The 576,716-nt window shown below is 42.2% G+C and overlaps 1 protein-coding gene and 1 long non-coding RNA gene across 5 annotated transcripts; one reads left to right on the top strand and one right to left on the bottom strand.

The window, feature by feature from the left end:
• Nucleotides 1–60,854: 60,854 nt before the first annotated feature.
• Nucleotides 60,855–315,030, bottom strand: LOC309960294. The gene is made up of 2 exons (XR_014326126.1): nucleotides 314,795–315,030; nucleotides 60,855–61,018 (listed from the first exon to the last, which is right to left on the bottom strand). It is a non-coding gene; the product is annotated as an uncharacterized lncRNA (long non-coding RNA).
• Nucleotides 315,031–351,041: 36,011 nt separating this feature from the next.
• Nucleotides 351,042–476,448, top strand: SEMA6A (semaphorin 6A; the record flags this gene model as incomplete). Of its 4 annotated transcripts, XM_082836768.1 has the most annotated exons (20): nucleotides 351,042–351,360; nucleotides 416,230–416,367; nucleotides 418,559–418,676; nucleotides 422,739–422,799; nucleotides 423,792–423,854; nucleotides 424,575–424,676; nucleotides 430,716–430,806; nucleotides 433,789–433,908; nucleotides 434,600–434,688; nucleotides 435,544–435,761; nucleotides 439,272–439,403; nucleotides 441,800–441,955; nucleotides 444,666–444,842; nucleotides 445,218–445,358; nucleotides 445,445–445,525; nucleotides 447,719–447,777; nucleotides 450,175–450,195; nucleotides 450,332–450,382; nucleotides 455,546–455,701; nucleotides 475,250–476,448. In XM_082836768.1, the coding sequence occupies exons 2-20, from the start codon at nucleotides 416,268–416,270 to the stop codon at nucleotides 476,446–476,448; spliced, it is 3,135 nt and encodes a 1,044-aa protein (XP_082692894.1). In that variant the 5' UTR covers nucleotides 351,042–351,360; nucleotides 416,230–416,267. The 4 variants fall into 4 exon arrangements, with proteins under 4 accessions (XP_082692894.1, XP_082692893.1, XP_082692895.1 ...); XM_082836767.1 differs by lacking the exon at nucleotides 351,042–351,360 and having other exon boundaries at nucleotides 415,760–416,367; XM_082836769.1 differs by lacking the exons at nucleotides 351,042–351,360; nucleotides 450,332–450,382 and having other exon boundaries at nucleotides 415,760–416,367.
• Between the last annotated feature and the right edge of the window lie 100,268 nt (nucleotides 476,449–576,716).

Here is a 576,716-nt window from a genome sequence, read left to right on the forward strand (position 1 = left end):
TAAAAGGCAATGCTATCTATTTAGAATTTTCTTTTCCTCCTCTGGAGGAAAAAAGTGTATTTTTTACCCATATTACATCTTGGTAAACTATTCTGGACAATGAATTATGGAGAGAAGTCAAGTTTGCCACTTCCAACCTGGCCCCTGAAATACCCCAAATGATCTTCTCAGAGCTCTTGATCCAAGATGCTCTAACTACATAATGAAAAAGGCAGCAGTACTGAGATTCCTGAATAAGCACTTAGAGAACAGATGCCTCAGGGGACCTCCCAAATCCACTTCCAAATGTGACTTAAACAAAACAAAACAAAAAAAACATTTTTTAATTGTATGGATGGGTATGTTTCTTTTATGATATTTCAAATTCTTATACCCATACAGAACCAGAGAGAGGGAAAGAGCATTATGTTCCTTGCATCAGCCGTATCACAGGAACAGCTGCAGAACCAAGAAACAAGGTAAGGACTGCAGTAGCATCTGCTGATCTGTGATCTGTCTACCCCTCCCATGACTTATCAGGCAATCGGTAGCACCTCCCCGTGTCAGGGTCCCATTCTGTTTGTGATGAATCAAGTGAGACAAAGAATAGCTCCTCTTTAGCCCCTCTAAGAACAGACCCCTGATTTAAATACTGCGTAGCTAACAAGAGGACGATAAATCTTAGCAAACCTATCTAGTTTCCTTCTGTGACACCATGACGGCCTCCATAAACAATACGTGCAGTCTGATTTGACGTCTCATGTGACCTTTTCAATCACAGAACAAGTAAGGATAGTCCAACTACAGTCTTGTTGATGTGACTAACCAACCCGAGATTTGAACTAAAAGAGTAAGTATCAAGACAAGGAGATCTGTGTGGGTCTCTCCCATGTGCGTGAATCACATCAGCAATTCTGCCCACCCGGGGACATTTGACTTTAAACATATTAAGCAGTAGTACAGGAGGTATGTGTATACAGCAGAGTTTTGAAGATGTTGCATATCAATGAATGAAATAATAGACAATGTTTTCCATAAAATTTTCTCAATGTTTCTCATAAAATTTTCATATAATATTTGATAAAGTGCTATAGCTAGAACTCTGGAAGAGAAAATATTTTAAATGTCAATAACAACTGATGGATTTCGGTCAGGACAAGCGTAAAGTAATACCTAAAGACAAACACCTGCAGTGCAAATAGTAGACTAAGAAATAAAGGCTATACAGAAGTACAGGTGGAAAATATCTAGGCAACACAGTAGACTTAAATAACAGCAAGAATGGATATTCAAAAGGTCCCTGTGGAAATGTTAGCAAGTTCATTTCAGACCCCTCCCCTCCAGCCTTGTGAGAGGCAATGTGGATGCACATGACAAGGATTCAAGGGTGGGCACACAATTTTAGGTCACCAAATGCCACTGAAGAGAAAGAACTGGAAATCCCTGAGTGGGTCTAGGCACAATTTTTCTCACCTTTTTCAAGACTAGGTTGAGAATGGGGACGAGAAGGCAGCCAGTGACATGTGGTTGAGAAACGCCATTCAGGACATTGGTAGAAGCAGCATGAAGATGGTAGAGAATCAATTCATGTGTGTGTAACCAGCAACTGACTAAGATTCAGAAGATGGGAACTGATGGTCTATCGGAATGCTAAGAGTAATGCTGACAAGTGAACAAAGATGTGACTCAAAAAATCACCGTAGGGGAGGGAGCAGATTGACAGGGTAATGGTGGGGGTAGAGAAGGGGTTGAATTGGGGAACTGCACTTTTCCGGGTGGTACACAAAGAATGGAGTAAGGCTATGAAATGACTGCATCCCTTGCTCATGAGGAACCTAAATAAAAGTTACCGTTGTGATATAGTCATCCTCATGAGACATAAATGTTTAATAAAAGGAAAAAGTGGGCCTTCCTTTATAATATCTTAACAATGTTTGCCCCATATAATTTGTGTACTTTGTTATGAAGTACTAATGGGATTTTTCCGTCAATTAAATAGTGTATACAAATGCCATCAAAATGTAATTAGTGGTAAATTCAAAGTGGCCATGAAATGGAAATTGGTGTGAGAATAACCTATCCCCTATGGATTAATAAGAGCTACCATTTGTTGAGTGTTTACTATGTACCAGGCAGTGTGCCAAGGACTTAGAGCCATCGTTTTATGGCGTTTAGTCCTCCCATCATCCACCTAAATGTAGACACTAGGTTTCCTCCAAATCATTCAGCCAGTAACAGCAGAGTAGATCCAGTCCAGCTTCCTCTGACTCCAAGCCAGGCACTTAAACAGTGCACTGGCTGCTTCCCTACAGCTCTATCACCATGGTCTTAGGCAGGAGGAGAGACTGCTTCTTTCTCCCCAGTACTCCATTGCTCTTGCATGGGCTCTGGAGTATTCCAAGGAAAGGCATATGCTGACAGGAAACAAGTTCTGCCTCCAATGAATGAACCCTCTGCTAACTTCCAGCAGAGCAGTCGAGCACAGAAGTTACAAGTTGGGGTCAACCGGCTTTATAACCTAGGGGAAAACAACTTCTGGTTCTCTACCCTACACCTATAAAATAGGAATAATGATAAAAGTATTTACGTCCTAGGTTGAGGATTAAAATATTTAATGCGTATAAAACTTCGAACAGTAACTGCACAAAGGAAGCACTCACTAAGTTTAGTCATTGTTTTCACAAGCGTCAAACTAATGCTTATTACACTTAAGGATATAGATTCTTTTCCCGCTGACTTGAAATTCCTGGGGCCCCAACCTGAAGACTCTTTCAAAAGGTGTTCCTCACTAAATGCTAATACCTTCTCTCTCGGGTAGGAGGCGGCTACGTAACTTAACTCTTCCCTAACATTTCCTGGGGTTTCTCCTTATACCCAAACTCAGGTCAGGCTTTCTAGATCACTTAGAAATTGTAGCACAATTTAAAAGAAGCACTTATCACAGCCCTCTTATTTCCACCTTAAATCTTATTAGCTTCCAAGATACTCAGCCCACATTCAGCCCCCCAGACCCTCTCATCTGCCCACCTGCCCATCATTCCCACTGCATTTGTCCCCCTGAATAAGTCAATCTCATCCACTGAACTAGGGCATGTCTATGTGTTATTTCTGTCTTCTCATCCCAAAATAAATTCCGTAGGCATTATTTGTTCAAGAAATGATTTTTTTTTTAACAGAAATCATTAAGTTGTCCTGTGTCAGGGATCCCCCAGACCACCCCAGGTTCAGCTGACTCACAAGACCCAGCACAAAGACATCAGTGAAAGGATAGAGGGCAAAACCAGCAAAGGGAAAAGGCACATAGGGTAAAGTCCAGAGGAAACTAGGTGCAGGCTTCCAAGAATTCTCCAGCAAGATCACAGAAGGCATGCTTAATTCCACCAGCAACACATTGTGACAACAGCTACCAAATGTTGTCTACCAAGGAAGCTCAGAGACTCAGTATCCAAGGTTTATTGGAGGCTGGTCACATAGATACCCTCTACCTAGCGTGGACCACAATTCCAGACTCCCAGAAAGAGTTTTTCCACATAAAGTGTGTTGTTTGCACAGTCTAGACACATTGAGCCACCCTTACCATTTAGGAAAGTCCTCCTCATCAGTGTAGGGAACTCTTTTTCAGTCAAGTTCCCAGATGCCAGCCAAAGGCCACCCTTACAAACCTTTCAATAACAGCAATCTCAGGCCTGGCTATGTTAACCTTTTTCTGCACTGGCAAAATAAAATATGATATCTAGAATGCTCCTTTCAGCTTCTTGGAGTTCTCCTTCTCAGGAGTAGTCTGTAAAAATGTGAGAAGATCCCAAGTAACTTAATACTAATAATCATCAAAATCGCAAAATTCAATTACATAAATTAATGAGAATTCAATGCCATCCAAGAGTAGTGGTACTTGACTGCTTTCTGCTAAGATTTCTTTTATAGGAGAGAAAGAGCTTCAGGTACAGTTAATGCCCTGAGACTTGCACTGGGCAGGTCATCATACTTCTCATTTGCTGCAGAAAAGGTAAGTTCCAAGTCTGATTTAGTCAAGCTCCCCAGTTAAGAGATTTAGAAACTGAGGCTGAAGAAATGCATTCCTCATTCTCAGGTAGCAGCCAGCTAATAAGGGGTAGGTACACAGTGACAGGGATGCTACCTTTGAACCTAAAGGAGCCCCTTATCGCTAGACCTTTCCTTATTTTTATTATAGGGAATAGTGGTTTTGCTTGTTTCCTTATTTCAACAGTCTCTTGGTGAGAGCTGACCTGAAAAAATTCTGGAAAGCTAATATTTAACAAGGGAGCCAAGATTATTCAGTGGGGGAAAGGACAGTCTTCAATAAATGATGTTGAGAAAACTGCATAACCACATGCAGAAGAATGAAATTGGCTCCTTATTATATCTCTCATAAAAATGAACTCAAAATGGATTAAAGACTTAAATTTAAGATCTGAAATCATATACCACCTAGAATGAAAGGGGAAAGTGTTCCTTGACACTGGTCTCCACAGTGATTTCCTGGATATGACACAAAAAGTACAAAGAAAAGCGAAAAACCAAGTTGGACTGCATCCAACTAAAAAGCTTCTGCACAGCAAAAGAAACAATCAACAAAATGAAAAGGTAACCTATGAAACTGGAGAAAATATCTGTAAGTCATGTATTGGATAAGGTGTTAATATCCAAAATATATACTGTTAAGAACAAGATACCAGGCCCGAAATTGAGTCACTTATGCTAAACCCCACGTCACCAAACCAAGACTTAATTACAGTTTGGGCTCTCCCAGAAACTGAATCTTAAATGAGTCCAAAAGGAATGCCCCGATCAGCACTAGCTAGGTAATCTGCTTCACAACCCCCTGCCATCCCCTAAAGAAAGTAACCTTACCCTAGACATCAGAAGTAGGTTGATTATGACAGCTTCCTTGTTCCCACTTCCTTCTGACTATACAAGTCTTCCATTTCATACTGCTCCTCAGAGTCAGTGCTCCTTTCAACCTGCTAGATGGGATGCTTCTTGACTGAATTAATTTTTGCTCAAATAAACTCCCAAGATTTTTAATATGCCTCAGTTTCTCTGAACAGTTCTAGCTTTATAAGCAGAAACATCAGACTCGCAACGGCCCCCAGAAGCAACGAGCAACCGGGTGAACGTACATGCTGAGCCCCTTGAGCTCACAGCTTGCCCACTGCCGCTGGAGGTGGTGGCCAAGTCCCTCATGGACCCTAACTTCTCAGGTTTTGTGTTATGAGTTTTCAAACTTGGAGCATTTCTTGTTGACACAGGAGGGCATGACACAAGGGGGCCCGACACAAGGGAGCCTTAAGTTTTAGGCTCAAGAAGCAGATTAACCTCACCAAGGATGATCTTGGACTATAGTGGCCCCAGTGAAGAACTTTCAACCCAGGTAATTCATCCATTTATGAGGTGCCCTAGAGAAAAAGGAGTCTCAGCAAAGCCCTCACCATAAAGAGCAGAAGGAAAATTCTTTTCCTTCCTCTACAGTTTCTGGAGATAAGGAGGAATCCCTCTGGGACACCCCACTCACTCAAAAGCTGTAGACAGGATCCTGGGAAAACTTGCAGAAGCTAGAAAAGGGTGAAAATTCTTACCAAAGTCAGCCCTCTCCAGATCTTTATCTGTGGAGCTTAGCTGGGAGAAGAAGGTAAAATTTCACTTGTCCCAACCTTCCCAAATTCAGATTGGCAGGCAAAAAAAATTAAAAATTAGTTCTTTGAATTTGCTTTCAGGTACCCACTGGTTATCAATCCTTTCTCTCCCAGGGACAGTACTGCCTTCTGGTCTCACTTTGTGTCCTGAGAACTTGACCTGGCACATTAGATAGGGGGCCCCAGAAATATGAAGAGAAATATGGGTTGCACCCCAGTTGTGGCTCAGGTCCTCCTGACTGTTGCTGGCTCTCAGGAGAATTTTCTTTCTTTTGGTTATCTCTGGGAGTGGCTCTGGATCTTGGTAAGGTAGTATCTTTTGTACTTCTTTAAGGATGCCTCTGGCATCCATGAGTTTGTTCAGTACTCTGCCAGCGAGGTTTACTATTTGTCCTGGCTGAAAATTGACAAGATGTTTGAAAGACTGTGGCCAGGGACTTCCCTGGTGGTCCAGTGGTTAAAAATCTGCCTTCCAATGCAAGGGACATGGGTTTGATCCCTGGTCAGGGAATTAAGATCCTACATGTCACAACTACTGAGTCCGTGCACCCTAGAGCCCGTGAACCACAACTAGAGAGCCCGTGCGCTGCAACTACTGAGCCTGCGCAATCCGGAGCCCACGCACCACAAATAAAGAAGCCCTTGCGCTGCAATGAAAGATCACGAGCGCCGCAACAAAGACCCAACACAGCCACATTAATTAATTAGTTAATTAAAAAAAGAAAGACCATGGCCGGAAGTTGGCCATACTGGAAGCTGATATTAAGAATATCCACCAAAAAAGAAGAGTCAATTCTTAAGTCTTTAAGTCTTCAATGAATGAGAAAAGGAAATAAAGCCTAGAGAAAGGAAGGGAAGAAGGAAAATGAGTGGATACAGGAAAATAGAAGAAAATAGAAGACATTCTCCTGTTACTTAGGATCAAGTGGAAAGAGGACCTAGGATTGTACGAAAAAGTGAATTCTCAGGGAAATTCAGTGAAAAGAACCATACCCACTGCTCTCTTTCGTAAAGCTGCTGGTCACTCTTTTTCCTGTGGTCCCATAACACTTTGTTTATTCTCCTAGTTACGTGCAGTCATCACAAAAATAATGTATTATGTCTGTCTCTCATATACACACACAAAGCAGGGGCTTAGTCCTAATAATTTTGGGTCATCCAGATACTACCGCAGAGCCTGCAACGAGGAAGGAACACCTAAGGCTCTCATTAAAATGAACTGTTAAAGTAGGATAAATACACAAATGAAAATCATGGATGAATGAAGAAACTGAATGGTGCTTTTAAAACAAATGCCTGAATGGAGTTCAGTGGGACACCAATTCTCTACTGTGAAGGACACAGTAATTGTAAAAACTGCTAAGAGGCTTCTGGGGCCTTTCCCCTCCCTTTCCTAGACATCTTTCTTTTGACCTCCACTGTTCCTTTCATTTAGATCTATTGGAAATGTTTCCACTTGGTTCTCTTTAACTCTAGTTCTGAACCCACACAGTACCGTAACTGTGTGCATGTGGGTGTGTGTGTGTAAAGGCAGGAGTGAAGATGTGTAGGCGTAAATGTCTGCACATGTGTTTTAAGGTCTCATTTTATTTCTGGATTGCTAGTGCTAGTCATGCTAATCAGAAAACCATACAGTTGTTTTTAAGCTTAAGTCCCAAGAGAAAGCACCTCCTACAGCTAAAAACGCATTCCAGCCAGCATCCAGAGGTCTCCTCTAAATAACCATGCATCTGTCTGCAGATGGCTGTAAATCATGAGACAAACTTGTACGTTCTGCTCCTTGGCTGAGGGAAAGTCATATTTAATATTATTTCTCTCTGAGCTTCAATTACAAATGAATTTTTTAATTTCAAGTAATGAAAAAATAAGCAAAGCAGCTGGGCTTGCAATAAATCACCAGATATATGTGCAAAAACTGTTTAGACCAAGCAAGGAGACAAGCACAGCTGCCATCACTGGGACATTCCATTCTATGCCAACAAGGCTGATCTGAGACACCAACCACCTCACAACGAACAGCACTTCTCAGGTCGCTGGACCCTGAAAGATCTACGTCTATAGACAAAAATGATACCAAATCAGAAGGAAAGTGCTATTCTGAAAAAAAAAAAAAAAAAGTCAGCTAATATTTGAAGTTTCTCTGGCTTTCTTAGCCCATACTTCTATCTTTAGTTAACACACAAGAGAACACAATCTTCTTTGGCTTTTAAAAGTCATTTGCATGGTGGAGGCAGCAAATCTGAAAAGATAGAATAACCTAAAGAAGGTTCACTGAAGATGCTTTCTGCAACCTGCACCCACAAGGATGTCCTCAGAGAATAAGACTTTGTAGACGTAAGTTCATTCCACACTTCCCCCTGTTAGCTGGGTTCACCACTGTGGATCACAGCCAGCACCTTTATGGTAGACAGCTCCAAGACATACAGGACTTCTACCAAACACTAATGGGAGATAAAGGACACTGGCAAAGGGAGAGGAAGGACAGGCATGGCTGATGAATTACACCTCTTCTATTTCAATCCACTTCAAGGCAGTTGTAAAACTGACATTTCCCACCTTCTATTTCCATCAATCTGCTGAAGGTAACATTGTTATTCTGTAGCCAGAGGGGTTATGAACAATTAGAACCAACATGTAAGATAGAAGAGACAGGTTTTTCATTTCAAAGTTATTAAGAAGCTACATATTCCACGTGTTAATGCTTTTCAAGCCATATTCTACCTAATCTGACCCGAGTTCTGATTATAAAAATAAGGCAGTTTGCAGATAGAGTTAGGAAGATTGTCAAAACCCACATGTGCTTAGCATATAGTGAATCCATTGATAATCAAAGTATCAGTTCAGTGAAATAATTGGCTTTAAATGTTTAAATTCTCATGACACATGATACTTGATAAAATGTGAACCTTTTATAAACATTGTTAGAGAAGACTAGGTCTGTGTTGTCAAGTAGAAATTAAGACGGTTTTATTATATTTGACTAAAACAGTCAATTGGTATAACTAAAACACACGTGAGCACACACATGCCTGCTTTTCCTCAAAAACTTTAACTCTTTCAGGCTAAGAAACCACATACACAAAACCAGAACTATGCTCCCTATCGTGGCTCTGAGTGCTGAGAGAGCAAAGCTGCTTCTTAACTCACTCAAGGGAGTGTTTTAGGCACTGAAGGAAACTGGCTCTTTAAGTAGCTTTTTATAACTTATTAGCATGCTGCTTTTGAAATGATCTCTTTTCTCCCCCATCAATATACCTCCCGCATTTCCCTTCCTGCACATAGTGGCTCAAAGCCCTGAGTGAGACACCAGAGCATCTTTAAGACAGAGAAGAGCTGTCAGCCACAGCTGAGAACACCCTTCCCTGGGCAGAGAGCAACTATGCAATGGGAAGAAATGGGGTGGATGAGAAATTTCAAACAAATAGATATTCTTTTAAGAGTGTCTTTAGCCAGAAATATGTCAAGCTCACAACAGCATTAAAGAATTATCAAGCAGACCATCTTTGAAGTACAGCCAGAAGGGAGCTGTCTTTTCACTTTGGGTGGGGGGGTTTGCTTTTTAAGAATATTAAGTTGATTCTTTTAAAGTAACTTTTGGTATTAATACTGACAGTCCCAAAACCAAGCTCTTCAACATTGTCAACTGTGTATACTACCCACCCATCCCTGTTTGTTGTGACGCAGTTTAGAACCATTCCTCTCAGGACCTCATTTCCTGAGTTGATCTGATTTTTCCTACTGTACAGTCCAGCCACCAAAACTCCTTTCATTCAAACCTGATACCCACAGTAACCACAGAGAAACTCACATGACTTATTTTTATTTGCGCTTGGATGAGTTCCTTTTAATACATAAGTTTCTCAGGAGTTGTGTTCAACTTCCTACGTGTTCAGTCATGAGGGAGTTCTGACACTGACTTAGGAGACATAATGTCAACATTCTAAGAAGATTAAGACATCAAACAATACATTCACGATTTGAATTGCATCAAGCAGGTGCAGGAGAAACACTTACTTAACTGAAAAACATGTGTTTGTGTTCTCTTTTCAAGTCAGTATATAAAGATATGCCTCCATCTAACTTCTAGCAGAGAGATGATGGGGATCTAGATGTGTAAGCTCCTATTTCTATCCAGGAAAAAAGGCAACCTCAGAGTCAGTTTCTCCCAGTGTACATAACGTGATGATAAGAAGTACGGGTATCAAACATCCAGTCTTCCCCCATGTGGTGCTTAAACAAAAAAGGGTGGGGGGCTATCCAGGATTCTGGCAAAGCAATTTCAAAATCTGATTATCAGGGGAATGTTGCGTCAAGACCACAAACTGTCACTCACCATTCGCCATGCTGCATATTTTGACTTGTATAAAAGGAGGTCTTAAAGCCTTTAGAGTAACAATAAGCCAAAGAGTTCAGATCCCCTATGTGTTATATTCCATTTAATTACAGCCTTTGCAAGAAACATATTGGAAACAGACTACACTTTGGAGAAATACTTTAAACACTCAGAAGGACAAGCTTATAAGAAATCTTGATTTGAGTATGTCATCTGTTATGTTGACATTTCATTTTATGGAAGCTCATGCTTAGAAGTTAACATTGGAAGGTTTATCAAGCCCTTGAAATAAACATGAAAGAGAAAGGAAAAATATACACATATACTATACATTTATATGTATATGCATATTTAAAATATACATATACACATAAACATGTGTGCAAAAACATATAGTTCCTCATGGAATGGTCTTCAACATCAACTTTCAAGTAACTTTCAGTAATGAACTAAACCCTCCCCTTTGAAAAAGCGAAGTAAGACACAGAAGACAAAGATACTCAGATTTTTTTTCTTTTTTTTCTCTCTACGGTACACGGGCCTCTCACCGTTGTGGCCTCTCCCGTTGCAGAGCACAGGCTCCGGATGTACAGGCTCAGCGGCCATGGCTCACGGGCCCAGCCGCTCCGCGGCATGTGGGATCTTCCTGGACCGGGGCACGAACCCATGTCCCCTGCCTCGGCAAGCGGACTCTCAACCACTGCGCCACCAGGGAAGCCCAGATACTCAGATTTTTAAGTGAAGTGTTCTTGAAACACCAGTACCTCTCACCTTAAGAAAAATAAAAACTAAGTCTTATGGGCTGACTTTAATATTCTAAGTTTATTCTTGGCGAGTGAATAAAATAGACAATGGTGAGTTTTTATAAAAACTAACAAAGAATTTACATGGAGCTTACGTCTGTGCCATATACAATTCTTTCATTTCATTCAAATCATTTGAATTTGAGGGAAAATTTACTCTATGTTATTCATTTCCATTCAAATCATAAAAAAACACTGAGTGATGCAGTTTCACGAGTATTTAAGTTTTTATATTTCTTCCTTCAACCACAGGAAGTGGCATCTTGCCAAGAGGACAAGAACTTATATATGGTGTAACTGCTGCTCACCTACTCAGGGGGTGGGAAGTTTGTGGGCTACTGAGGAAGGGTGTTTTGAACAGTAATGATGTACCTATGGGTACACTTTGAAGTTTGTAGCACTTTCAGCTCATGGAATTGGTGGTGTGAAAAATCTAAGAGCGTTAAATAAGATTATTCTGGTTGGTTTCTGTCTACTAATATATACTAGGGCTACCAAAGTATATAAAAGGAAATACTTCACCCATGAGAAGCGACAGATGTTAGCTTTGTGAATTATTTCTTCTACTTGAAATTAATCATGTCTTTGTTATTGGTCGGTTTTCATTTCACTTTTAAGTGAGGCTTTTCTTCCTGGCAGAAATGTGCTCACCCACCCGAATTCACTTATCAGGGTACATTAAGAGTGGGAGAGCCCTCTGATTCACAATGCATGAAGCTTATTAAGAAAAATGATGGTAGAGAATCCTTGGAAGAGCCTCACTGGCTCATGGTAATCGCATCAGAACTAAACTAACCAATGGCTCTCTTCTCTCCATAGACTCTTAGTACCTATTCCAGGTTGCTAAGTGACCTGCACTTGACGGTAGAGAAGGTAAGAAGCAATAGCCTCTAGTCCCTGATGCTTATACAAATTGGCCTGACTTAACCACCAGGAGTCTGAACCTCATTTTTTGTGCTGTGATACTCTACAACACTTGATAACACTACTACTGAAGGTAGAGGGAGGAAGGAAAAAAGAAGCCTTTGTGACCAATAACAGAATAAGGTGAGGCTGAAATAGAATCATATCAGTTATAATCATCACAATTTGGTACTTGAATTATACGCCCAAACCAAACCCATGTATTCTGAGAGGATCTAAAACTTAACAGCAAGCCTAACGTCGCCCTCTGCTCCAGATTTTAAAACTCGATTCAAATGCCCTTTTAAACACTTGGGAAGCCCAAGAAACAGACCTCCTTAACATAGTAAGATGGCAGCAGGAGTGAATGCAGCCTGAAGGGAGGTCCATGTGACATGGAGGAGAAACTCAGGAATTCATGGGAGCTCCTTTATTAGGCAGCATAACTCTCTCTGGGAGGTGGGGGACCTTATTTCAGACTGAATCATGCAGTCAGGGCTTAGAGAGGTATAGATGGGAGGGAAGATTTGCAACTGAGACCTGCTAGCACATGCTAATACCTTGGACTGGAGTTGTCTTTATCTTTAAAATTATTGAGGCTCCTCAAAGAACATTTTTACATGGGTTCTCAGTATTTACCATATTTGAAATTAAAACTATTTAAAATTTTTATTCATAAATTTTAATAAACCTATCACATTACCACATAAGATCTTTTATAAAAAGTATTTCAAAATGAAAAAATTTAGTGAGAAGTGTGGCATTGCTTTACTGTTTACATCTTTACAAATTTCTTCAATGTCTGCATTAATAAGATAACTTTCTACTATATTTTCTTACTTGCTTCTGTATTCAGTCTATTGCAACATGTTGTTCTGATGGAAGTGTAAGAAAATATAGCCTTATCAGAAAAATAATTGTGTATATTATTTTTGGATACCCCACTAAAACCTGGCAAGTGGTAGTTGCAATCTGGAAATTTGAAGTGATAGAAATTAATTTCTCATGCTTTATTATACGAAAATCCATTTGTCTGTCTTGCACTTGGAAGGGATCCTTTATATCTACTTGATAGGTTCTGGAAGTCACGCATTGGCCACTTTGAAAATATTAGATCCCTGCGTTCAGAGGTAGATCTTCCAAATGTTAGCATATTATACCTTATCAATAGAAATCACATTTGTTAACATTATCAATGTCAAAGAAAAAAGCTTTAAGTCTTTCAAAAATGTCAAGCTCATAGTGATAGATTCAAGTTTTCAAAAAAATTTTTTTGAAAGCTTAAATTTTTATCATCAGCAACACTGTCAGTTGTTTTCTTTGAAGTGGTATTTTGCAGAAATTTTATTAAAAAAAATAAACCTAGGTATAAGTAACCATAGTTTGCCAGTTACACTTTCAAATAAAAGGGTATATGGTTCTCAAAAATAAGAAGGTGCTAGTTCAACTCACAACTCAAAAAAAAAAAAAAAATCAGATGTCTCTTCCTCAGGATAACCTTCATACTTCATTTGCAGCACAAGTGTTGGTGTACTTCCCACTTTGTCACACGGAATATTACAAAGATGTTTATTCATGTGTCAATTAATCCTTTAGACTGCTTTATCCAGACATTACTTCAAACTAGCCCTTTTCTGTACTATGAGTACATAATATTGAGTTTGTGCTAAGATGTCAACAGTTTTACCCACCATTGGATTTATACTCTTAGTGCAAATGTCTACACAAAGCAAAAAGCAAGTTAGATCCTAGTATTACTATAGAGACTGTTTTGATCCCCTAAAAGTTTCCTGGGAAACTCTTGAGAATCACTATCTTATACAAAGCTTTGGGATGGGTAAGACCTGTGTGAAATGGGAGGGGTGCCATAATAGAGTACACAACGGATCTTCATTTGATCCTTTTAATTTTCCAGTTAAATAATCGGCTTGCAATAATAACTTCATTCTTTCTTCAAATACTATCATCCCTTTTGTTGTTATAGTATCTAAGTGCATTAGCAAGCATCCCCTAAACATGGTAAGTCATAGTATTGATAACAAGCTCTCTTCAAACTACTTACTATTGACAATTCATCACGTGTTTCACCATCAAGCTCTATACTATCTGTTAGTTTGAGATACTTTTTTTTTTTTTTTTTTTTCCCGGTACGCGGGCCTCTCACTGCTGTGGCCTCTCCCGTTGTGGAGCACAGGCTCCGGACGCGCAGGCTCAGCGGCCTTGGCTTACGGGCCCAGCCGCTCCTCAACATGTGGGATCTTCCCGGACCGGGGCACGAACCCGTGTCCCCTGCATTGGCGGGTGGACTGAGATATTTATTTTTTAATGCATTTTTCAATTACAGTTTTAATTAAAATTACTTTGAGAACAGATATTCAATTATATTAAATGTATTTTTGGCATTTAAAGAGCTGATCTAATGTTTGTTCTCACCTAAGACCATTTTAATATCTAACCAGATATGTATTCTTAGAACAAACCCTTGATAATGGACAGACCATATTAATGCACCAGCATCCCTTTGAGAGGCTACCTCTCCCCTATTCCATTTACTGGACCCCTCAATTGCTGCCAATAGAGGAGGGCACAGAGACAAAGTCTAGAAAAAATTTAAGTGGGTTTAATGAGACAGAGGCGAGCATGCAATACTAAGGTCAGAGTTCTCTCCTAGGTTAGAAAACATGAGCATCCAGTTGCTTTCAGCCATCTTCCCTTCCCTACAAAGGGAAAAAGGAAGGTGTCATCAACTGTTAAAAGATACATTTTGATGTGCCACAGTTAAGAGTTTTCTTTAAGCATACACCAATTCCAATCAGACTGCACCAAACCAGAAGTGGTTAGGAACCCTTCAGGGATAGGAACGGGGGAAGAGGTTTTTATAGAGACTGTGTAGAAGTAAAGCAAGGAAATGATTTGACTGCCTATCCCTTAGGCAGTTGCCTTATTTGGGAAAGCCTAGCTGGCCGTTTGTGCTGGTTGCTCTTCAGCTTCAGTTTCCTAGATTGGAGCGCACTGACTCTGGCTCCTGTAAGCCAAGGAAAACCTAGGTTACCAAGGCATTAGAACCACCCCAGGCTAATGGCCTCCTTGCTCAATTACTTTAACACAAAGGGAAAAGCAGAACTGATAAATAAAAGAACACTTTGTTTGAGCCTATGATACTTCTATGTCTAAAGCCACATTGAAGCCTGGGCCTGCTGATTCCAGAAACCAATATGAAATCTTGAAGGATCTCAGTCGAGTCGTTCACATACATCACAAAAGTTGTCATATACCCTATTTGATTAGGGTTAACATTTTTTCTTAAATTCTATTTGAAATTTTTCTATTTAGAGTTGTTTTATCAACACTTGTGAGTAAGAGTCATCTATTTTATGTGGGAGGGGGTAGGTACGTGGGTACTGATGTGGTCAAGGTAGATTTCCTGGATGGAGTGGGGTAGGGAGGAAACCAGATAAAACAAAACGAGAACAGTAGAAGTAACATAGGGATTATTTGTTGCTTAAATGTTTAAAAGAATTCCTCTGTGAAATCATACGGTTCAAATCTTTAAGGTTTTTTTTTTTTTTTTTTAATATTCTCATCCTTATGATTATTGGTCTAGTCAGGTTTAACTTTTCTTGGTTTGGGTAATCCATATTTTCCTTGAAAAGGAGTTTATCTATATAAATTTACCTATTCTTGCATACATTTTTGGCTATATTCTCTAATTGTAGGTTTTTCACATTTCTCATGCCTAATTATGCGTTTGGGTATTCTTTTTCTTGATTAGATGAGCTAATGACAATGATAACAAGTAAGATCTGTTTTATTATAAAAAAACAGATTACGATACTATTTTTTTCTTCTAATTTGTTTCCTGAGCTTTATTTGTCCTTGCTCATTTCCTTTGACCTGCATGGTTAGTTCTTTGATCTACATTTAACTTCCTCTGGAGAGTCATCTTGACAACTTAGAGCACCCCCCATACAACTTATTCCCACCCATATTCTACTAGTTCTTCTCTAACTTGTTTCTGACTAACCACAGGAAAATATAGTGAGGAAAGCATTACCTGTTCCAGCTGAAAGGACCAATTTTCTATATTTAAAGAACTTTTCTTAATGCTTTTCAGTAAACCATTCAGCCAGGAACCAACCTCAACAGAAACACAGATGGATCAAATAGGCCACCTTGGATTCAAACCCTGCATGATCAGGAAAATAGCTCCAAGAAATACACAAATAATTTTGTCAAAGTAGAAGCCAGTTTGGGGCTTGGGAGTAAAGAGGAAAAACTAAGACCCTTGCTAAAATATGTTACATCACCTCACTTCGGGTACTGGGTTTAATCCTATGCTGTTTATTAAATTAAACATCCATTAATCTGCCTTTAATGCCTGAATGCCTTTAATGCCAAAATGCCTGAATCCGTTAATGGAAAAAATTACACAAACACATCAGAGAGAAAACCAAGGACCTGTAAAAGGGCAAACTGTTTTTGTAAGAATTAAATATAAAGCAGTTTGACCATTTCTAAGAGGCACTGCAAAATCAAGAAAAAAAAAAAGCTTATGGTTTTAGCTAGTACGAGAGATTATTTATAATAGCTCTGGTTTTTCCAATGAAATTCTGTGCGAGACAGGTCTCTAATGTAGATGTATGGCTCCCTGCAAGTTCCAGGGGAAAAAACAAGGTGCTTCAAGGTGGTGTACTGTTGTCTGTACCCTGAAATAATTATCAAAATCAAAAGAATTTTCAGTCAGTTGAGTTGGGATTGCTGAACCTCAGGGTTTTGTAATATATTCAGATGGTTTCCAAAGAACCATTTCCAGGGTATTGTGTATTAATACAAGGATTGAAGTGTCCCCAGAAGGCCTCATGACAAGATAGATCATAACTTCTCCAGAACAGCCATTATATTCTAGTCCGCTGGTGATTCTGAGACTGAATGCCTGGGTCCTAAGGATGGGTAGCCGGGAGAGAAGGACCATGACTGAACTGGATTTCTTTTGTCATGACACAAGTAGGAATCATTCATCTGTTTTTGCGTTCTGTTTTGAATAAAGGAGAGGAAATTATTCCGCTCTGGAAAAACTTCTACACCCTCCTTAAGTCCTCTGTGATTACAGCTGAACAAAAAATTTGTCCTCCCTTTCACAAACCAAGACTGCTGTCTCCTGTTCTGGGGTATTGAACAGCTGCTGTCTGCTGTGCCAGGGGAGAGAGCTGCCATTCAGGGATTAATTGAAGTAATTTCCCTAGAAACAGTAGAACTTGTGTGGCTAAGTCAGTCTGCAAAGACCAGATGAACCTTGTGAAATCATACCCAGCCCGCATTTACTTACAGTAGAATCTTAAAAAGCTTCCAACCCAGGGTGAGTCTTGGTAATATTTTCAAGGTACATTTCCATAGTATATGTGATTCCAAGTTACTATTCCCATTTTAGATATAAGAAATCAGAACTCCAGAAGTTAAATAAATTACTCAAAATCACTGTTTTTTGTTACTTTCAAGGCCAGGGGTAGGCTTGTAGGTATCAAAGCGCATGCTCTTTTAATAGCATCTAAAAGGCAGAGCTACCTAGATGATGGTACAGTCTTTTTTTTTTTTTTTTTTTTTTTTGCGGTACGCGGGTTTCTCACTGTTGTGGCCTCTCCCATTGCGGAGCACAGGCTCCGGACGCGCAGGCTCAGCGGCCATGGCTCACGGGCCCAGCCGCTCCGCGGCATGTGGGATCTTCCTGGAGCAGGGCACGAACCCGTGTCCCCGGCATCGGCAGGCAGACTCTCAACCACTGCGCCAACAGGGAAGCCCTGGGAAGCCCCTGGCAGTCTTTCTTGATTTCACTAAGAGAACATAGGCCTTTATCTTGATCTTTTTTGTCCCAGCTCCAGCTTCTTCTATACAAAAGGACATCATTACAAAACACTTTTCTCTAGTTTCTTGTTTAAGTATGAGTCTCTTTGAAGAATAACGAAAGGTAATATTTACTGAGTGCTTAGTATGTTCGGCATTGTTGTAATCACTTGGTATTTATTGTCTATTTTAATTTCCCCAACAGCCCTATGTGATAGGGTAATAATATTACCGCCATTTGAAAGGTTAGGAAACCAAGGCAGAAGAGTTACCTTAAGAAGTTCCCAAGGATGGAAGGTGCTGAAGGTGAGATTTGAACTTCTGAGATCTGGACTCAGATTCAACTGTGGTTCAATATTTTTTTTAGCTTTGGGGTTTATGGGGTACATTTAGGAATAAAAGAAGAAAGGAAGGGAGGGAGAGTTGAGAGAGGGTTAGAGAAGAAGGATAAAGTCAAGCGCAGACCAGAGGAGTGGCACTACCTAACCTATTTATGAGGAATTATTGGAGAGTTTGGAAGATCAGACTCATAAATCCAGTTTTCTTTCCATTACTTCAACACAATTGGTTTACTTCTGTGTTCTCTCTCTAGCATTCAAATATTGAAACCAGGATTCAGATTCTATCAAAAATATTATCAACTAACCATTATCTAAAAGGTACAGGAGGTTTGTCAAAACTTCCTTTTAGGAAGAACATTTTTATTTTTCCTTAAATATGGTGTTAACTTGCCTAAGTGATGACAAGAATTAATTACCACCATCTACAAAAAACAACAAGAAGAACCCAGAAGTGAGGGAAGAGACAGAGGGTGTTTTGAAAATCTGGCAGCTAAAAACATAAAAGATACATTCTTCCTTGATTCAGAGAAGGCTACATCCTTATTCAATGTAATTACTTGTACTTAGTTAGAAGCATGAAATAACCCTCAATCTCACTTGGCCTGTTTTAGAAGTAAAGGGCAAGGCCAGAGCAAGGTTGACAGCACAATGGTGTTGTCCAGTGGCAGCTAAGACTAAGAGTCCAAGCAATTATGAAAATCAGCATGAATACTAGAAGTTAAATGGCAAGAGGTCCCGGGCCAAAGCAGTTAATATGATGGAAGAATGAGGCAGCTACTAGGTTACCTGGGTGTAACCTAGATCCCAGCTTGATCCTCTGACCAAAAGGTCTCTGCATTCCCTGTGACTTCCCTACCCTTGTCCCTTCTAGCTTCAAGTTGCCATTCCTATAGAAATCTATATCTTACTCCTCTCTCTAAATTTGTGGCTTCTTCTGCCCCTCCCCTCCGCTCTGCATCAGATGTAGACAACGGTCTTAGTTCTCACACACAGATGCTAAAAGCACTTCTGTGTAGCACACATTACTGAAGGCTTGGGCAAAGAGATGGATTTACTTCCTAACAATTAAAATAACAAAGTCTACAAGTTCTCTAGCCACCTCACCATGTGGTCCAGGCATCCACTCTCCCCTTATTCCCAGCTCCCTTCACCAAAACTCTCCCCCCATCCCTCCAAATTCCTTCTTAACTTCCATGGACAGCAGATTAGCAATTACATTGTTTCCAATTTAAATACCAACGGACTCTGAAAGTTATTTTGGAATCTGTATCTCGTAAGCAAAGCTCCCCACCTAGTGTTGGGGTCACCCTTATCACCATCACTGTCATCTTTATTTATCTAGCTCTAAGGTCAAGTTGTCTCCTGGTTTTTCCTCTCATTTGCTGAATCCTCTTCTTTCTGACCTCCGAATGTCAGAAGGACACCAGGGTTCAGTATTCTGAATACAATGGGACAGAGTATAAAAAGAAACTGAAATCTCACAAAGCCTCAAGACTTTAAATGACATATATAAAATTTGGGAGTCAACAGTTCATCTCCAGCTTTGATCTCTCCCTAACCACAGGCTCCTATATCCAGTGATGTCCCCTGCATCTCCCCTGGATGTCAACTGGACACCCAAAACAGTATTCTTGATTATGGTCCCCCAACCTATTTTTTTTTTACCAGTGTTGTCCATCCCAGTGGACTCTTCTCCTCCCAAATTTTATCCAACCCACCCAAAATCCAGTGGATTCTGCCATCAAAATTGTCAATCTGACCACTTATCCCCTACCTCCACCACTAAATTAATCATCATAATCTGTCTTGGGTATGTTAATAGCCTCCTAACTGCTCTCACTCTTTCGTCCATAAGTTTAATCTCTGCACAGAAGGAGAGTGATTCTTTCAAAACAAAAATGAACATGTGGGGCTTCCCTGGTGGCGCAGTGGTTGAGAGTCCACCTGCCGATGCAGGGGACACGGGTTCGTGCCCCGGTCCAGGAAGATCCCACGTGCCGCGGAGCAGCTGGGCCCGTGAGCCATGGCCGCTGAGCCTGCGTGTCCGGAGCCTGTGCTCCGCAACGGGAGAGGCCACAGCAGTGAGAGGCCCTCGTACCGCAAAAAAAAAAAAAAAAGAACATGTCCACTTTTCCTCAAAACCCTAAAATGACATCCCTTTACACAAAGTGAAATCCAAAGTCCTTGCCACCTCTCATACCCTACTTTCTGTGTACTCTTCTTTGAAGGAGACCGTTCTCCATGTTTTGTTTTTTTTTTCTGCATGCCTTTGCATGTGAGGCACAAACTGCACTTTGTTCCAGACAATATTTAAGGTGTTTGTATAGCAAAGAGTACAAGCGTACTATATTTAAGGTGTTAAATACTTTAAGGTTTAAAAGTTAAAGAGTACCTCCCTGTGGGGCAAAGGGCAGGCATGCTTACTTCCCATTATAAAAGATTTGGGTTCCATGAGCTCCGGGTCCTTCTCCTCTGACACAACCCATTGTATGTGTAAGTGTCATCTTTTTCATATTGCCCTACAGAAGTAGCACCAAAAACTGTTGCTGTTCTCACTAATGCTAATTGTCCTTTGTCTCTGACCCAGCAGCACTGTATCTTCAACTAGCATCCACCTAACTGTGGCAGACTAACTTATTAGCTTGTAAGGGAAAAAATCTGGCCCTTATTAATTTTAAGTCCATAACCTAACCACCTATCTCAAAGGCTCAAATTATTAAAGTCAGTAAATAAAAGTGGGGATATTACTATAAACTCTCCAGAAATAAAAAGAGAAAATAGTAAATGGTTGTATGCCAACAAATTAGATAACCTAGATGAAACAGACAAATTCCTAGAAACTCACCAACTGCTAAAACTGACTCAGGAAGAGAGGAAATCTGAATACACCTATAGCAAGTAAAGGGATTGAGTCAAGTCAAAAACTTCCAACAACAAAAAATCTCAGACTCGTAGAAGGAAACGTTGGTGAAATCTACAAAGTTGGATTAGGCAATGGTTTCTTAAATATGACAAGTAAAGCAAAAGAATCAAGTGAAAAAGTACATCAGACATCAAGATTAAAACTTACACATAAAGGACATTATCAAGAAAGAGATATTTACAAATGGTATTTGATGAAAGTCTAGCATGCATGGACAAAGGATTTGAATACAACACACAATAGCCAATAGGCACATGAACAATACTCAATCATTAGGCATCAGGGAGATTTAAAAAAAAAAAAGCAACAATGAGATACCACTCCATACCCACTAAGACAGCTGTAATTTTTAAAAATTACAAACTAAAAGTTGTTGGCAAGGATACATTAAAATTGTAACCTTAATATAAGTGAAAATGTGTACTAGTACAGACACTTAAACAATTTTGCATTACTTCAAAAAATTAAACATAAAGTTATCATAACCCCCAGCAGTGCTATTCTTATGTATATACCCAAAAGATTCTAAAATACAATGAGGTATCACCTTCACACCAGTCACAATAGCCATCATCAAAATCTACAAACAATAAATGCTGGAGACGGTGTGGAGAAAAGGGACCCCTCCTAGGCAAATAGGTCTAGGCAAATCCATAGATAGGTGGTAATGTAAGTTGGTGCAGCCACTATGGAGAATAGTATAGAGATTCCTTAAAAAACTAAAAATAGAGCTACCATATGATCCACCAATCCCACTCCTGGGCATATATCCAGAGAAAACCATAATTCAAATAGAGACATGCACCCCAATGTTCATTGCAGCTCTATTTACAACAGCCAAGACATGGAAGCAACCTAAATGTCCATCGGCAGAGGAATGGATAAAGAAGATGTGATACATATGCACAATAGAATATTACTCAGCCATAAAAAAGAATGAAATAATGCCATTTGCAGCAACATGGATGGACCTAGAGATTATCATACTAAATGAAGTCAGACAGAGACAAATATCATATACCACTTATATGTGGAATCTAAAAAGATGATACAAAGGAACTTATTTACATAACAGAAACAGACACAAGACAGAAAAAAATGTCTATGCTTATGTTTACTAAAGGAGAAAGAGGGGTGGGGAGGACAAATTAGGAGTTTGGAATTAACATATATATACTACTATATATAAAATAGATCAACAAGGATGTACTGTTATAACACGGGGAACTCTACTCAATATTCTGTAATAACCTATATGGGAAATAAATCTAAAAAAGAATTGTTATATGTATAACTGAATCACTTTGCTGTACACCTGGAATTAATACAACATTGTAGATCAACTATACCAGAATATAAAATAAATTTTAAAAAAATAGATGGTCATACAATCAAGTATACATGGATATTCATAGCAGCATTATTTATGCTAGCCAAACACTGAAAACAGTCCATTACAGGAAAATAGACAATGTGTAGTACATTTAGTGGAATGTTATACAGCCATAAAGAATAAAGTACTGACACATGTTGTTACAACATGGATGCATCCTGAGATTATGCTAACTGAGAGCAGACAAAATCCATCTATAGTATGATTTCATTTATATGAAATGTCCAGTAGAACACGCGAATCCATAGAGAAAGAAACTAGTGGTTGACAGGAGACGAAGAGACCTGCTATTTCTTTTGAGGGTGATAGAAATATCCTGGAGTTAAACAGTCATGTTTGTGCAATATTATGAAAATAATAAGCCAGTTTTATCAAGTATTTATTAAATATTTATTAAAAAATAATGAGTTTTATTAATTTTATCTATTTTTTAAAGGATAAGACATTATATTTTTTCCCTAGAACCTAGCACAGTGCCTAGTACATAGGATGTACTCAAATATAAATATATTGATAAATGAATCAAAGATAAAGTCCAAAGAAGTAGAACAATTTAGATTGAGTTCTACACATACTGAAGTTGTACCTGCCAAAACAACAATCCTGGGAGAATAGACTAGACAGAAAGAACCCAGCGGCGTGCTAGTAAATGTTTAACAGCCAGTCAGTCCTCTTTGGGGGAAGAGCCCTATTTGCAAATACTCCCAACTTGGCAGCCACCTGCCATCACTGAACATGGCGTTAGATGTGCACAGCATTGTCTTTTGTGAGCCACCTCCAACACACCACTGCAAAAACTCAAAGTCAGGGAGTGGAAAGAGAAGCACTGGTGAGCAGTGTTTGGTGAGCTTACCTCCTAGGACTGAGGCACTGTTTGCCCAGCTGTGAATTATAATGAGAAAAACATCAGACTCCTACAGGCATGTGCTGTTCCTGATTAAGATGCTAGGACTTCCTCACAAAGAGCATGGGGAAAAAAGAACAGCCACTACCTTTGGTCACTGCTGCCTTGATCCACAAAGGCACTGGCTGGCCGACACCTACAGATACATCACAGACAGTTAATACAAATTAGAGCTCTGCTTTCAGAAGAGCAAACTCACTTGTAGAACACTGTGGAAGGAGCTCAGGTCTCAGGGTACGAGTGAAATGTCTCTGTTGTGTTTCAAGTTAATTTTATACTTGTCTGTCCTGAGCCAGTGGATTCAGGCTGCCTATTCCACACCTGCTCATTTATGGCTCCAGGGGGTTAGGTTTCCAGATAACCATCTGAACTAGCTTGGAGAAAGCAGTTTAAATGCCTGCCTAACATCTTTTGAATTAAAATGAATACATTCTCTATAAGTCTCATAAACGTGAGCAGGGAACTGTTGGCTCAGAGTAGAAGGGTAACAAGTGTATCCCAGAGTCACTGAGTGAATCAGTGGTTTGGGATGGATCAGTCTGGGCAGTACAATCACAGTTCTAAGCACAGCAAGTGATTTGTGATTAGACCCTTGCTCAAGCATATTTATCATGAATTCACATCGCTGATGAATTTCAAGATAAACCTCCTAATACAGCCAAAAAACACTGCACGGGATATAAGCTTCTTCTCCGCGTATGTGTCACACCACTTCTTCTACCCACACACACAAGGGAAGGTGGGGGAAAAAAAACCAATGCTTTTTGTATATAATGCATTTTTTTTTATAAGACCTTAAACACTGCAGCAAAATTCTTCCTTAGTTATTAATGAACTAAACAAACTTGACAATGGGATAAGAAGGGCAATGATAAGTTAGAAGACATGTTAATTAATGGTACATCTTTCTTAGGGTGTATTGCTGTTCTGCATCAGCATCTTAAATAATTGACCAAGCTCTGGTGGCAGTCTTTGGAGGCTGTTTTTTTAAACAGCAACAGTGTTGAAAACAATTAGAATGAGCAGTTCTAGTCAGTGGAATGGTGTGAATGTAGAATTTGAAGCCACAAATTAACAGTGTTTCAACAAGGTGAGCAGAGCTGCAACTAAGTGGATGGAATTTCCTGACCCAACCGTGCAGAAAGACAAATCCTGCTTATTTAGAATTATTCAGAACCATGTTGCAGCAAAATAAAGCAGGGGCTTAACTTAGGCCAGCATGTCCCAATTCATGCTCCCACCAAAAAAAGAAGAAAAAAAAAAGTCAGTATTCCTCAAAAACCACTTGGGTTAAAAAAGTTTGGAAAACACACCATGCTGTATTTTCTTTAGAAATGAAGGATATTAAATCTGAGAGCTTGTATAGAATTGAGTCTATCATTTACCAAACTTATTTTTTTATATACACAGTCATATCTAAAGGTATACTAGCATTTCTCAGAGTACAGTTTGCAAAACCGTGGTGTAAGACACTTTGAGGCATTACACAATACCAAGTTTTTGTAACCTATTGCAAGTGTACTTTTTTTTTTTTTTTTTTTTTTTTTTTGCGGTACGCGGGCCTCTCACTGTTGTGGCCTCTCCCGTTGCGGAGCACAGGCTCCGGACGCGCAGGCTCAGCGGCCATGGCTCACGGGCCCAGCCGCTCCGCGGCATGTGGGATCTTCCCGGACCGGGGCACGAACCTGTGTCCCCTGCATCGGCAGGCGGACTCTCAACCACTGCACCACCAGGGAAGCCCTGCAAGTGTACTTTAAATGTAGCTCCACCATGCTTACGCCCAAGGGAATCCAGTAAAATACTCAACCAGTGAGTGATCCCAATTCTCCAGACAGGCCAATAGGAAATATAATGCCCCACACTGACAAATTTTATTTATACTCTTGGGTGTATTCCACATGGGCAGTGACCACAGAAATGGCCCATCATATCATGTAGAGCCAGTGAAGGCAAACTACTGTGGAGGACCAGGTAGTATGTATTTCAGGCTTTGTGGACCACAGAGCCTTTGTTAAAACTACTGTGCCTTTGTAACACAGAGGCGGTCATAGATGATACGTAAACAAATGGACTTGGCTGTGCTTTGATAAACAGGCCATAGACGTGACTTAGCCTGTACGTCATACTTTGCCCATCTCTCAAGTAATATATAGTATTAGCTGCTGCCATGGACTGGAATCAAACTTGCTGAACTTAGACTGCCCATTCATTTTTTTATTATGTACAGTACAATGTGTATTTATAGATATGTATATACATATAGACACAGAAACAGCTTCTTGATTGATCGATAATAATCGTTTCCTAAGAACTGGGCCACCCAAAAGCATACTATTCTAGTTATTTAAACAAAAACTCATTAATTGCCACCTAAGAGGTGCTTAATGGTGTTAGGACCACATGTAACAGGGAGATTTCTAAATTAGGACTCCTACCAAAAGTTACACTTCTTGTAGAACACACTTTTTTTTCTTTTACCTTTGTGTACCAAAATGAACACGTGAGGATAAAGAGATCACAGGCAAGAGAGGACATCAGGTAAGAGAGAGGCTTTGAGACCAGTTAAGTGGCAAAAGCTATTCTTGGTGTTTAACCAACAAAGTAAGCAACCGCTATTTTATATGAGTAAAGCTTTGGCAAAGGCTGTACTCAAAATACACAAATTCAAAAAATAGGGCTTCCCTGGTGGCGCAGTGGTTGGGAGTCCGCCTGCCGATGCGGGGGACATGGGTTCGTGCCCTGGTCTGGGAGGATCCCACATGCTGCGGAGCGGCTGGGCCCGTGAGCCATGACCGCTGAGCCTGCGCGTCCGGAGCCTGTGCTCCACAATGGGAGAGGCCACAACAGTGAGAGGTCCGTGTACAGCAAAAAAATAATAATAAAATAAAGCAACTATGGACTTCCCTGGTGGCACAGTGGTTAAGAATCCATCTGCCAATTCAGGGCACAGGTTCAATCCCTGGTCTGGGAATATTCCACACGCCATGGAGCAACTAAGCCCATGCACCACAACTACTGAGCCCACATGTCACAACTACTGAAACCTGCACACCTAGAGCCCGTGCTCTGCAACAAGAGAAGGCACCTCAATGAGAAGCCTGCACACCTCAACAAAGAGTAGCCCCCACTGGCAGCAACTAGAGAAAGCCTACGCGCAGCAACGAAGACCCAACACAGCCAATAAATAAATAAATTTAAAAAACAAAGAATTTCAAGAGAGTATATATATCTTTGAAAGTTGGTTATAATTTTTAAATTATATATCTTTGAAAAGATATAAATTATTATATATATTATATATATTATATTATATATAATATATATAATTTTTTATTTATATATTATATAATTATAATTATAATTATATTATATAATTTTTAAATTATATATCTTTGAAAAGATATAAATTATTATATATTATATATATATTATATTATATATATATTATATATATTATAATTATATAAATTATATATTAAAAATTATAATTTTTAAATTATATATCTTTGAAAGTTGGTTATAATTTTAAGTCTTATATTACAATATATGCGCATGCACAGCAATGAAAGACCCAACGCAGCCAAAAGTAAATAAACTTAAAAAAATAAATGAAATTTAAAACATAAAGCAACTAATGTTTCTCAAAGTGTGGTCCATGGACCACATGCATTTGAATGATCCAGGCATATTGGTTAAAAACACAGCAATGTGGGCCCCTCCCAGACCTATTAAATCTGCATCTCTGCAGGTGGGGCAGGAAGCTGAAATTGCTTTTTTGTTTTGTTTTTTTTTAAATCAAGATCTCTAGATCATTCCAAGGAACACTATCACTTGAGAACCACCAAACTAACAGGGAGGCAGTAATAAAAATTCGACATCATCTTATGGAGCAGCACAGAGCAACAATGACCTCAGCTGTAGAAGGGGAAACACCCACATCTCAGACAAAAAAGAAAAACGTACAGATTATATATATAGGAAAGCAGCAACTACGTTTCTTACCACCTTAAGGTATCTGAAGGCTTTTTCATAGGGAAAACCTGAAGTTGATCAATGTCCACCACTACACATGTGGGTGTATTTATAGATGTATATATGAAATGTTAATTAAATGTATACTATGCTAATGTTGATGCCCTGTAAAATGCAGAGCTTGGACTCTCAATTGTTTCGTCCTCACCTTCAAAGAAAAAAACATTCCTACTGTTTGATGTAGATGCCCGAACTGAGGGCCCAAATGAGAAGCAAGAACTCCCTCTAACTCCTAGCATGGGCTTGCTGTGCAAAGGGCGGGGCAAACGCCAGCAGTGTCACCTGGTGCAAGCTGGAACTCGAAGGAGAGCCCTTGGAAGGCGCACAGGTCTCCCTGTAGGGAGGGGTGCCCAGCGAGTAGAGTTGCGCCCACACAGGGCCACACTCGAGGTATGCTCCATGAGAGGAGCCCACCCCACTGTTGCTCTCCCTTTCCCTAAGACAAGTGGGAGAGTAGCCTTGCAAGTGGCAGACAGGCAGCCTGGGCCAGGCACCTGCCTTTCAGGGAGCTACTTGGGAATGCCAAGTGCTAGCACTTGGTGTGGAGCTGAGTTCCCTGTACCCCTTCCATTCAGGGAGGAAAGCTTCTTGTCCCGTGGAAAGCTGACTTGAGGTGTAGCCCCTCCCTGAGGTGAGCCTCTGTTCCCAGCTAACTCATAACCTAACATATGCAAAAACGTGACCATTCCTACTCCAGGGCATTCACTGGTCACCCTCTCCACGGGGCAAAGTCCAATAAACTTATAGAATGCTGTCTAAGCAGGAAAGAATCTTATCTCAAGGTTAGATATGTGTTCAGAAGCATACACACCTGTGCTTACACGCCCACACTCCTTTCAGGATTTATCTGTATAAAACGTAACAGCATATCTTTCCCAAATTCCCACTTTTCTTGTGTTTTGAATAGGTTAGGTTGACGCAAGGGCTAGACTTGGTTGCCCAAGTTTAAGATGTGGCGACAGCGTTCCATCAACAGGAAAAAGCATGCCCCCAAGGTCAGGAGACCAAATGAGTTTTCTGCCCTTCACTTCACTGCACCCAGCCTCAGGGCTGCAGGCTAATGACTCTGCTGGCTCCTATCACTCAGTTTTCTCATCTGGAAATGGGGGTGATGGGGTGTGTGATAAGCATTAATTAACATTTGTGAAGCATTTTGAGATCCACTGATGAAAGGGATGAAGTATTATTTTTCTCAGCATGAGCAAACAACCACTTGGTACAAATCCAGCTAAATAGTGCTGAGTTAACTACCTGTAAGACTTAAAACTGTTGTCTCAAATCTGTTTTGCACTTTTCCTGCCCCAGGCAGATTAGCACCTGTTGTGTCTTACTGTGAAATCACCAAGAGAAATAAGCAAATTGGGTTAAAGGATATGACTGTAGTTCATGTAGACTCCTGTTTGCCGGAGATAACTCTCTGAGTAGCAACAACAAGAACAACAACACATTTTAATGTGTGATTAATTTGGGGTTATATAGGCAACCTGCAGCAACCAATAGCGAGCCTATTATTTCAAATAATAATAAAAGTGAAAGTAAAGATGTCAAACCATAAAAAATACATTCTTTTACTTATCCCAAAGATTATTAGGTTGTTAACTTAAAAACATTTCTTAAAAGTCCCAGACCAGCTAGCCATTTGATACAACAAACACAACTTCCCAAGTAATGCTGACTTGTATTTCACTTTCTAGGAGAGATGAAAGCAACGCATTGCAGCCTCTGAGTAAGGCTGTTTAAATATCATTTGTGAGCCAGTGGACAACAACACTTGAATTCAGACAGCGCAACAAGAAAACCCAAGCGAAAGAGAAAGAAGTCTGGGGTAGAAGGTTACCAGTTACCCTTCAGAGCTGCAATAAAACAAGTCATAGTCACCCCTCCAATTAAAAGTGATTCAAAGCACAATTCAAAACATTTAACCCAAAACACTTACCAGCTCAAGAAGAACTTCGAGTTGTCTTACAGAAGGTGGGCAGATATCTCTTCAAGTCCTTTGCAGGGGTCAGAGAATGCTAGTTTTGATGTAAGACGGTGGGAGAGGACGCTGGCGGAGAAAGACGCAGGCACCTTAGTAGAAGGCAAGGCAGTGGTTTTTAAAGGGTGTGGACCCGGATGCGAAATCAAGATCACCTGAAACTTGTTAGAAATGCAAATTATCAGGTCCCACCCCAGACCTACTAAATGAGAAACTCCTGGGAGTGAGGCCCGGCAACTTGTGCATTAACAAGCCCTCCAGGTGATTCTGATCTGAAGTCTAAAAGGATTCTGATTTTAACCTGCTGAAGTTTGAGAATCAGTGGTCAATAATTGCAAATTGGTATCACCCTGAATGTGAATAAGACCTATAATTCAACTGATATAAATTATGGGAAAGCTCATAAAATGAGAAATGTAAGTCAAGCAAGCCGATACCCCTGAGACTTGGCTTTCTTGAGTATAAATGTTTAGTGCACAGAATCTGTAGCCAATAAAGGGGGGATACTTTTTTGCTAATGGAATCATTTTCCCATCAGCATGTAAAAAAACAATAAAAAGCTGTAAGCAGTTAAGGCAGAGCCCTCTAGCTGTCCATCAAAATATACTCTCCCGTCCTCTGGGGGCACAACTACATTTCCCGGCCTCCCTTGCAGTTAGGTGTGGCATGTGGCTGAACTCTCTCCCTGGGCATATTAGTGGAGGTGATGTGTGCTCCTTCCAGACCAGACCCATGAACAACATCCAAGTGTGCTCCACCATGCTCTTTCCCCATTCAGACAGACTGCAGTGGCAACACTCAGGATCACCTGGAAGCCACACATTAAAGATGTCAAAGCAGCCAGCAGCCTTGATTTCTGAATCAAAGCATGGAGGAAAGCTTCCCTACATCTGAATTCCCAGCCTGAACCTAAGATGAGAAAGAGATCGACTTTTTGTTCTTTAAGTGACTGAGCTTTAGAGATTTTTTTCTTTTTTTTGGCTATGCCATGAAGCATCTGGGAGCTTAGTTCCCCAACCAGGGATCGAACCCGTGTCCCCTGCAGTGGAAGCACAGAGTCTGAACCACTGGACTGCCAGGGGAGTCCCCTAGAGACCTTTTTTTAAAAAAAAAAAAAAAACCTCAGTTTACCTGCCCTAAATAATATATTGGTTCTCAGATCCATGATCTATCTTCCCACTACTAATACTGAACATGAGCATGTTCTTACATTTTAAAAGTATATTCTGAAAGTTTGATACTTCTGTAAATCTTTCCCTAGAGAACACACAGGTACACGCACACGCACACACACACACTCACACACACACATCAGTAGAGAGGATGTAAATACTGCAGGCCTTACTTTAAACTTATGTATATTCACACTTACATTAACAAAACAAGACATTCAGGCTAACACATGACTTTTCTTTAACAATCGTGATGTAAAAATATCCCTGAAAAGAACAATGTGTTATATCAGTAGCTTTATATTTACTTTTTCAAAAAAGAGAGAACCAGCTATAAGTATCTTGCACAACTGATGTAATATTTACTCATCTAATTTCAACACACCTCCAATTTAGAACACCAAACTTGGACTTCCCTGGTGGCGCAGTGGTTAACAACCCACCTCCCAATGCACGGGACACAGGTTCGAGCCCTGGTCCGGGAAGATCCCACGTGCTATGGAGCAGCTAAGCCACAACTACTGAGCCTGCACTCTGGAGCCTGCGAGCCACAACTACTGAGCCCACGTGCCGCAACTACTGAGGCCTGTGTGCCTAGAGCCTGTGCTCCGCAACAAGAGAAGCCACCGCAATGAGAAGCCCGCACACTGCAAGGAAGAGTAGCCCCACTCGCCACATCTAGAGAAAGCCCGTGTGCAGCAACGAAGACCCAACGCAGCCATAAATAAATAAAGAAATGTTTTAAAAAAGTAAATTAAAAAAAAATTAAACACCAAATTTAAGTTTGTTCAACATAACTGTTTTTACATATAGCTCTAACTCCTGAAAAAAGGGCCTAACATATTCCTGTCAACTGGGTACATTCATGGTGTATCTTTATGTGAGGTTGTTTAGTCTTGTTCTCATGCAGGTCTGGGAGTGACTTGCTGGGTGACTTCAGTGAAGTCAATATACCTGTAACACCATCTATTCAACTACTAAAAGGGAGATGTATTACAGCCACTTCTGTCTGTAATGTAAATGTTAGTAAAATAACTGGTGACATAAATTTGGGGTTCCTTGGAAAAGTAGAGAGCCAGACAAAGTGGATTCTGCACCTCCCAAAGACAAGGCAAGTAACCACGGACCAGGTTTCCCTAACCAGAACAGCACCCACTTCACAAAGTTAACTGTTCTCCAGTAACTAACATCACACCCTTACATACGTAGGGGGAGTTCCGGTGTCATCATGGTTCAGAGGTCAGACAAGCTTGGGCTTGAATCTTGGACCCACCACTTAGTAGCTCTGTGGCCCTCTCCTGGAAGTTTCTTACCTTCTCAGGAGCCTCAATTTTCTTACCTATAAAAACACACTCCCTCTTAAATCCTTCAGGGCCTCCACACCATCTTCAAGAAGTGAAATGTTCTTCTAGCGGTAAGCAAGGCTCTTGATGATCTGACCCCAGTTCACCTCTCTAACCCATCACCTCCTTTGTCCCCTTTAGGCACCAGGCAAAGCTCTTCTTTCTTCCTGGATGTGCAGTGCTGCCTTCTGGCAGTCCGCTCCATCCACCTGAATACTTCCTGTGTTTAAGGAAAGGAATGAAAACATCACCTGCTCAGCAAGGCTCTTCCAAACGCCCTTGGGCACTCAGTTCCTTTGCTTCTGTGATCTCATCGCATGAGGCACACCTTCTCTTTAAGATTTATTACCCTCAAGGACGATGATTCATAATTACTTTGTTTGTTTATTAGCTTTTTCGCCACAAGAGTGTGAACTCCTGGAAGGCACTGTCCTTACTCCACCTTAAGGCCTTTGGACCAGCTGTTCCTTTGACCTGGAACATTCTTCTCTGAGAGATCCTCATGGCTCACTCCCTACTTCCTCACATCTTTGCTCAAATGCCAGTTTGTTGCTGAGGTCTCATCTGAAATCTCTGTTTACATGTACAACCTGGCTTTCCTCCTTCCTTGAGCCCCTTGGCCAGGCCCCTTGACCTTTGTTTTTCCATTTCAATGAACACCTCTTAAAACACAACATAATTTACTTATTTTGTTTATTGATGATGGTTTATCTCCCTACCTAAAATATAAATTTTATGAGGGTACGAGTCTTTAACTGTAACTTACTGATAAAGTATAAGCACCTAGAACTGTACCTGGCACGTAATGGGGTGTTCAGGAACTATTTGACCAGGTGAATGAGTGAATTTTTTGTAGCTTAAAGGACCCAGATGTTCAACAACTATTGATGGATTCAATGAATGCATAAATGCCTGTCCCAAAGATGTCTTCATGCACAAGAAAGGGAACCAAAAGAAATTAATCAGAAGAATATTTTTATTTCCTTTCTCTTTTCCTTGAGAGAGGCATGGGCTAGGGAGCAAGACCTGGGTTCTAATCCCAGCACAGATGCTTTGGTACTCTTTAGGCCATCCTGATTCTTAGTTACATCAATGGAAAATGGGTTTGGTAATATTATCTACCTCTTGGGGCTGCTGTTCAGAGATTACACTGTAGAAGCCCTTAGCCACAGGCTGCAGCACATTGCAAGTGCTCTGTAGATAGTAACTGCTATTATGACTGCATGCTCGGTAATGAGGAGCTCTTCTTATGACACACTTGACTCCCAAAGACCTACCTTTGAGAACCAGAAGGCTGAGACCGGGTTGGCCACAGCCTCACTCTCTGCCCCTCGAAGCGTGGACTCGCATCTCTAGGGTAGCAGAGAAGGAGGGTGGTCACACACACAGTTCTTCCACATCTGCCTCCCTGACCGCCCTTTTCTCTTGCGTCTACCATTAACACCTCCCAAACAACAGCAAAACAACACCCCAAAACTATGTGCTTCCAACTAATGCACCAAATCAAACTGAAACCCTCTAATTTTATTCAGGCAGTGATATTTATTCATTTATTTTTTATTTCACTCATTCACTTAGTCAACCACTCAACAGTATTTACAGATGCTGACCCTTACCCTAAGCACAGGGTGTTAGTATCAGCAGATCAATGGGAAGAGGCACCTGCTATCAGAGCTTCTGAACTAATGGGGGTAGCAGGCAATAAGCAAGCATATAAATATAGAATCACAAGCTATGATAGATGCTCTGAGGGTTATAAGCAAGGTGTGCTAAGAGATAATAACAGATGGTGAGGACAGACCTAATTAAAATAGGGTGGAGAAGTGGGGGTTACCTTTAATCCTGAGTAATGTAGCATATAATATACTGCTAGACTTACTATGAAATAGTTGACTATTTCATACCAGTCTCTCTGCTTCTCAACCAGATTGTAAGCTCTTCAATGGCAGGGAAGGGTCTTAAACTAGATCTACAAGTTCTGCACTACCTGGCCAGGGTTGCACATACCTTAGGGGCATTAAATAGTGTTTACCGAGTTGGTTTTTACTGACCTTTAGTATGTTCAGGAGAGAATGGAAAAACGAGATTCGTAAAATCTATAATGTTATAAATGCTATGAAATTTTAAATATAGAATCTCATCTGATTAATTTCTTTAAAACCTCTTAACTTTTAGCTCAATTGTTATAATTTTACTTCTCATACTGAAAATAGAGCCATCATTTTTTTTTATGTCTATGACTGTGGTTAGTTATTAAGAGCGTTAAATAGATTGAACAGGGAGGAATACGCTCCAAAAGAAATATAAACTCATAAGCTTTGAGGAAACTGACCTTAAATGAAGTTGACATAATAAAATACTTTCCTATGCCTATTGTTATTTTACGTAACAGATAGACTTGCGTTTATAGTTGATGTTTTATGAAATGAGACAGAGATCTTGGCAAGGTTTGACAATGTTTTTAAGATCAGCTTACACAAAAAGAGAAGAAAAGAACAAAGCCCAAGAAATAGGACAATATGACCACTGGCATCTTTCTTCTTTTTTTTTTCTCTACCGAAAATAAAGACAAAGACAATTGGGATCCACTGGAAAGAAAAACTGCCTCATACTGTTCATTCATGAGTTTTTAGCTGTAATTAAACATCTAATGCTCCAGATGGCTAAGTAGTCAAAATTAGTACATTTCAGCTCCACTGAAACAGTTTATTTTGAAATGTTCAAAATACTAGCCAGTGGTGCTTAACGACTGAGCAAAGGAATCTTTCAAAACTGAAAGGTATGTTAGAATTTCTCATGGAGAAATTCATAATTCAATAATACTTCTTTACCATTTTCTTCTTTTTTCCTATTGATCAGTGAAAATTCTTTCAAATTAGATGTGAACGTTCTGATCTCGCACATAACTCCCATCCTACTTTAAGACAGAATCCCTAACATTTGTCAGCTGAGAAAGCAGTCTCTTGGTCTCAAGAAGTAGGGTGTATTTCCTTGCCTCTTGATTTTGGATCTGGTTGTGTGATTTGTTTTGGCCAAACAGCCTACGGGCAGAAGTAACAGCATGCCAGTGCTGGCCTAGGCTTTCACTACATCATGGATTTCTGCTTGCAATCTCATGCCTCTGCAAATGCCATGAAAAAGGCCCCTCACAGAGTAGCTGATGTCCCTTCACGCTGTGCCCAAAAATGAATATTCAGGCAGCAAAAGTGAACACAACCCATATCAAAAACTCATGTCCAGCTGGACCCTCAGTTTGAAGCAGAGTTGCCTAGCTGACTGAGCTCAGCCCCTATCAGCAGACCCCCAGTGTGGCAGCAGACACATGAGTGGAAATAATTATTATATTAAGTCACTGAGTTTGGGGGTAGTTTGTTAGGCAGCACTACCTAACTGATACACTGTCACAGCCCTATTCTCTGAGGTTGTGGGGGAAGGAAACTGGAGAGAAAAAAATGCAGGCTACATAAAAGAAATATCAAAAATTATTATTTTGAGAATATTTGTCTTACAGCAACCCCCCCAACCGATTTTAGACTTCTTGGGTCCAAAAAAACTTGTTATTCATCTTTGACACATCAACAGTAGCCACTTAAAATTCTGCTGACTTGGTTTTATTAAAAATTCTTTGGTGCAAGTATCAGTACAACTATTTTCTTAAACAGAGACCCATGGTCTACAATTTTTCTCTTCCCTGCAAATCCTTTTCGGACCCAAAATTTTAGAGAGGGTCACTTTTTTTTTTTTAACATCTTTTTTGGAGTATAATTGCTTTACAATGGTGTGTTACTTTCTGTTTTGTAACAAAGTGAATCAGCTATACATATACATACATCCCCATATCTCCTCCCTCTTGCATCTCCCTCCCACCCTCCCTATCCCACCCCTCTAGATGGTCACAAAGCACTGAGCTGATCTCCCTGTGCTATGCGGCTGCTTCCCACTAGCTACCTATTTTACATTTGCTAATATATGTTTCTGCTAAATGAAAAATTTGGTTATGCGACTAAGCACTGTGACTGTTTTGTCAAACATTCATTTATGGTATTACCTACCACTTTTCTACTGGACACTTTTCATAAATGATTTCGTTATGTATTTAGAACAGTATTGTGAGCTAGGTTGTTGTCACTTTCAAATTAGTGAGTGGATTCATAATGTTAAATAACATGCTCAAGGCAACCTAGCTAGGTAGAGTTAGGAGTCATACCAGGACAATTGAGCACTTGTATTGTGGCATCTTAATGTTAATTCTGAAACCAACAGACACCTTCTCATGTCCTTTGGAGAGAGGTAAGTTTCTCTGAGATGTATGTTGTCTTCCAAATGGTCAGAATCACTTTCTGTGTGCAGAGTGAATAACTCTGCAATTACATACTTTATTTGTAGCCCATTTATTTAATGTCTATCTTCATATCGAAGAGTAAGCTTCATAGGACAGGGCTGTGTCTATTACATGCACTGTGGTTTTGTTCAGTACACTACTGACACATAAAAATTCAGTGAATATTTGCTGAATAAAAATGAAATGAGTAGGTTCTTAAAGAGTTCACCTAAATCTCTCCTTCTCTGCCTCTACTCATTCCCTAACACCCCATGGATACAAGGACACTGCCCTAGAAACTCATTCCAGTGTACCCCAACCTAATTTAAGATCTGTTTTCTCTACTGATTATATCTTACCTCAATCTGCACATTGCTTCTTTCTCTATCCAATTAATTCATTCTGATTTGATCGTTTTCAACCTCTCAGCCTACACCAAGAAAATGCATTTCACTGAACTCTTACAACCTGCCCTCAAACTTATCAACCTTCATGACAGACTATACAATTGAAGAGAACTGAAAGAAGAAACCACTATCGAGTTACAATTAGCAAAGCTTCTTATGTCATGGAAGCAAGTAGAAGAAAAAGGAGAGTGAGAAATCTGAATAGGGGAGCTACATATTTTATTCTTAAGCAACCTGCCTCTTTGGCTTTAGAATAAAAGTTGAAATATAGAACATTAGGACAGTAGAGGACATTCAAGTTTGTTAGAAATAGATAACAAAGGCAGAAATCCTTGAATGGAAAGAAGTCTTAGTTGAGTACTTAGTAGCAGTTGCCTGAGGGGTAAAGAGCAAAAGAAGGATGTGGATGTTGAGAAGAATCACATGGGGTACAAGAGCTCAGTAGAAGAGAATTCCTGGACAGACATTGACTGATCTCTGTAGCAACTGCCCACTGGAACAATTGGGGGAAAATGCAGACAGGAATTCAGTTTTTTTTTTTTACTCTGTAAGTTTTAACCACGCATTGATACTGCTGTTCATTTCTCCCTCTGGAGACTCAACCACTCTGGAGCTGTGCCTTGTCTTTTCTCTCTCTGTGCTGCAGTTTCCATCTCTGCCTCATTCTATAGAGATGGGTGTGTGTGTCTCTCTGGGTAAACTACACATATGTAGTGGTCACAACAAAGAATGGTCAGGGGGACCATTACAGATTATAGGTGAAGGCTGAAGGGTGGCATGGGGTAGGGAAACACAGGACTTCTCTAGGGTAGAAAATAAGGTAGATTCTTTCATGAAAGAGACAAGGACAGAAGAAATATTGAAAATTATTAATTAGAAAGTGCACTGTATCAGAGGTTATCTAGCCCAACATCCTTATTTTATTGATTATGGAAGGATAAAAGGGGAGCAAATTCTAGATGTAAAACATCACTTTGAAATGTTATTTTTAAAATACTAGCTTGAGACCCTTAATCAATGAATTAAACACACCTTACATTACTCACATGGTAGCAGTAGACAATTTTAATTATATTGGGTCAGATTTGATGTGGTTTTCTAATAAAGCAGATTCTTGCTTAGGGTGGCTATGCATTAAATCCATTAAATATGTGAAAACACTGTGCATTTGGGAAAAGTTAATTTGAAATTTGTCATGTTGCTTTCCTCTGTTTTGACGTTGGCTATTCATTTACATTTAGAAATAGAGCTTCAAGGATGGGTGAGTTCTTCCAGTGTTCGGATAATTTAATCTGCAACTATGTTTTAAAAGTAAGATCATCTCATTCATGTCATTAAGAGACTGCTGATTTAAATTTAAACACCTTGGGCTCAAGTCACCAATCTTACAAAAAAGACATAGGGGAGCTGGATTCTTCTCTCTTTGGAAATAACCACTATTGTAACCTGATACAATCCTTTGTTAGGCCCTGTTTTCTAAAGTGCCTAAGTATATTGTTTTTACTGTGAGCTACTTCAAATCTTCTCTGGGAGTAAGATGAAAATAAGTCCATAAATAGAGGCAAAGTGAGTCATGTATTAGTCAATAGAGAAATTGTCAAAGGATTGTGCTTATCTATGTGGCCAGAACAGTTCTGCTGGTTAAGATTCGGGATGAAATACGAAAGTACCACCCACTTCACAAACTGAAAAAAGAATACAGAAAAGCTGTAACACCTGGTGGCTTCCTAATTTGAAAGAGAAAAAGAACCAATTATGCCTTGCTGATTGTGACTCACAAAATCTAAAGATTGGAGTAGACTTTCTGGGTCATCTAAATCTATTTTTCCATCTGATGCTGAAATGTCCTGGATTCTGTACTCAATCTGTAGTTGAACATGTCCAGTGAGAGGCCCTGGGCCCACCTAAGGCAATGCATACCTTCATGGTCTGGCTCTGATTTTTACAAGGTCCTTCTGGAAAATAGGTCCAAATCTTCTTCCCCTTCATCAGCATCCATTCATAGGGCAAGTCAAATTTCTCTTTTACAACCTAAAATCCAATGATGTATATCTGCTATCAGACACCTCCTGCCTTAGGATGAGTTCTGGCGTAAAAGACAGGGAAATTTACCTCCAGTGAGCTATCAGCTATTAAGTACCATTACTTTATGGATATGTGCTTCTCAACCTCTTTGTCTTTTTCTGTTTTTCTCTTACTTTTCCCTTGTAACAAAACTACACAAAGCGTATTGAGGCAGAAAGCTTCTATAAATTATCTCTAGTTATTTTTTCAGCCCCTAGTTAAGGGATTAAGGGATTAAGGGTTTGCTTCTCTTCAGACCTTGACCTTGGAGTAAAAGTCAGGCCATTCAGACTGTAGCTTGTAGAGCTGCTCAGTCAACATGGTAGTCACCAGCCACATGTGGCAATTGAACACTTACAATATAGTCAGTGTGACTGAAGGACTGAATTTTTATTTAATATTTAAATTTAAAAATTAAAGCAGTGTAAACTGTTTCCATTAAACACTACTGTTTTAGCAGATTACATTTTGCTTTAATCACTGCATTTTGTAGGATATAATTATTGTATGGTAGTGCGTGTTTCTGGCTCATGCGCCATTTTGAGCATACAAGGAAACGCATGACCAATCTCCTAGTTGTCAACAGATTGGTTCAGTTTGAATAATTTTTTTTTCCTATGGACTGACGTAACATTGTAATATGTTTATTTGAATATTTTATATAGACAGCATAAATTACAGTGATATCTATGGAAGTCCACTTGATATTAAATTACTTTTTTAAAAAACTTAATAGAATTAAATCACAATTCTAGTACAAAACAATAAGTATGGAAAATTTTTCAAATTTAAAATGAAGACATACTACTCATAGAAAATCAAGTGGAAATCAGGAGTTAGTATTATGACCATAACAGTAGGAAGGAAAAAGAGACTGGAAGAATACGTCAGAGTTTTCACAAAGAATGACAATTACAATTTGCTGCAGCAGAGCAAACTGAAAAATCTGCTTCTTTGCTGTCTTAAAAAAATTGCACAAAATTAAGCAGGCAAAGTTGAGAGCCATTTTCAGCAAATACATTTTGAATTTGATAAAAAATTTAAAACTGTCAAAAAGTATTCAGCGAGATTAGTTTACTGACATCAGATTTAATGTCCAATAAAGTTTTAAGTGATTTTTCAGTGGCATCTGAATTTGTAAGTCTGACCAGCTACATAACAGTTTGGATCCTTATACAAAATAGAACACCATTTTTAGATGAAGACATAGTAAAATAAATTATTATTTGTTATTAAAATTTTGTCAGAAAATTATGAGGAAAAAAAATCTGTGGTTAGCACATACAAACTATTATATAGAGAATGGATAAACAACAAGGTCCTACTGTATAGCACTGGGAACTACAGTCAATATCTTGTGATAAACCATAATGGAAAAAATATGAAAAAGTATGTATATATATGTATAACAATCACTTTGCTGTATAGCAGAAATTAACACAACATTGTAAATCAGCTATACTTCAGTAAATAAGTAAATAAATAAAACTATGAGGAACAAGGTTTAAAAGATGTTTTACAAAAAGTGGAAGATCTTCAGTTAAGCCACCAAATGATTGCACATAGAATCCAAGATCTTACAAACAGTATTAAAGATTAACTGATTCAAAATTTTTTAAATTGCAAGTTTTTACTATTTATTGAGTTATAGATGTCACTGACTGATTAATATTTTGGTTGTATTTTATCTCCAAGGACTTCCAAAAATACAAAAAAAAAATTGTTATTTCCCAGCCTAAAAAATCCATTCATGGCATAGGTATTTTTTAATCTTTTAAAATTATCAGAGAATTTTAGCTGGATATGAAAAATATTAGTTCCTATTATGACAGACATTGTTCTAGCTATATTATAGGTCAAAAAAATCTGGATTTATGGGAATTTTAAAACAAGAGACTGGTGTTTCCTTTATTGTTTTATACTAATGTATGATACATATTGAAAGTATCTGTGATCAGTTTTCCGAGGAAGACTTCATTAAAAATGTCATGTATAGAGTTCTTAAAATCATTCTGTACATAGCAAATGAAAAATCTTCCATTTGTGAAACTGTCAAAAGAAATAGAAAACAATTTAATGATCTTTATTCTTTGCAAATGTTCATGGGTTGAGTTGTGGAAGAGTTTTGCAGAGATTTGCTATAATGTTAATTCTAATTCAAGATTTTCTTGAAACAAAAGAAATGCTTGCCAAATATTCAATAATCAAAGACAAAAAAAATGGCAATATGCTTCATGCCACAAAAAATAAGTGTGATTTATGTTTTCTCACTGATATTACACTGCATATAAATGAGCTAAATTTGATGCTCCAAAGAAAGTAAAACTAATTCGTGACCTAGCAGTACAGTATGGGAATTTATGGTGAAATAGAAGCTTTTCATAGTAAAATTCAATAATACGTACTTTGCAGTTATTTCCAATATGAATTGATTTAGCAAAGATTTTAATCATAACCAACAGTGTTAGGTAAATTGCTGCCAAAACTAAAAGAAAAATTGAATAGTTGAATAATGCTTTGCTAATTGTGATAAATTTAAATATGCTTTTCATTTTATGCAATACTGTAGAATTTGATGGCAATAATACTGAGCTGATACAGGAGTTAGTGAATTTAATTAACTTGGACATAGTTTTGAAACTGTGTCAAATCAATTCTTCTTTAAAAAAGAAGAATTTTGGGCTTCCCTGGTGGCGCAGTGGTTGAGAGTCTGCCTGCCGATGCAGGGGACACAGGTTCGTGCCCCGGTCTGGGAACATCCCACATGCCGCGGAGCGGCTGGGCCTGTGAGCCATGGCCGCTGAACCTGCGCGTCCGGAGCCTGTGCCCCACAACGGGAGAGGCCACAACAGTGAGAGGCCCGCGTACCGCAAAAAAAAAAAAAAAACAAGAAGAAGAATTTTGTCAAATAGATGCAAATATTAAAGGAAAATGACTTTGGGGCACCTGCTTTAATTACTGAACAAATTTTAGGTATGTTTAGATACTTGGGTGTGTGAATCTACCTTTTCAACTGTAAATTTTATGAAATCTAAATCTAGATCAAGTATTGCTGATGAAAATTTAACATCCAAATTTGATGTGCTATAAGTGTAAATTACATGCCAGATTTTGAAGACTTTTATGAAAACAAAATGAAAAATATCTCGTAAATGTTTCATATTGATTATGAATTAAAATGATAATTTTTTATCTATGGGGTTAAAAATATATATATATATAAACTAATTTTATTAAATAGTCATGTATCTATACTGCTACAGATAAATGATGCTTTTATTTATTTTCAATAAAGAAATGAAGGACAATTGATAAATTTCTCACATGGAATTCCAAATGGTTTATGTAAATACTCCCTCCTCAAGGAAACAGAACGTAACTCCCCACCCCTTAAGCCTTCCTTCCAAGGAGTACAGTATAGAAAGGGCTGGGGGAGTAACTTTACAGTGGAGAAACCTGACAGGTGATCAAGGTTAACATCATCTGTTAACCTTAACATTGGAGATCAACATCCAGCCCCCTGCCCTCCTTAGAGGTCAGGGGTGGGACTGAAATTCCAACCCTCCAATCACATGGTTGGTTCCCCTGGCAACCAGCCCCCACCCTTAGGTGCTTTCCCAAAGTCACCTCATTAACATAAACGCAGGTGTGGTAGAAAGGGGTTTGTTATGAATTTCGAGACACCTCTATTGCTCTTACCACTTAGGAAATTCCAAGGGTTTTAGGAGCTCTGCCAGAAATGGGACGAAGATCAAATCTCTATATATCTTATTACGGACAATAATATCCCAATCCCTGTATAATCATGAGAAAAACATCACACAAACTCCAATTCAGGAACTTTCTACAAAATGTCTGACTAGTATCCTCAAAATTGTCAAGATCATCAAAGCAAAGAAAGTCTGAGAAACTGTCATAAAGGAAGCTAAGGAGACACGATGAATATCCTGGATAGGCTCCCAGAATAGAAAAAGGACATAAGGTAAAAACAAAGGAAATCTGAATAAAGCATGGATATTCCTTAATAATAATATATCAGTATGGATTTATTAGTTGTCACAAATATACCACACTCATGTGAGATGTTAGTGTTGGAGAAATTGGGTACAGGGTATACAGGAATCTCTACCTATATTCACTTTTCTGCAACTCTAAAACTATTCTAAAATGGAATATTATTACAAAAATGTAATTTCACCCATTTCATTTTTTTAACACGGCTACTAAAAATGTTTAAATTTCACACGTGTCTAAAATTATCCTATTATAAAGCACTGCTCGAGAGAATGGAGTTGCTATGGCGGAAACAGCAGTGAACCTGCTGTCTGGAGACCTCTGGTTTGAAGCCTTTCCCTCTTACCACACATATCACACTTAGCCCAAGGTCCTCGTATGTATGATGAGCATGAGCAGGTTGCTGCAAGGATTGCGTAAGGTGCTTTAGACTTATTTTTCCTCCCATCTTTAGGGCTCAGTTCCTATCCTCTTGGTCGCTGCTTTCTCTGTTGCCAACCTACCTTGTTCTCCTTAGACTTATATAAAACTGGTACTCTAATTTCCACGTTTGATAATCTAATTTCTATATCACAGCATAAATTTTTGCCTACAGCTTACGTAAGGATAATTTTAATGCATAGGAATACGGAGGCTTAGTCATCACACACTGCCTAATCTATTCACATAATACCTACATTTGTTCAAATTTAGCTGTACGACTAAGAAATCTGGCCCCCGGTGTTCTTCCCAGCAGGAGATGGACAATTAATTCCATTTTGGCAGAATACTTCCGTGATGACAGTGTTTTCCGCTGAAGTACTTGGCTTTCTACCCATCCATCCACCTTCATTCTACCCATTCATTCCTGTACTTCACGAATGTTGTTTGAGTGCGTGACCTGTATCAAGTACTTCTGACACATTCTTCTGCATGAATATGGTTTCATGCCTTTTTCACGCGTTTGCCCTATTTTCCAAGTCCAGTATAAACAATTTAAAGACCTGACTGATGGCTCCTCTCTCTTCTGCAATCATCGTACCGGATGGCCATCCTTCCCACTCTAATCACTCACCACACTCGCAGTCACCACCATCACTACCAATATCCACTCCTCGTGTGCTTTCCTCCATAGAAAAGGGAGTATGATGTGTTTTTAACTGAATTGCAGATAAAAGAGAAAAAGAGTGAAGTGTAAGAGGAACTCTTTTTTTTCTTCAGTCAGGCCTTCTACTCTCACCTTCCTCCTGATTCTAGACTACAACTTTTATTGTTACACTTTGACCACGAAATCCAGCTTTCAGAAATTGTGACTAAATTCAGACTTAACTCTTGGCAAGCTATTCTCCTTTATTTGATGAATCGCAAAAAGTTTCTCCTAAATATGGGCCAAAGCAAGTTTACCAATCTTGGGAAAGAGAGGCACATTCTCAATCACAGGAAATAAGGTTTGGGAGGGGTTTCAGGACCTCTCCATCCAACACTTGCCCTGGTGCTAAACCCCACAGTGGTTCCAAGGGAGGGCCCAAGGTAAGTTCAATGCGCCTATCAACAAACCTGAACTAGTGGTTGATTTGAGTTTGACATTAACCAGGTCTCAGGCACTGAGAGCTCTCTAACTTAATTACTCTTCCAGTAGGGAGCAAAAGGGGAAACTAGGCACTGCAATCAGGGCCAGTCTTCTTGACTGATCTGATTGTTAAACTGCAAAGGAAATCAGTTACAGAGCGGGAGGGGGTGTTACTTGGGTTCCTTCCTACTCCTTGGTTGTTATTCTGAGGAATGCATTTAATTACAGAGAGAACTCGGTTACTTGCTCTCTAGTCACTGGCTCTTTTTTGTGGATATTCCTACTGGCGGTGCCTTTCCTTTGCTGAAAAACAAAGGCCTGTTTACAGCTAGACCACATCTTTTGGCTTCCATTGCCGAGCTCTCGCCCACACCAAAGGAAAGCAAGGTAGTGTGATGCAAATAGCCCCACAGTAGGCTACCTTTGCCAACCAGGGACCTATTTTCAACTGCCATGCAAACTAGAACTCTCCGAAGACCTGTGAACTGTAAATAACTCGGGCTGTGAAAGGGGTCAGCTTGGTTTAATTTAGAGTTTCACAGAGCTTTTCTATAGAAATTCAAACGCCAGTGAACAAACTCCTCTGGGGCCTTTAAAAAAAGATTCCAGGGCCAGCACGTCTATTTACTCTTTAGACCCCTGCCTGTCTGCTGGAGGTCTGCTCTTAAAAGCTAATCAGCTCTTCTACGGTCGCAGCCAGGGCTCTCAGTGGCAGGCCACCTCCTCCACACAACCCCTGAATTAGGCTGTCCCAGCACAGGGCCAGCTGGGGAATCGGGTGGAGGAAACAGTCACAAAAAAAGCAGCGCTGAGGTTAACACTGAGGCCAGGCTGAGGCTGGGGACCCACGGATATTGGCCGAGCTGAGCCAACCTCATCTGTCCCCCAGCACAGCTCTCTCCTTCTGCAGTGGAGGAGCATGCCCAGTCCTTCCCCATTACACAGCTGATCCACCCAGGGCCCCTGAGGATTACCTTCATTGCCTTCTTTTCCTAAAAAGGTGTCCTCAATTCTACAGTGGCCAGAAAAGCCAAAAGGATTACTGAGCATCTTTGCTCCTGTCTGTCTCGTCATTGATGGGGAGACCCAGAATCCCGAAGGATCACAAGGAAAAGTCATCCAAATGGATAGATGGTAGGACCAGAAAGGTTTTAAGGACACTTGGTATTCTGCTCAGGTCTCTGCAGACATATTGGTCTCCCTCAAGCTGTAGAAAAAATTTTAAGTTCTGGACTCTCACTTTAGCCATGTTCAGAAAATGGCTGAAATTGGGGCCAAAAAAGAAATTTGAGTTACCTCTTAGGAGGGACATTTTTACTACAAGAATGTGTGGCATGGAATACGAAATAAGATTTTAACACGTCTTGTTCTAAGGATATTTAAGAGAGAGCAGAAGATTTTGAAATTTTTTCCTGAGGTTATAAGAACAGTTCTGCTTTGAACCAGAGGACTCCTCCAAAGTGGCAAACTTTGCAAGATTTATTGGTAAAGACAGATGCCTTCTCCGGCAGGAGAAAGAAAAATATCCCAGCGTACACCATAAAGCAAATTAATACCCCATTATGATCACAAACCTAGAACAGCTTTCCCATGAAAGAAAGCTGAACTCTTTGGTGCACATGGCTTAATGCTGTGATCTTCCTTTATCGATTTATCCTGCAAGGAGATACCCTGACAGGTTTCTGAGCATCAGTGTTGATTCATCTGATGAGGGCAGGAGGTCCTGTATAATTCAAAAGCAGCATAATCTTCCACTTGATCAGGCAAGTATCTGCTGGGTTGATTTCAATCATGGACCACTGAGCCTTTATGGTGTGATATCAGAAGCCATGGAAAGTCGGTCTGCCTCAAACGTCTGTTCTCTCCAGCCCCAACACATTACAGTGTCAGACTTTTCAAAAGGTCCATCTTTGAACCAGCCTTTGGTTAAAACATTTCATCTATAGTTAAGCAAATGCATTTCCTGGAAAGGGAAATGTTTAACCTGTTAATATCTATTCTCACTATGCAGAGGTGGTGAATACCTCCCCTCCAGAGCGACCTAGGACTACCTAGCAGAAATCAAAAGCCAGAAAGCACTTAACTAGGAAGGGATGTGCATTGGGGGCGGGGTAGAAATGAAGAGAGAGGGAAGAAGAGAAAGAATGAGAATATTGGTGAGAAGCATGAAGACTGAGTGAGGTGCGTGGACGGAGGGGAGCAGCACAGAAGACAAACTTATTCCATGTTGTAGTATCGTTTTGTTTAGGACAGTCTTGCCCTGCTCTGCCATGTGCTTGCTTTGACTTTTGCACTAGAAGATGAGGACCTAGAAACACCGAAGTATGAGAAGGTAAACCTGGACGGGCAACAAGAAAAGCTATTGCAGTTTAGGGACTCCAGCAGGGCAGGGAGGCAGGGCCAAATGTTTCTCTAAGGAGGATCACAGAAATCTGTCACCAGCGTGACTGAACAAAAAAAGCAGCTCTGAAAAGCAGCTGTTCTTTACTATGATATGCACAGCCCTGCACATATGATGCCTCCGCCTGCCCACACAAAAATGAGTGTACTTACAAGAATGCACACATATGTGTGTATATATTTACAGTAATATATTGAGCAAGGAAAGCTATGTGTGCAAACAGTTGGCTCTTTTTCCTATAAAGAACAAAAGAATACACACAGTGATAAAGACAAAAAAAAATTGAGTTCTAAATCACTTCTGGAAACATGTAATCCCAATATTTCCATGATTCCTTTCTCCTGCTAAGTTTGACTTCCCTCAGTTGATTTCACAGCCTTCGGATTTGATTCCTTGATGGTAAAGACTGCCAAATGCTCACAGTGGAGCTCTGTTTACTTTGGTCTCACTGTACTGGCCTCCCACCATGCATGTGAGAGTTTGAGACCTGGGCGCACTGGATTCACAGACCCCAATGAGATTGCAGATCCTGCCCTCCAGGGGCAGGCGACTCATTCTCATTCAACAGTTAGCCGCGCTCCTGAACTTAGTAGCCCTCCTGAGAACGCAAAGTGACTAAAAGCCAGACCTCCATGTCTGCATTTTATCCATGAGACTACCTTAGCTTCCAATCGTAACTTCCCTTGTAGCCTGATGTGAACCAGGTTTTTTCTTAAAATTCATTTATGTTGAATGCACATCCTATTCCCAATTCCTTTCTTTCAGTCTCAACAGTTCGATACCCTTTGACACCCTTCCTTGACTTTGCCTTTCCCCCTTCTCACCCACGTGTGCAGCTCCAGCTGACACTTTTGACCCATCAGCCACTGTGCTCCCATCTCCAAGTAAGTTCCTCTGTCTTTAGAATCTCCTCCCTCAACAATAACTTGACCTTGCAGAATTCTTGACTATCCCAGGTAAGACTCTATCTTGCCCGTTTCTATTCCTCTGGAAGTAAACAGAGAATAAACTGGAGGAGGAAAGCAAATCAAGATTATTTGGAAATGGAGAGGAAAGAAGGAGATGTGGCTGCGTAAAGTGACCTTCAGGAGAACAGAGCAGACGTGTTAGAGAGGAAAAGAAAAGAATGAAGGAAAGCAGGAATGAACGGGATGGGAGAGGAAGCAGCTCAACTAGTTCAAAGATTACACCAAGGTAGGCTACCTAAAAGGGGACGTGAACAAAACCTTGGCGTAAGCAATAGCGACTTGGATTTATTTAACCCTAGGAAGCCATCATTTACCTCAAGCAACTAAAGGCAAGGGGGAAAAGGGTGTGGAAATAAAAGACTTAGCAGACAGAGGCATGAGAGAAATCAAATTTCCTAAATGCCTAGAAAAAAAGGAAATGTGAGAATCTGAAGACCATCGGGGGAAAAAAATCCATGATGGGGAAAGACTGGGAGAATATTTGGAGAAGCGTCCGGAAGAGCAGCAGTCATCCAACCTCTCTCAGGGCACAGCCCCTTCACAACAAAGCCTCTGCACTTCATCTGTCATTCATTAAAAGTGCACCCAATGAGCCTTTAGAGAGACAGATGGCCTTTCATATTTTTTCATGAATAATGTTAGTGATGGTGCCTTTCATCAGCACAGACCTACTCAAGGCCTCAAATAATTTGCAACTCTCACTGTCCTTAACAGAGAATGGGTCTCATGGCAGGAGCACCGAGAATGCTAAGCATCGGTTTACTGGTTTATTTTACCAGGGCGCCCAGTCTTTACAAGTCGCTGTCTACTGTAAAATCTCTCTGGTGAGTCAGCATGTTGCTAAATTCTTATCCTAAGCCTTAGAACAGCTGTGGCATGGACGTAAAAATATAGCTTCTTAAACTATACAAGTAGAGTCCACGCTCCTATTGAGAAATAGCTCAAGAGGCTAAGATTTTTTTTCTCTGCAGTATCAGAGTACTGTCAGTAAAATTAAACATCAGCCACTAAACAAGATTCTTGGAACTTGACAACGAATAAATGGAATTTATGGAATAAATTTGTGGAATAAATAAATAAATTTATGGAATAAATTCCATAAATAAATTTATGGAATAAATGGAATTTTAAAAGTGATGAAAGGGCATAACTCAGATGATTAGGAAGCTCTGGGCAACAGTGTGCTACATAGATACTAAATATTAATACTGTAATGGAATTTTAAGTTAATTTCAAGTTCAGATCTCCTATATTCAGTATTCCCTTTCTGATTAGTTCTTAGTAAAGTTATTTTCTCTTCTTAATCTAAGCAAAAGAAAATACTTAGAAGACGTTTTAGTTGGGGTTAGTTTTTCTTTTAAACCAAGTGTGAAGAGTAAAAATCTGAACCTTGAAACCTCAAATAATCACTATACTTGTTCTTTGTTATTTTATGCAGAGATAACATCTCCCCGTCACATTGTTTGAGTACTTATCTTTAGTTTATCAACCTAAAAGCATCTGCATTACTGAATCTGCAATGGATGAGAAGATCCATCCATGAACAAAGTATATTTTTTATAAAATAATTAATAAACAGACAGTTATCCAACTTTGGACCACCTCATTCCCCAATATGTCAACAATTTCTCAGCGTTTAGACAGGAAAAGATGATAAAGCCCTAGTAATAGAAAAAAGAAATAAAGGAAAAAGGATAGAAGAAGTGAAGAGAGGAAGGGAGGGACCAAGGGATGGAGGGATGAAGAGACAGAGGAAAAAAAAGAAAATAAGTTAATTTGAGGCCTCTGATGAAGCCTATTTATGACCCATTCATTCATGCTTTCTCCTCCTGGAGTCAATCTCTGAAGTGCTTTGTGCCCAAAATAACTGAAGTGTGCACACAGTGGGTCTTCAAGAACAAAGACAGAAGAAGTACCTCTGTCCCCATCAAGAAGGCAATTATTCACATCTTTCACACATCATAAGCCTGTCCAGAAGCATTTTTTTCTTTCATGAGTGCAACTGAGGAGATGGAAAGGAAAAAAGCTAGAGATTAATGGTAGTAGTAAAGGACCAGCCACATTGATGTTTGCCATAAAAGGGCATAATTCAAAGAGACTGAAATAGCTGTCTATATCTCCACACATACGTCCCAGGGTCTAAGTTCTATCTTTAGAAATTGCTCTGCCTCATAAATGAGGCAGAGCAATTTCTAAAGATAGAACTTAGTAAAGACTTCTTACTGTACATCTTCCTTATTAAAAGTAGATTTATTAAGGTTTAATTCAAGTACAAAAGAATATTTAAGCATATAAATTGGTCAGTTTTGATATATATGTACATATGTGAAATCATCACTACAATTAAAGATAATGAACATATCTAAAACTCTAAAAAGTTTCCTTGTGCCCTTTTGAAATCATTCTTGAAAAAAAAGCAATTTACATTTTTATAATGATGTTTTTAATGTTGTTCTGGTTACTTTAGAGCCTTTGCACTTCTATGTGAATTTTAAATCAGTTTGTCAATTTCCACAAAGAAGCCTGCTGGGATTTTGATGGGCATTTCACTTAATCGATAGATCAATCTGGGTAAATCGACATCTTAACAATATTGAGTCTTCCAACTCGTGAACATGGTATATCTTCCCATTTTTGTGGATCTTCTTTAATTTCACTCAGCAGTATTTTGTAGTTTTTAGGGAACGAGTCTTTCATACCTTTTGTCAGATTTATCCCTGAGTACTTCATGTATTGATGCTATTGCAAGTGGCATTTTTAATTTCACTTTCTGGATTTCTGTTCTTTGCTAGTACACAGAAATATAATTAATTTTATGTTAATCTTGTATCCTGCAAATTTACCAAACTCAATTATTAGCTCCAGTAGCTTTTTTGTACACTCTATCATATTTTCCACATAGACTATCATATCATCTGAGTGTAAAGATAGTTTTGCTTCTTTCTTTCCCATATAGATGCCTTTTATTTCTTTTTTCGGCCTGAGTACATTGGCCACAGTTTCTGGTACAATGTTGAGTAGCACTGGTGAGGGTGGACATCCCTGTCTTGTTAGGGATCTCAGGGGGGAAATTATTTGGTCTTCACAATTAAGTATGATATTAGCTGTAGATTTTTTATAGATGCCCTTTATCAGATTTGTCATAAATGCCTCTATGGTTTTAGCATAGAGGAATTTTGTTTCTATTTCTAGTTTGCTAAAAGTATTTATCAGGAGTAGATGGTGGATTTAGTCAATTTTCTTTTCTGCATTTACTGAGATTATGACATGACTTTTCATTTTTACTTTGATAATACATTGAATTACATTGATTTTTTAAAATGTTGAACCACCCTTGCATTCCTAGGAGAAACCCTACTAGTCATAATGTGTCACACTTTTTATTTAATTTCTTAACGTTTTATTTAGAATTTTTGTATCTATGTTCATAAGGGATATTATTTTTTAGTTTTCTTTTTTTAATAATATCTTTATTTGGCTTTTAGTGTCAGGGCAATGATGGTCTAACAGAATGAGTTGGAAAGTGTAATATTCAAGGTCGAATGAGGACACATATTTAAACAGGGAAGTTTAAGATAAAGCATAATTAGGGCTTCCCTGGTGGCGCAGTGGTTCAGAATCTGCCTGCCAATGCAGGGGACATGGGTTCGAGCCCTGGTCCAGGAAGATCCCACATGCCACAGAGCAACTAAGCCCGTGCGCCACAACTACTGAGCCTGTGCTCTAGAGCCCACGTGCCACAACTACTGAAGCCCGCGCGCCTAGAGCCCGTGCTCTACAACAAGAGAAGCCACCACAATGAGAAGCCTGTGCACCACAAGGAAGAGTAGCTCCCACTCGCCACAACTAGAGAAAGCCTGCACACAGCACTGAAGACCCAATGCAGCCATAAATAAATAAATAAATAAAATTAGGAATAATTACCTAAAACTGGGGAATGGAATAATGAGGTACTGGCAGATAAGAAGTAAAAGAAGTCTAAATAGGCATAGCAGTCATTAGGAGCAACCAACAATCCTTAGGGCTGAAATAGAGCACCCAAGGAAGATTCACCCCTGCTTTGTGGCTGAAATCCAGACGCTGGTGGAGAAGGCATGGTGTAGCTCATCAATGACAGACTAGTCACTATGGTACACATTAGGAAAAGATGAGAGAAATCTACCCTCCAGGGAAAACCGTTCATGGAGACACGTCTCCCTAGGGGTATTCTACTATAAAACTGCTGAGGGGGAATCCGCTAGCCACAGAGTGCTGCTGACCGCTGTGTACTGCAGGAGCCAGGAATGAGAGAAGACGGCCCTGCTTCAGGAGCCTGCTGCAGGAGGAACCCCTGCACTGGGCACTGGGGAAGCAGTGCCCACTCCAAGGGCCAGATGCTTGAAGCTGTTTCACAGCTCAGGGGTTTTTTAAATTCTCTTTTCTCTCCATTTCATTTTCAATAGTCTCTATTGCTATTTGTTCAAGTTCCCTAATCTTTTCTTCTACAATATTTATCTTCCATTAATCTCATCCAGTATCTTTTTCATCTTACACATTCTACTTTTCATTTAGAAGTTCAATTTTGGTCTTTTTTTAATATCTTCTATGCCTTGATGACTTTTGAACATAGGGAATACAGGACTTTTATGTTCATGTCTATTAAGTCTATCATCTGTGTCATGCCTGAGTCAGTCTTGATTGATTTTTCTTTTCATTATGGGCTGTATGTTCTTGCCTCTTTGCTTGTCCGGTGATTTTTATTGGATATTATGAATTGTGAATTTCACAGCTTTAGGTCAGTTTGATCCTTTCAGGTCTTGTTTTTAAGGACCAGATAGATCAGTGTTTAGTACAGAACAATATTTGTTCCCCTACTAAGACAAAACCCTTCTAAATACTCAAACTTGAAGCCCCATGAATTATGAGATTTTCTGCTTTGGCTAGTGATAACAGGAACTATATGCCCTGCCCTGGGTGAACACCAGAGATTTTTCCTTTTATGCCTTCCACATGGTCCTTTCCCTGGCATGCACTGAGTAATATTCAGCTGAAGACTCGAGTTGGACCTTCAACCATTCTCTGAAGTTATCTCTTTCTGTACAGTGTTCTCCTCCCGACTGCTATTCCCTGCAAACTCTACCTGCTTTGGCCTCCCTGGACTTCTAGCTCTGTCTGCTCAAATCAAGGAGACTGTCAGGCTTTACCTGCATTCTCCATGCCTGTGCTGTGTCCTGTAAACTCCCTCCAGGCAGTGAGCTGGAGCAATTACAAGACTTCTCTCAAAGGGATCACTGTCCTTCACTGCTTGATAGCCAATGTTTTGTAAACTGTTGTCTGAGATATTCTGTCTTTGTTTTAGTTCTTTCAGGCAGGATTATAAATTCAATCCCCGTTATTCCATCTTTGTCAGAAGCACACACCGCAGCATACCCTTTCTTAGAACAAAAATATCTGCATGGTAATACCCAAAGCCTCAATCAACCAACATTTAATATATTAGATTAAAGTATCATTAAGAACAAGGTTCTGCTGAAATGAGACCCAGGATTAGATATCCACTGGTGTATGGGGCCTGGGGGCCGGAAAGCTGAACACCAGAATTAAAGGTGATACTGGTGTGGGAGGTGAGATAGGGGCTTTACCAGAAACACTTTGAGCATTTCAAGTCTCCTTGACTTGACTCATTCCACACAGTTGTCCCCTTTTCACAGCTGAAAACTGGCAATGTGTTGTTGTAGGATTAAACTGCTGGCCTCTTACTTCCTGCTCAAGGGCTTCTGTGATACCAGGGGAGGGAGCACCCCCAGGAGCCTGCTCAGCACTCATACATCTGTAACCCGGAAGGAACTATGGAGAGACCCTTTCCCTTTCTTTCACTTGAGCAAATGGTTCTAAGGCATCTTTTAAGTACTTCTCAGGAGGTCCTGTAGAATTTCACACCGACTGCTTACAGCAATGGCCAACTTAGGAATAGGTTATTACATTAGCCTTCTCTCGCCCCCTATTTCACTCCCTGTGGTAGATTGAGCTATTGGTTTCAATTCTTCACTCCTCTTTAGTAGTTTTGTATATCCACATCCATGCTGGTACTCATCGCGGGTAGATTATCTTCTCCGCACTTTGATTTTCAACTTGCCCATGTGACTTGGTTTGGCCAGTGGGATATTGGTGATCGTAACACCAGCAGAAGCTTGAAATATTCCCTCTTGTGCTCAGCCATCCCCATGAGAAAAAACATACCCATTTACCTGTTTCCCTTTCGACTCAGTCCCTAGAATGAGACACACGAAGCAGAACTATCCCAACCGGCTCCAAATGATCCAAAGATATGTGAGAAAAAAATACATGTTGGTTGCTGTATGCCGCTGGAGCTCTGTAGTTGTTAAAATGCTGTAAAAGCTGGATGGCGTAAAGAATGGTATCTATAAGTAGGGGGCTGCTGGGACAAAACCTAAAATAAGTAGCATTGATTTTAAGATGGGATAGAAAGCAACGAAGATGCTGCTTTAGGACCCGTATCTGGCGATCATGGTGCATGGGCATTTTGGTGATCACAGCCCAATAAGACCAAGGAGCTAAAGCCTCATACCCTCAGGGATGAAGTTCTGGGTCAATCCAACAGACAAGTAACTTAGACCAGCCAAACTGTTGGTTAAAAGTAAAGGAAATCTAGAATGTGGGTGAAGGAGCGGAGACTGTAGTCACTTTACTTGTTTTAATCAAGTCTCTGCTGATACTGTGACTGCTCACCAACGCGAAGGGACTCACTGTAGAGCACGGTGAATCTGAGGGAATGGACTATATTGAACACCTCTTACGTATCCCTTCAAATCCTCCTGGCCTTACCTCTTATTCCAGTCATTGCTCCAGCAACTAGTTCTGGACTATGACCAAGTTTGTGCACGAGTAACTTACCAGTACCTCACCTTGGCCTGTGACATGGACTTCTGGCTTCTTACCTCAGGGCTTCCCTGATATCATCATGTGAAAATCTAGTGGTTACTCACTTGGCACTCATATGCAAATGAGCCAGAAGTTCAGGGCAGTTAATGCCTCAGAGACTGTGCTAAACCAGCTGGGGACAGATCTTACTCAGAAGGTCCTGTGGGACTGTTACCATCAGATGCTGGTAGCTGTGGATAAGTTATCCTTATAACAGCTTTCCCTCCTTCACTGCTTAGTGTCCGCACCCCTCACTCCTGCTCCCAAGATCGCGATCCCAGTAAGCTGTCTACACACAGGCTTTATCTGAGACTCTGCTTTGGAGAGAACCCAGACTAAGACTGTTTCACAATTTAAGAATACGTAGTACCAGCGGTTGGACTACCAAAGCCTCTGAAAAGAAGTATAGGTATTCACGCATTCATTTAGTCACTCAACAAGAAGGCTACTGTACCTCTGACACAGTTGTAAACAGACTATTTTTATCAAACATACATTCTAGTAAGAGAAGGCCAACAATAAACATCCATATATTATGCCAAGTAGTGCTAAATGCTAAGAAGGAAAATAAAGCCAAGTAGTAAGAGAAAGATGGGAGATTGATTTTTTTTTACAGTACGGTCAATAAGTCCTCTTCAGTAAGGTCACGTTTGAGGAGAGAAGTGAAAAAAGTGAGAAAACTGGTCACGAATCTGTATAGGTGAACCACATTCTAGGAAGACGGACCGCTAAGTGAAAAAGCTCTGAGGTAGAGACATACGCAGCAAAGAAAGAAAGAAAACATGTGGACTGGCTGGAGAAGACACAGTGAAGAGGAGAGTGAAAGGAGGTAAGTGAGAAAGATGGTGCTGGGCCATATTGTACAGGACCTTGTGGCCTGTGAGGGGAGGGTCTGCAGTACAAGAGTACTATTTAGAAGGGACAAATAGGAGGAAGCTGTCAGCAGGCCATGGCAATAATGTAGGTAAATGAGGATGGAGACCAGCTCTGTGGCATCAGTAGCAGAGCTGGTAAGAGGCAGCTGAATTCTGGAAACATTTCAAATATGGAACAGTCTGGATTTCCTAGTGGGTTGGATGTGGGTTATGAGAGAAAGAAAGCAGTCATGAACCCTCTCTGATTTTCGGCTAGAGCAACTTGAAAAGTAGAGTTGTCTCTTAGTGAGATGGGCGATTTCATTCTACAGACCAGATGGGCAAGGAATAGGTGGCATTCTCCTCAACCTGTGCACAAGTCCTCCCCTGGCATGGCTCTTCCTCTCATGTATTTTCTTTCTCTTCCCTCACCTTTCTTAACAAGGCCTGCCCTCAAAGGAAACTATTTTACCAGAACCTAACTGACCTGGGGGGAGGGAAATAACCAATTCAGACTCACTAAAAGCCTGAGAGTCATGGGACTACAGATGCTTTCTCTCACCCACGTCTTTCCACCGTATCAATAGGGTTTCTTTATTATAATAGGGGATTACAGCTAAAAGTACTCCAAGATCCAGACTCTGTTTGAGATCTCTCTAGTGATACCCAAGGGAAACAGAGAAGACAAAACCAAGGACATTGGGGGAAATTTTAGCCTCTGACTCCACAGGTACAACAAACAATAAACACGGCCTAACTCCTAGCAGGATCACGTGTGGCTTTCAACCAAAAATCACAAAACCTGCTAAAAGGCAAAAAACACAGTCTAAAGGGTCAAAGCAAGCATCAGAAGCAGACTTAGATATGGCAGAGGTGTTGGAATTATCAGACCAGGAATTTAAAATAACTTCGATTAAGAGCTATAATGGAAAAAGTGGACAGTACGCAAGATGAAATGAATAATGTAAGCAGGGAGACAGAAACTGTAAGAAAGAACCAAAAGGAAATGCTAGGCAAAAATACCGCAACAGAAATGAAGACTGTCTTTGATGGGCTCATCAGACTCGACATGGCTATGGAAATGTAAATCAGACCATGTCCTTCTCAGTTTGAAATTATTCAATGGTTCTCCTCACTTAGAATAAAAGTGGAAGGCTTACAGTGGTCTGTAAGCCATACATGATTTTCCCCCGCCCCACGCCTTACACCTCTGCCTCATCTCCTATTGCTCTCCTCTTCACCTACTCACTCCACTACACCGGCCTTCTTGCTATTTCTCAAACATGCCAGGAATAGCTCAACATTGGATGTTGCTACCCTCTGCCTGGAGTGTTCATCCCCCTGATATCTGCACAGCCATCCTCTCTCCTCATTTTAATATGCTACACAATGTACTTGCTAATTTTGTTCAGCACTAACTGTCTTTCTCTCTCCCAAATCCCCCACCAAACCCACTCCCCACTAGTATACAAATTCCACTAGAGAAATTTGTATTTTTCTGTTTTGTTCTTTGATGCATCCCAAGAACCTAAAATAATCTCTGGCATGTGATAGAGACTTAATACATATATTTAAATAAAAGAGTAATGTATCAGAGCAACTAAAGATATCAAGCAAATATTAATAGCACAGAGGGGAAAAATAGATAGCAACACAGTGATAGCAGAGGACTTTAATACTCCACTTCCAACAATGGAGAGATCATCCAGACCCAAAATCAATAAGAAAACAGTAGACTTAAACAACACTATAGGTAAAATAGAACTAATAGACATATATAGAACATTCCATCCAATAGCAACAGAATATGCATTCTTTTTAAGTGCACATGGAACATTCTCCAGGATAGATCACGTGTTAGCCCCTAAAACAAATCTTAACAAATTTAAGAAGATGGAGATCACGTCAAGAATCTTTTACCACCACAATGGTATGAAACTAGAAATCAATAACAGAAGGGAAATTGGAAAATTCACAAGTACGTGGAATTAAACAAACACACCTGAACAAGCAACGGGTGAGAGAAGAAATCAGAAATCAAAAGGAAATAAAAAAATATCTGGAGACTAATGAAAATGGCAACAGAACTTACCAAAAATGATGATATGCAGCAAAAGCAGTTCTAAGATGGAAGTTCACAGCAACAGACACCTATACTAAGAAAAGTAGAAAGATCTTAAATAAATAACCTAATTTTACACCTCAAGGAACTAGAAAAAGAACAACAAACTAAACCTAAATTTAGCACAAGGAAGGAAGAATGATCAGAGAAGAAATAAATAAATAGAGACTAGAAAAGCAGTAAAATAGATCAATGAAAATAAGACACAGAGTTTTTGAAAAGATAAACAAAATGGACAGACTTTGGGCTAGACTAACTAAGAAAAAAAGAGAGAAGATCCAAATAAATAAAAGTACAAGCATACCTCAGAGATACTGCAGGTTAGGTTCCAGACCACTGAAATAAAGCACATATTGCAATAAAGTGAGTCACACAAACTTTGCATTTACAAGTTATGTTTACACTATACTCTAGGCTATTAACTGTGCAATAGCATCATGTCTTAAAAAAATAATGTATATACCTTAATTAAAAAATACTATATGGCTAAAAAGTGCTAACCATCACCTGAGCCTTCAGCGAGTTGTAATCTTGTTGCTGGTGGAGGGTCTGGCCTCGATGTGGATGGCTGCTGACTGATCAGGGTGCTGGTTGCTGAAGGTGGGGAGTGGGGGTGGGCGGCAGCAATAGCTTAAAGTAAGACGACAACAAAGTTTGCCACATCGATTGACTCTGCCTTTCACGAGAACACTTAGAGCCCACTGTAAGGTCATTAACTGGCCTGCCTTCAGTATTCTTGTGTCTCAGGGAATAGACAGGTCTGAGGAGAGGGAGAGAAATTGGGGAACAGCCAGTCAGTGGGGCAGTCAGAACTCACACAACATTTATTAAGTTCATCATTTTATATAAACAGGCTTTGTGGCGCCCCAAAACAATGACAACAGTAACATCAAAGATCACTGAACACAGATCACCATAACAAATACAGTACTAGTGAAATAGCTTGAAATACTGTGGGAATTACCATAATGTGACACAGGGACACAAAGTGAGCAGATGCTATTGAAAAAGTGGCAACAATAGACTTGCCTGACGCAGGTTTACCACAAACCTTCAATTTGTAAAAAAAGCAAAACAAAATAAAACCAATATCTGTGAAGTGCAATAAAATGAAGTATGCCTGTATAAATAAGGAGGAGTCATTACAACTGACATCAAAGAAATACAAAGGATCATAAGAGACTACCATGAACATTTATATACCAACAAGTTGGATAACCTAGAACAAATGGGTAAGTTCCTAGAAACATAAAACCTACCAAGACTGAATTATGAAGAAATAGAAAATCTGAACACACCAATAATGACTAAGAGACTGAATCAGTAATCAAAACATTCCCAACAAATAAAAGCCCAGGACCTGATGGCATCACTGGTAAATTTTACCAAACATTTAAAGATGAATTAATGCAAATCCTTCTCAAACTCTCTCAAAAATTGAAGAAGAGGGAACACTACCAAACTCATTTTACAAGGGCAGTATCATTTGCATACCAAATCCACATAAGGACACTATAAGAAAAGAAAACTGCAGACTAATATACCTGATAAACACAGACGCAAAACTCCTCAACAAAATACTAATTCAACAGCACATTAAAAGAATCATACACCATGACCAAGTGAGATTTAACCACAGGATGCAAGAATGGTTCAACATACATAAATAATGTGATACAACATGTTAACAAAATGAAGTATAAAAATTATATGATCATCTCAACAGATTCAAAAAAGAACATTTGACAAAATTCAACACTCTTTCATGAGAAAATCTCTCAACAAATTAAGTACAGAAGGAATGTACCTCAACAAATAAATACCATATGTGGCAAATCAACAACTGCTAATATCATACTCAACTGTGAAAAGCTAGAAGCTTTTCCTCAGAGATCAGGAATAAGACAGGGATGTCCACTCTCACCACTTCTATTCAGCATAGTACTGGATGTCCTAGCTAGAGCAATTAAGCAAGAACAAGAAATAAAAGGCATCCAAATTGGAAAGGAAGAAGTGAAACTGTCTCTGTTTGCAGATGACATGATCTTATATACAGAAAGCCCTAAAGATTCCACACACACACACAAAAAAACAGTTGAAACTAATAAATGAATTCAGTAAAGTTGCAGGATACAAGATCAATGTGTGAAATTTATTTGCATTTCTACAGACTAACAACGTACTATCTGAAAAAGAAATTAAGAAAACAATTCCATTTACAGTAGCATAAAATAAAATATTTAAAATAAATTTAACCAAGCAGGTTAAATCTGTACACGGAATACTATAAAACATTGAGGAAAGAGGCTTCTGGGAAGATGGCAGAAGAGTAAAACACGGAGATCACCTTCCTCCCCACAGATACACCAGAAATACATCTACACGTGGAACAACTCCTACAGAACACCTACTGAACGCTGGCAGAAGACCTCAGACCTCCCAAAAGGCAAGGAAACCCCCCCCCTCCACATACCTGGGTAGGGCAAAAGAAAAAAGAATAAACAGAGACAAAAAGATAAGGACAGGACCTGCACCAGTGGGAGGGAGCTGTGAAGGAGGAAAGGTTTCCACACATTAGGAAGCCCCTTCACAGGTGGAGACTGCAGGTGGCGGAGGGGAAAAGCTTTGGAGCCGTGGAGGAGAGCACAGCAACAGGGGTGCGCGGAGCAAAGTGGCGAGATTCCCGCACAGACGATCGGTGCTGACCAGCATTCACCAGCCCGAGAGACTTCTCTGCTCCCCCACCAGGGCAGGCGGGGCTGCGAGCTGAGGCTCGGGCTTCAGTTGGAGTGCAGGGAGAGGACTGGCGGCGTGAACACAGCCTGCAGGGGGTTAGTGCACCACGGCTGGCCAGGAGGGAGTCTGGGGAAAAGTCTGGACGTGCCGAAGAGGCAGGAGACTTTTTCTTCCCTCTTTGTTTCCTGGTGCGCGAGGAGACGGGATTAAGAGCACTGCTTAAAGGAGCTCCAGAGACGGCGCGAGCCGCGGCTAAAAGCGTGGACCCCAGAGAGGGGCATAACACGCTAAGGCTGCTGCTGCCGCCACCAAGAAGCCTGTGTGCGAGCACAGGTCACTATCCACACGCCACTTCCGGGGAGCCTGTGCAGCCCGCCAGTGCCAGGGTCCCGTGATCCAGGGACAACTTCCGCGGGAGAACGCACAGCGCGCCTCAGGCTGGTGCAGCGTCACGCCGGCCTCTGCCGCCGCAGGCTCGCCACGCACTCCGTGCCCCTCCCTCCCCCTGGCCTGAGTGAGCCAGAGTCCCCATCAGCGGCTCCTTTAACCCCGTCCTGTCTGAGCGAAGAACAGACGCCCTCCGGCGACCTACACGCAGAGGCGGGGCCAAATCCAAAACTGAGCCCCTGGGAGCTGTGAGAACAAAGAAGAGAAAGGGAAATCTCTCCCAGCAGCCTCAGGAGCAGCGGATTAAAGCTCCACAATCAACTTGATGTACCCTGCATCTGGAATACATGAATAGAAAACGAATCATCCCAAATTGAGGAGGTGGACTTTGAGAGCAAGATTTATGATTTTTTCCCCTTTTCCTCTTTTTGTGAGTGTGTATGTGTATGCTTCTGTGTGAGATTTTGTCTGTATAGCTTTTCTTCCACCATTGGTCCTAGGGTTCTATCTGTCCTTTTTCTTTTCTCTCTCTTAATAATTACTTTTTTATTTTAATAACCTTATTATATTTTATCTTACTTTATTTTATTTTACTTTATCTTCTTTCTTTTTTTCCTTCCTTCCCTCCTTCCTTCCTTCCCTCCTCCCTCCCTCCCTTCTGTCTTTCTTTCTTTCTTTCTATGTCTACTAATTATTTCTTTCTACTTTCTCTCCCTTTTATTCTGAGCCGTGTGGATGAAAGGCTCTTGGTGCTGCAGCCAGGAGTCAGTGCTGTACCTCTGAGGTAGGAGAGCCAACTTCAGGACACTGGTCCACAAGAGACCTCCCAGCTCCACATAATATCAAATGGCGAAAATCTCCCCGAGATCTCCATCTCAACACCAGCACCCAGCTTCACTCAACGACTAGCAAGCTGCAGTGCTGGATATCATACTCCAAACAATTAGCAAGACAGGAACACAACCCTACCTATTAGCAGAGAGGCTGCCTAAAATCATAATAAGTCCACAGACACCCCAAAACACACCACCAGACGTGGACCTGCCCACCAGAAAGACAGGATCCAGCCTCATCCACCAGAACACAGGCACTAGTCCCCTCCACCAGGAAGCCTACACAACCCACTGAACCAACCTTAGCCACTGGGGACAGACACCAAAAACAATGGGAACTACGAACCAGCAGCCGGCAAAATGGAGACCCCAAACACAGTAAGATAAGCAAAATGAGAAGACAGAAAAAAACACAGCAGATGAAGGAGCAAGATAAAAACCCACCAGACCTAACAAATGAAGAGGAAATAGGCAGTCTACCTGAAAAAGAATTCAGAATAATGATAGTAAAGATGATCCAAAATCTTGGAAATAGGATAGACAAAATGCAAGAAACATTTAACAAGGACCTAGAAGAACTAAAGATGAAACAAACAACGATGAACAACACAATAAATGAAATGAAAAATACTCTAGATGGGGTCAATAGCAGAATAACTGAGGCAGAAGAACGGATAAGTGACCTGGAAGATAAAACAGTGGAAATAACTACTGCAGAGCAGAATAAAGAAAAAAGAATGAAAAGAAGTGAGGACAGTCTCAGAGACCTCCGGGACAACATTAAGCACACCAACATTCGAATTATAGGGGTTCTAGAAGAAGAAGAGAAAAAGAAAGGGACTGAGAAAATATTTGAAGAGATTATAGTTGAAAACTTCCCTAATATGGGAAAGGAAAGAGTTAATCAAGTCCAGGAAGCACAGAGAGTCCCATACAGGAAAAATCCAAGGAGAAATACGCCAAGACACATATTAATCAAACAGTCAAAAATTAAATACAAAGAAAACATATTAAAAGCAGCAAGGGGAAAACAACAAATAACACACAAGGGAATTCCCATAAGGTTAACAACTGATCTTTCAGCAGAAACTCTGCAAGCCAGAAGGGACTGGCAGGACATATTTAGAGTGATGAAGGAGAAAAACCTGCAACCAACATTACTCTACCCAGCAAGGATCTCATTCAGATTTGATGGAGAAATTAAAACCTTTACAGACAAGCAAAAGCTGAGAGAGTTCAGCACCACCAAACCAGCACTACAGCAACTGCTAAAGGAACTTCTCTAGGCAAGAAACACAAGAGAAGGAAAAGACCTACAATAACGAACCCAAAACAATTAAGAAAATGGGAATAGGAACATACATATCGATAATTACCTTACATGTATATGGACTAAATGCTCCCACCAAAAGACACAGTTTGGCTGAATGGATACAAAAACAAGACCCATATATTTGCTGTCTACAATAGACCCACTTCAGACCTAGAGACACATACAGATTGAAAGTAAGGGGATGGAAAAAGATGTTTCATGCAAATGGAAACCAAAAGAAAGCTGGAGTAGCAATTCTCATATCAGACAAAATAGACTTTAAAATAAAGACTATTAGAAGAGACAAAGAAAGACACTACATAATGATCAGGGATCGATCCAAGCAGAAGATATAACAATTGTAAATATTTACGCACCCAACATAGGAGCACCTCAATACATAAGGCAAATACTAACAGCCATAAAAGGGAAATCGACAGTAACACATTCATAGTAGGGGACTTTAACACCCCACTTTCACCAATGGACAGATCATCCAAAATGAAAATAAATAGGGAAACACAAGCTTTAAATGATACATTAAACAAGATGGACTTAATTGATATTAATAGGACATTCCACCCAAAAACAACAGAATACACATTTTTCTCAAGTACTCATGAAACATTCTCCAGGATAGATCATATCTTGGGTCACAAATCAAGCCTTGGTAAATTTAAGAAAATTGAAATTGTATCAAGTATCTTTTCCGACCACAACGCTGTGAGACTAGATATCAATTACAGGAAAAGATCTGTAAAAAATACAAACACATGGAGGTTAAACAATACACTACTTAATAACGAAGTGATCACTGAAGAAATCAAAGAGGAAATCAAAAAATACCTAGAAACAAATGACAATGCAGACACGACGACCCAAAATCTATGGACTGCAGCAAACGTAGTTCTAAGAGGGAAGTTTATAGCAATACAATCCTACCTTAAGAAACAGGAAACATCTCGAATAAACAACCTAACCTTACACCTAACGCAATTAGAGAAAGAAGAACAAAAAAACCCCAAAGTTAGCAGAAGGAAAGAACTCATAAAGATCAGATCAGAAATAAATGAAAAAGAAATGAAGGAAACAATAGCAAAGATCAATAAAACTGAAAGCTGGTTCTTTGAGAAGATAAACAAAATTGATAAACCATTAGCCAGACTCATCAAGAGAAAAAGGGGGAAGACTCAAATCAATAGAATTAGAAATGAAAAAGGAGAAGTAACAACTGACACTGCAGAAATACAAAAGATCATGAGAGATTACTACAACCAACTCTATGCCAATAAAATGGACAACCTGGAAGAAATGGACAAATTCTTAGAAATGCACAACCTGCCAAGACTGAATCAGGAAGAAATAGAAAATATGAACAGACCAATCACAAGCACTGAAATTGAAACTGTGATTAAAAACCTTCCAACAAAGAAAAGCACAGGACCAGATGGCTTCACAGGAGAATTCTATCACACCTTTAGAGAAGAGCTAACACCTATCCTTCCAAAATATAGCAGAGGGAGGAACACTCCCAAACTCATTCTACGAGGCCACCATCACCCTGATACCAAAACCAGACAAGGATGTCACAAAGAAAGAAAACTACAGGCCAATATCACTGATGAACATAGATGCAAAAATTCTCAATGAAATACTAGCAAAGAGAATCCAACAACACATTAAACAGATCATACACCATGATCAAGTGGGGTTTATTCCAGGAATGCAAGGATTCTTCAATATACGTAAATCAATCAACGTGATACACCATATTAACAAATTGAAGGAGAAAAACCATATGATCATCTCAATAGATGCAGAGAAAGCTTTCGACAAAATTCAACACCCATTTATGATAAAAACCCTGCAGAAAGTAGGCATAGAGGGAACTTTCCTCAACATAATAAAGGCCATATATGACAAGCCCACAGCCAACATCGTCCTCAATGGTGAAAAACTGAAAGCATTTCCACTAAGATCAGGAAGAAGAGAAGGTTGCCCACTGTTACCACTCTTATTCAACATAGTTTTGGAAGTTTTAGCCACAGCAATCAGAGAAGACAAGGAAATAAAAGAAATCCAAATCGGAAAAGAAGAAGTAAAGCTGTCACTGTTTGCAGATGACATGATACTATACATAGAGAATCCTACAGATGCTACCAGAAAACTACTAAATTACATGCATGATGACTATAGTTAAATTAATACTGTATTGAACACTGGAAATACGCTAAGAGAATAGATTTCAGATGCACTTACCACCAAAAAAAAAAAAGGCAATTGTGTGAGAAGATATGTAAATTAGCTTGACTGTAGTAATCATTTCACTATGTAAATGTATATTAAATCATGCTGTGCATCTTAAATACATACAATTTTTTTTAAAGAAGAGAATAATGTGAAGGTCAAAGTGGAAACCAGATATATCTAGCAAGGTAAAATAGAGAAGGTGAATTTCAAGGAAACAAAGTTCTCTTTCCCTTTGCAAAACCAATAAAGGCTCAGTGCAACAAGCATATGATAAACTCGATTAAAAAAGGAAGTAGTCAAGGTCCCAAAAGGCAGAGAAAGGTGGATCACAGAAGGGTGAGAAAAATCACTAATACAGAAGCCAACAGACAGAGAATTGGAAAAAAATATTTTGAGGAGTTTGAGTACAAGGATTCTCCCAAACACACACATGTTATCCATAGGCAACCCTGGCCATAGGCGCTGACTTATACCCAGGATCAGAAATTTGGCCTCATGGAAATGGTAAAGGAAAAGGGTAGCTGGTTTTATGTACCAAGAGCTCAACTGGTTGTTTTAAAATAAACTGTTAATATAATATAGCTCTGAGGTAATACATGCCACAGCCCCCCACTTATCTAATATTTACAGACTGTTGGGTAAGAAATTACAATCTGCCACCTCAATACATCCTATGACGTTAACTGCATGAGTCAGTTGTGAAGACCGATCCTGCCTCTGGTGTTAAGTAAAACTTCAGTGATGTTCCTACTGTCTGAGGTTTAGTGCTGCTGAGAAAAGATCAATATAGAAACAGTCCTGACCACACCGCATGAACATAAACCCCCAAAGAAATTTGTTCTACCTCCACAATGGGGGTTACATGTTTCCACACCCATATAACACTTTCATTTAGTATTTTCACTACCAAATTCAGGCAGGAAATTATGTATAAATCAACTCCATTGTACAGCTGGGATCTAGAAATCTGGTAGGATAGGGAGAAGGGCAACACTTATGCAAAATGATTGCACTTCTGAATTTTAATATATATAGAAGTCATTCCCTGGTTTAAAAAGAACATTACCATTTATAGGACAAAAGAGTATTTTTCTTAATAAGGAATAAGGTAGCAAATATATTGTAGCAGAACAATCTCTGGACTGGGAATTAGAAGATCTCTGTTCTAATCCTCAATCTACCACTCATAAACTGTGTCATTGGGTAAGTCACTCAGCCTATTTGAATCTCATTTCCCTCCTTTGTAGGATAAAGATGATTATATCTGCCTGTATATTTCATATTGCAATTATATTCATATTATAATCAACTGAGATAATGTACATGGACATGTTTGGGAAACTATATAGCTGATATTTTTGTATTTTGGAATACATTCTGTACCCACTATTACAATGAAATATGAAACCACCACAAATAGACAAGTTGTTATCTTATATAGTCTTTAACTTTGTGAACAGAAGTCATGACATGATTCAATATATCACATGTGATTGGCACATAAATTTCCCAACATACGGAATACAGTCATTTAAGCTGCATTTAAAGAAAATCATATTTTAAGGCATCATTTTTTTCCTTTCAAAGAAGACGTCCAAAGTGGTCTTCAAAAACACACTCAGCGGGGCTTCCCTGGTGGCGCAGTGGTTGAGAGTCCGCCTGCCGATGCAGGGGACACGGGTTTGTGCCCCAGTCCGGGAAGATCCCACATGCCGCGGAGTGGCTGGGCCGGTGAGCCATAGCCGCTGAGCCTGTGCGTCCGGAGCCTGTGCTCCGCAAAGGGAGAGGCCACAACAGTGAGAGGCCCACGTAAAAAAAAAAAACAAAAAAAAAAACAAAAAACAAAAAAAACAAAACAAAAACACACTCAGCAAGGAATAAATAGAGGTAGGACATAAATTGCTTCATAGAACTCTAATGTCATGGAGTGCAGTCATAAGTAGTGAATATATTTTCTCTAGCTATCTACACTGCTGTAAAGACACAGGGAAATATATCTTTATCTTGTTTGATAGCACTTGGTAAATACTGTTCACTTAACAGACGTTATAAATTACTCACTGCCACGTAGGAAAAAGGAAGTCAGCCTTTACAACGATGAAGTAATCAAATGGCTGTATTTAAAAACTTGGAGGCTATAGTCATAAAATGTAATTTAACTGAGGATTTTATGGTATACTCATGAACAAGTAAATCAGATCCTGCAATGTTTATCTCTGATAACTTCTGGTTTCACAACCCATCACCCAGGAATGGGCTGCTATAATTAACCTCCAATACAGAGATACCATAAGCAGCCCACAGATAATAAAAAAGCTAATAGATTCCCCATCTTTTAGTGTCAGTGAGGGGACACTTTTGAACTTTCTTTCCTTGATCAAATATCAGATCTTGAAGGGGGAAAAAAGGGACAATATCTGAAATATTGTGGATCTTTTTAAGGTTCTTGTTTATGTAAGAAAAATTATTTTTCTGAAAAAATTGTCAAAAGTTATTCATGGAGTCAAAGTATAACTAGATCTTAATCCACTTAGGGTTCTGCTATCAAATGAAAATACTTACGTTATCTAAGGAGTATTCTAAAACAATTATTGGCAGACTTTTTCCATAAAGGGCCACATAAGAATATTCTAGGCTTTGGGAGTGCCGTTCAGTCTTTGTCACAATTACTCAACAGCCACAGACCATACGTAAATGAACAAGCATGGCCAGGTTCCAACAGAATTTCATTCATGTGCACTGAAATTTGAATTTGCTTTTGAATTTGATGTTTCATGTCCTATGAAATATTTTTGTTTTGATTTTTACCTACCATTAAAATGTAAAAAATATTCTACTCTGGGGCTCTACAAAGACAGGAAGCATGCAGGATTTGGCCTGAGGGCTATTGGTTGCTAACCCCTGGCCTAAGATAACAATGACAGTACTACTCCAGTGGAGAAAGACCATTTTTCCTGAAGCCTGTGGGTTTCTCTCCATTTATTCAATTTTTGGAAGATAAAAAAAGAAAACCTATGCCCTGCTTCTATTATAAGCTCTGATAATGAAATCATCGAATAATCACTGAAGCCGACAATCTATGTGGGGAAAGCATGTATAAACTACAGTTTACAGAACAATCCCATCACCCCCAAAACCTCTTCATGTTATCTTTTATAGGGTTACATCCTCTCCACCCCAACACATACACCACAGTTCTGTTCCCTATCACTATAGGGTTGTCCTTTTGAGAATGTCATATAAATGGAATCATAGAGTATGTAACCTTTTGAGATTGACTTCTTTCACCAAGCAAAATGTCTTTGACATTCATCCTAGTTTTGTGTGCATCAATTGTTTCTTCCTTTTTACCGCTGAGATGTTTAGTGTTCCATTATATGAAGGCACCATGGTGTGTTTATACAGTCACCCACTGAAGGACACGTGGGTTATTTCCAGTTATTAGTGATTATAAACAGAGCTTCAATAAATATTCATGTACAGGATTTTATGTGAACATATGTTTACAGTTCACTTGGAAAATTATCTAAGAATAGGATTGCTGGGTCATATGGTAAGTATATGTTTAACTTTACAAGGAACTGCTAAACAGTTTTCCAGAGTGGCTGTACCACTTTGGATTCTAGTTACTTTACATTCTCACCAACACTTGCTATTATCTTTTTTTTTTTTTTTTAATTTTAGTCATTGTAACAGGTATGCCATGATTTTAATTTGCACTTCTCCAATGGCTAATGACATTGGGTATCTTTTCCTGTTTATTTATCACCCATATTTCCTCTTTAAGTGATGTGTCTGTTCAAGTCTCAGACCCACTTTTCAATTGGATTGTTTGTTTTCTTCATGTTGAGTTTTGAGAGTTTTTGATACGCTCTTGGTACAAGCTATTTGGATATGTGATTTGCAAGTATTTCCTCCCTATCTCTAGCCTGTCTTTTCATTCTCTTAAAGTTTTGGGTTTTGATAAATTTTAATTTATGGGTTTTTTTCTTTTATGGATCTGTTTTTGGTACCATCTCTAAGAACTCTTTGTCTAACTCCAGGTCATAAAGGTTTCTCATGTTTTCTTCTAAACATCATACAGTTTTATATTTTACATTTAGATGTTAGATCCATTGTGTGTTAATTTTTGAATAATACGAGAGATTTAGATCAAAGGTTTTCTTTCTACAGACAGAGGTCCAACACCAAGAGACTATGCCTTCTCTATTGATTTGCTTGGCACCTCTGTCAAAAACAAATTAGCTGTATTTGTGTGTGTGTGTCTATTTCTAGACTCCCTGTTTTGTTCCACTGGCCTAGTCCTTCATAAATACCATGCTGTCTTTATGCTGAAGCTTTAGAGTAAGTCTTAAAATTGGGTAGTATGATTTTTCCAACCACAGTTCTCTGAAACTTTGTTTCTTTTCCTGTTTTTAATACTATTTATCCCTGTTACTCTGATTGGGTAATTTTATCTGTCCTCAAGTTCACTGATTTCTCTGTTATTGCCATTCTGCTCTTATGCCAACAGGTAAGTTTTCAACTTTGGTTATTATATTTTTCAATTCTAAAATTTTCATTCAGTTCTTATTTGTATCTTCTACTTGCTTAGACTTGCTACCTTTCCTTTCTTTTTGAGAGTATTCACCCTTACTTGTTGGAGCATTCTTATAATAGCTGCTTCAAAGTCTATGTCAGGTAATTCCAACAGGTGTCACCTTGTCATTGGCATCTATTGATTGTCTTTTCCCATGTGAGTTGAGATTTTCCTGGCTACCTCTGTGCCAAGTAATTTTGAATTGTATCCTATACATTTTGAATATTGTAAGACTCTAGGTCTCACTTAAATTCTATGGAAAATGTTGACGTTTTTGCTTCAGTAGACAATCAACCTGGTTCGATTCCAGTCTCAAGTTACGACCAGCCTTCCACTGTGTTTGTGGTTCCAATGTCAGTTCCGTTTTCAAAGCCTCTGTAATGCTCTTTGGATCTATCCTCTGTCTGCTATCCAGTGACCAATCTGGGATCTGGGCAGTGTTCTATCTTATAATTCAGTCTTCAAAATCTACAGTTTACTGTTTAGAGTAAGATACTCACATGTGTAGGTTAGATGTGATCCCCAGAGTTCACAGGAGTTCATAAACAACTTTATGGAGTCCCCTTCCCAAGCTCCATCCTCTCTTGAGATCTCTTCAGTTCTCTTTGGTTCACTGAAGCTCCCCTTTTGGATCCATTTATTAGAAAAGGGGGCTTTTTTTTACACTGCTTTGTACTTCCTGAGACTATGTCACATCAAGGCCAAGCTGTAGGAAGACAGGAAAAGAAATAAAATCAGTAAGTGTTTGTCCCACCCTCCTGAGACCACAGGAGGGAATGGCTCCCTCGGAGCTCCACTGGGAAAGGACAACTGGAAGGTCCACCTTTGGAACCCTCCTGGACTTGGCCTCGGGCATCTCTCCCCTCATTTGATTCTGATCCTTCCTTGTAATAAAGCAGAACTGGGAGCATAACAGAGTTCAGTGAATCCTGTGAGTCCTTCTGGTGAATTATCAAAATGGAGGGTGAAAAAAAAAATGGAGGGTGGTTTGGGGGACTCCCTAAATTTGAAATTGGCGTCAGAAGTGAGGATGGTAGACTGTTCCCTAACTTCACATTCTCTGTCCCCTAATTGGATATATTAAAATTGGGGTAGGCCAGAGAAGGGGTTTTCTTTCAATACAGTTTGTGGAACTATCCAGGCGTCCTCAAGACTCTGGCATCGTCCCAGAACCAGAGAAAGAGGGTGTAATTGAAAAGCCTTCCCAGGGAATCCTGATAGGCTCCTGGATTTAAAACCACTTCCACTGGGATTCTTGATATTTTCTAAATAAGTAACAAAACAGAAGACAGCAGGGAGTTAGACAGAGTTTATAAGTTGATTGCTTTATCACTGTCCTGCTTAAAAAAGCCTTCCCTGGCCTGCCATTACCTAAGTAATAAATCAAGTAAATTGCACATTCTATATTCTCTGCAATCTAACCCCAAAGCAGTTTTACTTCCTGCTGCTTCCTTCCACACCATCCCAGAGGGTCCTATCCCACTACTCCGATTTGATTGTTTACGGTGGGGCTCTGGCATTAATACATTCTGAAAGCTTTCCAAACGATTCTACTAGGGATCCAGGATAGTAAGCTTCTAATGTTCTATTTTATAGCCAAATAAGATCACTATTTATTATATAAACCTAGGATAACATCATATTTTTACCTCTGGAAATCCATACGTTCTTGAAGGTACAGCCCAAATGACAAATTCTTTCCTGATCACACTGGACCAGAATCAATGTCTATTTCTCTGGGTTTCCATAGTGTTTTATTTGCATGACTCCACAGTCCTTTTCACAGTCTGCAATGTAATATACCTAAGAAGCTGCAATGTAAGAAAAGTATGGTCCAAACATCAGCTCTGTGAATGACCCTGTGACTTTAGGGCAGTCAGTTTTTAGTTCTCAAAGCTTTAAATACTTCATCTGTAAAATCTGAAACAAATGGTTCTCTTACAGTGTTATCATAAGGTTTAAATGAGACATTTCTGTGCTCCGCAACCTTCTTTCTATCAGTACCTAGAAAATATATTTTAACAGCTTACTGGTGGAGAATGCTTGTGGCCAGAGCTAACAGGATGCGGGCTCCATCTACTCCAGGCCTCGCACAACAGCTCAAAGAGTTAACAAGATCAGTATCTGGACATACCTATAACTCTTCAAGAAATACTCATTGGCTGCCCATTGAAATCACATGGAGAGCATTAAAAACGACGAATGCTTGGATATCACCCCCAGATTTATGATTTAATTTGTCTGGGGCACAGCCTGTGGCATTAAGAGTTTTTAACTCTCCCCAGGTGATTCTCATGTGCATCTTCTAAGACTGAGGACCACCATTCATAAAAATATGGATCAGAAACAACATTAAGTAAACTTCTAGGTTGTAAATTTCTTGAGGATGGAGAATGTGCACTGTTCACTTCTACAGAACATCACCCAGTCCCCAATCCTCACCAACATTACCACTTCAATAAAATAGATGTTCAATAAACATTTTTGGAATTCAATTTAATTCAACAGAGAAATACCATTTAAAAGTTCAACGTGGGTTGTGGAGGTCACTGGAGAAAGCATTTCCACGTGGGGCAGATATTACCTAGCGGACTCAGGACCCTCAAAACTCCGATTCCCACACACTACCTACCTCTTCTGCACACAGTGTCAGCTCCCAGACTTAGTAAAGCAGTCCCATATTGCCATATCATCAAGACGTCACTACTGTTTCTCAACCTAACTATAAAAAGTAAAATAATAAAACACTGTTAAAGAAAGGAAACGTTTCATATAGCTAGGAACGTTTTCAGGCTTTGTTCTTTAAGTGGAAGAGAGCTGAGCGTCTGCAAGGCTTTAGAATGCATGCTTCTCAACTTGTTTATGTTCTTGGGTTTCACGGTAAACAGGAGTATCTCTTAGGGAATTTGCCTCCAACGTTTGGGAGCCTTGACATGAAGAGGCAAGAAACTTCTCATGATTCCGATTCTGGTTACTGAAATGACTTCACGTAAGGGGTCCATCTTTTCTAATTCATCAGAAATTCTAAAACTCATAATGAATTTCATTTATATTCAAAAGATCCTAAATACATGTCTACAGAATATGTTCACGTAAGATAACAGGCTCAATCAACCATTAGCCAACCTCACCAAGCATAACAGAGAAGCAACTGATCCCAAAAGAAGCATTCTATCTCTGTTCAAAAGCTTGAAATGCATCTGGGCAGGTCATGGAAACAAAATGATGTAAAATATGTAAACCACTGTCCCTCCCCCCTCCTCGCCATACACACTCATACACACAAACCTCAGTTCTTATTTGTGTCACGCAGTTGGTAGGCGAAGTACTTGGGTTTAAATTTGACGCTTCTGTTAGCTCTCATGTAATACTGGACATATCATTCAAATACGTTTCTGGGACTCATTTTCCATACCCGAATGAGGGGGCCATGACCTTACTCATGCCCTTTAAGCCCTGTTTATGATTTTATGTAACTTTTAAAGTAAATGAAAAGGAAACTAGCATTTGGTGAGTGCTTGCTTTCCGAAGTTAATCATGAGATTGCAACAAAGGAAAACATACCTAAGCTAGCTTAACAAAAAAGAAACATTTTCATCAAGTGTAAGGAATACCCAAAGGCAAGCATCAGAGTAGGGCCTGATAAGGCACTAGGTCCAAAACATGGGCACTGCAGAGCCAATATGACACTGATCAAATTCTAGTTCACACAGGCTGTTGTTGCTCTTACTTTTCTCTGGGTGTTGCCTTTATTTGTCCTTTCTCTACCCAGTGGTTTTCTTTGCACTACTGAAAAGTGGCCTCGATGGTAAAAAATATAGCCAGCACATCCCTGGCTGACCACTGACCTCTTACCTTCAGAGCCCAAGGCCCATAGAGTCTCTGTGTCCCAATTACAAATGACCAGAAAAGAGAGTCTGATTGGTCTAGCTTGGACGAGCCACCCAACCATGGCTGAGTCACCAAGGGAGGGAAAGTGTCCCATGGTTCTGACGGGGAGGCTGAGGCCCATCCCTACCCCAAGGGTTGTGAATTACAGATACTCTTGCAGAAAGTACCGAGAGGTATCTATTCCAAATTCTGGTTGCTAGGCCTTTTCACTTGTTGTCTCAATCTTTGCAGCAATCTTATGACACAGGATTTTAGCCCCATTTTGAAAAAATAAATGATGCTCAAAGATTTTGAACGACTTGTTCAAGACCATATGGCGAGAGGCAGTTTTGGAGCCCACGTACTTTCCAGTGAAAGATCAGCAGCCTTGGTGGAAGTTACACAGCTTGGTTGTATTTGTTACATATTTCGGTTAATAAAGCAAAGACTTTGAAACGATATGGCTTTTCAATGGTTTTGTTTGGGCATTCTAGGCATCATAAACAATATCTTGATTATTAATTTTTTTTTTCTTTTTTTTTGGCTGAGTTGGGTCTAGGTTGCTGCTCGTGGGCTCTCTCAGTTGCGGCAAGCAGGAGCCACACTTCGCTGTGGTGCGTGGGGCCCCCATCGCGGTGGCCCTTCTTGCTGCCGAGCATGGGCTCTAGGCAAGCGGGCCTCAGCAGCTGTGGCCCGCGGGCTCAGCAGTTGTGGCACACGGGCCTAGCTGTTCCGCGGCATGTGGGATCTTCCCAGACCAGGGCTCAAATCCGTGTCCCCTGAATTGGCAGGCAGATTCCCAACCACTGCAACACCAGGGAAGCCCTTAATTTTTTAAAATGAGAAGCAATGGTGAGTATTATTGTAAAAGCTGATAGTTTCCTTTCCTTAGCATAGACTTTCTGGGAAGTAACAAATGTTCTGTATTCAGGAAGAACAATAATAGTTCCAGTAGTCTAACACTGCTATGTGTCAGGCAGAGTGCTACATGCTTTACCTATATATCTCACTGAGGCCTCAAAACAAGCCAATGATGGAGCTACTATTCTTATTACCCAGATGAGAAAACAGACTTGAGAGAGGCTAAGTAACTTAGGTCTCCTGCTATATGGTGGTCAAGCTAGCAGTTGAACTCAGGTCCACTTGACTCCATAGCTCTTAATCACTAGGCTTTGCAGCTTCCCAGCCTTGGGCTGGTAAGTATATAAGAATGAAATCTCAGGACATACAAATGATCACTAATACGGATGTATTTCAAATTTTACTTTCTTTTATGTTATATATACAAATATGGCATTTATGACAGCATACATTAAATCTACAGCTAATAGCTAATATTTGGCATATATTCAAAAACACCAGGAATAACTTTTTGCCAGAAGTTTTTCATCCAAAATTTATTGGCAGTCGGTTCTGTATCAAATACTGAGCTAGGTAATTTATATTTTGATTTCTTGTAGACAGCTAGAGTCAACTGATCATTTTTTTCCCAAGATAGTGATCTGATTTCCTAGGAAAAAATTAACATATCTTTCAAAGGAAACAATCTACTTTCTTTTTCTTTGTCTCCTATGAGAAAAGGGAGTGAAAGTCTGTCAGTTGTCAGCAGATGTGCCCAGCTTCCTCTGGAACAATTTATAAAGGACTATAACTCAGCCTATGTCCTGATACAGAGGCATCTCAAATTCTTCCCTGGTTTCTTTCTTCAGTAATACCTAAACTAGGGATATATAAATCAGCAAAATAGAGTAGGAAGACAAATGAACACATTAGTAAAAAAAGCAACCTAATTTAACTTTTGTCACATTTAAAGAAAGAGAAACAGCAGATGTTTCACCTATCTGTGTTTAAAATTAAGAAAAGACCATTAAACTGGCATGTATTTAGTAAATATTATTTATAATAAATTCTGTGGAACATTCTGCTAAGGTAAAAGGACAGAAAAGAGAAAAGAAAAAGAGGGAGGAAATCAGAGTAAACACAATCTAAGAAGGATTACGTTAACAGAGACAGAATAAAGCGTTAGAAAAAAGAGAAAAATTATACTCTCACAGATATTAGGAAAATTCTAAATTAAAATAGAAAAGAAATAAACAGAGATCAAGTGCTAGAGGCAAATTAAAAGATAGAAAAGAATACTGAAAAAAAAGAAAAAAAGATGGACCAAGAGATTCATCACTTCAAATGAGCGTTATTCAGCTTGTGCTCAGAGGAGCATGAAAATTGCCTGCAGCACTTGTTCAGACCCAGACTGTTGGACCCGCCCTAAACCTTCAAGTCAGACTCTCTGGGGGCTTGGACCCAGAAATCTGTAACCGAGATAATCTCCTCAGTTAGTTCTCAGGCACGCTAACAATTATGAAGCCCCACTTGATGACTGACATAAGTGGACCCCACGGTGCCAAGATGCAACTTCAGAGTTTTACTAAACCCACAGTCAAAACTCTGATTGCTTTCATAACACTTTCCATCTTGAATAGGAATGAAGATTCTATTTTTTTAAATAGCACAAATTCATGAATTTATAACACAAATATTTTATTCCCCCCTAATTTTCAGAGCATTTTGGAGTCATTTTTAAGAGGGAAACTCCCACTTCCTGGCTGGACAATGTCAAACATTAAATTTCATTTTCACAATTAAGATTATTTATTTCCTAATCATTTACAACAGAAAACATCTGTGAACACCCTAAATCATATGTGAAATTTTATGATAACATTTTTTTGTTTTACTTTTTAATTGTTAAATAATGAGTGTATGGAAATGTGCACAGAGTGTACAATTCAACAATTTATCACAAGGTGAACATCAAAGCAGCATAACCCAGGTCAAAACCAGAAAACTGTCAGTACCTACAAAAGTCCCCTTTTGCTCTCTCCCAATCACTGGTCTCTCTTGCTTCCAAGAAGCCACTATTGCAACATAATATGATCACTTTTTTTGCTTTTCTGACATCACCAAGCTTTGGTAAGAAAATGAGTCAAAAGGATATCTTATATTCTATTGATGGGAGTATAAATTTTCACAAGTCTGAACATCAGTTTGGCATAATTTACTGAAGTTGAATATTTGCATATGCAGTGATTTCAGTCTTAAGCATATACCTAACAGAAATGCATGCATTCATGTATGTTGTTCATATAACAAACATATAACCACCTAAATGTTCACCAACAGAAAAACGCATAATTAAATTGTGATATAGTCAAACATAGGAAAGAATAAAGCATTGTAAATGAGTGCAACCACATAAAACAATGATGAATTTCACAAACATGTCACTGAAAGCAAAACCAGACACACAAAATAATCCATACTATATGATTCAATTTACAGAAATTTATATATATATATATATATATATATATATATATAATGTTTCCAGAAACATGTTTATTTTTATGAATAAAATGTTCAGAGGATTTTTCAGATTCTGTTATTGACTCTCCCCCAAATCAAGAACAGTTCTTAAAGCTAATATCAAGATTTTTAAAAGTCATGTTGCATTTTTGCTACTATTGTCATGAAGAATATCTTGGTTAATCCAATTGTTTTCTCTGACTGGTTAGCCAAGAATATCCTCTTCCTTGCCTCAAACAGCAAGTAAGATCTGAAAACCAAACTTTGATATTTGGTAGATCTGGATATTTGAACTTGAATTTGAACCTGAAATCAGATAATTTTGTCAGTTTAATTAATCTTTGCTTTGCTCCTATGTTCCACGTAGTTCCAGTGTCAGTTCATGTCTACAATCTCTTCCTGGTGTAAAGAGCTCAAACTCTTTCCTTTCATGTACCCATGTTTACATCACTGTCTAGAATTTTCTTTTGACACTGGAGGAAATGAGTATTTTTTAAACACTCAAAGTCCAATGGCTCAAAGTGCATACTGCAAAGCCAGCCAATTTCCATGTATGTTTAAAGTTCACAGATTTTCCATTCTGAACACAGAATCATAAAAGGAAATTTCATCAATTGTAAGTAGCATCATTTATCAAGTTTATTGCACCAGCAAGTCTGATTTCAGAATCTACATGGCTGAATGACTTTTACATGGTTTTATTCTTCTGGCAAAAATTCATTTTTAAAATTTTGGCACAAGATAATGGTGGAAGAAATTGTATTTATTCAATATGTGCAGTTCTCAGTATATCACTTATACCTCAATAAAGCTGTTTTAAAAATAAAAAGCTAAGGAAAAAAAGATGAGAGGGCAAGATACCCCAACAAGCACACATTTACTCCGCAAATTTATTTAGGCTGTGAAATGGTAGACGGCAGAGATCAATCCCTTGTTTTCTTTACCAAGTCACTCCTCCTCCCACTTTAGTTATAAGAATATACTGCAAATCATATATTCCAGCCACCCTACAAATTAACCAGAGCCCTTAACGAAAACTGGAAATCAGTTCATATTTCATGCTCCCAGAGAATACCCAATTAATCACACAAACAAAAGGATTTTTAATGTACCTGCCATACCTTTGCAACAAACACCTACTCACCGCTAAGTTCCCTGAGCACCCTTCACAGACACAAGTTGTGTTTTAGAGTTGGCCTCAGCTTAATATATGTTTTTTGTTTGTTTTGTTTTGTTTTTTTGTTTTGCGATATGCGGTCCTCTCACTGTTGTGGCCTCTCCCATTGCGGAGCACAGGCTCACGGGCCCAGCAGCTCCGCGGCATGTGGGATCTTCCCCGACCGGGGCACGAACCCGTGTCCCCTGCATCGGCAAGTGGACTCTCAACCACTGCGCCACCAGGGAAGCCCAATATATGTTTTTATAATAAAAAAATAGTATAATCAGTCCAGTATGTGTTTTTTTGTTCTTTTTTAAAATTTGTTTATTTATTGATTTTTGGCTGCGTTGGGTCTTCGTTGCTGTGCGCGGGCTTTCTCTAGTTGTGGCGAGTGGGCTCTAGAGCACAGGCTCAGTAGTTGTGGCACATGGGCTTAGGTGCTCTGCGGCATGTGGAATCCTCCCTGACCAGGGATCGAACCCATGTCCCCTGCAATAGCAGGCGGATTCTTAACCACTGCACCACCAGGGAAGTCCCCCAGTATGTGTTTTGTGTGTCTTTTATTTGCAGTGACAGCAGTAATGCTTATTTACAGTTGGCCTTGGCACAATGCAGAAAACATATGTTTATTACTGATATAAGCCGTTTCAAAATATTTCATTTCCCTTTTCTTCTCCCTGCAAAACAAAACTCTACCAATACTTAGGGTTTTATCAACCTTTCCTTTCTGGGGATGTCTTCATCATCTCAGGGACCATGCTCAGGCTGACACTGTGACTTCATAAACAGCCATTGGGACCCCCAAGGATACGACTAGGTAGCAGCATCTGACAGTGCTTTTCCATTCTACAGCCAGAATTTACAGCTATAGCAGAGGACAGATTCTCATCATTCTAAGAAGAATTTGCATGGCCTCCCAGAAAACAGAAGAAAAATGTATCATCAGTCTCCCAGATGCTGGTCTGACAAGCAGTGCCTGATCAGTACCATCCATGGCTAATGATCCCCCTTCCCATCCCCAGCCTCAACCCCCAGCGTGAAGATTCCCCTTCAGGAGCTCTGAGGTAGGGCTCAAGAATCGGGATTTTTAGAACACCTCTCAGTGACACTGATAGGCAGCAAATCTGGGGACCCGATGAATTAAATGACCCTTGAGAGTTTTCAAAATCCTCATCTTCATTGTTTGCACTTACTGAACAAATCATAGAAATAAATGTGTCCCAAAGTAGAGGTTGGAAGAAAGGATTGCCCCGTTCCCACTTCTGCACATGCAACGGCAGTGTGCTAGGATACAGGGTGGGACAGTGCCTGCTGGATGTTGTTTGTAGCACTCTGTGTCTTCCTTGCCTTCATTGCTCTCATCTATCCCTCAGGAGCAGAAAGCTTGGCAATTATGTTTCTCAGCCTTCCGTACCAGCAGGGCTCCAGCTAGACTCCATCAATGTCTGGCCGTTATGCTCAATTTGGAGGGATGAGACAGAAAAGAAGAAGCCATGTTTCTCCAGCAGCAGTTCCTGGCAGGTGTGTAGATATGGGTAGATAGGTGACTATGGTGTTTGTCTCCAACTACTAGGAGCTAAAGATACCGGCCGCAAATTCGTGTACCCGATGCACAGTGACGCCAAATAGACCAAAACATCGGAGCCTGGAGCAAGGAAAGGTTTACTGCGGGGCCAAGGAAGGAAAACAGGTACTAAAAAACCCCCTGAACTCCCAGAAAGGGTTTCAGCAAAGCACATTTAAAGCCTACGTGGGGGCATGGGGGAGGAGTGGGGGAGTGGTCTCATCATGGACAATTCTCTGACTGGTTGATGGTGAGGTAACAGGGCAGTTAACATTATTAATCCTTAGGCACCAGTAGGCCTGGGAACTCAGGATCATCAAGTAGTTAATTTCTTTCATTTGGTGCTGGATTTAGCATCCATCAAACAACTCAGTAAGTGTGCATCAGATCCTAGTATCTAGGTACTTCAGAGAGGAGCTAGAGCAGAGGATAGGGGGGAAGGGTCTGTCCTGGGAAGGCCCCATACGGTCCTGCTCACTTACATTAAGATTTCCCAAAAGCGACCTTCCTAACCTAAACCCCACCCCACTCCCCACATTTGCAATGGTTGTGTCAGCTCCTTACTCTCTGTATTCGATCTCTTTCTCCCTGAATCTGAAGTGGCCACTGTTTTCTTGGCATGGTCATAACAGTCAAGGTTATACCTATTACCCTACAGACTCTCTTGGAGCTGAAGATATTAGCCCAGGAATTCGCACTCTGAGCTCACGACAGTTACAACTAGGCAAAGATAGAATTTCCTAGAAAATGCACAACAAAACTTCACAAACCCCAAAGCTCCAATGGGACAATGCACATGTATCAACTCACTGAAAATTCGCAGGTCCCCTAGTGTGGGCCACAAGAGCAAAGGTGGCAAATCTCTCCTACTGGGGGCTGGTTGCTTTCCATATTAATAAAGTTTCAGGAAATTTGGTGAACTCCATTCTGGTGCAAAGTGGACTCTAATACTATGCCTCAACCCTCATTTAGGGCACTTCAGGGTTCTCCTATGAAAGTCTGGGGCAACTTTAAAGAAAGGCTTCACTCAAACAAACACTGGAAATATGAGTATCTCCAAATACTAAATTTTCATGGGTTTGAGAAAACATCTTTTTTCTATTAACTTAAGAAGTGCTAGATGATGATAGATGTAAATATATGGATTTTTCCCTTTCATTGGTCAGAGTTAATACATTTTATGTTTTCCAAAGCAACCCACAGGGGCTTCTCTGCTGGTGCAGTGGTTAAGAATTTGCCTGCCAGTGCAGGAGACACGGGTTCAATCCCTGGCCCGGGAAGATCCCACACGCCGAGGAGCAACTAAGCCCGTGCACCACAACTACTAAGCCTGCGCTCTAGAGCCTGCGAATCACAACTACTGAAGCCCATGCACCACAACTACTGAAGCCTGCACACCTAGAGCCTGTGCTCCACACAAGAGAACACCGCAGTGAGAAGCCTGTGCACCACAATGAAGAGTAGCCCCCGCTCGCCGCAACTAGAGGAAGCCCACGTGCAGCAACGAAGACCCAATGCAGCCAAAAAGAAAGTAAATAAATTTATTAAAAAAAAAAAAAAAAAGCAACCCACAATTTCAAAGGACAGGAGAGAACCTGGAAAATAAAATCGTTTAGACAATCACTGTTCAATAGAACTTTCTGTGATGATGGAAACGTTCTATATCTGTGTTCTCCAGTACAGTAGCTCTTAATCACATGGGGTTGCTGAATATTTGAAACATGGCTAGTGCAACTGAAAAAATAAATGTTTAATTTTATATAATTTTAATTAATCTAAATTTAAACAGTCACATGTGGCTACTGTATTGAAGAGCACAGATTTTTCACACCTCTTGGACGTATGTCTTACAATGATATAAAAATTATATTTAAATGTATTCATGAAAAGAATAAAATTACATCAAAATATAAAGTTCTTTACACAGAATCAGTAATAAATGGATTGCTTGCAGAAAGTCAGTATATATTTTACTCATAGCTATATGTATCTCTCCAATTTAAAAATTAATTGGATTTCAATTTTGTAAGTGTAGATGATGAGAGCGTTCTCATAAACTCTTCAGACAATGCAGGGTAACATGAAGCCTCCCCACTCCCACCCCATCAGCCAATTCCATTCCTCACATCCTCTGGGGGCCCAGCAGAAACACTATTCTATTTAGGTTGGATGTGTCTATTTTCAGAAATTTTTCTATGTATTTAAAAACATATTTGTGTATAGATACAATATAATCTATATATTTATATATCCATGTTAGATTAAATTAGAGCATATTTTAATGTTCTCAATATGCTTCCATATATACCAAATTCTTTTTCATGGCTGTGTCACATTCCTAAGCATGGACTCTTTTTCTTTAGCCTATTTGACCATTTTGACCATTTATCCCTTGCTAGAATTTTAGTTTATGTACAGCTTTTTTCTATCACAAACAATACCACAATAAGCTTTCTTTTATGTGAGTCCTTGTGTATAATTTAAATTTTAATAGATTGCAAAATTTCCCTCTATGATGACTGTATAATTTATATTTACCATTTCTCCCCTGATATTATCAACACTGATGAGCTAGGAAGGAAACTGATTTAAGTTTTTATTTCTCTATTTACTACTGAGGTTAAGCAATTTTCCATATGCCTGCTAAATTTCATCTTTTGTTAATTGACTATATAACTCATGTCATTTTTTTCAATCAGGAAAACATATACTAAAATACAGCAAGACCATGGCTAAATTATTTTTCCTGGAGTATACAGTGCCTTGTATATATATCTCCATAAACAATTATTGAACAAATGAATAAAACAGCCGACATCATGAAAATCTCTCTCTCAAAAAAGAAAAGACAAATTGAGTCCACAAAATTTTTAACATAGGTTCCATATTTCAGAGTATCAGGGGTAGACAGATAAATGATAAGTTTATATCACTACTCCTAGAACTTCCATTATTCTATTAGACAAATAAAATTTAAAAATCCAACTAAATAAACATTCATTCTGTAACCCCTTCAAGACATATTTCTGATAGGACTGTTATTCTAACTCCAAGCAATTTTTCCTCTTGACCTCAATCTCCCTAACATCCCCATAGCAAAATAAGAATGATATTTTAATTGATGTGCTTTTCATATTTTATAGTATTGATTGCCATCTAGTCAATCAGGATAATTCAAGCTTCTTTCTATCACAAATACCTTCAGAATGTTTCCACTTCTGCCTTGACAACATTTGCTCTTTTTCTCGTAAGAGTACCCTTATTTTCCTTGTGAATGCTCTCCTCCCCCATCTCAATTCACATGGCATCTATGAGGCTGACTCCAATCCCAGCCCTAAGGGTGAGTTTAGAACCAAAAACTGGCCTGAGTAGCCAAGTAGAGCCAATCATACCTAACCCCATATCTTTTGCAGGAACCGTAGAGAGAAACATTCTCTCTCCAATGTAAATTCCAAGTGACTAGCAGATATTTTGCTATTTGGTCTGAAAATCTGTTGGAGAATGGAATCAATGCAAAGGAAAGCAAAGTCCAGATGGAGAGGGAGGGGAGGGGAGGGGAGGGAAGAACCAAGTCCTGAAACTGACATTTAAACCATTAGATCAAGTTACACTTGAAGCCATATCTACCCCTGAACTTTTCAGGTGTCCTAAATGAAAAATAAAATCAGAGCCCTTCTTAGCTTGAGATCATTTGAATTAGGTTTTTGATCACTTGCAATGGAGAGAAACTCAACTAAAGCACTGGGACAAGAGGCATTTTTAAGGCACTGTTCTGAATTATCCAATATCCAAATTACCTTAACTTTACTCTGGCTCTCTGGTTGTTACAGACAGTGCCTGAATCTGCATCTCTATGGTTGACAACAAACAGCATCATTTCTTACATGTGAAACGTTTTCCCCATTTTACGTTCTCTCATGGAATTAATTACACAGAAGCTATATAGCTCAAATGCCATTATCTTTGTTTCGTTAATGAGAAAAATGGAGACACAGAAAAGGTAATGATGTTCAAGGGCTGGGACAATATTCAAGACTTCCCACTGCTTGCTCTTGTTTGAACCCATGCATTTCCAACATGATACTAAAGGTGAAGTGGATAAATATAAGACCCAAGACACTGTGGATGGTGTGTGATGCCACCCTGGACATTTCCTGGCCTCATGCAGTGGAAATCGGCTTTCAGTTTATACTCTAAATGAAGTCACTTTGCTGTGAAAGGTGTATGAAACCGCTCTCACCCGTAGTAATGGCACAGAGCAGAGATTGTCACCAGTCACAGTCAATGCTGATCCCACCAAATGACTCCGTGAAGAGACACTGGAGACTGATACACAGCTCATTACCTAGAACAGTTAGCAGTTACTCTGGACCTCTGGCATGCAGCTTTTTAAAGGAAACAGGGTAAACAGTGTAGTGGAGAACTTAGGAACACAATTGGGAATTAGACAAAGTGGTGTTTGAATGTGGGCTTTGTCACTTATTAGCTTTGTGTCCATCAGTATGTCATGTATGCTCTCTATTGGATCCTTACTACCTCCTCTGCGTTGCCTCAACCCTCCCAAGTTCTGGCAAGTGGCAGGGATGAGAGCCATCTGAGCAACTGCTCCAGCCTCGAGACAACCCACCAGAGCACCAAGGAAACGAGCCTGTGTCATATCCCTGTCCTACCTAGCTTCCTTCCAGGAAGTGATGACATAACAAAGGGTAACTACACAGTTTGTCAACTATCTTAACTTGTGTTAGAGTCAGAGATGCAAGAGCAATCTGCACCACGCCCAGAAGCTGTTTTGATTATAGGCTCAAAATAACCTCACTCTTTATCTGCATCACAAACCCTTCCAGAGCTCCTCCCCAGGTTTTCACATTAGGTGAAACTAAGCAGAAAAGTGAATGCAGCTCTAAGCACCATTTGTATAGTTGGTGCATTTGTTTTCACTGGAATGCCATGCATTTGGAGAGGGGTTCCCATTGTCAGGAATCAGCTGCAGGGCACAAGCAGTCATCTTGGATCCTCTGCCTCATTTGCCCAGACCTCAAATGGGTCAAATGTAAACATTCTGCAGTCCTCTTCCACTCATTATTTGGTTAGTTTCTCCACAAGGTTCTGGAGCTGCGGACATCTTTCAGTGACTTCACTCACCTCATGTATCTTGTTTCCACTAACTCACTCAGATATCTCCTCCTTCCCACAATATGGTGATTTTTCCTACTAATGAACATTACCCATTCAAAAACCCATCCCCTCTGAACCTTGATATCACCATCTATAAAATGGGCATGTATATGTATACCTGAATCACTTTGCTGTACACTTGAACTAACACAACACTGTGAATCAACTACAATATAAAATAAAAATTAAAATAAAAACATTAATTCTTCCAATCCATGAACACACACACACACATGGGCATGGAGGGGAAATTATGTGCTTAAGTGGAAAACTGTGCATTATCTAGGGGATATCCCTCCAGGGAGCTGTTCTACAACTCTGTACGTCATAAATAACTGACAGCAATGCAGTATATTTGTCTGTAGACGTGCAAATTCTGTTCAGTTAAGTACAAGTTCAATGGACTTTCTTTACTCTGCTATGGAAAAACATGTTCTGCTTCCATTTGTACACTCATTTCAATGGTTCTGATCTGCAAATGTGTTCGTATTTTGGATTCTCTTTTGCATCACCTATAACATCTGCCTGGTTCTCTCATTGATTAATGAATAGAATAAAATCTTTAATAGACGTTCTTTTTTATATGTGTATGATAGTCATGATTTTACCTTTTTTGAAAATGATTCTTAACAGAAATAAGAACATTACCAATCTCAGAAGGCTAATTGAAGATTGAGCATAGTTGGAAATATCAAAGAGTGGCAGCCACTCTGTCAGTGAAGTGATGTTTATAAAACCTAGCATGCATTAAGCACTCAATAAATGTTACCTATTACTGTTTCAAAAGAGAATGTCGGTCATTTTTCAACCAATCCTTTTTTACATTTAAATAAAATTTTAGATAAAGGACCTCATATTAGAAATGCTAACTATAGACATCTGGGGAAAAGTGGACATTCCCTAAAAATTATTAATAATGTTGCCTCTCAGCCTGGCAAACTCAGGACTAGCAGCCCACATCTTAGGGAATAAGGCCTTAGTAAAGCTTTTTCCCATCTGAACACATTCCTCATAACACACTGCAATCAAAACATGGTAACAGAAATTTTACAACTGGCAACAATAGGGAATCAGTGTGAAAAGTGGAAGTAATTATTGTTAAGTACAAAATGAGAACGTGCCTCTAAAAACAAATAGAAAAAGGTTAATTCTCTGGCTTCCGGCAGATCGGTACTATATTTTTCCAAGGTACAACAACCTAACTGAAACCCCAACGATAATGATTTATTCAAGTTTTAATTCACACATTTCCAGCTAAAAAGACATCCCCAGACATTCGTGGTTGCTTACTACCACCTGCAAGCTTTTGTTTAACCGAGGACAGAGGTTCCTTCTGAAGGCCAGGGTAACAGTGAACAATTTGAATGATTTTATTACATTTTTTTCATAACAAAACAAACTTGTATGTGATGAATGATTATTTTCCCTGCCACTGATGTAATGTAAAAGTTGTATTTCACCTTATTTTCCTAAGTGTTAATATTTTCAGTATTTGAATTTCTGTCTTGTTTCTCATTTATCTAAGGGTCTATTGTTAAATCTTTATCTTTCACAGTAAGCTCAGCCAAAGAAAACTTTCCTATAAGAATAACAGTCACTCAAATGTTTTATATGTAAGGTCCCAACATTACAGAAATCCCAAAGAGATTTTGTGCTTTTCTCACTTTAATTTTTGTTCTCCAACAAACATATCCTGACTCAAAAAAATACCTTAATTTTTTACCTTATTGATTTAAAACTTTTCTATTAACACGATTTGCTTTTCAATGATGATGTCCAGTCTTTATGACCAAATCTATTTTTGGCTTGTCAGTGTAGGTGTTAGGGTTCTAACAGCAAATGGCCATGTGTTTAATTCAATTAAATGTTTTAAATGACACAATACCCTGTCACATTATGCAGTTACTCTAATCCTACTGAATCAAATGCACTATGCACATTTCATTGATTGCTTCCCTGATTAGTCATTATTATGGCCTAGAAATGTCATCAAAAAGAAAATCATCAATTCAAGCACACCGTGCAGACCATTGACAGGATAGATATTCTGGAACCAAGTTTAGCCTGGTGAAATTCAGCATAGTTGGAAATATCAAAAAGTTTGCAGCCACTCTGTCAAAGATTTATAAGAACTTTCTCAGTTCAGCCTTAAAGTAGTTTATACTAGACGTCTTTGCCTCCCTCCTACCCCTTTAGACACGACTCACCATATCCATCCCCCATAGAAACGGCACCACCAAAGCAGAGCGTTTCAATGATACACACTATATGCAACAATTAACTCGAACTTACAATGCTTTCTAATAAACCTTAATTTGATAGAAGTGACTTTGTTCTCATTTCCTTATCATTCACATGAAGCATATTTGAAATAACCATAAACGAGAAGAGAAAGATTAGTGTGAACTGTGTTGATCAAGGAAAGCTTCTTTAAACACACAAATTAGTCCTTGGTTCTCTTTTTTTTTTTTCTTGCGGTACGCGGGTCTCTCACTGTTGTGGCCTCTCCCCTTGCAGAGCACAGGCTCCAGACGCGCAGGCTCAGCGGCCATGGCTCACGAGCCCAGCCGCTCCGCGGCATGTGGGATCTTCCCGGACCGGGGCACGAACCCATGTCCCCTGCATGGGCAGGCGGACTCTCAACCACTGCACCACTAGGGAAGCCCAGTCCTTGGTTCTCTTATACGGCTTTGTATGTATTTCTTTTTTAATTATACATATACATATATATGTGTATGTGTCTGTGTGTGTGTGTGTGTGTGTGTGTGTGTGTGTGTGTGTGCATTTGATGTTTAATGGGCCTCTTGCATTATCCCATAAAAGCATCTTATTCCCCTTTGTTTTCTCACCTCCTAAAACCTGTCACACCCATAGTCGAAGCTCCCTTAATGGAGTGACTCATGCCAGAGCACATGGCATGCTCCTGGCAGGTGGTGCTCCTCTCAGAGTTTGGTAGACTTTTGCCCTCTGCACCTGTTTGTACCTATTGCACATTTTATTATCATTAATAAAGAAATAAAAGTGGGATAAGAGAAATCATTGTCGTTCTCACGAACATCAAAGGCACGCTTTGAAAAACGTGATAAAGATGAGTCACCAGGAACAAAAATGCTGTTAAGTTAGTTATGGGCCAGACAAATGTAAATGATCAGGGAAAAATACAGATTTCTGCACTCAAGCTGCTTTGCATGTATATTTGAGTTCTTGCTCCATTTTAAACAAATCCCTGATAATGGAAATCAATGAAATGCATTATGGTCTAGTTTAGATGAGAAAAGCTATGGAAAACTCCGAAGAGGGGCCCGTGGGCCATTATCAACTGTATATGTATATTTATATATGTCAGATTAAAATAAAATATTCAAGTTAAAAAGGATATCTTTGTGTGATTCCCTGCTTTGACTTTGACTTCACTGACCCACTGCCAGTCCCCACTGCTTCAGATAAAAAGCTTCTATTGTAGGCAGTATTCAAAAAACTGTTAAGTGAGGCTCTCTGGTTAAATTAATCTAGACCATAAAGGACCTATAGACATAGGAAGGTAGAGTAGTAGGACGGCACAGTGCTCACGATGAGGCTCAGTGAAGTTTCACAGCAATAATCCTTGCCTTTGCAACATGCGTGGCCCCAAGGGTTTTGCTGTGCTCAGCTGGCCTCATTTCAAGGGACAACATCACATGTCATTTTCTTCTACTCTCGTCTTCCTCCTGGGGCATTACTTATCGTGGCCTCACTTTCAATTACTTGTTCATTAACTTGAGCCATTTAGAGGGATTTTCAAACTTTTCTTATTTTACGTCAAAATATGCCAAAATGTCGAGATGGGGCACATCTGGATCCAGCATTTGGTAACACACTGTACATTTTTAACACTTAATATTACTTATTAAGAGGTAAAGATTTGGTTTTGCTCACTAGTCGTCTTTTCAAAAAATGTTCCATATACTTAACACTGATTTTTTAGGAGAAATAATTCTTTCAACGTTTCGTAACTGGAAATGTTTTAGGAAATTCCAGACCGTAGTATCATATAAAAACTTGTTTGTAAAACTGTGTCTTTCCAACGCTCGCTCTAAGAAAAAGAAAAATGCAGTAACAAAGGCTTTGATAAAGATGAAATAACTGAATTAATTAAAATCGTCTTTTACCTCATTATGAAGTTTACCTTTCCAAAATATAAGGGGATCTATCATATACTTAATAGGTGCTCAGAACTCAGACTTAAACCCCCCCAAAGCCCACAGATCAGAGATGCCTGCGAAGAGCCCAGATATGTATCTTTCCCACCCATTTTCTATTTGCTCACTGCTCAGAAACTTTTTCTTTAATGATCACTATGGGTTAGGCCTGGGAGATGCAAGTAGATCTTCCCCAGAACATTTGGATGTTGACTCTCAAGACTGCATATGTGAGCCCAATCTCTGCCTTAATATCTGTCGAGGAGACACAAAAAGGCAGGCTGGAAAGAGGGCCACAGTCACACACATTCACTCGCGATCGTAAGTGCAACGGACTTTTTATAGTCCACATTTTTAAATGTTGGTAACCATGTTTAATATGATGCCTTTTTCTCCTTCAAAAATATTTGATTTGGGGGATTTCCCTGGTGGCACAATGGTTAAGAATCCAACTGCCAGTGCAGGGGACAGGGGTTCGATCCCTGGTCCGGGAAGATCCCACATGCTGCAGAGCAACTAGGCCTGTGCGCCACAACTACTGAGCCCATGCCCTAGAGCCCACGAGCCACAACTACTGAAGACCGCACACCTAGAGCCCGTGCTCCGCAACAAGAGAAGCCACCGCAATGAGAAGCCCGCACACCGCAACGAAGAGTAGCCCCTGCTCGCCGCAAACAGAGAAAGGCGGTGTGCAGCAACGAAGACTCAATGCAGCCAAAAATAAATCAATTAATTAATTTTTTAAAAAAATTTGATTTTTACTTTGGTTGTAGCATGCACAGAGTTTTAGTTTGTCTATAAGCAATCCTTAAGAAGTGGGTCAGCTCCACTATTTTGGGAAACAAGTAGATTGATAGGTAGATAGATGAGTCGAAATAAAGACAGAGATCCATAATTTGTTGTTTTGGGAAAAATATAAATAGACGATAAATGATAGATAGATGATTAGAAATAAAGATAGAGATCTATAATTGGTTGTTTTCGTTTATAAGAAACACCTACTTAAGGCATGAAGTCGAACCACAGGCGTATTCCAAACATAAGTAATATAGATGCCATTAGTTCTTAAAAAACTGCTCTTCTCAAATTATTAAAGTTTCCACATTAGCCAACTCTCCCAACAATGGTAGCTTGATCAAAGAATTTGAAATTGAAGTACCAATATTTTGATAATGATTTCCACAAACAGTTCTGGGTAAAGAACTCATAGGGAGGAGCTAGCATCTTTTCTTGTTATATCTGTAGCTGTACTAAGCATCCTACAGCAGTTCGAGTGTTCTCGCCTTTTCCCCTATTAATTGAAGGGCAAAGCATACACTAGAGCCTGCAAGACAGTGGGTCCCACACAAGTCTTCTACATCAAAGGCACTGGGCTCCTGTCTTTTTGTCTGGTTCAAACTGTCTGCTCTTATATTCGGTTCTTCTCATAGACATTTGGGCGGGTTAATTTAACCCTAACATTTTATTATTTGTCATTAGCTACAGGTCATTTACCTTTAAAGTTTGTCTACATTGTCTTTAACAAACCATATCTACCACATTTTTGATGATGAATTGTAGACGATGGTTCAAGCAATAACTCAGTATGACTGATGCTAACATCATCCAAACTTCATTGGATTATATTTACTTGGTCTAATTGGTCTGGATATAATGTGATAATATATATTCACAAGAATGCAAGGAGTGGAAACTACATTTTCAGTGAAGCTTAATAAATATTTTAGAGTTTACATAGTGTATAATAAATGGTTTTTTTTGCTCCAAGCAAATAGCTAATAAGGTTTTATTCAACAGGTTTTTCAGAAAAAGCCCAAAACATAATTCCTCTTTCATAATAAATAGATGAACATGCCTTGAATGTGTGCAGTGGTTCACTGACTGTACTTGTGTGAATGAAGTTTAGACCTAGAAAGTGTGTGTTGACCTAGAAAGTGTGTGTTGATGTCAATCCGGGGCTCTTGCCCTTTTGGTTCTAATAGTCCCTGCCCTAAAAGCAGCACCTCCACTGGACAGAGCCCCAGCTGGTGGGCCTGCAGCCAACTAGAGAGCTTCCATGGTAGTTTCTGACCTTCCAACTTATGTGAAATCAAGAGTATCTTAGACTCAGTCACACTGCAGTTGGAATCTCCAGGATTTCCAAATAGGGTAGGATATGGATATATTTATGAGCGATGTTTGAAAGACTCAGAAAGGGTTGAGAACAAGAGCAGGGATGGCAAATCCATGAACGTCCATCACAACTATCCCTCTCTTCCCTTCTAACCAGAGCCAGCACTCCAAGCCCTTCTTAGAATAACTGCAGGAAGTCTCTGCCGACTGATCAAACGTGGCACTCAAGAAAATACCTATTTGCTACTCTGTCCAACTGCGTTTAATGACACAATCATTCCACACAATACTAGCGGCCCAGAGGAGAAAAGCTTTCATGATCAAGAAAAGTAAGCAGTGTTGCATCCTCCATCACACTTTTGGGGACTTACGTTTTTGGAAACTGGCATTTTAAAGACCTAGATATAAGCAGCTCACGCAGCTCAATAACAAAAAAACAAACAACCCAATCCGAAAATGGGCAGAAGACCTAAATAGACATTTCTCCAAAGAAGATATACAGACTGCCAACAAACACATGAAAGAATGCTCAACATCATTAATCATTAGAGAAACGCAAATCAAAACTACAATGAGATATCATCTCACACCAGTCAGAATGGCCATCATCAAAAAGTCTAGAAACAATAAATGCTGGAGAGGGTGTGGAGAAAAGGGAACACTCTTGCACTGCTGGTGGGAATGTGAATTGGTACAGCCACTATGGAGAACAGTATGGAGGTTCCTTAAAAACTAAAAATAGAACTACCATATGACCCAGCAATCCCACTACTAGGCATACACCCTGAGAAAACCATAATTCAAAAAGAGACATGTACCAAAATGTTCATTGCAGCTCTATTTACAATAGCCCAGAGATGGAAACAACCTAAGTGTCCATCATCGGATGAATGGATAAAGAAGATGTGGCACATATATACAATGGAATATTACTCAGCCATAAAAAGAAACGAAATTGAGCTATTTGTAATGAGGTGGATGGACCTAGAGTCTGTCATACAGAGTGAAGTTAAGTCAGAAAGAGAAAGACAAATACCGTATGCTAACACATATATATGGAATTTAAGACAAAAAAAAATGTCATGAAGAACCTAGGGGTAAGACAGGAATAAAGACGCAGACCTACTAGAGAATGGACTTGAGGAAATGGGGAGGGGGAAGGGTAAGCTGTGACAAAGCGAGAGAGTGGCATGGACATATATACACTACCAAACGTAAAATAGATAGCTAGTGGGAAGCAGCCGCATAGCACAGGGAGATCAGCTTGGTGCTTTGTGACCACCTAGAGGGGTGGGATAGGGAGGATGGGAGGGAGGGAGATACAAGAGGGAAGAGATATGGGAACGTATGTATATGTATAACTGATTCACTTTGTTTTAAAGCAGAAACTAATACACCATTGTAAAGCAATTATACTCCAATAAAGATGTAAAAAAAAAAAAACTGATAAAAAGTAAATAAATAAAGACCTAGAGAAGTCCTACAGTAAGGAAGCCTGTTTCCTATGCTTAACCCAGCACTTCCCACGCTTTCAAAGTAACAGAAGGTCCCTTAGAATGTACACTGCAGAATCCTCTTTTAGCAACTCCTTACCCTACATGGGTGAGGCCAGTCTGCCCAAACAGCCTCTTGAGCGGGGTGATTATGGAAAGAAAACACCGTGGTAGCCTCTGTGCCTCCCACATTCAACAAGCAGTTCTCCAGGACTCCCAAAGTCCTCTGGAGACTTTTGCATATAAAAAGGAAAGTACAGAAGCCCCAGGACAGTCAGCAAGCACTATACAGTAATAGCTATACAGCTTCTGGCCTATTGGCTTCCTGTCCCGGCAAGTGCAGTGAACCTCATTGTGCTGACTCCCTCATTACATGCTGTGTTTCCTATTTACTCAGAATCTTTAAGTGACTACGGTTGTTTTTGAATTGTTGGTCAAATACCATAAAATTGTATTCAAATACACCAAAGCCTTAGTCATCTAAATTAAACTGGATAAATTGCAGGTTGAATTAGTGAAATTAAATAACAATTAAATCAGAATTTTCTGCCTGATAAAGATCTCAAAGGTCTAAACCCTTCATTTTACAGGTGACAGAATGGAAAGCCAAGGAAATGAAATATTAAATGTCAGAAGAAATTGATTTAAGGACCAAGAATAACGCAAACTAGATGGTGACAAATCATTAGCACATAGAATGGGTTTTTAGTATATTGAATATTAGATTAAAGGACCCTTGGTGTTGAGAAAAATCTTTAAAACTGATTACTTATCAAACAAGCATGTAACTCTCCTTCAAATATATTTAATTATATTGATAACTCTTTTATCTCTTTACATTCAATATATGTATATGGGTATGTATAATCCTGGTATACATGTATCTACAAAAGTAAGCTTTTTGGTGTTTAGCACCTCAATTTCTTTTCACATAACAAATCCTGAGCCTCTCCCATTGAGTATATGTATTTACCCAGGTTATGGATTTGCTTTATGATGACAGAATTATAGATAGATAGACAGACAGACAGAAAGAAAGACAGATTTGTCAGGCTGATAGACAAATAGATATAATTTGTCAATTATAAATACTAATGCTCAGGATAATTTAAGCCTTTCTTAAATTATGAACATTACATGGGTTCCTAGCTTTACAGTTTGTAAGTGGTTATAAAAATCCCCAGTATTGCCTACGAAAATATCAAGACAAATATCAAAACTCATTGCAATAATAACATAGAAGCTAAAACAGCAAGTTGCAGAGCAGAACCTCATCTATAGTCTTTACACATTGCATTCAAACCTATGATTTTTCTGTGTTCAAGAGTGAAAAGGCATCAGAAGGTCGGGTTTTCAAGGATCAAACTTTCCATTGTTCTTTGAATCAGAGATTGTATGCAAGTACAGAGCTTTGCATAAGAATTAGTCCTCTTCCGTGTATCAGCTATTTTCAGCTCAGCCTAGCAATCTTTGATTTCTTGGTTTGTAACTATGGCAATAAGATTAAATGGCATTCAGTAAAATTCATTTTACAAATTAGCTTGGGAGGGTGTCCATGACTGTGATGAAGGAGCAATGCAAAAATACTAGGAAACAAGAGGGAAATTAAATTGGGTTTGCAATATTCTTCAAAATAATCCTCAAAATCATCTAGTGCCATATGGCAGTTTGCAAGCGATGTATGGTGACTTGAAATAAAAACGAGCAAATAACTGCTTGATAGATTCCTTGGCACAGCTTAAGCCACCACACCTCTCCACTTCCCCCTCGACCATCACACGACATCCTTTGTCTGTGGACGCCTATGTGTCTATGGGCTTGCCAGAGTCTTTGATCTGGGACTTTTTATACTAAATAACAGTCAAATCAATTTCAAACACCTTCATTACAGTACACAGCTCATTATGTTCTAGAAAAATGTTTAGCTCCAAGCCCCAGGCCACGTTATAATGAGGACAGGAATGCACACTAGTACACATGCTCTACAGAGTGTCTCTGTATTTCTAGGTGATACACAATCACCACTGGTCTAAGCGAAAAGCAGGCATTCGTTTGCAGCCTTTAAAGATGGTTTCCTAAAGTTTTAAATCGTTCGCCATAAAACATAGTTTTAACCTTGCAATGCTGTTAATGTTTTTCCTTTTCCGGAAAAGGTAGCCTTTTGAAAAAGTACATAGGCAGACATGGGAAAGAAAAACCTGCATAAATATGTTCTCAAATCCTTAATGACTGACATATAAATTTGTTATACATATGTATACTTTATATATTTTATACATATATATGTATACATACATAAGTATATTTTATACATATATAAAATATATAAAGTAATTCTCTTAAATCCATTTTTTAAAGATTTTATATATATATCTAGACATAGGAGTATTGTATATACAGACAACTTCTTTAAAAAAAACAGATTTAAGAGATTTACTTTATTTGAAAAAATCTGAGGGTAGATTTCCATCTTATCAATTGTTCATTTACAAAGAAACTCAAGTGCCTCGTTAAGCAAATAGTTTTATTTATGTTTACCCTTCTTATTTTGGGAAGGCAGGAAACTGAATGTAAACCCTCATGGCCTCATTTCTGTTCTCTATTCTTTGTGCTTTTTCAATGCCTCAATGACCATCCACGAAATTTTTGACATTACACTTGAAATAAATGTGACACAATGTTGGCTGTCAGTGTTTTTTCACTCTGGTTTAATTATAAGGTCTTGCTATAAACCAGTAATAGGGAAATTACTTCACTGGACACACAAGACATTATCAAAGTTACTTGTGTTCCTCTGTTGTTGGAAATATTAGCTAGTGTGGTAGAAATTCTTTTTGCCATCACGATTGAGTATCATAAATTAATTGTATATAACTAGATGGAAACAAATGCATACTGGCATATAAATAATCACAACCTGTTTTCTTGCCAGCAAGCCACAGTCTGCTTGGTATCTGAGAAAACACTAACGTAGCAGAGGAATGGCAATGCTTTTTTTAATAAAAGGATTATTACAAAGATAAAACGGATTTTTATGCAGCATAAGCAAGTGATAACTGTTCTCATGTTAACCTTGAAACTCTACTCAAGAACAAGATTCAGCAGTATTTTTAGTTAGCCATGAATATCTTAGAGGGATTGCTGGGAAGAAGACAGTCCTTATGTAAAAGAAGTGTTTGAACCATTGGTTATAATGTAGTATGACAGCCAAGGTCTGGCACAGGGGGCCAGATTACTAAAAGCAGGATATTATCTGCATAATCCAGGGTCAGCAAACGGAGATGAAACAAGCCAAAGGGAAACCTGCAATCAAGCCTTGTCCTTCAACACATGTCATTAGGAGCCTTGGTTTCAAGTTGCATGGGTGGTAGTATCTAGGGAAAGCTCACTGCTCATTAAGGATGCTCCTCCAAATTGGTCCACGCAGAGGAGCTGGACCCCTAACTTATTAGCAAATGTTGAAATTAAAATGCCAACTAATGTCTGAAACAGGAAAAAGATTAGTTCTTAAACTATCCTTCACATTAAGTAAGCACAATGAAGAAATGAATCTAAATGTACAGACAAATTTTTTTTTTATCTTAAAAATAGGTTTATCTTAGTAGCCTTATCTATTATGTTTATAAGAGAAGGGTTTTACCAGTGGAACAACACTTGAGTCACAAAAATTCATTCCACACCTAACACTTTCAGGTCAAGTATAAATAAAAGATAAATACACTTCAATTCCAAAGACTAAATGTTAGTCTGCTTACCGTAGCTGTTTTAGAACTTGGCCTAAATGTTTCTATGGATGAAGAATCGAATTGCTTGGAGTCGGTATGAAATAAACAGTATGTCTTGAAATGCAAACATGAACTTGCTTTTAAAACAGGCATTAATGACCTGTAATCAAGGTACAAATTAGTAACTAGGAAAACACTGAAGAATGTGCATTTTCAAAAGAAAGGAACATTAGTACTCTAGAACATATATACATAGAAAGCTAAATACATACAGATTCTTCTGTAATTATTAAAGACGATTATAAATCAAAGAAGAAATTTGTATTGCTGCTTCATAGGTGATAGCATCTCCTCATTAGACCAACAGAAATGTTTGTATTTTGGGAAGAGACGGGAGACTCCCTAAATAAGTGTCAAAATGAACTACCTGCTACATTTCTAATCTTTCACAGGGCTTTAGATCCCCAGAAACAGGAGAAAATTGCAAAAAGGTAGGTGTCACCCTCATACATTGCTGGTGGAGATGTAAAATGGACCAGCCATTTTGGAAAACAGTTTGGAAGTTCCTCAAAATATTAAACATCAAGTTACCATATGACCCAGCAATTTCACTCTTAGGTAAATACCAAACGGAAATGAAAATATATGTCAACACAAAAACATGTACATGTATGTTCATGGCTGTGTTATTCCTAATAGCCCCAGAGGGGGGAAAATCCAAATGTCAATCAGTTGATGAATGGATAAACAAAATGGGTTCTATCCACACAGTGGAATAGTATTTGGTGATTTAAAAAGAAATGAAGTACTGCTACAACATGGATGAACCTCGAGAACATTATGCTAAGTGAAAGAAACCAGTCACCAAAACACATGTACTGCATGTTCATGTATGAAAGATTCCACAGACAAATCTATAGAGACAGAAAGTAGATTAGTTGTTTCTGGTGGGGGGAGGAGGGAACAGGGAGTGACAACAAATGGGTGCTGGGTTTCCTTTTGAAGTCATAAAAACTTTCGAAAATTAGATTATAGTGATGGCTGTACAAATTCATAAATAAACTAAAACCCATTGAATTATATATTTTGGGTAAATTTAATGGTATGTCAATGATATCTCAGCAAAGCTGTTTATCTTTTTCTTTTCTTTTTTTTTTTTTTTAAGACATGTCTTACCCAGCTCAGGAACAGAATGCTTACTATAGCAAGGAAGCTGCTATAGTAAAGTAGTAAGAGGTTTCAAACAAAAACCCTGATTTTAATTAGCGGTGGTTCATCCCCACCCCTCAAGTGTTCCTTGTGTTAGCAATACAACTCAGTAGTCTATATATTCTCTCTCTCATTGTTTTTTTAAAAACAAAGTAGACGACACTATACAGACAAAAACTCAAGGTTTACCTGGGATAGGGTATATCAGTAACTTGTGTAAATGTTGGCTGTTCCCCTTCTTTTAATTGGTGAATGTGCTGTGTCCCCAGAGTCCACATCTGATGGGAGCGGGTGTCTGCTGGTAACAGGAGCCTGTGGATAAGGTTTACTCTCCCTTCTGTTGGGCACAGAGAGAATAATGCACAAACTGAGCCATTCCTTAGCTGACAATAGAGCAGATCAGAAAGAGCTGATGCTTATCTGTGACTGAGAAGGCTCCACCATAGTTTTTTTAACCTACGTAATTTTAAACCCCTTTTAATTTTTTTAATCAGTAAGAAAGGAAGCTCTGCTGTTAAACTGAGGGAGAAACATACTTGGTACTACTGAATACCAGAGGGTGGGACTCTTCACCCATCCTTGAAAAAAGATAGGTGTTATCTGCTCCTGAAGGCAATATTTCAGGGGAAGAAGTTTTTTGTTGTAGTTCCTTGTGGTTTTTTATTTTTCTCTCATGGGACAAACCTCATACATTCCATTCATAGAAAAGGTTTCCCAGGAAACTTCCATTCAGAGCGAGAAAATGGAGAGAGAGATGCAAACTGAGAGCAAGGAGAATGTTAATGAAGAGAGTGAATGTTTCTGCCCTGTTGTGGGATTTCCATGTTGACAATGACCAGGAATATCACTTAACAGGAGCCTTCAGAATAGTGTTTCTCTGGTACTCCACTGTCTGGGCCACTTGACTAGAATGGTTTGAACACTCCGCTTTATCATTTGGGCCATAAAATGTCTCTTCTTACCTGTCAACACGGAGAGTCAAGTCCATCTCTTCCCTCTTTGTCTCAAAGTCATTGAACTTGATTCTCTCCTTCCAACATTAATGACCTGACCTGTAAGGAAAGGAATTCCATCATGCCCCTTCTGCACTCATTTTGCCTACAGCCTCCTTTCTAAGTATTTTTATGCATGGCTTAAAAAATTAATGTAAGATATCAAAGAGATCTAGTTCTTCAAAATTCCTTAAGTGAATTAAAAAATGGAGATTACATACTTAGATAACACAAAGATACTTTATTTGCTGTGAAAAGTTTGATTTTAATTGATATTTCAGGATTCTCTTTTTCCCTGGAGAAAAAGAATCTTCCACGATGTCTGAAAAATCCAGAGGGTATGTGTATCAATACTGCTTAAGAGAAAAATCATGAATGACTGTGGCCATACCTTACACTGGTGGAGTCATTCACAAAGCATTCTCATGTCCCTTGTCTCACTGGAAACTACCAACAGTTGTTTGAAGTCCAGAAGATAGAGTGGTTTTACACATGAGGAAGGAAATGAGCCTAGAGAAAGGAGAATGCTCATCAAAGACATAAAAACAGTAACAAGAAAAGCCAAGACCATAACCCACATCCCTGACCCCTCATCCAAAACCAATCTGCATCCCTCCATGAATGACCATCACACCTAACTCTGCCCCAAATGCAGCCTCAAGTTCTTTTCTCCTGGTAGGAGGAGGGGCAGTATAGGGGTAGGGGATTAAGAGGTACAAACTATTAGCTATAAAATAAGCTACAAGGATATATTGTACAACACAGGGAATATAGCCAATATTCTATAATAACTATAAATGGAGTATAATCTTCAAAAATTGTGAAGCACTATATTGTACACCTGTAACTTATATAGTATTGTACATCAACTATACTTCAATAAAATAAATAAATAAACAAATAAAAGATTAGTCCTGCACTGGACAAAAACTACAACAATTTCATCATAGGAAACAGGATTTCCTACTTGGAAAGTTGTCAAGAATAAGTTTTCGAATTAAGAAAGAATAAAAAGATAACACCTGCAAGGGACTAGAAGGTCACCTATAAAGGGGGCTCACTGTGCTGCCTCCTCAGTCCACGGTCAAACTTGAGCCTCCAGGTGTACATCTAAAATACCAAGTCTGCCATACAGCCTCTGGAATTCTGCAGCCAGAAGTAATGCCCCCCCCCCCCCATGGATGTCACGTGCCCTTTACCTATTGTACATGCTGCTTACCACTTAGAAGGAAAGCTGCATGGCATCTTGGAAAGAGCACTGGGTTTGGAGCCAGATGGTTTGAGTTGCAACTCTGACCTTGGGTGTGTTACTTAACCCTGCTGCATTTCCGTAAAAGGGGATAGAATTCACAGAGTTGCTGTGAAGATTAAAATAGCTAATGTTTCCAAAGCACTTGACAAATAGTACATAATCAATGTTAGCCATTGTTATTATCAGTATTAGTCTAACATTCCCATTTTATAGAAAACAAACTGAGGCATAGACAAAAGAAAAACTTCACACTGAGGTAAAGGTGTATAGTTAATAACAGTACCCAACTCACAGGATTGTTGTGATGATTAAATATATGTGACATATGCCTTATGAAACGTAAGTTATTTGTGTAAGTATGCTAACACACAATTTGGAGTGCATACCCTTGAAAGCAACTACAGTATCTCCTTTATCTTTTCCCTCCTCCATAGCCTCGAAGAGGTCTTCCACAGAATTGGTGCTAAATAAGCATTAACCAAATTAACATACAGCTGATTTGAAGGATGTCAGACATCATATCCAGAGATATAAATTATCTAGTTTATTAAATTTATTGAACCTATGCTTCCACAGATTCAATGAAGACTAACTTTTTCATTATATTATCAACAAAACACCACTGACCATTGATTTGGTCAGTGACCGGCCTGTCCTCCAGTGTAGGGAGCCCTGAAATCACCTGGAGCACCTCAGTTGCTAAGGAGATAGTTTTTCTCCTGTCATTTGGGTCTAAATGTCTAACTCTCAAGCATTCAACCAAGTGGAAAAGCGCTTCTTTTTCCAGAAGTTCCTCTCTAGGGAGACTAGGAAGGCAAAGGTAGGGTCCAATAAAACCTCCTTAGCAATAAACACTACTCTGAATTACAGTCCTTTGATACCTGCAACTCACTGATTTCGTCCAAAACCCATGGCTCACTTTCTTTATTGGCCCCTGGCCAACATATTTTACTTGTCCAGGACAGTTCTCAATTGAACGATTTCCAGTGGGCCTTGCTAGGGAAGGGACTTATATACAGGTGCCATTAGATATATCAGGATGTCCCCAGTGCAAAATTGCTCAGAAGAGGCTATGCTGGTGCTGTGTACTGGGGAGGAGATAAAGATAGAAAGGCTTGGGAAACTTAACAAGTCTTTTGTTCGAGGTGAGTCCTGATACTAGATTTGAGAACCCTTGTCAGAGAGCTGTGGGCGAGATGGCACGGTTCATTCCCTTAAGCTGGTATTGTTTGTTCCCTTGTTCATACATGGTCTGTGGAAATTCATCTCAAAACTCCTTTGAAAACCGTAATTTTGTCCAGGAGTAAAGCCAAACCCAGGACACCTACCCTGGGTATTCTAGACATTTCAGGTGTAATGTTCATTATGGTTGAAAATAAAATTTTCGATCTTTATGCCACCTTTTCTTTGTCATTGTCAGAACTGCCCCAGCATCCTGAAGCAATGGTCTTTCACCTTTTAATCACTGGTTCCAACACCTTAGAAAGACAAGTCAACCCGAATGTGGTTATTGATGAGCAAACTGGAAATAGAACTTTGAGTCAGTGGAAGAAGGAAGAAATCTATTAGTTCCCTTTTCTGACCAAAAAAAATCATTCCCTGAGTTTCACACTCCAGTCCCTCTTAGAAATTATTCTAGGAACACAAAGCCAAATTATGGGCATCCAAGTTCACGCTGGCTGAACAAGAGAAGTAGGTAAGCAATGAACCTTATTAGCATGTGTCCTCTAAGGCTGATGACTGTCATTAGGCTGCTGGAGGATGACATCATTTTCTCTAAGAGGCAGTCAGCTCGAAAATGTCAACTATCTTGGTGAATTCATTCTTGCAGCTGCTTTATGTTGCCTTCTGCTCCTTGCTAAAGAAAGGGACATATTTCATTTCTGGGATCTGTCAGACATGTTGCTGGCTTAAATATTACATTTGAAGCCCAATCCAATCTGAACATATTGTGTTTTGAGAAGCATGGTGAAAAAAACATTGACTTCAAGAAAGTAAAAGGCCAAGGTGTTAAACTCTGTAATCTCATTTGAAAAGAAATCCCGTTTTGGGGATTCAACTTGCTTTCATTTTATAATGTCATTTTTTTCAAAGACTTCTCTAGTATGAAATTAGTAGGAACACTTATACTACACTGATTCAGTCATAAAATAGTCATATGGGGAGGCAAGGGTAAGAGTAAGAAGAAAACGAGATGGTTTTGAGAGCACAGATAATATAACTGTAAAACACACACCATCCAAAAGTTCTTGCCTCTCTGAATGTAGCTCTTTTTCACTTCACCAGCCACATAAGGAAAAAAATAGTGTCATTTATTAATTTTTTCAGTAAACATTATTGAATGCCTATAATTTTTTCAGATCCTGTGCTGGGCACTGTGGCAATGACTTTTTAAGATACTTCGCACCCCTAAGAGAGCTCCAAGTTCAATGGGGGAGAGAGACATGCCAAGGGAAATCATAAAATAATTTGGAAGTTCCATAAAAGAAAAAGATTCAGCAGAACGTTTTGAGAGTGGGTTTTAAAGGAAGATAATGTGTGTTTACAAACACACCTATACAGTCTTCTGTGTAGGGGTGAGAAGAAATGGAAAAGAAAGGCAAACAGAAAACTATCCTTAACATATAACTACATAGGTATTAGGAATAACCTCCATAGGTGAATGAACGACCTGGCTGTGATATCAGAAGCACCAAAAAGAGCCTTGCAATACCCCCAAATATCTTTCTTGTCTTCTGTGTAATGTCTGAAATACTTGGACCTGAAGACAAATACTTTAAATCCACTATTGGACTTGGAAACTAGGAGATGTAAACCATCAATTGAAATAAACATTAAAGTGTAATTATACTCTATTGTCTTTCTGATAGTAAGTTTGCAGAGAGGTGACTGGGAAAGCATAATGCCTAAAGTAATAAGAAATAAGCAAAACTAAGAGCTAGAAAAGAAATGATGTGTTTCCTTCCCTGTTTTTTTTTTAAAATTGTTTTAATTTACCTACAGTGACTGCACAGATCTTAGATGTTACAGTTTGATGTTTCATGAATTCAAACACTCTTCCATCATCCCACACAGTTTCCTCCAGCCCTTTTTAATCAGTTTCCACTGCCCTCCTGGCCAAAGGCAGTCACTGTTCTCATTTTCTTCACCATAGATTAGTATCACCTACCTATGTTCTTAAATTTTATATAAATGGAAATACTCTATATGCACTCTTGTTTCTGACATCTGTCATGGAGCACAATGTATTCACATGTTATGAAAACCAGTAATTGCTTCCCTTTTATTGCTGAGTAGTATTCCACTGTATGAATACGCCACAGTCTGTTTATCCAGGATCTGCTGATGGACATTCAGATTGTTCGCAGTTTTTAGCTATTTGAACAGAGCTCTTATGAACACTCTTGTAACAAGTCTTTTGTGAATATGCATGTTCACTTCGATTGGGTAAATAACTAGGAATGAATTGCTGGGCTATAAGGTCAGTGTGGGTTTTAACATTTTTGTGGGTATTTACCATGAAAGTTGGGGCATTTGAACTCAACCTTGAAGGATGAGGGAGAAAAGGAAATAAAGGCCACCCAGGCTTTGGGAAGAGGAAGAGCAAAAGCAGGGGTTGGGGAAGCGCCCGTGGAATTTGGAAAGGTGAACAGTCAGATGTGAATCATAAGGTGCACTTACGGTGTTCCTATTGGCAAACAGCTCCTGGGATGTTTCCAATGTCTGTGTTATTGTTAGCAGAGTCTACAGAGTCTAAAATAATTACTGGAACTTCTGAAAGTGTTACGAAGCTTTTCAGAACATGTCATTGTTTCTGGGAAGCCTAAGCCTAACAGCAACAAAATCTTACCTCCTGTTCAAGTGTCTGTTTCCAGAAGAGCTGATTTGGTAGACAAGGTATCCAGCTGGGTACTGAGCTGTGGTCACATCACTGTCATCCAGGCATCATTTCCGTTGCTTCTTAAGAACAGAATCTGGACTGGAACAGGTCTTCCCCTGGTGGGACCCAGTCTCAACCACTTTGAGGGCACAAGCCAGTTTTCTGCCCCACTTTGCACACTCAGGTCTATACCTAAGAGCTGTGGGATCTCCAGGCTTGCAGGTAACATGAGTCAGCGTGGCTGGAAATGTACACCACTCAAATACCATCAGTTCACTCTATTTTGTCAAATCTCCCTTTAAGTTTCTTATTAACTTCTTTCAATGGGTTGAGATTCTTATATATTACCTTTGATCATAAAAAAGAGAAATGAAAGGTTGATGAATGATTCAATCTACCCTCCTTTGGTTTTTCTACTCCAACACATTGTTCATAATTAAGGAATGATAGCTGAGATTCTAGGTCTACATTGTTTTCCTTGATTCTACTAACTATTCTTCAAGAAAATAAACTCCCAAACCACAAATTCCCCCCAAAAAGCGCTACGTCTCAGGAAAGATGTGCAATATCTATAACATTAAATACAATATAACAACAATCACACACACACAAACACACACATACACTTATCCTAAGAGGCTCTAAAACAGTAGACAGTCAACACCAGTGCCTGAGGGTACGAGCTTGGTGCTACACCCACCTCTTCCTCTCAGAGGGAACTTACATGTCCACAGAACTCTATTATTCGTAAAATTAGTCATACAGGGACCAGACAGCCTGGGCTGGGATACCCTGCAGTCACAGGGAAAAAGAAATGCAAGAGACATATAAAAACAGAAGCTTATTTCTCACTCTACTACTCACTGGTACTAGAGTGCTGTTGAAAGGAAAAGGCATTAGGAGCCTGGGGACCAGTGTTTCAAACACTAGCCACCGGCCCTGGGTCTAGAGTTTAACCTCTGAACTAAATGACTTAATCTCTAAAATAAGAATGTTGTGCTACATGATTTCTGAGATTCTTTCTAATGCTGGAATTCTGTAACAAACAAAGAAAAGTCACCAGATTACAGGAACACTCATCAAATAGGCACGTACTCACTGGACTGAACCACAATTTGGCTGCTCCAATAATTTTGGTCATCTCTATGATCAATAATATTCCTGGTGGCCCAATCAATAATGCTACTAACTGTGTGGATCATTAAGGTGACTAAGGTGCCCTGATAGACTGGGTATGGTCCCTTCAGCCCCATGCTCAGCTGTGGCTAAAGGGGAAAGTGTCCCAGTGTCCCTTTGACTTGGGTTGTTTTTTTGCATCTTGTGGTCCTGGTCCTCTTTTATTCTTCAAATGGAAAGGAGTAACAAGACCACATGAGTAAAAGAAAACAACTGAGAAGATGGAGTCAATATTCAGTGTTGTCGTCTTAAAGACCTCCTACCCGGCAGACACTGGTACAGGAAAAAACAAACTCTGAGTAGGACTTTGCTTCTGCCAGTCTACTGTGTAGGTCAGCAAAGAAACAAATAATTATGCTTTCAAGCCACAAAACAGCATGGAGTGATACATATTGTTATGCCCAAAAAAGCCAGTCTGAAAAGGCTACATACTGTATAATTCCAACCATCTGACATTCTGGAAAAGGCCAAACTCCAGAGACGGTAAAAAGGTCCGTAGTTGCCAAGGCCCTGGGAGGAGGGAAGGAGGGATGAATTTGGGGAGCACAGGGGATTTTTTGGACAGTGAAACTATTCTGCATGATACTATAATAGCGAATACATGACATTATGCACGTGTCAAAACCTGGAGAGTTTGTAACACAAAGAATGAATCCTAGTGTAAACTATAGACTTTAGTTAATAATGATGTATCAACTATTGGTTCATCAATTGTAAGAAGAATGCAAGAGGCAAATAATAACTGTATGGGGAGGGGAGAGGTAACTGGGAACTCTGTACTTTCTGCTCAATTTTCCTGTAAACCTAAAACTACTCTAAAAAATACAAATCTATTATAAAATACACACGCAAAATTTTCAAAGTTAAGAAAACAACCCGGAACCCCCAAATGCTGAAAACCTGATTACCTATTGGAAGAAAGAAGGGATTACGATGGGCCAAGTGGAAAAAAGAGCAGCGGACTCGGATATTGAAGACTAAGTTTCAAGACCTACCTTAGGGATAGAAGATCTCCACCTCGGAACTCGGCATACCCAGGCTTCAGTCCTGACTGTGCCACTGCCATGCCCTGCTATCCTGGACAAGTTTCGGAACCTCACTCCCAGATTTAGTGTCCTCCTTTATAAAACGCGTCTATTAGAAGTACCTCTTAAGGGCTCTTGCAAGAGTAGAGTCAGATAAGGCAGGTAAATCCTGTAGCAAAAGGTCTGGCCCTTTATAGGGTGTCAATAAAGAAATATTATCACTAGTCATCTGAATTAAATTACTTAAACGGTTTAAACCTGTTGATGTGGAAGAATCAATGACGCTAAGTACAGGAAGCACTACGCAAGTTGTTTTGTCCTGATGCCGGGCCACCATCTAGGTGATCCTTCCGATTACTGTGCAGGTAGTATGCATTTTAGAATCAGACTGGCCCTTTTCTGACCTTAGGCTTCTTTATCGGAGGCACTTGCAATTTTCACTTTTATTTTGAGGGTCATGCTTTCCCGTCATCAGCCAAATACTGCCAGTTTGTGAATGGCTCTCTGGGAACAAGTTAGGCCCGTTAGCAAACAACATCCATCAGTTCTTTCAGGTCACGCGGTATTCACTAATAAATATTCCCATAGTGCATTAAAGAGTATCTTTGAAGTTTAGGTCAGTTACTAACACATTTCATACTTATTCCCACAGGGTAAATGCTTTGTATATGTAGAGAATATAACATTATTTTATGATGACAGTCATTACCAAAGTAGAAAGGTCTCTTTTTCTACAAATACATACCCAAGTTCCTTCAAATACTCTATGTTACTTATTTTATTAAAATAAGTTTAAAATAATCATCTCTGGCTACAATCAAAATTGCCAGTTGTGACATTTTTTAACTACTCAGCATGCTTTCTTCCTAACCTCACCAAAGCCATGAAATGTCTCAGCCCTTTTAAAAATAGTTTTCATTTACAAAATCATATGCACTTTTTCTATTGGGATAAGCTCAGTCACTGTATTGAAAACAACTAATTAACTTCCTGTGTCACTGATTATAAATAGCACCCAATACTAGCCATTAGCATCCATGCTCAAATTTGCAATCTTGTTTCCTGTTCCACGACAGGAAAGACTTCATTGGAAGTACATGAGCCTTATCGTAGACTCGGAGTCATTTATGACCAAGAACTATGGCTTCTTTAATCAACCAGCCTTAACAGGCATTGGATTTGTCACAGGAAGCAGGTATGTACTTTCATCCCCTTGAAATACCCATTATATAATGAGGAAGGAAAGAGTAAACAGATTCTTTGAAGAAAAAAAACTAGACTGAAATACTTTAAATAACATTTCTCTATCTCATACATCATATGGAATGCCTCTATCATATGCAATGCCTCTATTTCTGCATTGCAAACCGGTTCATCTGTACCATTTCTCTAGATTCCACATATATGGTTAACATATAATATTTGTTTTTGTCTTTCTAACTTACTTTACTCTGTATAACAGTCTCTAGGTCCAGCTGATCTCGCCATGCGAAGCAGCTGCTTCCCACAAGCTATCTATTTTACATTTAGTACTATATATATATGTCAATGCTACTCACTCACTTCGTCCCAGCTTACCCTTTCCCCTCCTCGTATCCTCAAGTCCATTCTCTACATCTGCATCTTTATTCCTGTCCCGCCCCTAGGTTCATCAGAAACATTTTTTCTTCTTTTTTTTTAGATTCCATATATATGTGTTAGCATATGGTATTTGTTTTTCTCTTTCTGACTTACTTCACTCTGTATGACAGACTCTAGGTCCATCTACCTCACTACAGATAGTTCAATTTTGTTTCTTTCTATGGCTGAGGAATATTCCATTGTATATATGTGCCACATCTTCTTTATCCATTCATTTGTCGATGGACACATAGGTTGCTTCCACGTCCTGGCTATTGTAAGTAGTGCTGCAATGAACACTGTGGTACATGACTCTTTTTAAATTATGGTTTTCTCAGGGTATATGACCAGTAGTGGGATTGCTGGGTCATATGGTAGTCGTATTTCTAGTTTTTTAAGGAACCTCCTTACTGTTCTCCACAGTGGCTGTTATCAATTTACATTCCCACCAACAGTGCAGGGGGGTTCCCTTTTCTCCACACCCTCTCGAGCATTTATTGTTTGTAGATTTTTTGATGATGGCCATTCTGACAGGTGTGAAGTGATACCTCACTGCAGTTTTGATTTGCATTTCTCTAATGACTGGTGATGTTGAGCATCCTTTCATGTGTTTGTTGGCAGTCTGTATATCTTCTTTGGAGAAATGTCTATTTAGGTCTTCTGCCCATTTTTGGATTGGGTTGTTTGTTTTTTTTTTGATATTGAGCTGCATGAGCTGCTTGTATATTTTGGAGATTAATCATTTGTCAGTTGCTGCGTTTGCAAATATTTTCTCCCATTCTGAGAGTTGTCTTTACGCGTTGTTTACGGTTTCCTTTGCTGTGCAAAAGCTTTTAAGTTTCATTAGGTCCCATTTGTTTACTTTTGTTTTTATTTCCATTTCTCTAGGAGGTGGGTCAAAAAGGATCTTGCTGTGATTTATGACATAGAGTGTTCTGCCTATGTTTTCCTCTAAGAGTTTTATAGTGTCTGGCCTTACATTTAGGTCTTTAATCCACTTGGAATTTATTTTTGTATATGTTGTTAGGGAGTATTCTAATTTCATTCTTTTACACGTAGCTGTCCAGTTTTCCCAGCACCACTTATTGAAGGGGCTGTCTTTTCTACATTGTATATTCTTGCCTCCTTTACCAAAGATAAGGTGACCATATGTGCATACATTTATCTCTGAGCTTTCTCTCCTGTTCCATTGATCTATATTTCTGTTTTTGTGCCAGTACCATATTGTCTTGATTACTGTAGGTTTGTAGTATAGTCTGCAGTTAGGGAGCCTGATTCTTCCAGCTCCATTTTTCTTTCTCAAGATTACTTTGGCTATTCGGGGTCTTTTGTGTTTCCATACAAATTGTGAAATTTTTTGTTCTAGTTCTGTGAAAAATGCCATTGGTAGTTTGATAGAGATTGCACTGAATCTGTAGATTGCTTTGGGTAGCATAGTCATTTTCACAATGTTGATTCTTCCAATCCAAGAGCATGGTATATCTCTTCATCTGTTTGTATCACCTTTTAATTTTTTCATCAGTGCCTTATAGTCTTCAGCATACAGGTCTTTTGTCTCCTTAGGTAGGTCTATTCCTAGGTATTTTATTCTTTTTTTGCAATGGTAATTGGGAGAGTTTCCTTAATTTCTCTTTCAGATATTTTATTATTAGTGTATAGGAATGCAAGAGATTTCTGTACATTAATTTTGTATCCTGCTACTTTACCAAATTCATTGATTAGCTCTAGTAGTTTTCTGGTAGCAACTTTGATTCTCCATGTATAGTATTATGTCATCTGCAAGCAGTGACAATTTTACTTCCTTTCTGATTTGGCTTCCTTTTATAATCCAAATCTGATTTGGATTATTTCCTTTTTGTCCCTGATTACTGTGGCTAAAACTTCCAAAACAATGTTGAATAAGAGTGGTGAGAGTGGGCAAACTTGTCTTGTTCCTGATCTTAGTGGAAATGGCTTCAGTTTTTCACCATTGAGAACCATGTTGGCTGTGGGTTTGTCATATATGGCCTTTATTATGTTGAGGAAAGTTCCCTCTATGCCTACTTTCTGCAGGGTTTTTATCATAAATGGGTGTTGAATTTTATCGAAAGCTTTCTCTGCATCTATTGAGATGATCATATGGTTTTTCTCCTTCAGTTTGTTAACATGGTGTATCACGTTGATTGATTTGCGTATATTGAAGAATCCTTGCATTCCTGGAATAAACCTCACTTGATCATGGTGTATGATCCGTTTAATGTGCTGTTGGATTCTGTTTGCTAGTATTTTGTTGAGGATTTTTGCATCTATGTTCATCAGTGATATTGGCCTGTAGTTTTCGTTTTTTTGACATCTTTGTCTGGTTTTGGTATCAGGGTGATGGCGGCCTTGTACAATGAGTTTGGCAGTGTTCCTCCCTCTGCTATATTCTGGAAGAGTTTGAGAAGGATAGGTGTTAGCTCTTCTCTAAATGTTTCACAGAATTCCTCTGTGAAGCCATCTGGTCCCAGGCTTTTGTTCGTTGGAAGATTTTTAATCACAGCCTCCATATCAGTGCTTGTGATTGGTCTATTTGTATTTTCTATTTCTTCCTGGTTCAGTCTTGGAAGGTTGTGCTTTTCTAGGAATTTTTCCATTTCCTCCAGATTGTCCATTTTATTGGCATATAGTTGCTTGTAGTAACCTCTCATGATCCTTTGTATTTCTGCAGTGTCAGTTGTTACTTCTCCTATTTCATTTTTTTTCTCCTATTTCATTTTTAATTCTGTTGATTTGAGCCTTCTCCCTTTTTTTCTTGATGAGTCTGGCTAATGGTTTATCAATTTTATCTTCTCAGAGAACCAGCTTTTAGTTTTATTAATCTTTGCTGTCTTTCCTTCATGTCTTTTTCATTTATTTCTGATTTCATGCTTTCTTTCTTTCCGATAACTTGGGTGATTTTTGTTCTTCCTCTGATTGCTTTAGGTGTAAGGTTAGGTTGTGTATTTGAGATGTTTCTTGTTTCTTGAGGTAGGATTGTATTGCTGTAAACCTCTGCCTTAGAACTGCTTTTGCTGCATCCCATAGATTTTGGGTCATCATGTTTTCATTGTCATTTGTTTCTAGGTATTTTTTGATTACCACTTTGATTTCTTCAGTGATCTCTTGGTTATTTAGTAGTGCATTGCTTACCCTCCATGTGTTTGTATTTTTTACACTACTTTTCCTCTTATTGATATCTAGTCTCATAGCGTTGTGGTCAGGAAATATTCTTGATAAGATTTCAATTTTCTTAAATTTACCAAGGCTTGATTTGTGACCCAAGGTACGATCTATCCTGGAGAATATTCTATGAGCACTTGAGAAGAAAGTGTATTCTGTTGTTTTTGGATGGAATGTCCTGTAAATATCAATTAAGTCCATCTTGTTTAATATGTCATTTAAAGCTTCTGTTTCCTTATTTATTTTCATTTTGGATGATCTGTCCATGGGGGAAAGTGGGGTGTTAAAGTCCCCTACTATGATTGTGTTACTGTCGATTTCCCCTTTTATGGCTGTTAGCATTTGCCTTATGATATTTATGTTATTGATATTTATGTTCCTTATTGATATTTACTATGATTGACATCAATTATGCCTTATTGATATTTATGTTCCTATTACCATTTTCTTAATTGTTTTGGGATGTTATTGTAGGTCTTTTCCTTCTCTTGTGTTTCCTGACTAGAGAAGTTCCTTTACCATTTGTTGTAAAGCTGGTTTGGTGGTGCTGAATTCTCTTAACTTTTGCTTGTCTGTAAAGGTTTTAATTTCTCCGTCAAATCTTACTGAGATCCTGACTGGGTAGAGTAATCTTGGTGTAGGTTTCTCCCTTTCATCACTTAAAATATATCCTGCCATTCCCTTCTGGCCTGCAGAGTTTCTGCTGAAAGATCAGCTGTTAACCTTATGGGGATTCCCTTGTATGTTGTTTTTCCCTTGCTGCTTTTAATATTTTTTCTTTGTATTTAACTTTTGATAGTTTGATTAATACGTGTCTTGGCGTGTTTCTCCTTGGATTTATCCTGGATGGGACTCTCTGCACTTCCTGGACTTCATTGACTATTTCCTTTCCCATATTACAGAAGTTTTCAACCATAATCTCTTCAAATATTTTCTCAGTGCCTTTCTTTTCCTCTTCTTCTTCTGGGACCCTTATAATTCTAATGTTGGTGCATTTATTGTTGTCCCAGAAGTCTCTGAGACTGTCCTCAATTCTTTTCATTCTTTTTTCTTTATTCTGCTCTGCAGTAGTTATTTCCATTAATTTATCTTTCAGGTCACTTATCTGTTCTTCTGCATCAGTTATTCTGCTACTGATTTCTTCTAGAGAATTTTTATTTTCATTTATTGTGTTGTTCATCATTGTTTGCTCTTTAGTTCTTCTAGGTCTTTGTTAAACAGTTCTTCTAATTTCTCCATTGTATTTCCAAGATTTTGGATCATGTTTACTATCATTACTCTGAATTCTTTCTCACGTAGACTGCCTATTTCCTCTTCATTTGTTTGGTCTGGTGAGTTTTTACCTTGCTCCTTCATCTGCTGCATATTTCTGTCTTCTCGTTTTGCCTAACTTACTGTGTTTGGTGTCTCCTTTTTGCAGGCTGCTGGTTCATTGCTCCCATTGTTTTTGGTGTCTGCTCCCAGTGGGTAAGGTTGGTTCAGTGGGTTGTGTAGGTTTCCTGGTGAAGGGGACTAGTGCCTGTGTTCTGGTGGATGAGGCTGGATCTGTGTTTCTGGTGGGCAGGATCGTGTCCGGTGGTCTGTTTTGAGGTGTCTGTGAATTTAGTATAAATTTAGGAAGCCTCTCTGTTAATGGGTGGGGTTGTGTTCTTATCTTGCTAGTTGTTTGGCATGGGGTGTCCAGCACTGGAGCTTGACGGTTGTTGAGTGGGGAAGGGTCTTAGCGCTGAGATGGAGGTATCTGGGAGAGCTCTCACTGATTGATAGTACGTGGTGCTGGGAGGTCTCTTGTGGTCCAATATCCTGAACTCGGCTCTCCCACCTCAGAGGCTCAGGCCTGACACCAGGCCAGCACACCAAGACCCATCGGCTCAGAAGAAAGGGAGGAAAGAAAAAGGAAGAAGTAAAATAAAATAAAGTTATTAAAATTAGAAATAAAAAATATTACTAAAATAAAAAATTTTTAAAGTAATAAAAAAAGAGAGCAACCAAACCAATAAACAAATCCACCAATAATAACAAGCTCTAAAAACTAAACTAAGAGAAACATAAAAATCAGAAACTAGTCAGTCGCAGGAAGCAAACTCCAAGTCTATAGTTGCTTCCAAAGTCCACCGCCTCAATTTTGGGATGATTCATTATCCATGAAGGTATTCCACAGGTGCAGGGTACATCAAGTTGACTGTGGGGATTGAATCCACTGCTCCTGAGGCTGCTGGGAGAGATTTTCCTTTCTCTTTTTTGTTCGCACAGCTCCTGGGGTTCAGCTTTGGATTTGGCCCCGCCTCTGTGTGCAGGTCACCTGAGGGCGTCTGTTCCCCGCCCAGACAGGTGGGGCTTAAAGGAGCGGCTGATTAGGGGGATCTGGCTCTCTCAGGCCAGGGGGAGGGATGGGTACGGAATGCAGGGGGAGCCTGTAGCAGCAGAGGCCAGCATGATGTTGCAACAGGCTGAGGCGTTCATGTGTTCTCCTGGGGAAGTTGTCCCTGGATCTCAGGACCCTGGCAGTAGCAGGTTGCACAGGCTCCTGGCAGGGGAGTTGTGGATAGTGACCTGTGCTTGCACACAGGATTCTTGGTGGCTGCAGTAGCAGCCTTAGCATTTCATACCCAGCTCTGGTGTCTGTGCTGATAGCTGCAGTTCTCACTCATCTCTGAAACTTGTTTAGGCGGTGTTCTGAATCTCCTTTCCTTGCGCATCCCAAAACAATGGTCTCTTGCCTGTTAGCCATGTGCAGAGTTTTTCCCGGGCTCTCTTCCAGCTAGCTGTGGTGCACTAGCCCCCTTCAGCCTGTGTTCATGCAGCCAACCCCAGTACTCTCCCTGGGATCTGACCTTCAAAGCCCGAGCCTCAGCTCCCAGCCCCCATCTGCCCTGGTGGGTGAACAGACAAGCCTCTCAGGCTGGTGAGTGCTAGTCGGCAGCAATCCTCTGTGCGGGAATCTCTCCGCTTTGCCCTCCGCACCCCTGTTGCTGAGCTCTCCTCCATGGCTCTGAAGCCTCCCCCACTGCCCACCCCCGTCTCTGCCAGTGAAGGGGCTTACTAGTGTGTGGAAACTTTTCCTCCTTCACAGCTCCCTCCCAGAAGTACAGGTCCCATCCCTATTCTTTTTTCTCTGTTTTTTTCTTTTTTCCTTTTGCACTACCCACGTACATGGGGAGTTTCTTGCCTTTGGGGGAGTCTGAGGTCTTCTGCCAGCGTTCAGTAGGTGTTCTGTAGGAGTTGTTCCACATGCAGATTTTTGAAGTATTTGTGGGGAGGAAGGTGATCTCCACGTCTTAATTCTCCACCATCTTTAAGGTCCTCCCTCTCTTCTTACATTCTAAGCTCATCAATAAATTCAATCTGCTAGCGCTGGAGGGTCTCCTGCAGAGGCGGGGCATGGCTGTGGCTCAGCATGGGACAAGGAGACTGGCAGTAGAGATTCTGGGAAGTACTCCTCGGCGCGAGCCCTCCCGGAGTCTGCCATTAGCCCCACCAAAGAGCCTCTGGGTTTGTTTTTGTAGGTCCTTTTCTTCTCTTCTGTTTCCCACTTAGAGAAGCTCCTTTAGCATCTGTTGTAGAGCTGGTTTTGTGGTGCTGAATTCTCTTAGCTTTTGCTTGTCTGTAAAGCTTTTGATTTGTCCATTAAATCTGAATGAGATCCTTGCTGGGTAGGGTAATTTTGGTTGTAGATTCTTCCCTTTCAACACTTTAAATATATCATACCACTGCCTTCTGGCTTGTAGAGTTTCTGCTGAGAAATCAGCTGTTAACCTTATGGGAGTTCCCTTGTTTGTTGTCGTTTGCCTTTGTTGCTTTTCATAATTTTTCTTTGTCTTTAATTTCTGCCAATTTAATTACTATGTGTCTCAGCATGTTTCTCCTTGGGTGTATCCTGCCTGGGACTCGCTAAGCTTCCTGGACTTGGGTGGCTATTTCCTTTCCCATGTTAGGGAAGTTTTCGACTACAATCTCTTCAAATATTTTCTCGGGTCCTTTCTCTCTCTTCTCTTTCTAGGACCCCTGTAATGCAAATGTTGGTGCATTTAATGTTGTCCCAGCAGCCCCTTAGGCTGTCTTCATTTCTTTTCATTCTTTTTTCTTTATTCTGTTCCACAGCACTGAATTCCACCATTCTGTCTTGCAGGTCACTTATCTGTTCTTCTGCCTCAGTTATTCTGCTATTGATTCCTTCTAGTGTATTTTTCATTTCAGTTATTGTATTGTTCATCTCTGTTTGTTTGTTCTTTAATTCTTCTAGGTCTTTGCCTCCATTCTTTTTCTGAGGTCCTGGACCATCTTCACTATTGTTATTCTGAATTCTTTTTCTGGAAGGTTGCCTATCTCCACTCCACTTTAATTGTTTTTCTGGTGTTTTATCTTGTTCCTTCATCTGGTACATAGTCCTCTGCCTTTTCATTTTGTCTATCTTTCTGTGAATGTGATTTTCGTTCCACAGGCTATAGGATTGTAGTTCTTTTTGCTTCTGCTCCAGCCAAATCTATTTAAAATCATCTCATCTATTGGGAGAACATCCTTGATGATTATGCACCCAACGCCTCAAGAATGAAAAATCCAAACAGTCTTCAGAACTAAAATTAAGGGACATACCTAAGCGTTTAGTTAAAGCTATTCTTCGCACAGACAAGTATACTTGCCATTGTCCTATTGTTTATTTTTTAAATGTTAGAACATACCATCCAGGATGATTGAATTGTTATAGCTACGCTTTCCCGGACAAATGCTATATGGCTTTTTTGGGCCACTTAGATGCATAATGGTGGGCAGTCAAGGAAGCTACCTGAACAGAGGAATCCAGTCAGTGCCCTGTTAGGTAGTCTAGACAGGAAAGGAACTGGAGCCCACAGATTGACTTTAAGAAGAAGTAAATGAGTGTAAGAAAGTAAAACGTTCCTGAGAAGTAAAAAGGTCCCATGAGCCCAGGTGGGTAAATAAAGTGCAAAGTCATAACAGACCATCAAAGGCACAGGAAAGAAAAAAATGAAGCCATAATGTGCTGAGCTACCAAGCAGGGTTATTTTATCTAAGCCCAGATTTTTGCAGTTTCCTACCATTTTGCCATGAAAGTCAGGCAATTGGGTGCTTAATATACACCAAGTCCTGGGGGACAGCAGTGAAAAAGACAGTCCTCACTCTCCTGGAGTTTCTATTTTAGCCATAAAGAACAAATATTAAGCCAGGAAATAAACAATACAATTTTTAAAACTAAGACATGTTGTGAAGAAAATAAAACAAAGTCAGGAACAAGGGACAGGTGACTCGAATTGGGGGAGTGTTTGAAACAGAGACTTCAATAAACTGTCCAGGGTTTCTTCCCAAAGGAACATCAGAATGGCAAGGATGGAGCTTCCCAGTAGCAATATGGAGACAATTTTAGGTGACTTACGGGTTTAAATAGTTGTGTATATCTTTTGTGTTATCTTTGTATGGCAAGGTATACTGCTTTTCTATTTTAAGATAGTGATGACAACACTTTATAAAGTTATTTAAAGAAAAAACAGGGAGTTAAAACTATTAAGTAGGGAGGGCTTCCCTGGTGGCACAGTGGTTGAGAGTCTGCCTGCCGGTGCAGGGGATGCGGGTTCGTGCCCCAGTCCGGGAGGATCCCACATGCCACGGAGTAGCTGGGCCCATGAGCCATGGCCGCTGAGCCTGCGCGCCCAGAGCCTGTTGCTCCGCAACGGGAGAGGCCACGACAGTGAGAGGCCCGCGTACCACAAAAACAAACAAACAAACAAAACTATTAGGTAAATAATGGTGCAGATAATATACAGGTAAGGAAAAATCATGAAAAGAGTACAAGAATAGCTTAATTAGTCAACTGAGTACATAACATCAGTTGTAATTAATATCATCAAATTGGAATCTACTGACAATATTAGTACTCCATTTGGAATGCCCTCCTTTTTCTTCAGATCAAGAGATAGAGAAAGAAAATGTTGTCATCCAGCTAGTCAAAAGAAGAGAATAAAAAACACTTTTTCATGGACTCTAGGAAAAAAATGCAAAACTCACTGTACTGTATGTAAAAATTGCATGGTTCAACTAAGATCTCACTTCCTTTTGGGCTGCGCATTCACACCTTCACTTCCACAGCTGGGCCTCATACAGTCGTGGTCTTTGTCTTACTCAACTAAAGTGTTAACTTCTTCAAGGGCAGTGGCCATGTCTTACATTATTTCATATTTATTTTATGTCTTGACATAGTTTATCCCTAGATTATAGGTTAAATAAATATGTGCTAAATAAACAAACTAATTAATTAACATGATTTTATGTTAATGAACTCTGGCTCATGATAAATAGAAGGGATTTTTGCAGAGTTGGAACAATATGACTAATCACAAATCAGTGTCAATTCTGGAAAAGGACTAACATAAGTTATATGAGTGTGTCAGATGCTGTTAAAAAAACAAGGCCATGAATATCCTAATCAAAATCTTTAGATGGGAGAAGGCTCAGTGTGATGGAAGGTGAACAGTAGAATTAAAGTCAGAAGTGAGGCTTTGAAGAGAGTTTCACCTTCCAGATAGAATACTCTAACCTCAGGTCAGGCAGTAGGATAGTCTTAAAACACTCTTTATTCAAAGGTCAATATGTTGTTGTGCGGTGCCCTACAAAGGCAAGTCTAATAGTAGGCAACAGATCCCCAACCACCAAGATGAGACTCAAGTCATGGACATCCAACCCTGAGAGGAGGGTGATAGAAGGAAGTCAGGTAACATGCAAAGGGATACAGTACTACTACGTTTTTCACTAGCAATAATGATACAAGCCTTTAGTGAGTACCATACTATGTGCCAACATCCTTCTAACACCTTTATACGCATTATTTAATTTAAAGCTCATAACAACCTTTTTAGACAAGTACTGCTATTACACTAATTTGACAATTGAGAAATCACAAAAACATTAACTAACTTGTGTAAGGTTAAGTAGCTAATAGGTGGAAGAAAGCCAGGATTTGAACCCAGGCCCTATGGTCTAGAGTCACTGCACTAACCGGTACCTGTCATAGGCATTTATAGAGACAGAAACACAAGCACAGAAATTCACTTACCAGCACTTGGTACAAAGGTAAAGACCAAGTCTTGGGCACAAGGCAGAAATCTACATGTCAGAGCCAAAGCATAAGTCCAGTGATAGACTATCATCAAAGACAACTTAGTGCTGCATCCCAGCATGCTGGGCTAGACTTCCAAAAGTTTCTCCTGACTCAGGTTAGGAACTGGTCCTGGAGACTCAGACAAGGCTAATTAGGCACAGACAAAGGTAAGGTTGCAGTGACTGCAAACCACACAGGTCTTAAATCATAAAGGTAATAAAATGCTTTACCCCAGAAGTCTTTTCAAGGACTACCAATAAGTGCAGCAACTTTCAGAGATAGAGATAGAATACAAACTTAATCAGCTGTCACCATGATTCAAAGTAAACCATAAGTTTTCTCATCAAAGTCAAGAAGAAGATGAAAATAACTACAATCATTATCCTTAATTAATGCTGTTTTGAAAGTCTTAGCCAAAGTCTTAGCCAAAGCAATTAGAGAAGAAAACAAAATCACAAACAACAACAACAACAACAACAAACAGTTGTATGCATATAAGAGAGGAGGGAGGGAAATTTATCAGGTTAACAAACAATACTACTATATACTAGATCTGAGTGAAGGCTCAAGTCACCTGAAATTCCTAGTCTCAACATCTCATTTGTGTCCCTGACCCTATGTTCACAGGGTCCGAGGCGGTTCCTAGTTGATCTGTAATGAAGTAGTTGTGTGTGTCCTGTGATACCTAGAAGTAATCCCTTGTCTCTACCCAGCCTAAATAAAGACAATATGCTTTATCGTCAGTCTCTAATCTAAAAAAAATGTGACCAAATCTGAAAAGGCAATTTGTCATTTGAATAACTCACTCCATCAAACAATGCTTGCTAAAAGCAATTCATTCTTCACCATACCACCTAAAAGAATTTTCCCTGTTTCGCTATTTATATTTAATTACAGTCTTTAATACCTAAATGTGGAAACATGGGGAGCTTTATTAATCACATTTCTAGTTAAATATTATCATATTTCTGCATTTTATTCTAGTAATAGTTCTAAAATTAGATTGCTTAATAACAATAATGAATGTGTCTTTTTTCTAAATACAGTTTTGCAATCTCAGACTGATAGCAGGCTAAATTAAGAGCCTCAGTGCATTGTAAATTTGGAAGCTATCCCCAAGCAATCATACAGAACAAACCTAATCTTTCTTCCTCAGGATGGGATATTCCTTCCTCTTGACCCAGACCTTCCTTTTCCAGGATGCTGATTTGCACGAATAGCAGCCAATTTCACTGCCCTGAACTGGCCTGCAGAGGACTGTGGGTGGAAGTGAACGGCCCTCTTTCTGCAGAGCATCCTGTACGTCAAACTATTGTACTCCACAGTGTTTATGTGTGAGTATGTGTATCTGTGTTCGGGGTGGGACTTGGTGCATTGCCTGGGTTGAGAGAAAGCTTCTTTTATTCAACTACTTACAGGTTACCAGCTGGAATAGCAGACAGAAGCAAAACACTGAACTTACGTCAGATCAAGGGAAGGAAAGAAAATGTTGGCACCAAGCTAGTTAAAAGAGGGAGGAAAACAAACACCTTTTCATGGACTCTAGAAGGAAAAATACATTCAAAACACACTAAACGTTTGAAATGGAAGAGAAACTGTGAATATTTTCAAAGAAACCACATTTCTGTTTTTATGATATATGTATCAGGGTATATATGTTTGCAAACAGAAATATATTTCAATCCCTCCAGGTGTTCACCTTCCAGGTGAAAGGAATGCATAAGGCAGCTTTTGTGCATCCTCACAAGATAAAATTGCTGTCAACATGAGAATCTTAATCCAATGCTCCCTGCTGAACTTGTCACAGAATCACTGCTCCATGAGATCTGGCATCCTGCCTGAGGCTGAGAGAGAGAAGGACTGAGCCTAGGAGACGTCAGCGACGCTTCAGACCAGTTCTGTATTATTCCTAGTACATTCTTAACCTTGGAAGATGAGCCTCCACCTCTGTGGGAAACTTCACAGAGATTTCAGAGTTTTTCAAGTTTTTACACAACCCAGAGGCAAGAGGCCAAGGGAGCATCACCAAACTTGGAGTCTGGGAATGTGAATTTGAGGCCAAGGGCTGCCATTTAGCGGCCCTGTGCCTTTGGGCAAGTTATGTAATCTTCCCTCCTCTATTTCACGTGCTGAGGCAGCTGACATCTAAAGAGAAAGTGGGAATTATCCAGGCGAAGAATAAACAAGATGGTGGGAAGAGCATTCCAGTTAGAAGGAACAGCAAGTGCAAAAATCCTGTTGAGGTTTAGTTGGTCAATAACTGAACTAAAATAATGTCCACACGATGAGGATGCAGCGTATGGGGAACACGGTGTGAACTGAGGCAGGGGAGACAGACAGATCATGCTGGCTTAGTAGGTCATGTTAGGGATTCTGGTCTCTACCTGAAGAGCAGAGGAAAGTCATTCAAGGGCTGTAAGTATGTGGTCTTATGATAGGATTTGCATTTTGAAAAGATCCTTTGCCTCTGTGTAGCGAATAAATTCAAGAAGGTCAAGAGTGTATTGTTGGAGACTGGCTAAGATGGTAGCTCAGACCAAGGCTGTGATGACAGAGGTGCAGGCCCTCACACTGCACAACGCAGAGGATCGGTGCATGACTTTGGATGGGTTGAGTCCCAGGTACCTTTGAGATCCAAATTGAGATGTCAAGTAGGCAACTGGATATAAAAGGCTAAAGCTGCGAGGAAAGGTCAGGGCTGACAATAAAATTTCGAGCTAGAGCTTACAAATGAACTGTGAGACTCGGCCAGGAATGAGGTCATCTAATGAGACAATGAAGAAGAAGAATGAACAATCTCAGAATCCTTGTTTCTTCAGCAGTAAAATAGGAATTGAAGCAGCTGTTGCACAGAATCTCTGTAGCTGAGTTGTAGTAGACAGTCGATAAAAATTCAGATTAAATCATTATGATGATGGTATTAAGAAAATTAAAAATTAGCCAATTACAATGCAATTTATGGTAGGGTCCAATTTTTTTCTATTTTTTAAAAGGTATCTTAAGTCATGGAAAAATAGACTGGGGCTTTACTTTCCATTTACTAATGATCATTGTCAGATAATCAGATTAGAGTGAGTGATTTACATTTCTTCTTTGTGTCCTTCAATAATTTCTAAATTGTCTGCAATGAACATGCATTCTTTTCTATGGCAAGAAAATAAAACATTTCGCTGTCGCAATTATATGAAGGTACTTTTCCAAGGGTGGAGCCCAAAATGATGAAATGAGCTGAAACAACAGGACTGGCACACGTGGCCGAGTGGCTTTGTTTGAGGCCAGTCTGTGTTTCCAGGTCTCCTGCACAGAGATGGAGAGGTGAGCTGTTGGGAATCGCACCAAAAGACGGTTTCAATCTAAGCTGACCTGACTGGGTTTGCATGGCACACGTGGCCTGAGAACTATCAGCCTTGCCAAACCCTTTGTCTATAATTCTCCACAAAGCATCAACACAGCCCAGAGGTCCTCAGAGTCCCAGAAAAATCCATGCCCTACTGCCACATGCACACTCAGTGTTTACAACCAAAAATCTGGAAACTTGTGATAAGCTGCGTGCACACTAGCACGCTCAGGGCGAGCTCGCTGTCAGGGAATGTGGCTCTGAGCTACCAAGAGCACGCTGTTTGTCTCCCTGCTTGGGTTTCCCTGGCCTTCGGCATCAGGCAGAAGGACCGGCTAAGCTGCCGTGTCGAGGATGCTTGGCTCTTGCAGATAAACGCTGTACAGTGTGATGGAAGGAGCTTGATCGTGGGAGTCAGGAAACCTAGATCTTGGCCCTAACCTTGCACAAATCACCTGTGTGACCTTGGCCAAGCTCCTTGACCTCTTTCTTAGTTTCCCTTTTTTAATCTGTAAAATAAAAACCATTCCGTATGAAAGATCTCATGCCGCGCACTAGCTGAATCCACATGTTGGCACAGAACCTATAATACGTGACTCTGAATGTTCTGAGGCAGGTTGACAATAAACACCCAGTTAACAATTCTACCACCCGTACCACCTGACCCTCCAACTCACTTCCCTAGACATCCCTAATATAGTCCCTTGCTCTGCTTCATTCATAACGCTTATAACAATCAAGAGGTGTTTTTGTTTTTACACATTTATTTTCTGTTTTCCCCCGTCTAAGAAGAAGGACTGATATTTTCTATCTGTTCATTGCTGTATCCTCATGTCTAGAATAGAGTCTGGCTCACAGTGGTGATCAAAAAAGTTGAATGAATGAATTTGAAGGTCATATAATGTCCTTTTTTGGTAACATGGGACACACAAGTTTCCCAGAGGAAAGAATGTATAGGATTTTGTTTGTCTGTTTGCTTTTGGCCGTGCTGCGAGGCTTGCGGGATCTTAGTTCCCCAGCCAGGGATTGAACCCAGGCCCCCTGCAGTGGAAGCACGGAGTCCTAATCACTGGACCGCCAGGGAATTCCCAAGAATGTATAGGATTTTGACTAGAGTATCAGCATACGGGCACAGGATGGACACTGCCCCACCCTACTCCTTTGGACACTAAGCCTAGAAGCATGGAGAGAAGAGATGCACGTAGTATATACAAAGATGTGATATCAGAAGATCTGGTCTTGGCTCATCTACTTAAATAAACGTACTAAAATCTGTGTGAACCTCAGCATCTCCATCTATAAAATAGAGATAACAACAGTACTTACCTCACAAGATTGGAATTAAGTATTAAGGTGATCAGAAAAATTGGGGAGGGGGGTCCGAAATGGAAAAGCATTATCCAAATGTGGCTTATCGCTCTATACAGAACCCAGGACCTTCTATATGTCAGAATGAGAAGGTGATGCCAAGATAAAAACACATGTTAGTTTTGACTTGGAGATCCATGAACAGGCATCACACTAAGTGGGCTGCAGTGTATCCTAGCCCTTACAAAATGAAGACTTTGCAAGTCTTATTAGCATTTCCAAGGAGGCCCTTTTTTTAAGCTTTGAGCACTTATCTGAGTCTGTTTTCAAAATATTCCTTCCAAGATGGGCTAGTATATCTTGTTTCCTTCCATACATTTACAAGCATTTTTCATGTATGTCTGAATTTGGCAAATAATCAATTTCATGTTAAATTATTGGGATTTTATTTTTGTAATATAAATATTACAATTTAAGGTGGTCATAGATAATGATGTGTTCCCTGAACAGAGGGCATGAGCCCAGAACTGTAACTGAGCCACAGCTGGCTGCCCATAGGGTTCAGCAAAGAGTCTGTCCAATAGCACCGGCCATTGGCCGGGTGTGATCATTACGTTAGAGAAAGAGGGATTTTGAAGGAAAAAAGAAAAATTTGATCTGCTATTCGGTACCTATCCGAAATGTTAAGCCTCAATCTTCAGGAAAAAATTAGAAAAGCAAACATTTGTGACTAGACCAATTGTTAAATAATGTTTTTAAACATGATCAATACGGGGTGTCTCAGTTTCTGCTTTTGTTTTTCTAGATCAAAGAACTCGTTAAAAGTAACCTTTTGGGAATGTTTTTAAAAAAAGACATTTGTAAATTTGGCCTAAACCATGTGCAGTTGAAAGCCCTTGACTCTTGTCCTTTGTTTTTTCTCTCTTTTTCAAGAGAGCTTCAAAGTCAGAAGCTGGTGGCTTTGACAGAGCCCTGCTTTGAAGAGTGAGGAGGAAAGTCCATTAAAAACAGGTCACAGGATGCAGCATTTCAACTACAATGGCTACTGATTTTACGTATTGGAAGCTTTGAGCGGTCAGCCCCAGCGTCTTAATTGCAGGCACGTAATCAGCAGAAGACCATAACATCTTATCTTTCAGCAGTTTTGACTTGCAGTGATTTCCCCCCGTATTTTCTGACAAGCATGATTATGGGTAGAAAAGATCACAGTAACTACTTGCAGGATACAGTCAGATCATACTCTTTAAACCAGCTAGTTGTCAGTGGGCCTGGGCCCACCTCCTGCCTCCCATCCCTGCGGTACCTCGAAGGACCCTCCCAGGCTGCATGAAAGACAGGTCGGTCGGGGAAGACAGATCAGAGGGCGTCCATATGTAAAATATTTCTTTGGAGACAGTAATTTCACATAATTGTAGGGGGAAGCAGGATGTGTTTTGTAAGCTGAAAACAATCAAACCAAGAAAAATCACCCTTCTCTTTCTCCCCCAGCTGACTCGAATAAAATTGTGAACCCTTAATTAGGACTGCTGTTGCCATGACCATTGGCTCTACTATTCAGATGTGATTCAGAGCCATCGAACCTGCAAGTTTTGTCAGTGTTTTTAACAATCCCTGCCTCCCTTCTCTGTCTGACATCCCTGTGTACTAGCCACACGGGGCTCCCAGTTTTCTTAGGCGTGGTTGGTCTCACAAGAGGCTTTTCTTTGCTCTGTGCCTAGGAATCCAGGGACTGCTTCTCCTGGGGGACGTACAGGACCCCCAATGGGAATCTATGCTCTCAGCCATGCCCACGTTTTCACACAGGCTACCTCGTGCTCAGAGAGCCTCCCCCTCTCAGGAGCAGGTGGGCTCCAAGCAGTGACAAACAGCCCCGGTGCACGCGGGGCGACAGGCGCCACACAGACAGCCCAAGGGGCACTGAGGAGGGATCCAGCGAGCTGGTGGGAACGTTCCAGAGGGGAGGAAGGAGGGCCCTGGCTGGCTGTGGGAGTGCTGCCCTCACAACACAGTTTTCACCCAGATGCACATCTCTCCCCCGAGGCCCGCCCAGGACCTCACACGTTAAAGCCAGTCAACGGCAGAGAGAGTCAGAGCTCGGCTCAGGGAAACGGGGATTTCCCTGTGTCTATCCCACAGTCAGGAACTGCCCTTCCTCCTGAGCCACTCAAAACGAAATGAGAATCAATGTCATGGAAATTTCCTACGTTCGGGAACCAAGTGATTAATCTGCCCGAATTCTGGGTACCTTTCCTGACTTCTGCATACTTATCAGAAGCCTTGAAATTAAAAAAAAAAGGTAGCCTCATTCTTTCTGATGGGAGTTCTTAACAACTTCGGGGAAAGAGGTTGGGACGTTGAGAAATCCTACCTGAGGCCCCCGGTCACGTGTCTAGTGAGACAGGTGGTAGGGTGTTACTTCCTACTAATGAGGAACACGTCCCCCCAAGCTGAGGACAAGAGAAAGAGACAAGCAATTGCCACACTCAGCACATTGCATGGAGACAAGCAGAGAGATCCATGGACTTGCCTTGAAGGAAAAGATAATAAAGTCTGGGACTCCCTCATAAGCAGGGGCAAACTCTCTCGTACGTAAAATAAAATCTAATCCAAATTAGAGACATTTTGTATGATCCAGTTAGTCTTTCTCTATCGTGTCCTATGTCTTGGAGGCTAGTACCTGGGGGCCCTAAGACCAACCATGTTGATTTTCCTTTAAATCGTAGTGAAACTAATTATGAAGGCCACAAAGTCACATGGGAAAATGTTCACCAAGTCATGTCACGTGAAAAAAGTCCAAAATCCTGGGTGTAGGATGATTACAAGGACGTAAATCATGTCAGTGACTTGTTCAGATCATTGTTTTGGTTATAAAACAATATTCTCATTGTCACCATTTTGCTTGTTGGTCCTATCAAGGATGTTTTAAGCGTTAGCGTGTTTATTTCTGCGTTAGGAACGCATTGGTCTATTGGCCCCAGATCACCTCCGTTCCACTCATGAGTCAAAACTACATGAAGGAAAAAGGCCAGGCCCCAGTCTTAGGAAGTGTCGAGGGCTGCAGTCACACGCTGCTCTGTCCCCAATGAAGTCTCGCAGAGGATGCGGGGACTTGTCCTTGGCACGCTGGGGAGTGACCATGGCAGCAGCGCAGAGTCCTCCAGGCCCACTGCTTGCTCTTACACATCTCCGCTCCCGGGGAAGCCAGGCTCAGGGAGGGAACAAAGTCTTTCCCAGCTTCCTGCAGCCACACACATGAGCCCACCAGGCTGCCAGAACAGTATCAAGACTGGAAGGAAGGACATAATCCCTGCACACATTTGGAGCTTGGAAAAAGCCTGCAAGTTGATTCACGGATTGCTTGGCTGCTGAAGAGAAGGACGAGGGTTAGCTGTTCCCTTGGAAAGGGGCGCGTGGGATAGTTGTCCTGTACCCTGCTCTTGGTGGGGGGCCCACAGTACTCTGTACCATAGGTTTCTTTTATTTTACATAGATTAGATACATACATATCCCCCATATATGATAGAGTAGGCCTCAGTTGGACAGGCCTGCTGCCTTACTAGGGACTGCTCTGGATAAGAGAATTGACTTTATCTACTCCACCAAATGGGAGATGGAGAAAATAAAGATGTATACCAAAACGTTTACCTTGTCTTTGAGATTTTAAACGAATCATTGAAAAGAAAAAACAGCCAACAAAACACAACCCAAGGAAATATAAAATTATCGTAGCTGCCTTTTATAGCAGGGACAGAGCTTTAGCTTCTATGGCCTTCATTGGTAGAAATAGCTTAAAATTTCCGACCGAAAAACAGAGTGAGTTAGTGGTTGTGTGGATTGTAAAAGATTGGGTCTGTCTTAGGAAACTTTCCCAAGCTCAAGCTTATCTTTATGACGTTTCTTCTCTCTCTTGCCTTGGATCTCCAGACAGTCCACCACTGCACGCTCTCGTTTTTGAGTTAAGCTGATATCATCGGCAAATGGATATGTGAATTTCAAGTTTGGAGAGAATTTAGAGATCACCCAGATTCCTGACTAACTGAAAGCTGAAGAAACTGAAGCTCAGAAAAATTAGACGACCATCCTGCCGCAACTCACAATACTTGTTGGCAAATCTGGTCCTACGACCAATCCAGTGACCTTTCCCCACATCCACAGACCAAAGATGACAGAGAAACAGGTACACAGAAAATGCTCTCTAGTCATAAAAATAATAAATGGTATCTAGTAGACAGTAATGATCACTATTTTAAAAAATTGTATCTATTTATGAAACAGGTTGATAAAAAGAACTTTCAGGTCGTTCCTTCTGTTTTACTGCCCTAACATTCACCAAGCCCCTTCTGTGCTTCAAGCATTTGATATGTGTAATTTTATTCTCCCGTCAGTTTCAAAAGTTTTCATTTTTTAATCCAGAAAAACATGAAAAGGAAGAAAGGTCCATGATCTTACTACGCAAATAAACTCTGTTGATGCTAAAAAATAATTGTAATACATGGACCCGGCTAGAGAACTTAAACAACAGATAAAAATATAAATAGTGTAAACCTTCCTCCTGACACCTAACTTTTCATCCCTCTCCCTCAAGCTAACTTTTAACTGTTTCTTAGGATTCCTACCACCCCCTGCTTGTTATGTACATACTAGGATGCATACGTCCCTAGGTAAAATTCCTTTATATTTACAGAAAAGGAAGGCTAACATACACATTGCCCTCCATCTTGCTTTTATCCACTTACTATTTTTAGTCATCTTTCCACATCAGTATATACATCTCTGTCTACTTTGAGAGTTGGTATAGTGCTCCCTACTGTAGATGTACCACAATTCATTTCACTGCTTCCCTATTTGCAGTCCTTAGGTTGTTTCCACTTTCTTCTATTAAGTAGGCATTAGCCACTCCATTTTACAAGGAGGGAAACTAGGGCTCAAAAAAGGATAAACGAGTTAATTGCTTGATACTGCTCTGCTAAAAAAGCACCAGAGCTAACACTACACCCACGTTTGTATAATTTCCAGGTCCCTGCTCTTTCCGTTATACTGGATGTTTACCCAGCTAACCCCAGGCACGAGGTCTGCCAACCAGTTGGGAGAGACTTTTGGTTGTTCCCTTGATACCTTCCCCTAGGAATTTTTCTTTCTACTTCATCTGTAGAAAGTGACTCAGAGGCTAAGTGACTTGTCCAAAGTACTACTGTTAGAATGGCTCATGTGGTTACGAACAAGTTACTTAGAGCAGACTCCCCTCATTTCTTTGTACTAAATAAAAATCTGACCCCTCCACATGCAAGAGCTCCTTGCTGGAGGAGGTGGTGAAGTAAGACTTCTGCAGCTCCTTGCGGCAGGGCGGCGGGGGTGGGGGTGGGGGGATGGAGAGAAGTGGGGGGAGCAAGCATTTCCTCCTAAAGTCAAGGTGGGAGGATTTGTGAGAGCTCACTTCCCAGCAGGGTGTAGAGACGGTAGCCAACTACACAACTCTGTGAGGAGGGGAATGAGGGCCCCCTGAGTAAGGAAGAAAAAGCTGGGACCTCAACTGTTTTGGCGACATGGGGCCCAAAACTCACTAATTATTCAGAAAGAAGGGGGAGATTGGTTCTCAGCTGGCCAGGGGGAAATGGCCTCAATAGGGCCACACAAGTTAACCCAGCCCCCAATACAGGATAATTTCACACTTTCCCGCAGGGGGTTAATGACTTTGTGTGTGGCTGTCCCGGAGCCTTTAACTCCTGTCAATAAGCCTTCCGTTGCTATGCAAAGCTATTGAGTCTCTGGAATAATTCCGGGCAAGGTAAAGCGCCCTGCCTCCCGACCCCTTTGTAAGGGATTGTGCTGCCCCTTGTCCTTGCTCTGGCTGAATATTCCACCTTCTTTTTGTAAACAGCTGCCACTTTAGAAGGCTGGTCTGGCAATCGCTCACAGCAAGGCCACCGGATGGCCAGCTGTACTGGGGTGTGCCACAACATCCACTGGCCTGTCTGTCCACAGCCCCCGCCGGGCTCCCTGCCCTTCTCTGCAAACTAAACATGCTCGTCACAGCCTGGGTCCTGGCACACCAAAGAAGTCAAAGAAACTGGGGAGCTCGAGGGATGAGAGCTATTCAAAGTAATAATGGTTTCCAAGACAGGATGGGAAACATAACAACTCCAGAGATCATAACATGGAATGACATTTTAATATCTGTTGACAAAGAACTGAATAAGTTTGGGCATCATGTGACTAGACCATTAAGTGAAGAATAAAGATTTGCTCAGTGCCGTGGGAACATGTCTTCTAAGAACCTAAATGGTTTCTAGCTTGCCATCAGCCCCAAGACATGACTTCTGAAGTCAATTTTTACAGCCCCTCTCTTCCCTCTAACAATAATAATCTTACATAGCGATTTACAGTTTTACAACACTTTCACATATGTCATTTCATTTGATAGTAAAAAAAAAGTGGTTTGAGGGATTCCTAACTTGTATTTACCTGAGACTATTTCCTATGAGAAAACACAGCTCAGGGTTTGCTTAAGTAGATGATCAGAGACCATTCGTCAACTTTCTAATGTTTGCTCACCTACTCCCCAAACTCTGGGAAAATGACTTTTGCGCTAGCACCGTAAGAAAGAAAGCTGCCTGCTCTGGGATTAGCTCCCCACGTGGAAGTGCTGGCAAGAAGTGAGAAGATATTTTGCTTCAAACAGAGCTACATCCCTCAAGAGCTACAAATCCTTGTTTTATACAATCTGAGGCCCATCAGGGGTCTGAATAACACTCAAAAGCTGTTCTTGTTGAGAGCATCTCCATTTGCCAAAAGCCCAAACGGGTAGACAGCAGACAAACTGAACAGTGCCAAGGAGGATGTTGAGTGGAATGAGTGAACTGCGAACCTGGGACAAATAACACATTACTTGAGTAGAAAAGCTGAGAGTTTTAAAGACATATGGTCTTTGCTGTCAGCTCTTTATGAGTTATCCACTGGGGTTTTGTCCGTTTATATGTGCAGTTTACTCATTGTCTTTCCATTTATATTTGGTTTCTGTATAGGGGGTTTAACGCCTATGTATTTATATGGCTGGCAAATCTCCCTCTGGTGCGTCTGTTTTTATTCTTCGACCTAAAATACTTCTAAAGACGCTCCCATTTTAAGTTCCACACTAAAATTGGTAGCTAAACGAAAGCCTCTTTTTAGCAATCGTCTGTCTCTGATTTATGCTGAGGTTAACCCATTCCATGTTTTAAAATGGGACTTGGAAAACAGAGTCCATAAAGCGGGGGGGGGGGGGAGGAGGAGAAACATTTAGATGTGTAGCCAGACACCTATTTCCAAAACAACACAGCACGCTTTGCAAATGTACCCAGATGGTCCCAGTAATCTAAATTGCAGATTAGAAAATCACTCCGCGGATTATCAGAGAGGAAAGTTTTACCTTTAAGGTAAAGGGAAGATGATGTCTCAAGCTTAGAAATGCAACTAATAGATCCCATCTGCAAATTCAGCTCTCCAGAGGGATGTCAGAAGCAGCTATTTCCCCCTGTCTCAGACCCACTACAGTTTTAGCTGGAGGGATGGTCTGGAGCAAGAAAAAATAATAAATATTAACACGAATGAGTAGATAACCTGAGTTCAGGCTGTTTGTCCAGCACCCAAACATTCTGAAAGTGAAAAAATAAAGAACACTAAGATGGGCTGGTGACTTTGTCATTTAACCCAGAGTCCAGTTGGCCGTCTTTACCCTATTATGAACTATTAAGACTTTAAACACTGGAAATGATTCTGATGTCAGAGGAGCTTAATCTAGTTTGTCTCTCATAATAGGACTGCATCGTGCATTTTCAGTGAAAACTTCAGGGTTTCATAACCACTGAATCACAACTTCACCCAATTTACTTTTCTGCTTTGTTTGAACATTTTCCCAGTTCAAACGTATTTTCTAACCTTGGGATGTCAATGACTCAAAGTTGTGTATATCCTGTCCCTTCACAAGGAGAATCTAGCCCTCATGCTAACATTATCTAACTAGACGTGGTCCGTGCATGAACGCTGTATATTCGTTTAAAGCATCACTAGGGAGTCATGAATATTGTCTGCGCAGAACAGCAAAGATATCCCTGTAGTCTGGACTTCAGCCTTTTGCTGCCTGCATCTCTTGGGGTCTTCAGGAAATCGCTGTGTTGAGTTTGCATTCCTGGACAACAGAACTGACATTGTTCCCTAGCTTCCAGAACTGGTTTGGGGTGTCGCTGCGGAATCTTCACCCTGTGTCTACAGCTGCTCCCCTCTCCTGACAATCACTTCCACATGCCCCTTTTCAGAGCCGGGAGGAAAAGTTCTTGAGCATGGTTTGGCCACACACAGTGAAGAGGACACTCTCTCACGCTCAAGTGGCATTAAAAAATGTTTTATGGTACTTACTTTAAAGCTAGCGTTTCACAAAGGTCTTCCGTCTAGGCAAACCCTAATGTCGTTCCTGTTGAAAGAGTAGTGTCTTGTAGCCAAAGAACTTGACAGCTTGTTCCAGAGAACTCAGTAAGAGAATTCACCCCTTGAGAGATGAACCTACAGGTCAAGGTGTGTTTTTTTAGCAAAGCCATTGTCAATAGTTCCTCTGGACCTGCACAGGGAATTTGGCTTAAAGCTAGAACAGAGATTCCCCAGAGGAGCTACTGGTCACTGGCTTTCTCAGGGATAACTAATAAGATCCCTGGAGAGCTAAAAATGTTGGTGCACAGGAGGTTTCATAAGAACATTCATAGCAACTAAGCACATGTGTTAGAAACAGCTTGGCCTCTGCTCTGCTACCATCAAGAGTGCCTTCTGAGGTGAGTGTAACACACTCACTTCTCCCCCCTGCTTTCCAGACAGTCTGATCTGCTGTGAAACAATTAGGAGGGTCTCTCTCCTGGCATGCAGGTGGGTGAACTTCTAAATCAGACATATCTTGGTTTTTCCCCTCTCTTTAATGGACATCTCTAGGTGAATTCTAAATATGTGGGTATAAGATGTTGGTTCACACGGACGTGAAACCGTGCAACTCAGATTAGGACTTGAAACCACGCGCCGGGACCCAAACCCAGGCAAAATCCAGATTGGGACTTGAACGCACAATTTTTTAACTGAGATCACACATCTGGTCTCAGGACTTAATGAAGTTCAGGCTCTTGATGTCTGATCACAGAAAGAATTCAGTGACAGACAAAGTGACAGGTAAGAAGTGGATTTATTTAGAGAGAAACACACTCCACAGACAGACAGAGTGTGGGCCACCTCAGAAGGCAAGAGCGGGCCCCGAAATATGGCATGGTTAGGTTTTATGGGCTGGGTAAGTTCATAGGCTAATGAGTGGGAGGATTATTCCAATTACTTGGAGGAAGGGGCAGAGATTTTCAGGAATCGGGCCACTGCCCACTTTTTGACCTTTCATGGTTGGCCTCAGAACTGCCATGGCGCTGGTGGGTGTGTCATTTGGCTTATGCTAATGTATTACAATGAGAGTATAATGAGGCTTGAGGTCTACTGGAAGTCTAATCTTCCACGATCTTGGACCTCGTTGTTTCTAACCAGTTTTTGTCATGTCCTATGGCTATGTCATTCTTTTAAAAGTTGTCCCCTGCCCCCTTCCCTCCTGTTTCAGGTGTATCTTATTTTAAGCAAAGGTAGTTTATTAAAATACATGTGGGTGTGAAAAATGGTGTGAATTCATTTGCAAAAGGATCTTGCCTGCTTTACCACACCATTTATAACTCCTGAAGGTGAAAGAATTCTCATTTATATTTAAAATTTGATTATATTAGCCAAAATTGTCAAAATTTCTCCAAATCTCTTTAGTGTCTTAAGCTACGTCTACCTATGTAAAGAAATATTTTTACTCTTATTAATGCTAAGAAATAAAGCTAAGAAAATGCCTCAAGCACAGAATAGTACTTATCTTTAAGAATTAACATCACAGTCATATGTTGCTGGACCCCTGCCATACAAAGAGCTTGTGCTGGGCACCGTGTGGGACAGGGAGAAAGGGTAATTCATAGTTGTTGTGCAGGAGAAGCCCTTGGTCATCTGAGCAGACAGAAGGTGATACTGAAGATATCAAGTTTAAATGATTTTCCCCAAGATCGGAAAGCAAGTCCATTATAGTCCGGCTTTTAATCAAATTCGCTGTACCACAATACCTCTCAAACACTTCTTGAATTTTGTCATTGGTCTTCTTTGCTTTGGTCTTTGGTCAAACTGTTACCAAGGCTGTTGCCCCAGAATCATACCCCTGCCCCTCCCTCGAATAGAAACAAATTCCCCTTATCTAAGTTTTGGGAAGAAGTTGCAAAGAGAAAAATCCAAGAACTGGTTAGAACCAACAAGGCCCAAGATGGTGGCAGATCTGACATCCAATAGACCTTGATCTTCATTATATGCTCACTGTAATATAAGAGCATGCTAAATGACACACCCACCACTGCCATGACAACTGACGACTGCCATGACAACAACGAGAAAAGCCCCCACAAGGACTGAAGTGTTGCATCAGTTCGGGGTCCAAACCACACCCCATGAGTACTCCTCCCACCCTTTCCAATTCCCTCCCTTTTACCTAGACCTTCCTATATGTATCATGCCTCCTCCAGAACTGAATTGAGAAGTTGATTTGTGAACTAGGTTCCCACTTCTCCATTCTTTGGCCACTGAGTAGAGCTTGTACTGTCCCAGTCTCAGCACCAGTTTCATTATTGGCTGCAAGAAACCGATTGGAAAAATAACCTCCCTGGCACTGGTCCAGTCAACCAATTCGGTAACAAAACTTCAGGCACAGCAAACCTTTAGACCTGTGTCCTCAACATAAGGAAAAGTGAAAGAGAAGAGGCCTAAATGTCTGGTAAGAGGTGAAGTGAGGTGTTGGTTAACAGGATAGACTAGCAAAACTTCAATGGACGTATGAAACAATTTGGCAGGCCTCTTTTGAATGAATGGGGAATTTTAAATAATGATATACCTTTAATGTATATGCGGGTCACTTCTTCTTCACTGACATGCATATACAAGCCTGTTTGTTTGAGCCTATCAACTGAGTCTGGACTGGGTTTTCGGTCAAACTTTTTGTGCCATAGAGCTTTGCTTGAGATATTATTTTCCTAGGACCCCTGGACACCTACATAGAGGAAAACATAATTTCTAACTCTTTTTTTTCCCCACCACCAAGTCATAGCCTTAAACAAGAGAATTTAGTGAGCAGTGCACTTGGGTCAGCTACTAAGGAGACACCAGCGAGCCCTAAGGTTTTGTATTTTTCACATTCCTCATGGATCTATATTTCTGTTTGAAGGGGAAAAAAAAAGGAAACAGAGACTATCCTGGGTTTATCACTGTCCTAAGTCATGTCCCATTTAGAGAGAATCCCTCACCCCATAATGTCAAATGTCATTCAGTCTGACATACATAATTGTATTAGGCTACCATGATGATCTCTAATGAGACGCTGAACTTCCTCCCAAAGAGTCAGTCACTAAAGCACATTTTTTTCTGATGAATTAATAAAATACAAGGCTCCTTATGCAAAATATAAACAAATGGGTCCCAAGTGTGTCGATGCCCTAACCACTCTGAATAAAAAAAAGCTGAGGCTTGAAGATGATACCGTAATGAGTGCTGACGCAGACAGCTTCCCAAGCCTTCTCTTACAGAATTGGGTATGCTATGCTGTCAGCAAGGCAAACGGAGCACAGCCAGACCACTGCCAAGAGGGGCTTTCCAATCTGACACAGAAGAGGAGTCGCTCAGCCTCCCCAGTTATGTTCTTTAGACAACAAAAGGCATCTGCCAACATCGTTGTCTGGTTAACGTTGGCCAACTTCTTTGAAGGCTGCAATTACAAAAGGATATTTTTAGAGTCAAATATACATAGATGCGTGTCTTTAACTGGAAAATACCTGCTCTGAACATACTCTTCTATGATTGTAAAAGAGTTATATATGTAAACCCCCATAAACCAATATAAAATTACAGCCTTAAATATTTATCAGTCTCTGTTACTCTGGGGCCGAATTAGACCCTACTTGTCCCAAAGTGCTCTGCAAAGTGATCAGCTGGACGTTGAGAGGGCAATGACTATACAAGTGAAAATCCAGCAGCCATTAGGTCATCAGTGTCAAGATGTACAGCCTTGGACCCTAGAGATGGTTTCTACCATGAGAGGATCGTTGCCAGGACTCCAGGATGCTCCCCAGCCATGCAGAGCTCCCACCTTGGACCCCAAAGGCTGCTGACACAAGTGTCTGCCCAGGTTCTGATTCTTACTTTACCCTCTTGACACAGAAGGGGCAGAAGTAGTTGTGGTGTCTAGCTATCGGACTTGGTTAAATGATGTGAAAGATCCAGAGAAGCTCCCCAAACCTCCCACAGCTTTGATTTCATTCGATCCTGTGGAAAGTCTTGTTTTCCACATGGACAGGACTCTCAGGCCCCAGGCGTACCTCCTGTAGCATCAGGTGATGGCAACACTGAATGTGAAAACAACGCCCAGAACTCGCAGTTCTTTGCATCAGAGGTGAGTAATACTGGCTGAGTCATTGTTTCTTTCTGGCTTTTCAGAGCTCTCTCCAGAAAGCACCTCATAATGGACCATCTCAGAGCTCACTGCTTACTGTGCTATTGATGAGCTATGTCTCGAGTATTCCATGACATTCCTCGGGCTACCTTAACCTTCATTAATATTATCATTTGTACACTTTAAAGGTGCATTTCATTTTTCTATTATTTCTTATATTTAGAGTGGGAGGTACTGTTCTCTCATTCTTGGGTTTTATTTTTTTTAAGAAATCAAAGCATAAGAAGGTCAAACAATTTCTCAAAATTCACGTAGCCTGTGAACTTTGAGCCTGTGCTTCCTGTGCATTAAGTCACACCACCTCAATTTAAAATGTGCTTGGTTGTATCAAATTTAAAGAAAAGAAAAAAAGAAGCCTTCCCCACCCCAGAGGCAGGATAGTATGTTGGTTATGGGCAGACAGGCGTTGGATTCTGAGTCATTCCATCAGTAACTCTTTACTGACCTCATGCTGTGTGCCAGGCCCACAGTAAACAAGAGAGAAAAGATCCTTGCTGTCATAGAGTTCATATACTTGGATGGGGGTGAGAGGAAGGGCGAAAGAGACTGTTATGTAATAGGAACACACATACAAGAGAGAAAGAACATGAGAAAGAATGCCAGGTAACGGAAAACGCCATGCCAGATACTACCATTGTGTCACATAATCAAGAAGGACCTAAGGGTTGCCCTCGGAGCAGGTTCCTCCTAAATTGAGCCTGAAGGAAAGAAGGAGCCAGCCAGGGTCAGAATCTGGCGGAAGAGAATTCCAAGCAGAGGGACCAGCGAGGGCAGAGGGAAAAGACAGGGAGCTTCAATCTCGGAGATCTCCAGCTCAGTCTGGTGTGTGACTTCAAACATGTTCCTTTACACACCGAGGCCCTTTGTGAAAGGTCATCCTTTAAACGGGTCACACTATCTAACTCACAGGAATTTATAGGATTATTTATTATTATTTATAGGATTATTTATTAATCATTAAATTACCATGGCACATGGTAATTACTCATTAACAGGGACTTGATTTTCTATCTTACCTTGACGAACCCTTTTGAGATTTAAAGGCCACTGAACTCTGATCTTTAAATCAGATTTTATGCTTTTATTTATTTATTTGCTTGAGCAGGGGGCACAGCCAAAAGAACGTCAGTAAACTTAAAATCTGAGAAGAGCCAGATTAGGAGTTCCTGGAAAGCTTATGATTCAAGGCTAAATTTATTTATAGGGGGAAACAAAGAAGGTGTGACTCATCTGGGGCAGGGATGACTTCTCCATCAGGCCCCGTAGCCAGAGTGCGTAGGGTTCACAGTACTTTTGCAGGGGGGAGGGGGGGAGGGCCAGGGGGCCGGTCAACAAAAATGTTCTCATTCCTTTAAAATCAGAAGAAAAAAATGAAGTTTAAAATCACAGAGTTTTAAGATATATTTGCCTTTATTCCAACACAATCGTGCAATGTAATGTTTCACACTATCTTTAGGAGGAGGGGCCCACAAAAGCAAAAAGTCTCTAGGACCCAGGAAAGTCAAAATGTGGCCCTTGGGGCAGCTCTCTGTCTACTAAGAAGAGTCAGAGGGTAGCCATCTGGTTGAAAGTGGAGCTAGTCCTGCAGCTCAGCTCACACAGAAAGTACTTTGTGGCCACTTAGAGTATCTGTTTATGGAAGCAGCTTTGGGGCATGATTGTCTTGGGTGAGAGAGAAAGGTGAACCTAAATTGGAAATAGCCTCAGGGATACAGTGAGGCCCCATCTCAACAAACTTGCACATCTAGAACTCACTCTACCCCGCTCACCATCTCATTCTCCTCCAGACCCTCTGCAGCTTTCGGCTCTTCCTTCACCTGCTCTGCTGCCCACTCTTCTTCCTTGCACCATCTCATCTTACTTTCCCACATTCTCCCCTGCCCAGCTTTTTCTTAGACCACCCAGCCCCAATATTTGCCCAATTTCTCAATTCCTTCATTTCTCTGAGCTCAGAGATTTTGCAGCAAATCCTCTGGAGGCGGTGCGACGGCCATGAATCAGCCCAGATACAGTGAAGTACACAGAGCATGTGGGGTCACTAACTTATCTCCAGGTCATTTCCACCGGAAGGTCCCGGAGATCCAGTTCCCTGGCAGACTGGGTGCTAAATGCATGCAGGTTTGCAGTTTCTGGATTGTATTTCAACTGAGATGACGTGTTTCTTGGTCATCAGAATTTACAGATTGTTGAGGTCATTAATAAGGAGACATACTGTCACCACTGCAGTGGGGTTGTTTCTTGGCTTGATGTTTGGTTTTGCTTTGGCTTCCAAAAAAGTCTGGAGTCTCTAAAAATTCACCAAAGAGGTAAGCTGCTTGGACAGGACTTTGGGTGTAGACTCCAGCAAAAAATAAGAAGAAGAATAAAATTTTAAAAACTGGGAAAACTCTGCTGAGAGACTGACCACTTAACCAGGGCAACCCCAGAAGAAATGTAAATCTGACTAAGTATTACACCCCAGGAAAACCAATGCTTCCTCAGCTCTGAGCCGGCAGCCCTGCCACCTCCCAAACAAAAGACGATCTCAAGGAAACACCCACTCATTTACATTCTACTGGAAGGTGAGATCTCCTTGTGACCTAGTCCAGGAGAATTTACCTTTCAATTCTAACTGTAGTTGTGAATAAAAGGCGATAAGGGATTGTATGCACCAAGAAATAAGTAAAAGTCTATCTGCGAACCACTGGTAGCCTTTCCTAAAGCTGAAGTTTTTTACATTTTTTACATTTTTAAAATTGATCTTTAATTATAGAAGAAATCCATGAATTCATTTTTCTTTTCACATTAAAGCAATGTAGATAAGACTCAAGCCCCCTTTAACACTGCTCATTGCTGGCACCTCTGTTCTCTCCTTCCTGAGGATGTTGGTATGGTTCGGAATGCATCTCGAAAGATCTGAAGACCTTATTCTATTCATTTGCACCATGTATGTGTCCTCACAGGGAAAAGATACAGCATTGCTTGGTGACTGCTTTTTACATAAATGAAATGAAAAATGCTTTTATACATTTATACTGTGATTTTGCTCTACCATGTTAGAACTTACTTTGTATCTCATCATTTTTAACTATGCTATCACTTATATAGCATAAATATACTAAAATTTGTTTTTGCCATTTCCCTACTGATTGACCTGAAATATTCCTTACAGCTGAGTTCCTTTCTCAGTCTTCTTTTCAATCTAGGTAATTGGCCAAAATCACGGCACAGAAAGAATCTAATCAATGCATTAGAAACGTAAGATTAGAGTACCAGACTTCGAGAGTCATATTTTGAAAAAGGAACGAAGAAAGTACCAAAAAAGGATTCTGCTTGCATTTGTTGCTAAAAGCTGACGTGCATTCACAAAGGGAAGTTGTAAAAAGAAAATCTTTAAAGGGAAAATAAATTGCAGAGGGCTGGGGAGTGGAGAGAAGTGAGGCTAGCATAACACCATTTAAAATTAGTAAGGATTCAAGATGGCAAAGTAGTAGGTGGACGTGGAGTTCATCTCTCTCCACAGATATATCAGGAATACATCTACAGATGCAACAGTTCTCAGAGAACACCGGATGATAACTAGCAGAAGATCTTGGACACCAGAAAGGACTATAAAGTTCCCTTCATAACTGGAAGGGAAGCATTTGAGGCTGTCAGAAGAGGATGAAGCAGCCGATCTGTGGCAGATGGGACAGAGTGAGAAATATACAGACGGTCTGTACCACGGCCCTACATACCCTGGATTGGGAAGTGTGTTCACAGGCTGCCAGTCCAAGAGCAGAGGCAGCGAGAGGACATGTGTGCACTGGTCCACACGGGTAAGCAGTAGGGACCATCAGCTGGGTACCACCTCCTGGTTCTCCCTCCAGGGAAACGAAGAAAACAAGAACTAGCAAGAGCTTGACAAACGCCTGGCTTTGAATTGGAGACCATTCACCTGCCTATGGCTTCATTCCTGGAAATTTCATTGCAACTAAGTAAGAAAAAAAAAACCTGAAAGAAAGAAAACAAAGAAAAAAATACCCCAGAATTCCTAAAAAACAGGTCTTGGTGCCCTGGCTGGGTGTCAGGCCTGAGGCTCCGAGGTGGGAGAGCCGAGTCCAGGAAACTGGAACACCAGAGACCTCCTGGTCCCACATAATATCAAATGGCGAAAGTTCTCCCAGAGATCTCCATCTCAACGCTAAGAGCCAGCTCCACTCAACGACCAGCAAGCTACAGTGCTAGACACCCTGTGCCAAACAAATAGCAAGACAGGAACACAAACCCACCCATTAGCAGACCAGCTGCATAAAATCATAATAAGTTCACAGACACCGCAAAACACACTACTGGACATGGTCATGCCCACCAGAAAGACAAGATCCAGCCTCATCCACCAGAACACAGGCACCAGTCCCATCCACCAGGAAGCCTACACAACCCACTGAACCAAGCCTACCCACTGGGGGCAGACACCAAGAACGATGGGAAATACAAACCTGCAGCTTGCGAAAAGGAGACCCCAAACACAGTAAGATAAGCAAAATGAGAAGACAGAGAAATACACAGCATATGAAGGAGCAAGGTGAAAACCCACCAGACAAAACAAATGAAGAAGAAATAGGCACTCTACCTGAAAAACAATTCAGAGTAATGATAGTAAACATGATCCAAAATCTTGGGAATAGAATGGACAGAATACAAGAAACGTATAACAAGGGCCTAGAAGAACTAAAGAGCAAACAAACAATGATGAACAACACAATAAATGAAATTAAAAATTCTCTAGAAAGAATCAATAGCAGAATAACTGAGGCAGAAGAACGGATCAGTGACCTGGAAGATAAAATAGTGGAAATAATTACTGCAGAGCACAATAAAGAACAAGGAATGAAAAGAACTGAGGACACTCTCAGAGACCTCTGGGACAACATTAAACGCACCAACATTCGAATTATAGGGGCTCCAGAAGAAGAAGAGAAAAAAAAAGGGACTGAGAAAATATCTGAAGAGATTATAGTTGAAAACTTCCCTAATATGGGAAAGGAAATACTTAATCAAGTCCAGGAAGTGCAGAGAGTCCCGTCCAGGATAAATCCAAGGAGAAACATGCCAAGACACATACTAATCAAAATATCAAAACTTAAATACAAACAAAAAATATTAAAAGCAACAAGGGAAAAGCAACAAATAACATACAAGGGAATCCCCATAAGGTTAACAGTTGATCTTTCAGTAGAAACTGCAGGCCAGAAGGGAGTGGCAGGACATATTTAAAGTGATGAAAGGGAAAAACCTACAACCAAGATTACACTACCCAGCAAGGATCTCATTCAGATTTGATGGAGAAATTAAAACCTTCACAGACAAGCAAAAGTTAAGAGAATTCAGCACCACCAAACCAGCTCTACAACAAATGTCAAAGGAAATTCTCTAGGCAGGAAACACAAGAGAAGGAAAAGACTTGCAATAACAAACCCAAAACAATTAAGAAAATGGTAATAGGAACATACATATCAATAACGACCTTAAATGTAAATGGATTAAATGCTACCACCAAAAGAGATACACTGGCTGAATAGATACAAAAACAAGACCCATATATATGCTGTCTACAAGAGACCCACTTCAGACCTAGGGACACAAACAGACTGAAAGGGAAGGGATGGAAAATCACATTCCATGCAAATAGAAATCAAAAGAAAGCTGGAGTAGCAATTCTCATAACAGACAAAACAGACTTTAAAATAAAGACTATTACAAGAGACAAAGAAGGACACTACATAATGATTAAGGGATCAATCCAAGAAGAAGATATAACAACTGTAAATATTTATGCACCCAACATACGAGCACCTCAGTACATAAGGAAAATGCTAACAGCCATAAAAGGGGAAATGAACAGTAACACAATCATAGTAGAGGACTTTAACAGCCCACTTTCACCAATGGACAGATCACCCAAAATGAAAATAAATAAGAAAACACAAACTTTAAAGGATACATTAAACAAGATGGACTTAAGTGATATTTAGGTGACATTCCATCCAAAAACAACAGAATACACTTTCTCCTCAAGTGCTCATGGAACATTCTCCAGGATAGATCATACCTTGGGTCACAAATCAAGCCTTGGTAAATTTAAGAAAATTGAAATCTTATCAAGTATCTTTTCTGACCACAACACTATGAAACTAGATATCAATTACAGGAAAAAATATGTAAAAAATACGAACATATGGAGGCTGAACAATACACTACTAAAAAACCAAGAGATCACTGAAGAAATCACAGAGGAAATCAAAAAAAACCTAGAAACAAATGACAATGAAAACACAATGACCCAAAACCTTTGGGATGCAGCAAAGGCAGTTCTAAGAGGGAAGTTTACAGCAATACAATCCTACCTTAAGAAACAAGAAACATCTTAACTAAACAACCTAACCTTATACCTGAAGCAATTAGAGAAAGAAGAACAAAAAAAAACCCCAAAGTTAGCAGAAGGAAAGAAAGCATAAAGATCAGATCAGAAATAAATGAAAAAGAAATGAAGGAAACAATAGCTAAGATCAATAAAACTAAAAGCTGGTTCTTTGAGAAGATAAACAAAAATGGTAAACCATCAGCCAACTCATCAAGAAAAAATGGGAGATGACTCAAATCAATAGAATTAGAAATAAAAAAGGAGAAGTAACAAGTGACACTGCAGAAATACAAAGGATCTTGAGAGATTACTACAAGCAAATCTATGCCAATAAAATGGACAACATGGATAAAATGGACAAATTCTTAGAAAAGCACAACCTTCCGAGACTGAACCAGGAACAAAGAGAAAATATAAAGAGACCAATCACAAGCACTTATATGGAAACTGTGGTTAAAAATCTTCCAACAAACAAAAGCCCAGGACCAGATGGCTTCACAGGCGAATTCTATCAAACATTTAGAGAAGAGTTAACACATATCATTCTCAAACTCTTCCAAAATATAGCAGAGGGAGGAACACTCCCAAACTCATTCTGCAAGGCCACCATCACCCAATACCAAAACCAGACAAAGATGTCACAAAAAATGAAAACTACAGGGCAATATCACTGATGAACATAGATGCAAAAATTCTGAACAAAATACTAGCAAACAGAATCCAACAGCACATTAAAAGGATCATACACCATGATCAAGTGGGGTTTATTCCAGGAATGCAAGGATTCTTCATTATATGCAAATCAATCAATGTGATACACCATATTAACAAATTGAAGAAGAAAAACCATATGATCATCTCAATAGATGCAGAAAAATCTTTTGACAAAATTCAACACCCATTTATGATAAAAACCCTCCAGAAAGTAGAAATAGAGGGAACTTATCTCAACGTAATAAAAACCATATATGACAAACCCACAGCCAACATCGTTCTCAATGGTGAAAAACCGAAAGCATTTCCATTAAGATCAGGAATAAGACAAGGTTGCCCATTCGCACTGCTATTATTCAACATTGTTTTGGAAGTTTTAGCCACAGCAATCAGAGAAGAAAAAGAAATAAATGGAATCCAAATCAGAAAAGAAGAAGTAAAACTGTCACTGTTTGCAGATGACATGATACTATATGTAGAGAATCCTAAAGATGTTACCGGAGAACTACTAGAGATAATCGATGAATTCGGTAAAGTAGCAGGATATGAAATTAATGCACAGAAGTCTCTTGCATTCCTATACGCTAATGATGAAAAATCTGAAAGAGAAATTAAGGAAACACTCCCATTTACCACTGCAACTAAAAGAATAAAATACCTAGGAATATACCTACCTAAGAAGACAAAAGACCTGTATGTTGGAAAGTATAAGACACTGATTAAAGCAATTAAAGATGATACAAACAGATGGAGAGATATACCATGTTCTTGGATTGGAAGAATCAACATTGTGAAAATGACTATACTACCCAAAGCAATCCACAGATTCAATGCAATCCCTATCAAACTACAATGGCATTTTCCACAGAACTGGAACAGAAAATTTCACAATTTGCTTGGAAACACAAAAGACCCCAAATAGCCAAGGCAATCTTGAGAAAGAAAAATGGAGCTGAAGGAATCAGGCTCCCTGACTATACTAGAAAGCTACAGTAATCAAGACAGGATGGTACTGGCAGAAAAACAGAAATATAGATCAATGGAACAGGATAGGAAGCCCAGAGATAAACACACGCATATATGGTCAACTTATTTTTGATAAAGGAGGCAAGAACATACACTGAAGAAAAGACAGCCTCTTCAATACGTGGTGCTGGGGAAACTGGACAGCTACATGTAAAAGAATGAAATTAGAACACTCCCTAACACCATACACAAAAGTAAACTCAAAATGGATTAAAGAGCTAAATGTAAGGCCAGACAGTATCAAACTCTTAGAGGAAAACACAGGCAGAACACTCTATGACATAAATCATAGCAAGGTCCTTTTTGACCCACCTCCTAAAGAAAGGGAAATAAAAACAAAAATAAATAAATGGGACCTAATGAAACTTCAAAGCTTTTGCACAACAAAGGAAACCATAAATAAGACGAAAAGACAACTCTGAGAATGGGAGAAAATATTTGCAAACGAAGCAACTGACAAAGGATTTATCTGCAAAATATACAAGCAGCTCATGCCGCTCAATATCAAAAAAACAAAAAACCCATTCCAAAAATGGACAGAAGACTTAAATAGACATTTCTCCAAAGAAGATATACAGATTGCCAACAAACAATTGAAAGGATGCTCAACATCACTAATTATTAGAGAAATGCAAATCAAAACTACAATGAGGTTATTACCTCACACTGGTCAGAATGGCCATCATCAAAAAATCTACAAACAATAAATGCTGGAGAGGGCATGGAGAAAAGGGAATGCTCTTGCACTGGTGGTGGGAATGTAAACTGATACAGCCACTATGGAGAACAGTATGGAGGTTCCTCAAAAAACTAAAAATACGACTACCATACGACCCAGCAATCCCACTACCTGGCATATACCCTGAGAAAACCATAATTCAAAATGAGTCATGTACCACAATGTTCACTGCAGCACTATTTACAATAGCCAGCACATGGAAGCAACCTAAGTGTCCATTGACAGATGAATGGATGAAGAAGATGTGGCATGTATATACAATGGAATATTACTCAGCCATAAAAAGAAACAAAATTGAGTTATTTGTAGTGAGGTGGATGGACCTAGAGACTGTCATACAGAGTGAAGTAAGTCAAAAAGAGGAAAACAAATACTGTATGCTAACACATATACATGGAATCAAAAAAAAGTGGTTCTAAAGAACCTAGGGGCGGACAGGAATAAAGACTCAGACATAGAGAATGGACTTGAGGACACGGGGAGGGGAAAGGGTAAGCTAGGACAAAGTGAGAGAGTGGCATGGACATATATACACTACCAAATGTAAAATAGATAGCTAGTGGGAAGCAGCCGCATAGCACAGGGGGATCAGCTCGGTGCTTTGTGACCATCTAGAGGGGTGGGATAGGGCGGGTGGGAGGGAGACGCAAGAGGGAGGCTCAGCTATACATATACATGTATGTATATGTATAGCTGATTCACTTTGTTATACAGCAGAAACTAACACACCATTTTAAAGCAGTTATACTCCAATAAAGATGTTTAAAAAATAATAAATAAATAATAAAAATCAGTAAGAATACTTACGGAAAAAGTTACACTTGGGGATTTTGTTTACCACAAACCTCAGTCCTCATCTGAGAGAACAGTTTCCCTGAGTACTTTTCATATAAATTGGTGAAACAGATTCTTCCTTAACTCACTCTGAACTTTGGCTGGTCTAATTTGTGTTAAATTTAATTAATTCCATTTACAGGTGCTAGATTGTGTTGTAACAAAAATGTGCAGGGAGCACAGCCAGTACATAACCAAGTCTATTCTGCTGGTAGTATCTAGGGTGTTATCGTTGCAAAGGGGACATATTCAGACCCACTGGCCCACCTCTACGGGCTCCCAAATAGGAAACCTAAAATTCTGCCAAGAAGTAGAGTTGGAGCCCAGAGACAGGGTGCAGTATGGAGTAATAGAAACATGGAGGAATGCACACGCCGAACAATGGGTCTAGAGGTGGCAGGAGGTCAACACTTGAGCCTTTGCCCCAGATCCCTGAGTTTGAGTCCCAGCTCTGCCTACTGAGAGCTGTGCCCCTCACTATCTGTGCCATCTTTTGCATACTAGTTACCCTCTTCGTGCTTTAATTTATCCATCTGTAAGCTAAGGATAATCTTATTCTTTCATAGGATTGTGAAAATTAAGTTAAATAATTTATGTTATGTGCTAACTCAGTGCAGTTCCTGGCACATGATAAACATTTGATAAATATTCACTTTTATTAACCTAAATAAAGCACTTGGTATTAAGCCACAAAAGTCCTGGTTTTTGGATGTATAAATGATTTTCCGGTGAGTAAGTATTACTTCTGATTTTTTTTTTAACGTAGAAGAAGACCTTGATAATATACACTAGGAAAAGCTGGATACTAACTTGCCACGTCATGGCTCAGCCACTGTTCATCACAGCTCTGTAATTCTCAAACTCCAGGACAAGACTTTTAAAATATGAGACTTTCTAAAAAGGATTATTTTACATTGTAATCATTTCACCCTGGGTTCAGCCCCCAGTTCTCCAGTATTCTCCACCATTCCAGGTCCACTTAGCTCTGTGCACAAGCTTGAGAAATATATTTTTTTAGAAAGGCCTAGAGCTAAGTGACAGCAGGATCAGCAGACTGTCTCAAATGAGACTCCAGCCAGCATCTGGGCTCTCCACCACAGCCAATCTGCTTTCTCAGGAGGGGGAGATCTAATCCCCAGAAGGTGGAGAGGTGGAGAGTTCAAAAAGGAAGTGAATCACCTGTTCATCCGCCTTAGCCATTAACATCCTTGACTTGTCCCATTTGCAGTCACCTCCTGCAAACCCCTGCATTATCGAGGGCACATTTGAGTGCCTGATTCCATGTCTTTGAAGAAACAAAGTCACAACTACAGTTCCTCCCTCAAGAGCAAAATTTGAAATTTGTCAAGAAATAGTATTGTTTGCCAGTGGATGGAACTCAAATGTCAGACTCTGCCCATGCCCTTACCCCCCGACCACACCAATCGGCCTGAGTTTGCTCAGTGCCCTGGTTTCTCTTTTCTTGAAGCAGGGGAAATCAAATGTGCTCCTGACTGCTGGGTTTATAAAGCGCTATGAAATCCCTGAAATTGAGTTGTTTGAAGTAAAACTCTGCCGAGGCCCACAAAGGGCCATGTTGGAGAGGGAGGGGCTGCAGCTAAATCCCAGCTCTAACATTTCACAATCAAGTTGGAGTTACAACTACACACACACACACACACACACACACACACACACACACACACACACACACACACAGCGGGTTCCCTAGAAGTTTCCGCCAATAGAGTCCTCTAAGATGTGAAAATAAGGACTCCCTCTCTGCTTTGCTTTCTTCTGAAGAATAAAGCAGGATTATACCACCAGCTGTTTTCTTCTCCTTTGTTTTTGTTGACGGTTTCTTTAGCTAAATGACACCGAGAGGATTGGAAGCATAAGGTTCTGTCATGGCATTTTTGCTGCATCACTTGATTCCATTAATCCTGAAACAGCAGGGCAGGTGGTTTCTTGGGGATCCCCCACAGCCTGGCTGTTCACTGGGCTTTGGGAGCATGGGTTAGAGGGGCCGAGGGACACACAATCATCCAGCGCCTGGTTTTCTTTGTTGGGAGAAAAGACTTTACAGGCCTAGCGCAGCCTCAGAAGGGATGGATGGCCGAGAGCCCCAGAATGCAAGTCTGGGGGCTGACTCCCAGGCACTGGATCAGCAGGGGAGAGTCTGGTTCTACCCCCCAAGGCTCTACTCACTAAATGTACAAAGTCAACTATTCTCTAAGTGCCCATCTAAGTTAGTAACGACGATTATTTTACTGCAACCCTGAGTCCCACAGCACCCCAGCCAGGCTGTGATGGTTGAGAATGTTTTTCAGTAAACTTGAAAAAACATGCAGGAGGCAGAACGAGGCAGCACATCTGCTGGCCACGTTGCTGTTTAAGTCCTATGATTTCAGCTTTCCCAATGGTGATATGGACAAAGTATCATGAGAAGGGGCTGCAGTGGACCTTCCACTCAGGTAAGTTGCAGCTGCTGGCACAGTCTGACCCAGGGTCTCCTAGCAAGACCCCAGGTCTAGGCAAGACCTCCAGAAACTTCCTGATTCTACTGCAAGCAGCTCTGCGATATCCTCCCCAGCAGAGGTCTCAAACTGGTGGCCCAAAAGATGTTTGAATCTCAAAATTTGGAAACCATCACAGTATTATTTGCAGAATCAAGATACTACAGTGGCGCTAATTGAAATGTTTGCGTTTCTGTTGTGTTCAAGATCTGCCAGTACTGAGCCCTCTTTCCTGCAGGGCAAGAATCACATAGAGCTGACGTTGTCAGACCACTTAGATGATGCCAGCACTCTCTCACTCCCCACGCAGTGTCAGAGTGCCACTAGCCAGTCCCTCTTGGGTCCCCAGCGTCTTCACTGCTTGCTCTTACCTTGTGCTGTCTTGACCTCACAAATGCATGTTGCCTACTTGTGGCGTTTACTACATTCTGATTTTACTGCACGTCAAATCTTGTGGTATCTAGACTTTTTGTTTACAAGTAGACCTTCCTTTTTCGGAGGTGAGGGGATGCAGGATCACTGTATTTCTTCTGAACCTACCACCATGCCTTCTAAGTGACTGATTTATCTTAATACTTGACTGTTTTAAAATAATAGAACCACGGCCAGCCATTTCTACTTTAGTGTGAATGTAAAATGCTAGGGTTAGATCTGTCAAGAAGCCCCCTTTTCCCTGGGAATTCAACCGTTATTTGTAAATGTCCACCTGTAAGAATCTTGCAATAGCTTACATGGAAATTAACTGGCAGAAAACAATATCCAGCTACTTGCAGGCAAAGAAAATCCTGATTGAATAAAATATCTGGCTACAGTTATACGCTCTTTCTAGCTAATATTTTATCATTAAGATAATACCTGTTTGGTGGGGGACATGCAAACACAGCACCAATTTTCTTCTCTGTTTGATGGGTATTGTTTTCCTAAAAAGAAAAATAGCCCTGCAAGAAAATGTTCTAGCTGGGACTTGAAACCCAAAGGTAGATATTAAGAACCTATTAAGTGAAAGTCAGAATGATGGAATGATAGAGGTCATCTACTCCGGTATCATAGTCTTACACACAATCTGACGGATTCAAACTGCACTTGATTACTTCTACAGATGAGAACCTCACTGCCTCTTGAGGTTCTTGGTTTAAATGTGCAACTAGCTCTACTTGATAGAAACAGCTTTTGCTGTGGGAATTGGCATCCCTTCTACTCACTGTTTTCAGGAGCTGGACAGAACACAAATGTTCCTTTCTTCTCCCCTGGAGCCAGGTGGATCACTTAAGGGAACCAGGTAGGTAGGAGATTGCATAAGGTTTTGTGGGCACTGTAATGACTTGGCCAGCCTATGCCTTTTCATTTGCAAAGATACTCTGCAGCTACAGAGGCTAAACATGCAAGTCTAGCTTTGCTTTCAAATTTTTAAGAAAAGTAGGAAATAAGGATCACAACGTAAAATCTCCTTAAAAAGAAAACAACAATAGCAACAACTCTGTGGGTCCAACAAAACACGTCTTTGTAAGATTATCCAGACAGCAGAAGATACTTATTTGGGGTTTTCACCAAAGTACCATTTTCTTTGGGCTCATCCTGAACCTCCTGTACAGTTGCTTTCACACCATAGTGTCCCGGGTCCCAGCTAGAGGCAGTCTAGGCTCCGGTCCAGTCCTAGGCTCTGGTCTTGGACAAGCCTGGTATGAAATCCCAGCTTGACTTTATCAGCTGTATGACAAGACAAGGCAAGAATCTGCCCGGCAAGATTCTTGAGCACTCTGAGCCCCGTTTTCTCTTCTGTGAAAGACTGAGAGCACATCTCTTAAAGTCTTATGAGACTGAAAAATGGGATGCATGGATGCACGTAAAATGCTTAGTAGAGAGCCTGGCCTAGAGTCGGTTCTCACTTAAGAGTAGCTTGAAAATTCCTTGTCATGCTTCTCTTGACACACTCTTGTTTGTGCACGCTTATTTTGAAAATGTATTGTCCAAAGGAAAAATTGTTCCTGATGGGTTTTGAACAACAGAGTCCAACGGGCCCATTACTTAATTACATTACAACCCTGGACTTCTATCAAAGCCATGTGGGACTGTTAACACTGTTGACTCAGCTGTGACCACAGATCTGGGGGCTCGAACAAACAATCTGAAATCAAATAGTTGTGGTAACAACTGACCTCCCAAGTTTATTAGAATAGAGTGTGGGTTTGAAGTCGGAGATCATGTGTTTGAATCCTGGCTCAGTTTCCCTTTCTGTAAAATAGGATAATAATAGAACCTACCTCATAGGGTTGTGACACAGATAAAATGAGATAATGGTTATAAAGCCTTTACAGAGTGCCTGTAAGTGCACTCAAGGTGCATTGGTGATGATGATGATGATGATATTTATGATATCAAAATATCAAAACAGGCAGATGACTCTCTGATACGCTAACAGAGCTGAGGAATGTTTGTTCAACAAGATATAAATCATCTCACAGAACTATTATGCAGTCTCTATTTGGCATGTTTCTTGGGTCACTCTGCCAAAACACAGAGTATGAGAATGTCCCCATGAGCTAGTTCTCATTTTAGGTGCAAATGACTTAATGGAACCCCTACCAGAAAGTTATCCCTAGCTTAAGACCCCATGCCAATCTTCTCAATGCCTTATATACAAATATAATATCCTCTACAGCTCTCAGACTCCTGCCTGTCCCACGATCCAGCGTGTGTGTGTGTGTGTGTGTGTGTGTGTGTGTGTGTGTGTGTGTGTGGCAGGAAGGTATGGGTGGGGACAGAAATTGGAAATGACCTTTGCTCTCCAGATCACAACACCCTTTGATGTTTGATCCAGATATGGCGCTAGGAGCTATGGGTACAAAATAAGATTCTTTTTCTGCCTATAGGCATTATAGGGTGGAGAAGTCGCTGCTCCTAAGGAATGCCTCACCTTCCCCCATTTCATTCCTACTTCCTCTGCTTTTAGAGGTATGTTCCCTTATATTCTAAGAACTACTATTATCTCCATGTTTATACTTAGAAAAGCAACATGTGCTTCCAAAACAAGTGAAGCAAGCCAAAGAAGCACGAAGAAAATGACATCTCTAATCCCCCCATGCCACTCCTTCCTAGAGGTCACCAATGTAGACCCCCAGTATGAGTCACCCCACCTGTTTCTCCACTCTCAGACCAACTCTCATTACAGACTCAGAGACAGGGCATATTCTACTTGCTTTGGGTTGTTGCTGATGCCGTTTGACAAAATTTGATTTAGAATATACATATCATTTACATTTCTCTTCCCTTTTAACAACACCTCATGGCCATCCTTCCAAAACTAACTGGTATATTAAACAGGGGCATAATATTCCATATTAAACATGTACCATTAATTGGCTGCTGATGGACACTTAACTTGTTTTCTAGATTTTGCTGCTAAAAAAGAGTGCCACAGCCTGTGTGTGTGTGTCACCTTACATACAGATTCTTTTATTTCTGAGGCTCGATTTCTGCAGAGACCACTGGGTCAAAAGAATATGTTACTGAATTTTATTAAGTTTTGTCCGAGTATATAAACCCACGCACACATGGTCACCTAGTTTACGACAAAGGAGGCAAGAACATACAATGGAAAAACGACAGCCTCTTCAATAAGTGGTGCTAGGAAGACTGCACAGCTACATGTAAAAGAATGAAATTAGAACACTCCCTAACACCATACACAAAAATAAACTCCAGATGGATTAAAGATCTAAATGTAAGACCAGACACTATAAAACTCTTAGAGGAAAACATAGGAAAAACACTCTTTGAAATAAACCACAGCAAGATCTTTTTTACCCACCTCCTAGAGAAATAGAAATAAAAACAAAAATAAACAAATGGGACGTGATGAAACTTCAAAGCTTTTGCACAGCAAAGGAAACCATAAACAAGACAAAAAGACAACCTTCAAAATGGGAGAAGATATTTGCAAATGAAACAATGGACAAAGGATTAATCTCCAAAATATACAAACAGCTCATGGAGCTCAATATCAAAAAAACAAACAACCCAATTAAAAAATGGGCAGACGACCTAAACAGACATTTCACCAAAGAAGACATTCAGATGGCCAAGAGGCACATGAAAAGATGCTCAACATCACTAATCATTAGAGAAATGCAAATCAAAACTACAATGAGGTATCACTTCACACCAGACAGAAGGGCCATCATCAAAAAATCTACAAACAATAAGTGCTGGAGAGGGTGTGGAGAAAATGGACCCCTCTTGCACTGTTGGTAGGGATGTAAACTGATACAGCCACTATGGAGAACAGTATGGAGGTTCCTTAAAAAAATAAAAATAGAACTACCATATGACCCAGCAATCCCACTACTGGGCATATATTCTGGGAAAACCATAATTCAAAAAGAGACATGTACCACAATGTTCATTGCAGCACTATTTACAATAGCCAGGACATGGAACCAACCTAAACGTCCATCGACAGATGAATGGATAAAGAAGATGTGGCACATATATACAATGGAATATTACTCAGCCATAAAAAGAAAGTAAATTGAGTTATTTGCAGTGAGGTGGATGGCCCTAGAGTCTGCCATATAGAGTGAAGTAAGTCAGAAAGAGAAAAACAAATACTGTATGCTAACACATATATATGGAATCTAAAAAAACAAAAAAATGGTACTGATGAACCTAGTGGCAGGGCAGGAATAAAAATGTAGAAATAGAGGGCCTTCCCTGGTGGCGCAGTGGTTGAGAGTCCACCTGCCGATGCAGGGGACGCGGGTTCGTGCCCCGGTCTGGGAAGGTCCCACATGCCGCGGAGCGGCTGGGCCCGTGAGCCATGGCCGCTGAGCCTGCGCGTCCGGAGCCTGTGCTCCGCAACGGGAGAGGCCACAGCAGTGAGAGGCACGTGTACCGAAAAAAAAAAAATGTAGAAATAGAGAATGGACTTTAGGACATGGTGCGGGAGGGTGAAGCTGGGGCGAAGTGAGAGTAGCATCGACATATATACACTACCAAATATAAAATAGTTAGCTAGTCGGAAGCAGCAGCATAGCACAGGGAGACCAGCTCAGTGCTTTGCAATGACCTAGAGGGGTGGGATAGGGAGGGTGGGAGGGAGGCTCAAGAGGGAGGGGATATGGGGACATGTGTATGCATATGGCTGATTCGCTTTGTTGTACAACAGAAACTAACAGAGTACTGTGAAGCAATTATACTCCAATAAAGATCTATTAAAAAAATATAAGAAGCAAAAATTTACTGAACTGGAGAGAGAAATAGCCAATTTTACAATAATAGTATCAATAGAGTTAAAAAGACAGACAATATACAAAGTATCTTCTCCAACAACAAAATGAAGTTAGAAATCAATAACAGAAGGAAAACTGGAAAATTCACAAATTTATGGAAATTAAACCACACGCTCTTAAACAACCAATGGATCAAAGAAGAAATCACAAGGGAAACTAGAAACTTCAGAAAGTTAAAAAATAGGATTACCATATGCTCTAACAATTCCATTTTGGGGTATATACCCAAAAGAATTGAGAGCAGGGTCTCAAAGAGATATCTGTACACCTATGTTCACAGCAGCATTATTCACAATACCCAAAAAGTAGAAGCAACCCAAGTGTCCACCAGTGGATGAATGGATAAACAAAATGTACTCTATATATGTACAATGGAATATCTTTGACCTTAAAGAGGAAAGAAATTCCCACACATGCTACAATATGAGTGAAACTTGAGGACATTTTACTAAGTGAAATAGGCAAGTCACAAGACAAATATTGTATGATTCCACTTATATGAGGTACCTAGGGTGGTCCAATTTATAGAGACAGGAAGTAGAATGGTGGTTGCCAAGGGCTGGGGAGAGGGGAGAATGTGGAGTTACTGTTTAATGGGTACACAGAGTCAGTTTTGCAACATGAAAAGCATTCTGGAAATGAATGGTGGTGATGGCTGGGCAACAGTATGAATGTACTTACTTCCGCTGAACTGCACACTTCAACATGGTTAAGATGGTAAATTTTATGTTACATATATTTTACCACAATAAAAAAAAATGAACAAAGTAAATAAAAAAGTTTTGTCAAGAGTATATAGTTGGACTCTGCCTGGCTTTAGGTTGTTTTTCCCAAGACAGTGCCTCGCTGAATATTCCCACAGCTCCATGCACAGTGGCCCGTAGCAGCTTCTGCTTAGTACCTGTGCCAAGGCTGGAAACCCCAGTGCAGCCAGAGCCCTGTGCCATGGATGCCAATTATCCTGGCTGGGCAAGAAACACTATTGTCACAGTTATGCAAGCCCAGGCAGTCGGTCCCCAGCCCCACTGTTGAAAGGACAAGGATGTGTGTCTCCTGCATTGCAACTCCCCTCACATTGGGTGCGGCGAAAAGAGAACCCTCCTACACTGTTGGTGGGAATGTAAATTGGTATAGCCACTATGGAAAATAGTCTGGAGGAGAGTTATACCATACGATCCAGCAATCCCACTCCTGGGCATATACCTGGAAAAGATGAAAACTCTAATTCAAAAAGATACATGACCGCAGTGTTCACAGCAGCACTATTTACAATAGCCAAGACGTGGAAGCAACCTAAATGTCCATAGACAGATGAATGGATAAAGAAGATGTGGTGTATACACACACGCGCGCGCGCGCGCACACGCGCAATGGAATATTACTCAGCCGTTAAAAAGAATAAAACAATGCCATTTGCAGCAACATGGATGGACCTAGAGATGATCATACTAAGTGAAGTCACTCAGAGAGAGAAAGACAAATATCATATGTTATCACTTATACATGGAATCTAAAAAAAAATGATACAAATGAACTTATTTACAAAACAGAAATAGACTCGCAGATACAGAAAACAAACTTATGGTTACCAAAGGTGGGGGAGGGATAAATTGGGAATTTGGGATTAACAGATACACACTACTATATATAAAATAGATAAACAACAAGGACCTACTGTATAGCACAGGGAACTATTTTCAACATCTTGTAATAACCTATAATGGAAAAGAATCTGAAAAAGTGTGTGTGTGTGTATATAACTGAATCACGTTGCTGTACAACTGAAACATTGTAAATCAACTATACTTCAAATAAATAAGAAAAAAATAAAAGAAAGAAACTCCCCTCATTTCCTAAAAGAAATAACTTTTAGACAGTAGTTACATGGAGTTGAAATAACATCACGGTAATACAAATACCAAAGGACATTTACATTAAAGTGAAGGATTTGTGGGCCAACGTAGAAATCTACCCACTGTTTGTACCATGGCTTTGATAGGAAAGTACACTTCAAATGCCAAACAGTGAATGAACTTTCAAGACTGCTGGCTTCTGAGCTGGGAACTTCTCCTAGCACCTTGAAGAGGGTATTTAGAAACAGTAGAGTTTCGCTTGTGTTATGAAGCTAATGGTAGACTCTAAGGCACAGTTACAGGCATGGTCAGCTGATCATTTTGACCATGGAAACTCCCTGCATTCATTCACATGCATCCTTGTGACCAGGGGGACGAATCAGAAGGGCCCCTGCAGGGAGGGGAGACCCAGAGTGTGACTCCAGCAGACCCAGGAAGGAACGTGGAACCTGGACACCTCACTCTAGCCCCAGGTGTCAGCAGGACTCTTGAGAGATCTGCAGGAAAGCCCAGGGAGTCTCACATTTCACTGGGGGCTTCAAGTGAAAAAAAGCATTTCCATGCTTGGCACACAACTCCCTGAATAAAGTCATGGAAAGACCTAAGCTTACACAGCAGAGCATGACTTGACAAGTGGTTAAGCTCTCTCAGCTTAAGTTGCCTTAGTCAGAAAAGGCAAATAATACCAATAGCTATCTCATAAGTATAACGTGAGAATTAAAGGAAACACGCACATAAAATGTTTAACATCACATACGGTGCATGCTAAGTGCTCAATAAATGGTGAGACAACTGCTCTCACCACTACATCACTAAACCTATTCTTGTTGCCCCTCCTTTTCCTCGTCCAGAAGCCTCCTAGAGTTCTCTGGCACAAGCTTACTCCAAATACATCTCAGCAGGCTTATGACGCAATCGTAGTCTCTCCGTGACAGAAATCTGCTAGATGCTAGGTGTGGGCCGCGATAAGGAAGATAGCAGTGACATGACGAATAGCAGGCAAGCATTTTCCCAGGACTTAAATTCACAGGTAATTATGCCTCCAGAAAAGTATTGAGAAAAATAAAGACCATGACAATAATTATGACTAGGGTGAGGGGAATGAGGCCACAGGGAGCAGAGTCATGGTAAGATTGGTTTTTAAGAGTGGGGTAATAACCTATATGGGAAAAGAATCTGGAAAAGAATGGACATGTGTATACGTGTAATGGAATCACTCTGCGGTACACCTGAAACTAACAACATTGTAAATCAACTATCCCCCAATATAAAATAAAAATTAAATTTAAAAAAGAGTGGGGTTGTTCAAAATGGATTGGACTTGGATTCTGGAGACCGGCCTGGGGTCCTTCAACAGCTCATCTGCCCCTCTGGAATGCTTTTTAATTCATACAAAAGGAAGAATTGGACCCATGACCTTAAGGTCTCTTTCTTTCTTTCTTTTTTTTTTTTTTTGCGGTACGCGGGCCTCTCACTGTTGTGGCCTCTCCCGTTGCGGAGCACAGGCTCCGATGCGCAGGCCCAGACGCCATGGCTCACGGGCCCAGCCGCTCCGCGGCATGTGGGATCTTCCCGGACCGGGGCACGAACCCGCGTCCCCTGCATCGGCAGGTGGACTCTCAACCACTGCGCCACCAGGGAAGCCCTAAGGTCTCTTTCTTAACCATCTTTAATTCCTCTCAGCAATGCCATTCGGAGTCGGACTCTGCATTGCTCACTCGTCTCTGTTGGCTAAGTTTTGATCAAAATGAGGCAGAGCACTGCCTGTTCTCCTTAAACCAGCTTGCTACCGCTTCCCAGCAGGTGCTACAAGCTGGCAGAAAGTGAAGACAAGAGAGTCATCCTGACTTGATGCTAGGCCCATTTCCCCCTTTTGATTACTGTACGCTGGGTTCAATCATTTCTGGAAAGAGAATGACTCCCGTTGCCATCATGTCAGTAACCACTTGGATAGAAATGGGACAACATTTTCTTTTGTCTTCCTGCCAAGTTTCCAGCTCCAGAGATGTAGCTTTTAGGATTTCCCATGAAAGCCCAAAGTAACAACATAAATAACCTCACCACAATAATTATGCACCTCCCTTCTCCAGCTTCCCAGTGGAAACTCCTATCTTTCCTCTCCGTAGTTATCCTTCATGAAGCTCTCTCAGATTTATTACCTATGCGGGGCAATTCATCATCTAGGCTGAATACCACCTTCTTCCACAGGGCAGACCTGTGCTTCAGGTGGCTGTCATATCTGTATGGGCTGCATAATGAAATTTGGGCTCCAGGAAGAAGGAGCTAGTTAAGATAATGGGTCGTTTTCTTCTGGGTTGTGTATTCAAAAAAACAAGCAATTTGCAATGAACTTTATTTCTTTACTACATTCCAATGCTCTTGGGCTTCTTGAAGGATGTAACTACAGTGTTTTGAGTCAATATGGTACCGTGAAAAGTGGGACATATGGAAGTTGTGTGACCTTGGACAAGTAAATCAAGTATCTCTGAGCCTTAGCTTCTTCATCTGTAATATGGAGATGGAAATTCCTACTGGTAGGATTGCTGTAAAGATTAGAAATACTGGGGCTTCCCTGGTGGCGCAGCGGTTGAGAGTCCACCTGCCAATGCAGGGGACACGGGTTCGTGCCCCGGTCCGGGAGGATCCCACGTGCCGCGGAGCGGCTGGGCCCGTGAGCCATGGCGTCTGGGCCTGCGCATCCGGAGCCTGTGCTCCGCAACGGGAGAGGCCACAACAGTGAGAGGCCCGCGTACCGCAAAAAAAAAAAAAAAAAAAAAAAAAAAAAGATTAAGATTAGAAATACTATCTGCAAAGTATGCTCAGCACACAGTATGTCTAAATCAATGGTAGTTACTGTGACTGTTTTCATATGGTAAAAAATTAGATAATGGTCCTCTGAAGGAGAGAGAATTTACAATGTATTAGTTTTTCAATGCTTTATTTTCTATAAACTTTCCAAAAAATAATACACCTTTTAAAATATTAATATGTAACAACTAAGCCTGAAGTGAAAGAATCATCTGAAGACAGACTGGATGGAGACTGTCTTAGTCCCGTCCTTAGCAAGGGGCTTTCAAAGAGAAGTTTTGACATAGATCATCCCACACCATGGAGTCAGCCCCAGAAGGGAAACCGAGATGGTGGCAATTTGGTAAAAAATGAGTATTGATCTAAGAGTGTTAAGTCTGATTGGTTATCTTTCTCTGTCGTTAATTAAGTAATTAACATATCAACAAATGTTAATTGAGTACCTACCCTGTGCCAGGCTTTGTTCTAGGTGTTAGAATAAAACAAAAGAAGTCTCAGCTCTCGTGGGGCCCCTGACCTCCCACAATATTCCCATCACCAGATCAAAGGCAGAGACCCTGTGAGTAAATGTTCTAGAATAGTGCTGTCCAAAAGGGTTGGTAGCTACTAGCTACATATGGTTATTAAAATTCAAATTTTAATTTTAATTAATTAGCATTAAATAAAATTTAAATTTCAGCTCCTAGTCACATCAGCCACGTTCCAAGCGCTCAATAGTCACATGTGGCCACCCTAATGGACAGAAGAAATATAGAACATTTCTATCATCAGAGAAAGTTCTACTGGACAATGTTGTCTCTGGAAGCACTGCAAGCTGAAACCATGCACATGGCCACAGACCTACAGCATCTGGGGTGGAGTCACAGCATGTCCACAGCCATCTCATCTACTGGAACTGTCCCAAATATGCTCTCCATTGAGGACTGTGAACCTGAATGTCCTCTGCCCTGTTCTACACTAACTCTTCTCCTTGAATAATCTTCAGGCAGTAGGGAGACCCCGGCTCATGTATACCCACATTTGAATTTTCTTCCCTGGAAAAGCATCCCTCATCCCCTCTCGCCCCTCCAGCTCCTTCTTTAGATCTTATCTGGCTAAGCACCAAGCAAAGAATAGAAAGACCTTTTTATTAAACCCCATTCTCCTCCGACTACCCTTCAACCCACTGTGGGTCCACCATTGTGGTTTTTCCATGGAGCCCCAGTCCTGTGGTTCTCACATTTGATTTTATTTTACCAATCCATGTCTTTCTGCCTTGCTACTGTGCCACGACACATATCACCAGCTTTGACTCTTGGCATGCTGTCTCAGAAACCGCTTTGTACACACCTCCGGCCCTCACTAGCCATTTGGTGCTGAATGTCGCATACCACCAGGGAACAGTCAAGATGCATCAACTATTTCAGAACACCAGGATATTCTTCAGTAAATCTCTGTGTCACAAACTATATGGTACCTATCTCATATTGGTCAGAATGGCCACCATCAAAAAGTCTACAACTGAAAAATGCTGGAAAGGGTGTGGAGAAAAAGGAACCCTCCTATACTGTAGGTGGGAATGTAAACTGGTACAACCACTATGGAGCACAGTACGGAGGTTCCTCAAAAAACTAAAAAGAGAACTACCATATGATCGTGCAATCCCACTCTTGAGCATACATCCTGAGAAAACCATAATTCGAAAAGACACATGCACCCCAATATTCATAGCGGCACTATTTACCATAGCCAAGACATGGAAGCCACCTAAATGTCCATGGACAGATAAATAGATAAAGAAGGTGTGGTATTTTATACAATGGAATATTACTCAGCCATAAAAAAGAATGAAATAATGCCATTTGCAGCAACATGGATGGAGCTAGAGATGATCATACTAAGTGAAGTAAGCCAGACATAGAAAGACAAATGTCATATGATATCGCTTGCATGTGGAATCTTAAAGAAAAATGATACAAATGAACTTATATACAAAACAGAAATAGACCCACAGACATGAAAATAAACCTATGGTTACCAAAGGGGAAAGGGTAGGGAGGGATAAATTAGGAGTTTGGGTTTAACATATACACACTACTATATATAAAATAAATAACCAACAAGGACCTACTGTATAGCACAGGGAACTATATTCAATGTTTTGTAATAACCTATAAGGGAAAAGGACCCGAAAAAAATAGATATATATGTATGTATAACTGAATCACTTTGCTGTACACCTGAGATTTCACAAGCTGAGATTATGCTATATATTTTTACAGACTATCTCTCCCCACTAGAGTGTAAATACCATGAGGGCAAAGGTGCTATCAGTTAACTCTTGCTGAAACTAACACAACATTGTAAATCAACTGTACTTCATTTTTGTTATCTTTTGGCCACGCCACCTGGCATGTGGGATCTTAGTTCTCTGACAAGGGATCAAACCCACGCCCCTTGCATTGGCAGCACAGAGTCTTAACCACTGGACCTCCAGGGAAGTCCCAACTATATTTCAATTTAAAAACAAAAAACTATTTGGTATCTGGATTCATGTTCAAAGTGCTCTCAGATGAATGAGGCTAATCATGCAGAACTGAACTTCTGACATATGAACTCACTGTTGTGTACACTGGACGAATTGTTCCTACTTCTAATTAGCACCTTGAAAACAATGCAGCAAACTCAGTACAATCTCTCATAATGGAAGAGTGCGATGACCTGGATAAAAACAAAAAAGCTTCCAGTTTGATTTTAGAATGAATAAAAGGATTGATTCTTTCATGTAACATATTTATCTTCCTAATTACTTTATGCCTGGGCTAAAATTAAGAACCATGCCCCTTGTTATGCACCTATCACTGCATGAGAGGAAAGGTGGGGAAGAATGTAACTGCATGTCAGAAAACAGCAGTGAGTATGAGATTTTAAGGTTTCCTGCAGGGGTGGGGGGGGAAATCCACAAAACTGGTGATTTGTACAGAGGGAGCAAAGAGCTAATAGTATAGAGTTAAACCTATTGTCCAGGATGTAGAATATCCTTATTCCTAGGAGATGAATGCTTCCACATTCAGGGATGAAGTGTCATACTGTCATAACTTACTTTCAAATGATTCAGCAAAGCAGATAAAGTACTTGTGGTAAAATTTAACAGTTGGTGAATCTAGGGGGAGGTCGTACTATTGTTCTATCCCTTCAACTTTTCTGCATATTTAAAAATTTTCAAAGTCAAAATACTTTTAAAATTCTTGGAATTCATCAAGATCATTAGCATAGGGCTTTCCTGGTGGCGCAGTGGTTGAGAGTCCGCCTGCCGATGCAGGGGACACGGGTTCGTGCCCCGGTCCGGGAAGATCCCACATGCCGCGGAGCGGCTGGGCCCGTGAGCCATGGCCGCTGAACCTGCGCGTCCGGAGCCTGTGCTCCGCAACGGGAGAGGCCACAGCGGTGAGAGGCCCGCATACCGCAAAAAAAAAAAAATCATTAGCATAAATTCAACTCTTCTATGATCATGACTTGTAAAAGTACAAAGTTGTAATCAGTCAGTCAATTAAGAAGTATTTATTGTGCTCCTAAAAAAAGTTGTTTGTCCATCATATTTTCGCACTGCTCTTCTCTTGACTGTTTCATTACCTCCCCCTCTTTTCCAAATGCCACTTCTGTACTCCTCCAGATGGTCTGACCTGCTCATTTTGCCTTCCTGGTCATTTCCTCCTTTTGAGCTGGCCCAGCCTAGGTGGGTACACAGGCACCCAGTGTGTCCCGGCAGATCCTTTCACTCTGGAAATCTGAATTCATTGCTCCATGCTCTCCAGCTGCCTCTCCTACTTCATTTCCTGCCCTCTTTCTCTTGACTCACAACCGGCCTTCTCACCTTCCCTGAATACACCAAACACATTCCCACCTAGAGCACTGGCAATTACTGTCCCCTCTCTCTGAAATACCAGTCGTCCAAGTCTGCACAATGTTCAATCCCTCACTTCATTCAAGTATCTTTCTCAGCTGACTGTTCCCTGACTGCTCTACCTGCTTCTCTTTTACAAATTTCATAGCAGTTTCACAAGCTGAGATTATGCTATATATTTTTATAGACTATCTCTCCCCACTAGAGTGTAAATACCATGAGGGCAAAGGTGCTATCAGTTAACTCTTGCTGAGTTAATAAACCACCCCAAAACTTAGTCGCTAAGAACAGAACCATCTAGCTCCTAATACTATAGTTTGGCAGTTTGGGCTGGGCTTCGCTGGGCGGTTCTCCGGTCTGGGACAGGTTTGGTTGATCTTGACTGAACCTTACTAAAATACACGCATTCATTAACTGAGTCAGTGGAAGGCTGGCCAGCTCTCAGTTGGCCTGTTTTGTTTCTTTTCCAAGTGACCTCTTACCCTCTGGCTGCCTAGCTTGGGCTTGTTCTTGTGGTGGTCAGGGTTCCAACACACAAGTGCTTTTCATGCCCTTGTGAGTGAGTCACATTTGTGCCAGTGCCATTGCCCAACCCAGATTCAAAGGGTAGAAGAACAGATTCTGCCTCTTAGTTGGAAGGACCTTCAACATCGCTTGGTCCTAGATGCAGGGAGAGGAATTTGTGGTTATCTTTACAAACTATCCCAAGGACTATATCTCTTTTATTCACTTCTATATCTCTACCATCTAAAACAGTGACTTGCTCAGAGCAGGCTTTCAATAAATACTTCTTAAAAGAATAAAATAGAGGAAACTTCAAAAGGCAAAAAAACAGGAAACACAAAATCTGCCAGAACACCCTCACAAGTGGATGCTGCTGCTGTGACTGTCGCCACTATATTCCACCATCACTCCTGGCCCCAGTTCTCCCATGGAAGATATGCACCATAGCTTTGTCCTCGCATTGCTGGCGCAAGGCATGAGATTATCTGGAGCTTCTGATTGATCACCTAACTCACCTGACTGCCGTGGCTCCCACCTGTGGGGGAGAGAAGACCAGGCTACAAATACTCACATGCACTGGGGAAATTCCCACAACATAAGAAGGAGATGGCAGACTCACAGAGAGAGAGAACAGACAGTGCTTACCAGTGGGAAGAGGGCATGAGGGAGGGGTGATATGGGGGTGGGAGACTAGGAGGTACAACAACTGGGAATAAGATAAGCTACAAGGATATGTTGTACAACATGGGGAATATAGCTAATATTTTATAATAACTATAAATAGAGTATAACCTTTAAAAATTGAGTCACTATATTGAATACCTGTAGCATATAATATTGTATAGCAACTATACTTCATTAAAAAAATTTTATTAATTTTTAAAAAAAGGAGAGAGATTTTGGAGAGACTAATCCTCCCTAAATCCCCAAGGACATCCAGTACAGATATATACTCTTTAAAAACTCTCTCAATGCATTTTTTTCTGTTAATTGATAATAATGGCTGATATCCATCTAAACTACAGACACACACACACACACACACACACACACACACACACAAATTAAGTGGCAGATGAGGGAAGCTTTGAATTCAGCCAAATAACTATTCTTTCCAGAAATAGCTGTTAAGTGAATGAATTAGTTATTTTTTTTCTTTAAAAAAAAATCATTTGGATTGCATATAGAAGCTGCAAAGTTCTCCGTGTACAGAATACTTGCTACCCATTTGTCTCACAAAGGGATCATTAGAATGAGTGGACAAAAACGTGCTGTAACTATCATTTAAAGTAGTCATAGAGACCCAGTAATCCCATTCCTGGGCATATACCCAGAGAAAACCATAATTCGAAAGGACTCATACACCCCAATGTTCATTGCAGCACTATTTACAATAGCCAGGTCATGGAAGCAACCTAAATGCCCATCGACAGACGAATGGATAAAGAAGACGTGGTACATATATACAATGGAATATCACTCAGCCATAAAAAGGAACAAAACTGGGTCATTTGTAGAGACGTGGACGTATCTAGAGACTGTCATACAGAGTAAAGTAAGTCAGAAAGAGAAAAACGAATATTGTATATTAATGCATATATGTGGAATCTTGAAAAATGATACAGACGAACTGGTTTGCAAGGCAGAAATAGAGACATAGATGTACAGTACAGAACAATTGTATGGCCACCAAGGGGGGAAAGCAGGCTTGGGGTGGTGGTGGGATGAACTGGGAGATTGGGATTGACAAGTATACACTAATATGTATAAAATAGATAACTAATAAAAAAAATGTTTCCCCCAAGACAAAAAAGAAAAAGTAGTCATGGAGAATAATGCACCAAGACCCTGTACTCCTGTCACTTGAATAAATACGTGCATTAAACAGCAGAATAACTAGAATTGGTTACTGCCATGCGGAGCAGTAGACAATTTCAATTATATTACTTAGAGACAGACGCATAATAGGATCTTGTGGCCTTTAAATCAAAGGAGAAAAGGGAAGCTATAGAAAATACCTAACCCACACAAAACAGGTATAATTTTTCATGATTTCCTCTAGCATTTAGAAGACAGTTATATAAACACACACACACACACACACACACACACACACACACACACACACACACACACAGAATAGTGCCCCAATTTGAATCCAACATCACTTTTTGTTCTTTTATCTATCTGGACCTAGAAAAGAAACACTTTCTGGTGAAGCTGAGGCTCCGTTAGATGCCCATTCAGGATAAAACTTCAGGGCCTCTGGTTTCAAAGACCAAGGAAGCTTGTAGTAGGTCGGGCAGGACCCCAGCGCCCTGCCCCTTCTCCTTGCCCTTTCCTTGCCAGTAACTTCTGGGCTCATTTCCGAGTGCCAGCACCTGCACTTCTCTGCCTGAGGGCTTTCTCTAACCATGGAAGCCTGCTTTCCCGCCTATTCGGCAGGCCAAAACAGCAGAGAACTAACATTCCCCCACCGAGCCGCCCTCCACCAACCAGCGACCAAGGAACTAGGACATAAATACCCAAGTTTCCTTGCCCCTTGAACAGGATAATTCTGGGGCATATGTTCTTCCATAAGTTTCCCCAGTGGGGATGAAGTTCCTGTACCCCTCTGAGGTCACCGCTTAATAAAGCAAGATTTAGTGGCTGCTCCCCTTTCCTGTTTTTGTCCCCCAGTCCATTGCCAGAGACTCGTTCACCTCCAAAGAACTGCTGACTCAGAGCTGGCTGATGGAGAAACGCAAACTAATACAAAGCTCCAGCTTTCCAGCCACCTCTTCTCCCCCAACACAGTTTTTCCCCTAATACCTTGGCTTGGTCTTTGAAGCTCCTTGGTCTTAGGATGAGGTCAGGTGAAAACGCAGAGCCCCTGAGGGAAGCCTCCTGACAAGCACTGCAGGCTATTTATATCTTAATAGGCAGAAAGGCTGTGACTACAAGCTGGGTGGATGGGCACGAATGCAGAGCGTGGAAGAAGGCACACCCGGGAAGGGGGAAGGAGGGTCCTCACCCTTCCACTCCCCCGCTTGGTTGGGAAAAGTGGTCCTAGAGTGGACATGGCTCTAACGGCAATCAGAACGCTGCAAATGAGGCCAATCACCTTGATTTCACTAGCAACCCCAGTGCTTTCCCTAAACCTTGATTTCCTCACCTTTAAAATGGGAATAATAATAAAAATAATACCACCCACCTCCGAAGGTTGTCAGAATTAAATAAAATACTCCACATAAGCTGCTAAGCACAGTGCCTGACACGATAAACTTAACCATTATTTTATTATGAATTAATACTTTCTCATGATTATCTTTATAATTTTAAATAATGTAGGTAAGCCTTGAATTTTTTTTTTTTTTTTTTTTGCGGTACGCGGGCCTCTCATGTTGTGGCCTCTCCCGTTGCGGAGCACAGGCTCTGGACGCGCAGGCTCAGCAGCCATGGCTCACGGGCCCAGCCGCTCCGCGGCATGTGGGATCTTCCCGGACCGGGGCACGAACCCGTGTCCCCTGCATCGGCAGGCGGACTCTCAACCACTGCGCCACCAGGGAAGCCCAGCCTTGAATTTTTGATTTGTCCTCCTGACCTGCCAGGGAGCCAAGATCCAAAGCAAAGGGTAGCAAGAGGTCAGAGCTGCTGCTCTGTTTCTCTGGCTTCTCCTCACCCCTCTCTCAGGGTCGTGCACACACCAGCCCTGCTGACTGTTCTTGTCCATTTCCTTCCTGAGCTGTGACACGGGAACCCCAGAGCAAGGGTGTGGAGGGACAGGAATCTCATGTGCTTTGAAAGATGCAGAGCGACTGCAACACAAACAAAACAGAAGGGAGAAAGACCAGTAATACTCGTGATTGCAAGGTTAAACTCTCGTGTAAAAAGCCCATTACTCCACATCCTCTCCTGCCCAGCTCTTCTTCACAGAGCGAGCCGTTCTGTGGCGCTGGCAGCCTTCCAGAGCCATTTTTCAGGCGCTTCGCAGCAGATGTGATAATTATAAAATGCACCATCAGAGAACTAGGGTAGGTATTTATTAGTTTTCCTTAATTTCAACTTTTACCACACTTCCTATAAAGACAGCAAGACACAGACTGAGCCATGAACTGTCAGATTTCGTATCTTATAAGGCTACCAATTTCCTGAAATGTGAGATGTTTTAAATTTCCAATCAAACAGACAGATAGGAAAATGCACTGCAATTCCGGTAGGAGTTGGAAAGCTCTCAAGCCCTGTTTTCCCCCTTTGCATCTTTATTAGATCACAATTGATGTGGACATAGAGAAAATAACTGCCCATCCAGAATTAGATGCAGTTCATCAGAACTGGGTCCTGGGAGGCTGGAAGTAATTCTGACTCCTCACCCACAACCCCCTTTTCTCCAATCCCAGTGGGTTTAGACCGACAATGTGCTAGGTGTGATGTCAAGAATCAAGAAGATGGTGCAAATGCCAAGTGAAGAACCAGGAGGCAGAATGGCTGGAATCCTGCCTGGAAAGTGGTTTTGGAAGCCCGCCATGTAAAAACTAATACATTTGGGCTTCCCTGGGGGCGCAGTGGTTGAGAGTCCGCCTGCCGATGCAGGGGACACGGGTTCGTGCCCCGGTCCGGGAGGATCCCACATGCCGCGGAGCGGCTGGGCCCGTGAGCCATGGCCGCTGAGCCTGCGCGTCCGGAGCCTGTGCTCCGCAACGGGAGAGGCCACAACAGTGAGAGGCCCGCGTACCGCAAAAACAAAACAAAACAAAACAAAAACCTAATACATTTGCAAAGACCAATTCGGACAATTAGGACAAGTGCTCTGTGGGCAACATAACAGGTGCCACTAGTTTTTTGTTGCTGTTGTTGTTCTTGTTTTTGTCTGGTGGTTTGTTTTTCCTTTGGATGGACAAGATGAGGGAGAAGGGAGGACATACACTTTTGAGCCTGATTTCCCAGATGGAACCCTTCGCCTGGCAACGTTAACCCCTTGAAGCTCACCTGGTACTGGCAGATAAGGATTTGAATGCTAGTAGTTGGGCTGGGAAGTGATGCCAGGAAACAGCAATGGGGAGCAGGACAGTGAGGTGAGGAAAGGCAGGAAGGGAGCCAGAATGTAATGAGTTAATATGCAGGATTGCTCTGGGAGCAACTGGCACTCACTCGGTCCTTCTGGAGCCCCCCAGACTCCAGCAAGCCTCAGAGCTGGCCCACTCCAGGGGCATCGAGGTTGGGGTATTTACTCACAGTTCCTGAGTGAGAGCTGCTTCCAGGGGCATTAACTCTGAGGATAGAGCCAGGCTGCGGGAGTCTGCAGTACAGTGCCTGCTGAGGAGATCCAGGCAGGGCACCAGCAGTACCTGCTCCAACCTCCGCTCTTCACTGGTTGCCCTGTTCCAGACACAGGAGCAGCTGGTGGCCAGGAGCCGAAGCAAGCACCGGGAAAACCCAATTCCAGTAAGAGCCAGCAGCACCGAAAAAGGAAATGGTACTACGAACATGTGGTGATGTTTTGCTAGGAGCGCTATTGTGGGCTCTGGAAAGGGTCCTCTGAGAGGATTTGCAATGCCTATCAAACCGTCCAGAAAGGAGCTTCCAGCTCAGCGGTGTGATGGCGTTCAGTGGGTAACAGGCATGGAAAAGTGAAGGCGTCCTGGGACCTCCAGCTAATTAAATGCAATCCCGTTTCTCCTTCCTTCACTGCTGAAACACACCAGCCAGAATCTTCTAAAAAGCCCTAAGTTTGCAGCCATCTTCATCTCTTTAGTTACTGTGTCTGGTTCACTTTATTTGCAATCACGGGAACGTTTTACAGCATTTTCACATCTTGGTGCAAGGTGTGAAAGAATCATAAAGACCCTGGGGAAGGGGGGAGGGGAAATGCTCACTCAGACCGATGACTGCACGGCTGGTCCTTTCTCTTTGTCACTGAAAAGGTATCTAAAGAGCTCAAAATGGAAGGGAGCATAAGTTGGCAGAGCACTAAGGCTGGAGGGACCCTAGGACTAGATTTGAATGGAAAGAGGGACAGCCAGAGTAGTTTGTGCAGTGAGGACTGGGATATGTCATCAGATCCTCCCATCAGAAACTAGGGCTTCTTTTCCAGAGTGTTACGGGCTGACAGCTCATAGCCTGGTTCCTCTTTGGGAATTATCTTAGCTGAAGGGAGCATCCATGCCCAAGGGTACCTCCCCTCCCTGTGTAACCGAGCAGGACCCTCTGGAGCCTTCCCGGAACAGACGCCCTCTCTCCCTCCCCCCACTTTCCTCTTGCCTGTAGAAAAACTTTAGCCTCCTAGGCCTTCCCTGAGTTCCAAAGAGTACATTTAAGCAGAGAAGTGAGAAAATGCACAAAGGAAAACAGTCAGGCAAGACAAAATAATAATAGCTTAGCCATTAAACTAAGTCAAGGACCTTGAGTTCCTCCTCAAGGGCTCTAGATAATCTTCGGAGCCATGTCCTTTGAGCTGTTTTGCAGATACTGAAACCAAGTGGAAGAAGTTAACTGTATGCTGACCACCAGCAATACAGACCCCAGACTGGCTGGAACCTGAAGGCTGATGATGTTGACGCCCGATTACCTCACCACAAACCAATCAGAAGAACGTCCACGTCCCAGAGCTGATTACGCACCCCACAACCCCTCTCCCTCACCCTGTCTTTAAAAACCTTACCCTGAAAGCCTTTGGGACGTTTGGGCCTTTTAAGTACTAGCTACCTGGACTCCTTGCTCGGCGCCCTGCAATAAACACTGCGCCTTCCTTCACCGCAACCTGGTGTCAGTATATTGCCTTTACTGCTCGCAGGCAAGTGGACCCAAGTTTGCTTTGGTAACGCGAGGAGTAACTGCCATTCAATGACAAGTCTATGTGGGGTACAAGCCCCTTCCACCTTGCATCTCTGAAGGATGGTTCCAACTACAAAGCTCTCCGTGGCAGGGTCCCTGCTTGCAACTGCAGCAGAGTTCACCTGTTCCTCTTCCCCGCCTCCCTCACTCTCTCGCAAACACTGAGAGCACTCCCCAGGGGACTCACTATGTGTAAAGCACAGCCACAGAATCTGTGTCCTGGAGAACCTAAACCTAAGGCAGCTGAAAACCAGGGATGTTGTATGAAATGGCAGATGTGCTGAAGCCCTCTCCAGGTGTTTCTGGAAAGCACTGCATTGAGGAAAATGCACTAAGGGCAGAAAAGACACACCAAAGGTGGTTGGGAGGCCCTGGATTCCTGGCATTCCCCTATAAATTATCCCACAGTGATCTCACAGCATTTCTGAAAAATTAGCACATTCAGTACCACTGAAAACGTTAATACATAAGACATTTTCAACTTCTGCATTGTAAAATAAAGAACTAGTACCATAGAAAGGGTAACAGGACAAGTGAGCAACTGGGGAAAGTGTTTGCAACATAAATGATACACAAAAGGATAATTTTCTTAATATATAAAGAACTTTTGAAACTTAATAAGAAAAAGACCAGTAATCAAAATATTAAGAAGACAGAGTGAACTGAGTTTGCAGAAAAACTAATTACAAAATGGCCTTTTTATCCATAGATAAGATATCCAACCTTACTCATCAGAAAACAAATGTGAATTAACACTAACCTGAGATGTCATTTTCACCTAACAGATGAATTAAGATCAAAAAGTTGAACAGCCTGCTGTGTTGGCGTGTGTGTGAAGTACCAGGTATTCTCATAAAATTCTGGCAGGTGTATAAATTGGTACAACCTCTTTGGAAGGCAAAATGGCAGTCTGAAATACACATACCCATTGACTCAACAAGAATTTGGCCCTCATAAGGATTTATGAATCCAAAAAGTGGGCAAAGACATATGTATAGTCTTATTCATTTTAACACTGTTTATAGTAGCAAAAGACCAAAAATTATCAAACGTTCATCATTACATGCTAAAATAAATATATTTGTAGTAAACCCATCATAAAATACTCTTCAGCCCAGCTCTGCCCTGCTCACCCTGCAAAGGATCAGTTCTAGGGGTCAACTGACTCTGAGGTCAGGAGAGCTGGCTGTCCAGGCGATAAATCAGGCACAACCCACCTCAGGGCCTCCCCAGGCCCCCAGCTTCTTTCCTGGGTTTGATCAACTTTACCCTCCCTCTGGGCAGCAGAGCTGGATTAAAACACCTTTTCAATTCACTCAGCTCCTTATGATAAACAATGGATGTAAAAACACATTTTATCACCATTTATATTTTAACAGATTATGTAGTTGGCTGTTCTTAGTCTCTCACTTTAAAAAGTTATTTATAGGGCTTCCCTGGTGGCGCAGTGGTTGAGAGTCCGCCTGCCGATGCAGGGGACACGGGTTCGTGCCCCGGTCCGGGAAGATCCCACATGCCGCGGAGCGGCCGGGCCCCTGAGCCATGGCCCCTGGGCCTGCGCGTCTGGAGCCTGTGCTCTGCGACGGGAGAGGCCACAACAGTGAGAGGCCCATATGCCGCAAAAAAAAAAAAAGTTATTTATAAGTGTAAATTATATTTAATTTTTGGATGTTCAAACCAATCCAAAGGATTTTTTTCTCAGTAATCTTTCATCAGGGAGTTTATTAAATAGCTTTTAGTCATAGCATGATTTAAAAGCAAATCTTCCCTAGGTTCATCCTATTTGTTATGGTCTTGAGCATCTTTATATTCAGAAAAGTTCTAAAGGTTTTATATAATTTCTGTCAGCCATAAATTTCTGTGTGAAGGAAGCAAGAATTTTTGAAGTGAAACTCTCTTAAAATATTTTGCAAGAGACTAACTCCTGAAAAATGAACAGAGAAACAAACCAGAACTGGCAAAGTCAAAAGCCTCAGAAATGTTCACCTGCTTCTTCTCTGCAGGAGTGAAAATTCTCTAAAAGCCCCTGGAAGTTCTTCAGAGACAAAATTACAATGGTGGAAAAAGAGATAAGCATCTCTATCCATTGTCCAGCCACTAATGCCTGCTGTCCTTCCCACACGGACGCCTAGCTGTCTATTTCATGGCACGTGTCATTTACACAGACATGTTTTTCCAATTCTGTTGTATGCAGACGGCAGAGTACTCGGCAGCAAAATGTCCAAGGCACATAAACTCAGAATCACACACGCGGATTTCAGATCCCCGTAAACCAGGATTAGCACACACCGCTCACCGACTCAGCTGCACAGCTGAATCCCCTGGATGTTGCCACAAAGGACTGAAGAAGAGATGAATTGTACGGGGCCTCGTCAATTCATTTCAGATGACAAAATGACACAAGGAGGCACGCGGTTACTTCTTTCTTTGCGCAGCTCCTGAGATAAGACGGGGGAGGGAAAACCCCACATTTGGGAGCACTGAGAAAGCACCCCCTCACGTGACACAAATGAACTACGCGCCATCAATCACCGGTGTTTGAAAGGACTGCATGCGATGCTCCTCCTCTCTGGGCTGTAACCTGCAGGTTGTTAATTGCTCTGGCTAACTTCAGGAGAGAAGGCTTGCTTGGAGTTCAGAGAGCAACTCTTCCACGAGGTCTGTGGGCCGCTTAGGAGTAAGTAAGTGTTCTTGGCAAGGGGACTTTCTTAGGGGTGCGTTGATTAATAACTTGCTCTGCCCAGCCTCATTCTCTTTCCTCAGCCCCTCCCCCCTTCTCCCAGCCCATTTTCCCACAAAGCCCTTGCTCCCTTCAATCCCAGGCCAGGAATTCGCTTCAAGGCCTGGAAGCTCAAGGGGGAGGCAGGGCTGGGGCTTAAGCCACAGCAAATGAAGTGAGTGTGGAGCGGCTGGCGGGGAGCCTGCTGCGGCCTCCTTGGGCTGGTGGATCTGTGGGAAACTGGGCCAGGGACTGGTGGGGACAGCCCGTTTTATGAGGAGTCAAGGCTGCAACGTGAAGCCCTTCCAAGGCGTCTTTCACACGTCCTTGCTAGTCCTCTACTAAACCGGATTAACCCTAAGTAAAGCACACTGCGCGAGAAAGAGCCTGAAAATGGTTACCTTGCACCTTGGCCCTAAAATGCTGGCCTTGCTTTTGGCAACCACAGAGCTAAACAAATGTGCAGCCACTAGCTTGCCTCCCCTCCTCAAAGCGTGGAGCACACCTTCTGTGAGGCAGATTTATAAAAGGGCGTCCTGGCCTGGGATGCCAAGTGTACTTGACGTGGCTCCTGGGCTCTAAAACCAACACTTGTTTTCTAGGGCAGGGCCCCCTCCTCAGCACCACCCCCTTAGTCCCTGCCAGGGCCGCCTCAGGGCCTGTGACCTGAACAGCTGCACAGGGTCCCGGGCTCAGCAGGACTCCACACGTGGTTTCCTGCTTGGCTGCCGCCGTCTTGAAATTCTCGCTACTTCTTGAACAGGATGCCCTGCGTTTTCATTTTGCACCGGGCCCTGCAACTCACGTAGCCAGTCCTGCTCCTGCCTTTATGGATCCTGACAACCTCTGCTGAAACACCTCCTGAATTTGGTTTTTAGAGATGAGGGCTCTGGGGGCCAGCTGGGCTCTCACAACCTCACAGCGATGCGTTCCTTTTTTACCAAGCCCCCTTTGGCAATATTTGGAAACACTGTAGAAATTAATACTTACTGAATGATGAGTACGTTCCAGGCCCTGTTCTGAGCACTTTATGTGCCTTTTATCATATAATCCTCACAAAAGCATCATTACCCCAGGCACCATCATTACCCCCATTTTAAAGATGAGGAAATGGATTCTCAGAGAGTTCAAGTAATTCGTCTCAAATCAAACTCAGATGCCGTTAACTCCAAAACATGTAGTTTTAGCCACCAGACCATATAGCTTGATTATAAAAGGAAAACGTGTTCTTCATTTCACTGGCAGTAAGATTCATGATTGATGTGCTGATTGTGAGTTTGGAGATGAGGACTGATTGGAAAGCTAAAAGTAAGAGAAAAACAGTCTTTTCCCCCCCACTGAGTACACAGGAGAGTATAAACTGATATTGCCAGAACGCCATAAAGAAACAAGATTCTCTAGTGACTTTTTCCTGTCTCTTGGTTCTAGGCATTACAGTCAAGGCTCTCAGCTTGGATAACTGAACATTTTGTTTCTAGGATTGTGGGATTCATGATCCCCAAATGGCTCCCAGACCTCACAGTTCTATGTCTTCTGAAGTACCTTCAGCAGACCAAGGATATGCCCAGAATCCAGCATCAAGCAATATTCTATGATAATAACCATCATCTAATAATAATAATCAAAGCCAATGTTTATTCATTGCTATGAGCCAGCCAGTCTACATATACAAACTTATTTAATCCTCACAACAACCATATAAGGTAAGCATGATCCCTGGACTTTTAAAGGCGAGGCCCAGAGGAACTGAGGCCCAGAGAGACGAAGTAATTTGCTAAGGTCACTTAGCTGGTAATTTGGTAAGGTCGCTATAAGCTGGTAACTCTCAGAGCCAGGGTTTGAACCAAGGCAGTCTAGGGCAAAAAGTATGCTTGTAACCCGTACACTATAGGAAAACTGATTGTCCTCTGTCAAAGGCACTGTTCTGAGGACAGAAATCTAGAGAGATTAGTAAATCAAGAGCAGAAGGGCCAGTGGGACCTCCTGACCCTGGAATCACAATGCCCTTTCTCTCCTGACCTCCCCTTACTTACATACCATTGACTGAACAGGGTTCACCGGGAACACGACCCCTCAGGACACAGCACAGCCAGCACCAGGGCCTAAGTGGTTCATCATTGACCTTGATTAGATTGCAAACATTCATAACTCAAGACTTCATAACTGGACCTATAGGGGAGGGGTAACTAGTTGATCTAAGGGACCCTAGTTCTCGACACTTATTTCCTGTGAAACCACTCACCTCAGGATAGAATTCGTAAGTGAATGGAGAAGACATCTCATGAATCCTGACATTTCTCATTCAATTTCTCGCAGCCCCACTGAGAGGACAGTACCATTATTTCTACTCTACAGATGGGGAAGCAGAGATTCAGGAAGGTTAGTAACTTGCCCAAGTCCCACCGCAAGTAAATGATGGAGCTAGGGGTTCAGATCCCAGGCCCTTGAAGTGAAACCCAGGCTCTAAACCCCAGGCTGTACAATCTCTCCAGATACTGTGTGGTGCAGCCCACTACCAGCCACCCTCTCATGCAGAACTGTTTATCATCTTACCGCTCAGCATGCACTGTGATGTGCTGAGATGTGCTCCCACAACCATGTACAGCCCCCAGTCCTCCAGGCCATGGTTTCCTCATCAATATTAGCTACTCATGGGCCGTTTCTCACACCTGAAGAGGTTCTTCACAATCCTTTTTCCTTAGGACTGTTATCATCCTAATTCAGAATCCTTTTAATGGGGAAGTTTCATGTTTATAGTCATAGCGACTTACCTTCTACCAAACCTGTTCATCTTTTTTCTTCCTTGCCGTCCCTCTGATTCTGTGAATGTGGGAACTGAGTAATACTTTAGAATAAGCATCACGCTAGATGTCATTAACTTTGCAGCTGTAGAAGTGACTCTGAAATGAAGGCAAGCATATAAAGGGAGCTTACCTCCCTTCTTCTGTCCACACGTCACCATTATACAGATGCAAGCCCCAATGCACACACTCACACAGGCAAACCCACAAAGTACACATGCCTGCACACGTGTGTGCAAGCCACACATGCATGCACACAAACATCTGCATATACCAACACGCACGTGCATACACACACACACACACACACACACACAATTTGTTCACTCCCTGGGACTCACCAGCTGGATGTAGGGGTTCCTAGAAAGCAGGTCATTCAGGTAAACAGTGCTCAGTTCTGGGAAACCGCCTCTGCCCTCTTCTCTCAGACACACCCTCTCTTTACTGGAAGCCCGCCTCAGGGACCCACCTAGTGCATTTTATTAAAACAGAAGCACAGTTACCTTCCAGCAAGGACAGTAATGTGACTCTACATTGTAAACAGAATTTTTATTCGTCGAGCAATACTTTTCTATCCACTGACAACTTTTTTCAGACATGTTTATAGCTTTCATCTAGATATGTTAATTATAAAAATCAAGAAGAATTATTACTTGCAAGTGGCAGTTAATTTTTATAAAGAAGTCTCTCAGTGCATACAAAACGTGACTATGTTGATAAAATTTACTTCTCTGCTTGGCTTTTCAGGATTACCCTTATCACATTACATTCCGGAGGACAGTTGCTACTGGATCCAGCGATCATTAAAACTTCAGCTTCTGAATATACAAAAATTATGAACAGAGAAACACTTGATTTGAAATCAAAAGTGAAAATGTGTTGAGTGGAATTAACTTCTTAAAAAGAGAAAGAGGAAAGTTAAAGTCACTTCAGGAGACACTCGGAAATTCTAAGGACAAACTCAAGGAGGAAAGATAGATGTAGTCTGCGACCTCCAAAAGCGGGGCAGCCCCTGGGGTTCTTCCCTAACAGCTGCAGTCTTGAAGCTATACCTCCATTCCTAACCTCCAAATCTCTTCCTTTCTATGCTGCCAGCTGGCCCCAGGGTCATCAAGCGGTGCTAAACACAGGCCAGCCTTTTTTGTTTTTCTCTTTGCTGGGGAAATGATCATATTCTAGTCCAGATGAAAGCACAGCAAATGATTACTTTTCCTGGAAAGCATATGTTCATAATTCCTAATTTTGCAAGAACTAAGCAGCGTAAAATTCAGTTTATTAAAACATCAATTTATCACATTTGCAAGAGTGGTGATATTTATTCCTACTAAACTTGAAATTATCTTGGATGGTAAAAGAAATCTTTATGTATAGACACAAGACACTACAACACAATGCATCCGTTTTTTAATGTTTTGCAAGAGCAAGCAAATGACAGGTTAAATGCTCAGTGTTCCTGCAGCCTTCATTTTATTTCCATCAAGTTCTGGAGTAAGTAAAATTTGTATTTTAGCATTAAAAGAACTCCACTCTCTGAAATATATGGATTTACAATTGGCCTGATGTTTCTCCACTGGATTCAGGAAGATACTAGGAATTCTCAAGAATAGGCTTCTCGGGCTTCCCTGGTGGCACAGTGGTTTAGAGTCCACCTGCCGATGCAGGGGACACGGGTTCGTGCCCCAGTCCAGGAGGATCCCACATGCTGCAGAGCGGCTGGGCCCGTGAGCCATGGCCGCTGAGCCTGTGCGTCCGGAGCCTGTGCTCCGCAATGGGAGAGGCCACAACAGTGAGAGGCCTGCGTACCGCAAAAAAAAAAAAAGAATAGGCTCCTCCAATTTTCCATGGCATCTGACTTTCCATCTGGAAATAGCCAGAAATGAATCACTGTACATATGTGAGGTGCTGTTGAGTTTGCCCAAGACATTTACACAGAGCAGCTCATTTCAGGCCTGACATAACTCTGTGATTTAAGCTTAATTACTCTTTTTCTGGACCTGACCACAATGATGGAGTTAGAAAAGTCATTTAACAGCAAGAAAACCAGAGGCTAGAGAAGTGGAGCAATTTGATCGAAGTTCCATGACTAATAAATGGAAGAACTGGAACTAGAATTTAGACTTTCCAACTCCCAGCTCAGTCCTTTTTGACCACACTCACCATCTGAATCCAATTTTCCAATGGGGTCTGGTGGCCATTGGCCTGTGTGAGTGAGAGATTTCTTAACAGCGGACTTCCATGGTGGTGCTAGAGTTATTCCTTCTGAGGGGCTGAGTGTACCTCCAAGCCCCTTCCCGACCCAGCCTCAAACGGCAGGTGCTCCGGGTATACAGGAATTGCCTCTCGTCTCCATCTCCCCTGCCAATCCCAGTGGAGGAGGGTGGCCACCAGGAGTGCCATGTGGGAAAGGTGTCTTTGGCCGATTATTCTAAGATCCATGAGTGGAAGTGCCAGGTGTATGGGCCAGTGCACAAGTGCGGGAGATGCGAGTGCGACTTGAGAATCAATCTGTGGCTTTTGCTTTATGCGGAGTCTTTGTGACCTGAAGGGGCATGTTTTCTGACCAGCCTGCCTTCCGGTGCTGAATACTTCTGCCGCGCGTTATTTTGACTTCACATGATTGGGACTCCCTTCAGAGTCCAAATCCTTTTTATTTTCTTTTTGAAGGAGGGCGGGTGGGAGAGAGAGGGAGTGCATTGTATAAATCATACTCATTAACACTGTAACTCCACTGCCTGTAGCAGGCTCTTTATCAGACCCGGCAGAGGTTTCAAACTGGGAGCCACTGCAGCTGATGGACGCCTCTCCACAGAAGGGTTTTACTGGGCAAGCTCTGAAGTTAGCAGTGCCTTCTACTTGGCTACTCCAGACAGAGGGCCTGCTCTCCTGTACACAACGGCACCCGTGGTCCCGCCAGAGGAGACCACCGCTTGCCTGTCTGGGCAGCTGTCTGAGCTTGTCCCCCTGACCTCTTGTGTCACAGGCCTAGGACAAGGCGTGGATATTTTCTGAGGAGAGTTGGGTCACAGGGAGGCAAGAGGCTCAGATCCAGAGAGAATGGGGCATCTTCTCTGTGGGGTAACCCAGCTGTAGAGCAAGACTGAAAAGGGGTGTCTGCCAAGTGAGACAGGTTACTGAGATACAATAAAAATATACAGACTTGACAGTTTTGCTGAAGAGAACCACCACAATGAGCTTTTAGCCTTCCCACCACTGCTCCTTTGCAAACGAGCTGACCCTTCAGCATCAAACGGCATCACTAAGAGGAGGTCCCTCACCCTCTCTCCTCGCTGCCCCGCCCTGTCCAGCACCAATGTGAACGGGATTGGCAACCAGCACTGGCCAGAAGGATAGATTTCTCTCCTAATCCCAAAGGCAGGGAGCGTGTGACCTGGTAACTACCTTCCTCCTTTATGGAAATGGTCTCTCCTCTACCTGCTTCATGACAAATCGTCTCTTTATAGCATCTCTGTTCCTCTGCCCACTCTGCACCACATGGAGAGTCTCTTATTGCTTCTGATCTCTTTTTGATTAGCTCACCCCTCTGCATGTTCAGATCTGATGTTTGTCTACACTCTTCTTTTCTTTTTTTGCGGTACGCGGGCCTCTCACTGTTGTGGCCTCTCCCGTTGCGGAGCGCAGGCTCCGGACGCGCAGGCTCAGCGGCCATGGCTCACGGGCCCAGCCGCTCCGCGGCATGTGGGATCCTCCCGGACCGGGGCACGAACCCGTGTCCCCTGCATCGGCAGGTGGACTCCCAACCACTGCACCACCAGGGAAGCCCTACACTCTTCTTAAACTGATGAAAAGGCAAAGGTAAAGCAATGCATTCTTTGATTTTCATCTCCTGCAGATGGAAGATGAATTCTAAGTGTGTTTTTTAGAAGGGACTTACTTCCTCCTCGATTTCATTTTCATGAGGCTAAGAAAGCAACTGCACAAGCAGTGAGGCTTTCAGGAACCACAGTTGCGGCCAGGTGTCAGGTATGTGCGACTCTCTGGCTGTGTTCAGAGTGGGTACATCCAACAAACATAAGTATCTTTTCCTGGGCACCTCTTCTCTTCACTTCAGAATCTGAAGTTACAATGAGGGACAAGATTTTTGTTATTTTATTATTAATTTATGTTTGTTTATTTATATCTGCTTTGTTCCAGGAAAGATTTAAGGCGGCATAATGTATGAATTTCTGATCTATGTGTAGGAGCAGTTCCATTTGATTTTTTTGTTATCAAATCGACTTGTTAATGATTGATATGTTAATGATTTGATTAATCCATGGGGTCTGATTCATTTCCATCATCATTTACATTTCATCAGGACATGTTTTCAAGGAGACACTTGATGTCCTTCTCGAAATGCTCCGTTTCTCAGCGTGGGGAATTTTTATTTTCCATAAGCAAAGGAAATCTGAACCTTGGAAGTTTGACTGATAGGTAGCTGCAATCTAAGTGTGGTGTAATTTCACTAAGCTTTCACAAACTCTGGAAGAGCCCCCCCTTTTTTTTATATCTGTGTTTCTTCCATTAGGTACACTTCTCTATAAGATACATAAGTCTATACAATCTCTAAAAAAATTCTATTGGTGAACGACAGCCACCTACCCCCCAGCACACAGAGAAGATGCCTTGAAAGCCACAGACCCTGGGCACAAGGCCTGTTCTGCACCCGGTGAAAAAGGTTCACCCAGGAGTATCCTTTGGCTAAACTGCACAGTCAGGACACGACCTTCTGGGCATCCTTTGTAGGTACAAGTCAAGTTAAATTCATGTGAAATAGAGCGGTTAGGCCAGAAGGGTTGTATTTGAGATTACTTAACAAAGAACATCAGAAAATTTGGAATGCATGGTAAGAAAGTTGTTCTCTGCTTTCATTTTCATTTTTAATTCTTTTTCAGTGCTTCCAATTAGAGTAAAGTCTCTGCTCAATGTTAGTAGATATTTAACACCCCTCTCATTCCTGCTAAGTTCCATTGTCACCCAAGAGCCAGCTTCAGGATAAGAACCTCCTGCAAGTCACAGCAGCCAGCTACAATGTAGCAATCATGTTCCTTTTCTGCTGTATTCAGATTCACCTTTACCGTCTCTTTCTACCAGGTGATGCTAGTTGGACATCTGAAGTAGTGATATAAAGTTATCTTTAAAAATAAATGTATTCAAGTATTTTTTAATCGTTTTAAAGGAAATATTCAATAAATAATTGTGTAGCTGATACGTTAATGATTACATTTGGGGTAAGAGGAGGAAAAAGGTAAAGGGCCTTCAGTGAAAGAGAAACAGCTGTTGTCCTGAGAAAAAAGTTGGTATTAACACCTGAAGAGCTGAGTCTGAGACGAATACTCTTAATGACAGGCCATTAAGGAACATCTGGTGACTGGTTTCCCCACTGCTAAGCTGAATACAATAAAAAATATGAACTTAATTCACAGATTTTTGGTTGAGGATCAAGGGAGAAATTATTAGGAAAAGGCTGTTACTAGTTGTAAAGTATTATACCCATGTTAAGTGATGATCATAATAAATGAGTGATAAGGGAGGGATAAGAGAGGATAAAAGCAAGTTACATTGAAGGAAACTGGTTCATTAGCTAGAAAGAAAATTCTGCTCTCGCTGGAGCTACCTGGGCCTGGGGCTTGGAAAGGAAAGAAGCAACCCACGTTGTGATTTGTTTTGCACAAGGGTAGGGGTCAGAGGAATTTAAAAAATCAAAATCGAACAAAAATTGCTTTGGGAGTTCCCTGGCGGTCCAGTGGTTAGGACTCCGCACTTTCACTACCAAGGGTTCAGGTTTGATCCCCGGTCAGGGAACAAAAATCCCTCAAGCCACGTGGCGCAGCCAAAAAACAAAACAAGACCAAACAAAAATCGCTTCAACGTGAAGACCCACCAGGAGAAAAGAGAAGATTAGGTAGAACCCGAGTCTGAGTACAAATATCCTATGGGTAAACACGCAGCACAAGACGGGCTCTGCGCCCTGGCCCACACACACCCCTGCTCTGGTCTGTCCACACGTGGCTGCACCCTGATGAGGCCTGGCACCAGCAGCCAGGCGGTTTGGGTCCATTACACATCCAGCCGCTGTGTGGGCAGCTCAAGCTGTCCTACATGGAAGGAGCCAGAACAGCAGGGTGAACCCCACGAGGCAATGACACTGTCGGCTTCCCCTGGCACTTAGCACCCAGCGCCCGGAACAGGGCCCGACAGAGTGGGTGGCATTCGTTAAGGGAGTGAGATGAAGAAGAAAGGAAGCAGCGAGGGAGAGAGGGGCAGGGAGAGGAAGGGAGAGAAAAGCCCAGTTTTCCAAGTCAGGAACCCAAAGAGCTCAGGGAGCAGAGGGCCAGGGCTCAGCATTTCAGCCCAGGCCTCCCGCACCTCTTCCCAGAAGTGACGGAGAAGAGGCAGCACAGCTGATCCTAAACCTTACAGTCCCCGGGAACCGAATTCCATTTCACCGTGACCTCTTTCTAGGGTGTGACACTGGGCACACACTTCCTAACTTCTCCAGCTGCCAGCTTCATGTGCACCATGGGAATGCCCACCCCAGCTTCACAGAGTCACCTTTACCACTTGATGAAATAAAATATGTGCACATGGTGGACAGGCCAGAACTGGAGCTTGAATTGTTCTGCTGCTGCTGTTGTTATGACATACCCTCTACAAAAATGCAGAGAGATTATTCTGATTCTGTTAAAAGTGTGACATGATATGGATTTTCATTCCATAAACAGATTCGTATACTCTGCTTCCTAATTAGACTGTATCTGTCATGTCTGTAATTTCTGTGTAATTAAATTGAAATTAAATGTCAATTTACTTTGAATTACAGAGTAATTCTATGTATACATGCCACGCAATCTGCATTTTGTTAGAAGATGACAACCAAAAATATCCTGACAGTCCCTCTGTAATTACACAGTGATCTGATTAAGATCAGCGTGACAAAACACCTGCCAAGTCCTGAAGGAGAAAAACCACGAGCGGGTGGAGGGGTCGGCAGAGGTTAGATTGGGGGGGAGCGGGGAGAGTATGAGGTCACCCATGGCCTTGCCACTCCCCAGGAACCACGAAATCCTGAATCAATGGCAATCACTGTTGCAGGCAGTCGAGGTGATCCTTCAAAAGAAAAAAAAAATACCTTAATTACAGAGCATGCTAACAGATACTGCTTCCTCTTCACTCCATCCCAGCTGTTGTAATTAGGTTGGTGCCTGAAGTCTTGAATCCCCTTGCCTCAAAGACAGTGATAAATGTAAAGAGAATACGTCAAACCTCCTCCAGAAATTTAATTTTTTCTGTAATATACAAAATGGCTTCCATCCTCTGATTTTAAAAAAAATAGAAAGACTTTATCTTCTTTATATTCTATTCTTTTATACCAGCAAGCACGTTGACATTTATATCATTCTTGAACACAAATGGCAATGGAAAAGGATGAGGTAAGCGGGTACCGGGGAAGGAGAGCCCGGTCTGCTGAGATGCTCACAGCAAATGTGCAGCACAGAAATGGAAACGCAGCCACCTATGCTTCCCCCGAGTCTACTTCCCCCAGATCCACTCCGTGGCCAAGGAAGTCACCTCCCCTCAGCCTCCCTTTCCTTGGCTTTGTCCCTGGGTGCCGTCCACACCCAGATGTGGCTTATTTCTGACAGTTAACCAATCTCTACCCTGGCACTCCTTTGAGATGAGGACCAGTTAGTTCCCATTCATTCAGCAAAAGGTTCCTTTTCTGCTCCCGAGGCCCCAGACACTCTCCTTCCCAGTTGAGTCTGCAGGACCCCCAGTGGCAGTCCTCAGAGGTGGGGTGACAGGCCCACTGAAATACAGGCCAGCAGTGCACCAGACAGAAGAGGCCAATCACAGGACCCTGAGTCACACCCTACCTGCAGCAGGAGACACTACGAACAGCATGAAAACCAGAGGCCTGGGTTACAGAACAGGCTGTATCACTAGCTATGATGCCAAATAAGTCATTCCGCCTTTATGAGCCTTGGTTCTCCCCAATATAAATGGAAATTAATATAAATTATCCCAACTATTGCAGAGCATTGTTGGAAGGACAAATTAGCTAATGTAGATGAAAATTTTGGAAAGAGTAAAGCCCTGTCCAGGTTTGTTGCTATCATTCACATCAGGGGAGGTATTTTAGTCAAGAGTTCACTCTCTTGCAGATGATACCAAATCCAGCCTAAGGCCATGGGAGTAAAGAGGGGAATTGGGTTTGGGGAACTGTCGTAGCTAAAATGACCAGGGTAGGTGCAGCTTAAGCCTAGCCAGGTTCAAGGATCACACCATGCCCTCAGACTCGCTTTCTGGGCAGCTCTGGGCTCCGCCTCAGCTGCGTGCCCTCACTCTCAGGCTCCACGCAGCGCCCCAAGACTGCTCCAGCTCCCGTTCTCTCCTGCTCAAATTCAGTGGGGAAGAGCATGTTCCAGAAGCTCTCACGCCAGTTCCCAGGACTCATTCTGCTTTGATCCGTTGGGTCACATGTACACCCACAAACCAATCACTGTGGCCAGGGGGATCTGGAGTCCTCACTGGCTCTGATCCCGGCTTCTGGTCCTGGAACCTCACCATCTGAACCAGAGACAGAGCAAGAAGGGAATGGCTCACCCAGGGGACTAAGAAAGAAAGAATGCAAGCTGAGCAGGATGGTCACACACCCACTCAGAAGTCAGGAAATCCGTGGTTAGACACAGGCTTAGAGCAAGAAGTAAGCAGATGAGTGCTCCAGGTTAGGACGACAGAAGCATGACTAGGCAGACTCCTGATTGAAAACAGCAGGCAACACGAGGAAATGGCAATGAGCCAGTGTGTCCCTACTTGGTGCCACTTTGCAGCTCTTACAGAAAAGGCCAGCAAGAGCAGCTACTGACTGACACAAACACAGTACCCACGTGGTCGAATGAGCTTCTGATGTGGCAGCTAAGGGTAACTTGAACTTTGCTTTCACATCCAGACACGGAACCCCATCTCTGTATTTCTACCTACTCTGAGCCCTCCCGCTACTGGCACTATCAGAGTGTTTTTCAGGCCCTCCCCTGTTTGCCACCTGACTCTGAATAACATGCCTTGCTTTCCACCATCATGTTTCCTTGCTTCCCTTTAAACCAAAAGCTAATGCACATCCCTCACCGGCTGCTGTGGAGGCGGCATTTAACCAGCTGTATGCTGGCCCGCTGGCCGAGGACATCAGCAATGTGAAACGGATTCTGATAGATCTGCCTGAAAATGTTTAAGGTCACTGTGTTTGTTGCATGTGTCTCTTGTGTTCTGAATGCTTCCGAATTTTGCACAATGGGCAACGTGGAAAAGTCAACATTTTTCTTCTTGTCTGCCAAATTCCATGGAGCATCTAAAAAGTGCGACATTTCTATGAAAAAGAAATTGGTATAGCTGAATGTCTTTTAAACTAAGCCTAAGACTGCTCGAAATGGGAAGTCATCTATCATCTGTGATTGCCTTCTCTATTTGGCCATTTTGGAATTAAAGAGAACCCAAATGTACCTCTAGGACTTCGGCTCTGCTCATTATGACCTTGGCTCTTCCTTGAACACTCATGTTAATGCGGCATGGTTCTCTTCATCCAGAAGGTCAACTCAGCTGTTCACGAACCAATAAAGCTACATGTCTGTCCTCGTCTTTATATTTTCCTTTTTGTTGGACTAATTATTGTCTGGACATGTGAAGTTAAAATTCACAGGGTATACAAAGGGATACATTGCAAAGAAAGTACCCCCAGGCCTCCTGCCCAGAGTCTATCACTGTTAAATACCTTGTATGTCTTTTCACACACATGCATGTCCTTTGCCTATACAAGCAGTTTATATACATATTTCACTTTTTCCATAAAGGACACATAGTATATATTTATACTATAGTATATCTGCAACTTGCTTTTGCCTTTTTTTTTTTTTTTTTTTTTTTGCAGTACGCGGGTCTCTCACTGCTGTGGCCTCTCCTGTTGCGGAGCACAGGCTCCGGACACACAGGCTCAGCGGCCATGGCTCACGGGCCCAGCCGCTCCGCGGCATGTGGGATCTTACCACACCGGGGCACGAACCAGCATCCCCTGCATCAGGTGGACTCTCAACCACTGCACCACCAGGGAAGCCCTGCCTTTTATTTTTGAACACTGTGTCGTAGACAGCATTCCATACGACCACTCATGAGATTCTTTTTTAAAGCTGCTACTGATGGACTGTATTTTGCTATTATAAATGATGCTGTTAGATTAATTTTTAGTGGTAGAGTTGTTTCATAAATTCCAATGTGCGTTTTATTGTATTTTTAAAATATTAAAGTCTAAAGATTTGAATATATTCACATTGTACAAAATATATATATATATATATATATATATATATATATATATGTATGTATGTGTGTATTTAGGAAAAAGTAAGCTTCCTGAGTACCACTGTTTGAAAGCCATTCAGTTCCCATTCCAGAGGCAACTTTCTGCTACCATCTTCCTTTATATATGCTGAGAAATGCAGTATTCTATACCTTCCTTTCTCATGTAGCCATATATCTTGGCTATATGACTGTATACCAGCATGTAGAGAGGCTCTCATGCATTTTTACGGTGAGTAGCATTCTACAGGGGGTTGTGCCATAATTTCATTTAGCGAGTCCTTTTGATGGATTTGTAGGTTATTTCCAGTTTTTTGTTAGTTCAAACCATGCTGCAATAAATAATCTTCTATACAGATCATTTGGCAAAAGAACAAATATGTCCAGAGGAGGACATATTTCTAGAAATAAAAATGTTGGGTCAAAGGGTAGCTGTATTTTAAAGTATGGTAACAATTGTCAAATTGCCCTCTAAGAGGTCGTACCCATTTACATTCCCAACAGAAACTTACACGTTGCCCCATACTCTCAACTTACCAAAACATACATAATGTATTAAGAAACTTTTTGACCTTTGCCAAACTGAGAGGTTAAAGGGTATTCCATTATGGTATCAATCTGATTTAATATATTTAAAAAACATTTATGCTTCCTTTTCTGTGATCTAACTTTTCATATTCTTTGTCTTTTTTTCTGTTGGTTTGGTGTCCTTATCCTTATTGAGCTTTAGTAGATTTTTATATACTAAGGAAAGCAGCTCTTTGTGTGAATTATAAGTTAGTTTGATATTTGTCGTTGACTTTATTTTTTTTTTGTCATGCAGAAAATTTGATTTTTATATAGTCTAATCGTCAGTCTATGCTGTTAAGGGTTTTATGTCATACTTTGAAATGTCTTCCCCACCTGGAGATTATTGTTTTAATTTTTTTATATCTTTTTCTGATATTAAGGTTTTATAGATTTTGCATTTAAAATTTTTATAGATATTGATAAATTGTCTTGCAAAGGGATTATACCAACCTATACTCCCAGGGACACTGTATGTTTACTCTTTGAAGTGTCCGTTTATCTTTTGTGAATGGTCCTAAATCTTAACGCCTTTGAGAGCAAAGGCTGTCTTCTATTTAATGTATCATGGTACCAAACACAGGACTGTGAACATGAAGGACAATCAATAGGGTTTTCTTTTTTACTGGAAATAATCTCTATACAAGAAAAGATGGTTGTGTCACATCTCTGCTCACCACCTCATCCACAGCAAGTGATGCTGGGAAGATGGGTCACTATGCATCTGAAATCACATTTTTTGAAGCATGAACTAGAATTATGATATAATTATTTTTGGATTTTAAAAATGTATTTATATGTAAACATTCACAAAGCAAAATAGTTAAACACCTTTTAATTGCATATCACAAGTCTCCTTTTTTGAGGTGATATAAACGCATGAAATTGGGGCCACTCCATAAAGTCCAAAATATTATAAATTAGGAAACTGAAGAAATTGCATTGATTCTTGAAGATTGGTTTCCTGGGAAAGTAGAGAAAGCAAAGAGAGAGGCACTGCCTGCTTAAAAGCACGTTTAATACCCAAATAAGATGTCTATTTTTGCATAATAGAAGACCTTGCATGTAATGTATGGACTATTATTAAATATTATTAAATTTGGACCTAATGGCACAGAGAGGCTCTCAGAAAACAAATCTCTCTCCTGTGGTCTGCTCTCCCTGGGTTTATATGTAAGCTCAATTTACTCCACTCAAATATTTTTAGGAAGATAATTAAAATATAATTAAATACGGCACTTTAGCACAATGTAAAAGCCTTCTGATGACTTCAACTCTCCCATCACACTGGCAAAAAATTAGATAAGAACTGTATAAACCGGCAGAAGAAGAGGCTGGGGGAAAATCACACTGACATCTTTTTAAAACTACTAGGTTTCCCCACCAAAAGAAAAGGCCCCAGCTTTGTCTTCCCTTCCTAAGACTTAGTGGTGAAAATCTCCAAGGTTGGAAGTTTCATAGTTAAGGGACTTAGGACCTCATGAGATGTAGTGGACATTTATTGTCCTCTGGCTCCTCAGCATGTTTCTTCTTCTGATAACTGTCCCTCAACATTCCTTGAGGGAATCACCTATCTCCAATTTCTGTGTGTTTTTAGGATGTGCTTGATCCCATCCACAGAGAGACTAGCATGTTATGTAGGCCTACCAAATCACTGTACTCTATTCCTTAGCTGTGGTGGTTAGGTCAGGAATGGATATGTGATCCAGATTACACTCAATGAGACCTGGCCCTGAGACTTTTACTGGAACTACTGGAAAAGAGAAGTGCTCTTTCTGCTGGGATGGCTAAGCTGGGGGAAATGGACTCAAGAGCCTGCTTAAGCATGAAACCAACTAACCGGAAAGTAAGGCTGAGGGACATAAGGGAGTTACAGGGTCCTAAGCATGGTATGAACCCCTGGATATAGGTAGTCTAGCTAGTCCAGAGACAGGTCAACAGATTAATTTCTGGATTATTGTAAGAACCAAAAAACTCATCCTTCCTTTTAAATTTTAGTTTGAATTGGGTTTCTATCAGTTGCAACCAATAGAGTCCTAACTAACACAGTGGAAGAATTGTGTGAGGGAGAGTCTGTTGATGAGGAAATCTATAAAAGACTTCATAAATATGCTCCCACATCAATCAACCAAGACAACACATTAAGGTCGAGAATATCTGTGATGTTTTATAGAATCTAATTTTGCAATAATGAGTAAACTGCCATTAATTTCCATTTGTAATCTCCCACTAGAAACTTTTGCTGGCTCTTCCTTCCTGTAAATTTCAATAAGATGCTTGTACATTCATTTCACCTTGATGTAGACAAATATACGTAATAAGGCATTCTCTGTGACTCAAACTGATAACCATACAGTCAAAAAAGAGGTACACAGACATACACAAATAACCACATATGACAGAACTTTATGTAAAATAGCCTCCTCTTCACACAGACTATAATAAGGGCTTTATGTTCACCTGAAGCATGGATGATTTAGAAAGACAATTTAAGAAAGGATTTAGTGACAATAAGACGTACTGGGAAGAGATTACTAGGAAAGGTTGCAAACTCAACTTCTCTGATACACTGTAAATGTAGGATAGGAACCCTCACTTCCTAAAACCAGCTATGTTTTAGGGCAAGAAAATATTCTAGACCAATGGTTCTCAAACATGTTGACATACCAGAATCACCTGGAGGGATGATATACGCACAGTTTTCTGCCCGGATAGCTAAGTTGGGAGAAATGAAGTCAGGTCCTGTTCTTATACCTTCTGCCTTACAACCTGCCTTCTAGCCCCAGGATCTAAAAAGAATGCTAAAGATCAAGTGTATGTATATGTATACATGTATGCATGTGCACATATAATATACATACACACTTTTTTATTTGTGCCATTATCTCCTTAAACCCCCACAATCACCCTATGGAATAGGTACTATTAAGCAGTGAAGCAGTTACAAGTGCCATGTCTCTTATTACAGATTAGGAATATAACATTTAAAGAGTTTAAATACTCTTCGCAAGGTCACACAACAGGGCAAATCCAGGACTCCAAACCCAAGACTCTTAACCATCCCAAATACAGATATGACAGCTATGCCATGACTGATGCACAAAATTAATAACTGAACTTTACTAAAAACATCATTAGAGAATTGGACAGAATACTACTACTCACAAAGGGAAACTAGGTGATGGAAATGGCATTCCTAAAAATAAAGACCTGTGTCATAGAGAGCTGGAAGTAGTCTTTATTTAACCCCTCAGAAGCCAATTTTAGAAAAAAAAGGAAGAAAGAGAACTGTTGCCCACTTATTTTTAAAGTTTACATACAAGAGACTCTATATCCTCCATTAATAAAAAGACATATCTCAATCTCTTCCTTTAATAGCTAATTCAAATCCCAACAGATGCCCTAAATGCTAATGTATGGCCCAGAGAAGGGCAACCTACAGGTGTCTAACACATGTCGTCAACAGCCACAGTAATGGGGGTGGAGAGAAAGGGAGTAGATTTTTCCAGTGTGTAAATTACATAAACCCTTTTTTTTCCTTCTGTTCACACTAACTCCAACTAAGCAGCATCAAAAAATATATCCTTTTGGAAGTACAGGACACAAAAAGATCAAAAAGCCATCTAGAAATAGCAGCTATCTGTATATTATGAAGAAAAGATTATGGTAAGAAAACAAAATTACAAGTGCTCGTAAAGGGGAGTTTAAGAAACTTCCCCTACCTTTGTAACAAAAATGACTATACAACCTCAGGTCCCTTCCCAGGTCTGATTCACTTTATCTTCCCTAGGACATGCTTACTGGGAAGTTATATTTTTGTCCTGTTAATAAAATCAGGAAAACCTCATGATGTCACACTGGTTATTTATATCACAATTCTTTGCCAGTGTCAGTGCATCTTGTATAAGCAGATCTTTGGTCTTTCATCTCTGGCCATCAGAACCTCTAATGGGATTGGTAAACTGCGTGAATGTTTTTAATGGCACGCATCTGATACATCACTGGTTGCCAACATCCATATGCTTTTGCAAAATGTCCTGCTGACGGGTACTGAAAAGCTAATGGAAAAATCACTCTTTGATAATAAAACATCAATGCTTGACTTTCTGGCTTAGGAAAGTTTTTTCACATTAGGGATGGCAAATGGGGACCTACCAGGATGTCTCTCACAGAGATATACACAATCGTAAATGTCCTTCAACAATTTCTGATAGTGGTAACGTAAATGAGGATAACTTTACAGATATTTAGCATGTTGATGCTTTTGGCAGGTCTTTCACGTTTTTGTATTCACATTCCTCCTAATTTATGGCAAGGAAAGACTTCTGGTTCCCTAAAACATAGGAGCATTCATTTATTGATCCCCTACTGGATGCCAGTTATTGTACACAGAGAATACATGAAAAAGACTCACCCCAGCCTTCAATCCTCAGTCTGGTGAGCAGCGAAGAATAGCAAGCAAATAATTAAAAAACGAGTATTAGCCTAAATAACCAAATACTGTAATGGAAGTTTGGAAAGAGGACAATGTGACCAACTGCTTTGGAGGCTGAGGGAATCTTCCCAGAAGAGGTGACATTTGAACTGAATGTTGAAATAAAGGTAAGAGTCACTTAGGAAGATGAGGGGGTAAGACGTTCCAAAACAAGGGGTGTGTGCAAAAACAAGGCATATTAAAGAACATGGTATTCCTGGGGTTCAAAAAGTACTTTAGCAAAACTAAACAACAAATGCATGAAGGGGCATGTCAGGAATAGATACTGTAAATATAGCCAGTGGCAGATTCTGAAGGGTCTTGTATAGCATACTGAGGAATTCGAATGTGACTGTATAGGCAAGAGGGAACTCTTTATTACAGGGTTTGAAACAATTCAGTGCTAAGCTTAAGTAGATGGTATATTCAGTGTTACCTCATCTCACTGAGATCAAAACACAGTAAAACCTTGGTTAGTCTGTGCCATGAGAAACTTCATTGAAGTACAAAGGAGTATTTTCTGACAGTAACATTTGCTCAGTATTGGAATGTGTTCCTGAGAGAGGTTGGCCAATCACCTAAGGGGGTCTTTAAGAATAGACTAAATTATAATTTGTCTTAGATGCTTCAGATGTGATTACCCGTTAGGGGAATGGGATTGACTCCAAGTCACTTCCAGACTTACAGTTCCATTGTTCATAGAATACTGTAGTGAAAAGAGCTCTGGGTTGGCTAGCAATCTGCACATGATCCTATAGTTGCAGACTGATTACAAGATTACAGAAGCAGAATGTTCACTTGAGAAATATGCATAGAACGAAAACCATATGCATGGGAAGCTATTAATCTAGTAAAGATAGAGCAACCTGGTTTATGAGGGACGCGAAGTTTCCCCTTACTTTCTCATAGGCTCATGATATATAACTTTGACGTAACTCCATTTGTCTGAAGGCTATCTGAACATGGGAGCTGGTACCATCAGGGATGAGGAGACACAATAATGAGCTATAGCAGAAATAAAGGAACTTATCCTAGTTTTACTGAATATAGGGGGTGCCTTGTGTCATTGCCCAGGAAATTAGTTAAAACTAGCTATTACTGAAGGTGTCCTCTGAGACTATTAATAACCCCCAGAAATTTTATAGTTTTAGAGTTAAGAAAGAACATCCACATGCATTACCTTAGCTGCTCTTCCCAAGAAAACTGAAGTGAACAAGGCTTTACAAATGAGGACCCTGAGGCTGAGAGAATTTCAATAACCTGCCCAGTCTATATAGCTACTAAGTAACATAACCTGGATTTAGCCACTCTCAGAAACACTCCCTCAGAAATACTTTATCTGGGGGACTTCCTGTGGCACAGTGGTGAAGACTCCACACTCTCAATGCAGGGCGCCCAGGTTCAATCCCTGGTCAGGGAACTAGATCCCACACGCCGCAACTAAGAGTTCAGGTGCCACAACTAAGGAGCCGGTGAGCCGCCACTAAGGAGTCCACCTGCCGCAACTAAGACCCAGCGCAACCAAAATAAAATTAAAAAAAAAAAAAGAAGAAGAAGAAATACTTTACCTGAACCTCAGTTCCTATTAATCTTTCCAAAGTAAGGGAAAACAGTTTGGAAGGGTAGGAGAGAGAGAGAAAATGAAGAAACAATCTAAATAAAATAATGCTAAAGAAAATGATGCCTAAAACCCAGATCTTAGTTTTCCTGTAGGCTCATGATTAATACCAAAGCAGATTATTAACTTGCAAATACCTACTCTTGGTAAACAACAGCCTTCAGACTAAGAAAAAATCTCCTAAAATACTGATGAGATTATAGATTAAGGAGAGGCAGCTGCTGGTGCTTCTACTGCTACTACTACTACTACTACTGATAATAATAACAATAATAATAATAATAGCAAGACCTCTGATGTAGTTCGATGTGACATATCTGACTAGCAAAATAAAATAACACGAGATTGACAGTTTCATTAAACTGGTACAACAACTAAATTTTATTGTAACTAAAATACCATTGATTATAAGATGCACTATTACCCCCTGTCCTACTAGAAAAGAAAAAACACTGCCAATTAAACTGCAGTATGACACTGATTTTAAGCCATGTCATGAGTACAGGGATGCTCTATGGAGAAAAATATTTTGCATTTTAAAATATATGAAATATAGGGGTTAAATATATTACACCAGGGAGGGGTTTAACAATAACTGGAGGCACTGAGGGGCCATATCGACTTCAGGTATCAGAGTGACCTGTTCTGAGCTGGATTTTAGATGAATAGAGGACCTTCCTCACCGTGATAAAGATGTCACAGTCCAGAGGCTTAGTTTCACATTAGAAACACAATCTTTAGAGGTAGAAGGCAGAGGGTTTTGTTCTGAAAAATCTTATACAAAGGGATAATAGTAGACAAGAGAATAAACTTACTAATGCAAAATATTCTAGGAACCATAGAGTATGGGTTCATCTAAAGAGATATGGGGTAGTGATCTGACCTGTAGAAAGTCAAAGACTAGAAGGGAAGCTACCTTGTAGATTGAGTCTAGGGCATGTAGAATCCAATACCTAGAAGCAGCAGGTAACCAAGGAATCAAGGTGGCCTTTGCATTCATCTAGCCTATTAGTAAAGAGGCTTCAATATAATAAATCCTAGAAGTACTATTTTCCTTCCAAAAGGTAGAAATATTTTTAAATGTGATGAATACTATCAAATTGCCTTCCAAAATATAATAGTTTATAAGCATAAAAGTGCATGGAAATTATTATTTCCCTATAACCCCACCAACTTGGAATACTATCAGTTATTAAATGATTGTAAATACGATAGATAAAACCTGAAAAATCATATCTCATTTTAATTCAAATTTAACTATTGGCAAAGTTTAGAATATTCTCATTTATTTGTTGGTCATCTAAATTAACTCTTCCAAATCACCTGTTCATTGGTTTTGTGTGGTTTCCTATTGGTCATTGTCTTTACTTCACTGATTTGTAAAAGCTCTTTATATATCATTGATATGATACTTTATGTATGATTGTATTATATCCATATGCATCAAAGAGTAACCTGTGATATATATAATACATTATATATATAATATAATGTAGTAATAGACATATATTACTATATATAAGGAAATATATATTCCTTGATCTGTAATTTATTGTTTTTTTTACCATACCAAGATTTCAAAATTTTATTTAGTAATACATCTTAATCTTTTTCTTTATGATTTCTGAGTTCTGTGTCATATTTAAAAGGCCTTAGTTACTAAAAATAATAAAGTATTGCTAGTAGTACTTTAATTGTTCTATTTTTTTATGTTTAGATCTTTTAATAGAGTTTATTTTATATTTGATACAAGGTAGATATTTAAGTTTTTATTTTCAAGAAATCCAATCGTCCTGTCATCATTTATTATAAAAGACATGCCTGCTCTGTAGATTTCAAATGCAATCATTTTGTTCATATCTTAACAGACCCTCTTTACTGTTACATTTATTTATTTGTCCAATATGGGACAGGGCAACAATGTTTCAATTATATTATTATAGAATTCCTTAATGCCAAGTAAGTTAAATCTCATCTTAATAAAGTCACTTTCAAAAAATTATTGAGTAAATTTGCACGTGCACACAGTCAGATAATATTTTTAAAAAAATTAGCAAGTCCCCTTCTACTGACTTCCTATGAAAACCATATTAGGGTTATGATGGGAGTTTCAGAAGACTGATAAATGAATTTGAGAAAGATGATATTTTGACTACATTTATTCAGGCCCATATCTCTTTGGCAAAATGCCATCTCTAGCTTCATGAAGACCTATACATTTCTTATACATTTAGTCTGAGAATTTTCACAGTTGTTGCTATCATTAATAAATTTTTAAAACTTAATGTTAACTATTTACTGCTGATTTAACTAAACTATCTTATATATTTGACTTGCTTCCAAATACTTCTGTGAATTCTATTATATGTTTGAATACTGTTTCATTTAGATCTATTTGATTTTCTATGCATAAGGTCATGTTTTCTATATATAATAATTGTCTTTTCTAATATAGATGTGATTTATTGTATTATTGCATTAACTAGAATATTCAAAAAAATGTGAATCACATGACAATAGCATCTACCTTCCTCCCTGAATTTAAAGAAAATACATTTATTATTTAATATGATTATTATTTCTGTCTAATACTGTTTTCCATATTCAGGAATGTTTCATCTCTATTAGTTTTTGAGCTTCCACCAAGAACAGATGCTAAGTTGATAGACTGATTCACTAACGTTGGACTATCCTTGCATTCCTTGAATAAATCCCATTTGATTCTACTCTATTCACTAATATAATTTAAAGGACCCTCGCACTCCTAGAATAAATCTCACTTGAGCGTGAGAGATTTCTGTACATAATTTAAAATGTACTGTTTTACATTTCTGCACCTCTAGTCATAAATAAACCTAATTGTAGTTTAGGTGCCACTCTTGTTGTTGAGCTAAAAAGTTTCCCATCCTACCAGTGCTGTGGGAATCATTCAGGTTATACTTCCCCAGTCATCCTTTGCACCTCCTAGTGGAGTTTCAGGTCATGCATGCTCAGCAAAGCCTTAAAGGAACCCCATATAGGTTTGGGGGCCTTTGCTTCTCTGCAGGGCTTCATTTCTGGAACTCTGCATTACAATTTCTGGTTGCTTCTGCCTCCCCAATCTCCAAACTCCATCTCCATAGCTCAACAAGGATTTGTAGGGGTTTCTTCTCCCTGCGCCTGTGTCTGAAAATTGCCTCCAAGAATTAAGCCAAGAAGATCTTAGGGCTTACCTCATCTGTTCCCTTCTCTCACAGACCGTGCTGTGCACTGCCTGTTGTCCAGTATCTAAAAGTAGTTGTTCCATATACTTTTTCCAGTTTTATGGCAGAAAGTTAAATCTGATTATTGTTACTCCTTCAAGGATGAAGGCAGAATTTCTGGTGCCTTTTTGATGAGAGATACTTAAACCCTCATTTCTTCGGTATTTAGTTCTTTGGTTAGCTTTTGTCTTTATCATCCTCTCTTGAAGCAATCTGTTTAATTTTAATTTTGTTACAAAGTGATCTAATTCATCTAGATTCTCACACTAAAATAATTATTCTCTTCCACTAAGAGCATTGCCAGAATCAGCAAATAACAATATAGGACACACAGTTAAACTTGAATTTCAGACAATGAACAATAATTTTTGTATAAACTTATTATGTGTACTGTATATATACTTTATTTTATCTGGCAAGTCTACCCATTAAGCCTCTTCATTTAAAAAAATTTTGTTTTGGTTTTACTTACTAAGTCCAGTGCTTTGGGAGGTTTTGGGGGTAGGTTTTTTAAAACATATCAATTTCTTGAGTTATTTGTAGTAAGGTGGATGGACCTAGAGGCTGTCATACAGGGTGAAGTAAGTCAGAAAGAGAAAAACAAATACCGTATGCTAACACATATCTATGGAATCAAAAAAAAAAAATGGTTCTGAAGAACCTAGGGGCAGGACAGGAATAAAGACACAGACATAGAGAATGGACTTGAGGACATGGGGAGGGGGAAGGGTAACCTGGGACAAAGTGAGAGACTGGCATGGACATATATACACTACCAAATGTAAAATAGATAGCTAGTGGGAAGCAGCCGCATAGCACAGGGAGATCAGCTCGGTGCTTTGTGACCACCTAGAGGGGTGGGATAGGGAGGGTGGGAGAGAGACGCAAGAGGGAGGAGATATGGGGATACATGTATATGTATAGCTGATTCACTTTGTTATAAAGCAAAAACCAACACACCACTGTAAAGCAATTATACTCCAATAAAAATGTTAAAAAACAAAACAAGACACAGAAACTTGCTCTCCAAGTCACCTAACAGTATATAATGTCTAAGACTTAAGAAAGCAATTCTAAATTGAATATGAAATTCTAGAATGTTCAAAAGGCCACCAGTACATGAGAAAGTTAATTGTTAAAAAGGGTTGTACTTGTATGTGGAATCTAAAATAAGACACAAAAGAACCTATCTACAAAGCAGAAACAGACTCGCAGAACAGACTTGTCGTTGCCAAGGGGGATGTGGGGGGAGGAATGGCGTAGGAGTTTGGGGTTAGTAGATGCAAACTATTACATTTAGGATGGATAAACAACAAGGTCCTACTATATAGCACAGGGAACTATATACAATGTCCTGGGATAAACCGTAATGGAAAAGAATATGAAGAAGAATGTGTATATACGTATAATTATGTCGCTTTGCTGTACCACAGAAATTAAAACAATATTGTAAATCAACTATACTTCAATAAAAAAAATTTGTAAAAAACAGCAATTCCTGCCTTATGTTTGTTCAATTCTTGCTCTCTTCCTTTCACTTGTGGTTTATTTTGTTATTCTTTTTCTAGTTCCTAAGTGAAGGGCTTGATTCATTTGTACTAAAATAATTTAAAAGTTTAAAGTCATGAATTTTGCTCTGAGTGCAGCTCTATTCACATCATGGAGATTTCTCAATGACAAGGGCTCATTTGCATTAACTGCTAAAGCATTTATAATTTCAGTGTTTTATTTCCTCTTGAATCAAGAGCCATTTAGAAAAAAAATTTTTTTTTACATCTTTCTTGCAGTATTATTGCTTTACAATGGCGTGTTAGTTTCTGCTTTATAACAAAGTGAATCAGCTATACATATACATATATCCCCATATCTCCTCCCTCTTGCGTCTCCCTCCCACCCTCCCTATCCCACCCCTCTAGGTGGTCACAAAGCACTGAGCTGATCTCCCTGTGCTATTCGGCTGCTTCCCGAATGAGATCCTTGCTGGGTAATCTTGGTTGTAGGTTTTTCCCTTTCATCACTTTAAATATGTCCTGTCACTCCCTTCTGGCTTGCAAAGTTTCTGTTGAAAGATCAGCTGTTAACCTTATGGGGATTCCCTCGTATATTATTTGTTGTTTTTCCCTTGCTGCTTGTACAGTTTTTCTTTGTGTTTAATTTATGATAGTTTGATTAATACGTGTCTTGGCGTGTTTCTCCTTGGATTTATCCTGTATGGGACTCTCTGTGCTTCCTGGAATGATTAACTATTTCCTTTCCCATATTAGGGAAGTTTTCAGCTATAATTTCTTCAAATATTTTCTCAGTCCCTTTCTTTTTCTCTTCTTCTTCTTGAACCCCTGTAATTCGAATGTTGGTGCATTTAATATTGTCCCAGAGGTCTCTGAGACTGTCCTCAATTCTTTTCATTCTTTTTTCTTTATTCTGCTCTGCAGTAGTTATTTCCACTATTTTACTTTCCAGGTCACTGATCCGTTCTTCTGCCTCAGTTATTCGGCTATTGATTCCTTCTAGAGAATTTTTAATTTCATTTATTGTGTTGTTCATCATTGTTCGTTTGCTCTTTAGTTTTTCTAGTTCCTTTTTAAATGTTTCTTGTATTTATTCTATTTTCAAGATTTTGGTTCAGTTTTACTATCATTACTCTGAATTCTTTTTCAGGTAGACTGCCTATTTCCTCTTCCTTTGTTTGGTCTCGTGGGTTTTTACTCTACTCATTCATCTGCTGTGTGTTTCTCTGTTTTCTCATTTTGCTAACTTACTGTGTTTCAGGTCTCCTTTTCACAGGATGCAGGTTCATAGTTCCCATTGTTTTTGGTGTCTGCTCCCAGTGGCTAAGTTTGGTTCATTGGGTTGTGTAGGCTTCCTGGTGGAGGAGACTAGTGTCTGTGTTCTGGTGGATGAGGCTGTATTTTGTCTTTCTGGTGGGCTGGACCATGTCCAGTGGTGTGTTTTCGGGTGTCTGTGACCTTATTATGATTTTAGTCAGCCTCTCTGCTAATGGGTGAGGTTGTGTTCCTGTCTTCCTAGTTGTTTGGCACAGGGTGTCCAGCATCATAGCTTGCTGTTCGTTGAGTGGAGCTGGGTCTTAGTGTTGAGATGGAGATCTCTGGGAGAGCTTTCACCGTTTGATATTATGTGGAGCTGGGAGGTCTTTGGGGGACCAATGTCCTGAATTTGGCTCTCCCACCTCAGAGGCACAGGCCTGACACCCGGCCAGAGCACCAAGACTCTGTCAGCCACACGGCTCAGAAGAAAAGTGAGAAAACAAGAAAGAAAGAAAAGAAAGAAAAGAAAGAAAGAAAGAAAGAAAGAAAGAAAGAAAGAAAATGAAATAAAATAATTAAAATAAAAAATTATTAAAAATTAAAAAGTAATAAAAAATGAAAAAAAGAAAGAAGAGAGCAACCAAACCAAAAAACAAATCTACCAATGATAACAAGCACTAAAAAGTATACTTAAAAAAAAACAAAAAAAAAAAAACGGACAGAACACTAGGACAAATGGTAAAAGCAAAGCTATACAGACAAAATCACACAAAGAAGCGTACACATACAGACTCAGAAAAAGAGAAAAGAACAAAAAATATATATCATTGCTCCCAATGTTCACCGCCTCAATTTTGGGATGATTCATTTTCTATTCAGGTATTCCACAGATGCAGGGTACATCAAGTTGATTGTGGAGATTTCATCCGCTGCTCCTGAGGCTGCTGGGAGAGATTTCACTTTCTCTTCTTCATTCGCACAGCTCCTGGGGTTTAGCTTTGGATTTGACCCCGCCTCTGCGTGTAGGTCACCTGAGGGCATCTGTTCATCGCTCAGACAGAACAAGGTTAAAGTAGCAGCTAATGAGGGGTCTCTGGCTCACTCAGGCTGGGGGGAGGGAGGGGTATGGAATGTGGGGCGCGCCCACGGCGGCAGAGGCCAGCATGACATTGCAACAGCCTGAGGCGTGCTGTGTGTTCTCCCAGGGAAGTTGTCCCTGGATCATGGGACCCTGGCAGTGGCGGGCTGCACAGGCTCCCGGGAGGGAAGGTGTGGGTAGTGACCTGTGCTTGCACACAGGCTTAGTGTTTCATGCCCATCTCTGGGGTCCACGCTGATAGCTGCGGCTCATGCCTGTCTCTGGAGCTCATTTAGGCAGTGCTCTGAATCCCTTATCCTCGCACACCCCGAAACAATGGTCTCTTGCCTCTTAGGCAGGTCCAGACTTTTTCCTAGACTCCCTCCCGACTAGCTGTGGCGCACTAGCCCCCTTCAGGCTGTGTTTACGTGGCCAACCCCAGTCCTGTCCCTGGGATCTGACCTCAGAAGAAGCCCGAGCCTCAGCTCCCAGCCCCGCCCGCCCCGGCGGGTGAGCAGACAAGCCTCTCAGGCTGGTGAGTGCTGGTCGGCACTGATCCTCTGTGCGGGAATCTTTCTGCTTTGCCCTCTGCGGCCCTGTTGCTGCGCTCTCCTCTGTGGCTCCGAAGCTTCCCGCCAACCCCTTTCTCCACCAGTGAAGGGGCTTCCCAGTGTGTGGAAATTTTTCCTCCTTCACAGCTGGTCCCATCCCTATCCTTTTGTCTCTGTTTATTCTTTTTTCTTTTGCCCTACCCAGGTACGTGGGGAGTTTCTTGCCTTTGGGGAAGCCTGAGGTCTTTTGCCAGCGTTCAGTAGGTGTTCTGTAGGAGTTGTTCCACAGGTAGATGTATGTTTTTTTTTTTTTTTTTTTTTTTTGGGTTCGCGGGCCTCTCACTGCTGTGGCCTCTCCTGTTCCGGAGCACAGGCTCCGGGCAGGCTCAGCGGCCATGGCTCACGGGCCCAGCCGCTCCGCGGCATGTGGGATCCTCCCGGACCGGGGCACGAACCTGCGTCCCCTGCATCGGCAGGAGGACTCCCAACCACTGCGCCACCAGGGAAGCCCTAGATGTATTTTTGATGTATTTGTGGGGAGCAAGGTGACCTCCACGTCTTAATCTTCTGCCATCTTGAAGGTCAGAAAAACTAGAAAAAAATTTTTTCCAAATTCTAAGTGGGTTTTTATTGTTTTGCTGGACCAATGAAATCTAATATTTTGGTTTTTTTGGTGAGAGTCTTCTATTTTGGGAAGAAAATGTTAAAGCTTTTTGCAGGCCAAGCATAAAATTAAATGTTGTACATGCTTTATAAGCATAAGGGGAAAATGTATATATATTCCCTCTTTATTGAGTTTAAATAGAGAAATATAACAAAGTTGGTTAATCATGTCATTTAAATCCTTCAAATTTGTACTTGTTTTTGGCCCAGTTTACCTTGCACAAGATCTTGACAAACAGAAATCACACTAAACTTTTGCTCAAGACCTCCAAACACAACAAGCTTTTCTCTCCATGATTTATGAAGCATTTTTAAACATGGTTGACTTTCTATGAAAAAGTATCTTTTTACAGGGATTAATTAGATAATGTATCACTGAAAGGCAATTAGCCCTTGTTCATAAGATAGTAAAGGCTGAAAACATGAATGAGATTATGCAGACAAAGTGCCATGTACAATTCACCAAAGCCAAACAGGCCCATTCTTCCACATAAAAAGCATCATAGTCAGTTTTCATCTGTGGATTTTGTGAAGGGATATAAAGAAAGGTTACAAAGATTTTTGTAAGATTTTAAGTCAACCTCCAAAGTGAAAGCCTGGAATGACAAAATCAGAACTTTACCCTCTTCTAACAAGTTGGGGGAAAAAAACCACCCCAGAAGACTAGAGGCTGGATTTGCATATTGCTAACTAGTCAATCACAAAATGAAAGCAAGAGCTAGGGCCACATCCATTGTGTAATTACAAAAACTTCCAAACGGAGTTGTTTTCCATTTTCAGATGCACCAATCACAGAGTTTTTGAAATAAAGAGACTGGAATTTCAAAATGTGGAGTTGTTTTTAGTTTTCTGAGCTTTTCAGTGGATTCCAACAATCTTTTAGAATACTTCCTGAACTGTCTGGGCCAGGGAGTGATATTACAATTGTAAAGTCACAAGGAGGCAGGGATTCTGCCATATGTACACTGACATAGCTTGTGCTTTCTTAACTTTTCCAACTTTCTTAGGGAAACCAAACCTACCTATCATCTACTTGAGCATACATGGTTTCGGGTGTCTTTCACTATGAGCACAGGAATCCCAGATTTTATTGCACTTTGCTTGACTGCACGTCACAGATACTGCGATTTTTACAAATTGAAGGTTTGTGGCAGCCCTCTGTCAAGCAAGTTCATCAGTGCCGTTTTCCCAAAAGTATTTGCTCACTTTGTGTCTCTGTGTTACACTGTGGTAATCCTCAAAATGTTTCATTAGTATTGTATTTGTTACGGTCATCTGTGATCAGTGATCTTTGATGTTACTCCTATGACTCGCTGAAGGCTTAGATGATGGTTAGCATATTTGAGCAATAAGTTTTTAAAATTAAGTTATGCACATTTTTATACATAATGCTATTGCACACTTAATGGACTACAGTTGTAAACATAACTTTCACATACACCAGGAAACAAAAAAATTCACGCGACTCTCTGTATTGCAATATTTGCTTTATTGCAGTGGTCTGGAACCAAACCCAGAATATCCCCAAGGTAGGCCTTGTATAGCAGAGTGGTTAAAGCAAAAGCTAAGGAATTACACCTCCTATACTCAAATTCTAGCTCTGACACTTCCTAGATAAACTAAGTAATTTCTCTAAGGCTCATTTCCTTAATTTTAAAATGCATAAGAATTAGATGAAATGGTTCTTTCAAAGCATTTATCACAAACCTGACAATAAATATTACACGTTGTTAGATAATATTTTGTAAGCATCATATCTTGATTTAGCACAGTCTTAAACAGAAATAGTTTTCAGGGCTTCCCTGGTGGCGCAGTGGTTGAGAATATGCCTGCTAATGCAGGGATATTCGAGCCCTGGTCTGGGAGGATCCCACATGCCACGGAGCAGCTAGGCCCGTGAGCCACAACTGCTGAGCCTGTGCGTCTGGAGCCTGTGCTCCACAACGGGAGGGGCCGCGATGATGAGAGGCCCGCGCACCGCGATGAAGAGTGGCCCCCGCTTGCCACAACTAGAGAAAGCCCTCGCACAGAAACGAAGACCCAACACAGCAAAAATAAATTAATTAATTAATAGACTCTTACACCCAACATCTTAAAAAAAAAAAAGAAATGGTTTTCACATGGTTTCTTTTAAGCCCTTCAACAACTGATCTTCAAGCTTTTCAAGAGCAATACCATCCATGCCTTTTATAATAAGCAACCTAAATCAATTATGAAGATGATCAATGATGCCATGTTCCAATTATTGCAACTGTACACTAGTTTAGAAAATTGATGAGAAGGCTTCACCTGAACCACTGACAAAGTCAACACAACAACCTCGAGCATATAATGCAAATGACTTTCCCAAATAAGGCGCTGGCAAAAATCTCTCTTCAACTGACCCAAGAATTTGGTAATTCACTCTACACTGGAAAAAGCCCTGCAACTGGATTGCAGCTTCCATGAGAGCCAGGATCCAGTCTTTTTCTCCATGTTGTATCCAGAAACTCAGACAATGTCTGGCTCATACTAAATGTCATTGTCTCTCTCTATATATATAGACAGAGAGAGAGATAACTGACATATACCATTATATTAGTTGCAAGTGTACAATATAATGATTTGATATCTGTATACATTGAAAAATGATCACCACAATAAATCCAGTTTACATCCATCACCCATACATATTTTTAAATTATGGAAAAGGATATTGATAGTAAATTTAAAGAAAGTTGAATTTTCAATTCTCCAAAGTTTACAAAGAAATCACATTTTAAGACCATCCTGCTAAAGCCAGCCTAGCAAAGGGGAACATCAAATCTGACTATCAGAAAGTGTGATGAGCTTAAAGGAAGTAGAGGTGCCTAGAGAAGCAGTGAGGCATGATGGAAAGCCCGTAAGGTTGACAGCAAAGCACTCGAGTTTCAGACCCAGGCTGCCTGCTGGCTGTCACTTCCTCCACCTAAGCCTCAGTTTCTTAGTTTGTAAAGCAGCAGTTGCCATGCATGTGTCACAGACAAGTTCAAATTAGACAATGGATTAAAAGGCTCTGAAACCTAGAAAGTACCGCACAGTACAAATGAGTGTTTAAAAACGTAAAGTATAACACCTACATTCATTACACCAAGCACATAAGGAATAAGATTAATCATAAATGGAAAATTGCAAGAAACACAAACATTCAGCAAAACTATTTTCTTAAAAAATCCAAAGTGTGTAGATAGCTGATGTTCACTGTTTGCTACTTGAAAAGAATGTCTAACATATATGCTGTATTCACTGCTGAAAAAAGCCATTTTGTTTTGTATACTTTTTCCTCTTCATATTTGTAAAACATTAAACTTATAGTCTTTATTTATAGAATAAGAAATAGCTCCACTGCTTACACTGTTCCTTTCCTATCTTGTCAACAGATCCCAGAAAATGTAGGAAATATGTTGATGAAAGCATTTAAAAAACTCAGAAGACACATCTCCTTCTATTCTATGCACAAACATAAAACACTCCAGAAGTAAAGAGGAAGAAAAAGAGGACACACACACACAAATTCCTTCTAGCATGTCTCTGAAGAAAGCAACTAGGAAGGAATTTTAGTAAACTTTCACAATTGTTTAAACTGCTGAGACAGTTAGCCAGTAACACAATTACTTTGTGAAGAAGTTGAGGTAATACTGAAATGCTAGTTGAAACCCCTTTCTTTCACTAGTTTGTTTGATGGAATGTTCTTTATAGTGGTCCTGCTACTTAGAAAATCTTTGGTTTTATGGATAACTATTGAGAAAATAAGCTATGGACAATGTGAGTAAATGTTTAGACCAGGGACAGAATCTCTGGATCATGAATGTCTAAATATTTTATACATTTATATATATGTACAAACAGGGCCATTAAGAAAGCACAAGATCCATGATTTATGTTTTGGGAAATAATGTTTCAGATGGGCATGAAAAAGTGTTTTCCTAGTTTCAAACATTAAAAGTTTTATGTATCATTTCCTTTTGGCTAGTATCCACTGTAGTTGAGCAAACTGTGTTAATTCTGTTTCTCTTAAAAATCTGTATCTTGGAGGGGGAAGATGGCGGAAGAGTAAGACGCGGAGATCACCTTCCACCCCACAGGTACATCAGAAATACATCTACACGAGGAACAACTCCCATAGAACACCTACTGAACGCTGGCAGAAGACCTCAGACCTCCCAAAAGGCAAGAAACTCCCCACGTACCTGGGTAGGGCAAAAGAAAAAAAAAGAAAAAACAGAGACAAAAGAATAGGGACGGCACCAGCACCAGTGGGAGGGAGCTGTGAAGGAGGAAAAGTTTCCACACACTAGGAAGCCCCTTCGCGGGCGGAGACTGCGGGGGGCGGAGGGGGGAGCTTCGGAGCCGCGGAGGAGTGCACAGCAACGGGTGCGGAGGGCAAAGCGGGGAGATTCCCGCACAAAGGATCGGTGCCGACTGGCACTCACAAGCCCGAGAGGCTTGTCTGCTCACCTGCCGGGGAGGGCGGGGCTGGGAGCTGAGGCTCGGGCTTCGGTCGGAGCCAGAGCGCAGGGAGAGGACTGGGGTTGGCGGCGTGAACACAGCCTGCAGGGGTTAGTGCACCACGGCTAGCCCGGAGGGAGTCCGGGGAAAAGTCTGGACCTGCATAAGAGGCAAGAGATATTTTCTTCCCTCTTTGTTTCCTGGTGCGCGAGGAGAGGGGATTAGGAGCACTGCTTAAAGGAGCTCCAGAGACATGTGCGAGCCGCAGCTAACAGTGCGGACCCCAGAGACGGGCATGAGACGCTAAGGCTGCTGCTGCCACCACCAAGAAGCCTGTGTGCAAGCACAGGTCACTCTCCACACCCCGCTTCCGGGGAGCCTGTGCAGCCCGCCACTGCCAGGGTCCCAGGATCCAGTGACAACTTCCCTGGGAGAACGCACGGCGTGCCTCAGGCTGGTGCAACGCCCCACCGGCCTTTACCACCGCAGGCTCGCCCCGCATCTGCACCCCTCCCTCCCTCCGGCCTGAGTGAGCCACAGCCCCCGAGTCAGCTGCTCCTTTAACCCCGTTCTTTCTGACTGAAGAACAGACGCCCTCCGGCGACCTACACACAGAGGCGTGGCCAAATCCAAAGCTGAGACCCGGGAGCTGTGCGAACAAAGAACAGAAAGGAAATCTCTCCCAGCAGCCTCAGGAGCAGCGGATTAAATCTCCACAATCGACTTGATGTACCCTGCATCTGTGAAATACATGAATAGACAATGAATCATCCCAAATTGAGGAGGTGGACTTTGAGAGCAAGATTTATGATTTTTTCCCCTTTTCCTCTTTTTGTGAGTGTGTATGTGTATGCTTCTGTGTGAGATTTTGTCGCTATGGCTTTGCTTTCACCACTGGTCCTAGGGTTTTATCTGTCCTTTTTTTTTTTAAATTTAAAAAAAATTTTTTCTTAATACTTTTTTAATTTTAATAACTTTATTTTATCTTAATTTTATTTTACCCTCTTTCTTTCTCTCTTTCTACTTTTTCTACCTTTTATTCTGAGCCATGTGGATGAAAAGCTCTTGGAGCTGCAGCCAGGAGTCAATGCTGTGCCTCTGAGGTGGGAGAGCCAACTTCAGGACACAGGTCCACAAGAGACCTCCCAGCTCCACATAATATCAAACGGCGAAAATCTCCCAGAGATCTCCATCTCAACACCAACACCCAGGTTCACTCAATGACCAGAAAGCTACAGTGCTAGACAGCCTATGCCAAACAACTAAGAAGACAGGAACACAACCCCACCCATTAGCAGAGAGGCTGCCTAAAATCACAATAAGGCCACAGACACCCCAAAACACACCACCAGACGTGGACCTGCCAACCAGAAAGACAAGATCCAGCCTCATGCACCAGAACACAGGCACTACTCCCCTCCACCAGGAAACCTACACAACCCACTGAACCAACTTTAGCCACTGGAGACAGACACCAAAAACAACAGGAACTACGAACATGCAGCCTGCAAAAAGGAGACCCCAACCACAGTAAGATAAGCAAAATGAGAAGACAGAAAAACACACAGCAGATGAAGGAGCAAGATAAAAACCCACCAGACCTAATAAATGAAGAGGAAATAGGCAGTCTACCTGAAAAAGAATTCAGAATAATGATAGTAAAGATGATCCAAAATCTTGGAAAAAGAGAAAATGCAAGAAACATTTACCAAGGACCTAGAAGAACTAAAGATGAAACAAGCAACAATGAACAACACAATAAATGAAATTAAAAATACCCTTGATGATGGGCTTCCTTGGTGGCACAGGGGATGACAGTCCGCCTGCCAATGCAGGGGACATGGGTTCGTGCCCCGGTCCGGGAAGATCCCACATACCATGGAGCGGCTGGGCCCGTGAGCCACGGCTGCTGAGCCTGCGCATCCGGAGCCTGTGCTCCGCAACGGGAGAGGCCACAACAGTGAGAGGCCCGTGTACCACCTCCCCCGCAAAAATAATAATACTCTAGATGGGATCAATAGCAGAATAACTGAGGCAGAAGAACAGATAACGGACCTGGAAGACAAAATAGTGGAAATAACTACTGCAGAACAGAATAAAGAGAAAAGAATGAAAAGAACTGAGGACAGTCTCAGAGACCTCTGGGACAACATTAAATGCACCAACACTCGAATTATAGGAGTTCAAGAAGAAGAGAAAAAGAAAGGGACTGAGAAAATATTTGAAGAGATTATTGTTGAAAACTTCCCTAATATGGGAAAGGAAATAGTTAATCAAGTCCAGGAAGCACACAGAGTCCCATTCAGGATAAATCCAAGGAGAAACACGCCAAGACACATATCAATCAAATTGTCAAAAATTAAATAAAAAGAAAACATATCAAAAGGAGCAAGGGAAAAACAACAAATAACACACAAGGGAATCCCCATAAGGTTAACAGCTGATCTCTCAGCAGAAACTCTGCAAGCCAGAAGGGACTGGCAGGACGAATTTAAAATAATGAAGGAGAAAAGCCTACAACCAAGATTACCCTACCCAGCAAGGATCTCATTCAGATTTGATGGAGAAATTAAAACTTTTACAGACAAGCAAAAGCTGAGAGAGTTCAGCACCACCAAAGCAGCTTTACAACAAATGCTAGGAGCTGCTCTAGGCAAGAAACACAAGAGAAGGAAAAGACCTACAATAACAAACCCAAAACAATTAAGAAAATGGGAATAGGAACATACATATCAATAATTACCTTAAATGTAAATGGATCAAATGCTCCAACCAAAAAACACAGACTGGCTGAATGGATACAAAAACAAGACCCATATATATGCTGTCTACAAGAGACCCACTTCAGACCTAGAAACACATACAGACTGAAAGTAAGGGGATGGAAAAAGATATTCCATGCAAATGGAAACCAAAAGAAAGCTAGAGTAGCAATTCTCATATAAGACAAAACAGACTTTAAAATAAAGACTATTAGAAGAGACAAAGAAGGACACTACACAATGATCAAGGGATCAATCCAAGAGGAACATATAACAATTGTAAATATTTATGCACCCAACATAGGAGCACCTCAATACATAAGGCAAATATTAACAGCCATAAAAGGGGAAAGCGACAGTAACACATTCATAGTAGGGGATTTTAACACCCCACTCTCACCAATGGACAGATCATCCAAAATGAAAATAAGGAAACACAAGCTTTAAATGATACATTAAACAAGATGGACTTAATTGATATTTATAGGACATTCCACCCAAAAACAACAGAATACACATTTTTCTCAAGTGCTCATGGAACATTCTTCAGAATAGATCATATCTTGGGTCACAAATCAAGCCTTGGTAAATTTACAAAAACTGAAATTGTGTCAAGTATCTTTTCCAACCACAACACTATGAGACTAGATATCAATTACAGGAAAAGATCAGTAAAAAATACAAACACATGGAGGCTAAACAATACACTACTTAAAAACGAAGTGATCACTGAAGAAATCAAAGAGGAAATCCAAAAATACCTAGAAACAAATGACAATGGAGACACGGCGACCCAAAACCTATGGGATACAGCAAAAGCAGTTCTAAGAGGGATTTTATAGCAATACAATCCTACCTTAAGAAACAGGAAACATCTCGAATAAACAACCTTACCTTGCACCTAAAGCGATTAGAGAAAAAAGAACAAAATAACCCCAAAGTTAGCAGAAGAAAAGAAATGATAAAGATCAGATCAGAAAGAAATGAAAAAGAAATGAAGGAAACAATAGCAAAGATCAATAAAACTGAAAGCTGGTTCTTTGAGAAGATAAACAAAATTGATAAACCATTAGTCAGACTCATCAAGAAAAAAAGGGAGAAGACTCAAATCAATAGAATTAGAAATGAAAAAGGAAAAGTAACAACTGACACTGCAGAAATACAAAAGATCATGAGAGATTACTACAAGCCACTCTATGCCAATAAAATGGACAGCCTGGAAGAAATGGACAAATTCTTAGAAATGCACAACTTGCCAAGAATGAATCAGGAAGAAATAGAAAATATGAACAGACCAATCACAAGCACTGAAATTGAAACTGTGATTAAAAATCTTCCAAAAAACAAAAGCCTGGGACCAGACGGCTTCACAGGCGAATTCTATCACATATTTAGAGAAGACCTAACACCTATCCTTCTCAAACTCTTCCAAAATATAGCAGAGGGAGGATCACTCCCAAACTCATTCTACGAGGCCACCATCACCCTGATACCAAAACCAGACAAGGATGTCACAAAGAAAGAAAACTACAGGTCAATATCACTGATGAACCTGGATGCAAAAATCCTCAACAAAATACTAGCAAACAGAATTCAACAGCACATTAAAAGAATCATACACTATGATCAAGTGGGGTTTAGTCCAGGAATGCAAGGATTCTTCAATATATGCAAATCAATCTACGTGATACACCATATTAACAAACTGAAGGAGAAAAACCATATGATCACCTCAATAGATGCAGAAAAAGCTTTCGACAAAATTCAACACCCATTTATGATAAAACCTTGCAGAAAGTAGGCACAGAGGGAACTTTCCTCAACATAATAAAGACCATATATGACAAAGCCACAGCCAACATCATCCTCAATGCTGAAAAACTGAAAACATTTCCACTAAGATCAGGAATAAGACAAAGTTGCCCACTCTCACCACTCTTATTCAACATAGTTTTGGAAGTTTTAGCCACAGCAATCAGAGAAGAAAAGGAAATAAAAGGAATCCAAATTGGAAAAGAAGTAAAGCTGTCACTGTTTGCAGATGACATGATACTATACATTGGAGAATCGTAAAGATGCTACCAGAAAACTACTAGAGCTAATCAATGAATTTGCTAAAGTAGCAGGATACAAAATTAACGCACAGAAATCTCTGGCATTCCTATACACTAATGATGAAAAATCTGAAAGGGAAATCAAGAAAACACTCCCATTTACCATTGCAACAAAAAGAATAAAATATCTAGGAATAAACCTACCTAAGGAGATGAAAGACCTGTATGCAGAAAATTGTAAGACACTGATGAAAGAAATTTAAGAGGATACAAACAGATGGAGAGATATACCATGTTCTTGGATTGGAAGAATCAACATTGTGAAAATGACTCTAATACCCAAAGCAATCTACAGATTCAATGCAATCCCTATCAAACTACCACTGGCATTTTTCAGAGAACTAGAACAAAATATTTCACAATTTGTATGGAAACACAAAAGACTCCGAATAGCCAAAGCAATCTTGAGAAAGAAAAATGGAGCTGGAGGAATCAGGCTCCCTGACTTCAGGCTATACTACAAAGCTACAGTAATCAAGACAATATGGTACTGGCACAAAAACAGAAATATAGATCAATGGAACAGGATAGAAAGCCCAGAGATAACCCCATGCACATATGGTCACCTTATCTTTGATAAAGGATGCAGGAATGTAAAGTGGAGAAAGGACAGCCTCTTCAATAGGTGGTGCGGGGAAAACTGGACAGGTACATGTAAAAGTATTAGATTAGAACACTCCCTAACACCATACACAAAAATAAGCTCAAAATGTATTAAAGACCTAAATGTAAGGCCAGAAACTATCAAACTCTTAGAGGAAAACATAGGCAGAACACTCTATGACATAAATCACAGCAAGAGCCTTTTTGACCCACCTCCTAGAGAAACGGAAATAAAAACAAAAAAAAAACAAGTGGAACCTAATGAAACTTCAAAGCTTTTGCACAGCAAAGGAAACCATAAACAAGACCAAAAAACAACCCTTAGAATGGGAGAAAATATTTGCAAATGAAGCAACTGACAAAGGATTAATCTCCAAAATTTCCAAGCAGCTCATACAGCTCAGTAACAAAAAAACAAACAACCCAATCCAAAAATGGGCAGAAGACCTAAATAGACATTTCTCCAAAGAAAATATATAGATTGCCAACAAACACATGAAAGAATGCTCAACATCATTAATCATTAGAGAAATGCAAATCAAAACTACAATGAGATATCATCCCACACCGGTCAGAATGGCCATCATCAAAAAGTCTAGAAACAATAAATGCTGGAGAGGGTGTGGAGAAAAGGGAACACTCGTGCACTGCTGGTGGGAATGTGAATTGGTAGAGCCACTATGGAGAACAGTATGGAGGTTCCTTAAAAAACTACAAATAGATCTACCATATGACCCAGCAATCCAACTACTGGGCATATACCCAGAGAAAACCATAATTCAAAAAGAGTCATGTACCAAAATATTCATTGCAGCTCTATTTACAATAGCCAGGAGATGGAAACAACTTAAGTGTCCATAATCGGATGATTGGATAAAGAAGATGTGGCACATATATACAATGGAATATTACTCACCATAAAAAGAAACAAAATTGAGTTATTTGTAGTGAGGTGGATGGACCTAGAGTCTGTCATACAGAGTGAAGTAAGTCAGAATGAGAAAGACAAATACCGTACGCTAACACATATATATGAAACCTAAGGAAAAAGAAGAACCTAGGGTAAGATGGGAATAAAGACACAGACCTACTAGAGAATGGACCTGAGGATATGGGGAGGGGGAAGGGTAAGCTGTGACCAAGTGAGAGAGAGTGGCATGCACATATATACACTACCAAACTTAAAATAGATAGCTAGTGGGAAGCAGCCGCATAGCACAGGGAGATCAGCTCGGTGCTTTTTGACCACCTAGAGGGGTGGGACAGAGAGGGTGGGAGAGAGGGAAACGCAAGAGGGAGGAGATATGGGAACATATGTATATGTATAAATCATTCACTTTGTTATAAAGCAGAAACTGACACACCATTTTAAACAATTATACTCCAATAAAGATGTAAAAAAAAATCTATATTTTGTATCCCTTCATTACCTTTTCTGGAGTTATCAGCTTCTCCACTGAATCATTTGCATCAGCACACAAATGTTTTCTTATGTCTTCCATTTAAATAAGTATATAGGCCCCATGAACCCTTCCAGCTATTACTTTATATCTCTGCCTTTTTTTTTTTTTTTTGCGGTACACGGGCCTCTCAATGTTGTGGCCTCTCCCGTTGCGGAGCACAGGCTCCGGACGCGCAGGCTCAGCGGCCATGGCTCACGGGCCCAGCCACTCCGCGGCATGTGGGATCTTCCGGGACCCGGGCACGAACCCGTGTCCCCTGCACCGGCAGGCGGCCTCTCAACCACTGCGCCACCAGGGAAGCCCTCTGCCTCTTTTTATATCAAAACTTCATGAAAGAATTGTCTATGTTCGTCTATGCTTCCTCACATTGTCTCCCCAACCCACTCCAAGACAGATTTGATCCTCACCGCTACACTGAAACCACTCTTGTGGATGTCACCAAGGAGTTCCATTTTGCCAAACATGATGTTCAACTTTCAGTCTCATTTTACTTGACCTTTCATCAACATTTGGCACAACTGCTTGCTCCCCTCCTTTTCAAATGTGTTCTTCGCTTGGTTTCCAGGAAAACACTCCTTGTTTTCTTCCAATTTGATGAGCCACTGTATTTTAGTTTCCTTTGCCATAGTTTCCTCCTCCAAACATCTAAATATCGGAGTGTCCCAGCATTCAACCTGCAGTCTCCTCCCTTCCCCTCTTTTCTATGTTGACTCACTCATAAGTCTTTTTTATCAAACTCCACGACGTTAATTAAATTTTAAAAGATTCCCATATTCACATCTTAGCCCTGACCTCTCACCAATGCTCTATACTCATACATATAATTGCCTAATCAACATTTCCACTTTGATGTCTAATAGATTTTCCAAGCCTAACATTTTCAAAACAGAACTCTTTAGTCTGATGTCAAATGGACATCTCAAGCCTAACCTTTTCAAAAGAAAACTCTTTAGCCTACCCTCCCACTCCCGATTTTCTCTTCCCTCAGCTTTCCAAATGTCAATAAAAAGTCCCAGTCAGGCTTTAAACACAAAATGCATCCTCAGCAACTCCCATTCCCCCAACCATACAATCTATCCCTCAGCAAGTACTCAGAGTCGAACTGCATCATGTACCTAGAACTTGGCCCCTCTTCACTGCCTGCACTATTACAACCCATCTCAAGGCACCATCATCACTCAGCTGTCTCTCCTTCCTAAGTGGTCTCTTTGTTTCCACTTTCATCTCCTGAGGTCTTTCTTCACCCACCAACCTGAATCATCTTTCAAAAACTGTTAAGTCTCATCACTTTACTCTCCTAATCATAATTCTCCAAACTCATCCTATTGCTCAGAATACAATCCAAATTAATCCATTTTCACTCATTTAATTCCCTGAGGACACTCAAATCTGTTGGTCAAATAATACCTACTTAAAGAAGCCTTTCCTAGAATAAAGCCCTATCCCCCTGACCTCATTACTCTCTATCTGCGTCAACAGCAAATCTCTTTTTCTTTATAGTACTTATCACAAGAGGAGTGACTGTTTGGGCAAGCAGTAATTGAAGACTGTGGCTGTGGTGTGGCCACTTCCTAAGGTTAATGGCACTGTGTCTTCTGCTATCTTTTAATCACACACCTATAAGATGGCTGTAGAAGAATAAGAATTGGCAACGTTCTCGTATGCCTATGTTCGCATGGACAAAAGCATAGTGGAGAGTTGAGTAATACACGCAGTAAAATTTATTCCAATAACTAAAAGATAAATAAGTTAAAATTTATCATTCTCAACATCCACATGACCAGTTAATATATGAAAAGATGAAACCTCATTAGCAATTTAGAAATACAAATAAAACGACAATGAAATACTACTACAGAGCCAAAATCACTAGAATTAAAAAGACTCACAATACCAAGTGTTTGTCAGCATGGAGAACAAGGGGAATGCTCATACACTGCTGGTGAAGTGTAAATCGGAACAATTAATATGGGAAACTGCTTAGCAGTATCTATTTTTTTTTAACGTCTTTATTGGAGTATAATTGCTTTACAATGGTGTGTTAGTTTCTGCTTTGTAACAGAGTGAATAAGCTATACATATACATATATCCCCATACCTCCTCCCTCTTGCGCCTCCCTCCCACCCTCCCTATCCCACCTCTCTGGTTGGTCACAAAGCACTGAGCTGATCTCCCTGTGCTATGCAGCTGCTTCCCACTAGCTATGTATTTGACATTTGGTAGTGTATATATGTCAATGCCACTCTCTCACTTCGTCCCAGCTTACCCTTCCCCCTCCCTGTGTCCTCAAACCCATTCTCTGCATCAGCGTCTTTACTCCTGTCCTGCCCCTAGGTTCATCAAAATCATTTCTTCTTTTTCTTTTTTTTTTAGATTCCGTATATATGTGTTAGCACGAGGTATTTGTTTTTCTCTTTCTGACTTACTTCACTCTGTGTGACAGACTCTAAGTCCATCCACCTCACTTCAAATAACTCAATTTCATTTCTTTTTATGGCTGAGTAATATTCCATTGTATATATGTGCCACATCTTTATCCATTCATCTGTCGATGGACACTTAGGTTGCTTCCATGTCCTGGCTACTGTAAAGAGTGCTGCAATGAACATTGTGGTACATGTCTATTTTTGGATTATGGTTTTCTCAGGGTATATGCCCAGTACTGGGATTGCTGGGTCATATGGTAGTTCTACTTTTAGTTTTTTAAGGAACCTCTATACTGTTCTCCACAGTGGCTCTATCAATATATATTCCTACCAACAGTGTAAGAGGGTTCCCTGTTCTCCACACCCTCTCCAGGATTTATTGTTTGTAGATTTTTTGATGATAGCCATTCTGACTGGTGTGAGGTGATACCTCATTGTAGTTTTGATGTGCTTTTCTCTAATCGTTAGCTATGCTGAGCATTCTTTCATGTGTTTGTTGGCAACCTGTATAACTTCCTTGGAGAAATGTCTATTTAGGTCTTCTGCCCATTTTGGGATTGGGTTGTTTGCTTTTTTGATATTGAGCTGCATAAGCTGTTTGTAATTTTTGGAGATTAATCCTTTGTCAGTTGCTTCATTTGCAAATATTTTCTCCCATTCTGAGGGTTGTCTTTTTGTCTTGATTGTGGTTTCCTTTGCTGTGCAAAAGCTTTGAAGTTTCATTAGGTCCCATTTGTTTATTTTTGTTTTTATTTCCATTACTCTAGGAGGTGAGTCAAAAAGGATCTTGCTGTGATTTATGTCATAGAGTGTTCTGCCTATGTTTTCCTCTAAGAGTTTTATACTGTCTGGCCTTACACTTAGGTCTTTAATCCATTTTATTTTTGTGTATGGTGTTAGGGAGTGTTCTAATTTCATTCTTTCACATGTAGCTGTACAGTTTTCACAGCACCACTTATTGAAGAGGCTGTCTTTTCTCCATTGTATACTCTTGGCCCCCTTTATCAAAGATAACATGACCATATGTGCGTGGGATTATCTCTGGGCTTTCTATCCTGATTCATTGATCTATATTTCTCTTTTTGTGCCACTACCATACTGTCTTGATTACTGCAACTTTGTAATATAGTCTGAAGTCAGGGAGCCTGATTCCTCCAGCTCCGTTTTTCTTTCTCAAGATTGCTTTGGCTCTTTGGGGTCTTTTGTGTTTCCATACAAATTGTGAAATTTTTTGTTCTAGTTCTGTGAAAAGCGCCATTGGTAGTTTGAAAAAGATTGCACTGAATCTGTAGATTGCTTTGGGTAGTACAGTCATTTTCACAATATTTATTCTTCCAATCCAAGAACATGGTATTTCTCTCCATCTCTTCATATCATCTTTATTTCTTTCATCAGTGTCTTACAGTTTTCTGCATACAGGTCTTTTGTCTCCTTAGGTAGGTTTATTCCTACGTATTTTATTATTTTTATTGCAATGGTAAATGGAAGTGTTTCCTTAATTTCCCTTTCAGATTTTTCATCATTAGTGTATAGGAATGCAAGCGATTTCATTTTGTATCCTGCTACTCTACCAAATTCATTAATTAGCTCTAATTAATTAATTAGCTCCAAATTCATTAATTAGCTCTAATAGCTTTCTGGTAGCATCTTTAGGATTCTCCAATGTATAGTATCATGTCATCTGCAAAGAGTGACAGTTTTACCTCTTCTTTTACAATTTGGATTCCTTTTATTTATTTTTCGTCTCTGATTGCTGTGGGTAAAACTTCCAAAGTGATGTTGAATAACAGCTAAGAGAGTGGGCAACCTTGTCTTGTTACTTCTCTTATTGGAAATGCTTTCAGTTTTTCACCATTGAGAACAATGTTGGCTGTGGGTTTGTCAGATATGGTCCTTATTACATTGAGGTAAGTTCCCTCTATGCCTACTTTCTGGAGGGCTTTTATCATAAATGGGTGTTGAATTTTGTCTAAAGCTTTTTCTGCATCTATTGAGATGATCATATGGTTTTCCTCCTTCATTTTGTTAATTTGGTTTAACACGTTGATTGATTTGTGTATAATGAAGAATCCTTACATTCCTGGGATAAACCCCACTTGATCATGTTGTATAATCCTTTTAATGTGCTGTTGGACTCCGTTTGCTACTATTTTGTTGAGGATTTTTGCATCTATGTTCATCAGTGATACTGGCCTGTAGTTTTCTTTTTTTGTGACATCTTTATCTGGTTCCAGTATCAGGGTAGTTTTCTGCATACAGAATGTGTTTGAGACTGTTCCTTCCTACGACTTATTTTGGAAGCGTTTGAGATGGATAGGTGTTAGCTCTTCTCTAAATGTTTGATAGAATTCTCCTGTGAAGCCATCTGATCCTGGGCTTTTGCTTGTTGGAAGATTTTTAATCACAGTCTCAGTTTCAGTGCTTGTGATTTGTCTGTTTATATTTTCCATTTCTTCCTGGTTCAGTCACAGAAGGTTGTGCTTTTCTAAGAATTCTCCATTTCTTCCAGTTTATCCATTTTATTGGCATATAGTTGCTTGCAGTAATCTCTCATGATCTGTTGTACTTCTGCAGTGTCAGTTGTAACTTCTCCTTTTTCATTTCTAATTCTGTTGATTTGAGTCTTCTCCCTTTTTTCTTGATGAGTCGGGGTAATGGTTTATCAATTTTGTTTATCTTCTCAAAGAACCAGCTTTTACTTTTATTGATCTTTGCTATCGTTCCCTTCATTTCTTTTTCATTTATTTCTGATCTGATCTTAATGATTTCTTTCCTTTTGCTAACTTTGGGTCTTTTTTGTTCTTCTTTCTCTACTGCTTTTGGTGTAAGGTTAGGTTGTTTATTTGAGATTTTTCCTGTTTCTTGAGGTAGGATTGTATTGCTATAAACTTCCCTCTTAGAACTGCTTTTGCTGCATCCCATAGATTTTGGGTTGTCGTGTCTCCATTGTCATTTGTTTCTAGGTATTTTTGGATTTCCTCTTTGATTTCTTCAGTGACCTCTTGGTTATTTAGTAGCATATTGTTTAGCCTCCCTGTATTTTTTACAGTTTTTTCCTGTAATTGGTATGTAGTCTCATAGCATTGTGGTCAGAAAAGATACTTGATAAGATTTCAATTTTGTTAAATTTACCAAGGCTTGATTTGTGACCCAAGATATGCTCTATCCTGGAGAATATTCCACGAGCACTTGAGAAGAAAGTGTATTCTGTTGTTTTTGGATGGCATGTCATATAAATATTAAGTCCTTCTTGTTTAATGTGCCATATAAAGCTTGTATTTCCTTATTTATTTTCAGTTTGGTGGATCTGTCCATTGGTGAAAGTGGGGTGTTAAAGTCCCCTACTATGATTGTGTTACTGTCAATTTCCCCTTCTATGGCTGTTAGCATTTTCCTTAAGTATTGAGGTGCTCCTATGTTGGGTGCATAAATATTTACAACTGTTATATCTTCTTGGATTGATCCCTTGATCATTATGTAGTGTCCTTCTTTGTCTCTTCTACTAGTCATTATTTTAAAGTCTGTTTTGTCTTATATGAGAATTGCTACTCCAGCTTTCTTTTGATTTCCGTTTGCATGGAATATGTTTTTCCATCCCCTCACTTTCAGTCAGTTTGTGCCCCTGGATCTGAAGTGGGTCTCTTGTACAGAGCATATATATGGGTTGTTTTTGTATCCATTCAGCCAGTCTATGTCTTTTGATTGGAGCATTTAATCCATTTACATTTAAGCTAATTATCAATATGTTCCTATTCCCATTTTCTTAATTGTTTTGGGTTTGTTATTGTAGGTCTTTTCCTTCTCTTGTTTTTCCTGCCTGGAGAATTTCCTTTAACATTTGTTGTAGAGCTGGTTTGGTGGTGCTGAATTCTCTTAAGTTTTTCTTGTCTGTAAAGGTTTTAACTTCTCCGTTGAATCTGAATGGGATCCTTGGTGTGTAGAGAAATTTTGGTTGTAGGTTTTTCCCTTTCATCACTTTAAATATGTCCTGCCACTCCCTTTTGGCTTAGACTTTCTGCTGAAAGATCATCTGTTAACCTTATAGGGATTCCCTTGTATGTTAGTTGTTGCTTTTCCCTTGCTGCTTTTAATATTTTTTTCTTTGTATCTAATTTTTGATAGTTTGATTAATATGTGTCTTGGCATGTTTCTCCTTGGATTTATCATGTATGGGACTCTCTGAACTTCCTGGAATTCATTGACTATTTCTTTTCCCATATTAGCGAAGTTTTCAACTATAATCTCTTGAAATATTTCCTCAGTCCCTTTCTTTTTCTCTTCTTCTTCTAGGACCCTATAATTCAAATACTGGGGTGTTTAATATTGTCCCAGAGGTCTCTGAGACTATCCTCAATTCTTTTCATTCTTTATTCTGCTCTGCAGTAGTTATTTCCACTATTTTATCTTCCAGGTCACTGATCCATTCTTCTGCCTCAGTTATTCTGCTACTGATTCCTTCCAGAGAATTTTTAATTTCATTTATTGTGTTGTTCATCATTGTTTGTTTGCTCTTTAGTTCTTCTAGTTCCTTTTTAAACATGTCTTGTATTTTCCCTATTCTATTTCCAAGATTTTGGATAATCTTTACTGTCATTACTCTGAATTGTTTTTCAGGTAGACTGCCTATTTCTTCTTCATTTGGTTGGTCTGCTGGGTTTTTACTGTGCTCCTTCATCTGCTGTGTATTTCTCTGTCTTCTCATTTTGCTTAACTTACTGTGTTTGGGGTCTCCTTTTCGCAGGCTGCAGGTTTTTAGTTATTGTTGATTTTGGTGTCTGCCCCCAATGGGTAAGTTTGGTTCACTGGGTTTTGTAGGCTTCGTGGTGCAGGGGACAGGTGCCTGTGTTTTGGTGGATGAGGCTGGATCTTGTCTTTCTGGTGGATAGGACCACGTCCAGTGGTGTGTTTTGGGGTGTCTGTGAACTTAGTATGAATTTAGGCAGCCTCTCTGCTAACGGGTGGGGTTGTATTCCTGTCTTGCTAGTTGTTTGGCATGGAGTGTCCAGCACTGGAGTTTGCTGGTCATTGAGTGGAGCTGGGTTTTAGCGTTGAGACGGAGGTATCTGGGTGAGCTCTCACCAATTGATATTACATAGGGCCGGCAGGTCTCTGGTGGTCTAATGTCCTGAATTCGGCTCTCCCACCTCAGAGGTTCAGACCTAACACCTGTCTGGGGCACGAAGACCCTGTCAGCCACACGGTTCAGAAGAAAAGGGAGCAAAAAGAAAGAAAGAAAGAAAAAATAAAATAAAATAATTTAAATACAAAATAAAAAATATTATAAAATAAGAAAATTTTTTAAGTAGTAAAAAAAAATGAGAGCAACCAAACCAATAAACAAGTCCACCAATGATAACAAGTGCTAAAAACTATACTAAGGTAAACATAAAAATCAGAAACTAGTCAGTCACAGACAGCAAACCCCAAGTCTACAGTTGCTCCCAATGTCCACTGCCTCAATTTTGGGGTGATTCGTTGTCTATTCAGGTATTCCACAGATCCAGGGCACATAAAGTTGACTGTGGGGATTGAATCTGCTGCTCCTGAGGCTGCTGAGAGAGATTTCCCTTTCTCTTCTTTGTTCACACAGCTCCTGGGGTTCAGCTTTAGATTTGGCCCCACCTCTGCATGTAGGTCGGTTGCCTGAGGGCATCTGTTTTTCACCCAGACAGGACAGGATTAAAGGAGCAGCTGCATAGGGTGCTCTGGCTCGCTCAGGCCAGGAGGAGGGAAGGGTATGGAACGCAGGGCGAGCCTGCAGCAGCAGAGGCCTGCATGACGTTGCAACAGCCTGAGGTGCGCCGTGTGTTCTTCCAGGGAAGTTGTCCCTGGACTGTGGGACCCTGGCAGTGGCAGGCTGCAGAGGCTCCTGGGAGGGGAGGTGTGCACTGTGACCTGTGCTTGCACACAGGTTTCTTGGTGGCTGCAGTAGCAGCCTTAGCATTCCATGCCTATCTCTTGTGTCTGCGCTGATAGCCGCAGTTCGCACCCGTCTCTGGAGCTCATTTAGACAGCGTTCTGAATCTCCTCTCCTCGTGCACCCCGAAACAATGGTCTGTTGCCTCTTATGCAGTTCCAGACTTTTTCCCGGACACCCTCCTGGCTAACTGTGGCACACTAGCCCCCTTCAGGCTGTGGTCACGCTGCCAACCCCAGTCCTCTCCCTGGGATCTGACCTCTGAAGCCCGAGCCTCAGCTCCCAGCCCCAGCCCACCCCGGCAGGTGAGCCGACAAGCCTCTTGGGCTGGTGAGTGCTGGTCGCTACTGACCCTCTGTGCGGGAATCTCTCTGCTTTGCCCTCTGCACCCCCGTTGCTGTGCTCTCCTCCGTGGCTTCGAAGCTTCCCTCCCGCCACCCCTTGTCTCCCCCAGTGAAGGGGCTTCCTAGTGTGTGGAAACCTTTCCTTCTTCACAGCTCCCTCCCAGTGGGGCAGGTCCCGTCCCTATTCTTTTGTCTCTGTTTTTTCTTTTTTACTTTTGCTCTACCCAGGTACGTGGGGAGTTTCTTGCCTTTTGGGAGGTCTGAGGTCTTCTGCCAGCATTCAGTAGGTGTTCTGTAGGAGTTGTTCCACATGTAGATGTATTTCTGGTGTATTTGTGGGGAGGAAGGTGATGTCCACGTCTTACTCCTCTGCCATCTTGAAGGTTCTCTCCAGCAGTATGTATCAATATTAAAATTGATAAAAAATATCCTAGGTCCAACAATTCTATTCCAAGTTACAGAACCAAGAGAAATGAAGATATGTGTATATCAAAAGATAGATGTACAAAATGTTTGTAGTAACAATGTTTGTAATAGCAAAACACTAGAAACAACCTGAATATCCATTAACAGTAGAAGAGATAAATAAATTATGGTATATTCATACAATGTATGCTATTCACCAGTATAAAACAATTAACTACAGCTCTGTCCAAAACCTGGAAGCCAATTCAAAATAATACATAGTGCACAACTCTACTTTTATAAAATTTTAAAAACAGGCAAAAATAATTTATGTTGTTGGCAATCATGGGAGGAACAGGAATTGGAACGCATCAAGGTGGGGGCAAAAGAGAAGTTTCCCAGGTGCTAGTAATATTCTACTTGATTTCAAAGTTAATTCCATAGATGTGTTCATCTGGTGATAATCCATTGTTATACCCTCACGATTTATTCTTTTTTTAAATATGTATGTTTATTTACATTAGAAATTTTGTTCGAAAATAGCTATATACCTAGTTCAATGTTTTCATTTTATTAGCCTGTGTAAAGCTCAGCACACCCATTTTCCACCCTGAATAAGTACAGGCTTAATCCAAAGAAACATTCAGAAGAAAACTAACTACAGGAGCAAAATTTACAAACGGCGGCAGCGTAGCAGCGTGGGACAATAAAATAAAACTTCTTTAGACTACATCACAGAAAGTTTCTCTGAATACGAAAAAATATGTTTCTCCACTGAAAATGCACCTTGGCTATTCATCAGGATATAATTAGACTTTATGCATGCTGACATTTCTCAGTCAAGTGTTGTTACTATTTAGTTGGTAGTTTCAATGTGTTTTTTGAAGCATATCAGTGATAAATCAGTATTTTGTGTACTGCTTTGTTCCCAAGGCAAATAGTTGCCTGGGATGTTATTTTCCAGTTTGTGTGTTATTGCTATTTTTAACATATATTAGACATATATATATATATATATATATATATATTAGACATCCTACACACCTTGTATACACCGGTAAGGTATATAGGAAAAATGAGGGACAGCTTTCATGAAGTGCTACCAAGAAACACATGCACAATTGGACTTTTACCTATTGGCAGCCCAACTCCTCTATATCTTTTCTTCTACACCATCAAGTCAAAAAGAAAAAGAAAAACCCTTTTTGAGAATATTCCCTGTCTGATCTGATTATGAAGTACCCTGTTTTGTAGATATTCTGCAATTTACCTCATGCATTTTATTATTTTTTTAATTTAATTTTTTTTAACATCTTTATTGGGGTATAATTGCTTTAAAATGGTGTGTTAGTTTCTGCTTTATAACAAAGTGAATCAGTTATACATATACATATGTTCCCATCTCTCTTCCCTCTTGCATCTCCCTCCCTCCCATCCTCCCTATCCCACCCCTCCAGGCGGTTACAAAGCACCAAGCTGACCTCCCTGTGCTATGCAGCTGCTTCCCACTAGCTATCTACCTTACATTTGGTAGTGTATATATGTCCATGCCTCTCTCTCGCTTTGTCACAGCTCACCCTTCCCCCTCCCCATATCCTCAAATCCGTTCTCTAGTAGGTCTGTGTCTTTATTCCTGTCTTACCCCTAGGTTCTTCATGACATTTTTTTTTTCTTAAATTCCATATATATGTGTTAGCATACGGTATTTGTCTTTCTCTTTCTGACTTACCTCATGCATTTTAAAAATTGGCATGGAGCTAACTTTATCCTCTTTTGGTTAACATGAAATCTGTTTTATGTATTTAAGTTAAATGCCATTATACGTTACATACACCCTTGAACAGGTGAACGGGGGGGGGTGTTTATGTAAAATAAACTAGTATATTTACACAATACTATTAACAAGTATAAATACATGAACTGCCGCTATATCCAACGCCTAGATGAATCTCAAACACAATTTTAAGCAAAAGAAACTGACACAAAATAGTGCATAGTATGTGATTCACTTTTACAAAATTTTAAAAATAAGTAACGTTACTTTATGGTTTTCATAATCAGGAGTGGAAGAGGAAAACAATGAAATAATATTTATGTTTTTATATCGAAGCAACTAATTCCCCTGATTTATCTTCAGTCCAATTTGTACTCTTCTCCGTAACTAAAACTGTCTCCTGGCTTGATTGCCAAAGGCTCTCCATGAATGTGGAACAAAAGAGAGTGGGAGTAGAGCATGAACTCTGGCCCAGAGCAGAATGGTTCATTCCTGGAGTACTGATTTGCATTCAGCTTGAAGCCCATGCAGTCAGCATTTCCAACAGAAACAATTCCATGCCCTCACCCTCTAACCCCCCCCAAGTCCTGTCTTAATCCTGGAATCCTCTCTGAATTACTCCTTTCCCTTGCTGCTCTTATTCTACACCAGAGAGAACTGCATAGTTGAGATGCGACAGGTGATTTCAGAACTACATTTAGTTAGTAAAAAGCTCTGCAGTATGTGGGGATAAAAAGCACTTTGGAAATATATGTGGTTATTTGTTCCATTAGAAATAAACCCAGGACAAGAAAAAAATCCATTAACAAGTGTTTCTGCTAAATGCCTTCTCAGGTGGCCATTCAGAGATACATTTGAAGACACAAAACAGAGGGGATCATATTATACCTTCCCAATAAGAAATACCTGAAGCGTCCAACACGTGCTAATCACAGAAAGCCATCAGAGAACTGCAATTTCTAATACAAGCAAAAAGCAAACTCCTTCCTCAAGTGCAACAGCCTAAATAAAGACTTGCTTAAATAACACCATTTCAGAGACTTGCAAAATAACTTGCTTATATTTACCCAAGCAAAGGTCATAATAACCACTTGATCTTACAGTCTGTCACCAGCCTAGGAGATTTGAAAAACCTGGATTTTTCTATCGCTCTCTAAAATCTGTAACATCAGGTCAAATCCAGTAGGGTTGAAATGATAGCAGAAAGGGAGGTGTACATTTTAACATCAATCAGGTATCTTATTTTGTTAAAAATCCTTTAGATTTTATAAGTAATATATAAGCTCAGTCTTTGCATATGGCTGAAACACCACTTTTCAGCCAAAAAGTGAGATGAATCTATCTATAAGCCACTTGAGCCACTGAGCACATAATATGCACCCAATGAATGTTAGTTTTCTTTCCTTTTCCCTGAGGGCTTACCTTGTTCCTCTCAAATTCATTTAATACAGTTTGAAAAAGAAAAATAATAACAAGAAGAAGAAGAAGTGCCTTTCACTTGGTGTTTAGTATATGTGGTCATTGTGGAAACCACTGTACATTAAATATGCTCTAATTTGTACAACTCTGTATAACTCTGTACAACTCTGTATAATTATCCTCATGTTATATATAAGGTTATATATATAAGGTATATATAAGGTTAAGGAAATTGCCCACAAATTAGATAGCAAGTTTTAAAAAAGGAGGATTACCTCCTCTCCCAAACTGGTCAAAAAGGAACATCCAGAGATTTCTGTGGACACACTGAAATGAATCTGCAAGAGTGAAGATTGATGGTTCTAAACCGTGCACTCTTTTTTAAAAATTTTTATTTTATATTGAAGTATAGTTGATTTACAATGTTGTGTTAGTTTCAGGTGCACAGCAAAGTGATTCAGTTATAGATATACATATAGTCATTCTTTTTCAGATTCTTTTCCCATGTAAGTTATTACAGAGTACTGAGTAGAGTTCCCTGTGCTATACAGTGGGTTCTTGTTGATTATCTATTTTATATATAGTAGCATATATATGTCAATCCCAACTTTTAATTTAAACTGTGCACTCTTTATGTGTTTTGCATAAGTTCTGAAAAAGTCAGCTTGTTAAAGAAGAGTGATTAGCGCTTTCACTGTTTACAGAATGCATCTTTCAGAATTCTGTGGTAGATAACTAGATGCACAGAGGTAGGGTTTGGAAAACTTCTTATGGTTTTCAGAGCAAATTGCTTATTTTACTTTCTGAAGGGCAAACGTGTAGCCTTAATTTATGTAAGCCCTGAGATGGAGCCGTATAAATATGCACCATATGCCTTGGGTAGCAGAACACTCAGGATGCTGTCGAGGCCACGTGGAATCATATCAACAAGTCCTTCAGTGTTCAGTTCTTCTCATCCTTGAAAATGAGTTTAAATTACCTTATTAGCGAATACTGCTATATGATTCCTGATTGCTCTACCAAGCAGCGATTACACGGTGTTTCATTAATTACTTCCAGCTATGTATTAAATTTTTGATAGAGCAAGGTGATTTTATTTGTGGGATCATTTTTCGTAATGGGAGAGAATGTCAGTCTCCAAAATAGGTCACATTAATTCTTCACTCACTATACCTTCACTTCTGTTATGGCCCTTGTTGGAAGAGCCACACCCCAATCTATTTAAATTCTAATCATTCTTCAAGGTCTAATCAGGTTTGCCTCTGCAGCCTTCACTGACCTCCACCTGCCTACTGCTTTCTTGATTACATACACCTCACCTCTTCTCTCTTGGTTCCCTTCAAGGCCTGTCTTACTGGCCTGCATACAATGGCACTCAAAACATATTGTTGATGATATGTCAACTATGGTCTGTAGTACACAGTTTAGTACTGAATCATTTGTTGTTTTATACTGTTTACCTCTAAGTCGTAAGTGTTAGTCTGGCATATTTAACTAAATTACATGGTCCTTAAGGGTAGAAACCAAGAGGTATACATCTTTATGATCTATTAACACACAACTAAGAACACAGTAAGTGCTGGGTGAATAGAACCCTAGAATTGTTCAACGTGACGCACGCACACACACACACACACAAACACAGTTATTAAGCCTAAAGAAAGTGATTTATGCAGTTTGTTAAATAGCAACCTCTTAGCAAAAACGCACTTACCAAAAGCACACACATGCTCAATTTTCATTTAACTGAAGACATCTTCATTTGAAACACACATCAGGGTAACAAAAATGTAAAAGACAAATCATATTCAATGTTTGGGGAGAGTGTGGGGAAAAGGCACTTTCATAAACTATGAAGAATAAAAAAAAAATAACCAATGTAACTTTTTAGAGGGAAATTTGGCAGTCCAAACTGATTCTACAAACAATCACCTTTTTCTTAAATTATTTAATTTTTAACTCAAACTGCTTCCATAATAAATAGACCCATGTTACTTTCTAACATTTATACTGTTTTTACATTTATTGAACATGATGAAGTTAATGATCAGAGATCAAATAACTCAAAAATATACCCCAATAGTGCAAATATGTCTTACACTAATAAGTAAGCCTTTGGACAAAATAAAAATGGTGGAGAGTTGCTGCACTTTTGCGCAAGGGGTTTTCTTTTATTGACCTGTATTAAAGCTCTCCTATTGAAAATATTGAGACACTACAGCAGATTAAGAGTACAGATGCTGGAGCCAGACTACTTAAGTTCAAGTCCCAGTTCTGCCACTTACCAGCTGTATGACCTTGGGCAGGCGACTTAACCATTCAACACTTCGGTTTTCTTATCTGTAAAGTGGGGAAAATAGTAATACCAATTTAGGACTGTAGTGAGGATTAAATGTGTTCATAAATATACCACTCGGAGTAGTGTTGAAAAATGCCTTGTGAGGGTTTATTATTATTATCATTATTTACTGAGCTCCCATTATGTGCTAGGGGCTGAGGATACAGTGGTAAAAAGTTCATGAGGCTTATGTTCTAATGGAAGAAATTATGTAGGTTGTTGACTAAATCAACAAATACACATATTCTTAAAATTATAACTATCCTAATAGAAAAACTGTGGTTGACATGAGAACTAACAAAGGAGGTCCCAGATGTACATTAGGGATTGGCAGTCATGAAGGATTATCCAAGGATCAGTGGGAAGAAAAATCTTCCAGGCAAAATGAAGAGGATACGCAAAGGCACATCCAATAAACTGAAGAAGACCAGATGGCCCAAGGTCAGTGAGTGATGGGAAGAGTGTCAGATGAAGCTGGAGAGGTTGGCAGAGGTGAACAGGGTGGGGCCATGTGGACCACGTTAGAGATCTGGGATATTGTCTAAATTCACGTGAAAGCCAATGAAGAGTTTTAGGCAGGGAAGCAACATAATCAAATTTACATCTTAATAAAAATCCTCCTGGCTGGAAAACTATGTAGAAAATTATGTTGAGTTCTTGTGCATATGCACAAAAACATATGTACAAGAAAATCTCTGCACTTGGAGGAATTCAACCACACGTTCTTTTTTATATAATTAAAACACTGTAAATTATATATTGCATATGAATGTATTACATATGATACATGACTGTATATATTTTACATTCATACATATGTATGACAAGGGCAGGTTTGTACTACACATGGCAAAAGCTGTTCTGGACCCAATTCCACTGTGGGAACATGTCCTCCATACCTCCAACAGGAAATTCTTAGACACCAGCAGGGTGTCCGAGAATTTGACTCAATTATGACACTATTTATCCAGAGATAGCATCAGATTCCACAGGTTAAGAGTTCAGACCTACAAGACTGTGCCCACCTCCACCATTTCAGACACTGGTCAAAGGACAGGCTGTCTCCTGTCCTTCTGACCGACCAGCTACATATTAGAGGTTCCCATGACACCCTCCTTGGGTTCAATTAATTTGGTAGAGCACCTCAAAGAATTCAGAGAAACATGTTACTTACTAGGTTACCCATTTATTACAGAAGGAAATAATTCAGCAACAGCCAGATGGAAGAGATGCACAGGGCAAGGTACGGGGAGAGGACACGGCACGTCCATACTTCCCCTCCAAGTATGCCACTCTCCCCATACCTCCACATGTTCAGCAACCCGGAAACTCTCCGAACTCTCTCTTTTGTGGGTTTTTATGGAGGTTTCACTATAAGACCAATGATTTAATCAATCTTACGTATTGGCAGCTGGTCGCAACCTCTAGGCCCTCTTCCCTCTCCAGGGGTCTGGGGGTAGGACTTAAAGTGCCAACTCTCTAATCACATGACTGGTTCTCTAGGCAACCAGCCCCCATTCTTAGATGCTTTCTGAAAGTCAACTTATTAACATAGCAAAAAATACCTATAAGGCTCTCATCACTTAGGAAATTCCAAGGGTTTTAGGAGCTCTCTGCCAGAAACAGGGAGGAAGACTAAATATATATTATAAATCACATATATCACTTGTGGTAAACCAAGTACTATGATTTAATGAATTTATGTTCATTTCACTTCTAGGGTTTGTTACCTTACATTTTAAGTTTAGAACTAAGATGCAACTGCGCTGTTAAATGATGTTCACTGTGCACTGTTTGTAAAAAAAAAAAAAAAAATGTATATATAATAACTATCCATATATGTAAAATGAATAATGTAGATCTACTGGGTGAGCCAAAAAGTGCCTTTGGTTTTTTAAGTAAAAATAAAAGACACGTTTTTCATTTTCACCAAGAACTCTATTGAACAACATATTCACCCTTTTGTTCCACTACCTTCTGCCATTTTTCAGGCAACTTCATAATTCCATCTTCCCAAAACTTTTTATCTTTTTGAGCAAAGAACTGTTCCAGGTGTCTTTTACAGTCTTCCAGGTAATTGAATTCTTTTCCATTAAGAGAATTTTGTAAAGACCAAAATAAATGGAAATCCGAAGGTGCAACGTCTTGTAAATACGGCAGATGAATCAGAACTTCCCAGCCATGCTGTAACAATTTTTGCCTGGTCATCAAAGAAACATGCGGTCTTGTGTTATCCTGATGGAAGATTATGCATTTTCTGTTGACTAATTCTGGACACTTTTCATCAAGTGTCACTTTCAGTTGGTACAACTGGGAGCAGTACTTGTTGGAATTAATAGTTTGGTTTCCCAGAAGGAGCTCATAATAGAGGACTCCCTTCCAATCCCACCATATACACAACATCACCTTCTTTGGATGAAGACCGGCCTTTCATGTGGTTGGTGGTGGTTCATTTCACTTGCCCCACGATCTCTTCCGTTCCACATTATTGTACAGTACCCACTTTTCATCACCCGTCACACTTTGTTTTAAAAACGAAACGTTTTCATTACATTTCAGTAGAGAATCGCATGCGGAAATATGGTCAAGAAGATTTTTTTTTGCTTAACTTACGTGGAACCCAAACATCAGAGATTCACAAAACCAAGCTGGTGCAAATGGTTTTCAACGCTTGATTTGGATAAGTTGAGTATGTCGGCTATCTCCATTGATTGTTCTCAATTAATGTCTCGATTTGATCGCTGTCAACTTCAACTGACCTACCTGACCACGGAGCAACGTCCAGTGAGAAATCTCCAGCACAAAACTTCGCAAACCACTTTTGACATGTTCTATCAGTCACAGCACCTCTCCATACACTGCACAAATCTTCTTGTGCATTTCAGTTGCGTTTTTACCTTTCTTGAAATAATAAAGCATAATGTGCCAAAAATGTTGTTTTCTTCCATCTTCAATATTAAAATGGCTACACAAAAATTCACCAATTTTGATAAGTCTTTTTTTTAAATGCACGCTGATATGACAGCTGTCACATACAATCTAACAAAATTCTTTCGAATGAAGTTAAAGAAAACTAAGTGCTACCAGAGTCATCTTACGGAAAAAAACGAACAAACCTTTTGGTCAGCCCAATACATAGACCAAAATGGAACAGTGTTAAAAATATTAAGGGGGAAAAAATAAGCTCTAGGAACATACAATCAGCAATAAGATTTTTGTGAAAATAAAAATTATATATGGATAAATGTATAAAAATACAAATGTTTATCCAGATATGAAAGTATACACAGCAAACTATTAGCACTGCTTACTCCTTGAATAGTAGGGTTAGGGGAAGGGTGAGCATTTTCTTTTTACTTTAGGTACTTCTGACTGTTTGAATTCTTTATAATGAATATCTGCCCATTTTAATCAAAAGCAAATGATAAAGACATAAAAATTAATAAAATAAAACTTCATTTTAAATCTTTTTAACAGAAGTAATTTACAGCATAATATAGAATCGAAGTGAGACAAAGGTAGTGAGTGAAGTGAGAAGATTGATCTATGCTATTTACAAGTTTTTAAATTGTGACATATAATGAAGGTATTTCCCGTTAGTTACCGGTGAGCAGAATTAAGGGGTCTCTGTCAGCCATTATTGTTCAGGTAATACAACGGCTGTCAGACTATAGATGGGCTGTGTGAGGTGGGCTGTGTCCTACAATCGCTTCCTCTTCCTTCTCTTAGCAATCCTCTTACCTGCTTCAACATGTCTTTTCAAGGATAAATGGATATTGATAGACTTTGATCAGACTGAATGTAGAAACGGCAAGTCTACAAAAAAGTATTACTAAGTCATGTAGCCTATATCTGTTCACAGGTGTTTGAAGAAAATCACGGAACGTCTTTAACATTTGTTGTAATTAGAGAGAACAGCTAATTGTAACTTAGTATCAAGATGAAGTCAACAGAGACAAGAGAAGTTAAAGCCATATAATTCAGCACGATTCATTTCTATGACTTATCTGAATGACGGGTCCCAAAATACCAGTCTTGCCATTCAACAGTTTGAAGATAGCTACTAGGAAATTGTACCAGCAAAATATTTTGGTATTATTTCAATGAATCTACCACATTATAAACCAACATTATTAAAAATATTTTCTCCAGAACATTGATTCTGAGGCCATTTAACAGGTATTACATGTTTTTAAAAGGGGTGTGAGTTATTGATTAAATAAATTTCAAAAATGCTGAGAGAAATTAAGTTAAGGGGTTTTTTAATTGGGCTTCTCAGAGCCATTAATATGCTAATGTGAAGTATGAATCTTCAGGATATTGATATAATAAGTAGTAGTTTCCAATTCCAATTTCATTTTTCTAGGAAATCCTTCTATTGGTAAAATATTAGGGGTATATTAACGGACAATTGTCTTTTTGGAACCACTGACATAGTCTCATGGTCAAACCTAAATTTGGTGCTTTATGCTGTGAAACAAGTTTGGTTGCCTTCTTGCTTTACTCATTTAAGAGAGTTGAAAAACCCTCTAAAACAAAACTTTGCCATGTTGTCACTCCCTCTAAAGAGTATTTCTCTTCACCCTATTAGCAAGGTGCAAAGTACATTTAAGGCTAAACTTCAGAGCAAGCCAAGGAATACTGAGTACTTCATTCATCTCCCTCCTACTTTTTATCCTTAAGTTTAGGGTGAAAAAATGCACACACATAAAGCTTGGTCTTGGCTATAGCAAATTCGGGTTGATAAGTTTGAATACACAAGAACAGGCCTGGGTCTTCAACTTGAAAGCGGTTTATTATACCTTAACCCTCAGTTCATCACTAGCAAATTTCTTAGCTTTTACTCGCTTGTTAAAGACAAACTTACGCTAGTACCTGGGTAACTGATGTTGAATTCACAATAAAAATACAAGAAAACATTCTAGAAAACAACTTGGCAACACATATTCAAAAGTCTTAAAAATGTTTCTTTCCATTGATCTACATTTGATTCCACTTTTAGAACTGGTCACCAATATATGTATAAGGATGGTCATAGACACATTATTCATAATGGTCACAAAAAAAGACACACTCATGCAAGAGAACCTGAATTAGAACTTTAAAATGATGCTGTGGACAATAAAGCAACCTAAATGTCCATCAACAGATGAATGGATAAAGAAGATGTGGTACATATATACAATGGAATATTACTCAGCCATAAAAAAGAATGCAATAATGCCATTTGCAGCAACATGGATGGACCTAGAGATGATCATAATAAGTGAAGTAAGTCAGACAAAGACAAATATCATATGATATCACTTATCTGTGGAATCTAAAAAAAAATGGTACAAATGAACTCATTTACAAAACAGAAATAGACTCACAGACATAGAAAACAACTTATGGTAACTATGGTTACCAAAGGGGAAAGGGGTGGGAGAGGAATAAATTAAGAATTTGGGATTAATAGCTATACACTACTGTATATAAAATAAACAAGGACCTACTGCATAGTACAGGGAACTATGTTTAATATCTTGTAATAACCTATAATGGAAAAGAATATGAAAAAGAATATATATGTATCACTTTGCTGTACACCTGAAACACTGTAAATCAACTACATTTCAATTAAAAAAATTAAAAATAAAAAAAGAATTAAGAAATAAATCCAATTATATTAAATGTGAAAAAAATGATGCTATGGAAAACTACTAACATGGGGAAATGCATATGTCTAATGCATGCATTTTATCTTATTTATTTTTTAACATCTTTATTGGAGTATAATTGCTTTACAATGTTGTGTTAGTTTCTGCTGTACAACAAAGTGAATCAGCTATATGTATACATACATCCCCATATCCCCTCCCTCTTAATGCATGCATTTTAAAAAAGCAGAAATAAATACTTAAATACATAGATACATACATACTGGTATAACTTATATTTGCATAGATTATCCTGAATGATACATGAATTGAAAATGGTAGTTGAGTCGGGAGTGGAGAACTGGGAGACTGAGGGATGGTGGAGGAGAGAGACTTTATCCTCCCTTTCCTTTGTACTGTTTGAATCATTTAGGACAAATCAATGAAAATAGATAGGTAGGTAGAAGAAAGAAAGAAAGACAGAAATCGAAGAACGGAGGGACGGAGGAAGGGCCTCTGTGACGGTCTAAATTGTGAAGCAAAATGTGTCTTTAATCCTGTATTGTATAGCCCCAAGTACCAACTCATAATCCTGAGAGTTGAAGGACATCAAGCTTGATAATTATTATTCAAACTCACTATAGTTTTATTTTAAACTTCACTTACTTGACCTGTCAGTTTCTAAAACTATCTAAATGTACGTTTGCTCCTACTTCTAGCGATTTCTGCCTTAGGTAATTTTACATTGGCGCTCATAAAGGGCCATGACAGGTACGCTTCTTTGTTTGAATCTTTCTCAACATGGTGTATATTGCTTTTCTCTTTAAATAATCTTAGCCTTGAATTCTATTTTGTCTAATATTAGTACCTTACAGTAGCTTTTGTTATCATTATTGTTTTTTATTCGTATTTGCTTAGAATATCTTTACTCATCCATATATTTTCATCTTTCTTGGGCCATTTCATTTTATGTCTCATAAAAAACATAAAGCTAGATATTCATTTTTCTTAACTGTAGTTCTTTGTTTTTAACAGAGTTACTTAAACCATTTACATTGATTTTTCATACTTTGTATTTGTCCCAATCATTATTTTTGTGTGTATTATATTTACTGTGCATTATTTATTCTTATTTTACTATTTGATAAATTTATTAGCTTGATTATATTTGTATTGTTTTGATTCCATGTTCTTCCTTTAATTGGTTAGAAGTGATATCTCCTATCTCTTCTATCTGAGTAGTTCTATTCAAATGTCTAACATATATATTCAAACATGTGAAATTTACGTAAAACTTACGTTTATCTATTGAAGCCTACCTAGCTCTGATCCATACTTATAACCTCCTGTCCTCTCCCTTTACCCAAGCTCCATGTTGAAATGAGATTTTAGTTCTCAAATCTAAAATATAATTTTATTATATTTTAAATAATTAATACTCAGTTACAAATTATGCTTTTTTGCTCAGTACTGCTTCCATATCTTCCTTTTGAGCTTATTTTTAATATTGCTAAAGTATATTCTCTATCAATTATTCCACCTAATGTTCACAAGTGGCATATTTTAAAGTGTTTTGGGGACTTCCCTGGTGGTCCAATGGTTAAGATCCCGCGCTTCCAACGCAGGGGGCCCGGGTTTGATCCCTGGTCAGGGAACTAGATCCCACCTGCCGCAACTAAGAACCAGTGCAGCCAAATAAATAAATATGTAAAAAATAATAATAAAGTGTTTCATTGTTTAAAATGTCCTATTTTACCATCGTATTTGAACGATAGGTTGATAGGGTACAGAATACTATTTTCATACAGCTCTCTGAAAATACTAATTATACATATAATTATATCCCTTCAGATATTCCTTTTTTTTTTTTTTTTGTTCCTGTAAGACACGATGCCTGTTTTTCATGACCGTCCTCCTTTAATGTGTCCTGATTTGGGGTTATGAGGTCATCATTTTATTAGCTGTTTCCCACTAGCCTGTCTATGATCACAGCCTGCCTCCAAACCACGACCAACCTGGATTTCTGGGCACGGGGGGGTCGTCGTCCCTTGTATGCTTCATCAACCACCCTGGGCATCACCCCACCTCCCAGATTTGCAGCTATTTATTATGTAAAAGAGGGAAGGAAGACGCTCACCTCCAGGATGCTTTCACACAACTCCCCTCCTGTCCCCACCCACTGCCTCTCAGCTCCAGCTCCCCTGGGGCCATTGTCACATCCTTCCTCATCCTCTCCTGAACCAGTTTTGGGCTGGGATTCCTTCTTCAATCTGATCTCATTTAAATTCAAGCTTGCAGAGATTCCTCTTAATTCCTGATCCACTAACATTACCCCCCCCCCTTTTTTTTTTTAACATATAGTTAAAATTTGTGTCTGTTCATTCTAAGGACTTGAGGAGATGGCTGACGGGGGAGAGAATGTGAGTCTACACAATCCATCCCTTTGGCCTAACCCCCAATGTTACTAACATTGTTTTAAGTTACACACACACACACACACACACACACACGACCTCCATATTTTCATGCTAAATCTAAATAAATTAACTAGGTCTGCAGTGCACAGTCTCACAAACATTAAACCGCACTATTTCAGTGACATGCTTACATTGGGCAAACTTTCTTAACCTTTCTACCCAAGAAATAGTTCCCTGAATTTATTTTTCTCTCTCTTTTAAAGGGAGATTTAGATCACCTGATAAGAAATCGCTGCTTCTTGCCTTGGTGACCCTTTGTGGAGTCATTGCTCTTTCCTTCTCCCCTTGGTCTGCCTTATCAAACCTTTGAAGTCTGCACAGAATGATCATGAGATTCTGAGGTCAGTACGTGTTAAGACTCCTTTCTTTTATCAAAATCCAAACTGTGGGATTTGCATTTAGATGAAGTTACACAGACCCTGTGTCAGGGGCCACGAGTGCACAGCCAAGGCCAAAGGGACCTGCCTATGCAAGCGAGGCCCGCTCAGTTTACCACCACGTGCATACCACCAAGACAGGCACACACATTTCACATCTGTCATCCTTTTGGTCTAAGGAGCATTCCTAAGTCACTAAGTTACTAAGCACCCCTAAGTTCTGTGCAGAGATGCAGAGGCCTCCGCCTAGGGCTGAATCTTTTTTTGGTCCCTGTGATAAATTTGCTTGTGACTGCTAAATACCGCCACACATTTTCCCCCACTGCAGTATGACTGAACAAACAAAAAGTGTTTTAGAGGGTAAATACACAGTGAAAGGCAAACTAGTGTATAGTGATTAAGAGTCCAGACTCTGCTTGAATTCACATTATTCTATTTATCAAATGTGTGATCTTAGACATATTATTTATCCTCTCTGTGCCTTGGTTTCCACATCTACAAAATGGGGACAACAATAATAATGGATTCTGAGAAATAACTAACTTGGTATATGCAAAGTGCCTAGAATGGTACTTGACACACAGCAAGCCCCGTTTAAGTATCTGTTAATACGACTAATATCACCGGAAATTGCTGCCACCGTGTTCACTAGAATAGACTAATCTGTGACTCCATTTTTGGAAGGAGTGCATCCCTCTCGGCACTTTTCTGATTTCCTACATAGAAATGATAGGAACGGGCATCTCCACAGAGCAGACCCACACAAGGGTCACAAAGATGACAAGTCACCATCAGAATGTTGGGCTGATGCCCAGTTACCCTCTGGAGAAGCGTGACTCTGTGTCCTTCAGATCTCTTAAGAAAGTCCAGAACAACTCCCTGCAGCTCGGCAAACTCATCAACCCACATCTGCTTTGGGATCTAAGTGGCCCATAAGTGCAGAGCTGCTGTATCTCACACACGCTCCAGGCACAACTCAAAGAGCCAGGCCCCACGGCTCAGACAGCCTGCTTCTACCTGATCACACGCACGATCAGGTCCTGCAGTTTTAGGCTCTGCAAATGGCAAACAGCCATAGGCCTGTTCAAGTCATACTCAGCTTCTAGACAGAGAGTAACTCTGAATCCGTCCTGGGGGTCCAGGCCGACTAGGATTGATCATAGTGGCACCCTCACTGCCAAACCCTGCCAAGAAGTTCCTTTTCAGTCCCTTGTCTTTATGTAGTCAGTATCTACTGGATGCAGAATACCAGCTTAAGTGCTTGGGGAGGGTAGAGAGGGGCTATTAGAAAGGAGTTAAAGATGGTGCTATTCCTTGGGTACAGAAAAGAATAGAATCTGCTTATAGTTCTTGGGTTAGAAGTGGATCAAGACACCAGACTGATGAATGTTTTTTTTTTCCTTTCTTTTTTTTTTAAACTTATTTTATATTGGAGTATAGTTGATTAACAATGTTGTGTTCATTTCAGGTGTACAGCCAAGCGATCAGTTATACATGTATCTATTCTTTTTCAAATTCTTTTCCCATTTAGGTTGTTACATAATATTGAGCAGAGTTCCCTGTGCTGTACAGTAGGTCCTTGCTGGTTATGCATTTTAAATATAGCAGTGTGTACATGTCAACCCCGAACTCCCAATCCATCCTCCCCCCACCCTTCCCCGCTGGTAACCATAAGTTCGTTCTCTAAGTCTGTCACAGACTTCCTTTCTTTTCATATCGGCTGGATGGATTATAGTTTGAGCAAGTATTTCCTTGGCTTTCCCTCTACATCTTCCACTGTTACTTTGGCCTCACAGGCTCATATGAGGATGTATTCATTTGCATTTCCCATTAATGCAAAAGTTCTATTTACTAAATCCTAGGAATCAATAGTCTAGTTTGCAGACTTGGCTCCTGCCTTGCTTTCCTGAAGATGGTCTCTCAAGGCACAGGGAAACCTCATGCACACACACACAGCTCTGTCATTTCTTCATCCACGGACACATGCAGTCCTAACCAAACCAGGTCGGGCAGTGACAGCAACTATAAGGAAAATGCTTTTCATCAGAGCATGCCAGTGCCAGGCTAAGACATGTGGGTGCCCCAGGGACTAATAACTTGCTTTCTCAGCCAATGGGTATTCACTAAATTCTTGACAAAAGAACACCTGCTGGATGAATTAAGAGGAGAGGGAGAATCCCTGTGACCGTTCCCACCTCTCCACTGTCCTGAGCAATTCACCTCTTGCCTCAAACTTGCACTCACAACTCAGCAGAACAAAAGCCCAGCAATCAACCAAACCTATGCTCTTCAGAAGGCAAATTAGTAACTTTAGGTCCTGCTGAAGGCCCTTAGGTTCCTTACCCTGCTCCACAGAGAGCACCACACCAAATTATTCCAACAATTCAATCCAAACAATTCTCACCCAGAAAGGAATTCTGGTCAATATGAATTTCCCCCTGTCATTACATCTCCAGGGATGCTTTTGTGCCTTTATATATCAACACCCCAGACAGGCCTTCAGCCCTGGGCACTACAGAATGGGAACCACGTGGACAAAAGGAGCGGAGCTGGGAGGGCTGCTGTGCTCTCAGCCTCAGAACAGGCTCTCTGCTAAGCAGGGCAGGACAGAGGGACCTGTCCTGTGAACATGAGGCCATTTTTTAAAACAAAACCTTTAAGAGTCTAGGGGAGGAAAGGGACCAGGAATACAGAGTCGTGCTGAAGTGGCAGTCTTGGTCATATGTAATATCATTCATAGAATTTACAGGGGTTTAGTTTCCAGTTTTCTCCCTAATTTCCTCCCTTTGCAAGCTCCTTAATACAACAATTGAGTTGGTCTCAGGGAAGAGTCCTGGACTCCCCCTTCTAAAGCAGTGCTGTCCAACAGAAACCAGTAAGAGCCACATCATGTAATTCTAAGTCTTCTAATAACCACATTTTACAAAGTAAAAAGAACCAGGTGAGGGCTTCCCTGGTAGCACAGCGGTTGAGAGTCCGCCTGCCGATGCAGGGGACACGGGCTCGTGCCCCGGTCCGGGAGGATCCCACATGCCGCGGAGCGGCTGGGCCCGTGAGCCATGGCCGCTGAGCCTGCGCGTCCGGAGCCTGTGCTCCGCAATGGGAGAGGCCACAGCAGTGAGAGGCCCGTGTACCACCAAAAAAAAAAAAAAAAAAGAACCAGGTGAAATTAAACTCATTAGCTTTGTAACCCAATATATCCAAAATAGCATCATTTCAACCTATAAACCATATTACTTTTTTCATACTGTGTATTGGACAATGCAGTTATTAAAGTTCCCTGCTTCCGGGGACTCTTCAGTCTGAAGACACAGTAAAAGTCTGAAGACCATCTGTCTATGAGGTAGAGTTATCTGAAGCCTTATACCAGGAAAAACGAGGTGGGATAGTTTAGGATTTAGGGTCGAGGAGGCTCTGAAGTCAGACACAGAACCTCGACTCTGCCTCTTACTAGGGGTGTGACTTTGGGCAATTTACCTAACTTCTCCAAGCTTCCGTTTCTTCACCTCATAGGGTTGTTTTGAGGCCTGGCCCTAATTAGCAAGAGAGAAATATTAGCTCTAATGACATAAATTATAAAGTCTTTACTATCATTGATATTTTAATTGAGAGTTTGGCATATTCCCTTATCTCCAGATCCTCAAAAAAGATCTAATTTAGCAATGGCTGACAGGGCCCTAGGATGAGAGAGATAAGGATAACTAGTTAGTTAGGTAAGTGGGACAGAGAAGGTGGAAATGGGAAACAGAACCCCAGGAGGGGGAAACGGAGATTCCCTGTGGACAGAGACCCAACACTGGATTTGCCCTGTTCTATGTCTGAAAACACTGAAGAAAGAAGAATTCAGGGTTTAACGAGTGGGGATATTTCCTGACTGCCATATGGCTGGCACACAGGGAGCAAAACGGCCACATCAGCTCAGAGAACCATTCCATGGTTTATGGAGAGAAGAAGGAAGGGAGCGTGCAAGGAGTGTGGAAGTCTGCAAGTACCCCAGGGGGTACTTCACAACCCAAGCCCTCTCTCCCTGAGCGTCAGAGTGGCCCTCCTGATACATTTCCTCTTCCCTGCCTAGATATCCTGGCCACAGTCTCTGCTTTCAATACTATATGATAAAAAGATGCTGTGAATTAGGACATCAATGGAGGGAAACATCAAGTCTCCGAGGTTGTAGGACCTCAGTCTAATCTCCCATCTTATCCCCCAAACCCTCTTCTATGTGTCCCAACAAGATCTTTTACTCTCTGCTTGGCCTACTGTCATCTGTAAGCTCTTCAGATGACAAGGCCGCTTCCAACTCTACAGTTTAGAAAGGTCCCCCCCCCCCCCCCATGGAGCCACAACATGCCTTTGCTTTAAGCTCTAGCTCACGCTCAGCCTTAGTTTGCCCTCTGGACATGCGTAATATCTCTTCTATAGGCCGGTCTTAAAACACATGAAAGCAGCCGTCACATCTCCCCTTGACATTGTTTTTTTCTTTTTGGTGCCAAACTAAACGACTCTGTTTTTTTCAGTCCACTTCTCATTAGTCAAGGTTTCCAGGCCTCTTCCTTGCCCTTCGCAGAATCTGCTACATTTTTTTTAACGTTCTTTTAAATTGCAGGGTACAGCGTGGATCGCACCCTCCCCGCTGGTGCTGACCAGCGACTCGTACAGTGGACTATTGTTTGCAACACTCAGCCTGGCAGCCCCAATGCACATCCGCCTTACCATCCTCCCTGCTGATCAACCCCCCCTCTTCCTCTCCCACACTACACGCTGTCTGTTCTCCTTCCACGATGTTTCTCATGTCTCCCCCCACCTCACCCACCCGTTTCCCACCCCTGCCTCAGCCCAGGGCCTAATTACCCCTTACCTGGATTATTGAAGTGGTCTCCAATGGCTTTACTACCTTCATCCCCTCACCTCTGCCACCCATCTTACACCCCATTCACCCTTTCTGATCCATAAACCAGTTCACATCACACGCTTATAGGGAAACAATCCTTCTGGCCTTCAGAATAAGTCTGAACTCCATGGTCTAGCCTTCAAAACTCTCAGTGATCTAGCTTTAAGCCATTTTCATTGTCCTCTATACCCTTCCACCCATGCCAGACCCCTTGCCCTTGCCCTCAACCTCAAATATTTCATACTTCCTCCCTGATTGTAGAGAGTTTTGGGTCATCCTTCAAAGCCCAGAGTAAATGTCATTTCTCCATGGTGTCTTCAATGATCTCCTCCTTGGAAATCCTACAGCATATTAGTTGTACTTCCTTACTGAATCATTCATGTATTAATTATTTCTTTTGCCCTTGTTTTTCTTTTCAACCACATACTGTCCCTGTGCTCAAGGAGGGTCCAAGCTAATGAGAGAAATAGACAAGCAAAGAACAAACAGAATCATAAGCACTCTAAAGGGAGATGGTGTGGGAACCTGGGGTGTGAGGGGCGGGCGTCTAACCAGACAGACTTTGGGATCAAGGAACACTTCACAGAGAACAGGACATTAAAAGTAAGTCCGGGGCTTCCCTGGTGGCGCAGTGGTTGAGCATCTGCCTGCTAATGTAGGGGACACAGGTTCGAGCCCTGGTCTGGGAGGATCCCACATGCCGCGGAGCAACTAGGCCCGTGATCCACAACTACTGAGCCTGCGCGTCTGGAGCCTGTGCTCCGCAACAAGAGAGGCCACGATAGTGAGAGGCCCGCACGCCGCGATGAAGAGTGGCCCCCGCTTGCCACAACTAGAGAAAGCCCTCGCACAGAAACGAAGACCCAAAACGGCAAAAATAAATAAATGAATAAACTCCTACCCCCAACATTTAAAAAAAAAAAAAAATTAAGTCCGGATGTAAGCAGGAGCTCCAGGCAGAGGGGGTTATCTGTGAAAAAGCCATATGACAAGTGAGATCATGGGCCATTTAGAAAAGTGAATATTTAACTTTGTGTCTTCTTTGTAGCTTGAGGATGGGGCAGGGTGGGGACAAAGCTGGGAAACTGGCTGAGGTCAGCTCAGATAGGACCTTAAATGTTATTCAGTAGTGTGTGGGAGTCATTGCAGGGTTTAAGCAAGGGATTGACTGCAGAGATTTTCAACTTAGAAATACCATGTTAGCAACAGACTGGAGGAGAGACGAAAGCCAGTTTGGAGTAGAGAAGGAGACCTGCTTTGAGGCTGATGGAGAACTACAGATTTGGCAATGGGTCCAAAGACTGGTTAACAGACTCAAAATATACTAGGTAGAAACTTCAAATGGTGGACTTGAATGTGAACAGAGAGGAAGGAGGATAAATGCTAGTCTCTACTTAGCTTTTCCTTTTTTGTCTTATTTTACATAAACTGCACCCAAAGAGGTAGCACTACCCTCAACAAAGTTTAAAGTCCCTGATAATAGGCACAATCTTCAATCAGCTATAGACACTTCATGTTGCCTTCAATGGTATCTTACATAAGCACAGCCTAAATAAGTTTTTGCTGAATTCGCCGAAACACCTAATTTTTAGTAGGCAAACTCAATTTATGATAATGCCAAACAGGGCACAATTTTTTCAAAGGAATAATTCTACAGGAAGATCACTTTGAGAAAGGCCTATTGTTGGATCATTCCACGTTCATCCATCCATTTTTCATTCCACGACTACTTACTGAATGTCTCTTACAGGCCAGGCGCTGTTTTGGGTGTTGGGATACAGCAGCAAATAGGACAACAAGCTTCCTGCCTTGAGCTTACTCTACCAGGGAAAGACAAAGATAAGTAAACAAATAAAATTAAAATATGAATGCACATAGGTATAATTGACAAGGGAAAAAATGGAGTAAGAAGTGAAAGCAACCAACTGAGAAGGTAATAATTAAGCTAAAAACTATGTGACAAGAAGGTGACAAAACACGTGAGAAGAATATTCTAGGCAGAGAGGAGAGTGAAATGCAGATAGCTTGTGTATATGGGACTTAAAGGGGAGAGGAGGAAAGAGCCTGGGGGCGAGTTCAGAAAGGTGGGAAGCTCACATAAGAGCCCCATGAAAGAGAGTTTGGGTGTTTAGCAGGACACTGGCATGATCTGACCACGAAGATACTTTTTTTCCCCTAGAGGTGGTCCAAGCCTGTTCCTCATACCCTTGGAGGAAAGAAAAGCAGTTTTCCATGACTGTGCCTTTCCTGAGAAGGTTGCACAGGGAGCGGGCCAAACCATATCTGTGATCTTCATTTAGTAACATTTCATCTGGGCTTTGCTCCAGCATCTTTAGCAGTTTTAGGTATTACTTATCCAGGTAGAGGAATGTACAAAGCACATGGTCCAACAGAGGGAACCGATCCTAACAAAGAACAAAGTCTCTATTGCGTACCTGCTGGTTAGGCAGCCCTTCCCTCTGTCACCTGTCTCTCCCTGGAGCATGAAGACCAAGGAGATGGTGGCGGACCAGGGCAGAGCCAATGAGGCCTGTTGTGACCAGAGCGCCATACAGAGATGCTAGAGAAGAAATGGAGGGCGGCGCTCTGGAGACGCCAGATGGCAGCAAGGTGCAAAACAATGGTTGTAGATGATGAGCACGAGGTGGAAAGATGGGGAAATGAAGGCTGAGGAGAAAATTTAGCTTTGTGCCTCATCAGAATCACAGCTGCGAGACACTGGTCTCTTCTGGTTTCCCCAAGAAGAAACAGGTTAATTATTTCTGAAGGTTCAGTGGGAAAAAATGAAAGAGCCAAAGCAGAAGTTAAATGATAAAGCAAAACTGGATATATCGAGCCCCCATTTTCCTCCACCCCCTTTTCACACCAGGTCTTCTTCTCTAACCCTTGAAGAGCCAAGATAACTTCTCAGAATAAGAAGAGACTTAGAACTGGAACTCATATAAAGAGAGAAAATATCAATGGTAAAGGGGCTTCTGGTGGAGCAAGATTTGTTATATTTTCCCTTATAAAGATTTAAAATATGAGGGCATGCAATGGTGTTTTAGTCACTGCTATTCTCCTTCTGCCCCTCTCCCCACAAACGAAAAAAATTGCCCATCCTTAGAAGAAGCTTCTTTTCAACTATCTGTAGATTCAGAGATGATCGTTCCTTTTGCTTGTTTTAAATATGGTTGGAACCATACCATCCACTCTGGGGTCTTGAGCTCTTTCGCCCACTCACTAGAATTTCATCAATGCCCTCACAGTTGACTGGCGCCCATGTGTTAGTGACCTCGCAGATACACCGCTGTAATGCTTCATTATGGTTTTCCTAGGAGGGGGGAGTAAGGCGTGGGGATGTCCTGCACAGGTTCCAGTATGTACAGAACACTGCTATCAGAATTTCACCCATAGTAGTAGGCTGAGCATGTCATTCTAATCCCAGGGGAACCGTACTGGCTCCTGGTCAAATGTTGAATTGATTTTAAAATTGCTTTGATGACTTATATATTCAGTGCACAGTTTGGGGCCCCCGTTTATCTCTCCATATGAGCCGAGTTGCAGCTTGAGAGCATTTGAAGCTTGCTCTATTGGCCATTTGAAAATATAGGTTTAAGTCACATAGAGCATGTGCTTTCAGTTGCTGTCTCACGTTTGGAGTTCATTCCTGGCTGGTCTCCAAAGCACTAGATGAACAGACCTCTTTAAGATGAAATTTCAGTTTTATCTTGACATGGAATGCTTTTGAATTAAACATATACATAAGTTGTACATGATTTTATTTTCGGTTATACAGCACAGGAGAGCTTGAAAGTATAGAAGAGGAAAGGAAAACAAAACCATCGCCCGGTCTACTGGTTACATTGGGCACAAGTTACCTGGTTTACCTTCCAAGTCCAGCCAGGTGTTCCAACCAGCAGGAGGTCTGACTTTTGCCCAAGTCTCCCACCAGGATAGATAAGACAATCTTGCCAACATAGAGTGAAAATTCAGAATTGGACCAGAAAGACAGCACTTTTGTTTGCCTAGGAATTGATTCATGAAAGAAAGGGGGAGGGAACTGACATAAAAACCAGGAGGAAATCTGAACTGCAGATCTGGGGGAATGGCTAAGCTTTTGTGCTATGTGTTAGATTAGTGAGGATGATAATTACTTGAAATTAGGAAAACGAAAAGCAAGACAGGAATGCGATAGCCTGAAAAACCAGAATCCCCAGAGCTCGACTTGTCCCGTCATGACTGCCTGATCTTGCACAATTTTTCCCAGGGTGGGTGTAACACAGAGTTCCGTATGCTTAAGGACATGTTTGATGGATTAAACTAAAATCCAACCTGGGATATCCATTATATTGCAAGATGCATGCTTAACACATATGGAGTTGGTAGAAAATGTTTACGATGGGAGGCAGAGATGAGTCAAGCCCGCTTTTTAAAATTCGTAAGGTTAATGCTCATGTTACGCAAGATACAAAAGGCTAATAATTTCACTTTCTGATCATGCTTAGTTCGCTATCTCCACTGGAAAGACGTCAGTTGTTTCAACCCTGTCTCCAGAGAATTAAAATACCCTTAAGTCACTTCCATGAGTGTAAAATGATAGCAAGCCAGCCCTGAATTAGCACTCCTAGCCCCTTTCAGGGTTCAATGTCCACTGGAGAAGAGGCAGAGAGAAAGAAAATGATGTTACAGCCAATTCCGGCATTGGCTCTATCAATAGCATCATTTCATTTTCCAAAACATAGGGCCTGAATGCTGAATACAACAGAGACAAGTATATTGAATCTGGATCAGCTGACCAGGGACACGAGGACAGCTGAAAGTACCCACATTTCTAAGGTTACCAATCCAGGTCTTAAAGGGTTAAGACCTAACGTCAAGGCAAAATGTGATCAGCCTGTCTGGATCAGTCAACATGCTTCAGAATAATGGTTTCAGGTCTGAGCATCAGAGGTAGATTTCCAGTGACGCTCAGGACACTTAAGTTTCAGGGCCCCTCACTTTGCACAGATTCTGAGAGGAGTCCTAAGTATGTGTTCTTACGGCCATGTGTTTTTCTAATAAAACTTGTAAAAGTAAGATAATCTAATTACCATGGATACAGACTGCTGTCTCTTTCCACTCTGACTTGCCCTCCATCACACGTCCTTCATGTTGGGAGGCCCCAGAGTGGCCATGTGCATTTTGAGTACCTGATAATGGGAAGTCGAGTTGGGGATCCCTTGGCTTGGGTTTAATATATTTATGAGGTTTTCAGTGACTTCTGTGCATAATTATCACTAACCGCAGAGTAACAATGACTTCCGGTAATGGACCTCTCACCCACAGGTCCAGTTCACCCAGTTGGGTCCTAAAGGCACATGGTCTGAAGTAATACTGTGATATGAACTCGCCCCACAGTGCCTAGCACCAAAAGTTCGTGGGTGGTAAAAGAGAAAAAAGTTTTGCAATGCATGAAGCCAGAAGCTATTTTGGCTTCTTTTCCGGATTTCTTGAGGTTTATGGTATCTGATAGCCTTTTGAAACGTATAATTTGTTGATTTCTTTTTGCATTCTAAATGAATGTTTCTTTTCATACTAATTTATATTGTAGCTGTGTTGTATTTTTCCTAAAGAGTTCATCCCTGCCAATCACTCAAGGTGGTGTACAAGAAGTCACCAGATAGCATCATAGACAGTAGGCAAAGGGTTAGTATAGCAAAACTTTCTGGAACCTGAGATTTCAGAGGCTGAAAGAGGTATATGATCAACATTGCTAGAGATTCTGGTGCAGCTCTGACTAACCCTGCCTGACCAGTTCTTCACTGGATTCTGAACAAGATTTTTCACCATAAACACCCTCTTCATAGGAAAACAAAGTATCCTTGAAGGAGAGCCCAGTTTTTCCTAGGATCAAAAATTATGTGCCATGGGCTTCCCTGGTGGTGCAGTGGTTAAGACACGGGTTCAAGCCCTGGGCCGGGAAAATCCCACATGTCGCAGAGCAACTAAGCCCGTGCACCACAACTACTGAGCCTGCGCTCTAGAGCCCATGAGCCACAACTACTGAGCCCATATGCCACAACTACTGAAGCCTGCGTGTCTAGAGCCCGTGCTCCACAACAAGAGAAGCCACCGCAATGAGAAGCCCGTGCACTGTAACGAAGAGTGGCCCTCGCTCGCCACAACTAGAGAAAGCCCGTGCGCAGCAACAAAGACCCAATGCAGCCATAAATAAATAAATAAATTTATTGAAAAAAGAATTATGTGCCATGTTTTTTCCCACCAATGCTGTCATCCTCCAAGGGCTGGACAGAGTACCCTGTTGAAGAAACTGTGATAATCTATCATATACACTTGGTTAAATTCTGTTATCACTGAACCTCAGGTATGAGGTGTCAAATCCAGGAGCCTCTCCCTATCACCTTGAATCCCTATTTGTATTCCACCAGGATGCCAAGCTCCTCCTAACTTCCAGGATAAAATAATGGCATGAAAACCAAGCTCATTATGATTTACTTAATCACTAGAAAACATTCTTTCTTCCATTCCTTAAAACACTTGAGTATTCTTCTGTACAAACACCAGGTTTTGTTTAGTGTCCTAACATGATTTTATTAGATCTCAACCTCTCTACTTCTTTCATAGCCCATCTATAAACCATATTCCAAAGGATGTTAATTCACAAAAGAAAGTAGCTGACGAAATACAGTGTGGTGTCAGGACCTGTTAACACACATATTCCTTTCTGCTGTACAAGGCATAATAGGGACACTGAGGTCTCAAGCAGTTTAAGTCCATCAAATGGGTTAAAGTAAGGTATTTTCATTATAGACAGGCTATTTGCATATTTATTCTTATGCAGAATTATAGTAAACAGGATACAATTCAAGAGAAAAAATCTAATAACTCAGAAAGAGTTAAGAAGAGGCAAATTTAGGGCTTCCCTGGTGGCGCAGTGGTTGAGAGTCTGCCTGCCGATGCAGGGGACACGGGTTCGTGCCCTGGTCCGGGAAGATCCCACATGCCGTGGAGCGGCTGGGCCCGTGAGCCATGGCCGCTGAGCCTGCGCGTCCAGAGCCTGTGCTCCGCAACGGGAGAGGCCACAGCAGTGAGAGGCCCGCGTACCGCAAAAAAAAAAAAAAAAGCCAAGTTTAAATCCCACATATTAAAACTGACCAAAAGTTTCTGAGTATATAAAAAAAAGCTACTTTTAAGTATACATGCACTATATGGATACTTTACACCATTAATATTGTGCATGTGTCAGCAACCAGTTATAAATCTACATTCTCTGAGATGTGCTGTCAACTCTTAGTAAAATTTAATCATATGTTCAAAAGCATCAGACTGCAAGCATAATAAAACATAGTGCCATTATTTCAAATGTCACAGGTAAAGACAACAGTCAGTGTGGATACCACTGAGCACCCTGTTCTTCCTCTATCCTTTACCAACACAACACAAACAGTAAAGTTTTACCAGAAAGTTACCCAAATCATAAGCAGCATCCTATGATATCCAGTTGTCAAATGGCCACTGATGATACCTGCCTCCTGGGATTTGCACCCCTGTGAAGTCTCATCCCACATTGTATCAGATTTGGTCTGTGTGGCCAATAGAAAATGGCGGAAGTTGTGATACATTACTTTTGAGATTAGGATGTAAAAGACTGTGGCTTCTTGGGTACTCTCTTGTTTTTCATTCAATCTTTCTCTCTCTCTCCCTCCCTTCATCACTTCCTCTGGGGGATACAAGCTGCCATGTTTCGAAGAGACCTATGAGAGGCGCCTGTGGAAGTGAAACTGAAGCCTCCAGCCGAGACCCAGCAGGGAACTGAGGCATGCTAGCATCTACCTGAGTGGGTGGAGGTTTGACTGGTACACCCTACGCCCCCAATACCAAGTCACTATTGGTAGAGGACCTATCTCTATGACCTCACAGAGAGGAGAAAAGCCTGGGTATAGACTTAAAACGGAGAGGGTCACACACTAAAGCCTAATCATCTCCCTTGTTCAACCAAACTACAAACAAGCGCACTTCGGAGGCCATGAGAATGGGGTAAACGACGAACAGAACCATCAACGATTCTGTTCTGCTCCCACTTCAAGCTCACATGTCTTCTTAAATCCAGGAGAAAACTACAAACTCGGGCCCCACATTTTAGAGGAATGTTTAAATCACACGGCGCCAAATTTCTTACAGTAGATTCCTTTGAATATGACTTTGCATTTGCTGTGCATTTAGAGATTGTTTCTGATAAGTCAATTAGAGCTTTTCAGAAACTCTTAACTTATGCAATATGTCAAGTAAGAACAACATTTTTTAACCCACCAAGGGAACAGCATATGAAACGCTGAATTCTGAAAGTTCCCAAGGTAGAGATCAATAGTGGCTAATTCACTGATATTTCTGGTGCTGATTCTATAGGCAAGAAATCAGTATTTCTAACGCTAAACTTTGGAGAGAAACAGAGTAGATTTCTAAGTGACGACGTATATTTTAAGATGCCCTTTCCTCTTTCTTTCTTTCTTCCTCCTTCCATGCAAGACTCTCGTTGGTGACTTTTCTGCTACTATATTCTGGAGGAACAGATTATGTCTAGTTCATTTCTGAATCCTTCTCACACTGCTTATGACCACGCAAGCATATACAAGACATGTCAAATGATTTGATCTAAAATCAAGCCCTTCCTTTCCAATCCAAACCTAATGAGATCCTATGAAAGAGAACAATAAATAGTAAAATTTGAAAAGAGTAATATTCTAAGAAAGCAACAGAAGTAATACACAGGCACACTGTAATACCCTCCTAATGAATTCTGGCTTAATTCAAAGGTGAAATATACTCACTATACTGAGGTAGAACCAGAGCTGGACGTGAAACCAAGAAAGATTTAGAGCCAAAGCAACATGTAGTCCTTTGTTCTACTAAGTTATCAGAACAAAGTAGGGATTTTTCTGATTCCATAGAAATTACCAATCCTTATACATTTTAAACAATGAAAACAAGAAAAGTGCTATACTTTTGCAGGTACAGTGAGTGATAGTGAGTAATTCTTCCCATATACGTTCCCACTATAAATGCTTTTCCATGAAGTATTCATTGCTACTCAGTCCTGGAAGTTGTCTCATAAAAGTCACACAGAAATCCCCTTCGTCTTCCAGGAGAGAGTGTAAGTCATGAACTTCTTATTCCAAGCAACCAGGAAATAGAACTTTATTTACAAAGTTAAAATAGAAGCTGCAATAAATAATTCCTGCCAGAAACCTAAAAATAATTTTTACTCCTAATTACTATAAAAATAATACAGGGAAATGTTGGAGCCCTATTTTCCAGAACTTCCTGGCTATGCAAATGACAAAGTGTCACTTGGCAACAGTTGGGCAAACAACAGAGTTCTGTGTCAACCAAGACAAAGCAACTGGCAATCACTGGGATGCCATAGGCTGAGGATGGGGTGGGGGTGAGGGGCTGGCAGCTCCTTTATGAACAATATTATCTGTAACCTACCCCAGCCCTTTCATATTTTTTGCTTTCCCCAAAAGTCACTTGTTAATTTCCCATTAGACTGAATCAAAAGGAAACATTCTCAAGTATTGAATAAGCACCTGTTTATAAGGCAAAACAACTGTGTCAGTGAATCAGCACCTTTCTAAAACTGAATTTGACCAATGAAGCAAGCAGTCTGTAAGAACTTTTGTGTTCAACAACATCTGTCACTAACTGAGATATTTCCAACTGTTCTAAATTTCCTATTTGCTAAAGAGTTCTCACATCACTAATAAGTTCAATCTGACTTTGCTAACTAATACTTTTCTGTGGAATTAGATGCCAAGTACTGGTGGAATTACCCAGCAGAATGGACTGCCTGGGTTTGAACCTCACTGCACCGTATACCAGCTATGTGTCCCTGGGCAAGTAACTTAATCTGACTTTAGCAATGGTAAAGAGGAAATAACAGTAGAACCTATTTTAAAAGGTAGCTCTGAGTGTTCAGAGGCAATGAGCATGTCACATGCTTGGCACAATGCTGGGCATAAACTAAGTGCTCAGGAGGTAGTAATCCCATTATTCTTGTTGTTTTTTCAGTCTTATTTCTATTGTTAGTATTACTGTTGCAAAACCATGAGAGCCGATTTCCTAAAATGAATGCCTTGTGGCATACTCACCTGTAAAAGTTTGACTACTGTCCACGCATTAAAATGCAATGTTATTAGAAAGCATATATCAAGCTGTACGTGTGTATAGGCTTATAATAAGTTCAGAAGAAAGAGGGTATGGGCTTTACATTCTCAGAATTAATCATGGGTGCTCTGATGCCCCACGTGAGTCATGGAGCCGTTTCTCCCAATAATCTGCATGATGATTACGTTACATCTGCTATTAAAACATATTCCAATCTCTTCTTAAACCCAGATTCATACTCTGCATAGTAATTCTCAACTTCTCCAGCAATAGAATTCACAGGATATGTGATGAAAAGAACTTTGAGAAATTCATCTCCACTCCAAAGAACAAAGCCATCGCCAACAGGGAATCTATAATTTACTCATGTCCATATTCAAATTAAGATAAGGAGACACCAATAAGGCAAACCCAGGAAAGCTGTAGGCTAAATAACTCATCCAGAAGGAATAAAAGGGAGCTCTGAAATGAAGTCTTGTTCATAAAAGCAAAATCCCTGCAGGGCAAGTCAGCTGATTGGTTTTTAATGGAGGGCAAAGTTTAATCCAGTTACAAACTAAATCACACTGAAATCAAGTCAGGATCCCTCTAGCTAACTATAAAAAGACCCTAAGAGGGTGCTGTCCCTGTTGCTTTCCTAAAGAGTAAGAGATCTTACCCTTTCACGCTATAGTCATCATTCTATAAAATACAGAGATTATTTACAGGCAACTCTTTGAGTTAAGATGTATGTTTAGTTAACTGCCTTTTTGGAAAAATCCCTCTTCTCTTAGGGAATAATGAAATAATTCATTTGAAAAAATATGAGGCAATACACTTTGAAAGAGGGTTATGAGTAATGCAAAAGTCAACTGTCATCTGTTTGGAACTTAGCAAAAATAAACCAAATAATTGATGTGTTTGAAGTTCTTACCTAAGTAGGAGACTAACATTTATGTCAATGGATGGAACTCACCTGGCCATGGCTAAAAAAAAAAAAAAGAGAAGTGAAGAATAACCATTTGTTAAGAGCTATTATGAGTCAAACAGTTGTAACTTATGTAGACTAAGTCATTTACCCCTCATAACAATCTGATGGTAAGAATATTTTTGTCCCCATTTTAGCAATGATGAAAGAAACTGACATCCTAAGAACTTAACTGACTTATCCAGTATCCCACAGCTACTAGGGATTCAGCTACCAGAGAGCAAAACTGTCCATATTCTTTACACTATATATACCATTAACCTGCAAATGGACCAACTTCTTTCACATATACACACAGAAATTAACTTTAAAACAAGTTTTAAAATTATTGACTTGATTGTTGAGAACTCAAAGTGTGTTCTGATATATAAGTATCATTATAAAGGACAGTCTGGAAGACCAGTTTGCAAACAAGTAATGACAGCAGAATTTCACATAAATGCTTAATCGCTGCTGCATTAATTGTTTGTTATTTTGTTTTTCTTAATTTTCTTGGATTAGGTGTTTGGATTTGTTGTGGGAGAAGGAAGGCAAAAAACTGCAATTCATCACCCTAGATATTAGCCAGGGACTATCTGATTGCAAGGAACAAAAACTCATTTAAATTCGCTTAACTAAAGTAGGAGGAACAGGTAGAAGGAGGCTTAGATGGGGAAGCGAGCAGGAACAGATATTCTACCCTCTAGCACTGGGGGCCACTTCTTGCCTTTGCTCTCCTCTGTGCGGTTGCTTCTTCTCTCTCTGAGGGTAATTTTCTCTGCCTCTCCATACTCAGGGGAAAGAATGTCCCACTTTATATCACATCCCAGTTCAAATACATTCCTAAAAAAAAAAAAGCAACCTCTGAATAGGTTTGTAAATGCTCTCTGGAATATCTGGTTCACTAGAAACTTGTATCTATTTTCTGCTCCAGCAGCACAAAGGGGCTCTCCAAACTCTCAGAGCATCGACATGTGTCTTAGTTGGCTCAAGCTGCTATCACAAAATGCTATAGACTGGGTGGCTCAAACAACAGACATTATTTCTCACAGTCTTGGAGGCTGGCAAGACCAAAGATAAGGTGTCAGTGGATTTGACAGCTTGTAGACAGCTGCCTTCTCACCATGTCCTCATATGGAGGAGAGAGAGCTCCAGTGTCTCTATCTTCCTGTAAGGGCACCAATCCCATCATGGGGGTCCACCCTCATGACATCATATAATTATTTCCCAAAGGCCATCTCCAAATACCATCACACTGAAGGTCAGGGCATCAACATGTGAATTTGAGGGGGATACAAATATTCACTCCATAACAACTTGTGTCACCACTGCCTTGATTCTCAGGCATACTCCCCCCGCCCACCATTACCAGTGTCCCCACATTTCCTGGCCCTCTCCTTCTTACATTCCTAATCTTTCTTCTATTGCTAGCACTTCTTTTTCTCTGCTTCATTAACCAGCAAAGCCTCGGGAAGAGTTGCTCGCCAAAGACTTTGAAATAATAGTATTTTGGGCACTGAAAGCTCTAAGAGCATCTGCAGATCTTCTGGAGGGGTCCCTGATGGATGTGGCTCCAAAACCAGCATCCTAAAGGCAGATTTAGGGAAGCCATTCTGGATTCTATTTCAGGCACGACCACCAGATACAGTGCCATGGACGAATCACTTCTTTCTTTTAAACATGACTTAAAAAGCAGGAGGATCTTAGAATTCCCTGGCGGTCCAGTGGTTAGGACTCAGTGCTTCAACTGCAGGGGCCGTGGGTTCAAACTAAGATCCTGCAAGCTGTGTGGTGCAGCCAAAAAAAAAAAAAAACAAAGTGGGAGGATCTGAGTAGAGTAGATACCCTGAAGTCTATGGTTCTGTGACCGGGACACTGCTCCAGCTTTGCCAGTCCTCCATTTATTATCACTTAAAGTCTATGTAAACATACTTGATGCTTAAGCTACACTTACCCACCTGTTCAAATTATTTTATCTGCCTAGTTGTGAATCCATTTATTTTTCGTGCTTCAAAAATCATGATCAATCGCAAAGTTGTGTTGTTTTTATGAGTTTTTCACTGGTTCTAGCGCTCCAAGGAATTCATTTATTCTTTCAACCACTGCTTAGTAAGCACCTCTGTCAGACATAAAGAAAAGTGCCAGACATGTCAGGCCCTCAAAAGAAACTGAACCTCAAGAAAACTGATCACCATAAAACAACAGCAAAGAATACTAGGGCTTCCCTGGTGGCGCAGTGGTTGAGAGTCTGCCTGCCGATGCAGGGGACGCGGGTTCGTGCCCCAGTCCGGGAGGATCCCCCATGCTGCGGAGCGGCTGGGCTCGTGAGCCATGGCCACTGGGACTGCGCGTCTGGAGCCTGTGCTCCGCAACGGGAGAGGCCACAGCAGTGGGAGGCCCGTGTACCGCAAAAAAAAAAAAAAAAAAAAAAAAAAAAGAATACTAGCAGCTTCTGTGAGGGCTAACAAATATGTCAGGCTAAAATACCTTTAAAGTTCAGAGTAATGGGAGAAAATATCAGTGATGTTTGTCAAGTTCCTAAATGTGACTGAGAGCCGGGTCCTTACCAGAGCAGCTTCATTAAGCTGTCTTCTAGACGATTAACAATGTCACAAAGAGCTCTAGTACACATGTACAGAAAGGAAATTGGGGGAGGGGGAGGAGGAGTTGATGATTGGTTGATTTCTATCTTCCGTGTGCCTCCGTTCCCTTCTTATTTTCTTGCTAGAAGTGGGGAGGGGTGTGGCAGAGAGGGGAAGGGTGTCAGACATCTGTCATTCATTATACCAAAGCTGTAATGAGGACGATTCCCTGAAGTCCCAGGCCAGCCGGGCCAGCTGTGCAGGGTCTTCTGGTCATTTCATTAACACCCATCACCATCACCACCACCACACAACCCAATAACAGAGACCTGTGTTTTACATGATTGAATTTTTCCCTACCTGTATTAGTCATACTTCTCCAGAGAAACAGAAATTGAATATATATATTTTGGTTTTTTCAGAGACAGAGAGAGAAAGAGATTGATTTATTTTGAAGAATTAGCTCAAGCAATTTTTAGAGGCTGCAAGTCTGAGACCCAGGAAAGCCAGTGAGGTAATTTAGTCTGAGTCCAAAGGCCAGAAAACGAGGAGAGTCAATGGTGTAAATCCCAGTCCAAGGGCAGGAGAAGATGATGAGATGTCCCAGCTCAACATCGAGACAGGAAAGAAGTGGCATATTCCTCCTTCCCCCGCCTTTTGTTCTATTCAGGCCCTGGACAGACTGGATGACAACCACCCACACTAAGGAGGGCAATCTTCTCCACCAAGTCCACGGACTCAAAGGCTAATTTCATACAGAAACACCCACACAGATACACCCAGAACTAATTTTTAATATGCTATCTGAGCATTCTGTAGCCCATGCAAATTGACACAGAACACTAACCATCACACCACCTATCACATCATGATGGGCTTGTACTCTATGTGAATAGTTTATAAGGAACGGTAAGGTGAGATGGGGCCCAGAGTAATTACAGAAATGTGATGTAAAAGCAGCCATAGAATTCCCACAGGCGAGAAAATGTGCTGGCAGTCTAATTAAATAGCAAGAAGGGTGATCTGTGAGGCTCTGCTTTTCTTTCCTAATGTCTTCATGTTCCTATTTCCTCTCCATCCCCATGCCGCCATCTTGACTCCTTCACACTGGGGTTCCCAGCTGGCCTCCCTCAGGCTACGCTTTCTGTTCTTCAATCCTATTTTCAAAACTTAGATTATCTCCTCCTAACTGTGATTCCATCACATCCATCCCCTCCCAGAAACCTGATTCAGTCTACATCATCTACATCGAATATCTGGACCTAGCGTTCAAAGCTTCCTGTTCTCCATTCCCCTCAAACTGGTCTCACTCCCACACGTGGCACGCTCATTCCTGCCTCTCTGCCATACTCCTCTTCTTGAATACCTGACTACCTCCCCATTACGAGCTTGAATCTTTCAGTCCTTCAAGGTCAGTCTAGTCCCACTCCCTTCACAAAAATCATCTGTGACCACTCTGGCCCTCCGCAGTTGATGATTCTTTCACTGAATACTGCTGTATCAAACAATTTTGCAAGTAATGATGTATTTTAGTATCTTTTTTTTTTTTTTTTTTTTTTTTTTTGCGGCACGCGGGCCTCTCACTGTTGTGGCCTCTCCCGTTGCGGAGCACAGGCTCCGGACGCGCAGGCTCAGCGGCCATGGCTCACGGGCCCAGCCACTCCGCGTCATGTGGGACCCTCCCGGACCGGGGCACGAACCCGTGTCCCCTGCATCGGCAGGCGGACCCTCAACCACTGCGCCACCAGGGAAGCCCTATTTTAGTAGCTTTTAATCTTGTCTCTCCAGTTAGACTGTCAACACCTGGCACCATACCTATCATATAGGCTCTATAGGTTCTTAATAAATAAAAGAATAAATGATCATACTGACCATATCATCTGTATTATTTATCTCACATATTAAAAGTCACCCAAGCTAGTACCCATGTTTAATCTAAAAGCATTTATTAAATGGTTTCCAATTGTAGCACCTGGAGGAGTCCTGGAGTGATAATAATGTAGGCAAACTCATGCCTTTGCAGAGCAGAGCATGTAAGTAAGAAAGATGGCATCAAAAGTACAAATGGTCGACTGAAAATTCTGGATATATAGAAGAGGATAAGACAGTTGTCACATACAGGCCAAGGACTCCCGTGAGCAGGAGAGTGGATTTTAGGGCAGTGAGATAGAGGCAGAGAGCAAGAAGGGCCAATGGATTAATAATGAAGAAGGGCATGGAGAAAACGGTCCACATCTCAGCTCAAGTAAGAGAAGGGGGTAATGTAATAAAGGAAACAGGCACAAGATGTATAAGCAACCTGGTACCCATTGAGATCTGGCCCCAAAATGTGATTATGTGCCTGTCAGCGTTGGGGGAGGGGCTTGTTTGTTAATCTGTTGATTCTAACTCCAAGTATCAGAATACATAGTAGCTATTCATTGATTCCAGGTGTTATGTGTGGGTTCTCTTGGAGACTCATTGGCTCATTTACTATCTTATTAGGTACTTACTGTCTCTTGGATGTCCTGCCAGCTGATGATGAAGCATACAAGACACTGGGCCAGCCTTTCAGGTGAAAATAAGACTGATGAAAAGGAAGAAAAATGGTAGCGCAAGAAACGTATCGAAGTCCCTGTGGGTGGAACAAGGGTAACCCTTCAAGTGTCCAGAGAAAGAAGAGACAATTTTGGAGGCAGCTAGCATTGTGGAAATTGTTCTACACTAAGAGCTGTTCAAACCAGCATTTTTTTATTTTTAATGAGTTTAAGATGTACATTTTTGATTTTACGTTTCACTGTATCTGGTATCAATAATAACAACAGATACTCATATAGCACTTACTGAGTGCCAGGATACAGTCTAGATGCTCTTCCAATGGTAATTCATTTAATCTGCACAACAACCGTATGAGATAAATACTATCATCAGCCCCATTTTACAGATGAGGAAACTGAAGAAGAGTTAAGGTGCTTGCCCAACCAAGGCCACAGAGTTTGGCCAGAGCTCATGCTAGGGAGCTGGGCTCCAGAATCCACACTCATCAGCAATACATTTAAGGGAATATCACACATGGACATCGAATATATCCACCCTGAACACTAGCTAAATCAAAGGTGCATCTTACAATCAACGGGTCCTAAAAATTCAAGAACTCTGTATGATACCACTATAGCTGACAGATTGCATTGAATTGGGGGCGTGAATTCAGTTTGATTTAGCAAATATTTATTCAGCTGTGGAGGATTAAGAGATGAGTAAGATGCAGTCACTCTCCTTAAGGAGGTCAATATGTAGTGGGAGACACAGATAAGCAAACAGCTTTGCACAGTGCACCGTGCTAAGTGCTGTAGTAGTATTTCTGTTGTGTCAACAAAGCTTGTGGGCTGCTGAAGACAAAGGGATTAATGCTGTCTGCCACGTCTCAAAGAGGCGGTAACCACAGAGCTGAGGCTTCACAGAAGACAGGCTGCACTCAGGCGGGGAGGGTTGTGCACGGGAGAGAGGACTTTCTGGGGATAGCTGTGCAGAGAGCTGATAAGGGGCGATAATAAAACGGTACCATCACAGTCCCTAAATTCTGCTTTGGCCTTGCCCACCCTTTTCCTCAAGGTTCCCACTCGATATATGTGCACAAAAAAAAAAGCAAAGTAGGGCCAGTTAATATTTTCTTTTTAGCTTCCCACCCTCCCAACCCTAAACCTTAGTAAAAACTCTGAGAAGCTAAGTGAGACCCATGGAAAATGCCTTTAAGTTAGGATGGTTGAAATGCCCTAGAATCCCAACACAGCATAGAAGCCTTGCTCTATTTCACCCAAAACCCAAACCCAATGTGTATGTCTCATGACTCTGGCTTGAGGAAAAGCTAATCCTGAGTATAGCACCAAGTGAGAGGAGCCAGTTACAGAGAGCAGGACACAAGGACTTGGGCAGCATGAGAGACAGAGAGACGGGAGCCTCCCAGGCCTTAAACAACTCCAGGTAAGGAAGGGGAAGCCAAGGATGCAGGAAAGAGCAAGAGAGAGAATAGGGCTGTGGCAGGGAGTAGCCTCCATGCTCGCTTCCACTCCTGCCTTGTGGGATCCTTTGAAGCGTTCACAATACATGCACTGCTGCTTTTATTTATTTTTTTAAAAAAACTGAGTGTAATAAAATCTTCAGCCACTGGCAGTCCTTATAAGGGACTGATTATAGTACCTACCCCTCCTTGGAGGAGAAGAAGGGTCCTGAGGGGGAGCCTGCAAGGAGCAACACATCACATCCCATGCAGGCATAAGATTCCACAGTGGATTCAGGGGATGAGTCTAACTCAGCCGTGCAGAGCATCCAGCTCACGACGAAGAGTCAAGGAATGAGGTCGGGCCCCTCTAACAGTCTCAGTTTCCCCATTTGAAAATGAAGGACATTATCTTGACATCTTAGGAGGCAGCATTTATTTCTGACACGCTAACCATTTTTTGCTCATAGCTGGAGTGACAGAGAAGGATTAAAGGAAGAAGCGGATTTCACTTCTACCCCTGTGGCCTTAGGCAAGTTACAGAACTCCCCAACCCTCTCTTTACAGAGACCTCAATATAATGGCAGTGATGCCTGCCTCCCGGGGTGGTCGGGATGAGTCAGTGAGAGAATGTCAAGGGCCTCACCAGGAGCGTGGCCCATGGAACTCACTGATGCCTTATATGAGAGCTACTATAATATCAGGACAACCCCTGCCCGCAAATTCTATGGCAGTGGACATAATGTTATTTATAGTAGGGTCAGTGCGGGAACCACAACTCACCCCAGGTATTTTATGCAAAATGAGTTTAATACAGGGATTGAGGGATTTATAAAACTGCTGGAAAGAGTGCGAGATGAGTTTCTTGGGGTGACTCCCAGAAAAACCCAGAACCAGCCTAGCAGAGGGGCTGCTAACTCAAAGGCACAACTAGAGCCAAGGCCCACAGTCTAGTCTGAGGCCCCTACCACAGCAGTAAGCAGGAAACTGGACACGAGAAGCAGCGCCCAGAGATTAGACATGAGATCAAGAGGGGGCCACTACCTGCACTGCTTCTTGACAAACAGGAAGCTAGAGGAGATGGGAAGACAGTGCAGGAAACCCACAGTCTGGATGGTCAGTGAAGACAGTCAGGATCCAATAGAAGCCCCTGTCTCTCTTCTAAGTCTCCTGTGAGAACTTCTATCAATGGAACCTAATTTATAGGTAGAATCTTAGCTGCAAGGGAGCCTGGGAAATGTAGTTTCTAAGTAGGCAACCATGTGCCAAGCCAAAAGTCTCTAATTATGAAAGAAGGAACAGAATTTTGGAATTCAGTACAAGATGGTAGGAGAAGGCATGTGAGGGCAGAGAACAATATCCCTAAAGACCCAGGGCAAAGAAAGAGGAATTATCTAGAACAATGGGGTAACTCTAACGAAGGAGAAGAAGAAGGACCCTGCAAAGAAAGCTAGAAACTAGATATCTGACATTGTCTAAAAGTTAAGATACAGACCACTTCTGACTTTCCATATTTTCTCCCTTTAGAATAGTTAAAACTTATGATCCTTTCTTGAATGTTTTTCTTCCCCAGAAGCTGCAAAATCCTGTTTAAAGTCTCATTAACTTGTCACTATTAAACACAGCATCATTAACTGAGTCTGGAGAAAAACAGAGGTCCCTTCCTCAAAGGCCACCTCCACATGGAGCTGGTCCCAACAAAGCTGTGCTATGTTATCTGCTTAGGTTCACTTAACGCACAGTGGAGTGGTTAATAGTTACCTGCCGCTAGGTTTTATGAGTTTCTTTTTGAAAATGCTATTTATTGATATTGTTAGTAGTAGTAGTAGCAGTAGTATTCAAGATGTACTCCTTAAATCAAGAAGGAATTTGCTTAGAGTTGAGTATTGAGTGGGAAGGACAGAAAGCAGACAACAGGTGATAATTACATGTTTATAAGAAAACATATTTAATATCTCAAACTGCAGCCTCTGATGGCTACAGCCATTTTTCTTTGTTCATACCCATGGTTCAGGGAAGGGCTCTAGTTTTTACTGTCAAAACAGGGTGACAGAAGCAAGCGAAAAAGACAGTATTGTTTTCATTTTGCACTCATGTCCCTAGGCAGAAGCAAACATTTCTCACATTTGCTTTCTCAAGGCCTTTATTGTCCTAGCTTCCTGTTAAAAATCAAGCTAGTGATGGCAGACCCATGCAATCCCATCAGAATACTGAAAGCTGTGTATTACAGTACCAGGCAGGAAAGTGAGGGCCAGACAATAGGTATAATAGGAAAGTATTAACCCCCAAAGAAATTGATAGTAAGCGGCGAGCCGTCACCATTGCAGAGCCCAGGCTACGCCTACAAAACAAAGACACAAGTATCATTCATAGAGTTTCACAAGCAAGCAAAACTAAAGAAGTTGAGGGAAAATAGAAAGATAGAGAGGCTGAGGAAACCCAGCTTTGTCCCTGCAGCTCTCCCAGGGAATTGACCAGGTCTCTCTAATTTAAATCAAGTCTGCAGTTACCAGACACAAGCTTAGCTTGGATATTGAAAGAACAGTTTTGAACAAAGCTGTGTGAACAAAGAATGCTGGATCCATCAAACAGATAAATATGTTTGGAGCCTTTGATCTTTTTTTTTGTGCATGTCCCCGTGTGCATTATCAACTAATGAGAACTCCCTTCTTTGCAGGAGCAGGAGGGGCAAGAAGAGAACATCTTTCAAAAACCCAGAAGATGGGACTTCCCTGGTGGCGCAATGGTTAAGGATCTGCCTGCCAATGCAGGGGACACGGGTTCGAGCCCTGGTCTGGGAAGATCCCACATGCCACGGAGCAACTAAGCCCGTGCACCACAACTACTGAGCCTGCGCTCTACAGCACACGAGCCACCACTACTGAAGCCGCGAGCCCTAGTGCCCGTGCTACGCAACAAGAGAAGCCACAGCAACAAGAAGCCCGTGCACCGCAACAAAGAGTAGCCCCTGCTCGCCGCAGCTAGAGAAAGCCCACGTGCAGCAACGAAAACCAACACAGCCAAAAATAAATTAATTAAATAAATTAAAAAAACAAAAACAAGGGCTTGCCTGGTGGCGCAGTGGTTGAGGGTCCGCCTGCCGATGCAGGGGACACGGGTTCGTGCCCCGGTCCGGGAAGATCCCACATGCCGCGGAGCGGCTGGGCCCGTGAGCCATGGCTGCTGAGCCTGCGCGTCCGGAGCCTGTGCTCCGCAGCGGGAGAGGACGCAGCAGTGAGATGCCCGCCTACCGCAAAAAAAAAAAAAAACACAGAAGATGAACTTGAGGGTTGGTTCTTAAGGGCTTATGGCTAGACTCCCTCGACCCTTCAATGAATCTAAGAGGTAGTAGTCAAGAATCAGCAAGCAGGTGAACACACAAGGTTAAGGATGAGTGATTCTTCACCTGGGCCTTGAACATGTACCAGCAGAGGAATTATGCTGGAATATCTCCAAATCATTATAGAGTGTGTTTCTAAAGATGTAGATATACAGCCACAGATACACATCCTCCACTCACATTAAACCTTGTACTAGAGACGGCAGGCCATCAGTTGCAGAGAGAGACTGATTTGAAATTCTCCATCAAGGTATTTATTCCAAGAAAAGAAAAATTTACCTTCCCTACGGTCTCCTGCCTGGAACAGACGTCAAACCTTTTGGAGAGAGAGGACACAACTCCACATCTCAATCATACCAACTTCTCAAAATTATCAGCCTATTTTCCACAGAGAAGATGGGATAGGTATTTATAAATATACAAATTTAACTGAAGTCACGAAGTAGGAAACTCTGAAATAACTCAAGTCAAACAAAATACTTTTACCTTAAGATCTATATGAATAAAAATATAAAACTTTACTGAAGGACATAAAAGAAGACACACAGCACTGAAGCAATGGAAAGATACATATCACGTTGCTAGGTAAGGAGACTCAATGTTGTAAAAATAAAAGGCCAATTCTTTCTAAATTAATCTATAAATTTACTGAAATCTCAAGTGAAACCCCAACAGTTCCTTTCATGGAACTGACAAGCTGATTCTCTGGATTTCTGTGGAAAAGAAAATGTACGAAAAGAAAGCAAAATATTTTTAAATTAATTAATTAAATAAAGCTATACTAATTAAAACAATGCATGATTAGCACAGGAAAAGGCAACTAGAACAACGGACTAGAATAATGTACTGAACCCCTGCCGTATCTGTGTGTGCTTGTGTGTGTATGGGGTTTTATTTCAAATTAGTGAAGAGAGGAGAATAAATGATACAAATACAATTTTTTACCCATCTAGAAATACAAGGTCAATCCCTACTTTATAACATACCTCAAAATAAATTCCAAGTGAATTTTAAAAACCAACTAAACATTATCATAAAACCATAGAAGACATAAAATTTAGAAGAAGAAAAAAGACTGATGAGCGTAACTATGTGAAACAAACTCTTGATTATCAAAAAATACTATAAGATAAAATTAAAAGACAAGGAAGAGACCAGGAGAAAATGTTTGGAACATGTAACGGAAGAAGGATAATCTCCACAATATATAGATATACCCTACAAATCAGTAAGAAAGAGACAGAGAAAGAGCACTACAGTCAAATGGGCCAAAGGTTTGAGAGTCAACCACAGAAGAAACTAGGGAAACAGAGGTTCCCTTGACTCCTTGCTCGTACTCACCCACACATACAATTCCTCACCAAGTGCTCGTCTCTCCAGCTCCAACACCATGACTCCAGTTCACACTACCAGCATCTCTCTCCCTTCTACCGTGACGGCCTCTCATTTAAGCCCCTTGCATCCAATTGGCCCCTTTCAATCAGTCCTCCACACTGAAGCCAGGCTAAGCTTGATGAAACACGTGCCACCTCCATGCCTGAACCACAGCTTCCATTACCCTTAGGGCTGAGAACCAAGTCCTCTGCAGGGTCTGCCACGCCCCACAAAGTCTGGCTCCCCACACAGCACGCTGCGCGTTTCTCCCACTGCAACAAACTTGTTCTCTAGATGTTAGCCCAGCTTATTTTCTAAAATGTACATGCTCCCTGCTATCGCAAAGTCTTTAATAAGCTACTCAGCTGCTCTGGATCCCTCCTTTCCCTTTACCCCCATCTTCTTCTAGGTACCACCTATATATACTCAAACTCTTCCTTGAAATCTAAACTCAATATCATCACTTCCTCAGTGAAACCTTCTCTGGCATTCCAGGTTAAGCCCTTGTCCCCTAACATAAGGTCTTACACTATGTGCCTCTTCTTTAGGGCACTTGCCACATTCAAAACATTATATTCAGTTACCTGATTCTTTATCAACGGCTCTCTCCTGCAGTATGCTGTTAAGCTGCATGAGCGGAGAGACTATGTCTGTTTTCACCCACCGTGGTATCCCATAGCCTAACACCTAATAGGTGCTCAATAAATAATGCCGAATACATGAATTTTCATTAAAAATGTATTTGCGTATATTTGTATCTGTGACTTATATTTATGTGTCATAGAAAGTGCTAGAAAAAATAGGCATTAAATTTTAGCAGATTTTTCCACTGGGGATTTTTACCTAATTTGAATTTTTGATAGTATCCGTGGCTTCTGGAGGCTAAAAAAATCAGGTTATTGCCATTTGGAAAAAAAATATTTCAAGGTAAAAATTAAAGCTCTATAACTATATAGCAACTGGAAAATTTTAAAATATCCCAAACCTGGGATAATGAAGAGTCTGTATTCCTTTATTGTTTTATGTTATGTTAGATGGCCAAAAAGCCACTGTTCCAGCAACTCACTTATCTCACCTGCAGGATTTTCCAGCCACTTCACAGATTACTAACATAGCTTCATTTCCAGGTCACTTCAGTTTTTTGCCCTCACTTGTTGCTGCTGTTCTTTTGCTGCTGTTATTATTAGTCTTTTTTTTAAATTCAGTAAATCCATTTTAATTACTTACTGCAAATACCACCCACTTACCTGGCAAAAGAGATTCCTCATCCTGTTTGAAATAGTGCCCTAATTAGCAATACTGCCAACAAGAAACGAGGAGAAAGAGGGTGGAAGAGGCAATGGGAAGAATAAGAGAGAGAAAGGGTTTTAAATGGTTGAGGGGAGGGGCTCTAGAAAGGCAAAGATGGCCCTGATTTTTGAGTGATTGTGGGGCTTCTGAAAGATGATGCTTCTCAAATAATTACCAGGTGGAACCAGGAAAGGTGTTAATTGACTTCCATGATTACAGCCTCTTTTCACCTTTGCATAGTTACTCAGAGTAAATGCAAGGCAGTTGTGGGCTATCGTATTCTGAGTCCATCTCTACATGAACCCAGCAAGGGAATGAGGTTGTGACAGATGAGAGTTAATGAAATGAGAAGTTTGAGATTAAAAGTTCTAGATTTTGTCTTCAGCATTTGCAGGATTTCATTCCCCTTGAAACAATGAGCACTGTTGGGCACTGGACCACATTCTGACAAAATTAAACCCGTGGGCCAGTTTTTCAACCTTGGTGACCCTTAGAAATCCAGACATTTGCTCTGAGTTTTATAGCTATTATGAAATTATTACAAATCTCACCTTAAAAATTAATAAGTGACACTCCATGAGCATAATTACATTGTTCATCTTTCCATAATCCATAATTCCTCTGTGTGTAATAACATGTGATCAGTCCTTCTTGTAACCCAGCTGCTTCACATAATTGCTTGCTGTCCTACTGAGAAAAACTTTTAATTAATGACAAGTTAAGCAAAAGAGTGCAACTATGTTCTCATAGCTACAAAATCAGAAATGGTTTCCCCCCCAGAATTAAACCCTGTGATTCTTTCTCACTTTTTACAACAGCACTGGGTGGGTTGGGAAGGAGAGATAATTCAAATATTTCACTTAGAACCTCCACAGTTCTGTATCAATACAACCAGGAGTTTGCCACTAATTGAAGAAATATATAACACCTGTCTTTTTTTTTCCCAGTGGCTCTTATTTCCTTAATAGACATTTTTCAGCAACTTTAAGAAATGTTTCCCTTTGAAATACAACATCACATAATGGGCCCCATCTGGAATGGCAATTTTGCACACAGACTAAGAAATTGGAAGAAGAAAAATGCATTTTTTTTGGTCTTTGTCTAATAATTGCAATTAGCTACCGCAATCTCTATATATGTTACCACGATAGAAAATGAGCAAAGCTTTCCAGTGACTAGATACTCAAATCTTGAAAAGACTGATAGCCAAGGAAATAAACTAGTGAATTTTGTTTATTCAAACTGGAAGCATTTTGCTTTCTACTTAGTTCTATTTTACCTTCATTTTTTGATAGTTTGGCTTTTGGAAAAAACATCCATTTGGAATAACATTTGAACTTTCTAATCCCCTTCTTCAAATTTGGATGGATTATTTACTGAAATATGAGCGTTTTTCTTTAAGTCAAAAACATGGAGAATTTCAAGGGAAAAAGTGACCTCTGAAATCTTGTATCCTAGTGCTGGGATAAATGAAGGCTGGAGTAAGCAGAAAGCAGAAGAATTCAAGACTTAGAAACAGGAAAATATTAAAGCGGAGCTGCTGAATCTCTTCATTCAGTAACAATTTCCTAGGTCTGTACTCAAAGAAACATGAGTAAGTACAAGTATAATTTAAAACACTGAATACCCTTGTAATGCATGAAAGCCAAGGCCCAACAAGGGAAGGCTACGGACCAAAGATAAGGGTTGCAAGGAAGCCACAGATCAATATATAATGAGGTGATCATTCTCCTAAAACTAAACAAAGGGGGATTCCTAGTCCTGTGTGGAAAAGGGCCCCGAATTTCAAATTATGTCAGTGGGATAAAATATATAGTTGGGTTAAGTGAAATCCTACATCCCAGCTTTGGCAGATATTCAAAGTTAGGACTGGGGCTTCCCTGGTGGCGCAGTGGTTGAGAGTCCGCCTGCGGATGCAGGGGACACGGGTTCGTGCCCCGGTCTGGGAAGATCCCACATGCCGCGGAGCGGCTGGGCCCGTGAGCCATGGCCGCTGAGCCTGCGCGTCCGGAGCCTGTGATCCGCAACGGGAGAGGCCACAGCAGTGAGAGGCCCGCGTACCGCAAAAAAAAAAAAAAAAAAAAAAAAAAAGTTAGGACTGCACTAGTTACCACTTTAACACAATTTTGTGTTTGCTTTGGCTTTCTCTGCCATCAACAGTACATTCAGCGGGACCAGCCCTGGAGAGCTGTTTCAGGCTGAAGCAGCCAGTTCAACCCCTTCCTTTAGTTCTATTTTATGACATGATTTCAAATCAACCATTTTTCATCCAGTTTTGGCAGACTTTTCTCCCCCAAGAAATTAAGGAAAGGTATGTCCCTTGGCAAATGAAAAGAGAGAAATGACTTGAAAGCATCAGGTTATGAATTCTCCCTGTCATTATATGTGAAGTCCTTTGTAAACCCAATCATCATCTATGACAGCCAGAATAAGAAGTCTTCTCATTCTTCCCAAGCCTTTCTTGGCTTGCGACTGCTGACTGCTGAAATGTAAATCCTATTACAATGTCCATACGCGGCAACAGCAAGTGTCTTCCAAGATAAAACAATGAGTGCTAAGCTCAAGAAGCATTAAAACGAAACTGTCGGTATTTTCAAACCTCAAAGGACTATGTATCTTTTGAAGATAATGACAGTTTGGACACAAAAAATCACTTTACAATAGAAATCTCTGATATTCAATTTGTCTCCATCAACATATGTTTAGAGTCAATGCATGTTGCTTATTTCATTAAATCACTGTAAGTCTGGGATTGAAATCATCATACTGTTACATCGCAATGCCTTTTTCTAAAGCATAAGGTTCCCCATACGTGTTTACTTTCATTCTTTATTCTAGCCCTCTATCCTATTCACCTCTTTATGGCAATTATCCATGACAATAAGAATTGCCTGACGGCGTCACTTAGTACTCCAGGAATACAGAGGATCCTATGCGAAAGTTTTACAATTAACTTCGGAGATGAGATCAAAGACTCAACCATAACACTCTGTGACTGAACAAACATCCATCGCCACAGAAATAAGGTAATAACTACCTTGGCAAAATGGAAGGCTTACCAAGTAAAAATTCCTCCATTTGTGTGTGGTTGGGATCCTCCCAAGGTGTTGTCCAGCTGCCAGAACCCAGAGGCCAAAATAATACCTTTCCCTAAACAAGTGGTGGATCCCAAGGGGTTCCTCTGAAGACACAGATATCCCCCGAGGGTGACATGCCAAGTCATTAAAACTCAAGTTCCCAGTTAACAGAGGTGACCCCCAGTAAAAGTAATGTTCCAGAGTTAATCTTTCAGGAAAGGTAAAGCTAGAATCTCTATAATTAACATTTTGTAAATGTTTCCTTGTAGAAGAATTAGATACTCTATAAATTTTCATAACAAAAAATGGAACCGGTCTGATTTCAGCCCACCCACTCACCCACCGCATAAACAACTGACAAACAGGGCACCATTAGTGAGCTCCTCTCAGGCTTGATTAAAGGCACTCTGCACTTCTCCTAAAATCTCCATGTTATGACACACTCTCTGGCAAACCCTGAACCCTGTCATTACCCTCCTTAGTTCAACAACACTCCGAAACCTTGGCCCACAGGGATGTAGTCATGTTTCACAAAGGGCCACATCGTGTCTCTAATTCCTACTCTCTTCGTGGTTCATTTTATATGCTCTGCGTGTGCATTTCGATTTTCAGAACATGACTCATGCCACTTAAGTTACTCTGAGAACTTACAAATGGAGAAGAGGAGTAACGGGTTGGCTGATTGGAAGTGAAAGAAGATGTCCTTCGTCCCCTGGACAATATGACTTTTTAAAGAATTCGCTAAGTGACTTCCTGGCTGACCTAGATCAATGGGATGTGACATTTGAGAAAGGACAGGAATCATGGGTGTCCCCCTTACATTATTTTTAGGCAGATGATCATTTTTCTGTGGACAGAAATAAAGCTTTTTTCTCCCCTGATTTTCTCTCAATAGAATGACAGAGCAACATAGGATGTCAGAGCTCAGCTAGATCTTCAAGACAATTGGGTCCAACCAAAAGCTTTCACTAAGTGACCTATTTAGAGTTACAGTCAAAACATATTGGACATACCTTAAAGAAAAACACACTGGACATGATTCTGTTATCAACGTTCAGCCCTGATGGGTCCCAAGACTTAGGTAATATGTAAATATTTTACAGTTTTAGAAGGAGGTGAAGACAATTTATTCTCTAGATTCACTTAGGGTCACCCCTTCATTGTTTGAAAGAGCGCCTTGTGGAAGGCGGGGTGCCCTCCCACCATCAGGGCTGTGGCGGGTGCCCTGCTTGAAATGAGGAAATCTATTATTTGACTCCCCTAAGGAGTTAGGGATGTGGGGTGTCTGGAAGTACACAGAAGTGAGGAGAGGGAAGGAAGAGGAGTAGGTCACTGGAAACAGGCTCTCAATCTCCCCTGAAAAGAGGTGGGCACTACAGACAATACCTCTTGAGCTGATTCACACTGTCTTCACTGTTGCCATGTGAACTCAGTCCCACAGCACACCTCCTACACTCTCACCCAAGCCAGCACAATCGACTGGTATATTTGGGATGGATAACGTTGACTGTTGAGATCAGCGAGGGGCTGAGTTTCTCCGTGCTGCCCAGATTAAGCAGCAAACAGTCCGCCTATCAGATATAGAAATCCAAGGACAGAAACCAGAACTTGCATAGCCAGAAGAAACCTGGGGAGCCTGCAGAAATCTCGCAGACTTAGGGTGCCTGGGGCTCCCCTGCTGTGGAGTTAGGGTGGAGGTAATTGATCCAGATCTGTAAGAGCAGAGAAGTTCCAGCTATATCTGGATTATACTTTTCCCCTCTCTCAACATTTACACAGAAATTATGTATTTCTTACATGCACATCGTGTGTACATGTAGGAGTCTGTATATGTGTGTGAGAAAGAAAATTTGGGGTAGGGTATGACCCAAAATCTGAGCTCACTGCTCTTTTTCATTCTTCTTTTTCCCCTGCTAAGAGAGTGGACAGTTTTAGACAAATCTGCTAAAAACTTGGGTGAAAATCCTGAGGCCTGAAGAGAACTTGGCTTGTCATCGACAGCCCTGACTGTCCCGGACTGGAATGCTCTGATGTCCTAGCAATCATAACGTGCTTTGTTCTTTTATCATTTTGACTTATGTTTTTAAACTTTTCAAAAGACTTCCACATCCATGATGCCACCTCATACCGATGACGTTCCTGGGAGGTAGAAGGACAGGTATTACTGTAACTCAGCCGCTCTCCTGCCGATGGTCATGGTTCATGACTGAAGCTGTTGTTTCCCACAGCAGGGAAAGAAGCCCCATCACTTTCTGGTCCTCTTAGAAAGGTCCTCCAAGGCTGACAATGTGTCCAGGCTTTGCAAGTGGCTGAAAGAAAGAGTCCTGAGAAAAGGGCAGCCTGCCCAGATGGGTGCCAGCAGCTCTGTCTGGCAGGAGCGGGTAAGCTGGGGATGAGAGCTGGTCTCCTGCGGGATCACTTTCTCCTTTTGAGTCCGTTAGGGTCCACAGGGTTTGAGGCATCAGGGGGACCAGCATGAGTCTTGACTCTCTTCATTCCATCTGGCAGATGATAATGTAATGGGACAGGATGAGAAAGAACCATCCCTCTTTTTTGTTTGGAGCTCTTTCTTTGGTAAAGCAGCAAGAAAGCAAATATCTCTAAATTTCAAGGAAAGATGCATGGCATTCTTTTTTCTATCTCAGCCGGTGATGGTCAAGTTTATATGTGCCAAATGGATGGACTATTTCATAGCCAGATGAGTCATATTATCTTCCTCAATAACTTTTATGTTTACAGCATGAGGTTTAAAAACATATAGAGAGTTATTAGTCTAGTACACAGACTGATACGTAGTACAAGTTCATTAAATGTCATCTGTTATTGTAATCATATGCAGAAGATCCGCAACAGAGAGTATAAACTGGTATGTCTGTTGAAATGGCTAGATCTGCCATCTGTACTTATATGCCTAGGCCTGTATAGATAAGGCTAATAGCTTTAAATACGCAAGACAAAGGTCCTGCCTGTCCAGGAACTAGGTAAGCCATCGTGAATGGAGAGGGCAAGACCGGTAAAATTACCATCAACCTTTCTCCACCAATCAGTCACTGTTAAGTGCTCCTGCAAGCAGAAGACCACCTTTACCTGGCACTCACATGTGAACTAGTTCATTAGAATGAGGGAAGCAGCGTTACTGGATCCAAGATGCCTATTGACATTTGTTTGATAATCTCGCTTATCACACACAATTTCAAAGGCAAGAGCCTAAAATGATTTTTAAATGTATCCAATTCACAGCCAAGTGAAAATGTTTCTGTACCAAGAATAATCTTACATTAAACTCTTTTTTTCCCCCAGCAGCCTAAAATTAACCAGTGGGACTTCTTTTTTTAGACGCTATTCTATTCAGCCTTTAAAAATGAAAGATCTGATTTGAAAGTGTAAACTGTATTTCATCCAAGATGGGACACAGTGTCCTTGGCTTAAGTATTCTTTGGAAATCGAACACCTTACTACTGCATGCCTAACAGGTTGCAAGAAAAACAAACTGCAGAGACTGTGATTCAGGTGTAAGGACTGAGTCCACTGATGCCATCTGCCCTGATAAAACCTGGGGAATCCACCTTGCATTGCTATTGCTCCTATGTTGCAGTAGCACATGGCATAACAATCAATGACAATGTACTACATGCCTACACATATAAGGAGAATTAAAAGCATGGATAAAGTGATAACACTTCACAACTGCATGACACTTTGCTTTATGACCACCCCCCCCCCCCCCGTAATATCTATCCCTCCATTTTATTCTTTTATCAGCCCTGGGAGGGACCAGCCAGTAGGGTTCAGGTAAGAGAGACTGTGATCGTGACCATCAGGTTGTAGGTGGTAAAGCCAAGACTTGAATCCTCCCTTTCCAAAGCACTTTTCTTTCCTAGTGAATGTTGAGACTTACGTGGGCAGGAGGTACAATCACTGTCCTTAAGGAAATTGCCTCATAAAAAAAGAGAAGGAGAACAGATGGATGAATGAAAGTCAAACTCAGCTGGACCCCTGACTATGTTTTTAAGACATCAGAGTTACTTGGGACAAGTGCCTTAAACATCTAGCACCTCCAGTTTTCCACTCTCAAGAGGGAATGTTAATCCTAGTTCGTTCTTTCTACTCCATCAAGTTTTTAAGTAAAGAAGGAGCAAATGAATAGGAAGCTATTTTAAAAGATATTAACTCTTTTCAAAATCTGGGTATAGAGATGATTTTTAAAATAAGGTATATTGCTAGTTAACAGAAACACTTGGATTCAATGAATGCACTAAAAATCTATGAGGTCCAGTCTGCTACTGGCCATTGAGATGATTCCAGGAATCAACAGTGGGGTGGACAGCTGCTGTCTGTGATGCCTGACTTCCATTTCCCTTCAGATCATAAAAGGTACAGATTTACTTTGGGAAATACCTCCCACTGGATATAGACAAGAAGGGAGTTTCATGGAGGGACTCGCCCTCCTCAGGCCAAGTCATACTTCAGGGGAACTAGAGCTGTGAGCAGAAGAATATGGCACCCAAGAACAGTTGGAGCTCATTCGCCTCCAGGGCAGGGCTTGGAAGAGGCTTCTCACCTCCTATATTCCTGGAGCTCCCTGCTCCTCAGCCTACCCTGCCTGGTTCTTCAGCCTTCCCTTTAATTCTGGAAACACTTTCAGATCCTTGCACTAAATCCCATCATGCCCTCTTGTTATTATTGGTTTTTCTTGAGTTGGTTAGTGCTGACCCCAGCTACTTGCAAACAAAGCACCTTAACTGGGAAAGCAGCAGCACTAACAGATCAGTGCAGCCAGAAGGTGGACAGAGGAGAGGAAATCAAGAAAATCAAACCATTTGATCACCTATTAATCTATTGCACTAGGAAAGGCAGGGAAGATTAGCCAGGTAAATGAGCCAGTAAGTATACAGTCACCATCCTTAAAATATCTCCCTTTCTCTTCTTTTGGTAAGTCAATAAAAGTTGAAAAGTTCAAGACAAAAATAAAAACATTGGTGTGGTTACAATAAAAATGAGTTTTAAAAGTAAATTATATACTATATATATAATATATATATTCTACCAAGTTTTTTTACACAACCATGTAAACAGTACTGTTTAATACTGTTAGTTTTATAGGAAATATACTAGTAACTCTGCTAATGAAGTTGTCAACTTTTTGCATGAAAGTTACTCTCTTCAAGACCTAGGTTCTGGGGACTTCCCTGGCGATCCAGTAGTTAAGACTTTGCCTTCCAATGCAGGGGGTGTGGGTTTGATCGCTGGTCGGGGAGCTAAGATCCCACATGCCTCACAGCCAAAAAACCAAAAACATAAAACAGAAGCAGTATTGTAACAAATTCAATAAAGACTTTAAAAATGGTCCACATCAAAAAAAAAATAAAAAATAAAAGACCTAGGTTCTGCTAAAATGTATTTGATGGTGCTGTGTCATCACAAAATCAAATCACCAGGAAGAGCTGCATTCCAAAGTCTTCATAAATTTTCTGAATTCAGATAAAAATCTAGAGATATTTCTACAAAACAGTGTTTAATAGCCGGAATATCAAACGTGAAAGGGAAATTCCAAGCATTTCCTCCATAATCAATAAAATCGCCAGTCTCATTTAGTATCACATTTTCTTCACATCTAAACATTGACTTGATTCTCAGGTTCCCTCTTTCAAGAAATCTTCTGTTCTGATAACTACTGCTACTTGACAAACCACTCTAAGACTCAGTAGTGTAAAAAGTCCATTGTATGACGCTCAGAGATTCTGTGGGTCAGGAACTCGGAGAGTGCGTAGGGATGGCTTGACTCTGCCCCATGATGTCTGGGACCCGAGCTGGAGGGACTTAATGGCCGGGGGTGACTCAGCAGCTGGGGGCGAGAATCATGTGGAGGTGCTTTCTGTCACATGTCCACTGCTGATGCTGGCCACTGTCAAACAGAGCACCTACAAGTATCCTCCCCATGTGGCCTGGGCTTCCTCACAGCATGGTGGCCTCAGGGGAACTGGACTTCTCACATGGACTTTTTACATCATGTCCCAGCAAACAGGGTGGGAGCCAAATCTCCTCTTTTGGCCTAGACTCAGAAGTTATATGGCGTCATTTCTGCTGTGCGCTGTATTGGTTATGAATGAGTCACAAGCCCGTTCAGGAGAACACATCCACTCCCACTCTGAATGCGAGGAGTAGCAATGTCTCAACCCAGAAGAGCACGTGGGATGGGAGAAACCGTGTGGCCACCCTTCAGGCCACAGGGTATTCTAATTTCCAGCTAGAAACGAGCTTTCCTTCTCTCAATTCTCACAACGCTCTATTTTCAAATTGATGCTCACCAATTTCCATCTTATATTACAATTATCATAGACATGTTTCATCTTCACCTCTCCCTAGATGAGCACCTAAGGTCTTCTTTTCTTTTTTGTATCTTCTTGGTACCTAACAGAGCTCCTGGCACTTAGTAAACACACAAAGTTCATTGAAGAAATGGGGATTGCTTTAAACTAGTTTCAGATATGATTATTATATACTTAGGAGATACAAGTGCTTTTGGAAGGAAGAAAGGAAGGGAGCGAGGGAGCATGCAAGCAAATAGGCATGACGGTTTGAAGCCGCTCTTTCATTCACAAAACATTTAAATTGTTGCATTTTTAAAGTTTCCAAAGGAGAAAAGATCCAATTCTCCACCTTTCATGCACACCAGCTGTGCAGATGAAGATCCCTAGAGAAAAACACACAATCATGCTGACAGGTTTCCTTTAAAATCCATGACCTTGAACCTCAATGCTGCCGGCAATTGTGCTGTGCTTCCCTAGATCATTCATGTTCCCGCTTTCCCAGACGTCTGTTTCATACCTTCTCCCCTCTCCTCAACCATCAACATCTTCTCCTACCTCCTCATTTTCAGTTGATGACCTTCTTTCTTCTCTGAAACAACAAAGCAATTCAAGAGAGTCCCCATTGACCCCTTACCCTCTCATGTTTCAGGCACCAGCCTCTGCACACGGGCCCTCTGCCTTCCATACATAGACCATCCATGCCCCATTGTAAAGCCAGTCCCTCTGCTCTAACTCTGGATTCTATTCCCTCCCGCCACAGTGCTCCCGAGTCCATCCCTCTGCCTCCTATACAGACAATTCCATCAGCATACTAAGATGCTGTTATTTCTCCCACCTTAAAAAATACTTTTCTTGACCACACTTCTTCCACCAACCCATTAGTTTTCTCCCCTTCTATAAAAAAATTACTTGAAAGAGTTGTACACTCACTGTTTCATCCACATCTCTTCACACTCTCTCTTAAATTCATCCCAATAAGGTGTTCACCCTCCCCACTCCGCCAAATCTGTTCTTGTCAAGGTTACCATGGACCATCTCGGTACTAAATCAAGCTTCTCATTCTCAGTCCCCATATTGCTCAACCCATCGGCAGCGTTTGATGTAGCTGACATTCTCTTCTCCTTCATACACTTTCTTCACTTGGTTTCCAAAACACCACCCTTCCCCACCCCACCCCGCCGGGTGACACTCCTATATCTCCTCTCTTGGTTCCTTCTCCTCTTCTTCTTTACCTCTTAATGTTGGGTGCTGTAAGCTCAGACCTTGAATTCTTCTCTATCTACCCCCACTGCTTTGCTAAGTTTCTAGTCTGCTAACTTTAAATACCACCTGTATGTGGGGATCAACTCCCACAGCATCCCCCCACTGAAACTCTCTCCCAAACTCCAGACTCAACACCTCTACTTGAGACGTCTGATAGGCATCATGAACTCAATGAAGCCAGCACGGAGCTCCGAGACCACCTTCTGTTCCATTGCTCCCATGGTCGTTCCCATCTCAGCTGATGGCAACTCCAATCTTCAAGTTGCTTACAGCGAAAATACTGAAGTCATTCTTGGCTTCTCTTTCTCTTATATTCCACGTCCATTACATCAGGAAATCGTGTATCCAGACTATGACCACTTCTCTTCACTGTTCTAAGCTACCACCATCCCTCGCCTTGGTTATTAAAACTGCCTCCTAATTGGTCTCCCTCCCTGTCTCCCACCCACCTACTGCCTGTTCTCAACACTGCAACCAAAATGATTAGTTAAAACATAAGTCACATCATGTCTCTCTTCTGTGTTACAGCTTTGCAATCCCTCCCCCCATTTCAATCAGCAGGAAAGCTAGAGTCCTAACAATGACCGACAAGTAACTAGATGGTTCGACTCCTGGTTACTTCTGTGACTTCACCTCTTATTGTTCTCCTCCCTCACTCGTCTTCTACTTTACATCAAACATTCCAGCCATACTCCCATATTAAGGCCTTTGCCTTGCCTTGTCCCTCTTTGTGGACTACTCTTCTTCCAGATATCTGCGTGGCTTATTCCCTTATCACCTGCAAGTCTTTATTCAAATGCCACTTTGTCAGTGAGTCCACTCGGAACACTCTACTACACCTGCAGTGACCTGCCCCCAACATTCCCCATCCTTCTTACCCTGCTGTTTTCCGTATCACTTATCATCATCTAACAGACCATGAAACTGATGCATTTATCATTTATAATACTTACTGTTGGTTCTCTATCCCTCCCTTCTAGAATATAAGGCTCATAAGATCAAAGACTTTTGTCAGTTTTGCTCATGGATGTGCCCCCAAACCCTTAGAGTATTGTCGAGCCCTTAGCAGGTACTCAATGCATAATTTTTGAACAAATAAATAATGTGAAGACAAGATTTATACAGAAATGGAGTAGAAAGGAACTTACATGGTGTGATTTTTAGGGACATTATGGGGCTTCTCTTGTCCCAAAGTAGCTTTCCCATCACGATACCAAGGCACCACTGTCCCCTCCTCTCTGTCCTACAAGTCCTACATTAAATTCAGTCATTATTAATTCAGGGTAATGAAACCAAATAGCTAAAACGCACACTCATTGTGAGATGTTGGTAGGAGCTCAGAGGAAAGTTGGGTTGAGGTTGGCAAAGAGGTAAGGAAGACAAGAGACAGGGTGATGAACTCAAAGGGCACTGGGCCTTGGAAATGTTACAAAATCTTCTTGCCCCATCTGAAAAGTTAAAGGAGCGGATTACGACCACTGTTCTATCCATGCAGTGGAGTAAATAATCACGGGATTAGCAGTCATACTGCTAGATTCAAATTCTAGCTTTCTCACTCAGAAGCCTGAGAAAACCACCTAACTTCACCCTCCATCCTGAGCAGTGAGCAACATGTAGGCGCCCAGACCCTGAAAGATAATATTCAGGGTGTGTCCTTGGGAACAGAAGTTGAAGAATTTGGGAGGCACAAGGACGAACAAGGCTGCCTCCATCATGAAGCCTGACTCCGTAGTGTGAATATGGCCACCACAAACATAGTCTCCCTCTTATTTAGCACGTCCTCGTGTTCCAAAGAGGATGCATAATGTGTAAAGGAGGTAAGACCCAACTTTTCTCTGAGCTCCTACCAACATCTCACAATAAGTGTGTGTTTTAGCTATTTGGTTTCATTACTCTGGATTAATAGTGACTGAATCTAATGTAGGACTTGTAGGACAGAGAGGAGGGGACAGTGGTACCTTGGTATCATGGTGGGAAAGCTACTTTGGGACAAGAGAAGCCCCATAATGTCTCTAAAAATCACACCATGTAAGTTCCTTTCTACTCCATTTCTGTATAGATCTTGTCATCCATTTATTATCTAACACTACAATGAAAACCTAGAAGGAAACGTTCCAACAGAGATTTCTTTTAGACCCTGGGAAGACGGCTGGGGTACAAAACTATAACTTTAAGACTATAACTTTAAGACTCAGGGCAGTACTGTAAAATCCAGCCAGGACAACACCCTGGGGTCCTCTTAGGGTTCACAGGTATCAGGACCACGTGTCCACAGTCCCATGGCACAGCCAAAGCAAGTCAGTTCAACAAAATTTTCATTCAGGTCCAATTTATTTTCTCACATAAATAAGGTCTAAGGTAGCCAGAGACTGGCTAATATAGCTGGTATATAGTCTCCCAAAGTTCTTCATGGGCTGCATCCCTTTCAGAGTAGCTACAGACAAATGGTACCCAACACACACCTCTCACTCTCTTCCCCACTCTCCCTTCTCTCCTCCCTGCCTCCCTCTTTTCCTTTCCAAGAAGTGGTTTAGAAACCATCACAGCATTATTTTCAGAATCAAGAAATTAGAGTTGTGCTAACTCAAAGAAGCCAGATCCCACCAAGTGCATACTGTGTGACTGCATGTACATCAAGTTCAAAAACCAGCAACACTCATGTATGATGTGAGAAGTCAAGGCTGTAGTTTACTAGGTGGGGGCTGTGATGGGGAGTTTTGGGGTGCTGGTAATGTGCTCTCTCTCCATATGAGTGCTGGTTACATCACAATGTACTTTTCTATATGTTTAGTTTACTTCACTTTAAAAAGCAAACTGTGAGGCACTTCTAAGGGAACAGACTCCATTTCATCAGTAAGCCCAAAGTTCAATCACACTAAAATGAATATTGCGTTCGTTCCATTCCAAAATCGAGTGTAGAAAAAACACAGTCACAAAAATAAATGAAAAATCTATTACACCATCCCATGTTTTAAAATCAGCATGAATGCCTATAATATTCTAGTATCAAATTATTCAAATATCTCAAATGTTCGTATGAATACGGTAGCTATTGCCTTCTAGAATACTAGATATACGCAACACATGAGTTTAATTAGCATTTGAAATTTGGGGCAAAGCCAAAGTACGGTCTGAGAGCAAGGGAGAAATCGAATTCTAATAGATCTTCTGAGATATATTTCTGAGAAGGACCCTGTGGTCTAATATCTCAACAAAAATTGTGATACAGAACCTGCCTTCCCAGCCCAGATTCTGAACCAGTGGGTATGGGGAGCTGTCTCTGCTGGGAACAGAAGAGGCCGGCTGCTCAGGGGAGCTAACAGGCCCCAGGAGTAAGAAGAAAGCAAGGAGAGACTCACCAAACAGGTAATTTCACACCCTCCTCTTTCCCCCGGGGGGAGGGAAGAGTGCGGGCCGAGACACCAAAAATAGTCCAAAGCCATCCTCGTGGAAGGGAACAGTGGGTCTAAACTTCCTCACTTACAGATAAGAAGATGTAATTAATAAATGCAAACGTGCCTTTCAGTGAGGTGGTCAGTGCTAAAAGGACACTTTATAAGCCAGAGAAAGCTGCGTTAGCCCACATCACAGGCCCAGCCTCACACAGAAGTGATCTCGCCCCAGTGCTGCTGCTTCCTATGATCTTCCACATGTCCCATGTTATACTGGGCTTTACGTCCAGGACCCAGTTAAGGCACACAACCACCCCCTAAAACATCAGTGTTAGCATGCTCATTCTACACAGGAAGTAACTGACTTGCGGAAAAGTTAACACGCCCATAGGCACTAAGCGGTGGGTCCTCCTCTCCTGTCTGTGAGACGCACCAGCCACTCTGCCTCACTGCAGCCTCAGCACCACCGTTGTAGGAAAGGAGAAATGAAGCAGAGGCACAAAGGCGAGCTCGGTGTACAATGGGTAGAGAGCGTGTTTGTGGGGATGGTTAAATCAGGTGCCTCCACCAGGCCTGCAGGAGCACCAGCTCAGGGGAAAACTGATGATTCTTATCAAGGACCGTTTCCTTGTAGCAAGACTGGCACTGGCAGCAAGGAAGGATCAGGCTGCCTGCCTGAGGGCCCCCAATCCAAACTGTTGGGTGCGGGGACACCCTGGCCTCACCAGAGTCGGATAAACTCCTATACTGCTTCAAGGGGACCATCCTAAAGTATGGTACGTGTACCCCTGTGGAATCCAGACATATCAACTCGTCTGCCGAGGAAAGAGTTAGTAGGTCAGGTTATAAGAGGGCAGTGACGGGCCTATCATAACAGGAACTCGGGGCCAGAACAAAGGAGAGGCAGCGTGATGTCATGGTTACAAGCCAATGCTGCCTGGGCTCAGGGCCCTCTGCTGCATCACCTACAGCTGCACCAACACAGGCAAGATGCTGAAACTCTGCGCCCCTCAGCTTCCTCACTGGCAAAATGAGACAAACAGAATTATCTCATAGGTTTACTGGAAAGTTTAAATGGGCATCTATATGCAAAGCATTTAAAATACCTGGCACAGACACAATGTTATGTAAGTTTTAGCTGTTATTAATATGTATCACAAAGAATAGGTAAATAAAAGGTAAGGCAGATTTGGAAGCCTGGAAATATACATACTTTAGTTGCTTTGATTTGTTTTTCTAATTGATCAAATGAGAAAGTAAAAAGCGATGTCCCAAAGTAGTATTAGTTGAACTATATGAAATTGCTGGCATTCAGGCAATCTTTTTTTTTTTTTTTTTTTGGCCTATGCAACAGCAGTTTCAATGTGGACTGAGCTATTATGAAGAGGAGAACAAAAAAGTTTGTTTTCCTTGTTGTTGAACTGTCCAGACCTGCCTTGAACGTAAGGCCAAGGACTGCATGTGGATTCGTGGACCCTGGGCTCATATTCCTTACCCTCAGGTGGTGCGCACACACTCACTGGCTAACGTACGCGCAACTGGCCACGGCTGCGTCGGGAGATGCTTCCCACTCACCTGAGCTTTTAGGTGGGCAGGGGAGATCGAGAATGCTCAAACATATCCATGGTGTTACCCAGACTACCTGATGGGGCCTCAAACTATTTAAATGTATACAATCTTTAAACTGAAAGGAACGTGAGATGGCGTCCTTCGATCACAAATCCTAACCCATCACTGGGAATGCCACCACAGTGCTCCTAAAAGGTAAATACCTAGACTGTTTCAAAGTGAACAGTTATTTTTAAAATATCCATCCATAAGGGTGTAAAATAAAAACTAAGTCTTCCTCACCAGCCTTTAATAACTGATCCCATCCTAAACTAAAGTCTTAAGAGTTTCTTAGATATTTAACCAGAAAAAAGTTTTTACCTGTATTTCTGTTTATGCTTTTGAAAATTTACACAAATGGGATCTTACCATGCATGCTGCTCATTTACCTTTTTTTAACTTCAAGAGGGACTTGGACATCTTCCCACTGTGGATACACAGGGGACCATCCTGAAGGGCAGGAGGAATATCCCTGAAGAGTCAGAGAGACCAGCGTGTCTGTTGGGGAAACGGTTGCATTATGAGAGCAGTGACAGTGCTATCATAAAATTAGCTAGAAGCTTCAGACGATAGAAAAAAAGAGAATTTGGTCATAATTTATAATTTTAGAGTCAGCAAGACAAAGAAACATACAAAATACAAAAATACAGGGGACCCAATCAAACTTAATTTCAGATAAGCAACAAATAATTTTTTTTTAGTGTAAGTTTGTCCCATGCAATATCTGGGGCATAATTATACTTAAAAAGTATTCATCGTTCATCTTGAATTCAAATTTAACTGATGCCCTATATTTATCTGGTAACCCTACTCCTAGATTTCTTCTTCCAGCTAAAAATGTCCAGTTTCTGTGGCCATTTTCATGTGATTTTATTCCCAGACCCTCTAGCGTTGAAACATCCTTAAACCATAACAGGGAACTCCAGAGAGGCACAGAGCTGGTCCCTCCTGCCATTACCCCATTCAGGACTGTGTCAACCATTTCCATCCATCCCATAAAGATTGTGCCCCAATCACAGACCTATGAGTAAAAGAACAGACATTTGGATCATCCCATACCAGAGAGAGATAGGACCATTCCCAGAGTACAGGAGAATGAACATCTGTACTGTCTAAAAAATGTATCATCAGAAAACAGCTGAACCGGGAATGCTGCTTTGCAACCTCACTTTCTTGGGCCACAATTCTCTCCAATCTAAAAGGAAGCCATTAGACTAGAATTCTTTTTTTTTTTTTTTTTTTGCGGTACGTGGGCCTCTCACTGTTGTGGCCTCTCCCGTTGCGGAACACAGGCTCAGGACGCGCAGGCTCAGTGGCCACGGCTCATGGGCCCAGCCGCCCCGCGGCATGTGGGATCTTCCCGGACCGGGGCACGAACCCGTGTCCCCTGCCTCGGCAGGCGGACTCCCAACCACTGCGCCACCAGGGAAGCCAAGACTAGAATTCTTTAATTCAAATAATCTACATGCTCTAGTAACACAAAATACAACGGCTACTTGCACTTTGTTTAATGCAAACACTAGACTTTCATTATTCAACCCACAATTGAAGTTTCTTTTATATATACATTGTTTTTTATGACTTGGTCAAATTGTTGGTTTATCTTTGAAGCTTTTAGAGTAGCCAAAGCGGGCAAGTTTCCACAAACAGATCATATTGCTGCTCAATGAATTATTCATCAACTACATCACCTGAGCTGGGGCGCAGGCAATGCAACCATTTATTTTGACATTTTAACTATCAGTTTGGATTGGCCATGTTGCTCATCAACTGAGTTCAACCGGTTGTTAAAGAGAGTAAACAAAAACAGTTCACAGGATGTAGATCTGGCTCCAGTGCTAACCCACGAAAAGCAGTGATTGAGAAAAAAGAATTGGAAAAAGGATAGATACACGTATACGTATAACTGAATCACTCTGCTGTACACCTGAAACTATCACAACGCTGTTAATCAACTACACTCCAATACACAATAAAAAGTTAAAAAAAAAAGACGGACGAACATGGAGTGAAAGGGAAGCAGAACGGTACAGGAAAATGGAAAGAAATGGCTAAGAGAGGCAGGGCAGGGGAGAGGACTAGTCACTTCCCTGATTCCTCCTTCTCTTTCTCTAACCCAGGTCGTTTCAGTTAGGCAATTATTTGAATGGCCCTGATCAAACAGAATCATAGTACGTTTATCACTCTGCAACTTCCTTTTTCATGCCACAGTATTTCCTGAAGGTTTTTTCCTGTTAGCTTTTCCAGAGCCACTTCCCTGTCTTCACTATTGCATCCAGTATCATTGTAAAAATATGCCACAATTTATTTAGACCCCTATTAAGTTACTTACCTTTATGGCTATTATAAACAGTGCTGCCGTAAATATCCTTGTCATTCTTTCTCATGCGTATCCAAGAGGCTTTCTTAAGTGTACCTTCTGAAAACTAGAATTTCCAGGTCAAAGAAAATGAACAACTTTAATTTAAATAGGTACTGCCGATTTGGAAAAGGCCTGGAGGGTAATAATTTGTCTTCTGGGAGGGGATTGGTGTGACAGCCAAACGGAATTTTAGCCTTATCTGTAATGCTTTATTTTTTAAACGAAGTGAATGCATTCACTTATTAATTATGTAATGAAACAACAAATTTTAAAAAGAGATTTTTAGATACAGAACACATCAATGTCTTAAATAACCTTGAGAATCAAAGAGATTCAATCAACCTACTTATCCTATCAGGGCCCCGTTTAGGGGGAGAAATAGGCATCCTACTGAAAGTAGGCCAAGCTTGCCACACACACACACACACGCACACGCACACACACACACACACACACACGTCAAAGAGGCCCCCTTGAACAGGCCAAACACTTGGATGTTGCATCTAAATCTGGTATAAGTTGCGCTCTACGGGGCCGGGGTCTCTGAAGGAGCCACAAATGAGTATCTCCCCACCCATGGTCTGACTAATTTAAACACAGAATTAATGGAGAGGCCAAGATATCTTTATCAAGCTGATTTTTGTAGGTTTGAGGATGCAGTTTCTATCCATGGGTAGCTCAGAACTGGGCAGAGCTCCCCACCTGTTGGGGATCCAGAGCCTGGAGCAGGCCTGCCCCAGGTTGCTGTGCCAGTCAGTGAGGGTCCCAGCAGTGTTCAGAGGGCACATTGAAATTAGGAATAATTCATGAAGAATCCGTTGGAAGTGTAGGCTGGGAAAGTACTCTGAGGCGAAGAACAGCACTGTCTGAAGCCGGTGCCCCAGGAAAAAGGCTCTGAGAGAGATTAGCATGCAGGAGGTTTACTGGGCGTTCACTTAAGAGCTACCCCTGTAGCAAAGAAGTGGAATTGGGCCCAGGGAGGTACTGAACTGCGAAGAAGCGGCGTCCAAAGCCTCATCTAACCCAGAGCCCGGGAGGAACCTGCCCAGATGTCCTGCCTGATGCAAGGAAGTCTGGCATTTACACTGACCACACGTTGGGTGCGGGCTGCCCCTGGGAGTGGAGTGTGACCCGTGGCTCTCTTTGGTGGAAGCCAACTCCTGGAGAGGCTTCATCTGAGAGGCGCAAGTCACCCAGTCACTGCCATTCTCAGAAGCTGGGAGAACGGTCTCCTCGTCCTAAAGGGGGGTCTGGGCAGAGCCCCATAGCACTCACTGAGCCACCTGGGTCCACCTTCTTCACTTGTAAAATCTGAGAACACCTTCTCCAGGATTCTGGCTGGTCTGTTTTCCTGGTTAAACTTACAAGGTTAGTGACATGAATTACAGCCCCTGTTGCTGTAGTTGCTTTCAAGGTAACTGAGACACATCATCTCTCCACTCTGCTACTCGTTTTAGATTCCTCTCCCCCTTGGCCAGCACCTCTGTCGGTCTAAGTGGCTTACCTGGTGGGGTCACCCTGACCTTCACCAGTAAGATGATCTCAGTTCCTGGTCACTATGCCCTTCTCAGGCTATGGCTACTCCTTTGTCCATTTATTGTTAAAAGTGGCTAAGGGGATTCCAAGAGACACCCCAGGCTGTAACAGCAGCCCTACATCTTCTAATCATTGGGGTCAATTACTCCTACTAGGATGGAGACTATTTCCCGGGTTTGGTAGACTTTGGCACAAGGGTCAGTCAGCAGATAGAGCTTAAAACTTAATGAGGCCCCTACTGAGTTTCCTGACAGAAATGTCCTCCCTCTGGAAACTGAACCTCAAAAGTCTAGAAATACAGTAACAGGAGGCACAAATTCCCTAAATGGGTCACCGAAGGTCATATAAGCAGAGCCGCACCTACTTCTACTCCTAGGTTCCCAGATTCATGCTTGCTACCTACTGGGAACACAAACCCATATAATGGCTGTTGATGTAGGGTATATACTGTGTCCTAGAGGATGGTGCCAGTCCTCAGAGCTTATCATCTCTAAGCTGGATCTTTGGTGGCTGTTAAGAAGATGTTTCATCACAGCCAACCATTTCTGGATGATGCAGTATGTAATAAGGCCAGCGGACTCCATGGTCATGTGCTCACATCCTGGTCTATAACTGGGCTCCTCAGTTCAATGAGATCCTGAGGCAGGGAATCAAGCACTCGGTAAGTCCTTTGACTGTCATGCTGGCAGGCGCTTTCAGGCAATCTTGTATCTGGTGTGCATGCTGATTCAGTCAAGACGAATGGCTGCTCATTCCAAGATGGGAGGGGTCTGATGTAATCACTTGCCTCCAAGTGGCTGGTTGGTCCCCATAGCGGTGCCAAATCAGCAGCTCAGTATTCCTCTCTGCTCCTAGAAAGCTGGGCTTTCAGCAGTGGCAAACCAGCCTGGGTGAGAGGGAGCCCATGCTGTTGGGTCCATGCATAGCTTCCATCCCGGACGCCGTGTCATGAAGCCCATTTTGCCAGTTACCGGAGTATCCAAGGACTGACTTCAACTGGCTAAGTCATTTCATCAAGTTGGTTGTTTAGTGCCCTTCCATGGTAAATAAATGCTCTCTGTTGAGCACTAATATTTGATACAAAGTTTGTCACACATCATGCTCAAGCCCATAGATGCTTCCACATGCCTCTTCCCCAGACCTCCTGGTCCCTAATCCTCCAATATTTCTCTTTCCAGGCCTTGATCAATCAGATAAACCATTGATTACTGACCACAAGCCCATATATATATATATATATATATATATATATATATATATATATATATATATATATATTTTTTTTTTTTTTTTTTTTTTTTGCTCCTCCTGGAGCCCAGAGCAGGGTGGAGAAGGGTAGAGAGTGGATTTACAGGCAAACAGAAGGTATTCAGGGCACCCCCAAACCATGCCCACCACAGGGGCAGAGACCTGGGGGAACAGCAGAACTTCTTTTCAGTAGGTAACTCATTCCCAATTATTCTCCCCAAGTTAACCAATCAGTAAATCATCTCCACCTCCCCAGGGTAGACTGAGTAAAGAGGCAGACAGAGGTCGTAAATGTGCTTAGGGAAAAATCCCTCCCAATGGAAACCCAGAGTGGGACTGAACATTTCTGCTGTGATAAGCAGGATGAGCTGGATTCTCAGGTCCAGAAGAACTAAGTGCAGCCTGAAAGGGGGAGGTCCCATTAACAACTAGAATGTTCCACCTCCACTGTTATCCAACAAAACTTTGTTAAGTTGAAAATGAATGTTCTAGAAGCCTGTGTTGTCCAGAAAGACAGCCACTAGCCACATGTGGTTACTGAGCACTGACTTGTGGCTCGTGTGACACAGAAACTAAATTATTTTATTTTGTTTTACTATAATTAATCTAAATTTAAATGGCCACACATGACTTGTAGCCATGAGACAGCAGAGAGACTACGGAATACAGAGGCCTTGACCCTAGCGATAAAGACCTTTAGTGGCTCAATCACACAAGGTCCTATGGAACCAATGAAGCCACTGGATGCTTTACCTAAATCCCTTGAACCTGACAGAGCAGTGCTCTTGGCCTGGGATATGGAATAAACTTTGAAGTCTTATAAGCCCCGGTCATACTAACCAGCTGCGTGATTTCAAGCAAGCTGCTTTATTCTTTTTTTTTTTTTTTTTTTTTTTTTTTTGCGGTACGCGGGCCTCTCACTGTTGTGGCCTCTCCCGTTGAGGAGCACAGGCTCCGGACGCGCAGGCTCAGCGGCCATGGCTCACGGGCCCAGCCGCTCCGCGGCATGTGGGATCCTCCAGGACCGGGGCACGAACTTGTGTCCCCTGCGTCGGCAGGCGGACTCTCAGCTGCTGCGCCACCAGGGAAGCCCTGCTTTATTCTTTGAGACTCAATCTCCTCCCTTATGAAATGAGAATAATACTTACTTTTTATAAGGCTCTTGTGAGTATGAAATGAGAGGATATCTGTAAGGTATCTGGTTCACAGGGGTCGGTCGTTTCATTCTTCTGATACCAGCCTCAACTCTCTCCTACGCCTCCTGCTTTTCTTTAGTGAATCCCCAGCACGTCAGCCCCATTCCTCAGTCTGAGCTTGCTGTCCCACTGTGGAAGGGTGAAATAAACAAGGCTCGCTCTGCTTTGGAGACTCACATTGATTGCCCTCAGAGAACTGGGGCACGGATTACTTAAGAGTATAAAATGGAGGGCAATTTAGTTACTTTTAGGGGAGAGGGAATTCACTCTATTATCTCATAACACGGCATTTCCTTCCAACACCATCCCAACTACACTAACAAAATTACCTAATAGAAATCAGCAGCCTCACTGCATCAGTGGAAGTGAGATTCTCACCTATTTTTGCTGCCAGCTCTTAGGAGTAAAATTCACAGATGAGAGGCTGCAATTCTGAGTCCAGGGCCCTTGTCTGGGAAATTACATAATTCCCGCGGGGCAAACAGCCAGAAACCGAATTTGGCAACTCACCAGGGCTTGCTGGAATCTGATCCCACCTCTGTTTGTTTTTGGTTGTTTGGTGCATTGCTTTTGTTTTGGTTTGGGATGTTCTGAGTGATGTCCTGAGCCTGTGTATTCTCAGGCCTGCCTTTTCGCCAGCTGTTGGGGGAGGAGAGAGAGCTCCCTTTGTTTGTGGAGTTCAGTGATGATCTTGTTATTTCTGTGGCAGGAGGTGCCTGGAAGTTCAGGGGTTCAAATTTTAATCTTGCTCTCCTCTAGGTCTTGCTGATGAATTTATGTTTTAATTTTTCATCCGTGTCTCAGCACCAGAAATCATATAAATAAGTGAATACATAAATAAAATCCATGAAGCTGGTCTGGGGATTTGAAGTTGAGAAGTCTTGCTGAGTTTCAGGGACGAGTTTGAGCATCAGAGCCTCCCTCTCCTGTTATTAATACCTATGCAAAACCCTGTAATGAAGGAACAAAGCAGGTCAGTCCCAGCTGTACCAAAACAGAAGAGTGAAGGAATTATCAGAGAAATTAAAAAGTCTGCCGTGGCCATCGAAAAGCACACTTGTATAGATTTTCTTCCAGTAATAATCCTGCAAGTCAAACTCATGGCAGTGGATTGACTTTTCACCCTTGTCAAAGCAGCAGCAATGTCAGCATTCCTAACAAGGTTTTATGGAAAAGGGCGGTGAGTGTTCGTGTAATTAAGAACGTGGAAACGTATAGAAACTTCCACCCCAGTCTGATGTTGTTCTTATATCATTTTCTGCTCTTTCTCAGGGTTTTGTCTTCCTGTGTAAAATAATAAAATAACTTTAGTTTCCTCTGAACTCCAAAGAGTCACTCTGTACTCTCTTAGGAAAAAAAAAATCTATGTTTGGATAGAATAAGCCAACATTTCTTCAGATTACCCACATTTAAATCGTCCTACCAGTTTGCAAACATTTGGAAAGATGAAGAAAAAGGGTTTGGTAATATGCCATCTTAAAATGAGCTAAAGTTAAATCTCCGGAGATAGAGAAAAAGTGGGATTAATTACAGTCCTAATGTCTAAAAGACAAATGGAATGAATGAAGGCCTAGAGCAAGCAAAAGGAAAGAAGAAATGACAACTTAACTAGATTATGGGTTTTCCTCTTCAGAGGTTTTCCTCCAAGGAAAGTCCCACGTTAGAAAACATTTTTCTCACAGTACTCTTAGCAAACCAATGCAGAGGGTCCGAGTCAGTCTTCTGGGCCAAGAGGTAGCAAGCCCTGTCTTCTCCGGTTCTGAAAGTGCAGGTGAAGCTGGGAGCCTTGTGCCTGACACACTGCACCTGACAATACTTGTAAATTCCTTTCTCACTCATCTCCTTTCCCGCCTCCGTTCAGAGGGCCACCTGGGGAGGAAACCAGCCTCTAAACAGATACCCAGAAAAAGTGAACAAAAGTGCTTCAACAAAAGCATCTTCTCTGCTAAGGGCATGAGAACCAGTGCCCTGTTGCATATCTGCCTAACAGGCAGGGTGGTCTAAGTTTCATCCCCCTAAAGAAAAGAAGATGCCTGCACCGCACCTTTCCCCCACCTCCCCAGTCCCACCCAGGTCCCTGCTGGCCCTATGCAATCAGGCAGCTTATGCAACACATAACACTAGTGTCATTATTCATAACACTTCTGCGAGATCCTTTTTTCTCCAATGTCACTTCAGAGGGGAAAAAAATGCTCTAAGTGGAGAGAACTAGGGCAGGTGGCTAGGAGCAGTGCCTGCTGAGCAGAATAGCCCGTCTCACCTGTGTTTTTGTCCTTCGGGACCAACAAACGTACACACATACAGCCTCTCCCCTGCATCAAGGATCAGAGGTGACGGGCTTGTCCTCTGAGAGCATGGCTCTGCCCCTCATCCCACAGGCACAGCTGCCTATCTCTAGAGGCCTGGGCAGTGCTCTACACAGGGCCCTAGAGATGTGGTATGATGGAACAATCCCGGGCCAAGTCAGATGTGGATCCGAATCCCAGTTCCTCCCAGATGTGCAACCTTGAGCAAATTACTTAACCTCTTTGAGCCTTCATTTCCTCATGAGTGGATAATAATACCTAGTTCACAGAGCTGATGTGATGTGCATGAGGGAGTGAAAAAAAATACCAGGCCTTGGTCAGAATGGGCATATCCACCCTATTCCCAGCAGTCCAGCTCAGGAGGGTGAAGACAAGTGTTCCTACCTCCACCCCTCAAGCGCTGAGGAGACGTGAGGCCCTGGGTTTATGTTTATACACTTTCTACCTCGGTGTATAATACAGGACATGAAGACACTGAATTCATCTCTAGCTACCCCTTATGACAGCTAACTCATCCATGGTAAGTGGTAAAGGGAGAATGGTCAAAGAAAGAGAATAAAAGAAGAAAACATGCAAGATGTCTTTTAGGATAGGTGTCTCTCCTTTACCTTGAGTTGGAAACTGGAAGATACCTGGATGGTAGTTAGAGACTGGGTGGTCCTGGAGAACCACCAGTGACCCACCCATTCAGTGCCTGGTAGATATTCTAAGCAAGCAAAATTTTTTACATTTTTGAAAAGGGCGTTGGCTTTCAATTCAAATTCAGTTTAGTTCAACAACATTCTCTCCCTTCTTTTGTATTGGCCTTGGGGGGAGTCGAAGGTGGCCTTTGGTGCCTTTAGTTGGAGATTCACAGAAGCAGGGGCTTTTGTTTCCCTAACTCCAGGCATTATAGGTGCTTGTGCTTGGGCGTGGATGAGCCAAGACAGCTGCACTGGACTCACCTAACCTTAAGATACAAGGCTCTGCACATTCCCTAATGAACCTTGACTCTAGCTAACCAGCATCACATAAAATGAAGCCAAACAGTTTTTTGCTGGCAGGTTGAAAAAAACAGAGTGGTATTAGTTCTAAAATATGTTTCCTTCACTATTAGAGTTCTTTCCTTTGCTTTTATCTCTGGTGAAATGGCTGTGCTGTCACTGTAAATCTGTAGGAGAGTGGGAAACACAAAACAAATTTCTGGTAAAACGACTACTGTGCAGGCTTCCCCCACCCATCCCCCCCAGAGCTGTGATAGAAAAAATGAAATACCTTTTACAATTTCCTCAAATTCTAACTCTGAGAAGGTTCACTCGATCCATTCAAAACTGGACCCCAACCCGCACACCCCACCTTCCAACTCTGTACCGGACTATGTCAGCTGACAGCGTTCCAATCATCACACTCGAATGGCGGGACTTTGTAGGGAGCCCGGTGGCATGATTTTACTCTGCACTGTCTGCCCTTTCTTCAATGTGGATTGAATGAAAGAACAGTTGACAGAAAAGAGTCCCCCTCCTTTGTGTTACCTCCAAGGTCCTCTCTACTTCCCATCAAGGGTTGCAGAGAGGCTACAGCACATGATTGAAGAAACCAGATCGGGCACCAGAGTCCCTGGCAGTTTTCCCATCTGGAGACGTAGAAGGAACACACATCTTTACCATTCTGCATTTTTGCGCGTGAGTTCTCTGCATCCTCCCTGAGCAGATCGGGCCATTGTACGAGTGAACACTGATGAGAATACCAAAGCCCGAAGCTGCGCTTTTTGCTGAAAGAGAATCCAACTCACTGACTTCGCAGGGTTGGGAGGCCCAAGTCTCAGGAGCCAGATGAGCTTGTTTGATTTAGCGGCAGCACGAATCTGATCCTTTAAACTGTTTCCTAGCAGAATGTAACCAGTTCTTTTGAAAGTCGGTCTGACTGTCATTTGCTACTAATTGTAGTTTTTTAAACAGCTGATAGGAAAGCATAAATTCAAGTGGCTGCTCTTAGGACGTCCCCGGATTAAGGTGAGCTTGCGTATTCTCACTACCTGAGCTTCTGGAAATTGCATCATTTCCATGTCTATCATATATATATCACCCTAGTCATCAAATTAAGGTAAGGCCCCAGATGATGGGAAAGCTAAGAAGTATCTGGATAGTGTTTACACTTCATCAAAGAACAATGTCACAGTGACTAATTGTGCAGTTTGCTTCTATGACACACGCCTTTTGCTGGCTGTCCATCTTCTAAGTTTTTACTGCTCCTTGGACCACTTACTCCTTAGGGCAATATTCACAAAGTGTGGTCTGTGGAGCACCTTGGGTTCTTGCAAAAATGCAGCTCCCTAAGTCTTATTCTATGGAATCAGAACTTGGGTGTGGGGTAGGGGACAGGTCTCAGAAATCCGCATTTAAAATAAGATTCCGGAAGGGTGCTGATGCACACGCAAGTTTGAAAACCACTCCCTTGTAAAGAGATGAGGCTGGTTCACCAAGGGGAGTTTTCAAGTCAAAAAATTGAGTGCCGACTGTAATGAAATCAAAACCAAGAGGACAGTGTGGCGTGGAGGCGCTAGGACGAGCCCCTGTAGCTCCCTCCAACCTCCACTACTGCTCCAACTATTGTCACCGCCACCCTGAGCACAAAAGTCCCAGCCTGACCAGGCTGAGTCAAGATCACAAACCACCTGTCAGGGTTCTCCATCACTTACTTGGCTATGATCTCCTCCTCTCTCTCAAGCACACTCCACTCCAGTCAGGTTAATGGCCTCTCCTGTCCTCACATAAGCCATGTTCATGCCAGTCCCCATGTCTTTGCTCACTGGGTCTCCCCTTCCCATATAGAAAGTCTCACTCTGCCCCCTGATAACCCCAATCCTACACATCTTTCCTACTTAAGTCCTAACTCCATACGAACTTCTTCTGTCCATTTCAGAATACCTTCATCTCTCCATTCTCTGAAACTTTACCTCCCTTAGAATCAGTCTCATTTTTTTGGTTTTTTTATCTTTTTGATTAGCCTTTAATTGTGAGATTTGTAAAAGACTCATCTTGCCAGCTAGATTTTGAAATTCTCTAGGCAAGGAGACTATTATTCTTCACAATATTTCCCTCGATTTTTAACACTGAGCACAAAGCATATGGTTCAAATCTAATAAATTCTTGTTAAAGTACTGATTGATGGAACACCTCCCTGGCTGCCTAGAGGATTATGTGGTCATTTCAGCCCCTCTGCGCCCCCAAATCACGTCTGGCCCCAGTCAGCACTAACTGAGTCAGTGGTGTTACAAAGGACACTGAGAATTGGCACAAGAAATATGTACAAAGAGGAGAGCACTTAACTAGTCATTATTTATTAGGCACCAACTGTAGGCCAGGCACTGGACTGGATACTGAAAACACAGTGATTAGTAAAACATTCTCCTTGTGGAGTTCTGGCCCTCTGGGTGGCGATAATTATTCGAGTGATGATAAAAATCAATATCAGGACTTTGGTAGTGCAGTGGTGCAGTGGTTAAGAATCCACCTGCCAATGCAGGGGACACAGGTTCGAGCCCTGGTCCAGGAAGATCCCACATGCAGCGGAGCAACTAAGCCCGTGTGCCACAACTACTGAGCCCACGTGCCACAATTACTGAAGCACATGCACCTAGAGCCTGTGCTCCTCAACAAGAGAAGCCACTGCAATGAGAAGCCCGTGCACCACAACGAAGAGAAGCCCCTGCTCGCCACAACTAGAGAAAGCCCAAGTGCAGCAACGAAGACCCAACGCAGCCAAAAATAAATAAATAAATAAATTTTTAAAAATCAATATGAGATTACAACGTGATACGTATTAGAAGACAATGATATATGTGAGCTCTGAAAGCAAGATACAGGAGGACCTGGCCTTCCCTGTGTGATTAGAAGGAAGGGAACCATCCTGGAAACAGAACTCTGAGCCTCTAGGTTAAGACTGTGCAAATCTCTCCCCCATATCCACCTCCCCGATAAATTCAAGTTGCATAACCTTCCCTTTGGGGGCTTCCAAGCAATTAAAGAGCGGCTTGAGTCCACATGGCCAAATTGTGACTGCCAGGTGATTAATCTGCCAATATTGGCCAAATCCCTAGAATTCTCCTTGGACTTTCTGATAATAAAATGGGTATAATAGAGCCCTACTAAATGCACACTGTGAAGATTAAGGAATGAATGTAAGGCATTTGAACTCCTGGAAACGTAAAGCAATCATGGCCCCAAACTAGCAGAGATTTATGTCCAGATTTCTTCACTAAGCAATCCCAGAAAAAATGTGAAGGAATAAGGCACAAGAACTCTGTGTGTATGTGTGTGTGCTCATATGTGAGCACACGCATGTGTATACATTCAATGAACAAAACTCAGTTGCACAGTTCAGCTGCTCTCTTGTGACTTTCTGTGGGTTGCAACAAAAGGACATTTTAGGGGGTTCCAAAAGAATCCTCTTAGGGAAATTTGGCCTCCTATCAAATGACACCGGGTATTGTTTAATCCTGAATAGCTTTGTCAGCAATAGACAAATTTAACAAGATAGTTACCCTGAAAACTCAGTGTGTAGAAGAAGCAGTAACATATGGAGACAGAGATGTGTTTTTATTATCTTTCTTTCCTGTAGAGCTTGCATAACATGTGCTACATGTCCCTCTTGAGAGCGTGTGGGAAGGTAAGGAAGGGTTGCGGGGAGCCCCAGGGAGTCTGGCCGGCCACTTAATATAGCCCTATTCAGTCAGATGGTTGTATTATGCAAACTCACACACTGAAGACTTTCTTTTCAACCTTTAAAACATGACATTCAAAACAGCACTGTAATAAGACCCAGAAGATTTAAATAGTTTATGCCTCTGATATAATTTAACAAAAAACAAAACATTTTCAGTGACTAAATCTAGGATCACCTTTGATTAAATCTGACTCGCTTCTCACAGCCATTTTAAGATTAATCAAACCATAAAAGTAAAAGATACCTGTTTTTACAAATATATGCTTTCCTGGTCCATCTGGATGTCTTTCTTTCCATACTCAAATATTACACATCTACAAGACAATTTAATAAGAAAAAGATGTACTTACATTTTGCTTTCTACGTGTCAAGCAACTTCTGAAATCTTTGGGTATCTTGACTCATTTATTACGTGCAATAACCCTAGGAGGAAGGTATGAGCTTTACTTCCCTTCACAGATGAGGAAACTGAGGCACAGAGGGGTCAAGTAATTTACCCTATGTCACAGAGCTGATAAGTAATAAAGTCATAATTTGAATACAGGCATGTGGATGCCAGTGTTCACATTCTCACCTTCTCTGCCATATTTTCTCTCTAAGGCTTAGGAACAGAGATGGCTAGTTAGTAACTGTAATTGTCTTTGGAGTAGGTTGGAAAAATATAGTGTTCCCCTAGACCTTCCACAGGTTAATTTTTAAAACTCTTGTTTAGCTAGATGGTTAATGATAAGGTAGTCACAAGTTAACTTAACAGCAAATTAAATGTCATAAATAAATCACAAATGGCTCATTCGTACAACCTAAGTCAGAATTTGCAATGAAATCAAGGAGGAGAAAATGTTTGAGAAAACTATCTTCAGAGGAAAAAGCAATAAGTTAAAATTGACTCCCTAAGGTAAAAAGGATCCTACTCTTTGCAATTTACCCAAGTGCTCAGAGGTGACTTACAATTCCCAGCCTACACTCAGATCTGAGTTTAAAAGTGCTTCTTTTAGCAGCTCTTGCAGGATAAATTATGACTTCAAAGCAGAAATGTCTCCATTCACAAAATGCGTCGCTGACAAGAGCTCTAGGGTGCAAAGAAACTATAACAAGCAAAGAAATATGGCAACAAGAAAAATGAATTTTTACCCTGGATTCTGCTCCCTCTTATCTCTTTCACACTAGATTATAGTGAGCCCCACTCTCCCTCTCATCACAGTGGGAGGAGCACAGGAAAGGGGGTTGACTCAATTAAAGCCCATAAGTCTGGTCCACACAGAACAATGCTGGGAAAAGAAGAGGCACCATGTACATCTTACAAGGCTTTCACAGTGAGAGCTGCTGGGCTGAGGCCCATTCGTGGTGGTTGACCAAGACCTGAGGACCAAGCTTGGGGCTGGGAGTCTGGGCCCAGTACGACATATAAACGCCCTAAAGAGGCTTCCCGTGAAGCGTCTCTGAGATAAGAGATTCCAGGTCAGCTGAGGATCCGCACAGGTCTGCAGCCATACTTTTTTTTATTTTTTATTTTTTTATTTTTGCTGTACGCGGGCCTCTCACTGTTGTGGCCTCTCCCGTTGCGGAGCACAGGCTCCAGACGCGCAGGCTCAGCGGCCACAGCTCACGGGCCCAGCCGCTCCGCGGCATGTGGGATCTTCCCGGACCAGGGCACAAACCCGTGTCCCCTGCATCGGCAGGCGGACTCCCAACTACTGCGCCACCAGGGAAGCCCTGCAGCCATTCTTGCCGTATAATGCTGGCCACCTCTACACCAAAGCAGGCAGGAAAAGCCAGTGTTGAAATTTTTAAACTGCACACACCGAAGTAGCTTCGGAAATGCCAGAGTCTTACGTGTGGGTCTCTGGGCTTTATGTTTCCAGCCTGGTGCTGCAGCTCTTTCTGAGAATTAGAGCATAGCTGGGACTCAGACCACTTGACTGAGGCCCTGACATCCAACCTGGGTCTTACCATCTTCCTCCTTCATCCTCCTGGGAGCACGAACTTTCTCCTACCCCAAACTCCAAGAAAGAGAACTTGTTGAAACAGAGCTCCAATCCATGACCTCTTGGTTCAGAGAGAATCTGAGAGTGTTCCCAAGAAACTATGTCCTGCCTATTGGTGTCACTCCAAAAATCATAACTACCTTCAGGTCAGGCTTTGTGCCAAGCACTTAAGTTAATCCTCACCTCTAACCTGGGAAGGAGATATTTTTGTCCCCATTTTGTAGATGAGGAAACAAGGCACAAAGGGGTCATGGCTTACCCAGGCCTGCCCTAAAAGGTGGAAGGGCAGGGGATCAAATCTTGAGAGTTTGCTCTTAAGTGGTACATTTCTTCCAAGACATGCTGGATACATTCCCCCACCCTGCAGTGCTTACCCCCTCCCCTACCCCACTTCTCTCCCGCCAAGGTGCCTGTCTCGAAGAGAAGGTAACTGGGTGATGCAGTGCAAAGAAAATGCGATCTGATCCATGAGTTAGTTCTGCAAGGCAGCTGGTGCGACGGAAAAACCTCCACTTAGAACTAAGAAGACATTTCTCCAACGAAGACATACAGTTGGCCAAAAAGCACATGAAAAGATGCTCAACATCACTAATCATCAGAGTAATGCAAATCAAAACTACAATGAGGTATCACCTCACGCCTCAGAATGGCCATCACCAAAAAGTCTACAAACAATAAATGCTAGAAAGGGTGTGGAGAAAAGGGAACCCTCCTACACTGTCGGTGGGAATGTAAATTGGTGCAGCCACTATGGAGAACAGCATGGAGGTTCCTTAAAAAACTAAATATAGAGCTATAATATGAATTAGCAATCCTACTCCTGGGCATATATCCAGAGAAAACCATAATTCGAAAAGATACATGCACCCCAATGTTCACTGCAGCACTATTCACAATAGCCAGGACATGGAAACAACCTAATTGTCCATCAACAGATGAATGGATAAAGAAGATGTGGCACATACATACAATGGAATATTAGTCAGCCATAAAAAATGAACGAAATAATGCCATTTGCAGCAACAGGGATGGACCTAGAGATTGTCGTACTGAGTGAACCAAGCCAGACAGAGAAAGACAAATATCAATATGATATCACTCATATGTGGAATCTAATTTTAAAAAATGATACACATGAACTTATTTATAAAACAGAAACTGACTCACAGATTTCAAAAACAAACTTATGGTTACCAAAGGGGAAACATGGTTGGGGGGGGGGTGATAAACCAGGAGCTTGGGATTAACATACACTGCTATATATAAAATAGGTAACCGACAAGGACCTACTGTACAGCACAAGGAACTCTACTCAGTATTCTATAATAACCTATATGAGTAAGGAATCTGAAAAATAATATATGTATATGTATAACTGAATCACTTTGCTGTACACCTGAAACTAACACAGCATTGTAAATCAACCATACTCCAAGAAAATGTTTTTTAAAAAAGGAAAAAAATAAAATGAGACCTGGAAAAAAAAAAAGAAAAGGGAGGGAAGAGTTTCTTACCATGATTTAAGATTTCCCTCCCACCATCCTACCTCCCCCAACTTTCATGGTAAAACAAGAAACAAGACAGAGTCAACACTGCAACCCTTCCTGCTGTCTTGATTTCAGCCAGGAAAACATCGAAAACAGATCCAGCTCCCTGGGAACAGAATATTGACAAGAAGGGATGGCAACAGTTAGCTGGGAGCCCAGTGGGGGGAAAATTGGATGCATCAAGAGAAACAGAAATGAAAACAAAAGTGAGTTCTTTTATCACTACTAATATACACAGTGTCAAGATACAGATGGAGGAAAACATATGGGGAAAAATAAATAAGAAAAGCAAAGAAAGGGGAAAATTTTTTGCAACTGTGTCTCCTTCTCCAGTGGAAAGAGAACCCATTGGCAGTTGGAGCTGACGGTCTGGTCTTGTCTATGCTACTAATTGGCTGTGTGACACTGGCCAATACAGTGCCAATTTCTGGCCCTCAGTTCCCAATTTTGGTCCAGCCACAATCCAAACAAACACATCCAATCAGTTAATCAATCCACTGGCACTTACCCATCGTAAATTGTTCCTACATTTTTATGTCCATAACATACAAAGAAGCAAAAGGGAAAGAAGGAAACCGTTAGACTAAGTCACCTGCTTTCTTGTAGGAAGACTGTTTCATTTCAATACTCACGAAATAATTTAAAAGTCATCTTAACATATTCACACACACACAAATGCTTTCCATGTGCTTTTTGAAAAATTTTGTTTGTACTGACATTCAAAAAATAAACTAGTAGGTGATATACTGTAAAACTAATATTACTGTGTTTCAATTCTGCCATCATTAACTATAGTCAGGCAGGATACAAACAGAGCTGACTAAGCATGTGGGTTTGTAAAAAAACAATGCAAATTTCACTTCCAGGAAGAACACAAATCATTTCCTGAAGATAAAACAATGACTCAGGGACTTATCTTACCCTTTTCTCTCTTTCTAGAAATTAGTAAATAATCTAGGCACAATCATCAAGTCTGAGGATATGTCTTCAGAATACGCTCTTAGCTAATGAGACTATCATCCACATTTTTAAATGTTAAATACACATAGTATAAAGGGGACAAGCATCACTATGGGGTCTTGTATCAAAATGAGTCTTTCCAGGGCTTCCCTGGTGGTGCAGTGGTTGAGAGTCTGCCTGCCTATGCAGGGGACACGGGTTCGTGTCCCGGTCTGGGAAGATCCCACGTGCCGTGGAGCGGTGAGCCATGGCCGCTGAGCCTGCGCGTCTGGAGCCTGTGCTCCGCAACGGGAGAGGCCACAACAGTGAGAGGCCCGCGTACCGAAAAAAAAAAAAAAAAAGAGTCTTTCCACAGTTAATGGGAACTCTGAAAATTCTCTGAACTCTGTGATTAATTTTTGATGGAAGCAGAAAACTTGAAAATGGGAGATAATGTCCATACTCTCCACCCTCCCCTACAAGATGTGATGTGGAGAAACACAAGGAATCGCTAATAACTTCTGCAGTGACATGCTCTTTATTTAATGCACTCAGCTACTTAATTAGTATGCCAATAACAATCCTTAAAAAACTGGGTGCAAAGTCAGCAGGGGGTCTTAGTCTTGATGTTATTTTCCCCACCACAAACACACTCGTAGGCGCGTCCTCATTAGTATGTATGAAAAGAGTGGAACAAGCATCAGGAGATTTATACTATACCATATCCAACCTCATTAATAGGAAAGCGAGCTGATTTCTAGAGGAGGAAGTACATGTTCACAGGTTCCTACATACCTCTGTTTGATTAATAATATAAATCTATCATAAGGAGACTCTAAAAGTGCCCTCTGCATTTTCTCTACCTATTGAACTATTAACTTAACTTTTCAGTAACTTACAGACGTTCAGTTGCCATGATCCTCAGGTAGAGTTTGCGATGTAATTATACCCTTAGCATCCCTACCCCACACCCAACTCAGTCATTCAGGGAATAGTAAATGAGTGTCAACCCTGGCCCGGCAGTGTGCTGGGTACACGGGACACAGAAATGAACAGGGAGAGCCTGATTTCTAAGTAACTTTCAGTTAAGTAGAGGAGACAAGGATATAAATAAATGTGATACAGGGAGGGACTGTCTGAAGGGGGATGTATGTATAATATTGCTAAAAGAGCCTCAGGCAACTGTGACAGGAAGAGCAGCCACAGAGGAAGGCAGGTGTGGAAGTTTCACAAAGGAGCTGATATCTGAATAAAAATTTAAAGGACAAGTGTCCATCTCCCTCTCGGTCCTTAGTGCCACGAAGGCAGGATTAAGGCTGGTCCACCAGTGTGTCTCCAGCACCTAGGACAGAGTACATGCACAGTAAGATGTTCTGAATGAGTTACCTGAGTAAACCTGCCAGGCATAGAAGGACGTGACAGCATCTCAGGGCAGGTACCCAGGCAAGGGTCAAATGGTCCTGGTTCATTTTGAGAATCACAAATACCTTGTTACAATAGAGAATGAGTGAAAAAGTGATGAAAAGTGGGGCTGGAAAGGGATTACAAAAATCCTAGTTTATAAAATTGCGTAAAATAAATGGCCATCTTCCAAGAATTTTTCACTCCACTAAAACCTAGAAGCATGTCAGAGCACATGTCAACTCATACATAAACAAAGCATAATATGAACAGTGCCTTGACCATCCTGTATTGTTTCGTGACCTGTTTACACAGCCAAAAGAAAATAGAGCCAGGAGTCTCAACAATAAAAATATATCTTTTTCAGTTTGGAATAATGAAAAAGTTCTGGAGGTGGACAGTGTTGCTGGTTGCACAACAATGCCAATGTACTTAATGTCACTGAATTGTGCACTTAATAAGATTAAAACGGTAAATTTTATGTTATGTATATTTTACCACAAGAAAAAATATTTTTCGGATACCTGCCATGCACAAGACACATAGATTTTACCTACAGAATTTTGGTAATGGTTGACACCAAGCTCACTAGGCTTAGTTCATTATTTTATTTATTTTTTTTAGTTCATTATTTTTTATTGAGATATGTTACATGCACACAAGTCTTAAGTACACAGTTCAACACATTTTCATATGTGTACACACCAATGCCCAGATCAAGTGACCACAGCAAGGTGTAGACAACCACCAGCACTCCAGAAGGTTCTCTCCTGCCCTTCCCAGTACCTCTCCGCAAAGCTAACTGCAATCCTGACTTCTAGTTGAAGAATCTTTTTCTTCTTTTGAAAACACTTGTTCATCTTCACTTTTTCTTGATTTTATTCCGTAGACTCTTTTGGCAGTTGTTGGCATTGCTGTTTAGTTTTCTATTACAGTGTAATGAATGACCACAAACTTAGCGACTTAAAACAACGCAAATTTATTCTTTCTTAAGGCCCAGGTGTCAGGAGTCCGGGCACGGGTGAGCTGGGTCCTTTGCTCAGGACATCACCAGGCTGCCGTCAAGGTGTAATCCAGGGCTGCTATCTCCTCGGAGGTGTACAGCCCTCTTCCCAGCTCACTGGTGGTTGGCGGACTTCATTTCTTGCGGCTGAACTCCTGAGGCCCCTGGCTTCTTGCCAACTGTCAGCCAGGGATGGCTCTTAGTTCTTAGCTCCTAGAGACCACCCTCAGGTCCTGGCCACATGGCTCCCCCCTCTCCCAACAGGGTAACTTCCTTCTTCAAGGCCAGGAGAATAGGGCTACTGCTGCTACTGCTGCTTCTCCTCTCTTACAAGGGCTCACCAGATTAGCTCACTCCCAGCCAGGATCATTTCCCTTTTGATTCAGTCAAAATCAACTGATATGGGGCCTTAACTACATCTGCAAAATCTCTTTTGCCATATAACATAACATAATGATGGGAGTAATATCCCATGATATTCACAGCCCCACCCACACTCGGGGGAGGGGATTATACAAGGCACGTACACTGAGGGCAGGAGACTTGGGGCCATCTTGGAATTCTGCTTCCACAATTGCTTTTCAGCCGTCTCAGCTAACTGAAAAGGCAATGAGATTATTCTTCTATTTAAGATGTTATTAAAAATTTAGAAAATACAAAGAAAAGTAAAATAAAAAGTACAATACCATTCACTATTATAACCAGATATAATCACTCCTAGCACTTTAGTGAATCTGCTTCCAGGGTTTTCCTGAGTATTACAACTACGCATATATGGGTATTTATAGAAAGGAGATCTCACTGTATGGACTGTTAGATAGCTATTTAAGTTGAGGTTTTCAGGCTGGTTCTTCATTGTACTCTTGGAGGGCTATTTTCATCTTCTGGGTTTGAGCATACATTATAAAGTAGCCCTATGTTTATGCAACACTTGCATATATATATATATACACACACACATATAATTCTAAATTCTGCTAAACCAGAATGTGCAACACATCAGCATCAGCAAAATATCTAAAAAGTTCTTCTTTCCAAGTAGCAAACATAGAGAAAATGGTCCAGGAAGCACCTTCCTCAGCTTATGGGTTTGCCCAACAGAGTTTTACTGGCTAGCAGAAGGTACTATTCATGAGCAGGGCAATGAGGTACAATAGAGCTCGTTTGTTACTAATAATTTTTCTCTTTTTAAACCTGTAGTGGTCATTGGGCTTTCATATGAGCGAATGATAGGACCACTTTTTGCTATTGGCACGTTGCATGGCCGATGTGACTCATCTTGGTCATAAAATGGGGACGAAAATGATGTGTGTCATGTCAGGGTAAAAACATTAAGAGCGACTTTGGGACTGGTGATGCTGGCTTCGCCCAGCTCTGTGACTGTGTGAGCTGCTTCGAGATGGCATCTTGTCAGTGGGGTCCTTGGGTGATTTGCAGGGACCCCTCCACTGTAAGCTCACACTGAGTAAGAAACAAAATGCTGTGTTAAGCCACGAAGGGTTGTTTCATATTGCAGCATAATCTAGCCTTACCTGAATAATACAGAAACTAAAGTCTGAGAATAACTTTTCTCTTTTTATAAATTAGAGCAGATTCAAGTTCATGCCTGCAAAAATACATCTCTCATTTACTTGCATTTTTTTTTTTTTTTTTTTTTTTTTTGCCGTACGCAGGCCTCTCACTGTTGCAGCCTCTGCCGTTGTGGAGCACAGGCTCCAGATGCGCAGGCCCAGTGGCCATGGCTCACGGGCCCAGCCGCTCCGCGGCATGTGGGATCCTCCCGGACTGGGGCACGAACCCGTGTCCCCTATCGGCAGGCAGACTCTCAACCACTGCGCCACCAGGGAAGCCCCGTTTACTTGCATTTTGATGTGTTTTTGTTTCAGCGGAAGGGAATGGTTAAGGAAACGTGGATGCACTGCAAGGTGCACATGAGAGCCCGTCCTCAGGGTGAACATCTTCCTTAATGAGTGACTTGGTGGGAAAACAGTTGAGAACAACAGATTATCACATGGGGGCTGGCAGGCCAAAGGGCTGAGGTGCGTGTCCCCCTCGACAAGTGCGTACCCACTGCTAGTTCATCAGCTTAGTCAGGATTCAAAAATGAATGTATCTAAACATATATCCAAGCTGTGAAAGCCTAATTCCACCAACATTCTCTTTAAAAAGCAGGACACCATAAAGAATTACTTTAAAAATATATGAATAAGCCTTTATGTGCACTTAATTAGCCCTTTAAAGTTATGCCTAGTTTAATTAGCAAAGGGCAGAGCTTCTAACTTATTGCTGTGGCCAGTTATAATTCCAGGTGGCCAAGACAGGTATGAATCATGATATTTGCTGTTAATACAGAAAACAAACAAGCAAAAACAAAACAAACCAAATCCAGTCCTTTTGAACATAATGAGCCAAAATGAGATTTTTAGCAGAGAGCAAAATGCTTTTAGACATTAAAAATTAAAATGGGGCTTCCCTGGTGGCGCAGCGGTTGAGAGTCTACCTGCCGATGCAAGGGACACGGGTTCGTGCCCCGGTCCGGGAAGATCCCACATGCCACGGAGCGCCTGGGCCCGTGAGCCATGGCCGCTGAGCCTGCGCGTCCGGAGCCTGTGCTCTGCAGCGGGAGAGGCCACAGCCGTGAGAGGCCCGCGTACCGCAAAAAAAAAAAAAAAATTAAAATGACGGGCTTCCCTGGTGACGCAGTGGTTGAGAGTCTGCCTGCCGATGCAGGGGACACGGGTTCGTGCCCCGGTCCGGGAGGATCCCACAGGCCGCAGAGCAACTAAACCCGTGCGCCACAGGTACTGAAGCCTACGCACCTAGAGCCCGTGCTCCACAACAAGAGAAGCCACTGCAATGAGAAGCCCGTGCACCGCAACAAAGAGCAGCCCCCGCTCGCCGCAACTAGAGAAAGCCCACGCACGGCAACGAAGACCCAACGCAGCCAAAAATAAATAAATAAGTTTATACAGAGTAATGGCTTTAAGCGGCCCGCAAGCCTAAGCCTCCTAAAATGACAGATCATGGTAAGTCACTATTACAGCTCCAATCATGTTGAACAGAATGCTAAACTGTAAAGAATTTTAGAGTCTTTCTAGGTGTGATCAGGAAAGGAATAACAGACAAAAAAGAAGAATAGAGATCTGACAATAATAATAATAACACTATATTGTGCTTACTGTATGCCTGGCAGTGTTCTAAGCAGCAAATTAACTCATTTACTCTTCATAATAATCTTATAATACTATTACATATATCTCCATTTTTTCAGAGAAGACAACAGAGGCACCAGAGGTTAAGCATGGTGCTCCCACGCCAGGTCCCACAGCTCATAAGAGCTGCAACTCAAGCCAGAGGTTGGCTCCAGTGCCGGCCTCATCACCCTCTGCTGCTCTTGCCTTTTTGGTCCTTAATTTAAGGCTGTCGTAGAAATTTCCCACTACCAATACTGGGCATTCCCTGAGTACTCTTTGTTTGTAACTTCCTTTGAAACTCAGCAGGAGACATACCTAGGATTCAACTGGATGAAGCAAGATGTTCAGACAGGGTCATACCTGGCAGAGCTAAGTGGACAGTGTTTGCAAGTGACTCATGCCGAGGAATTAGGTAAACAGAGAGTTCTCCTCCCTGCCAGTTACGTGCACAGACTTCGCTGCCACCTGCTTACCTGTTGATGTCATTGAGAGCCAAAGTTCTCTGTAGACAGATCCTACCTTTCTCCCTCACTCCTCTCTACAGACAAGGATGTGATGTGAGGACGAAAAAGCACCCATTTGGAAGAGGATACCTTTTTGCTTACATGGTAACCGTGTTAGTTAAGCCTAATCCAGCTATAAAAGTAAACAAAACACAATACTGCATGAAAACGTCAGACGCTAGAAATGGATGCTCCTCTTGTTTTCATTGTACATGTAAGTCATGAGCTCCATGAGTTACATGAGACAGCCTTTATTAAGCTCTTTCTGCATCATCACTAATGCTGGGAAGGCACTATAGAAAACAACAAAAATTGCCTGGGGATGGTTACTATTTTAAAATATTCACTTACTTTTTTTCCCCCCATATTTTTCATTTTCTCCTTCTTTCCCAGTAAACCTCTCCCACCCCACCCCATTCCAGCACCAGATCAGATCTCCACTCATTCAGGACAGGCACACAGCAGAGCGGAAAACAGGGCAAACCACAAGCTTTTGTGTCTTTGTCTTCCAAAAGCCTCAACCTACGGGAGAGATCCTCTCTTCACATCCTGAAGAAACAGGAATGGAGCAGTTCCTCTAAAGTCTCCCAGTTCCCTGGGCTTGGGGAAGCGTGGAAGAGGCGGGGGCCCGGGACCAGTCCCAAGAGCAGACAGCAGCGCCTTGCATTAAGCAGCCCGCTAGGAAGGCTGCCAGCCCCGAAAGGGATGGCTACATTGTGCACATTGACAGAAATATAAACAGCCTTCACGACGATTCCTGGGCTCCCAGCATGACATGGGAACAGCAGAAGAGTATTAAAGCTGCGGACAGAGATGACAGGCTCTCAGGCTTACCCGGTCTGGAGCACTAACAGAGGACCCAGTGTCCCCCGCCTCCCCAATACTCGGCTCTGCGGAAGCTCCCAGAACCATGGCACAGTTCCAGAGTAGGGCTTAGAGCAGCCCAAGAAGAACTAAAATCTAGCTGTGTTTTGCTTGTTGCCTTGTTCTGCCACAGGCCTGACAGAACGGGCGCATCGGTCAATTCTCAGGTTGAGCTACAGAAAGCGAAACGATGAAGTACTGCTTGTGTAGCAGAGTTTGGGGGCTGGATCCCGGGGCTGCTAAAGGAGAATGCATTACTCTACCCTAAGTGCTTGTGCTTCCAGTACTCAGATTTCGGAGACAAAATGAATCTGAGAGCAGCAAACACAGAAAACAGTTAAATGACAGAATGTGGGGTAGGAGATATGACTTTGAGCTGGGGACCCACAAGAAGCCCTCTGGAGAAGGTGGGTACCTGACGTGGTACCTCAGCAAGACGGTGTAACACTAGGATGTACAAAGCTGGAGCCAGGACTCAGATGGAGAGCGAGCATATGCATTCAAGGGTGATGATAAGAAGGAGATAATCTGACAGAATGAATGGAGGGAATAGTGGATAACCAGAAAAATAAAGGTGGGCAGCCCTGTAGAAGGTCTCGGGAGCCTGGCTCAAGTTTGCACTGGATACTATAGGCAACCAGATGCCAACCCAGAGTCTCAAACTGGACTGTGAAATTGTTTTTTAAAAATTATGTTCTAAGATGAGCATGAAATTATGTGAAAAACTACTGACAGCCAGTGAGATTGGAAGGAGGCAGAGTATATGAGAAGCCATTTCAGTAATCCAGGAAAAAAGGGAGTAAAGACCTGCATGGGGTAGACGGAGAAAGAAATTCGTGCCTAAGGTAGTGGAAGAACATGTTTGGAAGAGTGGAATTCCTTTTGGCAAGCTGGGAACTATGGTGTAGCGTCCTATCTGGCTGAGCCCACAATCATCTGAACATACTGGGCATAAGACAGTTCGCTCCATCTAAGTAACGTTACAGGCCAGAATTGTGAACTACACTGTAGTTTGCTATTTTAAGCTGCTGTTCACCTCAGTCCCACTGGAAATGTGTTGTCTTGGTTTGGGCTGGGAAAGAATTACAGAAGTGAAGAGAAAACAAGTGCTTCCATCCTCAGAATGTTTTCATTCTTGTAACGTTTGGTGCTACTGCTGTTTTATGTCCTCTGACACTTTGACTCACTGCCGCAAAAGGCAGCTACAAAGACAAACAGAGCTAATTGCAGGAACAAAGCCACCTTAGAGAACTTGCATCTGTTAGTCCTCAGGAAGGAAGACAGAGTTCATAAAGAAACAAACAAGATGTGTGCAAAAATTACCTCTGGAACATAAAAATCTATTCAAAAGGACACAAGGAATTTGCTTCAACAGTATAGCAGAGTTTTTAGATGGAGAGTCTTGGGTTCAAATTCTGATCAGCCACTTACACACCACCGTAGACCTGAGCATGTAACAACTTGAAAGACTGGCCCTTATGACCTCCGGGCAAATTAGAAACAGGCGCTCCTCTGGGCAGATGAAATCCCAAGGAGGGTGAGGACCCATTTTTGACTCACACCCACCCACTCACATGACTAGACACCCATGTGCAGTAGGCAATCCACACAACTGTACACAGTGGCTCTATTACTCGAAATCTCTGAGTTTTCATTTCCTCTTTGTCTATTGAAGAAATGAGAGTATCCATCTCATGGTATTGTTTTGAGGATTAAATTGCTACAGAACAAACATGGGAAGGGTTTAGTATAGTGTCTGCAAATTTTAAACATGCTGCAAATCTTTACTATTATTATTGCATTTTTATTCCTCTAAATCTCTCCTATTTTAGGGCAGAGCAAACTAGTCAGCCCACCACCTGCTTTCATACAGCTGGACAGGTAAGAATTGTTTTTATATTTTTCAATAGTTGCAAACAAATCAAAAGAAGAATATTTTGTGATATGAAAATTACATGTAATACAAATTGTATTGTCCATAAGTAAAGTTTTCCTGGAATACAGCTATGCTCATTCATGTATGTACTGTCGACAGCTGCTTTTACGGTGCAGCAGCAGAGTTTAGAAGTAACATCAGAGATGGTAGGGGCCGTAAAGCCCAAAATATTTTCTCTCTGGTCCTTTGCCGAAAGGGTTTGCAGATCCTCGTTTTAAGGTGTTTTTTTCACCAGCTCCATTCCCAAGGGTTAGAATTAAATCAAAAAGATTTTTCAAATTCTTGAGCATGAGTGAGTATCATCTGTTGAAAAGAGGCATTCTTCTTCTTTCCAAGTATTTTGCAGTATCTTTCAAAACACTGTCACCTTTTTTCATGGGTAATGACAATGTGCTTAACATTAATTCTCCTTCCGATATACAAAGACAGTGGCGGCACAGTGCTCTGTCAGAGCCAGAGCAAACACGTGCTTATAGAGGCTGCCTGAGTGTTGTTATATGTTAAACAGGTTCAAGTTGGAAACCTATCTTATATTTTATGTGGACAGGTGCCAAGCCATCTTTGGCTGTCACGTGATGTCAACATCTATACAAGCAAAGCAAAAAGTTCAGTTGATCATTGAGATGTTTTATCTATTTGGTGTCAAAAATTCAGGTATTTGGAAACATCTGGATAACCGATGACATTTTTCACTTTTCATCTAGATTTGGCAGTCAGCCTATTTCAGCTAATGAGAACAGCCAAATATTAGCTGTTTTCTAGATACTAACATGGGAATAAACCACGTTCTCCCTAACTTTTCCAAGATAAGATTCCTGGTTCTTCTTCGTCCTTTTTAGTGCATTCAGTGTTTTCTTCTATTTCCCCCTTTGTTTCTCATCTCCTTTCTGGATCTTCTTCATTTTTTATTTCTTGCCTCGACTTTCTCTCTAGCACAATCTCTACTGTAAAACTTTTAGAGTGTCGTCTCCTTTCCAGTCCCTTTTGTCCCAAGAACAAAAATGACTGGCTTCATAATAACTGAGATTAGCCGTTAAAATCCAGGTTCAAGCCTCTGAAGGGTGTGAATGGCTTCTCAACTGCTGGAGACTGCTTCGTGTCCAGCTGACCAGGCTACATCCATGGCAGGATTCAAGGGAAAGGTCACAGAGGCAGCTATTGATTTACCCATTCATACTTTTTCTATTATTTTCAATTGATCTTTAACAATCTGTTCAATGTTCTAAATGTATGTAAAACCCCTATGATACAATACAGACTTCTCTGGGCCACTTATTTACAATTATGGCAATTACACCCTTTCCTTGACTTCGGCAATTTCGGGAGGCATGGTTATGGTCTACACCGGCCCACAGTCTTCTTTTGTGATAACATAGACCTTGCCAAGATAAACGCAATCCTTTCCCCCTGCTCCACTAAATTCTTGATTGATGCTCTGCCTTTACGAAGCCTTGCCGTGAATACAGCATTTAATCCATGACGCTCCTGTCAGGAGGTCTTTCGCACATTCCCTGTGAGAGCATTTTCTTTTCCAACAATACTGTAGGGTTAGCTGCAGCTCCGGAGCACATAAACGGGGCTAGCAGCTGCAAAACTCTGACTTTTACTGTCTTTGGACCTAAGTTGCCAACTTCATGTTTAAAAAGAAAGAGTGTCAAAAAGAAAATGGAAAATAATTTTTTTAATAATTATTGCATGATTTCTGTAGGTAATGAGGTATGTTACGCTCATACAAACACTTGGTTTCATTTTTGCTTAAAGATCACTACAAAAAAAATACCATTTTCCTGAAATCCTTTAAATTTAAAGAGGAAAACAAATTATGCTTATAATGCTAGATTGATCAGCTTAATTTTAATGCCGGCCAAGATCACAAAAAATATTAAATATAAAAATCCTAGAAGAATGTAAATAGAGATGATGAAATAGCAACCAATAAGATTGTGTAACAGGAGAATCATGGCAGGTCAATTTAACTTGCAGGTAAAATTACATCACAAAGTATACTGCTACAAAAATATTTCTGTATAGCTAAATTACCTTAATATCTTGGGGGATAAACCAAAATGACAGTGATTTTTAACTAAATTAAGAATAATCCTATATAATAAACTATTTTATGGAATACACACTTTTCTCTGGTCTCTGCCAGGAAGATTATATACCCAACTCGGATGCATCATTTTGTCCTTTACCTATGTTGGAAAAACATAGAAATAAAGAAAGACAGTCAAAATCATCTCAGCTCTTTTACTAAGGTTTCTGTTAGGAAGGCATCATATTCAACTCTCTTTACTACCCAACCACAGCCCTCAACATAGGATGGAGGAGGACACCTCAATTTTTTTCTGGTTTAGAATTTATGCCCTTTTCCCTGACTGATTCACCAAAGTGCCTGGGAAGCAGCTGTGTCATTTTAAGCCATTAAGTTTGTAGTTTTGTTACAGCAGCAATAAGACGCTTCTGCACAAGCTGTCTACAATAACTGCCCCTTCCTACTCCCCACTGGCTCGCTTTCAACCCCTTACTCTGTCTTACTTTTCTTCATAGCAGTCACCACTATTAAAAATTATATTACTTTCTCACCCATTTGTTTGCTCATCCATCTCCTGCAACAGAATGTAAGCTTCTTGAGAGACTTTGCTTTGCCCACCTCTGGATCTAGGTAGGTGAATACCTTTGTTCACCTAGGTATGTGAATACCTACAAGGTTACTGTAGAGAGAAGGCACTCAACAGATCTCTGTTGAATGAATGAATAAATTAATGGGTAAACCAATACTTATTAAAATCAGACCCCACTGAAACATAATTTGGGTGGTTGTGGAGGTATGTGTGTGTGCGTTTGAGTATACAGTCAGAGTGAAGCAGAAAGACTAGTAAATAGCAAAAGTGCTGGAGTGGTAGTAGCAGCAGCAGTAGTGGAAGTGGTAGAATTGTGGAATTTGACCTATGTCTTTTTTTTTTTTTTGCGGTATGCGGGCCTCTCACTGTTGTGGCCTCTCCCGCCACGGAGCACAGGCTCCAGACGCGCAGGCTCAGCGGCCATGGCTCACGGGCCTAGCCGCTCCGCGGCATGTGGGATCTTCCCGGACTGGGACATGAACCCGTGGCCCCTGCATCGGCAGGCGGACTCTCAATCACTGTGCCACCAGGGAAGCCCTTGACCTATGTCTTGATGGAGCAATAACTCTGATTGATAATAGTTAAAATGCATCAATATTTCAGGAAGACTTTTGACTAGCTCCCCATATGAAAATGTCCTCCATACATAAGTTCAGAATTGTTATGGACTATGTTGTTACTCCTAGGTAAACAACACCCTCAAATGACAGGTCCTGCCCATAGGGCAGTTATCAGTAGTTCAGTGCCCACATGGATTGCATACTTCGAAGAATCTTCCCAAATGATATAACTAAAGAAGTCAATCTAGTTATGATCAAAGCTGTAAAGAAAAATTAACTCCAAGAAAAACATAGGTCAGTATTTACACCCTTGATTTGTAAACTAAAAGATGGTTCCTATATGAAAATGGAATAGAGAAAAAGGGAGGTAAGTAGCTGAGAATTTAATTTGTATTAAAAACAGACCTTAAAAGAATTATAGGTCCAATTGGTAAATTGGATCTCAGTTGACATTTCTGTTTCCAGTGTAATGGTTTATTTATTTAACTACCTTCAGACATCCTTTGTACTTAGAAAACAACAAATTTCTTTAAAATATTGATGATCCTTCAAAGAAATAAAATGATAATCTGTAACTGTCTTCTGTTCTATGTGCACCATGTCACTGTTCATGCTGCCTCAAATGAATCCTGGTGCCGTCAGTTAAATCAATCTGCTTCGTTCACCCATTATTCCATGTGCTGGGCAGTGCGCTCAGTGCTAGGGATTCAGAATTAAAAGGCATAGACCATGCTTTTAAGGATCTCACAAATAAAACAGCCACTGTGATACAAACAGCCAGACAGTGCAGCCCAGCCCTGGGGTAGTGGGAGGAGGAAGGTGGTGGTGGGAAAGGCAGCGAGTGAGCAAGGTTTTTTCCAGGAATTAGGAAGCATGAGCTATGCTGGAAAAGGGGCGGGGTTAGGAGATACCCAGGGAAGACTGGGACACCCAACAGCACTCTTTAACTTATACCTCTGATTTTTTTTTTCCGTACTTATATGTGAGGCTGTAATGTATTCTTTTAAGATCTGTGTTAATATATACAGGTGCAGTTCATTCACTTCAAGTGCTGTTGTTATTTTGGCATCTCAATACAGTCTTCCCTCCCTATGAGTAGGGGACTGGTTCCAAGACCCCTATGGACAACAAGACACCAAAATCCAGGGATGCTCAAGTCCCTTACACAAAATGGTGTAGTATAATCGGCCCCTGTAACCAAGGGTTCCACATCCTAGGGTACCGAGGGCCAACTATCTTTTACTTATGCTTTTCTCTATTTACAGACATTGAAACTGTCTCAATTGTTTTTTGCTTTTGCCATTAGAAAAATGCCGCTGTAAACATTTTTGCTACTCCTCCTTACACACATGTGTGAAAAACTTTATAGGCAATATATCTAGAAGTGAAAATGTTAAGTATTAGCATATGCAAAATTCAAATTTACTAAATAGTTCCAGAATGTTCTCCGAAATGGTAGTACTCCCTACATTGGTATATTGTTTGGCCCCACTTTCGCCAACACAGACATCATATTTATATTCTGATGAGTGAAATGGCATCTCATTTTTGTACCAAGTTGCATAACTTTGGTCATTGGAGAAGCTGAATCTTTTTTTTACATACCTGCTCATTCTTTTTGAACTTCTTTTGATAATGGTCTGCTTATGACCTTTACAGATTTTTTTTCTACTCTTTGGTGTTTTTCTTACTGATTTATAGACATTCTTATAAACTATATTCTGGATATCAATTCAGTCTTTGGTATATAATACAAACTCCTTCTAGTCTGTTTTAACTTTAAAATGTTTTGTTTTACTTTATTTATGATCCATACATTTTTCTTCAGCCCTGTTCTTTGACATGAGCCTGTTTAATAAACCATAAATCCATTAGAGTTAGATCACTAGAAAACATACATACACTTATTTTGGCCTCACTGTCAGAGAATTTTGTTAAAGGTTCAAACTATCTCTAGCATAACCAAACTTATTAAGCAGAACTGCCCTTCTTAAAAGTGTTCTACCTGGATGAATAAGACGTCTCAACATTTAATAAAGTGATTTTCCTTAAAGCTTAATCACTATATTTTCAGAGTACAGTTAAAATGTGCCTATTTATTTGCAGTAATTTTCAGGAAATTTTAATATTCTTTCTACATAAATACATTCATTTTCAGCAGTTTAATGATATCTGTTTGAAAAAAATACACAATACTTAATTTTACTTAGAATGTGGCTAATTTTACTTTCTGAATCAAAAAGTAACAAGTTCCTATACTGAATTAATTTTATATTTACCACGTCAGTGGTTCTTTTTACTACACTTGATCTTAGCCAAAAGGCCAAGAAGTGACCATTTGTGGTTCTTTTTAAATGGCATATATTAGGATTGGGTTCATTTTATTAATATTTAACAAGTATATAGACCTGAAGAAACCAAATTTTCTGTCATTAAACAAAATGAAATGAAATGCTACAGATAAGGGACTTCCCTGGTGGCGCGGTGGTTAAGAATCCGCCTGCCAATGCAGGGGACACGGGTTCGAGCTCTGGTCCAGGAAGATCCCACATGCCGCGGAGCCACTAAGCCCATGCACCACAACTACTGAGCTTGTGCTCTAGAGCCCACGAGCCACAACTACTGAGCCCGCATGCCACAACTACTGAAGCCTATGCACCTAGAGCCCATGCTCCGCAGCAAAAGAAGCCACCACAATGAGAAACCCGTGCACTGCAATGAAGAGAAGCCCCCACTTGCCGCAATAGAGAGCCCACGTGAAGCAACAAAGACCCAATGCAGCCAAAATGTAAATAAATTAATGAAAAAGAAAGAAATGCTACAGATAACATAACCTTTTGATGTCCCCAGAAGTGTTTAAACAATGCTTTTTAAAGACTATCTAAAAGATTATCACCTTAGAAATTTCTACAGACCCTCCCTCAAAGAAACAGATGCAAGTTTAACTGATATATGAAATTTAACCTATAGAATTGGTAGAACTGGTAAAGAGATATTATAAATTCTCACTCAGTCACAGAGTAAGGATGAAGTAAATCCACAGAAAATTTGAATCTTCAGTCTGTATTTCAGACCCCTTTGTCCACTGATTCTCCTGTAAGAGCTACTAAAAAAGACTCAAAACACGCATGGTGGGCGGATGGAAGGAATGAGCTTTGCTTTATCTTCATGAATATACCAACTTCTTTTAAAAGCTCTATGGAAGAGCAAAACAACCAAAAGAAAGGAATGAACAGGTGAAAGGCTGATAAAGACTACATAATTCACAAATAGGATCATTAGCTCCTGAAACATCAAGTTTTAAAGCAGTACTAAATAAGTACACTTGCATCTAGAATTGAAGAACTAGTCAATAACATCTGTGGGAGAGCTTGGACATGCAGGCATCACTGTGCATCAGTCCACTCTATTAAGATTTGTATTTACAGGTGGCCAATGGGCACACAAAAAGTTGCTCAACCTCACTCATCATCAGAGAAATGCACATCAAAACTGCAATAAGATATCACCTCACACCTGTCAGAATGGCTGTCATCAAAAAGGCCACAAATAAAAAATGTTGGTGAGGATGTAGAGAAAAGGGAACCCTTGTTACACTCTTGGTGGGAATGTAAAGTGGTGCAGACAGTATGGAAAACAGTATGGAAGTTGCTCAAAAAATAAAAAAAGAGAGAGAACTACCATATGATCTAGGAATTCCACTCCTGGGTATATATCTGAAGAAAATGAATGAAAACACTAGTTTGAAAAGATACATGTACCCCAATGGTCATAGCAGCATTATTTACAATAGCTAAGATATGGAAGCAACCCAGGTACCTATCAACAGATGAATGGAAGATGTGTTTTATACATATATACACATATATATGAAATTCTGCCACTTGCAACAACATGGATGGACCTAGAGGGTATTATGCTTAGTGAAGTAAGTCAGACAGATAAAGACATACTGTGTTATCACTTACATGTGGAATCTAAAAAATAAAACAAACAAATGAAGGTAACAAAACAGACTCACAGATAGAGCAAACTAATGGTTACCAATGGGGAGAGAGAAGGGGAAGGGCAAGATAGGGGTAGTGAGTTAAAAGGCACCAACTACTGTGTATAAAATTAATAAGCTACCAGGATACATTGTATACCACAGCAAACACAGTCAATATGTTATAACAACTTTAGAGTATAATCTATAAAAATATTGAATCACTATGTTGTATACCTGAAACTAATATTGTAAATCAACTATACTTCAGTATAAAGAAAGATTTATATTTAAAACACAAAATTGCATTATTTATGGTGAGGTAAAGCTTGGACAGAGAGGTAAAGAGAAAAGAGGTACATGGCTGGAAGTTTCTTAAAATGACAGACTAAACGAAGAGCTGGGCTGACTCAATTTCTCCTCAGTGTTTTAAACTGAGAAACGAATCGGTAAGTACTTGTGATGATCTTTCCTCTGCCATCTCTTAGAGGTTTCTTGTTTAAATACCGCTTTCTCTTTCTCCTCTTCAGGATCCATTTCCTCAAAATATCTAGCCACCGCAGGGGCATACACCACTGTGAAAATACACGGCTATTTCATGCTACTCTGACGGGCTCTCAAGTTGCAAACTATATGGAGAGAGGGAGTTGTGGAAGGAGCCTGCCGTGGGCCCGCAACTGTGGGTCTGTTCTGTTGATGCTGGATAAATTTCTCATCCAACATCAATAGAACAGCCTGCTCCGTGCCAACCCTTGACTGAATTAGCCCCTTCAGCAAGTTCGGTGGTTTTCTGAAGAGGACAGCCCAGCAGCTCTGCAGTTAGACAGCCGCATCCCAGCTCCAGCCCTTCTCTAGTAGCTGTGTGGCCTGTGAAGGTAGTCTCTCTGAGCTTCAATTTTCTTAGCTCTGAATGCAGTGTGCACACACTGCCTTTCAGCTTTGTGGTGCAGAGAAAAGACAGTGAATGGCAAGTACCTGTTGGGCGTAAAGAGTGCTCCTGGAATCCGGTTCCTGGATCCCTTGGGGAGCCAAGGGGTCCATGTCTCAGGCGGATCAACAAGTTCAGTGCTTCTTCTATCCCTGGAGGCCGTGTGCACAGGTGGCACAGCCATAAGACGGAGGAGGGCTGCCCACTCACATGGGAGTCTGTGAAACCAAGAGACAAACTTTTGTTGTGTTAAGCACCTGGGAATCACCTGGGAATTGGCTAGAAATGCAAATTTTCAGGGCCCACCCCTGACCTGCTAACTCAGAAAATATGGAGATGGAGCCCAGGAAATCTGTGGTTTAACAAGCTCGCCAGGTGATTCTGATGTACTCTCAAGTTTGAGAACCACTGCACAGACAACCTGACTAACCCAGTCCAGCACATAATGAGTACTGGAGAAATGGTATTACTAAGTCAAACCACTTGCAACAAACCAGTTATTACAACTAAGTAAAAACACTCCGGATTATATTCCTCAGGACAGAATACGTTGGTCATGTTTTATAAATGGAATCTTGATTCTCAATTAATATCTGCTCCTTCCTCTATGTGGAAATGAAGATGGGGGAACTCTTCAGATGATCCAGAAACTTAGGATGTGGGAATACAGATGCAGGAGTCAAGTTTATGATTACAATTAAACTGATATACGAGATTCCTCAGCGAAGTCTAGAAATCAAACCCTTCAAATTTATAAATATTTCATAATCAATTACGCAACACAGCTGAAGTTACCAAATAGTAATCTCATAAATTGCAGTTGTATAGTGTCTTCAGAATTACAGTTATCTAACTTGTACAACAAAGTGTGAGTGTGCATGTCTGTTATAGTGAGGTTGGCCTTCTTTGATAAAATACTTAAATTTAATTACGATATTTCAGTTTTGCTTTCTCACCTTTTCTTTGTTCATTAATGTCAGTTTAGCGGCTTCCGGGAAGATGGCGGAAGAGTAAGATGCAGAGATCACCTTCCTCCCCACAGATACACCAGAAATACATCTACACGTGGGACAGCTCCTACAGAACACCTACTGAACGCTGGCAGAAGACCTCAGACCTCCCAAAAGGCAAGACACCCCCCACGTACCTGGGTAGGGCAAAAGAAAAAAGAATAAAAAGAGACAAAAGGATAGGGACGGGACCTGCACCAGTGGGAGGGAGCTGTGAAGGAGGAAAGGTTTCCACACACTAGGAAGCCCCTTCGCGGGTGGAGACTGTGGGTGGCGGAGGGGAAAAGCTTCGGAGCCGCGGAGGAGAGCACAGCAACAGGGGTGCGGGGGGGCAAAGAGGAGATATTCTCGCACAGAGGATCGGTGCCGACCGGCACTCACCAGCCCGAGAGGCTTGTCTGCTCACCCGCCGGGGAGGGCGGGCCTGGGAGCTGAGGCCCGGGCTTCAGTCGGAGCGCTGGGAGAGGACTGGGGTTGGCGGCATGAACACAGCCTGCAGGGCTTAGTGCGCCAAGGCTAGCCGGGAGGGAGTCCGAGGAAAAGTCTGGACCTGCCGAAGACGCAAGAGACTTCTTCTTCCCTCTTTGTTTCCCTGTGCGCGAGGAGAAGGGATTAAGAGCACTGCTTAAAGGAGCTCCAGAGACGGGCGCGAGCCGCGGCTATGAGCACGGACCCCAGAGACGGGCATGAGACGCTAAGGCTGCTGCTGCCGCCACCAAGAAGCCTGTGTGCGAGCACAGGTTACCATCCACACCCTCCTCCCGGGGAGGCTGTCCAGCCCGCCACTGCCAGGGTGCCAGGGTCCCAGGGTCCAGGGACAACTTACCCGGGAGAACACACGGCACGCCTCAGGCTGGTGCAACGTCACGCCAGCCTCTGCCGCCGCAGGCTCGCCCCGCCCTCCGTGCCCCTCCCTCCCCCCCGGCCTGAGTGAGCCAGAGCCCCCGAATGAGCGGCTCCTTTAACCCCGTCCTGTCTGAGCGAAGAACAGATGCCCTCCAGCGACCTACACGCAGAGGTGGGGCCAAACCCAAAGCTGAGCCCCTGGGAGCTGTGAGAAGAAGAGAAACGGAAATCTCTCCCAGCAGCCTCAGAAGCAGCAGATGAAAGCTCTACAATCGACTTGATGTCTGTGGAATACATGAATAGCCAACGAATCATCCCAAATTGAGGGAGTACACTTTGAGAGCAAGATTTATGGTGTATAGCTTTGCTTCCACCATTTGTCCTAGGGTTCTAGCCATCCAGGGTTTTTTTTGTTGTTTTTTGTTTTATTTTAATTTTTTTCTTTCTCTTAATGATTTTTTAATTTTAATAACTTTATTATATTTTATCTTAATTTTATTTTACTTTATCGTCTTTCTTTCTTGTCTTCCTTCCTTCCCTCCTTCCTTCCTTCCTTCCTTCCTTCCTTCCTCCCTCCCTCCCTCCTTTCTTTCTTTCTTTCCTTATTTCTTTCTTTCTACTTCTACTAATTCTTTCTTTCTACATTTTCTCCCTTTTATTCTGAGCCGTGTGGATGAAAGGCTCTTGGTGCTGCAGCCAGAAGTAAGTGCTGTGCCTCTGAGGTAGGAGAGCCAACTTCAGGACACTGGTCCACAAGAGACCTCCCAGCTCCACATAATATCAAACAGTGAAAATCTCCCAGAGATCTCCATCGCAACACCAGCACCCAGCTTCACTCAATGACCAGCAAGCTACAGTTCTGGACATCCTATGCCAAACAACTACCAAGACAGGAACACAACCCCACCCATTAGCAGATTGGCTGCCTAAAATCATAATAAGTCCACAGACACCCCAAAACACACCACCAGACGTGGACCTGCCCACCAGAAAGACAAGATCCAGCCTCATCCACCAGAACACAGGCACTAGTCCCCTCCACCAGGAAGCCTACACAACCCACTGAACAAACCTTAGCCACTGGGGGCAGACATCAAAAATAACGAGAACTACGAACCAGCAGCCTGCAAAATGGAGACCCCAAACACAGTAAGATAAGCAAAATGAGAAGAAAGAAAAACACACAGCACATGAAGGAGCAAGATAAAAACCCACCAGACCTAACAAATGAAGAGGAAATAGGCAGTCTACCTGAAAAAGAATTCAGAATAATGATAGTAAAGATGATCCAACATCTTGGAAATAGAATAGAGAAAATGCAAGAAACATTTAACAAGGACCTAGAAGAACTAAAGATGAAACAAACAATGATGAACAACACAATAAATGAAATTTAAAATACTCTACGTGGGATCAATAGCAGAATAACTGAGGCAGAAGAACGGATAAGTGACCAGGAAGATAAAATAGTGGAAATAACTACTGCAGAGCAGAATAAAGAAAAAAGAATGCAAAGAACTGAGGACAGTCTCAGAGACCTCTGGGACAACATTAAACGCACCAATATTGGAATTATAGGGGTTCCAGAAGAAGAAGAGAAAAAGGGACTGAGAAAATATTTGAAGAGATTATACTTGAAAACTTCCCTAATATGGGAAAGGAAATAATCAAATCCAGGAAGCACAGAAAGTCCTATACAGGATAAATCCAAGGAGAAATACGCCAAGACACATATTAATCAAACTGTCAAAAATTAAATACAAAGAAAACATATTAAAAGCAGCAAGGGAGAAACAACAAGTAACACACAAGGGAATCCCCATAAGGTTAACAGCTGATCTTTCAGCAGAAACTCTGCAAGCCAGAAGGGACTGGCAGGACATATTTAAAGTGATGAAGGAGAAAAACCTGCAACCAAGATTACTCTACCCAGCAAGGATCTCATTCAGATTTGATGGAGAAATTAAAACCTTTACAGACAAGCAAAAGCTGAGAGAGCACCACCAAACCAGCTTCAGAACAACTGCTAAAGGAACTTCTCTAGAGAAGAAACACAAGAGAAGGGAAAGACCTACAATAACGAACCCAAAACAATTAAGAAAAGGGGAATAGGAACATACATATCAATAATTACCTTAAATGTAAATGGACTAAATGCTCCCACCAAAAGACACAGATTGGCTGAACGGATACAAAAATAAGACCCATATATATGCTGTCTACAAGAGACCCACTTCAGACCTAGAGACACATACAGACTGAAAGTAAGGGGATGGAAAAAGATATTTCATGCAAATGGAAACCAAAAGAAAGCTGGAGTAGCAATTCTCATATCAGACAAAATAGACTTTAAAATAAAGACAATTAGAAGAGACAAAGAAGGACACTACATAATGATCAAGGGATTGATCCAAGAAGAAGATGTAACAATTGTAAATATTTATGCACCCAACATAGGAGCACCTCAATACATAATGCAAATACTAACAGCCATAAAAGGGGAAATCGACAGTAACACATTCATAGTAGGGGACTTTAACAGCCCACTTTCACCAACGGACAGATCATCCAACATGAAAATAAATAAGGAAACACAAGCTTTAAATGATACATTAAACAAGATCGACTTAATTGATATTTATAGGACATTCCATCCAAAAACAACAGAATACACATTTCTCTCAAGTGCTCATGGAACATTCTCCAGGATAGATCATATCTTGGGTCAAAAGTCAAGCCTTGGTAAATTTAAGAAAATTGAAATGGTTTCAAGTATCTTTTCTGACCACAACGCTATGAGACTAGATATCAATTACAGGAAAAGATCTGTAAAAACTACAAACACATGGAGGCTAAACAATACACTACTTAGTAACGAAGTGATCACTGAAGAAATCAAAGAGGAAATCAAAAAATACCTAGAAACAAATCACAATGGAGACACGATGACCGAAAATCTGTGGGATGCAGCAAAAGCAGTTCTAAGACGGAAGTTTATAGCAATACAATCCTACCTTAAGAAACAGGAAACATCTCGAATAAACAACCTAACCTTGCACCTAAAGCAATTAGAGAAAGAAGAACAAAAAAACCCCAAAGTTAGCAGAAGGAAAGAAACCATAAAAGTCAGATCAGAAATAAATGAAAAAGAAATGAAGGAAACGATAGCAAAGATCAATAAAACTAAAAGCTGGTTCTTTGAGAAGATAAACAAAATTGATAAACCATTAGCCAGACTGATCAAGAAAAAAAGGGGGAAGACTCACATCAATAGAATTAGAAATGAAAAAGAAGAAGTAACAACAGACACCGTAGAAATACAAAAGATCATGAGAGATTACTACAAGCAACTCTATGCCAATAAAATGGACAACCTGGAAGAAATGAACAAATTCTTATAAATGCACAACCTGCCAAGCCTGAATCAGGAAGAAACAGAAAATATGAAGGGACCAATCACAAGCACTGAAATTGAAACTGTGATTAAAAATCTTCCAACAAACAAAAGCCCAGGACCAGATGGCTTCACAGGCGAATTCTATCAAACATTTAGAGAAGAGCTAACACCTATCCTTCTCAAACTCTTCCAAAATATAGCAGAGGGAGGAACACTCCCAAACTCATTCTACGAGGCCACCATCACCTTGATACCAAAACCAGACAAGGATGTCACAAAGAAAGAAAACTAGAGGCCAATATCACTGATGAACATAGATGCAAAAATCCTCAAAAAAATACTAGCAAACAGAATCCAACAGCACATTAAAAGGATTATACATCATGATCAAGTGGGGTTTATTCCAGGAATGCAAGGATTCTTCAATATATGCAAAACAATCAACGTGATAAACCATGTTAACAAATTGAAGGAGAAAAACCATATGATAATCTCAATAGGTGCAGAGAAAGCTTTCGACAAAATTCAACACCCATTTATGTTAAAAACCCTGCAGAAAGTAGGCACAGAGGAACTTTCCTCAACATAATAAAGGCCATATATGACAAACCCACAGCCAACATCGTCCTCAATGGTGAAAAACTGAAAGTATTTCCACTAAGATCAGGAACAAGACAAGGTTGCCCACTCTCACCACTCTTATTCAACATAGTTTTGGAAGTTTAGCCACAGCAATCAGAGAAGAAAAGGAAACAAAAGGAATCCAAATCAGGAAAGAAGAAGTAAAGCTATCACTGTTTGCAGATGACATGATGCTATACATAGAAAATCCTAACGATGCTACCAGAAAACTACTAGAGCTAATCAATGAATTTGCTAAAGCAGCAGGATACAAAATTAATGCACAGAAATCTCTGGCATTCCTATACACTAATGATGAAAAATCTGAAAGGGAAATCAAGAAAACACTCCCATTTACCATTGCAAAAGAAAGAATAAAATATCTAGGAATAAACCTACCAAAGGAGACAAAAGACCTTTACGCAGAAAATTGTAAGACACTGATGAAAGAAATTAAAGATGATAGAAATAGATGTAGAGATATACCATGTTCTTGGATTGGAAGAATCAACATTGTGAAAATGACTCTACTACCCAAAGCAATCTACAGATTCAATGCAATCCCTATCAAACTACCACTGGTATTTTTCACAGAACTAGAACAAAAAATTTCACAATTTGTATGGAAACACAAAAGACCCCGAATAGCCAAAGCAATCTTGAGTACGAAAAACGGTGCTGGAGGAATCAGTCTCCCTGACTTCAGACTATGCTACAAAGCTACAGTAATCAAGACAGTGTGGTACTGGCACAAAAAGAGAAAGATAGATCAATGGAACAGGATAGAAAGCCCAGAGATAAACCCACGCACATATGGTCACCTTATCTTTGATAAAGGAGGCAGGAATGCACAGTGGAGAAAGGACAGCCTCTTCAATAAGTGGTGCTGGGAAAACTGGACAGGTACATGTACAAGTATGAGATGAGATCACTCCCTAACACCATACACAAAAATAAGCTCAAAATGGATTAAAGACCTAAATTTAAGGCCAGAAACTATCAAACTCTTAGAGGAAAACATAGGCAGAACACTCTATGGCATAAATCACAGCAAGATCCTTTTTGACCCACCTCCTAGAGAAATGGAAATAAAAATAAACAAATGGGACCTAATGAAACTTAAAAGCTTTTGCAAAGCAAAGGAAACTATAAATAAGACCAAAAGACAACCCTCAGAATGGGAGAAAATATTTGCCAATGAAGCAACTGACAAAGGATCAATCTCCAAACTATACAAGCAGCTCATGCAGCTCAATAACAAAAAAACAAACAACCCAATCCAAAAATGGGCAGAAGACCTAAATAGACATTTCTCCAAAGAAGTTATACAGACTGCCAACAAACACATGAAAGAATGCTCAACTTCATTAATCATTAGAGAAATGCAAATCAAAACTACAATGAGATATCATCTCACACCAGTCAGAATGGCCATCATCAAAAAATCTAGAAACAATAAATGCTGGAGAGGGTGTGGAGAAAAGGGAACCCTCTTGCACTGTTGGTGGGAATGTAAATTGATACAGCCACTGTGGAGAACAGTATGGAGGTTCCTTAAAAGACTACAAATAGAACTACCATATGAACCAGAAATCCCACTACTGGGCATATACCCTGAGAAAACCATAATTCAAAAAGAGTCATGTACCAAAATGTTCATTGCAGCTCTGTTTACAATAGCCCGGAGATGGAAACAACCTAAGTGTCCATCATCGGATGAATGGATAAAGAAGATGTGGCACATATATACAATGGAATATTACTCAGCCATAAAAAGAAACGAAATTGAGCTATTTGTAATGAGGTGGAGAGACCTAGAGTCTGTCATACAGAGTGAAGTAAGTCAGAAAGAGAAAGACAAATACCGTATGCTAACACATATATATGGAATTTAAGAAAAAAAATGTCATGAAGAACGTAGGGGTAAGACAGGAATAAAGACACAGACCTACTAGAGAATGGACTTGAGGATATGGGGAGGGGGAAGGGTGAGCTGTGACAGGGCGAGAGAGAGGCATGGACATATATACACTACCAAACGTAAGGTAGATAGCTAGTGGGAAGCAGCTGCATAGTATAGGGAGATCAGCTCGGTGCTTTGTGACCGCCTGGAGGGGTGGGATAGGGAGGGTGGGAGGGAGGGAGACGCAAGAGGGAAGAGATATGAAAACATATGTATATGTATAACTGATTCACTTTGTTATAAAGCAGAAACTGACACACCATTGTAAAGCAATTATACTCCAATAAAGATGTAAAAAAAAAAAAGTCAGTTTAGACTTGTAAATTTTGCTTTGGCTGCACCAGTGCTTTAGGTGCTGGAATCACCAGACTCTGATTCTCAAGCAGCAAAAAGCGGGCTTTACACGCTCAGGCTGAGCTATGAATCCATCATGTGATAACTATGGAAATTTTTTTAATGGCCTAAAATCTTTACACTATGTTGTACAGAGCCTAAGGTTTTGATTCCAACATGGTAGTGCCTCACTTATCATGCCCAGCCTCATTAATTTGATGCGATAATCCATTTTTTCTCTTAAAAGTGCTGCATAACATATTTATTTGTCCTTATTAAAATGAATTAAAGCAAATTTTGTTTGAGGAATTAGGTGGCACTCATGGAGCTTTCTTGCAGATCAGCAGAATCAGATTTGGAAATCACTTTTCTGAGGATACTGCAACTTACCCATTCTTAACTAGCATGCACAAGAGGAAAGAACAACAGACTTTTCCCCTCAAGGACTTTTTTTAAGAATTAGAGGACAACTCTGCCCAAATAAGATATTTGGAATGTCTGATGCTAGTGGGAATCAGAATGTTTCTATATTGTCTGTGCTAAGGAATTTTGTCTTTTTAAAGTACCAGGCTATGACTGCCTCATTTCCATAATTATTCTCAAAACAGAGAATCCCCAACAAATGGATTTTTGTAACACATTCAATGCCCTGTTCTGACAGTGCTTAAAAATCCATGCTTCCTCACCTTGTGGTTTCATACCACCTGCAGACTCCATTCATCAATCATTTAACAAACACATCTGTCCTCTCTGGCTTTAGATATTTTTCTATTTTATCTTATTTCCTATGCCCATCCCTCCCTTCTATAAGCAGCCATTCTGATATGTTTAATGTATACCTTCTTATTTGTATCCTGCCAAGTATGTACTGCTGTTCTGCACGTACGTACTTGTTATTTTTTTAAATGGCCTTGTGTTATATATTGAATTTTCTTCCACACCGCTCTCACTCAGCACTATGTTTTTAGATACAACTACAATGCCATAAACACAGCCAGTCCATTATTCCCAATTCTTGTATATTAATGATGGAGCCTTTTTCTAGTGATTAGGTATAAAGGGTCAAACAACAAAATTCATGGTTTCTGTTTCCACAGTTGGGAGAATAGACATTAAGCAAATAACTGCACACAGTATGGTAAAGTGTTCATCATTCATTTTTTCAATATATTTATCAAATGCCTTCCATGTGCTAAATATGATGTTAAGCACTGGGGATGAAACAGAGAATGAGAGAGAAGACATACCTGCCCTCATGAGGCTTACATTCCAGAGGATTAACCAAGACTTGCAGATGGCAGTAAGGATTTAAGGTCAATGGCAAATGATTTTCTGCAATAGAATGATATGATGACATTTGTATCTTTATTCGAGATGCAATAGGAATAATGGATTAGGGGGACTAAGATGGGATTCAGGGAAACCAGTTAGGAGGCTGTTGCAGTGAAACAGTTAAGAAATGACAGTGGCTTCAATGGGGGTGGGGGCAGTGGGACAGGAAAGAAGAAAGAGAGGGATGTGACATATGTTGGAACCAGAAGACGAGATTTGCAGATGGATTAACTGTGAGAGATGAGGAAGAATCAAGGAGTATCCCTGGGTTTCTAGTCTGAAAAGTGAGATGAGGAAGTCTGAGTGTGGGTCAAGTTTGAGGAGAAAAGCAAAGCCCTATCTGGGTCATAATGTTTGCACGGCATCTAAACGGAGGTGTCAAGCAGCAGTTGGGTGTGTGAATCTGATTCCCAGAGAAGAGCTGTAGACTGAAGATGCATACTCGGGAGTCATCACATACGGATGGTCTTTCAAATCACAGGAATGAAGACAGAGGCAAAAAAAAAAAAGAAGGGGGTTGGCACTGTAGAGCCCAAATGAATCCCATCATTTAAAGACTGGATGGAGGAGGAAAAGGTCAGCAGGAAGTGATAATGGAGTGCTCAGGAAGGATCTACTGTGTTAGAGCTACTTAGATGCCTGTATGCTTCCCTAACTAATGCCTTGAGCCAAAGCTGTTTTGTGGGGAGATGCGGAAGGATGCCTATAGAGAATGCTGCAGAAAGAGGAAGTGGTAGTTAGGAAGCAGAGATGGTGCGTGCAGACAAATCTTTAGAGAACATAGGAATGAACGGGACAAAAGAAGGCGGGGTGATATCTGGAAGGGAAATTTGGATTAAGAAAAGGAGTTATGGGCTTCCCTGGTGGCGCAGTGGTTGAGAGTCCGCCTGCCGATGCAGGGGACACGGGTTCGTGCCCCAGTCCGGGAAGATCCCACATGCCGCGGAGCGGCTGGGCCTGTGAGCCATGGCCGCTGAGCCTGCGCGTCCGAAGCCTGTGTTCCGCAACGGAAGAGGCCACAGCAGTGAGAGGCCCGCGCACCGCAAAAAAAAAAAAAAAAAAAGAAAAGGAGTTATTTAGGTGGGTGAGACTGAGCATGAGTAGCACATGATACACACGTACGCAGGGATAACGGACAGTGGAAAGCTTCAGACAGGCAGCAGATGGAGTCCGCGCCTGCGGGCAGAACAGGGCTCCTGGGGAGAGGGGGGCAGCTCCCCTTGGATGGCATCCATTCCACACCTTTCCCTGGATGCTACTGCACTGACCAAATGCGGTAATAGGAGGAGTCAGTTTGAGAGCTCAGCCTGAATGGGTTTCACAATGAGCGTAAGGAAAGGGGCCTTATTCCTTGAAAAGTAATTTGTTCAAAGGTCACTGTCAAAGAAACTAGGCCTCAGAACAAGAAGACATCTATAGAATTTGGCAGAGAATCTGATTTTACATTGTCACGGGGCAAATTTGGGTAGCAAGGAAGCTGTCTGGTGGAAGAAAATTACTCTCTTCTGTCCGGGAATAGATAACAGGCTTTGACAGAAACCCAGAGAGATCGTGCAGCCTTTCCTTGCGTTTGTCGAAACGCTGAAAGTGCCCTCCTTTTTCCAGCTTGAAGAGGTATATAGAACAGAAGACAGATTCTCCAAGGGAAGTAAAATTCAGGAACATCAGAATAAGTGAGGGGAATGATAAACCCGATGGGTGGTGGTCAGAAGACACATTTGCTGGGCACAGGCCAAGGTGAAGTTCCCTCTGAGAATTTATCTCTGAGTCTAAGAGGACCTGTGAGGAATTTTCTCCTTAGGCCTTCAAAAAGACCATGCACAAATTTAATAACAGCGTTTAGTAACAGCTAAAGGATAGATGCAAATATGTCTAAATATATTTATTTCTTTAAATCGTAGGCTAAAGAGTACAGCTGTTTAATTTTCCTAGTCATAGTGTTCCTAGTGTTCCAGCACCTTCTGAGTTGACTTCTTATACATAGTAATAAATTTATCAAATCACATCCTACCATTGCCATGGATAAATAAATTTATCAAATCACATCCTACCATTGCCATCCTACCATCTCCATGCCATGGAGACGTGTAAGTAGTTGGATCCCAAAGCCATTAGCCAAGAGGTCAACATTGACCATGGGCAGCTGCGTGGTAGGCAGAGTAGCCCAGAGGAACTAAGCCATCCTGCAGAGCTAGACTCTCAAACCCAAGCTCGAAAAACAGCATCTCAGGTAGTAAACAGAGGGGCAGTATACTACGTTGCAAAGAATGCTTACTTGGGAATCAGGATTTTAGTGCTGGCCGGCCACTAACACAGTGGTATAACATAGTGCCACTGACTAGTGGCCTACCACTTGCCCATGCTGACCTCAAGCAAGTTACTAAGCTCCCTGTCATTTCATCTGTAAAGTACCTCTAGGTATTCAGGAATTTTCAAGGTTTATCCTAGTTTTAAAATACCTTGATCTGATGTATTCATCAGGATTAGTTAGGTTTCACGGGGCAGAAGCAGACCTCAAACTGACTTAAGTAAAAGGGGAGATTTATCGGCTCCTATAACTGCGAAGCTACTGGCAGCCTACACAGCCCCTTCTGAGAAATGGAAAAAGGGACTCCTGAGTGAGTATGTGGTTTGGCACCCAATGGGAGCCTTTGTGTGAAAACAACAAAGAGAACAAAAAAAACATGTCCCTTCCTCTAGGTAGATGCCGTCTGGCTCCCAGAGCCACAAAATGGATTCAGCCCCTTTTCCCCCTTTGGCTGACAACCCTTTGCAATTCACAAACTCTATACAATGGCCCTGAATCCAAGGGGGATCTGGCGTCAAGCCCAGCTGATCTGGGGACTCCAACACTGTCACCAGGACTTATTCTCACTTCCTCCCGGCTCTGCTCGCCTTTTATTGAATCCATTCCTCTGTGCGCATGCATGTGTGTGAGGGAGAAGGTGTGCATGGGCACGCTATGTCACATGCTGATCTCCTGGATCTGAGGGTAGGTGGGGGTCCCATTCACACCACGTGGATTGAGAGAGCAGGGGAACTCAGGGTGCTGTTCCTAGAGGAAAGAGAAAGGATGGATGCTGAGCTGGGAAAAACAATCCTTTTCCTTTTATGCATCTCTGGAGTTTTCAATCAGCTTACCAAGTAGTCTTAGAAGAGCTGAGGAGCCCCTCAACTTATTACATCAGCAAAAACCTTGAAATGATACCAGCCAATGCCGACCATACTGAGGTGAACGTGGTATATTTGTACATCGCTGGGGCCATCATTAATTGACACAAGGTTTGGAAGGCTATTGAGCAATTTTGATCAATAAGAATAAAAACTGCTTGTATCATCTGGCCCTTAGTGATTTTGAGAACTTATCCAAGAGAACTAACTCAAATTTAAAAATTCATGTGTGTGAAAATGTTTACTCAACATTATCTATAAGTTGGAAATGGCCTAGATGTCAACCACAGGGGAACAGATAAGTAAATTCCAACGTAACAACTGAATGAAATATTGAGTAGCCATTAAAATGACAATTATGAGGAGTATATAACAAGTCTTCTAAGTGAAATAAGGTATGTAAAAAATGATATAACCCTTTAGTGACAACAGAAAAATATGTAAGCATATAGATGAAACCTAGAAACACCTACAAATGGAAATCATGTTTGTGTTTACAGTGGAGGGTAATGGAAAACTATTTTGTCTTTAAGTTTCTTGCAATGTTGATATAGTATTGTTTTATAATAAATAAAATTTAGTGAGAAAATTCTGTGATTTAAGAATAATTATCTCAACTTCCTCATAGGGGGTTTGTGAGAATTAAATGAGATAATACACACAAAATGTTTGCAGACTGCCTGCCACATACTGGGGATGAAATAAATGTTGGCCATCAGTAGTAAGGTAATACATTTAAGACACTATGTGCATATTATGTAGTGTTAGAAGATGACAGAAAGTGACTTTCTCACTTGAGATTTCTCCTTTAATTCTAAGAGAAAGCAATTTCCCCTTACTGTAAATCCCCTTCCCAATTCACACTGCCTTACTTTATTGATCTAACCTCAAGTACCTTCTATGGTGTTTCCTCACAGGTTTGTGGTGAAGAATCCTGACCTATGGGAGGTCTTCTTGGAAAATTTTGCTGGGAGGCTCAGAACATAAGTGTCTGCCTAGATTAATACAGCTCAGAGGAAGGGGAGAAGGGCAGTTACAGGGGAAGAGGGAAGAAAACTGACTAAAAAGTCAATGTTTTAACTACTGTATATAAAATAGAAAAACAACAAGGTCCTATTGTATAGCACAGGGAACTATATTCAATATCTTATAATAAACTGTAATGGAAAAGAATGTGAAAAAGAATATATATATATATATATATATCTGAATCACTTTGCTATACACCTGAAACTAACACAACACGGTAAATCAACTATACTTCAATTTTAAAAAGTCAAAGTTTTAATCACATATGTAAATGTAAATCACATATGTAAATACATCCTTATTCTAAAATATGAGAACATTAGAACATTACAGCTAACATGCCAGCTAAGGCTAAAACAACTGTTTTAGTCAGCTTGAGCTGCCATGACAGAATATCAGACTGGGTGGCCTAAAAAAGTCATTTATTTTCTCACAGTTCTAGAGGCTGGAAGTCCAAGATCAAGGTTCATACAGGGTTTATGGGGTTTGGTTTCTGGTGAGAGCTCTTTTTCTGGCTTGCAGAGGGCCACCTTCTCAGTGTGTTCTCACATAGTGGAGAGAGAGAGAGAGAGAGAGAGGGAGAGGGAGAGAGAGAGAGAGGGAGAGAGAGAAAGAGAGAGAGGAGGCAAGGTGGGGAAGAGCTAGCTCTCTGGTGTCTCTTCTTATAAGGACACTAACCCCATAAAAGCAGGGCCCTCATTATGGCCCTTTATGGCCTCATTTGACCTTAATTACTTCCTTACTCCAAATATAGTCACCCTCGGGGGTTAGGGGTTCAGCATATAAATTCTGAGGGACACAGACATTTAATCCATAACAACGTCATCCCCTCCTTCCCCTACCTAAATGCTTCTTCCCTAATTATGCCCTGTATTATCAGTCCTCAGGTACAGGGATGTTCTAGACTTTTTTCTTAAAAACAATCAAACAAAAAAATAACTATAGATTTTATGAGGTCGTTTTAATTCTGTCTAGTTTTTAAAATCTTCCTGTGTGTAGACTTCTTCAACTTCTTAAAAATAAAATATGTCTTGGGGAATTCTAAGAGTGGTATACAAGTATCTACTATATTATTTTTAGTTGCTGCACGATATTCTAAAATATGATTACCAGATCCTATTAGCTATTTTAAATTACTACCACCATATTGATAAACGTTTAAGTCATTTCTAGTATTTTTTCCCAATTACACACTATCCTGCAATGAAAATCTTTATACCTGCCTCTCTATGACAAAGGTGAATGAATATTTCTCCAGGGTAGATACCCAGAAGCTGAATTGCAAGATCATGGAATATGCAGATTATCAATTTTAATAGATACCGTCAAACTGTCCTCCAAGGTGGCTATCCCAATTTACATCCTCACTAGTAACTTATGAGGCTACTTGAACATCCTTGGCAATATGTGCAATTATCAAACTTTAATATCTTTGCCAATCTGATGAGTACAAAAGTAATCTTATTGTTTAAATTTGTACTTCCCTGATTAATGTGAAGTCAAGCATCCTTTGGGATATTTATTGGCCAACTGCATTCCCTCCTAAGTTCTGCTTCTTTATGTGTTTTGCCCATTTTTTCCTATCAAATTGTTTATCACTGTCTTACTCAATTTGTCTGGCTCCTTTACATGTACTATATCCTTTGTCTGTTACTTAGGTTGCATATATTGTCTCCTTTAGAGGTTTTGCTCTTAGGGTCAAAGAAGGCCTTTTCTGTCCCAAGATCACAATCATGTTCTCTTGTATGTTCAACCAACTGTCTTATATTTTGTTTTTGTTTTTCTTTTAGATCTTTAATCCGTCTGGAATTTATTTCTGAAAGTGGTGTGAGGTAGGTACTAACTTTACTGTTTTCTGGAATGGATAGCCAGTGGTCCCAGTGTAGAGAACTGACTCTTTTTGTTAGAAGCTCAAGCTCTAAAAAGAGAAAATCCTTTTGTGTCTCACTGTTTCTGGACCCAGCTCAAGAGGAAAATACACTGGTGTATAAAGACATCCCCAACATGCCCCAGAAGAACAGGACCACACCCTTGGAAGCACAGAACCCAGGGTGTATCCATTCTTCATGCAACAGTAAGTGATACTTTAGTAAGGTTAAACATTAAACTTGAATTGAGAGATGACTTCAATATTGATGTCTCTCAAAAGCACAACACCTTTTCTATAAATGAAATTATAAACCCCTGCTTTATCTCTTTTACAATTAAGATTTTCCTCTAATTTTGTTTTGATTGAATAAGCACACATTTAAATTTAAACAATTGTCTGAAATTGTGTTGGGGGAGATTCACCAGAACATTACACACATTAGAACCAGACTCTGTTTTGTCAAGCTAGCAGCGGCATTAAACACCACCCACCTCAAGGATGTTTTGGACTTTTACTTGCTTCTCGAAAGGGCTGAAACAAGGGATCAGCTGCATGTAACTCCCGTGCTTCTCTGGCCCGACTGCACAGGGCAGGTGGTGGCTGCACACTGAAGGCCTGGCTCTGAATTCTGCCTCAGCCTCGTCACAACAAGAAGTCACTGGCCACGTTTTCTTAATGTCTGTTTGCCTCATCTGCCTCATCTGTTGAATGGGGATAATAATAACACTTAGATATTAGAATCATTGAAAAGACTAAATGCACTGACACCCACAAAGCTCTTCAAGAAGTCTCCAGCATGACCAGTGTTCCACGGCAGGGGAAGATTTCAGACCTGCAGGTGATGCTTTCATACTGTCCCACTTTTCTCCTTTTTAAACTTTGCATGTTTTCAGATTCACTTCTCTTTTCCATTATTAGGACTTTCTTGTTTATTCTCAAAAACAGAGTCTTTGTCCTGAATGCACTGTCAAGGAAAGTTGGGAAATGTCTTTGCCACCAGCCTAATGAGAAGAGCACCCTGATCCCCACACCCAGCCTGATCCCAGGGGATGTGCGTCCCAGCCCTGGACCCTTTCGTAGCTGCCCCAGGCCAGCTCCAGGTCCGCAGCACTCCCGCTCCCCCATGAAGCTTCAACGGCATCCTGTCATGTTTACTGTCTGAGGTCCTTTTCGTGAGCGGCACTTTGGTAGGAGATTTCAGATATCTTAATCCCAGATTAAAAAAACTAAGGCTCAGGATTGCCAGGGTCACCTAGGTTTCCTGGGTCCCAACCCCTGTGGCCTTTTAGCTCCTTTACAGGCTTCCTCCCCATGTACCAAATGGTATCTCACCAGAGGCCCTCATTTTATACAACCCAGTCCTCAGTTCTCATTCAGGGGCTCCCCCGTCAACCCCACCCTGGGGGATGATCAGTTTGGGAAACACTTCGTATGTTTGGGGCTCTGCCCTGAAACTGATGAAGTCCTCGTCACCCAAGAATGGCCGTAAAGCACCCAGGGTCCTTTGTTATGCCATATTAGCGGAGAACCAGAGGTGGGAAGATTAGTCACTGAAGAGGCTGAGGATATGGGAGGCATTGTTCATCCTGTAGAAGTCCCGGAATGGGACAAGAAAAGGGACAAGGACAATAAAGGGAGGTTTGGAAGGGAGGAGTGGGAGACCCAGTCAAGGGAAAATTTCAGAGCCGTGTGGACAGTAAGACACTGGGAAGAATTGCTGGGAGGAAGGGCCAATGTTTGTATGATAACCAAGAATAATAGGGATGTCCAGCATGGTGGATACAGTTCCCCAAATCTAGAAGGCAGTCCCTCTGATGTTGATAGAGGCTAGACGCTCCATTACACTAAAAAAGATAAGAAGTGCTATACCATGCTCATAAGCACTGTGCAAATATTTAATTTGTAAAATAACATTACAGTGGGGAGGAGATCGAGACGGCAGAGCTCACCTCCCCGACAAACACATCAAAAATACATCTACCACAGATATAAAAAAACAAACCTAGAGTTACATAAGGGGGAAGGGGGGGAGGGATAAATTTTTAATTTGGGATTAACAGATACACACTACTATATATAAAACAGGTAAACAACAAGGACTATAGCACAGGGAACTATATTCAACGTCTTATGATAACCTATAATGGAAAAGAATCTTTTAAAGAATAGACATATATATGTATAACTGAATCACTTTGCTGTACACCTGAAACATTGTAAATCAACTATACTTCAATAAAAAAATAAAAGAAATACATCTACATGTGGAGCAATTCTCACCAAAAACAAACTAGAGACTAGAATAAAGACTCTTTTACAACCAAGGCTGTAAAGAAAAATCCACACAGAGTCAAGTAGGAGGGGAAGAGAAGCAATCACAGGAACCGTGCTCCTAGAAGCGAACAAAGAAGCGGGGGCGGGGGGGGGGGATTACACAGGCTCAGAGATCCTCCCTGGGGAGTGAGGGGTTCAAACCACATAGTGGGCAAGCCAGCCCCGGGGTCTGACATTGGGAAGACGAGTCCCCTTAGCTGGTTTGAAAACCAGTGGAGCACACAGGAGGGCTGTAAGAAACTGAAACTCTGCTCCTGAAGAGTGCTCATATGCTTGCTTACTCCCAGGAACAAGGCTGAGGAAGATGACTGACACTTCCCTGGGGCTCTAGCTGGTTTCCGGCAACCATTCTAGCACATGCCCTTGCCCCTCTAGCTCCGTAAAGCTCCCCACTAGGGTGAAGGCTGCCCTTGCCAGGGAGAGTGCAAACTCTGGTGAGACAGAGTTGGTTCAGATCTAGCACTGCATCTGAACAAGCGAGGACAGCCATTACTGGTGCTCATGAAGGCAGTGGATGGGGAGATGTCTGGAACTCTGACTGGCATGCCAAGACCATCCCAGCTTGCTCCCTGGGTCACATCTGGCACCCGCTCTGGCTCTTCATGCTTCAGCACTGCTCCCCTCTGGGGCAAAAGTGCCATTGCCAGGAGACTGGAGAACACACCCTTAGCAGGAACAGAACCAGCTCAGACCTGACCCTCAGGGCTTCTGCTCCAGCACCTTGGGCTCTTCCCCTGCCCCAAATAGGGCAGTGAAAGCCACTGAGCATAGAAGACGTGACTCATACCTGGCTCTGGCCCTACCCCTCCATCTCCAGCCCCACCTCCCGCCAAGGTGATAGCTGTCAGCATATCCTGAGGAAAGACATGACCTGTGCTCACCTCAGACCCAGCTCTCCCACCAAAGCCACTGAGCACACATAGACTGCACAGGGATGTTCCCACACAAGGACATCCTTTCAAGACAGGGACAGGTAACTGGTTCACCTAATTTCATAGAGAAAGTTAAACATAATAAGAAAACAGAGGATTGGCTTCAAACAAAAGAATAAGAAAAAACCCTAAAAACAATTAATGAAACAGATAAATAATTTACCAGATAGAGTTCAAAGCATTAGTAATGAGAATGCTAACTGAACTTGGGAAAAGAATAGATAGACACAGTGAAAATTGTAAAGAAGAAGTAGGAAATATAAAAAAGAACCAGTCTGAGCTGAAGAATACAATAACTGAAATGAATAACACACTAGAAGGAATGAAAAGCAGACTAGGGGATACAGAAGAACACATAAGTGATCTGAAAGATAAAATAATGGAGATCACCCAATCAAAACAGCAAAAAGGGGCTTCCCTGGTGTCGCAGTGGTTGAGAGTCCACCTGCCGATGCAGGGGACACAGGTTCGTGGCCTGGTCCGGGAAGTTCCCACATGTCGCGGAGCGGCTGGGCCCGTGAGCCAAGGCCGCTGAGCCTGCACGTCCGGAGCCTGTGCTCTGCAATGGGAGGGGCCGCAACGGTGAGAGGCCCACGTACAGCAAAAAAAAAGAAAGAAAAAAAAAAAAGAAAACAAACTTATAAAAACAGGGATACTTTAAGGGACCTCTATGTCAACAATATACTAAAATTCACATAATAGGGGTCCTAGAAGGAGAAGAAAGAGAGAAAGGGGTTGAAAATATATTTGATTAAATCATGGCTGAAAACTTCCCAAACCTGAAGAAGGAAATAGAAATCCAGGTACAGGAAGTATGGAAAGACACCACCAATGGACAGATCATCCATAAATAAGGAAACACAAGCTTTAAATGACACAATAGACCAGATAGATTTAATTGATATTTATAGGACATTCCATCCAAAAACAGCAGATTACACTTTCCTCTCAAGTGCACACGGGACATTCTCCAGGATACATCACATCCTGGGTCACAAATCAACCCTCAGTAAATTTAAGAAAATTGAAATCATATCAAGCATCTTTTCTGACCACAACACTATGAGATTAGAAATGAATTACAGGGAAAAAAACGTAAAAAACACAAACACATGGAGGCTAAACAATAGGTTACTAAATAACCAAGAGATCACTGAAGAAATCAAAGAGGAAATCAAACAATACCTCAAGACAAATGACAATGAAAACACGACGACCCAAACCCTATGGGATGCAGCAAAAGCAGTTCTAAGAGGGAAGTTTATAGCTATACAAGCCTACCTCAAAGAACGAGAAAAATCTCAAATAAACAATCTAACCTTACACCTGAAGGAACTAGAGAAAGAAGAACAAATAAAACCCAAAGTTAGCAGAAGGAAAGAAATCATAAAGATCAGAGCAGAAATAAATGAAATAGAAACAAAGAAAACAATAGCAAAGATCAACAAAACTAAAAGCTGGTTCTTTGAGAAGATAAACAAAATTGATAAACCATTAGCCAGACTCATCAAGAAGAAGAGGGAGAGGACTCAAATCAATAAAATTAGAAATGAAAAAGGAGAAGTTACAACAGACACCACAGAAACACAAAGCATCCTAAGAGACTACTACAAGCAACTCTATGCCAATAAAATGTACAACCTGGAAGAAATGGACAAATTCTTAGAAAGGTATAACCTTCCAAGACTGAACCAGGAAGAAATAGAAAATATGAACAGACCAATCACAAGTAATGAAATTGAAAATGTGATTTAAAAGCTTCCAACAAACAAAAGTCCAGGACCAGATGGCTTCACAGGTGAATTCTACCAAACATTTAGAGAAGAGCTAACACCCACCCTTCTCAAACTCTTTCAAAAAATTGCAGAGGAAGGAACACTCCCAAACTCATTCTATGAGGCCACCATCACCCTGATACCAAAACCAGACAAAGATACTACAAAAAAGAAAATTCCAGACCAATGTCACTGATGAATATAGATGCAAAAATCCTCAACAAAATAACAGCAAACAGAATCCAACAACACATTAAAAGGATCATAAACCATGATCAAGTGGGATTTATCCCAGGGATGCAAGGATTCTTCAATATACGCAAATCAATCAATGTGATACACCATATTAACAAATTGAAGAATAAAAACCATATGATCATCTCAATAGTTGCAGAAAAAGTTTTTGACAAAATTCAACACCCATTTATGATAAAAACTCTCCAGAAATTGAGCACAGAGGGAACCTACCTCAACATAATAAAGACAATATATGACAAACCCACAGCAAACATCATTCTCAATGGTGAAAAACTGAAAGCATTTCCTCTAAGATCAGGAACAAGACAAGGATGTCCACTCGCACCACTATTATTCAACATAGTTTTGGAAGTCCTAGCCAAGGCAATCAGAGAAGAAAAAGAAATAAAAGGAACACAAATTGGAAAAGAAGAAGTAAAACTGTCACTTCGCATATGAAATACTATACAGAGAATCCTAAAGATGCCACCAGAAAACTACTAGAGCTAATCAATGAATTTGGTAAAGTTGCAGGATACAAAATTAATGCACAGAAACCTCTTGCATTCCTATACACTAATGATGACAAATCTGAAAGAGAAATTAAGGAAACACTCCCATTTACCACTGCAACAAAAAGAATAAAATACCTAGGAATAAACCTACCTAGGGAGACAAAAGACTTGTACTCAGAAAACTATAAGACACTGATGAAAGAAATTAAAGATGATACCAACAGATGGAGAGATATACCATGTTCTTGGATTGGAAGAATCAATATTGTGAAAATGACTATACTATCCAAAGCAATTTACAGATTCAATGCAATCACTATCAAATTACCAATGGCATTTTTTATGGAACTAGAACAAAAAAATCTTGAAATTTGTATGGAGACACAAAAGACCCCAAATAGCCAAAGCAGTCTTGAGGGAAAAAAACGCAGCTGGAGGAATCAGACTCCCTGACTTCAGACTATACTACAAAGCCACAGTCATCAAGACAATATGGTATTGGCACAAAAACAGAAACATAGATCAATGGAACAAGATAGAAAGCCCAGAGATAAACCCATGCTAGTATGGTCAACTAATCTATGACAAAGGAGGCAAGGATATACAACGGAGAAAAGACAGTCTCTTCAATAAGTGGTGCTAGGAAAACTGGACAGCTACATGTAAAAGAATGAAATTAAAACACTCCCTAACACCATACACAAAAATAAGCTCAAAATGGATTACAGACCTAAATGTAAGACCGGACACTATAAAACTCTTAGAGGAAAATGTAGGAAGAACACTCTTTGACATAAATCACAGCAAGATCTTTTTTGATCCACCTCCTAGAGTAATGGAAATAAAAACAAAAATAAACAAATGGGACCTCATGAAACTTCAACGCTTTTGCACAGCAAAGGAAACCATAAACAAGATGAAAAGACAACCTTCAGGATGGGAGAAAATATTTGCAAACAAATCAACTGACAAAGGATTAATCTACAAAATATATAAACAGCTCATGCATCTCAATATTTAAAAAACAAACAACCCAATCCAAAAATGGGCAGAAGACCTAAATAGACATTTCTCCAAAGAAGACATACACATGGCCAAGAAGCACATGAAAAGCTGCTCAACATCACTAATTATTACTGAAAATGCAAATCAAAACTACAATGAGGTACCACCTCACACCAGTTAGAATGGGTGTCATCAGAAAATCTACAAACAACCAATGCTGGAGAGGGTGTGGAGAAAAGGGAACCCTCTTGCACTGTTGGTGGGAATGTAAATTGATACAGCCACTATGGAGAATAGTACGGAGGTTCCTTAAAAAAATAAAAATAAAATTACCCTATGATCCTGCAATCCCACTACTGGGCATATACCCAGAGAAAACCGTAATTCAAAAAGACACATGCACCCCAAGATTCATTGAAGCACTATTTACAATAGCCACGTCATGGAAGCAACCTAAATGCCCATCGACAGACGAATGGATAAAGAAGATGTGGTACATATACACAATGGAATACTACTCAGCCATAAAAAGGAACAAAATTGGGTCATTTGTTGAGACGTGCATGGATCTAGAGACTGTCATACAGAGTGAAGTAAGTCAGAAAGAGAAAAACAAATATCGTATATTAACACATATATGTAGAACCTAGAAAAATGTACAGATGAACTGGTTTGCAGGGAAGAAATTGAGACACAGATGTAGAGAACAAACGTATGGACACCAAGGGGGTAAAGTGGCGGGGGGGTGGTGGTGGTGGTGTGATGAATTGGGCAATTGGGATTGACATGTATACACTGATGTGTATAAAACTGATGACTAATATGTACCTGCTGTATAAAAAAATACATAAAATTAAATTTAAAAATTAAAGAATTAGAGACACTTTTTGTGAAGTTCCAGCTATATAGTAATTACTCTTTTATTAGAAATATTGATAGCAGCAAATGATAATGTGCTAAATTTCTTCTCAAGTTGAAATTTCCCTACTTTGTTTTCATTTCATTAAGGAAGAACAAATCATTTTTGTTTTTCTTTTCTCTGTTTAAACCTTGAGCGTAGACAATTATATCCTTTAGAGTGTAACTTGCTTATAGCTTCTCTGATGTTGCATTAAAATAGCTGTTTTTGAAAAAAAAAGTAACAAAATGGCAATAAATACATACCTATCAATAATCACTTTAAATGTCAATAAACTAAATGCTCAAATCAAAAGACAAGAGTGGCTTATTGAATTAAAAAAAATAAGACACACCCATATGCTGCCTAGAAGAGACTCAACTCAGAGCTAAGGACACACACACACTGAAAGTGAGGGTGTGGAAAAAGATATTTCATGTAAATGGAAATTACAAGAAAGCTGGGGTTGAAATACTCACATGAGACAAAACAGACTTTAAAACAAAGTGTAGAACAAAAGACAAAAAAAGGTATTATACATTGATAAAGAAATCAATACAGAAAGAGCATACAATATTTGTTAACATATATGCTCCTAATATAGGAGCACCTAAATATATAAAGCCAATACTAACAGACATAAAGGGAGAATTTGACAATAATACAATAATAGTAGGGGATTTTAACACCCTGCTGACATCAATGGACAGATCATCCAGGCAGAAAATCAATAAGGAAACAAGGATTTTAAGTGACACATTAGACCAGTTGGACTTAACAGGTATCTACAGGACATTTCATCCAAAAACAGCAGAATACAAATTCTTTTCAAACACACATGGAATGTTCTCCAAGATATGTCACATGCTAGGCTGCAAAAGAAGTCTCAACAAATTTAAGACAACAGAAATTACATTAAGCATTTTTTCCGACCACAATAGTATTAAACTAGAAATCAATTCCAGGAAGAAAAATGGGAAAACACAAACACATGAAGACTAAACAACATGCTACTGAAAAACCAACAGATCAATGAAGAAATCAAAAAGGAAATCAGAAAATACCTCAAGACAAATGAAGATAAAAACACAACTTTTCAAAATCTATGGGACATCGCAAAAACAGTTCTAAGAGAGGAGTTTGTAATGATAAAGCCCTACCTCAAGAAACAAGAAAAGTCTCAAACACCCTAATCTGACATCTAAAGGAATTATAAAAAAGGAACAAACAAAGCCCAAAGGCAGCAGAAGGAAGGAAAAAAATAAAGATTAGAGAGGAAATAAATAACATAGAGACCAAAAAAGAAAAAGAAAGATCAAAGAAACCAAGAGCTAGTTTTTTCAAAAGATAACCCAAATTCATAAGCCTTTAGCCAGGTTCATCAAGAAAAAAGATGGAGGACCCAAATAAACCAAATAAGAAATGAAAGAGGAGAAATTACAACTGATATCACAGAGATACAAAAAAACCATAAGAGAATACTAGTAACAGCTATATACAAACAAATTGGACAACCTAGAAGAAATGGATATATTTCTAGAAACATACAATCTTCCAAGACTGAATCAGGAAGAAACAGACAATCTGAACACAATGGTCACTAGTAGTGAAATTGAATTAGTAATCAAAAATCTCAGCAAACAAAAGAGGACCACATGGCTTCACAGGGGAATTCTACCAAACATATAACATAGAGCCAATACCTATCCTTCTCAAACTATTCCAAAAATTAAAGACGAGGGGACACTCCCAAATTCATGCTACAAGGCCACCATTACCCCAATACCAAAGCTAGACAAAGACACCACAGAAAGAAAATTAGAGGCCAATATCACTGATGAATATAGATGCAAAAATCCTCAACATAGTTATTAGCACGCCAAATTCAACAATACCTAAAAAGGATAATACACCATGATCAAGTGGGATTTATTCCAGGGATACAAGGCTGGTTCAACACCTGCAAATTGGGCTTCCCTGGTGGCGCAGTGGTTGAGAGTCCGCCTGCTGATGCAGGGGATACGGGTTTGTGCCCCGGTCCGGGAAGATCCCACATGCCGCGGAGCGGCTAGGCCCGTGAGCCATGGCCACTGAGCCTGCACGTCTGGAGCCTGTGCTCCGCAGCGGGAGAGGCCACAACAGTGAGAGGCCTGCGTACTGCAAAAAAACAAACAAACAAACAAAAAAAAAACCCTGCAAATTAATCAATGTGATACACTACATTAACAAAGAATAAAAATCATATGATCATCTCAACAGATGCAGAAAGAGTATCTGACAAAATTCAACATCCAGTCATGACAAAAACTGTCATCAAAGTTGGTATACAGGGAACATATCCTAATACAATGAAGGCCATTTATGACAAACCCATAGCTGACATCATACTCAAGAGAGAAAAGCTGAAATCTTTTCCTCTAAAATCAGGAACAAGAATGCCACTTTCACCACTTCTACTTAACATAATATTCAAAGTCCTAGCCACTGCAATTAGACCAAAAAAAGAAATAAAATGCATTCAAATTGAAAGGGAAGAAGTAAAACTGTCACTGTTGGAAGATGACATGATACTACATATAGAAAACCCTGAAGTCTCCATCAAAAAAACTATCTGAACTAATAAATGAATTCTGTAAAGTTGAATACAGAATACAAGATTAATAAACAAAAATCTCTTGCTTTTCTATGCACTTATAATGAACTGTAAGAAAGAGAAAGCAAGAAAATGATCCCAATTACCACTGCATCAAAAGGAATAAAATACCTAGGAATAAACTTAACCAAGGAAGTGGAAGACCTACACTCTAAAAACTGTAAAACGCTGATGAAGGAAACTAAAGGTGATACAAAGATATGTAAAGATATCCCATGTTCATGGATTGCAAGAATTAATATTGTTAAAATGTCCATACTACCCAAAGCAATCTACAAATTTAATGTAATCCTGATCAAAATACCCACATTTTTCACAGAATTAGAATAATCCTAAAATTTATATATATAAAAAAAAACAGAATAGCCAAAGCAGTCTTGAGAAAAAAGAGCACAGCTGAAGGTATCATGCTCCCTGACTTCAGACTATACTACAAAGCTAAAGTCATCAAAACAGTATGGTACTGGCACAAATGCAGAAACAGATCAGTGGAACAAAACACAGAGCCCAGAAAAAAACCCACACACTTATGGTCAATGAATTTTCAAGAAAGGTGGCAAGAATATACAAAAGGGAAAAAACAGTCTCTTCAACAAATGGTGCTGGGAAAACTGGACAGGTGCATGTCAAAGAATTAAATCAGAACATTTTCTCACATCATATACAAAAATAAACTCAAATCTATTAAAGACCTACATGCAAGACCAGAAGCCATAAAATTCCTAGAAGAAAACGTAGAACACTCTCTGACATAAATCACAGCATATATGTTTGGATCTGTCTCCTAAAGCAAAGGAAACAAAAGCAAAAATAAACAAATGGGACCTAATTAAACTTTAAAGCTTTTGCATAGCAATGGAAACAGTCAACGAAACTAAAAGACAACTTACTGAACAGGGGAAAATATTTACAAATGATAGGACCAGTAAGGGGTTAATATCCAAAATATATAAACAGCTCATACAACTCAATATTAAGAAAACAATTAAAAATGGGTGGAAGACCTGAATAGCCATTTTTTCAAAGAAGACATACAGATGGCCAACAGGCACATGAAAAGATGTTCAATGTCACTAATCATCAGAGAAAGACAAATCAAAACCAAAATGAGACAGCACCTCACACTTGTTAAAATGGCTCTCTTCAAAAAGACCACAAATTACAAATGTTGGTGAGGACATGGAGAAGAAGGAACCCTGTACACTGTTGGCGGGAATGTAAATTGGTGCAACCACTATGGAAAATGGTATGGAGATTCCTCAGAATTTGAAAACAGAACTACCATACGAGCTAGCAATTCCACTCCTGGGTATAAAGCCAAAGAAAATGAAAACACTAATTTGAAAAGATACACGCACCTCAATGTTCATAGCAGCATTATTTACAATAGCCAAGATATGGAAGTGACCTAAGTGTCCGTCAACAGATGAATACATAAAGAAGCTATAAAATATATATATAATGAAATATTACTCAGCCGTAAAAAAGAATGAAAATTTGCCATTTGCAACAACATGGACCTGGCAGGTGTCATGCTCAGTGAAATAAGTCAGACACAGAAAGACAAATAATGTATGTTATCATTTGTATGTTGAATCTCAAAAATAAAACAAATTAATCAATATAATAAAACTGAAACAGACTTACAGATAGAGAATAAACTAGTGGCTACCAGTGTGGAGAGGGAAGAAGGAGAGGCAAGATAGGGGTAGGGGATTAAGAGGTATGTATAAAATAAGCTACAAGGATATATTGTAATGCACAGGGACTAGAGCCAATATTTTACATTAAATTGAGTAAAAAGTATAAGAATATGGGATCACTATGTTGTACACCTAAAACTAATATAATATTGTAAATTAACTACACTTCAATAAAATAACAATACAGTAATTATATATACATTATATATAATGTATTCTATGTATTTTATATACATATACATATTATATGTAATATTTTTATGCATGTGGTTATTTTTATGCATGTAGTATACGTATGTACAAGGACATTATTTGAAGACAAGGTTAAAAAAGATCATGTGAGAACTTTTCTGAATGTGAGGCCCAAACCCAATGGCCCTGCTGGCCACGCCTTTATGTATGCCTGTCTCTAGGACAGTAAGCATGAGACCTCCCAGGATTCAGCTAACCCTGGAAGGAGGGCTTTTAGGGACTAAATACTTGTGTTCCCCCAAAGTTCATATGTTGAAGCCCTAACCTCCAGTGGGGGCTGTATTTGCAGTAAGGACATAATTAAGGTTACATGAGGTCATAAGATTAGGACCCTGATCCAATAGAATTAGTGTCCTTATAAGATGAGACACAACAGAGCTCACTCTCTCTCTGTTCTGTGTTTGCATGTCCCCAGGAAAGGCCACACGAGGACACAGTGAGAGGGAAACATCTGCAAGCCAGGAAGAGAGGGCTCACCAGAAACCAAACAGCCAGAACCTTGAGCTTGGATTTCTAGCCTCCAGAATCAGAAGAAAATATACATCTGCTGTTTAAGACACCCAGTCTGTGAGATTGTATTATGGCAGCCCAAGGTTGTGATGTGAGGCTAGCTGTCCTTTACTCTTGGTCTTTGAAAGTGATCATCTGAAGTAACCAGCAAGGAGCAAGAAAGAGCCTCATCATCACACCAGGTATTTCTCATTCAGAACCTCCTAGCTCAGCATACCTATTCCTACTCTCGCCACCAAACAGCAGCACTGCCCCAAAGCAAACTGTATTAACAAAAACAAAAATTCACCAAGTGCTGCCTACTGTAACATTAGACAAAGAAACTGTTAGAGAACCATGTATTTGGGAGCATTTCTCAACAGAGAGCTACTCACTTTGCTTTAAATGTTACCTAGTATAGTCCATGCACCCAGGGGTTCTAACATGATTGACATTAAACCTGGTAAGGTGTGGTTATTCATTCACTCACTCAAAAAATACATATCGTGGGCTTCCCTGGTGGCGCAGTGGTTGGGAGACCGCCTGCCAATGCAGGGGACATGGGTTCGGGCCCTGGTCTGGGAGGATCCCACATGCCGTTCAGCGGCTGGGCCCACGCACCCAACTACTGAGCCTGCACTCTAGAGCCCATGAGCCACAACTACTGAGCCCATGAGCCACAGCTACTGAGGCCCGTGTGCCTGGAACCCGTGCACCGCAACAAGAGAGGCCACTGCAGTGAGAAGCCCATGCAGCAAGGAGTGGCCCCTGCTCGCTGAGGCTGAAGAAGGCCCGTGCGCAGCAATGAAGACCCAACGCAGCCAAAGAAAAAAAGATAAAAAATAAAATATATATATATATATATATATATACACACACACACATATTGCATTTCTAAGATATGGCAGGCACTGTTCTAAGTGCTGGGGATATAGTGGTACATGAAAGTCAGTTCCTGCCCTATTGAAGTTTAGTCTAAGTGGCAGGAAATAAACACTAAACAAATAAGCAAGTAAGTATATACAGGTGCAATAAGGGCTATAAGAAAAAAGAAGTAGGGTAAGGGGTATTAAAGAAAGTATAATAGGTTAAGGATTTGTAATTTTATATGTAGTGGTCAAGGAGGCCTGACATATGAGCAAAGACCTAAAGAAGGTGAAGTGAGCCTGAGGGATATCTCAGGAAATAATGTTTCGGGAAGAGGAGAAACAAAGAGCATGAGGTGGGATGTGGGATGAGTGAAAGGGCAAAGAGGAGATGAGAAGGAGAGGTGGAGAGCAGACCACGAAGAATGGACCTTGGCTTTCAACCTGAGGAGGTGGGAGAGAAGCCACTGGATGGTTTGGAGCAGAGGAGCGACCTGACTTTATTGAAAACATTAAACGATCATTCTGGCAGCGATCTGGGGACTAGACTGTAGGGTACAGAATACAGCAAGTTCAGGAGCAGGGAGACTAGCTATGAGGAGACTCCAGGTGAAAATGATGGTGGCGTGGACCAGTGTGATAATGGGGGAAATGAGAAGTTGTCAGACTCTGGATATATTCTGAAGGTAGAGCCAACAGGTTCTGCTGATGAATTGGATGCGACAAATGGGAGACCAAGAGAAGTCAAGATGACTCTAAGTTGCTTGGCCTGAGCAGCTGGAAGGATGACGATGACCTCGTGATGTGATCCGGAGACAGCATGCTGATAACTAAAGCACCACTGCATCTGAGTCCCCATCATCTAATAACGCATTGATAAGAACCTGAGAGCATAAGGGTAACTCTCCCTCCACGTGAGTAAGTCAATACTACCATACAACATTCTTAGTACAGTTTATATGATGTGCTTTATTATAAGAAAAACAGCTAAACAGTTTTCTCCCCTCCCCTCGCAAAAAAAAAAAAAAAAAAAGTGACTGGAAAAAGTAATGTAAAGCAAAAAGGGAAAAAACTGCCCAAGGCAAGGGAATCTAGCAAAACGATGTCAACATTGGGCTATAATAATACAAAAATCCATGCTTGCGATCTTGTTCAAAGGGTAGAGAAGGGTACAGAAATGGGGAGGAGGCAGCGAGGGTTAGGGCCTTCAAAAATTTGCTTAAACAAGAAAAAGCCTTTAAAGGGCCATTTGGAGAAAGGAAATGACTCAATTGCTTTGAGGCATGGAGAGAGAGGGAGAGGAACTATAGGAGGAAATCAACGTGTGTGTTTACATGAGTCTTAATAATACAGTTCATGACACAATATTTCTTAAGAAAATGGGTGGGTAGGTTTTCAGTTCAAATGTTAAAACGTTAACATTCTAGTTTAAATTAATAAGTACCCGGTTATGAATAAAGGTACATTTAAAAGGTTTCACAAAGAATGTGACATCAATTGTTCCACTTGTCTTAAATTTTGGTGAAGTACAAATTAATCACTAGTAGCTTGTGACTGAATCATCTGAAACTTCGGGGAAGTGCCGAACAATATGTTACTTAGTTTATAAGGTAATATTTAAGCTAATTTCCACCTAAAAGTTATCTCTGAAAACATTCTTAAATCTAGCTAGCTATGTGTTGTCAGTGTTTTATAGGACTACTAACTAGAGACTTGCCCAGGTATGAAATCCAAAGTCAGGTTAAGACATTAGGAGACCATCCTTATATTTTATAAGTATAGAGGAGTTTTCAGAGGATCGTTTTATATTCAAATATGTCATTTTTTATACTTCATTTAAAAATCTACTTTAGATCCAAGCATATCATTTTTTTTAAGTACTTTCATTGTCCGCAATATCCAGCCTAAGTTTGATGTTTAAGACAGCTGTCTTCCCGTTTCTAAGGTTTCGATATTAAAACAAACAAAAACACCCTTGGTTATCTCCATCTCTTTAGTTATAAAATTGCTCTTAAATACACACTCATCAGAAACAGCCTGGAAAAAGTCTTTCAGTTGATATCAGTACAGTGTCTTCTCACATAATCTAAAAACTAGATTTGGACTGAATTTGAAGCTGATTAGATATTTATAGGCCAGAGCCCTCTTCTAGAGACCTTCCACTACCTGGAAGCAAAGGCCTTGAAAACAGTTCTCAAAAATAAGTATATTTTACTTTTCACCATTCTTTTGGCTAAACAGCAAGTTCCAAAGTAGTGTTTCATCATCTGATTTATCTGGTTATGAAAATTATAAATTATATGTAGCGAACTGCATTTTTAAACAAACTCATAACCAAGCAGATACTTTTAAGTCTCAATGGTAGTAGGAGGGACAATTAAAAGAAGTTAGGTTGAAACAGAAAGATGAAAATAAGGTCAGACATAGCTTTTGCTCTGCGTTACATAACTAAAGACTTCGATTAAATGTCAAGAGCTCTTGTGAGGGAAAAAAAATGCAGTTCTGGTTTACTTAACATTTATTGTTCATTCACGACCTTATTTCTAACCTACCATTCTCTTCATTTCCCAAACAATGATTCGATATCAGAAGGGAATGGAGCCCAAGCAGCCCTGTGGGACAGTGGCATGATTGTTACACGGAGAGGGTGCGACCCATGAAACTATTCACGGAGGAGCAGACAGTAAATCACTGTTAGCACACTCCAGCCTGCTGCGAGAGCACTCCCCAGAGACTGCATTGTCCCCAGGGGATTCAAATTGCCGTTTTATCTCCTTCCACTGGTGGTCTTTTAGAGCTGTATTTATATTCTTATTGCAACTTATTTTCAAGCATCTTGTTTTGTAATTGTGGTATTTACTCATCACTCACACCTGTAAATCCTTCTTTCCTCATTCAAAAAACAAGTTAGACACCGTACATTGAAAGTCCTGTGTTGGGGGAAAGCTTAGATTTTGTTCATCTTGAGAACTGAAATCTCAAAATAACTTTCTAGTGTTTTTTTTTTTCTTTCCCTTTTTAAATGGTCCTATCCCATCCAACAATCTATTTCTTTTCCCACCGAATCCTTGTAAAAGAACTCACTGCTTTCACAAATCCATCCCCTCTTTTAGGTACCAGGCCCCTACCGTCTGTAAGGTGCTAGAGATGCAAGAGAAACGAAAAAGATATAGTCCCATGACTCACGGAGCTTCTCATCTAACAGGAAAGAGAAGCATTCAACAAGCTCTTGGACCGAAAATTAACTCTAGCTGTCATAGATGGACAAATATGGCAGGGTACTTTGAGAACACATAATGGAGAGGTATGATGTCTTCTGGAGTATCAGGGAAGTCTGTCTTGAGGAAGAAACATTTAGGCTGAAACCTGAAGGATGAGTAGGAATTAGCCAGGTAAAGAGGTAAAAGGGGGAGATGACGGTGTTCCAGTGCAGGCCTGTAGTTACGAAGGAGCTTGGAACTTTCCATACCAGTGACGTTGCAGATGTAAGAAAGTGATGGGAGCCTGGCAGAGAGATAAGACCAGAGAGGTAGGCAAGAACCAAATCATGCACAGCCTTGAAGGTCCTATTAAGGTTTCGGGATGTCAGAGTGTTTTAAGCAGGGAAGCTATGGGATTAGATATGCATCTTTCAGAGATAGCTTTAGCTACAATGTGGAGAGTGAACAGGAGGAAAAGAGTAAACAGGACATTATTTATGTTAATTTGGGGGACAACTCCACCAAAAATATTTCTCTATATATTGGTTGTGGGCACATATGATCTATGTTAAAGTATAGAAAACGAACTATAAAGATGCACAGGAAACTCATGACACTGTTACTATGAGGAAAGGGAGGGGAATGGGAAAGACAGCGTTGATTATAAGGAAGCTGAGCTTTATACACCATGTTTTATTTCTTGCAATAAAGACAGGAAACAAATAAGACAGAATATTAACAGTTGCTAATTCTGGGATTTTTTTTTATTATTATTCTTTGAAATTTTCTGTATCTTTCAAAGGCCTCAAAAGAAAAACAAAGTTGAAAAAAGGAGAGAGGCAGGAGAACCAGCTGAGAGTGATGTGCTACCGAAATCAAGAGCAAAGGGTATTTCCCAGAGGAAGGCATCAACGCCGAGACCTCAAATAAAATCAAAACTTTCAAACGTCCACTGGATTTACCGTCATGGATGTCACGGAAGACAAGAGCAAAAGCCTTGGCAAAGGCATGCTGGGAACACAAGCCGGGCAGGAATGGGCAAGTGGGAGAGAAGGTAGTGGCAATGCAGACTGTCAACAATCCTTTGTCTTTGGAAGAGAGGAGACAAGGCACAGAAAACCCTAGAAAGGCTTGTTTCTAAGATGAGAGAGACTAAAACCTGTTTATGTGCGGATGGGGAGATGCAGAAGAGCTGGAGACAGTAGGACAAGATTTCTGAGAACGTGTAAATGATCTGAAAACAGGTGGAGGGACTGGCCTCAGATCGGAGGAGGGACACTGCCTCCACCGTAAGGAGATGAGCAGGAAATGATGAGTACAGATGCAAGAAGTTCCCATCTGATGGACTCTGTTTTTTCAGGGAAGTAGGAGGCACTGAGGGTGAAATATCCAATTAGGGGAGAAAGTCAGAGACTAACTGAGAGAAAGGGAAGATGACGAGTCAGTGTTGAGGACCCAACTGAGGCTGACGACTGAGTGTGCAGCCTGCCTAGATGCGTGCTTGAAATGTTTTTTCTAGTAGGCTTCAGCTACCCGATGCAAGAGCAGAGAAGGGTGGTATTTCTATAATTCGGGACTGGTTTTCACTCAGGTGAGTGTGACCAAAAGAAAGAGGAGCCAGGAGTTGAAAGTGTTAGCCAGAGAGACACTGTTATTATGAAGCTCTGCTGGACACAGAGGGGAATGAAAGAGGCAGGGAATGGATGGATGGAGAGAGTGGCAGGACCCACGGCTTGGAGGGCTTCCTGCAATCAGAGTGAGCGCAGGGAGGTGCGTGGGCAAGTAAGGTGGAACGAGAGGAAGCTGTGATTGGAGAGGGGATGTCAGAACTAGTGATTTAGAACATGGCACCTTTCCTGATAACAAGGCCCAGCATGAAGCCCTGGAGTGGGGGGCAGAGGGGAGTAGGAACAAAGGACAGTATAGATGAGGAAGGCAAGACGCTGAAAAAGCAGAGGGTTAGTAGTTAAGTGGACGCTAACACTCCCATGAATGGTGACAGGTGGTGGGACAGGTAGAAGGACAGTAAGCCTGGTGCTAAATCTTTAAAAGTGAGGTCTGTGGAAGATAGTGCCAATGTCTTTGTAGCGCACAGCCTCCAATGGTCTGGGAGTTTTTGAGAGAAGGAGAAGTGGTCTGAGAAGCAAGAAGGACACTAACCGCACTTCCTGACACTGGGATAAACAGGCAAGAAGGATAACAAACAGCCTCATCAAAGAAGGTTGGAAAAAAGCAGTGTTCTAGAACAGAGCCAGGATCCATGGTGATGGTGGCTCTCATCCATCCCTGGCTACACACTAGAACCACCCAGGAAGCTCTGAAAGATATCCATGCCCATGTCCCCCCACCCCAGACCAATGGATCAGAATCTCTGGAGCCCGGGGATTTCCGCCATTCAAAAGCTCCCCCGTAATTCTAATGTACAAATGGATTTTAAAACCACTGATTTAAGGCAAGCAGGTGAACAGAACTTTGGAGAAGGGACTCCAAAGACAGACACAGAGAGGCTCCCTGATCACGAGCGGTAATGGCCTGATTGTGCAAACTGCACTCCCCAGTGTGCTCCAGGAACTCATACCCACAAGAAGTTGAGCGGTGCACACCAGCAGATACTTCTTCCAAGTTCACTACTCCCTTTTGTAGTAAAGCAGAGATTCTGATCAAACAGCTGGATTCGGTCTTTAAAAGGATCCTGGGTGGGCTTCTCTGGTGGCGCAGTGGTTGAGAGTCCGCCTACCGATGCAGGGTACGCGGGTTCGTGCCCCGGTCCGGGAACATCCCAACATGCCGCGGAGCGGCTGGACCCGTGAGCCATGGCCGCTGAGCCTGCGCGTCCGGAGCCTGTGCTCCGCAACGGGAGAGGCCACAGCAGTGAGAGGCCCGTGTACCGCAAAGAAAAAAAAAAAGGTTCCAAAGGTTCCTGGGTGAGTTGAGTTTACCTTTCCAGTTCCTCTTCTCCTTCATCACACTTTTTCCAGGTGCTGTGGGGCACAGCAGTGTGGGCTTATTGAAGAGGAGTTGTTACGGGCTAGCTCCCCGCACTGACACAAAGCAAGCCACCTTTTTCCTCTGCCTCTGTCTGACCCCTGTAAACGGTGGTGGGAGGATCGACACGGGTGATGACAAGGATGACAATGATGCTAGTTAACCTTTACAGATGCTAGTTAACCTTTATCCCTAGACCCATGGTTTACACTCACCATCTCATTTAATCCACACCATCCCTGGGAAGACAGTAGTAGCTGAATCCTCATTTACAAGTGAGTCCACTGCTCCAGAGAGATAAGGGACCGCCCCAAGGTCACCAGCTAGTAAGTTACCCTAACAACAGCTGGCTTCCAGAGACTAGGGCGTTGGTCACTCCACTTCATGCCACTTAACTACGAAACAGTCCAAGTTTCCTTCTAGTTCTAACACTTGGTGATTCTTTAACTCCCATTGGCTTTCTTCCCTGAAGGGACAGGGTGGATTGCAGACTTCAAAGGCTTTGAAAGGGCAGAAGTTTTACTGAAAACTTAAGGCAGGCTTCTGGGAGTGAGTCTGCAGCAGCGCACAGAAGGGAAAATGACATCATGAGGTTTCAGGGGGCAGCCTTCCCACAGGTGCTCCCCCGAGGGCTTGGGAGCGACACAACAGTTGGCTTTTCTGCCAGCTTCAGAAGCATCTCTCCCCCGGCAGGTGGAAATGTAATCTCACCTGGTCAGGATGACGGGTGCCTAATTGGATGGTGAGGCTTCAGGATTTAGTCATTGCCAGGAAGATTCTGGGTGATATTTCTCAGCCGTGCGAAAATTAACTCAAAGTCTTTTCTTCTTGTATTGTCTGATTTTAAACTAGGTAAATTTAATCTCCTGCTTCTTGGCTCAGCGTTACTGCAAATTCAACATGCAAGTATTAATAATGAAAATAATTTCCCTTTAAAAACATATCCTGAAACTCGATGTGGGGCATTTCCAATACATCCATGAAACAAACAAAACAGTTTGTCTGTTTCTCCAAGGGAAGACGCTAAACCCGGAATTTAGTTCAGCCTGTGAAACAATTCGTTTGCTCTGACTAATCCTGCCAATTAAAGAACTTTTCCCAGACACAATTAGCATGTAAATCAGCGGCAGAGAAGGAAGAAGGGGCCTCGGCGACCCGGCCGGGATGGAGACACCAGGCAGAGAACCCCAGGGACATCTTGGGCCCGACGTGCGGGCCGCGGGACCGCGCCGGGGACGTACGGACGAGCTCGGGACTTAACGCCGAAATTTGGACGTTAAATAGCGCTGCCCCTCGATTGACCGGTGGCGGCCGGCCAGGGCCCCTCCCCGGGTCCCGACCGGATTCGAAAGGGACGTCCGCGAGCCAGTCCCCACCCGGGCCGCGGGAGCGCGCAGCCAAGAGCGCCGCCCCCACGCCCCAGGCCCCTCTCGGAGCTGGCTCCGCGTGCCGCGGTGGCTGCGCGCGCACCTACGGCCGCCGCCCCCCAACCCCCCGCCGCCGCGGATCTGTAGCTGCTTTTGCCTGCGAAAGGTGGGGATAGCGGCCCCTGCTGGCACCTTTGGCAGACAGCAGGGAGACCGACGTTTTCCCGCTTACCCTTCTCACCTTTTCTAAACGGTTTGTGGAAAATATATCTTATATATACATACACTGTTGTCGCGTGTGCACTTATTTTATTCTTCGTGAGCCCTCATTAGCAGATGTCTGTATGTAGTCTAGTTCCATGTAGGAACGGTAATTTAAAAAAAGGGGGGGGGTAGACTTATTAGTGGCCCTAGCCCCAATTAGCGAACAGGTACAGTTTCTACTGCATTTATATGACGGCATTCGGCCTAAGGGCGACTGAGACCCTGATCTGCTTCCCAATGCTTTTCTCGGCCGACCCCATGACTAGTAAGTAATGATCGGAGAACTGCTTGGCCGCCCCGTGTTACTTTCTTTAAAGGCTGTGGCTACGATCCAAACCAAGTGAGAAGCCCACTCGGGGAGCAACGTGCTACCGTGCGCAGTCTGCGGGGCAAGCAGGCGGGTAGCGCGCTGCGGCCGGGGGAGGGGGGACATCGTGTGGCCTGCCCAGTGGGCCCAAGCCTGTAACAGCAAGGCTTTTTTGGCGACTGAACTTTCAAGCGGAGGAGGAAGGCTGTGCCTGCCATTCTTCTAATGGTAACAAAAGCGCCTTGAAAGAAGTTGAGATTTACTTATTCCATGAAGCTGTTGGATTCTCGTTGGAACTGTGTCTTATTTCTGAAGTTTACATAGTTATTTCTAAGAACAGTTTACACACTTTCTAACTTTAAAAGCAAATCTTCGTTAACAGCATCCTTTCCACTATAGTTTATTTGCTTACTTAACATGCTTTATTAACGTGTTGTGTTGTACGTACGTTAACTAATAGCTGTGTTCGTATCTTCGAAGTGTATTTTTAAGCGCACCGGATTCTATCCAATTCATCTGGGTGCGCAGAGCGTCCATCACTTCTGGAATCTACCTCTTGATACAGTAATCAGAATTAGAAAGGTTCGCCGTTCACTCACCCTCATGCTTTAAAACTTTTCCATTTAAGAAAATCGATGAAATCCTTTCTTGTGACTCGCTCCTGCACTACGTCTATTTTTATTAATTTTTCTGATTTGTCAGAGCTCAGCAATGCTGTTCGGGATTCTTTTTTTTTTTTTTTTTTTGCTAGATTAAATGCGGGGCTGGGGGAGGCAAGGGCTGGCCTCCTGCCGGCATCGCCCCCGCGGGGACCTCGGCCGAGCGCGCGGCGGGGCAGGGAATAGTGGTGGAAGGAAGCTGCGCTGGCCAGTCGATCCAAGGCTCCACCTGCGGCCAAACCGCGTAGGTTCTCCGTCTCTCCGCCTCGCTCGCTAGTGTTCGCACACATAGACCGCAGCCCTACTTTGGGTCGGAGAAGACGCCAGCCAAAGGAGGCGGGGTTGCAGGAGGAGAGTCCGCTCTGCGCAATCCAGTCCGGGACTTGGCTCCGCCCAGGAGCGGCGGCCTCTCGAGTGACAGAGGAGTAGTGAGCCGCACGGGGTGAGGTTGCAGCCAACTCCGCTCCCCACGCACTCGGCTGTCCAGGCGCTCCGGACACAGCAGCGGCGCTTCTCCGCGGGGCCGACCGCCCGCGATGTTCGCTTAGGAGCGGCGGCAGCGGCCAGCATTGCCACACCCGCGGCGTAGCGCTCCCAGCCGTGGAGCGGGGCTAGAGGGCGAACCCCTGCGCCAGCCCCCACCCCGCCCCCCCACCCTGAAATGACTTGTTAATCGGCGCAGACACTACCGAAGGGATTGCCGGAGTGGAATCCAAGTGGAATTTGGATTTGGAGAAGAGTTTCTTGAACATTTACTCCTTTCTTGTTGGTTTCTTTCTTTCTTTCTTCCTCTCCCCTTCTCCGCCTGTCATTGGAGATGAATACAGCGCGTTTGCATCCCAGAAAGTAGTCGCCGCGACTGTTACCCCAAAGAGACAAGCACACATGTAGGAATGACAAAGGCTTGCGAAGGAGAGAGCGCAGCTCGCGGCCCGGAGAGATCCCCTCGATAATGGATTACTAAATGGGATACACGCTGTACCAGCCCGCTCCGAGCCCCGGCCGCCTGCCCGTCGATGCACCGAAAAGGTACGGCTGGGGCGCCCCGGCGCGCCCCACCTCCCGGGCGGCTTGGCTCCCTCCTGCGGGTCCCGGGGCCGCGGTCCGCACTCCGGGCCGTGGGCCGCACTCCCTGTCTCGGCTTTGTGGTGCTTGCGTTTTATTTTGTCTTGTGTCAGTCTCCCGAGCGTTGCCCGGCCCTGGGGGAGCAGTCGCGAGCCCTGCCCGCTGCTCCTCTCCACCCGGCGCCCCAGAGACCGCCGGGCTCCGTGCTGCGAGCTTCCCCACCCGCGCTGCGCACACGCCAGGCGCCGCCCGGGACACCAACCGCGCGGATAGCTCCCTGGCCCTGGGATGTGTATGCAGTACCCGGGGGCTCGTCCTCACTTTCGGGCCAGCAGGCAGCAGAGAAGCCCTGAAAGGGTGAGATTCTCGGAAGTGCCCGGTCCTGGTGCGAAGGCAGGGGAAGGGGTTCTGCCCTCCAGGGCTGGAGGAGGTTGGGTAGAAGAGCGCTGTTTTCGCTCTGCACGAGGTTTGGGTTCAGGGGTTCCGCAGATACGGTGGGGAAGCAAAGAGAATCTTTTGTTGTCGGTGCGGGGTCTGGGCTGGGCTCAGTGGAGTGCGGGAAACTTGTAATGGCCCTGGCACTCGCGCACCCTACCACTTGGTGACATCCCGGCTCCCTCGGACGCTGGCACCAGAGGTTCCGGGCTTTGTTTGCTCGAACGAGTGGCCTCCTCCCAGTGTGCCGCGGCGCCCCCGCCCTGGGTCCTATTCCCCGCCGCAGCTCCCTCCTGGGCGGCGAAGACAGCATCCGTCGCGTCTGTGTCCCCCTCAAGCACAGAACCCGCCACGCCGGGACTGGCGCCCACTGTGCCGTCTTCCAGAAACTATGAGGTCCCTCTCTGGAAAGAAGGTGTCCCGGGAGGGGGAAGGGTGAGAAGACCAGGCAAGAGATGGCTCAGTGCTTGCTAACCAGACGACAGCTCTGCCCGGGCCCCAGGTTCTGGATTGTCCGGACTACTTGCTGCGTCTAGAGCGCTGCTTCGCTGGCAGTGGGGCGCTCGGGAGCAAGCCCGACAGTGCCCACCCACTCTGCACGACCCTGCTGGGATGGCAAGTGTCTCTTCCCCCAGATGCTCCGCTTTTTTCTCAGCTCCCCACTGTGTTACACGGTGCAAAGCAGGATCCCGAGATCCGTTCCCTCCTCCCACGACCGTAACGGTACAGGGGGAGCCAGGGAACAGTATGGATTTGTGGGTATGGGGGAAGGAAACGGGACTCCTCTTTCCCGCTCCCTCGCCGCCCCTCCGCCCAGCGCCGCCTCCTTTTTTTCCAGCGCGGGGTCACTCGACCAGGCGCTTCTGGAAAGTTTCTCTGAAGGCCGGGGGGGGGGGGGGCACTACAGAATTGGGGCTCAACATGTGCAGCCCGCGGGAAACGGAACCCCCAGGGAGGCGGGCGAACCGCTCAGGATACGTACGGCTAAGAGGTAGGAGCCGGCCCTTCGGAGAGTGCCACCCCGACCGGTGGTCAGCTTGGTTGGGGTCGTGGCGCTGCACTTGCTGGCCCAGTCTCTCAAGCAATTGAGCAAGGGGTGGCGTGGGGAGGGGCGAGAAGGGGAAGTTCAGCGCAGCACTCAGGAAGCTGGTGCGGCCACTGTGGACAGCGGCTGGCGGGGCCACTGTGGACAGCGGCTGGCGCGCGGGTGCGTGTGGACACGGGCCCGGGTTCGCTGGCTCCAAGCTCAGCATCCCAGCCTCCTGCACCCCTCGCGCTGTTTTCCAGCCGGCGGGTGTTCAAGGAGGGGCACAGCAGGAAATCAGGTGTGCGGGGAGCGGGGTAGGAATCGCTGTTTTCACGGCCAAGGCGAGCATTTCCAGGGGCCGCCTCTTGCCTGTACTGCAGGGGGCAGCCCCGCTACCAATCCGCATCGGTCCTTGGGAGAAAGGCGTCTGCTTTGGGAATGTGGTGGCCAGGGACGGCCACAGTGGGATCACTCTCTGCCTAGGCTGGATGAAAATCAAGTTGCAATTGAATGTGATCCATGAAAGGTTTAAAACACAGGGGCGCGAAGACACTCATACAGACACACTCTCTCACATGTATGCCCGACTTTCTTTGCTTGGTATCTGAAAAGATGTTTAACCCTGTTACAGTGTTGTGCCAGCAGGTCTCAGGAAAGCTATTTAATGCCCCCCAGCGCCGGTTCTGAAGTCTTTCCGGGTACGAAGGTCGAGTACCTTTGCCTTGCCTTCCTCTAATCCTGATAATCGTCTGGTCTTCCTTTCAACATACATCTTGGGCATTTGAAGTCCACAGTCAGCCACTCTCATGGCAGGGAGAAGATTGTTGGTTCCAGATAATACGAACCCTTTAGGAAGGTTTTTCCCCCAAAGTAAAGATACTAGTGCACATTTCTGAATGAAAACATCTTCTTTTTTCACACTTTTTCCAAATGACTTACCAGAGGTCAAGATTGCAAGTATTTTGCATGGTTTTTTGAATACCCTGTTTAGTCTGCATGGCGCAGTTTTTACAGTAAGCTTTGATTAAACTACTCCAGGCACGAAAGTTAATTATTAACCTAACCTTAAATACTACAGTGGCAACACTGTGTCTCCACCTATTAACCTAAACCATCTGTTAAAAAATAACTGCACTAATTATTTGAATTTGGTTTACCCATGCTTGTTTATATGGTGACTTTTATTCAACTCTTGAGTAACCTCCCACTCTCTGTTATTATTTTGGGTTTAGGACATTCTTAGAGGAGGCACTTTGCAAACCAATCTGAAAGGAGAAATGAATGACCAACAGATTTAAACCTCTTTTTTGCGTTATGTCTTTTTTCAACTTGATATAAAGAGGCATTCTAGTTCATGTTTCTTATTTACACTGTTTGGTGACAGTCTTCCCAAAGCGTTCTGTTTTGCAGTTATCACCGTTTAGAGATGGGCCACACTCTCATAATGCATATAACCACATATGTAAATGTTCAACGGACACCCAAAATCATGGTCTCAGTAGCTACCTGCAGAATATACTTATTGGATAAAACATGTAAGTTGAAATACGTTAAAAATTCATAAGAACCACTGTAGAAACTCAAGTAAATATTGAATGATTAAATGAAAGAAACAGTCCCAAACAGTTCACATTTCTCCACTTAGAATAGACCTAGGCTTTTTTTTCCCCTACAGTGAAAAAGAAAATCTATGCCTTCAAGTAAGTGGTTATTGTAAAGTGGCAATAAGTGCAACTCTTTATTTACACACACAGAGACACACACACAAACACTCACCCCTAGAGTTCTTTCGAAGTCTAGTGAATGCTTTTCCCATCATTAAAGAAATATAGCATTTGCATTCTGAGGAGGTGGATAACATTGCCAAGTGTGTTGAATCAGAAGGATGGCAAGAATTAGGAAGACTGTTACATTCATTGAATAAAATTAAGAGACCCAAATTAAGAACTTGTATTAAATTCAAAATAAATCCTCATGCTTTAAAGGCAAATGGGCAGTTGCACTCCTTTATGAAATGGAAGGAAAAATACTGTTTTGGACAAGGAGGTAAGTCACATACTTCAGGGTGTGTACATAGTGCTTCAGCTCTTTTCTGAGCAGGACAAAAGAGTAATCACGGAAGAGAAAGTTTTTTCAGAACTAGATTTGCCAAGAGCTAATATATTCTCCCATCATATTTGTTTGCAGAAAGGAATCACAGAACAAGCCAAACTAATTGCAAATGCTTTAATTAGGCATCTGCCGTTTGCGACGGTGGAAAAGCCTGCATGTATCTCGACACTGCCGCCCACTCTGCACACACACTTTTAAGTTTCGACAGTTTGCTGCCCTCGTCCCACAGCGAGTGTTCCCTGGGTGTTCACATCTCCAGGGGAAGGGGAACCCTGGAAGCATCCTGCTGGGCCCTCCCGTATCAGTGCCCCCCACTCTCTTGGGGTGCCCTGGAGCCAAGTTGTCTCTGAGAGATTTCTATTCCAGAGTGAAGGCTTTTCTCCTCTGCCTTAAAATGTGCTGTTAAGAGCAACTGAGCTGTTCTCTGCTGGCAACCACACAATTGCCTCTTGGGGATATGGAAAGGTAGGGAAGGGAGGGAGGCATTTAATCCCTTTGAAATGGGCAAGTAAGATGTCATACCACACAAACCTCAAGGGGAGAAGTGAGTTCGGGATACTTCTGAGCATGGGACTATTACAATATAGTTTATACACAAGGGTATCTTGCTTTGTGAAGCAGATGAGTTCTTGCAAACCTTTTTATTAGAATAATTCTAATTATACTAATGGAGAACGTCACACACAAGTATCAATACTTTGATGTTTCCCAAATAACCCCCTCAGCCCAGACCTCTCTCCTGGATCTGTGATATACACAATGCCTACAGGGGGTAGAATCTAGACATCCCAAACCCAAATGCTCCAAATGCCTAGTTCTGGATCTTTCTCCTCCACACATGCTTTTCTTATCATCTTCTCCATCTTGGTAAATGGCAATTCCATCCTTTGAGTTTGCTCACGCCAAAAAACTCAGGAGTCATCCTTGACTCTTCTCTTTCTGGTATCTGCATCCATTCTAGCTGCCATGTTGTTAGCCCCACCTTCAGAAAGCATGCAGACTCCCTCTAGGTCTTCCAGCTCAGTGGCCCTCACATTGGCCAAGCCACTGTCTCCTCCTGCTGGGGAACCTACTGTGTTAGGCTCCCAGCTAAGTCTCCGGGCTTTGCTCTTGGCCCCCTACAGTCTTTTCTCAACACAGCAGCTGAAGTGATATAGTTTTTTTTTTTACAGATCAGGTTACATGTGCTCAAATGCTTTCCCATCTTATTCCAGTCAAAGCCAGAGTTCTTTCTATGGCCTTTGTGGTTCCACATGATCTGTACTCGGGTCCCCACCTCTCTGACCTCCACTCCTCCTTGGGGGTCACTTGACTATGCTGGGCGTGCTCCCCCCGGGCCCCTTTGCAGGGTCTCTCTGCACTTGCCCTTTCAAGGCTTGGGGCGGTCCTCTGCCCAGAGAGCTGCAGGATTTGCTCCTCTGCACCTACAGGTTCTCTGCTCACATGTCACTTCCTCAGTGAAGCCTTTCCTGATCATATTTGCTTCACCCTTTTGTCACAACACTCCTTACCCCAGTGGACAGTCTCAGGTTTGTTTTTTTTTTTTCCTCTTAGCACTTTTCACATCCTGACAAACTGTCTGTTGTCCTCATTTATTTTCTGTCTTCTGCTAGACACAATGCCATTATGTTTCCTTCACTGCTATATCTCCAGCACCTAAACCTGTGCCTGGCACATCACAGCGCTTTCATAACAAGTATTTGTTGAATGAATGAAGAGTGAATCTTTTTGCAAACAACCCGTCTTTATCTCTTTTCCCTGCTCTTGTTTTTCTATGATATGTGTCCATCAAATGAGACACCTCTCTGCCTGCATGAGTGTGTGTGTGTAACACTGTCTTCCATGTACATAGGTGATGTGTCTCATGCATCATCAGTGGAGCATTCACTCTGGGTTGTTTTTCCAGTCTTCGTGACGGATTGAAGCCTGCTCGTTCCCACACTCACATCCAGTCAGTCCCCTTCTATAGCCAAGAGCACACATCTGTGGGACACCTGGTTGAAGCTGGAGGGAATGTGAGTTAGGGAGAATCACCCTTCTGAGAAACAGAGCTAAGAAGACAGCCAGCACTTACGGAGACTGAGCTTTTGACCTTGGACTCATTTGTTCTGCATTTTAACCACTGGCCACAGAACCTTCTTGCCTCTTTGGAGTTTGCTAATAGTAGTTTTTAAAATTCAACTTTCTGGGGCTTCTCTGGTGGCGCAGTGGTTAAGAATCGGCCTGCCAATGCAGGGGACATGGGTTTGAGCCCTGGTCCGGGAAGATCCCACATGCCGCAGAGCAACTAAGCCCGTGTGCCACAACTACTGAGCCTGCATTCTTGAGCACGCAAGCCACAACTACTAAGCCTGCACACCCCAACTACTGAAGCCCACGCACCTAGAGCCCGTGCTCCACAACAAGAGAAGCCACTGCAATGAGAAGCCCACGCACCACAACAAAGAGTAGCCCCCGCTCACCGCAACTAGAGAGAGCCCGTGCACAGCAACGAAGACCCAACACAGCCAAAAATAAATAAATAAATTTATTAAATAAAATTCAACTTCCTACCAGGAGGAAATAGTATGCCCATTAACCCACATTTCTATCCTGTCCCAGTGCAGTGATAACTGTTGTTGAAGACCCTATTGTTGGAGTTGGACAATCTGGGTTCCAGACTCACTACAACAGACAAGCCACTCTTCTCAAGCTGCATTATTTTAAATAAAAATTGTGAATAGTAAACCTATGCTTTCTATCTAGTAGGACTGCTGGGAGAATAATATGAAATCATGAATGTAGCTGTATTCGGTAAAATACAAAATGCACTCTGGAACTTCCCTGGTGGCGCAGTGGTTAAGAATCTGCCTGCCAATGCAGAGGACATGTATTCGAGCCCTGGTCTGGGACGATCCCACATGCTGTGGAGCAACTAAGCTTGTAAGCCACAACTACTGAGCCTGCGCTCTAGAGCCCGCAAACCACAACTACTGAGCCCACGTGCCACAACTACTTAAGTCCACACACCTAGAGCCCATGCTCCGCAACAAAGACAAGCCGCCGCAATGAGAAGCCTGCGCACCTCAACGAAGAGTAGCCCCACTCGCCACAACTAGATAAAGCCCTGGCGCAGCAACGAAGACCCAACACAGCCAAATATTAATTAATTTTTTTTAAATGCAGTCTGGAAATTTGAAAAGTTTGATGCTGGCTCCTTCCTCTGCTCCCGAGACCCCAGGCCTAGCAGAGACCCTGCTTCATTGTCTTCTAAATCATAAAAGAAAGAATATACTGTGTTGATGTCATTTTAATGTAAACCACATTATGAAATTAAGTAAGATCCTCAAATTCACTGAAAATGCACAATCTACGTAGTGTACAGATGGCAACTTTATGAATCAGACGCCAACCGTGTCAACTAGTGATTGTTTCCAATGTGACCAATGCATTGGGCAAGGTCATAGGAGTGGCACTCTGCCAGGCATTATAAAATAAAAAAGTAAGGGCTTGTTTTTGCTCAGGTAAGTTCTAACACAGCTCATGTCGGTGAAAGCGTTAACGTAGAACAGACACATCAGGGCGAACTAGGAGTGAGAGGAAAGAAGTTTTGATCTTTGCTATTTGCTACTATCTTCCCCACCAAATACAGGGCAAATTCATTCGATTTTGTGACATAAGTTTATAAAAAATGTGCAAGAACTGTTGGAGGGAGGGCTGTAGACAGCTCTGGAGGTGATGCAGAGGTCACACATCTTAGGCAGACACAACACAGACTGCATCCCATTTTTTGCCATTTACAAATAGTGTGACTTTGAGCCAGTTACTTATCTGCCTCAGTTTCCATTTGTAAAATGCTACAGTTTACATTTGTATTACAGTTGTCGAGGAGAGTAAATATGACATCTGTAAGTTTCATGGCCCAATGCCTGATACACTACACACACTCATTAAATATAAAGTATTGTTTTTATTTGGGTGACAGTTGTCATGGAGAGTGCCCTGGTGGGGAGAGTACAAAAGGAAATGGCCTTACAAATCTGTGACATAAAGAGATGATGCGAAGGAAACACCTTCGGACTGGAAAGGAACATTCACACCATAAGTAAAATACACCCACTAAAGAATCTGAGAGTACCCACATTTGAAATCTGAGAGCTGCCCATAATGACTGTTCAGGGATGAGTTGAATTGACCCCAAGGACCACATAGGGGAGAAGCTTGGCTGTCAATCAACTTCTCCAAGAGGCTATGGCTGGGACTACTGCCTGAGGGTCTTTATGGTGGCCATATTTGCCAGGTCAATCTTCCCTGGCCAAGCCTGAAACAGTGACAGTTTGGGAGCACCTGAATCTCCACGCAGAAGTGAACCACTAGCTTCCCCACCAAATGCAGGGAAATAGTCACCTGACCGCAGTGGAGACAGTGATTACTCTACTGCTGATATATTGCTATACAACCTGAAATTTGATTCAAATGATAATCATACAGTTTCTTATCTTATCTGACTCCTCAGAAGCACAGCAAAAGGGGCAATATTATCGCTGCAGTTCCCTGAAGGAACAGGAATCCCTCCATGGCTTAGAATTACAGTTATTTTCATCTAGGAAAATGTTTTTCTCTTCAATTTTGCAAGTGGAAAGATGACATACAGAGAGGGGAATACATCAGCAATTCACATGCCCCAAAGACTGAAGGACCAGGTCCTGTGGAGCAGCCAGTGTGCGACTGTTGCTTTGAAAGTACTGTTAGTAATAGATGTTTCCACATACAGCCTTGAGACCTGAGGCTTTCATTTAATATGACTCAGCGCTTGCTAGTGGTTTCCAACTAACCTATAATTGCCATCTGCAGAAACTTTAATTCAAAGAATCCAAGCCAATTCAAAAACCTTAGCGGAAGAATCTCTAAAACTGATGCCATTTATCCCTCTCTTATCCCTTCTGCCCTCCCACGTGTTTAAGACCAAGCCTTTGGCCATGATTTGATTTGAAGCATTTATAGAACAGAACAGGAGCTGGCATTGAACACAATGAAAACATGCCATTGGAAAATAAGCATTTGAGGGACCGGGAAATAACGGATATATTAATTGTGGTTTAACGTTATATGAGAGTTTTAAAGCCAGGCTTTCTGTGGATCTATTCTTCCTTCCTTTTTCCTATTCCCGAGTCCTTTTTTCAGGAGCGTACTCAATCTTTTCATTAATATTGCAGCGACTCTAGGGCTTGCCTCACCCCCAGACTCCTACCATCCTTGAATGAGGAAAGTAAGAGAATACTGATGGAGCTGGTGAATGGAAACGTTCCTTTCCTGAAAATGGAATGCTTTACGAAAAACTGCACTCCACAAAAAACACTCAGAACAATCCACAACTGTCTCTCCTTTTTGCCCTGAGAGCCACTCGACTTCATTCACATACTTTGGTGTTTGAATGCCTTTGTTCTTAGGCCTCAGATACCCAGGTGGAACACCAGCCTATTAAGCATTTCGTTATTCTAAAAACGCGAGCATCTGAGTTACTAAAAACATTCTCATCTCTGCAGAGTGAGCGATAACTAGAAACCGAACTGTTCACGGCATTCTAAACTGGGGTATAGGTAGCAGAATGGCAGTTGGGTGGATTTTTATAAGAAGAATACTTGCTAATGGTTTCTGAGATGGATTCTGTACTAATTCTTCTCGCATCATGAAGGATGGCCCTAGCTAGACACTGTCTCTGGGATCTTCATCTATTAATCATGGAGGCTACTTTCTTATTCGGTTGCCATAGTTTCAGGGCCTCAGATAGTGTTGGGATGTCTTGGGAAAGGTTTGAGATCTACTAGGCTTGCGAGGCTTGCAGTGATTTGGGCTGTTGTGGTCTTCTGAAAGCACTGAAAACCGCTTCTCGTATAAGTCAGCGTTGGATTAAAAGAGGCAACTTCTGAGAGGGTCTCTCTGGACCTTGTTACGTGCACATCCAAGCTGATAATTTACTCCAGGATTTGCCTCTTACTCAGTCTTGCTGGTAAAAAATTACAGTCCAGGGGCTGATGTCACTTTCATCTTTCGACAAGAAAGCCAAAGGGTACGAACTCTTCATTAAGGCTGTCTCTAAACGTGGAGGTAAACGAGGCCATTCCTGACTTCGCTCAAATCTCAGTTTCACAGCTTGGTTTTGGATCTGCAGATGGCTAAATAAATAAAATGACCTCACGAGTGTTGTATGTTGTGCTTTGGTATGGCCACGTAAACATTTGTGCTTTCCTTCAGGTTTCGCCTTATTTTCTTTGGTTCGACGCACATTACTAAAGGGCTAGAGACCATTTGACTGCATTTTGCAACACTGGCCCAAAGGTCTACTGTTTTGCCAGCTCTTGAGTGTCTGAGCATTTTTTTCTTCCTGTGATTATAATATCTTGCTATTTCGGGTTGATGAGGAAAAAGCTCTCCAGTGGCGGACATCTCGTGTGACCTGGTCAAGAAAAGATCTGGAGGACTAAATTGCTACAAGAGGGAGATACACGCACCCCATGATTTATGTGCTTCGTGTGTGATGAAGAACACAGCTCTCCTTTGTTAGGTAGAGTTGGCCTTGTGTAACAGATACTGGTACACTTTTTAATGTTTTAGTTCCCATTTCTCGAGTGGACTTTCAAGGACTCCTCCATCAGTCTAAGCCCAGCCATTTAATTCCTTTGTAAATTAAAACATAAAATAAAACCATCTCACACTTGAAGCAAACAGCACTGAATTCAGGACACGCAGTGCAGCAACTGAAAATCCAGGCGATTTCAGAAGAAGAAAACCTTGAATTCATTACAAATGGGCCTAATCTAGAATATTAGTCATTTTTTTTAAACTAGAAAATAACTAGTTTTTATTTCAGGGTGAGCTTCAAAGCAGCCGTTTTAAATTTCCCCAGATCCAGCCTGCCAAAATTTTTGTTTAAGATCAACAAGAATTTTTAATGCACGTGCCTATTATATTGACCCCTCCCTTACTCAACCACACTAAATGATTGATCTTAGAGGCCAATAATTTGAAGTAAATTAAAAGGATAACATGGCCTTAATTGCTACTGGCTTCACCAGGCTTCTGGGCACAGGAATTCCTTGTGGAGAAACACTTTTAAGTGTCACAGCAGTTTTTGATCATGTGGTCTGGCTTACCCATAGGCTGCAATTATCCCCCCAGACCTCCCCCACCTCCCCCTCAAATATCTCTGTGAAGCAAAGAAAATATCCATTTGTAAATTCAGTATTAGGGACCTCTGATTATTCGGCAGGGTCAGAAAATAGGTCCTGCTTGTTTTAGAGTATTCTGTTACGATTTTTTATTTTTTAAAAAAAGAAAAAAGCATGGAGTGGGGAGGACAATGGAATTAATATTTCAGATCAGAAGCTTTTTTTGTTCGAAGAAGCGTTTGTGGGAATTCAGTTTGCTGTCCTGTCGACAATGACAAGGTTGTGATTACTCTTTGGTAACTGGTCAGAGACGACATTGCACACTGCAGCCTTACGAAAAGTAAGCAGTGCTTTTGTGAGGCTGTCAGTCAAATACAATGTAGACTTTAGGTAACCTTAATTAATGATTTCTGATTACAGATTTTTGGTGTCTCCAAGGCATCCGTGCCTCGGAGGCTGCATTTTGCTGGAACATTTTCAGACAGCGGTGACTTGAATGTGCTTCCATTATCTTGCCATGCAAACCATGCTAGGTTCTTCTTTTATGAGAAATGTGATTCTGTACATTTGCAGAATGATCATATAAAGAATGAAATATCACTTGGGGAACAGCTGAAATTTATAAGTGATGTGGAGTGTTTTGAATCTTTAGAGGAATCATGTTGTATTTTAAAGGAATTTACCTATCAAAATTGTTGATATATACTGGCTCCTAGCTGGATTCGAGGCCATGCCTTCCAAAGATTGAATGGGGCTTTTGAGCAGTGCCCCAATTCTTTCAAATGAAAGCCACTTATGCTGGGGATACTGGACCAAGTGGTATTTCCTTCGCCTAAAAGTACTCTTTACCGAGTGCTGACCATAACGACCAGAACACTATAGGCACTGGAGAGAAACAGGCCTTACTTTTGATTTACAGTACTTTTCCTGTGTCATGGGTTTTAGAACAGATATCAAGAAGCTGAACTGTCATGTTAATGCGCTATTTACATTCAACTTTTACCTAGAGGGGCCTAATGAAAGTTAGGTATAGTATATTAATGCCAACTTCTGGATTAAACTACTGAGTGAATAATCATTTTGCAGCTTACAGGAAACTCTTAGTAGCATATAACCTGTCTAGTTTAGCATAATTTGTGCTTACGAATTATAAATGCTTAGCTTTTACAATTAAGCTTACTGATCTATAAGCGTCTTAATGAGAAATTACCTAAGTTGACTGGTATTATTTGCTGTACTGTGTTCTAGGGGAGTGATTATCTGAAATAATTGGCAAGATGGTTGTCCCACTGCATGCAATATGGTTTTACTTCTAATATAAATTAAGTCAACCCTGTGTTATGATCCCATGTTTGCCCAGACAAGAGGAGATGCTACTGGTGTCATCTAGAAGGAACAGAGTAGTTTCATATGTAGCCAAGAGGAAGGTAACACACATCTTTTGGATACGTTTCTTTTTTAAAGTGATGTTCAGCATACAGGGAAAAGTTTTCTATTAAAAAGTCAACTTTTATCTACATGGCGTTTCCGTTCGTTGGTGATGAGGGGAAGTTCAACATGTTGAATATGCTGATTAATTCATTCTCCTGGGAGATCTTGGAGTGTGGGGCTTTCGTTTTCATATTTTGTCATGTCCAGAACACAAGACCTGCGAATACTGCCCAAACACATCCATTCCCAAGAATGAAAAGGACAACATAACTGCCATTGCTGTTAGAAAACAGCCACTTCCAGTTCCCCAAGCCAGGTGTGCAAGAAACGCTTTGCAATGTTGTGAATAGCTTGACATTATCGCATTGTTATTGAAATGCAAATTCCTCTGAGCAGAGCTTGCAAAGGTTTCCAGCGTAGGACTGGGGCAATGTCTTTTCTTGCTTGTTGTCAACCATACCCAGTCTTCACTGGAGGGCTCGTTCTATTAAAAGTAATCATAATGCATTGGCATATTTCATTGTTTCTTATTGCCTGTGTTTCAAGTGCCGGCCTTCCCAGGATGGGAGAGGACAGACTGGCTTACAGCCGTGAGGTGCAAACCCAGGACTGCTCTGCCCAGGAAGGAGTCTTGCCAAGTCCCGTATCAGATTTTAGAAATCAGGCTTAGTGGTGACGATCAACATCAACAGTATTTAACGGTGTTATTACTACTAATAAAGACCTTACTATATAGTGCTTATATTTTTCAATGTTTATAAACATCACCTCATGTAATATTATTACAACCTGGGTTAGGCAGGGCAGAAATTATTATGCCCAATTTAAAGATGAGATAACCGAGGTTCAGAGAGGTCAAATGACTGGCCTAAGAGTATATACCTCCGGTAAGGGGCTTGAGACAAGGTCCCCAGCCTTCTGAATCTGCGTTTTTTATGTTCCGTGCCATTGTACGGTTTACTCAGTACTTTAAAAATTTTTGAAAACAATTTACAGTCTTCCAACTGAAGATGTTTTTACATTATGCCTCCTATGCAGGTTGACTACTGCCACGAAACAAGCTTAGAAGTAGCTTTCCAAGGACTTCACCTGAGGGTTCACTGCCATTGGGACCTAAACTCCTGGTTCTGGGTGGAATGCTATTGCAGGTCATTGTCTCCAGCAGCTCTTAGGGCCTTGAGTCTGTCATCCGAAAGGACATCATTTGAAAAATGGAGGATGTTGTTATTTAGGATTCTAGTCCTGTTTTATAGTAGGGATAAAAATAACATAAAAGTGGAAACTTTGACCCTGGTGCAGGGTACAACTGGAGGGACAGAGGGGTGAACCAGATATTCAGCAGGAATATCCTCCTGGGGCTTGCAACTTGTACCTATGAAACAGAAACACACTTTTTGCAAGGAATAAAGTAGACCAGATGGCTCAACATAAATGGATCTTCCCTCTGACCAAGGTCATTGTACTCCTCTGGTCCACGCTGCTGGGTCTAGTGAAAGCAGCAGTTCCGTTTAATTCAGCAGATAGATATTTAGCACCTACTCTAGGCAAGTTCTAGATACTGCTGAGACACAATGATGAACTAGTTCAGAATTTACTGATTAACTGCATACCCATTCAAGGCCAGACATTGGGTCGACATTCTATCGAGGAAGTTAGATTTGCAAAAAATTACTATAGTGTCTGAGGTCTGACTATTCTCCATCCCCAAAGCAGAGTGGTAAGGATGCTAAGGACAGGAAGGAGTGCTCTGTCCAGCTGGGGAGGAAGCATTTCAGCTGCATCTAAAGAATGAGTGAGATTTTGGTACATGGGAGGCAAGGGGCAGAAGAGCAGTGGGGCTAAGGGAGAGGCAGGAGCAAAGGCCAGAGGCAGAGAAATGCAGGATTTGGCCCCAGAGCAGCAAGGGGGCCTCCTGATGACTGGTGATGTGGCCTGAAAGCCCAGCGGACAGAAAGAGGGATGGAGAGTAGCTTGCAGAGGGCTCTGCCCTGCTGAAGAGGTGGGACTTGGAGCTGCAGGCTCCAAGCTTTTCAGCAAGATGATGATGTCCTCAGATGTGTGTTTTAGAAATATAAATCTGCTAGCACTGTGAGTGGAAAAAAAGGAAACAGATTCTGGGTGTGTTGACAAAGTACAGCCGTCAGGACTTAGGGACCGGTTGGACGTGTGGGATAAGGGGGTAGAAGTAGTAAAAAAAATGGTTCCAAGATGTCACGTCTGGGGAGCTGAGTGGATCGTGGTGGCACTGGCCAAGACAGGAACCCAGGTTTACAGACAAAATAGTTAATATTTAACAGCTATCATAAAACCATATGTAAATGACACATAAGAAGCCAAACGCCAAAGCCTGGGATGAGTTCTATTGTGCTCATACTCAGCTCTGTAAAATGAGTGCTAAAGATTTTAAAATTAAGAGCATTTAAACTGCTGCATTTGGTCTGGCAGCTGGGACCACTTTCTCCAACATTAGGGAGGTTAATACCCTGATAGGAGGTGGATAATAATAAGAAAGACTGAAGCACCGTCCAATGCACCTATAAAAACTGGCTACAAAGTACAGGAGGAAGGAGAGCACGTGACTCACTCATGGAAGAATCAGGGCATAGGTCGAGCCACCTGTTTCCTATTTTTTTCATTCTGAACTGTTTTACTTTATGCAAGTCTTTGAATTCTGAAACTAAATGTAGATGTGTTTGTCCCTTCCTCCCCTCTCTCCTCCTAACCCTGCCTGGGGCATATTTACCAGTGTTTATCTGTTAAGTTGCCTCCTGCAACTGAAATGTTACAGATGATGTAATTCACAAAACACAAATAACACCTAAATTGTGTTGTTTATTTAATAAGACTGTTAGCAGACAGCTAAGCCTAGTTTTGCTGCATTATGCTAAAACTGAACACTGCTTATTGTAGAAGAAAAAAAATGTGTTGAGTAATATTTTATTTAGGAAGAAATAAACCTTCAATACATAGGTGAATGAGGAATTACAGATTTCGTTTTATGGTTTCAACCTTTAGATAAGTACTGATACAGTACAGTTGTCCACAAGAATCCTCCAAAGACCTTTAATAGTTGAAAATAACTAATATTTATGCTATAAAAAAAGAACCCTAAAAAGATGGATATTCTGTCTTTATCCTTCACAGTGCATTTTTATTTCAGAGGCTTCTAAGTGAAACTTCTAACAGGAAAGTTTTATTCCATAATAAAGTTTTGTTTTACATTTTAAAAAGAGGTTGAATAATGGAAGTGAAAAAAAACAGGATTGGAAACATCAAGTATCTTCAGGGGACTTTAACAAACAAGGGAGTTTCTAGAAGGGAGAAAACGTTTATGAAATTGTTTGCTTTGAAGTCTTCTTCTAAAGGCACATTCAAATTAAACATTGAAGAACGATCTGATGATTTTTTTTACACTGGGACACCATATTTGAGTTGCTGTTATCTATTGTACTATGCCAAAGTAGTGCTTGGTGTAGGATTACTTACTTTCTAACTTGCAGGCTGCCCTCTAGTGTTACTTGATATCAACACAACTACTTTTGTTTACATTCCAGGAAAGCTGAAAAAAACATAGAGACTCTTACCATCTACAGATAGTTAGCAGCTAACCCAGCCCAGCTAGTCACTGTCTCTAAATAGTGTTAAGAAGTTTGATACCTGCTTTGAAAGGTGGTGAACAAATTTAAATGTGTCCATCATCAAAGCTCTTGATGGCAAAGAGGACAATATGGTGTGGAAAAACACACACACTCGTGACTGGGAATTCCAACCCCATATAAGGAGTTAAACACCGAACAAGAAGTTTTAAGACTGCATTATCCAATTAAGTTCACTTATATTTTCTTTTACGTCACGCAAAAGAACAATATACGATGAAATAAGCTCTGTCAAATAAGTCTAAAAGACCTTCTTTAATAAGTTTAAATTAAAATTATAAACGTCAAGAAAGAATTTTCAACCACCATTGGGTGGGAGATGTTTGACCAGATAGCCTCACCTCCAAGTCCGTGGCATAATTATCCCTCAGGGAAGAGTTCTCTAACTTCAGTACACTATCCTATTACAGACCTTCAATGAGTAAATTGCAGCACTTTATAGATTATCCTCTGAAGATACTGAGCAGCACAGCACTGCAGCCTAAACTGTGGCATTAAGTACTTTCTGACAGTAGTGCCAGCTCTGCTTTTTCTCAGATGAAGAGTAAGCACACTCCAGAGTCTGCAATAAGTGGAGAGAGTAAATTTCAATCTCCGTAGCTATCTTTTGCATGTGTAATGTTGGCGTCCTCAGTGGGTTACGGAGGTAACGTTACAACGTTCCACGTACATCCAGCTCATAGCAGTAGAGTGACTGACATGAATTTGATAGAAATGTTGACTGATGATGATGATTTCCCTAATTTTGAGACTAAGATCGGGAAAAACAACTAAGATCTCATTACTGCTAGAGAGACACAGAATGAAGCTGAGGGTTAAAAATTGCATTTGGGAGTCAACTTTTCTTCTAGAGGGGTGACATGATGCAGGAGTTAAAAGTATGAGCTCTGGAGTTTCCTGTTCTGTTGGCTGTGAGATCTTGGGAAAGTCACTTAACCTCTCTGGGCCTTGTTTTCCTCACCTGTGAAACGGAAATACTAATAGTGCCAACCTCATAAAGCAATTCTGATGGTTGAATGAGACCATATGTACCAGAATGATGTCTGGTACATGGTAAGCACACAATAAAAATTATCTATTATAATTTGACACCAAGTTCTCCTAATAGAATTGGCTAAATTCAGTGTTTCATGCCACCAGGAGGGCATGGTTGTTGGCATGTAAGTTAAAACTGCAGTGACAAGATGATAGTGACCAGATGAGTCTTTCTGCCTGCTTCTATCTCTGTCTCTTTCTCTATATACTTCTGTGTGTCAGAGCCTGATTTTAAATAGTTGATTGAATAATCATTCACTTCTCCATTTTACTTAGGAAATACTTAGCACACACCTACAGTATGCATTGAGCTATATTATATATTAGATCCTACTGGATAATCCCAAAATATTAAGTAGGTGTTAGATGAATAGGTTTTGATCCCATTTTAAGTTGCCTTTGTTGGTTCTGGCATTCAGTGAGGAGCCTGTGTTTATCAGGCTTATGCCACAAGCCTTCTTACACTCTGGGAACAGACCATGTAGGAACTCCAAAGGAATAATACTGAGGGAGTTTTCTGTGCTAGATTGTAGTTAACGTTATATTTGGAATCACGATATTTCAAAGAGGGCCCAAAGGTCTCTGTTAATCTAACCTGACTCAAAATCAATGTGTAAATACAAAAAGTTTATACGACAAAACTTTAAGGTATATATGGCATTAACTACCTACACCAATAAGCTAAAAGTGTCAAACTGATTCACTGGCTTTAAACACTTGTTTTTCACAAAACCCAAGAACTGAACAGCAAAGTAGTTGGATTGGAAAGTGAATCCCTATTCCAACCCAGCCTTCACCCCCTACTTCCCCCAGGTGCAATGAGAGGACAGAAAAGAGGTTCAGTGATTTAAGAAGAAACACAAGGGCCAAGCTGATCGTTAGCTCTCAAGCAAACACAAGTGAATTCTGGATTTATCCATTCTAAGTACTTACTCCAGTGGGCAAAGCCTAATTCACAAAAATAAGGGAGCTGCCGGTCAGGAGTTAGGTAGTGTGTTGGAGACTGCGCACTTCCTGAGATGATGGATGATGGGAACGCCGGCCCTCCTCCCCTGTGGCGGGGAGGATTGTGTTTGTTTGGTATTCACCCAAACTCAGGACCATCTGACAGCTGTTTGGTTCGTTTGTTTCCTGTGAAATGGACTTGGGCCCTAGCCAGATGCTAGTGGACAGACGTCCACAACACAAAACTGTCATCAAAATAGGCGCTAATTGGCACCCTCCTAACGATCAGAACAAATAAGGCAGGAATGGCCAGGATTGCCGTGACCATCCCAAGGTCCAAGCCTGCCTCTCCCGGCTTAGGGAGGAGGCCTTGTTGGGAAACCCAGCTTTCTCCATACTCAGGGATTTGGGTTCCTGGGCTCTGTGACAAAACCTCCACAACAGATATTTAGTGTTTGCTTTGAGTGTAGGTGCTTAAGAATCGAAACCTTTCAAGAAGGTGGGCAAATCGGGGTTGTTTGGACTTCACCGCCCTCCTAGGCAGTTCTTAAGAGGGCGGAATTTTCTCCACAAATTTGGTTTCTATGCAGTGTTTTTTGAACACATGCTTTATAAAAATTATTACCTTCATGTGAACCCTCAAACAGAATGTGTGCACTTCATACCTCTGGTTGTACTTGGTCAGTAACAGCTGCAGCATAATTTTGTTCAAATATTTTGGATAAAATGGATTTTTGAAAAACTAAGTTAAAGTGAGTATTTCAGGGGCAAACTGGTTTGACAATGCCCCATCCATAATTAGGTAGAGTTGTTCCTACTTGTACAGGCTACAATCAGCTGTCTTTGATTTCAACAGTCAAACTGTCTTTTGGTGCCTCGGGCACTTTTTGAGTAGGGATTCTCGCCTCTCTTCTCTCCATTTTGCAAGTTGGGCACAAACTCTTATATCCTGGATTATTACTACTAACAGAATATTACCTATCTGGAGACTGACAAATAATTCTTTGTAAAGCAAGATGTAGTTTTATAATAAGTGATTTGGAACATTTTTTTCCTGATGTTACTGTTCATTGTTTTCCCTGGATTCAGCTCATATGCAGATGAGGACCCAGAATAGAGACCCTCCCTAACACTTCAGACTCTGCAGCCCCTATTCCCCACCCCCATGCATTAAAGCCTCCTTTTCCCCACCCCTTTCCAGAGCTAAAGTTCCAAGAAAGACTCATCCTCCACCCAGTTCTTTCTAAAACATGCTCTATACTAACCCAGCTAAAGAGGCTGGACACATTTTACTAGTCCTTTCTATAACTGTTTATCCAAAAAAATTATAGACTTGGTTGAGTGTGAGAAGATAACTTACCATTGTATTCATCCTGGTTGAAATTCTCTACGTTTTTTCCCCTAACATCTTACTCTCTGGATTTCTCTGGCCCAAAAATACAGCCCCTCCTTTCCATTCTCTAGTGCGGTTCCTGCTCCCCCGAATGAAAGGCAGCTGCAACTAAAGGAGCTAGAATATGCGCAGCAACCAATGCTGGGTCCTACTGAGTCCATTGTTTGCTCCCAGCACTGTGGAGCCAAATCTCATTTGATAGCACAGTGTGTTCTAGGAATTCTACTTCATCAGTACAACAGACCTTCTCTAATGCTTTCCTCTTTTCCCCACTTGCCGCTGTCACAGCGCCGCACAGCCCCGCGGCCAGCAATTACGATTCACTTCTCGCCAAGGCTCTGCTCACCCCCATTTGCAGGGGGCCACAAGGCATCAGCTGCCATATTAAATAGATGCTAATGACACCGAGCGTGATCACTGAAAGCAGTCGACGTGATGGTGTGGTTAAGATTTAATCCCTTTGAGGGACTGAACTTGGGAGTTCAGAGGTGGTCTCCCTACAGTGGTTACATGAAGGTTTGTAAGAAAATCTGGCTAAAATTATACTTGGTGGATTTTCAAATGCTTAACGATCGATGAGGTGGCTATCTGTGTTTAAATTGAACATATTAATAAAAGTTTCCCAATACAGTCACGAAAAATAGGCCTGATACAATGTGTTATTTGAATGTCCTATATGCATTTATATTTTTAATCTACAGTTTTCAAAGCAGTTTGCAAACTCGTAATGTTGTCCTCATTTTCCCAATGGAGAAGTGAGTGTCCTTTGGTGCCTCACAAGGATTCTTGGGAAGAAGGAATGCTCTCCAGAGTACAGTCAACTCCCCCTGGATCCTCATCTGTCAGGGAGATGCTTTTCTCCTGGAGACAGGATCTCCATCATTTCTTATGCATACCTATATCCAATCCACGTAAAATTTCACTTTCTTAACTTTTTTTTTTTTTTTTTTGCGGTACGCGGGCCTCTCACTGTTGTGGCCTCTCCCGTTGCGGAGCACAGGCTCCGGACGCGCAGGCTCAGCGGCCATGGCTCACGGGCCCAGCCGCTCCGCGGCATGTGGGATCTTCCCGGACCGGGGCACGAACCTGCGTCCCCTGCATCGGCAGGCGGACTCTCAACCACTGAGCCACCAGGGAAGCCCACTTTCTTAACTTTTGAGTATATTTTGGCAATGCCTGAATGAAAATGTTGTGTTTTTTCTTGTCACCTCTGGCAGCATGTGGCTGCACTTATGAAATAGTTTTCTATTGGATGTGTAAAACGGCCCCATTAATAACACTTCCTGTAAGTAAGTGTGAGTATAAACAATCATCCACCACTGATGTAAAAGGCTTTGAGAGAGGATCTGATCTGCAGAGCTGCACCTGAATGACAGGTGCAAATGCTCCTCCCGGTAGAGAGGATGCAACCTAATGCCCCACCTAAATGCCCTCACCTTCTCACCTTCCAACTCCTCAGGTGCTTACCCGGCTCGCTCTATGGCCTCGAGCAACCATGCCGGAGAGCATGCATCATCCTAACGGGCCCCACCCTGGAGGATTTCATTTAGTACCAAATCAGTAATTGACCTGGAGGGTGACCAAGTAATTAGTGCAAGGCTTTCAACGCTCTTTTATATGCACCATCTCATTTGATTCTCACAATACACTGTGGCACCTGTCTTTGCCCTAGTTTGGAAAAAGAGAAGAAACATTCTCCTCTTGAATAAAAAGACAGTCAGTGTAAAGTTATGTGTGCTCATTATTTTGCCCAACTTTTGTGCTTTGTAATTTTCAGCTTGGCACACTAAAACATGTTGAAAAGGATGGTTGGCTACAAAATCCTTTTTTAAACAGAAATGTGAACATCAGAGAAAGCCTGAGGCCATGACTACAGCTATTTTACACATTCTGGGAAATTTTCAAGAGTAAGAACAAAGACCATGGCTCACCTCGTAGTGCTCTCCATTTTAATCAGTAATTCTCCGACTGCTGTCAGTGACATGTGGTGGTGGCCTGCCTGCATTTTTTATTGTCACCGTGTCTTTAGGTTAATGTAGATCGCTGAGTCAGGATCTACAGACAGGATCCTGTGACACACTCTCAGGAGAGGCCTTGTGGCAGGTAGGTATTTTTTAAAGCCCTATCCTAGCTGTCAGAAAGCTGATGGCTCCTGATACTTTTAAGTGTCGGTTCAGACATTCTAATTCCTTAGTGGGATTATTGATGTTGTTGTTGTAGCGTGTCTGCATTTAATTCCAAAGAGGAAGCTGACAGAGCAAGCCTGTTGTGATTACATCCTCTAAGATACCTATTCTATCTGAATCCAATAATCAGGTCAAAACTTATGGGTGGGTGGGAGGGAAATGACTTCAGCAAACGAAACCATGTGTGTGAGAGAAGAAAGGGAGCATGGCAGTGGTCCCATCAGAGAGGCTGGAGCTTGGGTACAGATTCAAAGTTCATCACTCACTGGGCTGTGTGACCTCAGGCAAACTTCTTAACCTCCCTGTTCCTCAGTTCACTCCTCTGTATAATGGAATAGTAATGGTGTCTGCCCCAGAGGGTTGCTGTGAGGATTAAATGAGTCAATATGTGTAAATTGCCTTAAGGGTCTATTACATACTAAGCAGTAGATAAGTGTTTGGTATTTTTACTTTTTGCCCCCAAATCTGTTTATGTAAGCATGCTGATGAGGAATAAGCTACAAAGAGTGTGTGTGTGTGTGTGTGTGTGTGTGTGTGTGTGTGTGTGTGTGTGTGCGCGCGCGCTAGAGAATGTGATATAGAATTGATTCGACACGAATTATGACATGGGCAAGTTTGCCCTTTTGGGCCCACCTTATCTGCTTTGACACCTTCCCTACACCCAAAGCCCCTGCTCTGTCAATCCCGTCCTCCACCTTCCCGCTTCAGATTCTTCTACCCATGTTCTCTTCGGTCATGGCCTGTATCCCACCTAAGTGACGTTTTGCAAATTCCATAAAGCTACTCAACTTTGAGGTCCCCAAGAACAGAGACTATATACCCTTATCATCTTTGCATTCAGTGTTTTTTTTTTTTTTTGGCGGTACGCGGGGCTCTCACTTCTGTGGCCTCTCCCGTTGCGGAGCACAGGCTCCGGACGCACAGGCTCAGCGGCCATGGCTCACGGGCCCAGCCGCTCCGCGGCATGTGGGATCTTCATGGACCGGGGCACGAACCCGTGTCCCCTGCATCGGCAGGCGGACTCTCAACCACTGCGCCACCAGGGAAGCCCCAGTGTTACTTTCTGAATGAGCTAATGGATGCTAATATTTAAAAATGGAGCTAACCCGAGATCTCTTTTGATAATGTTGGATTTCTGTCCTTAAAGATGAGAATTTTAGGCATGAGGCTATTTGGGGAACTGAGTCAGCCAAAGACCTACCTAACCAGAATCTCCAGGATTGAGGCCTGGGAACTAACAGGAGTCAAGTGTTCCTCAGGTGATTGTGATGATCGGTCAATTTGGGGAGCCTCTGATTAGTAAACTGTTCTGAGAATAATGTTCCTCACGGTGTAAGATGATTAGAGAGTCAAACTTTTCTCCCAAGGTTCTGCTGCAGATGTCATATCTGTTGTTACCCAGGGTGGCACCAGGCGAACCTAAGGTACTATTCTTGCTGTTAGATACAGAGCCCCTGGGTGCTGTGGACGGTCCTTAGACCACAGGGCACAGAGATGTCTGCTGAGCACACTGACAGGGCCTTCGGCGGCTGGTCACTGGCAAGGATCTCTCCTTTGGCATCTCCTTTGCTTTTGCTATGATTCAGAGAAGTCCGTTAAAAGCAAGGTTTCAAGCCCACAGAACCGGACATGGGGTTCTCTGGATCGATAGATACTGTTAACATCGGCACTTACACAGTATTATTTCACAGAGCTGGTTTCAAGTTCAAGAACTAAAAGGTAGAGTAATGGTGTCAGATAACCTTGGAGGGGATCATTCTCTTGGTAATCTCTCCTTTCTTAAAATACTCCAGACATTGCTGACAGCATGAAATTTGTGACTAACCCTCAGCAGATATGTTTATTTTGCTTTTAAAATAAAATTAAGGAGGCTTAGAAGTGGGCATGGAAGGAAATATTAGGAAATTAATGACCTGAAATAATTGAGGGATATTTATTAGAACATCTCTGTTTAAAATGCCTTCTAAAAATATAAACTCTTTAACCATGAACCCCTTTCTATTCAAACCCTAAACAGATACAGTTCCTTATTTTCTATTTGTACAAAGTTAGGATCCATCACTGACTTAAACGTGAACATAAGATGCCCATTTAGAAGGCCCACGAACAATGGAACCAGTCACAGCCAAGTGAATTGAATGTGTGCTGTCACCAGTCCAAAAGGTAGCACTGGCCTTTGGCAGTGAGGTCTTTGTGACAGTGTCTGAATATTGGTTAAGTGTTTTGGTTACTGTTTGTATACTTTTAAATGCTCTGAAAATTGATCATTTATACACGGTATGAATGATACAGGGGAAAACTCTGGTGCATTTTGCATAGATGGTACATGCATCCCTGCTGTCAGCAGAAGAGTACTCACGTGGCACATTCTGCTAACAAGAATTGGATATTTATGCCTCATTAGAAGAGGAAAGTGTAATTTCTCACTTATTATAAATAAAATTATTTTTATGTCATGTCTCCAGTTTCCATCTGTGTTTACATTTTATTTCTCTGGTCAATGTTGGCAGAAGTGAAAAGGAAATTAACCTCTCTAACTCTCAGTCAGAGGGGGGTGCGGAATGGCTCACTAGGCGTTCCAGCTGAAGCCCCCCCCCCCCCGCCCCGTGTCAGCTCCCCATCCTTTTCCTCCCCTTCTAAATGTTGCAAGGGTTTCCCGGTAGTCTGGTCTTCTCCAGGAGATAAACATAATCATCAAGATCCTTCTGCTGCTTATCTCTCTTCAGGCTCTAGCCTGAACTGTGTTCTAGTATCTGAGATCTCCATATGCTGTGGGATGGCACAAAACAGAATGTATCGCGTTGTTATGGCTAACAGACTCCAAGAGAAATTCTTACTTCTTGATTCAGTCCTCAAATGGTAGAGGCTTATAAAGTAACCTCTTAGAGGTCCTTGGCTATATCGAGGGGATGTAGCCTGTGATTTTTCTCCCCCTAATTTTCACAGACATTTAAGAGATGATTTATCAGGTCCATTTTCTTGTTTGCTTATAATGATTTTTAACTGTATTTTTAGTTGATCCATCGAGAGCCTGAAAAGTGCTTATCTGATCTTCCCATCAGCTAGTTCTGAGAAGCTTTAAATGAGTGGCTTACAATACTGTATCTACAAGATAATGCCTTAGTTATTGTACACTTCTTTCTAGAAGTAAAAATTGCTGACAGAGAATGCTAGGCCTGTCCCATTATTCCTTTAGTTTTCAAGACAGCATTCACTTAAGAACAGAGTTTTAAATGTTTTTGGAGAGTAACAAAACCCTTTTGGTTATCCATCATGGTGTACAGAATGGAACTGTGTGGAGCAGTACTGTCTTAAGGTGAACTGAAGCTGTACAGACAAAGAGAATACAGTTGCCTTTGTATATCTTCTTGTGACTTGGTATAATCTGTCAGAAAGCCTTGTTTGTTCCCTGGCCTCAGTTTTCTCATGGAAAAGGGGATTTTTGGAAACATATCTTAAAACCCTTTCTTTAGCTGAAGAAGCTATATTAATGAAAAATGTATTATTTAAGCACAACAACAGCTTCTGCATGGTATATACTATTATATTTCTAGATTAAATTGAAAAAATGTAGCACAAGTGCTGGGAGGCCTGTTTTCTACTTCTTGACCAACAAAAACCCAGAGATGTATTAACAGCCCACAACAACCCTCCAGAACCCATTTTCAAAGTAGTCTGTGTCAGAATGACACACACAGTTTCCGCCCTGCACGGCAGGAGCCTGAAACTTTTCTCTGTACACCATCCTAAAGCGAGTTTTCTGCTCCAGTGTGAAAAATGTGATATTTACTGAGACACATCATGAGCCTTGAGAACCACTGTTGAGCCGACCAGGAGATGGCAGCTAAGTGGGCAGTATCAGGAGTGTGCCAGTCCTCCCTGGGAGCAAGAACTAAGGTCCATAAAGCAAATCTCAAGTACGGAAAAGAAAGAGAGAAAAGAAAGTTGTCAAGGAGGGTGAAGGCATTATCACTGGCTCTTGCTGTTCTGTAGTGCCCAGGTGTGTGGACCCCCACGGAGCTTTGGAACCCATTCAAGACTGATCAACCACAAACTAAACAATTAAGTTCCAGGGCTGCCAGACATTCCTGTCTGCAGGTGTGAATGTAAGTGATAGGGTAGATGGTCTTACACAATAACCACGATAGCCATGGGGCCAGAGTCTTTCAGCACAAAAGGTATGTCCAGGAATAAGGTTCAGCACTTTTGGAGATGGTGTTAATTTGCAGTCCCTAAAAGTGCTTTCGCTCCTCCCGGGGAGAAGGTTCTGGGTATAATACCCCTTAAGTAATAGCATTGATCATGTTCCCTCCTTATTTGCAGAATACATTCAAGGTGTTGACTCAAGGGATCATTTGGCTTCTTTTATTAAATATCAAATGTATAGGAGTTTATATCATTGGAGTTCCTCCTCTGGTTTAGATCCAAAGACATTATTAGCCAGTCTGAATGCTGGCTTCTTAGTAATACTGTTATGAAATAAAAGCTTCTGTTATAGAGGCTTCCTTAAGAGATGAAATAAAGGCCTTTTCTTAATCAGTACATTACTTAAGAGAATACTAATCAAGGACTTCCCTGGAGGGGCAGTAGTTAAGAATCCGCCTGCCAATGCAGGGGACACTGGTTCGAGCCCTGGTCCGGGAAGATCCCACATGCTGTGAAGCAACTAAGCCCGTGCGCTACAACTGCTGAGCCTGCGCTCTAGAGCCCGTGAGCCACAACAACTGAAGCCCGCGCACCTAGAGCCTGTGCTCCACAACAAGAGAAGCCACAGCAATGAGAGGCAACTAGAGAAAGCCCGCATGCAGCAATGAAGACCCAACGCAGCCATAAATAAATAAATAAATAAATATTTTTTAAAAAGAGAGAATACTAATCAAATAGGTTACTAACGAGAAAAAATGGTAAATGCTTTTAAAACGTCCCTTTTCACCTTAAGAATACATAAAAACCACTCATTTCTGATAACATACACCCCAGATTGCCTGGCATTTTAGGAGTTAATTTCATGTTTGAATACTGAAAAATAAACAAATACAAATACAGTGTGAATATATTTCGAGGGTTTAGCACATTGGATTCCTTGGCTGGGAACCCAGTTGGGATGACATGGAAGAAAAGGATCAAAGCAAAGATCCACAGAATAGAATATGAGGTTCTTCAGCCACATCAGGGCTACATACCTCCTTCAGGACACTTGGTAGACATGTCCATTTCTTCAATGCCACTAAAATCAAAGGATGGATTTTTTTTTTTTTAAGGCTAACAGATTGTTTTCAAAATCCTTTTAATGTCTCTGTAGAGCAGGAAAAACTGATGCAGAGGCAGAGAGCAAACAGGATGACTTCATGGAAATCAGGTAACAAGCCTAAGGAAAGAAATAGGTGTGGAACCAAAAATAAATTGAACATAGGACACCTCTCCATTCTGTTCCCTTTTCTTTCTGTTTTTCATGAGAATCTATATTTATGGAAAAGTCAGTTGATAGCTTATCAGGCCAAAGCTTGTGTTTGTTCAGACTAGCTATAATGAGCAGTAAAAAGAGGTGGGAGTGGCTAACATGCGGGGACATGGAATCAGGGAAAATGGGTGGACTCAGGGTCGTTTTCGAGATCCGAGTTTTGAAAGCCCTTTAATCCCCCCCTTGTGGTGTTATGTTCACTGGAAGGGGTTACGATAAGGACCTGTGTAATGGTATGGGGGCTTTCCAGGCAATCTGGACAGTCTTCTGGCTGCAGGAAAGAGCTCCCAGACATCACCTACTTCCAGCCCTATGATCCAGTTGACAGGTGATCTCTAGCCTTGCTCCTGGAAGTGTGGCCCACCAACCAGCAGCATTAGCATGAGCACCACCTGCGAGCTTATTAGAAACGCAAACGCTCAGGCCTCCCCACACCCCGCCAGTCTGACTGGTGGTGAGTCTGTATTGTAACAGGGTGACTGTGGTACCCAGTAATGTTTGAGAGGCACTGGGCAAAAGGATTCATGGACATGAGATGTGAGGACACACAGAATGTGGGGTGCAAATATGGGGTCGTCATAGAAAAGGGAGAAACAAAAAATTTTTAGCTTGCTAGCTAACTACACTGTAGGAATGTGATGATCTTTGTTGGTAGTTTATCTTTCAAGATGTAAAGCAGAATGTCTCCGGGAAGTCGTTAACTTGGACCTTGACATGCTTGTACCTGTGGAGTCACGAGGGCCCAATATTTGTCTAACAGCCCCAAGGCCACATGGGCAAATAGAACTGAGGTGAGAGCGCTGGGTGATAAGAAGAGTGACACTAATCTCAATGGCCTTTAGGATTATGGCTTTCGTCAGGTCTCAGAGCTTTGGCTCTAGGAAACAAGACTCTGCCCTTGGTTTCTAGGATGCACTTATTACTGAAATGACTTATTTTATTAAAATTTCCTGCTTCCAAAATGCTTTACAGCCCAAGAAAATCTTCCTCATCATAACAGCTTCCCAGGATAGCTCACACTGTGTTCCCTGATTCTAAGGCAAATGAGGATTTCTGCCATCACCTCCACAATTTTGATGGACAGCAGAACTGGATGGGGCTGTGAAGATGGCAGGATAAAAAGGGCTCCTCTTCAGAGCATCTGAATGGCCTCTTCCTACCTACACGGAGCGACTAGATCGACCCTTGTCTCTTACTTTCCCACTCTGGGCCACCATTTTCCAGCGCAATCAAGTGCTTAGGTAGTAATGTGAATAAGCCTCTTACAGTTTCCTGTAACAGTGGAGGGCGAGGCTGCAGATAAACTCCTGCCACTTCACCTTTCATGCCAAAGTCTAAAAGCAATAAGTACCAAGCTAGAGAAATATTGACTAGGAATGGTGATATCACAGTGATTACATGCTGGCCAGTAATTTTTTGTCCTTGTAACATTTTGATGTAATCATCTCAGTCCTGTTTGGCAGGCAGAATTCATTCTGAGAATCACAGGAGACCTCTCCCAAGACCTCTCCCAAGAAGTACACAAGGAAACTGCAAACTGCATCCGTGTCCCAGATTGTGCCTGACCCCAAGCTCGGGAGGGACGGTTGGGAAGGAGATTCCTCAGTGATCTCAGAAACCAACTCTCATAAGGAAGGGCCACCCCTAGTGACAGAGGTTGGAAGGAGTGCCTTCAGCAGTAATAAACCGGAAGTGTAAATATGTTGCTGGAAGAAGGACTAGAGTCTATTCCAAGCTTTTCCAGTAGACGAGTTATTTCTTGGAAATACTAGGGACCAAAGAGAATTTCTTTTTCCTATCTCTACCAAGGCACATTTAATCTGCCTGAGAAATACAGCAGAGAATACTGACTGCCATGTAATTAAAGACTGGCCAAATGTATTTTAAGAGCTGCCCAAAAGGTTAAAGAATTTAATGACAAGCAAAGGAGAAGAGAGAACCTATGAAGTCTACCACAAACGTGAAAAGGGTTAGTTGGGCATGAATCTGACCACACTGGAGACTTGACCAAGAGCGTGGAGGCTTAACCGCATTATCTAACCAAATCGGTGTGCCTTATCGTATTGTCCCATTCACTTCTCTTTTTCTTCTTCCAGCACAAACTCATGTCAGTATGTGGGAGTGGTATCTCTGCTGCCTAATCTGGGTGCGACAGCCCTGCCAAGCCAGGAAACTAGTAGGATTATAAACTTTTGGAGAAGATCAAAAAGTTAGCACATGTTGGCCAGTCTTGACTTGGAATTAGAAAATGAAACTTTTGGTCTTATTTAAAAGGTTAACACGTATAGAGGTTAAGGAGAAGTTTTGTTTATAGATTAGTGGGTATTTCTATAGTATTTCTACAATAGAACCTATTAGGGTTCAAGAGTAATGAGAATTATTCTAGGAAGAAAAAAGTATTTGCAGCAGAAACTAGATCAAGAGAAAAACAAAAGATTGAGACACATCTGCAGTTGCAAAGAGGATCCCAGAAAAGGTGAGAGTGGAGGGGTTCCACGTGGGAGTGACCCTCTCCTGACCTGGATTATCTGGGCTCTCAGGCTCCACGCAAGGGAGGGCGCAGGGGGAGAGGGTTTTTCTGAACCAAGAGAACTTGTAAGGGCTTTCCAAAAACATTAAGTAAAATTTAGTTAGTTATGAAATAGAAAGGCGACACCTTCTAAGGCTTAAAGGAACGCAGGCATAGGCATAACCAAAAAACCAACCATAACCCGCAGTCGTTGAAAAATGAAATTGACATCATTTTGGAAGAGAAAAGTATTTTCAGAGCTTAGGGGAGAAAAACCTTCAACTTGATGTTATGCTGCTTGGGCTCTGTGAATATTCAAATAGACTGACATCACAGAATCCCAATGTTACAAATGGAAAATGATGCTATCTCCCCCAGGACAAAAAATATCAGGGAAAAGGTTCAAGTGGTGCTGAAACAGCAGCCTCTGGAATAAGGGAAGTGGTTGCCGGCCTAGAGGAGTAAAGAGATGGAGAAGTGAACCAAGCAATCCCGAACAGAAGAGGCTCTGGCACCCTCACTTCCTTGCTCCTGGGACCATTCGGCCACAGATGCTTCCTGTTTCTCCAAGCGTGACACAGGAACCAGCTTTATGCCGAGTTTAAAATGATGCTAAACCCCACAAGGTTGCCCTGATCTACTAGTATCTGCAAATGGTCAGGCTTCACCTTCAAAGAAATCCAAATTCTTTCGGCATCCAGTAGAGTGTGTTATTTGCCTTTGAAAAAAAATTTTTTTTAGTTTCTTTGATACAGTAGATGTATGGGTGGGTGTTGCTTTTAAATTCCCTGTAGTCTAAAGTAAATGAGAGGGGAGAAAACAAATGTTTCCTTAACCCTGTTAATGAAAGACAAAGAGACAGGATCCTTTAAAAAAAAGGCTGTTAAAATCGTATCTGTGTGTGAAGAGGCTGGGGAGGCATCTCTTGGAAAGAAAGAAAACACAGTAGAGCAACCAAGATGAAAATGCTGAGTGTCCTTTAGAAGATACTTTATTTCTCAAAGAACTGTCCAGATTTCTGACTTATATAAACACCAGAATATTGGTTAGTTATGGTAGTGGCTTTGGTGCATAGTTCCTAGACCTTTACACTATTTTTGGTTAGCAAAGAACAACTAGAAAGGATATAGGAAATGATGATCTCAAACTCCCTATCCAAAGTCTTTTAAAAAATCCCACACCAATTCCTTTATCTCAAAGGAAGACGAAATATAAAGAGACTTAGTTTTTGATGGCTCTCCAGGCTACCCTCCCAGCAGCAGGGACAGAATTTTCAGAAAACATGGGGAAGAAATGCAGTGGGCAAACAGCAGTGCATTTCCCAAGATACAACATGTGTTTCTGCACATGAGAAACTGGATAAAGTAAGCATCTTAAAAAGCTTAAAGCTTCTTCTGCCCTAGATACCCATTCAGGTGTAAGATGTTACCAAGCTCTTCTAACTATTAATTAGCATTTGAACTTACAGTGACGACAACGTGAGCTTGGTACCGACAGAATGAACTTGTGTGTGTGGCCTCAGCATAGGATCACGCAGTCATTTACCCTTCATTTAGTCACATCAGTCAAGGGTTGCTACCTTTTAAGAATGTTGCTTTCAAATGTCCTGGAATACTAGTTATCATTTAAAAAATAAATAATAAGAGTTTTGGTGACTCTGCCTCCCCCCCCTCCCTCACACCCAATAGTCATAATAAGATTTCTGAAAACAAACACAACAGGTTTAGATCAAAGACCTGTGGTATGAATCTGGATTCTTATTTTGAGTATTTAACGTGCATTGGACACAGTGATCATCCCTAATTAGCATTTCGCGTAGCCAGGCCAGCAAGTGATTCAGCTGTTTTTGTGTTCACCCTCCACTGGCACCACCCATCAACGCTGATCCACATGAATGTTATCAAGCATTTGCAGCTTGAGAAAGACACGCTCCAGATGTGACTCCTCTATTTTGCCCCAATGAGAATCAAGCGGAGCACCACAATCTCCACCGTAAATCATTTACATTGTCATCTTCCTATTATCGTGCTTGTGAATTTTATTGTCTTGGGATGGATCGAGAGCTCTTACATCAGTTCAGCCTTGCTAATGGAAAATGTTATTTACACAAGACTTTTTCCTGTCTGCATTCAGCCATGCAGAAATATACTGTCATCTAAAAGCCAAACGATGCTGATCTGAAGGAAAAGGTGTTGGCTGGTACTGGTGCCAGTCAAACGAGAATAAACCGCCAGGGAAGACACAAGTGAAAAACGTTAGCTTGGACCGAGTTTGCTTTTCTCGCTCTCTCACTCTTGACATTAGGTATGTAACACGTGCGTACACACAACATCGGTCTCTGAAATGTGAGGGATGCCGGATTACGAGCAAACAGGGAATCTGGGGACAAAACTCCAGTGTACCCTCGTGCCCCACCTCCTTATCTTGCCATATCATGGTTCTGACAGTGAGAGGTTAGAGTGACCTGTGGCAAAGACGGGGGAGTTCATTTCTGCTCTGTTTCAGGGAATAACCAGGGGCCAGCCTCTTCTAGTAGAAGTGGCTTGAAATAGAGCTATAGTTAGAAATTAAGGGATCTTTGTGAACACCTGAAGCAGGAGTTTAGCCAGAGATGGAGGGCACAGGGCAGGAAGTGGCTTCCGTGTTGCAGTTTGCGGAGATGACAGAGTCCATTTTGGCCTGCATTTACCATAGTCATTTTTCACTTACCTACTTTACAAGTGGTATTTGAACTGATGGTGAATCAAAAGAATGATAATGGATACTTTTCCCTATCAAAAAAACATCTATATATCTCAGTGTTACAATAACTGCATGCCCTGAGAAGAGTATTTGGATCCTGTCTCATTATCTGAAGAAAATATCAGCCTGAGCATATAAAAAAGATCCATCTTTTACCTAACCAAGAAGTTACAGTAAAAGAAAAGAAGTTTTGTAAAAAATGCACAGTTTAGTACAAGAAAATGAATATGATGACATTAACTGGTAATGGAAAGAAGACTTACCAAAACAATCAATGAGATCAGAAAATTTTCAAGAACACTTACTCAACAAACTAAAAATTCACCACAGCAATGTAATGTGTTCTACAGCTAATGTTAATTTAAGATACATGGGAGAGAATAACTGATGTGACCAATGACCTAAATAATTAAATTTTTATATAAAAATCAAGAGGTTAAGAAATTCCAGGACAGAAGTAAAATAAAAACTAAAATATAAAGTATCTGGACTTCAAAGACCTGTAAATCATTTTTTTAACATCTTTATTGGAGTATAATTGCTTTACAATGGTGTGTTAGTTTCTGCTTTATAACAAAGTGAATCAGCTATACATATACATATATCCCCATATCTCTTCCCTCTTGCGTCTCCCTCCCTCCTACCCTCCCTACCCCACACCTCTAGGTGATCACAAGGCACCGACCTGATCTCCCTGTGCTATGTGGCTGCTTCCCACTAGCTATCGGGTTTTACATTTGGTAGTGTATATATGTCCATGCCACTCTCTCACTGTCCCAGCCTACCCTTCCCCCTCCCCGTGTCCTCAAGTCCATTCTCTAGTAGGTCTGCTTCTTTATTCCTGTCTTGCCCCTAAGTTCTTCATGACCACTTTCTTTTAGATTCCATATATATGTGTTAGCATACGGTATTTGTCTTTCTCTTTCTGACTTGCTTCAATCTGTATGACAGACTCTAGGTCCATCCACCTCACTACAAATAACTCAATTTCATTTCTTTTTATGGCTGAGTAATATTCCATTGTATATATGTACCACATCTTCTTTATCCATTCATCTGTAGATGGACACTTAGGTTGCTTCCATGTCCTGGTTATTGTAAACAGAGCTGCAATGAACATTGTGGTACATGACTCTTTCTGAATTATGGTTTTCTCAGGGTATATGCCCAGTAGTGGGATTGCTGGGTCATATGGTAGTTCTATTTTTAGCTTTTTAAGGAACCTCCATACTGTTCTCCATAGTGGCTCTATCAATTTACATTCCTACCAGCAGTGCAAGAGGGTTCCCTTTTCTCCACACCCTCTCCAGCATTTATTGTTTGTAGATTTTTTGATGATGGCCATTCTGACTAGTATGAGGTGATATCTCATTGTAGTTTTGATTTGCGTTTCTCTAATGATTAATGATGAGCATTCTTTCATGTGTTTGTTGGCAATCTGTATATCTTCTTTGGAGAAATGTCGATTTAGGTCTTCTGCTCACTTTTGGATTGGGTTGTTTGTTTTTTGGTCATTGAGCTGCATAAGCTGCTTGTAAATTTTGCAGATTAATCCTTCTTCAGTTGCTTCATTTGCAAATATTTTCTCCCATTCTGAGGGTTGTCTTTTCTTCTTGTTTATGGTTTCCTTTGCTGTGCAAGCGCTTTTAAGTGTCATGAGGTCCCATTTGTTTATTTTTGTTTTTATTTCCATTTCTTTAGGAGGTGAGTCAAAAAGAATCTTGCTGTGATTTATGTCATAGAGTGTTCTGCCTATGTTTTCCTCTAAGAGTTTTATAGTGTCTGGCCTTACTTTTAGCTCTTTAATCCATTTTGAGTTTATTTTTGTGTATGGTGTTAGGGAGTGTTCTAATTTCATTCTTTTACATGCAGCTGTCCAGTTTTCCCAGCACCACTTATTGAAGAGGCTGTCTTTTCTCCATTGTATATTCTTGCCTCCTTTATCAAAAATAAGCTGACCATATGTGCATGGGTTTATCTCTGGGCTTTCTATCCTGTTCCATTGATCTATATTTCTGTTTTTGTGCCAGTACCATACTGTCTTGATTACTGTAGCTTTGTAGTACAGTCTGAAGTCAGGGAGCCTGATTCCTCCATCTCTGTTTTTCTTTCTCAAGATTGCTTTGGCTATTCAGGGTCTTTTGTGTTTCCATACAAATTGTGAAATTTTTTGTTCTAGTTTTGTGAAAAATGCCAGTGGTAGTTTGATAGGGATTGCATTGAATCTGTAGATCGCTTTGGGTAGTAGAGTCATTTTCACAATGCTGATTCTTCCAATCCAAGAACATGGTATATCTTTCCATCTGTTTGTATCATCTTTAATTTCTTTCATCAGTGTCTTATAGTTTTCTGCATACAGAAGACCTGTAAATCATTTAATCTGAACGTCTACCACTGACGGAAATGGTGTTAACAATTCTAGCAGTGAAAATCAAGTTACTGAAGGAAATCCATCAGTTTTTTTTATGTTTATGTGAGATCTGAGGGGAATCAATCAGGCACAAATTAAAGAAAGGCCACACAAGTCAGCATTAGGGGAATTATGAAGATGTGTTTTAATGAGAGGTACAAGGTTACCATATTAGAATACTGGGAGCCATTTCTTTGAAGTATAACCTAAGAGTATGGATGGCAGCTCTGTGTACCACCCAGCGCAGCTGCAGAGGCAAGACGGTTCTTACAAGCGCTAAGCGTCAATGATTTGTTTTGTTATCAGATCGCAAAACCAGGAGAATGCTTTTCATAGCATGTCAGATTATGTGCATACTCCACAGTTCACACCTCTTAAGCACCCTTAGAATTAGGAATTTGTGACATTTATTCCAGGAAGAAGACCCAAAACCAACAAGAACTACAAAAGCAACCCAGTATCACCTTCAGCTTTAGGAAGCAGACCTACCACATAATGCTTGCCCAGATCATCACAGCTAAAACCCCATCGCAAAAAGTTGCCTAGTGCTGAGAAAAGAAATGCCATTTGTTCTAACTTCCGTAAGTCGGGGTGTTGGGGTGCGGTACGTAAGGAAAAGATGCAGCCGTTTAAAACTGCACTTTATATACAATGAAGAAAAATTTGCCTGGTTGCAGAACATACAACTGAAAATGATATTTTCTTGGTTGTTATGAATGACTTCCATCAAAAAACACTACCAACTCCGAGTTAATATAAGTGCATGAAAAAGTTATTAAGTATAGTCTAACATATACACAACAGGTTAAATAAGATAACAGACAAAAGTATTACAAAACTGTTGCTGAAAGCAAAAGCACTAACTGAAATTCTATTCCTCTGAACAGAACTATCCAGAGAGCTCATGTAAAATGATAGTGTTAAAAGGGCTTTGGAACACATGGAATTTGAAGGACCTGAAAGTCATGCATTATCTCAACAGCCTGGGTGGCTCCACATATGTGAGGCTGACATCTCAGGACAGTAAGTGGCATTGCATCCTGGCCATCCAAGTTCATTACTTTAGGATACCCACCCATCTTCAGGGGGAAAAAATGAAAATGCTCAGCAGTAAGTTATTTGAGGAAGGTAAAATGTTTTTAAAGAATCAACAAATACCTATTACTAACATTGGGAAATAAACCCTCAAACCATTGAACCTAAGTAGATGGGTAAGAGGAATGATATATTCATGTGTGAAGACAGCAGATGTTATTCCTACAGAGCAACTGACCTAAGTTTTTAAGAGCAGATAAAGCAATTAAACATATTGCTTGTGTGACCTGCCTGCATTTATTCTCCATATGCTAACTCATATACTCTCGTGGGGGTTTTTTAGTATCTTTTCTGTTATTTTTTCTAAATGTACTGAAATTCCCAAGAAGGTGAAAACATGACTACTATTAATAATAGCAACAATCAAGGATTTCCCTGGTGGCACAGTGGTTAAGTATCCGCCTGCCAATGCAGGGGACATGGGCTCGAGCCCTGGTCTGGGAAGATCCCACATGCCGCGGAGCAACTAAACCCACGTGCCACAACTACTGAGCCTGCACTCTAGAGCCCGCGAGCCACAACTACTGAGCCTGCGTGCTGCAACTATTGAAGCGCACCTAGAGCCCGGGCTCCGCAACAAGAGAAGCCACTGCAATGAGAAGCCCACACACCGCAACAAATAGTAGCCCCCGCTTGCCGCAACGAGAGCTCGCGCGCAGTAACGAAGACACAACGCAGCCAATAAATTAATTAATTTAAAAATAATAATAGCAACAATCATAGCGACCAGTATTTTTTTAGTGCATGCTATTTGTTCACTTAATCCGAGCAGCAACCCTAAAGGCACATGTTACTATGATCCCCATTTTTTAGTTAAATTAGTTGAGATTCTGAAGAGTAAAAGCATGTTTCCCTAGATCACACAACTGGAAATGAGCAGTGCTAGGCGTCCAAGCCCAGACTGGACTGACGGCAAAATCCATGATCTGGTCTCCACTGACTCCTAAACACTGTCTCACATGCAGGGCATATGAAAGTTTCCTTATGAAGTATCTCTGTGTCTTTGGGCAAGTCATTTAACTTCTCCAGAAGCCTATTCTTCTGGAAGAAGGTTTCTTCTTCTCTGCAGCCTGAGATACTGGATTAGATGATTTCTTAGCTCTAAATTCTCTGTGATTCTAGCTTCGATTACCATCCTACATAAGGAATACCTTTATTATAACTACCTGCTGTAGTTTCCTATCGATAGATCTTTGAGGGAGCGTGCGCACGCACGCGCGTGTGTGTGTTTGTGACTACTGCCAAAAGATTTTCATCAAAAGCACATGAATCAAAATGCTTACCTTCTAACTGCTGCTAGAAATGCTTCTGACTAGGTAGGTGTTCCAAACACTGGGCTGCTCTTATTATGGACTTGATTTTTAGGAACGCCTATTCTTTTTCACACATGCTAATACATTGTCTATCATGCCTCTCCTAATAGCCCATGAGTCTTGAACTTGGAGCCAGAAAAGTACTGCCTTTGTAAAGCACAAAAGAATACCAGTTGGGGTGATTTTGTGTGTGTTTTTTTTGTTTCTTTTATATCACACAAGGGCTGAATAAAAAGCTCTTGCACCATTCAGAGGCTGCTTGCATTGTGCAGCTGTTCCTTGACTGCTGAGAACATCTCGCTGCTGACAATGCAGTACCTGAAGGAAACACTGCTCAGGGAGCGCTCCAGGAGTTGCAGGACCTGGGATTTTTGCCAGTGTCCTCAGAAAGACTGGGGGCCTTTTTCTCGGTCAAACCCCAATAAGCATTTTGCAGTTTGTTATTGGCTGTTGTCTGCCAGCCAGCGTTTGTTTCACAATATTATTGCAACCATGTCTTCCCAACATGCTGACACTTGGGGACTTTTTCTTTTCCTGTTTTGGTCCCACCTCCGTGAAATGTACAGTGAGACTTTGATTGGTCATAGTCCACACCCAGTTAGCAACGCATCACTGTGTGAACTGAGTTCCCAGGGCTCTGGCTCCCTAGGACAATGTCTCTTTCTTCACCAAGCTGATGGTAAATATCTGGTCAGCCTCATCTATTTAAAACCAGCCAAGCAGGGACTCTAGTGCCGGGGAGAGGATTCTTTTGTGTGTTTGTAAGTAAACAATGGGCCCAGCTCTTCCTAACTAAAATTAAATTCCAATCACTCGGGCTTCCCTGGTGGCGCAGTGGTTGAGAGTCCGCCTGCCGATGCAGGGGACACGGGTTCGTGCCCCAGTCCTGGAGGATCCCACATGCCGCGGAGCGGCTGGGCCCGTGAGCCATGGCCGCTGAGCCTGCGCGTCCGGAGTCTGTGCTCCGCAACGGGAGAGGCCACAGCGGTGAGAGGCCCGCGTACCACAAAACAACAACAAACAGCGCTGTGATGGGGGAGGGGGGTGTCGGGAACCCACACAGATGGTTTGGGCACGAAAGGTCTCAGAGGAGGTAGTATTGGAACTAAGGGCTGGAAGTGGAGGAGGGGCCAGCCAGGGAGGCCAGGGGGAAGAGCTCTCCAGGTCGAGGGAACCACAAGTGAAAACAGCTCCAGGCAAGACGGAGCTCTAGAACATTGGAGGGCCCGGGCGCTGGCTGGCTGGAATGTGGGGACGGGCTCTCAGGAGCTGAGTGTGCAGGGCCGTGGGTTCAGGAAGTCTGTATTTTGTTCCAAGTGCGGTGGAAGCAGTGAAGCAGGTTGAGACCCACTTCATGCTCCATACACAGTCAGCAGAACAGAGGTGGCAGCAGATGTGGAAAGAAGGGAAGGAATTCTAGCTGTATTTAGGAAGAATCAACAAGGCTTGGGAGATAGAGCCACTGGATTCCGGAGCTAGTCCCTGACGGCCTTTGTGAGAGCAGCTCCGGTGGAGTTACAGGCAAGGGGAAACAGATCACTGGGGAGCGGATGGAGGTCGGGAGGTAAATGCGGGTTGGAGCTGTACCAACCCGGGCGAGGCATCTGGCAAGGAAGGTTAAAGCCTTCAAGGGGAGGACAGATGGAGAGAAAGGTCTGTTTGGAGCAGGGAGACAGGCGTGTTAATGGCTGTGTCAGTGGGTTGGGAGACAGTGAAACTTCCAGAGAAAGGGCCAAAGAGATGGGCAGCCTCCTTGGGGAGGGTGGAAAGAATGAACGTGGAACGAGGTGAAGGAGGGGTGAGTCTTGAAGGCAAGTGGAAACCCGAGGGAGGGAAGCCTGGAGGTGTGTGAGGACGGGAAAGAAACAGCCGATGGCCACCTGGCCTTGGTTTTACGCCCCCGGTAGGAAGTGGGACCTCCACCTAGACAGGGAAAGAGGTTTTGAAGAGGGTAGTAAGGGTCTGCCATCTGAACTGCCTCGTCAATCCAGAGAGGGGCTGCCTTCGAGTAAGAGAAAGGACTGGAGAGCAGTTAGCAGCGTTGCTAAATTTCTTTGCAGCCCTTCCAAACAGCTATGTTCAATTTTTCTCCAGCCGTGCTGCCTCACTCCAGAGAAAAGTGTGCTGATGTATTTTGGAAAGATTTTCAATAACAAGAGCTTTCTAACTAACTTTCAGTTTAACCAGGAAATCATTCAGCCAGAACCCCCCTCCCCCAAGTATCCCAGTTAGTCAAAGTTTTACTGAGACATGTCAGCACTGAAAAATGCAGAAGGCGGCTCAGGAGGACCGACTAAAAAGGCGTCAGAAATCCCACATCCGTGCACAGAGCAACAAACGGCCGGTCTCTTTAAAAGCTAGTCATTTACCAACCTGCCATCTCCAATGCACAAGAGCACCACAGGTTCAAAAACGGGAAAAGAAAAGAAGGAAATCCACAGCACAGAGTTGAAGGACAGTCCATTCCGAGGATTCCAAGGCACATGCGTTTTACTTAGTTGACAGGACGTTTTGAAATCTTAACTTCAAAATGAACCAATAGCTTTGCATAGTTTTCCCGAACAGTCAAAGGGATTCAAATGGCCAAAAGGTTACTAAATAGGTACGACATGGGATTTATTTTAAAACAGTCCTGTAAAAATGTGTACAGTGCATACACAGGGCCAAGCTAAGGAGTGCTTGTGAGCTGTTGGCAGAGGGCGTGGAGAAACCTGATCCTGCGCTTTGTAAATTATAAACTGTTTACACCTGTCATCTGTCTGGGTCTCTGCTAATGACACTTTAACAATTGGGTTATGTGTGACAGGGCGCTAAGAGCCAGTGGTTTCAAAGCAACCGCATCCAAAGGCATTGTGACTGATGTCCACTGGAGTTTGAGGGAAAATAACAAGGCACCGTGATGTGACGCAGGTGAGGACTTTTACCACCAGGTTGTGGACGCCTTCAGGAGGGTGACCCTGTAAATGTCTCCAGTGGCAAAGGAGGGCCTTTACACAGGTCGACTGGGCCGGGCAGGACCCGAGAGACCCAAGTGCCTCTGACACTAGCCTCTGGGTCCCACAGTTCCCCAGATGGAAAGGCCAACTGGGAAAGGCAGGATTTATAACATCAAATCAAAGTCATGGAGTTGTGTCCATCTGACCGGATTGTAGGAAGAATGTTTCTTTAAAATTTTGTCCCCCCTTTTCTCCACTCTAGGCCCTCCCATTTCTAACCCCCAGCCTCCAGTACGATGCCCTGCACTTAGAATAATAGGCACTTATTAAATGTTTAGTGAATTTAAGATTTAGGAAATGACTATGATTAGAGGACAGTATGCATAGTAGTTAAGAATAGGCGTTGGAGTTGGCTTGCCCAGGGTTCAAATCCATGCTCCCCCACTTAACTATTGTGTGACCTTAGGAAGTCTCCTGACCTGTAAAATGGGGACAATAATAGCATCTGTCTGGAGATGTTGTGAGGATTAAATGAGTCATAACACATAAAGAGTGCTGAGCCTGACTCATGGTAAACACAATAAAACGTTATTATTTTGCAAAAATAAATTCCTCTTGGGCAGAGGGAACCCTTCTGAAAATATACCACCTACAATAAAGGTAAACAGGTATTTTTGGTCACTGATTAAGAAAGATTCTATGACTTCTGCATTTTCAGTATCCTGTTCTCAAAAGTAAAATTCTTAGATTAATATGGGTTTTTTACTCTTCAGAAGTCCAAAGGGTTTAAATAAAATTATATACAATTTTATCTTTTTTAAAATATCAGTATGAGTCTTTTTTAAAATAAGTTAAGCTTCTAAAATATTCTTTCCTCTAAAAGACAAAAACTTACCAGATTCTGTTTCTTTTTGGAAATAAATTCACATCTAGATTGCCAAATTTCACTCTTAATACGGTACGGAACAGATGAGTTACAGTTTTTTAATCTCCCAGAACACACAGACTTGTGATGGGGACATGGGAAAGGACATTTATCTTTTCAGCTGCACGAAAATGAAACCCATAATATTTTAGTGAACTAAACGAAAAATACATATTAAAAATTAAGACCATGTGTAACAGGGAGTGTCTGTATAGCTACAACACTGGAATCTGTACAATTACCCTATTGGACAGACTATAATGTCCTTTACCAATTACTGGAAGCAACAGTGCCTTTTACATTAGAATGAAAGCAATGAAAACAGTGATTATTTTCAGTCTAAGATATTCAGGATTTACATTTAGCTCAAATAGATGTGCAGCCATATTGAATTACAGCCACCTTGTGAGTAGGAGAACAAAAGCACTCAAAGAAAAGGGGGAAATGCTGATTAAAACTGGTCACTTAATCCCTAGTTTTAGGCCCTACAACAGCTCTCTTGTAGATGTGTCTCAGACACCAAAATAATGGGTTGAAATATAAAGTATTTCGTTAATCACTGTTCACACTAAATAGGTTCTTTACATTCACACTCGCCAGATTTTTTTGGTTTTATTGCCGTTTTGTTCTAATGCCTGAAGTTAATAACCCTTGGAGACTGTCTACATGTCCACCCAGCAAAGCAGAGCCCTGGTTTGTTATGATGATGCCAGTTTCACAATCAGAATCCATTAGTTAATTTAACATAGTCAGAGAAAAACTCATTTGTCTCCTTCAGCGTCTTTCACAGTCAGAGTGACATAGGGTCAGGCATTAACTGGTGGAGGGGGACAGTGAAATGAAAGTCCCTGGGTGCCGGCCATTCACAGCAGTGGGATGGATAATTATCAGGCTGGATATAATTATAGAGCCCCAGCAGTACCCCACGATATACTGGCTATCTGCCTAGCACAAAGGTTTAGATCCTTAGTTTGTTGCGGGCCAGCGTAACTATGAAGTAGCTGTGTATTTTTGTGCACCATCAATCACAACTTAGATAGGCAACTGCTGCTGTTTGCATTTTGGAAGCTCGGCAGTTGTTAAGCTCCTGCCTAGTTTTCGGACAGAAAGATAGGATGCAGGGCTGTGGAAAGGCTTTTAGCGGCAGAAGGATTACACCTCTGCCAGGGTCCTATCGCAGGCTCATTAGCTGAGTGGATATTTGAGCCTAGTCAGTTTCAAAGGTATACTTATATACAGAGTTATCTGTTTCATTAAGTTAATTTACCTGATCTGGCTTTCCTGATAATCGGCTGCTTCTGCAGTATCAGCTCCATACTGTAAAGGCAAATGAGGATGGGAGGATGGGGTGAGGTGAGAGGGGCTGGTCATCAGGGAACTGGAGTCTATGTGGACATACTCCCCTTTAACTGGGCATTTCCAGAAATCCACATCACATCCGTAAGCAAGTGAGAACCATGGCAGGAAGTTTACGGATGATTGTTAATTCACTTCTGGTTTCAAAGGATGAAGTTGGAAAATGAGAAAGAGATCATGTGCTATGTTAATCACTCAGGAATAGTATCCAATTGTTAAGAAAGGAAATGAAGAAAGGAAAGGGAAGCGATAAAACAGGCTACGCATTTGTTGATTAGGTGTTTAACCTCTAGTGATCCTGGAGAGTGTAAACTGCTTTACAACTAGATCCACTTAAATGATTTGGCCTAAAGGAAATGATACCTGCAACCTATATCCTGCAAGAAGTTGTTAATTAAAAAAAAATCCTCATTTCCCTCCCCCTCCCTTTTTTGGTTCTCTAAGTTGTTCATTTTTAATAAGCTTTTGCTTTGTGGCATTTAGACTTGAGTGTTATTAAGTTAATGACACTTGAGTTGGATTTCAGCCTGTTAGACAGATTAGTGGAGAGCTCTTTAGATGTTAGAATTTAATCTTATCTAAGGTTTTGTGGTCTCAGGGTTGACTTTTAACTGAAGGTTCTTACCGACTTTCACACCATGCAGTTAACAGACCGTCTAAGACTAATCATTAGACTTCATTAGAACCAACTGTTTTTGAATTATGGTTTTCTCAGGGTATATGCCCAGTAGTGGGATTGCTGGGTCATATGGTAGTTCTATTTGTAGCTTTTTAAGGAACCTCCATACTGTTCTCCACAGTGGCTGTATCAATTTACATTCCCACCAACAGTGTAAGAGGGTTCCCTTTTCTCCACACCCTCTCCAGCATTTATTGTTTCTAGATTTTTTGATGATGGCCATTCTGACTGGTGTGAGATGATATCTCATTGTAGTTTTGATTTGCATTTCTCTCATGATTAGTGATGTTGAGCATTCTTTCATGTGTTTGTTGGCACTCTGTATATCTTCTTTGGAGAAATGTCTATTTAGGTCTTCTGCCCATTTTTGGATTGGGTTGTTTGTTTTTTTGTTATTAAGCTGCATGAGCTGCTTATAAATTTTGGAGATCAATCCTTTGTCAGTTGCTTCATTTGCAAATATTTTCTCCCATTCTGAGGGTTGTCTTTTGGTCTTCTTTATGGTTTCCTTTGCTGCGCAAAAGCTTTTAAGTTTCATTAGGTCCCATTTGTTTACTCTTCTTTTTATTTCCATTTCTCTAGGAGGTGGGTCAAAAAGGACCTTGCTGTGATTTATGTCATAGAGTGTTCTGCCTATGTTTTCCTCTAAGAGTTTGATAGTTTCTGGCCTTACATTTAGGTCTTTAATCCATTTTGAGCTTATTTTTGTGTACGGTGTTAGGGAGTGATCTAATTTCATACTTTTACATGTAGCTGTCCAGTTTTCCCAGCACCACTTATTGAATAGGCTGTCCTTTCTCCACTGTACATTTCTGCCTCCTTTGTCAAAGATAAGGTGACCATATGTGCGTGGGTTTATCTCTGGGCTTTCTATCCTGTTCCATTGATCTATCTTTCTGTTTTTGTGCCAGTACCATACCGTCTTGATAACTGTAGCTTTGTAGTATAGTCTGAAGTCTGGGAGCCTGATTCCTCCAGTTCCTTCTTTCGTTCTCAAGATTGCTTTGGCTATTCGGGGTCTTTTGTGTTTCCATACAAATTGCAAAATTTTTTGTTCTAGTTCTGTGAAAAATGCCAGTGGTAGTTTGATAGGGATTGCATTGAATCTATAGATTGCTTTCGGTAGTAGAGAACCAACTGGTTGACAAGGACAGATGAAACGGTCCACGTTCCCTACCCCTTTCTCCTAGAACAGAGCTAAAACATCAGCTCGCAGGAGGAAGATGGAGAAGAATTCCTCCTCCAACCTCATTTATACTTTCACCTTTTCACGGCCTACTGGGTATAAAAGATCACTTTCTGAAAGTACGTTGGTGAGAAATATTTCCCTCCATATAGAAAGGAGAAAAGCCCCTATATTTCCATGCATTGGATCATTAGAAACAGTTTATTTTATTGAGCAAGCCCCAAGTCCATTTGTTTAATTTGGCAACAGTCAGCTCTTGGCCACGTTCAATTTTCTTGATCCAGCATATTGGAAGATCCAACTCCACCCATTTTTAGGGCAGAAATGTTCAGCTGCTTAGTTCTGATGACAAAATGCTGAAAGCCAAGTATGACTGAAGAATTAACCTCCATCTGAATTGATATTTTGCTGGTAGGAGCTTTATGTAACAATTTAACCTTCATTGTCAGAAGCAGATAAAATAAGTATCATCCTTTCACACCCAGGGGAATCTGGGCCAGCTACCTCTTTCTCAGTTCTTATTTCATTGTCCATATAATTGAATAAAATGTCTACTCTAATGTAATATTAAGATCACAGATTTAATAATATAGAACTTGGGGAATGCAAAATTTACTTTTCTCAAGATAACAATTTCTTCCACGTGCTGGGCATTACATGCACTAAAGCTATGCTTTCAGCAGCGTAACTAGGTCAGGGATTTCATAGAATATGGAGGTGTTCATGTCACTGTGCGAACACCAGCGTCTTACATTTCATGTATATTTCAAGAGCCTGTATGTGCAAATAGAAAGGCCAAGCCTGTGTTAGTCTGCTGCTGTGTGTTACCAGGGCATGTATACATAACAGGGTTTCTGAGGCCAGCTAGACTAAGGCCTTTAAAAAAGAAGGTCGGGTGCAATCTACAGTAACTGCTTCACGGCTCCAGTCCATTATGAAGTGAACTAAGCAAGTAAATCTAAGCCTTTCTGAAAAAACTCAAAATGTGTGGCATTTTCCTTATAGTACATTTGTATTTGTACTTTACTTTGCAGTTCGTTATTGACATATCTGTCTCCCCCATAAATTGTAAATCCTCTGGGGACAGAGATTGTGTATTCGATTATTCATTCGTTGATCCATTTATTTATCCATCGAACCTTTGTTACTTTGTTAGCCCTTGCCCAGTTCACTGTCTAGTGGTGTGGGCAGATCAGTAAACAAATAATGTCAGTTTGTTATGACAGAACTCTTTCATGTGGAAGAAAGAAGAGAGACATTAGTAATTAACTGTCAGTGGAGATCAGGAAAGACAAGACCTCACGAGGAGGTGATATTTGAAGAGTGTCTTAAGGAAAAGGTAGGAATTCCCAAGGCAGGAAAAAGAATGGGATAAAGAAGTTGGCTGAGTTGCGGGGGATGGCAATGAGGAAAACACGGGGGGGGGGGGGGGAAGAAACCACCCCTAGTGGAGGGAAGAGCGGTGCAAGACAGACACAAAGGACTGACAGGAGAGAAGAAAAACCAATAATGGGCACAGGCAGGAAAGCCAAGGCACTAGGGCAGGGCACTCACCAAGAAATGCTAGGTGAGAGGATTCCAGAAATGTTCTTAAGGCTGCTTCCTTCCAAATTCTTGTACATTAGCCATCCTTCATTTTTGTACTGGCCACAGTGCCTGAGACAGTACCTTGCTCATCAATATAGACAATAAATGCTCAACGTACTGTCTATTATAAAAGGGCTCCTTCCTTTGAGGTATCTGTAAAGTAGCTGGGGAGAGGGTTATGAGACTAGTAGATAATGACTAACACCAGTGACCATAGGCTATTCCTCCTTTTTAAAATGACATGGCCCTGAAAAATGCATCAAAAAAAATACAGCACTCCCTCCCCCAAAGAAGTAATTTAAACTTCCATGACATTTTGGTTAAGTACCAAACTGCAATTACTGTCTTCTCAGAATGGCAGCAATGCATAAGTGAATCAAAATGTGGGCAGCTCCAAGGCAAGACACAGAAGGTTATGTGTGGTTGGGAAGTTTTAGGGAAAGCGGGAAATTGAAACTACAAAGAGGAAGTATTTTTAGGAAACAAGTGATGCATAAGCACAGTATACAAAATTGAAAATGCTGAAACCTGAAGATCCTTAGTTTCCCAATGCCAGCCCCCAAGCACAAAGGGGATGGAGAAGAAAATGGAAGCGTATATTAAACACCTCTTCAGGGCCCAGGGGCTTTAAGTCCTAACCACAACCGGTTGAAGAGAAAGCATCACTGTCCCACTTTACAAGAACCAGAGGCTTACAGAGATTAAATAGCCAATTCAAGGCCACGCAGCCATTAACGGAAGGAATGGGCTGGAAACCCACTAGAATATACCTGTACCTGGCACACAGCAGGTGCTCAATAAATCTTTTCTGAAACAACCCAGACTTCTAAACCTTTGTTTATGGCATGGTCAGGGTCGAGCTAGTCACAGAGAGACAAACTTATACTTTCTCCTGGGATAAAGAATTGCCTTGGGCTTCCCTGGTGGCGCAGTGGTTGGGAGTCCGCCTGCCGATGCAGGGGACACGGGTTCGTGCCCCGGTCCGGGAGGATCCCACATGCCGCGGAGCGGCTGGGCCCGTGAGCCATGGCCGCTGGGCCTGCACGTCCGGAGCCTGTGCTCCGCGGCGGGAGAGGCCACAACAGTGAGAGGCCCACGTACCGCAAAAAAAAAAAAAAGAATTGCCTTGATAGGCAAGTGGGCACACATTCGGTGGGAATAAATAACAAATTAACAGCAGTAAAAACAAACAAGATACGAAAGATGAAGAATTAAAGAGATAGTACTGCCTGGGATTTTACCCCAAATATTTTTTCTTGTATTATTATAAAAATGTTGTCCTTGTCACTGAAACAACAGCTAAGACAAAGCACCCCTAAAGAGTATCTTCTGAAAATTAAGTATGTGAGTGTGTGTGTGTACAAGTAATCATACCCACATTCTATTGAGGTTACGAAACTGTGAACGTCAATGGATATGCTGAAAGCTGTCTTTAATCTTAGCTGTAGCATTTGCTAGTGGAAACTCTGTAATAACTATTGTGTTTTTGGTGGTGGTGATGATTTTTTTTCAAAGGTCTGACAGCTGCCCTCTTGATATTTATGTGTTTCTTGTTAGGGAGCCCAAGATGCACAACTCTGAGCCTGTAATGAGGAAAAGAAGACAATACAAATAACATGAAAAGGGGCGTGAATTGGATATCGCCAGAGAGACAAATCGCATATTCTATGCTGCTTTAATTGGAAAACAGTTCTTTCAGAGGGTTACTTTCTCTTCAGCTGAGATAATTAAGTCTAGGCTGACACTGGTGACCAGCTCCTGATGATATATAGTCAGTTACTAACAATGTAGCAATTAGTAATCAAAATTTGTATTTCCCAGGTTACCAGGGCACTGGTGAAGAGAAAAGCCATTCTGATAAGGCTGCAAGACAGGCTTCCTAAGGCAGTGTTCACATGGCCTCTACTCCATAGCATCTGAGTGGGTTAATTAGATCTGCTTTATTTCAACTCTGTTATAAAGGAGAACATACCTATTGTCTGTGTTTACATTAAAAATACTTTGCAGGCCCCATGCTGGAAAAGAAGTTTCTGCAGGGCTCCCTGTAACTTTTAATGGATTAAATTATATTTTGCTAGTGGTTTGGCATGAGGGTGGTGGGCACAAAGTAAACTTGGATATTTTAAAAGCCACTCCATGTGCCTGGCACAAATGCAAGTTTTTTGAATCATGATTAATTATCCCTGGCTGTAGCTGAAGGCATTGGAATGAAAGGGACAAGGATTGTAATTTGGATACCATTTGTGTTTACATCAGTGGTTCCCAAACTTGTCTGCTCACTTGAATCACCTGGGGAATCTACTAAAATTTCCAAAGCACACGTCACACCCCCAGGCCAATTCAGTCACAATCTCTGCGTGTGGGACACGGGCATCCTTAACGTTTGAAGCTCTCCAGGTGACTCCAATGTGTAGGCAAGTTTGGAAACCAGTGGTTTATGGCCACAGTATGGTCCATTTTCGCATTTAGCTACAGACAGGGCAGCAGGTACTGGTGGAGTGTGGAAAAGAGAACATGCATGTTCCAATAGGTAGCACTTGCCTCCAAGGTTCAAGTTGGAGTTGAAATTCAAATCAGAAACTACTGTCTCCCACCCCAGTGAGAAACCTAGAGCCCCAAGAAGAGGAGCGTAATGTGACCCACCCAACAGGAGAAGCAACTTCACAGTGGTTGAAATAGGCTCTCGGGAGAAGGGAAACCAAGGAAGGAAGAAACAAGCCTTTGCCCCCATCTCAGCACCTAGCTCAGTGTTTGTTGAGTAAACCTCACTCCCCAGAGAGGGGTGCTGGGATAAGGGTGAAGGACACTTTTCATCCATCATATCCCAGTACAGTGGGTACCTCTCCACTCAGTCCTCATCGCTCTTCTGATGAAGTCTCCTTCTTTCTCTAGTCAGTGACCTCTGTTCTCTGGGAGAAGTCATTCTGGGAGAGACTAAGGTGACCATTCCCAGAAGAGAACACTCATTCCACTTCTGAAAAGTTGGGCATCCTTTGGGCATGCTTCAGAAGCAGCCTTTGGCCTTCCTTTGCCATGGGACATGAACGCCAAGAAAGGGCAATGGTGCCAAAGAACATGGGGGCAGGAGCCTGCCCAGATATGAACGTGCAAGGGGAGGAAAAGTAAGTTCCCATACGCAGCCCTGAACTCTTCCTTATGGAAAATAAAATTTTAAATACGAAGGGGTTTTGCTTTGAGCTCATCTGATGCTTTGTATTTGACTTCATTATGTCCTGCTTTTCTGAGTTGGTTACATTTTTATTTGAAAGCTAATAAATTAGGCAGCCCCTCGTATGGTACACAGGCGGGTTTATGGTGTTGTGAAAACTACCAGCCACCGTGTATCTCCATCTGGGTCACAGATGAAGTTACCACTACTGACACTACAATGCCTATAAACGTCCCTCACCCTCATCCTGTATTGCAGAATATGACCACTGGCTGAGCATACTGTGAGGGGACGGGATCCTGGGAAAAACTGTGGGAATTGGCAGGTAGCAGCAGGCCTGCGTTCCGGGTTTGCCTCCGGAGACACAGATTTAAAAAAATAACTTGTTTCGTTCCAAAAATGAAACACATACATAAGAAAAAAATTCCAAAAAACATAAAAGGGTACAGCATAAAAAGTTGAGTTTCTCTCCCACATCTGACCTCCAGTCCTTCTCCCTCAGAGACAGCCACTATTAGTAGTTGCATATGTAACAGAACTGAAACGTTCACAATTCAAAAAAGTCAGTCAGTCCTGACTTGTGTTTCAATTTTCATTTAAAAATCTGCCTCTTTTCCAATCACTGTAGAACTCAATGCACTGATATTTAAAAATACTCAAAGCCACTTGGATCAGTATCAACAAATATTTAACAAGTGCCTTCAGTGTACAAAATGTTGTCTGAGCAAGCCATTTCTAATGAGAATTTCACACGTATATATTTCATTTTTCTGGTGTATAATCAACAGATCTAATTTAATGTCTTTGTTCTACATCCTTTTCTCAGAAACAAAGATCATCTCTTCCTTGCCCCCCACCTCCACCCGCTCATTTGTCTTCTCATCCTTTCACAATTCTCTAATTTGAGATCTGTTTTAAGCCCACACATCTGGGTGGGTGGTACGTTCTGGCCAGAGTACTATCTCGCATACCTTCTCCAGATGGATTGGCTTAAGGGTCTCATATTCCCCAAAGAAATAAAACTTCTCTGAGTTGCAGAAAAAGAGGAACTGCAGTGTTTTCTGCTTGAAGACACGGACGTGTGGAAGGATGAGAGACGGTCCATGACAGAGCTGACATCCACACCCACATCTTGTCTTCAACCCCACTCTGCACCCCACTGAAGCGTTCTGCGCTGATTGCAGATGAGAGGCCCATAGCCCTCTCCAACTCCAGCCAGCAACATCTGTACGTCTTCTCTCCGGCTGGCTGGCCCAGCTGCTCTGGTGTCGGGAGAAAGTTATGAGTCACTGGTAAGGGATGTGAGACAAGAGTGGAGTTAAATCATCTCCTGGGGTCTGTATGTCATTGGCAATTGAGCCTTAGTAACAAGCCAGTGGATGACATGCATCCCCAGGAAGGCCACACACCAGAGCTTAACTCTGTGTCCCGCACTTCAAGACCTTCCGTAAGCCTTGCAGAGACGGGAAGAGGCAGGGCAGTATGGACACGGTATGCTCCCAACCCAGAAGGCCTCTGATTATTGCCAGTGATGCTCAGCAGGTTACGACCATCTCTCTCCTTGCATGTACTTTTTTGGCTACTGACCTAGAGCCTCTACAAGCTGGTCAAACTGGGATCTTGAATGAACGAGGCCTAGCCAAAGCCCAAGGACTTCCTCTTCGATCCTTTGACTGCAGGTACATTATTTCATCTAAAGAGACTGAGTCCCCAGCAGGATTTTGCTGGACCATCTGTGGTTTCCCGCTCTAAGCAGTGCTTCCTCAGGACGTGGCGGGAGGGCTCATCAGAAGATCCAAGAATCGTAGGCAATCAGGCTCTCCACGGGGACCTCAAATGCTGTCCAGTCTAGCCCCACACCCGATGTCTGCCTCCCGCGGACAACACTCCTTCCACCCAAGCCCTCCTCTGGCCTCCCGGCCCCTCACGGGGGCAGTCCAGGTTTGTGTTACTGGGACTACTAGAAAGGTCCTCCTTATTTTGAGCAGAAATTATCTCCTCATACTTTCTGCCCATTGATCTTAGTTCTACCCTCGTAACTGTCTTCCGGGTTTTTCTTCAGATATCTGAAAATACCTATCCTTGCCCCTTGCGTCTCCACTTTTCTTTGCTTTTAACACTGATTTGTCAGAAATTGTTCTGATGCTCTTCCTTGGATTAACATTTATTCATTATTCAGTGAATATTTGCTGGAAGTTCACTGTTCCAGAACGCGGAGATGCAATGATTAACAAGACAAACTTGCCCGGACAAAGCTTATATTCCTAATGGAGTGGAGGGACAGACAAAAACAAGTAAGAATATAAATGAAGAAACACCAAGTAGGGGCAAATCCGTCCCAGAAATTTAGAATGAAGTGATGAAAGAAAAGGCACTGGGCTCTTTTCAGGGTCAGGGAAGGCCTGTTCGAGGATGTGGCGTTTTAAGTGAGCTCTGAAGGACAGAAGTGGGCCCACTACGTGAAGATCGGGGTGGGGAAGATCATTCCGCGAGGAGGGAGGGGCAAGTCCCTAAGGCAGGAATGAGAGCTGTGTGTTGGAGGAAACCCAAGCTGAGAGGCTGGAGCAGAGTGGGCAATGGTGGGGTAGAACAAGCTAGGGTCAGGGAGGTAGGTGAAGCCCTTTGCACCCAGCATAGAGGGTTTCAACTGTGTTGTAAATGTAATAAGAAATCACTAGAGAGTTTTATGCAGGGGAGGCCATGACCTGATCTACGTTTTTAAAAGACCATCAGTTGCTGCATGGACAGTAAATGGGTGGAGGGCCAAGTGGAAGTAGGGAGGTTAATGAGGAAGCTACTGTAGTAGTCCAGGCAGGAGCTGATGGAGGGTCAGATGATCATAGGCAGCATGTAGAGAAGAGGAGAGGTTTGACAGGTGTTTGGGTTGTAGAATCAATGCCAGGATGTTCTCTCTCAGTCCTAGGAACTCTCGTATTTCTTTTTTTTTTTTTTTTTTGCCGTACGCGGGCCTCTCACTGTTGTGGCCTCTCCTGTTGCGGAGCACAGGCTCCGGACACGCAGGCTCAGCGGCCATGGCTCAAGGGCCCGGCAGCCCCGCGGCACGTGGGATCCTCCCGGACTGGGGCACGAACCCATGTCCCCTGCATCGGCAGGCGGATTCTCAACCACTGCGCCACCAGGGAAGCCCTCTCGTATTTCTTTACATGCTTTCTATAAACACTTTGTTAGAGCTGCTCCTGTACTATTTCCTATAGCAGTCTGGGGGCTCCTCAAAGGCAGAACCCCAAGACCGACCCATGACCTGGGTCTCCCCCACTGCCCCAGCACAGTGCTTTGCTGGCTCACATCAGACTCTTGAGTGAATGAACAGAGGAGTGAATGAGTCAAGGTGAACCATCAACAAAGGCAGTTTCTTACTTTACTTTCAGTGCCTACACACTTGTAAGATATTTTCTCGCGTCTCATGTTCTTACTGGTAACTCCCGAAACATTAAAGAAATTATCCGTGATGCACAAAAGGAATGCTCCCTTGGAGTAAAAGTACTTGCAAAACATGGAAAAATTACTAATAACGACTCTCAACCTTCAAATACACCTTCTGTGTGAGGGAGGAGGAGGCATCCGTAAGTCCCTCACTTGCAGATAGGGAAGCAGTGCCCCAGTGGGGGTTATCTTGCCCTCGTGCCCTGTAGCACCATGCTCCCTCCTCACTGAAGATTCTGGAGGAGACTCAGCCTTGCTTACTCATTTTAGTGCTGCTGGAAAGGACTGATTTTTTTTTTTTTTTTTTTGCGGTACACGGGCCTCTCACTATTGTGGCCTCTCCCGCTGCGGAGCACAGGCTCCAGACGCGCAGGCTCAGCGGCCATGGCTCACGGGCCCAGCCGCTCCGCAGCATGTGGGATCTTCCCGGACCGGGGCACGAACCCGTGTCCCCTGCATCGGCAGGCGGACTCCCAACCACTGCGCCAGCAGGGAAGCCCAGGACTGATTATTAAATTCTTGCCTAACACTTCAGAATGACTTTTCTGTTTTTACTCTTTGGAGAGGTGAAGGCTCTGTGAACTGCACAGGAAGAATATTGCTACTTGAGTAGAACATAATTCTGCCATAGTCTTTCAGTTATTCAGAGTGAAGCGGGGCGATCTCCCCTTCAGGAAGAAGTTCCCGTATTATCCCCTCTCCATGTGTTCCACAGCTGTGTTTTCTCCATCTCACGGCTCAGCCCTTTAGAATCCTCACCAGTGAAAGCCTGGGTGACCCAGATGGACCTCTGTGCTTTCCAGTAACCAGGCGATGAGCTTTCAGAGCCATTTATGCACTTCCTGCACCTCCACTTCCTCCCCGGAAAGGTGAGCCTGTGCCTGCAGGGCTCCTGGGGTGACAGCTGCCCAGGCACGCCTGCTGGGCTGGGCACAGGTCACACACTCACTTTCTCTCTGATTTATCGTGTCCCCTTTGTCTAACCCTCAGCACTTTAATTTGGTTTCTGCCTGTCACACTCAAGCTTATTGAATAATTTCACTTTTCCTCCTGATTTCCTCCTGGACTCTCTCACAGAAGTGGTAATTATACTGATCATCTGCCGTGCTATTAATTACAGGAATGGTGGTTTATTTATTTATTTATTTTTAGATTCGGAGGCTAACTGCTGACGGCCATGTGCTGTCTTCCCTCCAGATAATCTAGACTGCAGCGATTAACCTGGTGTCCAGGTTATCTGCTATTAACCATTTGCCTCCATTTTATCCCAGAGTTAGGACTGATGACCATCGTGCCTGATGCCCGCTACCCCTTTAGTGAGGAAGAAAGGAGGGGGGACCGTTTGTGGAAGAGCCCCTCAGACAGGAAGGGAAGAGAGTATGCCCTCCTCCTCAGCCACCCCACCCGCCCAAGGTAATAGCTGTCCTCCCGAAATGTTCTTGAAATTCAAATTCTTCACAGTATTACTTAATCCTTCAACCTACTGGTGTTCTCCATGGAAAGAAAATCGCAGGTGACTGAAAATTAAAGGCAGGTACATATAACAAAGCAAAGGGCTGACACTGCCAGCCCGCAGTTCCCTCTGATTACAGCGACTGGAGAAAGCCATTACCAGGGTCATTCCATGGGCGAGAGAGAGTACAGGCTGCAGACCTTATGGACATTCCTTTGGAGAAACCACCACCAACTGCACAAAAAAGCCTGGTGAAGTCTTATCCATTTAACCCAGAGAGAGGAAGGAGTGCTGAACTGCCTATAGCTGGCTGTTCGGTGGGAGGAAAACCCTCACCCAGGCGAGGGCTGCTGCGCCTGGTGAGGCTGTCACCTTCTGCTACTGCTGGACGTCATCGCTCACTCACGGGAGCCCTGGAGACCCTCTCTACCAAGATCACCTCTACCTTGTGAGCATCACTCATCTTGTGGAAGCCTGCACCTGTCAGTCCCTTGAATGGTTTCCGAGCCTGGGAGCCTGTCACTATGAGCACAGAATAGAAAAAATTAAGGCTAGATGACTCTGTCTGCAGTTCCTAATCTCCGAATTATTCTTGCAAGCAAAGTATAATAGGATATACGTTTTTTTTTTAAATGAAATCAGATTACATTTTTTTAATTCTGTGAGAATCTCACAATACACCAAGGGTAATTAGAGAGCTGCTGGGCTTACCAAAACCAGTGTTGGGGATTCTGCTCTAACGGATCTCCTTTTCCCTCGTTTGTTTTTTATCCTTGTTTTTTAATCTCTTCAGGGACAAGTCTCTTTTTCAAAACCTTTCGAACAGATGTGCTTCAGAATTTAAAATTTTTCAGATTTTAGAAAGGTAACATGGGACATATCTCCCAGCGTGGGCAACATCCAGTAATTAATGTTTTTGCAGTGAAATGTACAAATATTTATCCTAAGAGGGATAAAGTGTCATGCCACTGTAGGTCAAGTTCTGTTGCCCACTGAATAGGAAAAAACTCTTGGTTTTCGGGGTGGGGCGGGGGGTTGTTCTCGTTTTTAATTGCAAATGAGGGATTGTGTACCTGTATTTCAAACAGCAACTTGCTTGTTTTTCTTTAAACTGAAGGAGAAGTGAGGCATTTTAAAAAACAGCTACTACCACCAAAATAGTTCACCTGTGTGCTGACCACCTTCATCTCAGTGGATGGGGTTCAAATGTTTCTGTGCAGTGACCTTTAAGTCACCTGTGTGCGAAATCAAGTCACCAAGCGGTAGAGATATTTAAACAAACCCATAATTTCCTGGAGCTTACTCTCATTGGCCTTAAGGAAGCATATTTTCAGGATGTTTGGAAATAGCTAGTAATTTCGAGGGTAAGATTTCACACTGAAAACAAATGAACAGGGCTTCCCTGGTGGCGCAGTGGTTGAGAGGCCGCCTGCCGATGCAGGGGACACGGGTTCGTGCCCCGGTCCGGGAAGATCCCACATGCCGCGGAGCGGCTAGGCCCGTGAGCCATGGCCACTGAGCCTGCGCGTCCGGAGCCTGTGCTCTGCAACGGCAGAGGCCACAACGGTGAGAGGCCCGCGTACCACCAAAAAAAAAAAAAAAAATGAACACTTTAGGGAATGGGTAACTAGTAAATAGTGCTTTCTCTACCCCAATTCAAACTGATACTGCTCTAAGTAAATCAAGCCAGACTAATGAGTCCCTTTTTATGTGTAGAGAACATGAACAAAGCCAATAAAGAAATCATTAATTCCAGAAAGATGTAGTGCTATCTACCAGATGCAATAATAGACTGAAATAGGTTTAAATGTATGGCTTTGCAGTTTCCCAGCAGTTTACTGGGACACAAAGTGGACTTTTTTTTCCTTTCAATAAATAAAACGAATTTCCTAAAGAATATAAGAAAATTGTGGAAATTCAAGAGACAATACTTCCATCTCATTTCTGTTCTGGGTGTGTCCAGACATACAGAAACATACAGATAGTCCACTGTGTTTGTAGATCTTCTACTGGTGGTAAGTACCAGTCAGCAGTATCATGCTTTGTTATGGAACAGATCCTGAAATGATATTATGTCTCTCTCTATACAATCAGAAGCTTGTAGTCAAATATAAAGTCTATTTTTGGCTTTCAAGGTACTGGGAGAGCATCAGAGGTCACAGAGAAAGACAAGCAATACAGTGAAAGATGGCATGCAGTAAACACCAGAGAAACGGATTCAAAAAGTTTAGCTCAAGGAAATGTTTTTCACTCCCTGATCTTGAGACTTTTTACCAAAAAAGCAGTAAGAATTTGTAGCGTTCTGTTAAAGTTTCAATCATCCATGCTTGGTGATATTGTTATTTGGGACTGTTATTCAGAACTCAAAGGAGAGACGTGCAGGTTGTTTTTAATTCTCTCCAAGTCATGTCTGAAGTTGACCTCCCCTTCAAAACCAGGAAGGGTCAGCCACCTGAGCCTGAGAGATATGGCTGGGAGACTGCCGTAGCCACCTGAACCTGAGAGATACGGCTGGGAGATTCTGTTTTCTGTAAACCACACTGACAGCAAACAGAGGAGAAATTACGAGGGGGCGTCATCTTGGCAAAGGGCAGCCATTGCTCTGCTTCGGTTTAAACCAGCTCAGGATTTTGACAAAGGTTCATGGAAAACTCCAGTCGCTAATATCCCTAGTTTGTTCCCTTAAAAGTTGCTCTGCAAGTATCTTTCTAAGGGCTGGCAAAAAGTGCCTTCAGTTTAGGCGTATTATGTTTGCCCTCTTTCATCTTTAATGAAATTACAAATGTACAGAAAGCTAGGGAGAATAATGTGACAATAACTCAAAGAATAAATACCAATATTCCCAGCTGTCACCTCAGAGTTCTCCTCCCCACACTACTACTTCTTCTTCTGTCATATTCTTAGAAGAAAAAAGTCATCAGATACCATCTTTATTCTGAGTTATATTCTTTAAACCAAACTTTGGGTGAAGTGAAAAAACATCCATCCATTACTTCAGACAAATATTTGAAACTCCTTAATCAAAGAGGGAAATGGTCCAGTTTGAAAGTGTCTGAAGTCCAACCGGCATGGAGTTGTCCGTTTCAATGCCCTGCTCTCCAGATCTGGTCCTTCTACCCGATATGTCCCCCCAGCCGCCTCTCCTCTAACCGCCCCAGTCCTCGGTGAACAATCACGCAACGTGCCATGGCTTCCTCCAAACAGAGGCCTTCGCTGAGCTTCCCACCTGCGTCCCTCTGCAACACGTTCACCCTCCAGAAAGTATTCTCCCCAACAGAACTTTCATTTCTTTTGGAAAAATTATTGTTTGTGTGTTCTATTTTTGATCAGTGATCTGGAACTGTCAGGCCCACCTACTAAACAGCAAGGTCCTAGAGGGTAAGGGATCTATTTTTTCCATCTCTGTCTCAGCACCTAGCACAGGAGCCTGGCTCCCAGCAGAAAGCAGGGAATCAGTGAGAGGGAAAGCAAGCGATGGAAGTAATGAACACCAGGCAGCAAGCCAAGGAGAAATGAATGAGTCTTGGCTTCCTTTCTGAAAGCTGCGTAATGTAGGGACAGAGCTCGGTGCTGGAGCCAGGAGTCCTCAGTGGCGGCTCAGCTTGGCCACTTTTGAGCTGCACCACATTTGGCAAATGATCTCACTTCTCAGGGCCTCAGTTTCCTTAACAGCAGAACAAAGCGGGTATTTGTTTCTGTCTCTGGAGCATATGTTTAAGGTCAGCGCTATTGTAAAAGTTGAGAAAGATGGAGATGGCAAAAAGCTGAGGTGTGACATGGGTAAACATGCTGGCGACTGTGGCAGCTTTTTGAGATCAAGGTGGTTTTCCACAGGATATTCTGCACAGATTGCTGAGATCACGCCTAGAACTGCAGAGCCCTAATGAGTCATGAGACTGTACCTGAAACATCCAAGCAAAGTGCCTTAAATGCACCGTCTCAAGCATTTACGGGATAGGGAGAGCATTGGTAGGAAGAAAGAAAACGATCATAACAAAGAATCACCTGAAAGCGAGACTCGCCTTCTCTCCTCAAAAGATCATAGGTTTACAACCAACTTTTATTTTCCTAAAAAAGAAAATTTTTTTCTAAAAAGACTTCTGAATTCACAGCCGTTTTCTCTCTCCTTTGTGACAGCGGTTTCAGATCAAATTGGAACATCTACTATACACAGTCGATATTTATTATTATACTCCACTGAATGCCATCATCCTTCTCCAAAATGTGTTGGAGTTAGGTCTGTGGCATTTCCCTTTCCTCTGAAATGGGAGCTTTCATGTCTCTGTTAATGGCGGAGGAGAAGATAAAGATCAAATGCTTTATTAAAAGGCTAGAGCTGTTTTTCTCATTTGCATAAAACTTATACCTTAATGCAGTGTCACCAAACAGGTGGCCAGCGTGACCCCTGAAGACTGGGTACAGTGGACATTTCAACCAGGATCAACGGGCCCAAGGTGTTCCTAACTCCATCTGGGAGGAGTCCTTCTGTGGCCTGGCCGTGCTTGCCGTGGACAGCAGCATCCTCGTAATGCTGCAGCCCTTGAAACAGGGCAGTCCAGGCCAGCGAAGGAAACCTGCTGTTGAAACACTCCTTGATTCCTGAACTGTCCCTCTGGCGCAGGAATAACCAGCCGTCTTCAGCATTCAGCAAGCTGGGTTTTCTGCACCAACATCTGCTCTCCCACCTCTCTCTGGGCAGAGGTTCCCTACTCGGATTTGAGAGGTATCCAAATCTGTTTATCCTCTCGGCTCCTGAAAAAGGCAACTTTGATTTTATCCTTCATAACAGACGTTGTTCTCTTTGGTGTATTTATTTTAAAACATCACTCTTGAGGGGCCTGCAAGCAGGCACGTGGTTCCACTTAACCCAGTGGTGTCACGAGATCATCAATTCCTCCTAAAACCGTGGTTGAAAAGCATTTGCATCTTTCTATCACCTTAAGCCTGCAATCGCAGGGCCACAAAGTGGAATGAGCCTTTGCTTGCCTACACATTTGCAAGCGACTATGTACTCCTTTTATAGATTTATTATTCCTGAAGCCATTAGGGACTTTCAGCCACTCTGTCCACGGAAGCATAGATGCATCAACCTATACTCAACTATGATCTTAAGTGCAGTTTCCATTTATGCCAGCCTCTCTCTCTTCCCAGCCTTCCTTCTGCTCCCGTTTCCCTGACACTCTGGGAAGGACATCAACTGTGGCATCACATAGCCCTGGCTTGGCAACCTGGCCTTCTGTTTTTACTGATGTGCTATAGATATTGACTGGACATGTTACTTAACCTCTGTGAGCCTCAGTTTCCTTGTGTGCACAATGGAGAGGATAAGGCCTGTCTCTCTGGATTGCTGTCATATTTAAATAAAATAACACGCATGTGTACGTCATACGTAGAAGGTGCTCAGTAAAGTTTCACTTCCACCCACCCTTTCACCGATGTCCACACTGATCTTTTCCTTTGCACCTGTGCAAGTGCTGTGAGTCACATTTTTTTTAAATCACACAACACGAGCTGTGCCATCCTGAGACAGACTCTCCTGCCTCTCCCAGACACCCACCTCCAGAGCTGGGAAGCTTAGGGGCCGGCAAGGAGAAGGAGAAGAAGAAGAGAGCTGCTTCTCCTGCTGAAGACACAGAACCCCAGCTGCTAATCGGAGAATTTAAGGAATTCCAAGAGAAACTATTCAAATAAGGCAATTTTTAGTATCTCAACTGAAGAATAAACAGACATTTATGGAGGACTACCATTTTTACGTGCAGGATCTCACAGCTAATCTTGAGACACTATTTTTCCCCACTCTGAAGTTGAGGAAACTGAGGCTCAGAGATCTTCCGCATCTTGCCAGAGGTCCCAGCTAATAAGTGGAGCAGAGGCATTCAAATCCTGTGTTTTTACCCTCTGCTCCCGCGGCCTCCCTGTACGATTAGCAATCGTTTGATTTCTCGGAAAAGCTTTTACGCCAGTTTCAAGTCAGATTTTTAAAGATACTCCCGTTGTGAAAACAAAGATGATGATGGATGAGGTCAGAAGGCTGGAGCAATAAAAATGAAAACGTTATCTTAGCGTAAAACCCGACTAAACTCCGAATATGATTCAGCGGTAATAATGGTGGTTCTCTTTGGCCAGGGTAGAACTACTTAATGGACTTGAACTTTGTCCTGATGTTGAAACTAGACAGAGTCACAGTTCTTTGCTCCAGCCTAACTTTCTACAACTTGTGTGCTCTGCCTATTGCAGTCCCCCAAGAGCAAAGTTGAAGAGAACCTGTTCCATCCCTCCTGTTTGCCACATGCAGTACCACACAGTGACACACGGATGGCTCCTTGAGTTTCCAAACCACATGCAGTTTAGGGGCAACCAGGAAAGGGTATAGAAAAAACCCAGCCCTGTTCTCTTTGGAAAGATCACTGCCCAAGTGCACAGAGCTTGTCCTGCCCCCGCCCTGCCATCATCTCAGAGGGTGGCGGACAGAACCGCCACCAGAGCCCAACGGCATCTCCCGCTGTCTCGAGCTCCAGTACCCCACCCTGCCTCGATGCCCACTCCTCCTGTCCCAGCCCCACACCTCCAGAAGGTGTCCGTGGCCTTGCAGTGTCCGAGCTCAGGGTCACTCCATGTACTGTCCTCCTGAGTCACCATCTGGTACCCAATCCTTGCTTCACTAGGGCAGAATCGCCTAGAATTGTACAGTCTCAGAGTCCAGAGGAGTTTGATAGGCCATTATATTTTATAGCCTTTCATTTTACTGGTGAGGATGCTAGGAGCCAGTGCAGCTACGAGACTGACCCAGGGTCACACCTTCCATCTATTAATGACGGCATGAATTAATGATTATCTTTGAAACTTCCTATTATGTCAGTAGAAAATGTGCTTTTTAAAAGAAGCATGGCAGCAAATAATTTTCCCCACAGAAACAGAGAAGCGCCACTACCATGATTCCGTCTCCATTTCTAGGCCACACTTAGAGTTACCATCAAGAGCACTTTGCATTTGCAAGTTTCCAGATAAATTATTTTTCTCATCATTACCACTTACTATTAAAATGTTCATTGGATACCAACATTCTGGAAGAATGGTTGTACCAAATCAGATACAAGCTATATCCGTACAGCCAAGTCCAAGTGCAAGTACACTGATGCATTGTCTGCTGCAGTTGGACACACAGAGGGTATGTGGGGCAGCCCAACTGGGTCTTTAAAACAAGCAATGTTCATTCACTTGTGTGTACAGACAATAACTGGGACTTCTATCTACCCCTCATACCCTTGTCGTAGTATAGAAGTCATTGTGTCTGGGACTTCCCTGGTTGCTCAGTGGTTAAGAATCCGCCTGCCAATGCAGGAGACACAGGTTCGAGCCCTGGTCCGGGAAGATCCCACATGCCGCGGAGAAACTAAGCCCATGCGCCACAACTACTGAGCCTGCGCTCTAGAGCCCGCGAGCCACAACTACTGAAGCCTGCATGCCACAACTACTGAAGCCCGCGCACCTAGAACCTGCGCTCCGCAAGAAGGGAAGCCACGGCAATGAGACGCCCGCGCACTGCAATGAAGAGTAGCCCCCACTCACCGCAACTAGAGAAAGCCTGCGCGCAGCAGCAAAGACCCAACACAGCTAAAAAGAAATGAAAAAAAAAAGAAGAAGAAGTCATTGTGTCAGCAGAGCATAAAGCAAAGGGGATGTCACGAGAACCAGAAATGATTATGAAGTCAGATAATCAGGTCACAAATGGCCACATCTTACTTCTGATTAATCAGGTTAATTTCACAAGAGCCACTACTACCGAGAAGCCATGACAAACCCACCTGGCCAGAGAATGCCTCACACTTCCCCAATACTAGTTCTAATCCTCTGCCCACTACTCCCCAAATCCTGCCCCAGAAAATTGCACTCGGGCTCACAAACTGGTAGGACTTGGCCAAAGGTGACTCACAGAGAAGAAAAAACTAAGTTAGGTGCCAACATTTAGAGAAAAGAAAAAAAAATAGGAGGTTTAACATACAACTCCAGATATCTGGCTTCTTAAGAAATAAAAATAAAAATCAGAGATCTGGCTTTGCGGGCCAACACTGCATAGGGCCTGCACGTCAGAGCTGAACAGCAGGTGCCCAGAGTAGAGGGGCTGGCCCTCCCCCAGTGGAAACATTCCCACCATTGTCCTAGGAAGCCTTTTTTACCCATTAACCTCACCTGCCTGTTCTTAAGGTTTTCCAGTGAATTTTCTGGGGTGGAGAAGAATAGGAATATCACTTTTTAGTGATGGTGTCTTTTACAGAGGTCATTTCTCCTCAGGCTAAGAGTTATGGGAGGCTGAAACAATTTAGATGGACAATTCAGGCATAATGAGCTTCTTTTTGAAGTAAACGTTTTTGTTTCGAATCCTCATGTTGACAGTCTTCCCATGATCTAATTTTCTGGGTAGCTGATTAAGTCTAAGTCATTTTTAGCCTCTACAAGCACAGTCACAAAGAGAGAAATCGACAAGTGTCTGCAGATGCCTATAAATGTGCTATATGTGGGTACCGCTTTACAAAGTTTCAAGATCGCTTCAACAACCTCGTAGCGGCAGCCCAGCTAGCTCCAGATTTTGAACGCAGTGGAAAGTTCTTGTTTTTGTTCTTCTGGGCTAGCGCACGTCTGCGTGCTAAGGTCTTAGCAGGGAGACTCAGCCCCTGTTCAGCAGGATGGAAAATGACAATGTGATTGATTGGGATCTCGCCACAAAGTAATCATTTCAACAGGAAAATATACTGTCTACATATTTACAAGGGTTAGAGCCCAAAGTTGTGTAGGAAGGGAATAATACATCAAAACCTCAGCTGAAGAAAATTAGAAAGCGTTCGTATGGAATGGCCAAGATGAACTGGGACTGCCAGAACACTTTCACCCACATGATGTACATGTTAACAACCTGATGATACGATGACAGGAAGACACATAAAACAGATATTTTTCCTGGCAGAGAGCCCTTCTGTAAACCTGGAGGTATTTAAATCACCCATCTTAGCCATGATCCTGGCTAGGATGAGGATTGAAAAAAAGCCATTGGATTGCATAACAGATTTCTTATGCATGCATTGCTCTTCCTGCCAGCTTCTGGGTTGAGAATGTTGCATCAATCCATGCAATCTTAAGATGGAAAAAATTAAAACTGGGAGACAGACTAAAATAGCAGGACTTTGTCTCGTTAGCTTTAGGACATCTGTACAAAGATGAATGCAGTTATGGGAGGATACAGACTCCTTTGTCATGTCAAGAAAAATGAATCTTTAAAAGTATACCTGTATTCCCAAAGATTTCTAACGGAATGAGAATCAGCCTTTTGAGTCTCCATTATTCTTCCACGGCGTGCTGCAAACTCTCTGAGGTAATAGGCTTCTGTATAATACTATAATACTGCTCTTGAGCCCTCGGTAAATGTTGCCACTTCCTCTTCCCCGTCTACTTTCTGACTGGTGGCTGGTTTATGTTTTACTCTTTTTTTTTTTTTAAATGTTTTACTTGCTCTTGTGACTGATTTCTCGCCTTTAATGTTACACTGAACAGAAGCTACGACAAGCAAAATCAGGACACCACAGAGCTTCTTCCCTTTGGTTTTAGATTCTCCAGAACAGGAAGAACTAGCAAATGAATGAATGGACTGGTGCTTTTCACCTGTCTGTAAATACATGTTCGTGTCTCTTGGTTATGGACCGCCCTTGTGAACAAGTAATTATTTAAAGTTTAATTTTCATCTACACATCAGAGATGGAGATATGGAATTGCTCAGGCTTTTCTCTCAACCTCTCTCCCTCTTTGATTTTCAAGATAAAGCAAATTAATTAATGTGCACTTTTCGACTGAAGAAATGATTAAGACCCAGCTGTGTCTGTGAAATTATCAGTTGGGATGCAACACTCGGGACTTGTTAATGCTTTTTTTGGCAACGAAGAAGAGAGACACAGGTATCTCATATTAAGTGTGTTCTAAAAAGCATAAGTTAGCAGTTTGTTTGCCAGATTAACTTTCAAAGACATCTAAGTTACTAAGTTTGACTTTATTACACACCAATCTTAAATGATTGATGTACTACTGTGAAATAGCTTTGCTCAAAACAAGACCTTTGGCAGTCTACTTCAAACGCTTTACTAAGATAAAAAGATAGCCCCATTTTACATTAATTTCCCTGATAGATCAACACTTATTTGAAATATGCCTGAGAATTATGCAATATGTACTGTCTTATGAGTTTCCTTTCACTGTATCCAGCAGCCCCATATGGGAATGTTTTTACTTCTAAGATTTAGAAGAATTTTTTCTACACTTGAAGAGCATCTTTAAGAAAATGCAGATGGGTAAAACAGTATATTGGCATTTTTATTCACTACTGTTTCATTGCAAGGTAGTATCTGACACTAAAATATACAGAGATATGTTTAAAAATCAACAATACTATCTCAGGATGTGGTTTCAGATGCTCCCTATAACATTCTCCACAGAGTCTGAAAGGATCCATTTATTTCTTTTTAAACGTAGATTCTGTGATTTTATTTATGTCTAAGGTCACTACAGAATTACTATAGAATTACATAAATGAGTGAAAATCTCAACTAAGGGGTCAAGCAGGTAATGGAAATCAGTGAACTGGGCCAGTATAGTGGGGACGGGGGTTGGGGAATGGGAGCATGGTGCTTGAAGGGAACTGACATTTAGGTCATTATATCAGATATTTAATTTTTCAATATTGGGCAACTACTTCAAAATTGTGAAAGATTCTGGGCTGCCCAAACAACTCATGTCTGGGGATGGCATGCTGCTATAAACCTGCTGAGAAGAAAAAAGATGTATTTACCTTAAAAAAAAAAAAAAAAAAAGCTTTCTAAATCATCCACATTTTTTGGAATGCTATTTCGTGACTGTGAAATAGCCACCCACAATGGCCTAACACCAACTCAGGACAAAGCAGTTAAGGCTCTGAGTTACTTGTTTGGTAGAAGCTTTGCAAAAGGGCCCAGATGCATGGGGAAGGAGGCTGTAGTGGGTAATGGACACGGGTTCCTTATGCAAAACACTGTCATCGGTGAATTCACAGTGGAAGAGACAGGAAACTGGAGCCCCTTTCTCTAAAATTTATCTTCAAGCCCATTTCATTTTATGGAGTGGAATAAAGCTGACTTGTAAAAGAAAGAAAAAAAAAAATCCCTTCTTTGCTCTTTGGCAGGGTGAAGTAGAGAAATAAAGTCTCCCCGCTGAACTACTATGAGGTCAGAAGCCTTGCTGCTATATTTCACACTGCTACACTTCGCTGGGGCTGCTTTCCCAGAAGATTCTGAGCCAATCAGTATTTCGCATGGCAACTGTAAGTATCCACAATCTCACTCTCACTCTCACTTTCTCCCTCTGTGGGCACTTGAGCCTGCGTCAACAGGCAAAACATACAAATTAAACATTTCATGAAACAGGAAACTTGTTAGTCACTTTAACTTGTGTGGATGGCAGAGGTAGATAATTCAAGTCTAGCCAAAATTGGTGGGATGACTGTTCTGTAACTCCAATAAACGTGGTTGTGAGGATTTGAAACATCCCTCAATACCTCCGATGAAGTCTCAGTTACTACAAGGAGGCTGTGATCATGCCTGGAAACCAGCTATGGGAGAACATCACCGTCATCTGGGTGTTGCCAGTACTCCACATTTTCATAAGTAATTAGGACAGAGGCATTGTTACAAGATAACAGAAAAGAAGACTGTTTCTGAGTACTTCAGAGACAAAAATGAACTTTTGTTTAGACTTAGAAGTTTCATCATTGCTAGATTTGGATAGAGAGATTCTGAATTCATAGTAGACCGACTTTTACTGCTTATAACTTTCTTTTGATCTCTGCTTCATTGTCAAGGGTAGAGAGCAACATGATGAAAAAGTCAGTTGCCTCTTCAAAAAGAGGAAAGTTCTACCTGTGTGTGGGATGAAATAGACAATTACTTTTTTTTTTCCTTCTCTCCAAAAGATAAAATATTTTGTCACAGTAAAAATGAAAGCATTTTACCCAAATAGCTATCTTCACAGTAATAATCTCCAAACACTGAAGGAACCTTAAAAAAGTATTTGACAGTAATACTAGGATACTAAAGAGATCTACCCAGCTTTCTGCTGGACGGTCTAGGTTGTAAAAGGAAATGATTTTATATGAAGGGGAGGTGTCGAGCCTCGACAGCTTTGAGAACAAAAGTCAGGGTATGACTAAGGACCAAACTGTGTAGTTTGAGACCATCATTCTTGAAGTGGCAGAGTCCACCTAACTCAAGGTACCAAACCTGAATAAGCATGTATTTATGTCCATTTGAGGTAGGTATTCTATCTTTGGTGCCCCTGTACTGAAGAGACCCCGGGCCCAAATGTGCTGCTGAAAATCATGCTTCAGTGGACAGTCAAATCTTTGATAGGAGAGAGACATGAATTGTTTTAGCAACCTCCTTGATCAGTGGGTTAATGAAATTTCAGAGCAGTGAGGAAAAAAGCACAAGACAATCCCACACTAAGCTTGATTGTGAGTGAAATATACTGAGGCTCTCTAGTAAGAGTGAGTCGTGCTCAGATGCTACAGGGGTTTAAGGTGCAGGGGTCGGAGCATACATCTGTGAATGGATTACAAGTCACTATTTACACCCCTCTCACCCCCAAAACAACTGCCTTTTAAGTGTGACTCGTCTTTCTTTTCTCCTTAAGTTTCTCTGGAGGATTGCCAGTGCTCTGGAGATTGTAGGTTTAAAGGCAGAGAGATTTTTGAGGTGTAGGTATTTCCAAAGGTCAACCATTATGACAAATTGCCCACTCTCAGCTAAAGGGGAATTGCAGAAAAGGAGAAATACGCTCACTGACTCTCCAGGTCAGGGAAAATTCCAGATCACCCGACTGGCTACACTCCGTTTGACCCTGTCCTGTCAAAGCCCCCATTTCTGTGAGATTAGCCAATTGCTTAACTCAAGAGCGAACTTCCCACAGTTCCTAGAATGCCAACCAACCTAGCGGGGCTGCCTTCAATAGTAGATTATTCCAACTGGACGCCTGTGGAGACTGTATTTTTCTTCTGGCTCCTGGATGAGGGCTCTTGCCTCCAGACCACATTGCCTTTGTGGTGATTGATGGGAAGGCTGCTTTGAAATAGTTTTGTCCGGAGACAAGATCTTTGGCAGACTGCCCCTCGGGCTTAGCACTCTAAAGATGAAAAGAAAACTGTGGATGAAAAGAGCACCTTCATGTGAAGGGTTCACTGGCAAGTTTAACCCCCAGAAAGAAGGACAAGTCAGAAAGAGTGACACTTAGAAATCTAAGCCCAGTCTTATTAGCATCAGGAAATGAAACTGTAACTTGATTATCCTTAAAGAGGACTCTTCTATCACAGCATTTCCTAAAATAACAGACTGGAAAATGGTGGCCCGGTTGGACTTAAATATGGTTTTGTTTTGTGGCTGCCCCCCTCCTCTCCCTGCCCTGTCAACTCTTGGCTTCATTTCCTTTTCCCTCTCTTGCCCCATCTCCTCTTTTCACAGATACAAAACAGTATCCGGTGTTTGTGGGCCACAAGCCAGGACGGAACACCACACAGAGGCATAGACTGGACATCCAGATGATCATGATCATGAACAGAACCCTCTACATTGCTGCTAGGTGAGCCACCTTTTCCTCACGTTTGCCTTCAGAGCAATCCAAGGGTCCTAATACCTAAATGTCCCCGCTATGCGTCGTTTTAAAGATCCCCAACAGAGTGTTCTTTAATTTAAAGTCTACTTTAGTTTGTCAAGCAGTCATGCTTTCAAGATTTTCTGTGTCTGTTTAACTTTATTATGTGGATTTGGGTAGAAATAATGGCATATTTTGGAGCTTAGACTCAAATAATCCACTGTTTATCTTGAACATCGTATATATATACAAATATTTGCTCAAGCACAGAGTAAAGTGCTTCTCTCCTTGATACTTACTAAATTAAGTTGAATGTGTAAACATGTATCAATTTAAGTTCAATGAGTGTGTGGGTGTGTGTATATTAATCTTGTGTTTTTGCAGATAATGTATAGTATATATCATTACTTTAGCAGTAGACATCCATTTTAGAAGTTTTTGATTTGGATCTAGTTAAGAAAATACTTATCCACTAGGGACATGTCATTTAAACAGACCATGTCTTAAGGCTGGATGGCATGGTAAGAATACTACCCAGACAGGAATTACATGCATTAGGCTTTTGTTTCACCTCTCATCTTAATTCACCTGGACCACAACTTCTCTGGCTGTGTAAGTGTCCTCTGTTAAATGAGAGACTAGATTAGATTATCTTAATGAAGTCCTTTGGGATTCTAAAAATACATGATTTCCCATCTGGGGGTGTGTGTGTAGCTCATTCAAAATATAAAGTATAACCTGGGTCTAGCCTGATGAATCGTTTTACACTGGGAGGGAGAAATAGAGATTATGTTTGTAGTACCTGTTTGGCTGTGAGCACAGGCAACAAACAGGTAAGTAACAACACTGCTGGATCCCTTCAAAGCACTTAAATGTCCTGAAAATACAAGCTATACAACATAAAGTAAAAATCCACTGGCTGGATTAAAATATCCTACGAGTACCCTACATTTGGTCACAGGGAGCAACGCCAAAGCACTTTCTAAAATTTTTACTTCACAAATACTTATGTAGTACATATTGGTTGTATGTGCTATATAAATTGCAAATACAGTTGTAAGTCCTTTATAAATGTTAATCCATTCAATCCTGGAAAAAAACCTATGAGATGGAACTATTATCATACCCATGTCTTACAGGAGGAAACCATGTACAGAAAGGTGAAATGACTGGGTCAGAATGACAGAGGCAGGATTTGAACTGGAATGGTCTTGCTCTAGAGTCTTGGTCACTACTCCCTGTACTCCGCAGCCTACTGAGCCATAGAAGCGGTACTATTTGTCCTGGCTGATAACCTTCTCATAGCTGTTGCCCAAGAACATGGCCATTGTAGGTATTCATTAAAAAGCAATCCAATGAGTCCTCAGTAGCCGCCTCTCTGGGAGAGTTATCAGCTCCTTCTTAAATCCCATTTTTAGTTTCCTAAATGTAGCAAGTCTGGAAGATTACATTTGTACCCAATTAGCTAAAGGATGGTCAAAACAAATGATTAAACATTGCATCTGTGAGAAATAGGTTGACTCAAGAATCTTCTATGAATTGCTCACTTTGCAACTGAGTCTTTAGGGGAAAAGAAACATTATAACAGACTGCGCTTGTGCCTGATGATTTAGCATGGGTGTGAACTGCAGGTCTCGGCGGGCACCTGAGTTAGGAGCAAGGTGCTATGCAGACTTCAAAGTAACCATTACTACAGCTTGTTAAAACCAAGACCGTTTTATCATAACTCCCTACCCCAAGAAAAGGAGAAAGAAGAGAAGGAAAAAAAAAAGGAAACACATTCACTTTTTTAACACCATAAAATAGACTGTCTTTGGTTAAAGGTCAAATTTGTAACAGCCTAGCACTGACATGTTGGTTTTCACTCTATATGCAGCCACTTCCCTTCAATACACACCCCTGGAGAAGTTCCTAAATTATTTCTGTGGTCGCTGTATTTAGGGTCCCTCCTCTCCCTTTAATTTCAGGTTTCCCAACAGTGCCCCGAGAGATCCACTCTCAGGCAGCAAGTAACGCGATTTAAAGTGAAATCCTTCCCCCACGCTGAAGTCATGGCAACACAGTTCAGTGGTACTCACTGAAGGGGGGAAGAGGAAGTCCTTGGATTAAGTCAGTTTGTGTTCAAATAGCTTAATTCAGTGAGAGCAGGGTATGAACCCTGGGATGCACACACTGGTGCTGGGGAATAACCCCTGACCCTGGTCTGTGGTTTAGCATCAAGTGTCGTTCTGTTTGCTGGGCAATGTGATCTCTTGGAGATTGAAAAAGATTGCCACTGTCCAAAAGGAGATTTCATTCACAGAATTTTATATTTAAAAGGCTTCCCCATTCTTCTAGACAATGTGTGTCAGCAATCAGAAGCCAAGTCCCATCCAGAGCCCAGGGACTGAGTGAAGCTTGATGGGAAGAATGCTTTTCACTTCTGCTTTATTATTATCCATTTTGTAAATTCTTCTTTCTTTGTTGTTTAATCTCTGAACTGCTAATTAACATAAACAGGCCATGCCAAAAGGGGGCAATCTAAGAGCTTTCTGAGGAATTGCCAATATTAATCAGTTGTTAGTTTACAATTCATATGTTCAGCTCTTACGTAGAGTTTTGAGGAGAGACAGGGCCAGGAAAAACCTCGAGTCAGCTCAAACCTAATACCAAAGTAACAGGCAATTCCATTCCAATAATGAACCTGACCTACAGCACCACCAATAGAGTCAAACAAGAGATAAAGGAATGCCATAAAACTGCCTCGGAATTAAAGGGCAGGGCGATTCTGGCACCCTATTGAAGTCTGAAGAACTTCCCAATTCAGCAATTTACAAAACAGGCTCCCCTTTCTCCCCCTTACCACCCTTACACACACACACACACACTCACTCTCTCTCTCTTTCACAGTCCAGGAGCAGGCAAGGGAATTTTGTAGGCCAACTGCCTTGCCCCCTTTTATTTTCACAGGAGAGAGCCTGTTTTTATTTCCATTTTTCTCTGTTGTACTTTCCCTAAAAGCAGTAGCAAACAGATTTCCAAAGAACTGGGGGGAAAAGAATTGACGTGAATCCTGACAGCAGATTCCTTTCTTTTTTCTTTCTTTCCTTCTCCCCTTTCCGTTTCTTTTAAGTAATGAGGGGGCTTGAAAGTCTGCACTGGAGCCTTGAGGTCTTGCTTTAAAGCTGTGGGTAATTTTCCAGCCCCAGGACTTCCTGCATTTTAGAAAAAGTCAATGTTATTTCAAGGGAAAACGAGCTGTTTTGCTTTCCCTCACTAGCCCCCCATCTCCCCAGTTGAGGGTAGTTCTTTTCTTTCCTTTATTCTGAATTCCAGACAAAAACGCCCTTGTACTCAGTTCACACAGAAGGGGATGTTTAAATATAGCCCCACACCTGAGCTGCTCATTCTGTTTCTCCCCTTCCAAGGGGAGAATGGCAGCAAATCATAAAGTCAACCAAATTCTCAGCAAAACAGGAAGGTAAACAGAAGCAAGAAATGTAAACTTTAGCTCAAGTACATTTTAGACCTTAATTGACCATCATCGTGTGAAAAGAGAGAGTGGCTCCTGGAAACAGTTTTACTTTTATCGTCTTCCATCTTCTCAAATTATCAAAGCTAAGGCTGAAAATATGTTGTCTAAAAAGAGATGGAGATGAGCTTTTTGTTAGCTCCCTTGATGAACAACTGTAGCATGTTGAATACCGTGTGAAAGGGCATGCGAAACCATCTGTGTTCCAGTTTGGAAGCCTATTCAACTTTCAGACATCTCCCACTAAACTACATATATACAGATGTTATAGTTCTATGATGAAAGAGACGACTGGAAAGTTTTCATAAAAGGTGTCCCTTGTGGCAAGATGCCACATTTTGTCAGAAGATGCTGCATGTCAGCCAGAGGCATCTCTCGGAGGCTGAACCCTCCCCTTTTTCTTGCATATGCATGTTTTGTTTTTAATAACATGGATGTGGGTTTATCTGCCTTGAATGAGATATATACTTGTATTCAGGAGAAAATGAACGATCTTGACTCTTGTGTTTGACGTTGTATTAATATTTCTTTGTTTATAGGGACCATATTTATACTGTTGATATAGACACCTCACACACGGAAGAAATTTATTGTAGCAAAGTAAGTAGTTTTCAAACCTTCTTTCTGAAATGAAGGACCTTAGGATAGTTCTTGAAGAGAATATGTATTTTAAAGGCATTGATTGAGATGACATGGCTTAGAATAATTTGGAACATTCTGTGAAGTCCTAATTTGGGGGTAAGTTAGGGCTTAATACATACCCAGAAATGGTTATGTACGTCATATTTTATTCATCAATTATGTGTGCATGTACACTTTGGAGTTTTAGGTAATTGCTAAATTGCTTTAATAAAATATCGGATGTTTGTCCTGGAAAATATCAGTTTTCATATGGAAACTTTTGTCCTACAAACGTCTCACTGTTATGTTTCCATATCTTGCAATACTAAGTTTGAGTTGACTGTTGTGGTTCAGGAATTTGATAATTACCCATTTCAGACACACATAAAATATAACCTTAAGCTTCCCTTGTAACTCCACATGGAGGTATTTTAGTTAATAAAATCCGCCCCAGAAGTAGATGATCCCTTCAGCCCATGAGTTTATGCGAAGGAGTATAACCTGAATTAAATCTTTGTCAACCTAAAGTGAATGTCTCCTTTATGTTTAAGAAAATGACTTCCATATTTTAAGAAAAAGGCCTGCTTCACGGAAACTGATTTATCAAGTGAAAAAGAAGGGCAAGGACATGTATTTTATCAAAATGAGCATAATTTAGCAAGTTAATGTGGAGATTTTATGTGAAATGTCCATCCACGCTGTTGTTTATTCTTCTTTCCTTTTTCCTTCATCTTCATCTCAAGGAGAAGAAGATCATTTTGTAGTTCAATGAATAGATAGGGGTTCAAAATTAAATGAACATTTCCACCTCTAATCTTTTGTTGTTATGGTGAATTAATCATGGAGAAAGCGTGCGGAAAGCTTTCAATAAATATATGTTCAGCCTCTAGTCTCCCCCAGGGAACTCTTACTTCTAAAATCAAATGCAACAACCTCTGGGTTCTAATTGATTTCTTTCTTGATCACTGCAGAAACTGACATGGAAATCTAGACAGGCCGATGTAGACACATGCAGAATGAAGGGAAAACATAAGGTAGGCAATTTTCATTTCTCCTGCAGCTGCCACTTTGGGTTAAGTCCTTGACTGTTATCTCTAGCCGTAGACCGTCATGTGGAATGGGTCACACTAGTCCCTTTTCCCCCAGTAATTGTTTCTTCCATCAACTTACTGAAGGCTTTAATTTGCAAAAATAGTTTGCTTTTAATGTGATAAAACATTACGACAGCTGCTAGGGACGCGTCATGAACTATTTAGGGGCACCAGGGATTATGGACACCAAGCTGGCTACCCCGACTCTTGTGAGTGCCCTCTCCGGGAGCCCACGCCTCACGGTCCAGAGCCCTCAGGGAGTCTGCAGAAGAGCTCAGAAAGGCTGCCGCAGACATACAGAAGTCTGTGCCTTTGGCCATAGAACATAAAAACACACTTCAGCCAGGAACCTTATATATCAAGGGACCCTGGAGTCTCTGGCATTAGAATTAATGTGATGGGGAGGCTGGTACTTCCAGGCCTGCCTTCCTTTGGAGGCATAAACACATTTTCACTCTATGCCATGTTCTTATTTACTGTTGAAAAAGCAGTTGTTACTCTCACCATCATCTTGTGGTAAACATAAGGAGGGGCTCGAACTTTTCACAGGGGAACGCTCCAGCCACCAGCATTTTAACCTTGCTGTTAGCAGATCATGGTACACGGTCAAGGGGTCTCTATACTGAACGGACTGGATACCAAAAAGTTTGAATTATTTTTCAGGATGAGTGTCACAACTTTATTAAAGTGCTTCTAAAGAAAAACGAGGATACTTTGTTTGTCTGTGGAACTAATGCCTTCAACCCTTCCTGCAGAAACTATAAGGTAAATGCTCTCTTGTCTCCTGGAACCACACAGCCCGGAGGTATTTCATAATTCACTGTGATTGTGCCTGTAGTAACCTAAGAGGGTTAATTCAACACCACCTGGGTTCCTCTCACTCCTCCGACTTAATGTATTGCTCCACATGAGTGATCCTGGGCAGGCTTCTAAGCTTCCTGTTTGTTCAGGATTGATTGACGCGGCTTTAAAGAGCCGACCCGGCTAAGTTCGTTTCTGTAAAACCCTATTCTCTATTGTTCAGAAGGCCAACATATGTACCACATAGTGGATTTCCTCTCTCTCCCTTTCTCTTTTTCCCTCCCACCCTACCATCTCCTCTCTGAGCACAAAAACACACTTATATTGTGAACGATTCCTATTTTTAAAGGGATCTCAAAAGCATGTCATTAGAAACTGCAGACTTTCCTCTAGGTAAGATTTTCAAGAACACAGGAAGTTAATTCCATTCAGCACTCAGCTTACTTGACTATGGCCTTACTTAACTTGGCCTTTATGCAAGGGAAAAAAATTAACCCTCGGGCTTCCCTGGTGGCGCAGTGGTTGAGAGTCCGCCTGCCGATGCAGGGGACGCGGGTTCGTGCCCCGGTCCGGGAAGATCCCACATGCCGCGGAGCAGCTGGACCCGTGAGCCATGGCCGCTGAGCCTGCGCGTCCGGAGCCTGTGCTCCGCAGTGGGAGAGGCCACAACAGTGAGAGGTCCGCATACCGCAAAAAAAAAAAAAAAAGAAAAGAAAAAATTAACCCTCGCAGCATTAATAAATCTAGTTAGTTCTGATGCAGCTGATGGTGGTGTTGCTGAAGGAGCAGAGACGGCAATGATCTGAGGTCTTTCCTTGTCCCTTCTTTCTGCAACAGCCTGTCATTCAGCAAACCCATTTTGAGTTTCTCCCGTGACCAGGCATTGATGTTGTAAAGAAGATAGGAGGCCTCCATCCTTAGGGAAGCCAGACAGGGAGAAGAAAACTGCAATCCCATGGGTTTGCTGCCATGGTGACATAATGCAGAGCATGATGGAAGTATCACAGAAAAGTGCTTATATCAGCCTGAGATGTGGAGTCAGGGGAAGCTTCCAGAAGGAGGTAGACGACTCCTGTCTTCAAGTGTTCCCTCCTGCTGTCCCCACGTATGGAACACGAACACCCCACCCCAGGAGAAACCCAAGCGTCTGTGATCGCCCAGAACCTGACACAGTGTCTCCAAACAGGTGTTCGATTGATTCTGAGGGGTAAATAGTGAATGAGATAATGCCTAACCTCAGTCTTAGAGAAGAAGTAGAAGTTACCAAATGAAGGGAGAAGGGCATTCCAGGTAGGGGAACAGCATGAACAAAGGCATGGAGTAAGAAACAGTCTACTGAGCTTGAGAAACTTCATTTGGTTCTGAAGTGCTGGACTGTGAGGTGACAGTGACAACAAAAAAGAGCCTAGAGAGGGAGGTGGCCTCAGGGATTAAGGGAGGAGATGAGATTCAGGAAATAGGTGACAAAAACCAGGAGGATTTGCTAATGAACAAGAAGCACAGGATAAGGAGAGACAGGAGTTAAGAACGGCTGCGAGGCTATCTCCTGGGTGGGTGGACGGATGGGGCGGCCACCAGTTTGGACAGGGAGTAAAGGAAGAGCAGTGAGGTTGAGGGGGGTGGTGAGAACACGGGTGTTCCATCTTGCATGTTAGCAGTACTCCTGGCACCATGGATGGCAAGGCCTACAGGACATGAATAAAGATCTCCAACAAGAAGATGGACGGGGTCAACCTTGATTTAGGGAGAGACACGGGGGGCATATCTAGATTTGGGTTTCACCAGCATAAAGTGAAACCTTAGGGGTGTGAAGAATGAGCAAAAAAATGCTGGGCTGATATCAGGACCAGAGGGCTCACCAGCCTGGGTCTGACAGTTTTAAAAGACTGCCTTAGCATAGACATCGGAGGGAGGGTCTGTTTTACCCTCATGCTCATCTTTCATCTTATGTTTGGAAACGGGCACCAGCAGGGTCAGGATTAGGGTGAGGCAAGTGAGGCATCTGGCTCAGGAGCAACATGTAAGGGGGGGGGAGGCATCCAAAAATTCAGTAATCAAGATAAATGATTTTTTCAATGCAGTATTTTTTTAAATCTAAATTAATGCAAAAACTACTGTCATATCCAAATTTTAAATAATGACAGGAGCCGACTCAGGCTGTAATAGAGGCAGCAGTCCAGTCAAACATTCAGCCAGTAACGGTATACTGGAGCACGGACTTCCATTCTACCACGTAATATTCCATCCCTGTTTGTCATTGTTTAGGACTCATTAAGATCAATGCTTCTAACAAATCCTAACGAATTCCCTAGCTGGAAAGCTATCTTTTATGACAAATTACAGGTTTTCTTGGCACTGTGAGGCCCGGCCTGCAAGTGTTCCAGCTCTTTCTTCCTGCACATGTTCTATTCCCCAGGGCGCTTCATCTCTAAGGGATGCCTTCATCTCTCCCTTGTTCTAGCCACACCTGCTGAAACATGTTCCAGGAGGCTGGGCCTCTCAGAAACCACAGACAGGATACACCTAGCACGGCGAATGGTAGTGAGAACCCTTGGCATTGCTCAGACAAGTGTTTTTAGACTCTCGGGGCACGAGGGACTTTGCTGAGGATATGAGACATAATGTATTTGGCTGCAGGGAGAATGGACAGCCTCCCTCTTAAGTGCTTGTTATCTCCAGATCAGGACCAAAGGGTCAAAGCAAAAACAATGACCAGTCTTCCACTAACCCAACTCTCAGAGCGCAGAAGCGTCAAGTTAAACTATCTGAAGCAGGAGAGTGACAAAATTTTGGTCTTTGCTTCTGCACCGGGCCCTGACTTACACAATTTTTTTTTTTTTTTTTTTTTTGCGGTACGCGGGCCTTTCACTGTTGTGGCCTCTCCCGTCGCGGAGCACAGGCTCCAGACGCTCAGGCTCAGCGGCCATGGCTCGCGGGCCCAGCCGCTCCGTGGCATGTGGGGTCTTCCCAGACCAGGGCACGAACCCGTGTCCCCTGCATCGGCAGACGGACTCTCAACCACTGCGCCACCAGGGAAGCCCTGACTTACACAATTTTTGTAACAGAAGTAAGCTGAATATATTAGAGAGATTAGAGCCCCAAATAAGATTATCTGGGGAAGAATTCTGAAGACTGCCCACTATAAATCTACAACTACACTCCACACCTTTTCCGTCCTGTTCTCTAAACCTCTTGAACTTCCGCACAAGTCAGGCTGGTTCTTAGTATAATTATCTGTACCCTACGGTGACTTAATTTACTAGGGGCTGCTATTAAGTCTAAGATCTGATGACTGCTACAAGGATTAGTTCTTACTTCATGGAAGGAGGATTTCACCATGGCATTGTTTTGTCTCTGGGCTTTTCCAAGTTCCCAAACCAATACATTAATTCTTCATTGCTTCCTGCCCTTGACTAGCTATAGCTATAGCCGCTTTTTTAGAAGTAGGTACATACATATATCCCCACTGTATATTATTGTTTCCCCATTGCCAGGATTACAGCGTGCACTGCTTGGGATAACAGCATTTCCGTTGCATCATTGTGTACTAAGCCTCACTTTGAATACTTGCCACAGACCGCAAAGTCTGTCACAGTTCATCAGGAAGCTCTCCTTGGGACAAAATATCAGGAAAAGACTTTCATAAAAATGTGCTGGGGCGAGAGTACATTTGCTTTAAAGGATGTCTAACGTGAACATCTTTTCCCTAAAATTACATTTTTAACACACTGCTTTATGGGATTCTCGGCTACAGTTTAAACAAACAGGATGGCTTTGATGGGGGAGATCTCAAAGTGCTTGTACATAGAAATGGCCTGTCCTATCCCTGAAAAGGTTTCTGTGGGTTGAGGGCAAAGGGCTAGTGTTGGACAACACTAGCGGCTGCTCAGTGAGAACCTCGCTCCTTCCTCCTGGGCAGCAACTCCAAGCACCTTGATTCAAGGCACCCTGATTTAGTGCTAAAGGCCTTTTCACAGATCCTTCCTCAGCACCACTGCTGTCTTAGGTTTATCTTCTTTCCGTTTTCATGTATGTAGTCAAACCAGGCAACTGCCACATGATACACAAAATAACCTAAAACCGTAAAGAAGACTGAACTACAGAGAGGGTCAAAACATCAATAGTGTGGAGATCTGTCTAGGGACTCTGTGCTGCTGAGGTTTAAATTCTAGGACGATCCATGGTGTAAGGAAGAAGCCTGTGTGGTAGGAACCCCCTTAATTATTGGTCTAGGTGGACCAACCGCTGACCAGTGTTAGTGGCTGAACATCAGAGGTTCATTTCCTGCTCACATCACAGTCAAGTGTGGGTCAGTGAGAGAGGTTCTGTTCTGTGAGGAAGTTATTCAGAAAGCCAGCTCCATTCTGCTCTTGTGTCTGCCATCTCTTAGGATCTTGGAATTCTCCACTGGATCCTCTGTATCTAAGGGAAGAATGTAGAGAGAGAGCAAGAGGGGAGGACTCTGCAAGGTTTTTAGAGGCCAGACCTAGAGGTGGTGCAGAGCCTTACACACACCCCATTGGCCAGAGCTCAGTCATGTGATCATACCTGACCTGCAAGGGAGGATGGGAAATGTAGTTTAGTGGGATATGCAGGAAAGGGAAATGAAATTTGGTGAACAGCTAGTAAGGCCCTGCCTCACCTGCAAATGCCTATGGAGCCAGACAGGTAACTCACAGGAGTGAAGCAATCAGGTTGTCAGGATAATCTGTGGGTGAAGGAGCCCTGGTGCTAAAGACCACGTGCCTGTGTGAAGAAAATGGCAGGGGCTGCCATTACTCAACGATAGCCTGCTGCCACTTGGGTAAGAACCGCCTAAACTGACTTTCCAACTGGTTCAAAAGAAGCAAGAAATCCAGGTTTTTATATGCAATCTCCCTGTTTTAAAATAGGGCTCACAGGGGCTTCCCTGGTGGCACAGTGGTTAAGAATCCACCTGCCAACGCAGGGGACACGGGTTCGAGCCCTGGTCCGGGAAGATCCCACATGCCGCAGAGCAACTAAGCCCGTGCGCCACAACTACTGAGCCTACACTCTAGAGCCCACAAGCCACAACTACTGAGCCCACATGCCACAACTACTGAAGCCCGTATGCCTAGAGCCCACGCTCCGCAACCCAAGAAGCCTGCGCACCACAACAAAGAGCAGCCTCTGCTCGGTACAACTAGAGAAAGACCGCACACAGCAACAAAGACCCAACGCAGCAAAAGTAAATAAAGTTTTTAAAAATAGGGCTCACAGGCAGGCCAGTAATAACCCCTCGCCAGTAATAACCTCTAGCTCACAGGAACAAGGCCAGGGTTGGACAGTAGGAGATGGAAGTCAAGCAGCAGCCTGTCTGTGGCTGTTGGGAGCCTCTCAGCTTCTGGGCCTTTCTCAGCTGCACAGTCTGAGGATGGGACATGTTTCTGAAGTAGGTACAAAGGCTACCTGAGCTCTGCTTGCATCCATGTTTTTGTGCCTTTGCTAACACCATACTATTCTTATCAGGTAACCCGAGAAAGAATTCCAGCGTCGTCTTCTAGGATTTAACCCACAAAGGCAGGACTCCTCGGGCACAACAAAACCAAAACTGAAGTCATTCTCTATAGAGTTCATGACTCAACAGATAATTCATGCAGAGTAGAGGAAGGAGGGGAATTAAGTTTTCCTGGTGTCTGCCTCAGAAATTCCTTTTCCAAGGAGAAAGATGCTACTTCTTGAGCATTTCAGAATGATACTCTTTATCGGAATAAAGGAATCTCTTTATTGTAGTGGTTCAGAGTCAAGCAGACATAACTGAATTTCTGACCCTCCTAGCCGTAGAATCTTAGTCAAGTGACTTCATCTCTCTAAACCTCAGCTTCGTCATCTGAAACCGAAAGACTTACCTCAGAGGGTATTCGAGGATTATGTGCGCCATGCATATGAATTACCTAGCAAATGAAGAGCTTTGTAAATATTAGTTGCTGTTACTGCTGTTGGTTTCTGTTGTTCTTAATTAAGTCCTATTATTTCATTTAGATGGATACTTTGGAAGCTTTTGGGGATGAATTTAGTGGAATGGCCAGATGCCCTTACGATGCCAAACATGCCAACGTTGCACTGTTTGCAGGTAAATGACCTGATTTCTTCTCATTGCATTTGCTTTTGTGTGCTCAGCCTGTGGCCGCACATCTACTCTGGAGGATTTGCAGAGTCACAGTTGTACTTCGATTCTCTAGTGAACAGTGTAATTAACAACGCCTTTTCCATTTGAAATTCATATGGAAACTGTACTTTCGCTTCTTAAGAGAAGTCTTTGCCACGCCTACCCGTGCTTTTGTGCCTTCAGAAAGATTAACAGCTTTGTACTGAACGTGCGACATACTGGTTAGGGCATGTTTGGGCTGAAATACTAGAAAATCCCACCTTGAACCACCAGTGGGGATTGAGTATTTAAGGTAGGGTAGACTTTGGGGTTGGTTTGATTCAACAACTCAACAGTCTCATCCAGGACACAGGTCCTTTTCATTTCTCTGCTCTGCTTCCTTTCTTTCTCTGAGAGAGACTGGCTGTTCTCAGAGTCATAATAGGATGGCTGCCGGGGCTCAATTAGGGCTACATGTCCTCTTGTCTACATACAGAAGGGAGAAGGAAAGGGACAAAAGGAAGCTCTTGGAAGCTCTATCAGAGCAGTGAGACCACATACTCATAAGCTAGCAGCAAAGATCTTCTCAAATATCATTGACCTGATTAGGTTGCATGCCTATCTCTGCTAGAAAAATTGTAGTGGCCAAGGGGATGATACTGATTAGCGGAGCTTGACCCATACGCCCCATCCCTACTCCTTCCTTCCATTGCAAAGGATATAAAACAACAGCAAGGAAGCCATGACCTTCAGACTGGGATTTCTGTGTGCGCATGTGTGTGTGTTTTAATTAGAAATTTATTTAGGAATTCACGGCCAGCTGTGCACGTGGAGGTGAGTACAGGGAGAAGTGTTGGTATAACAGTGATTGTTATGGCATGTAATAAAGCAGTTAGCTATAATTTCCATCACAGCAGCTAAAAACTGGCGCATCCTAGCCAGATAAGAGACTTTAGGGCTTCGATTATGAAAAAGATTAGCTCCTTGAACTTCATCCTCAGTGTCATCCATTTGTGGGCCTGAATCTGCAGTCAAAGATTGAAGAAGTGGTTTGTGCCAGGTTCAGAAGGAAACGTTTCTCGATTCTCCTCCAAAGGTAGAGCACAGCATTGTCGGGAAGCAGCCTTGTGAGAAACACAAAGTCTTGTAAACCTGTTTGTAAGCATGGTCAGGGGCAAGGCCAGTGGCCAGGGTGTTTGAGCATATTCTTAAGTGCATAACTTCTGCAGCAACACTCTTCTGACACTTGGCACCTGCATTCGTCAGTACCATGGAGGATGTGGGCTGCAGTGGAGAACACAAGTTTAAGCATTAACTAAAAAGAAGTAGCCTGAGGTAGAAAGAGGAGAATGGGCAGAGTGTTTACTAAGGCCACCAAGCTTCAAGAAGCAAGCCATGTGAGACCATACTGTGACTGCCCCTCTGCCCGCTCCAACAGGTATACTTGAATCAGTGTTCACTGAAATGTCTGAAATCTCACAAGAGCTCAGCCCTTATAAACAGAAGATATTTGTTGCACCTCAACAGTTGCCATATTACGAAGAGTGCCAAAATAGTACTTGATGTTACAAGTAAAAGTTCTGGTGAGATACCCAGTGTACGGGGGAGTGTTCAACAGCAATAACCTCACACGCACACACAGTGCTGCCACTGCCCTCCACCCTTCAGGTGTATCTGTATGGCCTGCGGCTAGGATTCTATAGGACAAGTTGTGATTTTTGTAGACATATGTTTATCAATAGAAAGGTGTGCTGTCTGCAGTTAAAATCTAACCCAAACAGTCAACACTTACTGATATATGAATGCCAAGAGTGTAGATGTGAAAACAGCTCTATCCTGAAACTAAGCAAATGTCAGTTAAGACCAAAAGTAGACATCAAGAACTTTGCTTAGGTATGTCTGGATAAGATTTTTTTAAAGAAAAACCATATGCTTATTCCACAAGTGGAAGAGCTTAAAAGAACACTGTGTTGTATATAAACCACTTTTGAAGATGCTTTTGAAGCCACAATTAATGAAGATATGTAATCCATTAAAAATGAGCCAAGGAAGTAATTTTTTATATTAAATATAATTAGCGTTTTCATTTCATCTACATAGATTTTGCTATTCCAGAACAGCCCATTTGGTTATTTGTGTAAACAATGCTTGCTAATCCGCGAAAAGAACGCAAAATTTCAAGGATTCACCTTCAGTCATCTTCGCTCTCTTTTGCCTTGAATGTATCCTCAAGCATAAGTCCCAAAGAGCATGAATTCTTAAAGAAAGACCAATTTGAACTTAGCACCATCCCTTCCCTGCCCCACTTTACTTTGGCTTCTTATATATCAGAATGTTCTCAGTTTGTGACTTTGGAAATAATGAAGCAAATATTTCTTAAATGGAAAGCGAGATTGGCAGGGCTTAGTGGCTCTCATGACTGAGGTAAAGAGAGGCAGAGACGCGCAGGATACACGTAGCAATTTTAGTCAGCTCTTTTTTGCTTATGAATCCCCTTTCTTCAACTTCCCTCACCTGCTCAGGCCGAGGACGCTGTTACTTCTGCTTGCACTTAAATTTTCTGGTGATGAAAATCAGCCTCTATCTTTCCCTGGGCTCCTCCCTAATCCAGTTTACCACAGTGTGGTGGCAGTTGCAGCGTCCAACAGGCCTTGGCCTTGAGATTTCGGTCAAGGTACATCTAATCGAGTGAAGCAAACAACATTTTTCATTTACCCTGTTCCCTGAGCTGCTGCTTAGAAATTGCCGTGCAATTTAAAAACTGAAAAATGTTTCATCTCTCAGGATCCCAATTGAAAATGGTTAGGAATGTGGGCCAAGTGTTTTCCCAGAGACTCTTGGGCTTTTCCCAGGTGCCCTATCTTATCTACCTGATACAGGAAAGCCGGGGCGGGGGAGGCCTCTATTATTCCCGCATGCCCACTGTCTTGCTGCAACTCCGACCACCTCTTCTCTTTCTCTTCGAAGACGGAAAACTGTACTCTGCTACAGTGACTGACTTCCTTGCCATTGATGCAGTCATCTACCGGAGTCTCGGAGACAGCCCAACCCTACGGACCGTCAAGCATGATTCAAAATGGTTGAAAGGTGAACAAACAAAAGAAGAAAAGGAGGGGAGGTGGGGGAGATACATATCCTGAGGGAGATTCAGAGCCTGGATGGACCAGACTGTAGTTGCATTTTAGTGATGGCTTCTCACGGACAGGAAGGTGGAAATTGCACCTTCTGCCCCCAGTTGATTGATTTACCTCCCCTTTTCACTTCCCATGAGTTTCTGGAGTGTTATCAAAACTACCAGTGCCACTATAATAGAACACGTGACATGTATCTTTCCTGCTTCAAGCTCTCATTTCAGAGTCCCACGCGAAAACAACTAAACACTTCATTCATGGAAGGGAACAGGGGATTGGAGGTGGTGGGGAACAGGAAAAAAGCTGTTCACAACACTGTATGAGTCAAGGGTGACAAAGGGATGTGTACAAAATCCATTCTGTAATTTGAGCGTTGTATGTGGAAAATAAAATGACATAGATATGCAAAACTCATTTATTCTTCACTGTTCATTGCAACTGCTTCTGAAAGATAAAGATCTATAGGCTTAAATGCTTTCTGAAATCACCAGCACTTGCATGTGTGAAGTCACTAGAAATGGTTAGTGTTAACCAAATGTCTAATGGCTCTACGCTTTTAATTAATAACATGTCTTTGGTTGCAGCTGATTGCAGTTCTTTTAACTCTGTGTGACATGTCCCCAATTAAAGTGCCCATTTGTCCACAGAACCGTATTTTGTCCAAGCGGTAGATTATGGAGACTACATCTACTTCTTCTTTAGGGAAATAGCGGTGGAGTACAACACCATGGGAAAGGTAAGCGGGGAGGATGTCTCAATTTGGGGCCAGTGTGGTTATCAATGACTTTGAAATAAGAACCATAAATCGAATGACAAGGTCATCGTTTTGAGAAGATCCAGCCAAAGACGGGTGGAAGTGAAACATTTCGCTTCCTCAAACCCCTGTATGCTTTTTCTGAGTAGTAACAGATTACAGGGAAACCTCTTAAATGTTTATATTGAAAATTTAATAGACAGATGTTGGGTTGATTTCATACTGAGTTTCAAGTACCTTAAGATGTGGTTTCCAGGTCCACTCATCAGGGTTTTTTTGTTTTAAATTGAGTCGCTCCAGAGAAAGAGTATAAATATTCAATATCTTTTAAGAGAACCAAGGGTCTTGACGGTATTACAAAAAGCAATAGAACACTTAGGGGATGTCTATTTCAGTTATTTTTATCAGAGAGTAGATCAAGATCACTAAGTTAGAGGGCACAATTCACTGCCAGGGGGGCTTGCACAGTTAGGAATTCAGAGCATGAGATGCAGAGCCCAGAGGCAGCTAGTGAGCATGGCAGAGATGGTGCATACAAGTGTGCTTTTGTTTGAGGAAATAAAAAGCTAAGCAGTCTGTATGGAAATGAGTTTATGTGGCTGGGAGCTGATCCCCTGAAGGATTTATGGCTCTGTATTAAATGCCACAGCCTATCTTTCAAAACATGCTGTTCCAATGCTGAGTTCTTCCCTTCTTTTTTTTGCTACTGATTTTAGAAACACAGGATTAAGTTAAGCACCTTGTTGTTCTGTTTCTGTTTTCTAAGAAAGGCAAATTCTACTAAGATCTCCACGAAAAGTAAGTGCATTCCACTTTCTCCATGTTTTTCCTCTGCAGGTAGTTTTCCCAAGAGTGGCTCAGGTTTGTAAGAATGACATGGGAGGGTCACAAAGAGTCCTGGAGAAACAGTGGACATCCTTCCTTAAAGCTCGCCTGAACTGCTCAGTTCCAGGGGACTCTCATTTTTATTTCAACATCCTCCAGGCCGTTACAGATGTGATTCGTATTAATGGCCGTGATGTTGTCCTGGCAACCTTTTCCACACCTTATAACAGGTAACCATGCCCTGGCTGTGTGGACCTAATCGGTCCTTCCTGGCTTCCTTTTCCCAAGGGGTTGTTGTCTAACACACAAGATTTGCAACTGATGGAAAAATTGCCATTCACTATTTGTAGCTAAGAAGCACTTAACATTCAGTTTTCATCAACAAATTATCAAGTCACTTATAAGCACTGTTAGAGTAGGATTCTGGAGAAAGTAATTAGATAAATTATAACAATATAGTCTTTTCATATGCCTGGGGTATAAACACTATTCATGTGCTATTCCTCAATCCCTCCAGTAATCTTGAAAAGTGAGTACTGCTGCCTTCTTTTTACACTTGAGGAAACTGAGTTCAATTATACTATCTGGTCCAGGTAGCCAATGGGTGGAAGCAGCAGCTTTGGAACTCAAGAATGTTCCTCCTTTCCCTTCTAGGTCATCTAACATTTTATTTGACTTTTAATATTTCTATGACTAGATCAGTAATTTTTGAAGTAAAAATACTGGAAACTTATTAAAATGCTACAGAGTGAGATTTAGGAATTAGATGAGTCCATCTTGCATCCCACCTAAGGGACCCTGGTTATTATCCTGCCAGAGGAACCAGGATCCCAACCACAGCACTACTGTCTGACTCTGGAGGGTTCTACTGACGACTTACAAGTCATCAAACGTTGCACGGAGAAATACCGTCTCGGCCTGTTCACCCTTATTTTTGTATTTACTTAAGCGAAGACACTGAGCTATTAAATGGCACACTAATAACTGTCCCTGGAACAGTGAAATGTGTAGAAACTAAAGAACAGAAGGAACAGGGACACTATGTTCCCTGGTACTTGGCTCTCCCAAACCTTAGAGTACTAGCACCGTTGTGTGGAAATGATCCTAACTCTGTCATGAAATTGAAATACATGTACTATAGTCTCACTTCCATGTAGAATTCTGTGTGTTCCATATAATCTTCCATAAGGAATGCACTGTTTTGTTTTGGATCATACTTTTTACAAAAACTTTGAAGAACTTGATGAGTGGCTAGATGACAGGATAGCCGCTAGGAAGAAATGCTTAAGGATTGGGTAGAGCCCAGAACAGAGCTAGCTGAAAGATGAAATAATGTTCCCCAATTATATGGAGGGCAAGAGTCAAGAGTTCCCACTGAAGAGATATGAAAACGTAAACCCATACTGCAGCAAGAGGTATTGAGTTCGGTTTAAATAAGATGCAACCATCTGAAGGAATTTTTAGACTTGAGGCTAGAAAAGATAAAAAAATTCAGGCCCTGACTGCTGGAACCGATGTATCTAGTAGTGTTGAAAAAGAATACTATTTTGGAACACAGAATGTAGGTGCCAGTGGAGTTTCAGAGCACATTTCTAGTTTTTGTGTATGTTTTTTGAGAGGGTGAGTCACTTCACGATTACAATAGAGTAGTAGATTCCTGCGTATGATGTATACTCCCATGTAAAGAATTTTCTTAAAAGGGCCCTAGGAAACATTCAATTAGTGCGTGCTAATGCAGTCTCAGAAACCGTATCTGTTTAGTAAAATCACAAAATGGCAAAGATATGCATACCAGTTTTCATATATAAATTATAGTCCCTCTCTTGGTTTACTCCCTCTGGTTTCATCCCTCTCCACGGGCTCCTCCACACATGCACACTTCATCATGTCAGGTTGTTTCAAATCCTTTAGGTGCTCCTCTCTGCCCCGGGGATAAAGCCCAGCTTCCCTGGCGTAGCATGCAGGCTCCCTCGTGATCAGGCACAGGCTCCTCCTCCAGCGCACAGGGCTTACTGGAGCTTGCTCATGCCCTGCTCTCTGCCAGGTCTGCCCACCCAACCCATGTCTGTTTGCCCACTGAAGCCCCGGGGATGCCCCAAGCCGCGGCTCCAGCTGCCTCCCGTGGAACCCTGCACATACCTCTTTTTACCAGATTGTGTTGGAATATTTGTTATTGTTGTTATTATCACCGTTGTTTTTGCTGTTGTTTTCTTACACACTGAACTGTGAGTCAGCTGAGAGCAGGATGCCCTTATTTACTGACATTCACTGCTTGAGATTAGGGATTCCATAAATACATGCTGAATGGACAGAAGATGGGAAGAAAGGGAGGGAATAAAGCAGGGAAGGAAAAAGAAAGGATTTACAAATGAGTATAACCATAGGAAGATTATAAAACCCTAGGGTATCTTTAGTTGTTAGGAAGTGCCTCATAAAATACTTCAATATTTATCCTATTTTTCTTAATATTTAAGGCAAATAGGTACACCTCTTACTTTTAGGAAAGCGAGATGTGGAGAGAGTCTTACAAAATTAAATAATGCTGGGGGTTCTGAAATTTCAAAACAAATGGGGATCATTTTCTTATTACAGACTCAATACTGTGAATACATAAACACACACACACACACACACGCTACATACTTTGAAATTCATCCTGCCACCTTGTTTTAAATAAGCTTTCTAATCCTCTCCCTATTTCTTGCTTTATTAGTAATACTTCATAACTGTGTTATGAAATTAAAGATGGCATAAAATTCTCCTAATCATACATGAAGTGATTTCCGTATCCTTTCAACATCTGCAAAATCAGGACTAAATCATTCTTTCTCCCTGGATGATGTTTATGCTGCAAAGTGCTTGTGTCTTGCCCTGGATGCCTCTGTGTGCAGTGACCCACTACCTCAAAGCCTGATTAAAACTGTTGGCCAGCCAGTGGCTGAAATTTATTTGATCAAAATCAAGGAACGACCGTAGTCAAAAACAAACATGGGTTTAAGCAGTGTACCTAGATGAATGAATAATTCATGTCTGTTCACCACTGATGAAAAAAAAAAAAATCCCAAAATCCTTCTAGGAGTGTCAGGCAAGAATGTAATTATAGGTAGAGATTACTGTCATTATTATTATTTAGCACTTAATAGAGCATTTTATTTGCAAAGTGTTGGTGCTTTAGAGATTTCAATTGTTTAGTCTTATGCAAATAAACAGGAAGTAAACTTTGCAACGTACGGTGACTAACATAAAATATGGTTGGGTTCCTCACGCATACACCCTCACTCCTGAAGTCCTTGGCTTGAGGAACCAAATTCAAAGAAGGACTATGTGAACAGTAGGGGCACTTTTACTTCACATTTTCACCAGTATTAGAGATGCAGAATGTTGTCCAAACGTTTTATCTTTGGTTTAAAGACTGATAATTTCAGGGAATTCATGAAACTTATAAATCACCAGCTCGCCCATTCCTCCTTTATAAACAAAAGCAGTGCCAGACACAAGACATAAAGAGATGTTCCTCTATGATCCTGCTGTAACTAGCCCTTTCTTTAAGGCCACTGATGCACATTTGAGTCACACAAACATTCTCCTTATGAGCTAGGATCCCTTCCATTTCTAGTGTTCAGGATGCGAACATTGAATTTCAACTGCCCGTACTAGGAAAGTTACTTTGGAGTATATTTTCCAAACTGCATGCGTGACTGTTGCATGAATAACACTTTGTGTGAAATGTCCTACTGCAGCATCCCTGGGTCTGCAGTGTGTGCCTATGACATGCATGATGTCGCCATTGTTTTTACTGGGAGATTCAAAGAACAGAAGTCTCCAGATTCCACATGGACACCAGTTCCTGATGAACGAGTGCCTAAGCCTAGGTACGTGCAGATATTTATACGGCTTTCTTGAATTTCTAGAAATGGTGCCATTTGCTCCCCTGATAATAAGCATCTTATAAACTGCACACTAGTGCCTTCCATGCTGGCCACGCAGATACAAATGCCAACACAACAGAAAGGCCGGTGAGGCCGTTTGCCTTCATTCCCTTAACCGAAACCCCAAATTACCTATGGTTGTATTCAAAACAGCGACTCTCTAGTCTTTTGCTTAGACTCTCTATCTGTGGATTATCCAATGCAATTCTAGGATGACAGGAATCATCTGGTCCAGCAGCCCCAATGGTCTATAGTTGACGAAATTGAGGCCCAGAGAGGTATAAAGTGAGTTGCGCAAGTTCACATCTCTGGGGAGATGATTTCCACCACCCCTCCCCGCTTCTCTTCAGTTTTGCAGAGACCCATGTCTTCCAGCCTTAAAAAAAATGTAAAATATAAATGGTGTTCCCTGGAGTTTGTGACTAGACTGGATCAGAGCTGATCCCGGACTCTGGGCCAAGGGCAGCAGGTACAATGGGCCATTATTAGGATGTCTCTGGTCTGTCAGGTTCTGGTCTGCTTGGGGTCCAGATGCACTGTTGATTCTCCCCTCCCCAAAATGTGCCCCAGAAGTGCTTTCATGAGGAACCTATTGTTGAGAGACAATACAGAGGCCTTTTGGTCCTGTGGAATATCTATCAAATCCTCACACTAAACCAGTTAACTCATTCCTCCTAACTGGGACAGGATGAAACTCTCTCCCAGCCCTGTGCCTGCCCTGTTTATGTGGCACGCACTGCATACCTCCCATCACAGCATTCGAAATCTAAGTTATATAGAAACATCCCTGTGTGTTCGGCTTCCTCCACTTAATTTGTGGAAGGAAACCCAGTGTCTTCTAAACTTTTTTGGTTTCCAACTCTCTCCTCCGACATCCAATCCCCCACACAAAATACCCAGCCCAATTCACTTAATTGAACTAACTTAGATAATATGAAACACTGTTCCCATGGGAGAAACCCCTACAGTGCATCCATTTTCATCCCCTGAATTAAATGGCATGTGCATTCTCTGTTATTTATGGAGAGCAGACTAGGTGTAAAAAGCATACCCTGGCAACCTCAGATAGCTTCTCTAAGTCATCGCCTAGGATTCTTAGCTACCTTCCAGGTAAGCAGGAAGGGGAGTTAAGCTTAAGGGATCAGGTTTCGGGAGTACTTATGTAATATGCTCCCCTGGGTATCGAAAGATGGTGTCACTCAGCTGTCACCAGGACACATACTTCAAGTGACTTTCTACTGGTGGCAGCATGTTTGCTTTCATCCTTCCACGTGCTGGCCTGTCTCTCTTACAGATATCTGGGCGCTTTCACTGGCTGGCTGGGTTAGTGCCATGAAAGCGTGTGCCTGGGGCTACACCCTGCCAGTGTTGTCAGGGTCCACTTTTCTCTCCTGCACCAGTGGGCAAAGCAGGTGTCTGGACAAGACTGGTGCCAGTGTCTCCCTGATCTGACTTTGCTGAGATGTGCCCTTGACTCCTAAAACCATATAATTTCTTTTAGAAATGAATTTTCAGTGTCATTGTTCAGAAATTTTAAAAATGCCTTTTCAGGCAAGAATTTCAGTGTAAATGGCTTTTCATACCTACCCAAATCAAACAAAAACAATAAAAAACAAAACCCAAATGTTCTCTGACCCCCTATTAATGAGAGATGGTTACACTGAGTCTAGCAGGTACGTAAGGCTGGCAGCTTTTTGAACGCCTTTGTTTTCTACATTTGTGAAAAAGCCCAATTGTCTCTTTTTGTGGAGCAAATGCCTCCAGAAATTCTAGCAGTGTTTTGTTTTTTAGTTTTTTTTTTTTCTGTACGCGGGCCTCTCACTGCTGTGGCCTCTCCCATTGCGGAGCACAGGCTCCGGACGCGCAGGCTCAGCGGCCATGGCTCACGGGCACAGCCGCTCCGCGGCACGTGGGATCCTCCCGGACCGGGGCACGAACCCGTGTCCCCTGCATTGGCAGGCGGACTCTCAACCACTGTGCCACCAGGGAAGCCCTCTAGCAATGTTTAAAGACAGACAGAGCAGTCCCGGAGACGTGCAAACCAAACCCTGACTTGTTTCAAGCTCCATCACTGTTTATGGGGTGGGTTTGTGCTTCTGGCGGGGAAGCCAAGCTGCTCCCAGCCGAGGCTGAACTGTCCTGGCTCAGGCTTCTCTATGGAGTGAGGAGGTGGCCCTGAGGAAATCTAAGCATATTTTTTGGTGACATTATTCATTGTTCAGCTTCCTCTTCTCAGCCTACGGTATATTCTCCCTCATGCAATAGGCACAGAGAAGCAATTCATTCAAAGAATTTGCCATAAAGCGTGATATAAGCCCCCTCCCTTTGTTTCTTTTTAGGCCAGGCTGCTGCGCTGGCTCATCCTCCTTAGAAAAATATGCAACCTCCAATGAATTTCCTGACGATACCCTGAATTTCATCAAAACACACCCGCTCATGGATGAGGCCGTGCCCTCCATCATCAACAAGCCATGGTTCCTGAGGACGATGGTCAGGTGGGTGTCAAGCAAACCATGTCCTCACTGGATTTCCCCTGTTCCTTCCCATGCTTACAGAACCTATCATCAGTGGATCACAATTTGAAATGCCACAAACATCTTCTCTTATCCTGGGCATTGATTCAGCTCTGAAGTCCCGGGCACATGGGTGGATGCCACCAAGCCCCATGACCACATTCCCAGTGAACACAGTTCAGATAGTTTCAGGCTCATTGGACACTTGCCAGCAATTAGAGAAACAAAGATATCTCCTTCTGCGTTAGCCTGTTCATCCCATGTGTGTAAGAGTAGAGGAGCAGTGAAGAGAATCAGTCAGTGGATGTAGATACCTGTTTGGTTGGATATGGTTGCAAAACATGCTGCAGACGTCATCCGAGCACTGTCCCTAGATTGTTAGCTGTCATACGGAGCATGGAGTAACAGAGCATTTGCACAAGTAAACCAGCATGAAGGGTTCATACTTTAGCATTTGTTGTCTGGAGAACGGATAGCTGCTTAGAAATCTGTGACAGCATTAAATACTCCTCCTTCTCATATTTATTTAGGGCTTACTGCCAAACAGTTCAACAGGCTTTCCCAAGTACCATCCAGTTTTGGCAGTCATCAAACAAAATGTTAATTAACTTTACCACCATTTTTAAACAGTGACTTGATTGAAAGATATTAAAGTAGTGGGTTGGCCAAAAGGTTCATTCCGTTTTTTCCATAAGATGGCTCTAGTAGAACTTAGTTGTCTTTAACTTCATTCGAAGCAACTTTGTTAGGTTGTATGTGACAGCTGTCATATCAGTGTGCATTTTAAAAAAGACTTATGAAAATCGGTGAATTTTTGTATAGCCATTTTAATACTGAAGATGAAAGAAAAAAAGCAACATTTTCGGCATAGTATGCTGTATTATTTCAAGAAAGGTGAAAACACAACCGAAATGCCAGAAAAGATTTGTGCAGTGTATAGAGAAGGTGCTGTGACTGATCGAACCTGTCAAAAGTGGTTTGCGAAGTTTCGTGCTGGAGATTTCTCACTGGACGATGCTCCACGGTTGGGTAGACCAGTTGACGTTGATAGCTATCAGATCGAGACATTAATTGAGATCAACATTATACCACGCAGGAGATAACCAACATACTCAAAATATCCAAATCAAGCGTTGAAAATCATTTGCACCAGCTTGGTTATGTTCATCGCTTTGATGTTTGGGTTCGACATAAATTAAGCAAAAAAAAAAACCTTGACCATATTTCTGCATGCGATTCTCCACTTAAATGTAATGAAAACGCTCCAGTTTTGAAACAGATTGTGACGGGTGATGAAAAGTAGATACTGTACAATAATGTGGAATGGAAGAGATCATGGGGCAAGCGAAATGAACCACCACCAACCACACCAAAGGCCGGTCTTCATACAAAGAAGGTGATGTTGCATATATGGTGGGATTGGACGCGAGTCCTCTATTATGAGCTCCTTCCGGAAAACCAAACAGTTTCAACAATTACTGCTCCCAATTAGACCAACTGAACGCAGCACTTGATGAAAAGCGTCCAGAATTATATGATGCGTTAGATAATGCAAGACCGCGGTTTCTTCAATGACCAGGCAAAAAAACTGTTATGGTTTGGCCAGGGTTCTGATTCATCCGCTGTATTGACCAGACATTGCACCTTTGGATTTCCATTTATTTGGGTCTTTACAAAATTCTCTTAGTGGAAAAATTTCAATTCCCTGGAAGACTGTAAAAGGCACCTGGAACAGTTCCATGCTCAAAAAGATTAAAAGTTTTGGAAAGATGGAATTATGAAGTTGCCTGAAAAATGGCAGAAGGTAGTGGAACAAAAGGGTGAATATGTTGTTCAGTGAAAATGAAAAATGTGTCTCTTATTTTTACTTAAAAACCAAAGGCAGATTTTGGCCAACCCAATACTATAATGGCTCTTGCCCATAAGATGGAAACCATGGTATGTAACTTGCAGAAGAGTCCATGTTTCCTGGTTCCTGCCATGATGCTTAAGGAGAGTGGAGTGTTGAACGGCTATGGGACTTCAGAGAAGGAGCATGCCCAATAGGACTTATCTAGGCAGGCAATAGGACTAATGCCCTTCACCTTTGGCTTTAGGTGGATCTTGTTTGGCTTGTATATCCATTTATTTATTAATATTGCCATGAGCACTCTACCTCCCCATCCTTCAGAACTCTCTACCCCTCTGTACACAAACAGAAAGCTTTCCAGTCTGACATTCTGTTGACAAGTCTTGGCACCTCAGAGGAAGAGTATGGAAAAATGGTAGCCGCTGCTTTTCTTTTCAGTGTTCAGTGAAATGTTAGCTGTGATCGCATAGTGGTTAGTACTTTGCATTGCGAAATGTTAAATGAATTCACTTATTATTTCTTCCCCTCTTCATAGCAGACATCAGTCTTTCCTTGTTGTTCATGGAAGGGATAATTGCTGAGTGGTTTCAGATGGTGATGGCTACGTATTTATTATGTAACTTGGCCTCCACACATACATACCTCTTTCCTCCCCCCTGGAGCCATACTAATGCTCTACATATGGAAATAAAGGAGCAGAACAGCTTGTGAGCATTATTCATATGCATATATTTTTCTTGAGGTTATTACTAGAAAGCTCTATCCCAATTGTTTGAAGTGGAAAAGGGGACACTTTAATGAAAGACCAACGAAGAGATAAAAAATGTGATCCTGTCATTTTAGATACCGCCTGACCAAAATTGCGGTGGACACCGCTGCTGGGCCATATCAGAATCACACTGTGGTTTTCCTGGGATCAGAGAAAGGAATCATCTTGAAGTTCTTGGCCAGGATAGGAAACAGTGGTTTCCTAAATGACAGCCTTTTCCTGGAGGAGATGAGCGTCTACAACCCTGAAAAGTGCGTAGAATGTTTGGTTCTTTCCTAGTAACTATTTGTTACTTTATTACCTTTTCCATTCAGAGAAATCATGGCAGACTTAGATTTTATGCACTTAGGTAACTTGTAGTATTATTTGTAAAAATCTTTTCATACATTAAAAGCATTATTTTCTCCTTGCTAATAATGTGTGTGTTTATATAAACACATACATTGTGTGTTTATGTGTATGTGTGTGGGGGGGTGCACAGATAAGGTTCTGTTTCCCGTTCAGTTGGATCAGATTAAGAGATCTGACCTTGTGCGCTGGGAGGTGGGCTGTAAGGGTGGTGGCAGGAAAGAGAGAACTGACCCAAGAGAGACTATGAATGATATTATCCTGCCTTATAAAATTAGGTGCAGCTATGATGGAGTAGAAGACAAGAGGATTATGGGCATGCAACTGGACAAAGCAAGCAGCTCTCTGTATGTTGCATTTTCCACTTGTGTGATAAAGGTTCCCCTCGGCCGGTGTGAACGACATGGGAAGTGCAAAAAGTATGTATTTGCCTCATTGATCATTAGCAAGTCCACGGTGCTTAGAAAAGAGTCCTAGGTAGCTCACAGTCATCCTCTTCCTACAGAACCTGTATCGCTTCCAGAGACCCCTACTGTGGGTGGGTAAAGGAAGGAGGTGCCTGTGCCCATCTGTCACCTGGCAGTAGGTAAGGAGCCCGAGGTGTGGGAGAGTACAAAGCGGCCTAGACGTACAATAAATTGCGCTCACACACACCACCGCCACAGCCTTCTGTGCACAAACCTCATCAATACGACTGCCGGCCGTTCTCCCTCCTTTTCCCATTTCATAGAACAACCCAACATCACGTGGCAGATTTCCAATTGATTAATCATCCATCCTCAGACTAATTAAAAACAGAGAGAAACAACACAGTGGACTTCTAAGTATTCCCTGGAGAGAGGGACAAGATGGTACATGCCTGGATCATCACAGGGCGAGAACAGCAGAGAAAGGGAGCAGGAGGGTACCAATTAGATTAGCGATGTGGTTTGTCCAGCCACAGCAAAACTGGCTCTTCTAATTGACCATCCAGGGCTGAGAAGAAACTGCCGAGCATTTGTTAAGCAATGCGTTTGTACTGCAAGCACAGTGTATACATGCAATAAACCTCTCCCCTGCACTGAAGGACAGTTGACCCTATTACTCATTAGGCAGTAAAATCAATTCTTGGCATTTCTCCAGCAGATCAGCTAGATCAAGCTAGTCTGCCATGCATGTGATTTTGATGCTTAGAATTGTTACCCTGACTTGAAACGCCTGGATGGTATTAGCTCAAAGGCTTTATGCTTTTACTTCAGTGGATGTGAAATCCAAAGTGACATTTGGAAAAATAGTCAACGCATGTCCTTGACAGGTTATGGCAATTCAAGGAAAGTGCCAGATGGCAGCACAGTTCTTTCTTAGCCATTTCTTCAACTTCCTCTGATCTAAAGGACGAAAAGGATGGTCCTCACATCACTCTGAGCCTCCTCTCCCATTTGAGAATAGCTAGTCAACAGACAGGAGGGCATATCTGATGACCACCTGCATAATTTGAGGGAAAGTATTTCCATATACAGAGCTAATGGTAACTATCAAGTCTGACCTGGATATTTGACTAATGCAAAGGGTTGACTCACCATTTACTATTAGATCAACTTTGTGAGTAGCAATATTGACCTACTACAGTGTTAAAGCTTTGCATCTTTTCACCAGAACCCTGAAGTGAAGGAGAAAGGATCACAGTGCACAGTGAGGGAAGCTGAGAAATGACCTGTCTCCTTTCTTTAGTCAAGGTGTGACCAAAAGTAGGCAGACTGATTTTTAAGAATCATTTTAAAGTCAACATGAGAACATTTCATTGTTCAAAACATGTGGCACTCTCTTTGGAAAGTGGCCTTCAGGGCCTGGTGCATACTGGCTTTCATTAGCACTAGAAATCTTTAGCCTTTGAGGATGAATTTGATTTTTAATACAACACAAAAACAGTGGAAAACAAACATGGTGCATTATTAGATCAAGGTGTGACTTTCCAAAAAGTTTTCCTATATGGCTCATAAGTAAACTCTGAAGGCAGTTACAAAACAGGAGTTTCAGTTATGGTGTAGAAAGAAGCACAAAGTTCCCCCCCCCAAAAAGGACAAGACTCCTTTGGAGTATTCCAGTGTGCTTATTTAAAAATCAAAATACATTCTATTAGGATTGATCTTATTAATGGCGTTAATAGCTTATACAGCCCAAAGGTGACCTTATAAGAAGAGTGAGCCTGTAGGGGAGCATGAGGGCAATACTCCTGAGGACTGGGCCTGGGGCAGGAGTGAACGAAACACCTGAGTGGTCTCACAAAATGCACCGCCATGTCCGTCCTCTCAGGGTCCCACATATCCGCTGACCATTTGAACACTTTGTTATACAAAGCTACTTCTAAGCAAAGAAACAAGTAAAGGTCTAGGAAGGCAAGAGTTGGGACAAAAGAGAGGAAAATACTTTTTTCTCATTTAGAGACGTCTGTATCACTTACGTAAGGAGTGTGTGTTAACATGTAAACTTAGATATTTAAGAAATGCTCAGGGCATCAGAGGCAAAGAGTGATATAGGTAATCCACAAACTAATTAACTCCCTGAATAATACCTGAATTAACTGTCTAAAACATGGCTTCTCTTGGGAGATTCACAAAGGACTCATTTCTGTAAGCTTTGGAGATAAACTTTCAAGCTGTTACCTACTTTTTGGGCACCTGTCACTCAATTTATCAAACTGTGTTAGTTGCTTTAGTGAAACTTAAGATGCATCCTGCAATAGACTCATATCATTGAATTTGTGTCTATCTTTCTTCTCTTCCCTCCTTTTTTTTGGAAGACTGACTTTTGAACAGGACATAGAGCGTGGCAATACAGATGGCCTGGGAGACTGTCACAGTAAGTAGAGTTTTTTATCCATTTGGGTATTTATTCTATAAAAAAGATGCTTTTATAGACTGGCCTAGAAACATGACCCCACATGTGAAACTGAGTGCAGCTGCCTCTAAAACATGCATAAATAACAGAAATCACCTTCTAAATATCAAAGAAAACAGTGTGTTTTGAAGCCTCTGTTGCCGATGCTGTTGCCGTAAGTGCTGGCACCTATATTCATTTGTTCACATAGAGTGAACAAATTCACTCTAGAGGACGTCTACTACAGCAGAGCAGTAAGTTACATCAGCACTTCCATTTAAAACCAGTTTTGTTGTTTTTCAAGATATGTTATTGCCATGATTTTCAGCCAAATAATAAAAAGACTGATCACTGTACTCTAGCTTTTTAATTGAATGGGACTATTTTATTTCTCTTGAACATATCGATTAACAAAATTATTTTTTAAATTAGATTTAGGTTTATTACCATTTGCAGTAGAAAAAAATTTCAGAAAGAACCCACTACATACAAGGTGACTCAAAATAACCTTTTTATAAGAACTGACCTGCTATACTAATCTCAGAGGTCATTTCAAAAGTTATTACATGCCAACGATTTAGTTAGAACTTTATATAAAGGATCCTGGTCAAAGGTCTGCCCAGTTGTCCAGTGATCTGATTAATATCAATATTCTCCTGAAAATGCTTTATTAATGCTAATTTAGAGAATAATGCCATACTCTTGGAAAACATTTAGTTTGCCATGTTTTAAATGTTGTATGTGATAAAGTTCAAGAAGCCTGTATTCAGAATGGCACCAAAAATAGCTCCTAAGGGAATGAAACCATATTACTTCTGATATTTGATTTGACAATGAAAATCATGGATATAACTCTAAATCTTTGAGCCGTGTTCTAGAGAACAGACATAAGCAAATAAATAGGGCCACAGAGCCTCATCTCCAAATTCTTGGTCATATTTTGTTTGTTTGTTTGCAAATATATACCGGAAAAAGCTTCTTGTCTTCACACACAAAATCTGAATTAAGAAATTAGCATAGGGGGCTTCCCTGGTGGCGCAGTAGTTGAGAGTCCGCCTTCCGATTCACGGGACACGGCTTCGTGCCCTGGTCCGGGAGGATCTCACATGCCGCGGAGCGGCTGGGCCCGTGAGCCGTGGCCACTGAGCCTGCGCGTCCGGAGCCCAAAAGTTCTGCTATGTGTCTGCAGTGAAACAATTTGATGTTTGATTTGGTGGCTCTTGATCACGTTTGTGCCTTATGGCCCCATTTTTAGGGAATCAGGTTTCGGTTGGTATGTATGTCTGAGTGAACTTAATTAGCTGTTTTTAGCGAATAATTTTCTCCATATTTTTATGATCCGATGATATAGGCATCTAGAAAAATAGGGGTGTCCATTTGGATTGAATAGGTAAATATATAAAAAATGTGAAAGTGTTACTGGCTCTCTAGAGCATCCACTACACCAGCAGGCTTACACCACGCCTGGGTCCTCAGGCAGAGTGCAGGGCAGACCCTCAGGCCCCAGGCCAGTGATTGACCCTTCCGTCTCACTGGTCAAGCCTCTGTGTTTTCGTGTGCTCGGTAACTCGATCCCCACTCCTGCTGAGGCACGTAGGGTGCCTGCTCCGGGCAGGAGGTAATGCCTTTCCTAGTGGCTTCTCTGCTCCTGGGCGCCCACTGGAGCATGACCTACTTCTGTCAGACATATCGAGTCACACACAAGCATTCAAAGGATTTAGATATTTGGTACACAATGACTCTTTAACAGGAGTTTTAGGGAAAATGAGGAAACCATAAAGAGCCAGTGTCAGAGGCTGAGTAGCAGGCTGAGTGAACAAGTGACGTGACCCAGACACACAGCGGGGGCACGCACGTGCACACACACACACACACCAATGTACGTTGCCTGTATGTGTGATTTTTATTTTTGTTAATTTCGTAACTAAAACTCCTGCTGAGTTCAGAACATTGTGATACTGGACAGTTGCTCACAGCATGGTTGGGAGGATGAAATGAGAGAGAATGTAAAGAAAACGGGCTTTGTAAGTGTGGTCCAGATGTGACTCACTTTATCCACATACACATCCCTCTGTATGGAGTAGGGCTTACATATAATCGCAGTTACCATTCCTTCCACTAACTTGCTTTTTCTCTGCCTCTTGGCAACAAAGGCATGACTCTGAGGAAGCTCACTTGGGAAAGAGATAGTATAAGGATATGAAATCGGACCAAATATGAAGCATCTTCTATTACAAGCAGAAAGTAAAAAGCCCTTACCTAGTATTGGGGATCATATGTTAGCACAGCTCTGTATCAGCTCACTCCCACTTATTACGGTAGTCACACTGAGCAGAGTGTTAAATGTTAAGTAACCTACTCCTCCCTTCTGTCTTTCAGATTCCTTCGTGGCACTGAATGGTAAGGAAGATATTACTCATAATTTAATAGCAATGGAAATATATTTGAGAAATCCTGTTTCACTAAACCTCTTGAGTATTTTCGAATTTTACGTTTATTTTTAAATTAATTTTTAAATTCTCATTATTTTTTATAGACATTTCAACTCCTCTACCAGATCATGAAATGTCTTACAACACAGTATATGGTCAGTTTATGGGTTGTTTTTTTTTTATTCTTTGAGCCATTCATCCTGTGGTAGTTTATAATCTTCATTCCTAAACATCATGGACCAGATTCTTTGCTACTTCAGGGCCCCAATTCACTAAAATTATTCATAGATTTCATGATGCTTCAAAAATTACTCTACATATATGAGACAACTGACATGTGAGAATGAGTCCTACATTTTTAATCCACAGAACATGAAATATGCCAACCTTAGGGAATTTGGTGAATGCATTTAATGAGTTCTTGAGGGAGAAGAAATTGCTTCTGGACATAAGTACATCCAAGATAAAAGAATAGTGCTTATAACTCATAGGCCATAGCTCCTTAACTGATAGTATCATTCCCCAAAATGCTGACTTTCAGAACAATACCCTCTGCAGGAAAATCTATACAGAGTGCAGATACTAAGTTCTTATTAGGCAAAACTTTCCAATATAGCCATCAAAATTTAATCACACAAAGAGTATGAATATGTAGACCTATCTTCAGTGAAACGTCTTTAAATGTATACAAGGAAGAGTGACGCAGTGGAAATGATGTGCAAACAGGATTTACCCCATTGTTCCTGCTCTGAAATATACAGACACTATACTAAACAAAGCCATTAAGTCCATAAGCAGACTATTCTGAACTCTTTAGAAGAAAAGTTAAAACTGTAGTTGAAATGTTCCAGTTCCATTTCTCAAAGCCTCCCCAAATGTTTATTAAGGTAAACTATTCATGTGTTTTTTTAAGATAATGAACAACATATATGTAATGGGAAATTTAAGCTTCTGCATTATGATGGGGACTACAAGCTTCACTGATACACATTTTATAACTTATGTTTAAGACACATAACAATAACAGCTCTAGGTCAGTCTTTAAATGTAGAGATAGGTAAGAGAGGAAGGGGACAAAATAAAGAAAAGAAAAAAAAGAGGGAAGAAAAGAAAGCAAGGTGGATTCAGGATTCAAAAAAATAGTTCAAGATGGCTACAAATACATCTAATAGCTCTGTGGACACTCTCACTCCTGTGTCTAATTAGCATAAATAAAAAGCCTCTTTGAAAGTCCTAAAGACTATCTTATAAACTGGGGCTGTGCAGGTAGGGAAAACAATGCCCGGTTTCTCCTGTCGTGAAGTGAGGCAGCATGGCGTAGATGAGCCCGCTGAATTCATCCACCTTTACCATTCTCTCATCTATGATTCAAGCCAGAATGTCAAACACCAACAGCCGGAAGAAACACTTCTCAGGAGGCAAGTGTCATCTAGCTTAGCTTGCCATTCACAAAGAGAACCCACTTCGCATCTGCACTTCTCCAATATCATACTTTGCAATCATTTCCTATAATTGAATAATCTTTATCAGATATTGAGAAATTCAGGTCTTGAATCTAACTGAACCAGTAACCCCAGCATTCATCAATAGTACTACGGCCGATTTTAACTCCCAGGTAATTGCTCATATAGATAGAATAATTAAACCATGGGATGCTCTTTACGAACAAAAATCACTCTTCAATTTATGGATTTCTCTTACTGCCTTTATAAAAGGAAAGGAACTTATTAATTCCTCCATGTTAACACTTTAAAGAACAATGCCCATTCGCTCGGTCAGTGGTTTCTGTGATGAAACTAAAGAAGAGTTGGAATTTTCCTTTCAACTAATGACCCTGTCCATTTCAGGCTCAATCTCTCCCGGGTGTGAAGGGGTTAGATGATTAACTGACCATCAACATGAGGGCTGGTCCAGACAGTACTTACAAAAACAGAGGAGACTTTCTTTTCACAAACTACTGCAAGAGATGCTTATTTGGGAGCTAATAAACCTAGAAGAGATTTAACTCATTCATTTGCAGACATTAGTCTAGTGCTTGCTATGTGCCAGGTACTGGATTAGGTGCTATATTTGAACCATCGAAGAAAAAAGCAAATTGCTGTTTTTATGAGCATGGATGTAGACTAGGAAGCCAACCCCAAAGTCCAAAATGCACCCACTGTGCCTAGCTGTGTCCTTTGCATGTTCCCATAAAAAGTTCAGTGGCTGAGTACAGACTCATAGGGTGACCCGCAGAACCAGAACTGCCTAACTCTGAAAAAGGGATCGTTCAGTAAGCCATGCAGACTCTCTGTGTGGCAAAAGCTCTGTGCAACACCACTGACATATACAAGAACCCTTTTTTAGTGAATTGGACCCTGATTATCTTCCTTCTCTCATCCTCTCTTGTATTGATTTAGTGTCTCTTCTGTGTCTAACTGGGTACAATCATTGTTAATAGGTTAGAGTAGTTTGAAGGATCTCTAACCTCTAGAATTACAAAGACTTGTAGATATAGAGAAACAATATGATGCATATTAAAGTTAACTTTTTAAATATTTCTTTGTATATTATAAGAATAATACACCATAAGCTCCATTGATGATAATATGACTTTTCATACTGGATTAACAACACAAAATTATAGGTTCCAAATTGTTGACATGTAATACCATATCCACAAACGACTGCCTATTTTTGTAGCATTATTTTGGTTACAGTCTCTTAGGGAATGCACAAAAACAATATAGCCTGTAGAATCAGATTCTAAGAAGGAATATTAGTGATTTCCTTTTAACAGTTGGAGAGGTAATAATAATACACCTCTTTGATTTCAAACTAAGGATGGCTGCTTCATGGTGCCTTTACATGGTAGTTCTAAAATTCTTGAGAATCAGGCATTGCTTTCTCCGACTGTTTGCTTCACCCATGACACACATTGCCTGTCCTCAAGCATAAGTTTAAAAGATTACAAACCTCATGCTGCTCTATTTTTTTTTCCATTTGAATACATCAGATGCATGGTTTCTCTAGATTTACATGTAGAATATGGAGATGTGGGGGGTATTAGACTAACACATCAGCAATAGGCAGGAGCTGATTTCTCACATTTGTGTGAAACATTTTCCTACCTAACTACCATCTGGTCCACATTAATTTCCTCTCATAGCCATAGCTTTCCATTACCAATGAGTTTTCCATATATTTGCAGCATATGGTCCAGGAAATCTTTCTACAGAGAATGTGTCCCTTAGGCATCTATTTCCCCTAGATTACCGTATTAAGAAATGTTCTCCCTAAACCATACTTAATGGCATTACCATAAAATTGCCCCTTGAACACAGTTAAATTGAAAGTGCTCAAAATGCATATCAATTCAGGTAAAAGAAATTCTTGCTACTTGGAGGAGAGGCTTCTATTTTTCCTTCCCCCCTTTCTGACTCCCTGCAAAGCTATTTCTAATTGTTTGCTTAGGCTGGGTGCTGAAGTCTCTTAGGTTGACCGTATACTGCACGAGAGCATTGTTGAATTGAAGAGTAGAAAATAGGGCTATATTTTAGACCTCAATATAAGCATAAAGGAAGTAAAAGAAAGTCTGTATTGCCAATTCCAGGTTAATAATTTTCCTACCCTTGTTCTCTTACCAGTATTGGGAGATGAGATGTGAAACCCAGAAATATAAAAACAAAAAGTCTAGACGCAAGAATTCTTTACTTTTCAATGAACAGGTTTTTAGCGGTTGGATGCGAACTAGACTATTTGCAACAAAGCGGATATTTGAAGCTGTGGAAGAGCCAAACAAGCTCTACACAGAAAGGGGCCTCTTAGATGTTACCAAAGCTTTGTGGTAACACTTCAAGTGTGGAGCCTCCATGGAAATCCTATAGCTTAGACAAGCCACTTGGCTGGCTTGCTTTTCCCCGCTTTATTCATACACACACACACGCATGTGTGTGTGTGTGTATACATAGTATGTAATTTACAGTATTAAAGTCTCCTAGGAATCCAACTTCCAATCATAATTGTAGAAGAGAAGAATGCAGTGCATTCATTATAATCTTTCTTTCTGGTGGCTAGTATCATATTTATCACATATGCGGTGATCACAGCCCAAGGCTGGAGCCACTTGTGAATCTGTCCTACTTTCTACTAAAGGCCCCAATTACACATTCACAGTGGTTGCCTTGATGTCTTTTTAAAAATTGTTCAAGAGGCTGCTGTAGGTAAGATGCTTTAATAAGCCAAAGACTCTACTGGAAAATCACAGAGAGGTGATTTTTTATTTCCACCAGAGAGAACAGGTAGTGGGGCTTCTTTAAATCATTGTGACAGCTTAGATCAAAGCACCAGATATGATCTGCATTTAACCTTGTGGAATGATGGGGGGGAAAGCTTAGAAATGTGTTCACAGGAAACATCCAGTTTCTGCCATAACTCCCAACCTAGCCATTCTTCCTCTGGCATTATCCTAGGGTTGGCCGCTCTGTATCTCAAAAAGCTATCCCTTTCTAATCTGAATTGGATCAGTCAGTGTGGCCTCAGAAAACCACCTCTCACTAGTATGAGTCATGAAACCATGAAACTAACTTGGCTGGAATAAGACACAAACGGCACAGCCATAACAACATGGAGCAGTTGAGGCCTCTGTTCCAGGAAGGAGGGGGTGGGAGCAGATCCCTTTTAGAAAGCAGTCACTTCCCCCGCCAAGAGGAATGCCTGTGAGGCTGAGTTGCGGCTGAAAACTAGACACATCCTCCACGGGAAAGGCTCAGGGCAGCTGAGTTGTTTGTGACGGGGCAGAGGCTCACCCACTACCATAAACCTGCCCCATCCGTCACAAACGCTGTCCCCAGAGTGGACACATTCTACCTTAGTGCTGCTGTGAGAATACCAAAGAAGGACTCGGATACTTCTTGAGCGCTCACTCTGTGTCAGATACTGTTAGGTACTTTCAACGTGATGTCACTTTATCCTTCCAACACCGGGAGGTAAACGACATCATCTCCACTTCGTGCACAGGGAAAACCAACCAAGGCCCAGAGAGCTTAAGGGATTCCCTCAGGCTCATCCAGCAAGCAGCAGAGACAAGATCTGGCCCTTCATCCTCTAACTACAAGTACAAGGGGTCTTCTGCTGAACCCTACCCACCAGTCTTGTTATTTCTAGGACAATCTCAGGGGTCTTCTGCTGAATCCTACCCACCAGTCTTGTTATTTCTAGGACAATCTCCTTTGAGTCTTTTACAGCCAGCGTGGGTGTCCAACCTCCTGGCCTCTGAGCAAAGGGAGAGCGGGTGTCTCCGGTGATGTTTTCCCTAACTATATTTGTGATGAAAACAGGGCACTCCAGTTCCCTCCTGCCCAGCACCACTACGTCCAATTCGGCGGCTCAAGAGGGGTATGAGTCTAGGGGAGGAATGCTGGACTGGAAGGACTCACCTGACAGCACAGACTCTTTGGGGGCAGTGTCTTCCCATAATCACCAAGACAAGAAGGGTAAGGCCTTGGAAGTACCTCTTCCTCTGGGGGGAGAGGGAGGGAAAAGTGGGGAGGACTACGGAACTGCTTCCAGCTGAATCATAGCAGCATTTAAGGAACGAACCTCCAACACACTATGATTGAAAGCGTCTCAGAAAAGGCTGCAACCCGATCCTCTGTGCTAGGCTTGATCCACAATGATTCCCTGACCAAGGAGAAACCACACAAAACAAATAACACAGCCTCTAAGCTTCCTCCACCCAAGAGAGGCATGGCTTGGCCCAAAGCAGATACTGGCCGCTGAGATCCCTTTCCACTCCTCTTAGCTCGTTCAGTGATTTCTGGATCCTCTCTTCCCCCCATAATGGGATGGAATGTGGTGCGGGCTTTGGCAAGTACATGTAATCAAAGTAAAAGCCCGTTTAATCAGTGAATGGAGAAATAGCAGAGTTGAGTCTTTTCTGGCTGGTAGCATCCCTCACTCTCGCATGGTGCTGAATTTGAATAGAGCTGAGGTCCTGGGACGCACTTCATTGCCCTTAGAGGATAACAGCTAAAACAAAAATATGTTATTTAATCAAGCAGAATTGCTATGCATTTAAAATGGAAAGGAAGCTGCACTAAATGAAAGGGACTCTACTGTGAACTGTCCTAAATTCTCCCTGGCTTTCTTTGCTCAACTAGAGACAGGAAATGTCATCTCTTTTCTCGCCATTTGCTGCTTCTGGTAACACATCCTACTTTAGTTGCAGCTGCAACCAAAGAGGCCTTTACTTGTCCAAAAAAGTCTTGTAAATCAGAGACTGAAAAGCTCAGTTATGTTGTGAGCTGTTTCCCCCCATTCAGCCTTGTTTACTTCTATATGTTTTCAAGAGTTTCATCCAAGCAGGGATTTGAGTCTCAAGGGCAGACCAGCCACAGTGACCCTTGGAAGACAGTCTCTATCGTGTCTTCCCCCAGGGTTTTCTGTATACATATTTCCATCTTTACTTTTAGAGAATGTTTGCTAGGCAGACTCACACACTAAATCTTCACCTTTTTTTTTTTTGGCGGCTCATCTCCTGAGAACGTCGTACCTTCTGCTGCTACATGCCAAGCCCAAAATGGGAAGATGTAGTCCTTTTAACTTTTTTTTTTTTTTAGTCTTTACTGAATTTTTTACAATATTGCTTCTGTTTTAGTTTTTTGGCCGCAAGGCATGTGGGATCTTAGCTCCCCTACCAGGGATCAAACCCGCACCCCTGCGTCCGAAGGTGAAGTCTTATCCACTGGACCACCAGGGAGGTCCCTTAACTCGTTCTTTAATATATCCCCTTAATCGATTTTATTATTCTTCTATAACTTCTTCCTGTTAATATGTCCTGCCCCGATCTTTTTTTTTTTTTTTAAGTGGCTTTTGTCTCAGCAGCCTCTAAATTGGTGGGATTCCCTGCTCTTAACCATCACAAGAAAGCACCAGGCCAATTCGTGACGGGGCAGAACTATCCCAGCAGGCCACCAGCCCTAGCATGTGCCATTATTTGTTCTGTGTGGCTCCCGACCGCAGATGTGTTAGTCTTGGCCGAGTTCTCAAGAACAGACAACACAGTAAAAATCACTTTGTATTTGCCCACTGCAACTTTCTGAAAAACCAAACAGCCTTTCCAGTAAAGCATTAAATATGTCAACCAAATATCTAGCTGTTGGTTACAGTCATTTCCTCTTCGCTTCACTGAGATGGATGGTGTGAATTTTCTCCAATCGTTACCTCTCCCGAGGGAGGGAGGTTATCAAAGAGTCCAATTAACACTTTGACAGATCATTTTAAAATTCGGCATTGTTCATTCTCTTGGGTCTTATTATGAATATTGACAAAGCTGGAAGCAGTCTACAGATTGTCAAACAATGGTGGCAGAGGTGATTGCATGGGTGTTTAACATGATCACTGTTCTCGTGCTATTAACTCCTTGCCTTGCCCTGTCAAATTTGAGCTTCATTTTTGACAACTGATTATGTGTGTATTTGATAGGGCAATGACAATGAGTTGTTATGCAGAAACTTTAAAAATAAAAAAGTAATGTAGCTTGATGTTCCTTTTGTCATGATTTTTTATGATTTTAATTTCCATTTTGCTCTGAAGTGTTTTTCTGTTTAATGTTCATGATTTATTTTGAACTTTTGTTTTGCCAAGCACTGTGTGGTATGACTTGGTGATGGCGTTACTTCTCCGTCGGAAAAGTCTTGTTTCTTTTCTGACTCATGATTACGTCCTTTAACTTGACCCAATCTGTGATCCCCTCGCTTCTTTCCATTCCCTGATGTGGGTGCCTTAATGATGTCACATCCAGGTGTGCAGCACCTCCTGGGATGCAAGAGTTTAATGGGGTTTCTGCGGGCCTCTGGTGGGTGCTCTTTTCACTGGGCCAATTGTCTTATGGGAATGTGACATTTGTGTGCCCCAGCTTTAGGAGCTAAATATACTCTGGAACTGTTTGTAAAATACCGCACATTTCCCCACTAAGCAGAAAATGTGTCTGCTGACCAGCTAGCTGAGGAGTCAAGTGTCCCATGCCCTTTTCACTTTGGCTGCTGAAAAAAGACCAGTGAGCAAACGAGCCCAGAGCTCTGCTCTGCAGAAATGTTGAGCACCACTGCGTTGATCCCACTCCGGGTCCCAGCTCATCCTCCAAACAGTTCTGCATTTCCAGAGTATGTTTGCTTGCCTTTTTCTTTCTTTTCCTTGCTGTGTCTTTCGTCTTGATTTAATCCTGTGCGTCCCTCACATTCTGTCAAAGCACTGTTCCTCACCTTGCAATCTAACCCCCTTCTGCTACCATTGTTCTTAGCCTCCCCCTTTCAGAATAATAGACCCAAGCCCTCTGCCCCTCTGCGGAACGTTCCAAGGCTCTTTCCTTCTACACTGGGGGTAGCATTCCGATGCTGTACGTGTATATATATATACAGCCATACTAACAAAGCGTGAGAAGAGAGCTACAAAGCACACACAAGTATTATCACAGAAAATGAAGTAATTTTCTCGCTCAGTAACTGGCCTTATCCTTCATTACCCTACTGGCCTTGTCTAATATCTCTTGTCCTTGCTGCTTTTCTTTAAAATTGCCTGATATCTTTCAAGCCCTAGATTCATTAGTAAAAACACAGCCAACTGCCCTGTTTTATCTCTGGCTCCCTAGATGTCTGGAGCCTCTAGAGCCAGTCCTTTAATCACCAAGTTGATAAATTAGAAGCAGCCCTGGCTACTTCTTTCTTGGTTTTGCCACATTTAAAAATATATATTATTTATTCATCCTATAACTATCGAGGTGGTAATGAGTAGTTACAAAGGGGCTCTAATTACATATGAATAAGAAAGAAAATCCAGTTTATTTTTAGATCTGGCTTGTCTCCCCTCATCTCCTTCCCACAGCAAAAGAAATAAGAGCTTTCTTTTCTAGGTTAAGCAATACTGGGAATTAATAGCCACTCCTGTGCCTCTTGTTTCTGACCAAAAGCAATAATCCTCCAAAACCTGATTTCCAAGAAGACTGCAAGATAGGTGAGGAAATTAGCCAGGGACAGATCTGCCAAGAGAGCTGTGTAGCATAAATGTCTAATGTAATCATGGACCACTGCCACAAAGACACAAGAATAAATCAGATTAGAAGAAAATCCCCTACTTCAGAGTTTATTTTCTAGAGTTCTTGTGAGCTCTCAAAAAACTGATGAAACAGTCAATATATACAAAAATGTTCCCATTTGATTGGAAATGCCAGAGCTTATATATATGCTTATATATTTTGGGAAATCTTTAAAACAAGATATTATCACATTATTATATTTAGTCAAGAAGATGTCATTACAGACAAGGAAAAGATGTAGAACCAGAATTTAAATTAGAGATCAAATGAATAATTTAACCTAAAATGTACAACAAATGGTGAATATATGTTAATCAATGTACAAGCTATTTTGTAAGCAATTTTTAGTTTGGGAAATAACATTCTGGTAAGATTCAGAAGGTCTATGAAGAATGATGAGTATACTGGCCACACTGCATGACAATCCTGAAAGGAACTGTATAAATCATAGAGTTTATCAACAGTCCTCTTTACAGTCAATTATTTATTCCTCAAAGGCATCACAGCCTCCAAGTAGGACATGTCACATCTTACATGAGATGATTTAGATGGCTGAGAGACACCATGGCCTTCAAGAATACTGAATCATGTGGTGGAAAGTTAACACTCCTTTCACTTCTCTTTCCGTCTTTTTGGTTATGTCAAGGCAAAAGTCTCAGTTTGGTGCTTTAACAACTCCAGAAACTTGCTACTACCCTTCTGAGAAGAAAGAACAGGCTTTAGATTGGGGGCTTTGCCATGCAGCTGGAGCTAGCTGGAACAAACATTGTTTTGCTTTTAGTTAATTTTATTTTTATGGTTACCTTCTATTTATGAAAAGTGACACTTTTTTCCATTTATGATAATTATATAAAGTTTCCACTGGAAACTCACCTTAAAGGTAATTTAAATAAAATATTAAGTAACTACTAATTCAGGAAGTATAGGGATACAGAGATATAAAAAGTAAATAACATGGTAAGTGAGGCTCATTGATTTCACTAGGACTGTAGCATTGGCAGCTGATGAGTAAAGTGTGGGTAACTCTGGCCTGGAGCAATTTAAAAAGTCCAGTGATGATTAACCTAGACCAAAACTGTGCTTCTGGCATTTGGAAGAACGAGACTGAATAATGGCCCTACCTTCTGGCTGGGCTCTGAGCTCTGCAGTTATACCACCTGGTGTTCTTCTGATTTCTCTTCCAACTACTGAGCTTTGTGATTAGGGATGAGAAGTTTGGTCAAGTAGGAATTGAGAGTAAAATGGATTTAGACTAAAAAGAGATTAGTCATTCTAGGCTTGTTAAGCATCTGGCGAGATGATTCTCCAGACCAGCAGTGAGCATCCAAGTGTAGACAGCAGCTCGTTATTTCCCAAATTGTGGCCTGGGGAAGTTTACCTCCAGCACTTCTGCTTCCCGCTTACTTTTCTGAGATCTGGAAGGACTCTTGGGCTACAGCATGTTCCCCTGACTTGGCAGTAACCTACATTTGACCCTTCTTTCCCTTTTCTCTCTTTCAAACTTTACCTATTTTGAGTCCCAAACCCACAGAGCCAGGCTTTCTTCATGAACAGGCTAGGAAATCCCATTTTAAGAGAGTATATTTGGTAACAGAGCCTGGCCCGACAGCTTCTGTGTTTTAACAATCTGCAACGCTTAAAATCTAATGGATGAAGGATTTTAAAGCATCTCAGTTCTCCCAATGGGGAAAGTGATTTCTTGGTTCCTATCAAGTCATATGCAGGTGATCTTATTTACAGAGAAAATTATTGCTCATGACGGTAATAAAGGGAGAAAAATAAGATTCTCTTCTTTCCCTGACTCCTAAACTTGGACTACATTTTCTCTGCCGTTTCTTCAGTAACATTACATAACAAAAATGTTTTCTGAGGAGTCTTCAAGCAAAATTTATTACTGGCTCTACAGCGCAGTATTGGATGCCAATATAAGGAATTAGAGGCTAAACTAGAGATAGACATAGTTCCTGTCCAAGAAATATCAAACTGCGAGACAGATGAAGCACACAAAGACACAAAAATGCACCAAAAAGCCTTTACAACCACTATTGTCTTTGTGAACAAGGCAAAACGGTGCACGGCAGATTTTAGAAAAAGATATTAGGCAACTGAAGACAACCTGGTTGAACACATCAAGGACATAGCACTTGGAAACGGCCTCTGCCCCTTTAGTCGTCCCCTTCAATGCCAATATTATAGCAGTCATATATCACTTGACAGGGAGGATGAGGGAAGTGAGGTACATCTGGTACAGGACTCATATTTAAAAGTTTTGTGGAAATGCTGGCAAACTCAGGCTCTTTTTGAACATCCTGAGCTCTATTTAAAACAAAAAAAACTTAACTCCATGGTAATATGCATAGCTTTTATTAGTAAAACCTATAGTATCACAGCCATTTTTAAATGTGATGGTAGAACAGGACCGTCTTGGAAGAGAACTCAGAGAAGGGGGTTGAGAGGGGTTCTGTTTGATGGGGAAGGGGCTGCTAGCGGGGGGACAAAGGGCTGCAACTTCCACCTAACAATCGACGACTAACTCAACCAGGTAGGAACATGCACGGTCAGGGCCAGGGAACACTAAGAGATGGGGGACTGGTTGCTGTTGTTCCAACAACGCTTCTGAATTACAGTTTCCTTATTTCTGGTTTTTGTTTGCTTGTTTGTTTGTTTTTTGTGGTATGCGGGCCTCTCACTGTTGTGGCCTCTCCCGTTGCGGAGCACAGGCTCCGGACCCGCAGGCTCAGCGGCCATAGCTCACGGGCCCAGCTGCTCCGTGGCATGTGAGATCTTCCCAAACCGGGGCACGAACCCGTGTCCCCTGCATCGGCAGGCGGACTCTCAACCACTGCGCCACCGGGGAAGCCCTGAGTTTCCTTATTTCTGGTTTTGAGGGTTAGAGGAAAAGTATCTTTCAAAGTTCATAAGAAAGTTGGCATCTAAGTTGCTGTTGTTGCTGATGAAGATACAATTCTTGAAATTTAGTCCATTAGTATATTTTTAAATTTGTAAATTGTGCTAAACCTGCCCCATAAAGGCTTACTATCATTTTTGTTATGCTCTGTTAAGCTATTTTAATCTCCGAAAGTTTAGAGTGAGTCTGAAGAATATTTATGGGGAACCAGTAGAAGCCCATTATTTGGAGGCAGAAGAGTAGGGTTGCTACATAAAATACAGTGCTCAGTTAAATGTGAATTTCAGAGAAACCATGAATAGTTTTTTAGTATAAGTATGCCCCACCTACTGCACGGGACATACTTATACTAAAACATTATTATTTATCTGAAGTTGAAATTTAACCAGGAGTTCTGTATATTTATTTGCTACCTGGCAAGCCTACTGAAGAGGTTACTGATAACTTCTCCAGTGAGTATATAAGATCTAATCTCTAGTCTACATTTGCCCTTCAACTGTTAGAAAATCTAAAATAACCCATAGAAGAGGAATTAAAGATTTCATCCTGTGAAAAATATTATCATTGTATTTAATTCCAGAGAAATATCACTAAAAGTTGTATATGCGTTTGAAATATGTTAATTTTAAAAATTATCACTGAAAGCAAGCTTCCAAACACCACTTTTAAGTGAAGAAGGCTTAGAAGTCAAACTGTTCCTAAACAAGGGTATGATTAAAACTACTGTTTCTTTCTAATTTTAATTTAACCTCAGGTTTTTATCAACAGTTATGTAAACTATATGGGGTTATTTTTCTTCTTCAATTATACGGCTGCCTTTGTTTTCATTTCTCATTTCCACAACTTTGAAGGATATGAACTGGAATCAGAGCACTAGAAAATAATAGTTAATTTAAGAGAAAATGTAATAATGGTAACAATAACCCTAGTCTCAAAGAAAGGCAAAATGGCAACGTTTGTTCACTTCTTTCTTCGTTCATTCGTTCAGCAAACATGCGCTACACATAAGCCTTCTGCTGAATGCTACAGTACACACTGATCTGATCCAACATAAGCCCTGCACTCAAGGAGCTTGCAGTTTAGCAGGGGGTACACACAGGTGACATCCTGGCTAGCAGTGGGGCAGAGTGAAGTCTGAGAGTAAGAGAAGCATTTAAAAGGGCCAGAAAGGGAACTGAGATTAAAAGTCATGCTAAGGGGTTTTGGCTTTACGTGTAAGCAGTGGGTGATACGAAGGAAGATGGGTGGTAGGGAGGGAAATACAGAGGTCAAGAGATTGACAGATGACAGATATATAATAAATTGATTATTCAATCATATTAGGTGGTTAATTGCACGTACACACAATAAGCTTGGGAAGTGGAATCTTGCATCAATTTTGGATCTAAAGTGTGTTTCCACACATCACTGGCATTTTCTGTAGATGATCCTTGCCAAGCTAAGAGCTCTATCCTAGGTAAAGCCCCAAGCAAGCTCAACTCCAGACTCGGCCTTCTCTATCACTTTAGTTTAAACACTGGGGTGCAGGGCACATGGCAGACTTTTCATCCAGAACAGATTTTGAAATTGGTGGAGAGAAATGCTAATATAAAAAAGAAAGAAATGCTAATATAAAAAAAGAAAGAAATGCTAATATAAAAAAAAAGAAAGAAATGCTAATATAAAAAAAGAAAGAAATGCTAATATAATCCAGGGTGCCACCATTTATTTGTTTACTAAATTAATATTTCTTTATCACCTACTGAAAAGGAATCTATTTGCAGTCTCTGGCTTTTCTTTGAGGTACCCAGGAAAATGATAGATTGTGAGGTCAGGTGCTGGGCTCTCTACTGGAAGACATGCAAGTTTCCCTGTGAGCGTGTGGCGGGGAGGATGCCCACGTGGTCGGCTGTAATTGTTCTTTCAGCAGTGCGGGCAGAGAGGTAGATTTGATCTAATTAATTTTGCATCCTCTTGACAACTTGCTGAATTTATCTAAGGTCTTGATGAGATTATTGTGGAAAGGGTAGAAGAAAAATAAAGTTAAATGTCAGGGCTTCCCTGATGGCGCAGTGGTTGAGAGTCCGCCTGCCGATGCAGGGGACACGGCTTCGTGCCCCGGTCCGGGAAGATCCCACGTGCCACAGAGCGGCTGGGCCCGTAAGCCATGGCCGCTGAGCCTGCGGGTCCGGAGCCTGTGCTCCACAACGGGAGAGGCCACAACAGTGAGAGGCCCGCATACCGCAAAAAAAAAAAGTTAAATGTCAGCCATGTAGAAAGCTGTTTCATCTCCCTGCCTGCCTGAATCTGAACACCAATATTTGAATGTTCTTTCCTAGAGATACCAGTTAAACCCTTTTCTCTTCGCCTAACATCATTTTCTCAAAAAAAATGAAGAACTTAAATTATGATTATCGAGACTTTAATTTTTTCTTTTAAAATCAGCAACTTAAACCTTGGGGTATTAAAAAAATCAATTCACCTTCTAAAAGTGCTACTTACTTTAATCTGTAGCCACTTTTTCAAGCCACATCACCCTTGACATGAATTCATTTTGCTCCCACCCTTTTCCTTCAGTCTTTTTTTTTTTTTTCCATTCCCTCCTATCTTTTGCACAAAAACACACACAAATGACAAAGTTTTCTGACAGCTTAATGGAACTTTCAAGAACTACAGGGACTAGGTTAGGCATGATCATATTAACTGAACATCTGGTGTAGTTAAAAATGTGCTCTTTAGGGCTTCCCTGGTGGCGCAGTGGTTGAGAGTCCGCTTGCCGATGCGGGGGACGCGGGTTTGTGCCCCGGTCTGGGAAGATCCCACATGCCGCGGAGCGGCTTAGGCCCGTGAGCCATGGCCGCGGAGCCTGCGCGTCCGGAGCCTGTGCTCCGCAACGGGAGAGGCCACAACGGTGAGAGGCCTGCGTACTACAAAAAAAAAAAAAAAAAAAAGTGCTCTTTAATTGGTTCAGCTGCACTGTGTTCATCTCAAATTTGTTTTGTCCTAACAATAAAATTGTGAAGAGTCGACATATATTTTGGAGCATGTGTAATAATGGGAAAATAATATTAGCTTTGTCTCAAAACTGTCTTTCTGATAGCCTCGTTTCTTGGAGTTAAAAAAAAATGCTTGTAACACACAAGTTTTACTTTGCAAACCTCGCTGCTCCACCAACAAAGTAGTCTAGCAAGGGCAAAAGAGTGGAAACCGGGAAATCTCTTGCGGACAGCCTCTCTTTTCTTGACATTACACATGAGAATGGCCTTAAAAGCTGCAAGAGTTGCTCAGAATACATAATTCATGCCATTGCCATAGAAAGAAAGAGGACAGAAGAGCTGTGTCCACTCGCTGGTCCCAGGGAGACACAGGCTGTGCAAGTAATAAACAGGTGAAGTCCTGCAAAGCACGTGGACTGCACTGCGGGCCTGAGCAGACCTGCAAGAACGGTATCAGAGGTCAGTCTCCCAGCACTTTAGTGGTTGAAAGGCCCTGGAGTCTACTAGTGAAACGCAGTTGGATAAATTCACATATACTGGGTACAGAGTACACAGCTCTTAATCGGTGTCAGAAAGCTAATTATGGGCGGTATGAAGGACTGTCATCCTTAATGAGTATTTCTTAAGCTCTTGTAAGTCTACAATTGGGCATTATCTTTGTGAAGAGATTCCTTTTTAACGGAATAACAGGAACTTCCCACTGCAATTATTTTTAAAATTTGTATTTTTTAAAAGATGCACTCTTTTTCAAATATGTATCTGCAATTAGATTTCTTCGCTAAAGGCAGGGGCAGCCATTATGAACTGTATAGAAATAATGGAAGTTCAGTATAGTCACCACTGACAATGCTTTATTAGAAGGGAAAATGATGTCAAGAAATTTATAAGGCAGCAAACTGCGTTATGCCTAACCTTTTGGACATATTAGAGCTTGTTGTTTCCAGTCCTACAGCCTCTTATTATTCTTAAATAATAGATAACACTGGACACAATCATCTGACATTTTGTTAAGGTAATAAATACACCGTAAGTGACGATGGGTCTTGCACTCCATGACTTAAAAGCACACAGCAGAAATTTAATGTAACTTAAAATGTCTTATGTAAGTCTATGGATTTGCAGATTCAGTTCAACTCAGCAGATGTGTAAGCACGGAGCTCTGCTGAGGGCACTTTTGTACCAGGCATTTTTATTACTCTAAAGCAGGACCTTAATATGGGGAATGAAATATGAGCTCGGGTCCCTCCTTCCATCCAGAAAAGAAAGGAAAAGAATCTTCCTGAGTTTCTTATTCTCTTGTCTGATCATGGAGGGGTGAGGGAAAAGATCCCCTGAGTCATTATCAGATGTTGCTTGATGGCTGTGCATTGCTTGAGTGGAGTTGACTTCAAGGTGACATGTGATGCAAGCTTTAAAGGAGGTTGCTCTATTCAATAGTGAGTTCCTACCAAGCTTCTGCTTCTTCTGTCCCTGGGACTCAGTCCTGACTGGGCTCTCTAGTACCAGCCACTACCTGATGGCCCCTGCGACAGTTGGGGAGCATCAACAATTCCCCTGTCTTTATGCTGAGGCAAATAAAGAGACCATGTGCATTTTTCCAGCAGCTTTTCGCTCTGGCATATTGGGTTGATTCTGTTACGGAAGTAGTGGTACAACATTTTAGGCCATATGTCAAGCTTTTGTCAGGTACCAAGGGAAAGTGTTAGGGATGTGTTTGTCTCTCCAATAAAACCTTATCCATTTTGTATTCTTTGTCAGAATATGGCAACTGCAAGAAAATGTCATACACGAGACCCACTAAAGAGTCACACTTCAGTGAACATCGAGGAAGACTATTTATTCATTTTTTTTTTACAAATAATTTTGAAAGTCTGGCTATACACTGCCTCAGTGGTGTCTGGGGTTGGACTTTAAAGCATAACACCTTGATGCTGTTTTCTGGAATATTATTCATATCATTTAGGGCAGTGCCTCTCAGGCTTTAGTGAACATACAAGTCATCTGGAGGCCATATTAAAACATAGATTTCGGAACCCAATCTCCAGAGATTCAGATTCAGAAGGTCCGAGGAGGACCCAAGGATTTGTATTTCTAACAAGTTCCTGGTGATGCTGACGCTGAGTATTACTGATTTAAGGACACCTTCCAAGTTGTATGGGCTCTTATTTAAGGTCACTTTCCAAGATTTTGTTGTATTTTTAAATCCTTATTGCTCCATTCTTGGCTAATACACTTGTACCCAACCAAAGCGTTCCATCAAAATAGCCTATCTGAGACCATGCAGAAGGCAGGTAACTTGTCAGACATTCTAGAAACACTCCCCTTACATTATTAATTGAGCATTAACATGTGTCCTGCACAATGCCCAAGATCATACAGCTAGTTACTTATAGATCCAAGACTTGAACCCAGGTCTTTATGACCTCAAGATTTACGTTCTTAACCAATAATACCCAGCCCCATCTATAACCCAGATCCCAAGAACTATATTTCCAGCAAGTTTAAGTTTTAGGAATATTCAAACAAACCTATTTCCTCATATTTGTTTTATCTTCATTTGGCAGAGAAAAAAAAAATCAAAGCACTGCAAATAATCCAAAGAATCACCTGAATTTCACAATTTTATAAGGAGATCCACTTCCCTATTTTGTAGCGTTGATGCCTCTTAAGAGAGCAAAGGAAGATGGGACCAGGAAGCTGGAAAACAGAAATGCTTTGTCTGGTTTCAAAACCTATTTGGATGTTGGGTTTCTAGCCTTATTAGAAAGAAAGCCTCAAAAGGAAGGAAGATAAACCACGCAAATTCTGCTTAAAACTTTGCCCATCTGAAATAGTCATTACAAAGACGGTGACAGTCCTAACACATGGAACCACAGATCAACATTCCAGAGCATGGCTTTTTTAAATGATCTCATCATGACCCCCAGTCTAGACCTCAATCTCCACTCTGGGTGTAGCACGCCCCCTGGCAGTGCCGAGTCTAAAGCAGTGCAGCAGAGGAGGAACAGTGAACCCAGAACTCCCAGTGGCCCAGAGGGAAAAATGAAGTTGTATGCTCATTCCCCCGTTCCCTCTTGCGATGGCATCCCAACAACAAGTAAAAATGTATCAATTTCAAAGGTGATAGAAATGGAAGTGGATTCATCTGCAGACAACCACAGTCAGTATTATTTCAGTTTATGAGTTCTAAAATAGCTTCTGAACTGAGGATATTAAACAGCCAGGAAGCTGCCTCTACTTGGGCATGGTCAGTCATTAACGATACATCTTGAAGACCATGGCCCCTCCCGGCACCTAATCTTCAGCCTGCCAGGGGGAGAAAAAAAAAAATTGAAAATAAAAGAAAAAGGAAAGTTTGAGTTATAAACTCTGAGTCCATTTCCACGGCTGCTGGCAGTTCAGCTCATTTCTAAGCCATCTGGTTCGCATTATGCAGTAAGACAAGGAGAAGGCTGCTTCCTGCCGAGATAACCACAGAGAGCTCCCACTGCACTTCCCGTGTGGTCATCTCTGTGGGCTGGGGTGTGGCTTTGAGGATAAATTGTCTCCAGTTAGGGTTTTCCCCCTATCTGCTTTTTTCTCTCTTTCATAGGGATTACAGCAGGCCCTCTGTGGTTAGCAGGGTGATGCTTGGCCCGGGACTCGTTCATTCACTCGCACTGCCTTGCAGGACTGAGGCTGGCATTTTGCTGCAATAAGATTTTCAAACAAGAAGGATTGGGTTGTTAGATTCCATCCACCCAAGTTGTTAGGAGGATTTCAAGGGAATTACAGGCTTGTCTTACTACAAAGCAGAATGAAGAGTCTATTTTTAGGGCATCCCACTCCAGGGCTTTTCTTGGTATTTTGCCATCCTTCTTAGCTCTCAGACCCAACACGAACCCCACTCCGGCTCTACGATGGAGGAAATGTCCATCCTCCTTTTTGCCTTTGCATATTTCTCTAAAGGACACAGAGGGGCTTTGTTGTCTTTGTGGTCACCAGGTCCGCTTTACACAGATGCCTATTAATCACTTCACTATGGCGACAGACACATCCATCATATCACAGCAGCTCTGACACAGGCAGTCCAGTGAACAGGGGTGAGAGAGGAAAGTGTGCACTTAACCATTTCAAGGTACTGTCTGCCTAAGGCCTCACGTACTTAGCAAGGTAACTGGGATGGGGATGGGTCGGGCTCTTCCTTGGGACTTACTTTAATAGGTGCAATAGAGTTCATGTATTTTTCTTGGTCTGTTTGGCTTCATTTTTTCATAGGACAGATAACATCTCCCAGGTATGTCTGTATGATGCAGGGGATAAGTACAGTTGAAGACAGAGTCTTAATTTTAATAACAGTAATAATAAATTCAAGTAGACTGGCTGTGCTTTTGATGCAAAGGTACTGACTCTTTGAAGCCTGTATTTTTTTCAATAATGGATTCAATGTGAAACAGAGTAAGCTGAACCCCGCTCTGACTCGATGGTCAGCTTTCTCAAGCAAGAAGACCATTAAAATGACAGGTAAATTAACCAATAACTTTCCTTCCAAAACTGACATGTCTTCTAAATATCTTTTCCAGACTTTCATGGCTTTTCACAGCCTGCTTCCAAATGGTGTTTAGCACTCACTCCTAGTTTTCCCCTGCAAGTACTCATTCATTCATGCATTCATTTACTATTTATTTAACAGCTATTTACTGAGCACCTTTATGCCTGGGGGTTCAGCAGGAAATCTCTCCTTGATGATTTTAGGATAGAGAGGTGCAGAGCTCTGGGGACACTTACAGAAGGAAGAGCTAAACTGGCTTGAGGGAGTTGGAGAAGGCTTCCTCATGTAAGCTGAGACCTAAAGGAGAAGGTCAGTGGGATGGGAGGTAAGCAGGGATATTCCCGGCAGAGGGAGCAGCCTGTGTGAAAGCCCAGAAGCAAGTGCGAATGCAGCGGAGAGGCTGGTGCCTACAGCTAAGAGACTAGAAGGAAGTTGGAGCACTGGCCATTACTGAACACAGCCTTCACTTTCCTCCCCTCCATGCCTTGGTTCTTGTTGCTGTCTCCACTTGAGCTGACATCCTACGCACCCTTTAGACTTAGCTCAAATGTCACCTCCTACATAAAGCCTTTGCCCATCCATATTAGGTAGAAGCAATGCATCTCATGACGCTTCCGCACTTTGGATGTAGTTGATGTGTGCGCACCTACCTTCTCCCCGACTGGATCACAGGGTTTGTGCCTCCTTCACCTTTGTCTCCCCAAAACCCAGCATAGTACTTTCATCTGTGCTTAGTAAATGTTTGCTGCAAGATGCTTGCCACCAAAACCTTATTAGTCCAGGAGAGTGACAGTCAAGGCACCAAGAACATCACCATCGAGCCCTGAGTTAGGAGAGCATATTTTCTGAGGTATGTTGTCCCAGAGGCTGGCGCTGGGCTCCCTGTGCAGACTAGAGACAACAGCAGAGTACCCGCGAGCTACCAAAAACCATTATTTAAATAAAGAATTTGATGTGTGAAATTTCAGAATGCATTGATATAGTCATCGTAGGAAAAGTCAGAACTGTGTTGGGTTGCCTCTTATTTTGCAGTTTATAATTGTTCTTCTTTTGAATTACATATTGTAGGGCCTGGAGGGCGGGGTTGTTCGTAATCTTTTCATTGCTTCAGCCTCTAAAGAGCTTCAAACTGCCCCTCCGAGACCTCCTTCTAGCAGCATCTGAAAACTCTCTCACCTCAGAGGAAAAAAAAAAAGTGGATATTCTATTCTTTCTCAGTTCTGCCAATTTAAGGCATGATTTCAGAGAAATCTCTACGCCATTGTGTGTCTTGCTTCCTGCAATAGGAAGGTGGAAAGAATAACCATTTAGCACCTCATGACTGGTGAGAAATAGCTGGCGATTAATTAATCAATGCAAAGGGTTTTTCAGATACTGTTTTCATTACTAATGCCCCATTTTCAACTGGTGACAGCAGAAGGCCCAGGGGTTGGTGGAGGAAGGCATTTCAACAGCCCAGGCTGGAGCCAACTTTCCCCCTCTACAGTGGGGGAACGTGGGGAGGGAGTATACCACCCTACAAAGGCCCTCCACTTCCCCAGGGTTTCATCGCAGCACCTGAAGCAATGATGTTTCTCCAGCCCCAGCCCTTTGTAAAGACGCATTTGTTCTGAATTAGTCAATTCTACTGGCGCACTCAGTTGTTACAAATAACCCATTTACCCTCACCCTCTCTTGTGGAATTATCCCAGAACAAATGTCTTTTCATTTTTAAAAAAGTTTATCCTATTATTATTTTGAATACATACTGAGCACCTGTATAGATTCTTTTGCCTAATGGATGTTAGTATGATTATATTCTGTTGTATGATTAGAGATATGTTTCTGTGATTTCAGAAGCAAGGTTATACATAGTCACTCCAAAGATGACCCAGCAAATTTAGAAGTCCATTTAAAAACATGTCTCTACAATGTCCTGCAAACCCATTTCTTTCATAATCACTTATTAAGTGTCCGACCTAAGAGCCCTGGGGATGGTTAGGATTATAAATGCATATAAAATATGGTCCCTGCCCTCAAGGAGCTGACTGCAGGATTATTATTCCTCCACTAGGAGTATATAATCTCTGTGTTTTGCTCAACATTTCCCACTGTTGTTGTTTTACTTATTTCAAAACTCAGGACCTATAGGCAGTCCTGAAACAGAGGTACATGTTCCCTGATGTTGCCTCATCGACCTCTGGCAACCCTTTGGCAACATTTGGACAGCCGAAGGTTTGGAGCTGGAAAGAACAGGTCTATCCCTCCCCTGGGAGACCTATAGCAAATGGATTTAATGGCAAAGCCTATGACTGTTACTCTTAAGCCCTCGGTGAACTACTAACCCACCATTTCTCTTTTGTGGCTTCCTCTGACCTTTAGACTTGTCCAGCAAACTACAGCACTTAAGCTCTTTCTTAATCATTATTTAAACTGATTCTTGTAACTACACAGTAAGGCATTAAGTGTGTTAACCCCACATTACAGACGGGAAAAACTGAGGCTCAGAGACGTTAAGTCATTTGCCCAAAGGTCACCCAACAGTAAATAGGAGCTTAAAACTCCAGGCCTTTGGGGAGCTCTAGTGTTGCACTACCCCCGGCCTCACTGACAAGTCTGGTGTGTTCAAGCCTGTGCAGTGACCATTGGCAAAAAGTTGATTTAATCATTTGCCCTTTTTCATGATATAAGTAGAAAGCCTTCAGTTTGGAAGGCATTTTCCAAAAATAACTTTTAACGTCTTATCTTCTTGACTTTCAACTTAATCTCTGATCTGTTTCTAACTTTGGACGTGGGGTTTCTGAATGTGCACAGGTGGATGAGGGAAGCCACCTGCCTCAGGGTCGATATCTCAAAGCCGAAGAAACGCAGAAAGGTTTTTTGTTTGGTTGGTTGGTTTTTTTAACATCTTTACTGGAGTATAATTGCTTTACAATGGTGTGTTATTTTCTGCTTTATAACAAAGTGAATCAGCTATAAGCAAGAGGGATGTATATGCAGAAAGATTTTTAAGGACGCTATTTACATAACAACATGAGCCAGAGAAAGCCATCTGAGACACTATTTTTCTCAAAGGTCAGACCCTGCTTGATTTGTTACCAACCAGAAACCTGAACTCAAATATCATCCACTAAAAGAGTTTTTCCCAGTGAAAGAGCGAGTGGGGTCCATGAGTCTAAGACAGTTAAGGACCTTCAGACATGAAAGAAAATTATTTGGGAGCTAAAAGTAAAGAAGCAATAGATAAACTTTAAAATTTTGGAGTTCTCCCAATTAAACAATAAAGGAAACAAATGGATTGCTCTAGCCTCCGGCTTTCTATAGTTCTCTTGTTGAGATGGTAATTTAAATTGTAAAATCCCAAGTCAATTGTAGATAACTACCTATCACAAGTATGAATCTACTGGGAAGGCCCAGCCCCCGTAAATACAGTTGGCTGGAAGGGACCCACGAAATACCCACTGCTATGAAAAAATTTAGTACCCCGCATCGGTGACATCACCAATAAGCAAAATTAAACCCATTTTATTCACAGGTGTACATTTTTTGTACCATCATATGTAGGTGGTTAAAAATGATGTTCAGTAGAAACCCACTCAAAACCAAAATTGAAAGAAAATCAGTTGCTATTTTAGCATTACAACAAGGAAATGCAAATTTAAGGAAGAAATTCTCATTGGCACAGTTCCTTGGTGACTAGGTATTAAAACATATTTGGATACAAGACACCCCACTGTTTGGGGAGCTCCACAACACATAAGGTGTGAGTTACAGCTGAATTTCCGGCTCGTTTTTGCTTCTCAGTTTCTACCCCTTAAAAGTTCATGAAGATAAATCTTGAAATATTTGACAAGTGTCACATACGGAAATCATTCAGTGTCTTACTATCTTTTCCCTGGGGTGAATTACCTCCCCTGCCCTTCACTACGGAGGGCATTTGTTTAATCACAGAATCTTTATTTCTCAAGAGATATTTGCTGCTTCTATTTATCCCCCCACCTGAAGTCACAATCCTTTGTCACAGGACAGTCATTTCCACAGCAACCAACTGTGATGTCACAATTGGGGGGAGGAGGAGAGTTCACAAAGAAAAGAGAAAGAGAACGTTTTTTTCTTCAGGCTAAGGTTTCTGAGATTTAAAACCACTGCTTCACCAATCAAAATATTTTAGCAGAAAAACTCCGTGACAAAGCTGCATTTCTTCAAGGTCTCAGCTGTGACACAAAGCATTTCAGCAGAAGTGTAAGGGCTGTGTGTTGTGGGTTTGGGAAGGGATAGAGATTTTTATTTCATTTCATTCTAATTCTATGCCACTGATATCTGCCAGTAAAACACATTAAACATATTCCAGAAAGAGTTGATTTAGTCGATGAAAAATGTGTCTCCTGAGACCAGAGAAGGTACATTTTCTGTCTTACTATCATTTCCATAATAGGAACAATGTTTACATTTCCTCAGCCCATGCAGAGCCTCTAATGTATTCATGTTCTTTCACTCTCCAGAGGCAGGAATTGAGGTATTTGAGATTTTATTTTTTTAGCTACTGCATCAAGCACTTAAGATCTGACAATTGTGATGTGTATTCTCACTTGGTATTAAAAAATAAAAGCTTCAGTGTTTGCATTTGATTAGAGTCTCTCAGCTTGGTGGCTAATTAAGCAGGAACAGGGAAAGCCACTTTCTTCAGAAACATGGCATCTTGGTTTACGTAGTGTAAGATTATTGACAGGTAGAGCCACACAATTTTTATTAAACTGAAGAGATTAGCTCTGCTGAAGAATTTCACCGTGACAACAAACTCTAGCGGTAATAATGATACCTGACACTTCTCAAACTCACTACAGGTCTCTTTTTCTAAATATTCTTTCAGCTCAAGTAAGGGAAGAGCTTCATTCAAACATTTAGCATATTTATCTGAAATTGAGTGTGCAAGGGTTTTTCTTCTCCCTTGTAGAAGTGATGCAAAATCAGCATAAATATTTGTAATCTGTGCACTTTAGCTATTCTCTTACACTATAAATGGTACACCCTGTCTTTCCCCCAGTTGGTTGAAATGCTAACCAGCTTTTCTCCAGATAGAGGCCATGTTGCCCACAGGAAGTCATCAGCAAAGTCCCTGGAAGCCTGGAGTGGTGTGCAATTTGTTCATTTAACATGCATAAAATTGTTGCCAATTCCCCCAGACTCAAAATATCTTGCAGTTTTAGGACCGGGAGGATTGAAAAGAGATGAGAGGGAAAGAAGGATAAATGTTGGAAAGGAAAAACTTCCATATTCCATGGAGTGAAGCAAAGTAGAAAGAGCCTATACTTGAAAAGAGGGGGAAACACTTTTAGAACACAAAGAGGGCAACAATTGAAGTCTATTTACATAGTTGGGGGTGGGGTGGGGAGGATTAATTAGTTAACGATTGGCAAACGGCGTCTTGAAGACTGAGTTCTGCGGAGGTGCTATTCTCACTTATTACTGTTATTAATTAACTGGGTGCATGCCAAACAAAAATCAGCCTCACGGTCTGCTTTCATTTCTTAACACCATATGCGATGTATTTTGCAGGAGTGATTCGGGAGAGTTATCTCAAAGGCCACGACCAGCTCGTTCCTGTCACCCTCCTGGCCATTGCGGTCATTCTGGCTTTTGTCATGGGAGCCGTCTTCTCGGGCATCATCGTCTACTGCGTCTGCGATCACCGTCGCAAAGACGTGTCCTCCGTGCACCGCAAGGAGAAGGAGCTCGCCCACTCGCGCCGCGGCTCCATGAGCAGCGTCACCAAGCTCAGCGGCCTCTTTGGGGACACCCAGTCCAAAGACCCCAAGCCGGAGGCCATCCTCACGCCACTCATGCACAACGGCAAGCTCGCCACTCCCAGCAACACCGCTAAGATGCTCATCAAGGCTGACCAGCACCACCTGGACCTGGCCGCCCTGCCTACCCCAGAGTCCACCCCGACGCTGCAGCAGAAGCGCAAGCCCAACCGCGGCAGCCGCGAGTGGGAAAGGAACCAGAACCTCATCAACGCCTGCACCAAGGACATGCCCCCCATGGGCTCCCCCGTGATCCCCACCGACCTGCCCCTGCGGGCCTCCCCCAGCCACATCCCCAGCGTGGTCGTGCTGCCCATCACGCAGCAGGGCTACCAGCACGAGTACGTGGACCAGCCCAAAATGAGCGAGGTGGCCCAGTTGGCGCTGGAGGACCAGGCGGCCACCCTGGAATATAAGACCATCAAGGAACATCTCAGCAGCAAGAGTCCCAACCATGGGGTGAACCTGGTGGAGAACCTGGACAGCCTGCCCCCCAAAGTCCCCCAGCGGGAGGCCTCCCTGGGTCCTCCCGGAGCCTCCCTGTCTCAGAACGGCCTGAGCAAGCGGCTGGAGATGCACCACTCCTCGTCCTACGGGCTTGATTATAAGAGGAGCTACCCCACGAACTCGCTCACGAGAAGCCACCAGGCCGCCACGCTCAAAAGAAACAATACTAACTCCTCCAATTCCTCCCACCTCTCCAGAAACCAGAGCTTTGGCCGGGGAGACAACCCACCCCCCGCCCCGCAGAGGGTGGACTCCATCCAGGTGCACAGCTCGCAGCCCTCGGGCCAGGCCGTGACTGTTTCGAGGCAGCCCAGCCTCAACGCCTACAACTCACTGACCCGGGCGGGGCTGAAGCGCACGCCCTCGCTAAAGCCGGACGTGCCCCCCAAACCTTCCTTTGCCCCCCTTTCCACCTCCATGAAGCCCAACGATGCGTGTACATAATCCCTGGGGGAGGGGTCAGGTGTCGAACCAGCAGGAAAGGCTAGGCGCCCGCTCAGCTCAGCAAGGTTCGCGGCTGCTGAGTACCCACCCGACCAAGACGGCCGCGGCGGCGCCCAGGACTCTGGGTCCTCCCCTGAGACGCGGGGGGCGGGGGGGGCGCTCTTGAAAATTGGGCCAAGCTGTTCGGTGAAGGTTCGCGACGCGGGACTCACCTCCATTCTCTTCCTTCACTCTTCCCCCACGCCCTGCAACAGGTCGGACTCACGAAAGACTTCAATCAGCATCACAAACATGAGCCAAAAGCACATACGCACGCACCCACCCACCCACCCAGCCCCGCGTGTGCGCCTGCGCGCAAGCCTGCGCGCACGCGCACGTCACACACATGCACACACACGCGCGTGAACGGCAATTGCAACATTGTGTCCATGACTGCACCGAGCGCTGCCCAACTGGGCTAGCGTTCCAACCTGCAAAACACAGATACATTTTTAAAAATCATGACAATTAAAAAGAAAAAAAATTTCATTGATAATTCTAACTCAGACGTTAACAAGGGCAGAAGTTTACTATGCGCAGATACTGTGAAATGCCCACCAGTGTTACAGCTTTCTGTTATAGCAGATGAATGCCATGTTGGGCAACTATGTCATAAATTTCTGCTCCTCTCTTTTAATGAAATAACCTGACCGTTAACGCAAGTAACTATTTATTTTTCACACTTTTTTCCTTAAGGAAAGGACTCTCCATATACCGTCCTCTGAACAGCTCTTCAGAAAGTCCCTTGACAGTTAAAACTATTTAACGTGAAATCCATTAACTGGAATAATTGAGTTTATTTTTACAATAAATTCACTGAGTAAGTAAGTTGCAGCTGGAATCCTGAGCTTGTGTTTGGACTGATATCTAGCTAAAGGAAAAACTTAAGAGGGGAATATTTATTTAAATCTACCAGTTAAATTTGCTGGTCAGGTCCCTGGCTTATAACATGCAAAAGAGTAATTAGTTTAAAAGTCCTTCCAGATCTTAACTTCTAAAGCAACCAGGAGAGGAACTTTTAGAATGGAACATCGCGTCCCATTGCTGCCAACATGGCTTTGTCAGTGGTTCCTACTTTCTGTGAAGGCACCAGCTTGTGATACGCCATCTCATTTCACTTTGCATGTGAGACAGAAAACAAAATCCACCAACCGTGTGAACTAATTAATATGCTGGCTGCTACCTTGCATCAATTAATGGTTTGATCACACAGGTTTTTCGTGGGGTTACATCTGTGAATAGCCTGTTTTCCACATGTAAATTTGTGCCTTACACCCTGAGTTGTGTACACTTGCAAACTGTCATTATGATCAACTTTTCCCCCTTTTGAAATAAATGCAGATATTTATTTAACCCTCCCTCCCCCCACCCCCAGTCCAGCCCTCTGGAAGATTAGCGTCCAGCAGATGGAAGAAGAATGCAGTGGTGATGGTTACAATCCTGCAGCCTGGGAAAGCTGGGCGACACCACACCCTCCGATTCATGCATTCTTCTGGTCGTGCCAACTCCAACCACCCTTTGGCCATGCTGCCAAGCGTGGACCCCAGTGTTGTGGGTGGCAAATCTCCTTTCTTCCTCCAGAGCTCCCTGCTTCCCTTGTATTCTCAGATCATTTCAAAATGATGAAATCCTCATTAGCCAGCAGAAAAGGGACTAACGTCCCAGTCCTCATTCCTGCTGTGTCCACTGCCTGGAGAACACAGCAGTGAGGTTGGGCAAGCACCTGGGTGGAGTCTCCAAGCCATGTGCGCAGCACACAGGTGCAATGCTCACAAAGAAATGACATGGAAATAGATGCAGGCAGGCTGGTCCCTGCTGTGATTAATGAGTAACTCCAAGTACAAGGCCAACAACAATGGATGCTACAAAAACGTTGACTGGGGCAAAAGGTTTTTAATTTTTTAAAATTTCTTTATCCTTTTGCGGGTATTGTTTGTAGGGGGAGGGGGTTGGGCGTGTGTTTTTCCCCTTGGTTTTCATTAGCTCAAGCACACACAAGGGACTTTTGTTTACTCTTATCACGAACAAAAGAATTGTCAACATACTGTAAACTGTGAGCATTGTTGGTTGTTATTGGGTTTTTTAAAAACAGCTAAACAGTATATTTAGTGGTCTCTTTGTCTCTTTTTCATTTCCAGTTTGATCTTCTGGGTTTAGTATTGTCTTAAAAAGAAAACTTTCTAGAAAAGAAAGTTGGGGATAATTTTGAATTGGCTGTGAAAAGTGGTACCTCCGTAAACAGAGTGAGACCTGGGCGTGTCGCAAGGGCACGTGCACAGCCTTTTATTCCAAACACCCCTTGCAGTTTTGCTGTCGTTCGGGATAGGTTTTTGTTATTTTTGTGTTATGTTTTTGTTTTGTTTGTTTGGTTAGTGGAATCAATGTTCACACCCCGTGAACTCTGTACCCTGAAACCATGAAACTTTGCTACGAACAGAGATGTTGTCTTCTTCCTTCTATTTTCTTTAGAAACGTGGAACTTAGGAAGGTGTGGGTATGTATCACCCTGCTACCCTCTCCCCCAAGCTTCACTCCCAGGAGTACTGAGGTGCAACACCTGCTCTCTCGTCCCCATGTGCGGGCATCAATGCCTCAGCTGTGTTACAGAGCCCCGTGTCAAACTTCCACCCCAGTCCCTGTATCCCACAACCCATCACTTGTGGTGTTAACCCTAAAATGCCCACAGGTATTGAGCTGGTCTTCTGCATTTAAGTATTTTCCCTTTTTCTTTTGCTCCCCACAGCGTGTGGGGAGAGGGTCCATAAACCTGAGTGTGCCTTTGCTTTCCACCCTTGCTAGACACTGGTAGATGCAACCAACTCAGATTTATATTTGTTGTAAAGTTGTAAAAAATATTGTGATGTCACCAATTTTCCTTCCATCTCCACACCCCCTAACATCTGATTCACGACTTAATGTATGTTGTAAAAAAGAAAAAAAAGAAGGGAAAAAAAGACAAAAAGGCAAGGAAAAGGCTCTTTATTACTTAAAAGTAATAAAGCAAGACTGTTCTACATTCTCTTTTGTGTCCTGAATGCTTTTATTTATCTCATAATTTCCCCCTTTTTGCCTAGGGTGCTCCTCTTTCCTCCATCTCTATTTGGCTTCCAAAGCATAAATCACAACGTAGTTAGAACCATTTGTCTGCAATACCCACACCCTGCTCCCCAAATTATTGAAGTGTTCTCTCTGCCTGCACCCAGCCTGGAGCAGGATCGGAGCAGAAGCCACTGGTAATTAAAAGGCAGAGCATGCGTTGACTCCCTCAATTCATTTCACGCATTTTCTTTTTATGGGCTTGTTCATCATCAAACATTTTTGGTAGGCTTGATAGTTAAGGAGATCAAGGCTAGGATTTTACTATGTAAGGTCCACTAAAAATAGAACCTGGGCTTCCCTGGTGGCGCACTGGTTGAGAGTCCGCCTGCCGATGCAGGGGACACGGGTTCATGCCCCGGTCCGGGAAGATTCCACACGCCGCGGAGCGGCTGGGCCCGTGAGCCATGGCCGCTGAGCCTGCGCGTCCGGAGCCTGTGCTCCGCAACGGGAGAGGCCACGACAGTGAGAGGCCCGCGTACCACAAAAAAAAAAAAAAAAAAATCCTTGCACAGATGTGACTTCAGCCTTTTTACATATTAATAAGGTGGAGGGTGCAGGATTTTACTCTTTGTTCGCATCTATCTCTTGTAAGCCAGAAGACACGGTCAGAGCTATAGTGCAATGCAGCACTTGATTTTTATTTTGCAGGGTAGCCTTTTGAAATGCCTAGATCAGGGCTTTTTTTCCCCCTCTGGAATATTTTTAAAACAGTTATTTAAGTAAGTCTTCAGCTGTAGTATTTTACTTTTGACCTTCTGAAATAATTTTTTACAAGTGTTTTGGGTCAGTTTGAGTGTGGGAAGCTGCGGCTGGACCTCAATTTACACCTACAATGGTCTAGTCACCTTCTGATAACTCGTTTCCAATTGTGTTACTTGAATCCCACCCATAGGGCGAGGCGCTGTCAGGCACAAAAGTTGACTAGAATATAGTTGCTGCCTCCTCATTTATAAGGAGAGGTGGACACGGCCTCTGTAATTGCCATTGGGAGACAGGAACAAAGTGCTGAGGAAAAGGCCCAGAGGTTTGGGGCTCGAGGCTACACACGAGCTGGTCCTTACGGAATCAGTTCTCTGGACGGCTAGGGCAGGCAGAAGGGAAAACTTGTACGAAGGTGCCGAAGGTGCTGTGACTGGGACACAGAAGGTTTAGTGGACCTTGAGCAGGGTCTGTGAGAGAGCCTGACAGGGCCAGGGCTGGGAAGGGGGTTGGGGTCAGATCGGGAGCGGCCTGTGGACCATGTGCTAGGATTTTAGCTGATGGGCAGTGGAGTCCATTTGGAGCCTAGAAAGCCACAAGCACATATGTTCGTGCTTTAGAAAGCTACCTGGCAGTAATGTGGAAATGGTCCAGGAAGAGGCTGCTGGCTGCTGGGCAATGTACCACGTGGCATGCCAAATTGGTAGGAGCAATGCGTGAAAACCCCACATCCAGTTTCGGATTCTTTAGGAAACAGAACTGAATCAGCTCTGTGACCATTCCTTCTTTTGCCGGTCAGAAGAGCTTCCTTCTTACGTGACTGACGGGTTTGCCCTGCCTGGTTATACCCAAATGTCAAATGGAGAGAATGGCCAACAGCTTGTCTGACCCTTTCATTTTAAAAAATGAGAAAGCTGTGGTCCATTGAGTGAAAGGACTTGCCACGATCCCAAAGCTGGCAGTAGAACACTCTTCCAAGGACGACTTTATTGTCTTTCATGCCCTCTTCATTCATATCATTAGAGTAATGCTAGCTAAAAAGACCTGACACTCGCTCCTCCCAAACTTCATCCCCAAATCACTCTGCCATCCTTTGTCACAGGAAGGCCCGCAGACACGCCTCACTCTTCCCCAGCTGGGCATCCCAAATTCCTTCATCTGGGCCGAGGCAAGTGGGTCGGTTGGAGCTCAGATCACACTGTAGACAGTCCCTGCAGTGCAACCTGATACTTGGGATGGTGGCTTTTGCTGAAGTCAGCTTTGTTCTTGTCTAGTGAAGAGGTGACAGAGGCTGAACAGGTGCAGCCTGTATTTTAGCTGGAACCCCAGGGATGTCCCTGCTCAGGCCTGAGGAGTGCCTCAGATAACCTAGATTTTGAATTGTTGTGTTTGCCTGCTTGCCTGTTACAGGGTTGGTGGCTTCTGCCAGATGTTTTCAGACTGTTGGCTCTCAGGAGTGGCTGTCCCAGTACTGCCAACAGGCTAGGTGTTTCACGGGGCCAGAGCTGATGTCTTAGACCTGCCTGCTTTCCTTAAGTGCCATGCCAAGCAAACACAAACTGGTCTCGTTGTTCAGTCTCCTAAGTTGGCAGAAGCCAAACAAGATGCCCAGAACCATAGTGCCTAGGCGTTTGCATGAACAAAAGCTCTTTCCAAAAAAGTCATTCAGCAAGTGAAACAAAAGTGTCAGAAAGGCACCTACAGTTTCAGACATGGGATATTTTGCTCGAGGGAAAGGGGAATTTCAAAGACCCTTTAGTAACAAAATAACACAATTAAGAGCATAATCCTCATCCTGGCTGAGCACTGCGACAGCTGGGTGCTTGGACTCCGTAACCCTTAGAAACCCACACCTCACGCCTGTCTTAAACCCACGTGGTGATGTGTCTCTTGTACAGAATTGGGAAGGAAGGGCTCACATTTGTTGATCGGGCCTGCCAGACAGATGGGGATCTTCAGTATTCCATTTAGACTATTGTGTATCCTTAGCTCTAACCCCCCGGGGATGCCTGGAGGTGGGGGGCAGTTGACCTCAACAGAGAGCTATATCTGAACTGAGGTGCATTAAATGTGACTGGGCAGAAAAATGTGCAGATGTCCCTCTAGCAAATGGAAAAGAAATTTGAGTAAATCAAGAGAGGCAGATGAGTGGTGGGGAGTTCCCCATCCCCCTCTGCAAACACATCCCTGCGCACATGTGCCAACAGCTGCTGTCATGAGGCTTTTTCCTCTTGGTGTCTAATACCAAACATGTCACAGGGGTCAGAACCAGTGTCTGCTGAAGGTGGACCCTTTGGGAGGTCTTTCACTCCTCTTCCTGGTAAAACATGCATTCCACCTCAGCACTTTCTGGTCAAATGTGAACTGTCATAAATTACAGTCTCAGGAGTGAGAGACAAGACCTTTGCAGAGGGGCCTGGACACGGGTCGCTGGCAGCCCACGGATGCTGACCGAGGTGACTAGCAGTTTTTTATTCTTCCTAATCTTCCTAATCTCTTCAAATAAAAGGAGATTTTCCCTTGAGAATCACTAACATCATCCCCAGGGCAAGTTACTGGTCCCGATGATGGAGCTGCAATAACGGTCCAAATAAGGGGATGCTAATGAAGGGGAAAGTAAGTAACCATGAAATTGGAGGCATTTTTCTCATTGATGATTTTCATTTTTTAAAAAAAAACAGATGAAGGTGACATTACACAAGAGCAATGCCAGGTAACCAGCATGAAAGAAACTCCAGCAGGATTCCCAGGGGTCTCCTAGGATGAGGAAGATGATGAGAACTCTTGTCTGTGAGCCAAACGCTCTCTGTCATCCTGTTCATCATGACACCTGCCCTGACCATGTTACAGGGTGGTGAGAAAGTGGGTGTTTGAGAGAGAGGGTAAGAAACTTAGTTCTCAGGTGTGGACACAGAACATTTTGCAGACCTGGCCCATGTCAGTGCATAAGCACGAATGTCAATAATAGGGCTAACTTTTGCTTCATAAAAGATGAAACGTGGGATGGTGCCAACCCAAGAGGAGCAGGGCTTCTGCTTGTGGATGACATGACAATTTACATCGGGGGCGTTTTCCAGTTTGCAGACATAATCTTGTCCGTTCTATTATTAGATCCTCAGAACAGCCTAGTGGGGTGGGCAGCAGCACATGTATGATTTTTCTTATTTTACAGAAACTGGAGTTTGGAGAGGAGGGATCTATTGGAACAGTGATTGAAATAAAAATGGAGTCATGTTTCCAAAACCTGTGTGCTGACATCATCCCCTCAGCTCTCTCGGGGACACCTCAGGTTACACAATTTTTCTGTTTCACCAAAGGGGAAAAGCCCCCCAAGAGCATTTCCCAGGAGAGGCGGCTAACAACAATAAAATCCCCCAAATAAAGGCCAGGCGCACACGTTCTATTTTAAGGGTATTGTGCTCTAATATTCTTCCATCATTAAAGAATACATCTCTTCCTTCCTGCGTCTGCAAAGTCCTGATGCCAGCAGTGTTATGGGGAACTGTCAACAAAGCAGGAAAAAAAAAGAGCTGAAGCCGAATTCCGTGACCTCCCTTCTTGAGATGCACCCTCCCACTTCAGGGGCCGTGACAAGGGCTGCCTCAGTGGAAGAAAAAGATGAAAGGCCTGGCTTTCAGGGCTTCTTCCTTTTACCCGAGCCTCACAGAGCACAAGAGAAATGTAAGAAGCTTAAGAGAATGCAGGCTTAATTGGGAACAGAGTCGAAGAAATGTCCTATATCTAGAAGGGTAAAGCGTTTGCCTACCCTTCCCTTCACAGAAGAATGAGGTAAAGTAAGTATGAAAAGAAGAGGTAAGAAAGAAATACCCCTGCTGATTTCTCATGTTAGGCCCATTGGCCGCTTTGGCACTATGGGTACCAACTGAACAATTCGACATCATCTCTGATGTCAATGGTGGCATGATTCTCCCAATAGGAGACAGAAGGTAGAGATGGCCTCCACCTAGGTAACGATCTTCCTCTGCCACATCACTGCCCATGTTCCATGTTGCCAGTGCTGAAGACTGGCCGTCCTAGAGTTCACATGCTGCTTGGTATGAGGGCACATGGTGCAGAAGAGGCAGGGCCCTCTTGTCTGGAGTGGGTGGCTGGCCTCCCTCCTGCCCTGGGGGCAGCGCAGCCCAGCCAGTCGCCGTGTCGGGCTATTCCATAGCCCTCTGAGGAAGCCAGCATCTTCACTTGCCTGCTCAACTGGTAACCTCAGACAGATTTCACTCAGAGGGAGAGGAAAATCACCCTTCTTCTTAACCCCACTGTTTTCTTTCTGCTTGGTTGGAGCGTTGCTGCTTGTTTGTTTATTTGTTTGCCAGCTGAAGCCCTGTTCCCAGTCCACAAGCCTTTTCTCAGTACACAAATATGCTTTTTTTTTTTTTTTTTTTGCGGTACGCGGGCCTGTCACTGTTATGGCCTCCCCCGTTGCGGAGCGCAGGCTCAGCGGCCATGGCTCACGGGCCCAGCCGCACCGCGGCATATGGGATCCTCCCGGACCAGGGCACGAGCCCGTGTCCCCTGCATCGGCAGGTGGACTCTCAACCACTGCGCCACCAGGGAAGCCCACAAATATGCTTTGTAGTAAAGATGAAGGCTTGGCTGGCACCAACTTTGGTAGTTCTGGTATAAAATATACACATAATTCCAACTGCTGCACGGTGCTATTTACTTAATTACGTACTCGGTAAACTGAACGACCTCTGACACGATTAACTTTCCCTGATCTATAGGGTCCGAGTCAATAACCGATTAACTTTGAAAAGGAAGGTTTCTATTCCAAAGTGTGCATTCCAAGACAATACCAAATGCAGTGGTTCTGAAGACCTGCCTCCTCCATTCCTGGGAAAAGGATACATTTGTTGTCTGAAACAAAATTGTCTATTGAAGTCTGATTAGGTGTTGGCTGCGTTGAATTCTTATTGGTGTTTAATTTTAAGAACCAAAGATTTATCCCCCTCTGTCTCCAGAGTGAAGAGAAGTCCTGCAATCCCATTTCTTGCTTGGGGAGAAAAGATAATGTGTTAGACTGACATGTATGAATAGAAACAGGTAAAGAGTCTTATTTCCCTCTGACTTTGTAATTAAAACAGTGTAAGTCAGTCGGGAAGGGCTGTAACTGGAGCTAAAGTAAGTGAGGTGAAAATTACTAGGTGTTGGAGCATCTGCCTCTCATTTTAATTAGGTGACTAAAACAGCAAGATCAAAAACTTCTCCTTGTCACTCAATCTGTTGAGATTTCTAATTGAGAAACCAAAGGGCTTGTTTTGTCCTCAGGAAAGAGTGACCCAAAAAGATCCTCTCTAATTACTTGGCCAGAGCAGTAGACAAGCCTGGGCCCAGGGACAGAGCAGCGCTCAGTGGGAGTGGTGTCATGAGGGTGAGGTGCTCCAAGACCAGGCCCACCAAGGCCAGCCCCCTAGAGGCTCTTAGGGACAGTCAGCCCTCATCTGGCAATCTGGAGTTCTCACTTCTCACAAGGCAAAGCAGCTGAGAAGGAAGTGCATCTCACTGTGAGTCTGTGGGTCTAGTCTGAGCTGGCCTCCCCATTTGTGGGACAGTCATTCAAACTCTTGGCATGTCCTTTGCCCCATGTGCAAAAGTAGACAATGATGGCGGCCCCGTCTACTTCACAGAAGTGTGTAATAGTCACATGAGGTGGGGCTTCCCTGGTGGCACAGTGGTTGAGAGTCCGCCTGCCGATGCAGGGGACACGGGTTCGTGCCCCGGTCCAGGAAGATCCCACATGCCGCGGAGCGGCTGGGCCCGTGAGCCATGGCCGCTGAGCCTGCGCATCTGGAGCCTGTGCTCCGCAACGGGAGAGGCCACAGCAGTGAGAGGCCCACGTACCGCAAAAAGAAAAAAGTCACATGAGGTGAACGTTTACTGGTGCTTACAAAACCCAGAATCCCACCGTATCCTTCTTCTCCAACTTGGCATCCAAAATGGGATCCTAGTCCTTTAAATCTTCAAATTAAATAAATGACTTTGAGTCCCCATCCTGCTGATAATGAAAATGTCTCTTTTTTCTCTCTCCCCTAAACACTCCTTATCTGCCAACAAAAGCAGCCAGCCAGACCTCGTTAAACAAAAGCCCTGCTTGGCCCGATAGGGTTCTGGCTCTTTCTCACTGCTGCGGCCATCTCAGCCACATGCTGCCCGTTCGGAGGCCTGGGGGCTCCAAACACTACAGTGCTGTGCCCCTCCTCCTTTCTCAGATGGCCGGCTGGGGAGAACAGGTTGTCCTATCACTGAATCCTGCCTTCCCTGCTGCCAGGACTCTTCCTGTCTCCTTGGCCCCAGTGGTGCCTCTGGGCAGGACTCTCTGGCCTCGAGAACGGGCCCCAGAAAGCACTGCGAGGAACACAGTTGTAGGTTCACTCACCGCCTTTGCTGTTGAGGCAATACTGTGGCACCAGCATGACGCCCGGCGGTCTTGGATTGCCTGTCTGCTTTGGTGCCTTGGACTTTATGCCAACACCCTCACAGCCGTTTTCCCTGAGCACACCTGCAGTGCTGCCCTGTCCGGGTCCAGAGCGTTTCCAATCTCAGCTCCATTTAGCCTGGATGGATGTACCACTCACTCAGTCCCAAGCCCATCCCTTGGGATGTCTCATCCCAAGAGTTTGTGACATTTCTTTCAAGAGAAAAACTACTTTGTTACAACTGTAAAGCATTATACCAAAAATGTCAGCGAGTCATTAGCATATATCTCACGGTGCTGAGAAATCTAGTTCAACACCCCTCTCCTTTTGGAGAAGACGAAATCATGACACGAGAGGTGGCTCAATAACACGCTGCTCTTTCTTGGCAGGGCTGAGGGCAAGAAGCAGGCGTCCCAATTCCTAATTCACTGCCTGACACCATACACTATGAAGTACATATTTAACTACTGAAAAAAAGTAACACCAGACCGTGGAGGCTGAAAGATAGAAACTTATTTCACTCTCATGTAACAGCCCCAAAGCACGTGATCCAGCATGGGTGGGGCAGCTCTGCAACTTTCAATGTGTGCCTTCCTTCTTTGGATCCGAGAAGCGTTTCTAATTGTGCCATTTTCTCAGTCAACCGGAAGAGCAAAGGAGAGAGTGGTGGACCACCCCCAGCCCTTTTTTTTTTTTTTTTTTTTTTGCGGTACGCGGGCCTCTCACCGTTGCGGCCTCTCCCGTTGCGGAGCACAGGCTCCGGACGCGCAGGCTCAGCGGCCATGGCTCACGGGCCCAGCCGCTCCGCGGCATGTGGGATCCTCCCGGACCGGGGCACGAACCTGCGTCCCCTGCATCGGCAGGCGGACTCCCAACCACTGCGCCACCAGGGAAGCCCTCCCCAGCCATTTTTAAGAGCTAATCCCAGTAGTGGCACGGAACTCTTTAGCACATCCCAGGGACAGGAGTGTGACCACAGGGCTACATCAGGCATCAATGGAAGCTGGGAAACTTCAGTTTCTTGTGCTCTGCTAAAACTCAGGCGTGTGCTGGGACTTTAAAAAAAAGAAGGGGGAATGGATACTGCAGGATATCAGCAGCCTGCCACATTCTGTGCACTTAAAAACATTTAATTTACAAAAATGAAATGTAATCAACCACCACAATTGCCACATCAACACCTGGTTTAGGTACCCTGCCTCCTCCAAGCCTTCTCTGAGTTCCCAGGCAGAGCTGGGCTTTCCTTCTCTCGTCCCCCAAAGCAGCTTGTGCATAAAGATTTCTAATTTGTACCACAATCCATTGGAAAGATTTGCTTCTCCACTTGACTGTAAACACATCAAGGGCAGGAAGTGAATCTTTTTCACCTTTGTAAGTCTACAGTCGACACCTAACCTGATAAACTATAGGTGCACAAGAAATTTGCTAAACTAAGTTATCATCAGACGTAAGATAGTAAGAGTTGAGTCTCCACACACGTCCACACAGAAACAAAATTACTGCTAGCAGTTGTCATAGTAGCACTGATTACACACTCACCAGGTACCAGGTACTGGGTTACGTGTTTTCCCAGCATTAGCTCATTTAATCCTCACAAGAATCCTACCTTTGTCATTTCCATTTGACAGATAAGGTAACTGAAGCACAGAAGAATTGAAGAACTTCCATGCTCACTGAGCTGATTTGTGGATCCAGGATGTACATTTGGGTGACACCACAGCCAGTGCTTTTAATCATCCTGTGTCCTATTAGGTGACGTGGGCTTGGGGATGCTTTTTTAACATGACAAAGAGTGCCTATCAGAAACGAAGAGACAGCCCACACCGCAGGAAGCTAAGTGATTAATGACACAAGGGATGGGAGTCAGATTAACCCCTCAGCGACACTCTTCCGATGGTGCAGACAACACCGTGCAGCCCATCTTGCAGATATTCCGTATGTGCACACCCACGTCAGTGCTAAGGAGATGCTGCTCCTGTTTTCCAAAGGGCCTTCACATAGGAGATGAAGTTAGCAACTGAAATTTCAGGTGTCAAAAACAAACAAACAAAGAAATCTCCCAGTGCCCTAAACCCTTGACCCTCATGGGGTCCCCACCCCAGTACACACTCAAATACCTCAATCTGCAAAACCACAATAAGAACTAAACATGCAATGATAGTGGAAGATAAATCAGAGATGACCCAAGACAGCAGAGTGGGCATTAGGGGATTGTGACCCAGTGATGACACTGGGGACACAGAAGCATATCAGTGCTGGACACCAAGCACATATGTACTGAATACAGAGAGAGAGAGAGAGAGAGAGAGAGAGAGAGAGAGAGAGAGATTTATTTCTCCCTTCTTTGATGCTCTGCTGTGTAAGTACTGAGAAGAATCTCCTAAAACCATCTTAGGAGATTTTTTTTTAATGCAACGTGGGTATGTTGGGGGAAAAAAGACATGATATGAAGGGGAAAAAGACAACAAGATTTGATTTCACAGACACTTCAGAAATAATGGCATAATCTTATCCATTTTCAGCAAATACAGTCTGAAGCATTCAAGCCTCCGATAAAGGTGTATCACCTTCATTGGTGCAGCAAACTGCAGATTAAGCTTTTTTTGTAATGCTGTTCAAATTGCCGGTGGAGCAACCTTTTATAAGATATGATGGTTCAAACAATTTTGCAAAGAGCAGAAGACAAAGAATATGTTTTTACACTGAACTGGTTTCCTAGGAAACACTGAAAAAATGTAATAGGATATCTTTTAGAGGTAGTTCAAGGACCAGGGCTCTTCTTTACTTATTTAATTTTTTTGAACAGCGTTTAATATCTGCCTCTCCCTCTCTCTGCAGTGGGAGCTAGGAGGGTAGAACGAGCTCTCTTGTACCCAGAAGCCCGAGTGTCCCCTCGTTAATTGCCTGCTCTAAACAAAGGAAAAATATTTGAGCCAAGTTGAGCCTTCATTACTCTCTGCAGCAATTTGAAGTAAGAAATTAAAGGGATAGAATTTGAGTCTTTTGCTCTACCATTAAAAAAAGAAAATCTCCAAATCCCAACTAAGAAATTAAGGGGAAAAAAAAGCCAATCCACTCTTTTTTCAAACCATGTCTAAATTAATCTGCTTCAAGGTCTTCAAATACCGTTTATTTTAGGTTGATTTTTACTCGGGCTCTTCATCCGTCTCTGTGCTGTGCCAGCATTTGCAAGCTGACAGAGGGTGCCTGAATTAGCAGGCTCACCCATTTCCCAAGTTCAGAGGCAAGATCACCAGGGTCTCGAGGCGGCAGAGAAGCTCTGGGTAAAGATTTGGGGGAATCCACAGGTCATGAACCTTTCAAGGAGCACAGCGTTGTCTGCAATGACACCTTCGCTGGCCCTCATTTCCACCATTCATCATTCATGTCAAGAGGAAGTCAAAATAGGAAAAATGAAGGAACATCTGGGCTGTGTGGGAAGGAGTTAAATTTGATTTTAAAATAAATAAGGCATCAAAACTTCAAGTTTCACTTATTCAAAAATTGGAGATGAAAATGTTCGTTTGAAGAAGTTTGGGATATTTTTGTGGATGGGCAAGGGTGGGAGGGGGCTGCAGTCTCACGAGGACTTCCTCACTTGTAGGTACTCTCATTGCCCTACCCCCGGCTCCGTGCAAAGAACTGGGGATAGCCCAGAGAAGGCAGGGGGGCCAGGAGGAAAACTGGTGGCGGTGGACCCCCTCCCAGCATCAGCAGGCCATGTACACCCTACCTTTCTTCATGTCCCCTGAGTCTGGGTAAGGGTGACATTCTGGGAGGAAACCTCTTCAAGCTGAAGACAATACGACTGTTTCTCTTTCAGGATCTTTGAGAATTGGTGTGAGAGTCTCAAGGATCAACAGAACACTTAATAACTGCCTTTGTAAATGGTAGAGTGGGAGAACTTGCCCAGGAAAAGGGAGGAACCCCAGAATCTGAAGCCTTTTCACTAAGATAAGAAACTGTAAAATGCCAAACCACCAAAAGCAAGATGACATGCACAATGGTTGTCCTTAAGGTTTCAAGGGACCCAGCTCATGCTAAAGGACAGGGCAGGCCCCAGAGGGACCCTATAACCCCACCCTACACGTTTTCAAATGCAGGTTGAATCGGATTACACTGAATATAAGGAACCTCATTGGAAGGTGGGAAATGCAATTTTTTTTTTTTTTTTTTTTTTTGCGGTACGCGGGCCTCTCACTGTTGTGGCGTCTCCCGTTGCGGAGCAAGGCTCCGGAAGCGCAGGCTCAGCGGCCATGGCCCAGCCGCTCCGCGGCACGTGGGATCTTCCCGGACCAGTGCACGAACCCGTGTGCCCTGCATCGGCAGGCAGACTCTCAACCACTGCGCCACCAGGGAAGCCCCGGGAAATTCAATTTTTAATGCAGCTCGTGGGGATGCATGGGGAGGGAACAAAGCAGTCCTTCCCATGTGCCTTGGTATAATGAGGAGGCAGGTGAAAATGCACAGAGGCTACATATGAAAGCCTCAGGTAGTGGTAGATATTTGGGTGCCATGCTTCCTTGCTGCTTTTTTTTTTTTTTTTGATAACAGCATCTTACTTTCCTTTTGTAGCGTTAATGCCCCCTTTGCTGTGGTCTTGATGGGACCATAAATTAAGGTTGTTTGTCCTCCCCTAACCAAGAGGTAGACAGGTGACCCAAGCTAGACCAAAGTCTTCTTCCCAGAATCTTAAGGAGAATGCTGTTCTCAGTGGTCGGCACTGATGCCTGAACAAAAGGAACATCACTGGATGTACCCTTGAAGGTACATCATTGTGATGTACCTTTACAGCGGCAAGCTGCTCTAGATGTAGACAGTAAAATACCCATATGCCCTAAAGCCTAGGATAACTGCCATTCTCCCCACCACACCCCTCGATCTTGCCTTGCCACATAGAGGGCCACAGGGGAATCAGAGGACAGGGACTCTTTCCCGTGGTTTCTGCATGGTCCGGAGGTTTCAGACACATGTAGGCAGTGCTGGATCTTCCTTAGCTTTTCTGAAGGTCTGTTTTGACTGTAAATACAAATTCATCGAGCTTGCTCTGACATCCAGACTCTGCATGTGAGAGCATTAGGCTGAGTAACAACATTGTAAGCAGTCTCTGGGCCCTGAATGTGTTTAAACAAACATGACATTCTACATGGTTAATGGGACTCCATAGGTGCTCAATGTAGTTTTACTCTATAATGTTAAAAATGGACATATATTTTTCCCAGGATATCAGAGACCCAGCTGTCAGGTGAAGAGGGAAAATCTCAATATGGGCATTGTATTCAGAGATGGGGGGCAGTGGGGGGGCTTGAGTGCAGTGGGGAGGGATGGGGGCTTTAATAATATAGTCTCTCCCCTTGGCTAAGCCTCACTCTGGTGTAGTGTTAGGTTGACAAGAATTGTGGCACACTTCTAACGGCCACCAGAAAACAAATGTAAAATGTCTGTCATAACATCTGAAACTGATTCATTAGTGAGCAAACATTGATTGCACGTCATGCTGCATGTTGCTATTGTAGGGGCTGGAAAAGTGGGCAGGATCTGGTGATGTGGGACCCATTGAGAAATCAGAGGAGGGGTCCCTACCCAGACTGTGGGGCTAGCAGGGGCTTTCAGAAGCCTTCTTAGAGGAGGTGGCCCTCAAGCTGGGTCTTAAAAGATGAGTAGGAATTAGCTGCATGAGTGGGGCTGATACTTGGACCTGGGAGTAGGTGGCATACAGAGCTTTTTCCACAAGAAAGAAAGCATATATTAAAAAGGCCCAGCAGAATATGGCTCCTGTAGGAATTTGCAAGCACCCAAAGTCTTCAAATGTAAGACGGACACATTTCTGCAGACGCTTAGGTCTTTGAAGTCAGCACACATGATAGATACAGTCAATATCTACACAAAATACTGTCCTTTCATGGGCAGCCTCCTCCTCTTGTTCACACATACACACATTGTAATCACTGTTGACAATTTGACATGTGCCCTCACATACTTTCTGTTTTGCAGGATTCTTTTCAAATATGGAATCTATCTATATTTCCATGATCCATATATTGCTAATCACATTATTTGCATTAACCAGATGTCCAAGTTAACCGTGGTACTGAACTTCACAATGTTTTAAACGTAGTAAATATGTAGCATTACGTATTTATAATAGTTGTTCCCATGTCCACAAAGCTATAATACATAAACTAGAAGCTATATCATTAAAAACTGAAATTACTTTTACTTATTAGATTCCCAGAAGTTGGATTAGTACTATTATAAAAGATGTGTATATTTTGGTATCAATGATTATTTCTGAAAATCACTCCAAAATGCTCCTATAATTCACAGTAACACCAATGTCTTAGCTTGGGCTGCTATAAGAAAATAGCATAGACTGGGTGGCTTATAAGTAACAGATCAGGTGCCAGTATGATCAGTGTCTGAGGAGGAACCTCTTCCAGGCTGTGGACTGTCGGCTTCTTGTTGTAGCCTCACCTGGCAGAGCAGAGAGGACGCAAGCTCTCTGGGAACTCTGACAAGGGCATGAATCGCATGATGAGATGATTCATGACCTCTTATAACCCTAATCGCCTCCCAAAGGCCCCGTCTCCTAATACCATCACATTGTGCAGGTAAGGTTTTGACATATGAAGTTTGGGGGGACACAAATGTTCAGTCCATAACAATCAATCACGAATTAAATTCTCCTTCTCCCCACACCATGACCACCCTTGAAGGGCCTCTATATTTTTAAGTTGGGTCAATCTTGTGGTCACAAAGGCTCATTGCTTTTAGTGTCCATGTCCCTGAATATTAGTAAAGTTACCTTTATAAGTGTATTGTCCTTAGCAAATAATAAATCCTTTACAGGAAGGTTTCACAACCTCATCACTATTAACATTGGGTTAGAGAATTCTGTGTTATGTGAGGCTGTCCTGTGCATTGTAGGATGTCAGCAGCTCCCTGGCCTCTACCTGTTAGATACTAGTAGCACCTGCCCCTTAGTTGGGGCTACAAAACAAAACACCGCCACACATTGCCAAATGTCCCTTAGGGCCAAATCGCCTCTATTCAGAGCCGCCGCTCTGTATCATTGAGAGTGGTTCCGCTTCTGTGACTGAACCCTGAGTGAGGTCGTCACCTTTATCAGACACTGTCTCCAGACTGACCTGGATCCCTTTCCATATTCTCTTCCATTTATTAATTTTTGTACTTGTGTCAGTACTATGCCTTTTTTAAAAAATTTTTTACTGGAGTACAGTTGCTTTACAATATTGTGCTAGTTTCTCCCATACAGCAAAGTGAATCAGCTCTATGGATACATATATCCCCCCTTTTTTGGATTTCCTTTCCATTTAGGTCACCACAGAGCACGGAGTAGAGTTCCCTGTGCTATACAGTAGGTTCTCATTAGTCATCTATGTTAGACATAGTATCAATAGTGTGTATATGTCAATCCCAATCCCCCAATTCATCCCACCCTTGCTTTGGTATCCATATGTTTGTTCTCTACATCTGTGTCTGTATTTCTGCTTTGGAAATAAGATCGTCTGTACCAATTTTTCAGATTCCACATATATGCATTAATATACAATATTTGTGCTTCTCTTTCTGACTTACTTCACTATGTATGACAGTCTCTAGATCCATCCACATCTCTACAAATGACCCAATTTCGTGTAATATTCCACTGTATATATGTACCACATCTTTATCCATTTATCTGTCAATGGACACTTAGGTTGCTTCCATGTCCTGGCTGTTGTAAATAGTGCTGCAATGAACATTGTGGTACATGTCTCTTTTTGAATTATGGTTTTCTCAGGGTATATGCCCAGTAGTGGGATTGCTGGGTCATATGGTAGTTCTATTTTTAGTTTTTTAAGGAACCTCCATACTGTTCTCCATAGTGGCTGTATCAATTTACATTCCCACCAACAGTGCAAGAGGGTTCCCTTTTCTCCACACCCTCTCCAGCATTTATTACTTGTAGATTTTTTGATGATGGCTATTCTGACCGGTGTGGGGTGTTACCTCATTGTAGTTTTGATTTGCATTTCTCTAATAATCAGTGATGTTGAGTATCTTTTCATGTGTTTGTTGGCCATCTGAGCACCATGCCTTTTTTAATTATGGTAGTTTTAAAGCAGGTAAAGCAAAACCATCATACTGTTCTGTTTTCAACATTTCCTTGGCATTTATCACATATTTATTCACCCACATATGATATAGCTGTGATTAGGATGTAGCCATCCCTGACCGGGAACAGCATCCTATTTTTTTTTTTTCTGCGTACGCGGGCCTCTCACTGTTGTGGCCCCTCCCATTGCGGAACACAGGCTCCGGACGCGCAGCCCCAGCGGCCATGGCCCACGGGCCCAGCCGCTCCGCGGCACGTGGGATCCTCCCGGACCGGGGCACGAACCCGTGTCCCCTGCATCGGCAGGCGAACTCCCAACCACTGCGCCACCAGGGAAGCCCGAGAATGGGTTTTTAAACCAGAGTTCCCAACGCCTCAAAGGTGTATGTAAAATTGTGTGCATGTGTATATGTGTGTATGTGTACAGAGATGCTAATGAAAGGTGGTCACGCTGAGGCATAGTATTTTTCTAATCACCCTACTTTTTCAGAATCTCCTACAAAGCACATGGCAGGCACGTCAGCGTGGTCCATCTACAATAAAGATGAATGCATTGCATGCATGGAACCCCTTCTCTGAAGTCTGTGAGAGGTGCTCTGGAGAAGGACATAGTCAAAGGACTTTCTCCCCAGGTCCAGCTAGGGATGATATAAACAATGACACTGCCTCGTGAGTGTGACCAAGTATCCAGGGTGTGCATTGGGGGAGGGCAGGGGCACACACCCACAGACGGACTGGGAAACCTCTCGCATTAGCAGCAAGGCTTGTTGTGAAGCAACATAAGAGCACTGTATCATATGTTCATCTCTCATTTATTATTTATGTCCCACCTGCTTCCAGAAGGATGTGACACGGCTTTCAATGAAAAGCACGGATATAAAAGAACCATGCAACCTCTTAAACTAAAGTCAGAAGGCAAGAGCTAAGAAGGAGAAAAGGCAAAAGGGGGAGGAGGCTTGTAGAATAATTATACCAGGAAGCACTGGCTTCACCCCGAACTTCCTGTCCTCCAAGAAAGGAAAAAAGAAAGAAAGCAAACACAATGGTATATAGTTTCCTTTAGCTAGTAACAGGAAACAGACCATCAGGAGAGGCATTAGCGACCTCCCGGGAATTCTGGCCCCTTTGGCCAGAGGAGAGCCAGTTGAGGGGAGAATGGGTGTGAATCCTTCCCCAAACATCCGGTCCCTGCAGGGATGTGTGTCCATTTTAAAAGGGCTAATTTTCTGGTGTCGAAGGAAAAGTTGCCCTTGCAGAACTGTTCATTCTGCTCATCAAATACTTACTGGGCTCCAGCGCTGGCCAGACCCCGTACTAAGGTTTGAAAGGTGAGAATAAGAACCTGGTGTCTTCAAGGAACTCATGGTCAAGGAAGGGAGATGTCTGCAAATAATTAAAATGAACCTTGATAAGTGTCCCAGAGGAGGGATGGCCATCAGCATGGAAACACAGAAGGGAGACACATGAACTTTAGTTGGGAGAGATGCCACCATCCAGGAGACCGGGATGGGGGAAGAGGAGTGTTCCCAGCTGAGGAACTCACATGGGTAGAGGAAGTACAGGGATGGGCAGACAGTTTTAGAGGAAAGGAGTCAGGTTGCACGCCTGGGGTGTAGTGTCTGGTCATGGCAGAACAAGAGGAGGCTTGGGCTTCCCTGGTGGCGCAGTGGTTGAGAATCTGCCTGCTAATGCAGGGGACACGGGTTCGAGCCCTGGTCTGGGAGGATCCCACATGCCGCGGAGCAGCTGGGCCCTTGAGCCACAACTACTGAGCCTGCGCGTCTGGAGCCTGTGCTCCACAACAAGAGAGGCCACAATAGTGAGAGGCCCGCGCACCGCGATGAAGAGCAGCCCCTGCTTGCCACAACTAGAGAAAGCCCTCGCATAGAAACGAAGACCCAACACAGCAAAAATAAATAAATTAATTAATAAATTCCTACCCCCAACATCTTCTTTAAAAAAAAAAAGGAAGAACAAGAAAGAAATTCACTAATCAAATAATAGAACTATTTAAAAAAAAAAAAAAAGAGGAGGCTTGAATATTTGGCTACAGTTAAATCGTGAAGGGCCTTTTATGTAGCCTTTTATGAAGAGCCTGAGCTTTGGCATGTGACCCAGCAAAGATGTTTAAGCAGGGAGTGATGAACTCAGATCGTGGGTTTCGTGTATTTGCTTAAGATTGTCAAAGGCCACAAGGCTTATGGAGAGAGTTTAAAATTGGCCAACAAAACCTCAGCTGGAGCAGCCAAGAGCTGAAACAAGGGCATTTCCAACAAGCTCGGTGTTCTTTTGTGAAGCAGAAGAGCATCTCGCTCATCGTAAAACAGATAACGAGGGACTCTGGCTCAACGATCCTACTTAGGCATAACCAAGGAGAGACATCGCATCAGCAGTAAGGGGCTGCTTCCAAGAATAAATCTAGGCATTTGGGAAGAAAAAAAAAAAAGAAAAGCCTCACTGGGAACCAACTAAAAATGTTCCTTGGTGAAGGACACACAGGTACTTTCCGCTTCTCTGTGTAGTTGAAAGAACAAACACGGTGGCCTGTTCCCCTTAGTGCAGCAGCTTCTAGTGGGATAAAAAGCCAAGGGCAGCACAGCCGAATGAGCGACAGGAGCCCAGAATGGATTAGGGATGAACATCAGTGGTTCTAGGCAGAGCCCAGTGGTTTCAGGGGGATGTGGACAGGAAATACACCTGTTCTAAAAGTGGGGGGGGAGGGGAACCTAGGAAGCCAAGAAGAGGCAAGACCACAGAGCACTGGTCTTTCTGCTCTTTGCAGGAAGAAGGATGGGGCCGCTCACCTCTGCTCAGCCTCTGACAATAACCAAATGCCCTTCTCCTAGCTGGCAAGAGCCCAAGGTCCTTCACTGCGACAAGCACTCTACAGATTTGCTCATTGCATGTGTTCTGAGCCTGAGGAATCTGCTGGGAAAGGAACTATTGCCACAGTTTGACCATGCAAGTGACTTATGATCCCAGAAACCCTGAAGTTGGAGTATGTTGCAGTCCAGCAATGACACCTTCATTTTATGACTATCAAGGCCTTGCGGTGTAGATCCCGAGCATCTGCTGTGACCTGCTATTTGATACAGTAAGTCTTTCCACTGGACTCTGTGATGTCAAATTGGTTTGCCTTTTTTTTTGTTTTAAGTTATTTTTGGCCGTGTTGGGTCTTCGTTGCTGCGCGCGGGCTTTCTCTAGTTGCGGCGAGCGGTGGTATCTCTTCGTTGTGGTGCGCGGTCTTCTCACTGCGGTGGTTTCTCCTGTTGCGGAGCACAGGCTCTAGGCACGCGGGCTTCAGTAGTTGTGGTATATGGGCTCAGTAGTTGTGGCTCACGGACTCTAGATTGCAGGCTCAATAGTTGTGGCGCACGGGCTTAGTTGCTCCGCGGCATGTGGGATCTTCCCGGACCAGGGCTCGAACCCGTGTCTCCTGCACTGGCAGGCGGATTCTTAACCACTGTACCACAAGGGAAGCCCCTGTTTGCCTTTTCAAAATCCAAAAATGGTTTATTTGTCCTCTGCTCTTTCTGAGAAGCAACCTTTCATAGTTTCCCATGGCATTTATGAGTTCCCCACAAATATCTCCCAGGTGGCTTTGCCTCTGATCATTCAACACCTCAGAGCTCCCAGAATCCCTTGCAGAAATGCTGCTCAGAGCCTTGGACTCAGCTGGTAAAGACAAAATTGCTCTCTAATTGCTCTCTCCTCCGAGCTTACCTCTTTTACTCTCTGACCCCCGTTTGGGCTGAGATGCCTGGATACAGTTTTGAAAATGGCTACTGTAAAAGGATAGTGCTTCGTTATAGGAAAAACTTAGAGTTCTACCAAGACAAACTGGTGAACTCCACACAGTTTCTGGTTAGGGCCCATCCTCCTCCTCTTAGTAACCCCATCTCATTTGGCACTAACCTCCAACACTCTCCAGGCCTCTCTAGGGCTCAGACTCTTCTCTTCCTTTTAGATCCTTCACCCAGGCTTGCCTCTGATCACTTTCCATGTTCCAGAACTTTCCCGAAGCCCAAATGTCCATCAAATCCCCCTGTGCCCCATCCCCTCACGCCCTGGACTCTGTTAATTAATCTCATGGTGAAGTGACACTACTGCAAAAGTCTCTTCAGATGGCAGACTGTGAAACAAGGCGCTTCTACCTAGGGTATCCATTTAGTGCAGGCACCACCCTGCATTTTCTGTAGCAGCTCCCAGATTCCCCCCTTTGCAGAACCTCAACTCCTCATTTTATGCCATCTCGACAGGACCATCACTCAGGATGACCTGGTCTGTCATGAACAAGAGGTGGACACATGACCATAACCAGGCCAGTCAGGCTCTCCTTGAGAGAAGTGACAAAAGAGTAACTCAACAGCTAGAAAAAATTTATCCAAAAGTAGGGCTCCAAACGCTGTGCACTGCTTCTGGCTATCTAGAGCTCCACACCTGCCCTGGTTCCTTTCTTGTCCTTTCTTAGATTTGTTTGCAGGGCAAAAAGCCCGAATACATTTCTTACCTGAAAGAATGGTCAGCTGTGGACATTTTAAGAAAAGGAAGCCTTAGAAGAGACTGTTGTAGACAAAGTGGCCTTTGGGGAGGTTGGGTGTGCCCCTTGAGAAAATAGGAAAGGCCAGTAGATGTTTCTGGTACATCACAGCATCTCCCAGCTCTACCAGTAGGCTCCACCTAGGGGACGAAGGGCTGAGGGTGACATTTGACATGTGTCAAGACCTCTGCATGAGGATCCCACTCATTTTATGGTCTGGAGGGATGAATCTGCCCCAGCAGCCTGGCTAGGCCCTTGCTGGAGCCCTCCTGAGGGTGACACCACAGGACACGGCGAGCAGCCTTGTTTGCAGGGTACCCCTGCCTGGCGGTACAGGCCGAGGACAAACTGAAGGACATTCCCAGAGGGAGCCCAGGAGGAAGCTCGCTCCCCCGCCCCCCGAGGAGGCTCTGGCTCCTGGCTCCCACCCTCCTAGACAAAAGGGGGAGAAGTTAAACCAGCTGCAGTCAGAGGCTGACGACCACGAAGCAAAGAAAGCCCACGCTTCAGGACCAGGTACTTACACCAGCCCCTTCCAGTCTCAAACTAAGTAAAGCTGCACTTCTGTACCTAGCTCCACCCTGTTCTTTTACAGTTTTTCATAAATCAGGCCCTTCACATTGTATAAGCGCGGGGCCCTACAAAACTTGGATCCATCCCGAGTGTCATACAAACAGAGGAAAGAGAAATAGAACCAGAAAACTCAGAGGTAGGAGTTCTCTGAGCAACATTTTTACTTTTGAAATAGAATAGAATTTAAGCAGGGTGTATCAGGACCCTACCTTCTTTTTGTCTCACAGTGGGATGTCCCTCACTACTTAAAGGGGGAACCTGGGTAAACAGAGAAATATGCATGATCGTCCCTCGGGCTAAAGGAATTACAGGCCAAAGCGGAAGGGCCGGGCGCTGCCAGGTGATCAGGAAACAGGTGCTTCCCCTTTGGAAGAAGCACCACGCCCGTCCTCCTCAGAAGGAGCTCACTCTGAACTCAGCAGGACGTTCTACCGAAGGTTCAAGAAGGTGTTCTACAGCAGACACAGTAGATGGGCCGGAAGAAGTGGCTTTATTTAACTAACATTGTTTCTTGTTCCATACACATTTGGAGCTGGGAGAACAAAACCTCAGAGCTTAGGCCTTCAGAGGATGTCCCACAGGGACAGTCCCACAGAAGCGGTGCTTTGTTCTTACCCAGAACAGCTGCCAGTTTATGCTGTGCTCCTGTGAGAATCAGAAAATAAAGCAAGTCCCCTCTATCTCTATCTCAATGGTGTGCTAGGCAGACACAGCTCATGTCTGACCCCTGGCTTGGTAAGTGGAGCGCATCTGGAATTCTCGTCCTCACTCGCCCACCAGCTCACTAATGCTCGACCCGCTCTGGGGGCCCCAAGGTCTCCCAACTCTGTCTCCAGCACGCCTCCATCCCTCTTCTCCTGTAGCCCCTCTCTCTGCTCTGCTCTGCTCCTTCCCGTTTCTTGCCCCCGTCTGTTTGGATTCCACCCTCCCATGGGAGACGAGTCTGCAGATGGATGTGAATGATGTCTCCAGGACTTGTGTGCAGTGGTGCCCCTTCTCCTCTGCTTTCCTTCTCAGGCTGCAAAGTAGAGAGAGGGGGGCTCTGTCCCATGCGTGGCAGGGACCCACTTTAGTTTCTCCACCATGATGGCTCGGGTTACCTTATGACTACCTAAGAGCAAACGACCTCACCCAGTAAGAATTAGTTTTCTTCTGAAGCCAATAGAATCTAGCTTCGTGCAAAATACGCTTATTTTTTCTATTAACAATAGTTTGGGTCTAGTCTCAGAGAAACAATAATCCTGGCATTATTATCTATTATCCAAATATTATCTATTATCCAAAAATGAAACTACTATCCATACAGTTTCATTTTGATATGAAATCCCCTACCCACAAATAAAGATGGAGGGGAAGTTGCAGCTCCACTGATACTGGGCTTGGCTACTTGATTTGATCTTGGGCATGTGACTTGCTTTGGCCAAGTGACACCTACTAAATGTTTCTCAGGCTTAGCAGAAGAATAAAGCTCTAGTCCCTTTTATGCACCAGTGATTCACTTTATGCTACTGCTTCCCTAGAAAAGTTACTCTCTCTGCTACTTAATGTATGCAGCATTTATTATGGACGGTGAAAACTTTAAGGTAGTTATCAGTTAGCTATTGCTACAATAATGCTACTGAACTCAGAGACCTACAACCATAAGCACTTGCTTCTCCCTCTGAAGATCAGTTAGGGTTCAGTTGATCTAGGCTGGGTTCCACTGGGCTTGACTCCAAGCTGCAGGCTGGGTCCAGGTCTCTGCACAGGTTTCCCATCCTCCCCGGCCCAGCAGCTTTTTGAGGCCTGTTGTTCTCATGGGAAAAAGTGGGGTTGTAAGTGAATAAGCTCAACCATAAAAACACATTTCAAGCCTCCACTTGTGTCGTATCCGCTAATGTGCCAATGGCCAAAGCAAGTCACATGCCCAAGATCAAATCAAGTAGCCAGGCCCAGCATCAGTGGGGCAGAAAAATATATTCTGCCTCTCGCTAGAAGGAACACGGGAAATGGTACACATTGAGGGGTGAAGAATTGAGAATAAGCCATCTACCATAAGGAGGGAAGATAAATGGAAGGATGGCAACAGAAATAATATTTTTAGAGATCTATTTTGTGCCAGGTATCGTACTATGTGTTTCACGCACAAGAACCCTATTTTATAAATGGAAAACTGACATCTAGATGGGAAAGCTGGTGAGCAACGGAGCCCGAGTTCACACATGGGTTCAACAGACCCCAGACTTTGCCAATGGATAGAGAGCTGGAGATAGCAACCTCTATCTTACTCTTGCAGAGCTACAGATGGACGTTGAGCCGGGAAAGGGGTAAATAAACGGTGATCTTTTCAAACACAGGCTTCTCCCAAAGGGCCTGAAGCAGGGACATGATGTTTTAAGTAATAATTGGAATCCAGTGACCTGAGTCTTTCATCATCAGACTGCAGATTCACTGCTTACTTATTCCAGCACTCTCGCAGACACTGAAGTTAGTCTCGGACCGTATGAGTCATGTAATCTGGCCCTAACATCTATGTTATAATGGGGTCAGGAGCCATTTTCAAGTCTTATGCGATAAGTTCAGATTTTTACCCGTTCTGATCGCTTTCTTGCATTTGACTCCTGTGTTCATGCAGAAGGTAAGTATGGGAGGAAAAAGATGATGTTATCAGGCAGCGCCCCAGGTGTAGCTGTGAACCCCTAGGATGGTCTTAGGAAGAACAAAGCAGCACACAGAAGTGTATGGATCTGGTGGTAAGTTAGTGGGTGCTGAATGAATGTGTGTCAGAAGAATGAATCCATCGACAAGGATTTTCCACCTGTGCAATGCAGCTGTATTGTGCCATGGGTGCCGGGGACCAGAAGGATGATTAGAACACTTCTAAACCACCAGTACTCCTCCACTCAGAGAAAAACACTACCTCTGAGGTTTTCTCCAACCTGCCCTCTCATGCTCCTCCTTTTAGACCTTGAGTGACATCCTGATGGTTCCTCTATGTTCACTGATGACTTGGGCTCGTGTATTACAACCTTCCCTGATCCACTAGTCCCACCACCATCCTGGGGAACTTGGATAGCACTGTGAGTGATCACACAGTACCTGAGCTTTGCAGTTCCCAACTCTGTCAACCCAAGCAGCCTTACTCTTCTCCCAACCCACCCACCTCCATGGCCCAGGCTTTTACCCTAGGGCATCACCCCCACCATGTTTTCTAACTTCCAGTCAGAGCCAGTGGTGAGTCATGAAGTTAATTTAGTGAGCTGTAGCATTTTTACAAAATAAAATAGAAAAGAAAATATCCACAATCACTGCATGTAATAAGGGTATTTTTTCATGAAAATTTTGCTTGAATTATAGGTAATATTTTATGGGGGTACAGGGCTGGGTGGGTGTCATTTTTTTCCTGAGAGTTATGGTCAAAAAAGCTTGAAAAATATTTCCCTTGGCTTCTTCACTCACAGAACATTCCATTTTTAAAATATCATTCTCTCATAGCCACCAATTATTACATCTGCTCATTCTCTACTCTTCATATACCCACTGTTGCCGCTCTTCAGTTTCCACGTGGCCCATTAGCACAGCAGTTAAGAAATTTACGAACAGGAATAATGCCCCATTATAAATCTCCTACTCCATCCCAGTCCCCTCTGACACACACACACACACACACACACACACACACACACACACATACACACTACCGTACTGCACACACAAACTGTCTAGTGCACATGGGGTGTGTGTGTGCCTACTAACATTTGAATGGAAATTGACACAGAAGGTGAGTTTTCACATATGAGCTGACATGGGACAGAACAGACACCACATGTGGTACAGGAAGATGATCAGAAACTCATACATGGGAGTTTGAAGAAATGTTAGGCAAGGAGGTATGGACTTGGAATTTGAATTAACTTCATGAAATTAATTCAAGAAACAGGGAGATTTCAGCTGTTATCTGGATTACAAAGCCATAACCCAGAAAGAAAAACCCAGTGTTAAAAACTCAAGCCATAATCTAAACTTTGATTCAATCTAGATTGTAAATTCAAATTTTCCCTTGGGCAATAGGATATAGCAGGACTTCTCAACCTCAGTACTATAGATATTTTGGGTTGGATTATTTTTTTATTGGGGAAGAAGGGGGCAGTTCTCTGCACTGAAGGATTTTTAGCAGCGTCCCTGGCCTCTATCCATTAGATGCCAGTAGCATACTCCCTCCCAACTTGTGACAACCAAAAACGTCTCAGACACGGCCAACTGTTCCTTGGGGGCAAATTCACCCCAACTGAGAACCACTGGGATAGAGCAATGGTACCAAAAACAATGTCATGAAGTGTCTCATGGTTGAAAAGTTCCCCTCCAGCCATGATCTCCTTTGGTAGACACAGAAGACCTGTGGGGTAAGAAAGGCCCCATGGGAACTTTCCCTTGCCCCATTGCCCGGGGCATCTCAGTGCTCTTGGGAGTTCAGCTGTAGCTTTCCACTCTGAAGCAGGGAATCTGTGACTTCACAATGTTGGATCAATCACAAAATCAGCTACCTCTTACCCTATTCTCAGTCTTCTAGCAATGCTAAGATGAGAATCAAAATACCAGGAAACTACAAGTTTGGTGGGAATGTAAATTGGTACAACCACTATGGAGAACAGTATGGAGGTTCCTTAAAAAACTGAAAATAGATCTACCATATGATCCAGCAGTCCCACTCCTGGGCATATATCCAGACAAAACTCTAATTTGAAAAGATATACACACCACAATGTTCCCCGCAGCACTATTTACAATAGCCAAGACATGGAAGCAATCTAAGTGTCCATCGACAGATGAATGGATAAAGAAGATGTGGTATATATATATACAGTGGAATATTACTCAGGCACAAAAAGAATGAAATTATGCCATTTGCAGCAATATGGATGGACCTAGATATGATCATACTAAGTGAAGTAAGTCAGACAGATAAAGACAGATATCCTATGATATCACTTATATGTGGAATGTAAACAAATGATATAAATGAACTTATTTACAAAACAGAAATAGACTCACAGACATGGAAAACAAACTTATGGTTACCAAAGGGGATGGCGGGGTAGAGATAAATTAGGAGTTTGGGATTAACATATACACATTACTATATATAAAACAGATAAACCTACTGTATAGCACAGGGAACTATATTCAATAACTTATAATAACCTATAATGGAAAAAATCTGAAAAATTATATATATATCTCTGAATCACTTTGCTCTACACCTGAAACTAACACAACATTGTAAACTAACTATACTTCAATTTAAAAATGGTTAAAAAATACCAGGAAACAAGAAAGTGCTTTGGGGAGCCACGTTTGTGCACTACCATTCTGTAGTGAATCACAAGAATGTAGATTATTAATTAACATCATTCGCCCTCCTCACTTACAGGAGGCTGAGGCCCAGAGAAAAGAAATAACTTCCTCTATCTTGAACATGTATCAGGGTGTCCCCTGCTCTGGACCCAAAGTCCTCTCTCTGTAAACCCCAGCCAATAACAGTCTCCATCTATCTGCACCCCAATTCTAAATTCCTGGAGTGAGTCACAGTGGGGGTCTCTGGATGGTGGCAGTGAAAAACTCCAGGAGGCGCTATTCACACATACCAAGGAACTCCTATGACACCTAGCTTTGCAGCATGAACAGGGCTTCAGGGGCCACCCCATGGATAAAGAGCAAATCTCAGAGAAGGTGGTAACAAATTGGACAGGCACCTCAGAAGGTGTCTACTGAAGTGATCTCAGGCAAGTCACTAGACTTCTTGGGGCTCTTCCCTCATCTCCATTTGGCAATTTTAAAACCTGGCCCCCAAATTCTTTGCCACTCCTCCCACTGAGATGTGTAAGTCTCTGTGCCTTCCCCCGGAATCTCAGCTTTGTGACAGCTTGGCCAGTAGAATCTGGCACAAATTCTGCTATGTCGGTGTCCAGACCCAGGTCTTTAAAAATAAAAAAGAAAGAAAAAAGATAAAATTTCACTTTATGTCTCTCAGGATGCTCACTCTTGGGACCCAACCACCATGCTATGAGGAAACCCAACTAGCCCCTGGAGAAGCCCAACTGGATGGCCAGCACCGATTTGCCAGCCAGGTGAGTGAGCCGTCTTGGAAGCTCATCCTGCAGCTTCCAGTCAGACTGTGTCTGCTCATCCCTCGTGGTGTTTATGGGTGTTTTCAGACACTGTGTTTTAGGCTGGGCTGTGGTGCAGCAACGATCCGGAGAGATCATATTCTCAGCCTTCCTCGTGGAAGTGTTATGGCAATCTAACGAGATAGAGGGCATGAAAAGTGAAAACTCTTGGTAAACCCGAGAGAGTCAGGTCAGCTTTATTTTGTATTATTCCAAAGTAAACAGACAGCAGAGCCATGGTTCTCCCAGCCAAGTCAGATTTGGCCCACGTTCAGGGGCGAGGAGATGGCCGCCGCAGGCAGCTACCAGGGAAGGAAGGCTGGAGGAGAAGTGGGCATGAAGAAAGAGCAACGCAGGACAGGCTGCTGCAGTTCATCATCTCGGGGCTAAAGGTGACACTGTGAGGCTGTCTGAGACCCTTCCTCCAGACAGATACACGAAGAATACCGATGTTATTATAAAGGTTCTATAAGGAAACAAATGTCAGTGTCTAGCAGTAAGTGTGAGTTATTCTGTATTCTCTGTTCAGGAAATTCTAAACCAAGTGCCTCTGGTTTCCTATTTGACCCATACCTTTGGGTTATGGTGTCAGTTACATTAGGGAACACAAGTAGAAAGTCTAAAGGGGAAATAATTCAGGGGAGGAACCAATCAAAGAGCCAGCCTTGTTCACTGGGCACCTGCGTGGGCGAGGACATCCTTGGCTGCGGTGAGCCCGGCCCAGAGAGCGTTTCCAAAAGTCTCAATCACTGCAAAGGGCTGCTGTATTGCCGTCTTTTAAAAAATATTTTCCCCAGCTTTTTTAATGTCGATTTCATAAACTGAGCAGAAATCTTATAGTCCAAGTCCCACTTGGATGATGGAAATCCATAACTTACTTTGTATATTAAGGTGCAAATACCACCAAAGAGATCTTTCTGAACTAAGTTCAATGCCTGGCCATTGCCCTTCAAGTTTTCTCCCTTGAAATTCAGAGCTAGACCTGAACTCAGTACAAAATGGCTTTTTACCTTCCTGCAACACTGGATCTGCTGAAAAGCTGCAGAGGAGTGAGTTGCAGCTGAATATGTCCTGGAAACCAAAGACAGTGTAGGCACTGGTGCTCCTGCCGCCATGTTAGGACCGTGTAAAGTCAAGATGGAAGCAAACGAACTTATTTACAAAACGGAAACAGACTCACGGACATAGAAAACAAACTTATGGTTACCAAAGGGGAAAGCCGGGGGATAAATTAGGAGGTTGGGATTAATATATACACATTATTATTGTAAAACAGATAATCAATAAGGACCTACTGTATAGCACAGGGAACTCTACTCAATACTCTGTAATAATCTATATGGGCAAAGAATCTGAAAAAGAATGGATATATGTATATGTATAACTGAATCACTTTGCTGTACACCTGAAACTAACAACATTGTAAATCAACTATACTCCAATATAAATCAAAAATTAAACTTAAAAACGATAAACGCTGGAGAGGGTGTGGAGAAAAGGGAACCCTCTTGCACTGCCGGTGGTAATGTAAATTGATACAGCCACTATGGAGAACAGTATGGAGGTTCCATAAAAAACTAAAAATAGGGCTTCTCTGGTGGCGCAGTGGTTGACAGTCTGCCTGCCGATGCAGGGGACACAGGTTCGTGCCCCAGTCCAGGAAGATCCCACATGCCGTGGAGCGGCTAGGCCCGTGAGCCGTGGCCGCTGAGCCTGCATGTCCGGAGCCTGTGCTCCGCAACAGGAGAGGTCACAACAGTGAGAGGCCTGTGTACCGCAAAAAAAAACTAAAAAAAATAAAACTAAAAATAGAACTACCATATGACCCAGCAATCCCACTCCTGGGCATATACCCAGAGAAAACCATAATTCAAAAAGACACATGCACCCCAATGTTCACTGCAGCACTATTTACAATAGCCAGGACATGGAAGCAACCTAAAGTTCCATCAACAGAGGAATGGATAAAGAAGATGTGGTACATATATACAATGGAATATTACTCAACCATAAAAAGGAATGAAATAGTGCCATTTGCAGAGACTTGGATAGACCTAGAGACTGTCATACAGAGAAGTAAGTCCAAAAGAGAAAAACAAATATTGTATAATATTACTTATATGTGGAATCTAGAAAAATGGTACAGATGAACCTATTTGCAAAGCAGAAATAGAGACACAGATGTAGAGAACAAACGTATGGATACCAAGGGGGAAAGGAGCAGGGGGATGAACTGGGAGATTGGGACTGACATATATACACTACTATGTACAAAATAGATAACTAATGAGAACATACTGTATAGCACAGGGAACTCTACTCAATGCTCTGTGGTGACCTAAATGGGAAGGAAATCCAAAAAAGAGGGTATATATGTATACATATGGCTGATTCACTTTGCTGTACAGTAGAAACTAACACAGCGGCGTAAAGCAACTATACTCCAATTAAAAAAAAAAAAAAGACGGAAGCCAACTCAGTAAAGAGAGCTGGAAAATGAAGAGCAAATTGAGTCCTGAGGACACTGCTGAGGTTCATGCCCAGCCATGCCTGAAACCAGTCCTCCTCCTGTGCAATGCAGCCTGCATGAATCGATACGTTCTGGTTTTGCTGAAGACGATTGGAGCTGGCTCTCCTGTCACTTGCAGTCAAGAGTCCTAACCAATCAACACACACAAAGAAAATTGTCTGAGGTGACTGAGGCAGCGAAAGCACATGGTGAGCGGTTCACTCTGCTCAAATATTATAAAGACACCCATCCCGGTGGGAGCTTTTATTTTCCCTTCCGGCAACCTTCTCTGGGCCAGAAGAGGGCACTGGCAGGGGACCCTTGGGCTTCCACATTATTTTCCATCTCAGTGCTGGGCGGCCTCATACTCCTCTCATCACATCAACTCACCTGCTCTCATCCTCTCTCTCTCTCTCTCTCTCTCTCTCCAGTTAGTTTGGACCACAGCAATGCATGCTAGTGAAGGAGTCTGACTGTGTCAAGTAATACGATACAAGGAATTAAAGTTTTAGAAAATGAGCTAGCCCTTTCCATTTAAGCTAGCCCATAAAACCCAGTGAGGCAGCAAAGGGCACAAGCTGTCTCCAGGTGGGTCCACTGGGGGTGAAGAGTCACCCCACCACCCTCTCCGGAAGCTCTGTGACTACAACAACCTCGCTCTCCGTATTTTCTGGAACTGTTTCATTTAAAACTATTCTATCCTGTGACTGAACCATGTATCCTGATCTAGGGTTCTGAAAGTATGGCTACTGTTCACAAAGCGGCAGCCAAGCTAGTCTGGGTTCTCAGGAAACGCAGCTCCCATGGCAGAGGGTAGGTGCTGCCCAGATGTCACTCAGGGCCTGTCTGTGCTGTCGCTGTCCTTCCCAACACCAGGGAAGGTTGGAGCCAAGCCGACAGCTTCCAGCTCTTAGAGCCCCAAGAACAGACAGCCCCGCGCAGAGGAAGAAAGCATTCTCGGTCCCCTTGCACCTTGATCACCAAAGTGTGCCCCTCAGATGATTTATAAATGCCACACAAACACTTTTTATTTCACTTATCCTAATTTAAGGGTGCTTTAGAAAAAGACATAACTGGTAAGTAATTTCATGGGTATGATTGCCCGAGAGGGGGCCAAAATACTCACCAAGTGAGCCAAGTTAAAATATAAAATAAGTAATAGCTCAGTGATCTACTGACAAAATTTGACAAAAATTATAAAGGTGGCAGAGAAAGGAAGGCCATTTAGGAAACTCTGCCCTTTGTTCTTGCTCTAATGTCTTCAAAGGCGTCTGCTTCTCTGGGCCACGTTTCTTCAAAGTATTTCGTTTTGTTTTCTTTGCCTTCAACACTCACACACACACACACACACACACACACACACCCCGCTGAGCCCAGAAATGTCACATTTGGCTATGTAAAAACAGTGACCAGGCAGTTGGACTTACAAGGACCTCTCAACGATGCTGAAAGAACAATGAGTTACATGATTAAACGTGCCCCAGTGGTTAGGTGTTTCTAATACACACTTCACAGGCAGACTTCACGCTGGGGACATAATAAAAGGTTCATCTGCTCACAACTTTATTTTGACTGTGGTTCAACACTTTTCTAGCTTCTGCTAAAGAGAAGAGCAGCGCTGGGTGCAGTAGTGGGAGAGGAGGGGCAGGGCGCCGGGCAGGGGACATGACACTCTCCATGCCCTGGGAGGTCCGTGTTCACGAGAGGAAGGATGGCAAAGCCACACAACCTGTTTTATCTGCAATTTTCTAGCCTAGTGTGGTCACCTTCCTGTTGTCTTGCAGGACAATACTCTAGAAACCATATATCTGCATCTCTGTATCTACGCATATCACAAAGCCAGGCAAAACAGCCTCTCAGCCCACAGAAGTAAATTTTAGGAAAAAAGAAAAATAGACTCGGAGTCTTAGAACTAGTTGTTAACCCTGCAGGATGCACCAGAAGTCAAGCCACGAGCCTGGATTTCAGAGTCAGAAAACCTGGAGTCAAATCTTGACTGTCTCTCTTATGGGCTACATGATGCTAGTTGACTCATTTCTTAGATCTTTAGCCCCAGTTTCCTCATTTTAAAAAGTAGATTACCACCCCAATCTCTCCGGGTCCTTGTGACAGTTCAGATGGATTACTTCACGTAGAGCAGTTGGCTCACAGTTGACAAATACTGACTGTTCATTCCCGAGGAGAATGAACACCCTCGCTGCTTCCAATGCGAAGCCCGCAGGGGGAAGGAGAGTCTGCTGCCAGGAGGGGGCTGGTGGGACTCTTAGATGTGGATTTTCCAGGCAGAAAGCTGCAGTTCTACTCTCTCACCCCTGCGCCTCCAGGCCTCAAGACAGGAAAGCTTTGCTGCGCTCTCAGGGACACCAGCTCCTTTCACACCATCCGGCTTTGGGGAGCAGACCTCACGGGCGAAGACCTTCGCTGGGCGAAGACAGGCCGCCAAGGCTGTGCTTCACAGCCGGCTCTGCCCAGGTCCTCTCCTTTGCCACAGGCTACGTTTTGGATTTTCCCTCTTCCGGACGCTCTCTCCCACACTCAGGCCCGTTTGGCGACCCCACTCCAAGCGATGGGCTTGACTGTTGGTGGGCCACACATCCCACTGTTGGTGGGATGGGTGGATGCCATCCCAGACTCCATGCAGTTTGGTTCGATGGTCTGTCACAGCCATGAAGCAGGGCATCTGATTCAACCAGAGAAAGGAGACATTTATATGCTTTGTCTCTTTTATTACTATTAGAAAATGAATGAAATGCTGCTACCAAAAAATGGAGCAGAAAATTGAAAAGTTCCTGGTGTCGACACCCCTTGGAGATAACCACTGTAAGTGAATCTTATCTGTAAGCATCTCAACTCTCCCTTGTTAAAAACTAAATTACTATCACTCTGATTCCTCATTAAACCGTTTTCTTTCAATATAACAAGACACCTGGCAAGTGATTTCTATAAGGAACATTCCAAGACAATGCAAAGCAATAGGTTCTGGAGGTGAAGGTGGAACCTCTCTGGAGGGCGGCGCTGGGCTACACCCACACGTGTCCCAGGTCCAAGTGTGCCCTTCAGAGGCCATTGCTGGTGAGGGGCATTGCATACTGTCAGAAGCCAAACAGCTTTCCCTTTCTTGGACCCAAAAACTCAGCAGAGAGGAGGAATGGGGATTGTGGCATGCACATTTCTGCAGTCACCGGAGGACAGGCAAAGGCAGGTACAGAAATGAACGAAAGAGGCATCTCTCCACTGCCTCACATTAATACACTCTGAGCATTTTTCCCCAATGGCAAGGCATCTCAAGGGCAGTCCATTCTGCGCACCTCTGCATTCTGAAAGGGGATGGAGTGGGGTTCATAATGGCTCCATATTGCCATGAATTAAAGTAATATTCAGTTAGTACTTTGTGCATTTAAATGACTTCTTTATGATGCATAATTGATAAAGTTTTGTGTACACAGCTTTGCTGAGTCACTTGAAAAGTTTCAAGGCCTCAGATGACAACTAAGCTTTCTCTTGGCACTTGGTCCTGCCACCTGGTCTTTCGGGACCTGTTCCTGGTCTTTTGGGGCCTGTTCCACCCAAGGGGTAGTAATTCTGGTGGCTCCCAGGTTTGTGACTTTCAAAGCAAAAATGGTTGCCTCACAGCTGCTGAAAAGCCGGGGCAAGTCCTTGTATTCCTGCTGCCAACTCAGGAGGGAAAGACAGTCAACAGCAGGTGTAGAAAGCCGACCTCGTCCTCCAGGAGCTAACGGAGCAGAAAGGAGCGGCTGGCTGAAATGCCACCGCAGCAGGGGTGAGGGGAGGGCTCCCCCCATGGCCTGTGCCTCCTCCTATGGTTTCAGGGAGACGTGAACACCTGGATGGTCTGACTTCCTGTTGGGAATCTCGTTGGCTGCCTTCATTAGTCCCAAGTCTGCAGTCCAGACAGGCTGAGCAGACAGAAAAATTGAGCCTGGGGAAAATTCATCTTTGAGGGCTGTGTTGGTCTGCTACGGCTGCAATGAAAACGTACTGCAGATGAGGTGTTAAACAACAGAAACTTATTTCCTCACGATTCTGGAGGTTAGAAGTCTGAGATCAAGATGTCAGCCAGGCTGGTTTCTTCTGAGGCCTCTCGCTTTCTTGTGAATGGCCACCTTCCCCTGTGTCTTCACATGGTCTTCCCACTCTAAGTCTGCACCCTAATCTTTTTATAAGGCCACTAGTCATTTTGAATTAGGGCCCACCTCATGACCTCATTTTATCTTAATGACCTCTTCGAAGACCCTGTCTCCAAATACAGTCACATTCAGGGGTCCTGGGGGTTATGATTTCAATGTATGAATTTGGGGAGAACGAAACTCAGCCCGTAACAAGGGCCCCCTCCCCCCAGTGGCGTGATTTCCTCCTACTCTGTGTACACCTCACTTGAGCTTCTTTCTGTGCTTTGTCCAGAATCCAAACAACAATCGGATGCTGTTGGGATTGACAAAGAGAGCTGAAGGAAAAGCATGACATTAGCTGGGCCAGTAGGATCCCCCCTCTCTCAGGAATATAAACAGGAAACCTGGAGAGAGGCTACCCATTGGTCACGCAAGGAGAGAGAAAACGCAGGAACAGGCGTTGGTGAACCACATAGATTGAGGATCATTTCTAACCCTGTTGCTGGAGGCCTTTGAGCTACTGTGGACCCAGGAATACCTCCCAGATCCAGTCATCTGAGCGAAACCCACCCTGGGGTTTGAGGTTCTGAGGTTTCTGAACAATTACACGTGGATCCAGATAATAAAACCCCTTGTTTGAGCTGATCCTGCTGTGTATCTACCTCTTGCAAAGGAAACAAAAGATACCTCCAGGGCAGTATAGATATAATATAAAACACATATGTAATTTTTAATTATCTAGTAGCCATATTAAAAAATTAAAAAGCCAGTAAAATTAATTTTAATAAATATGTTATCTAACCCAATAAATCTAAACTATTACCATTTCAACATGTAAGCAATATAAAAATGTTTAATGAGAATACATATGTGTATATATATATTATATATACACATAGAGACATACACACACACATTGGACTGTGCAATTCTAAGGGATAATCCCAGTCAGGGTCTCCAGTCCCACCAAGTACACAGGTAAAGCCATTATCTGGATTGTTCAGGTCCTAAGCTCAGCTTTTTCTTTATTGTCTCAATTGAGTGATTCTGTTTCTCTAGAATCCCATCCAGAATGGAGCATAAGGATGTATTTACCTAGGAGATTATGGAGCACGCTTGCTTTTAGATTTGGAAATAAGGGAAAGATTGAGATGATTTGCCAGCCTGGGATAAAGTGCCAGGGATTCAGCATCATGTGAATTTACCCAGCTTGCACCGCGGAGGTAGGGCAACCCTGGAAGCATAAAAGAGTGTCCAAGTCTGTCTGTTAAGACGGCCATGGCAGAGTGGACACTGTTATCCCCCTGCCCTTTACAAATATAACATATTTACAGATATAACAGTTCATGCATTGATAACAAAGAAGCAGCAATATGTTTGGCTTATGGTAGCCTAGTGTAATCGATATGATTGCTTCACAGTAGCCTAGCCTATACACTAATGAGTGATTCATTATAAAATTTTTATAAAATCAGCTGAGAGGTGATGTAACTTATTGGAGGTCACTCACTAGTGGGTAGTAAGAGCCAAGACTCAAGCTGGAGTCCCTTTAATTCCCAAAGTGGTGCTTTTCATGGTACCCAAGGTTCCAGGGACATGGGTTTAAAAATAACTGTTTCAGAAAATAAAATCTAAGGTAAACTGGGAAGTGTTGTGGTTATTTTTGTAGCAGGTTATTCAGGTCCCAACCTCAAGCACTTTGCATGTGAACCTACCCACCGCCATTGAGCAAGTGACCCCAGCCCTGGGAGAAACTCTGAGTCCTTCACCCTCCTGCTCTGCTGAGAAGCCTGGGGTCAGGCCATCCTGGACCTTGCTGGCCAGGGTGTTGAGTGGGAAGCAAAAGCCATTCTCCCTGATGGGTGGAGTCAGATGGACAAGATGACGTCTGTTAAGCAGGCAGAGTGCCTTGGAATAATGGCGCGCTCCCAAGCTTTGTTATAGACTGCGATCTGCCCTCAGCATTGCCATGCTGCCTGCAGTCTCCGGAATTGCTCCTGCCTCAGACCCAGCCCAGGCCTCCTGATCCCTAAAATGTATTAAAAGACTCACCTGTGTGGGTCTGAGTTTAATTATACTCATCTGGCAAGGGATTTGGGGAGCTTTAATTTAAGGCTGGTGTTGAATGCTTTTAAATTATTTAACATTTTCTGAGGCACCCAGGTGCAACACACATCTTTTTATAAATTACCGAGCAAATGCTGCGGTGGCTGGTTGCACAGAAGGGCCAAGGATCAGAACAGATCCCCAAAGGATGAAATATATTTCTGGCAATGAGGAAGAGCTTAATGCACACCTCTCATTATTGTTAATGGGAGTGGGGTGTTCAGCTCACTCTCCGGGACGCCGCAGAATGCAAATTTAGCTCTTGGAATTCAGTTCCTCACTGCTCCCTGCCTGCCTGGTAGCACTGAGCCCTGGTGAAATGTGTGTCAAGTTCTTCAAAACAATTATTGCTGCTAGAGGAAAAATGATCAGTGAAGTACTCCTAAGTTAACACCTCCTCAGAGCTGGAAATGGAAATGGAAATGAATTCTGGAAATGTTTGCGTTCTGTTTAAAATGAATCTGCAGACATCTCGGTGACTGTGTGCAAAACGGGAGAAGGGATTTTAACAGATGATAATGAGCTTAGGAAGGAGCTTGCAAGGTCTAGAGGCCAGAGTAACGGGCTGGGGGTCACACTCCGAGATTTTGCCACGGCTCCGCTGCGTGACCTTGGGTGAGCTACTTAACCTCTCTGGTCTCCTTTTAGGAGTCTAACTCTCAAAGATGTTCAGACCAATAATTTATGTTAGAATCTAAATAACGATGCAAATTACTGGTAGGAGTGGTTGGAAGTCCCATCAGGTAGGATTGAAATCCCTCCAAATGACCAAAGCATCAAGGCATCTGAATGAATACTCCTGTGCAAAGGTAAGTTCCTTTCACTCCTGGGACCACTGTGGCCCAGATCCTATCGGCTCCTGGACAGAGAGATGATTTGGGGGAAGAGCCCAAGGATGGGATGGGAGACCTCTCTACCAAGAAGATTCCACTTACACTTAGAACTGGAACCAGAAAATTCTGACACAGACCCCAAGGCATGGACAGGATGTTAATATGGGACTCTTTATGTCTCAGTTTTGATTAAGGCCCCAGAGGCAGAGAGGTACCAGTGAACACTAAGAGCCAAGGAAGCCCCAATCTAAAGTGGGGCGCTCGACCATTATGAGGCCATTGCGAAGATTTGTCCACTAGCCGTCATCTGCCTGGAGGACACAAAAGGGCTGAAGTGAAGGAAGCTGCCAGACCTTCTTTGGAGAGAGGTGAGAGCGTGCTCTCAGTCTGCAGATGCCCCATCCTACGTTGGGGTCGTGAGGAGGGATGAGGCTTCCCTCTTTTCTATTCAGCTGACATGGGCTTCAAAAGAACCACTTGGAGAGTCTGACCTGTGTCTCCTGGAGTGTGTAGGGGACAGAGGCTGGGTCTGACTCACTTCTCAAGAAGTCCACAGGCAGAGGCTTGCTGAAGCGGCCTGGTGGCAGAGCACAGAAGTGTACTGAGGGCTGACTGCACATCTACAATGGCCATCTCCCCAGGATTAGATGTGGGACCCCAGGAAGGGACCTGGCTTAGCAAAATCTTAGACCTGGTCCATAGGGGCCACCTGGAGGGAAATGGGACCCAACAGAGCCAGTGGATCGCAGGGGCTGAAGGACAAAAGGTGATGCCCTTTGCAGTTGAAGGCTCCCAAGAATGGCCCCCACGAAACCCAACAGAATGGGCCCTGCTGGGAACCTGTCAAACCAGGAGGCAACAACGTGGGTTACGGCGATGCCGGCCAAATATGAGTTTGCTACGCCCACCTCTCCTCCCTCACCCTCTCCAAGCCCTGGAGGAAGCCGAAGCAGCCTGGGGAAGTAAAGAGGAGGAGGAGATGGGGGGACCCGCAAAGAATCCAACCAACCATTATCCCTCTCTCCCACTGCTCAAACCTAAGCTGGGAGGACAGAGTTTTCCTTTTTTTTTTTTTTTTTTTTTTGTGGTACAAGGGACTCTCACTGTTGTGGCCTCTCCCGTTGCGGAGCACAGGCTCCGGAAGGGCAGGCTCAGCGGCCATGGCTCACGGGCCCAGCCGCTCCGCGGCATGTGGGATCTTCCCGAACCGGGGCACGAACCCGCATCCCCTGCATCAGCAGGCGGACTCTCAACCACTGCGCCACCAGGGAAGCCCAGAGTTTTCCTTTTTGAATTAAGTTTGAGGTTTTAATTATTACAGCAGACTGGGTATTTTAACTATGGAACTGAAATTATTCTTAAAAGTTAAAGCTACTGGAAGAATTTTTTTTTTTTTTTACCGCACTGCATGGCTTGCAGGATCTTAGCTCCCCAACCAGGGATTGAACTCAGGGCCATGGCAGTGAAAGTGCAGATTCCTAGCCACTGGGCCGCCAGGGAATTCCCAAGAATTTTTATTATGGGTGGGTAAAAACGGGTCCACAGAATGGATCTCAAGAATCAACAATGAGAAAGAGTAAAATTGTTCTCTACCTAGACCCCACAGAGTTTGGGTCAATGTGCCAGTTACGTATGCTTCAGGGATTGTCGTGCACTAGCAAGGGTTAAGTTATCACCTTCTGGACAGGTCTGACTTGGTGAGAGCAGTCAGTCCACTCACCAGCCCAGCAGGACAGATGAGATGGCCAGTAACACAATGAAGCCACTGCTCCCTGCAGTCAGAGCTTAGAAAGGTTTGGAGATGCACTGCCTCTTTCCAGTCCCTGAATGTTTAGTTGGTGTCCCAGAATAAACACATTTCCAAAAGCGCTTCACTGTCTCTACAGAGTATATTTGTGTCACAAATACTCTTAGATAAAAGGAATCTCATTTCATTTAATTGTATCAATTGTATACTAAAGCCCAGAGAGGTTAAGGCGTTTGCTAAAGTCACCGTTCTTTTGGTTGCAAATGACAAAAACCAAGCCGGAAGGAAGGAAAGAAGGAAGGGAGAATGGAAGGGAGGGAGGGAGGAGAAAAAGGCAAATACATGGAACGTTTATTAGCTCTTGTATCTGAAAACTCCAGGCATTATTTGTGCAGGTACGGCTGGATCCAGGTGCTCAATTAACGTTATCCCAAATGTATGTTTCTCCATTTCTTGGCAATGCATTTGTTTCCTGTGAGCAAAGATGTCCACCAGAAGCTCTAGCATTGTAGTCTATCAACTGGGCAATCCCAGCAAAAATGAGTAGTTCTAGTAGAAGTCACAGCTTGAATTTCATTGACCTGGTTTAAATTGCACGCCCAATGCTGAACTAATCACCATGAGTCTGAATGTTCTGGCCTCGCACATTCCTTGGGGCTGGGACATGGGATCAGTCCCAGGGAAAACATGATGCGCGAGTGAGAAAGAGCTGCTGTTACTTGAAGACAAGGACATGGGTGATGGGCAGGCAAAAACAACAGATGTCCACTCTGGACAGAGAGCCAGCAAGTAAATGGCAAAGCAGGCATTAGAACGTACATGTTTTGATTCCTAACCCAGAGATTTTTGTGGGCCCAAAGAAATTTCATTGATGCGTCCCTCTTTTTATATTTTATTAACCAGTCTTAACAGGTAAATTTGGGGTCAATTTATCCTGCACTCCTGAGTAAAAGACCTGTTAAAAATCAACCCATGTAAACAATATCATTTCATATAGAAGACAGCAAATGAGACCACTGGCCTCATTTTATTAGCATGTGCAAGAAAATAATTTGTGCTCTAATTTACTCTGACACTAGAGAAAGCTCTAATTTGATAAACTCCTGATGCAGGATGACCAAGTGCTGTGGCTTTCACATGAGTGAGACAAAATTTACCGTAAGCTGGCAACAGAGCCAAATGTGCTCTTCAATGCTCTCTGGAGTCTGTCGGCCTATCACAATTGATTCCAAAAGTGAAGAGCTGAATATGGCTTGTGGAAGTGACAAAGTTGTTAATTTGTCAGACAAGATCAAAGGCATAAAGAGGATGTCTAATGGGAAGTCTGGGGGGTTTTCTTTTGTTTGTATTTACCTGTACATAAGAAAAGGAAGCTTTTCTTTTTTTCAGAGTAATGTCACCTAGACTTTTAAAAATCCTTATCCTTGCTACGCAGAAGTTCAGAAGCTTCAGTGAAATGAGTGGACTCTTGCTGGTCGTCGGCTAGTCACTAATTCTTATCATGCTCTGCTGTACCTGAAGCACAGACGCACGGAAATGGGAGGAAGGTGGGCAATGGAGTGGTGTTTCCATAATCTCTCAGTGACTCCCTGCTTCCTGGATATTAAACTTGGGACCGGAAGTCCAGACCCTGCTCTGCCACAACCTGAGTTGAAATGGGAGGTAGCTGGGAGCTGGAGGGTCCTGCACCCTGAGTGCCTTCAAGGCCCTGAATGTGAGTTACGGTACCTGAAGCAGACAAACTGAAGGTGGTTTGTGTCGTTTCAGAGTGTGGGGATCAGTGGATATAATTTTCAGTGCATTTTAAAGAAATCACAGTGTGCACACAAAATTCCTGAAAAGATGGGCTTCCCTTGATTGCCCCAAGGAGAAGCCTGCCCCTTGGAGGGGCAAGTGACATGGGCATGGTCTGTCAATTACCAATTCGTACAAAAGTCTGGCCTACGGCCATGCGCTCAATGAAGGCCACTTTAAAGCTTGATAAACTTCCATCTGTCCGCCCATCCATCTGTCCATCTATACATCCATCCATCTAACAAATATTCCCAAGTGCCCATGTGTGCCAGGCTGTGCACGTGAGACCCAGTCTCCAACATCTGGAAGCATCAAACATCATGGAAGGACACACTGAACAACAAATGGTTTCAAGGGTAATGAGTAGGATAGGAGCGCAGAAGCAAGGGCCCCACCATGCCTCTGGCTCCTACTTTCAGGAAACTCTACTGCCCCAGGTGTGAGTCTCTAAGAGGGTCACAGCCAAAGTGGGACAACAGCAGGAAGGGGGAGGATGCCCAGACGCCTCGCACAGAAGGCAGGCTTTGTGCTGGCTCAAAGTGGAAACTCTGACTCGGGGCAGTACAGGCTTTCAGATGGATTTCCTATCATTTATCTTCTTATCAAAAGGTTTAATCACTTCCCGCTCTCCTGACTGTATGTGAATAATGAGCTTATTCTATCCTTACCAATACAATGCACAATAGGAACAGTTCAGAGACTATTCGACCTTCTAAAATGAATGTTTTTATTGTATGCACATCATTAAAACCACAGTAAAAGGCATGTTTTAAGAAGAAAAATAAATCTCAGGCATCCCATGCACGGTTATTGTGTATTGCCTGCTGTTCTTTGTGAAGATGAATTTTATGTGAAAATTCGTTGTCATGTCACTTCCCCCCAAAGCTGAATATATTCTGACATGTAAGGGGCCTGTGGCTTTTGGAGAACACATATGCTCTTTCAGGACTGTCCACTTCTCGGTCGAGAAGGAGAAGGTGCTTAGAAACTGAAAACTAATCATGGTGGCTTTTGTGCAGAGCTGGGTTGCTTAAGTCTTGTTCTGGAAACAGTTAAAAATCACATGACACTCCTGGACGGCAAGGTCTATATCGTATACCTTGATGCCTCAGTTAGCTCACCCCCTAAACAAAGCCCCTTTCTGTGAAGTCAGACGTAGTAAATAGCCAAAGCAGCGTGGAGCCAGAGCCACACCGAGAGACGGCGGCTGCCAGGACTCCCTTGGCTTGCCCTGTGCACCACAGTCAAGTCTTCAGAGTGATCCTGGCTTCCCCAGACTCCTGTTTCTGTCCTTTCTCCCGGGTCAAAGTCAGGGCCCTCATCCTCTCTCCACCATCAAAAGGCACATTAGTCATTTCGTCCTGTGGAAGAATTCGCCACTGATACTGTCACGTCAGCTGCGTTGAACCTTTTCTCTAGTTGTATAATCAAGGTGGATTTTAGGCACTTGCAAGTGGTGAAGAGGTATGAGGGAAGGGAACTGATGGGCCCTAAAAGAACCCAACAGCCTTGCGACTCCAAAAGTGGTCCCTGGGCTTCCCTGGTGGCGCAGTGGTTGAGAGTCCCGCCTGCCGATGCAGGGGACGCGGGTTCGTGCCCCGGTCCGGGAAGATCCCACATGCCGCGGAGCGGCTGGGCCCGTGAGCCATGGCCGCTGAACCTGCGCGTCCGGAGCCTGTGCTCCGCAACGGGAGAGGCCACAGCAGTGAGAGGCCCTTGTACCGCAAAAAAAAAGGTGGTCCCTGGACCAGCAGCACCTGCATCCCCTGGGAGCTTGTTAGGAATGTAGGAGGCCAGGCCCCTGCAGCGGTACTGGATCAGAATCTGCATTGTGACAAGACCCCCAGGTGGTGATGATGTTGCTGATCGGGGTCCCCTGTTTAAGAACCACCGCCCAAGAACCAGTCAGGTAACCCACGCAGAGTATCCCCCGGGGTGTTTTCCAGCGGGGGTAGAAGAGGCAGTTAATGAGCTGTCATTTCCTTGCAGGCAGAGGTGACCCATGGGCAGGGCAACACACTTAGGGTGGAAAACTCACTTCCCATTCATCGCTGCCAGCTGTCGCCCAGGTCCAGCCTCCCCTGTACCCCACCTCCCCTCTACCTCCCCTCACAGCTGCTCAGGCCTGCCCCTCTGCCTACACGCTTTTCAGCCTAAGTTATCAGGCACAAGGGAGAGGGATCCCAGTTCGTTATCACAGCATAATCACGGCAAATCCAAACCAGGGGATATAAAGTAGTATGGACTCGACAGTCTCATGTTATACACAAAATTGGAATTAATATGAATCCTCCAAAACAAAAATCCATCAAGGACTGCATCATTTCAACACCAGGAGGGGTCCTTGGAAACAGTTTGTATTTTTCCCACATGTGTGGCCATAGAAATGCCTGCCATCCTCTTTCAAGATCTGTAATCTGTGAACCTCTTACTGTTTATATATATCAGAGTTTGTTAGTATCTTGGTGACTATTTTGCTAATATTAATCGTTATTGATATAATTTATTGTCTTTTAAAAATCTATTACAGCAGAGTCACCTAAAAGACCACTGAATGGGGATGCTAGAGCTAAGGCTGATAAAAGGGGCCCCCAAATCGGAATCTTGGCAAGAGAAGTTAGATGTGGTAAAATGCCAGGATGAAACCCGTCCATAAGCTCTGACATGCTGTTAATGTGGGAAAAGGCTCCGCCAGATATTAAAGATAATGCTGGGGGAAAGAGCAGCTTTAAAGCAAAAGGACAACATAGTAATTACAGATTTCTGCTCTCCTGGAACACGTCCCCCTGACTTTACATTTGCTGCTAAGGGAAAAGTTGTCTTGAATTACGCAAGATCTTCATAAAAGCATCCATTGCATAAAATGTGACCATGACATATATGAGAATATTTGACTCCTTAGGTCAGCAAAGCCAAAAATGTATCCTGATGTGTCCAGCGTGATTTTTCCCCTTGATTCTGGAACCCATCCCCTCTGCTGGGAGAGGCCTCACAGTCTCCATCTGTCCCCTGGGACCCCAAACACCATATTGCATGCAATAGACACCCAATAACATGCTAATTATGCCATTACCAACAAGAGACCTGGTTTGTAATTCATTCTCTGTTTTTTTTTTTTTTCAATCCAGGCTAATATTTTTTGAGCTCTGGCTTTGAGTAGGATTCCTGTCTGCTCTGCTGGATGGGTGTTTTACTGGTGTCTCAGTTTCCTGTCTTTGCAAAGAGATTTGCCCTCAGCCTGACAGTCATCGCTTGGAGGGAGCTATACGAAGGACACAGGTGGTGCCCTTCAGAAGCAAGGAGGGCAGGGGCCTCGGCTGTGTCTCTAGCAGCGGGAAAGGGTGTGCAAGTCCATCCACACTCCTGAGCCCGCTCTCGCTCCAGGGTGAGGAGGCCATCACAGATGGACACAGCCATCACATTCTTTTCCCCTCTGCAAGACCTATGCCCTATAACTCCAGGAGTGGGATACATAGGGCTGTATCTCAGCGGACAGGGTGGGGTTTGTCCTGGGGTCCCTCTAGGAAGTGGCAAGTTGGAACTGTGAGTGATGAGCTCTGAGTATGAGGAAGTAACAACGGATGGAGGCTGAAGGTGGGAGATACTGACCCTCAGGGGTCAACAGCAGGAGGAGAGGAAGATGATCTGGGAGGTGGAGTGATAGCAGCCCGAATGGGACAGACTTTTTGCCTGCTCTTACGCAAATTCCTCCTTGGTCCCCACCCCAAACGGAGGGTCACAGAGGCCAACAGAGACGTGTTGAGTTGAACCACATGAAACTGCCATTTTTAGATAAAAAATGGTTGACCGTTGGCAATTCCATATAGTTTAACTTAAAATTGCCTGATGGAAAGGCTTGAGAGGGAGGATACGGGAGCCTCTGAAATTTGCCTGTGGTAGGAGTTGGGCATATGGAGGGTGGTGAAGAGTGAGGCCGAGCTGCAGGGGAGACCTCTGTCTGTCCCCTGCTGTGGGGAGGAAGCATAGAGGCAGGAGTGGACTTCAGAAGTGACCCTGTCCCTCTGAGTGGTCAGGGGGGATTATTCCTTTGAGTGGCTTCCATATCACCATCGTCCTCAACACCCTGGCTTGTAATAATTTGTTTTCAGGTGTCTCCAGAGGGCAGGGATAGTGTCAGTCTCCTTGCATTCCTAGCACCTCACATGGGTGCCTGACACCCAGTGGAGGCTCCAGTAAAGGGTGACTGAATTAAAGCAGAAGGCTACTCAATAATACAGCATCCCTCTGGAGAACTAGTAGCTGAGAATCTTATAGAGAAAGGAACAGGATATGATATATCCTAAAAGTACTGGATGACAAAATATGTTGTTTTCATGGAACATCTCCCAGGACTGATGTTTTCTAGAATGTGCTCTGGTCATTCAGACAAGAGTTGGGCTGAAACATATCTATGCACACCTATGAACAAGAAATTAATAGTGTAAACTAGATTTCAAGGTAGAAATAGTAAAATACTTAGGAGGAAAAAAAAAAGTCTCCAAAGGCCTGAACAGTATTTCAGAAGCACCAAGTACATATAAATAATTGATGTCATATTAATCATAATTCAATTATGCATTAAAACAGGTTCCCTAAAGATATCGATGATGCAAGACTAGATTAGCCTAGCTGGAGATATATACTTGAAAGTAATATAACTACATGGCTTCAACTACATTCTAACTTTTCAATAATTCAAACTACTTCTGCCATTTTCTTCCATACTTAAAATATTTTAATCTATTCATTCAATTCACTAATTCATTTGAAAATCTGTGAAAGATATTGTGCTTGGTATCATGGGGCTACAAAGATGAATCAGGAAGGGAATTTGCCTCCAAGGAGACTTCTGTAAGAGGTGCTAAGCCAGGTAGATGAGATTAAATGAATATTCTTCAAAGGAGAAAGTGATAAGTGGTATATGAAAGACAAAGACAAATGCTAGGGGCTTCTGAGGGAGGGAGGTTGCTTCCAGCTGCCAGATGAGAGATGTCTTGGTCCAGGGAATTCTATCTGGGGAGGAGGGCTGTTGGTGAGGAAGGGCATAGTTGGCAGGAGGAAAGCGTGTCCTCTACTGGGCACCCTGGGTCATGTTGAGACACTTGAGCGTGTGTGTACCGTCCAGCAGCCGAGATCTGGGATTGGCTCTGTAAGTGATAAGGGGCCACAAAGAGTGGGACCAGAGAAGTGACAGTGGGTGTCAGAGGGAGAACTGACAGCTGCAAACCCATTGAACAGGAGGTTGTAAGAGGCCTCAATGGAGAGTTCCGAGTTAAAAGAAATAATGTGTATGTTGCAAATGTGAAATCCTCAGCTTGGCTCTGTCTGCCCCGGTATTAACATGTTCCACGTCCATATGTGAGAGTAACCAAGGAGATTCTGGCAAGTGCACCAAGCGATTTGCCAAGGGAATGAGAACGGAAAGTGCCCTTTGGATTCAAGCTATTTAAAACAGCATAGGAACAAAATTAATGAGCTGGGTCATTTCAGTGTGAGGACACTGGGACAAGTCCTGGCTGTGTTATGTCAGCCTCACATTGGGCCATCATTAATGGAAATTGGCTCTAAAGAGATGCCACCACGTGAGTGGTATGTGAGCTGGTGAAAAACAAAACACGATGCACTGGCTTTCCATAGGTTGTAGCCAGTATTTCCACCACGACTGAACACCTGCCATGCGTTTTCATTCAATTTTCCTAGCAACCCCAGGCAGTATGTTATTCCCACTTAATACATTTTCTAAGGAAGCTTAGGCTCAGAATGGTCCCCAAAACTAAAAGAGGCAAGTGTGCAAGCCGGTAGCAGGGCCTCAATTTGAATCCAGGTCCTTTTGACCCCAAACCCAGGGTTCCACAGAAGTCACACTTCTGTTTAATAAACACCAACTCCCCACCTTCTCAGAATCTTGGGTCCCTTCTCTGTAAATCAGGGAGTGAGGCTGGGGCAGAGGTAAGTCTGCTCACTTCACAGGGCCATTCTGAAGCTCAAATGAGAAAGTACCTTTCCACCTCTGAAGGGAGGACTTTGTTAACGGGCGTGCTCTGATTAAGAGATAAGGAAGCTGCGCGAAACATAGGCTCTTCCCCCAAAAGCAGACTTGGCACCGCTGGGCCATGATGGGAGGAATACACCTTTAAGGGGGAGGCAGAAAGAAGTGGCCTTGAAGGAAGCGGGAGGAGTAAAGAACAAACTCCTCAGCCTCTCCAGTTTTGTCCAAGGCCATCTCTGGGTCTCACAGGACTCCAAAAACAAGGGCTTGGCCAGTGGCACCCCTCTCACACTGCCACCCTCACTGGCCTGGCCCCAGGCCTCTGGCCAGGCGCTGGTGCTGACGGACAGCTCGGAGCCAAGGCCACCACCAGCCACCCTGCCGAGAAACGTGGTCTGGGTCCATGAGGTTGTCCTGCCAGTGAGAGAGAAACATATCCAAACCGATGAAGAACGGAGAAGGAAGGCTTCCTTTCTCCACTAGCTGAGGAACTCCGTGGATCCCCCACAGTCTGCACAATAAATCAGTCCCAATGCACCAGCTTCGAGGTCATGGGGGGCCCCTGTTATCATAAGCCAAACTCAGAGTCAGTGCTGCAGGATTTATTTTCTGGTTCACAAATCCTGGTTGATCAGAGCACATCGTCCCAGCTTTGCTGAATCGTCTCTAGCAAGAGCTGTGCACAAAGCCACAGCCATGGGTCTCCACGCCAAGAGTCTAGGGCTGGCGGAGAAGGTACTACATACCTAGCAAACCACACGTTTTTGGTTTGTCTTCCCCTTGTAAAGAAATACTTGGGGGACTTCCCTGGTGGCACAGTGGTTAAGACTCCACACTCCCAATGCAGGGGCCCTGGGTTCGATCCCTGGTCAGGGAACTAGATCTCACATGCATGCCGCAATGAAGAGTTCACGTGCCACAACTAAGGAGCCGGCGAGCCACAACTAAGGAGCCCGCCTGCCGCAACTAAGACCCGGCACAACCAAATAAATAAATAAATAAATAAAATTTAAAAAAAAAAAAAAAAGAAAGAAATACTGGGAAAAGGGAGGGAGGGGTTCTACCTAAATTTTCCAGAAAATGGTCTCTGCCTTCTGCTCAGTTTGGGGGTGGAGAGTCGCTCTCCAGGGCTTTGGGCTTCCTCCACTAAAAGCTCTAACCAGACATTTTTCCTGGGCTTGACTCCCAGCAGGGCTCTGGCTGGGTGTTAGCGGGTCTGTGAACTTCCTGAAATTGTCTGTGATGTGTCTGTATTGTATGTGTACATGGCAGTGAGGATCCCTGCTGTTCCCCTATCAGTCCCTACTGGGGTCTTATTACTTATTTCTTGAGAGATCTGTGATCCAAAAACAGTTAAGAACTGTTGCTCCAGGAAGGTAAACCTCCTCTGTTCTTCCTCCCTGAGAAGCAGGGCCCTTTGCTCCCAGACCTCCAGGAACTGTTTGCACCTGCCTGGAGCATTAGCTGCAGACAGGGTCCACACCGTGGCTCTGAAATCGGTATTTGGCTCTTCAGAAACTGGCAGCTCTTTCTCCCTGACTCTTATGGGACACTGTTGCCCTCCTCAACCTCATCCTTCCTGGCTCTTCTTTCTCATAAAGCAGGCTTCTACAAGAGTGGAAACAGACACTCAGTCACCTCCTGGAGAAGGTACCAACCGGATGGCTGCAGGGGCCTTCTCGGGGACAGAGTGCAGTCTGCCAAGAGACTCCAGAGCATCTCTGCATTCTGCCGCTGACTAACCCCAGGGAAAGAACGTAACAGTTTGCACTGAGCTGAGTGTGCTACATAATCCTGTGTTAAAAGAAAGAATACCCCCCTAGAGGTAAACAAGAGCTATCAGAAGGCTGAAGCGGCGGCAGCTACCCTAGCCAAGAGAGACATGGTAACAGCAGAATGGTAAAGAGCTGGTTGAAAACAGCACGAGGATGTATCTAGATACAAAATATTTGCAGTGCAAAAACAAAACCCCCAAACAAACAAACAAAATCAGAAGCCGGGAAGATTCAGGAAACAGAAGCACAAAGAAGCCCTCGGAATGCATCTCCTTCTGTCTCTCCCGAAGAGAAGTCCTGAGGGTCCTGGGAAACCAGTAGGACTCTCCAGAGAGGCGGGAAGGCAGGATGCTGTGCTGCGTTCCAGTGCAAGCCCAGGAGCCCTGCAGCATCACTGCCCCGCTTGGGAATGCAAACCTGGAAAAGTTTGCCGTTAAGAAAAGCTTCGGGTCCACGTCATTCCTGAGTGACTCCCATGTAACGGAGAAAATCTCTCTCCTTAGAAGTTCAGCACATCCTTATTGCAGTCATCTGCTTCTTCGGAGGAAGGGGAAAATGTGGAAAACGACTTTTTCTACCAGTTCCCTATATTTTTGGAACAGTGAGCCCTGCTCCCAGCTCTGTTTCTCGAGGGGGTGTTGGGCGTGGGACACTTCTGCCAATAATAATGTATAAGAAATATGTTCATTACTGTGCAAGATTGTTTGCCATATATTATCAGATTTTAGAAAAGGCATAGAGTAGTTCACCAAATTGTATGTGCATTGTGATTCCATTTGTGTTTAAAAGTAAAATGAACAAACAAAATTATATAAACCTAAATATACACATATAAATATATATACACATATGCATATATCTATATTTCTCTATATACATGTATACACACATTATGCATATATGCAAATAAATACATAGATGTCTACGTGCCTAGAGGTTAACATTCCATATCTCTAAGTAGTAGGATTATGAGTAATGTCTTCTTCTGCATACATTTTACATTTATTTTAGAATTTTTCTACAATAAGCATATAGAGTAATGAAAATAAAAACAAAAATAAGCAAATGGGACCTAATTAAGCTTAAAAGCTTTTGCACAGCAAAGGAAACCATAAACAAGATGAAAAGACAACCCTAAGAATGAGAGAAAATATTTGCAAATGAAGCAACTGACAAAGGACTAATCTCCAAAATACACAAACAGCTCATGCAGCTCAATGTCGAAAAAACAAACAACCCAATCAAAAACTGGGCAGAAGATCTAAACATATATTTCACCAAAGAAGACATACAAATGGCCAAGAGGCACATGAAGAGATGCTCAAAATCACTAATTATTAGAGAAATGCAAATCAAAACTACGATGAGGTATCACCTCACACCAGTCAAAATGGCCATCATCAAAAAATCTACAAACAGGTCTTCCCTGGCGGCGCAGTGGTTGAGAGTCCGCCTGCCGATGCAAGGGACACGGGTTCGTGCCCTGGTCCGGGAAGATCCCACATGCCGCAGAGCAGCTGGGCCCGTGAGCCATGGCCGCTGAGCCTGCGCGTCCGGAGCCTGTGCTCCTTAATGGGAGAGGCCACAACAGTGAGAGGCCCGCGTACCGCAAAAAAAAAAAAAAAAAAAAATCTACAAACAATAAATGCTGGAGAGGGTGTGGAGAAAAGGGAACCCTTTTGCACTGTTGTGGGAATGTAAATTGATATAGCCACTATGGAGAACAGTATGGAGGTTCCTTAAAAAACTAAAAACAGAGCTACCATATGACCCAGCAATCCCACTACTGGGCATATATCCTGAGAAAACCATAATTCAAAAAAACACATGCACCCCAATGTTCATTGCAGCACTATTTACAATAGCCAGGACATGGAACCAACCTAAATGTCCCTCGACATTTGAATGGATAAAGAAGATGTGGCACATATATACAATGGAATATTACTCGGCCGTATAAAGGAACGAAATTGGGTCATTTGTAGAGATGTGGGTGGACCTAGAGTCTGGCATACAGAGTGAAATAAGTCAGAAAGAGTAAAACAAATATTGGATATTAACGCATGTATGTGGAATCTAGAAAAATGGTACAGATGAACATATTTGCAGGGCAGGAACAGACACAGATGTAGAGAATGGACGTGTGGACACAGGTGGTGAAGGGAGGGTGGGACAAATTGGGAGATTGGGATTGACATATATACACTGCCATGTGTAAAATAGATAGCTAGCAAGGAACCTGCTAGAGGGAGCTCAGCTCGGTGCTCTGTGATGACCTAGATGGGTGGGATAGGGGGGAGAGGTGGGAGGGAGGTCCAAGAGGGGGGGATATATGTATACATATAGCTGATTCACTTCGTTGTACAGCAGAAACTAACGCAACATTGTAAAGCAACTATATTCCAAAAAAAAAAAAAAAAAGGCTCAGTTGCTTCTGCCAGGAATGCATTTTAGTAAGGTAGACAGGTGTTAGGGTAATTCACTATGATATAAAATGATGCTGAGGGTCTAGGCAGTTCTGAGAGGAGCACCCTAATGTTTATAGTTTAGCACTGAGACCTGGCGTGACCTGAGACAGTTTGCGTTTCCCAGTGGTTATTTCAAAGCACAACACCCAGAGACAGAAAGAGGAGAGAATACAGAAAAGTTAAGTGACAGACCTGAGGCCCCGCAGGGAGATGTGGTAAGAAGGTATAGAACTGAGCGTCAAAAGCTGCCATTTTGCACACAACACCCTGGCTATCTACACCATCCTCTCGTAAGTGGCTTCTGAAAAAGTCGAGAAATGAATCCACATAACAGAAAGGAGATGTTTGTTCTAGAATCTCCTTCAGTGGAGCAGAGACATTTCAACTCAGCTCAACAATTCAGCTCAACAAGTCTATTAAGTGTCCTCTACTGAGTTCTAAAAAGCAAGACTCCCTCCCTCTTCTAGAAATAGCAATGTCAACCATGACAATATCTTACTCTCATGAAACATTTCTTACATCAGATCATTCACTCTCTACAACAGCATTATCATGTAGATGTGATTATTATTATTTACACATTCTACAGACGGGGAAACTGAGTCTGAGGGACACAACTCAATGAAGTGACCTAAATGAACTGACTCTCTTCCCTAGGTACCATATTGGAGCATTTTAAAAACAAAACTCATTCAAAGGTGGCCACTTATTCCAAAAACGCATGGCAACGTTTGCTATTTAAGCAAAAGAAAGGGCACAGTCATGCACATCTTAGTTATCATCTCGCCTCATTACACAATCAAATTAAAGTTGCTGGTTCCTTGAAGTGTGAGTCCAATTCTTTGTTTAGTTTTGTTTTGTTAACCCCACAGTGCAATTTCTGGTCTACTAATCAACCTTAAGCATGGTCTTTCCTCCTCCGAGCGATCTCTCTGGAAGGAGGAAACACACTGTTGGAGGAAGCTGACCTGGCCTTGGTCCGTGTGACGGGAACCAGAGCAGGCCCAGGATCTCTGCCCTTTTACGTCTCTCTCACGACCAGGGCTGCATGGCCCCAGTGCAGGCCCTTCCTGGCAAGAGCCTGTGTGGGCCACGGGAGGACGAGAGGGCATGGGTGATCTCCCCGTTCGTTTCACATTCTCTCCGAAAAGCTGGCTGGGAGTGCTACCTCCCAGGCCCTGTGCCACCTCTTCCTCTGAATTTGAAACATCCTGACACTTCTAAAGTAGAAGGTAAAATCTTCAAAACTAACCCAAACAGCCCTTATAAGAGGGCAGACTATTCTCTTGGGTTCCTTTTGTGCTAAAAAATAAACCTGGGAGGGGGCTTTCCTGGTGGCACAGTGGTTAAGAATCCGCCTGCCGATGCAGGGGACACGGGTTTCAGCCCTGGTCCGGGAAGATCCCACATGCTGCAGAGCAACTAAGCCCATGCGCCACAACTACTGAACCTGCGCTCTAGAGCCCGCAAGCCACAACTACTGAAGCCCATGCGCCTAGAGCCCGTGCTCTGCAACAAGAGAAGCCACCGTATGGAGAAGCCCACGCACCGCAACAAAGAGTAGCCCCTGCTCGATGCAACTAGAGAAAGCCCGCGCGCAGCAACAAAGACCCAACGCAGCCAAAAATAAATAAATAAAATAAATTTTAAAATACATGAATAAATAAACCTGAGGGGACTGAAGTCCCTTGCTGAGGGGCAGAGGTCCCCAGCGGTACCGGATACCCGGCTCTGTCAGAGGCAGCCTCCAGCCCTGCAGGACCTGCGTGGTTAAGAGAAGAGCCTTGGCAGAGGTGCACGTATTGCCTGCTTGTGTGTTTTGCTTGGCACTTCCTCAGACGTCCTTTATTTGTTTGTTTGTTTTACTTTAGAAAAAATGAATTCATGTCTTTCAATTTTTTAAACAGGCAATACATTTGCACAGTTCAAAAACAAAAATAATATGAAAATGAATGCCTGGAGAAATAATACTCACACCTTGGCTCTCATCTCCCTATTCTCTCCCTTCCTTACAGGCAACTACGTTTATGAGTTTCTTATGTATCCTTCCAGTTTGTTCCATGATATATTTATTTTCTCCCTTTCTTATTGGACAGGGATGATACCACCCCCAAGGGGGTGAAAATTGGTTTTGGAAGTGAAAAATTCATACTCTTTTTATGTATAAATCACAGATATACATTATACATACAGCACATAAACAGATATATATGGTATTAAAATTTCATGGGGGGTGGCAATTAGAAAAAATGTCTTAAAAAGGCTTCTTGGGGGGTTATAATGAAAAAAGGACTGAGAAACTGTGATATGGAAAGTAGTATACAATAGACACTGTTCCGCACCTTGCTTTTTTCACTTTACGATATATCCTAGAGATCTTTCCATATCAACTGATACAGATTTACCTCATTCTTTTTTATTGTGGCGTAGTATGTCATTATGCAGATGTACCATTATTTGTTTGACTAGTTCCCTATTAATAAATACTTGAGTTGACTCTAATCTTTGGCTATTGTACTATCACAGTGAATAGCCTTCTGTGTACATTGAATATATGCACAGGTATATCTGTTTATAGATGCCCAAAAGTGGGGTTGCTAGGCCCAAGGGTAAATTCCTTTAAAATGCAGGTGGACATTGCCAGATACCTCTCCATTTTGCAGTTCAACTGAGTCTGTCATCCAGTAAGTAAGAAAGACTTTAGCTACTCTTTCAGTGGCTTTGTCTGATCCTCCCCTGAGGGTTGTGTGAATGGTTGCTGGGTTAGGGGCAAGGAGGCCACAGGGGTCTGGGGTCTTCTCTTGGTTGAACTGTGACCAGGGTATCCACAGGCCTGAAGATGGCCAGTGTTCCCTTGGCTAAGCAGAGAGGGGGCTCTTGGTGACAGTGCTTCGGGCCAGGAAGGGAACCCTGCATCTTGGATGAGAAGCTTTCAGGCCGTTAGAGGGATTATTACCTGAGATGACCTCAGGCCACGGTGTGGGACTCAGCACCCTCCCACCCCTAACCTGGAGCCTCCAACTTGTAAGTGGGCAGCTCCCAGCACAAGCTGAATACAACCCAACCTTGACTTCCTGGACTGGGAGCAAAGGGCCGGCCCAGGGAGGTTGTATGGGGTATTCAGACTGCCACACAGCTCAGCCCTGACACAATTCCCTTCCCACTGTCCTGCCCAGGAAGGGAAGTCAAGCTACAGTGGCCTCTTCTTCCCCAGACACTTTGGGGATCACACCTCCTCCATCACACATGCAAGCCCCGCTCCCACTTTAATCTACAGCTTGAGAGACATTTGTGCTTCACACCTCAACTGACTCTGCGAAGATGTTATTTGGTCCTTAAATTATTTAAACCAACGTAATCATATTTGCGTTCAACAGAAATCTGCTGTATTCACAGGTTTGAAAGTGGACTAAATGAAGCCCCTGGGGTGGCTGGTTCTATTTGGATCCCCTCCTAGAGACTGTCACCTCAGCAGGGGACACGCATCCCTGCTCTGCGGTGCCTGTTAACCGAGGTCGAATACATCACAAAATACCGCAATTTCTGCTGCATTACAATCACCTCTAAGCTATTGCTGGCCAGGATTTTGACTCTTCTAATTTATTCAAGACCATCTCTTCTTCCTCATTTCCCAGTCAGATTCCTGAGTCAGCCTGGTCCTTCCTGCACAGTTCTGTAAGCTACTCGGGACTCCCATTCAGCTCCAAGATTACTTCTTGGTTGAGTGAATGAATTTAAATAAATAAACAAACATCTGCTATCAACATGACTTCAAGGATGGAGTGGGCACAGTGCCTCCCCTCCCCTCTGCTGCTTCTCTCCACGAAGCTGAGTGTAATAAAGCTTGTGCCGGCGAGAAACACGACAGAAGTGTCCAACTGCATCAATTGTGAATCGTAAGTCACTGTTCCATTTGCTTTGCCACAGAGTAAAAATTACAGATTTTTCATCAAGAAAGAAAAGAAGAACTTTGAGCGCTTCAGTATAACTCAGCTGCCGTGACATTTCCATCACCTGAGCTCACTGGCTGCCCACCTCCTCTGTCCCCACACAGCAGCCCGTCCGGGGCTGCACCTGCATGGCCAGTCTGTGCACACACGCTCCTCACTCTCTTCCAGTTTCCATTGTTGTTTCATTCATGGTAACAACAGTGGAAAAAGATGTCAAAATCGAAATCTCTCCTTCTTCTCCCTGGTGATTTTCACTGTGGTTATTCTCCTCCAGTTCTTCTCTCTCTCTCTCTTTCTCTTTCTCCTCTCTTTCCCTTCACCACATTTTCTCCCACCTGCTCAAGAATCTCAGAAAGAGGTGGGACAGAAACTAACAGGGCCCAGACTTAGGAAAAACCACCACGTCCTTTTACAACATGATCCTGAGGCCTACGGACAACAGTACTTGCGTGGGGCCACCTCTTAAAATTTGAGGGGGTCACTCTATGTCTACGAGAAAAATTCCATGGCTTCTCCAAGGCCTTCCTAGATCCCAGGTGTGTCTGAATCTCCAACTTCTACTTCTAGGTTGTCACACCTCTGGCCTTCCTGAGCCCATCTCTGCATAGTGGGCCAGGGAATACTGCCAGACGCCAGGCAATCGTAGACAGGCCTCTGCCCAGTGGTGAGTTGCTTCTTAATGGTTTATTGCTGGAAGGCTGGTCTTGGGCTATGGACTCTTGATACTACCTCTGAGCAATGACAGCACGGGCTGACATGCCGAGATGGAAAGGATGCCCGTCTGGTGTATTATGTTTAAGAAAATGTGTTAATACTGTCATCTGAAGCCTAAGCCAGTTTGATCAAGTCCCCTGTAACTTAAAATTAATGGAGGAAAATGGGATCAATTTGTTAGGAATGGAAGTCTTATTGATTCTTTGGCCATCTACTTGTTTGTAAATAAACATCTATCAATATACAAAGTAAGTCGACATGTATCAGTATGCAAAGTGCCATGTGGTGGAGCAGAAAGATAGACAAGATGGGCCCCTGCCATCAGAAAGTTTAAAGGAGAAGATATAATAATAATGATAACAATAGTAATAATAATAATAAGCCAGCTAACATTGCCGAGCCCTGCCTGTCACTGTCATACACATTCAACATGGATTTGCTCGTTTGATTTGCACAGCAGTCCTACACGGTACTTAATTATCATCCCATCTCACAGATGAAGAGACTGATGTGTAGAAAGGCTGGTTAATATGCCCAAAGCCACACAGCAAATGCCCAAACCAGGGTTTGCTCCCAGAAAACCTGCCTCCTGAATCCACCTACTTAACCACTACACCAAGAAGCTAGGCAACCATTAAACGATGCAGAAATGAATGGGATCCGTAAACTAGGTCACAGTAAATAGCTATGGGGATCCAGAGGAGACGGAGATCACCTCTGGGTCGGTCTCAGCCGAGGCTTCACCGAGGATTCAGCATTTGTGCTCACCTTTAAGAATGGATGAGCTTGAAAAACTAGTACTTCTGGAGGCGCTTTTCAGGTAGAAATGTTGTCTTAGAAGCAACAGAGAAACACAGAACAGTGAAACATCCAGCTAAAGAGTTAAAGGAGAGTCGTCTGAGGTAGAATTGAAAATGGTTTAGAGAGAGGAGGTCATGCATTTCATACTGTACAACAAACCTCCCAAGCGTTCCAGGGCTCATTTAGGTCCGATTCCCTCACAGAGAAGCATATGAATGGCAGGATGGACGAGCATCTGCCTAGGGGTGCTAGGAAAATGAGGGGGGCTGGGGACACCTGTCAGTGGAGTATTGAACCCAGGCAGTCAGTCTCCTTTCTGCTGTCACTGCAAAACTCTCCTAGGGCAACATAACTTTTTATTAGCACAGTTAGACTAGGCCCGAGCTGATGCCCCAGACAGGCTCAGTTCCCTTTTAAAGGTGAAGTGTCATCAGTTCCAAGGAGAAGGGGCTTGGTCTCCGCAGGTGGCTACTTAGGCTGACTGGTGACCGGTCTCTGGCCACGTCCTGTGCCCCGAGTCTCAGGGAACGCATGCTCTGCTGGAGGTGGCTCGTAGCTTCTTTCCTGAAGTTTAACGGCTTGTCCCACTGCTAGCAATACTGTTCTCAAAGTAACATGGCCTCTGGTGTGCTGCTCGTGGCTGTCCCAGCCCCAGGGTTACAGGCAGAGAGATTTACTTCATGGAGAGCTGGCCCCTCACCGGTCCGGAAAATGCAGGTCGAGAGGTAACGCGACACCAGGGCCTGCCTAGGCCCAGCTCACAGCTCTGCCCTCACCCAGAGCGGGAAGATGGACACAAGTGATGAGGGTTTCCGCCGTACTGAAACTGAGGAGGCCTGGCCAGAAAGGGCAGTGAGGGAAGGAGTGGGATGACTGAGGGCGACTGCCAGCCTCCTGGTTTATACAGGCTCTCAACTGTTCATTTGATTAAATAGCTAACTTAGGTGAACAGATGGTACGAAGATAACATCAAATGCTTCCACTTCCTCTGGCGTCTCCTTCCTTGTCCTCAAAAGAGTTCCAAGTTTTTTTTTTCTTTTTTTTGTTTGTTTGTTTTTTGGTTTTGTCTTGCTTTGTTTTTTAACGAAGGAAATTAGACAAACCTTTGGCACACCACGTGTAAGGGTGAGGGGTGGTATGTGGTCTTTGCAAAAGGGCGGCTGGCATTCTTTTCTCTTCTGCTTGGATCCCGGCTAAGCAAAGGAATCTTACTAGCAAACAGGGCCTCAGATCCTGGGCACAAGACGGCAGCAGGCCTCTGTTCTCAGCAGGAATCTTCGGCAGGGCAGAGCCTGACAGCACAGAGGAGCAGGTGGCCATCCTGCAATAAATCCTCCATCCGAGCTGGGGAAAATAAAGCATTTTCTTACACATTCGTTTGTCAGGCAACTCGGGCATACTGAGGTGAGAGAGGGGAAAAAAAATAACAGAACCCAAAATAGCACAGCACTGCGTGGGAAGGATGATAAAATGATGGCACTCTGAGCAGTGACAGACAGCAAGGCTTCGGTTCATCACTCAATAAGTGTGCCCCGGGGAAGCTCCCTGTTTCCACTCCGTTTCCTTCTCCACGTCCCCATGTTTTCCTCACGTGAATGTGTACACTGTCGCCTATTTGACTTCAAATTTGGATGTGTTTGCTCATCTCTTTACACATCATTCAAAGACCAGGTATGGCTAAGGCCCCTCTGAAGGCAAATGCATCCTGCGAATCTGGGAAATGCGATTTCCTGGTACCTCTTCCCACCACCAGTTGGCGGAAGCCAAGCAATAATCTGCTGGACTGAAAGAAAGCTGCCGCATCTCTAGCTTCCAGCGACGCAATCCGAAGCTGCTTTGCGTCTCCATCGTGCCAGTCTTGTGGCGAACAGTCGTTCCTCCAATGGTGGTCATGTGCACAGATTCTACCTCCTCTCCATTAACCCCAAGGCCAGCCTGAACAGCCCAGGAGAGAGGGGAATGGTGGGTGCCTCTCCCCCTGAGATGGGGGTTTTAAGGGTCCCTGCCACATCATTTGCATGTAAACTCTCTTAGGCGAGGTACGACCACTGGACCTGCACACAATTAGACTCCACAAGTGTTATGTGCTGCACTCATTGGATCGCGCAGGGTTTGATTAGAGAAGCAGGACCATTCTGGATGACTTAGATTCGGATCTGTTAGAGTTGACGGGAGTTAGACCTTCCTCAGTGGACTGATGTAGTCTGTGCAGCCTTCTGCTTTCATGTCTAGCACTGGATCTGCAGTTACTCTGGGTCAGTCAGACCATCCGCTGAGAAGGGAGCAGATGTGGGTGGCAGCAAGGACAGATTGGGACCTACGATATGAACTGAGACTCACACGACATCTGGAACCGGGGGGATGCTGCTCTGTGTCTTGGCACCTCGATGTGGTGGGTGACGTGCAGGAGAAGTGGGGGTTCTATGCTACGGAGACGCACGCACACCTGGCCCAGGCCTTAGAGAGGCCAAAGGAGATCTGGTGGGGGTGGGAAGATCTGCACAGCCAAGTGCTGCCCTGTAGCACCTGGGTGAGCCAGCACATCAGCATCGGTGCATGTAAGCTGCTACCTTGCTTGCACCTCGTACCCACATTCAGAGCTTAAGAACGGTGGCTCCTGGGAAAGGGAACCGCCCCCCCTACACTTTTGGTGGGAATGTAAATTGGTGTGGCCACTATGGAAAACAGTATGGAGGTTCCTCAAAAAACTAAAAATAGAACTGCCATATGATCCAGTAATCCCACTCCTGGGCATATATCTGGGCAAAACTATAATTCAAATAGATACATGCACCCCAGGGACTTCCCTGGTGGTCCAGTGGTTAAGACTTCGCCTTCCAATGCAGGGGGTGTGGGTTCGATCCCTGGCCGGGGAGCTGAGATCCCACATGCCTCTCAGCCAAAAAACCAAAACATAAAACGGAAGCAATATTGTAACAAATTCAATAAAGACTAAAAATGGTCCACATTAAAAAAAAATACATTTACCCCAACGTTCATTGCAGCACTATTCATAATAGCCAGGACATGGAAAAAACCTAAATGTCCATTGACAGATGAATGGATAAAGAAGATGTGGGACATATATACCATGGAATACTACTCAGCCATAAAAAAGAATGAAATAATGCCATTTGCAGCAACATGGATGGAGCTAGAGATGATCATACTAAGTGAAGTAAGTCAGAAAGAGAAAGACAAATACCATTATTGTATCACTTATACGTGGAATCTAAAATATAGCACAAATTAATTTATCTACCAAACAGAAACAGACTGAGACATAGAGAACAGACTTATGGTTGCCAAGAGAGAGGGATGGGGGGTGGATTGGGAGTTTGGGATTAGCAGATGCAAACTAGTATATAGAGAATGGATAAACAACAAGGTCCTACTGTATAGCACAGGGAACTCTATTCAGTATGCTGAGATAAACCATAATGGAAAAGAATATGAAAGAGAATATATATGCTTTATATATGTATGTATATATATATATAAAAAAACTGAATCACTTTGATATACAGTAGAAATCAACATTGTAAATCAAATATACTTCAATAAAATAAATTTAAAAAAAAAAGAACTGTGGCTCCTGCTTTACCTCCACCTTCCAAATTTTATCCAAAATGTCTCACGTGGCCAGTGCTCACCTAGAACCATACGGCACAGGGAATGCAGGAGGCCGTGGCTCCAGTTAGCTAAGTTGGTACAGTACAAACAACCGTAATACTTGTTAAGAGAGCCGTGATCTTCCACCCCCACATCCCTCTCCCACACCTGTGGGAGAAACACCAATCCCAATGCGGTGCATTCGTTCTCCTCAACACCTATTTGTGTTTTGCTCACCACCATATCCCTGGGCCTAGAAGGTTCTCAGTCAAATTTGGTTGAATGAATCAACGCCAGAGATACTCAGAACAAACTCTGATTTTTGCACAAGTCTTCAGCCCTCTTTGTATTTTTACAAAAGTCTAAACAAGCATTTGCTAAGCACCTATTTTGAGCCCTTCACTAAGCTAGCAGAAAATGCAAGGAAAGAGAAAGCCACTCCTGACCTCAAAATTGTAGCCAGCTGGATGAAGAGGTGACACGGGGGGCTTCCCTGGTGGCGCAGTGGTTGGGAGTCCACCTGCCGATGCAGGGGATGCGGGTGCGTGCCCCGGCCTGGGAGGATCCCACGTGCCGCGGAGCGGCTGGACCCGTGAGCCGTGACCGCTGGGCCTGCGCGTCCGGAGCCTGTGCTCCGCAACGGGAGAGGCCGCAGCGGTGAGAGGCCTGCGTACCGCAAAAAAAAAAAAAAAAAAAAAAAAAGAGGTGACACGGGTCCATCTAAAGCTAATGAATATCACAGCATTACAGTCAGTAAGAGGCATTCTTTTGTCGTTTAATTTCAGTTATGATTAGGGAAGGAAACAGGCCAGAACTTAAACTGGGTAAATTATAAGAAAATTCTGCTGCCTAAGAAAGAGGCTTTCTCTACCCAGGAGGGCAGATTGGGGAGAGAGCCTGCATCGTGGTACCACACATATTTATCTTGGAGTGAACGCTTGGTACCTCTTTGTTTTTTAGTTTACAGGGGCTTTCCCTTGTAGATGACAGGTTTCTTTCGTGGAACATGTTTTCAGTTTATAAGGTAAAAAGCACTCGGTAATGTTGGTAATGAAACTGGGCTCGCACACATGAATCGTCAGCTAAGTGCCCAGCCTGTGACAGCCCTCCAGAGAGCTCAGAGCCACCTCCAGCCTCGGGGTGAGGCTGAGGGAGTGGAGGAGACCCCCATCCCCCATCTTCAACTGCATGGCCAGAACTGCTCCAGCAAGGAGTGGCTAGGCTGAGGCAACGAAGCAGGAATGGAAAAGCCGCTCGAGCTAGTAAGTGTGTCCATTTATTTGGACTCCCTGCAATTTAGAAGCTGATTTCAAAGAAAAATTGCTTCGGGCCTCAGACTCCTTCTGTTGTTGCCAACTGTGGCCCATTTTTACAGCTGACTGACCACCACTGCTAGAAAGGCAGGTCTCTGGTAGTCCCAGCAGGCCTTGCTGGCTCCTTGCTGTCCCGGAGCACAAGTCATGAGCATAATTACAGCTAATGGAGACAGGCTGGGGCAGGCTGTAGCCCACACGTCCCCACCACCTGCTTCCCCGGGGACTGGGCTGCGGCTCGCACGCGCAGCTGTTTGTTGTGAATCCCCCGTCAACAGCTGATGTGATCCATGAGAACGTCACACTCCTCCACTGCAATCCCCTCACGCCTCTGGAACCTTCTCTGCTATCCGTCAGGCACAACCCTGGTCCCTGGCTTCACGTTCCGGGCTTTCCCTCTCTCCCACCCTCGCCCCACTTGACCTTTAAGGTTAATTATGCTGCCTCTGGACCTCCACCCAGTAGGAAAATCAACAGTCTGATTTCGCTGGGAGTGACTGGCCAGGGGGGGCAAGAAATCCACTCCCCACACACATAAATCATAGCAGAGTCCTTTCTCTTCAGCAGCTTAAATCTGAGTACCTCTCATTTAAAATCCATCTCTCTCCCATCGCCAGCCTGAGATTAGGGATAAGGGGTTATCAGACGCCTCTACGGTAATAAGGAACACAGTAATCTCAGCTGAGTTTCCAGAGAGGTTTTTTTTTTTTTTTTTTTGGTTCAGAAAGGGCAGTTATTTAAATAGAGTTGTTTGGAGGGTGAAGCATTAATACGCTGTCCCCTCAACAAACCCTTTAAGAACCTATTAACAGACCCTTGGTTGTTCAGAGGGGTGATTCCTCTGCGTGGCCTATCTCAGGGCGATTGGAGGATGTATTACCTCTGCTCAAAGAGAGCCTGTTCTGAGGAAACAGGCGATCTGGGGGAAACAGCAGCAAGGCACCTCAGCCGGCAGGGTTATTCTAGCTGACGTAAAACGTGGGAGGCCTGAAGCAAACAGAAGCCCCCGCCTGCAGATGCGGCCCGGTGGACTGAGGGGTGTAGACCAGATGACCTTCCTTCTCAGCTGCACCCCAGCCCTGGGTTCCGCGCCTGAACTTTCTGCCTCTGTGAAGACAGCCATCTAGACAAATGTAGATAACCTTTCCAAACCAATCACAACCTTTCGCTCGGGCATTTGCATGCAATTCTTATGTAAAGGTCACCGAGAAAACTCCGTGGTCAAACAGCATCCTTCCAAACAACAAATGTGACAATGAAAACAAAGCACCCTTCTCATTGGATGGCGCGGAAGCAGCTGGGCTGGCCCAGGCCTGTGGCATTTGTTACCTGAGGGAAACAATAGCAGCTCTGTAGGCATTTCTGGCCTAAAGGACAGGAGCTGCTGGCTGCTCAGTTCAGGCCAACAAGAGAGGGGCACCAGGAGACTTCCCAACAAGACCGCAGGGGAGGTGCACATCTTCCGCAGCACCTGCCCCTGCCTCCCGGTGTGCACGTGCCAGTGATGAAGACTTATTCTGATTCCAGAGCCGGGCTTAGAGCTGGGAGCACAGGGTAGCCCTAGAGGCTCTGGGTGTGGCTCTTTCATTCCACTCTGAAATAGCCAGATCGTCCATGGCTTTGCCCTTAAATGGAAAATGTGTGTTGGACTGTTAGAGCCAAAGACACGTTTTTCACCTTCTCCCAGCTTCTTCCGCTCTCCTATGGAACCAAGTCTTCCATGGGAGTGGTAGTTTATGACTAGTCAATGGCTCCTCTAAAAAGACTCTCCAATGCCCATAAATGCTGGCTATGTTGGGTAGTTGATGCCTGCTTGGACCACACTCTGTTCAAAGGGAAGCTGGTCCACGTAAAGCCCTTGCTGCTTAGGTGTGTACTTCCGAACCATTTCTCTCCATCCATACGCCTCCCGCACAGCTCGTTGGACCAGGGCTTGGAGACCTGACCCACAAAAAGAACTAATAATTACCTTTCCAGTGACCTATGACCCATATATTTCAAAAAACAAAGAGAAGGAGGAAGTAATGATTAAATTCTCTCTCTCTCTCTCTCTCTTTCTCTCTCTAATATGAACCATGAATCAGACAAGACTTTCCTGCTGGCAGGAGAAATTACTTCTGAAGAGTTATGCAGTAAACGTGGAGCTAAAGAAATCAAAAGTAAGGGTGAGCTAGGGCCATAGGCAAGCAAAGGAGCCACTAATTGTTGGGAGAGAGAGAGAAAGAGGCCATCACGGTGAATGTAGGTACAGTTGCCCCTTGGTATCGTGGGGCACTGATTCCAGGACCCCCCCAGATCCCATAGCCGGCCCTCAGCCTCCAGGGATTCCAATTCTGCGAATACGGAGGGTGGACTGTATTTCATCCTAGCAGAGGAGTGCTTCAGTGAGGACACTGCTGGAGCCCCTTTGAATCCTCTGTACCATTTCCAGGCGACCGAGCTATGCCTTGTTTTCTGTCCTAGGTTTCTGGCCTGCCTTGTTACTGCACAAATACCTCAACATCAGTTCCCCTTTCCTGAGGCTCTCTTCCTTCCCTGAAAACCAGCCTGGAAAAACACAACCGACATCTTGGGAGACTTGTTTCCCAGGGCCCAACAAGAAAAGGGTGATTATATTAAGAACACATTTAATTGTTGCGGTTCTGTTTGATTAAACCAAGGAAGACAAAAGCCCTGATTTATGAGGCAATCACCAGACCCAGAGAGGATGATCCAGGCAGGCGAAGGCAGTGCCATTTATACAGATTGAGTAAACCTGATTGCCTCAGAGCGAGAAACACGGCATCTGATCTCTCCTGCCAGAACGGCTGTCCATTTGGAAACTCAAAACACTGAAGTCATACCAGGCAGCTCTCACGTCCCCTCCAGGCAGGGGCAGCACGGACACCACAGCAGATGTGGCCTGAGAAGAGGTCAGAACGCTGTTCTGCTTGATTCCTTTAGCCTCTTAGAACCTGATAGATGAGAAGCTACAGGAAGTTTAGGTAGATTCATATTCTAGGCTGGCTGTCAGTCACTTCAGTGTTTTATCTTTTTTTCTGTTTGATTTACAATGAACATGCTCTAGGCTAGGAAGAATGCACAGGATTTTTATAAACTTCAAGAAGTTTCTATGCCATGAAATGTTCTTCACAACTTGTTTGAGGAGGCCGGCAGGACAAAGGTAGAGCAGACCATATAGTATAAAAAGACCTCAGCTAACCAGAATTCAACTAACCCAAACTTTTCAATTAATCAGACATTTTACTTTCTACTTTTATAGACACAAAAGGCCATATGACCAAAAAAAAATCAATTGAAAAATGTTAAACTAGGTTGTGTCTTGGAAGCTATGCTTAGAGAACTCTAGGATGGTGACCTTGAGATACTGTAGCATCTTGAATCATGTGAAAATGTGTGTTATACTCATCAAACTCTTTCTATCTCTCTGACTCTTAATCCCAGGCCAGACTCAGGAGTTCTTCCAAATCCATTTGGAAGTGAGGAAGTGGGAGGCTTCATTTGGGGAAATGACGAGGGGCTTCCTTCCTCTTGGAGCTGAGTGAGCTCCCGCTTCAGGACTCCCACGGCCTCCCAGAGGCCAGGGTCAGGGCCCTGAGAAAGAGGGCAGAATCAGGTTTCCCTTTAGACCACAGACAACAGGTCTGATTCCTCCCTCTGGACCGGTCCCCAACTTGCATGATGGGCAGTCCAGTCCCAAGAGACGCCGAATCCAACACACGCTCATCCACAGGTGTCTGCCTGGGAAGAAGCAGGAGTCAGTAGAGCAGATACCACTTTCACTTGATTCCTGCTAGAGATCACGTGCTCCCAGAGTTCACAGCCAGCTGGAATGTGGTGGGGACTTGATGACTCAGGGGGATGGGAGATCTGATAAGATACACAGAAAAGCCTCTTCCTTCTCTCTCTCCCTTGACTACCTACAGTTCCTCTAGTGGAACTTCCCATCCCCCCTCTGATGTCTTTCAACTCGTAGTCACAGCATATCCTACCTAGAATTACAGTTTACTTAATTTTTTTTCTTACTAGTAAACTTTTAGTCATTAATAGCATGGGCTCATCTCAGACTACCTGAGTTTGTTTATTTATTTATTTATTTATTTTTTAAAAGATTTTTTGAGGTGGACCATTTTTAAAGTCTTTATTGAATTTGTTACAATATTCCTTCTGTTTTTTATGTTTTGGTTTTTTGGCCCCGAGGCCTGTGGGATCTTAGCTCCCCAACCAGAGACCAAACCCGCCCCCACTGCATCAGAAGGTGAAGTCCTAACCACTGGACGGACAGGGAAGTCCCACTACCTGAGTTTAAATGCTGCTCTCCAATTATTATGTAGGTGGCTTTCACCAAGTTACTTAATCTCTCTGTGCCTCAGTTTCTGCTACCACAAAATGCGGATAATAACAGCTCTTCCTTTATAGTGTTACTGTGAGGATGAAGTGAGTTTATGCATGTAAAGCACTCAGAACAGTGTCTGGACCACAATAAACGCAGCCACCCTGCTGCTGACTGCTTTATTATTGCTTTCTTATGCCTCAGTAACATCTCATCGTTAGCAGGGTTCTTCAGAGGTTTCCTCTTGGGAGAGAACGAGTAGAGACTGCCCAGTCAGCTCTCCACTCAGAGTTAATCTGTCACATTTTGACACACAGTCGGACTCTCTCTCCTGCTTATTGTGATCCCAGAGTGGCTTAGTCCTTCCTGTTCTTGCGACAGTTCCTCTTTCTCCAGAACGATCTGTTTGCTCACGTTTCTGTATACCCGTCCTGTCCCACTTACCCAGAGAGAAATACATATCTATATTTTATAAACAGATACATACTTAATTTTAGAAAAATGAAAAGACCCAAATATGTCAACCTCACCACCACCACACTCAGCCCTACGCCACGGCCCAAGATGGGAGAAAAAGGCAGCTCTGCTATGTTCCTAACTCTCCCTAAATGTAGGAGGCACACAGGAGACTGCTTTGATTTTTCTTAGCCATTTCCCCCTCTGAATATAACGGCTGTCTTTTTTTTTTAAGGCTACAACAGAGGAGTAGGATTAAAAGAGAATTCTCTGAGGTAAACCTGTCTTCTTTTGGCCACTTGGGTAGCAGTTCTGCAAATAACGTTCCCAAGCCCCACATAACATGCTTTCCCTGCCCAGAGCCCCCCAACCTCACAGCCCACAGAGCAGATGGGAACAAAGACCATCTCCACAGAAGGCGCTGGTGAAGGACCTGGGTGGAGGAAGCTACCTTGGGTTTGCCCATATATCTGTCTCCCCCCAGGTACCTCTGAGCACTCCTCACGATTTTTCCCAATCCGTGTGGCACAAGGCACTCCAGACATTTCCAAATAATTGCCCACCAGCTTCCCAGGGAAACAAAAAGAAAGTAGTTGGCACTTTCTGCACTTTCTTTTCTCTGTCCACCCAAGCTGTTCATGAAGGAAAAAAAAAAAATTTTTTTAAGTCTACAAGTTGAAAACGGCTTTTAAAAAAGCCAGTACCCACATTAAAGGAAGACTGCTTAATTCTAGATCTACAGCTCGAAGATCAAAAATAGGAATAATTAAAACCTGAGATGTAACTGTTAAGAAAGGCGTTTTTATCCTCTTTGCCAAGTCCTTAAACAGGTAGACCCCATAGTTAAAGAAAGCAATAAGACCTGAAAATCCCAATGGGAATTTTTTTTTTCTTGTTTAAGACATAATGAATTCAGTCTGCAGAGACGACGGAGCAGGGTCTGTTAAGCTCTCTGAACTGTCAGCTGAATAATTATCTAGCAAAGCCTGTGTGTAGGTGACTCCCTGTGATTCAGCTTCTTTCCTGTTTTGAAACAGAAGGTTACTAACCTCTGGAACAAAATTTGGCAAAGCCAGGGAATGGCAGCCTTATGCACACAATATTTCCTTTTTGTGGCCTTCCTTTTCATCCTATGATATTTGACTTTTAAAAGTCTTATGCATATACTGAACTCCACTCAAGTACACTATCCAAATGCTCCAGAGAGAAGTGTAAAACTTAAAAATGAAAAACAAACAAACCCTCCCTTTTCCAGAGCGGCTGGAGCCAGACAAATTTTATGTCAAATCCTATGGACAGCCTGACAATGTATATTCTGAGGAGAAGGTGAAGCAGACACACGAAGGGTCAAACACAAAACAAGAATTCTGAAAAAAGTCTCATCGCTGCCACACCTGTTGCTTTTATATATGATTATAAGTTTAAATTGTGGCTTTCAAATATCTGTCTGAGGGCTTGGATGTTGTTATAAACTCTCCACTTGGGAGCTTGCGGCTGTGGTCTCCTTTTCACCTACAAGGAACCTGAACAGCTGAAGAACAGGCTCATCCTTCTGCTGTGTGGACCTCATCATCATAGTTTGAAACTAGCTCATTCAACCTCCTTCCCCACAGGATGCAAGGAACCTTCCAGCCAAGACCATATAAGTCATTATCCTAACTTGACTGAAGGAATGAACTCGAGATCAGGTGCCAAACCCGAAGTGGAGCAGAGATTGTGTTGGGCTTGCTGGTGTCCCCAAAAGAACTCTGTCAGGCAGGGATGTTGGCTACACCTGACCAGGCAGGAGATGTGGGATTTTCGGAACAGAACACAAAAACTCAGTTCATTGTTGTCAAGGAGAAAAATCAACAGTCCACCTGTTCCAGAGCTGGCCAGCTTCCCTCAACTTAGTCAAACAGGATATTTTGTTGTTCTTTGCTCTAAAACCAGAAAACAACCTACTACTCTTGCAGCTGCTGCTGCCTGTGTCATCCAAATGGGCCTGAAGTAGTCAGGTGATTTCCTGCTTCGCTCTCGGGCGGGAGTGGAGTTGAGAGCAGGGCAGCGATCAGCTGTGCTCTCTGGATTCCTGCCGCCAGCAGGAAATCACTTACTACACAGTCTCCATTATCCGCGGAGAGAAAGGCAGTTGGGAAAAATGGGCAAGTGCCCAAATGGGACCTGATTTCTAGACTCATCCACCTGGACTGTGCTCCAGGAACTGGAACCTGGGAGGTACGCTGTCAACATTCACTGGGCGAACTGACACGTGAAGAAACAAGCCTGCAGGAGCCATGTGTCACCATGTTTCCCCCTGGAATCAGAAGCTGTTAGAATGTTTTAATTTAATTTTTTTCAGGTCATACCAGCCCTAGAAAGGCATATGTTTTTATGACTCCCCAACAACTCAAGATGAGCGACCAGCTTCTTGGGAAAAGTCTCTATCCTGACAAGCGTGCCTCCAAAGTTCGGGGTTGGCATTCATCTGCTCTATACCCAGGTTGATTATCCGTGTTCCAAGAACCTTAAAAGTCAAAGTCTCTTTCACTGTTTCTCCCCCAGCACTTCAGCTGACCCCCGAGGCAGGCCCTGTTGTCTTGGAGTTCCCAGCTCGGATGTGAAGATTAGGCCTTGATTAGTCTGCAAGGCCACTTTCAAACGTGCGGCACACACACATAAACCCACGAGAGACTGACAGCTGCCGTTCTTGATGGCAGCCCACCTCTGTAAGGAGGAAAACGGCACGTGAACTCAGTCCTCAAGAGATGCTGAGAAAATATCTCAGTGTGACCAGAGGATGGATGTTCCTCTAAACCCCCTGCATTCTTGGATGAGGTTAACTCCACGGCTCCGTGATCACTGGTCTTTCCAAATCACGTTGCAGCCAATCCATCTTCCCCTGCTGCCTAAAAATCAGCCAAGGGCTATCTTCACCCCTGCAACCCCTTTCTAGAAACTACAACCATTGTATGACATGTTTGAACCGACCAGTGAATAAATGGCCAGAGGTCATCTTGAGGATTAGCTTTCAGTTCTCCAAAACCTATAAATCAAATTAAAAACCAGAAAATACAACAGCTTGGATTCATCAGGGTAAGGGGTTAAAATAATATCTAATTTTGACAGGTGAATGGAATTGTTGCTTTCAATTGTGCAAAATCTATACAAGAAAAAGCAAACCCATGGTCTTGATGAGAATTCACTGGTCAAATATGACAGTGTGGACCCATCTTACCCAGACGTGTCCCATCATAACTCCCTCTACACAGATATCTAAGCAATTCATCAGTGAGGTTTCCCTAAGCCTTTAGGAAATTGTTTCAGCATTTTTTCCCCAGGTACATCTTACACATTTTTTATTCAGTTTATTTCTGGGTGGCTTAGAGTTTCAAAAAGGTCATCTTTTTTTCTCATGACATTTTCACAGTTGCTTATTAATGGGGTATAGTCTCTGGCCAACTGGCTGAATTCTCTTATTAGTTCAAATCATTTTTCAGTTGATTTGCATGGATTTTCTAAATAGACAATTATATTATCTGCAAGTAAAAATAATTTTGTCCGTTCTTTTTCAATATTTATGTTTTCTTTTTACTGTTTTATTCCATTAGCTAGGATGTTGAATAATAATTGTGTAAATGTTATGTCTTTTCTTCTGATTCCAAACTAGTGATTCACCATTGAATATGATGTTTGTAGAGGGGTTTCTTTCCTTCATTAAAATGGGGCTGTTTTATTTTAATTTCTATTTTGTTAAGTGGTTTCTAAAATCATAAATGGGTCTTTGTTGAATTCATTAAATTTTTTTTTAATCTATCAAGATGATGTTATCATTTTTCTCTCTTAATTCTTGATCAAATGAATTACATTAATAGATTTCCTCATGTTGAAATATCCTGGCATTCCAAAGATCAGTCCTACTTAGTTAAGATGTATTATTCTTTTAGTACACCAATGGATTTAATTTGCTAATGTTTTATTTAGGATTTTTGTATCTTTGTTCGTAAAAGTGATTGATCTATAGTTTTCTTTTCCCACGATAGCTTTGTTTAGTCTTGGTATATGGTTATGCAAGCCTCACAGATGAGTTGACAAGCTTCCAAGTTTATTCTATGTTCCAAAAGAAGTGATATAACCCCTAAATTATCTGTTCCTTCATGATCTGAGCTTTATGACTAACTTCGACTAACTGTTAAATGTTTCTGTAATTATTTCTCTCTCTTTAATTTTTTTTTTTTTTTTTTCTCGGTACGCGGGCCTCTCACTGTTGTGGCCTCTCCCGTTGCAGAGCACAGGCTCCGAATGCGCAGGCTCAGCGGCCATGGCTCACGGGCCCAGCTGCTCCGCGGCATGTGGGATCTTCCCGGACCAGGGCACGAACCCATGTCCCCTGCATCGGCAGGCAGATTCTCAACCACTGCACCACCAGGGAAGCCCTCTTTAGTTAATTTTAGAATTTATATTTACCAGGAAACCACCCATTTTTTAATCCAGTTTTTCAAATTTATTTAATGAGGTTGAGCATGGTATGCCTTTATGTTTCAAATCTCCTAAGAGAATATATGTGCTTTCTTATTTCTAATGTTTCATTAATTTCTTCCTTTTCATAATTGGAAGGGCAAAGCCTTGATTAGTTTTCCTTTTTTTGCTTTTACTCCATTAACCCCCGTATTTTCACATGTTTATTAATTCTTTCCTTCTACTTTTTTGGGGAGTTACCTTATCATTTTTTACCTAACTTCGATTCATAAATTTAGTTCATTGAAAAAAAATCTTTCTCATTGTCTAGTTCAGACATTTAAAGCTATAAAATGTTTTCTGATATCATTTTGCATGCATCCCACAAACTTTCTGTTTAATGCTGTGCTCACATTTTCATTTATTCCCAAGTTGCTTGTAATTTGAATACGATTTTCTCTTTAACCCAGGAGTGACTTAAAAGTCTGTGCTAAAATTTCCTGGTAGATGTATCTAGAATATTTAAAGAACTCCTACAAATCAATAATAAAAAGACAACCCCTTATAAAATAGGCAAAATTTGAACAGGCAACTCACAAAAGGAGATATCTGGATGGCCAATAAACATGTAAGAGGTATTCAGTGTCATCAGGGAAATGCAAATTCAAACTGCAATGACGTACCGCTTGACATCCACCAAATGGCTACCATTTAAAAGATGTAAAGTATCAAATGTTGGTGCAAAAGTGGAACAAAAACTCTTGTACATAAAAGAAAGTATAAAATGGCACAACCACTTTGGAAAAAAGTGGTTGTTTTGGGCAGTATCTAATAAAATTAAACATACCCCTACCCTACAAACCAGAGATTCTATTATTAGGAACATACACAAGAGAAGTGAATGCATGGGTTCAGAAAAATTCTTGTAGAAGAATGTTTCTATTACCTTTGTTTACAATAACCCCAAACTGAAAACCAGATTAGCAAACAATAATATATTCACACAAAGAGGTACTATATATAGGAAATGAATAAATCAGTAAGGAATGAACTGCTGCTATACACAACAACAACATGGATACATCTCAAAAACATTATGCTGAGTAAAAGAAGCCAGGCACACAAGGGTACAAGCTGCATGATGCCATTTACATCAAGTTCAAGAACAGACAGTCATTGTCTCTGGGTTGAGGAATGACTGAAAAGGGGCGTGAGTAGTCTTTTGGGAGTGGTGGAAATGTTCTAGATCTTGATCTGAATGACGGTTACTTAGGTGTACACATCAAAATTCTTTGAGCTGTACACTGAATACTTATACATTTAACTGTGTAAATTAAACTTAGAAGAACAAGGACAACACAAAAATGTGGTTTTTTTGCCCTCCTATTATCAGTTTATACTATTATTACATTTAGCCAGTAAACTTATTTAAATACAATCAGCTTATTAATATTTATTCAGATTCTTTGAATCCTATTAAATAGTACATTTTTGTTACTGCTCCATGAATATTTGAAAGAATATGTTATTCTGTTAGAAATAACGCTTTTAGATACAGCTTGTAGTTTGTTATTCAAATATACTATTTTTCTTTTAAAAGTGTTATTTCTATTTCTGATAGAACCATGCTAAAATTGTAGACTTGTCACTCATTTCATCCCGGAAACATTTGCTGAGTTCCTACCCTTTGAGGGACTATACATTAAAGGTTGAGAGCAGAGGGTGTGGAACCAGACAACCTGGGGTTGAATCCTGGATCTGCTATCTACTAGCTTTGTGACATTGAATATACTACTCAACTTCTCTGTGCCCCAGTTTTTATGTCATTAAAATGTGGCTAATGTAGTAACTGCCTCATGTGTTTGTCCTGAGTATTAAATGAGTACATGTAAAGTCCTAGAAAAATGTTTGCATATACTAAGAACTTATAAATTTCAGCTATTATATGACAGGAACTATGTTAAGTCCTGGAGATACTGTAATGAAAGGGAGAATATAAGACATGATCTGAGACCTCATGGAGCTTACCTTGTAGTGGAGGATTCAGACTTTTTGTCAATAACACAAATAAATGTGTAATTACAGCTGAGATAAGTGTAATCAAAGAGAGAAAACAGTATCATAAGAGCATATAACAATGGGACATGATCTATTTTGAGGAAGTGGAGAAGACTTTCCTAAAGGAGGAATATTTGGGCTGATTGGAATCTGGTTATGCCTTTAGGGTACAAAAGGACTTTTTAACAAGTTACAATAAGTGTAATACAATAATAATACAATACAATAAGTATAATCTATAGAATATGATTGCATTAAAATTTAAAACTTGAATAGTTCAAAAATACCATAAACAAAATGAAAAGACAAATCAAAGACAAGGAGAAGATACTACTATCTAAATTTATAAAGAAATCCTACAAACCAATAAGAACAAGCCAAAATGTATAAATGTGTGGCCAGATGACAGGAACAAGCCATTCAAATAATAAACTGGAATAGCAAAAAAAAAAAAAAAAAAAAACCCAAAACAGAAAACCCCACACATATAAAGATGCTCAACCCCATGAGTAAGCAAAGTAACATCAAATACAATAATAATGAGATAAAATTTATACCCGGTACACTGGCAAAAATTTTAAAGTCTAACAATATCAGATTTGGCAATGGGAACTCTAACACGACTCTAAAGGTAAATTAATACAATTAATTTGGAGAGCAGTGAGGCAGTATCTAGTAAAACCAAATAGGCACATACTCTTTGACTGGGAAATTTCACTCCTGGGTATATACCCTAGAAGCAGTGCTTTCCAACCTTTTCATATCATGACCCACAATGGATTTTATTTTACCCAATCTGTGAATCTCTGTCTTTCAACAGGGGAAATTTGATTCATTTACAAGTATCATGATTACTAATATGACTGGATGTGTTTCTACAATCTTATGTTTTCCATGTATCCTACTTTTTAAAAAAAATCTGTTAGTTTTCCCTTTTTTTTACCATCTGTTTTAATTGATTTTGAACACTTTGAATTTTTTCCTCCAGTAGTTTGGACATTATATATCCTATTTCTATTTTTCTGTTGATTATCCTTGTATTTAACACACATTTAAGTATATGTTTTTCTAGGAATCTATGGTTATGTTAATGTCTCTGTACCTTCCCTGAAAATTTACCTATTGATTTGATACAATTCCAATATTAGTCTGCTATCACTTTTTTCTCCATTCAAAAGGCACCATCTCGAAATCATTTGGGACTTTAGTTTTAGCTTAGTTATAGTGATAATTTTTTACTTTGTTCTGACAAAACGTTTTTAGATTTAACTATTAATTTTACAGGTTTATGTATTTACCACTTCCCTGTTACTTGTTGATACTTAAATTCATTTTTCTTCTTACTAGAAATATTCAAGTACATCTGCTCAGAGAAGGTCTGTAGGTGGTAATCTCTCAAGTCCTTGCATGTCAGTGATTTTATTTTGTCCTTCAACTTTTCTTTTTTTTCTTTTTTTTTTTTTGCGGTACGCGGGCCTCTCACTGTTATGGCCTCTCCCGTTGCGGAGCACAGGCTCCGGACGCGCAGGCTCAGAGGCCATGGCTCATGGGCCCAGCTGCTCCGCAGCATGTGGGATCTTCCCAGACCGGGGCACGAACCCGTGTCCCCTGCATCGGCAGGCGGACTCTCAACCACTGCACCACCAGGGAAGCCCTGTCCTTCAACTTTAATGCTAGCTTGACTCAGCATAAATTTGTACTTCTCTGAAGCCATTCTCTTTCCTGCAATTGAAAACCAATGAATTCCCCTAAACTGCTAGGTGAATTTTTCTGGTCTACTATTGCTTTTCCTTAGATTTTAGTTTAACAAGTATTTGTTGAGTCCCTACTATGTGCTGAGTACATCTCTACATGCTGTGGATAAAGGTGACTAAGTGTGCTGGGTTCACTCCCCACCACTGGGCCCATATCTCCTGTGTTTCCCCCACTTGCTGGCTAAGGGGCCACCCTCCTCAAGGATAACCAATGCCTAGGCTAGTCAAGAGCATGGTGTTGCCTGATATTAAACAAAAAATCCAAAACAACAGCAACAAAACTGAGCTATGCTGATTCAGTTCTCATTCTTATGCATGTGAATGGGGAAGTGCCCAAAGAACAAGCTGTAAAGATAATGCTGCCTGCTCTTTGGCCATCAGCCCACCAAGGGCAGAGCTCAGGGCATCTGGTGCCTCTGATAAATGCTCCTACCCAGCTCTGACTGACTAACCACGTCTTTCTCACTATCACTTTCTGAGCGATGACATTCGGGAGAGGAAAGACTAGCTTCTTGGCAAAGCGATTCCCCAAAGAAAGAAAATAGGGTTGGGGGTGGTCACTTATTAAATCACCCAGAGGGCCTTTTCAAACTGCACATTCTGGGTCTCTACCCCCAGAAGATGAGATGTGACCTCTTGGGGACAGGGGGAGGAGAGAGCAAATACACATGTTTTAAGAAAGTGTTTCATAAAATTAGCATCTATTTTTTATGCATGACCACTCTGCCACCTTGGAGTTGACAACCAGTGATGCTGTCTAACCTTGTCATTTTATAGATGGAGGAGCCATGATCCAGAGAGAGGAGGTGATTGATTTGTCTAAGGCCACACAGTTGGTTAATAGCCGAGCCAGGATGAGACATAAGACACTCGATTCCTAGACCAGTGCTTCTTCTGACATTCCCTAATTCAGCTTTGACACCTGCTCTTCTGGCGATCACCGTCAACACCAGCACCATCATCATTATCTTTGCCAAACCCCCTACTGGCCACTTTACATAAAGTTACCTCTCAAATTTGCAGTAATCCTACAAGGCAAGTATTATTTCTGTTTCTCACTCCCTGTCGTCCATGTTCCCAACCTTTACATACTATGTACCCTGACACTTGGGATCTGTCATCAGCAAGTACCCTGTATCTTTCATCCTTTTTTTTAAGGTCGCTTCATATCTTGCCCTAATGGAAATTTGGCTTTCCCCTGCAAATACCACCCCATCTGCAGCCTCTTGAGTGGAGGCCATTCAGGCCCCACCTCCACTGTCATTTCTAAATGTTGGGGTGTAGGGGTGACTATATCCCAGAGGGCTCAAGGGTGGGGTAGGTGTCCCATTGTACTTGCAATTCAGTTGTCTTCCCTCCTCCTTCAAAACCCCCAGACCCTCTGAAATTCATGCCAGCCTTTAACACCTACCATCTGTCCTTGCTACTATTACCTCCTAACCTACCCTCCTTCTTTCCTTAATGACTTAGCACCTGGCTCTCAACCCCTGTCCCTGTCACCATTCTTAGTGATTTAACAACCTTGTAGAATAGTGACCCATTCAATACTTTGCCTTCTGAGTCCCACGACCTCCTCACCTCCAACAGTCTTTAATCCCTATGCCATTTGATCCACACTCACATGCTTGTGTCCCCTTACCCTGGCATCACCACTCTCTGATATCAATCCATTGACTCTACCATCCACCTTTGTATCTTTGTAAAGGTGCCAGATGTATACAAAGACTATATCTATCTATATCTGTCTATCTACCTATCTTCTCTTTATATCCTCACTTGCCTCCTTCTTCCGCTTAATTCCATGGTTTAACATTATAATTACTGCTTTGTGAACTCCCTTATTTTTCCTGCCTTTCTCTTTTCATCAAATTCATCTGGCAAAAAGTTATTCAAGATTAAATTCATATCCACACATTTTGTGATGACACTGAGATGCTCAAGGCTGTGGTAGAAAATACAAAAGAGCTAAGGCGTTTACCTCGAGCACACACCCAAATAGGAACCCAGCACACTTGGCAGTTTTAATGCTACTTCGGTAACGTTCCTACGTTTCCATTCTGTGAAGATTGTTTCACACCTTCTTCTCCCTCTTGAAACTTTATACGTGGCTGTCTTAGCCTGAGATCCCCCAAAAGCTGTGCCTGAGATACAGGCTTACCTGAAGGTAGTTTATATGGGAAGTGATCTCAGGGATCCAGAGACTGGCCCTGAAGAGCGAAACGGGAAAAGTGGGGAAAGCAAAGACACATCACTGGCTTGGCTGCCCCCATGGGCAACAGATGATCAATCCTGTGGGAACTGCTGTGGAGCCTGATGGGATGTAGCTCAGATTTCTCTGCTCAGGGAATGAAATGGGTAAGCATTTATCCATAGGCTCCTGTCTTCCATTGGTCAAGGGTGGCCCCTCACACTAACTGCCCCACATCTCCGGTTATCACTGGGTTAGCGCCCAGTGAATTTGGGGACATTCACACAGCAGCTCCAGGGAAGCCCTGGGGCGGGACACTGTCACACTGCCACTGAGCTGAGCTGTTCTGAAGCCTGTACAGACCTGTTCCCTGCCACAGTCAGCAAAGTAAGGAGTGAGGCTGAGAGGATTTGAAAAAAGGCACAAGGAATGTCCCTCACATCTCATATCTGTCACGGACCCTCTAAGTCCGACTGGGTCTTTATTTAAGTCTGCAACCTCTGACAGGACTTAATGCAAGAGAGTGAGTGAAACAAGCTCAGGTTCCCTGCCCCAGCTGATCTCAAGACCATGATTGATACTCATCATCTATTTCTCCCACCCATTTGCCATTTCCCTCACTCTCTGCCAGCACTTCACTGGTGTAAATCGATGGCTCTAGGCAGTGACAAACACCTTTATCCCCCGGGAGGTCTGATCCTCAATGCCTTGCCCTTAGCAGGTCATGGTTGCTGAGCTGCCTGTTCACCACAGTTGTTGGGCAAGAAAGCGTATTACTTCCGTATATGCCCTAGCTTCAGACTTAGACCCCCTGCCCTCCCTGGCCGGCTAGCAGTCATCCAGCCTCACGGCAACAGGGGCCTAGAGCAGCATGAGTACGAGGGCATCAGCCCTGGGGAGAAGGGAAGAGGGAAGAAGGTGAGAGGCTCCGAAAGTTCTCCATAGGAGCGGGATGGGTGCCAAAGCCCTTCCTCATTAACTTCGCAAAGAAGGGCCTGTCTTTTCCTGAGCACCTACTGTGGGTCAGGTGGTTTAGGTGACTTGTTTTCATGTGAGGGTGATTCTATGATTTCTGTTTTTATAGGGGCAATAGAAGCTTAGAGCAGGGGACTAACTTGCAGAGCCAGAGCTCATAGCCAGGACTGACCGCAAAGCCCCCCACTCCGTATGCCCTGTGCCTCCGCTCTGGGGGGCTGAGGCCTATGGGGTGACATATGGGCAAACTCCTTCCAAAAAACAGGGAGCTCAACCTGATTGACGGGTGTAAAATTGGTGAGACGCGGCCAGCCACAAGCTCGCTCCCTGAGGCCTCTCTCCCTCCATCCTTTCTCCACCACGGTTTTCTTTTCTCACTGTTCTTTTGGGAGTGGGGTGTCTTGGGCAGACCAACTAGTGTGATTCTTTCTAACCCATCCAGGGAACACATCTTTTTCCTTCAAGTGACTTTCTTCCCGCGAGCTTCCCCGTCTAAAACACCCAGCCTGGGGCACCCTTCTCAAGGCTGGATGAAGTCCAGAGGGGTGGCCAGAGAGTGCTGTGGCCACCTCCTTACGTGAGGGAACCTTGGTGTGTGCTGGGAGCAGTGACACCACAGCAAGGACAGCGGGTGGGCAGGGCAGGGAGGGCTGCAGGCAGGACCCCAATGACAGACTCGCTCTCATCAAGGAGAGGCAGGGACGGCAGCCGAGTCTCGTGAAAGCGGCTGGGGCAGGAGCAACCGGCTGGAGGGGCCCTGAATCTGGAGATGTTTAGAGAAGACAGCAGCCGCCGCCAGGGCAGGCTGTCAGGTCTGACCTCGCCAACTCCTCAGAGCTGGTCAGAAATAGACCATGTGGATTTCAAGAGCATCCCTGAGGGAACAGGCCAGGGCGGCCCCAGTTCCTGCGTCCCCTCCTCCGCCCCGCGGGTGCCCCACTGACCTTGCTTGTGTCAGCGCCTCGCGTGTCCTTCCTGACCCAGCAGCCTCCTCTGCTCACGTTCGTTCTTGCACTGTTTGGTAGCCCGAATGTCGCTGTCCTTCCAGAGAGCAGCCAGAATAACCCCCTGAGTAGCTCCGGCAGCCGCAAAGCAATAAGAGGGAGGGCCAGTACTCAGCGTGTGCTTTTCCCCACCAGGCGCCAGGAGCTTCCCCGCTTTCCTAGAGGCAGGACTGCACAGGCTAGGCGTGCAGGCTCTGGGTCAGACTCCTTGCGTGGAGTCTGGGCTCTGCCACTTCCGCCACTTCCTGGATGGTGAGACCATGGACAAGGCATTAGCTTCTCTCTGTTACCAGCCTGGGTCCTTGGACTCTTTAATCAGTAGAAATTGGTAAAAAGGCCAGATGAGAATTTTAGGCAAGACTCTACTGGGGCTTGTGCTGCAGCACAGGAAGCAAAAACAAGAAACAGGTGCCCTTGCTCGCTCCTGGAGAGGAGCTGCTTAGGTCCTTAAATGAGGTAACAACGGGGGGTGGGTCCGTGGGTAGGGCAGGAGGCGTAGCTTAGGTGGTCTGCCCACCCTCTTGGTGGTACCATGCGCAGTACCCTACTTTTGCTCCTGGCACCTAAGAGACGGTGGTTGGCTTGTGGCCTTTTGGTATCCTATTGTTCATAACTGCCCCAACTGTGCAGGCGTGGAGTTATTTTTAGTCCCTTTTGGTTTCTTTGTATTCTGTTGCTGGAGAAGATTGTGTCCAGGTGCAGGCAATCTGGTAGCGGGTCCCAGGTCCCAGCCTATGTCGTCTCTGCCTCATTTTCTTCCTCCATAAAACAGGGATGCTGAAGGCGATGATGACACTACTTCCTCCTAGGGTTGTGTGCATTGAATGAAGTCATACGTGTGGAGTCTTAAGAGAGGTGCAGAGCTGATATGTGTTTTCAATCATTTCATTTACTCTTCGGAACAATGTGATTTGTCATGTTTTATAGAGGGGAAACTGAGGCTCCAAAATGAATAGGCACTTACTGATTGACATACATCAAATAGGAGCCCAATTTGAAACCCAAACTTTGTGACTCTAATGACTATGCTCATTTCGGTCGCTCAGAATCAGAGACACAGACAGGCAAGTAAACGGGCCGAAGTCCCCCTGCTGTGGCTGGGCTGGCCCTGGACCCTTGCCAGGAACGGGGATTCCAAGTGTTACTACTTCACTTTTACTTCTACCTGGCATTCTGGATCCAGACCAGGGTCTGGAGCCAAAATTCCTGCTGCAGAACCAGAGGCCTGACTGCAAACTAGATGAAAGCAAGAACAGAGACACAGGTGATCTTTCCTAGCCCTTTCTTTCTGCCCTCCTGGCAAGCAGAGCCTCTGGTACCCTGGCCACCTGCCCAGAAGCCATGGCCCCTGTGAAAGAAAGATAGGCCACTTGTGATGCTTCCCCTGAAGTAGGAGCTGCAATCTAGTTTCAGAATCACATCAAAGTCCTTCCCTCGGCCTTCTCGAGGCTCTGTTTCTGGACAGAAACCAAGTACAAGGATGGAGGTTGTGGAATTTCTGCTCTGTGCAAAGGCTCCAACCAACCACATTCTTCACGCTCTCCCAGGTCTTGTCTTTCTCCTCAGTTTACTTCTTGCAGCCCTATGCTAAGCATTCACTTAACGACCCTGCTTCTGCTCCCTCCCCGGCCAAATGGGTGCCAGATGCACCTTGGACAAAACGGGGAAAAGAAACTTTACTCAGACAAATCAGCTGAGAAGAAAACAATTAGGCAAAGCAAACAGAGCTGAAGGGGCCGTAGGCAAGCCAAGTGCCCAGGAGCCCACCTGCAACACATTTCCAGGAGCTCCTGAAAACCATCCTCTTCTAACGAGGACCGTATGGCAGCCCCTGCCCAGTGAAGGGAGGCTGCGAGCATAGCAAATCAAGACAGCCGCCCGACAAGGGCTGGGAAAGTGGGAAGAGGTGAGTTTGCCTGTGTTCTACCCTAGAGTCTCCAGGAAGGACGTAGGGCCCGTAGCTGCTGTAGAAACATGAGCACTTGGTGCCAAGAAGTGACCAGAAAATTGGCCCAGCTCTTTCCTTATCTTGCCTTCTGGACCTCCAGCTACAGCCGGGAGTTGCCATCACTGGAACAGGGAGGGGTAAAGGCCAGGTTTGCAATAATTCTTTCTTTGGGAGGCCTGCTCAAATCACGGAGCTGGAAATAGCAGCTACCTCCCTGGGGTGGGGGGAGGCGGGAGGCGGGAGGATCCCTGACAGGCTGCTCAGAGCATTAGGCATGCCTGAAGGAACTTCTGCCAAAAGCAAACACCTGGAGCCCTCAGTAGTGTGGGAGCAGAGCTGAAGGCAGCGTTCATTCCCCCTCCACCAACATCACAGATACGAAAGATCCTCTTATCTCAGAAGGCAGGACAGTGCCAGGAGGCAGTGCTCAGAGCACAGCCTTTGGGATGAGACAGACCTAAGCGCAAATCCCAGTTCCACCACTTATAAGAAGCTGTGCAACCTTGAGCAAGTTGCTGAACCTCTCTGGGTTTGTTTTCTCATTTGTAAATTAGAGATGTACACCTAAAGTTGCTAGGAAGATTAAATGACCTAAGTGCATATATGACGTTGAACACACACCTGGCACAGAGCTGGGGCTCAATCAACGGCAGCACGTTTGTGCTGAGCTTTTTAGAAGGACCTAAACACCTACTGAAACAAGGAGGTGGGAGAGAGAGGAGTGAATATGAAGGATAAATCTGCAGTTGTGAGGTGTGAGGAGACGAAAAAGCTACAGTTGAAAGAACACAGGAAAGTGTTGATAGAACTACGTCATCCGCGCCCTCTTATAAAGAGAGGAACAGAACTTTGCTAGCTTCTTAGTAGGGGAAGTGTTCTATTTAAAAAACCAAAGCAGCCCAAAGTAGACATCAACTGTACTGCATTTACATGGTGGAAATGATCACCTAGCTCTGGTTCTTTTCCATCTCCAAAGACTTGCATGATCCCTGAGCTGGCTTCCCACCCCTTTCTCAAGCCTTTGACCCACAAGGACTGCCTTTCCTCTTTCCTGTTCACTCCCCCTTTGTTACAGAGATGATGCCCCATGGAAGTGGTGGATTCCGCCTGGAAAGGAAGGTGTCCCCGGGTCCTGCAGGAGGCGCAGTCTCATGGCTCAGTCTCAGGAGCTGGTCTTGACAGCCCAAAGACGTGGCTGACATCCACGGTGGGGCCAGAGGAGGTCACAACCTCTGTCCGTAGGTCTGACAGCCCCCCACCCCTCGAGTGTGGCCAGCATGCTCTGTGCACCACTCCTCAGGGCCGACCAGAGCTGTGGACCTCAAGCACTCACAGGGAGAGATGGAGGGGGGCAGCCACATTGCTGAAATCTAGGCAAACCAGGCCAAGTGACAGCACTTGTATTGGAGGATTTAACAGTGTAACAATGAACCTCAGTCTGGAAAATTTAGCTTTTCCCACGCACCTGTATAGTCCTATAATGGTCCAAGGGCAAGGGAATGAATGGGCTGGCTGAGTTGCCAGAAAAACGCCAGGAGATGAGTCAATACAAATTGACGGCCAGAGACTAGCTCCTGAATGACAGAAAGGCAGCAGGGAGTCCAGCCTTCGTCCTCTGTGTCCTAGGACAACATCACTGGTATTGCTCTTAATGGCATGTGATCAGGTGCTCTTCTCCACCCAGAGGGCTTGGGGTGGTGGAGAGGGTACCAGCTTTGGAATCAGGAGGCCCGAGCTTGAATGTGAGGCTAGCATCTTCTGTGCGGCCTCAGGAATGGGACGTAGTCTCTTTGGCTTCAGTTTCTCATAGTGCTCAACTTTCTGCAAGGAGTAAGTAGCGGAAAGTGTATACAGAGCCTGGCTCAAGAAGTGCACATTCCCTTCTCTTCGGTTTGGGTTCACAGACCAAGCTTGTAGGGTCTGGCCAGACTTACTGTGCTGTCCTTTCATTCCTCAAGCCCCCTGTGCTCAAACACCATCCCTGATTGCCCCTTGCCCTCCCAACCTACATGTGCAGCTCCTGCTTCCACCTGCAATTGCCTCTGCCTAGCTCCTTGGTCTCCACAGCAATGGGCTGCCCAAACCACACTCCAGTGGACAGCCTGACAGAATTTACCCTCTTCATCCCACCCTGAATCACCCAAAAGCAGCTACTTAGAAATCAGGAACAAAATATTATCTCTGGCCAGGAGCAAAATGGAGCTAAAGTCTTTTTCTGCAAGAACCTGGACAGGATAGTATGAAGGAGCAGCATGTCCGTTTTTCAGGAAACATAGAGCACCACACTGCTCTGAGACGCAAACTGGACTTCAGATCTCCCAGACGGTGGCTTGGGTTCAGTGGGAAAGAAAAACTGACAGGGTAAATCTGCAGGGAAATATAAGTTGGCTTCTCTGATGAACAATAACCCAGAAGCTCTGTCTTCCTTGTTTTCTCTTTTTGCATGTCCATCCTGAGGCCAAAGGAGAAGTCACTTCCTACCATGTAGAAAAGAGTCCTGCATTGGGCAGACCCTGAGAAGCGCTCTCAGGTCCTAAACCACTTGGGCCTCTAACACCTACGTCACTCACCCTAAACCGACTGGATGAAGCACAGTCACATTTGTATTTGAGACTGGCACATCCTTCTAAATCCTTAAGTTACTCCAGCGCTCAAGGCAGCATTTTACCAAACCTCTTGTAAAGCCCGCCACCTGTTTCAGAACAACAGCTGATGAAGACAAGCTCCGTGACATCAGGGAGCAATCCTTGTCTGGGATCATGTGTCCAGCATCTGCCCCAGTGCCTGCCACCTCGGAGGTGCTCAGTGAATTCTTGCGAGAGTGAGCTCCCCTGGTGTGCGGTGGATCCGACTGTGAGGCAGACAGTTCCGGGAAAAGAGATAACACAGGTAGACATTTTCAACTCTGCTCCATGGGGCTTCAAATCCAGAACGACAGGCTGTGTCCCAGAAGGGGTGTAGAGGTAGGGGACTGAATAAATGCAAGGAGGGGAGAGGAGATCTCAACTACTAGAGTGTTCACTTGTTTAGAACCAGAAGTTCTTGAAAGCCTTGAAAAGAGAAACACTTGATAGCTTTATAAAAACAAAAAGAAACAGTCATGCCTCAGACAATGGGTTTTAGATTCTTTCCATGTATAATAAAAAGGGAAAGGATGATCTCAAATTTTAGAATTTCCAGTAGAATTACCTATCAACCTAGCCTATCCCAACTCTTCCAATCCAGCTGCTAAGAACGAAGAACAGCAGCCTGCCCCTTCCATGAGACGTGGGATGCTACCCACCGGCACCCAGCATGGCAGCATATTGGACCTGCCCACCCTACCGGTGAGGGGAGCCAGGTCCCGCGCTAGGAAAAGCTGAGTCCCGAGGCCGAAGTGCAGCCTCCCTTCCTGATGCCAGGCATGCAGCCAGTTTCCCAACTGGCCCTCCACTTCGGTTTCTGATTGGGACTTTAATTCTCTGCCGATCCCAAGTTAGCTAGCTGGGGCTCCTACCTCTTACTAAGAGTTACCTGCACTAGGACATGTGTTTGACAACATGTATTTGTGAGCAGCATGTGTTACAAGGAAATTCTCGCCGACTCCAACTGTGTGGAAGGTGGAATGTCTCTGTTCTTAAAAGCTATGAAATAATACCACCCTAACTTGGCAGGGGGAGGCAGACAGCAGGTGATGAGGGAAGAAACACAAGCTACAGAGCCAAGGCATGAATACCATGTCTCAGCAATAAACTCTACAAGAAAGTCTCTATCAAATGCCCAACATGGGCGACATGCCTGCAGACTGAGTAGCTGCCATTAAGGGAGCACGGGGCTAAAATGAGATGGATTTTATCCTGACTCCCATCTAGTGCAACATTTTCCAGACTTACCTAACTCTTCCTAACAACTATGTTATAAATTAGTGCTAACTTTAACCCCTAAGAAGTCAACATGGATATCTAGCAAAATTTTAGTAACTAAGAATGCATAGGTACAAATGAATGCTTTCTAACATCAACTGTTCCTCTTAATTTATGTTTTTCCATGTATCATCTCAGAAACCCTTATATTTTAAAATCCAGTTCTTGTTTCTCCATAACTATCCACAGACGACTTGTGGCTTCAGTATTGAGAGTTCTCTGTAACATCCAGAGAATCCCTTAGCCTGTTTTTTCTGCCCCCATGAAATGTAGGTGGCGAAACAAAAAACAAAAACTACACCAACAACAACCCAGAAAAATGAGCCTCGAATCAACTCCAATCAGTTGCTGTTCAACTGCTTTGATCTCCCCCTGATCAGTGAGTGTCACCTGCCTCCACTCCCTGGTTTCTGCTCTGTTTCTGCAGCTTAGTTTTAATAGCCTAACCTCACCCTTAGACACAGTTCTCTAGCTTGCCCCGCTGCTTCCCTCTGATTTGGCAGAACAATTAGGACCTGAACTGGCTGAGGCAAAAAGGTAAATCTTTTGGAACAGAAGGGAAAGGGAGGGAAGAAGCTGACCCTCAGGGCTGATGGAACAAAGAACTTGAATACTTCCAAGTTTTTCCTTCTCCAATTCCCTCTCTGATCCCCGCTGGTGTTTAGTTCATTTTCTAAGATCAGCTTCCTTCATGTGGTTGGAAATTGGCCATCTGCCACTCCCACAATTCACATCTTTCCATCAGAGAGGGATTAACCTCATTCTATAGCACCAATTTAAAAAAGAAAACGCTGGGGAAGGATTCTGATTGACTTGTTTTAGTGCTACGGTCTGAATATTTGTGTTCTCCCCCACCAAATTCATACGGTGAAATCTGAACCTCCAAAGGTGATGGTATTAGTAGGTGGGGCCATTGGGAGGTGCTTAAGTCATGAGGGAGGAACCCTCATGAATGGCATTATACCTTACAAAAAGAGGCTCCAGAGAGATCCTTAGCCCCTCCCACCATGTGAGGATACAACAAGAAGTCCGCAGCTTGGAAGAAGCCCCTCACTCAACCATGCTGGCTCCCTGATCTCAGACTGCTACCCTCCAGAATGGTAAGAAATACATTTCTATTGTTTATAAGATACCCAGTCTGGTATTTTGATACACCTCCCCATACAGACTAAGACACTCAGGTATGTGCCCATCTCCATGACTACTGGGTATTATGATTGAAAGTACCAATAAAAGCATATAGATGGAGTGGAGGATAAATTCTCCCAAAGAAATGGGAAGTGTTATTCCAAGATGAAAGGAAGGGTGATTACAGGCAAAAGAAAAGTGATGTCCACTATACCTTCCTTGATTACAGTCTGGTATCTCTCTAAATATACTGCCTAAGACTGTTGTGGCTCAAAGTATACCTCAGACAACTTTCCTGTGCCTACTCTTCCCACATTGACAGATGACATTCTCACCATACTGTCTCAGCGCTCACAAGAAGGATGTTTTATATAAGCAGAACACTCTGACATAAATTGTAGCAATATTTTTTTGGATCTGTCTCCTAAAGCAAAGACAATAAAAGGAAAAATAAACAAATGAGATGTAATTAAACATAAATTCTTTTGCACAGTAAAGGAAACTACTGACAAAATGAAGAGACAACCTACAGAGTGTGAGAAAATATTTGCAAATGATATGACCAATAAGGGGTTAATATCCAAAATATACCAACAGCACATACACTTCAACATCAAAAAAACAATCTGATTAAAAAACGGGCAGAAGACCTGAACAGACATTTCTCCAAAAAGGAAATGTAGACAGCCAACAGGCACATGAAAAGATGGTCATCATCACTAATCATCAAAACATTAAAATTAGAACTACCATATGACCCAGCAATTCTATTCCTGGGTATGTACCCAAATAAATCAAAACCAATAATTTGAAAAAATACATGCACCCCAATGTTCGTAGCAGCATTATTTACAACAGCCAAGATATGGAAGCAACTTAAGTGTCCATCAAGAGATGAATGGTCCTAACAAGGACCTCCTGTATAGCACAGGGAACCCTGCTCAATATTCTGTAATAACCTAAATGGGAAAAGAATTTGAAAAAGAATAGATACATGTATATGTATAACTGAATCACTTTGCTGTACACCTGAAACTAACACAACACTGTTAATCAACTATACTCCAATATAATATAATTTTTTTAAAATAAATAATTTAAAAAAGAGATGAATGTATAAAGAAGATATGGTATGTATATACAATGGAATACTACTCAGCTATAAAAAGGAATGAAATTTTGCCATTTGCAACAACATGGATGGACTTGGAGGGCATTATGCTAAGTGAAATAAATCAGACAGAAAGACAAATACTGTATGATATCACTTACATGTGAAATCTAAAAAATACAACAAACTAGTGAATATAGCAAAAAAGGAAGCAGACTCACAGATATAGAGAACAAATTCGTGGTTACCAGTGGTGAAAGGGAAGGGGGTAGGGGCAATAGAGGGATAGGGGATTAAAAGATACAAACTATTATGTATAAAATAAGCTACAAAGCTATATTGTACAACACAGGGAATACAGCCAATATTTTACAATAACTATAAATGGAGTATATAACCTTTAAAAACTGTGAATCACTACAATGTACACCTTTAACTTTTATAATTACATACTATAATTCAATAAAACTATACTTCAATGAAAAAAGGATGTTTTCAAGCCCTCAGTTCATTATGTATGTGTGCACACATACATACACACACACACAGAGTTGTATTTTAATGCTGTATTATAAAAACCCCACAAGAGATTATTATTGTTTATACAAAGTTCATTTAGGTTTACATATTTTCCCCTTTATTTCCTCTTTATTCCTTCTTAGACTTTCCACCTGGGAGCACTATCTTCCTGCCTAAAGTACGTCCTTTAGAATTTTCGCTGGTGTGAGTATATCAGTGTCAAAATCTCTCCATCTTTTTGTTTCAGTTCTAGATTTTATGTTTGCCCTTATTTCTTCTTTATTCTTGAAGAATATTTTAGGTGGGTATAGAATTCTATGTTGGTAGATTTTTGTTCTTTTAACATATTGACTTAATCATTTTACTGCTTGTTAGCTTCCAGGTGGCCACCAAAAGTCAGATGTCAGTCTGTTGTTCCTTTGATATTAATCTGTCTTTTTTCTCTGCCTGTTTTTAAAGATTTTCTCTTTGGTTTGATTTTCTGTAGTTTCATTATGATGGGGTGGATTTCCTTTTATTTATACTGTTTGGCATGTGATGAGTTCCTTGAATATGTGGGTTTGGTTCTGGAAAATTATCAGCAATTATCTCTTTAAATTTGCCTCTATCCCATTCTTTCCCTCCTCTCCTTCTGAGATTCATTTTTACCTTATTTTAGGTCTTCTTACTCTATCACTCATGTCTCTCATCCTTTCTTGTATTTTCTTTAATTAATTTATTTTTTGGTCTTTCTGTGCTGTAGTTTAGATAATTTCTTTCAATCTATTTTCCAATTTACCAATTCTCTCTTCAGTTTGGTCTAGTTTCCTAATAAACCCATTTATTAAATTGTTAATTTAAGTTATACCATTCTTAGTTCTAGACATTCTATCTGGTTCTTTTAAATATCTACTGTATTGCTTTTTATAGTTTCCTGTCTCCTGTAGATCAAACTACTAAGCCTAAGCGTTTTATATTCTGTGTTTGATAATTCTAATCTTTTAAATCTCTTTGTGTCTTTGAGCTGGTTCTTGCTCAAGGTATCTTGTTTCCTTGTATGTTTGTTTATCTTTGAAGAATGCTGGCCATTGTGTTTGAAAATAAAGTTGTTAGAAATAATTTGAAGCCAATTTAGATGAAGTCACCTTCCTTCCAGAGAGGATTTTTGTTTGCTCTTGCTCATCACCAGTCTGGAACCACTGTAATCTGAATTCAGGGCTTTAAGATGTCTTGGATTATACAGGTGATGTTAAGCCAGGCTGCCAATCTGAGAAGAAAAGAAAGCGGGGCGGGGGGGGGGGAGGGAAGGAATGAAGGAACGAAGGAAGGGAGGAAGGGAGGAAAAAGAAAACAAAAGAGAAAAGAAGAGAAGGAAGGAAGGAAAGAAACTGAATAAAGACAGAATTACTGTTATGCATTCTTACTCTGAGGATAAAGCCAATCAGGACACCATCCTAATAGGTATATGGAAGAATGAATGTTAGACTCCCATCTTGAGCTTCAAACCCTTGTCTTTAACTTCCCTTCCCCTTGTCACATGCGGTCATCAAAACTACAGCTCAGTTAGCAGTTGTTTCTTAACATATCAGCAAATGCCCTCAGAATCAAAGTTGATTTGAGTGAGTCACTTAACTTCTTCCAAGATTTTGGATTGGTAATTCCTCCCTATCTAGTTGGCTCCTTATGGCTTTAAAATTGTGATTTTTATATTTTATCCAGAGTTTTTGTTTTCCCAGTAGAAAAGCTGATTTACATTTCCTAGCTTGCCATTTCAGGAGTTATTATCTTATATGTTAATAAAAAATATCAAATCAGAAAATAGGGAAAAAGAAAATAAATAATCTGAGATACGACTCTCAGAGATAGCCAGCATTAAAATTGGAGTAAACATCTTTTCAGAATTCTATGCATACAGTCAAACATAAATTATTCTACATAAACATAAACCTATATTACTAGCTAGTCTGTAACTTTTGCTTGACATGATCATTTTCCATTGTGATATTATCATCTATAATGTTTACATAATAATATCTAACACTTATTGAGTACTTATTATGTGCACGGGCTTTCAATGTATTAATTCATTCAATCTTTGTCACACTTTCTGAAATAGCTTTTATAGATTATGTAGCTATTTTAGAGGTTTTTAAAACATTTTATATATTAGGAAACTTAGGCAAAGAGATGTTAAATGATGTGATCAAAATCATACTAGTAGAGCCAGATTTAAACTCAGACAATCTGACTCCAGAGCCTATGCTTGCTTATAAGAGATACACAGTGCATAGTATTCCACTGTATGGATGTACTTATTAAACCAAGCACCTCCTCATGGATATTAAATTATTCACAGGGCTTTTCTTTTTTTTTACTATTATATAAAAATAGCTTTTAAAAAATCCTTGCCGGGCTTCCCTGGTGGCGCAGTGGTTGAGAGTCTGCCTGCCGATGCTGGGGACACAGGTTCGTGCCCCGGTCTGGGAAGATCCCACATGCCGCGGAGCGGCTGGGCCCGTGAGCCATGGCCGCTGAGCTTGCACGTCCGGAGCCTGTGCTCTGCAACGGGAGAGGCCACAACAGTGAGAGGCCCGCGTACCGCAAAAAAAAAAAAAAAGAAAAAAAAAATCCTTGCCATACATCTTAATGTACTCGTTTATTTATGTCCTCAGAGAAAATTCCTACAAAGAGATTGCCCTATCAAGGCTATATACATTTAAAATTTTAAATTTTGGTACATATTGCCAGACTGCATTCCAGAAAGGTTTACCAATTCACAGTCCCTCCACAGTTTATAAAACTGCCTTATGCATTGTCATCCTTTTTAGCACCGAGTTTTGTCAATATTTCCCTTCTTTGATGTGCTGAGCATTATTATTTGCATTCCTTTTCAAACTGTGCTATTGAACTCTTACTGTCTAGTGAGCTATCTGGATTCCCTTTTGTTGATCTCCTCTATACAGCCTTGGCTTTGTCCTGCTTTTTTCTCTTCATCAGTTTGTTCCATGAAAAATTCAAAAATTCTTTTTGGTTATGTTTCCTTTCAGAACAGAAAGCAATCTTTCAGGATGCAGGATTATTCCGAATCTCTCCTAAACCATATTTTCTGATTAGGATGCAGCTATCTGAGTGACTAAGATGCTAATTTCAGAGCTGTAATTCTTTTCCCTCTTTATGCTCCAGAATCTGCTCACTTCACTTCCTTTCTCTTCTTTCTAGTCAAAGAAGCTGAGTGATTGGCAGTATCTCGACAGTTTTTTCCCAAGCCCATACAATCTTCTATTTACAGTGTGCAGGCTTTAGAGAATGCAGATTTAAACCTGTTACACTATTAAAGGTGACTAGCATAGTCCATCTGTTGGGCTGCACCCTGCAGGCCTGCAAGCCCTGTGCTTGCCCAGCCTCAAGACCAAAGAAAGAGTCTGGAGTCAGCTACAGAGACATCAGTGGTTTAACAGATAAGGGGAGCTTACATGTCTGAAGCAACATCCTGGAGCAACACCCCACCGTGTGTGGCAGACAGTGGGCAGGGTACGGCAGTAGTCTTCACAACCGAGGGAGAGGGAGGTTACCAACTATAGGGGGAACTGACATCAGGTTGGCTCATCAGTTACCAGGGAAACCAGCAGAGGAGCATGCCCCTCACCACCCCTTTAATAAACTATCAGATAGAGGGGAGATGGTTCTGATCTAAAGATTAGAACAATCACTAGCTGGGGCAAGTATGTAGGCATTTACTGATTAGGTTCAATGGTTTAGGGGGAAGGTCAGCTTTGTGAGTGGGGTGTAGGTGAAGCAGGGACTGGTCCGGCAGGGGATGTTCAGAGAGCAAGAAAACAGCCATCTTGGGTGGCCTGATCATACACCATCTAAGAGCTATGTTACAATCAAAGAATTTCAGCTTAGCAACCAAAACAGAATTTTCAAGGTAGCCTACTGGACTTCCTTTCTTCCTTCCCTCCTTCCATCCACACACATTTATCATTTCTTGAACACTACGAAGATAATACATATTTCAAAAGATTAATTCTTAAAATCCCACTTTGTCTTCCTTCTACTTCTCTTATATATTCCATATCCCTCCCCCTTGTATCTCTCTTCCAAAATTCCTCCCAACATCTTGCCTGTCACCTCTTCTTTCCCCCAAATCTGCATCTCTAAAGCCCAAAGAATACCTCTAAAAATGGAAGAGACTGCATTGGAGAGCAAGGAAGAGCAAAGAACTGAGCAGAGGAAACTGAAAAACCAGATTCCTCTTCTAAAGGAAATGGAAATGCTGGGAAATGGGAAAAAATTATGTGCTAATAATTTTTGTCCTATCAGAAAGACAAGTGCACAGTGTTTTAGTATGTGTCCAAGTACTTTCTGGTCCTTTCTTTCTGACATGCTGATGGGCAGGAATGATGCTGTACAGGTAAACTCTGCTGCGGGGGTGGGAGTGCTCAGGACAATGAAGTGATCAGGTGCGATTTCTTGCCTTGGGGAAGAGAGGAGAGTCAGCACAGCTCTCACACTAGTTGTCACTGCTGTTACAGGGAGCAAATGCCATGGAAACAAACAAACAAACAAAAATTAGAGATCAGAGAAAGGGGTCTCCAAAATTCCTGAGCTCATCATGTTCTAAACTATGTCCTTTGGAACACTAGGTCCACATTTAGGTATTTAGAGAGGGGGGAGGGAGGAGGAGGAGAAAGAAACTATAAAGAGTTAATTTTCCTTACTGCAGGATCACTCAGAAACGTTAATATTAATTACATAACTCTAAGAGGAAGAGACCATGAAATACAGCTTAATGTTTCTTTAATTTATTTGACCACAGAACTCTTCTCTTTCTGGAACCCCTAGTTTTTACAAGATACTTTCATAAGAGGGGATATATTTGTATTTTTGCCTTCATTTTTATAGATGAGATGTGTTGTAGTGCCACATGTTTTATTTAGTAACAATGTACAGAATGACTGTACAATAGGATGCAAGGTATGTCTTTATGTTTAAGATACTGTAAAACATTAAAAATTTAAATTTTTCTAACAGATTATTTCTGACAATTATTCTTACAGATAATTATCAAGAAGATACTGAAAATCATATCAAGATGAGAGTGAAATTCCATAATATTATCATCCAGAGATAATCCTCTTAACATGCCACATATCTTTTCCCTGTATGTGTATGTGTACGTAAGCCATGTGAAAGTGTACACACTGCTTTTCAGAAAAATTAGGGTCATACCTTGTGTGAAACTCTGAATCTTACTTTTCTATTTATAATGTTTTGACTATGCTATTAAAATTTTTCAAAGCTTTATTTTAAATGGCTATTCCTTCAGTTGTATGACTGGACCAAATTTATTTAACTATTTCCATTTCACTGAACATCTAAGTTATTTCTAACTTTTCACTATTATAAATAACACCATGATGAGCATCATGTGTATAAATCTTTGTTTTCATCTCTGCTTATTTTCTCAGGATAGATACCGAAAAGTGTAATTGCTCTATTAAAGGTAAGAACTACGTAAAGGTTTTGATTACATATTACCAAATTACTTTTGATAAGGACTATTCCAGCTCAGTATTATCAATAGTGTATAAAAATAGCCTGTCTCACAACACCTCAGTAAGTGTTTTTATGGCATTAAAATTTAAATTTATTTACTTATTTAATAAGAAATACTGTGCATAAAAAAAATTTTTTAAAAATTTTAAACACAGTGAAATTTCCCTCCCAACCCTATTTTCCAGGCTTCCTCCTCCCCAGAGGCAACTGATACTCCTTGTGAATAGGACTTTGTTAGCAAATATATGTAAATACATTCTCTTCTCTCTCTCAAAATCTTATTTCAGTTAACAATATTGCATGGATCTCACTCCATGTTAGGATATAAAGGATGTTCTCATCTATTTTAACAGCTGCTTTACATTCCACTGTGTGAGATGTACTACATTTTAAAAAACCAATCCTCTATTGACAGACATGTGCTAATACAAAAAAAAAAATAAGAGCGTACAATTTCACATGTGTGCAAAAATAACTAGGCCATATACCTAGAAGTAGGATTGTTGCTTTAAAAGGTGCAATTAATAACTTTGCTGGACTTTAATAAACTGCTGTGTGGAGATTGTGCTATTTATATTCAAAACAACAGCAGTATGAGAGAGCCTGTTTCCCTACACTCTTACCTGGTGGTGTGTTGGTAAATGATTACCAACTGACTTTCAGGGAAGAAAAAACTTGATTTGTAGCATATGCCAATTTCCATGATATAAATAATACTTTCGTCATCGCTGATCTTTTTTTTTTTTTTTTTTTTTTTTTGCGGTACGCGGGCCTCTCACTGTTGTGGCCTCTCCCGTTGCGGAGCACAGGCTCCAGATGTTCAAGCTCAGCGGCCATGGCTCAGGGGCCCAGCCACTCCGCGGCACGAGGGATCTTCCCAGAGTGGGGCACGAACCCGCGTCCCCTGCATTGGCAGGCAGACTTGGAACCACTGCACCACCAGGGAAACCCATCAACGCTGATTTTAAGCTATCAACATGAAGTCACTAGATGAGGAGTTGGGAAGAGATGTCCATTATCAGCTCTTACACTGTCCTCACCCACACAGCATGTTAGCAAACATTTCAATCTTCATCATCTGACAGTGAAAATTAATATTGTGCATGAGATTGAGTATACTTTCATATATTTAAGAACATTTCTTTTTCTAGAAGCTATTTATGTCTTTTGTTTATTTTTCTATTGGGTTAGGGTCCTTTTCTTGCTTATTTGTAGAAGCACTTTAAATATAATGGTTATCAGTTTCTGTATGGTTGGAGTAGCAAATATCTTCCTTGGTTTATTTACAGTTTGAATTTACTTACGATGTTTTTGCATTAGAAATTTTTACTTTCCTATAGTTATATTTATCTCTTTTTTTAAATCTCCACGAGTTGCATGTTGTACTTAGGTTTTCTCTATCCTAAGATTAAAAACACAGTAAAACACATATGATTTCTTCTCACATTTTTATAATTTTATTTTTTATACATAAAATCATAGAAACTTTTTCTTTCCTGTGTTTCATTTTGGGTGGCACATCATCTACGTGTCCATTAGGTCAAGTTGGCTGATAGTACTGTTCAAGTCTCCTATATATTTACTGAATTTCTTTTGTGTGCTAGTTCTATTAATTGAAATCTTCAACTTCATCTGTGGATTTGTCTTTTTCTCTTTTTGGTTCTATCAATTTTTGCTTCATTTTTTTTAAAGGTCTGTGATTAGGTACATATACATATAAGACTGTTCCTTCTTGTTGATATTTTGAATCCTTGATCATAATGTAATAGCCTTCTTCATTCCTGGAATAGTACTTGTCCTGAAGCCCACTTTATCCTATATTAACATAGCCACTCTAGCTTTCTTTTCATTTGTGTTTATATGGGACATCTTGTCTCTCCTTTTACTTTTAATCTACCTCTGTCTTTATACTTAAAGTGTGTTTCTTGTAAACTGTTACCAAGTTGATTTTTATTTATTTTATAATCTGGTTTTTAATTTCAATGCTTAGACCACTGATATTTAATGCAATTATCAATACAGCTGGGTTTATATCTACAATATTCCTGTTTGTTTTCTATTTGTCACATTTGTTCTTTGTTTCTTTGTCCTTTTTCCTGCATTCTTTTGGATTAATTGAATATTTTTTAGTATTTGCTCTAAGGTGTACCATCTATATCTCTAATTTATCACAGTCTACCTTCACATAACATTGTACAAATTGGCATATGATTAAAGAATCTTACACCAGTATACTTTCATCTCCCTCTTCCTATCCTTTGTTCCCATACATTTTACTAGTACATATATTATAAGCCCTACAGCTCACTGTTGCTATTTTTGTTTTAAACAGTTATATTTACAAGACAGTAAAAATTAGAAAAAAAAATTTCTTTTATATTTACTCACATACCCATATTTACCATTTCCAGTGCTCTTCATTTGTGTGTGTGTGTATGGCAGGGGGGTTTCAAATTTCCATCAGAAACCACTTCACTTCTGAAAAGCTTCCTTCAACAGTGTTTTCTAGAGCAGATCTGGTAGCAATGAATTTTCTTAGCGTTCATTTGTCTGAAATTCTTTATTTTACTTTCATCTTTTAATGATGTTTTCATTAGGTTTAGAATTCTAGGTTGACAGCTCTCTCCCTCACTTTAAAGGTATCATTTGAATGTATTTTCGACAAGTCTGCTGTCATATTTTATTTCTCTATATGTAATGTGTATTTTTACTCTGGATGCTTTTTACCTTCATTTATTTATTCCTTTTCTAATGGAATTCCTTCTCTAATTCCTTCAATTATTTACCTTTCTCTAACGTTCTTCCTTTCTTTATGTAAATTCAAGCTTCTGACCTATACCATATTCCTTCTCTCTGAAGAACTTATTTTAACATCTCATGCAAGGCAGGTCCACTGGCAGCAAATTCCGTCAATTTTTGTTTGTCTGAGAAAGCCTTTATTTCTTTGTTTTGAAGATATTTTCACAGGACACGATTCTAGGTTGGTGTTTTATTTCTCTCAACACTTTAAATATTTCACTTCATTTTCTTCTTGCTCACATAGTTTCTGAGGAAAAGTTGGATATAATTTTTCCTTTGCACATCTATAAGGTGTTTTTGTTCCTCTGCTTTCTTTCAAGATTACTTTCTTTATATTTTAAATTCTGCAGTTTGAAGATGATTTGCCTAGGTGTAGTCTTTTTGTTTGTTTTTTTGAATGTGTGGATTTGGGGGGGGTTGTTTTGTTTTGCATTTATCCTGCTTGGTGTTCTGTGAACTTTGGATCTGTGGCTTGGTGTCTGACATTAATTTGGCAGAAATTCTCAATCATTATTACTTCAAATATTGCTTCTGCTCCTTTCTCTCTTTCTTTTCCTTTTGTAGTCATCCCACAGTTTCTGGATATTGTTTCATTTTTTCAGTCATTTTTATCTTTGCTTTTTAGTTTCGTGAGGTTCTATTCATACATCCTTAAGCTCAGGGAGTTTTTTCTTCAGCTGTCCCAGTCTACTAATGAGCCCAGGAAAGGCATTGTTCATTCCGTTACAGTGTCTTTGAATTCTATCATTTATTTTGATTCTTACTGAGAATTTCTATATCTCTGCTTATATTACTCACCTGTTCTTGCATGTTGTCTCCTTTTTCCATGAGAGTCCTTAGCATATTAATCATAGTCATTTTAAATTTCCAGTCCGCTTATTCCAACATTCCTTCCATAACTGAATCTGGTTCTAACATTGCTTTGTCTCTTCAAACTGTGTTTTTTGTCTTTTATATGCCCTGCAATCTTTTGTTGAAAGCCAGACGTACTGTACTGGGCAAAAAAAACTCTGGTAAACAGGCCTTTAATTATGATGCAGTAAGACATGAGGAAAGGGGAAGAATCCTATAGTTCTGTGATTAGGTCTCAGTCTTTTCATGAGCCTGTGACTGTGAACTTCACATGGGCTTCTCAGTTGTTTTCCCCTCCTAGGCGGGAAAGGATGGCTAGAGGGGGCTGGAGTTGGGTGTTTTTCTCCCCCCAGGTTGGTTAAGCTCTAATAAAGCCCCAATAATTTAGGCTCTGGTAAAATATTTTATCTTAAGGGCAGACTTTGTTGAGAAGAGAATGTTCTGGCATATCTGAAAATGGTTATTTTTCTACTCCCCTTACCAGAAGCATGAGGGATTTTTCTCCAATATTCACCATGAGAACCTGGTGGGGCTCCTGGAGGTAAAACCCAACCAGTATGTTTCTTCTGGTAGAGGTTTATTGAGCTTCTTGGATCTGTGGGTTCAACATTTTTTCCAAATTTGAAAAAAATTTGACAATTTCTTGAATTTTTTTTTTTTCTGGCAGGTAATTCAGTTACTCTCACATTAATTTGACCCGTTTGAAGTACCTTTTAGAAGTTCTTTTTAAGAGGGCTTAGAAGAGCCCTTGTTTCGAGCTCTTTTGCCCCCCTTCTAAGGCTTGGCCCTTTTGAGGTCTCTACTCTTTTTTTTTTTTTTTACACTTTTTTTTTTGTGGTATTAAATGTCTTTTAATTCAACAATGTCTCTTTACTCTTGCTGGATATTAGTCAACACTCTTCAGTCCTGTGTGAGCTCTGGGAATTGCTTATTTTACAGTTTCCTTGTAATTACTTTACTTTGTCCAACTTTGTGGGATGTTTTCCATTTCTCTCCTCTTACATTCATGTTTCTCCTTAATTCTTTGAACAGAGCACGCACAGACTGCTAATCAACCAAAGACTCACAAAATCCCTATGTGCACTTCTCTAGCAGTTAATCCTTCAGGAACAGAAGCAGAAGCAGCTTTATCTATGTTTAATGGGGATAGAAGGAGATGCAGAACTGTCCTTGCCCTCAACTTCAAATTTCTCTAAGATTCAAGGGACCAAGGGTTATTTTTAATAAATGTTCTCCAAAATATTTATGTCTTGAAGATTTAGACCTAATTCCTAAAAACAAGCCATTCAGGACCATAGCTAAGTTGCTTTATATCCAATATTAGTTCGCTGGCCCTTACTCTATATAAAGCAATGATTACATGGTGAAGGGGGTTAGTATTTGAGCACAATAAATGGCCCAGCTTTTTAAAGTTGTGTAAAATCTATTGTGCACTCTATGCCTTTGTGAATAGGGCTTAGACGTTAACCTCTATAATGTAGTTGGGTCAATTCCCACCACTTCGTGACAATGAAAATATTTAGGGGTAACAAAACAACACTGCTCATCCCCTCCCCTTGCCTCCTATCGCTCAGAACAGAAATGCTCACAAGGACTATATTATTACAAAGACTTCTTTCCACATCTCCAAATGTCTCTTGGGTTATCCAAATCTTCTTATGTCAACAACCCAACAGCCTACTCTCCTCTGACCTGTGAATAGCTCTGGCCAGGCCATATCAGGATTTTGGAAAGAGAATCCACTGCCAGAGATACCTCAGCAGCAATTCTTAAAGCTATTTTGTCTAATAAATGGCACAGAGCCAAATCCTGATAGCATACTCAGTCCTGATCTCCTTTCTGCTGAAGATAGAGAAATTGGGAAAATAGTATTTTA

The sequence above is a fragment of the Leucopleurus acutus genome (assembly GCF_964270905.1).
Source record: "Leucopleurus acutus genome assembly, chromosome: 3".
Lineage (NCBI taxonomy): Eukaryota > Metazoa > Chordata > Mammalia > Artiodactyla > Delphinidae > Leucopleurus > Leucopleurus acutus.